Genomic DNA, 429,582 nt, shown 5'->3' with positions numbered 1-429,582 from the left:
GTCCATGGGGCACGAAAGAGTTGGACACGACTTAGTAAACAACAACAAGGTGAGTGGCAAGGGCATTTTAAGGGTTACAACATTCAGGGAAGGGAGGAAAGGATTCACAACTGTATTTCTGAAATCGTATACACCCCCTCCACATCCCTACACCCTGTCAGGGACCCCCCTTTCTACTTCTTTAAACTGCTAGTGAGCCACTATTACTGATAATATTAATAGTTATACATTTTCTTAGTTGGTTTAAGGCTGAAGATAGTTGAGTGATACTGCTATGCACCTAGCCAGATTTGTCTCTTAGTGTTCTGGGGTGGCACTCCTTCTCTATGGATAATTTTCTGCTCAGAAATCCTTTGTGAATGCATCATATCAGCACCTTGTTGCTTTTTACGTGTTTTGCTTTTTGTTTTTTATTGGACGGTTCATATCACCAAAAAAGGCTAATAGGATGATGTGTTCCTTATTATGAGAAAGCCTCAGTAGAGAAATCAAGATTGAAGAGGCCATGGAACCTAAATTACTGAGTAAGTTAGAGCTTTCTTGTGTGTTAACTAAGTGACTCATACAGTATCCTTCCAGAGAATGCAGTTATCCGTTCAAGGACCATTATGGCTATATCCTCCCTCAGCCACAGCCATGCCCCTTTGGGAAGATCAGAGACATACCACTAGATTTTTATTTACACTGGTTTATTATTTTGAATAGCTGTCTTTTTTTGAATTTGAACTGTGTTCTCTAGGAAACTGTAAAAATAACTTACTTTTTAATTGAGCTTTTATATCCGTAGTATATTGCTGTTTTGGGTTCAAGCATTTTAATAAGAGTTGAAGAATTCCTGCTTTTTTCATTCTTATTTGTACAACTGTACATACCACATTTATAATTTTTTTTTTTTGAGGGGGTGGGGGAACTTAGTATAACTAAGAAGAACCAGTGGCTTTGAGAAATTTAGCACAGAGAGAATCATGGAGGAAATACAGTCGCTCAGGTAATAGAAGAGGCAAACACTGAGGTGACTGTTTAGAAAACGAGAAACTTTAAAAGATGCATAATTTTTTTTTTTTTAATTCTGAAATATATTCTGTGATTAGAACTTTGTTTTGAGCTACACATACATAGAGATAGAATACAATCAGAAAGAACAGTTTTTATATCAAGAAAGTAGTAATCTAGTCAATTTAGAATGGAAGGATAGGATGAAAATATTTAATAGAATCCCTTAGAAAGAAAAACTTAATTATGCTGAGATTGCCTTTTGGTTCCTTCAGGAATACAGGACAGTCCTTAACCCAGAGGTAACCTTCTTTTGGTCCTGCCCCGTTGGTTTTCAAGGATCTTTAGTAGCAAAAAGAGACAACCTTTTAAGTTTCAAGAAATACGAGAGTAACCCAGAAGAACACAGAGATTACAGCATAAAGTTTTATGACTTGAAAAGATGTATTTTAGTCCTTTCATTCTTATAGATGAGGAAACTGATAAGGAAACTTAATTGGCTAGTTAGAGATTTACTTATGGCTTAGATTTGCTAAGCCATAAGTGTCCGGTGTTTATTTGGTGTTTTTCCTTCAGTTGTCAGAAAATTAGGAAAAACTTCAAGGAAAGCTTCAAAACCTAAATATAAGATATGCTGATTGGGCTTTTCTGCCAGAGAAATCAGCACTCTGACTGCTGATGTCTAAAAAAAAACATCAGCATGCTCCCAGAATGCCAGATGCCCAGAAGTGACAGATTAAGGGGTGTTTGTTATTTTGTTTTTAAAGTGACCCACATCTTTTTGTTTACTTAGCATTGATTCCCTTTTTGGTACTAGTCATATGACAGGTGTTATAATTTGATGACTAAAACCTGGCCATTCTCTGCCCACAAGTAATTTATAGTGGAGTTTTGCCAACTAAAATGATCTGGTGCAAGACTGGTGCAAGTTATTGGAGAGGACAATGGCGACCTGAAAAACTCATGCCCTTTTAAAGGCAGGTAGGTAGCCTCATGTCTGGGCTTCTCAGGAGGCGCTAGTGGTAAAGAACCTTGCCAGTGCAGGAGACGCGAGAGACACAGATTCAATCCCTGGGTCAGGAAGATCTCCTGGAAAAGGAAATGGCAACCCACTCCAGTATTCTTGCCCAGAGAATCCCCAAGGACAGAGGAGCCCGGTGGGCTACAGTCCATGGCATTGCAAAAGAGTCCAACATGACTTGGTAACTAAACAACAACAACTGGGGCTACAAGATTCAGGAGATATTAAATATTAAAAGCTGGAGACCATACCCCAAAATTTTAAAACAAAGCAAAGGAGAAATGGTACTATAAGCTTTCTTTGTCCAGTAAAGAACTGTGAAATTTTGTGGATGGGGTGCATAAAAGCTAATTTACAAAATACACTGTAAACTAAAAATGCATTTGATTTTATTTGGTATATGTCTTATTTGGTATATGTTGAATTTCACTTCCAATTTCATTGAAATATACTTGGAGGCCAGTTGAATTAGCCTTTAGTATGTAAATGCATCAATAAAAGAATTATAGAACCTCACTAATTACAGTCTTCTACTTTCATTTATAGTGTTCCTAAAAACTCTAGTGGAGAAAGCAAAATAGACTTAATACAAGATACTCTCCTAGAAAATGAAAAATATAAAACCCCTGATTTCATCTGTTCTTTTAAATACAATTTGGGATAAATCTTGCATTTTTCATGTTCTTTTCATTATATTTTTTACTGTGGAGTTTATATCTTACAATGTGTGTGTGTATGTGTATATATATATATGTGCATGCATGCCGTGTTGCTTTAGTGTGTCCAACTCTTTGTGACTCTGTGGACTATAGCCCACCAGGCTTCTCTGTCCATGGGATTCTCCAGGCAAGAATACTGGAGTGGGTTGCCTTGGATCTCCCATACTCATATCTTGGTATGGGAGATCACAAATATGTATTTTATATGTCAGTGTACATGCTGAAATATTTATTAAGGAAAGGGTGCATATTCAGAAAGCAAGATGTTTGTAACCTTCTAGGATTTCTATTTCTTGGTTTGGTGTTAAATAAGAAAAACTTTTTAAATTTCATTTTTTCCCCTTTACTTTTGAACATGATAGCTGAATTTCAGTTGTTATCAGTTAAAGCTATAGAATACATGATTTCAGCACATCTAAGGATTTCTTTCCTTTTAGATATTTTATATTGTCATGGGTTTGAGACCTACATTTCTTTACTTTAAAAATTTTTATTGTATAGTTGATTTACAGTGTTGTGTTGAGACCTGCATTTCTTATTCCTAGCCCAATCATAGAACTTTTAGTAGAACTTTTTCTCGTTTAAATTTCCCACTAGTTTTTAAAAACTTTATTTTTAAATAATTATAGATTCACAGGAGGTTGCAGAGAAATGTTTAGGGAAGTCCTATGCACCCTTTCCCTAGCCTCCACTGTTAAAATCTTATATAACTATAGTACAGTATCAAAACCAAGGAATTGACATTGGTACAATCCATAGAGTTTATTCAGATTTCAAGTTATACTCATTTATGTTTGTATTGCTGTATGCAGTTTTATCACATTTAAGCTTATGTAACCTCCAACACCACTATCAAAATACTCAGCTGTACCTTCTCCACAATATACTTTGCTGTTGTTTCTTTACAGCTATGCCCATTTCCTCCTCTCCATCCCTAATCCCTGCCAGCCCCTAATCTGTTTTCCATCTTTATAGTTATGTTATTTCAGAAATGTTACATAAGTGAAATCATTTAGTGTATGTCCTTTGGTAATTGGCTCTTTTCACTTAGAATAATTTCTTTGAGGTTTTTCCAAGTTGTTACATGGATCAGTGATTTGTTCTGTCTTGTTGCTGAGAAATATTCCATTTTTTTTTTTTTTTACATACTACACTTTGTTTTACCACTCATTTATTGAAGGTGATTTGAGTAGTTTCTAGTTTTTTGATGATTATTATGTGCAAATAAGTTTTCATTTCTCTCAGATAAGTGCCCAGGAATGCAAATGCTGGTTTATTTGTCAGTGCATTTTTAGTTTTGAAAGGAACTGACCAAATTTTTTCTGGAGTGGCTGTATCATTTTCTCTCCTTACCAGCAATATATGAGCGATTCAGTTTCTCTGCATCCTTGCCAGCATTTCCTGTTATTATTTTTCATTTTAGCTATTCTCATGTACCCTGCATCTTCATGCGATAGTTTGGACTACTTACTGTCAACTGTTTTAAAAAGTCAAAATTCAGCTTTCGTCTTACAAAAAGTGATTTTTGGGGTGTCAGGATATAGGTTGTACAAAAACTGAATGCAAGAGCCTCCTATCATAGCATCAGAGTAGAGATATATATGTATGTTTAATTAATACGGATTTTGTGCTTGACCTGAACATATTTTGAAACATGGAAAAGTAAAAGTGAAAGTTGCTTAGTTGTGTCCAACGCTTTGTGACCCCATGGACTATACAGTCCATGGAATTCTCCAGGCCAGAATACTGGAGTGGGTAGCCTTTCCCTTCTCCAGGGGATCTTCCCAACCCAGGGATTGCACTCAGGTCTCCCACATTGCAGGCAGATTCTTTACCAGCTGAACCACAAGGGAAGCCCTTAAAACATGGAAAGAGTGGTTCATTTTCTTCTGTTCAGTGATACATGCTCCAGATTTAGCATGAGATGGGAGCATTGCATCTATTGGTCTCTAAGCTTCAGTTTTGCATCCTGGGCTGAGTTTAATGTTTTGGGACAATAGGGCTCTTGATAACCAGACAGCTGCTTAATCGGGTGCTTGATTGAAGAAACCATTTCTTCTACCCCAGAGGAGAACCTAACATTGCTGGAGTTAATGAAAAAGTATGTGATCTCAAACATGGCACCTCTCTAAGGGGTTAGGAAAACCAAAGGATTATGAAGATTTCAAAATTAGCTTTGTGTTTAGTCAGTTTTTCCATTGCATGCTGTCTTTCAAAAATTCTAATCCTCAAATAAGATATACTATATTGTATAATCAAAACAGCATTTTCTGGGAATGCTCTTTGGCATAGATGTTTTGAGAAAATGCTTAAGGGAGTGGTTTGTGACATAGAAGAAAGTTCTGTTTTTTGTTGAGACTTAGCTAGTGAGCCAGGGCCAGATACATAGTATTTCTATTTCAGTGTCTTCCATGGTGAAAGTGAGAGCAGTGGACTGATGATAGCTGTCTAAAGTCCCTTCATACTCTGACTTGTGAAGCAGAGAAAGCTGTGCTGAAAGCAAGATAAAAGGAAGGCCTGATGGTAATGTAAAACAGAAACTGAAAGTTTGTTTTCCTGCCACTGACTTCTGAAGGACTGAGGTTAATTCCCACACTGTGAGAGTTAGAGAGAAGCTGTTCTGATCCAAGGATGGTTCTTATCAGACTGTGCTTAATTTTTCTACCTTTTCTGATGGTGGAAGAGAATGAACCTACGCCACAGAGGATCTGGAGGCCTGGTCCAAAGCCTTGAAGGTTTGCTCCAGTATCTACGTTCCAGACTTCATAATTGGAGCTAAAATAAGTACCTTTTTCCTCAGGTCTGTCTGTCTGATCGGAAGAGAGCTTCCTTGCAGTAGGTGTGTCTGAGCATCTGAGTAGTATAATGGGACGCATTCTTGTTTCAGAATCAGATCTGAATTTGAATCCCCCCTCTGGTACTTTCTGGTTTGTGATTCTCTTTCACTGAGTATAAAGTAGGAATAACAATGCTTGTCTTAGAGAGTGATTTGGAGACTTACTGCACTGTCCTGTGTTTTGCCTTGGCATAATAGACATTCAGGAGTTGACTGTTATATCCTTTATGAATACTGGTGAATTGTTGCATAAGCTTATCTGCAAACAATACTGAACCCGTTTAACTTGTTCTTATTAATTTTTTTTCTCTCTTTGCACTGGATCAAAGAGTTTAAATTTAGATAAAGATTTTGTTCATTAAAACTGGGAGAATACACTAAACAAAAAATACTATACTAAAAAAATTTTTGCTGAAAGTAGTATATAACTTTAGTTTAAATTTTCACTTAAGATTTTTATAAAGACCGTTAATTGAAATTTCTGGTGACAGTGAAAGCTTTTTTCAGGGTTTCTTGAATTGCTCATTTAAATCAAATAATGAACAAGAACTTTAATGAGAATAAATATTACAGATGATATTCCATAAATGTCATTATTTGTCAGTTTCACAGACGAAATTAAGAATGCAAAAATAATGAACATTAGCCTCACTTAATTGTAAGAATAATCTTTAAATTGTTGTTCATTGGTTTTGAACTAGATTTCAAAACTATGTTAATACAAACTAGAAGTTATGTTGTGATGTTATTTTAATGAGCTTTAATCATAAGATATGTATTTATTAGTGCATTTTAAAGTGAATACCTTTGCATTTAGGAATCTCAGTTTTTCCTATTTCCTGTTTTTCTTCTGATATCTAGAATTAATGATGGCTTCTTCTCAACTTTTGATGGGGTTATGTCTAGTAAGCCCAGTATAAGTTGAAAATTTTTAAGTCTTAACTTAGTCTTGCCTACCTTAAACGTGCTCAGAACACTTACATTAGCCCACAGTGAGGCAAAATCATCTAACACAAAGCCTGTCTTATAGCAGAGTGTTGAATATCATGTAATTACTGAGACTGTACTGAAAGTGAAAACCATAGTGCTTGTCTGGGTACAGAATGGTGGTGCATTTAGCCTTGTGATTGTGTAGCTGACTGGGAGCCGTAACTTTCAGGTGCTGCCCAACTTCACAGCAGAGGTTCATAATGAATATTGCTAGCCTGGGAAAAGATGGAAGTTTGAAGTGCAGTTTCTACTGAAGGCATATTGCTTTCACACTATCATAAAATTGAAAAATCTCAAGTGAGGCCTTCATAAGTTGGGGTCCATCTGTGTAAATTCCTGTTATGGAGAGAAGAATTCATCTCAGAATACAAATTTCCATGTATGTTTGAGAAGATTTAGCTTTTTTATTTGCATAATTTGAATAGCAGAGCCTCATTTTTGGTTACCCTTCTGGAGACTAATTAGCCAATTCAAGTAGATTCTTTTTATGTTTTAAGTGTATTGATTTAGTTTTGGCTGTGCTGGGACTTTGTTGCTGCGCCGTCTAGTTGCAGTGAGCAGGCTGCTCTCTGGTTGTGGTACATGGGCTTCGCATTGCTGTGGCTTCTCGTTGCAGAGCACAGACTCTAGGGCATGTGCGCTGCAGTAGCTGTGATGCATGGGCTTAGTTACCCCACTGCATGTGGAAGCTTCCCAGACCAGGGATCAAACCCATGTTCCCAGCATTGGTAGGCAGATTCTTAACCACTGGACCACCAGGAAGTCCTAGTAGATTCTTAATTCAACAGTATTAAAAAAAAAAACAAAAAACTTTATATAAGCAGTATGAAATAATGGAACCCAAATCAGAAGATTTATTAGGTTCTGCCTCTTAATTGGACCTATGGCAAAGATTTAAATATTCTGAGCTTTTCCTTGTCTCTCATAGTAATAATGCCTGTTTTGCTTGTCTCACATGTTGACTACAAAAATCAAATGAAATAGGGAGCTTGCCTGATGGTCCAGTGGCTAAGACTCCATATTCCCAATGCGGGGGGCCCAGGTTTGATCCCTGATCAGGGAACTAGATCCACATGCAACAACTAAGACCTGGTGCAGTCAAATAAATAAATAAGAATATATAACATTTTTTTAAAAATCAAATGAAAAAACAGGTAAGAAAGGATTATTTAAATACTAAGGTGAATTTGATCTATACTGTGAGTTAAGTTGATCTATGATGCTGTTTGCCTTCATCATAAGTGAGTTTTAAACTGTAGTAGCTACCTTTACCTAGCACAGCAGAACAAGACTAATAGAGGAAAACCTTGACTTAAGGAAGGTCTACCTTTTTTGGAAAAAGATGGCTAGACTTCATGAACAGTTAGTTGATTGTGTTGCATTAGCAATAAACTAAAAAGCAAACACATGTAATACAGTTCCAGAATGTTAGAGCTAGAAAACACCTGGAATTTTCTAGGCAAGTCTTCTTACTTTACAAATGAAGGAACCGAGAGAGAGTTATGCATTTTCATAGAGATAAAATAAGATGCATTCTCATGGTAGTTAAGGAGATACAGTTTTTAAAATGGGTTGTATGAGGCGCTGACTTCAAATGTAACTTCAGGCAATGTTTCAGCCTTCTCTCAGCCTGTTTCATCATCTGAAAATTGGGACTGGTGATAACTTCATCTATTGTGTTGTTGTAGTAAAGGGAATGATATGTGTAAACTGCTTAGCACATTTATAGCACATGGTATGCACTCAAGAAATAGTGCCTCTATTATTAATATTATTTTTAGCTATTATGCAGAATCTTCCAGAACATTATTCACTCTCTCTGCTTGTTTAAAATATTGGCCAGTGGCCCAGCTCTCTTCCACTGAAACAACCAAAAGAGTGTGTTATGTTTATGTATCACAGAATTGAAAGAGAATATTCTTAAACAGATTAAAAACAAAGTTTAAAAACAAAAGGCCGAAAATTTAATGTAAATGATCATGTTTGTTGTCTAAGTTGTCAAAATTTAATAAAGAACTGAAATGATTTAGGTGCTTAAGAATTTATGACTGATAGATCTTATGGGATATGGAAATCATCTCCTGCCCTTAAATAAAATGACATAATAGACTTTTATTTCATTCAACCCACTAAACCCTTTCCTTTTTCCTTGTTAAGTATCGCTGTCTGTTCTGGGTCTGTGTAATGTCTTGTATCTGCTGTGCTTGGTCTGGTGCCAATGACAAGCCCTATGTGTTGATTTTTTTTTTTTTAACAGATTTTAGTTGAGAAAAAGTTGTGTACAGAATTATTTAGTATCAGTGAAGGTACATTATTTCACATGTTAATTATAGATATAAAACATTTTAAATTTCAGATTTCCTTTTCTTCTGGGGAACTGTATTTTTGATAACAACAACTTTAGTTGCCCTACTGAAAAAAGAAAACAAAGAAGTATCAGTAGGAAAAGAAGAAACTCAAGGGATCACAGACACTTACAAGCTGCTTTTTGCAATTGTAAAAATGCCCGCAGTTCTGACATTTTGCCTTCTGATTCTAACTGCAAAGGTAAGAGATTGATAAAGCAAATCCCCCATTCTGTTACAAGTACCGATATCATGGAATACTTCTGCTGCTGTTTCATAAGTCCCTTTTCACTAATACTAGAATTTAACAATGATAACTAATATACTTTATTTACTAAATGTATTTAAACAGATGTGATGATAGCAAATCAGACATAATTTCAAACTAAGCTAAATGTCTTAGGATCTTGAAAAAATTATGCCAATTTGAAGTACTTGTAGTCATTGTCAGTGTTTTTAATGAATGATATTAATGCTCAGAAGGGAAATGAATGCTATGAAAAACTAACAGCATTCTGCTATTAGAATGAGTATATACTTAATGTCAAAGGTATTGAAATTACTTACTTAGAAAGTAATTTACAAAGATATGGAAATGAATATTAGAAGTCTATTTAAAAATCAGTTGAACTATTTCAAAATGTTAAAAAGAAATATACCATCAAACAAATGGATGTTTTGGTGACAATTCTATATGTTTTCTCTATTAAGATGTCTTAATTTTTTATAGTTCTAAAATATTTTAAAGAGATTATGCTAGAAGAAAGGTAAGTATACTTTGTTATAATGAACTATTAGAATTATTATTCCTAAAATATAAAATTGGTTACAGGATTTTTGAACTATATATTTAAACCTATCTATATAAACACTTTCATAGCTATATTTTGATAACACTAAAGTAAAAATTATAGTCTCATTGTTTTGAAATAGTGAGTTTTCCCTCTCTGATAGGGAGGGTTGGGTTTTTAGGAAATTTTAGGAAGGTTTAAACTTAAGGTTCAACTTTAGAAAATGCTAAAAGGTTCAGTTCAGTTCAGTCACTCAGTCATGTCCGACTCTTTGTGACCCCCATGAACCGCAGCACACCAGGCCTCCCTGTTCATCACCAACTCCCAGAGTCCACCCAAACCCATGTCCATTGAGTCGGTGATGCCATCCACCCACTCATCCTCTGTCGTCCCCTTCTCTTGCCCTCAATCTTTCCCAGCATCAGGGTCTTTTCAAATGAGTCACCTCTTCGCATCAGCTGGCCAAAGTATTGGAGTTTCAGCTTCAACATCAGTCCTACTAATGAACACCCAGGACTGATATCCTTTAGGATGGACTGGTTGGATCTCCTTGCAGTCCAAGGGACTCTGAAGAGTCTTCTCCAAAACCAGAGTTCAAAAGCATCAATTCTTCAGTGCTCAGCTTTCTTTATAGTCCATCTCTCACATTCATACATGACCACTGGAAAAACCGTAGCCTTGACTAGATGGACCTTTGTTGACAAAGTAATGTCTCTGCTTTTTAATATGCTGTCTAGGTTGGTCATAACTTTCCTTCCAAGGAGTAAGTGTCTTTTAATTTCAAAGGTTCAAGAAAGTTAATACTATTATAATGTATTATCTAATTACATCATTTAGAGATAACCATTGGTAGTATTTTTGGTATATTTCTGCTTTCCCCTATGTAGGTATATGTATGTGCATGCACATGTATATACACACTTTACATGTATAAATATAATTAATACATTAGCTATAGTTAATATATACACACAAATACTTTAAAAGTGAAATTGCATGTAATTTTTATCTTGTTATTGTCTTATTCCATATTCCTATATCATTAATATTTGATAACATGCTTTTTAATAGCTATAAATTGTTACAGTATATAAATGTGCTATAATTTACTAATTTTTTCTATTATTGTATATTTAATTTGCCATGTGTTTTAATTACAAAACTGTACTAGTGAATATATTTGGGTGTAATTCTTTGGTGTTCTGAATATTTCCTTCCAGTAGATTCTTAGGTTCTTTCCTTCCAGTAGATTCAGTGAGTATGATTGTTAAATTGCTTTCTAAAAGATTTTATAATTTATACTGTCACCAGGAGAAGGCAATGGCACCCCACTCCAGTACTCTTGCCTGGAAAATCCCATGGACGGAGGAGCCTGGTAGGCTGCAGTCCATGGGGTCGCTACAGTCAGACACGATTGAGCGTCTTCACTTTCACTTTTCACTTTCATGCATTGGAGAAGGAAATGGCAACCCACTCCAGTGTTCTTGCCTGGAGAATCCCAGGGACGGGGAAGCCTGGTGGGCTGCCGTCTATGGGGGTCGCACAGAGTCGGACACGACTGAAGTGACTTAGCAGCAGCAATATATAAGGAGTTGCTTCAAATACAGAGTCTAGAATTCCATGTTCCCCCTTTAAAGTAAACCTCATTAAAAGTAACGTCTCTTCTAACTTTTAACATCATAGATTAGTTTTCCCTACTTTCCAGTTTTATATAAGTGGAGTATCCAGTATGTTTTCTTACGTCTGGCTCTTGTACTCTTTTACTCAACATCATATTTGTGTAATTTATCCATATTATTTATAGCAATAGTTTGTTCATCTTGTTGCTTATAATATTCCTTTGTAGGAATATACCACAATTTATTTATCCCATTCTATCAGGAGATGTTTAGGTTATTTCTACTTTTGGACCATTATAACTAGTGCTTCTGTGAACTTTTGTGTACGTTACTTTTGGTGAATGTAGGTAAACATTTCTGCTGGGTAAATACCTAGGAGTAGAATTGCTGGGCCATAAGAAATGCATAGTCTATATGCATTAATATAAGAAATGCATAGTCTATACTATAAACAGTTTCTTGATTGTTCCAATTTTCCCTACCACAAGCACTGTTAGAGAGTTTTAGTCATTACACAGCCTTGAAACCATAGTATTGTCTTTTCAATTTTAGCCTTTCTGGCGGGTATGTCATAGCATCTCATTAGGATTATAATTTTTAATTTCCCTGATGACTAAAGAAATTGAGCATCTTCTCATATGGTTATTGGCCATTTGAATATCCAGAGTTCCCCCTTTCTTTAAATTTGTAGAATTTTTATTTTTTATGTATCCTGGATATGAGGGCTTTTGTTGGATATATGTATTGCAGATATCTCCTACACCACTTTTAAGTTGGGAAGAGAAAGTATGAAATATCTTTGACTTTTAATTTTTTGTGTGTGAACTTCGCTCTTTGGCTTCATTCTGAGAAGTTAAAGTATTTGAAGTAATATTTAGTGTTAAAATATTTTTTATTTGTATATTTTTACTTACTGAAAATTTACTTGTATAATTGGAGGAATACCCATATGTTTATCCAAATTCTATAATTAATTGTTAATAGTTAGGTCTACTTTTTTATTCTGTAAATTATGTTATTTTACATATTTCTTATGAAGTATTAGATAGTAATTTGTACATATCATGCCCTTTTATCCATAAATGCTTTAAGTATGTAGTGTATCTCCTAAGAATAAGGACTTCGTCCTGCAAAGCCACAACTTGATAAAAAATCAGGAAGTTTAAATTGATACAATACCATTTTCCTTTTAGCAAATTATTTATTTTCTGCTATGCTGAGTCTTCATTGCTGCATGCGGGCTTTCTCTAGTTGCAGTGAGTGGGGGCTGCTCCTTGTTGCAGTGCCCTGGCTCCTCGTTGCAGTGCGCTGGCTCCTCCCTGCAGTTGGTTCTCCTCTTGTGGAGCATGGGCTTCAGTAGTTGCAGCACACCAGCTCAGTACTCGTGGCCCACGAGCTCTAAAGCACAGGCTCAGTAGTTGCAGTGCTTGGGCTCTAGTTGCTCCACAACATATGCGATTTTCCCAGACCAGGGATTGAACCCGTGTCCCCTGCATGGGCAGGTGGATTCTTAGCCACTACCACCAAGGAAGTCCAACACAATACCGTTTTCTAGTCATAGTCCGTATCCAGATTTCCCTAGTTATCCCCTAGAGCAGCCTTTATAACTTAATTTTTTTCTGGCCAGCAATCCAATTTAGGATCACATACTGCATTTAGTTGGTATGAGCCCTTCTTTGTTCTTCATGACCTGCTGGGCACACTTTTTTTTTGGTTTTTTTTTTTAAGATTACTTATTTGTTTATATTTGGCTGTGCTGGGTCTTTTATACTGCATGGGCTTTCCCTGTTTGCACCGAGTGAGGGCTATGTTCTAGTTGGAGTACACAGGCTTCTCATTGTGGTGGCTTCTCTTAGTGAAGCTCCTGGGCTCTAGGGTGCTGGGCTTCAGTATTAAGTACTTAGTATTCAGTACTAAGCACAGGCTTAGTAGTTGTGGGGCTTCGTTGCTCTGTTGCATGTGGAATCTTCCCAGACCAGGGATTGAACTAGTGTCCGCTGCATTGGCAGGGGGATTCTTTATCACTGGACCACCAGAGAAGTCCATCCTGGACCTTTTAAAAAATATTATTTTATTTTATTGGATCATAATTGATTTACAATGTTGTATTAGTTTCAGGTGTACAGGAAAGTAGTTCAGTTACACATATACATATATTCATTCTGTTTTAGATTCTTTTTTCATATAGGTTGTCAGAATTTTGAGTAGAGTTTCCTGTGCTCTACAGTAGGTCATTGTTGGTTATCTATCTATATAGTGGTATGTAGTGATCTAGACACTTTTAAAGAAGACAGGCCGGTTATTCTGTAGAAAGGCCTTCCGTTTATGTTTGTCTAATGTTTCTTCATGTTTAGGTCCATTTTGTGAATATATGTCAGAAATATCACAGAAATAATACTGTGAATCTTCAGGGAAGTTTATCAGGAGCCATATCATGTCCCTTTAACCATTAATTATTGTGTTAACCTTGATTACCTTGTTTAATACATTGCAAGATTATTATTTTTCCTTTTGTAATTAAAAATTCATTTGTAGGGAAGTACTTTGAGGCCATCTAAATATCTTGTTTCACCTCAAACTTTGCACACTACAATATTTTAGCATTCTTACTCTTTTTTTTGTGGTTGTTTTTAAGAATTAATCTAAGCATACTTTTTTTTTTTATCCATCATTTAAATCAACCTCTTAGATATGTTTTCTCAGAATTACTTTTGAAAAGCTAGATGACTTTTTGTTGTCAGTCAGAAATCATCAAAAATGTGTATGGTATGTGGCAATGATACTTCATTTTAACCAGATTTATTTGGAGTCCAGAGCTTTTCTTTTAAACTTAAAATATACAGAGCAGTAAGTTTAGACTTGAACACTGTTGATTGTGAGACAGAAATTTTTGAAATGGAAATTTAATTGTAATTAAAATTACAGTTCAAAGACTGCTGAATTTTCACTTGTTTTCACTCCATATTTGTAAGTAGACCATAGAGCTAAGTATGCCTCCATAACTTGCTTGTTGTACCAGATATGATACTTACTTCTAACTGGCATGAGTCATTGATAAGACTGAGGTTTCTAAATTACTTACGTATACTTGGAGGAAAATATTTCATAAGTCATAAATTAAAATATTTTTTTGTTTTTATATTGCAGATTGGTTTTTCAGCAGCAGATGCAGTAACAGGACTGAAATTGGTAGAAGAGGGAGTACCCAAAGAACATTTAGCCTTACTGGCAGTTCCAATGGTTCCTTTGCAAATAATATTGCCTCTGATTATCAGCAGATACACTGCAGGTCCCCAGCCACTAAACATATTTTACAAAGCCATGCCCTACAGGTAAAAATGAAATGAAACCTTACTAAATAAGAGAGGTTAAATGAGGAACAGTCATCAGTATCACTAATGTCTATGTATAGAGTGTAAATGGTAAAAGGCTTGAAAAACATCTTAACTTCTGTATCATTTATATGCACTTTCATCTCTTTTAAACTTCCTAACAGGTTTTAGATTCAGGCTTCTTTCATATGGTAGGCACACAGATTTCTGTTTCTGTTATTCTTTTTTAACCTAAAATAGAAGTCAACTCCACCTTTCTTTCTTATTCTGTAGATTATTGTTTGGATTAGAATATGCTCTACTGGTCTGGTGGACTCCTAAAGTAGAACATCAAGGGGGATTCCCTATATATTACTATATTGTAGTGCTGCTGAGTTATGCGTTACATCAGGTAAGCTTGCAGTGGTTTTTCCCAGGCAGTAAACTGTCCTGTGTAAAATAAAGATGTTTTTCTACAGTTTCCTTAAAATAATGATAATAAATTTTAAGATTTATGCATGAATTGGATACTGAAGAAATTAGTAAACTTTAAACCTTGTGGATTTAAATATATATACACACACACACATATATATATATTTATTTGGCTGTCTTGGATCTTAGTTGTGGCACTTGAGATCTTCTCTAGTTGTGGCATGGGCTGCAGAGTGTGCAAACTCAGTAGTAGTGGCACACGGACTTAGCTGCTCCATGGCATATGGGATCTTAGTTCCCTGACCAAGGATCGAACCTGTGTTTTCATGTTCCTAAATGGAGGGTTAATTCTTTCTGCTTAAGCACTTTTTGCCTCTCAAGGAGATTTTCCTCTTCAGTTTGTCATGTAAATTTTTAATTATATATAAGAAAGTTATATGCATATAATTATATATTCATATTACCTTTGGATATTTGAGTGCTTACATGTATAATACATATATCCACACATATGATATCTTTAGGTATGGTATAAATATGAAGTTTTGCTTATTACTGTATGCATCCTTCAGTGCCACCTCACTTGTCATTCTCAATTGAGCCTTCCTTGAATACATGTGATAGAATTAATCTCCTGTTTATTTAGGCCCTGATAGCATGATGTATGCACTTCCTCTTTTTACAGTATTTACTACATTTAATTGTATTTATTTATTCCCGTTTTCCCAGCTTAGAATAAATTCTTCAAGGGCACAGAAGGACTGTATCTTATTCATCTTTGTATTACTGTGACCAGACTTAAAGCCTGGCCTGTAGCAGGGGCTCAATAAATATTTGTTGGTTTGAGTTTAAAAAGAGTCATGAAAATTAATTTTCAGATTTATGCTTTTAATGTTCTTAATTTAGACCATATCTTTCTAAAGTTTAGTTGTCCTGAAGATGTTTTATGTTTTCCTTGTAGGTTACATTGTACAGCATGTATGTTTCCATAATGGCTTTTAATGCGAAGGTTAGTGATCCACTTATTGGCGGAACATATATGACCCTTTTAAATACTGTGTCCAACCTGGGAGGAAACTGGCCTTCTACGGTAGCTCTTTGGCTGGTAGATCCCCTCACAGTAAAAGAGTGTGTAGGAGCATCAAACCAGAATTGCCGAACACCTGATGCTGTTGAGGTAAGTAAGTTGCAATTTTAGTTAATAGTAAGCGAATATTAAGATACTAATTTCCTCATTTTGCCTCTAGAGGTACTTCATCTTTTTAAAATCATATCTGCCCAGTCTCTAATAGTTTTTTTCTTTCCCACCGTAACTGAGGGTATAACACACTCAAATCAGTAAAAGTAGCTCACTTGGAGTTCCTTCTCAGCAAGGAAGGAATCTCCTCTACCTTGTGTACCATTGTCCTATACAATAGGAATTTAATATTAGTACATGAAAGTTTTATAATGATAGAAGGGAAATTCCATTGGCTTTCATGTTACAAATGGAGCTAAAACTGAGTGGTTAGTAGTTCGTTGGTAAATTATTTCAAAGTAACATTAACCCACTTCTAGAGTAAACTCATTGAAAATTTCTGCACACTTCCAAATATGAAAAGCTGTATCTTGAAAATGAATATTGTTTACAGCAAGAGCTGAAAATTGTTTTTAATACTCTTAGTAGCATTAGACAGATTAAGATACATTAACTTTGGAGAAGGAAATGGCAACCCACTCCAATATTCTTGCCTGGGAAACCCCATGGACAGAGGGGCCTGGCAGGCTACAATCTGTGGGTCCAAGAGTTGGACACGACTTAGCGACTGAACAACAACAACAAAATTTTACTTAACATTGTGACATGAGCATGACCCTGTATCCTTAAATACTTCTTGAGTGCATACCTTTTTTCTTTTTATAGTTGTTTTATTTAAATTAGGGTCCATATAAGTTCCCTTTACTGTGTTTTATTATTTTTCCTGTTACATCTCTTTAATTCTATAACAGTTCCCCTCTTTTTTGGGGGTAGTAATAAAAAATATATCTAACATTAAAAAAAGATACATTAACTAGTTTTGTCACTTGAATGAAATGTTTGAGCACAAAAGTATTTTGATTAATCCTTTAAATCACAAAGTAGAAACGTATAAAGTGCTGAATACTTCCATTTTGAAATTGTGGAGTATTTATTATAATTTTATTTTTACAGCTTTGCAAAAAACTCGGTGGCTCGTGTGTTACTGCACTGGATGGTTATTATGTGGAATCTGTTATTTGTGTTTTGATTGGATTTGGTTGGTGGTTCTTTCTTGGTCCAAAACTTAAAAAATTACAGGATGAAGGACCATCTTCATGGAAATGCAAAAGAGACAAGTAATGCATTCACAACTGGACATTCTAGGAAGGTAACTCTAATTTAGTTTTAACTCAGAGAGTTATGATAATCAGTGTACAGGAGTATAAAATATTATTTTAAACAGGAAATTATTAATATAAAATGCCAAATGGTTAAAAATATAGAAACCTCTCTGTATATTTAAATATACTTTTTCCTTACCTTGTCAATGTATTTAAAGTTTACTTAAGTTCAGGGAATTGGTACTAAAATAACTTTTCTGGTCTTGTTATTTGATTTATAGATCTTTTTAATTTACTGACCAAAGCATGTTTTAAGCTGCAGTGCAGTAGTCATGGGTGATAACCATGCAGTCAAGTATTGTTATTGTACCTATCATTGAGCTATGTTAAAATTTTTGGTAAAATATGATAAGTGGAACATAGCTTGATATTCATGTACTATCCACAACTAGTCTGGCCTTGTCAGTTAAATCTTATTTTGAATTGCAAATTGGTAAAATGTTATGTGGAATTTGCTGAGATGAGAATGTAAACTACTGAAATACCATTTTAGTTGTTATTTTCTGACTGTAACCACATTGTGCTAATGAATCTGTGTTAAAGACTATTTTAAATGTATTTCCTGCTTTTGTAAACATTAAAGATTTATAAGAAGATTATTCAAACTATTTTTTATAAAATGAAAGCTATGACTTCTAATTTATTGATTCCCCTTCTCCTCCCCCTTTTTGGAAGCTATCTTGATTCCTTTTTAACTCTTATCCTAAAGCATACATATGTTTTTTGTCATAAGTACTTCATGGCACATGGACAGCTCACAAGGGCATCAAATTTAATGTTGTATGTATGTTTGTGGCAAAGTTTTGAAAATAAAAATTAAATGTTTTTCTTCAAGTAGTTTGTTTTTGTTATTGACAGGAAAAAAAAAACAGTAAAACTTACTGATTAAGTAAAATTTAAATTAATAATACTGTAGTTTTAGAAACTAATGTTTTGAAGAGAGAGACAAAGACATTTTGTGCCTTTGACACGTTATGTACTGGAAAAGGTTTCTTAATTAAGCACTTTACTAATGAGAAAAGATCTCACAATTGCTTTATACCAAATCAGGTACTAATTTTTACTTATTAAAGCACAGCCTTCTGTTTGTAAACTGTAGTTTCCAATTGAGAATTGCTTTCCCAGGAGAATTAAGGTTTTGAGTACTTTAACAATTTCCAGCATATTATGTGAACCTGGTGATAAGGTTCTATGCGTGTTTTGTGTTGTATGGTACTTTGACTCTTTAGAGAGTACATAAATCTTTCAAAAGTTTGAGAAAAGGAGATAGTAAGTTGACTCTCATTTAATAACTATTATCTTTGTGGGAAAATGCATACTACTGTTTGATTATGTTAATTTAATGACATAGATTGAGTTTTAGGGTGGGATTTTTGTAAGTAATGGAGGAGAAAGTAGGTGGGAGAAAATGGCATCTGAAGAAACATAGAGGCACTGGCTTCTAGAACTCACACATTGGCATTGGAAAGCCTGTGTTAGGCATTGATGTCAGATCCTGAAGAATCACCTGAAAAATCATCCTAGAAATACACCAAATGATAGACTACAGTACTTTATCTGGTGGGTTTTCCATTGTCATGTATTATAGTCAAAATATGTACTTGAATAAAGAAAACCCACTTAATCCACATGTGAAATTTATTTGGATTTTTAACTTTTGGATTAAGACACATCGCCATGATTAACTTTATTTTTTCCCCATATTGTTACAAATTATACATAAACGTACTTTTAAGTTTATAGATCGTTAGGACTTAAAGTTTTAAAGTGTATTTTAAGCCTTAGCTATAAGGTGAAAGCCATTCTTTGCATTTGCTCAATAAATGAACTCATGGTTTAAGTTATAGTCCTTTGGGTATTTGGATACATGCTTGTAATATATGTCACAAATGACTTGTTAATATCAATGTTTATACACTGATCACTGATGGCATCTTATAAATGATCGACCTGAATGTGAGGATCTGTTTGTTGTAAATCTACTAGAAAATGCCTATTTTTGCGCGTAAGTGTTTTTCCTTATATTAATAGATATTAATAGATATATACTAATAGATTAACATATTAATGTCTTCCCTGGTGGCTCAGACGGTAAAACATCTGTCTGCAATGCTGGAGACTCGTGTTTGATCCCTGGGTCGGGAAGGTCCCCTGGAGAAGGAAATGGCAACCAACTCCAGTACTCTTGCCTGGAAAATTCCATGGACAGAGGAGCCTGGTAGGCCACAGTCCATGGGGTTGCAAAGAGTTGGACACGACTGAGCTACTTTACTTACTTAATATATTAATAGATATTAATAGATCCTGATAAACTCTATCCTTAAGGGTGAACATTAACTCCTCCAGTTAATTATATATTTCAGTTCAGTTCAATTCAGTCGCTCAGTTGTGTCCGACTCTTTGCAACCCTGTGGTCTGCAGCACTCCAGGCTTCCCTATCCATCACCAACTCCCAGAGCTACTCAAACTCATGTCTTGAATGGGTGTTGCCATCCAACCATCTTATCCTCTGTCGTCCCCTTCTCCTCCCACCTTCAATCTTTCCCAGCATCAGGGTCTTTTCTAGTGAGTCAGTTCTTCTCATCAGATAGCCAAAGTATTGGAGTTTCAGCTTCAGCATTAATCCTTCCAATGAATTACATATTTACTGGCTAATAATGGATATCAGTATCAGTTCAGTTGCTCAGTCGTGTCTGACTCTTTGCGACCCCATGAATCGCAGCACGCCAGGCTTCCCTGTCCATCACCAACTCCTGGAGTCCACCCAAACCCATGTCCATTGAGGCAGTGATGCCATCCAACCATCTCATCCTCTGCGTCCCCTTCTACTCCTGCCCTCAATCTTTTCCAGCATCAGGGTCTTTTCAAGTGAGTCACTTCTTTGCATCAGGTGGCCAAAGTATTGGAGCTTCACCTTCACCATCAGTTCTTCCAGTGAACACCCAGGACTGATTCCCTTTAGGATAGACTGGTTGGATCTTCTTGCTGTCCGAGGGACTCTCAAGAGTCTTCTCCAACACCACAGTTCAAAAGCATCAATTCCTTGGTGCTCAGCTTTCTTTATAGTCCAATTCTCACATCCATACATAACCACTGGAAAAACCATCAGATCAGATCAGATCAGTCTCTCAGTCGTGTCTGACTCTTTGCAACCCCATGAATCGCAGCACGCCAGGCCTCCCTGTCCAACACCAACTCCTGGAGTTCACTCAGACTCACGTCCATCGAGTCAGTGATGCCATCCAGCCATCTCATCCTCTGTCGTCCCCTTCTCCTCTTGCCCCGGATCCCTCCCAGCATCAGAGTCTTTTCCAATGAGTCAACTCTTCGCATGAGGTGGCCAAAGTATTGTTCAGCTTTAGCATCATTCCTTCCAAAGAAATCCCAGGGCTGATCTCCTTCAGAATGGACTGGTTGGATCTCCTTGCAGTCCAAGGGACTCTCAAGAGTCTTCTCCAACACCACACTTCAAAAGCATCAATTCTTCAGTGCTCAGCCTTCTTCACAGTCCAACTCTCACATCCATACATGACCACAGGAAAAACCATAGCCTTGACTAGATGGACCTTTGTTGGCAAAGTAATGTCTCTGCTTTTCAATATGCTATCTAGGTTGGTCATAACTTTCCTTCCAAGGAGCAAGCATCTTTTAATTTCATGGCTACAGTCACCATCTGCAGTGATTTTGGAGCCCAGAAAAATAAAGTCTGACACTGTTTCCACTGTTTGCCCATCTATTTCCCATGAAGTGATGGGACCAGATGCCATGATCTTCGTTTTCTGAATGCTGAGCTTTAAGCCAACTTTTTCACTCTCCTCTTTCACTTTCATCAAGAGCCTTTTGAGTTCCTCTTCACTTTCTGCCATAAGGGTGGTGTCATCTGCATATCTGAGGTTATTGATGTTTCTCCCGGCAATCTGGATTCCAGCTTGTGTTTCTTCCACTCCCGCATTTCTCGTGATATACTCTGCATAGAAGTTAAATAAGCAGGGTGACAATATACAGCCTTGACGTACTCCTTTTCCTATTTGGAACGAGTCTATGGTTCCATATCCAGTTCTAACTGTTGCTTCCTGACCTGCGTATAGCTTTCTCAAGAGGCAGGTCTGGTCGTCTGGTATTCCCATCTCTTTCAGAATTTCCCACAGTTTATTGTGATCCACACAGTCAAAGGCTTTTGCATAGTCAATAAAGCAGAAATAGATGCTTTTCTGGAACTCTCTTGCTTTTTCCATGATCCAGCGGATGTTGGCAATTTGATCTCTGGTTCTTCTACCTTTTCTAAAACCAGCTTGAACATCAGGAAGTTCACGGTTCCCATATTGCTGAAGCCTGGCTTGGAGAATTTTGAGCATTACTTTACTAGCGTGAGATGAGTGCAATTGTGCGGTAGTTTGAGCATTCTTTGGCATTACCTTTCTTTGGGATTGGAATGAAAACTGACCTTTTCCAGTCCTGTGGCCACTGCTGAGTTTTCCAAATTTGCTGGCATACTGAGTGCAGCACTTTCACAGCATCATCTTCCAGGATTTGAAATAGTTGAACTGGAATTCCATCACCTCCACTAGCTTTGTTCGTAGTGATGCTTTCTAAGGCCCACTTGACTTAACATTCCAGGATGTCTGACTCTAGGTCAGTGATCACACCATCATGATTATCTCGGTCATGAAGATCCTTTTTGTACAGTTCTGTGTATTCTTGTTACCTCTTCTTAATATCTTCTGCTTCTGTTAGGTCCATACCATTTCTGTCCTTTATCGAGCCCATCTTTGCATGAAATGTTCCCTTGGTTTCTCTAATTTTCTTGAAGAGATCTCTAGTCTTTCCCATTCTGTTGTTTTCCTCTATTTCTTTGCATTGATCACTGAAGAAGGCTTTCTTATCTCTCCTTGCTATTCTTTGGAACTCTGCATTCAGATGCTTATATCTTTCCTTTTCTCCTTTGCTTTTCGCTTCTCTTCTTTTCACAGCTATTTGTAAGGCCTCCCCAGACAGCCATTTTGCTTTTTTGCATTTCTTTTCCATGGGGATGGTCTTGATCCCTGTCTCCTGTACAATGTCACGAACCTCTGTCCATAGTTCTTTGGGCACTCTATCAGATCTAGTCCTTTAAATCTATTTCTCACTTGCACTGTATAATCATAAGGAATTTGATTTAGGTCATACCTGAATGGTCTAGTAGTTTTCCCTACTTTCTTCAATTTAAGTCGAATTTGGCAATAAGGAGTTCTTGATCTGAGCCACAGTCAGCTCCCGGTCTTGTTTTAATACTTTCAGCTAAATTTCTAAGAGTCCTTTTGCAGTACTAACCAGGAGATGAAATCCACCAACCCTCAAATTTAACTCCTTTAAGGACAAATTCTGAAAGAGATGGGAATACCAGACCACATGACCTGCCTCTTGAGAAACCTATATGCAGGTCAGGAAGCAACAGTTAGAACTGGACATGGAACAACAGACTGGTTCCAAATAGGAAAAGGAGTACGTCAAGGCTTTATATTGTCACCCTGATTATTTAATGTATATGCAGAGTACATCATGAGAAACGCTGGGCTGGAGGAAGCACAATCTGGAATCAAGATTTCTGGGAGAAATATCAATAACCTCATATATGCAGATGACACCACCCGTATGGCAGAAAGTGAAGAAGAACTAAAGAGCCTCTTGATGAAAGTGAAAGAGGAGAGTGAAAAAGTTGGCTTAAAGCTCAGCATTCAGAAAACGAAGATCATGGCATCTGGTCCCATCACTTCATAGCAAACAGATGGGGAAACAGTGGAAACAGTCACTGATTTTAGTTTTCTGGGCTCCAAAATCACTGCAGGTGATGATTGCAGCCAGGAAATTAAAAGATGCTTACTCCTTGGAAGGAAAGTTATGACCAACCTAGATAGCATATTCGAAAGCAGAGACATTACTTTGTCAACAAAGGTCCATCTAGTCAAGGCTATGGTTTTTCCAGTGGTCATGTATGGATGTGAGAGTTGGACAATGAAGAAAAATGAGCATCGAAGAATTGATGCTTTTGAACTGTGGTATTGGAGAAGACTCTTTGAGAGTCCCTCGGAGAGCAAGGAGATCCAACCAGTCCATCCTAAAGAATATCAGTCCTGGGTGTTCATTGGTAGGACTGATTTTGAAGCTGAAACTCCAATACTTTGGCCACCTGATGCGAAGAGGTGACTCATCTGAAAAGACCCTGATGCTGGGAAAGATTGAGGGCAGGAGGAGAAGGGGATGACAGAGGATGAGATGGTTGGATGGCATCACCGACTCAATGGACATGGGTTTGGGTGGACATTCTGGGAGTTGGTGATGAACAGGGAGGCCTGGCGTGCTGCAGTTCATGGGGTTGCAAAGAGTCAGACATGACTAAGCGACTGAACTGAACTGAATTTGACAGTGCTAATTTTATAATGCAATTACTATTTAGTCTGAGATGGGGATCCGTTCCATTTTTTACGTGTTAAAATTACTATTAGAGTCTGTTAGTCTTCATTTTAGTCCTCTAAGTTGTTAGCAAGGTGAATGGGCATGGAGATTAGCTCTCCATGCTAATAGTCCTTCCTGGAATTCTGTTTTGATAGAAGCAAGTCCTGTATCAGAGCAGAATAGTTAATGTACAGGACTCATATCCTCTCCTTAAGCGAAGAGAAACTTTGTTGGATATTGTTTTTAAGGAGGTCTGTTTGTTGTCTTTTTTTTTTGCCTTCAGGGGGCAGGCATTATTTTTGGAGAAAATAGTTTTATATAACAGAATGAAAATTTTATTTATTTAAATAATTGATTTTATTTTTTTATTATTTATTTTATTTTTTGGCCACACTGTACAGCGTGTGGTATCTTAGTTCCCTGACCAGGGATCAGACAGACTCCCTCTGCAGTGGAAGCATGGAGTTTTAATCACTGGACCACCAGGGAGGTCCCAGAATGAAAATTTTATGATTAATTATAGTTTCTCTTTTTTAAAAATGTTTAAAAGATCATCTTAATGTATCAGCAGTATTAATTTGCATAATTTATAAGAAGTCTTGAAGCATGGAGGAAAAGGTTGCTAAATTTTAATAGTTTTCTATTATCAATATAGGTATAACTTTTTATAATAATTTTGTGTGAAGAATAATGATTAAATAGCATGTTTGAAATAAAGAATTTGGTACAATTCTTAGGGAGTTATCCTAAGTATCTAAATTTAGCACCTTAATTTCAATAAATAAGTCAGTATTATAAATTATTATTTATATTAATAAAATTATTATTCTATATTAATAATTATTTCAACTAAATTGAGTCACTATTATAGAATATGAGTATTAAAGTCTAGTCTTAATTTCATCAAAGTGACTTTTAAATGTTGGGGAAAGTTTACTTTTTATAGCCTTATAGTTAATGAAATTGAAATTTTTTATCACAAGCAACTATACAATTAGGATAATATAAAATTGGGACAAAATTTTGATATTTTAAAAAGTGAAACATATCCCATAAATTGGTTGATTACCATTGTCAAGTTATATTGATAAATCTGTATCTATTGTCCTCTGATAGTGCCTTTGCAAGGATTACTGTAAAATTGAAAAAATTACTCAATTTTGAAAGCCACCATTGTTGAGGTTAATCACTGCCCCTGTGTACAGTTTTGAGTTAAAAATGCACAGTCCAAAATCATTTTAATTATCATCTTTGGAAGATCTAGCATTAGTTTTGATAGCTTAGCATTAAGTACATGTGAAACATTTATTTGGCTTATTTATTAAAAGAGGTGCATTAAAGTTTGATACTTGTGCAGTATTTAAGTATGTAGAGTATATTTGAAATAAAGTCTCCATATTTTTATTTAAAGAATGATTTAATGCTCAAAATGATTGCTTAACAATCTCTAAAGTATAAAACAATGGAAGATTGCTTTCATTTTTATTAAGTATTAGCTAAGTTTACCTTCAAATCATTCATGTCAAAATTATGCTAGCTTGGCATTATATAATAAAGCAAATACGGTGATTTCAAGAGATACGCGCTTAAACCACATTTCTTTTTTTCTGTTTTTATGAAGTCAGCCTGCAGTGTTGATTGTACTGTTAGTAACCCGGGCAAAGTGAAAATAGGTAGAGGCATGCCACTTCTCCTTCAAGAGAAGGTAATATATATGGGCAGTTTGAAAATATGTAGAATTTCCTTTGACACATTTGTGTATGGATGTGGCTTCTTTAGTAGTTATAGTTTTGAAAATTTCTTTAAAGGACAGTTTGGGACTGTAGGTAAAATGTTTTGTTTCTACAGAGTTAGAGCTTTCTGAACAAATTTTACTCAGACTTGGGACTGAGAAGAGAAGTCATGAAAGTTAAATTGTGACTGAACAGATAGTGAGAAACCATCCAGAATGTATTAGTTTGCTAGGGCTGCCTTAACAAAATACTGTGGACTACAGGCTTAACTAGTGGCTCAGACCGTAAAGCGTCTATCTGCAATGCAGGAGACCTGGGTTTGATCCCTGCGTGGGGAAGACACCCTGGAGAAGGAAATGGCAGCATTTCCAGTATTCTTGCCTGGAAAATCCCATGGACTGCAGAGCCTGGTAGGTTACAGTCCATGGGGTCGCAAAGAGTCGGACACGACTGAGCGACTTCACTTTCACTTTCACAGGCTTAAACAAAGGAAATTAATTTTCTCACAGTTGTGGAGGCTGGAAGTCTAAGATGAAGATGATGGTAGGTTTGGTTTCTCCAGTCCCTCCTTGTTTTGGAAACTGCCACCTTCTTGCTGTCTTCACATGACCTTTCCTCTGTGTGTAAACATCCCAGATGTCTCTTCCTCTTACAAGGACACCAGTTCTGTTGATTAAGACACCCACCCTAATGACTTAACAACCTTATTTGCCTCTGTAAAGGCCCAAGCTCTGGGAGTCAGTGATGGACAGGGATGCCTGGTGTGCTGCAGTCCATGGGGTCCCAGAGAGTCGGACACGACTGAGCAACTGAACTGAACTGAACTGAATTGAAAGGCCCTATCTCTAAATACAGTTATATTGGAAGTTAGTACTTAAACATAAGAATTTTGGAAAGACACAATTCAGTCCATAACACAGATGGTTACATCTCTACTAGGCACAGTTCAAGGGGGATGACAGTGAAGACCATGGAGACAGCTCTGGGCTGTAAATCTGGAGATACAAGTCTTGTCTTCCCACTAAAGACATATATTTACATTCCAAAGGATAAAAGTCTAGGATCCTTACCAAGGAGAATTTGGTTAAATTAAGGAGATAAGATATATCTTCCTTTTCCTGGAAGAGAGGAGAGCTTCCATACAGCTATCCTTTATAGGGCCCCAAATTCATATTTTGAAGTTCCTCCTCTATAGTACTAAGCCTGTTATATGTCAGCTTTTATAACTTTTATCAATCTGGCTCACTCCACAGGTGAGAATTGAGAATTGGAGTATGGGAAACCGGTGTGGTTATTAAAAGTAATAAGTCCTGCTCCAGAAACTTTGTGTGTACATTCAGTACAATGTGGATAAATAATAGCTTAACAGACATGTAAGTTTCTTGAAACTGAAACTTACAAGTTTCAATTGAAATTGAATTCTGCTTAATTCACATTTTTTGGTTATATTATGGTCAGAGGCCTGGGGTTATGAAAACCTGTGTCTTAGAAGCAAGTCTCAAGTGATTAGATATTTCTTTTTATCTTTTCTTCTAGCCTAAATGGGGCAAATTATCTAAGTAATTCAATTTAAGGTTATAATGAAAACGAAAGTGCAGTCCTTTGGAGGAAAGGAAATTGTAAATTTATAAAAGTATTTCAGTAGTGAAGTATGAGCTGAGGCAAAAATTGTAAGGTTTAAGTGAAAGAAGTAAGTTGGAAAATGAAAACTACAAAAGCAGAAACAACTGACTATGAGTTGAAAAAAAAATTGATGCCCCGCAGGGCCTTGTGGGGCTCCTGGGCACAGAGGCCTTTTTGTCCCTCATTTTTAGAGGCAAGACTCCACCCTCCATGACCTTCTCTCCATTCCAAATGGCAGAACAGTTGCTAATGCCAATCAAAGGAGGGATAGCAAGGAAACCACCTGAGGCAAGATTAAAGGACCAGATCAGGAGACCACCTAGGACCTTGCACATACCCTAATCTTGTCAGCAAACTGCCCACCCTTTTAAAACTTTGTAGAAGAAAAAATGCAAGACTGTTACTGCCTTGATCCTTAGCTTGTACTCCTACCTGATAAGAAATCTGGGAAGATTCCTTGGAGGAGGACATGGTAATCCACTCCAGTATTCTTGCCTAGAGAATCTCATGAACAGAGGAGCCTGGCAGGCTACAGTCCATAGGGTGGCAAAGATCAGACAGGACTGAAGTGACTTAGCATGCCACCCCTGACTATTTTACCTTTCCCTGCTCACCAGAGAGGGGGCCACAGTTCTTGAGGCACTGGCGTACTGTGTTCCTCCTTTGCCTCGCAAAGTAATAAAGCCCCTTTTTCCTTCTCCGTAACCATCTCTGTATTTCTGTTTGGCATCAGTACATAGCCAAGATTTTGGCAGCAAATTGATGAAGCGATTTCAAAATTGTACTTTAAAATTTTTTTGAACATTTTTGTTTACTGCTGCTGCTGCTGCTGCTGCTAAGTCGCTTCAGTCATGTCCGACTCTGTGTGACCCCATAGATGGCAGCCCACCAGGCTCCACCATCCCTGGAATTCTCCAGGCAAGAACACTGGAGTGGGTTGCCATTTCCTTCTCCAATTCATGAGAGTGAAAAGTGAAAGTGAAGTCACTCAGTTGTGTCCGACTCTTAGCGACCCCATGGACTGTAGCCCACCAGGCTCCTTCATCCACTGGATTTTCCAGGCAAGAGTACTGGAGTGGGGTGCCATTGCCTTCTCTGATTGTTTACTAGGCTTCTGATAAAAAATAAGAGTTTAAAAAAATTTTATTTCATATTGTCGTGTAGTTGATTTACAGGGTTGTGTTAGTTTCAGGTGTACAGCAAAGTGATATACATATATTAAGTAGAGTTCCCTGTATTACTTAATAGGTTCTTGTTGATTATCTATTTTATATATAGTAATTTGTAGATATTAATCCCAACCTCCTAATTTATCCCTCCCTGCCACCCACCTTTCCTCTTTGATAACTGTAAGTTTATTTTCTAAGTTTGTGAGCCTGTGTCTGTTTTTGTAAACAAATTCATTACTGTAATTTTTAAAGACTCCACATGTAAGTGATATATTTGTTTTTCTTTGTCTGACTTAATATAATCTCTAGGTCCATCCCTGTGGCTGCAAATGGCCTTATTTCACTCTTTTTTATGGCTGAGTAATATTCCATTGTATATGTGTACCACATCTTCTTTATTCATTCAACTGTCAATGGACATTTAGGTTGCTTCCATGTCTTGGCTACTGTAAATAGTGCTTCAGTGAACACTGAGGTGCATGTATCTTTCAAAGTATGTTTTTTTCTGGATATATGCCAGGAGTGGGATTACTTGATTGTATGGTAATTCTATTTTTAGTTTTTTAAGGAAACTCCATGCCATTCTCCATAGTAACTGGACCAGTTTACATTCCCACCAACATGTAGAAAAGTTCCCTTTTCTCCACACCAAAAGTGGAGTGGTTTTTAAAAATTCATTTTTCAGTCCTCAAATTTTTTAAAAAATTGCCAATCAGATACTGCCTACACTGAGACTGACTTATACATGGATCATTAGGTATATACAGTCAGAGAATAAAAAAGCTAAGATTTTACAGACTATAAGCATTGGTTTATTATGTTTATTATTTTTAGTATTGGTTTATTATTGGTTTATTGTGTTTACTTTTTCTTTTTTTTTTCCGCCAAGTTCTAGTAAAATGAAATAGGGGGAGAGATCAGTTAAAGACCTTCATGTGATACACAGTCTAAACTAGACTAGTAGCATTGGAAAAGAGGAAATGGATTCCAGAGACTGTGAGGGTGAATCGCAAGGACAGTTGGATGCCATTGGAAGCATGAGATTTTGAGTTTAGATGATATAGGAAATGTGGATGGGGGAGCAGCTTTGAAAGAGAAGGCAGTTTTAGTCAGAAGATGATTGTTATGAGTGTAAATAGGCACTTGTTTTGAACTTTTTTTCTCCTAAGGAATTGAGACTTGAGCATTCTCTTGAGAAGAAAGGGCGAAAGTTTGTAGGACAAAGTTCTGGAGAAGTCAGGATGAAGATAACATAGTATTCTTTTTAAAAATTAACATTTATTACTGTAAAGAAATCTAATGGTACATCTTCATCATTCCAGTCCCAATAAAAATAAGAAAAGTTAAGAGTTGGAATTTTGTTATTAAAGCTCATACTCCTCATGGTGAATATCAAAAGTATTTTTTGAAGGGCTCACCATCTATCAGCCTAGGATTGGGCCATAGCCTTCTAATGGTTCTTCTTACTATCAGTTCTACTATATCTATATTTCTCATTACAGATATTATAGAGTTCTTCCAAAATGCAATCAGAAATTATGGGGGAAAAAAGAAGTCATTAACACCTTTCTTTAGAATAATTCTTCCCTTAAAGTAATAAAATCTATAATTTTCATGATCTTGTTGCATTTTCTAACAGTCTATGTTCATTGCATAATTTACATACCAGCCACAGTAAGAGAATTCCTGATTTTTAGAACACTGTATACTCACTCTTCAAGGCAAGCCCCAAGGTATTCTTCCTCTAAAATTAGCAGTGGGCTTTCATTCACTCCCTTGTCCCCAGGACCTCAGCTCATTTAATCTCCATAAAAATCCATAATCTTAAAAGGTAAGTATCATTGTAATTCCTATTTTATACAAGAGCAAATGGAGACATGCAGAAGGTAAGTGATTCATTCTAGGTGAGACTGCTAGGAAATGGCAGAGTCAGATTCCAACCATGGTAATCTAGCTGAGTTCACACTCTTAAATCACTTAAGTGCCAAAGCTGTGCTACCAATACAAGCTCACCCAGCCCACCTCACAGCTTAACATTATTCTATGCTGAACTTTCGGAGAAGACAGTGGCACCCCACTCCAGTACTCTTGCCTGGAGAATCCTATGGATGGAGGAGCCTGGTGGGCTGCAGTCCATGGGGTTGCTAAGAGTCAGACACGACTTAGCGACTTCACTTTCACTTTTCACTTTCATGCATTGGAGAAGGAAATGGCAACTCACTCCAATGTTCTTGCCTGGAAAATCCCAGGGACAGAGGAGCTTGGTGGGCTGCAATCTATGGAGTCACACAGAGTCGGACGACTGAAGCGACTTAGCAGCAGCAGCAGCATGCTGAACTTTGCCTCTCAGATGATAACTCAATTCCTCATGAAAGTTAGAGCTCCTCATTCTTGAGCCAATATTCCATTTTCCTTTTTATGTTCTTTGGTTCATGCCATCTCTTATTCTTTAAATACTTTTCCTCCTAAAAGTGACCTTTAATGAGGATTAATTATTTGACAGGGATAAGAGTTGTAGCCAGATGAGACATATCATTCTCTGAACTTGGAGAAAAGAATATGAGACAAAATTTAGAATCTGTCGGAGTGGGAACAGAAGTTGAACTTTTCCCAGGTATTTTGGTATCATTGACTAAAAAAGATGCACAAGTTGAGAGTTGGGAGTTAAGTTTTATTTGGGGTAAAATGAGACTGCAGCCTGGGAGATAGCACCTCAGATAGCTGCTCCAAATAGGCAGTCAGGAAAGGTCAATATGTAAGATTTCAGTGAAGGGGGAGTTCAGTGCAATCAAATACTTTACCAAAGGTTTTCTGCTAGTCATAAGGAGCTGATGTCACCATCAAGGGATTTAGTGATTTTCCAGATATGAAAGGCTTCCCTGGTGGCTCAGATAGTGAACAATCTGCCTGCAATGTGAGAGACCTGGGTTTGACCCCTCGGTTGGGAAGATCCCCTGGAGAAGGAAATTGCAACCCACTCCAGTATTCTAGCCTAGGGAATTCCATGGACAGAGGAGCCTGACAGGCTACAGTCCATGGAATTGCAAACAATTGGACACAACTGAGCGAGTGACTAACATATAAAGAGATGCAAGGATTAGGATCATGAAATCAGTTCCTGAAGACATCTAACTATCTAAGACCTGTTAGAGATACCATGGGAATATTTCATGCAAAAATGGGCACAATAAAGGACAGAAACGGTATGGACCTAACAGAAGCAGAAGATAAGAAGGTGGCAGGAATACATAGAAGAACTATACAAAAAAGGTCTTAATGACCCAGATAACCGCAATGGTGTGAACACTCACCTAAAACCAGACATCCTGGAATGTGAAGTCAAGTGGGCCTTAGAAAGCATCACTACAAGCAAAGCTAGTGGAGGTGATGGAATTCCAGCTGAGCTATTTCAAGTCGTAAAAGATGATGCTGTGAAAGTGCTGCACTCAATATGCCAGCAAATTTGGAAAACTCAGCAGTGGCCATAGGACTGGAAAAGGTTGGTTTTCATTCCAATCCCAAAGAAAGACAATGCCAAAGAATGTTCAAACTACCTCACAGTTGCACTCATTTCACATGCTAGCAAAGTAATGCTCAAAATTCTCCAGGCTAGGCTTCAATAGTACGTGAACCGAGAACTTCCTGATGTTCAAGCTGGATTTAGAAGAGGCAGAGGAACCAGAGATCAAATTGCCAACATCTGTTGGATCATCAAAAAAGCAAGAGGGTTCCAGAAAAACATCTACTTCTGCTTTATTGACTATGCCAAAGCCTTTGACTGTGTGGATCACAACAAACTGGAAAATTCGGAAAGAGACGGGAATACCAGAAAAACAGTCCGTCACTGGTTCCCCATCTATTTGCCATGAAGCAATGAGACCAGATGCCGTGATCTTTGTTTTCTGAATGTTGAGTTTTAAGCCAGCTTTTTCACTTTCCTCTTTCACTTTCATGAAGAGGCCCTTTAGTTCCTCTTTCCTTTCTGTCATAAGGATGTGTCATCTGCATATCTGAGGTTTTTGGTATTTCTCCGAGCAATCTTGATTCCAGCTAGTGATTCATCCAGCCCAGCATTTCACATGCTATAACCTGCATACAAGTTAAATAAGCAGGGTGACAATACACAGCCTTGACGTACTCCTTTCCCAGTTTGGAACCAGTCTGTTGTTCCATGTCCGGTTCTAACTGTTGCTTCTTGACCTGCATACAGATTTCTCAGGAGGCAGGTCAGGTGGTCTGGTATTCATCTCTTCCTGAATTTTCCACAGTTTGTTGTGATCTACACAGTCAACATTCAAAAAACTAAGATCATGGCATCTGGTCCAATCACTTCATGGCAAGTAGATGGGGAAACAGTGGAAACAGTGACAGACTTCATTTTGGGGGGCTCCAAAATCACTGCAGATGGTGACTGCAGCCATGAAATTAAAAGATGTGTGCCCCTTGGAAGAAAAGTTATGACCAACCTAGATAGCTTATTAAAAAGCAGAGACATTACTTTGCCAACAAAGGTCTGTCTAGTCAAAACTATGTTTTTTCCAGTAGTCATGTATGGATGTGACAGTTGGAGCATAAAAAATGCTGAGCACCAAAGAATTGATGCTTTTGAACTGTGTTGTTGGAGAAGACTCTTGAGAGTCCCTTGGACAGCCAGGAGATCAAAGCAGTGTACCCTAAAGGAGATTAGTCCTGAATATACATTGGAAGGACTGATGCTGAAGCTGAAACTCCAATACTTTGTCCACCTGATGCAAAGAGCTGACTCATTTGAAAAGACCCTGATACTGGGAAATACTGAAGGCAGGAGGAGAAGACAGAGGATGAAATGGTTGGGTGACATCATGGACTCAATGGACGTGAGTCTGAGTAAATTCCCGGAGTTGGTGATGGACAGGGAGGCCTGGCCTGTTGAAGACCTGTTGAGACCATGGGGTCTCAAAGAGTTGGACACAACTGAGCTACTGAACTGAACTGAACACAGTCAAAGACTTTGGTGTAGTCAGTAAAGCAGAAGCAAATGTTTTTCTGTAACTCTCTTGCTTTTTCTGTGATCCAACCCATGTTCGCAATTTGATTTCTGGTTCCTCTGCCTTTTCTAATTCCTGAAGGGACAGCTGTTTAACTGTCTATTTTCCACTTAACATAGTAGCGTGTAAGAATAATAACTGACTTCAATTCGAAATTATTCCCCTGTTCTTTTTGTTTGTTGCAATTCATACATACATAACACATGTGCACACACACAGAGTATTTGGATGTGTGTAATTTTGGACAACAAGCTCTTGTGGTTTAATTTGCATTTCCCTAATGACTAGTGATGTTTAGCATTTTTTTTTCTTCCAAGTGGTATCCAGAAAACATATTTAGATTGTGGATTCTCTGGTTTTGTGTAGTAACTCCATTCTAACATTTCAGTCCTTTTTTGAATCCATTCTTCTGCACTCTGCCGAGGCAGTTTAGCATCTCTGCTTCATTTACTATAGGCTGCTTTAAAGATAGGTGTCCTTGCTTTAAAGATCCATCCCACTTGTATAGTAGAATTGGCTCTAGGAGCTTCCCTGGTGGCTCAGAGGTAAAAATTTGCATGCCAATGTAGGCCACACGGATTAGATCCCTGGTCCAGGAAGATCCCGTATGCCGAGGCACAATTAAGCCTGTGTATCACAATTAGAGCTGGTGCTTGAGAGCCTGGGGAGCCAAAACTGCTGAACCCATGTACCACAGCTACTGAGAGCCCGTGCTCTGCAGCAGGAGAAGCCAGCGCAAATGAGAGGCCCTTGCACCGCAATTAGAGAGTGGCTCCTGCTCTCTGCAACTAGAGGAAAAGTCTGCACCGCAATGAAGACCTAGCACAGCTAAAATATATATATAAGAAAAAAAATAATAATTAATAACCTGGCTGTAGATTTCTTTCCCAGGATGCTCACTAACCTTATATTCTGTTTTCCTGTTTCCACACCTGTAAGATTCAATCTCACAAGTGTTTTCCCATCCCCTGCTGGTACACTAAAGCCTAAGTTATCTAATTTTCTCTGTGAATAACATCTTTCCACCCTGAGCAGATTTGGTATATTTCCACTCAGATTGTGCTCAGATTGGCCTTATTATTGACCTGGAGGCATTGAGTGGAGGCTGTGCAGATCCCAGAGACTTGCTGCAGCAAGTAAGCTGTAGATGCAAGGATACAGAGACTGTGTTAGGTGTAAACTGTGAGGCAGATGATAAGGTTACTTAATTTCCTGTGTTTGTACAACAATACAAGTTTATGCTTGCTGTCCCAGCAAAATTTATTTTTTTATAATTTTATTTGTTTTTGACTGCATTGGATCTTCGTTGCATGCAGGGTTTCTCTAGTTGTGGCAAGTGGGAGCCACACTCTAGTTGCATGCATAGGCTTCTCTTGTTGTGGATCATGGGCTCTAGGTGATTGGGCTTCAATAGTTGTGGCTCCTGGGCTCTAAAGCACAGGCTCACTAGTTGTGGCACACGGGCTTAGTTGCTCCTTGAGATGTGGGATCTTTCGAGACTAAGGATCGAACCTGTGTCTCCTTCATTGGCAGGTGGATTCTTTAGGACTGAGCCACCGAGGAAACTGCCAGCAAAATTATTCCTAGAACTTTGTTTTAATACTGAAAAATGTCATGGTTTTTAATTGTATGGTCATCCTAGTGATAGAAAAGAGGGTAAGGAAGTTAATTTCATGATGAGAAGGAAAGTGTAAATGGAAGAAAAGAAAACCAAGGTCAGGTAGGTATAGAAGTATTAGCAAAGAGTCACAAATCCCTGATGTGATTCTTAAGACTTCACTGGGGCTATTTTCCAGTGTCTGAGATTCCTAGTATGATAATTTTGTGAGGTTCCTTTCCCTCTCATTTCTACCTCAAACATTTACACTGGGAGGACTGTTTCTCTTATTTGAAGTAGAGAAAGTAAATCTCTCTTCTTAAACAAGAAGTCAATAAAATAAGTATGGTCCTACCACAAAGGCTAAGCTTGGGGCTATATATTAATATAATAAAGATTTCATCTGTATATAATTTCCAATGTTCTGCCAGAAATTCCTTCCACAGACTTAATTGCCAGACTGATGCCCAGAAGTGAAAGTAAACAGTGCCTGCAAATTTAATAAGAGCTAAGGACTGCAGTGATAACCCTGGGAGGCAGACATTTCAGAGTTTTACTATCTCATTTTCTAAATTAAGCTTATTACATGATGGAGTGGAATGGCAGAACACTGTTCTATAAATAGGAAAATACTATAAGAATACTTAATTCTTGAACTTGATGTAATATAAAGATTACAAGTAACATTGCAGAAATGTATTCATACAGTGTCCTTGTCATGTTGGTTGTAGTCTTTAATTCTTACTTATTTTTAAAATAATTTTATTTATTTATTTATTGACTGTACTGGGTCTTCGTTTCTGCACGGGCTTTTCTCTAGTTGTGGCGAGCGAAGGCTACTCTCTAGCTGTGGTGTGAGGACTTCTAATTGAGGTAGCCTCTCGGTTGTGAAGCACAGACTCTAAAGTGTTCTGCCTTCAGGAGTTTCAGCACAAGGTCTCAGTAGTTGTGGCTCCCAGTCTCTAGAGCGAAGGCTGACTAGTTGAGGCCCACGGGCTTAGCTGCTTTGCCACATGTGGGATCTTCAAGGACCAAGGATCAAACCTGTGTCTCCTGCATTGGCAGGCAGGTTCTTTAACACCGAGCCATCAAGGAAGCCCTGATTCTTATTTTGACTCTTATTTTGATTCAGCAAAGTTATTATATTTTCTTCAAAATGTACACTGTGGAAAGAATAGAAATATCTTGACATGTCTTTTCCTTTAGAGGATCATAATTTACTGAGCAAAAAAGTGCTATGAAAAAATTGAGCAGACAGTAATTTTGTTTAGGAGAATGCTCTGGAGAGGAGGTTTTATCTTTTATATGCTTCCCACATCCCCTTCTGAGGGTGAATGCTATGCCAAGAGCCCCAGGCATAGCAAAGCAACTCTGGCTTTTTTCTTAAGCTTAAATGGCCATGTTTTTAACCACTAACCCTTGTCATACAGACTCCAGCTGATTGTGCTAGAGAAGTGAGCCCCTGACTGAAAGCCACTTTATAGACCAGCTATCAATCTATAAGGCGGCTTGGCCTGAAAACTCTTCTTGATAGGAATGATAATGCTTGGACCAATTACAGTTGGAGGTTATGTGGGAGAGGTACTAAGTGTGTGTTATACTGTCAAGAGAAATACACAATGAGACAGAAACTGAGTCACTAGGGATAGGTTAAACATTCATAGAGACTAATGAGCTTCTGATCCTGAGAAGAGATCCATGTTGGTGGCTGACTCAGAGTTGTATAAGTTCTTGAACAACTTTTTTGTTCTCAAACTGCATTCTAAACATAAGACCTAGCTAGACTGCAGTTACTGATCACTGCCCAATAACTGAATTGAGGTTCCAGGGTTCCTAATTTCTACAAGTATTATTATAGTATTCAAACTCCTCCCTCCTACCCTATTTTTTTTTTAATCAAGTTATAATTTACCTGTAGTAAAGTACACAGTTCAGTCACTATTCTACAAAAACTTTGCTCCAATATAATTCTGTTCCTGCCCCACTCCTTTGTGCTATTTTTTTGTCATAGAAATATCTTTATTTATTATAGGCCCTCAATACAGTTTGTATTATTGCTTTATCCAGTTGTATTTTGAATCATACAGGAGAAGGAAAGAATTAGAAACAAAAATATTTGTACAGTATCTTATGTTTACCTATATAGTTACCTTTCAGTTCAGTTCAGTCGCTCAGTTGTGTCCGACTCTTTGCGACCCCATGAATCGCAGCACCCCAGGCCTCCCTGTCCATCACCAACTCCTAGAGTTCACTCAGACTCACGTCCATCGAGTCAGTGCTGCCATCCAGCCATCTCATCCTCTGTCGTCCCCTTCTCCTCCTGCCCCCAATCCCTCCCAGCATCACAGTCTTTTCCAATGAGTCAACTCTTCGCATGAGGTGGCCAAAGTACTGGAGTTTCAGCTTTAGCATCATTCCTTCCAAAGAAATCCCAGGGCTGATCTCCTTCAGAATGGACTGGTTGGATCTGCTTGCAGTCCAAGGGCCTCTCAAGAGTCCTCTCCAACACCACAGTTCAAAAGCATCAGTTCTTCGGCACTCAGCTTTCTTCACAGTCCAACTCTCACATCCATACATGACCACTGGAAAAACCATAGCCTTGACTAGACGAACCTTTGTTGGCAAAGTAATGTCTCTGCTTTCGAATATGCTATCTAGGTTGGTTATAACTTTCCTTCCAAGGAGTAAGCGTCCTTTAATTTCATGACTGCAGTCACCATCTGCAGTAATTTTGGAGCCCCCAAAAATAAAGTCTGACACTGTTTCCACTGTTTCCCCATCTATTTCCCATGAAGTGATGGGACCAGATGCCATGATCTTCGTTTTCTGAATGTTGAGCTTTAAGCCAACTTTTTCACTCTCCTCTTTCACTTTCATCAAGAGGCTTTTTAGTTCCTCTTCACTTTCTGCCATAAGGGTGGTGTCATCTGCATATCTGAGGTTATTGATATTTCTCCTGGCAATCTTGATTCCCGCTTGTGCTTCTTCCAGCCCAGCGTTTCTCATGATGTACTCTGCATAGAAGTTAAATAAGCAGGGTGACAATATACAGCCTTGATGTACTCCTTTTCCTATTTGGAACCAGTCTGTTGTTCCATGTCCAGTTCTAACTGTTGCTTCCTGACCTGCATATAGGTCTTTAATTCTTCAGGTTACTAGTTCTGCACTCCCTAATGCCTGTAGTACTGAATTGGTCTGAAAGAGAATGGGAGGAAATGGAAGGAAGGAAGATGAGGACAAAATAGAAGTGGAGAGAAAAGAGGTAGAGATTTTGCTGTGCAGAAAATGGAAGAGATTCTCTCTTATGCAGTTAATACTTGGAAGATTCTTCTCTGTATCAGGAAATACACTAAGCACTGGCTGTTCAGTCATAGACACACACTAGTAAATAGACATAGGCCCTGACCTGCAGGCTAATGGGGAAGGAAGAGAATAAAAAGGGAAGTCTTACCAGTCCATCAAACTACACATTAAATTTTATGTTGTGTATGGTATGGGCCTATCTGAGATAGTGTTTAGAAAAGACCTCTTTGTGCATATGATATTTAAACTGAGACCTGAAGGATAAGGAGCCAGCTTGGTGGTAGTGATGGGCCAGGGAGGTGAAGAGGGAAGAGGGATCAGGACATTCTAGACAGAGGAGCAGTATTTGCAGAGGCTCTAAGACAGGGATGAACTTGATGTGTGTGAAGACAGATGGTCAGAGAGGGGACTTCCCTGGTGGTCCAGTGGCTAAGACGCCATGCTCCCAATGCAGGGGGCCCTGGTTGGATCTCTGATCAGGGAACTAGATCCCACATGCCACAACAAAGATCAAAGATCCTTTGTGCTGCAACTAAGACCCTGAACAGCTAAATAAATAAATATTAAAAGGCAGCTAGGAAGCTGACTGTGCTTGAGGCATAGTGAGTGAAGTGGGGAGTAAGAAAGAAAAAATAGGCAGGGCCTTGATTATGTAGCACCTTGTATGTGATCCCAAGGAGTTCTGACATTACTTGAAGCATAAGGGAAAGCCATTAAAGCAGAGGTAATAAACTGAAGGTCTGTAGTCTCTGTCTCAAGACATATCTTGTACCCAGAGCAATGTGTTGCCAACACTTATTCTTTAAAATTATTTATTTATTTTGGCTGCACTGGGTCGTTGTTACTGCTCTTGCGCTTTTTGCTAGTTGTGGTGAGCACGAGCTCCTCTCCAGTTGAGGAGTGCAGGTTTCTCATTGTGGTGCCTTCTCTTGTTGCAGAGCACAGGCTCTAGGGCGCTCACAGGCTCAGTAGTTGCGGTGTATGGGCTTAGCTTCCCCAAGGCACGTGGAATCTTCCTGGACCAGAGATTGAATCCATATCCCCTGCGTTGGCAGGCAGATTCTTAACCACTGGACCACCAAGGAAGTCTGCCAACACTTAATTTTAATTTCAAAGTAGGATGATTTCATATAAATGGTTAGATTTGCAGCTCCTCTTTAAAAAAAACAAAAAACCTTGAAGACCTCCCTATACCAAACCCCAAGTGTTTGCTGAAGGTTCAGTATAATCCAAAGTTGGGGTTTTGCTGACAAGTATAATAGAGAAGTCAGAGGGGGATTGGAGTTGAGCCTATCTTTAAGAAAATGATTATAAAGCTAAATCATAGAGTCTAAGCTGGATAAGATGGGAACTGAGGTCTAGAGGGGGCTGAGGAATAGGACATGGTGCTTCAGTGGATTGCTCAAAGAATTATTGCTTTAAGAAGTATTTTGACAAGTTAACCAGAAGAACAGGAGGTTGTATGGGAGAGTGAGGTGTTAAGGGCTATGATGGCAGGCATGGTAATTTCTGGTGAAAATAAGATCCAGGGTATAATCATGGGAGTGGATGACTGACATGGGATAGAAGGAGAAGTCAGCAGGCATGAGACAGTCAGCCACCTGAGAGATCAGAATAATGACAGGAACTGAGATGAAGAGAAAGACTTTAAATTAGATGCTGAAGTTTTCAGTGAATAGGAGAACGTGGCAAGGAATCAGAAGATGACGGCCTTGATCACTCCTGACAGTCCTGAAGTGGGGCGGGAGGCTGACAGTTTAGGGAGCAAGGAAATTAGGAGCTCCTTTCTGAACCTGCGGTACACAGGTGCTTTAGTTATCTCAGGCCACTAAGACAAATGGCCATAAACCGCGTGACGTCAACAGACATTTATCACAATTTCCGAGGCTGCAAAGTCCAAGATCAAGATGCTGCCAGATTTGATTCCTGCCACCTTCTCTGTGAAAGCGCTGCACTCAGTATGCCAGAAAACTTGGAAAACTCAGCAGTGGCCACAGGGAGAAGGTCAGTTTTCATTCCAATCCCAAAGAGAGGCAATGCCAAAGAATGCTCAAACTACCACACAATTGCACTCATCTCACACGCTAGTAAAGTAATGCTCAAAATTCTGCAAGCCAGGCTTCAGCAATATGTGAACCGTGAACTTCCAGATGTTCAAGCTGGTTTTAGAAAAGGCAGAGGAACCAGAGATCAAATTGCCAACATCCGCTGGATCATGGAAAAAGCAAGAGAGTTCCAGAAAAACATCTATTTCTGCTTTATTGACTATGCCAAAGCCTTTGACTGTTTGTATCACAATAAACTGTGGAAAATTCTTCAAGAGATGGGAATACCAGACCACCTGACCTGCCTCTTGAGAAACCTATATGCAGGTCAGGAAGCAACAGTTAGAACTGGAAATGGAACAACAGACTGGTTCCAAATAGGAAAAGGAGTTCGTCAAGGCTGTATATTGTCACCCTGCTTATTTAACTTATATGCAGAGTACATCATGAGAAACGCTGGGCTGGAAGAAGCACAAGCTAGAATCAAGATTGCCGGGAGAAATATCAATAACCTCAGATATGCAGATGACACCACCCTTATGGCAGAAAGTGAAGAGGAACTAAAAAGCCTCTTGATGAAAGTGAAAGAGGAGAGTGAAAAAGTTGGCTTAAAGCGCAACGTTCAGAAAACTAAGATCATGGCATCCGGTCCCATCACTTCATGGGAAATAGTTGGGGAAACAGTGCAAACAGTGTCAGACTTTATTTTTTGGGGCTCCAGAATCACTGCAGATGGTGACTGCAGCCATGAAATTAAAAGACGCTTACTCCTTGGAAGGAAAGTTATGACCAACCTAGATAGCATATTGAAAAGCAGAGACATTACTTTGCCAACAAAGGTCCGTCTAGTCAAGGCTATGGTTTTTCCAGTGGTCATGTATAGATGTGAGAGTTGGACTGTGAAGAAAGCTGAGTGCCGAAGAATTGATGCTTTTGAACTGTGGTGTTGGAGAAGACTCTTGCGAGTCCCTTGGACTGCAAGGACATCCAACCAGTCCGTTCTGAAGGAGATCAGCCCTGGGTGTTCTTTGGAAGGAATGATGCTAAAGCTGAAACTCCAGTACTTTGGCCACCTCATGTGAAGAGTTGACTCATTAGAAAAGACACTGATGCCGGGAGGGATTGGGGGCAGGAGGATAAAGGGACGACAGAGGATGAGATGGCTGGATGGCATCACCGACTCGATGGACATGAATCTGAGTGAACTCCGGGAGTTGGTGATGGACAGGGAGGCCTGGGGTGCTGCGATTCATGGGGTTGCAAAGACTCGGACATTACTGAGTGACTGAACTGAACTGAACTGACCTTCTCTGTGTGCTCACATGGCAGGGAGAGAGGGAAATCTTCCTCTTCCTATAAAGACATTAATCCCATCATCAGAACTCCACTCTATCTAAACATCAGAATTCCACCTTATCTAAACCTACTACTACTACTAAGTCGCTTCAGTGGTGTCCGACTCTGTGCGACCCCACAGACAGCAGCCCACCAGGCTTCCCCGTCCCTGGGATTCTCCAGGCAAGAACACTGGAGTGGGTTGCCATTTCCTTCTCCAATGCATGAAAGTGAAAAGTGAAAGGGAAGTCGCTCAGTCGTGTCTGACTCTAGCGACCCCAATGACTGCAGCCTACCAGTCTCCTCTGTCCATGGGATTTTCTAGGCAAAAGTACTGGAGTGGGGTGCCATTGACTTCTCCAATCTAAACCTAATTACCTCCCAAAGATCTCATCTCCTAATACCATTGTATTGAGAGTTAGAATTTCAACAAAGAATTTTGGGGAGATGCAAACAGTCCATAACAATGGGTGTGTTAGAAAAATGGGATGAGTGAATTTAAAATCAGAAACCAAGGCTAGAAACTGGGATGTTTTTGTGAGTGGTCCCATTCAATTTGTTTTCCTTTTACTTTGGATTCTAGGAACATTCACTTTAATATCTAGTTATTTTTTTTAATGTAATTGCACCTCGTTAACATCCAACTTCCCCCAAACTTCTATTATAGACACAGTCTTTGTGTCTATGATATTGTGGGAAATTAAGGGATGGGCAGAGAATCTAAGTATACTTTTCTGTGCCTACTGCTACTGGCATAAGCAACATATCCAGTGAGTTCTCAGAGGTCATCAGCAGCAAAATAAGCAGGGTTCCTTGGTGGAGCTACTCCAGAAGAATGTTAAATTTCGGTTAATCTGCAGAAATCCTGGGGCAGGCACTATACTTCTCACACCAATGGTTAGTGGGATGATGCTAAAATATTACTGAAAAGACATTTTCAGAAATCTACAGAAGTTAGAGACACCCAGGTGACTGATTTCTGGGGTACAGAAAAAAGACTTTGGGGTGGAAACTAGGGAGAATGGACTAGTTATCTTCAACTAGGACAGCTGGAGTGGGAGCAGAAAGGAGATAAGAGATACAGGACATTTAGGAAAGCAAAGGAAGCAGAATTAGGCACATAATTGCCCATTGTCTTTCTTTTTTTTTTCATTTATTAAATAAAGCTATTCAAAATCTAATATGCAGAGCTTCTGTTTTCCCTGGTGGTTCAGAGGTTAAAGCGTCTGCCTGGACTGCGGGAGACCCATGTTTGATCCCTGGGTCGGGAAGATCACCTGGAGAAGGAAATGGCAACCCACTCCAGTACTCTTGCCTAGAGAATCCCTTGGAGGGAGGAACCTGGTAGGCTATAGTCCATGGGGTCACAAAGAGTCGGACACGACTGAACGACTTCACTTTCTGTTTTTACATGATAGAGTGATTAAAGATTTTGGTGTAGTGTATCTTTTTTTTTTTTTTTTTGGATTTTCCCTATTATCATTTGTGTCTTTTCTTCCCTGGAAATGTATAGGCATTTAGGTGATTTAGCTGATTGTCTTTGTGGGAGTCAGTATTGTGGTTAAGTACACAGACTGAGCCAGCTGGCTGAGTTGAATCCCGGCACTACAGTTCAGCTCACCACTTCTTGGCTTGGTGACCTTGGCTGCTGGCTTAACACTTTCTAAGTACTTCCTCTTTAAAACTGGGGTTAATAACAGTGCCTGTCTCATAAAGTTGCTATGAGGATCAAAAGAGTTAATATATGAAATAAAGTATTTAGGACAGGGCCTGGCACATAGTAAGCAAGATCTAAGTGTTAGCCATTGTATTTACTATTAGCTACAGTACTCAGACAATATATTCCTTGCAGGCAATCCTTATAATATGTGTTATTAGGGATACAGCATACTCTATTTTGATCTTTAAAGGTAATGATATATATGCATAAGGTTTAAAAAAAAAAAAAACTGTCCAATATGGTAGCCACTAGCTAGTTGTGACCATTTAAACAAATTAAAATTAATAAAATTAAAAATTCAGTTCCTCTGTTACACTAGCTACATAACAAGCACACAATAGCCACATGTGGCTATTTATGAAATTGGATAGTGCGATACAGAACATTTCTGTCATTGCAAAATGTGCTGTTAGAGCTGGTAGACAGTGAAACCTCCCTCCCATTTCCACAATCCCTCCACCCAGGGGCCATCCCTGTTACAGATTTCTTGCACAACTTTTCATGGCTCAGACACAACTTTTTTACACAAATATAATTTGCATTGTCCTGTGACTTTTTTGTTTTAAAATACATTAACTGTATTGATTTTAAACGGATATATAATTGACAGCATTTCTTAGTTGTAGGTGTACACTGTAATGCTTTAATATATTCATACTATATTGCAAAACAATTACCACAGTAAGTTTAGTATGTCAGCTCCCTACATTTAATCATAGATTTAGAGCATCTGATATTTAGCTTAGGAAGCAACTGTGACAACTTGAAAATACAATTCAAATATAAGGAATACACATTTTAATATATTTGGGAGCAGGTGTAAGAATGGTCTACTTCAATTTTCTTTCTTGTGTGGCACATGCTACCTACACTGAGTTAAGCGAGTTGAACTGATCATCTTCCATCAGCATGCCCTGTAATCCTGCAGCTCGCATCCCCTAACGACAGAGATCTCTCGCGCTGTGGGAAAACCTCGTGTAAATACTGGAGGATCACTGTAAAGACGTCTTCTAACTGGTCGGGAGGACCGCCCCCAGCCGCTTCTTGGTTGCTGAGACCCCGACCCGAAGGTCGGCTCGCGAGGCGCCCCCTCTAGCCGCAGGAGCTTGGATCCCGCCATTCGCCCGCCCGCGGAGAGCGGCGCCCCCTGTCGTCCGGTCGAGGAGGCGGCGCCCGCTCCCGGGAGGCCGGGAACATGGCGGGGCAGTCCGCGACCCCGGCCACACCGCCGCCCAACCGGGACGGAGCAGCGCCCAACGTGGTGGCGCGGATCTCGCAGTGGGCCGACGACCACCTGCGCCTCGTCCGGGTACTGCAGGCCGGGCGGTGGTGGGCGCGGGCCGCGCAGCGCCAGGCTGAAGGAGACGCGTCCTGGGGGAGGCCCGGGCAGCGGCGGAGGGCCGCCGGGTCGGGGCGGCGTGTGCGGGGCGGCGGGGGCGCGCGGCCTGGCGGGGCTGCCGCGACCCCATCACTGCCTTGACCGTGCTGGGCGCCGGGATGCCTCCGAGGGGAAGCTGCAGCCCAGCTCTGGGCGCCAGCGGGGCCATTGGAGCAGTTGGGGAGGGGCGGGCAGTTTGAAAAAGGCGGGGCGTCGCAGGCGACCAGGGGAGAGAAGATTGTGACTAAGCCCTGGTGGTGATTTCTTTCTTTGTAACAAAGAATCAAGGGGGCTGCCTGCTTCGTGGATGATGTGGAAATTGCTGAAATGGAGGAGTTGGGATAAATGATTTGTTGGGGAAATCTACAGAGCTTTTTGCAAGGTGAAATTGAAGATGCCTATTAGACTTCTAATGGAGATGTGTGAACTTGAAGGTGGTCATTAGACTTCCCAACGTAGCTTAGGTGTTCTAGGCAACTGGATACAGGAGTCATGTCCTGAAGGGAGATCAGAACGGGAATCTGGGAGTGGGCTGCATAATACCTTAAGTATTTAAAGTGTAAATAAACCTTATAGTATTTTAGTATTATTATAGAAAACTAGTATTCAAAGCTTGGATGACTTCGAGCGAGTCAGAAAAGCTCCTGAAAAAGCTCTAGGACTGAGACCTGAGGGCCTCTCGAACATTTAGAATTTGGAGACTGAAAAGGAGATCAGAAAAGACTCGGAGGGAACAGACAGAGGGGAAGAGGAATATCAGGAAAACCAAGTGTGCTAGAAGCCAAACGAAGAGAATGTTTTCAGATGGGAGAATTCTGCTGAGAAGTTGAGTAGGCTCATTATGTTTGCAAATACTTGGCAGCCAAAGTGCCAGGACCATGTCTATTTTCACTCACCAGGACTGCAGCTCAATGCTGAGACCGCAGCTCACTCACCTGCAGCTCAGTCCTGAGAACAGTGCCTGCCACTTATGTTAAACATAAATATGTTTAACATTAATGAATTGTATACATATATGTGTGTATATGTGTACACAGAAACACGGATGTTAATTGACAAGGCCTTGGTTCTTCCAATTAAGCAGGAAGAGATGCACTGGTTAATTTCAAATAAAAAAATAACCTCATCAGGATTGGGAGAGCAAACAGTATTTAAATTAGTGTATGGATGTTTTATTCCAAATAATACAATCACAGAATGTACTCTTGTATATATATATACAATACATATAATCATCTCTTATATGCTTAGTTGTGTTTATTGAAGGAAAGCACGTTAGATTACCACTGTTGGTGAGGGAGTTGCAGGATCCTTATTAATTAAACTTTAGATCGATTTCAGTTTAAATGAAATACATTGCTATGATTTTCCTGACTGTTTGCCTCATCTGTTTCCCAAGTGCTGTGTTTTATGGTATCGGTAATAAAGTTTTCTACTAAATACTTTAATTCCACCTGCAGACTTAGGGTTATGGAGTTCCTATGGGCCTTGCACAAACAGTATTAATATTAGACTGATTCATTCAAGGGACTCATGGTTAAAGCAATACAATCAATAGAAAACAGTACAGTATTATGTATATAATTACTGTGTGTACTAGATTGGGAGAAAAAGGGGAAGATTAATGGGTGGTGGGCAGTTGGTTTTTTTGGAAGAAGTGGGCCTTAGTTGAAGGATAAGCCTTATTTGAGAAGTTAGGTATAAGGGATGACTTTTTTTCCTGCCTTCTATTTAGTACTTTCAGTATTGTGAATAATAATTAGAATTAATCATAAAATCTCTTTCTAAAGAACATCAGCACTGTAATGGCCATGGCCGGAGTAATGTTACTTCTAAGAAGTGTTCGACTGGTAAGTTAAAAAATTAAGACATTATGATAAGCACTAGACAGTTAATTTCTCTCACTTCAGATGATTTTTATCTTAACATGGGTATCATTTTGTTATTCATATTAGAAGCTTTTAAATAACATTTTAGAACAGTGAACGTACTTTAAGATGTTGGTTTAAAAATAACACATCCACAGGGTTTTATGGAAAGAATTGCACAACCTGTTGTTCCATAATGACTTTTCTTCATGCTTGAAATAAATAATCACTAAATTTGCATTTTAGATGCTGAAGAATATCTCAAAAATGTTTTTTGTAGCGGTTTTAGGTTTAAATTGAGTTATGTCCCTTTGAACTAAATAATTTATGCTTATTTAGTGTGTTTTTTTGCCCTTTCAAAAAGTATTTTAATAACAGACATTTTGGAAATGTATTTGATAATTCAGGATTTACAAGTACTTTTAATATACCTGATTGTTGTCATAGGATGTCATTTCAGTGTCATGTTATGAACTGGAATAGATATATTGCTTCTGTATATATTTATTTCCTATACTTATCTCTATATTGTTTTGTATTATCATTGACTACACCTTGTTACCATACTACATTTTTTCCAACTGTTGCCTTTACACCCAGACTCCGATTTCAGAACTTTTGTCTTTTTTCCCTCTTTTTTTTTAACACCTTGAACTCACTTTTTTAAAGCTGAGATGTAATTGTCCTATAGTGCTGCCTAGGTTTAAGGTGTCCAGTATAATGATTTGACTTACATACCTCAGGAAATGATTACCACAGTAAGTTCAGTGAACCTCCATCATCTCATATAGATACAAAATTAAATAAACAGAAAACAATTTTTTTCCTTGTGATGAGAACTCTTAGGATTTACTTTCATGTATAACAATTTTCATGTATAACATACAGTATTATTAATTATATTACTCATGTTGTACATTACACCCCTAGTATTTATTTATCTTATAACTGGAAGTTTGTATCTTTCAAGTTCTCCCTCCATCTCCTACCTCTCATAACTGCAAATCTGATATGATTTTTTATGAGTTTGTTTTTGAAGTAAAATTGACCTACAACACTATGTTACTTCCTGTTACACAACATAGTGATTTGATATTTCTATACATTTCAAAATGATCACAAGTCTGTCACTCTACAGAGATTCTGCATAATTACTGACTGTATTCTCCATGCTGTACGCTTCCTACCTGTGACTCACTTATTTTATAACTAGTCCCATAAAGACTTTGTAGTGTACTTGCTAAGAGCAGGATACTTTTCCTCCATAATCACATTAATATTTTTGCATCTAATAAATTTAACATTTTTGTAGTAATTTCTAAAATCCAGTTAACATTCATGTTTATCTCTTGAAAATATCCTTTGTAGCTGTTTTTTCTCCCAGTCTTAAGTTTCAGTCAAGGATCATGCACTGTATTTGGTTGTCATGTCTCTTTGGTCTCCTTCAGTCTAGACTTTTACGCCCACTTTAATTTTTGTCTCTCATGACACTGTGATTTTGAAGAGGCCGAGTTAGTCTTAGAGAATCTCCCACAGTCTGGATTTGTGTTTCCTCCGTAGATTTAGTGTGAGCAAGAAGGTGATGGAGTATGCTGCTTCCTGTTATGCTGCATCAGGAGACTCACAGTGTCTGTCTGTCCTAGAACATTATCACATCTAACATAATTAATAACCTCAGCATCATCTAATATCCAGACAATCTTAAGAATTCTTTGATTGTTTCAATGGTGTCTTTTTAAAAAAAAAGTAGGTGATCTATTCAAAGCAGGATTCTAATGGTCCATATATTGTGTTTGTTATATCTGTCTCATTTATTTTATAACAGTCTATACGCCCACTCGTTTTTTTTTTCCCCATAAGCCATTTATTTTTTAGAATAACCAAGTCATTTATCCCATTATTAATGTTCCACATTCTGGATTTGTCTGCTATAATGTTTTTCTTGTTTGGAAAAAAATTTTTTTAATGTTTAGACCAACTTTACTATCTTAGAAAGTTGGTTACTAGTTTATCCTTCTGCCTGTTACGAGGCTCTCACCCAGCCATGCTTATGAATTAAGCTTGTTTCTATAGTACTGTTAATGTGAAAGACACAGGTATAAAATGTTGAGTAACTCCAAGGTGTTAGGTATTTAAATAAATTTCTAATGTTGGCCTTTTTGGAGGGGAACAATTTCTCCTATGAGATTGAAAAATGAGGGCAAGAAACTTGTTGATTAGTAGTCTAACTTAAATGGCCTCAGTTTTGGCTAGGTTCTGGCAGGAGTTGCTGCTGTTGCTGTTTAGTTGCTAAATTGTGTCCAACTCTTTGTGACCCGGTGGACTATAGCCTGCAAGGCTCCTGTGTCTGGCATTTCCCAGGCAAGAATACTGGAGTGGGTTGCCATTTCCTTCTCCATCTCCCAGAGTACCTGTATGAATAGATAGTACATTTATAGAATGAGATAGTAACTTAACCAGTAAGATAGTAAGTTTAACCAGATTTGTGTAGTGCCAGGCACAGCTGTATGCTCACTGCTTCTTGATAAATTGTGTCACATTTTAAGGATGTAAGCTTTTCTAAAAGTGAGGAGTCTGTTTAATGTTCTCTATATAGTAGTCTCAAATAGTAAAACAATGACTAAAGGTTTCTAAAAATGTGCTTATAAACACCTCTGTTAAGTCTTTTAAAAATATTATTATAAAATTAAGAACCAAATTAAAAATGTTCAGTGGTTATTATGTCTTCTTTGAAATGTTTAGAGAATATAACATGCTTAATTTTAAAATGAAAATAGTAATAAAATGTTATACTTTTCTCCTTGTAAATCAACAGACATCAAAATTCACACGTTCTTCAGATATTCCAGTAGAATTTATAAGAAAGAATGTTAAACTACGAGGCCGACTACACCGAATAACTGAGAATGGTTTAGAGATTGAACATATTCCCATTGCTTTACCTGCTATATCTTCATGGAGAAGTAAGTAAGGCACAAAAATAATAGCACTAAATAACTATTTTAAAGTTCCTGTGTTAGAAGTTATTTTAAAATAGCAAAAAAAAGTCATTTTAATTTTTAATAACTCTCCATTGTCTATGAGAGAAAGTCCAAACTCTTAACTTACACAAATGAACTATTTATTTATTATTTTATTTAATTAATTAATTTATTTTAATTGGAGGCTAATTACTTTAAAATATTGTGGTGGTTTTTGCCATATATTCACATGAATCAGCTATGGGTGTACATGTGTTCCCCATCCTGAACCTCCCTCATACCTCCCTCCCCATCCCATCCCTCAAGGTCATCTCAGTGCACCAGCCCTGAGCACCCTGTCTCATGCATCGGACCTGGACTGGTGATCTGTTTCACATATGATAATATATTTGTTTCAATTCTGTTCTCTCAAATCATCCCACTCTTGCCTACTCCCACAGATTCCAAAAGTCTGTTCTGTACATCTGTGACTCTTTTACTATCTCACATATAGGGTCATTGTTACCATCTTTCTAAATTCAATACAGTATTGAATTGGTATATTGGTGTTTTTCTTTCTGACTTACTTCGCTCTGTATAATAGGCTCCAGTTTCATCTACCTCATTAGAACTGATTCAAATGCATTCTTTTTAGTATCTGAGTAATATTACATGAAATTAAAAGACACTTGCTCCTTGGAAGGAAAGTTATGACCAATCTAGAGAGCATATTAAAGAGCAGAGACATCGCTTTGCCAGCAAAGGTCCATCTAGTCAAGGTTATAGTTTTTCCAGTAGTCATTATGGATGTGAGAGTTGGACTATAAAGAAAGCTGAGCACCAAAGAATTGATGCTTTTGAACTGTGGTGTTGGAGAAGACTCTTGAGAGTCCCTTGGACTGCAAGGAGATCCAACCAGTCCATCCTAAAGGAGGTCAGTCCTGGGTGTTCATTGGAGGGACTGATGTTGAAGCTGAAACTCCAATACTTTGGCTACCTGATGTGGAGAGCTGACTTATTTGAAAAGACTCTGATGCTGGGAAAGATTGAGGGCAGGAGGAGAAGGGGATGACAGAGGATGAGATGGTTGGATGGCATCACTGACACAATGGACATGGGTTTGGGTGGATTCCGGGAGTTGGTGATGGACAGGGAGGCCTGGCATGCTGCAGTTCATGGGGTTGCAAAGAGTTGGACACGACTGAGCAACTGAACTGAACTGAACTGAATATTCCATTGTGTATATGTACCACAGCTTTCTTATCCATTCGTCTGCTGATGGACATCTAGGTTGCATCCATGTCCTGGCTATTGTGAACAGTGCTGCAATGAACATTGGGGTACACATGTTTCTTTCAATTCTGATTTCCTCGGTGTGTATGCCCAGCAGTGGGATTGCTGGGTCATATGACAGTTCTATTTCCGGTTTTTTAAGGAATCTCCACACTGTTCTCCATAGTGGCTGTACTAATTTTCATTCCTACCAACAGTGTAAGAGGGTTCCTTTTTCATCACACCCTCTCCAGCAGTTATTGTTTGTAGACTTTTTGATAGCAGCCATCCTGACTAGTGTGAGATGGTACCTCATTGTGGTTTTGATTTGCATTTCTCTGATAATGAGTGATGTTGAGCATCTTTTCATGTGTTTGTTAGCCATCTGTATGTCTTCTTTGGAGAACTGTCTGTTTAGTTCTTTGGCTCATTTTTTGATAAAGTCAGGTATTTTTCTGGAATTGAGCTGCAGGAGTTGCTTGTATATTTTTGAGGTTAATTCTTTGTCAGTTGCTTCATTTGCTATTATTTTCTCCCATTCTGAAGGCTATCTTTTCACCTTGCTTATGGTTTCCTTCATTGTGCAAAAGCTTTTAAGTTTAATTAGGTCCCATTTGTTTATTTTTGCTTTTATTTCCATTGCTCTGGGAGGAGGGAGGATCCTGCTATGATTTATGTCACAGAGTGTTTTGCCTATGTTTTCCTCTAGGAGTTTTATAGTTTCTGGTCTTATATTTAGATCTTTAATCCATTTTGAGTTTATTTTTGTGTATGGTGTTAGAAAGTGTTCTAGTTTCATTCTTTTACTAGTGGTTGACCAGTTTTCCCAGCACCACTTGTTAAAGAGATGGTCTTTTCTCTACTGTATATTCTTGCCTTCTTTGTCAAAGATAAGGTGTCCATAGGTGCATGGATTTATCTCTGGGCTTTCTATTTTGTTCCATTGATCTATGTTTCTGTCTTTGTGCCAGTGCCATACTGTCTTGATGACTGTAGCTTTGTAGTATAGCCTGAAGTCAAGCAGGTTAAATCCTCCAGTTCCATTCTTCTTTCTCAAGATTGCTTTGGCTATTTGAGGTTTTTTGTATTTCCATACAAATTGTGAAATTATTTGTTCTAGTTCTCTGAAAAACACTTTTGGTAGCTTGATAGGGATTGCACTGAATCTATAGATTGCTGGGTAGTATACTCATTTTCAGTATATTGATTCTTCTGATCCATGAACATGGTATATTTCTCCATCTATATGTGTCATCTTTGATTTCTTTCATCAGTGTTTTATACTTTTCTATATATAGGTCTTTTGTTTCTTTAGGTATATTTATTCCTAAGTATTTTATTCTTTTCATTGCAATGGTGAATGGAATTGTTTCCTTAATTTCTCATTCTGTTTTCTCATTGTTACTGTATAAGAATGCAAGGGATATCTGTGTGTTAATTTTATATCCTGCAACTTTACTATATTCATTGATTAGCTCTAGTAATTTTCTGGTAGAGTCTTTAGGGTTTTCTATGTAGAGGATCATGTCATCTGCAAACAGTGGGAGTTTTACTTCTTTTCTAATTTGGACTCCTTTTATTTCTTTTTCTTCTCTGATTGCTGGGGCTAAAACTTCCAAAACTATGTTGAATAGTAATGGTGAGAGTGGGCATCCTTGTCTTGTTCCTGATTTTAGGGGAAATGCTTTCAATTTGTCGCCATTGAGGATAATGTTTGCTGTGGGTTTATTATATATGGCTTTTATTATATTGAAGTATGTTCCTTCTATTCCTGCTTTCTGGAGGGTTTTTATTATAAACGGATGTTGAATTTTGTTAAAGGCTTTCTCTGCATCTATTGAGATAATCATATGGTTTTTATCTTTCAATTTGTTAATGTGGTGTATCACATTGATTTGCAAATATTGAAGAATCCTTGTATCCCTGGGATAAAGCCCACTTGGTTATGATGTATGATCTTTTTAATATGTTGTTGGATTCTGTTTGCTAGAATTTTGCTAAGGACTTTTGCATCTATGTTCATCAGTGATATTGGCCTGTAGTTTTTTTTTGTGGCATCTTTGTCTAGTTTTGGTATTAGGGTGATGGTGGCCTTATAGAATGAGTTTGGAAGTTTACTTTCCTCTGCAATTTTCTGGAAGAGTTTGAGTAGGATAGGTGTCAGCTCTTCTCTCAATTTTCGGTAGAATTCAGCTGTGAAGCCATCTGGTCCCAGGCTTTTGTTTGTTGGAAGATTTCTGATTACAGTTTCGATTTCTGTGCTTGTGATGGGTCTGTTACGATTTTCTATTTCTTCCTGGTTCAGTTTTGGAAAGTTATACTTTTCTAAGAATTTGTCCATTTCTTCCAAGTTGTCCATTTTATTGGCATATAGTTGCTGATAGTAGTCTCTTATCATCCTTTGTATTTCTGTGTTGTCTGTTGTGATTTCTCCATTTTCATGTCTAATTTTGTTGATTTGATTCTTCTCCCTTTTTTTCTTGATGAGTCTGGCTAATGGTTTGTCTATTTTATTTATCTTCTCAAAGAACAACCTTTTAGCTTTGTTGATTTTGGCTATGGTCTCCTTTGTTTCTTTTGCATTTATTTCTCCCCTAATTTTTATGATTTCTTTCCTTCTCCTAACCCTGGGGTGCTTCATTTCTTCTTTTTCTAGTTGTTTTAGGTGTAGAGTTAGGTTATTTATTTGATTTTTCTCCTGTTTCTTGAGGTAGGCTTGTATTGCTATCAACCTTCACCTTAGCACTGATTTTACTGAATCCCATAGGTTTTGGGTTGTTGTGTTTGCATTTTGATTCATTTCTATGCATATTTTGATTTGTTTTTTGATTTCTTCTGTGATTTGTTGGTTATTCAGAAGTATGTTGTTTAGCCTCCATATGTTTGTATTTTTAATAGTTTTTTTCCTGTAGTTGACATCTAATCTTACCGCATTGTGATCAGAAAAGATGCTTGAGATGATTTCAATTTTTTTGAATTTACCAAGGCTAGATTTATGGCCCAGGATGTGATCTATCCTGGAGAATGTTCCATGTGCACTTGAGAAAAAGGTAAAATTCATTGTTTTAGGGTGAATTGTCCTATAGATATCAATTAGGTCTAACTGGTCCATTATATCATTTAAAGTTTGTGTTTCCTTGCTAATTTTCTGTTTAGTTGATCTATCTGTAGGTGTGAGTGAGGTATTAAAGTCTCCCACTATTATTGTGTTACTGGTAATTTCCCCTTTCATACTTGTTAGCATTTGCCTTACATTCTGTGGTGCTCCTATGTTGGGTGCATATATATTTATAATTGTTATATCTTCTTCTTGGATTGATCCTTTGATCATTATGTAGTGTCCTTCTTTGTTTCTTTCCACAGCCTTTATTTCAAAGTCTATTTTATCTGATATGAGTATTGCTACTCCTACTTTCTTTTGGTTTCCATTTGCGTGAAATATCTTTTTCCAGCCCTTCACTTTCAGTCTGTATGTGTCCCTTGTTTTCAGGTGGGTCTCTTGTAGACAACATATATAGGGGTCTTGTTTTTGTCTCCATTCAGCCAGTCTTTGTCTTTTGGTTGGGGCATTCAACTCATTTACACTTAAGGTAATTATTGATAAGTATGATCCTGTTGCCATTTATTTTGTTGTTTTGGGTTCGAGATTATAAACCTTTTCTCTGTTTCCTGTCTAGAGAAGATCCTTTAGCATTTGTTGAAGAGCTGGTTTGGTGGTGCTGAATTCTCTGAGCTTTTGCTTGTCTGTAAAGCTTTTGATTTCTCCTTCATATTTGAATGAGATCCTTGCTGGGTACAGTAATCTGGGTTGTAGGTTTTTCTGTTTCATCACTTTAAGTATGTCCTGCCATTCCTTTCTGGCCTGAAGAGTTTCTGTTGAAAGATCAGTTGTTATCCTTATGGGGATCCCCTTGTGGGTTAATTGTTGTTTGTTTTTCCCTTGCTGCTTTTAATATTTGTTCTTGTGTTTGATCTTCATTAATTTGATTAATATGTGTCTAGGGGTATTTTGCCTTGGGTTTATCCTGTTTGGGACTCTCTGGGTTTCTTGGACTTGGGTGGCTATCTCCTTCCCTATTTTAGGAAAGTTTTCAACTATTATCTCCTCAAGTATTTTCTCATGGCCTTTCTTTTTGTCTTCTTCTGGGACTCCTATGATTCAAATGTTGGGGCATTTCACATTGTCCCAGAGGTCACTGAGGTTGTCCTCGTTTCTTCTAATTCTTTTTTCTTTTTTCCTCTCTGCTTCATTTATTTCCACCATCTATCTTTCACCTCACTTATCCTATCTTCTGCCTCAGTTATTCTACTGTTGCTTCCCTCCAGAGTGCTTTTGATCTCAGTTATGGCATTATTCATTATTGATTTACTCTTTTTTATTTCTTCTAGGTCCTTGTTAAACTTTTCTTGCATCTTCTCAATCCTTGTCTCCAGACTATTTATCTGTAACTCCATTTTGTTTTCAAGATTTTGGATCATTTTTACTATCATTATTCTGAAATCTTTTTCAGGTAAGCTCCCTATCTCCTCCTCTTTTGTTTTGTTTGGTGGGCTTTTATCATGTTCGTTTACCTGCTGAATATTTCTCTGCCTTTTCATCTTGTTTAGCTTGCTGTGTTTGGGGTGACCTTTCTGTATGCTGGAAGTTTGTGTGTTCCTCTTTATTGTGGAGGTTACTCTCTGTGGGTAGGGTTGGACAAGTGGCTTGTCAAGGTTTCCTGGTTAGGGAAGCTTGCGTTGGTGTTCTGGTGGTGCAGCTGGATCTCTTCTCCCTGGAGTGCAATGAAGTGTCCAGTAGTGAGTTTTGAGGTGTCTGTGGGTTTGGTGTGACTTTTGGCCACCTGTATTTTCGTGCTCAGGGTTATGTTCCTGCATTGTTGGAGAATTAGCCTGGTATGTCTTGCTCTGAAACTCGTTGGCTCTTGGTTGGACCTTGGTTTCAGTGTAGGTATGGAGGCTTTTGGATGAGCTTTTGTCAATTAATGTTCCCTGGAGTCAGGAGTTTTCTGGTATTCTCAAGTTTTGGATTTAAACCTCCTACCTCTGGCTTTCAGTCTTATTCTTACAGTAGCCTCAATTCTTCTCCATCCATACAGCACTGATGATAAAACATCTAGGTTAATGCTGAAAAGATTCTCTACAGTGAGAGACACCCAGAGTGGGTCCCAGAGTTTCATGGAGAAGAGAAGAGGGAGGAGGAAGATATAGGTGACCAGGAGGACAAAAGGGGGAATCCAAAGGGGAGAGAGCAGTCTAGCCAGTAATCAATTCCCTATTTGCTCTCCAAGTCTGGAATACTCAGAGAGGTTCACAGAGTTCCATAGAGAAGAGAAGAGGGAGGAAGGAGATAGAGGTTACCAGGAGGAGAGGAGGGGCAGTCAAAAGGAGAGAGACCAATCTAGCCAGTGATCAGTTCCCTAAGTGTTCTCCACAGCCTGGAACACCCAAAGATATTCACAGAGTTAAGTAGAGAAGAGAATGGGGAGGGAGGAGGTAGAGGTGACCTGGGGGAGAAAAAGGAGAGTCAAAAGGGGAGAGAGCAATTAAGCCAGTAATCACACCCCTAAGTAAAAATGGGTACTGAAGATTGGATTCTTAAAGGTACAAAATTGATAACAAATACCAAAAAGCAAAGATTAAAAATCTAGAGTAGAAGTTAGATTCTCAAAAATACAGTATTAAAAAAATAAAACAAAATCACAAAAGTTATAAAATATATATATATATATGAAATTTGCTTTAAAAATAGGGTCTTTTTTTTGCAAGGTAATAGGTTTTAAAAATGAAAATTAAAGGAGTAATAAAGAACTTAAAAATTAAAAAATGACAATAGTAGAATCTTTGGCTGCAGAGAATATAATCAGTTTGATTTCGGTGTTGACCATCTGGTGATGTCCATCTGTAGAATCTTCTCTTGTGTTGGAAGAGGGTGTTTGGCTATGACCAGTGCGTTCTCTTGGCAAAACTCTATTAGCCTTTGCCCTGCTTCATTCTGTACTCCAAGGCCAAATTTGCCTGTTACTCTAGGTGTTTCTTGACTTCCTACTTTTGCATTCCAGTCCCCTGTAATGAGAAGGACATCTTTTTTGGGTGTTAGTTCCAGAAGGTCTTGTAGGTCTTCATAGAACCGTTCAACTTCAGCCTCTTCAGCGTTACTGGTTGGGGCATAGGCTTGGATTACTGTGATATTGAATGGTTTGCCTTGGAAAGGAACAGAGATCATTCTGTCGTTTTTGAGATTGCATCCAAGTACTGCATTTCAGACTCTTTAGTTGACCATGATAGCTACTCCATTTCTTCTAAGGGATTCCTGCCCACAGTAGTAGAAATAATGGTCATCTGAGTTAAATTCACCCTTTCCAGTCCATTTCAGTTCGCTGATTCCTAGAATGTTGATGTTCACTCTTGCCATCTCCTGTTTGATCACTTCCAATTTGCCTTGACTCATGGACCTGACATTCCAGGTTCCTATACAATATTGCTCTTTACAGCATTGGACCTTGCTTCTATCACCAGTCATGTCTACTACTGGGTATTGTTTTTGCTTTGGCTCCATCCCTTCATTCTTTCTGGAGTTATTTCTCCATTGATCTCCAGTAGCATATTGGATACCTACTGACCTGGGGAGTTCCCCTTTCAGTATCCTATCATTTTGCCTTTTCATATTGTTCGTGGGGTTCTCAAGGCAAGAAAACTGAATTGGTTTGCCATTCCCTTCTCCAGTGGACCACATTCTGTCAGACCTCTCCAACATGACCCTCCCATCTTGGGAGGCCCCACACGGCATGGCTTAGTTTCGCTGAGTTAGACAAGGCTGTGGTCCATGTGATCAGATTGGCTAGTTTTCTGTGATTATGGTTTCAGTGTGTCTGCCCTCTGATGGAGAAGCTCTACAGTCAGCAAAAACAAGACTGGGAGCTGACTGTGGCTCAGATCATGAACTCCTTATTGCCAAATTCAGATTTAAATTGAAGAAACTTGGGAAAACCACTAGACCATACAGGTATGACCTAAATCAAATCCCTTATGATTATACAGTGGAAGTGAGAAATAGATTTAAGGGACTAGATCTGATAGACAGAGTGCCTGATGAACTATGGATGGAGGTTCGTGACATTGTACAGGAGACAGGGATCAAGACCATCCCCATGGAAAAGAAATGCAAAAAAGCAAAATGGCTGTCTGAGGAGGCCTTACAAATAGCTGTGAAAACAGAAGCGAAAAGCAAAGGAGAAAAGGAAAGATATAAGCATCTGAATACAAAGTTCAAAGAATAGCAAGGAGAGATAAGAAAGCCTTCCTCAGCGATCAATGCAAAAAATAGAGGAAAACAATAGAATGGGAAAGACTAGAGATCTCTTCAAGAAAATCAGAGATACCAAGGGAACATTTCATGCAAAGATGGGCTCAATAAAGGACAGAAATCATATGGACCTATCAAAAGCAGAAGATATTAAGTATAGGTGGCAAAAATACACAGAACAATTGTACAAAAAAGATCTTCACGACCCAGATAATCACGATGGTGTGATCACTCACCTAGAACCAGACATCCTGGAATGTGAAGTCAAGTGGGCATTAGAAAGCATGACTATGAACAAAGCTAGTGGAGATGATGGGATTCCAGTTGAGCTCTTTCACGTCCTGAAAGATGATGCTGTGAAAGTGCTGCACTCAGTATCCCAGCAAATTTGGAAAACTCAGCAGTGGCCACAGGACTGGAAAAGGTCAGTTTTCATTCCAATCCCAAAGAAAGGCAATGCCAAAGAATACTCAAACTACAGCACAATTGCACTCATCTCATACACTAGTAAAGTAATGCTCAAAATTTTCCAAGCCAGGCTTCAGCAGTACATGAACCATAAACTTCCAGATGTTCAAGCTGGTTTTAGAAAAGGCAGAGGAACCAGAGATCAAATTGCCAACATCCGCTGGATCAATGAAAATGCCAAGAGAGTTCCAGAAAAACATCTATTTCTGCTTTATTGACTATGCCAAAGCCTTTGACTGTGTGGACCACAATAAACTGTGGAAAATTCTAAAAGAGATGGGAATACCAGACCACCTGACCTGCCTCTTGAGACACCCGTATGCAGGTCAGGAAACAACAGTTAGAACTGGACATGGAGCAACAGACTGGTTCCAAATAGGAAAAGGAGTACGTCAAGGCTATATATTGTCACCCTGCTTATTTAACTTCTATGCAGAGTACATCATGAGAAACGCTGGGCTGGAAGAAGCACAAGCTGGAATCAAGATATTTCTCAAGCTGGGAGAAATATCAATAACCTCAGATATGCAGATGACACTACCCTTATGGCAGAAAGTGAAGAGGAACTCAAAAGTCTCTTGATGAAAGTGAAAGAGGAGAGTGAAAAAGTTGGCTTAAAGCTCAACATTCAGAAAACTAAGATCATGGCATCTGGTCCCATCACTTCATGGCAGATAGATGGGGAAACAGTGGAAACAGTATCAGACTTTATTTTTGGGGGCTCCAAAATCACTGCAGATGGTGATTGCAGCTATGAAATTAGAAGACGCTTACTCCTTGGAAGGAAAGTTGTGACCAACCTTGATAGCATATTGAAAAGCAGAGATATTACTTTGCCAACAAACATCCGTCTAGTCAAGGCTGTGGTTTTTCCAGTGGTCGGTCATGTATGGATGTGAGAGTTGAACTGTGAAGAAAGCTGAGCGCCGAAGAATTGATGCTTTTGAACTGTTGTATTGGAGAAGACTCTTGAGAGTCCCTTGGACTGCAAGGAGATCCAACCAGTCCATCCTAAAGGAGATCAGTCCTGGATGTTCATTGGAGGGACTGATACTGAAGCTGAAACTCCAATATTTTGGCCACTTCATGCGAAGAGTTGACTCATTGGAAAAGACTCTGATGCTGGGAGGGATTAGGGGCAGGAGGAGAAGGGGACGACAGAGGATGACATGGCTGGATGACATCACCGACTCGATGGACATGAGTTTGAGTGAACTCTGGTAGTTGGTGATAGACAGGGAGGCCTGGTGTGCTGTGATTCTTGGGGTTGTAAAGAGTTGGACACGACTGAGCGACTGAACTGAACTGAATAGTATAATATGTCTAGGAATTTCTCTGGAGCTGTTGAGGGCAATGGGGTCAGTTCAGTTTCAGACAGGTCCTTGTTCCAGCTTATACTTCCCAAGGTCTATATGTCCCTTCCAGTGTAGCCAATGCTAACTACAGGGTTTTAATCTGTTGCACCTGTCACTTCCAAAGCGGTTCCCTCTTGTTTGTTTATTTTGGCTTCCTCTGTTTGCAAGTCTCTTCAGTATCTAACTTCTGCCCTGACCCAAGAGGGCGAAGGTGGTCATTTATTTAGGCTTACTTGTTCAGTTGTGCTGTGGGGAGGCTGGAACACTGCAAACAAATATCACTGGTGTGTGTGGGGAGTGCTTGCAGTGACTTGGCCACACTGGGTTTGTCCCCACTGATGGTGTGTGTGTGCTTTCCCATCTACACTGCTCAGGCTCTAGGTTGCTCTGCAGGGGAACTGTCTAAGGTGGGCCCTGGGTTGCGTGCACTTCCTATGTCTAAGCCACTCAGGTTCAGGTTCTTGGGTACTCCACAAAGGCACTCAGTTGGGCCAGTGTTTTGTGCCCTTCCCAGGTCCGAGCAGCTCAGGCGACCAGGTGCTTGTCAAGCGCACACTCCCCATGGGTGGCGCGTCTTGTCACCTCCCCTGTCCCAGCCGCTCGGTTTCCTGGGTGTGCAGCGGGAGTGCCATCTCAGGTGTGCTGTGTGTCTCCTCTGGGGAGCTGATCTCTGGCTGCGACCCCCCTGGCGGATGTCAACCATCCAGGATCCCAGGAAGATTTGGTTAGCAACTGGGAGCCTGCTCACAGTTTGGTAGAGGATGCCGTCTCTGGGGCCAAGTTTGCCCCTTGCCTTCTGGCTCTGGCTGGGGCCCGCCTGCCTCCCTGCCTCCGGCGGGGATGGGCCAGTGCACTGCTGGCTAGCTCTCCTCTGGTATTCGCTCAGTCCTTTGTTCTGTGAGTGGCCTGGCGGTGCCGTAGGTTAGAGGTTTTTGTGGGAAAGTTCTCTCTCTCTCTCTCTCTGCTCTTTGTTTTTTTTTCTCTCTGGCTATCCCACAGTTTGGGTTGCTATCTCATGTTAGCTCCCTCAGATTGCCCTCAGGGCATTCAGGCCCGGTCCTTACCCTAAGCAGTGCAGCCTGAGCCTCGCTGTTCAGCCCCCGCTTGCTGGTGGCAAATGCAAGCGTCTGGGGTACTTCTTCACTGGGAGTTGCTGTTAGGGGCATAATCTATGGGTTTTATTTATTTATTTTTTCCTCCCAGTTATGTTGCCCTCTGAGATTCCAAAACTCCCCAGGATGGGTCTCTGTCCCTAAATCTTTTGTCTCTCCTTTTATCTTTTATATTTTGTCCTACCTCCTTTCGAAGACAATGGATTGCCTTTCTGGGTGCCTGGTGTCCTCCGCCAGCGTTCACAAGTTGTTTTGTGGTATTTGCTCAGTGTTCAAATGATCTTTTGATGAATTTGTCGGGGAGAAAGTAGTCTCCCCGTCCTATTCCTCCACCATCTTAGGACCGCCCCCCACAAACGAACTATTTAATTTGGTTCCAGATTTCTTTTCTTCCTTCCCTCCTTTTTTCACTTAGCTACTCAGGCATTCAAACATTTATTCCACAAATACTGAACACACATTATGTTCTAGGTCCTAGCTAGCTGTACATGCTGAGTGAAACAAACAAGACCACTCTACCCCTTGGAGCTTACAGTCCAGGTGGAAGATGGGCAACAAAAAAATGAAAAATTGTCCTAAGGGCTATGAAGAAAAGGATCAGGGTGTAGGATGAGCGTTACTGGAGCTTTTATGAAGAGGGAATCCACATATATGGTGGTCAGAGAAGGCCTCATCAGAGGCCTGGAGAATGGGAAGGAGCTGGCTAGGAAGAACATGCGTGGGGATGAGCCCGGCTCTTTTGGTAAGGCACGTGAAGGCTCATGTGGCTGGAGCATAGGGAAGAAGGGGACAAGAGACACCAAAGAGGTTGGAGAATTGGGCAGAGTCCAGAGCTTGCTGCTGCAATTCCCTTTTCTCCCTGCTTCTCAGCAAAGACCACAGCCACACAGACCTTCCTGCTGCTTCCATGTGTTCTCATGCCCTGGGCATAGATCTTTTCCAAATGCCTGAGCGTCTGTGGATTCTTTTTGTTTGTTTTTTCTCTTTTTCTTTACTATGTGGCATGTGTCATCTTAGTTCCCCAACTAGGGATTGAACCTGTACCCCCTCCACTGCAAGCATGGAGTCTGAACCACTGGACAACCAGGGAAGTCCCAGTCTGTGGATTCTTTAGGTTCTAGCTCAAACTTCAGCTCTTTTGTGAAGCTCTCCTTAACTCCCAAGCAGAACTGGCCTCTTTCTTTCCTATGCCCCAAGCAATTTATACATACTGCAATTACAGTACTAAAACACATTTTCCTGTAATTATGTATCTAGGTTTATATCCTTCTATTGAACTATGAGCCCCTAGTGGGCAGGGAACTTTTCTTATCTAATTATTCACAGTCCCTAGAAAAATAATTTTTAGCCAACAGAGACTTGGCAAAATTGTCAAATGATTTAATTGAGTCATATTTAAAGATCTCCTTAATATTATTTTAATGTTTTAAAGAAAGTTCTTATTTCTTTAACCTGAGATGAATGAATCTCACTCTTCAATTGACATATGGCTATAAAGGAATAAGGTTGATTTTTTTTACCTCAAGCACACCTGACATGATTGATTTTATTTCTTAACAAATCAAGCAGAACTTACACAACTTACAACAGTCATTTGAATGACTGTTGTTCCCTAAAGAAAGATTACTTGGGATGTTTATTTGTTGGCCATTTCAGCTCTAAGCATGGTTTATACTTCTCAGTTGTTGTAATAATGCAGTAGTAATTTAAATCTCTCCTGTCGGAAATAGTGATGATTTTTTAGTGCTTAGACAGCAAGGCCATCGGTGCATTGCACAACTCCAGGGTTGGTATTCACCAGGTATCTGTCCTGAAAGGTGTGCAATGCCACAGCACTTTAATTGCTATATTAGAGTGCTATAATTGCTATAATATTAGTGTATTATTAGTATATACATCAAATAATAATGTTTGTCAACTTGGTACAATCAAAATTTTAAAGCTAAAAGGAAACTTACTTCCCCTACTTATTTTAATATTTTCTGTAGAAGTTAAAGGTCATTTATGCAGCCATCTCTGTAACAGTTGATGGAACTAAAGATAGAAAATAGATTCTTTGCTACCCAGTCCACAACTTTGTGTATTGAGTTGCAAAAATTAAAGAAACAGACACACTGACAGATGCTAACCAGTACAAATGTAATGATAGTGTTAATACTTTTTGTAACTGACATAAATTGTTCATTTAAAAAAATCTTTATTTATTTGGCTACGTCAAGTCTTAGTTGGGGCATGCGGACTCTAGTTGAGGCATGCAGGCTTAGTTTGTCCCACTTAGTCATGTGGGATCTTAGATCCCTGACCAGGGATTGGACCTGTGTCCCCTGCATTGCAAGGCAGGTTCTTACCAGAGAAGTCCCCAAATTGTTCATGTTAAAGAGATCAATTTGCATTTACATTGGTTAAACCTGTTTACCTATAAAACAGTTATAGAATCTAGAAGTTGCTTTCCAAGCACTATTTTGAATGACATAATAAGATGTTAGAGCATAATCTTGTTCATTTAAGAATAGCTATTAATTGAAAGCTCCTTATGTTCCTTTCACTGTTTTTACTACCTGGTCTATAGGATAGAGATGGACTTTTGATTTTATTGTAAGGAGGGCTAAGATTCAGGCCCCCCAGATTGAGGCCATTCTAACCAAATGGTTGGGCTCAGATAACTACATCAGAGTAGTCTGTGTGGCGTAGTTGAACGTGTTTGGTGTAGAGAGCTTGTGTTCTGTTTCCAGTTCAGCCAATGGTTTCCACCACTATCAAACAAGAGAATCATCACATTTCCAAGACTCCTTCCTCATGACTATTTTGTGATATCCTTGCCTTCCATGATCTTATCTTTGGTTTATATGATGAGGCAAACACACAGAGCTGAAAATTTTTATGAAGTGAAACTCTTAGAACACTTCATTTCTTCAGTAGATGTTTACTGAAGACCTGCTCTATTGCTGCAGTTTCAGTATACAGTGGCAAACAATGGATGTGAGCCTATGGTAGTCAGAAAACCTGCAGTCTAGTGATACTATTTCAAAGCTTCTCCTATTCCTAATAGTAAATTTTACCATTTACCTAATGGTAAAAAATAATCTTTTTGATATATGTGATATACCTATCTCATGAAATTGTCCACTGTCATGAATCCATTTATAATATTTATTTATTCAGTCATTTATTATTTCTGTTGTAAGGTTGTGGAATCTGAGTTCCCAGACCAGAGATTGAACCCAGGCTTCCATAATGAAAGTGCAGAATCCTAGCCGCTAAACCACCAGGAAACTTCTTGATTTTTAATATTCTATAAATCTAGGGGATGAATCAGTTGTTTTGGGATCAAGTACTATCTTTCTAAAAACCTTAGGAATATTAAGTTGTGAAGTTTCCTACCCATCTGATAGAACATAAATGTAACAAAGTCCTTAGTGGTGGTTTACCTGAGTATTCATCTTATGTCTGCAGTTTTCTCCAGGTGCCCATGGTCTTTCCCTTACTTGACATGCTCACTCCCATTCCTCCCTGTGCCTCTCTGTGTTCATTCTGCAAAACCCAAGCCGTACACTTTTCATGGAGTGCTGTTGGGCTCCTCCACTGGAGCCCGTTTTGCTGTGCCCTTATAATCCTTGGCATTGTGTCATCCTACCCAGTATGAATTAGGTTTTTTAAAAGTATATATGTAAAAGATTTATTGAAGAGCTGGAAAGACAGGGATTCACACAAAGCTAAAATTAGAAATCATAAATATTAAAAGTAACCTCTCCTTTTTCAAGAAAACTTCAATTGTTTGGGCAAAAATATTTGATGGATATAACTTACCTTATTCAGTAGATTAGCTTCTGGAAAACTTATGTTTACATTGGTATTGACCATATCATATTTTAAATGCTTAATTGGGACTTTGCTAATTTTAAAGGAATCCCATGACCTTGTTGAAGTGAAGAATTAGGACATTAATACTCAAGGTTGATAGTGTTGATTAGATTCATGTTTTTGGTCCTAAAGATTTGGTTTTAAAGACTAGAGGATACTTTATTGAAAGACAGTTGGTGTTGATGGTAGCATTAAAGGGCTGAAGAGAGGCCTCAGAATCTTTATACTTCCCTTCACTCATTAGGTATTTCATCTAATGATTTCATCTAATCTTTATTATGTGTGTTCTGCCTTAATAAAATTTGTGAATATACTGTATCACAGAGTTTTCTAAGGACATAATCCTCCTACTTACACCTTTTGAAACTTCTCTAACTGAAGCTCTAGGACAAGTTTCAAGAAACCCAAGCCTTAAAGAAAATGATTTTCTATCATCAAATAATATCATGAGAAACTTCTGGGATATCTTTCTGAACTCAAGTGTTACTTTTCCCTAGCAATTAAATGGACAAACTTTATACTTTCAACTATCAATACTTATATAAGAGTATAATATATGTTAAATGTATCATTTCTTTTAAAAAAAGCATTAACTTTTTTTTTCTGCCAGCCATTTTCCCTTTTTGGAAAGTTGTAAACTTTTTCTAAAATAAGATCCTATTATTAAAGTTCAATTGGTAAAAATTTTATCCAGAGTTTGCCCAAACAAACTTTCTTAATGCTATGTTGTTGTTCAGTCATGTCTGACTCTGTGACCCTAATGGACTATAGTACGCCAGGCTCCTCTCAGTTCAGTTCAGTTCAGTTGCTCAGTCATGTCTGGCTCTTTGCGACCTGTGAAGTCCAGGCTTCAGTCTGTCAGGCTCCTCTGTCCTCCACTGTCTCCCAGAATTTGCTCAAATTCGTGTTCATTGAGTCAGTGCTTCTATCTAACCATCTCATCCTCTGCTGCCCCCTTCTCCTGTTGCCCTCCATCTTTCCCAACATCAGGGTCTTTTCCACTGAGTCGGCTTTTCTTATCAGGTGGCCAAAGTATTGGAGTTTCAGCTTCAGCATCAGTCCTTCCAATGAATATTCAGGGTTGATTTCCTTCAGGATTGACTGGTTTGATTTCCTTGCTATCCAAGAGACTCTTCTCCAGCACCACAATTTGAAAGTATCATTCTTTAGCGCTTTACCTTCTTTATGGTCCAACTCTCACATCCATACATGACTACTGGAAAAACCATAGCTTTGACTATATAGACTTTATTACTTGGAATATAAATTGATAAAATCCTATCTGGAAATCAGTTTTATAAACTGTATAAAAATAATGTTGACATTAATATTTATTGAGTTGGGAAAACAGCCTCAGTAAATTCAGTGAAAAAGCAGTTTATACGGTTTTATTGATAGTAGGAGCCTATATTATTGAACGACGTGACTTGTAGCTTTATGTGTATGTGTACATAGAAATAAATCTGGAAGATTTTTTTTTAAAAAAAGATAAATTGGTTAAACCCCACATCCTGTTCTGGATCTTACTGAAATTAGTTTTTTAAATTATTCCATCTGTTACCTACTTGTATTGTTTTAAAAGACAAGTTGACTATAGAAATAAATGGATCTACATCTAGAGAGTCTGGGTATTTATAAGTAACATATCCAGTTGTGTTTTGAAGCACAAATGACTTTGGAATTTGCTTTTGCAATTGTGATATTAAAGGTAAACTCTTCTACCTAACCTTTTTAGAAGAACCATGTGGCGTTTTGCTGATTAAGTTGGCTGGAGTAGAACTTACTGAAACTGGGAAGGTGTGGTTACAAAAAGAGCTAAAACCTTCCCAAGTACTATGGTTCCAACTTCTTGGAAAGGAGAATTCAGCACTCTTTTGCTACCTTTTAGTGAATAAGGTAAGTAGTGTGAAGAAAGAACTAACAATATTTTATTCTTATTATTTATGCATAAGTGAAAAGTGAAAGTGTTAGTCATTCAGTCGTGTCTAACTCTTTGTGACCCCATGGACTGTAGCCCAATATATAAACACATCATTAATTAGAACCTTGATTATATAATGAAACAGGTTTTCTTTTGTCTTTTGTAACTACTACTGCTAGTGATTATATATAAGGAACCAGGTTTCATATATAAATTTTTCTATAAAATTTATTATAGAAAATGTTTATTACAGAAAAATAAAAAATTAAGAAAAAGTAAAAAACTTCAAATTATTAATGACTGGCTATTGCTTATTTAAAGAGTATCATATATTTATTTATGGACAAGTGTATTATATCACACTTGTTATAAACCACTTGTTGAGTGTGGTGTCAACTGGTAGTTGCAAAGAGCAAGGATGTTTTCTGAAGGTAAATATTGCTCATTCTGATCCAATACCTTGTAGAAAGGTATGACTTAACATGTAAGTCTTTGAACTCTAAAAGCATTGAGCATATTTAATATTACTGGACATATTTAAATGGAGCCTATTTAAGTACTATTTACTTTTTTTAAAAAAAATACTGTTTATGATCCATAGTCAGTCATTGCTTTAGAATTTCCTTACTTTTGTGATTGACCATAGCCATTCTGTCGGAGAAGGCAATGGCACCCCACTCCAGTACTCTTGCCTGGAAAGTCCCATGGACGGAGGAGCCTGGTAGGCTGCAGTCCTTGGGGTCACTAAGAATCGGACACGACTGATCGACTTCACTTTCTCTTTTCACTTTCATGCATTGGAGAAGGAAATGGCGGCCCACTGCAGTGTTCTTGCCTGGAGAATCCCAGGGACAGGGGAGCCTGGTGGGCTGCTGTCTATGGGGTCACACAGAGTCAGACACGACTGAAGTGACTTAGTATAGCATAGCATAGCCATTCTGTAACTGGGAATGCCACAGAGCCTCATTGCTGTTGCTGTGTTACTGTCTTGAGTTCTTCAATGTGCCTTCCTCCAAATTTCTTTTGGTGGACGATTACTGAAAAAAGGACATGGAAAAATGAAATAGTTGAAACGTTAATATGAAAGAATTAAGAATTGTTTTTTTAACTTACATTATTATGACAGCATTAAGGGTAGTTTTTCTTTTAAAGTTCTTTATTATACTACAAGTGAGAATAATCTGAAGAAAAATAATAATCTCACACTAAAGTGATTAGAATGGTAACCATTTTAATTATAAAAAGCTTTCTGAATTAATAGAACACCTAATGAAATCCATTAATTTTTGCATGTCCAGGTCATATTCAGTTCTTTCAAAATAAGAATTATCCAACCTTGATTGGTTGAGGCATCTATATTTAACTAAGTTGATAATACAAAATTATATAAAAATCCCAAAGGCCTTATTCAAATATTAACTTCTCTTTTAAATTGAGAAGTATGTATTATTTATTCTCAAACCCCGCTATGGAATCATTTTATTCCCATATAAAGGTGGGACTCTGAGTAACCAAGTGGAAAAGCTGGTATTGAAGTCCAGCTTCTTGGGGCTCCTGAGCCCGAACTTTACCTTTTCTGTCATTACCTTATACCAGACTATACGCATATTTCAGTATTTATTTCTGTTGAACTTTTCTGTAGTGTGAGGTTGAATTTTAATTATTCTCATTTTGGTTCAGCTCATTAAATTTAAAAGATTGAGACAAATATGATATACCCTTTAAAACTGTATTTGTTAGCTGCTTATCATCATGTACCAAAAGTTACTGCATTTAAAGAAACAAAAGTTTCCTATATTCTTTTAATCTTAGAAAATGTTTACTACTTTAAACCTTTAGTTTTCACATTAAAAAATTTTAACTGTGAATTACTTGTCTAATGAAGCTATAAAATTTCTAACACCTTGTTAAAATTAATCTTAAATTAAAATCCCAGAGGGACTGTGGAAACAGCTAAGCAGGATCTCTTTTATATTGTAAATTAGTAAGGGGAAAAATGTTCCCATTTATCTGGTTTCACTAGGCAGTGAGGCATAACTAAAATTTCTTGAAGTTTGAAGATTCAAGGGCCAGGGCTATTTTTGTGTTCATTATTTTATGGGCCATCTTTTAAAAACATTCTTACATGCCAGGCCTTGCTAAACACTGAAATTCTGAACCTAATTTAACAGTTCTGTGATGCTTCAGTCCATTTTGCATTTGTCTACTTTTCAGTTTTGTTAATTTCTTTTTCTGTGGCCTCCTGTCATTTTCCCTAACTGGTGTGTGCTCCATTCTCTATTCAAACATCAACCAAAAAATCAAAAATCTCTTTTCATACTTTATCGCTTCTACACACTTTTGAGTTAGGTGACCAGTGAACCTGTGGAGAGCTATGTGTTATAAAAGAGTCAGTTGTCTTTGAGCAAAAGTTTCATCTAGTAATGAAATTCTTGGATTTAACATTAGCTGTTTTAAGCTCTTAAGGACCCCTTTGCATATATATGTATATGTATGTGTGTGTGTAAATATATATATATGTATATTTTGTGGCTATACCACATGCCATATGGGAGCCCTACCAGGGATCAAACCCATGCCCCCTGCCGTGGAAGCACGGATTCTTAACCTTTGTGCCACCATGGAAGTCCCATCATTTATATTTTTGACTTTTCTCTGGAGGACTCAAATTGCAGATTGATTGATTTTAAACTAAATAAGGTACTATGGGTATATTAGTAATTTTATTAAATAATTGGTTTGTGTTATTTTTTATTCAAGGGTAGATTTTTTAGTGTGAATCTGAATGAAGAAATCCTGAGAAGAGGTCTTGGCAAAACTGTTCTTGTTAAGGGGTTAAGTCATGATTCTAAAATCTACTGGAGAATTCACAGAAATTTACTTAAAGCTGAATTAACAGCCTTAAAAAAAGGAGAAGGAGTATGGAAGGAAGACTCTGAAAAAGAAAGTTATTTGGAAAAACTGAAAGGTTCCTGGAGAGAAATATGGAAAAAAGACAGTTATTTAAAAAAAAATGGATCAGATTTCAACTTGAAAAAAGAAAGTTATTATGACAAATTTAAAAGGTCTTATGAAACATGGAAAGAGACCGTGAATAACTACTCGTTAATACTGAAGTTCAGAGAGCTTATGAGTCGCATACACTTTCGTAGAAAAGAATGAAATATTCCAAGCTGTCTGGGGGTGACCTACTCCAAAAAGAATAAAACGTGTAATTATAATGGATATTTTTCATTGAGTTGAAATGGGAAATTTCCCCAGAAGATCAAAGTTGCATTCTAATGGTATTTAAATATTTAAGAGATGATTCTTTGTACATGTAATATCAGAGTAATGTAAATAAATTGTGGTTAATATAGTATGGTTTTAAGAAGAATGAAACACTCCATAAAAGTTACAGGTTGGGCTTCCCTGGTGGCTCAGTGGTAAAGAATCCACCTATCAATGCAGAAAACAACTAAGCCTGTCCAGCACAACTACTGACCTGTACTCTAAAGCCCAGGAGCTGCTACTACTGAATCCCTGCGCCCTAGCGCCTGTGCTCCTCAACAGGAGAAGCCACCACAATGAGAAGCCCATGAACTACAAATGAGAAAAGCCTGAGCAGCAGTGATGACCCAATGGAGCCAAAAAAAAAATTTTTATCAGGTTGAAGGAGATATACATATAATGATAGTACATGAAGAGAAAGTTTAACTACTGGCCGTTGTATTATTTTAGTCATTTGGGGCAGCCATATTTAGCTTTTGTTGAAAGACAGTATTTGTTTATTTTGCCGGTTTTTTCAACTTTGATTACTTATAATGAAGGAACTCTTTAGGCAGCATGTCTGAGGCTGCTCTTTCTTTTTCACTGCTCTCTAACTGCTTGTGAATTTGGGGCAGAGCCACAAGGGAAGGTCACTTAGACCATTTCTAGTAATAAAGAGTAGCTTATTTCCACCTATTGTTAGATGAGGGGGACAGTCCTGAGAACAAAAGCACAAAAGTGTTGAGGATGGCAGCACAGAGACGGGAAAGAACAGGGATGCCTTCTGACATTGTCGAGATCCCGAGGACTTGAACTCTCTTGCCTCCCAATTTCTCATTATGCAAGGTAATACATTTCTTTCTTTTTTAGAGCCAGTTTGAGTGGCTTTGAGGATGTGGCATACAAAAACATGTACTTGCTGCTAAAATCTTCCTGACATTATAAGCTTCTTTCAAAACACCAGCAATGATCTACTCACAGGGTCTCCAGAAGTTTTTCCTAACGGGTTGCAAAGGAACTGACCAAAGTCAGAGGAGTCATCTGGTCCTCTTCATTCTGACTCCTATCAGAATCCGTGATTTAGAAGGGGAAGTTTACTGCTGCTACCTGATTAAAGCAGGAAACTGCTGCTTCTGGGATAAAACATAGCAAGGTAGCATTTTTCTGGTGGTCCAGGGGTTAAGAATCTGCCTGCCACTGTGGGGAACGTGGGTTCCATCTCTGGTCTGGGAAGATTTCACATGCTGAGGGGCAACTAAGCCCCTGTGCCACAACTACTGAACTTGCACTCTACAGCCCTGGAGCCGCAACTACCGAAGCCTGTGACCGAAACGAGAGAAGAGCCCTCACTCACCACAACCGGAGGAGGCCCTCACCTAGCAGTGAAGACCCAGCATAGCCAAAAGGAATAAATAAATACTGTGTTTTTTTTTTTTTTTTAAATAAATGTAACCTAAAAAAACCACACACACAGCAAAGTAGATTTCCCAACATTTTCTAATTAAACAACATTAATTTTTAGTGAGGTCTCAAATCTTCCAAAGTTCTTTTTGTGTGCGTAACTTTATTTCATCATCTTTGGGGTAGGATAGGAAGTTATGTGGTAGATTTTGTTCCCTGGATCTAATGCCTCAATAGCTTTCTATTTTGTTTTAAGGGAATGTGTTATTTTTGTTTACAGAGATGTTAAGATTTTTATTTACAGAGATGTTAAACTAGTTTTGTGGCAAGCTCCTGAGCCTTTCCCCTCGCCTCAGTTTGCCTCCAAGTGATGTCAGATCTCATCATAGTTATCACTGGAATTAGTTCTGATGACCTCTGCCAGCTCAGCCAGTGCACTGTGATCTTTCCAGTTGAACTGTTTGAAGGCGGGGCTGGTGAAGCCCCTCCTGAGGACTGTGTAACCTGGTCTATTCTTTTCCTTGAAGAGATAGTGACCTGAAAGTGAGTGAAGTCGCTCAGTTGTGTCCGACTCTTTGCGACCCCACGGACTGTAGCCTACCAGGCTCCTCCCTCCATGGGATTTTCCAGGCAATAGTACTGGAGTGGAGTGCCATTTCCTTCTCCAGGGGATCTTCCCGACCCAGGGATCAAACCTGGGTCTCCTGCATTGTAGACAGACGTTTTACCATCTGAGCCACCAGGGAAGTTTGAAGAGATAGTAGGGAACACTAATTAAACCAGCTTTTGGTCCAAGGGCAAGATGAACTAGATAACTGCAGAGAGGCTAGATCTTTGTCATTGGGGATGGTTATAACAGGACTATCTAAAAATGTGAAAAAGTCCATTTAGGCTAAATTTCTGACCAAAGTCTAGGTTCTTAACCTTTTTCAAATAGAGGATTTACTGCTACTTAAAAAAAAATTAATTAATTAGTTAGTTTTTGATTGTGCTGAGTCTTCGTTGCCGCGTTTGGGCTTTCTATAGTTGCAGAAAGTGTGGGCTACTCTCTCGTTGTGGTGTGAGAGCTTCTCATGGCAGCCGCTTCTCTTGTCGTGGAGCACAGGCTCTAGAGCATGTGGGCTTTTAATACTTGTGGCATGTGGACTCAGTGGTTGTAGCTCCTGGGTTCTAGAGCACAGGCTCAGTACTTGTGGCACACAGACTTAGTTGTTCCTTGGCATGTGAGATCTTCCTGGACCAGGGATCGAACCTTTGTCTCCTGCATTGGCAGATGGATTCTTTACCTCTGAACCACCAGAGAAGCCCAAGGATTTACTACTTCTTGGTCTCTTGCCTTCAAAAATAACAGGGTCCATGACCACCTTTCCCCTTGGCTTTCTTTTTTTGGTATTTTGGGTATTTAGGCTCCTTTACTTTTTAAATATATTTCTATGACATGAATTTAGTTCTTACAGTATTTCTAAAGGATTGGATTATTATGGTCCTTTTCTATTTTGTCTTAGATCCACATTTCCTTTTGCGGGTTTTATTTATTTTTCATTTTAAAATCATACTTTCTAAAAAATATTTATTTATTTATTTGGCTGCATCAGGTCATAGTCGCAGTGCACAGGTTTAGTGGCTCTGTGGCATGTGGCATATGGGATCTTAGTTCCCCAGCCAGGGATTGAACCTGCATTGTGGATTCTTAAACACTAGACTGCCAGGAAAGTCCCTACACTTTTTATATATGAAATGCTGATAGCATTACTAGTTTTATCATAATTAACAGTAAACAAGTCTTGAGAAAAGAGTGAAAGCTAGTCCCATATATATCATTCAGCACTGGTCATTTTTGGCAGCCAAAAGCATATTCCACCAACATCCAGAGGAGGAAAACAGACATCCAAGGGCTCCTTACATGTGGCTTTCTGTTTGTGGTGCTAGTGTTTCTGTTAGTTCCATCCATGAGACAGACAAGTTCTGGCTCTCTTCTAGCACATTAGGTCACAGTTGCTGTTCATTGAGGAGTCTGTAAGGCTTTCTGTCATTGTCCCCAGGCTTGGGAGATTAACTCTTCTTTTCCCACTTGCTTGACTCCCAATGCAATCTAGTTCACAGCCTTTAACTGCTGGATTCCTACCATCTAGGGTGGGAAGTGCCCTCTCTATAGCTGGAGGAAAGAAGCATCCTTATCTCCAAACACAAAGGGATGCCAAGAGGATTCCTAACAAACAGGCTTGCTAAATTTCCCCCCAGTAAATGTACTACGATTACCTTACTCCTTTCCTATCATATTCCTCCACAACTGCATACTCTTCCATCAAACCTACCATAAAGTACTCAGGTCTATTTCTTTGGGTCTTTATTTCCTTATGAAGCCTCTTGTGTCACATAAAACTTGTATTAAATAAATTTGTGTGCTTTTCTCTTGTTAATCTTTGTCAGTTTAATTTTCAAACCCAGCCAGAGACCCTCAGAAGGTCAAGGAAAACTTCTCCCCACTCACACCACAAAGAGCCGGAAAAGCCATCTCTACCCCAGCTATCCCAGAAGCAGGTGCATCTCCTTGGTATGTCTGCCATCACCTTTAATGGTGACTTAAGCAATAATAGTTCTGTTGGTGCCCTGAACTTCTGAAATGCTGTTTCTTGGCTTCTTGAAATATGGCCTGTTCCAGGGAAGAAGGAGGAGAGGAGGTCAGAGTGAACCTCTGCTTTTGCTGCTTTTTCAAACTCCTTAAGCTTAAAATATTCAGTATACTAAGGTGCCATATTTTGGGGGGAGTGTGTTTGTGTCTGTATGCTCAGTCATGGCTGATTCTTTGTGACCCCATGGACTATAGCCTGCTAGGCTTCTCTGTCCATGGAATTTCCCAGGCAAGAATACTGGACTGGGTTGCCATTTCCTTCTCCAGAGGATCTTCCCGACCCAGGGATCAAACCTGTGTTTCTTGCATCTTCTGCATTGGCAGGCAGATTCTTTACCACTGTAGCACCTGGGAAGCCCATATTTTGGGGGTAGCATGTCTTGAACACCAGCAGTGGTTTGGAACTTTTCTAATGTTACCAAGGTAGCTATTTCAATGAAGGCAAACCACAGGAAGAAAGTAATGCAAATTTATGAGAAGACTGAAGAAAATAAAAAGCCCAGGGTTAAAAATTAAAATGTCAATAGATATTTTAAGGTAAAATAGTAAAAAAACTTAATAAATGAACCATATTTCTATTCCAAAATGGTTCTTGAGCTCACTCATTTACCTTCTTTTCAAATTATGTCAAAATATCAAAGAAAGAATGGAGAAAAATGGTATCAAAGTTGGAAGGCTGTATTAATAAGGCCTTTAATTAGCTAGATATTTTGAAGTTTTGCAAACTATGATGAAAAGAGTTTGACTGAGATACTGATGATTCTAGGGTTCATTATTCCTCAGGAAAGAAGGTGAGTTCCCTCTAGGAAGTAAGTCCCTGCACCAGTTTGGGATCTCTGAGTGATGTGAATTCCTCTTGCTCAGGTCTTGAGGTGGGCTTCCCTGGTGGCTCAGCTGGTAAAGAATCCACATGCAATGTGGGAAACCTGGGTTAGATCCCTGAGTTGGGAAGATCCCCTGGAGAAGGAAATGGCTACCCACTCCAGTATTCTAGCCTGGAGGATTCCATGGACAGAGAAGCCTAGCAGGCTATAGTCCATGGGGTCGCAAAGAGTCAGACACGACTGAGCGACTTTCACTGAGGAAGTTCCTCATGATCTGGAAGCCTAAGGCCGCATGTCAGTTCATCCAGTTTAATGTATAACACAGAGAGAAAATAGGATGTCAATAGTTTCTAGAATATGTTCCAACCTGCTGGACAGGGATAACAATGCCTCCCAGTCTTGGCAGTGTGCACATTTCTTAGTCAATCTGGATGCCCAGTTCTGCTCTCTGGAAGATTACCTTTACCTTTCATAGCCTCTTCACAAGGGGGAGGATCTACCCTTTGAGGGCTGGGCAACTTCAGAAGCTCCTTTCTGTTGCTGTGGGTTCATGGTCAAAGGGTTGAGCAATCACATACATTTTTTTTTCTCCCACAGGTTTAAATCTTTATGGTTTTGAGATCTATCAGTGTACTGAAAACTACTGCTTTTCCTTATTTTCATTTAAAAGAAAATTATTTATTTGGCTGCTCTGGTCTTAGTTGCGACCTGCAGGATCTAGTTTCCTGACCAAGGGTTGAACTTGGTCATCCTGCATTGGGAGTGCAGAGTCTTAACCACTGGAAGGCTAGGGAAGTCCCTTTTCACTTTTAAGGAACATTGTGGAACCACGTTTTTCAGCTGTAGGTCATGAGCTCTAATTAATGAGATGGACATCAGTTTAATGTGTTGTTGCTGCTGCTGCTGCTGCTGCTAAGTCACTTCAGTCGTGTCCGACTCTGTGCGACCCCATAGACGGGCAGCCCACCAGGCTCTCCCGTCCCTGGAATTCTCCAGGCAAGAACACTGGAGTAGGTTGCCATTTCCTTCTCCAATGCATGAAAATGAAGAATGAAAATGAAGTCGCTCAGTCGTGTCTGCCTCTTTGTGACCCCATGGACTGCAGCCTACCAGGCTCCTCTGTCCATGGGGTTTTCCAGGCAAGAGTACTGGAGTGGGGTGCCATCGCCTTCTCCGTAATGTGTTGTTACTAGCAATTAAAAAAGATAAAGAAACAGAACAATATATGAGTGCATGGCACATAACAAAAATAAGTGTTTTTAAAAAAAAAATTTTTTTTTACAAATATGTTTGAATGTGTGTACTGGCTTGGAATGCAAAACTATATGGATTACTGAAAGTCACAAGAGAAGCTTTCATTCTCCAACAAGCTCTTCTGGAGAATCCTAATCTGTAGATTTATGTAACTAAGTTAGCACTACAGCTAATTCAGGCAGAAGTGAGATTTTTAGAAATTGAGGTACTGGGATCATTACTTCTATTTTCTGTTCTGTTTTATTATTAAAACAGTTTGTAGAGACTGTCAATGAAATTAAGTAATTAGCGCCCTCTTCTGTTCTTTAACACCACTGCTGCTGCTGCTAAGTCACTTCAGTTGTGTCTGACTCTGCAACCCCATAGACGTCAGCCCTCCAGGCTCCCCCGTCCCTGGGATTCTCCAGGCAAGAACACTGGAGTGGGTTGCCATTTCCTTCTCCAATGCATGAAAGTGAAAAGTGAAAGTGAAGTCGCTTAGTCGTGTCAACACCACTACACATACCTATTTCAAAGAATCCCTGGTGGCTCAGATGGTAAAGAATCTGCCTGTGATGCGGGAGACAGGTTTGATCCCTGGGTTGGGAAGATCTCTTGGAGAAGGGAATGGCTACTCACTCTAGCATTTTTGCCTGGAAAATTTCATGGACAGAGGAGCCTAGTGGGTTACAGTCCATGGGATCACAAAAAGTTGGACATGACTGTATGACTAACACTTTCACACATATTCATTTTAGCACTTGACACGTTGTATTAATATGTAGGAGATCTACGGGATCTTCTTTCACGTCTGAGGTATAGTGCATCCTGTTACTCAAACCATCCCTTATAAATTTTAAATCATTTCTGCTCCTTCCACTGCATTTAGCTTAGTTGCTTGCTTATTGGGAACTATGCTGCTGCTGCTGCTAAGTCACTTCAGTCGTGTCTGACTCTGTGCGACCCCATCCTGTCCCTGGGATTCTCCAGGCAAGAACCCTGGAGTGGGTTGCCATTTTCTCCAATGCATGAAAGTGAAAAGTGAAAGTGAGGTCGCTCAGTCGTGTCCGACTCTTAGCTACCCCATGGACTGTGGCCCACCAGGCTCCTCTGTCCATGGGATTTTCCAGGCAAGAGTGCTGGAGTGGGGTGCCATTGCCTTCTCTGATTGGGAACTATAAATATTCATTTAAAAGAAAGGAACCAAATAAGGAATGAAGTGGACCATTACAGCAGTGCCTTCTCATTCTGACCAAAACTTGTTTTTCCAGTCTAATTTCCCCTTGTACCTCTCATGATCTTACACCAAGAAAATTGATTTGCCTTAAATAGTCTGAAGGAACATTTTTTAAGCTAGTCAAATTTGAACATGATATTTTGAACAGATCAAGCCCCCAAGTACATATTTAGTTTAAATATGCAAGTAAATGAAACAAAAACTAACATATGGTTTTTAAAACGCAGTTTTTCCTTTCACTATGTTTGTGTGGGAAAACCTAACCATTTGTTGTCTGGTTTAAAAAAAAACAACTGTTACTAATAGAGATTGCATGCTTCATTAGGATTCCAAATAGTCCTGGAAATAGAATTTTCCTCATGGTGTAAATTGCCTTCCCAGCCCCCAGCTTTCAAAGTTTTGGAATTTGTATTGTCTCACCAGTTTCTTCATTTTTCACTCTGTAATATGATTTGCCCATGTGCCTAAACTTTTGTTCAGTGACTATAAAAATAATTCCTGTATTAGATGACTGGTCTGCAATTAGACTTTGATTATATTATGGGATTCTGCAGGAATTTGTAATAGTATGGGAGGGGGAAATCCCAGTATATTCCCTAAGGGAAATATGTAATGTCAAAGTTTCAATATTATTTCTTAGGCTGTAGGAAGCACTTCAATTATATGTCTGTCCTGCCCATCAGGCTCTGGCCATCTTGAAAGCGTAGATATTGGCTCTGTGGGAGGTCTTTCTGGAAACAAAACACATAGAAGCTGAGTTGTGAAGCTTTTAAGAGGAAGGAGAGGGGACTCTGTCCTTCTCTGACACTATTGTTTCCTCCAAAATACTTCATTCTGCTCCCCAACTCCCAACAACAACACAAGTTGGGAAGAAACAGAAGATGGGAGAGTTCACATTAATTAGCATGCTTTCTTCCTTTTACAAAGTATTCATTCTGTGCTAGGAACTGAAACTCTTGAGATGTATAATTGGTTATAAGAAAATCTTAGTTGAATCTAAGGACTTAGGCGGGCATAACTCAGCTACTTTACCTTTATTCACATTCAGCATTCACAGGATGAATCTCTTTCCCAAGGTATTAAAATAGGGAACCTGGAGTTTAGAATTCGGATATCTAGTCCAGACTCATTCTTGATCTTGACAATTTAACCTATATTTTTTCGTTATTTGTAAGGTGAAAATTGCATTTGCTTTTAATATTTTTGACATTTCCATATAAAAGGGGAAACAATTATATAGGCTTGTTATAGAAAAAGCATATGAATAGCCTATTTTAAAATGTTATTTATTGTCTATTGGTAAGGAGTTTGGGGGCTTCCCTCATGGTACAGACAGTAAAGAATCTGCCTGCAATGCAGGAGATCTGGGTTCGATCCCTGGGTTGGGAAGATACCCTGGAGACGGGAATGGCAACCCATTCTAGTATTCTTGCCTGGAGAATTCCATTGACAGAGGAGCGTGGCAGGTTACAGCCCATGGGGTCACAAAGAGTCAGACATAACTGAGCGACTGAACAGTAACAAGAAGAAGGAGTTTACCCTTAAAACATTTTTTTCTTTTGTAGGCAAAATATGTTTCAGTTTGTAGTTTGTTAGCATTTAAAAGCTTGAAATGGGTTGCCAATAAAAACAGTAAACATAACTGACATTTTTGAGAGCTAATTTTGTACTAGACGCTTTGCTAAGAGCACATATATTGGTCTTCAGTTTAGTTATTTTGGAGGCATGCATTTCTTTCATTAACTAACATTGTAGAACCGCAGAAATGTGTTTATTATCAATTTAAGTATTCCAGTGAATTTTCCACATTCCTGAATAGATAAAAGATTACCAAAATATTAATAATTGTTGAACCTGGATAATACAATACCTAGAGTGTCCTTATACTATTCTGCTTTTGGGTATGTATGAAATTTTCCATAGTAAAAAGTGAAAAACAAACCAAAACCCATAATACAATCCCATCATCCAAGATCATCCATCTTGCTTATGTTCCTTTCTTTCCATCTCCTGCTCCATATGACAGTTGGCCACATATGTGGATACACGTCTCTCAAGCTGGGGAGGGAAAGACCAGTGACACTTACCCTGGTCTGCCCACTACCCCCTACCCCATCCTTCTTGATGGACTTAGGAAGTTTCTCTTCTCATTTTTCTCCCTCTCATATGGGTATGAATCTGTACAAAACGTGTGCTGTCTTTCTTTGGTGGCACATTCAGGAGAGGGTACTTAGGGGACACCTGCTCTTTTCATCTGCCAGATTCTCCTCCTACCCTTATTTGGGAAGAGCAACCCCTTTCCTATGGTGAGCAAATCCTCCCCCAAGTTCTGGTGGGGCTGTTCCTCATAATATTCCACCTAGCTCTGGGGAGGCATGGGTATCAGGAGTGGGACACATATATACTCTGTTGATGACCAAAATAATTGATCTATATAGATGGACACATGACTTGAAGCAGGTCATTTAGAATCCTTTCAATCTTATTTACAGATGGTAAAAGCAGGAAGGCCTCCCTCCCACCCCCAATTCCTCCAGGGTGTTAGCTGAGATGGTTGAAGCCTGGAGCTGTCCCTGGCCATGCTCCACCCCCACCAGCCTATAGAGGACGCTCATGTGTAGTAGGAGAGAATACAATCAAAACTTTGGAAAAAAGCAGAGAAAGAGTAGGAACAAAAGTGAGAATGAGCGTAATGATGACTGAACTCCAGGATCCAGTCATTACTGCAGCCCTTATCCTTTCTCCTGTCCTAAGTTAGGAGTCAGCACATTGCCTTTTGCCCTCAAGCTAATTTGAGTTGGGATTTTAATCTAAAAGTCTTCATCATTACAGGGAGCAGATCTGTGACAGCTACTGCTCTGTATTTCAGGAGTACTATCTATATTCCAGCTAAGACTTCAGCAACGCCTGGTACATGGCAAGTGCTTCAGACATAAGTGTTGAAAGCTCAATAGGTCTTCCTTGATAATTGTTAAGCTCTTTGGTCATCCTCTTGATTTCTTGGTGCATTGATTAAAATAGAATATTCATCTCCTTCACTCTCTTGTTTCATGCTGGTAACTTAAAGATTTGATTTGAGTCTCTCAAACACAGCTATTTTTGCAACTGAAAGCATGATTTTTTTGCACAACTAGAGAAAGCTATTTCCAACACAGATTTCTAGTTCAGTTTTCTAAGAACTCCGTAAGATTTGCAGCACAGCGGGCCCACCGCAAGGCACATCAATCATCTCCCGTTTATCAGGCACCTTTTACAGGATTTTCTGTGATCCTGGTGTCAGTGCGCACTGTGTATCAAGGCAGAGGTGATATGGAGGAGTCTGGCAGCTATTTAGAAGGGAGGCCAGGCAGTGCCATGCCAGTATAATTAATGAGAGTCATCGCTCTGAAAGCCAGAGGAGAGTGGGGGTTGGGAAGGATGTCTTTCACCAGTCAATGGCATTTAAGAAAAATTGGTGCTTTCATAGCCCTTTTACTGCTGTGAGGAGGTTAAGTCAAAGGAGTGCTGTAAAGGGCTTTCTGTAACTCCCTGCGAGGATGGAGGTCCCTGTGTATGGGGAAGCAGGGAGAATTCAACCCCAGATTTTTCAGCAAGGCTGATTTCAACCTTGAATTGAGCTCCCAGCAGGAGTTCCTTATGCTTGGAAATCCTTACTAAAAGATTATAGCTTACGTGACCAAGAGACCAGTCAAAAAAGGTACTTTATTACTATTTGGGACTTATGTTTTACCTGCTCAAAGAAGTGTTAACCTAGGTCCCATTTTCTCCAATTCCCTTGTAACCAGTGAAGGAAGAATGGGGTGTTATTTGGTTTGTTTTCCTATGGACTGTTCAGTAACCATGGAAGGGGTTGTGTAACCTAGAGAAGCTGTTTACTACCCACTGTCTAATCCCTTTGTTATCGTTCTCCTTGATTGTCACAAGCAGGGGAAAATAGTTCTGTCCTGCTTCTAAAAACTTAGTGTAACAACCACGTTTTCTTGGTTTTAGTTAGTAATTTTTCTCTGATTAATGGTGAAAGAAAGACTCAGAGGGAAAAGCTACATTAAAAGATTTATGGATATATACACTTAAGACCATGATGAAGTATGATTCACACCAACTTCAGAATGATTGCCTTTGAGGAGAAAGGGAGGGAGAAGGGCCACGAGATGGGGTTTTAGCTGTATCTGGAATGCTTTATTTAAAAAATGAAGGGATGAAGGAATGAAAGTATGATTTGGGTTGTTTGCCTTGTTTTTGGTAGGTTTGAAATATTGTATAATTTAAAAAAATGTAGTGTTCTCAAAATTATGGTAATTGATTAAAACTATCAAAATAAAGGATGCATAGCAAACAAGTGCCCTTGTTCTGAACATTTTTATGCATTTATTTCACCATTTGTCTTCTTCCTATCTGAAAAATTGCAGATGCAAACACAGAAGGTTGGGGGGACATGGATAACTTCTAGGGTTGTGTGAGGGGTTGTCTTGAGTATCTTTCTCCCCCTTTCTTTTTCTTGGGGGAGGGTGCTTCCTAATCACCAGGGAGATTAACAGTCAAACAACTCTCCAAAAAGCAACCTAGGGCTGGAAGGAGGATCTGCTTCATTTCTTCTAAGCTGGGAATTTGCAGCTGGGCCAGAAAATTTGGGACAGTGTCTTTCTATGGAGCCAAAGGACCTTCTACATCTTTTCCCAAACTGATTTCTTCCTGGTACTCCTGGCAGGAAGAAATCCAAGTAACTATTCAGGTGGCTTTTTCCTTTTTTCTGAGAGTCCAGGATCGCCTTCTGGGATAAAGTTTCTTCTTGCCCATGGTGCTTTGCTGTGACATTGTAATTGCCTCTGTTGAATTGAATAATACAAATGGGTTGTTTCTATGGTATCGGCTAAGTGGGATGAAAAGGTGAAACCCTAGATCTTGCGCTGGGAGGTCACGGTGCTACCACCCCCCAACACTAACTGTCCGTCAAAGCTGACCGGCAGCCAGGCCCCCTGTTCTCCGAGCTCTGGCGCTCATTTGTAACTTCCTGAGCAAATTCACGCTTGACAAAGAAAATGACTTTAGTTTATGTTGTCACTAAGCCCAGAAAATCCCTGCCAACCCCCAGCTGCCAGCTTTCCTAGGACCTTCTTATTGGTGGAGAATTTTAAACTGAAGGTGAGTGAGGAGCCGCGTCTCCCAGTCCCTCCCAGCCAGGCTTTGAACTAACAATAGGGCAGGTTGAATGAAGGCTGATAAATGCAAATCCCGGAATGCCGACACCGGATCACAGCGCGACCGCCTGGGTGCGCGCTCCAGCCGTCGCAGCGACCTAGTCACTCGCCACGTCGGGATGCTCGGTAGATTGCATCGTTTTAGCACCACTGGAGTCCCTACTGCTTCCCTCCGCAGGCCCGAGCTCTCGTTCATCGCCTGTGGGCCGCTCGAGTCCCCCTGCCACTAAATTGATCTGATTGAGTAACTGGCATGTTAACTCAGGAGAAGCACCTGGGAGAGGGGGCGGGGAAATAAAAGTGGGCTTTTACCCTCTCTTGCTCAGTTTTAGCTCCACTTTACTCAAAGCAGGTTTTCCTGGTTGTAACAGAATAAGAGATGCTATTTTCTTAGAATGGTAAAAGCAAACAAACAACAACAAAACAAGAGGAGAGATAAGATGAGCAGGTGGGAATTTCCCTTAAAATGTACTTCTGGCACTTTTTACTTCGGTGCAAACTGCCCATAGTCCCTGCTCCCTTCCTTCCCAGTTTCATTTCGCCAGACTCCTTTACTGTCCCACCGCGGACGTTCTTGAGTATCTCAGCCCCGAACTGAGTATCGAGGGGTTTCCCTAGGTTTGGGACCCTTTGAAACTTGAGGGAGAAAACAAAACAACAACAACAAAAAGAGTTCATCTCCAGTACTCCTGACCCTTGGCTGCCGGGGAACCCCTCAAGGAGGTGTAAGCCCTGGGGTCCGGGCCCAGCGCTCAGACCCTCGCACCCAGTCGCTGGGTCCCCTGGCGGTGGCGCCAGCTCCAGTCCGCTCTCCGCGGCTCCAGTTCCTGATTTCCGCCGGAGCTGAGGCCTGGCAGGGAGGGGGCTCCGGAGTGAGTGTGAGGATTTGAATGAGAAAGCAGGTTGTGGCGGCGGCGACCCATTCTGTCCTGCCGGTCTCTGGGGATCTACAGGCTGGTGTGCAGACGAGTCCTTCTGGGGTGCTTTTCTGCTCCTCCACAGGGTTTTGGAGTTGGAGTCACAGGGACCAATAACTCATCAAGCCAGCACTTCGGAGGACTCAGAGGAATCCATCTCTCGAGCACTCAAAGTTGAGCAGGTCAGTGCTTTGGGGGGAGTCGGGGTGGCGGACGGGAAAGAAGAGGACTGGTACTGCAGTCCAGGTGTGCAAGTGGCTGAGTTCCTCTCTCTGCAGTTCCGGCCGGGACACGCTCTTTAGGACAGTGTGAGGTGTGCGAGTGGGGATCCCTCAAACCCCCTGGCGGAGAACTGGACCACAACTGGTCTTGAGGTCCCGTAATTTCGAAGGATGGGTGTGTGAGCCTGCGCCAGGATTTAACTCTCAGGTCTCTTGTGGTGGTAAGTGGGGGTTTATGCACGGTGAGGGGTAAAGCACCGCTCACTGCAGGGTGCTTCACCTCTAGGCGGGCCGCCTGTCTGACCCGCAGTCGCCGCAAAGAGCAGGTCCGCTTTTCCCAGCAAGGGAAGTGCGGTGTCCATTACATTTGGAGTCTCACGAGCTTTTCCTGCGCCCAGTGACCTCACTCAGGACCCTTTCAGAGAAGACCGGGTGCTCTCAGTGCTGGGAGGATTTACTCCATTGCCCTTTCCTGGAATAAACCCGGGGCACCCGAGCGGCGCGGGGCAGGGCGGTGGAGGGTAGTCCTGGACACACAGCCGCGCGCTCTGCGCTTGCGTGGGGTTCCCATAGCGACGGCGCCGCGAGTCCGCAAAGCCACCCGGCGTGCCCCAAGCCTTGCTCCCTGTTGAGCGTCTGCGGCGCTCTCTCCCGCTCCCCTAGACTTTTTCTTTGTTATTTGTAACTCGGAATAAGTTTATGATCTCATTTTGACGTTAGGAGTTCAGCATTAGAACAATAACCAGGTAAAATTTTAAAGACCCCCCTCCCACGTCCTAGGGCAATACCGCTTTGATCATCGACGGAAGAGATGAGAAATTGCTTATTGGGACGGTGTTTTGAGATCCATCCCCCCCCCCCCTTCTTTTAGCCCATGAAAGTGGACCCGAATAAAATATTCTTACTAGTTAAGCAGTTTAAAAAAACATTGGTCAGGTGTTCTTGAGCGTTAAGGGGACAGACCTGTGCCGCTTTCCCGCAGGTGTAGAGACGGGCGTGTACAAACTAGAAGCACCTGTGTCCTCTTTTGGCTTGTTTATGAGAACTGAAGGCGATCCGAAGTGGACCAACGTAAAATGGCAATGAAAAGAAACAAAGGCTTTCCCAGAAGTGATTGTTTTTCCAGTTGCTCAGGCGTTTTGATCACTTCTGGGGTTAATCATCTGCAGGGAATGTTTCAAGAAACTTTGACACGAACCAGTCAGATCCCTCAAGCTTCCTGTTGAGAGAGTCACTTTTTCTTAAAATTGAGTCTTGACAACTCCATTGCCCTTAAAGAGTTTCACTTGTTTACGCATAGGTTAGCATTTGGCAAGGGTACACATCTTAAGGGTTATGCAGAAGGAGCTGTAGCTTCTTGTAGTACACTTCTTAAGTTACAACAGTATTTGGCAGCGTGATTGGTATACTTACTTGCTATTAAATAAACATTGGTAAGAATTAACTGCTAATAAATGTATGAAAATGGAATTACTCTTTCTGGGATAAAGTGCAGCATAAAAATACCGTAAGTGTAGTAATACATGAGCACTGTCTTGCTATATCCTATTTTAAAGTAATTTGCCTTCAAGAATAGCAAATGTTTATTAGTAGTAGTATTCAGACAATATCCTTCCACCATCAGCAAATGAAGTCAATGGTAATATGACTTTTCAGATGATTAACAAATAACATGCTGTTAAAGTTCTCTTTCCCATCCCATTCATTATGAATGCCGAGACATTATGCAATCCATCTGGCTCAAACGTTTAGAAGTGTCCAATTAAGTTTTTTATCATTAAAAATATAAAAACTCTTAATTTTCAGGTTCAGATACTTTGTGACCCTATTTTGTGGCTTGTAACTGGCTCCAATTCCCTAATTCTCAGTGACATGTGTTTCTGCTGGTTCCAGGAGGTAAACTGCAGTTTAGCAGATCATGGGATAATGAGACTGGGAGTGCTTGGGGGAAGGCTGGGGAGAAGCCATGGGATGAGACAAAGGGAGGGAAGGTTGATGGGCAGAGCCAGGATTTATAGCTGCACCAGATTATTCATAAAAGCTGTTACAGTCATTGCTTCTGTTTGATACATTTCTCCACATCACCAACATCAATTAAACTTATTTTTAGAATCAGTTTTCTAAATAATTATAAAGACAGTTACAGAAATAGAATATGATAAAGGTGGTTTATATTAGGGTGCTATAATATACTGGGAAAACTCTTAAATCCTTCCTATTTAATTTATTCATTTAGTCAACAGTATTGAAAACCAGTTATATATAAGATATACAATAAAGTGATATATAAGATATAGATAAGTAAACCTAGATTTCTGTTCTCAGTGAACTAAGAATTGTGACTTAATCTGTGAAATAATTTTAATCCTGTTTCAGGTTTTCAGGGAAAAGATGCTATCTGTGGCACTCTTAAGGAGAGCGCTTAAATAAGTGCCAAGCAATCAGACATCTAGATTTGGAAACAAAGGCTTAAACTTTGATAAAAAATATCCTGAACCTTGTTTTTAAGCATTTTAGATGAGTCATATATACAGTAAGAAACATTATGTGCATCTGTCTTTTTACATTTTTGTAATACAGTCTCAACCATAAAACCTGCAGTCTTGGCAAGTGCAGTTCTTGAATTTGGGAGGAAAAGAGAAACCCTGTAATTCTCAGGTTTCTTAGATGAAGATAAGGTGAGTGATTCAGTAGTCCTTTGTTCTGGCTCTGTGTTTCATGACATAATAAACCTCCTGCAGCTCCCTTCTAAGAATAGTTCTGGTCTGCATGCTTGAAAGATCATGACTACTATTTGTCTGAGGAAAAAAAAAAAAGATATAAAATTATGGTAGAAGGTTAAAAGGAATACAATAGGGTATGTGAACATTTTAACTTTTGAACTGGAATAATTTCTAGGCATTTTTCATGCATTTAGACTCCACTGAAATCCATTATAGTCAGGACAAACCTCTGGCATAATAATAACCAAGGTTGACAAACGTTTCCTCTGGTCACTCTTGGGACACAGAAGATGAGGGAGACTGTAGCCTCCTTTTCTTCAGCCTCATGAATCTGCTCAACATTATCAGCTCAGAGAAGCTTGCTAAAGAGCATCGCCATTTGGTTATTGCTCTTTGTTTCAGAAAATCAGACTCAGCTGTGAATTGTGGCCGAAGTGGTGCAGAACTCATTTCTTTGAACAATGCCTCCTCGGCCTGGGAAGCATGTTCTCTCTCTTCACTAGTAGGGGCTTATTCCAGGCTGGCTTTGCTCACAAGGAAAATCATTTAGACACAGTTCAGTGGACACTCACTCACATTTCTTTGATACCTGTGACCATTTTTGTTTAAGGAGAAATCCAGGACTGTTGTGGTAGGGTGTGCCGAATTAGAAGTGCATTTTAAGAAGCCGTGAAGAAGTTTACACAGCTTTGTGTTGTTATCCTCAGGGTCTCTGTCTTCTGTGCTTCAAAGTAAAAGAGGGCAGGATGGACACAGAAGGGACAGCTAAGAAAACTTTTGTAGCAAAGTTAAAGTCTCATCAAGTTCTGCATTTTCAATGCGTTAAAAGCACCAAATGCTTGTGCCTCGTGATCTGTCATGTTACAGAGCAGAAAAATATGTCTACTGTGTTTATTATATGACTCGGGAAGCCAGAGCCCAAGGTTTCCAAAGGATTTCTTAAAGTCCTACAGCTAATAAATGAAAAAACTGGGGTGAAAATGTTATGATTACTAATGATGCTGCTGTTTCTAGGAAATCTAGGGAGGGCGGATATGAAATCCTTTCTCTAGACTTTGGTGTTTGTAATATAAACTTGTTGTAGTTATAAAGTGGTCAAACACCAAGAATGTTTTATGATTTAGTTTAATTTCACTGAGTGGAATTGACAGTGGGTAGCTTCTGATTTAAATATTTGGTTATAAGCAAATGTATGTCATGAGAATGTGTATGGTTCATGTGTATAAACAAGAAAGAGATCTTTTTTAATATGTATTTTGGCCTGAAGAATTCTACTGTGATTAAGACAATGTAAGGGAGAGCAGCGTTTCTGGTTATTATACAGTAAATATCTTAAGGAGTTCTAGAAGAAAAGGAGAAAATGAACATTGATATAGTCCAATCATGTGCCTATGCATTTATTTTAGTTCAACTTTAAAATTCATGAAGAGATTCAGGAATTATTATCCCATACTACTTAATGAAACAGTGAGACTTGGAGATTAGTTTCCTGCCCCAAATCTAAGTGAGTATGAAAGTGTCTTGGAATTAGAACCCAGGTCTGTCTGCCTCCGTGTTCTGTTATGTCATGTTGTCATTCAGAAAAGCAAGGCTAAATTATGAAAAATAGTTTTCATTCAAACTCAGCATGCCATCCAAAATACAGACATTTAGAAGTTTCTCTGATAAGCTTTCTGGTGAATGGAGACGCTGCATTCCCTGTATGGAGTTTAAGAGGTTATAAATTCAGGTCTGGTTCCAGAAAAACATTCAAGGCTTTGTTTATAAACTGTGTTGGCTATTTGTTTAGAAGTGAGTGGTGTTTAGATTCTCTTGTGCAAATGCTTTTCCACATCAAAGTGGCCCACTTATCACTTTGAGATTGTTGTCAAATTATGCTGGGTCTAAGAGGACCCCTCATGATTTTAATGTGTGTTTTCTGGCATCCCAAGACTTAGATGTTGATTTTTATCTTGTGTAAGCTTTGCTCACTTATTTTTCTTGAAATAATGACTTACTGCAGGATGGAATCAGATGGCATGTTTCCGTAATGTTTTTAAATTGGGGACCTGAATCACCTCGGACAGTTGCTGAAAATTTCTTAACTTTGGCCAGAGGCTGGAGTTTTGATACTCCTGAAACTGCTCTGGCCATGGTATTGAGACTATACTCAGCTGGTTTCAGATTCACAGTGTTTTTGAGAGGGTTTACCCAGGAAGAAACTGAGGCTCAGGGATGTCCATCTCAAACAGCTGGGAATTAAACCTTGACTTGCCAGCAGATGCCTGGTCTAGTGACCTAATTAGCACACTTCGCCTTAAACGCACCCCTTTCTCTCCTGGGCCTTCTTTTTCTCCCTGTATCTCTGGCTCCGGGGGAGAAGAAAAGGCTGAGGTTTTTAGAAGACTGGATGCCAGACTTCACTTTGGAATTCAGCCCAGCCTCGCTTCAGGCAATGCAAAGGACCCTGGGGTGTGCTCTGAGTTTCCCTCTGTTTCTCTGTGTCTTACCCTCCTAGTGGCCTCTTTTCTCTGTGGCTCCATTTTCAGAATCTAGCAAGGTGCTTAGGAACCTGTCCAACCATTCATGTGCCCATGCATTAGCTATTCTGTTGCCACTGGAAGGCAGAAAGATCTAGTTGGTGCTCTCACTTGTGAGTTACTGATTAACTGATCTAAGGCAGTCATGGTTTCTCTTTCATCTGCCTTTGCTTCCTTGTTGCTAGCCCACAAGAACCAAACATTTGAATTCAGCTTCCTACTTCCCTCTTCTCTCCCTCTTCAATTTAACTAAAGGAGCCACTGGATCTTGGAACAGGTCTCTGTGGAGCGCTAGTGGAACCTCTGGTGGGAACTTTAAAGACCTATTTGCTTTTTCCAGGGGTCAAAATCCTGGACCAGAAGTTAAGTGAGTGGATTTGCTGTTTGATTGCATGTAATTTAGTTTTCTAGACTTCCTATTTCTTTTTGCCAAACAACTCTTCCTTAACTTTGAGTGATATGGGATTGAAAATAATTTTTTAAAAGATGATTTCTTTATTAAAAAAAGGAATTAGGGTTATGAAAGATCCTTTGATTTTTATTTCAATTCAAAGACTGTTGGTTCCAGACAACCATTTGTGTAAAACAGAAAGAAAAGGAGAGATGGGAAAAGAAGGTTTTCTTCTATGCATATAGAATACCTCTGGAAGGGTACACTAGAAACTAATCATGTTGGTTGCTGGGAGACATACCAGAGGTAAACTCTTCACTGTATACCTTCTTATGCCCTTGGGTTTTGAAACTTAATGAGTAAAATTAAAACAAAAAAACTTGGGTTTCAATATTAAAGAAACAAGTAACTATCTCCTGGGACCTAAGTGAAAGAAGTAGGAAACTGGGAAGCAATATTAAAGAAAAGAAATTCTTTTTTAAGCTATCTTTTTAAGGCTCACCAGCATTCACATTTAGTAATTTCTTTTGTATTTAGTAATTTTTAAAAGCAGTGTTTTTCAACACTGGATTTCAATAACAGGGCTTGGGGAGGGTTTTTTTTTTTTTTAATTTTCATAGTTTTCTTCGCTCTCATAAAGTATCAGCTATTGGCTGCTCCCAGACTCAGTGGGCCAATGAGAATCTATTCCTTTCCTGAGTCACTAAACCTGTCTTCTGCTGGCAGTGTGTTTATGGAATGAAGTGTAGAAAGCCCTCTCCCCAACCCACTCAGCCCCCTGCCCTGTTTTTTTCTCCCATGGAGAAATCCCTGTAATGTGATTATTTTATTTTCCTAATCAGTGTCTAAATGCGAATGTTAGAGGAATCTTTTCTTCTCAAATTGAAAAGGGGGAAAAAAAAGCTTATACAACTGTTTTATTCTGAACCACAGCTTTTCTTTTTGAAATAGGTTGTGAATTGGAAGTAGTTTTCTGTTTACTGGGTAAATCTTGAAAGTACAATCTTGGAAGAGAGAGAACACAAAACTGTGTACCAACTTCTTTTTCACTTGTCCAAAGAGAAGTGTGAAATGTATTATTTAGTGTCCAAGTTTCAATCAAAAGCAAAAAACTCAAGTCAGGGTCAGTTCTCAACTTTTTGAAAATTCCTCATTGAAAACTAAAGTTAATAAGGTATTCTTTCCTCACAGAATTCTTATTACTCTGTTACTTTTGTTAGAAAAGAATAACTGAATAGATCGTACGTTCTCATGTTTTAATTTTTTAAACCTAAAAGGGCATTTAGTGAAAATTCTCTAACCTCTGTCCTTCAGCCATCCAGTTATTTCTTTAATAGACCAATAGTTATTGGTTTCTTCTGTATTTTTTTTTTCAAAATATATAAGCAAATGCATATGGGTGCTTTTTGGCTTCTTTCAAAAATCAAATGGTACTGCACCATCCATATGAATCTGCTTTTTTTTTTTTTACTGTAATAATATATATTGTATGTCATTCCATATCAGCATATAGGGCTTCTTAACTTTTTTCCTTTTTACTTAATTTTAATTATTTTTTTGGGTACACCATATGACATGTGAGATCTTAGTTTTCCCAACCAAGGGTGGAACCCACACACCTGGTGTTGAGAGTGTGGAATCTTAACCACTGGACCAGCAGGGAAGTCCCCTTTTTATTAATAGTATACTTTAAAATAGCAGTTTTAGGGTCACAGCAAAATTGAAGGGAAGGTATAGACTTTCCCATGTATTCCCTACCCCCACCCAGTACATAGACTCCCCATTACCAACTTCCCCTACCACAGTGGTACATCTGTTATGATTGATGAACCTACATTGAGACATCACAGTCATCTAGAGTACATGGTTTCCATTATAGTTAACTCTTGGTGTTGTGCATTCTGTGGGTTTGGACAAATGTGTAATGACCTGTATCCATCACTATGATATCATACACTGTGTTTTCACTGCCCTAAAAATTTCGTGCTCTGCCTGTTCAGCTCTGTCTCACCCTTGAGCCCCTACCAGTCACTGACCTTTTCATTGTCTTGCTAGTTTTGCCTTTATCAGAATGTCCTATAGTTGGTATCACAGTGTAACCTTTTCAGATTGGCCTTTTTTCACTTAGTAACGTGAAAGGATTCCTCCAAGGCTTGATAGCTCATTTCTTTTTAGTGCCAAATAATATTCCATTGTCTGCATGTATCAGTGTATCCATCCATCTATTGCAGAATATCTTGATTACTTCCAAGTTTTGGCAATTATGAATAAAGTTGCTCTACACACTCGTGTGCAGGTTTTTGTGTGGACATAAGTTGTCAACTTCTTTGCGAGCTGACAGTACCAAAGAGCACAGTTGCTGGATTGTATGTAAGAATATGTTTTGTAAGAAACTGCCAAACTGTCTTCCGGGGTGGCTGTAGCATTTTTCATTCCCACCAGCAGTGAAGGCAACTCCTCTGTTGCTCCACATGCTCGCCAACATTCGATGTGTTAGCTGGATTTTGGCCATTCGCATAGGGGTGTGGTGGTATCTCATTGTTCTAATTTGCATTTCCTGATGACACATGATGAAAAGAGTATCTTTTCATATGCTTCTTTGCCATCTCTGTATCTTTGGTGAGGTGTTCAGGTTTCTGGTCCGTTTTTTAATTCCGTTTGTGTCTGTGTGTGTTTTAAGCATTCTGTGTATATTTTGAATAAATCTTTTATTAAATGTCTTACAAATATTCTCTCCCAGTCTGTGGCTTGTCTTCTAATTCGTTTGGCATTGTTTTAAATTTTAATGAAGTTCTGCTTATCAATTCTTTGGTGTATCATCCCTTTGGTGTTGTATCTGAAAAATCACCACCATGCCCAAGGTCATATAGATTTTTTTCCCCTATGTTATCTATCTAGTTTTTGTGTTTTAAATTGAGGTTTGTGATTCATTTTGAGTTAACTTCTGTGAAGGGTATGGTTAAATTCATTTTTTTTGCATAGGGATGTTCAGTTGTTCCAGCACCATTTGTTGAAAATTGTTTCATGGTATTGCCTAGGTTTATTTGTAAAAGATCAGTTGACTTCCGTTTATGTGGGTCTGTTTCTGGGCTATCTGTTCTGTTCCATTGATTTATTCGTTTACTCTTTGTTCAATACCACAGTCTTGATTACTGTAGCTTTAGAGTGAGTAAGTCTTCAGAGAAGGCCATGGCAACCCACTCCAGTACTCTTGCCTGGGAAATCCCATGGACGGAGGAGCCTGGTGGGCTACAGTCCATGGGGTCACGAGGAGTCAGACATGACTTCACTTTCATTTTCACTTTTCACTTTCATGCACTGGAGAAGGAAATGGCAAGCCACTCCAGTATTCTTGCCTGGAGAATCCCAGGGCTGGAGGAGCCTTGTGGGCTGCGGTCTATGGGGTTGCACAGAGTTGGACACAACTGACACGACTTAGCAGCAGCAGAGTAAGTCTTGAGTTGGATTGTTTCAGTCTTCCAACTTTATTGAATATTGTGTTGGCTATTCTGGATTTTTTTTTAATGGCTACATATTTTACAATGTATGGATATATTAAATTTAACCAGATTAATTCACAATTAGGTTGTTTCTGAACTTTTGAAAACAATGATGTAGTAAATAACCCTGTACATACTCTGCATGCTCAAGTATGGCTATAGAATATATTTTTGGAAGTGGGATTGCTAAACGAAAGGTATACACATTTGTAACTTTGATGAATAATGTCAAATCAACTTTGATGGAATTTGTACAGTTTTTGTTCTTATCAGAAATGATAAGAACATGATGATTTCTCCACATGTTTACCAACACAGTTTGTCATCACACTTTTTGATTTTTGCTAATCTGATAGGTAAAAAATTACCATCTTGGTATAGATAAAACTTGCTTTTCTTATATTCACTTATGGGTGATTTTGCAAATTTCCATTTTGAGCAGAGTCTCAGAGTAGAAAGTGTCACTTCATTCTCCCTATTATAGATGAAAAAAAATCAGTTTTGAAGAAGCAAATGAATAGGTTTCTGATCACTGCCTGATCACAGAGTCAGCACACTTACTTTTCTTAAATGATAAGCATTTAGTTGCTTTTCACACTTCCTTCCAAGCCTCAGTATTTCACTCCTCTCCCCATGTCTGGGAAAGTTGATATCTTCGACATCTAAGAGCATCTCCAGTCCTAGCAGGGTGGTGTCAACAATGGACTCGGCTGTGGCCCTGCTTGTTACCACTCCCTGGTTTGAAAGCTAACTTAAATTCCTTATTGTTGTCTGTGGCATAGGTTCTTGTGTCCTAACATTACTGAAGGAAAGAAGAAGTGGTGAGCGTTCAGACTTCGGTGGGTTCAGCTGCTGTTTGTTTGGACACTCAAGAGATCCCTGCTCTTCCCTGAACATGGATGAGATGCTTAGGAATAATGGAGAATTCTGAGGGTGGCAGGGAACCAAGCCCTGGCTACAAGAATATTGTGCCTCCCTCTGGTTCCCATGATTTTAGTGTGAACATATTAGATATTCAAGGAGAGGAAACTGTGCAGGAAAATATAATAGGAGAAGACCCACAGGCCAGGGACAACCAGGAGTTAGCTGCTGTGTCTAAAATCTTGTTTGTACTAATTTAAGGAAAATACACCACACTACAAATTTCATTTGAGGAATTTGTAATACCGTTTGGTTTTATTTCCCTATTTTGTCTTGTTAATGCTTTCTATGACACCTTTTTTCAGATGGCAACTTTGGACAAGCTGTTTATTAGTTAGATTTAAAGAATCAAATACTTATACGCTTGACCAGGAAGTATGTTAGATGCATTTAACTTGGGCTAACTACATCAGCTTCAGATTTTTTTCCTCAGAGCTTCTTAATAATTAAGAATTCAGCACATGAAAAACAAAGCTTCCAAAATTTAAGACATTTGGCTAGATTTTTTGATGTTCTTTTGAGCTTGAAAATTTTTATAATCAAATTAGGTTTACTATCCCATCTTGTTCTTTACTGCTTTGAGGACCTCTAGCCTTTCCTTTTACAATTTCTGATGTCCTAATATTTGCACTGATGTAAGTTCTCTGTTGAACATCTAGAAGGTTAACTTCTCTGCTGGCTTTAGAGAAATTAAACTCTAAGTCTTTACCCCCATTATCTTAGGCTAAAATCTTTGCAAAATTAGTCTTTATGATCACTGCTGTCCTATTGCTTAGTCACTAAGTCTTGTCCGACTCTTTCACAACCCCATGGACTGTAGCCTACTGGGTGCCTCTGTCCATGGGATTTTCTAGGCAAGAATACTGGAGTGGGGTGCCATTTCCTTCTCCAGGGGATCTTCCTCCCCCAGGAATCAAATGGCGTTTCCTGAATTTTAGGTGGATTCTTTACCACTGAGCCACCAGAAGGGCCCTTTATGGTCATTGCTGCCGCTGCTGCTAAGTTGCTTCAGTCATGTCTGACTCTATGCGACCCCAGAGACAGCAGTCCACCAGGCTCCCCTGTCCCTGGGATTCTCCCGGCAAGAACACTAGAGTGGGTTGCCATTTCCTTCTCCAATGTGTGAAAGTGAAGTTGCTCAGTCGTGTCCGACTCTTAGCGACCCCATGGACTGCAGCCCACTAGGCTCCTCTGTCCATGGGATTTTCCAGGCAAGAGTACTGGAGTGGGGTGCCATTGCCTTCTCCGTTATGATCACTACTCTCCTTTTAAAGACAGGTGAGGTCAATCTCAGGATTTAGATTCTGAATAAGTTACATTTAAGCATTCTTGATGATATGTTATTTTTGCCAGTATCCTTATATGTACTTTGTTATATCACATTATATTTAAACAGCATATTAACAATGTACTTTAGTCATTTTTGCTTTGATAACTGAGAGCAGTATTTGGGGCATCTACAGTGCCTTCCCACTAAACTACCTTTCCCACTCCCCTCCCTTCTCATCTTTCCTCTGTTAAACCTACTGATCTTTTGACATCTAGCTCTATCCTCCCACCCAACAGGAACTCTTTCCTGACACCCTTGGTTTCTTTTCTTTGAACCATTACAGGATGCTTCATTTGCCAAGTATCATGTATTCTGCTTTTTTTCTGTGCAAGTTTTATATAATTTTTTTGGGTTTATCTATGCATTATTCTCCCATCTCCATCATTAGTTTCTTGAAGACTGGAACAGTGTTTAGCCATCTCTCCATCCCCTCAATATTTATAGCACCTGTAGTAAGGCTCAGAGCATACTTGTGGGTTATTTGATTCATAAATTGGTTTGACTGTAGCTTTTTGCACCTTAAGGGGTCCTGAACTCCTGTTTTTGAGCACAGATCAGGGGCCGCTTCCCCTACTTGCCCTGCTGTGTGGTCGGGAAGGAGAGAAGGTATTAACTGGAGGTTTAATTGCCCAATTAAAGGTAGATCTCTTGTTGGAGCTGCACGTATTGCTGAGTGGAAGGAGTAGGGAAAGCAGGCAAAGATGAGGATCCAATACATCCTCTGTGATAAGCTCTCTTTCTCACTGGTGGGTGGGCAAGTGGATAGGAGAAAGGGTGAGATGAACTTGGGGAAGCTGGGAGATCTGCTCTTCTCCGGGGGTTGCCATTTCTGAGACTGAATTTTGGACATCCTTATATATGAAGGAATTAGGAGTAGAGGTATTCTGAAGTCCTTCTCTAGTTTTTAAAAACTATGGAAATCACTGGTTTAGAGATAACCAGTATAAATCAAAGGTTTTTTTTTGATGTTAGACCTGGACAGAAGTAAATGAAATTAGAATTGTGACCAAAAAAAGTTTGCTGTTAGTGTGTCATCAGGAATAGTCTGCAAATATGATCAAAGGTATTAATATTGGGCTGGATTTTGCAACTGGCGGCCACTGAGGGTTGATATCTAATTACCTAACAGTCATTCCTTCGGGGCTTTTTTTTTTTTTTAATGTAGTTTTAATTTCCAGTCTGTACTTTGTGTCTACTTTTAAAATTAAAGAATATACTTTTTAAAAGATGAAAATATCTCAACCGTGACATGAGCATAGGGAATTAGAAACGATTGTGCATTGAGAAGTCTGGATCCTATTACTGACTGTGCCATACCTAGTAATATGTTCTCTCCCTCTCTCTTACTGTCTTTTCCTCTCTTCCTCTTCATTATTTATTAAGTAAAATTACATAGATCTTAAGAGTGTAATCTCTGAAGTTTTATTTAGGCCACATACTAGTGCTGTCACTTGACTATGGGTAATTACCTAAGGGTAATTACTTAACTTCTCTGTGCTTCAGGTTCTCTATCTGTAAAATGGGATAATAATTTTACCTAGCCCTTAGGATCACTGTAAAGATGAAAAAAATAATACTTGTGAAATATTTATCAATATACTTGGCTCATAGAAAGTGCTAGAAGTATCAGCAGATATTACAAAGTAGCAGGTCCTGAGCTAATATGCTTTTGGGTTAGATCAGGTTCTGATTTGGCCATCAGACTGCAAGGTTCTGTGGCTTTGAATGTGAATCTCCAGGGTTGAATTCTGTTTCTAACAATATAATTCATCAATACTCCTGATGAAACAATTTAGAAATGTTGGGTACAATAGAAAGATTATTTCCTTAAGTGCAATACTCTATAAGAAAGTAATGACTACACAGGCCAAATGTTAAGTGAAGAGAGGTCTACTGAGCACTGAAGCTGGCTTTTTGCCTTGAGGACAATTGCCAAACCAGGTTAACTTGAACTTCTCCTTTCCTGGCCTGAGGGCACAGGGGACAAGAGATAAAGTAAGACATCTGGGGGGGGGGGGACTCTTTGGTCTTAAACATAGGACTTCAAAGGGCTTCTCACTCTTTGGAAATATGAATGAGAATTTTTAAAAAATTAAAAATTATTTACCTTCTTTCTTTCTGGTCTTCCCAGATGGCTCAGTGTTAAAGAACCCGCCTGCCAATGCAGGAAACGTGGGTTTGATCCCTGGGTCAGGAAGATCCCCTGGAGAAGGAAATGGCAACACATTCCAGTATTCTTGCCTGGGCAATCCCATGGACAGAGGAGCCTAGTGGGCTATAGTTCATGGGGTTGCAAAAAGCTGGACATGACTTAGTGACTAAACAACAAACCTTCTTTCTAACCCTATGTCTGTAAGGAAAATCACTTATCAATAATTTTGGTTCTGAGCAGATCCTGATTATTTGGTCCTGAGAATTTGTGATTCTGAGTCAGCTCCGAAACGGATTTGTATCCAGAATCACAATAACTAAGTGGTCAGAAAAACCTTAGGATGAAAACTTTTAAGGAATTCCTGCATTGCAAGTGTCCCTGGTACCGAGGGACCAGTTTCTCCTTTCTTTTGGAGGAATCTATTTTTACCCTAAACTTCAAAGAATCCCCATCAATGAAATTAGAAGGAAAATAGGCATCTCATAGTTTTGGGGGAAAAAAATTGCTAAACACAAGGTATGAGCTGAGAAACAGAAACTGTAAAGACTAACCAAGCTGATTTGAGAAAGGACCAAATAGAACTTGGGGAAAGAAAAGAGGAGACTTCCCCGGTGGTTCAGTGGTAAAGAATCTGCCTGCCAATGCAGGAGATACAGATTTGATCCCTGGTCTGGGAAGATTCCCGGAGAAGGCAATGGCACCCCACTCCAGTACTTTGCCTGGAAAATCCCATGGATGGAGGAGCCTGGTAGATTGCAGTCCATGGGGTCGTGAAGAGTCGGATACGACTGAGAGACTTCACTTTCACTTTTCACTTTAATGCATTGGAGAAGGAAATGGCAACCCACTCCAGTGTTCTTGCCTGGAGAATCCCAGGGATGGGGGAGCCTGGTGGCTACCGTCTATGGGGTCACACAGAGTAGGACACGACTGAAGTGACTTAGCAGTAGCAGCCCGGAAGATTCCACATGCTGTGGGGCAACTAATCCTGTGTGCCATAACTATTGAGCCTGTGCTATAGAGCAACTACTGAAACCCATACACCCTCGAGCCCATGCTCCTCAGCTAGAGAAGTCACTGCAATGAGAAGCCTGCACACCGCAACTAGAGAATAACCCTTGCTCGCTGCAACACTACAACAAGCCTATGCAGCAATGAAGACCCAGCACAGCCAAAAATAAATAAAATTATTAAAATAAAAAGGAAGAAAGAACTCAGTGAATGGATTTAACAACAGATTAATCCAGTCTGAACAGGGAAATTGTCAGATGAATGATAGATCTGAAGATAATTTTCTAGTGGCAACAGAGAGGCAAAGCAATGTAAAACCCAAAAGAAAGGTTAATCAATGTGGAAGATACCGAATTCAGACTCAAGGTAAGTTTAATTATAATTTCAGAAGCAGAAAGACAATGAGGAGAGGCTACATTTATACAGGTAATGACTGAGTATTCTCAAGGACCGATAAAAAGCATTACTTTAACATATTTATGAAGTCATCTGAATTCCATTCAGGATAAGGAAAAAGAAGATACACAGAGATAAAATATAATTAAATTGTAGAACACAAAAGATAAAGAGAAGATCTTAAGCAAGGTCAGAGAGAAGAGGCAGCTTATTTTTAAAGACATGACAAATTATCCTGACAGTGTGGCAATAGAAGCCAGAAGACCAGTATAATATTAAATTTTATGCCCCAATAGATGTTAATTATCAGCCTAGGATTCAGTTTTCATTAAAGATATCTTTAAAAAGCAAAGACAAAGACTTTCAAACTTAAAAAAAAATCCCTAGAGTTCTAGCAGATCCTCACAAAAAGTATACATTTCAGGCAGAAGAAAATTATTACCAGATGGAAGGTCTCAGAAACAAGAAGTAAAAAACAAAGAAAAGGAAAAATTTTAAGTAAAACACACATTGACTGTATGTAAGGTGATAATGATGTCTTTAGTGGAAACTGGATAAAGAAAGTGACTGAAGTTGAAGAAACAAAAGGAGTCAATGTTTTCCAAAGTTTCTGTGTGGTTTTGGAGGAGGTTAAAGATAGATTAAACTTGTACTTTGATAGATCAAGTGTACGTGTTAAAATTTCTAAGGCAACCACTAAAATTTAGTGAAAGAATGAATAACTTTCTAACTAAAGGGGAAACTGAAATGAGAAAACTATGAAATATGAAGGCAAGAAAGTTGAGAGAAGAGATATAGAATAGGCAAGACAAGTAGCAAACACAAAATAAGATGTAAAAGTAAAATGAAATGATTAGCAACTATAAAGAAATCAAAGATTGTTAGACTAGATGAAAATTTAGCTATTTGCTATTTATAAAAGACGTGTCTAAAACATAAGGATACAGAAAGGTAAACAGGTAATTATAAACTAAAAGCTGGCAATTCTGACATCTGATGAAACTGTCAAAAAAGCATTTATAGAGATAAAAGAATATGATATTGGTTCAAAAGTTTGAACTCATCAGAAAAAGCTTTTCTGCATCTCATAACGTGGTCTCAATGTATATTATGCACTTTATAGAAAAATTGAGAGAACTGCAATGGGAAACACATATATTCCCAGTGATATTGTAATGTGCTTCATCAGTACTTAATAAAGAGGGGAAAAGATCAGCTACCACATACAATATTTGAACTATACAGTTAGTAAGTTTGAGTGGATAGACATGTGAAGGCATTGCATCTCAAAACCACAGAATGCACATTTTCAAGCACATGAAGAACACTTATAAAAAGTGACCTCAAACTTGGTCATCAAGCAAGTCTTAACAGTGAACAACTGATTGGTTTCATCCAGACCAGATTTGTGACCACAATGTAGTTAAACTAGAAACTGATAATAAACAATGACTAAATTGCCCAAGCCAGGCTTCAGCAATATGTGAACCGTGAACTTCCTGATGTTCAGGCTGGTTTTAGAAAAGGCAGAGGAACCAGAGATCAAATTGCCAACATCTGCTGGATCATCGAAAAAGCAAGAGAGTTCCAGAAAAACATCTATTTCTGCTTTATTGACTATGCCAAAGCCTTTGACCGTGTGGATCACAATAAACTGTGGGAAATTCTGAAAGAGATGGGAATGCCAGACCACCTGATCTGCCTCTTGAGAAATCTGTATGCAGGTCAGGAAGCAACAGTTAGAACTGGACATGGAACAACAGACTGGTTCCAAATAGGAAAAGGAGTTCGTCAAGGCTGTATATTGTCACCCTGTTTATTTAACTTATATGCAGAGTACCTCATGAGAAACGCTGGACTGGAAGAAACACAAGCTGGAATCAAGATTGCCAGGAGAAATCTGAATAACCTCAGATATGCAGATGACACCACCCTTATGGCAGAAAGTGAAGAGGAACTCAAAAGCCTCTTGATGAAAGTGAAAGTGGAGAGTGAAAAAGTTGGCTTAAAGCTCAACATTCAGAAAACGAAGATCATGGCATCCGGTCCCACCACTTCATGGGAAAATAGATGGGGAAACAGTGGAAACAGTGTCAGACTTTATTTTTCTGGGCTCCAAAATCACTACAGATGGTGACTGCAGCCATGAAATTAAAAGATGCTTACGCCTTGGAAGGAAAGTTATGACCAACCTAGATAGCATATTCAAAAGCAGAGACATTACTTTGCCAACAAAGGTTCGTCTAGTCAAGGCTATGGTTTTTCCAGTGGTCATGTATGGATGTGAGAGTTGGACTGTGAAGAAGGCTGAGTGCCGAAGAATTGATGCTTTTGAACTGTGGTGTTGGAGAAGACTGTTGAGAGTCCCTTGGACTGCAAGGAGATCTAACCAGTCCATTCTGAAGGAGATCAGCCCTGGGGTTTCTTTGGAAGGAATGATGCTAAAGCTGAAACTCCAGTACTTTGGCCACCTCATGCGAAGAATTGATTCATTGGAAAAGACCCTGATGCTGGGAGGGATTGGGGGCAGGAGGAGAAGGGGATGACAGAAGATGAGGTGGATGCCATCCAGCATCCATGGATCAATGGACGTGAGTCTCAGTGAACTCCAGGAGTTGGTGATGGACAGGAAGGCCTGGCGTGCTGCGATTCATGGGGTCGCAAAGAGTCGGACACGACTGAGTGACTGATCTGATCTGATCTGATGAATAATTATAGAAATATGTTTCAAAATGACCCTTGGATCAAAGAAATTGCAATGGAAATCAGAACCTATTTTTAACTGGATGATGACAAAAATATGATGGGTGAAGACTTGGGGTAGGGGTAAGCAGCTAAAGCATAAAATGTTAAAATTAGAAAAAAAGAAAGTCTGAAAATTAGCTAGACACTGAAGAGTTAAAAAAGATGCAAAATAGAGAAAACAGATGGAAGGAAATAATAATTTCATTATTCAATGGAGAGGATCAAAAATGATACAGTTTGGTTCTTGGTAAAACCTAGTAATGTTGATTAACACCTGGTGAGATCAATTTCAAAAGAGAGGCACAGTATTCCTAAGCAATATTAGGAGTGGAAAAGCAGATGTTGTAGATATTAAAAAATATTATGAACTACATGATGCTAAAACATTTGAAAGCTTAGAGGAAATTAATATTTTTTAGACAAATATAACTTACCAAAACTAGAAAAAATAGGCTGAATAGTTCTTAATTTTTAAATTAAATACTCCATTCATCAAATATTTCTCCATAAAGGAAGGTCTAGATTTAGATGGGTTTATGATCAAGTTCTACCAAGCACTCAAGTAATTTCAAACTTGCATAAATCATTCCAGGGAATAGAAATGCATTTTTCAAGCTATGATAACCTCAATGTACAAATTTGTCAAGAACAAGAGGAGAAATGGAAATTATAGTACAAACTTACTTAGAAATATAACAATCATAAAACCTGAGCAGGCCAAATCCAGCAATGTGTTAAAAAGGTAATACATGGTAAACAATTTGGTTTTATCCTGGAATTGCAGAGTTGATATAATATTGGAAAATTCATATTAACAGATTAATGAAGGCTTCCCTGATGGCTCAGATGGTAAAGAATATGCCTGCAATGCAGGAGACACAGGGTTGATCTCTGTGTTGGGAATTTCCCCTGTAGAAGGGAATGGCTACCCACTCCAGTATTCTTGCCTGGAGAATTCCATGGACAGAGGAGCCTTTTGGGCTACAGTCCATGGGGTTGCAAAGAGTCGGACATAACACATGATATTAAATAGATAGAAAATGTCTTAAAATGTTGCATATCAAATAATGCAAAAGCTGTTCAGAAAATCAGAATAGAGGGAGTTTTCTTAACATAATAAAGAATATTTACAAATAACATATGGCAAACATTACACTTAATGGTAAAATATTAAATGTACTTTGTTTCTTGTTAAGATCCATTATTCTATGCAATATTGCTTTTGATGGCTTTATATCATACTGTATCCCATTTTTTTCACATAGCATCATGAGCATTTTCCATGCTCCCTTACAAAGCTTTTTGCGAACAGAAGTGTTAATATCTGTCCTATATTGACGCTACCCTAAAAGCTGGCTATTTAGTGTTCTATCTTTTCTGCATCATGAAAAATGATGCAATGAATATTTTCTCATGTATACATTTTTGTCTGTATTTTTAGTGACTTCTTTTTGATATATTTCCAGCAGCTGAATTACTGAACCAAAAGGTATGAACTCTTTGAAGCAGTGGATACATATTATATATTTGAAACCAGTCCTTTCAAATGAGGCATGGCCATGTCTTTGGAGAGTGATTGTATCTCAGTGCTCAACTTAGCTCAGAGCATTTGCAGCTCCTGATTGCTTTAAAGAAAAGAAAACAGACGGAGAACTTGGGGTTTAGTGATGTCCCCTGTGAGCCTTACAAAATGAACAAAGTACTCTTTTATTTCTTTCCCTGTGTGTACATAGCTGGGAGGGGGCTAGCTATGGAATTAGGCTGTTTGCAGAGCCCTATAACAACCAGTTTGGCGGTGCTTGGAAACCCGTGGGAAGTGGGGGAGGGAGCTTATGAGGGGGGAGGGGAGGACAGTGAGATGCCGTCTGTGGAGTGGGGCCGCTCTGGCCTCTTCCCTCTGAGCCAGGCGTCTGAGCTGCTTTAGAACCTGTTAGTCTAGGCCTGGCCAGGGGACAGGAGCTGTGGCCCTTCCCACCCCATCCCTGCACTATGTAATTCTTTTGATTTTTTTTTTTTTTGGTCTCAAAATTAGTGGAGAAATGAGAGAAGCAGCAGCTGTCTCTGAAATCTTAGCTTTTAACTGGCCTGAGTTTGAATTCTCAGTGTTTAGGGAGACCTTGGTGTGGAAATTCTCAAGTGTTGTGTCAGAGGCTATGAGGTGCAGGACACAGTTTGGGACCTTTTCTTGCTGCCTTCCTGTTTCTCAGTGCTTCTCGTTTCATGAATATTGCTGTCAGAGCCGATTAATTATGTCTTTTGTCCCTCAGCAAGGCTTAAGGAGAAGGAAATCATTCCTCCATATGAGTTAAAGGCTATACTAATGGGAATTAACTGTGGTTTCTCAGGGCTATTTTAATTTATAATTAAAGCTGTATGGCTGGGTATATTAGTGGGGGGTGGGAGTTGCCGACAGCCCTTATTAAGTAGAATATTAAGTTTGGAAGCTCTGAGAGAGCATCTCACTCATCACCACCCCTGTTTTGTTCCATAGATGAGGCAGCCCAAGCACAGGGGAGTGAAGAGATTTACTTGACACTGTTTAGTCAGAGGATCAACTGGGTTGGAACCCTGGCCTCTTGACAACCAGTCAGACATTTTTCCATTGTTTCTCATGTCTTACTACCTCTCGTGAACTAGTTCCTCCTTTTCCAACAACAGGGTGTGTTTACACGTTTTAATTTCTGGCTGTAGCCTTCTTCCCTGTTGTTAGCAATTTGGAAAACACATGAGCCCCTCAGACAGTTTTCACAATGATTTCTGGCTCAAAAATTTGGCCTTGGTGTTTCTGAACTTGGTCCAAGTAGCTCACTCAGATTTCATTGCAAAGAAACCTCCCACTATTTGATTCTCAAAGGACTGATACTTTGCTCTGATCCCCTCCAATCTGTGTACTCAAAAGGCTGCTGGATGGAGGGACAAGGTAGGTATTTTTTTAGTAAGTAAGGTTTCATTTAGTCATCTCCTCCCTTTCTCCTGGCTCTTCTCCTTCACTGGCTGGCCCATAGTAGCGTTGGATTGAATGGTGGAGGTGGGAAGAATTAATTTTATTAATCATGAGTAATACAACTCTAGGCTCTTTCATAGGGAAGCAGAGATCAGGGAGGAAACACGGCTGGATACAGTGTAACCTTGGGATTAGGTCAGTGGCTTTGGAATCAGAAGACATAAATTTGCAACCTATTGTTTCCTATTAAGCTCTTTGAACTCATGCTTAATAATACCTGACTTGCAGGGCTGCCATAAAGATCATTTTTTAAAAAGACAAGATATAAATGGAAATATTGAATAAACCATAAAATGATTTACAAATAATATGTTTTTAAGAAAGAAAGAATGTAAAGGAATGGGAGTAGAAGTGTTGGTTTTTATGGAAGAGGCGTGCCAGAGGAGAATGGGCTATGATGTAGCAGTCACAGGAGATGAAGAGGTGGAGATAGTCAGTATATAGTAGACAAATCCCTGTACTTAAAATATAAGTATACATAAAAACATAAATATATTCCCTTTCCCAAAGTTCTTTTTTAACATTCTCCTCTTCCTTCTTTTCCTGTGGCACAGTGTTAGAACTCTGTTTACCATATATGAACTTGAATGGTTTGCTTTTTATTAAGCCATTCAGTGGCTTGAACATGTTAGTTGAGTTCCATAAAACTCATGTTAAAGTACTAGTATAGATTTGCCTCACATGTAAAAATAGGTAAGGAAATTCTAAAGAAAAGATTTCAGAAAAGATTGCTCTGCTTAAATACACTTTAAGGGGATTGATGGAATCCTTTACTACTGGAAAAAAGAACTTGAGTACAGCATATCCTTAGGGAAAGCCCAAGTAAATACGGAGTCATATTTTTGAAACTTAGTGGACCAGCTAAAAAAACTTGCCAAGTTTCCTCCCTCCCCCTCCCCCCACCCCACCTGTGATTCAATTGTTAGAGGTGAAACCAGAATAGTGAGCTCATGACTGCCAGCCAGGTGTCTCTTGATTCTTTGCTTTGCTGACATATTTCATCAGTCAGAACTCTTTGGATGCAAGTGACAGAAAACCAATGTGGCTTAAATAAAAGTAAACATAACATAGAAAGGAATATACTGGGTCATTTACCTAAAAAGTACAGGAAGAGATCTGACGTCAGGTGTGCCTTAAATGATATCCTTAAACTAGGACCAAGTTTCTCTTCATTCCTCTTGGTTGGATTCCGTCTCATCGATTTTTTTTTTTTTTTTTTTACCATTGTAGTGGCAAAGAGTTCTAGGTTTCCAGGCTTCACAACTTCATAACCTCACAACTTTGAGTCCAACAGAAAAGAAAGTTTCTCTTCTCCAACAGTTCAAACAGACTTCCGTGACTGACTCTCAGTGGTCCAGATTGGGTGATGTGCACCTCCTGCTTTATGGCCTGAGGGAGGTGGTGCTCTGAGTTGCCAGGCTTAGCCAGGCCCGCACCTGACTTGAGATGGAGCTGACACCAGCTGAATCTCATGGACAGAACTTGGGAGAAGGTGTTTCTTAGAGGACAACCAGAGGAAGCAGAGGGACAACCAGCAGATGGCTGTCACTGTGAGCTTTTTCTTAGGGCCTTTCTTTAAAATGAATGGGTGTTGGTGTGAAAACTTTTTTTCTCTCACTCTTTTTTTATTGTGTGTGTGTGTAGTTTTAAAAGCATTGACAGATGCTTCATAATCAAAATAGTTTCTACTTTTCTTAATGAAAATGTCCTTGAATTTCTAATGTTTCCTTGGGCTTCCTTGCTGGCTTCAGCATTAAAAGAAGTCTGCCTGCAATGCAGGACACACAGGGTTGACCCCTGGGTTGGGAAGATCCCCTGAAGAAGGGAATGGCTATCCATCTAGGATTCTTGCCTGGAAAATTATCATGGACAGAGGAGCCTGATGGGCTACAGTCCATGAGGTTGCAAAAGAGTTGGATATGACTGAATGATTAATATTTACTTACTTTCTTGGTGGTGGTCTGCTTTCGTAGTTTTATGTCTGGCCTGTAGTTTGACACTGGCAATTTTGGTCATGTACCTACACAGAAAATGTCAAAAATAAAAGTATTAATAGAATGATTATAAAAGTTACTAATCACTTACAAAATGAATTTAGGAACATTTTAACTTATTAGATACTTTTAATCCATCGCATGAATCCTGTGATTGTGGGTTCAGTCTGTCTGCCCTCTGATGCCCTCTCTCAGCACCTACCATCTTACTTGGGTTTCTCTTACTTTGGACGTGGAGTATCTCTTCATGGCCGCCGCTTCTGACCTTGGACATGGGGTAACTCCTCTCAGCCACTCCTGCGCCGTGCAGCTGGCGCTTCTGCACCACAATCACAGACAACTAGCCAATCTGATCACACGGACCACAGCCTTGTCTAACTCAATGCAACTAAGCTATGCCGTGTGGGGCCATCCAAGATGGATGGTTCATGGTGGAGAGGTCTGACAGAATGTGGTCCACTGGAGAAGGGAATGGCAAACCACTTCAGTATTCTTGCCTTGAGAACCCCATGAACAGTATGAAGAGGCAAAAAGATAGAACACTGAAAGATGAACTCCCCAGGTCGGTAGGTACCCAATATGCTACTGCAGATCAGTGGAGAAATAACTCCAGAAAGAATGAAGCCACGGCGCCAAGGCAAAAACAATACCCAGTTGTGGATGTGACTGGTAATAGAAGTAAGGTCTGATGCTGTAAAGAGCAATATTACATAGGAACCTGGAATGTTAGGTCCATGAATCAAGGCAAATTGGAAGTAGTCAAACAGGAGATGGCAAGAGTGAATGCCGATATTCTAGGAATCAGCGACATTCTAGGAATACAGAACTAAAATTGACTGGAATGGGTGAATTTAACTCAGCTGACCATTATATCTACTACTGTGGGCAGGAATCCCTTAGAAGAAATGGAGTAGCCATCATGGTCAACAAAAGAGTCCAAAATGCAGTACTTGGATGCAATCTCAAAAACGACAGAATGATCTCTGTTCCTTTCCAAGGCAAACCATTCAGTATCACGGTAATCCAAGTCTATGCCCCAACCAGTAATGCTGAAGAAGCTGAAGTTGAACGGTTCTATGAAGACCACCAAGACCTTCTGAAACTAACACCCAAAAAAGATGTCCTTTTCATTATAGGGGACTGGAATGCAAAAGTAGGAAGTCAAGAAACACCTGGAGTAACAAGGAAATTTGGCCTTGGAGTATAGAAGGAAGCAGGGCAAAGGCTAATAGAGTTTTGCCAAGAGAACGCACTGGTCATAGCAAACACCCTCTTCCAACAACACAAGAGAAGAATCTACACAGGAACATCACCAGATGGCCAACACTGAAATCAGATTGATTATATTCTTTGCAGCCAAAGATGGAGAAGCTCTATACATTTAGGTAAAAACAAGACTGGAAGCTGACTGTGGCTCAGATCATGAACTCCTTATTGCCAAGTCAGTTCAGTTCAGTTGCTCAGTTGTGTCCAACTCTTTGCGACCCCATGAATCACAGCACGCCAGGCCTCCCTGACCATCACCAACTCCCGGAGTTCACTCAAACTCATGTCCATTGAGTCAGTGATGCCATCCAGCCATCTCATCCTCTGTCGTCCCCTTCTCTTCCTGCCCCCAATCCCTCCCAGCATCAGGGTCTTTTCCAGTGAGTCAAGCCTTCGCATGAGGTGGCCAAAGTGTTGGAGTTTCAGCTTCAACATCAGTCCTTCCAATGAACGCCCAGGACTGATCTCCTTTAGGATGGACTGGTTGGATCTCCTTGCAGTCCAAGGTACTCTCAAGAGTCTTCTCCAACACCACAGTTCAAAAGCATCAATTCTTCGGCACTCAGCTTTCTTCATAGTCCAACTCTCACATCCATACATGACTACTGGAAAACCATAGCCTTGACTAGATGGACCTTTGTTGGTAAAGTAATGTCTCTGCTTTTGAATATGCTATCTAGGTTGGTCATAACTTTCCTTCTATGCAAAGAAATAGAGGAAAACAATAGAATGGGAAATATTAGAGATCTCTTCAAGAAAATTAGAGATACCAAGGGAACATTTCATGCAAAGATGTTCTCAATAAAGGACAGAAATGGTATGGACCTAACAGAAGCAGAAGATATTAAGAGGTTGCAAGAATATACAGAAGAACTGTACAAAAAAGACCTTCACGACAAAGACAATCATGATGGTGTGATCACTCACCTAGAGCCAGACATCCTGGAATGTGAAGTCAAGTGGGCCTTCGAAAGCATCACTGTGAACAAAGCTGTGGAGGTGATGGGATTCCAGTTGAGCTATTTCAAATCCTGAAAGATGATGCTGTGAAAGTGCTGCACTCAATATGCCAGCAAATTTGGAAAACTCAGCAGTGGCCACAGGACTGGAAAAGGTCAGTTTTCATTCCAATCCCAAAGAAAGGCAATGCCAAAGAATGCTCAAACTACCGCTCAATTGCACTCATCTCACACGCTAGCAAAGTAATGCTCAAAATTCTCCAAGCCAGGCTTCAGCAATATGTGAACCGTGAACTTCCTGATGTTCAGGCTGGTTTTAGAAAAGGCAGAGAAACCAGAGATCAAATTGCCAAATCCGCTGGATCATCAAAAAAGCAAGAGAGTTCCAGAGAAACATCTATTTCTGTTTTATTGGCTATGCCAAATCCTTTGACTGTGTGGATCACAATAAACTGTGGAAAATTCTGAAAGAGATGGGAATACCAGACCACCTGACCTGCCTATTGAGAAACCTGTATGCAGGTCAGGAAGCAACTGTTAGAACTGGACCTGGAACAACAGACTGGTTCCAAATAGGAAAAGGAGTATATCAAGGCTGTATGTTGTCACCCTGCTTATTTAACTTATATGCAGAGTACATCATGAGAAACTCTGGGCTGGAGGAAGCACAAGCTGGAATCAAGATTGCCAGGAGAAATATCAATAACCTCAGATATGCAGATGACACCACCTTTATGGCAGAATGTGAAGAGGAACTAAAAAGCCTCTTGATGAAAGTGAAAGTGGAGAGTGAAAAAGTTGGCCTAAAACTCAACATTCAGAAAACTAAGATCATGGCATCTGGTCCCATCTGCTACTGCTGCTAAGTCACTTCAGTCATGTCCGACTCTGTCCCATCACTTCATGGCAAATAGATGGGGAAACAGTCGCTGAATTTAGTTTTCTGGGCTCCAAAATCACTGCAGATGGTGACTGCAGCCATGAAATTAAAAGACGCTTACTCCTTGGAAGGAAAGTTATGACCAACCTAGACAGTGTATTAAAAAGCAGAGACATTACTTTGCCAACAAAGGTCTGTCTCGTCAAGGCTATGGTTTTTCCAGTGGTCATGTATGGATGTGAGAGTTGGACTATAAAAGCTGAGTGCTGAAGAATTGATGCTTTTGAACTGTGGTGTTGGAGAAGACTCTTCAGACTTGGAGAGCAAGGAGATCCAACTAGTCCATCCTAAAGGAAATCAGTCCTGGGTGTTCATTGGAAGGACTGATGTTGAAACTGAAAGTCCAATACTTTGGCCACCTGATGCAAACAGCTGGCTCATTTGAAAGACCCTGATGCTGGGAGGGATTTGGGGCAGGAGGAGAAGGGGGTAACAGAGGATGAGGTGATTGAATGGCATCACTCACTCAATGGAAATTGGTTTGGGTGAACTCTGGGAGTTGGTGATGGACAGGGAGGCCTGGTGTGTTGTGGTTCATGGGGTTGGGAAGAGTCGAACATGACTGAGCAACCGAACTGAACTGAACATGAATCCTGTCTGCATGCTTACTTGGCTTCTTTTATTTCTTATTGCTGCTTTAGAGTTTTTGGAGTTGGGAGATTCTGAGTAGAGTTGATTACAATTTCTTATTCAAATCACATATGTAATTCTGTAGAAATATGTTTATTCATATGTCTAGAATGTCACAATATATTAGTAAGTTATCAAGTGAAAAAAAAGGCTTCAAAAAATAGAGTTTAGTTTTTGTTTAAAAAAAAAAAAAAAGGACCACAGTGTCCATGGCAGTTGTCTTTGGCTGATAAGTGATACCACTATATAAGTTCTTTTTTGGTTTTTCTACTTGCTTCAAGCGCTAAAAATGGATAAAAATAAATTGTTAAAGATAAATACACACATATAAGCATTTTATGTGACTTTCCCATCCACTAAAAGAATTTAGATTAACCGTGTTTCAAAGGCAGAATTTGAAACTAGTTTTAAGGAGTTGTTTCTTTAGGTGATATTCCTTAGTCAATGCCAATTATTAATTTTTAAATAAGGATTAGAGATTTAAATATTCTATAGAGTTCCAAATGTAACGTATATTAAATAGCAAATATTAAATCAATGAAAGTGTATTTTAGTGGCAATTTTCACCCATTATGTTCACACAAATGGGATCACAAAACACTCAAAAGACTCCTGCTTTGGGACTGCTGAGCCTGGAGTTCCTGCTAGCTTTCTTGAGGAGCTAGCAATGCGGTCTTGCAAGTTACACCTACTTTCTGAGCTACACCTACTTTCCTTCTGGCTACACTGCATGAGATTTGGCTGAGCTGGTTTTTAAGGTTCCTTTCAGTTACTTCTTCTTCCTCAGTGAGCACCTGGCCCCTGGCTCAGCTAATTCTGGTTGTGGCTAAGGTTGGCTTTGTTGCATAGCGGTTGCTCCCCCTGCCTCTGCCCTACTGACTCCATTCATTACCTTCACCTCCATTACCTCTCAATTTTGAAATCATTTGCTCTGACTCTGGAAGCCAGAGCGGGCACTTCCTTCAGTCTCAGACTGGAGGGAATTCAGGAAGTGGGGTGTATGACGAAGGCGTCACTCGTGTTTACCAAGGGCCTGTAGTGTGTGCACAGCTCAGGGGCAGCTTACTGTCTGCCCTTCAGCAGCGAACAGATGCCAGGGGAGGTAAGACATGCCAGTAATTAACCAAAATAGGGGACACACAGCCTGGTGACCATAGTGCTCAATTACTTATCTTTGTGTTCTAGTTTAATCATTTAAACTGAGTCCCCTCCTCTTAAAAACACCTACCCAGCAGAGCTCGTCATCCAAACATACCACTTTAAGTCCCATTGCTGCTCACCCTAGCAGCAGAAGTGAGTCACTTACTCCAAGGTCCTCATCTCTCCCTACATCTGATTAAAAGGAAGGGCCAAATGAGGGTCAGGTATGTGTGTGTAAGTTTTAACTATGTACAAATGCACCTTTTTTTTTTTTCATCTTCCCATCCCACTAATCTTACTTGGATTAAAAATGAACAGAGAGCAAAATAAAGACTGAAATAAAGAATAAAAAATAATAAAAGAATAAAAATAAAATAAGGACTAAAAAACCAAATTGTAAGATCAAGTTAGTAAGGAAAAATTAGCATGAATACAGACAGAGCTCTCCTTAATTCTGGATAACCTAAAATATTTCTAATCATAATTATACTTTTGTAGAAAATAGTTACTACTGGTATTACTGAAAATTATTTCTAGTTCGTAAAAAGTATTCTTATTAAAAACATAATGTATACGTGTGTGCAAAAGTGAATACATGGATATATATAGAAATGAATATGCTGTTGCTCAGTCATGTCCAAAACTTTGTAACCTCATGAACCGTGTCATGCCAGGCTTCTCTGTCCATGGGGATTCTCCAGGTAAGAATACTGGAGTGGGTTGTCATGCCCTCCTCCAGGGGACCTTCCCAACTCAGGGATCAAACCCAGGTCACCATCATAGCAGGCAGATTCTCTACCATCTGAGCCACCAGGGAAGCCCAGAAGTGAATGTATGTATAAATAAGTAAATGCATAAAAAGACTGGAATGACGCACACCAAGCCAAAGTTATCATTCCAGGAAAGGGACATGAAATGAGGCAAGTGGCGATTTTGGATGAAAATATTTTTGATGCATTTCAGTATTGAGTTTTTTTTTAAAAAAATTGGTGAGCATATCTAACTATATAACTAGAATACTTAAGACAATCTTTGTAGTATGGTGTATTGGATGGGGAGAGGGCAGGGAGGGTTGTTGCCATAATCATTTGTTTTCTGTCCCATTTTACAGTTGGTTGCAGGGGTGATTTTATCTTGGTGGGACGGGACTCGTCTTCAGCCTGAGGGAGTGGGAGAAGCAGCCAGGTTCAGCCGAGTGTCTGTGTGCTTAGTCCCTCAGTTGTGCCCGGCTCTTTGTGACCCTTTGGACTGTAGCCCGCCAGGCTCCTCTGTCCATGGCATTTTTCAGGCAAGAATACTGGAGTGGGTTGCCATTTTCCTCCTCCAGGGGATCTTCCCAACCCAGGAATCGAACTCTTGTCTCCTGTGTCTCCTGCATTACAGGCAGATTCTTTACCCGCTGAGTCTTTGCAGAAGTCAGGTGGGAGTGGGGTATTAAGAGGAGAAAATCATTTGCTCTGACTTGAAGCCAGAGTGGGCACTTCGTCCTGGAGCCAGAGAAAAGGTAGGTGAGGTTGTGGTTAGGGGAGGGAGGAAGAATGAACATTGGGGAGCCAAGGAGAAGCGCTGGCAAGAGCTTTAGGAACCTCTACTAGTTGTGGTTCCATTAATGAATAGGCACAGCTCTGGTTGTTTATTTTCATCAGCACTTACTGACTGCCTTTACAAAAGTCTAGATTGCTTTAATAGAACAGATGACAAATTGTTACCCACCTGTTGGTTTTCCTTCGTGCCAGCCTTGCTTGGTTTTCCCTGGCTTTATTTTGTGATCAGAAAAGGAGTTGGAATTCTGAAAAGTTGCTTTAGCCAAATGCTGGGAACAAAGGGAACCTTGTTATGCACATCAGCTTTTGGAGGCATTTAATTCATCAGCTCGGATCTCTGCCTTTTAAGTCCTCGCTCTGGTTAGCACTGTGTTTCTCTTTCTGTGGAGGAGCAAACCTTCTGGAGAAGCCAGACCCACTGCTTGTGTACCCGGCTCTGGTTACACAAATAAGCTCAGTCTGATCAGAGGCAGGCCCTAGTGGTCCTAAGTGGCACCCATAGTGAGTCCAGAAGAGGGAGACAAGCTTTGTTACTATGTTTGCCTGACCCCTGGCTACATGGACACGTTACAGTTTCCAAGATCTCCATGGACGGATCATAAATGTAGTCCTCCAGAGTGTGTTGACTTAAAAAGTCAGGAACTGGGAATGACAGTCACCCTTCTGTTTTCACCTTCCCTCCTGCAATTGAGCTTTCCTGAAAAGCGACCAGCATGGGCTGGTTTGAGTCCTGGCTGAGTGGGCGAGGCCTGGAGCACAGAAACCAGTCTTAAAACTTGTTCCCTGGTGGTGGCTTGGTTTTCCCCCAGGACAGCGGTAACTTTGAGCCCTGTAAGGCACTGTTAGAAAAAGCTCCAGCGATGCTGTGTTAAAGGACCTTCTACTGGGTGGGAAAACTTTTGGGGAATTTCTTGGGGCCTGGGGGGGTGGTACCAGCTCCCCGTGTGGAGGAGGTGGGAGCCCTGTGTGCTGTCCCTGAATGCCTGGGGACTGAAAGCATCAGGCAGCCAGTGTGGGCATGTGGCTGCTGCTTTCTTCTTTTTTTTGTCTCATTCTGTTTCCCTTGACAGGGCAATTTGGTTTTGATGCTGTGCCAGCAATCTTCTGACAATGAGTTACTGGAACTTGGAGAAAAGGAACTGTGTGCAGTACCGCAGGCATTTTCTGGTGGACAACAGTCCGTTTCATGGTGAGTTGCCTTTTCTACTCCTGTAGTTGAATCTTTTGTTTCTGACAGCACTTTTATTCCAGCACTCCGGATGCAAATGTGGTATAATTATCGGGTTGAACCAAGAGCTTGAGTTAACTTGCTGATGAAAAATTACCCAAGAAGCCCCACCGGACTCCTTGCCCACAACTGGAATTGGCATGCCCCACCTCAACAACCATAACCGCATCATCACTTTCTACCTTGAAAGTTAGTTTATGTCAGGGCCTTTCCTCCTCTTCCATGCTATCAACTTCAGTCATATTCCTTCCTTTCTGATGTTTGAAATTTGAGGGGCTAGACCCACAAGTAGTATTCAGTTAATATTGGTGGATCATCAATCAGGGCTTATAATGAGCCTGGTGTGTGCGTTCCATCAGGCACTGTACAAAACAGAGCAGGTCATGGCACGTAACCAGTAACAGGGTGGACGAGTGCAGCTGTAAATCAGAATGGTCAACATTAGTCATTTTCATGTAACAGGGTGGACGAGTGTGGCTGTAAATCAGAATGGTCAACATTAGTCATTTTCATGACAAACTAAGATGAATTGCCATTACCCTGCTGCTGTATTTGTCTTGTGATAGACAGTTAGGGGTAAACTCTGTCAATCCTGATATCAGGATGCCCTTGGGTGAAACTGACTCGAGTTGAAACGCGTGTGTTGGCAGGATTTGGGGAGTGATCTCCATCAAGAGTTAGTGGAACTGTAGCGAGAAGAGAGATTTCATGAGTAGAGTGCTGCTGAACAGAATCCTTAACCTAACCTGCCTTCTACTTTGTCAGTTTGGTTTTTCTTCCACAAGTTAGTGCAGACATAATGTTTTTTATTGCTTTAGATTAACTTTAAGATAAACTTAACTCTACTTTGTCAAAGCATGCTTTGCCATGTTTTTTTCACGTTCATTATACCACCTTGCTATGGAACTTTGCTAGATAGAGGATGCCTTCATTTACAGGTCAAGAAAGGGAGGAAGAGAGGAAAAGACCAGCCCAAGTTGGCATAACCAGTTATTAGCAAAGTCAGAGCTAAAATTTTAGCCTCTACTCTTCCAGGCTGACTCTCTCTCGGCATTGTATTGGTGAAGACCTCTTAGCAGAGGAGATGAAAATATTGTAACTTAACACTTTGGCACTGAGTTCTGTTTTGCTTTCCTGTGAGCCTCACCTAAGGACCCTGTTCCTAGCTTCATCTCTTCACACAGTGTTTGCTGTTAAAAATTTACAAATTTGTTTGCTGTTACAAAGTGTGGTGTTTTCTGTTACAAATTTACTTGTAATAAAAAAAATATGATAATCAAGGAAACACAGGAGTTAGAAAAATTGCATTCTTTTTCCAAGTTTTGTGCCAGTTTTGAAAAAGTTCAGGTTTTATTCATTTGTTATTTTAGAATACCTTTGTCCAGACATCTAAAGGCTATAACAACTTAAAAACAATTTTCTATGTATTTGTATAGTTTTGTTACCACTTAGTGAATTACTGTATTGCTGGTAGTTATGCTGACGGCTTGAGAAACATGGTCCTACCGAATCCGTTTAACACCTTTGCCGTTGTTATTATTCATCCCATTTTGTGGATGGGGAAAGAGGTTTGCGGACGGTGCAAAGTGGTGATCCAAAATCAAATTCATATCTGCTTAACTCCAGAACCCCAGTGTTTTCTTCCAGGCTCCATCTCCATTTTAATAGAGCAATTAACACTCTGAGAGGTTGAAGTTCTATTCAGCAGTGTTTGCTTCCTATTAACTAACTGTATCTGATCTTGACCAAGTTATATAATCCTTCAGATCTCAGTTTTCTCCTCTGTGAAATGAGTGTGCCATTCTCCGTAATTTTTTAGGTTCTTTCCAGTTCTAGGTTCCAAGATTCCATTGAAGTATTTCTGAGCTTTACATTTGTATGTGTTTCGGGAGCTGTCTTGTTTCTAAACGTGAGATACACAAGGGGGCAGCAGAATACTTAAAATATGAGTTGATTCCTTCTTACATTGAGGAATTTCTCTTTTGAGAGGATTTAGAGATAGCAAATCTTCTCAAGATTAAAAGGATTAAAACCAATTAGAATTATGATTCTCTTCATTTATAGTAAGGCAGTAGCTTTAAGTATTTCTGATAGTATAAAATATCATTTGGATCTCTGTGCCAAAGGCTATGTAATTCAGAAAAGTATGATGCTTCTGCTCTTGCTGTGTATTTACCTCTGCAGAAAAATAATGCCTGTAAAGACAGGAGTTTATTTAACTTAATGGAGAATTGTGAGGATTCTTAGTATATTTTAAGCCAAGGGAGCACTAGTAATATAATTTTTATAGAGAATGTCTGAACATTTCTGAGAAAAGATAAGGGACAGGACATGTTGAGTTAGAAAGGTCAGATTTCTTTTAGAGGAGCTTCTCCAGGTCTGCTGGTAACTCTCCTTACAAAACCAAGGCAAACAAAATGAAACAAAACCCCATTCATTATAAACAGAAAAGAACCATTTCCTCTGCAAGATAATAGACTTTTAGAATATGCATACTTAAGTAGTATTCCCAGGAGAAAAGAGCCACTTTAAAATGAGGGCTAGATGGGCTGCCCTGGTGGCTCAGTGATAAAGACTCCACCTTGAATGATGGAGATCTGGGTTGGGAAGACCTCCTGGAGGAGGGCATGGCAACCCACTCCAGTATTCTTGCGAGGAAAATCCCACGGACAGAGAAGCCTGGCAGGCTATGGTTCATGGGGTCGTAAAGAGTGGGATATGACTAAAGCCACTCAGGTCAGTTCAGTAGCTCAGTCATGTCTGACTCTCTGCGACCCTATGGACTGCAGCATGCCAAGGCTTCCCTGTCCATCACCAACTCCCGGAGCTTACTCAAACTTACATCCATCCAGTTAGTGATGCCATCCAACCATCTCATTCTCTGTCGTCCCCTTCTCATCTTGCCCTCAATCTTTCCCAGCATCAGGGTCTTTTCCAGTGAGTCAGTTCTTCGCATCAGGTGGCCAAAGTATTGGAGTTTCAGCTTCAGCATCAGGTGGCCAAAGTATTGGAGTTTCAGCTTCAGCATCAGGCGGCCAAAGTATTGGAGTTTCAGCTTCAGCATCAGGCCTTCCAATGAATATTCAGGACTGATTTCCTTTAGGATTGACTGGTTTGATCTCGTTGCAGTCCAAGGGACTCTCAAGAGTCTTCTCCAACACCACAGTTCAAAAACATCAGTTCTTTGGCACTCAGCTTTCTTTATGGTTCAACTCTCACATCCATACATGACTACTGGAAAAACTATAGCTTTGACTAGATGGACCTTTGTTGGCAAAGTAATGTCTCTGCTTTTTAATATGCTGTCTACGTTTGTCATAGCTTTTCTTCCAAGGAGCAAATGTCTTTTAATTTCATGGCTGCAGTCACTTTCTGCAGTGATTTTGGAGCCCAAGAAAATAAAGTCTGTCACTGTTTCCGTTGTTTTCCCATCTATTTCCCATGAAATGATGGGACTGGATGCCATGATCTCATTGTTTGAATGTTGAATTTTAAGCCAGCTTTTTCACTCTCCTCTTTCACTTTCATCAAGAGGCCCCTCAGTTGTTCTTTGCTTTCTGCCATAAGGGTGGTATCATCTGCATATCTGAAGTTATTGATATTTCTCCGACAATCTTGATTCCAATTTGAGTTTCATCCAGCCTGGCATTTTGCATGATGTACTCTGCATATAAGTTAAATAAGCAGGGTGACAATATACAGCCTTGACGTACTCCTTTCCCAATTTGGAACCAGTCCATTGTTCCATGTCTGGTTCTAACTGTTGCTTCTTAACCTGCATACAGATTTCTCAGGAGGCAGGTTAGGTGGTCTGGTATTCCCATCTCTTGAAGAATTTTCCACAGTTTGTTGTGATCCACATAGTCAAAGGCTTTGGCATAGTCAATAAAACAGAGGTAGATGTTTTCCTGGAACTCTCTAAAGCCACTGAGCACCTTCAAGCTCTCACATAGCTTACAGGTGGGTTATAGAGGTCAAGAAAAGTAAAAATAAAAATGTAACATTTGTTTACTGTTTCACAGTTCATAAAGTGCATTCATAGCCTCTTTTTCCAAATATAGAGGAGGTGAGTTCTCATTGGAACAATGTAGAAAATTACCCACAATCCCACAAACCAAAGAGTAACACTAACCTTCAGTTTCTGTCCAGTCTTTTATCTTTTCTCATTTTTGCAACAATCCTGATCTAGGAATAGAATATTTGGAACAGGTAGGAAATGGTGGGTGCTGGCTAACAGTAATGAGCTGGTTGAATTGACTTAGTTCTGTGTCAGTGAGGAGAAGACCTCTGGTAGGAATTATGATGAGGTTTTGTTTTTTTTTTTTTAATTTCCCACTTGTCTGTCCTTTGCCCCGATTTTTAGTGAGTCTATTGAATCCAAAGGGATTATAAGCCTATCAAAGAAGCCAGTTGCTAGAGGCTTTTTCTAGTTGGATTTTGTATCTAATTTGTTTGATATAGAGAAAAAACTTGGGCAAAGAATAATTTGTGTAGTATGAACCTTGCTTTAATGGCTGATATTTTCGTAAATTGTTCTCATTTGAAAATGACCTGTATCTTCAGCTCTTTCTCTTGGCTGTTGTGAATTGCTTCATTTTTATCTGATTTGGGACACAGATACTTAAACCAATTGTCAGTATATTTACTATTTAACATATATAATTTCTAATGCACACAAGCTTTTTCAAACATTTGAGTTTCTTCAAGTCACCTTGGAGGTGACTTAATTTTTATTTCTAGCATTGCTTTTTATAATTGTAATTCTGGAAAAGCAACATAAGTAGGATTCTTATTTGACTGTAAAATCTGTAGTTACCTTTGCACTGGCAAAAAGCAGCATATCCCTTTGGGTGGAGGTTGTGGGGGGTTGGTGTGTGTGTGTGTGTATGTGTGTGTGTGTGTTTTCCTAAGTCCTTTCTGATCATAGAGAGACCAGTAGCAAGGACTGACAGGTTTTTAGGACAAATGTCATTTATTCACAGAAGAAGAGTGGAGAGGTTTACCTCACTGGAATTTCATCCTGTCAGATCCTGCCTGGTAAATATGCAAGGAGAATGAAGTTATATAGAAGTGAATTAGGGTTCTTATTAATTTAGGCCAGTTTATTAGCAAGTTATGACTTAAGCAGCCTGCCTACTTTAGGGGTTTGGGGCATTACTACCTTTTTGTTTTTTTTTAAGAGTGTCATTGTTTTACTGAGTCAAAGCCTAGCTTTTCCAGCCAATGACTGTATAAACATTCTCTTCTGGGTCCAGAAAAATACCAGTGCATAGAGAATACCTATTAATGCAATGATAGTCAAGATATTGTGGGCATCATTAAGATCAAAAGTATTATTTCTTGGAGAGGAACACTACATGGAAAAAATTTCAAAGACAAATTGAGACAAAGAGTTAAAAAAAAGGCCTTAAAGGAGAGAATGCATAATATATATAAATGTTGTAAATTTAATAGAACTAATTTTGGAAGCAGCTTTGCCCAGTGGATTCCTCTTTAGCCCCATACTCAGGCAGAAAGCATGGAGGACGGGTCTGTGATGTTAAGGGCATCTTGCAAATAGCCAGAGGCAGTGAAGGCTCAGCAAAAAGAGTGAGGCCTCTTGCAGGGGTCACCCTCCCACTGGGTTGCTGTGAACTTTGTGCTTTGGACCAAGTTTCCATGTCAGCAAATGCTGCTATTTAGGACAGATAACCTCTAAACATCTTCCTATGTGTTAAAATGTCAAGAAATGCTTGTTTCCCCACCTCCCCTCCTCAGGCCACTTTTAAATAGAGGCTGTTTGAGGAATTTGCTATGAATTAACTGACCATCAATGACTCAATAGACATAAGTTTGAGCAAACTCCGGGAGATGGTGAGCAACAGGGAAACCTGGCCTGCAAAGAGTTGAACATGACTGAACAACAGCAGCAACCAACCAAATTGGTCTACGTACTTAATCCTCGCTTGTGACAAGTTAGAGTTCACCATTCAGGCCTTAACAAAAGTAGACACTTGTGTGTAGTTAGACATAAACTTTATTGTGAGCTGGTGAGGCAGACTTACTCTATAATCTTATGGTCACATGATGTTCTTCCTTCATCTCTTGGAGACAGAGAAAATTCTCAAAACCTCAGTGAAATGCTTTTTATATCAAAATTCAAAATTCATTATTTTTACTCCTCTTCCCCCCTTTCTTCATGATGGGCATTCCATTTATAACTTGTTTATTGAGCATTCTCAATTTATTGTAGCATATACACAAAGTTGTTTTATTTTTCACCAATTACTAAAACAGCTTCCCTGGTGGCTCAGATGGTAAAGAACCTGCCTGCAATGCAGGAGAATTGGGTTTGATCCCTGGATTGGGAAGATCCCCTGGAGAAGGGAATGACAACCCACTCCAGTATTCTTGCCTCAGAAATCCCATGGACAGAGGAACCTGACGGGCTACTGATCGTGGAATCACAAGTTGGACAAGACTGAGTGACTAACACTAACATACACAAAATTGTTTTATTTTTCACCAATTACTACTTTGAAAAATAATCTTTGCAACATCTGGGGCAAATTCTATTACTTTTTGGCTGCTTTTGGTTATTGAGGTGCTGTGTGCTCATGCGTGCTTAGTTGCTCCTGATTCTTTGTGACCCTATAGACTGTAGCCTGCCAGGCTCCTCTGGCCGTGAATTTCTCCAGGCAAGAATACTGGAGTGGGTTCCATTTCCTACTCCAGGGGATCTTCCCGACCCAGGGATTGAACCCAAGTCTCCTGTATCTCCTGTATTGGCAGGTGGGTTCTTTACCACTGTGCCACCTGGGGAGCCTAGTTGAGGTCTAGTCCAGTTTGAAATGTTAAAGTCAAACTCATTTAAATCCTGTCTCCTCCCTTACCCCTGGCTCAGGGCTGAGAGTGGGCATTCTTCTGGCCCTGCTATAGTTCTTCTCCTTAAAGAAGAATTCAAAATCCTCAGATTTTGGTACTAGGAAGAGGGATGGGGGAAGCAAAGGCCTTTGAGCCACACCCCAGCCCTGTTTGTTTGTCATTGGTGGTGAGATGATCAAGACTCTGGTTCCATCTTCTATGAATATTTGGTTTCACTCTGACCCCTCTGTCACCTAAGACTCTGCAGAGAGGAGCTGCTGTCTCCCTTCAGCCCCACCCAATGTCCATTTCTAATTCCCTCTAGCTGAGGCCTGGCTTCCCTTGCCCTGAGGACTCTTGGTGAGGGGGCGCGGGTGACTGCCTGGTCCCTGCCCCTTTTCTAATGTCCGTGTTTCTGCATGTGGATTTCTGTGGGCTCTGGAGGTTGGGCCGTCTATAAAGTTGCTCCTGTCCTCCTCCCAGACCTGCTGACCTCTGTCTCTGTCTCTTCTCACACTGTTATGGGCGCTACCCCTATAAGCCTTAGGAAGCCTCTCTGAATTATCTGAATTATTCTTTTATAGAAACATTACTTTGCCAACAAAGGTCCATCTAGTCAAAGCTATAGTTTTTCCAGTAGTCATGTATGGATGTGACAGTTGGACTATAAAGAAAGCTGAGTGCTGAAGAATTGATGATTTTGAACTGTGGTATTGAACTGCAAGGAGATCAAGCCAGTCTATCCTAAAGGAAATCAGTTCTAAAAATTCATTGGAAGGTCTGATACTGAAGCTGAAACTCCAATACTTTGGCCACCTGATGCGAAGAACTGACTCACTGGAAAAGACCCTGATGCTGGGAAAGATTGAGGGCAGGATGAGAAGGGGACGACAGAGAATGAGATGGTTGGATGGCATCACTAACTGGATGGATATGAGTTTGAGTAAGCTCCGGGAGTTGGTGATGGACAGGGAAGCCTGGCGTGCTGCAGCCCACTGGGTAGCAAGGAGTCAGATGCGACTGAGTGACCTGACTGAACTGAAATGAGCTCTTCCCCCGCTTGTCTCTGGGAATGACTGGTGCTCTGATTTTAATTCTCAGAGTACTGTCTGTGCTATTCCATGTGCCGAGGCTGTACACGCAATAGGGACTCAGGTCATGTGATTTTGAATAGATGGAATCCCACCTCCTCACCCCTGGCAGTTCTCCTTGGTCCTCTGTAGAGCCATGCCAGGCCGGTCTGTGTCCACTAACATTTTGGATTCAAGTGATGTCCTTTTCCCAAAGGTACTGGTGTTCTTTATTGTGCTTGCTTCTTGCAAGATTGTGTATCTGGACTAATCAGAACCAAACAACGATCAGATTTATAAAAATCTGTGGTGAGATGTCTCAGCCTCTTTTCCCCATTGGGAATCTGATTCAGTGGGCTTCTGGGGGGTGACTGGACCCACTGTGTTCTCTTTTGTCACGCTTTCCGTGTCAAGGTCATTCACATTCTGTAATGATGGAGGGCATGAAAAGACCCAGGTGGAGTGTGTACCAAAATGGCAAATTGAAGATCTGGACACCTGGGAAGCCCTGGTGGATGAGAAGTGAACAGTGTTCGGTCTTTGAAGCTTTACTTGTTGTCTGCAATGAGCCTGTTGGGTTAAGTGATATCCTTGGCTGGCCCTTCCTGATAATCTCTCAAATTCTCTCAAACCTCTGGTCACTGGGAGTCCAGCCAAGCAGGCAGGCTACTGATTGTTTTATTCCTTTATGCTTGGGAATACCAATTTTCCACTTAACTAAGTTAGAAAGAAATATCTAATAAACAGTCAACTTTCCCTTCTGATTTGCAGACTTCTCACGTTTTAAATGGCTACTTATGAGAATTACGTCCCCTTAGACCTGTGTTACAAATTTAAGCCTTTGTTCTTTAAGCTGCATTTCCATAATTATAATTAATTTTCCTTTGCTCTCTCATCTTCCCCATTGTCTTTCCTACTCTGTGCCTAATGTATGCACAGAGATTGATGAGAGGATGAAATGTCTTTCCACAAGTAGTTTCAGGGTTCTTCCCGGGCAGCATAATTATGTAATTTAGTTATACAAAAGATCCAGATTTTTTTCTTTGATCAAAGTAATAATTATTAGTGATTGTATTTATAATCACAAACAAAGATTGAAAATTCCAGCTTGGTCCTTTACTCTGTGTACATGAAAAGTCATCCAATTGAATGGTGATAGTTTATATGTTTTTTAGGGCTCATTCCTTGAAGCAGGTATGTTTGGGGTTGTTATAAGTGCAAACTGTTGATTCCAAAGGGATATTCAGATTTTTTAAAAATTGGAAGCCCATAGCCTAGTGTATTTTTCACCCATTCTTGTAGCTTTTCCCATCTCTACATCCATAGCTCCCATCAGTGTGTCCTTGGCTTAGATGGCTCCTCTTTTGCACCATGCTCAGATGTCCATCTTCCTATCTGATGGCTCCACTGATGCCTGCCGGTCCTCACACTCAGTATGTCTGGAGCAAAATTGCCTCTTCCCACCGGTACCTGACTGCCTTGCCAATCTTCTCTTGCTTCCCCTCCTTTTTTGCACCACAGCTATGCTGACTTTTGCATTCCTTGCCCACAAAATTAACTCCTTCTTTGCTTGGTTGGCTGCCACCCCATCCTTCAGAGCCCAGATTAAGGGTGCCCTCAAGAGAAGTTTATACTGACTTCCCAGACCAGATCACTCCCCCTTTTATGCTACCCTAGCACCCCATATTGCTGCCTCATTGCATTATCACTGTTGTAGTAAAACAGTTTTGTGATAACCAGTTTAATTTCTGTCCTCCTTGTATTCTAACTCCCAGGGTAGCAGAGACTGCTGTGACTTGTATCTCCAGTACACATAGAGTGGCATTGTATGTGCATGCTTGTGTGCTAAGTCACTTCAGTCGTGTCTGACTCTTTGTGATCCCATGGACTGTAGCCTGCTAGGCTCCTCTGTCCATGAGATTCTCCAGGCAAGAATACCGGGGTGGGTTGCCATGCCTTCCTCCAGGGGGTCTTCCCAACCCAGAATTTAATCCTCATCTCCTGCATTGCAGGATTCTTTACCGCTGAGGTGTTTAATAAAATGTTGCTGAATGAATTTACTCATTTTAATAGGGGAGATAAGAACCACCTGTTTCATTATTTTTTTCACTCTTAAGTTTGGCCTTTAATCTTTGTGCTGTGGAATGCATCAGTTCTCCTGCCGCACGCTTTCTTCTCCCCTTCACTCATGCTTTTGGCTTGGAGAACAAAAGAATACACCTAATACACCTAAATCACACCTTCTGGGACTGAGAAGGAAAAGACAAGTCTGCTGAGAATCCTAGTATGCTCTAGAAAAGATGATTGCAAATGTGTAATGCCTCAAAGTGGAAAAGGATGAATCCATGTCTTCAAAAGAATTTCTTAGACGTTTTGAATTCATTTAATAATACCCTCCAGAATTTCCCTGTTGGTTATATATACTGTGACAGAAGTTGGTGGACAGCCAAATGGAGGGCGATTTAATCTCTCCTTGGCTTCCCAGTTGGCACAGTGGTAAAGAATCTGCCTGCGATGCAGGAGAATAGGGTTCAATCCCTGTGTCAGGAAGATCTCCTGGAGAAGGAAATGGCATCCCAGTCCAGTATTCTTGCCTGGAAAATTCCATGGACAGAGGAACATGGTGGGCTACAGTCCATGGGGTTGCAAAGAGTTGGCCACAACTGAGCACATCAGCACAGTACAACTATGAAAATAGAGGTTTTGTTCATGTAAAAATAACATTTAATAAAAGCTGTTTAATTACAGTGTTTTGCATACTATTAAAATTCTCTGCTGCTTGGGTCTGGAAAGTCTTCAGGCACAGAAGTGAGTGTTATCTGTGGGCTAATTCTTACCCCAGAGAGCAGAGAATAGATCTGCCCCAAAACCAAAGCACCAGTTTCCTCAGTAAGGGAGGAGGAAAGGAGGCCTGGGGGGTGCATGGTGAGAATAATCAAGCACAACAGAGCTTCTTTAAAAGTTAAAGAGATGCACTTTTATTTCAGATTTACAAACAAGAAAATGGTGAGCATCTAGGCCTTTTATCTGAGAATCTCAGGCAACATGAGAGTATGATTCTGACTTCTAGGTAGCAAAGTTATCCCGAGAATAATACCTACTTGGGTAGAATAAATGTAGAATCTGTGAAAACATTTTTTTTTCCTGTCGAATTTTGTCTTGTCCATATTCCTTTCTTGGTCAGAATGTGTGACTGACGTATAACAGTGATTTCAGAACTTCTTGTATTTAAATGTAGAAGATGGTGACTTATTCCCAATTAAAAAGGAGAACAGTGGACACATTTATTATTTAGTGTGCTGTTTTATTCCTTGGCAACTTGAAATTGAATATCAGTGCATATCCACAGTGACCATTTTTTGAAATTATACCAGTGTCAGAATTTCAAGGTATTGTGCTTTCAAGCCAGTAGAAGCTTATCTCTAGAGATTTGTATTAATTAATTCTTTAAGTCAGTGGTTCCCAGCCTTGGTTGCATGTTGGAATCAGCTGGGTATATTAAAAAATACCAAAAACTGTGGGTCCCAGCCCAGAGGTTCTGATTAATTGCTCTGGGTTATGGCCTGGGCCTGGGGGAATTTTCAGAACTCTGCACATAATTCCAGTGGGGGCAACCAATTAGATTCTGGTGGGTTATAAACCCCAGACTTAAGGTGGCAAAAACATATTCTCTCACCGGAACTATAGAATTCATGAATTTGATCATGATTATTTTCTGTGATGATAGCCTGTTTTATACTGACTCTTGAAGGTATGGAAAGAGGGGACATCTCATAAGATTATGGATTCAAGTGTGTGTTTGAATATAGAAGCAGAAAATATAAAAGTCATTTATGCTTGGCATTTTGTGGTTTTCTATTAATTTTTATTCACAATTTTTTTTATAGCAATACAGGCTCACTGTTGAAAAGTTGGAGAGTACAGGAGAGACTAAAGAAATAGGAAGAAGTAGTCTATAATCTCAGTATGTGTTTTAAGTCTGTACTTTCTTAAAGTGATTTAAAAACCAAAGACCAAGTAGTGATTCTCCACTCTAGTTATACATTAGAATCTGCTGAGGTGCTTAAAAGATATTGGTGGTTGGGTTCTACCCAATCCTCGTTAAATCATCTCTGGGAGTGGGATGAGTCCTCCATCTTCATCCTTTCCTTCCTTCTATCTGTATCTTTCTGTCTAACTTTGGGTGATTTTGATGCATTGTGAGGGGTGATACTGACTGGGCTAAAATTGTTTGTTTGTATTTTTCCCCCCCAAAAGGTAATTGTATTTATTTCTTTATTTTTGGCTGTGCTGTGTCTTTGTTCCCGGGAGGGCTTTTCTCTTCATTGCAGTGGTGTGGGTTACTCTCTAGTTGCGGTGCCTGGGCTCCCCACTGTGGTGGGCTCTGTTGCTGCAGGGCATGGGGTCTAGGCACACTAGCTTCAGTACTTGTGGCTCCCAGTCTCTAGAGCATAGGCACAATAGTTGTGGTGCGTGGGCTTAGCTGCTTTGAGGCATGTGGGATCTTCCTAGACCAGAGATAGAACCTGTATCTCCTGCATTAGCTGGCAGTTTACTGCTGAGCCAACAAGGAATCCTTGAGATTGTTGATTTACTAAAATATTGATCTAATCAGTAAACTAAATTAAATTAATTTACTGATTGAGGACAGTATGTAATTATTTGCTAGTCTGAGCAAAAGTGATGCACGAAACTCTTTTATGCAGAGGAGTGAGAGGGGCAAGTGATATGCTCACCTTCATATAGTTGTTTTTTCCTAACAGATTTATTTCGTATTCCTTCTAATATTGTGCTTTCTTAGTGCCCTTTTAGTGTGACTTGTCTGAACTTTATAGCTGAGATATTTGTTGCATGAAACACATATATTCCCTTTAGTGTTAGTTGACCTCACAAGGTTATTCATAGCCTCCTGATGGTGAACAGAAATACTTAGGGAAGATTCTTAACAACAGGAAGCAGAATGTATAAATGTTTTGCTTTGATTAATCTATAATGAGGACTGCACAGTTTACAACCTGTTAAAGGATAGATGCAGAAATAAATGTGAAGCACAGGAACTGGGGGAACAGTACCATCGTTTGGAGTACAGCAGATTAGTCTTGAGTATTATTAGAATTGTGTTTATCTACACTGGAAAACTAAGGGGTGCTTAGAGATTGAGAGAGGTGTACACGTTTTGTTGTTGAAGGCAAACTTTTTAGCTCCTGTAGACATTTGTTCTGCCTCACTTCACATGTGAGGAAGCTAATTCTCCAGGTCCCTGTGTTGCTAGAAGTTCAGAGTTGTGAAGGAGAAGAAATCTTGTCTTCTCAGATCGTTCTTTGCACATTGGAGTCATATAGGGGGGCACAAAGAGGATGTTAAGATATTTAGGTTTAGATCTTGTCAGGAGGAATTGGTGGATTCTATATTCCACTATTCTTGGGGTGTTTCTATATTAGGAAAGGTTAGGGCTGATGCTGAATCAAGGTTGTCATTAGGACTGGCAATGCTGGTTGCTTTACTAGCACTGTCTTTTTGAAAAAACCTTTGTTGCAGTATAGTTGATTTATAATGTTGTATTAATTTCTGCAATACAGCAGAGTGGCTCCAGTTACACATATGTATTCTTTTTCATGCTCTTTTCCATTATGGTTATCACAGGATATTGAATAGAGTTCCCTGTGCTATACAGTAGGACTTTGTTGTTTATCCATCCTATATATATAATAATTTCCATCCAGTATTATCTCTTTTAAGTTTTCCAACAGACAGTTTTAGAGATGAAACTAAGAGAGGTGAACATTGGGCCAAAACCACATGTTAGATTATGGTGTTCAAACCGAGGTTTGTCAGCCTAAAATCCAGTTTTTCTACTATTGTGACACAGTGATGTATTCAGTTCAGTTCAGTCTCTCAGTCTTGTCTGACTCTTTGCAACCCCATGAATTGCAGCACCCTAGGCCTCCCTGTCCATATGATGTATTACACATAGTTTTTTCTTCTAGAGCAGTTGAAGGTTGGGGACAGGTGGGATGGATTTGAATGTTTTAAAAGAACTTGAGACCTTTTAGAAGTCATTTGAGGATTTCACAGAAACACCATGGTGAGCTGCCCTTGGGCTGAGAAGGGGGCTTAGGGAACTGGGGTGGGGGTTGAGAGGAGGCATCTACTGGAGTGGTGCCTCAGAGCTTGTTAGAAATGCTGACTCACAGCCCTCCTGAACCTGCTGAGTTGGAATCTGCATTTTCCCCAGATCTAGGTGGTTTGCGAGCACAGTAAAGAGGGGGCAGCACTGCTCTGAGAGATGTACTGGGCTTGTCCTCATGAGTGAGAGATTAGTCCTTTTTCTTCGAGGAACAGGTTAGAAGAATGGGGTTAGAGGAAGAGAATGACCTCCACCAACCAACACACTGAGAGGATGGAAACTTGTGTGTGTAGTTAAGGATATGAGCAACACCCCAGTCTACAGCATGCATGGCATAGCAGAGCTAGAAAGGATTTGAGAAGCCATCTCATGGGGAATTCTAAGCAGAACCTGTAGCTGGGCTTCAGGACGTTGTAAAATCTCTGAAAACATTATTCCAGACACTTGTGTTTATATGGATATACATTTGTTCATCGCCTCCTATGAACAAAGTCCTTAGCTTTCATCATATTTCAAAGTGATCTGTTACTCCTTGCCCCTTCTGAACACTGTAAACCTTTGACTAAAACCACTCTCCTTCAGAGATGAGAAAGCATATTCATATTCAACCATCTAGTAGAAGGGTTAATTCAAAAAGCCAGCATTCTGCCAATCCAACTCAACTGGGCTTTATGATCTGACTGAGCGTTATGAAACTCTAAGTGGATTTTCTGTGAGATAAATCTTGCAAACCTCTGTATTTTCTGATTATGGGAAATGGTTAGATCTTTTTAATAGCGTTGGAATATTGTGACATGAAATCAGTTTTACCTGAAAGCATGTTAAAAATCTCTTTGTGTTGGCCAGGTGAGTATGAAGTGTTCATTGCAGGGCTGCTGTAGGAGGGCCTGAGCATCGTGCATGGGTTCCTCCATCACTGAGGGCAGCAGGGCTCTGTGAGACAGGCCTCTCCTCATCTGGTGACATCCAACTGACTTTTTTGCGTCTTCATGGCTAATAAATGGTTAGTGACAGGGAGGCCTGGCGTGCTGCGATTCATGGGGTTGCAAAGAGTCAGACATGACTGAGCGACTGGACTGAACTGAACTGAACTGAACTCTCTGTGGGGAACCAGGTGCTGAACTTTACAAATAGTCATATAATCCATGTAGCATTTAGATCAAGTAATGATTTCACTATCTGGTAATTTACTATCTGGTAAAGTGTTGACTCCGTGAATCCAAAGGACATTTAGAACATTTTTCATTTCTAGGGATAAAAATTTTCAAACTACCATTTTGTAAAACCACAGATGAATACCTTTAGTTGTGGAAGTTAACTCTTTAAAGTGGTCCCTCTTTAGTACTTCCCTGGTGGCCCAGTGGTTAAGACTTCGCCTTCCACTGCAGGGAGTGCTGGCTTGATTCCTGGTGGGGGAGCTAAGATCCTATTTGCCTCAGGGTCAAAGAACCCAAACATAAAACAGAAGCAATATTGTAACAAATCGATAAAGACTTTAAAATAGTACACATCAAAAAATCTAAAAAAAAAAAAAAAAAAGTCCCTCTTTGCATCTACCAAGAAATAGTAAGAGTGTCCAGGTCTTTGTGAATTATGTTAGTGGATGGTTGTTTTTCAAGGACAAATGCTCAGTCTCAATATCTCAACTTGTAGCCTGTGAGTGCAACTGTCTTTCATGGATGCATGTTCCTATGTTAGCTCCTGAGAACCCATTTGGGAAATAATATTCTTGTATGTCCCTTACTTTGAGCATTTGGAATCTCATAATTATATTTTTTGATCCCCTGTCCCTTCCCATTTCTCCTAAATTATATAAATCAGTGTGGATGTTTAATATCTGGCAACCGTAGGTACCATGCTTCTGATACTAGTAATATAAAAATTTTCTTGGCTAGATAACAAGTCTGCATAAATCATGGTACTAAATTATTTCTAAATTAGATTAATTTATATAAAGTGATAAAATGTTATTGGTTTCCTATTTTATCATCTTTAGTATTCATGAAGGAGCAGTTCTTTCCTCTTTTCTCCAAGGTCTTTAACAAAATTAGCCTTTGTAACCATTTTTGTGCTAGTTGACTGTGAATGAGGAGGACTGATGAAGCAGAAAATTAAAATACTTTTGATGTTGTAATTTTAATACTAATCATTAATCTACACTTCAAAGTTATTTTTCTAATTGATAAATTTATTGCTTTTAAAAATGTATTTCTATCTTAATAATGTTTTTTTGTAGCTACTTTGCCCAGTTAGATTTTTGAAATTCTTGCTATTTGTATAACTTGTCAAGGAATGAGAATTTTGGCAACTAAAATCACCTTGATCGTTTGCAGAAGGCTTAATTATATATGCTCTCAGGCATTTCCCTGCCTGTGTGTACAGATTTTTAAGTTATGAAACAGGATATCTTCGGTGTATTTTCACCTTTAAGAGAGCATGCTTTTGTTGTAAGTTCTTCCGAGCGGTTAAATTAATTCCTATTTTTGAAGTAAAAAGCCCCAGAATTTTTGTATAGAATTTTCAGGGTTGGAAAAGACCTCAAGAAATTATTTAGTGTAGTCAGTTGTAAGATTGTTTCCAGAATGAAAGCTCTAGAGAGCAGGGAACATGACTTGAGGGCCTGGCATATGGGAGACATCCAGTAATTACTTGGTGAATGAGTTAGTAACCTCCCACATCTTATCAGTGAGGACCCTGAGGCCTGGGAAGGTTAAATGGTGGGCCCAAGGTGGGTCTAAGTGAACTCTTAGTAAGCCAGTAAGCAGTGAGAACCAAGGCCTGTGCAGTGTAGTGCAGTGTGTGGTATACACCACGTCACACCTTGTGCCTGTGGTCTCATTCTAAGTAGAGGCAGTTCCCTGATTCCCAAGCGCCGCTGTAAACTATTAGTCATTTGTCCTTGCTCCAAGCCCTCACTCCCCCATGGGATATTGCCCTTTTCTCCTTCCTGCCTGAAATATTTATTGACCTGGGTTCTGTGCTAGAGATTCAGCAGTTAACAAAGAAGAAATGTGCTGCCATCTAAACAGAGCTTCAGCCTCGCCTCTCTTTGCTGTTACTCTCGTTCCCCCAAAGCTCACATGGGACCTTTACTTTTCCTTTGGAAATAATTTATTCTCATAGAAAAGTTGTGGAGAAGGCAATGGCACCCCACTCCAGTACTCTTGCTTGGGAAATCCCATGGACAGAGGAGCCTGGTAGGCTGAGGTCCATGGGGTCGCTACGAGTCGGACACGACTGAACGACTTCACTTTCACTTTTCACTTTCACGCATTGGAGAAGGAAATGGCAACCCACTCCAGTGTTCTTGCCTGGAGAATCCTAGGGACGGCTGAAGCAACTTAGCAGCAGCAGCAGCAGCAGCATAGAAAAGTTGCAAGAATAAAAGTGCAACAAAGAACCTCCATATATCCTTTGCTGCTCCTGCTAAGTCGCTTCAGTCGTGTCTGACTCTGTGCGACCCCATGGACGGAAGCCCACGAGGCTCCCCCGTCCCTGGGATTCTCCAGGCAAGAACACTAGAGTGGGTTGTCATTTCCTTCTCCAGTGCGTGAAAGTGAAAAGTGAAAGTGAAGACGCTCAGTCGTGTCCGACTCTTGCCGACTCATGGACTGCAGCCTTCCAGGCTCCTCCCTCCATGGGATTTTCCAGGCAAGAGTACTGGAGTGGGGTGCCATTGCCTTCTAGAGTTACACTATTACAATCATTGATCTTATATCGAACTATACATTTGATCAACTGCTTCAAGTCTAGTCATCATTTCCATTGAAGTCTCAGTCATATACTTGGTAATACAAGAAATAATAATCTTGTGAAACAAGTAAAATACCAATGGTATATTTAATAACATTAGTGGAATTAAAAGTAAATATTTTAGCCATGAGCCTCCCACACCAGTTTTTTTTTTTAAAGATTGTCAAGACTAGGGAATGGGTCACTTCGAGCAGAAATCTGATTTTTCATATGGTTCAAATGTGTTACATTAAAGCATTTATCAGGTACAAAAATACAGCATTCAGTTTGAATTATAGCATAGATATCTCCCTGAGATGCTATAAGGTGTCAAGGGTCTTGTTACCCAGATTTGTTTACTGGTAAATTTTACCCTGTTTGCTTCATCATTGTATGCTTGCATTCCCCCTCTCTCTCACCACACACACACACACACACACACGTACACGCACGCACACACACACACAGAGTTACTTTTTCTGAATAACTGAGAATAAGTTGCATATATAGTTCTTTGTCCCTAAATGCCTCAGTGTGGATTTCCTAAGAATAGGAATATTATTCTCTTATATAAGCAGGGTATAATTATCAACCTAAGTAAATTTAACATTGATAAGGCCATTTAACTTCTTTCTAAGTTTCTTTATTTTTGAAGAATTTTTTTTTCAACTGTTATCTACAGGGAAACAGATGTGGGAGACGGAGAATAACAAACATGTAGAAAATGTTATAGCATCGTAAAACCTTCCAGGCCCTTAGGGTGAGGGCCAGCTTCACATGCACGTGATCTGTGCCTTAGAAGGGCCCTGTGCTTAGTTTAAAGCTCTGCTATGGCTGTCCCGAAATCCTTTATTTTGGGGAAAAAGCCCCATATGTTCATTTCATACTGAACTTGTAGATTATGTAGCTGGTTGTGCTGAGAGTCCGTCTGTACGCGTCTAGGATCTTTTGCATTTGTTCTTGTAGGTCCTGTTGGAGATGAGGAAACTGAGGCTTAGAGGGGCTCAAAATAACTTGGCTCAGATTGCTGAATCACCTGGTAGAACCCAGATTTGACCTCAGGTCTTTTTTTTTTAGTATTTGGTTTTATTTATTTGGCTGTGTCAGATCTTAGTTGTGGCATAGAAACTCTTAGCTGTGGCATGTGGGGTCTAGTTCCTTGACTAGGGATTGAACCCTGCACTGGGAGTGCAGTCTTTAGCCACTGGACCACCAGGGAAGTTCCAACCTCAGGTCTTTTTGATCCCATATCCAGTGGTTGTCACATCGCTTCCAACTACTCCATGCCTGCAACTCTCCCTGTATGGTGATATTTCCAGATTTGGACTAGACCTGTCCTTTCTGTTTTTCTCCTTAGGTTTCTACTTTCTTTTTGGTACCACTGGCTCGCTCTTTCATGCCAAGTTCCTGGGGTAAAGTGTTAACTAGAAGGCCATTTGGGAAACTTAAATAAGTTGTTAATTTTTGTCTCAAAGGAACTGCCTATGAGTGGTTTCTATATTAATCTTTTACCATATTTGTAGGGAAAAGGCTGCCTGTGGTCACTTCCTCATTCACCCTTACTGTGTATCACAATTCCGGCAACTGGTTTCCTTCATGCTTCCAGCTTTTGGAGTCCCTCTTGGTGGCTCAGATGGTAAAGAATCTGCCTGCAATACAGGAGACTGGGTTCTATCTCTGGTTTGGGAAGATCCCCTGAAGAGGGGAATGGCAACCCACTACAGTATTTCTGCCTGGAGAATTCCATGGACAGAGGAGCCTGGCGGGCTACAGTTCATGGGGTGGCAAAGAGCTGGACATGACTGAGCGACTAAGCATATACACTGTCATCCTTTATGGTCCAGGTCCTGCTTTATTCCCAGTCTGTCTGGGAGTTGGAGAGCTGTTTGGAACCTGAGTTCCTATGGTGGGTCTTCCTGCTCAGACCTTCTTGGTGTCGTTAGGCCTGATCCATTCTAGGCCCAGGGATATATCAGTGAACAAGGCAGACACCATTCCTGCTCTCAAGGAGCCTACGTTATGTTCCTATCCATTCTGTGTCCCATCTACCTGTCAGGATGGTTATTAGCCAGAAAAATAACATTAGTATCATTGTTGAGGAAAATAAGATAAGGAAAAAGGCTAAGGAAGTGAAGTTATATGACTTGGGGAAGGGAGACAGCAAAATACGTGTGAAAAATGTGCTGCTGAAGTTGAGACAACAGTCACTTTCTATCTCATCAAGAAGGAGACAAAGGAGTCGCGTTTTCACTTCTGTGGCGTCATCAAGGTTAGGAATTTAGACTGTTGGGATAGTACTGTGTGTTGTAACTTGATAGTTGTTACCAGAGGAACCAGTGCCATGTCTTACTTTGGTTTTCTTCCAGAAAGATGGGTGATGTCTCTCTGCTGACAGGTGATATCACATTGTGTTATGAAAATGCCCTCCCCAGCCATTACAGGGTTAGATTTTCAGGGGAGTGCATCTCCTTTCCTGTCCTTCAAGGGGTTTACTGCCCCTCTGGCTCTTCCAGAGACTAGCTTCCTGTTCTGTGGAGAGTCTGATCAGTTGCACAAAGGCTGATGGCCCTGAGGCCAGCATGCTGTGCTGGAGGAGCCTTGGCTCTGGCCCCTCCTGAGCCAGGCCTTGGCTTGGGTTGGCCTGTGAGAGACTTTGCAGACATGTGGCTGCTATCTCTCATGCCTGAGCTTTTGTGGCTACTGACTCTGTATTCTGGGCACCTGAGTTGCTCTCAACTCTTTGTGCTAAGAAGAACTTTGTATAGAAGGAGGTGGTTTCTTTTCTTTTTTTGCTGATCACATTCTTCCTTGTGACAGTGGTCAGTATGTTTTTTTTAAGGGTTTGATCTTTTTTAAAAACATTTTTATTGGAGTATAGTTGCTTTACAATATTGTGTTCATGTCTACTCTACAGCAAAGTGTATCAGTTATACCTGTACATATTTGTTGTTGTTGTTTAGTAGCTAAGTTGCATCTGACTCTTTTTTTAACCCCATGGACTGTAGCCCACCAGGCTCCTCTGTCCATGGGATTCTCCAGGGAAGAATACAGGAGTGGGCTGCCATTTTCTTCTCCAGGGGATCTTTCTGACCCAGGAATCGAACCCACGTCTTCTGCATTGGCGGGTGGATTCTTTACCACTGAGCCACCAGGGAAGGCCACATATACATATATTCCCTCTTTTTTTGGATTTTCTTCCCATTTAGGTCACCACAGCGCATTGAGTACAGTTTCCCTGTGGTGTATATAGTAGGTTCTCATTAGTTATCTATTCTATACATGGTCGTGTATATATGTCAATCCCAATCTTCCAATTCATTCCACCTCCCCTTCCCCCCTTGGTAACTGTAAGTTCTCTACATCTGTGATTCTATTTCTACTTTATAGATAAATTCATCTCTCCCATTTTTCTAGATTCCACATATAAGCGATATTATACAGTATTTGTTTTTCTGTTTCTGACTTACTTCACTCTGTATGACAGTTTCTAGGTCCATCCACATCTCTACAAATGACCCAGTGTTGTTGAAGGAGGTTGTTTCTTAATCTAAAATCTCCTTTCCCCCCTTTCCCTGCTCCTCTGTCCTCAGAGTTGTCTTTATGTCTGCCTTCCTCATGGGACCAGTCTGTACATGTAGAGTTCAGAGGTTCAGTATCACCACATAAGGCAGTTGCATGATGATGACCACGCGTGCCTCCCATTTGAACACACATATTGTAATCCTTCTTAAACTGGCTGTAAGCCAAGCCAGGCCTGGAAGATAATATTACCTTTTATTAGACCCAAAGATGTCAGATTGAAGCATGGCAATATTTCCTTTTTTAAAATATCAGATATGCACGAGCATGGTCATCATATAAGAAAACAGTCCTCGGTTAGTTGGAGAGCATAAGCACCTAGCATTTCTTCTTCTAGACTTTTAGACTGCAGGTGTCCAGCTCTTCCCCCCCAAGGAAGAAGGTAAAGGTGCTTCTCTGTTCAAGGTACAAATTCTTTGTGAATGCTATTGGGGAGGTTGAATATGTCACTATTTCAGTCTTGAGAATTTAATTAACGCGTCGGTCCGCAGGGTAGGTATTTGTTTTAATATATGTCACTGTCAACAACCATTAGCAATTCCTATGTGCCTACCTATCTCTGGTTAATTCCCCTCTGTTAATGTTATAATTAGCACTGATCAGAACTGATGGTTGATATCTAAACAGTTGATGCTGATTTATAAAGTCTGGGTACCTTTATTTATGTCTGGATATGAGTTCATGAAACCCAAATGTCAATTGAATTTTCACACTTCCTGAGTCTCTACCCACAGCAGTTCAAGTGCTGTACACACAATCACTGGCTGCTTTCCTACAGGGCCTGGGAATAAATCCTGCCCATGAGGTCTCAGTTGTTTTCATGGATAGCTCAAGCTCAAATTGAGCTTTGAGCCTACCAGGGATTTTATCCTGAATTATATTGACACCGTCATCAAACTGACAGTGATGTACTTATAAATTTTTATACTAACCTATAAAATTTAAAGTGACATGACCCATAAAGAATCAAGTCTCTCTCAAAAAAAAATGAGAATTTTCTTTTAAAGCCGAGTCATTAAGAGGAGATCAGTAAATCATCAAGGAAGCATCATTTCAAAGAACTGTTGGCTAAAGGGTGGCTTCTTTCTGTCCTGTGAAACAAAGCAAAATTAAATATGGGTAATACTCTGTTTGTTTTAGAATTCAGATGTTTAAAAATGTGTAACAATTACTTCCAACTGAGGTATGTCAGGATTTTGCTGTAGGGCAAGTCCAAATTGGTTTATTTGAAAAGCATGTGTGATCTATAGGACATGTTCTATGTCATTCTCTCCAATGATGAATAAACAGCTATGTTAATTAAGACTGATGTCTAAAACCCTTGTTTCTGCCATTTTCAGTATTAGTTTAATAGGCACTGAATGGAAACCTCCAGGTCTTTCTCTACTCTTAGCTGAAATTTTTGTTGCACACTGTGTTTGCAGTTTAAGTTTTTGGTTGCACTGTGTTGTCTAGCAGCTAAGGATTGTTGGCAATCATCTGTTAAGCACATACCCAGGGTGTGCAGGAAGAGCTACTGCTGCTGCTAAGTCGCTTCAGTCATGTCCAACTCTGTGCGACCCCATAGATGGCAGCCCACCAGGGTCCGCCGTCCCCTGGGATTCTCCAGGCAAGAACACTGGAGTGGGTTGCCATTTCCTTCTCCAATGCATGAAAGTGAAAAGTGAAAGTGAAGTCACTCAGTTGTGTCCCACTTGAAGCGACTCCATGGACTGCAGCCTACCAGGCTCCTCCGTCCATGGGGTTTTCCAGGCAAGAGTACTGGAGTGGGTTGCCATTGCCTTCTCCGTGCAGGAAGAGCACAACGTTATTATTGAGGCTATAGGTACTTTGTGTACACCTTCGTCTCTGGAGTGCCTTAACTCCTGCCTTGAAAAATGAACTCATGGTAGCATTTCATTTTGTTTGGTGGGACTGGAGGCAAAAATTCTAGCAATTTTTTCATCATAGTCCTGACAGCGTTTTCTAAGCCTTTACATAACGGCGAGTCCCTCAAATAGGTGATGAATAGGCCACAGGCATGTACTGTGCTGGTTTGTTTGAATTGATGTATGATCTCTACTCTTTTAATCCATTTAACTCCAAATTTGCAGCGACTGCATAAGCTTTAATCTAGTGAGTTGAGTCCATTGTAAATATAAACTGAGAGCAGGTTTTCAGTGCCACCCCCTAGATTAATAGACATTCAGAGGCTAAAGTCTCTACCCTTCAGTTGGCTAACTTTTTTTTTTTTTAAGTCTCTGTGATTCACGTAGGCCAATTAATGGGATGGTACTGCTTCTACTTCAAAGCCAGACACTGCTCAGGACATCTAGTTGAGTACAGAAGGCCCTGAGTAGTCAGGGGATTTTGATGGAGTACTGGTACCCAGTGTCCCCAGGATGACTGGGAGCAACAGTCTGGGGCCAAGCCAGGGGGCTTAGACAGGATAATGCTGGAGTGGGAGGTATCCTCTGGTTTGTGGAAGCAAATGTGTTTGTTCATCCTGGGAACACCTCCATAAGACATCTGCTTGGGAGTTTCCTCACGTCTAGCTCTTTTGATTTGTATGTACGTGTAGAATTCTTGTTTTGAGGTTTCATGTCTTTGTGTGTTTACATATGTGACTTTGCCATATAACTTATATTGAGGATTTTAGGTTTCCTGTGTAGTTGAGTCTACAGTGAAATTTCCTTAAAGGAATTAGGCTCCAGTAGCTCTATTTGCTGTTCCATGAGGCTTCCAGATGAAAAAACAGACAGCAGGATGTAAATGACATGCTCAAGATCTCCATGCTACCTTATCTGGAGAAGAATACTGGCTCTAGAGACAGACTGTGGGCATTCAGAGCCTATGTCTATCACTCATCTGCGGTGCCAGCTCAGGAAAGTTACTTCTCTCTGCCTCCATCTCCATGTCTGAAGCTAGAGAAAGGATAATACCAAATTCACTCCTAGGGACATTGTAAGGCTCAGATAAGACACTGCTAGGAGCAGTGTCTGAAAGGTAGTAAGTGCTTCAGAAATGTTAGTAATCCTCAAAGTTCTCCATTGTTTAACACACCAGTGGGAAAGGATCATCTCCCCCCCAATTGAGTGCTACTGAATTGGCTGCACTTTAAAAAATGTTATTTTTTTTTTCCAAATAAAAGAAATGCTAGCTCTAAAAAAATTATAGTTAAATTTTAGAAGAAAATAACACCTAGAAATCTTTTTTTCAATTATTTTATTTATTTTAATTGGAGGCTAATTACTTTACAGTATTGTAGTGGTTGTTGCTGTACATTGACATGAATCAGCCATAGGTATACATGTGTCCCTAATCCTGAACCCCCTCCCACTTCCCTTCCCATCTCATCCCTCAGAGTCATCCCAGTGCACCAGCCCTGAGCGCCCTGTCTCATGCATCGAATAACACCTGGAAATCTTACTGTTAGTCTTTTCCACATATTTTTTCTAGTCTTTTATTCTGTATTTCTATACACATATATCTTACATAATTAAACTCAGATGTCTGGGTCCTTTTACCACATAGATTGTCAAGCATTCTCTAGGTAATAGCAGTGTTTTAAAAGTATTGTTAATGGCTAGATAGTATTCCAAAGCATGAATATATATTTAATCATTCCCTTGTTGATAGGCAGAGCTTCCCTGGTGGCTCAGATGGTAAAGCGTCTGCCTGCAATGCAGGAGACCTGGGTTTGATCTTTAGGTTAGGAAGATCCTCTGGAGAAGGAAACGGCAACCCACTTCCTTGCTTGGAAAATTCCATGGATGGAGGAGCCTGGTAGGCTACGGTCCATGGGGTCGCAAAGAGTCAGACACTACTGAGCAATTTCACTTTCTTTCTCTTTCTTATTTTGTTGATAGGGATTTAGATTTACTTATTCGCTGCTATAACTAATACTAAGGAAATATCCTTGTACATAGGTTTTTATATTTCTAGTGATTGCTCTAAGATTGCTTTATAGCTGTAACGATTATTTATTGGCTGTGCTGGATCGTTGTTGCTGTGTGGGCTATCCTCTAGTTGTGGAGAGCAGGGGCTGTTCTCCCGTTGAGGTGTGCAGCCTTCTCATCGGGATGGCTTCTTTCGTTGTGGAGCGCGGGCTTTAGGGCCCTTGGGCTTCAGTAGTGGTGGTGCACAAGCTCAGTAGTTGTGGTGCTCCGTGGCCTGTGGGATCTTCCCAGACCAGGGATCGAACCTGTGTCTCCGGCATTGTTGTTGTTCAGTCACTAAATCGTGTCTGACTCTTTGTGACCCCATGAACTGCAGCACGCCAGGCTTTGCTGTCCTTCACTATCTCCTGGAGTTTGCTCAAACTCATGTCATTGAGTCAGTGATGCCATCCAACCCTCTCATCCTCTGTCTGGCAAAGGTAGATTCTTTACCAATGAGCCACCAGGGAAGCTCTATAATGATTATTGGCTAAATAAGTACAAACATTTTTAGGAATCTCGCTGCATCTTGCCTGGTGACTAACTTCATCCGCAGTGTGTGACAGTTCTGTGAAACCCCCTTTTCACCAGGTTACCTAGATGCTTTGAGGGAAGGGCTGGAGGACAGGGTCTGTGGAAGGTCCAGGCCGGTCACCACCTGGGGCTCTTACACTGTGAAGCCACTTCTGCTCTCCACTTACTTCAGTGCTACTTTGCATCTTGAAGAAAATTGAATAGGCTTTAAAAATTGAGTGGTAATTTGGGATTATTTTGGGCTTCTCTGGTGGCTCAGATAGTAAAGAATCTGCCTGCAATGCAGGAGACCCAGGTATGATCCCTGGGTTGGAAAGATCCCCTGGTGGAGGGCATGGCAACCCACTCCACTATTCTTGCCTGGAGAATCCTATGGACAGAGGAGCCTAGCAGGCTCCAGTCCATGGGGTCGCAAAGAGTCAGACATGACCGAACGAACGACTGACACTTTTCCTTTTGGGTTTTATAGGCTATTTTTCTTTTTAAGCGTCTCTGTGTTCTTATGCCAGGGCCCATACAACTCTGGCATTGTGTGGGAATATTCTCTAACTGGGAAAAGCAAGGAATTCTGGTGGTAGGTCTGAAATCTTACAGGTGGTTGCCATGACCTGAAGCATGGAGCTGGTGGGAAGGGCCTGGGTCTAGAGTTGGTTTGGGTTTGAATTTTTGTTCTAACACATCTTGTCCAACCTGTATATGTTTCCAGGGTCTTGCTCTATCTCCCTGCAGAAGTTTCATGCAGATTTAGAGAAGGGCATGTTTGTGTCATGGTCTTTGGTGAACAGTAGTTTTTATAATCATTGACTCATGAAGTGACGTGGCTCCTATGTTGGTGTTGGAACTTTTCTAGTTGGACTTGGGAGTCACAGGGCAAATACTTGCCATGCTTTTGCCCAGAGTTGGTCTAGATTCAGAGTTATATGAACTTGTGAGACTGTGGTGTGGGGAGAGTATACCGTCTGCATGTGACTTGATTAAATGACATTAGACTAAACCAGTGATTGGAGTGGCCACTTAACTTGTAACTGTTGAATATGTATTTGTTTAGGTATGGGGACTTGGCCCTTGGCCTGTACTAGCTCATCTAGTTCATAGAAATGCCCTATGAGCTGGGTACTATAGTCATCAGAAGAGAATGTTTAGGCTCAGAGGCTTAGAGAGGCCCTCTCAGTGGGATGATCAGACTCTAACAGATAAAATACAGGAAATATTTCATGGGACATATACTAAAAAGTTATTTGTTGTTTATCTGAAATTCAGATTTAACTGGTCATGCCCATAACTTCCCCAGGGTCACACAGTGAGTAGAGGAGAAAGCTGGGACTTGGACTTCCCTCCACCTGAATTTGAAACCCGGGCATTAACCTGTTTCTCTGTGATGTTTCTTTAAGAAATCAAAACTCAGATGTGAAGCATGAGGAAAATGCCATCAGATGGGGCTTCAGATCTGTCACTCCTTGTAAATTCAGAAGCTGAACACAGAGACACTTTTCTTTTTGACCAAATTTGTTAGAGACAATTCTATATTCGGTTGAATAATTTTATACACTATTGATGCTACGTATAAAATAGAAAACTAGTGAGAACCTGGCTTCGTAGGTGGCACAGTAGTAAAGAACCCGTGTGCCAATGCAGGAGGTGCAAGAGACTTGGGTTTGATCCCTGGGTGGGGAAGATCTGGAACAGGAAATGGCAACTCTCTCCAGTATTCTTGCCTGAAAAATTCCACAGAAGAGCCTGATAGGCTGTAGTCCATGGGTTGCATAGAGTCAGGCATGACTGAGCACAACCCACACACAAGGAGAACCTACTGTGTGCCATAGGGAACGTTGCTCAGTGCTCTGTGGTGACCTACTGCTAAGTCACTTCAGTCGTGTCCGACTCTGTGCGACCCCATAGACGGCAGCCCACCAGGCTCCCCCGTCCCTGGGATTCTCCAGGCAAGAACACTGGAGTGGGTTGCCATTTCCTTCTGCAATGCATGAAAGTGAAAAGTGAACGTGAAGTCGCTCAGTCATGTCTGACTCTTATCGACCCCATGGATGGCAGCCCACCAGGCTCCTCCGTCCATGGGATTTTTCAGGCAAGAGTGTTGGAGTGGGGTGCCATTGCCTTCTCTGGTGGTGACCTAAATGGGAAGGAAATCCGAAAAAGAGCAAATATATGTATATGTGTAGCTGATTCACTTTGCTGTACAGCAGAAACTAATACAACTTTGTAAAGCAACTATACTCTAATAAGAATTAAATAAAAAGGAGAAAGCTAATGAGAATTTATAACATACTTACTATATGCCAAGTATTGTGCTAGAACTAATCTGAAATATCCCTGATCTTTTCAAATGAGAGTTTTAGTTAAGAAGTTAGAGATTCTAAATCTGTCTGATTGTTGAGGTTGTCCGTCAGAGGAAGCACCACTCCCCACCCCTAAGGTGTGTTATCCTAGACTTGACATCATCTGTGACCTTCTGGTAGGAGAATACTGGGGGACTAATCAGGGGTGATGTATTATTCACCCACTGCCCCTGCTGACCTTAGAACAGGTGTTTATTTTATGATTTTTTGAATGGGCAAATAACAGAAGGTTATTCGCTGCTGCTGAAATATTTGGTATTTAATAAGGAGTAGATATTTCTGGGCTCTCAAATCCATAAATGTTCCTTGGTGATCAAATGTTTACTCATGGGCCATGACTGCTTTTTAAAAGTCCATCTACCTGCCTTGTAAAACCTCTGAGCACTGGTGTCTGTCTTGGCTCTTGAGGACGCCCCAGAGCCATTCAGGATAAACCCAGGGCCCTGCCCTTTGCTGCGGTGTTAGGCTCCATATTTAACATATACCCAAGCTTCTCTAGGGAAAAGCCTACAGAGCTTTGAGTATGAGAGGGGCGGAGAACTTGGGAGAAAAAGATTCCTTGTGGATGAGGAGGGTGAGGAACAGTTGGCTCCCTCCCCTCTCCTGACCCACCCTTCTCTTGGCATCACAAGAATGCCATGGGAGATTTTGTAAGGAAAAAAACAAGAAAGGCTCAGAGGTTAAAGCATCTGCCTCCAATGCGGTAGATCCGAGTTCAGTTCCTGGGTTGGGAAGATCCCCTGGAGAAGGAAATGGTAACCCACTCCAGTATTCTTGCCTGGAGAATCCCATGGATGGAGAAGCCTGGTAGGCTACAGTCCATGGGGTCGCAAAGAGTCAGACACGACTGAGAGACTTCACCTTCACCTTTCCAAGCCTGCCTTGGGACCACTTTGGTATCCATTTCTTTCCTGGATTGAGTAGGAAATTGACCTGAAGATGCCTTTTGCTTTTTGGATAGCTTTGGTTCTAGGGGGCTAAAGGAATTAGAAATCTATCACATGGTGCCAGTTTTGTGTTGATGGAACCATCTCTGTCTTTTTGTATAAGATTATCTAGGAGTATTGTGCATGCGTGTGTGCTAGTCGCTTTAGTCATGTCCGACTCTTAACAACCCTGCAGCTTGAATGTAGCCCGCCAGGCTCTTCTGCCCATGGGATTCTCCAGGAAAGAATGCTGGAGTGGGTTGCCATGCCCTTCTCCAGGGAATCTTCCCGACCCTGGGATTGAACCCGGGTCTCCTGCATTGGCAGGTGGGTTCTTTACTACTGGCACCACCTGGGAAGCCCATCTAGGAGAATTAGTCATTTGAATTATTTGACAGAAGTATTTCTGAGATACCTCAAATTTTGGGGTGGCATTGTGTGTTCCAAGTGCTGGTTAGTTAATATTAAACAATGAAATCCAGTGGTTTACTGGATTAATGTGAAGGATTTCAAAGACTAATAACAGTAGCATTACAATGATAATATAAAACAGTTGTGAGTCTAAGCATTTTTATGTATGAACATTTTACAATTAATATTCTGTTAATATGTTTATTGAACAAATAAGGAAACCAAGGAGCAGAGAATTTAAGTAACTTGCCCAAGGTCACACAGCTAATTGGTGGCAGAGTCAGGATTTGAACCTAGGTAAACCTATACTCTTAAACTCTTAACTGCTGTTGTGTATAGTTGTGTATATATATATATGTCAGATAAAATCTTGCTGGAAGGATATTTGAATCCAGTGTACCCCCCATACACCTTTGAAATTCAAATTTCTCAAGAGTAAGAGTAAATAGTGTGGGCTTGCCTGGTGGCTCAGATGTAAAGAATCTGCCTGCAATGTGAGGGACCTGGGTTTGATCCTTGGGTTGGGAAGATCCCCTGGAGTGGAGATCCTTCCCACCACTATTCTTGCCTGGAGAATTCCACAGACAGAGGAGCCTGGTGGGTCAGAAAGAGTCAGACACGACTGAGTGACAGACACTTTTTACTTTAAGTGGGGTTTGCAAATTGGCTGAAAGATATGCCAGTTGGGAAACAGGTGACCAGGTACTGGGGTAGAGAGTGGCATCTTAGAGGAGGGGGTTAACCAGGGTTTTGGGGGAGAAAGTGGCATCTTAGAGGAGGGGGGTGACCAGGGCCTGGGGGAGAGAGTAGCATCTTAGAGGAGGGAGGGGTAGGTTAGCAGTCTGGGCTGGGTGGTCCTGATGGGAATGGAGTTAGGGACTGACACTGACATGGGAGATGCTGGGAATCTCAGGGACCACATCTGGAGCTGGGGACAAGACAATGGTAAGAGGGGTTGATATTCGATAGAGAATTCTGGGAGTAAGGGGGTTAATCCTCAGGATGGAGAGACCTAGTCGCAAGTTTAAACACAAGACTGCAGTAACCTGTTTTTGAAACATCTACCTGTCAGTCTACCTATGTCTGTGAAGAAGTTGATTAAAACATGCAAATGATGCTTTTGTATACTTGAGGGAAAATTGTCCTCTGATACCATGCTGTTTCATTCACTAAAAACTGGCTTTTTCAGACCCATTCATGCTACTTACTTTACCCACCGGGATATGCTTTTTACCTGAGAAGTACCCTCATTGCTCCAGTATTTTGTAACTGTAGCCTCATTCAAAGTTGGAAGCATTCCAGTCTCTTCTGTGAAATCAGGACAAAAATCAAGAAAAAGCTTCAACACCGTCAGTACGTATGTGCTTAACCTGAGCAGTGCAAACAGTGTGCGGTGTAGAGGACCACACGTAGCTTATTGCCAGTGGATTGTGTTTTTTTTTTCGCCTCGAATGGAGTGATGTTTGCCTCTGAGTGTGCGTGTCTGTGTGTGTGCTTCTGTGTGTCTCTGTGTGTTTGCATTCATTTTCTGCATTCAGCCTGCGTCACGACCATGGTAATCAGTGTTTCTCAATGGCCTCTGTAGGTGAGGAGGGTTTCTTTGATGCTTAAAGACCTACACTTCCTGGACATTAAATGTGCATAATGCCTTGAGGGCTTTAAGCACTGCACTAAGCATGCATATCTCATACCCAAAGTAGCCACAGCGCCCCGCATTCCCACAATAGCGGCAGCCCTGAGCAGATGCTTGCAGTGTTCTTATCTGGCTGTGCCTTTCACTTTGAGACAAAGTTCTCTACTCACATCTCATGGATTTATTTTTCCACCTTGTAAAGCCTGAATTGTGAAGATCCCCTCATACCATTAAGGGCTGCATGAGTCAAGTTCTTGGGACTGCTAAGGATTTCTTTGCCTTTTTTTTTTTTGCCTCTTTCCTTTTTGGAGATGTGTATCAGGAAAAGGCTTTGCCTTTAGAGAGAAATTTTACTGCTCTTGCCAATAATGTGTAACAATATTAAATTTAATGGCAGACCTTGAAGTGTATAAAAACTTAAGTCCAGAAAAAGGTAAGTCGTACGACCCATTTTAAGGTAAGCGTAATAGTCCTAGTAAAAGATGTTGTACATGTCTTATTTTATTTCATGCTTAAAGGTTCATTTGAACTCTTGACAACATATTTGAGATATTATATTTCAATGTGGGATGAAAAGGTAACAGTATTTTTGAGAAGTCTTTTGTTGACAGTGTGTACTTTTATAATGGTAGAATTTGCATGCTGACAAATTGGAAGTGTATCATTATAATAAAGTGGTCAGTGACAAAACTGTTTGTATTCTTTGGTTATAAGTCAAGGAAACAGAAATACTTAAAAATCTCATTTGTCTGATACTTATAAACAATTGGTTTTAATTTAAACATTGTGTAGGCTTCTTCAGTTTGAATAATGATGTATAAAGCTCTGTTTTAACTTCCTACAATAATCTGGACAAAATCATTCCCAATTTGTATCAGTTAAAGAAAGTCATGAATAGTGAAAATAATTAGGTTTCAGAATGAAATGGTATAAGTATTCAGCATGGATAAAATGGAGGCAGAATCCATGTCTCATGTTTTCAGAGCCTATTTGTCAGCTCCCCGGCTGAAAGAAACATCTTAAAGTACGAGTTAGGAGATCAGGAATTTGAAATACATGGAGATTGTTTTTGAATTATAAGAAATGTCCCTACCTGATCAGACAGAATAAATGACATGTCAGGAAATATCTTCTAAACTTATCTTGAAACTGAAATTTATCTGTCATTTGAGATTATTCATGTGCAGCTACTCAAATGTAACTTTATTATGTGAATGCTCCATCTGAGAGCCTGTCTCGAGGTTGTTGCTAGTTGATGGTATCAACTTCAGTGTGCCATGTTCACAGAGAGGCTTGCTTCTTATTTAGAATATGAATTAAACTGTGGCTGAGGTTTTTCTGAGTGGAACTGACTTTTCTAAGACTTAAGAAAGAGCTTTTACACAGAAATAGGGAAAGATTTGGTTTACTCAGTATGCAGTTTATCAGAAGGGTTTTTCATTGAGAGTTTTATCTTTTAATATGTTTGGAAACTTTCATATGCAGAATGTGGGAGTCAGTTGAATGGCATGGCATACTATCAGGATTGTCTTTATACATCTTGAAAGTAAGGATGAAAATGACTTCTATTACTTTTATCACATGAAGTAATCTTTAAGATGAATGTTAAAGTTAAGCATTAATTCTTAAACATAATGGAAATGTGAATGAATTTTTCTAGTCAGATAAGCTTTTAAGATTGACACATATAAGGTGTCTGTTTGGAGGTAGATGTAGTCACATACTGATGGTCTTGCTAGATGTTTGTCTTAATGAGCATATACTTCATATTTTACTTAATAGACTTTCAATTATTCATTTTAGTGATTTATTTTACTGAGTGAAAAATTTTCTTTATTAACTGTCCATCTTGGTATTAAAATAATCTTAGTGGGTAGCAAGACTTTTTCAGAATAAATCTTTTGAATTTCATATCACTATTAAGTGGAACCTTTTAAATTATATAGATCAACTCCATTTCCAAGTGTGTGGAAATTAATAGACTCTGAATTCTCATGAAATCTGAGTTGCATTATTAAACAGTAATGTTCATTTTTCACTCTCATGCATTGGAGAAGGAAATGGCAACCCACTCCAGTGTTCTTGCCTGGAGAATCACAGGGACGGGGTAGTCTGGTGGGCTGCCGTCTATGGGGTCAGACAGAGTCGGACACGACTGAATCGACTTAGCAGCAGCAGTGGAAGTGATTTCAATTTATGGGGAGACAAAATTGAAAAATATTCATTCAGAGCCAGGAAGACTAAAGAGCAGAAACCTGAGTTTTGACGGTATACCCTTAGTCTTAAAATGTCTATTAAGTGTAAAACTCATGTCTGCGCCTACATTGTGCTTATCCTCGGAGAATTATTATTATTGTTGTCCTTTGCCTCATAATGTAATACCAGGTTCTATAAACCTCCAAACTAGAAGGCATCTTGCTGATTCTTAAAACAATGCTGAATATGTAAGGGACTCGATTTGCAGCATAAAAACAGAAGTCAGAGCAAGCTTTGGGCATGTAAGGCAAGTGTTTTATAATATTATGTCTAGGAATTCCAATATCCTCTTTAGTAATAAGAGAGAATAGTGCTTTCTTGCTTACTTCACAAAATTGTTATAAGAAGTATGGGTATAATGTCTCTGAAAGCATTTGAAAGATGGAAAATGATGACAGGTATGGAAAATGAGATAGTCATGGACATAAGGACAATGCATATTTTGTCTATTTTAGTTGAAAAGCATTTGTATTTGTTCTGGAGTGCAAATCGAAAGCACTTTGACCTAGAACCTTGGTACCATCTGCTACTAATTTTCCCCTTGGCTTAGTGTAACCTACATGCCCGCAGTGTTCATGCATTGTATGAATGCCTTATGGAATGGCTGAAGTCAAAGTAGCAGTGAGTCCTAGATTCCTAGAGCAGGAATAAATTATAGCAATCTTTCTCTTTTTTAAAGAGAAAAAAATAGATTGTGCAATTTTTTCTAAGACATGGAGCAGATCTGTGTCTAGAATTGGACCCTCCAATTCACAGATGATAATGGCTAGACCCACTCTTTTTAAATACACAAATTTTTGCTTTTAGCAAATGCTAAACATTTAGATACTTATGATCTCTCTCATCTTGTGTCATTTGAATTCTTTGTGTAAGGCCATTTTTAAGGAGGGAAAAATTGACAGTTTCTTGCGTAATTCTTAACTGCTAATAAATAATAACCAAATATACCAAATATATACTTTATATATAAGGTGTTGATTGTGGATATGAAAGTGAATAAAAGTATTAATCTGTTTTCCAGTAACTCATGATCTAGTGCAAAGACACGCTCATATCACTATAACTAGCTACATAATGATATGAGCGTGTCTTTGCACTAGATCATGAGTTACTGGAAAGTAGATTAATACTTTTATTCACTCACGCTCATATCACTGTAACTAGCTACATAATGGAGAAGGCAATGGCACCCCACTCTGATACTCTTGCCTGGAGAATCTCATGGACGGAGGAGCCTGGAAAGCTGCGTTCCATGGGGTCGCTGAGGGTCAGACACGACTGAGCACCTTCACTTTCACACATTGGAGAAGGAAATGGCAGCCCACTCTAGTATTTTTGCCTGGAGAATCCCAGGGACGGGGGAGCCTGGTGGGCTGCCGTCTGTGGGGTCACACAGAATCGGACATGACTGAAGTAACTTAGCAGCAGCAGCTACATAATAGAGGAGCATTCCAGTGGTACCTTGAGCTTGGAGAATTCAGCAAAGTATTTCTGGAGGTGACATTTGAACTGAGCCTTGAAGGATAAGAAGGATTATATCAGGTGAATAGGCAAGGATTGAAGATGAAGTAGGCAAGGGCCAATAAAGACTTCATAATCCAGGTTAAGAAATGTAGGCATTATCCAAGAAAAAAAAAGGGATGATTATAAGCTAGGGAGAGATTAATCTGATTTGAATTTCAGATCTCTCTGACAACAGTTTAGAGAAAGCTGGGAGGGATGAGTCCAGAGCAAAAGAGACCAGAAGGCTGTTGCAGTAAATAGGTGAGAATACAGTGGACCCTACTCAGGTTTCTTAGCTTAGATGTTCTTTTAGGAGAAATTTCTGCACTCTGATGTCCACCCTTGTGCCTTTGCTCTGGTTGTAGCTGCCCTGGAACTCACACGGCTTCTCCCTCTGCATATGCTGTGTATCTAGTCACTGTCTTGTAGCTGAGCTAAATTAGCTACAAGTAGGTACTTTCCTGGAGAAGGCAATGGCACCCCACTCCAGTACTCTTGCCTGGAAAATCCCATGGACGGAGGGCCTGGTGGGCTGTAGTCCATGGGGTTGCTAAGAGTCGGACACGACTTCACTTTCACTTTCACTTTTCACTTTCATGCATTGGAGGAGGAAATGGCAACCCACTCCAGTGTTCTTGACTGGAGAATCCCAGGGACAGGGGAGCCTCGTGGGCTGCCGTCTATGGGGTCACACAGACATAACTGAAGCGACTTAGCAGCAGTAGCAGCAGCAGCAGGTACTTGCCTTATATGAAATCTAACATTTCTGCTCTTACTGAGTTTACAATCTCTAGTCCATTAGACAGAATTGTGCCTAATGAAATCTCTGCTCTTCTTTTACAGAGAACAAAAAAACTGTTTCCCCAAGAATCTCAGAGAACCCCAACTCCACATTTTTTAGGTTGCAAGATATTTGTTTCAGTGTTGTCATGTTGCTTGCATAATCAGTCCAGCTAAAATTAGAGTAGGGAGGTCTTTGGTCATTTCTTGGTACTTAATTTTGTTTTTGGAGAAAAGGGCTATTTTCTCATTTAATGAAGAAGATGATGTTCATGATACTGTATACTTTATTGTGATCCACAGATCTGTCAATGTTTCTTGAACTATCTGTTAGGGCAAGTTCTCCATCATTACTCTTACTCAAAAAATGTTGACTCTTTTAATGTATTTTTCTGTTCCCGATAAAGATTAGATATAGGCTGTCTAGTTCCAAGAGTAATTTTGTTGGTTTTTTTTTTTTAAGTGGAATCGCATTGCATTTATAAATTAACTGAGCAGAACCATCACTATTAAGACTCTGAGTCCCTCCCTTTCAGGAACACAGTAGAAGGCACCATATTTAGGTCTTTTATGTCAGTGAAGATTTAAGGTTTTCTTCATGCAGATTGTCCATGTTTCTTGTTAGGTTTATTCTTGTGGTTTTAGTTGGTATTGTGAATAGATCTTTTTCAGTTACATTACTTTGTTTTTGAAAACAGTTAAAATTTAAACACAATAGTATAGAAGAACTAGTACAAAAAGTGTCCTTCCCTCTCTTAACCCTCTCTACCTCTTTCTCTTTAACTCCTTTCCTGTTTTTTGTAGAGTTTTAGTATTAGTTTCATATCTCTAAATGATGTACTATATTACTACTTACAGATTTTCATTTTTTGATATTGTCTATTGATTTTATTCTATGTTGGATGAGGAATTAACTCACTTTTACCACCCCCGTCTCTGAGTTACTCCATTGCTTACCTTTGTGACTTTAGCAATTATGTAGACTTTTGTGTTTCCTGCTCTGCCAAATAGAAATACTCCATTCAGTGATCATAGCATTCCCTTTTACCAATCCTTTCTCTTGATTATCCCTCCTAACTTTTCTCACATAAAGTAATTTTCCATTCTTTTTCTGTGTTTATACTCAGTCCATGCTTTGATAATAGGTTGATTTAAAAAGTTTATTGGGGAAACAGTGGAAACAGTGGCAGACTTTATTTTGGGGGGCTCCAAAATCACTGCAGATAGTGACTGCAGCCATGAAATTAAAAGATGCTTGCTCCTTGGAAGAAAAGCTATGACTAACCTAGACAACATATTAAAAAGCAGAGACATTACTTTGCTAACAAAGGTTCGTCTAGTAAAGGCTATGGTTTTTCCAGTAGTCATGTATGGATGTGAGAATTGGACTATAAAGAATGCTGAGTGCTGAAGAACTGATGCTTTTGAACTGTGGTGTTGGAGAAGACTCTTGAGAGTCCCTTGGACTGCAAGGAGATCCAACCAGTCCATCCTAAAGGAAATCAATCCTGAATATTCACTGGAAGGACTGATGTTGAAGCTGAAACTCCAATACTTTGGCCACCTGATGTGAAGACCTGACTGATTTGAAAAGACCCTGATGCTGGGAAAGATTGAGGGCAGGAGGAGAAGGGGACAACAGAGGATGAGATGGCTGGATGGTATCACTGACTCAATGGACATGAGTTTGAGTAAACTCCGGGAGTTGGTGACGGACAGGGAGGCCTGTCGTGCTACAGTCCATGGGGTTGCAAAGAGTTGGACAGAACTGAGCGACTGAACATAACTGAAAAAAGTTTAATATCAGTAACAAAGTTTATAAACTCTAGTTACATACATTTACATTATTTTGGCTATATAAATGCTCACCAGAGAGAGGTCATTGCTTAATTTTAAGGGTACTAATTCAGAGGATGAGCTCCCCAGGTGGTGTAGTGGTACAGAGCTCACCTGCCAGAGTAGGAGACACAAGAGATGCAGGTTTGAGCCCTGGGTCAGGAAGATCCCCTGGAGGAGGGCATGACAACCCACTCCAGTATTCTTGCCTGGAAAATGCCATGGACCGAGGGGTATGGTGGTCTACAGTCACAAAGACTCAGTGGGCTGGGGTCACAAAGAGTCAGACATGACTGAAGCGACTGAACATACACATTTCAGAGAATGGTACCCGAGGAAAAGGACAGATTCTGGAGATTTCTGTGTCACATGATGGCATCACATTTATTAGAGAGAATTGAATGGCTGGTAATTTGACAGCTAGCAATCTTGATCATAACTCAGGTGAGTGTAGGTATCTCCATTTTGGGGGTGAGGAATTTGAGGTTCAGAGAGAGGAACATAACTCGCCCTAGGTCACACTGTAATGAGTAGAGCTGACGTTTGAATCCTGTTGGCTGACTTCGGAGCCTGACTTGCAGTCACGTTCTGTCTTAGTGATGATATTATTGCCCTGGAGGTGCTGAGATGCTGAGTAAAAGATTCTATTTATATTTCTACAAACATCTCAGTTTAACTTTGCTTTCTTCAGATGTCTTCCCCCAGCCATCAGTTTGGCCAGACATTCCCTTGAGTAAATGGACCTACAAATGGGTACTTCCTGAGTAAGAGACAAGAAGAAGAATGTGTGGTAGATTGCATGGGGTTGGTATAGGGAAGCAGTGGGTTAAGAATGAGGGCTTCCCAGGGGGCTCAGTGGTAAAGAATCCGCCTGCCAAGCAGGAGATGCAGGAGATGGGCGTTTTATCCCTGGGTTGGGAAGATCCCCTGGAGAAGGGAATGGCTACCCCTCCAGTATTCTTGCCTGGGAAATCCCATGGACAGAGAAACCTGGTGGGTTACAGTCCATGGGGTCGCAAAGAGTAGGACATGAGTTGGTGACTAAGCAGCAGTGGGGGTAAGAATGGTTAGTGTGGGAGCAAATTACCCAAGGTTTTTGATATCCCCATGAGGAGTTTGGGTTGGATTTAATGAAGAAGGGAGAGGGATGGTAAAATTTGGAGTGAGTGAGTGATATAAAAGCAGTATCTTAAGAAAAAGGAATGGTATTTTAGGAGAAAATAGGGTATCTAGAGAAAAAAAGAAGTGCTGCAAAGGATGGATTCAACAGGCAAAGGTAAGATCAGTCGCTCAGTCGTGTCCTACTCTCTGTGACCCCATGAATCGCAGCACGCCAGGCCTCCCTGTCCATCACCAACTCCCGGAGTTCACTGAGACTCACGTCCATTGAGTCAGTGATGCTATCCAGCCATCTCATCCTCTGTCGTCCCCTTCTCCTCTTGCCCCCAATCCCTCCCAGCATCAGGGTCTTTTCCAATGAGTCAACTCTTTGCACGAGGTGGCCAAAGTACTGGAGATTCAGCTTTAGCATCATTCCTTCCAAAGAAATCCCAGGGCTGATCTCCTTCAGAATGGACTGGTTGGATCTCCTTGCAGTCCAAGGGACTCTCAACAGTCTTCTCCAACACCACAGTTCAAAAGCATCAATTCTTCAGTGCTCAGCCTTCTTCACAGTCCAACTCTCACATCCATACATGACCACTGGAAAAACCATAGCCTTGACTAGATGGACCTTTGTTGGCAAAGTAATGTCTCTGCTTTTGAATATGCTATCTAGGTTGGTCATAACTTTCCTTCCAAGGAGTAAGCGTCTTTTAATTTCATGGCTACAGTCACCATCTGCAGTGATTTTGGAGCCCAGAAAACTAAAGTCTGACACTGTTTCCACTGTTTCCCCTTCTATTTCCTATGAAGTGATGGGACTGGATACCATCATTTTCTGAATGTTGAGCTTTAAGCCAACTTTTTCACTCTCCGCTTTCACTTTCATCAAGAGGCTTTTGAGTTCCTCTTCACTTTCTGCCATAAGGGTGGTGTCATCTGCATATCTGAGGTTTTTGAGATTTCTCCCAGCAATCTTGATTCCAGTTTGTGCATCTTCCAGCCCAGCGTTTCTCATGATGTACTCTGCATGTAAGTTAAATAAACAGGGTGACAGTATACAGCCTTGACGAACTCCTTTTCCTATTTGGAACCAGTCTGTTGTTCCAGGTCCAATTCTAACTGTTGCTTCCTGGCCTGCATACAAATTTCTCAAGAGGCAGATCAGGTGGTCTGGTATTCCCATCTCTTTCAGAATTTTCCACAGTTTATTGTGATCCACACAGTCAAAGGCTTTGGCATAGTCAATAAAGCAGAAATAGATGTTTTTCTGGAACTCTCTTGCTTTTCGATGATCCAGCAGATGTTCGCAATTTGATCTCTGGTTCCTCTGCCTTTTCTAAAACCAACTTGAACATCTGGAAGTTCACGGTTCACGTATTGCTGAAGCCTGACTTGGAGAATTTTGAACATTACTTTACTAGCGTGTGAGATGAGTGCAGTTGTGCGGTAGTTTGAGCATTCTTTGGCATTGCCTTTCTTTGGGATTGGAATGAAAACTGACTTTTTCCAGTCCTGTGGCCACTGCTGAGTTTTCCAAATTTGCTGGCATATTGAGTGCAGCACTTTCACAGCATCGTCTTTCAGGATTTGAAATAGCTCAACTGGAATTCCATCACCTCCACTAGCTTTGTTCGTAGTGATGCTTTCTAAGGCCCGCTTGACTTCACATTCCAGGATGTCTGGCTCTAGGTCAGTGATCACACCATCGTGATTATCTGGGTCGTGAAGATCTTTTTTGTACAGTTCTTCTGTGTATTCTTGCCATCTCTTCTTAATATCTTCTGCTTCTGTTAGGTCCATACCATTTCTGTCCTTTATCGAGCCCATCTTTAAAGAGGCCTTCAAACTGCTTGAGAAATTGGTTCAGGCATATCAAGGCCATGAACCCTAGTCATTGAGAGTTTGACAAATGATCTGTTACTGTCTCTAATTACTTGTCAACAAAACAGAAGCTACCATAAGTGAGCTAGAGTTACTTCAGCAGTCTCTTTGAAGAAAGGTGAATGATTGTTTCTATTGATCTGTTTAAAGAATAAGTCACGGTGGTTGATGTGTGTGACATAAGGTTTTCGTCTAATCCAGTGACCTGTTGCTTCTCACTTTTCTTTAAAATCGTTGTTAATCTTGTCTGTTTTTTTCCCCAAGGAGGGTATACAAAGATAAAGTTTGAGAAAATATACAAGCAGGAGTCTGAGGCATGTCCGCCTCAAATGTACAAATTCAGGAGAAGAGATAAAAGGGACGATGTAAAAGACAGCTCCAAAGGATGATTTTGTTACTTCCTTTTTTATAGTCTCTCATTGCATATTCTCCTCTCCTGTCTTAGCTTTTCATCATTTGTGCTCTTCTTTATTCTTGGTTTTGAATGTCCAAAGTTATACTCAATGACTTTAAAAAAACAAGCAGTATCGATTTACATTAAGTACTAAGTGAAATCGCTCCTTGCCTTTCTCACTCCTCAGATATAACTGTGCTTGGTATATTGGCATCTGGGTTGCAGGTTTGCATCCTTCCAGGAGTGTGTGCTGCGTGTGTGCATACATATCCAGGAAAGGGTCACATCAGCAGGGACGGTTTCCTAGGGAAGTAAATTTTTATTTCCTTTTAGTCAACAAGGAGGATGAAAATATAAATTCTATGGACCATTCCGAAAATCACCTTCCCATCTCTACTTGTGTCCCAGTGTGAACATGAGATAGGGCCTCAGCTATTACTTATTCAGCTGGTATTACTTAGTTACTAAGCCAGTACTTAGTAATGAAATTACTCTCATATGGTGAGTATTCTCTTGATATAGAGGTTTTACGGTCGATTTAGATGATTTCATCCTATTCTCTCATTTTTATACTTTTTCTTTACTCATTTCTTTTCTCAGGTTTGTATCAATTATTTGAAAAATGAAAAGTTCAGAAAATTAGGAAAATGAAAGAAGGCAGGCATAAGGAGCATAATAAATAGTAATATACAAATTTTGTTGGTGTGGGGGGAGGGGAAGAATGATGTTCCATATTTCTTATTTACCATTTACTTTTCACCTTATTTAAAAATTTTGGTTGACAGGTCTTTTTATCTGATCATGGTGTGTAGTCATTCTGAACTTCAGTTCATTTTCTTTCACTATTTACTTACCTTTTTTCTGTCTCAAATTTATGCCTATTTGCCCCTGAAGACGTGGTCGATGGATACAAGACAGGCAAACAAAAGAACAATACAGTGAATGTGGAACAAAGCCACCCCGTCCTTCTTAGGCTTGCGTTTCTTTTTCTACTCCGGGCACCCACTCTTGTTGATTGTGATCTCTCCTCCACAGCATCTTCCTTTTGGTTTTTAAATGTCCCTGCCCTAGTGTTCTAATTTTCTTTTTTTTTTTTTTTCCATAGAGAAAAATTTAGAATGTATTTGATTTATAAAGTCACATGCAAATCCATGAAGATAAGAATCAATGGATCAATGGTTGGTATTACTCTGACTCAAACATGCATCAGCTGGCATGTCTTGCAGCAGTAACCTACACTGTGTGAGGCTAGGGGATCTTTCTAAGACACTTTCTGTGATTTCTCTCATTCTAAGCTCAGAAGTATTGTTAAGAACAGACAAAGCAGCACAAACATTGGCAGACTCGGCAGAAGCCATGAGGATCTTGGAGAGCAACAAACGGATGAAAGTTCTAAAGTTATCAACTGTTAGTACAAACAGCATCAACCGGCTGTGACTAAGGTTCTCCTGTAATTCACTGGGTGGATGTGGCCCTTATTTGAAAAGAGAGTTCAGTTTTGGTCACTGCATTTAAAAAGGGTGAAAACTGGCATATCATAATGAATACTAACAATGGAAAATGGATTCCTTTAGGAACAGGTAAAGATCAAAGGGCTGAACATACTGTTTCTTGGTTGAAAAATTCAGTTTTGTAATTCTGTTGTTTCTAGCTATTTATCATTTTATACCTTTAAATTTCTTCATTTGACTAACGTGTTCTTTCTTCTTTCTGTAATCTTGTTTTTAAACTTAAATTATTTTATATTGGAGTATAGTTGATTTACAATGTTGTATTAGTTTCAGGTGTAGAGCAAAGTGGTTCACTTATAAATATACATCCATCCATTCTTTTTCAGATTCTTTGCTCATACAGATCATTACAGAATGTTGAGTAGAGTTTCCTTTGCTATACAGTAGGTCCTTGTTGAGCATCTGTGTGTGTGTGTGTGTGTGTGTGTGTGTGTATGTACGCTGAGTAGTGTATATATGTTAATGTGTGCTTTTTATGCCACCGTTTTGTGCTACTTCCTTTATTCTTCTGGACACAGTTCCAAGTTTGCACTTTCTTCAGTGTCTCATTTATTCATTACATAATTTCTTTGTTCTTTTATTCATATTTCTGAGACCTTCCCACATTTTCACATATAGGCTGCTCTCTTTTTAACTTTATCATGTCTTTGTGTCTTTGTATTCCTCAGTGAAACATGAGGGACACTGGTGGCAGGGAGAGCACTGAAAGTTCTAATCCAGGATTTTTCCAGTGCTGTGGAACACTGGGGGAGAATGTGGGATTTGAAACAAAATAGCAGCAAAAACCCCAAAGTTTTTTTTTTCTTTAAATATTTATTTCTTTATATGTATTCTGCTGTTCTGGGTCTTAGTTGCAGCATGCAGGATTTAGTGTCCTGACCAGGGATTGAACCTCGGCGGCTAGCATTGGGAGCTTGGAGTCTTAGCACTGGACTACCAGGGAAGTCCCCCAAACAAGCAGAAGTTCTGGTAGAAGTTTACCTTTTTAGGTAATCACCTAGCTCAATTTCTCTGACACCCTTTTTCTCATTTAACAAATATGAATTCCGTGCATTTCGAAGAGTTGTGAGGATTGAGAAGATGCGTGTCACAAGTTTTGCCCAGTGGTTGGTACCTAGGCCTTCAGTGTAAGTTGCATCCCCCCCAATATTAATAATTCATGTGTGTTCATTGCAGTACCTGTGTTCTGCACACACCCCTCATCTGTGTCCCTTCCTTCCTTTTTCTTAGTGGTAACAACCTGTATCAGTTTCTTTTTTAAAATTAATTTTTATTGGCGTACAGTTGACTTACAATGTTGTGTTAGTTTCTGCTGTACAGCAAAGTGACTCAGTTGCAAATATACATATATCCACTCTCTTTAAGATTATTTTCCCATATAGGTCAGAATACTGAGTAGAGTTCCTTGTGCTGTACAATAAGTCCTTATTAGTCATCTATTTTATATATAGTAGTGTATATATGTTAATCCCCATCTCCCAATTTATCCCTCCTCTCTCCCTTTCTCCCTTGATAGCCATAAGTTTGTTTTCTATATCTATAATTCTATTTCTGTTTTATAAATTATTTTATGAATCATTTGTACCATTTTTTAAAGATTCCACATATGTTGTTGTCCAGTCTCTAAGTTGTGTCTGACTCTTTGCGACCCTATGGACTGCAGTATACCAGGCTCCTTTGTCCTCCATTATTTCCAGGAGTGTGCTCCAATTCATGTCCATTGAGTCAGTGATGTTATCTAACCATCTCATCCTCTGCTGCCCCCTTCTCCTTTTGACTTCAGTCTTTCCTAGCATCAGGGTCTTTTCCAGTGAGTTGGTTCTTTGCAGATCCCACATGTAAGCAATATCATATAATATTTGTTTTTCTCTGTCTGATTTACTTCACTCAGTATGACAATCTCTGGGTCCTTCCATGTCACTGCAAATGGTGTTATTTTGTTTTTTTAAATGGCTGAGTAATATTTTATTGTGTGTATGTACCGCATGTTTATCCATTCATCCGTTGATGGACATTTAATTGGCTTTCATGTCCTGGCTGTTCCCAGTAGTGCTACAAGGAACATTGGGGTGCATGGATCTTTTGAAATTATGGTTTTCTTGAGATATATGCTAAGGAATAGAATTGCTGGGTCATATGGTAGCTCTATTTTTAATTTCTTCGGGAACTTCCATACTGTTCTCCATAGTGGCTGAACCAATTAAGATTTTCATCAACAATATAGGAAGGTTCTCTTCTCTCCACACCCTCTCCAGTATTTACCTCTCAGCACCTATCCAGTATTTAGTATTTAAATAACATATTTATTATTTTTTTGATGCTGGCCATTCTGACTGATGTGAGGTAACACCTTTTTGTAATTTTGATTTTATTTCTCTAATTATCAGTGGTGTTGAATATCTTTTCATGTGCTCTTTGGCCATCCGTATGTCTTCTTTGGGGAATTGCCTGTTTAGATCTTCCACCTATTTATATTGGATTTTTTTTTCTTCTAGTAGTGAGCTGCATGAGATGTTTGTATATTTTGGAGATGAATCCCTTGTCAGTCAATTCATTTGCAAATATTTTCTCCCTTTCTGTGGGTTGTCTTTTTTTTTTTTTTTAAGATGGTTTCCTTTGCTGTGCAAAAGCTTTTAAGTTTAGTCAGGTCCCATTTGTTTATTTTTGTTTATCAGTTTCTATTTGTATTTTCCCTCACGTTTGTGGTATTCACCCTTTTTGTTTGTTTAGTCACTAAGTCATGTCTGACTGTTTTGTGACCCCATGGACTGTAGCCCACCAGGTTCCTCTGTCCATGGGATTTCCCTGACAAGAAGACTGCAGTGGGTTGCCATTTCCTTCTCCAGGGACTCTTCCTGACCCATGGATCAAACCTGCGACATTGCAGGTAGATTCTTTACTGCTGAGCCACCAGGGAAGTTCACAAACTTATCTTTTTACTAAACTACTATGTAACCAAACCCCTAAATAAGTCAAACATTGATAAAAGTATAAAAAAACCTAAGGAAGCAATAAGTTAAATACATTCTAGTTGCTTTATGTAGCAAAACAGCTAATTATTTAGAAGCATATTACCCATTCAGTTTTGATAGTCATGGCTCACCTATAATATGCAGATTACTTGAGAGTATCCTCTAAGAAGAGTTAATATTTGATCATCTTTGCTGATTTTTTTCATGCTAAGTCTTTCAAATTCAAAATTTGCTTTGCTTCTAGTCACTTAGATCAATTGTATAAATTAAGCAGACTGTCAGCTTAAAGGTAACTTCTCAACGTTGTGTCCTTAGTATCTCCTACAGATGAAACAGGATTTTTTTTTTTAATGCAAGGAAGAGGACTAAAAAGTAAGTGAGAGGGTTTTTTATTTTTCTAACCTGATTGGTGAAGAATTTTAAGAAAAGATCCAGGTCAGCCCAGGTAGGAAACTGGTCACTTTTATACATGGCTACTGGGAAACTGAATCAGTATTTTGGGAGGGCATTTTGACAGTGGAAAAATCTTTTAGCTTATCGGCTTTACTTCCAGGCACTAGTCCTGAAAAAGAACTTGCGCATTTGCATAAAGATGTATCTATCAATAGGAATGTTTGTTGCAGTAATTTTTTTGTAACAGCAAGAAAAGGGGAACAACTTAAATGTACACTAGGGGATAACTGGTTTTCTTTTTTGAAAAATAACATCTATGTCGTGGGGGCAATGCAACTACTCACAATGATGTGAATATAGTTTGATATGAGAAGATCCCCATGATTATATTCAATGGAAAATACTATATTTTCATTTTTCTTAAGGCCTAAATATATGTGCATAAAAAGGCAAAATAAGATCAGAAGTTTATGTGTCGGAACTATAATACTAGTTATTTTCGACTATAGGATTCAGTTTAGTTCAGTCGCTCAGTCATGTCTGACTCTTTGTGACCCCATGGACTGCAGAATGCCAGGCTTCCCTGTCCATCACCAACTCTGGGACCTTGCTCAAACTCATGTCCTCAGAGTCAGTGATGCCATCCAACCATCTCATCCTCTGTCATCCCCTTCTCCTCCCACCTTCCATCTTTCCCAGCATCAGGGTCTTTTCCAGTGAGTCAGTTCTTTGCATTAGGCGGCCAAAGTATTGGAGCTTCAGCATCAGTCTTTCCAATGAATATTCAGGACTGATTTCCTTTAGGATGGACTGGTTTGATCTCCTTATAATCCAAGGGACTCTCAAGAGTCTTCTCCAACACCACAGTTCAAAACCATCAATTCTTCAGTGCTCAGCTTTATGGTCCAACTCTCACATCCATACATGACTACTAGAAAAACTGTAGCTCTGACTTGATGGGCCTTTGTCGGTAAAGTGATGTCTCTGCTTTTTAGTATGCTAAGTTGGTCTTAGTTTTTCTTCCAAGGGGCAAGCATCTTTTAATTTCATGGCTGCTGTCACCATCTGCAGTGATTTTGGAGCCCCCCAAAATAAAGTCTCTCACTGTTTCTGTTGTTTCCCCATCTATTTGGCATGAAGTTATGGGACTGGATGCCATGATCTTTGTTTTTTGAATGTTGAGTTTTAAGGCAGCTTTTCCACTCTCCTCTTTCACCTTCGTTAGGATGCTCTTTAGTTCCTCTTCACTTTCTGCTATTAGGGTGGTGTTGTCTGCATATCTAAGATAATTGATATTTCTCCCAGCAATCTTGATTCCAACTTGAGCTTCATCCAGCCTGGCATTTTGCATGATGTACTCTGCCTATAAACTGAATAAGCAGGGTGGGTGACAATATACAGATTTGACGTACTCCTTTCCCTGTTTGGAACCAGTCTGTTGTTCCATGTCTGGTTCTAACCGTTGCTTTTTCACCTGCATACATGTTTCTCAGGAGGCAGGTAAAGTGGTCTGGTATTCCCATCTCTTTCAGAATTTTCCACAGTTTGCTGTGATCCACACAGTCAAAGGCATTAGCATAGTCAATGAAACAAAAGTAGATGTTTTTCTGGAATTCTCTTGCCTTTTATATGACCCAACTGATGTTGGCAATTTGATCTCTTATACCTCTGCTTTTTTTTCCCAAATCCAGCTTGAACATCCAGAAGTTCTTGGTTTCAGTTCAGTTCAGTTCAGTCGCTCAGTCATGTCCAACTCTTTGCGACCCCATGAATTGCAGCATGCCAGGCTTCCCTGGCCATCACCAACTCCTGGAGTTCACTCAAACTTAGATCCATCAAGTCGGTGATGCCATCCAGCCATCTCATCCTCTGTTGTCCCCTTCTCCTCCTGCCCCCAATCCCTCCCAGCATCAGAGTCTTTTCCAATGAGTCAACTCTTCGCATGAGGTGGCTAAAGTACTGGAGTTTCAGCTTTAGCATCAGTCCTTCCAAAGAACACCCAGGGCTGATCTCCTTCAGAAGGGACTGGTTGGATCTCCTTGTAGTCCAAGGGACTCTCAAGAGTCTTCTCCAACACCACAGTTCAAAAGCATCAGTTCTTCGGTGCTCAGCTTTCTTCACAGTCCAACTCTCATATCCATAAGTGACCACTGGAAAAACCACAGCCTTGACTAGACGGACCTTTGTTGGCAAAGTAATGTCTCTGCTTTTCAATATGCTATCTAGGTTGGTCATAACTTTCCTTCCAAGGAGTAAGCGTCTTTTAATTTCATGGCTGCAGTCACCATCTGCAGTGATTTTGGAGCCCAAAAAGATAAAGTCTGACACTGTTTCCACTGTTTCCCCATCTATTTCCCATGAAGTGATGGGACCAGATGCCATGATCTTCGTTTTCTGAATGTTGAGCTTTAAGCCAACCTTTTCACTCTCCTCTTTCACTTTCATCAAGAGGCTTTTTAGTTCCTCTTCACTTTCTGCCATAAGGGTTTACATACTGTTGAAGCCTGGCTTGGAGAATTTTGAGCGTTACCTTGCTAGCATGTGAGATGAATGCAGTTGTGCAGTAGTTTGAAAATTCTTTGACTTTGCCATTCTTGAATGTACCCCTTCCTTATTTTGATATATCTCTTGTCTGAAATCTAGCTGGTAAACACATCCTTTACATCTTTTCTATAGCTGAGTGCAAACAACACCAAATCTGGACACAGGCTGTGTTAGTTAAGGGAGTTGCTGTAACACATAAAGCTCTGCATCTCAGTGGCTTAATAAAAGTTTCTTGCAGTTTTCACAGTGTAATAATGCACTTCTTTATGGTTGGGTGACTTTCTTCCAGGTTGTGCTTCATGGACTCAGGCTCTTTCAATCTTGTGGCTCTGCTTTTGTCAACATGTGACTGGCAAGTTTACCCTAGGAATGTCTCCTTTCCAGCCAGCTGAAAGGGGTGAAGGAAATAGAGAATCATGTTTAAGAGTTTTTTATGAGGAAATTTTAAGGGGCAAGGCCTAAATTCTACTGATCAGAACCCAAGCACATGGCTATGCCCAAAGGCAGAGGAACCTGGGAAATATAGTCTGGTATAAGCCCTGGAGGATGAGGAAACTTTGGTAAGCACATGGTAATTTTTGCCTATTACACAGAAGCTCATATCTTACCTCCACTCTTAGTTGTATAATGACTTAAAGTTCTTTAATTGAGCTTTAGTTTTCTCATTTATAAAATGAAGATACTAAAACCTATCCACTGTAAAGGGTTGGTGTGAAGATTAAGCTTTCAGTCATATATGAAATAGCTTCATTGTTTATGAAATGTTTTATGGATACAAGGGGGAAGTTTTCATTAACACAGATATCCTTGTTTTGTATTTTGAAAAACAAATGTATCTGACATGGGTTAGATTAGGAATAGCAAACTACATCTTGTAGGCTAAACCTAGCCAACTGCCTGTCTTGGTAAATAAAGCTTTATTGGAACATGACCATGTTCAATAGTGTATATAATTTTCTAAGGTTGCTTTTGCACTACATGCTAAGTTGAGTGATTGCCACAGAGACTGTATGGACTGCAAAGCCTAAAACATTTACTATACGGCTCTTTATGAAAAAGTTGGCTGACCTGTGGACTAGAGGGGAGTGTCTGAGCTCTTATTCATGTGCTATTCATTGTAGTGTCTGAGAGGTAGCAGATGCTCAGAGAATCTTTACCAAGGAGCTGAAAATCCCTTTTTAGAGCCCTGTAGCTGAGAAATTATGCAGCTGGAAGGCAATTTCAGGAGGAAAGATGCCTCTCAGTCAGAGTGGATGAGTACCGTAGGCTCCTTTGCCCTCTTTGAATAGCCAAATAGCCAAGATAATTAGGCACCCTGACTGCAGGCCCGCTGAATCCTCTCTCCTGTGCAGCCTTGCCTAGGTTCTTTTCTGAACAGGAGCAAATACCCCTCTAGTCATTATAATTGGTTCAATCATCAAAATGTTTATGGTGCATCACTATTAATCTCATAATCATTGGCAAATACTAAGTGAATGATTATTGCAGGGAGTAAAAGGCAGAGTAAGGGATAGATGACTGAGGAATGCTTTAATTTCGCAAGTGCACAATCATGTGAATGTTTGCTTCTGATTGTTACTCAGCCTAACTTTTGCAAGTTTGAAGACATGACAGCTTGAGTAAGAGTAGCACAAATTTGATTTAAACTCTTCTCATGATTGGCTAATTAAGAGTATATATCAGCCAATCAGTACACATTCAGCACATGGAAATATTAAGCTGGATATTAGAAGGGAAGTTCATTGAGCTAATATTTATTGACTGCCTAGTAGCTGTTATGCACACACATTGGACTAGGTGCCAAGAAATAGGATAAATAAGCCATAGTCCCTGCTTGAGGCACACAGCTTAGTGGGAGAAGATATAGAAAGAATTGGCAGATCCCTCCTTACCTTTGAGAGATAAGGACGGTAAAGAATCTGCCTGCAGTATGGGAGACACGGGTTTGATCCCTGGGTGGGAAAGATCCCTTGGAGAAGGGAATGGCTACCTACTCCAGTATTCTTTCCTGGAGAATTCCATGGATAGAGGAGCTTAACAGGCTACAGTCCATGGGGTTATAAAGAGTTGTACATGACTGAGTGACTAACACTTTCACTTTTTTTCCCTAGGAGATAATATTTTTATAGACATGAATATCTGGAGCAGCAGTCTCTTCAACTGGAATAATCAGGAGGTTGAAATCTTTGGATTATGGAAAGTGAGGGAGAGGGGCAGAAAAGGAAACAGGAAAAGTACAAGGTTTCATCAGTTGTTGTTAGAACTAGGTCAAGATTTACTTCTCTAGGCATATTCTTAGTTACCCAAATCTAACCAAAGGCACTTGTCTAAATTAATTAAATCACACATTACAAAAGAGGTGTTTTTACAGCTATGTTTAGTACATACATTTTTGTAGCTTTCTCTCATTTTTGTTTTGCACAGTTATATTTTATAATATAATCTTTGTAGAACTTAACTGTTAAAAAATGCTAGGATATGTTACTCCTAAGAAATTTGCAGAGAAAGGATAGAGTCTCATGTCACTTGGAACCCTGGAATCTACAATAGTGTCCTACATGGTGTAGTGGGGTGTGCATGTGCTCACTTGTGTCCGATTCTTCGTGACCCTGTGGACTGTAACCCTCCAGGGTCCTCTGTCCATGGAATTCTCCAGGCAAGAATACAGGAGTGGGTTGCCTGCTCCAGGGGTTCTTCCCAGTTTAGGGATCTAATCTACATCTCTTTTGTCTCCTGCATTGGCAGGCAGATTCTTTACCACTGTGCCCCCTGAGAAACCCTGATACATGTTGGGGCCTGATAATTGTTTACTGATAAAATATTAGGAAGTTTAATTTAATAGTCCTTTTAAAAAGAAATACATAATCACAGAGGCAAAGATCAACCAGTGAATAATTCAGAGTTCTCACTGGAATTGGGAATATTTGTTTGCAATGCATTTTGTGTTCTCTCTGATCTCTTACTTTCTAGTCTCAGTCTTTTGGTTAAAATATATACATGGTAGTTCCTCTAATTACAGTGAATGTCCCCATGATAAGCTTGTACAAAGCAGTAACTTCAAGACCTTTTGTTGAACTATGTGGGTGATGGGCCCCCAGCCAGGATATGGAGATGATAGCTCCAATTTGGGTCAGTTGTTGGGCTTTCCGTATTGATTCTGCTGACCTACCAAGGAGACAATACTCCCCTGTTCCTCAATATGCCAGTTTTCCACTTGGTATTATGTTTGAAAGCCTCAGGTGGGTAGGGATTTGGGCTATATGGAATGTTCTGCAGAGCACAGCAGACCTTTGTTATTTGGTAAATTTCATATGAAATTCAATTACCTGTGAAGTCACCCTAGGGGACTAAGTTACATAGGAAAAGCAAAATTGTCAATTCATTTTCCAACTAGGGATTTCTTTTCAAAAGGAGACTTGATTTTATTTTAATAATATAAAATCAAAATGCACAAGAGAGGAAGCAAAACTCATGAGACTGATATGGATAAATGAGTAGAAGAATTATTTGATGCCCTTCTACTCACCACCCCACCATTCCTGCAGTAGTTGAAGTAATTTATCTAAAGTTCAGGTGCAGCTGTAGCTAGATCACTTCTAATATTAAGATATTGAGGATGGAGTATGTTTCCAGGGGCAGAAACTGTGCTGTTTTCCTTTGTGAATCCCTATACTCTTTAGTATAGGGATTGTGCACATACTGGGTTTCCAGAGGTTACTAACTGTTGAAATCTTATTCGGCAAGACCAACTGTAGCTGGCTGGAAATAGCCTTGGAGTTGCTCTGCTGCTGCAATCCCAATATCACCTGCCTTCAGCTTCTGCAGCATTTTAAAGGATTTCAGAATTTGTTCTGAGAGCCAGCTTAGAAGAGGTTGGTAAAAGTGGCTGTTGATTTCTGCAAAGAATACAGTTCCCCTGAAGATGGTGTGCACAGGTGGCCAAGGGCTCTGCACTATTAGAAAAAGTCTTTAATTGTGTTCAACCTGTTAGACACTGAAAACTGCCTCACAGAGGCAACAGTGCCTTTACAGTCCAGGTGTGGATGACTTGGCTAAAGATCCTTCCTTTCTAGAGGACATCTGGCTCCCCCATTCATGGGTATCGGTAATAAGTTTAGAGGTAGAAATGCTTTCCATGTGAACAGAAATCACATAGTAGGCACTTGATATATTAGTGTCAGATGAAGCGGAAAGCCTCATTCTCTGATGATTGACTAATGTTGGAAGAAGATTAAGGGTGAGTGAACATCTCATCTCTGTCGGGTGGTCAGGAGCAATAAAGTATTCTGCAGTTTTGAGTTAGGGAAGTCTCCTTGGTTGTTGAGACATACCCCTTATCCTGATGGACTAGGAACTTAACTGTCCCATGCCCAATGTCCTTCAGCATCTTCAGCTCCATTGCTTCTTGATGCTTCAAAGAAGGTGGGAGGCTTGGTTTCCAGTAACTGGTAGGTTGTAATGGACTCTTGTTATTGTTGTTGTTCAGTCACTAAGTTGTGTAAAAGTCTTTGTGACCTCATGGACTGCAGCACACCAGGCTTCCCTGTTTTTCACCATCTCCCGGAGTTTGCTCAGACTCATATCCACTGAGTTGGTGATGCCTTCCAAACGTCTCATCCTCTGTCACTTTCCAATGAGTTGGTTCTTTGCATCAGGTGGCCAAAGTACTGGAGCTTCAGCTTCAGCATTGGTCCTTCCAATGAATATTCAGGATTGATTTCCTTTAGGATTGAATGGTTTGATCTCCTTGCTGTCCAAGGGACTGTCAAGAGTAATGGGCTCTACCCATCTTTCCAGATGGTGGTGATGGGATAGCTAGAGAGAGAGTCTGGGTTCATCTTTGTGAATGTGGTACTGTTACTTTGACAAGTAGATAAGTTAGTTCTATGGTCTGCTGGGTAATTATATTTTTTAAGTAAGATTAACTTCTTAATTACTCCTAAAAGAGAAGCTGTAATATCAAACTGTGATTGTTTTTGGCAGGCAGCCAGGGAAAAAGAACGTAATTAAATGTGTGACTACTTCTTTCCAAATATGAAAGGCATACTTCTCAGTAGGTTTATTTAACCATTAGATAAAAACAGACTTAAAAATGAATAGACATTAGCTATGGAAAGAGACTTCTTTAAAAACAAATTTTATTTTTTAAGCAATAGTCTACTAAATGAATTGTCTTATACTGTACTAATAAAACTTGAGTAAAAATGAAAAATTATGTGAAATATCTTAGATTTTTCTCAAAAGTATAGTTTCAGACTTTATAATTCGATAAATATTTTTGAAATAATATACTACACCTAGGAAAAATTGTATTTCCTACAATCCTCCTAGGTTCTCTAGCAGAGGGCCCTGTAAATTGGACTGACCAAAAAAGCATACAAACTTACTTGTGTTTTATATGACACAGCCTTCATAAGGAAATGAAGAAATGGTTACACTTGAGCATTTTTATACTAGGTTTGATGGGGAGTGGAAGAATGTTGGGACAAAGGGTATGAGCTGAGGGTAGTAAACTGGGGGAAATTTAGCAAGACCTGTGTATTTGGATTCTTCTTGGCATCCCTCTGTCTAACCATCCCCTGGTAACCACCACTTTGCTTCTATAAGTTCAGCTTTTATAGATTCCACATGTAAATGATATAATATTCATTTCTCTGACTGACTTATTTCACTTAGCATAATGACCTTAAGATTCATCTGTGTTGTTGCAAATGGCAGGATTTCCTTCTTTCTCACATCCAAATAATATTCCATTGGATATATATGCCACATCTTCTTTATCCATTCATCCATTGTTGGACACTTAGGTTGTTTGCATGTCTTGGCTATTGTGAATAATACTGCAGCAAATATGGGAGTACAGATACTTCTTTGAGATACTGTTTTCATTTCCTTTGGGTATATACCCAGAAGTAGGATTGCTGGGTCATATGGCAGTTCTGTTTTTAATTTCTTTAACTCCATACTGTTTTTCCTAGTAGCCAATTTTCATTGCCACCAATAGTACATAGGATACTTTTCCCCCCACATTCAATACTTGCTATCTTTTGACTTTTTGGTGATAGCATTTTAAATACGTATGAGGCAATATCTCATTGTGTTTTGATTTGCATATTCCTTATGATTTCATGTACCTGTTGGTCATTGCCTATTTTTTAATCAGATTTTTTGGGTGGCTATTATGTTGAATGAATTCTTTATATATTTTGGAGATTAACCCTGTATCAGATATATTATTTGAAAATATTTTATCCCCTTTTGTAGGTTACCTTTTCATTGATTTTTCTTTTTTGGCTGTGTTTTCTAGTCTGGTATAGTGCTGCTTACTAATTTTTGCTTTTATTGCTTATGCTTTTAGTATTAAATCCAAAAAATTATTGCTTTGCCCCCTAGTTTTGATCTAGGAGTTTCACATTTTTTCAGTTATTATGTTTAAGTCTTTAATCCATTTTAAGTTAATTTTTGTGAGTGGCATAAGATAGGGATCCAATTTCTTCTGCATATGGTTATTCAGTTTTCCCAATACCATTTATTAAATAATATTCTCTCTCTGTTGAGTATTCTTTGCCATCTTGCAAATATTAATTGGCCATATGTGAGAAGATTTATTTCTGGGCTTTCAATTCTATTCCGTTGGTTTATGGGTCTACTTTTCTGCCAGTACCATGCTATTTTGATTACTATAACTTTGTAATATATTTTGAAATCAGGAAAAGTGATGTCTCCAGCTTTGTTGCATTTTCTCAAGATTGCTTTGGCTGTTTTGGTTCTTTTGTGTTTTTATACACATTTTAGGATTGTTTTCCCTAGGTCTGTGAGAAAAAAATCGTTGGACTTTTTAGTCAAAGCTACAGTTTTTCCATAGTCATGTACAGATATGAGAGTTGGACTATAAAGAAAGCTAAGCGCTGAAGAATTGATGCTTTTGAACTGTGGTATTGGAGAAGACTCTTGAGAGTCTCTTGGACAGCAAGGAATTCCAACCAGTTCATCCTAAAGGAAATCAGTCCTGAATATTCATTGGAAGGACTGATGCTGAAGCTCCAATACTTTGGCCACCTGATGCGAAGAACTGACTAATTTGAAAAGACCTTGATGCTGGGAAAGATTGAAGGTGGGAGGAGAAGGGGATGACAGAGGATAAGATGGTTGGGTGGCGTCACTAACTTGATGGACATGAGTTTGAGTAAGCTCTGGGAGTTGCTCATAGACAGGAAAGTCTGGTGTGTTGCAGTCCATGGGGTCACAAAGAGTCAGACACAACTGAATGACTGAGCTGAACTTGAACTGAGAGATTGAATTGAATCTATAGACTTTTTTGGGTAATATAGCTATCTTAATAATACAAATTATTCTAATCCATGAATATGGGGTGTCTTTCCATTTGTGTATTTTTCCATTTATTTTATCAACATTTTATAGTATTCAATGTACAGATTTTTCACTTCCTTCATTAAATTATTCCTGAATATTTTATTGTTTTTGATGATATCGTGAATGGAATTGTTATTAAAATTTCTTTCTCAAAATTTTTTTCTTGGTGTATAGAAGCACAACTACTTTCTATATGTTGATTTTGTATCCTGCAACTTTACTTAACTAATTGTTTAGTTCTAACCACTTTTTGGTGGCATCTTTAGGACTTTTTTATGTGTGAGGTCATGTCCTCTGCAAACAGATAGTTTTAGTTCTTTCTGATTTGGATGTCTTTTATTTCTTGTATGATTGCGCTCACTAGGGTCTATAGAGCTGTTTTGAATAGGGGTAGTGAGAGTGTACATACTTGTCTTTTTCATGGTCTTAGAATAAAAGCTTTCAATATTTCACCATTGAATTATGATGTTTGCTGTAGGTTTGTCATATATGGCTTTTATTGTGTTGAGATTCCTTGTATACCCAATTTGTTGAGCCTTTTTTTTTAAATCATGAAATGATCTTGTATTTTATTGATTGCTTTTTCTCCATCTATTGGAATGCTCATATTATTTTTTTATTATTCATTCTATTAAATGTGGTGTATCACATTTGTGTATGTTAAATCATCCTTGCACCCCATGGATAAATCCCTCTTGATTGTGGTGTATGATCCTTATAATATGCTGTTGAATTTGGTTTCCTAATATTTTGTTGAGAGTTTTTGTGTTTGTATTTATTAGGGATATTGGCCTATAGTTTTATTTTTTTATAGTGTCTAGCTTTAATATCAGGGTAATGCTGGTCTTTTACAATGAATTTGAAAGTGTTTCCTAAGAAAAACTTTCTGACCTTCCTCTGAAGCAGGTTAATAAATTTTTTATGTGCGAAGCGCCCATATAACCAGAGGAAAAGTGTTGCTTTATTTCTAAAGGGGGACAGAGGATATTGGAACAAGCAGGCTTTGCTAGATTTCTCCAGTTAAACGAATTTACCTCATACTTTGTCCTATCTTCATATTGCTCCATGACTTTCCATTCTTCATAAGACCTAGCATTAAAAACACTCGGTTTTAACCATTTCTTTGGGTCTTCATTTGCTTATGAAGTCTCCTATGTCATGTAAAATTTACATTAAATAAATGTATATGTTTATGTCTTGCTAATCTGTCTTTTGATGTTAAGTTCCAAGTTGAGAATTTACATGGATAGAAGAAAAAGATATTTTTCCTCCTTTATGCTAAAGTCTTGAAAACTATTGTTTCATATATTTTGTTCACTTTCTTTTTTAAGGTAGTCTTGCTAATCTGTCTTTTGATGTTAAGTTCCAAGTTGAGAATTTACATGGATAGAAGAAAAAGATATTTTTCCTCCTTTATGCTAAAGTCTTGAAAACTATTGTTTCATATATTTTGTTCACTTTCTTTTTTAAGGTAGGTTACTCAGTCTTGGTCAGAAGCAGAATTCCTTTTTCTGAACTTCGGCTTGTTTATTTTTTTTTGCACTAAGAATCAATTTATTTATCTGCAGAAACACTGAAAAAAAGGAGATTTTTGTTTTTGCTTATGTATGGGATTTTCTTTCCCATTTTTATCTTCTAACTGATTACCATATGACTATATGCAGATTATGCTATTTTGTTTCTTAATCTCATAAGTTTCTGTTTTACTAAGTTATTTAAAATTTTCTCTTTGATTGCCTTGGTTTTATAGGTGTGTTGTTGTTTAGTTGCTAAGTCATGTCCAACTCTTTGCAACCCCATAGACTGTAGCATGCCAGGCTTCCCTGTCCTTCACTATCTCCTGGAGTTTGCTCAAATTCATGTCCAACTGCTGCATAATCTACAAATAGAAAGGAAATACAATTGTATCTAATTTTCATGTTTTTAGTTGCTTTTCTCTTATCTGATTATGTTGGCTAATGCCTCTTATAATATAATAGTACATAAAGATAATGAGCATCCTTGCCTCATTTCAGACATTAGTCAAATGATTCCAGTGTTTCCCTATTAAATAAGATGCTGACTTTAGGATTGAGGGACACACACACATATCCATAATTTCTGAGTATTTTTTTCTTTTTTGAAATCGGGAATGGTATTGAATTCTATCGGAGGGTCCTTTTAGTGTTTCTAGAGATAATCGTATGGTTTTTCTCCTTAAATCTGTTAAGACGGTGAATTACATTAATGAATATGTAATATCTAAAAGTGAACCATTTCATGAAGTTATCACAATATTGTTAATCAACTGTACTCCAAAATAAATGGGAAAAAAAAAAAAGTGAACCAGTCTTACATTCCTAGGAAAGAATTCCACTTGTTAAAACAATTTATATTTTTTGTTATTCACTTTATATATATGATTTTACATCCATATTCATAAGTGAGGTTTATAGGGTTTTTTTTTTTGCAGTTTTTTTAAAAGTTAAATTTAGGTATCAGTATTATATCTTCTTCATAAAATGAAGTTGACAATTTATTCTTCTTTTTGTTTGCTCTTTTTATTAACATAGGAGCAATTTTATTAACATTGGAATTATCCATTCCTTGAAGGTTTGATAGAATTTCCCCCATAAAATCATGTTTCTGTGATGTTTTTTGAAAATTTATTTATTTTTTAATTGAAGGATAATTGCTTTACAGAATTTTGTTGTTTTCTGTCAAACCTCAACATGAATCAGCCACAGGAATACTTATATCCCCTCTCTTTTAAACCTCCTTCCCATCTCCCTCCCCATCCCACCCTTCTTGGTTGATATAGAGCCCCTGTTTGAGTTTCCTGAGACATACAGCAAATTCCTGTTGGCTATCTATTTTACATATGGTAATGTAAGTTTCCATGTTACTCTCTCCATACATCTCACCCTCAGCAGTAGTTTATTTGGGGGAATAATTCTATTTCTTTTATGAAAATTGATGTTTACTATCTGTTTTGGGGTCAATATGCAGAAGGTATGTTTTTTAAGAAAATTATCCCTTTTATCCAGGTTTTCAGATTTATTTGCTTAGAGTTGGTAAAAGACTTTTTTGGGATTTTAAACATAACCTCTGTTTCAATATTCTTTTCCTTTTATAGTTTTTTATTTATTTATGGCTTGTCATTTTTCTTTTTGTTGAGTGGGTTTTGGTCTGTTTTGTTGTCATTTTCTACCATGGCATCTGCATTGTTAAATTTATTTAGTAATCTTACTGAAAATTTTTTTTCTTTCCTTTCTTTTCCCTTAGGGTTTGCTAGCCTCTGAGATGGTTCCTTTTCTTTCTGAGAGAGATTTTTGTCTGTTTCCCACCACCTCTAGGTCCCTCCTGCTACCCTTTTCATGCAATTGACGTCTGATTCTGGGACTGGCTGTGCTATGCTGTGCCATGCATTTGATCACTTACATGTAGACTGAAATTTCTACTATCTTCTCTGACTCCTATCTTTGCTCTGGGATTGGGTTATACATGGTATTATTTGTTCTTCTTGGGATGTATGGATAGAGTCCTTCATCTGCAGAGATTCTGAAAGTACAAGAATGATCCAAGTATCAGAGAGAAATAGCTCCTAAACAGGAATGTTTTAGATATAAGGCTCTAAGAAGGCCTTTATAGTGAGGTGACACTCCTTAAAAAAAGGAGTAGAATTCTACTGAAGGGTCATTTTAGTGTTTCTTTTTTTGACACAAGAAGGTGACACTTTAGCAGAATCCTGAATAAGGTGAGAAAGTGACCATATAAGAGCCAAAGGAATATTTGGACTTGGAGTCAGAGAAGTAGCCATGAGTCAGACCATGGAGTTTAGATTTTTTCCTAAGAGTAACTGGAAGCCATTGGAGGATGTTAAGGGAGAAGTAACAGAGTTCTCTTTAGAGGGACCTCTTGGACTGTACCTCAGAAGATGAAATGAATGAGTTGAGAGAAACTGGGAGACTAATTACAATGTTATTGTATGAGAAGATGGTGTCTAAACTGGAGTGATAACTGGACATGTTGTATAAGAAGTGATCAGACTCAGAATATGTTTTAAAGTTTTACTGGATGGGACTTCCTGATTGAGTGGATATGGATGTGCAAGAGAACTATCCAGGATAAATAGGGTGAAGGTGATGCCATTTTCTGAGATGGAAAGTCTTGACTGAAGAGCAAATAATGGTGGTGGTGGTGGGTGTCAGTAACTCTTCTCTAGACATGTTAAGATTGAGATGTTTGTTAGACCTCTAGGTGGAGATGTTGATAGGTGAGAGGTTGTAGCTTTGTAGATAAATACATTTTTGAAATTGTCAGCAAACTTAAAATCACAGTCACTTTCTAAGTGCTGTCAGGAATGAGTGAAAGAAGGGCACAGACTGAGCCCTAGGTTTCTCTAGATTTAGAGCTCAGAGAAAGGAGGAACCAAACAACAGGCCCCAAGGAGGACTGGCCAGTATGAGATGAAAGATGTTAGGGGAATATGGTGGTGCAGGACCCATGGTAGGCCAGCCTTTCAAGGAGAAGGTGTGGTCAGTGGGTCAGATGCCACTGTGGAGGTGAGTACAATGAGTAGTAAGAAATGGCCATCGGGTTTGGCAACATGGAGGTCATGAGCATGCTTGATTAGCATGGTTTCCGTGGAGAGGTAGAAAAGTCTGGTTGGAACAGATTAAGAAAAAAGTGGGAAAAAAGAAGTGGAGAGAGAGACAGATGACTGTTTTTTTGAGGAGGTTTTTTTTTTTTTTTTTAACTAAAAATATATAGAGATATGGAGTGGTCACCAGAGAGGAGTGTGGGCTCAAGGGGTGGAATATTTAAGGGACACTTAATGGTACACTTGAAAACTGTTACGTATTATCTGGTACAGAGAAAACAAATTGATGCAGGAGCGAGAGGAAGCAGTGTGTGTGGACATTAGATAAAGATGGTGGGTGAAATGGGTAATTTCTCTACCTATTTCTGGCATTTTGGAGTGTGATAGAGTGAACTGAGAAAGGAAGTGAGGGCCCATTTGAAAACTGAGAGTGTTACCTTAAAAATGGACCTTGTTCCTGTATTTCATTCTTGCCAGTCAAGTGCAAGCGCAGAAGTGGAGATAGGGGCTCACCAGGGCAAGGGATAACGGGGCGAAGGAATTCCGTGTGGATGCAGGACTGTCTAACCAGCGCTGGGTAAAGAGGGCCACGAGGAAGACTATGGACATCTTACAGACAAAAACTGAGAACTAACGGTGGGGTCAAAGAATTGGGATCACAGAGGAAGGGAGGAAACGAAACAGGACTGGTGATGATAGTCTAAGCGGAAATATAGTCGGAACGGAGGTTTTAGGAATTAAACAGTAGTATATACAATTAGAAGCCTAGGGTGGGACCACTGACATGGGAGGCCGAGGTGGTGAAGGACAAGATTTTTGCAAGTGAGGAAATCCAGGAACAAGAATGCCAGTTTTGGGTGTGTCTTCCAATTTTAAGTCCGTGTCAGCAGGAATGATGACAGAAGTAGAGGTGGAGCTGGATGCAGAAATTGTCAACAGGGGAAGTGCCCGAACAGGTGGTATACGGGGCTGCAGCCAGATGATGTGGCAGGTGCTGTAAGGGGAGGTATGTGCTTCGGTTTAAATGTGAGAGGGGGCGTGGCCTGAAAGCAGCAGTGAGAAGTAAATGGGATCAAGTACTTAAAGAGACCTTCCTGTGTATAATAAACACTCTACAAACGGCTGATAGTGTCTAGTCCTAAATGTTTGGTGAATACATGATCTTGAAAATGTAGTGCCGTGTACAGAGCGGGCTCAGAAAATGTGAATGTGTTCAACAGGGTCCCAGACCAAAAACAAAACAGAACTCTCCGTTTGCTAATCTGAAGGGAGATTTTGGCCTCCCAGAATTTTGAGTGTGGATTTGTCTTACTGACCGTGCAGAACTCTGGTGGATAATAGTCTGTGTCTAGCCATCTAGGCCATGTTGGCTTCTTTGTGTACATTAGATAAATGATGCTGTGCAAATGTAGATTATTAGCAAGCTATAAAATGATCTCATGTAAGAAGTTTAATGTGGGGCCTTTTAAACATTCTAGCTGTTTGAAGGACGGAGCAGCATGAGTGATTAAAGCTCACTGGCTCTCGTGGCCTCAACGCTCCTGGAATGCTTGGAAAAATGAGATCACAGGGTTTGATGTACAGTCAAATAAATGTGAACATCCCACTTGGACTTTGCTCTGTCTTCCTGCTCGTTTAGAATGATTAGATCATTATGTTTGCAAGAAAGTCAAATTAATAAGCTTGTTATGCATGGTTAACTGCATGGATCCACAGGCTCTGAGGCATAACTCACATATTTTTAGAGATTCCTGAAGAGAGGAAAGTTTAGGAAGTTGAGCCTTGAAAAATGGAGGCCAACAGATACTCAGATTTCCTTTTAGTTTATCTTAACTAATAATTGATCATTTCCAAGGACTAATTTAGAAATAGCAGCATTTCAGAGAAGATAATTGGAACAATTTAATCTGCCTATCTATAAAAGTGGAGGAAGAAAGCAGGGATTTCTTGTTAATGTTTCATGTGAGATCAATAGGTAAGTAATTTCACACAGAAACAGAAAGTGACCCAGAAGTAAAGAGAAATAACAGAGTATATTTACTTGCTGAAGGACATTAAACTCCAGAGGTTCTTTTCGTACTTTTTTTACTAGTTTAAAAACTTGATATATGCTTATCACTGGAAATTTTAGTGATACCAAAGTATATGAAATAAAAGGAAAAGTCATTTTTTGAGCTAGGCTACTTTGCTGCCCGCTGGCTATTCCAGCCTTTGTAGGTTTTCACAGTTGACCGTTTTGTGTATACCTGTGCACATGAGAACGTACTTCATCTTAACAAGAAGATGTATGATCTTATACATTGTTTCACTGGTTTTGTTTTACTTCCTTCTCTCTTCCCCTCCACCCCCCCCACATACATATATGTTCATGTTGTTGAATACACATCTACCTCGTTCTGTTTAACAACTGTTTTCAATAATGGTGGCTGTACCATATTTTAAGAAACTAGTTTCCTGTTGATGGATGTTTAGCTTTTTTATTCTTACAAATAGAGCTATGACAAACATTCATTTACACATGCCTTTGTACCCTTGTGGAGTGTGTGAACTCTGAGCTTTGAAGTGTCAGGTTTAAAGAACAGGAAAATTTTTAGATGTGGCTAGATTTCCCCAGTCTTAGAGATTGCCTGTTTATCCAGTACTCTAGCCAACACTGGATATCAGCTAGCAGCGGAATATCATTGTTTTAATGTACATTTCTGGAAACATTAACATTGCTGAGCATCATTTCATGTTTCTTTGTAATTTCCTCTTCTATATATTGTCTGTCCTATAACCATTTTTGCATTGGTTTATCTTTTTCTTTTTAAAATATATTTTATTTTAAATTTATTTTTAATTGAAGGATAATTGCCTTACAATATTGTCTTGGTCTCTGCCACACATCAACATGAATCAGCCACAGGTGTACATATGTCCCCTCCCTCTTGAACCCCCCTTCTCATCCCCACTGTTGTCACAGAGCCCTAGTTTGAGTTCCCTGAGTCATACAGCTAACTCCCACTGGCTGTTTTACATATGGTAGTGTATGTGTTTTTCTTATTGACTTTCTCATTGAATGAGGCAAATGCAGTATCTGTCACATATGTTGAGAATATATTTGCCATTTTCTTTTAAATTCTGACTTCAGTGTGTTTTGCCATATCTTCTGTAGTTCAAAAGAAACACTCTAGTTTGGTGACTTAGGGGATTCCCTGGTGGCTCAGATGGTAAAGAATCTGCCTGTAATGCAGGAGACCAGGGTTTGATCCCTGGGTAGGGAAGATCCCCTGGAGAAGGAAATGACAACCCACTCCAGTATTCTTGCCTAGGAAATCCCATGGATAGAGGAGCCTGGCAGGCTATAGTCTGTGGAGTTGCAAAGAATTAGACACGACTGAGTAATGAACACACACACACATACACTTCAGAGACTTGAGGCTAATTCCAAGCTCCCTAAAGTAGCATTTGATGTGTGAGGGCCCTAGCCTCCTGGCTGTAGCAGCCCCTGCTGCAGGCTTGCCAGCTTATCTCCTCTGGCAGCCTCTCCAAGATAATAGAAGTCCACTGAGTACTTGTCTGGGGCAGTATTAGATTATTGTATCATGTACAAGCAATGTGCTTTAGTGGCAAGAGGGTGGGTCTGGATTCAGACTCTTGGTTTGGGTTTTTTTTTTTTTTTAGCAATTGTATGTAATTGTGTGATCTTTGAGCTTCACTTTTGAAACAAGGATTAACCCTGTCATGTCTCACAGGACTGTTGTGGGAGTCACATGATACATCCAAAATAAATTGGTTTAAGTTAAAAAGGGCTCTGTGTAAATTTTTATTAGTCATGTGACAGTTTTTTTTTTTAGCTAGTAAAGAACTCTTTGAGGGGGACCCTAGGAAGCTGTAAAAGTGTGACTCTTCCCTCTCCCATGCCTCCTTATCCCTGTGTCACAAAGTCTTTGATTTTATTGATTTTGCTTCCTAATAGACTTTAGAATTGTTCTCTTTGTTTCCATTCCCATACAGTCATCCTAGTCTGGATCAAATCTGGGTTAAAGGTGGGTCAGCAGGGTAGCCCTGTGATACGGGAGTGATATGACTAGAAACACGAGATAGAGAAAATGGGTTGGATGACATTATGGGGGTAAGAGGTAAAATTTCTGTCTCCACCCCCACCGCCCCATAGCAGGGCTGCCCTGTACTGTAGCATAGAATGTACACTGTGCTATACACAGCCTGCATAGCCAGCACACCACATGTGCCAGGGCTACCTGAGGGTATGTGCTCGTCAGATGGTCCCCGTCCTCCCTGTAAAGAGGACAAGGCCTGCTCAGGGGCAGGTTTGTTCTGTTGATCAGGATATTATTTGGCGGCTCTGAAAGACAGGCTTCTTTGCCTCGCTTTCTTCAAGCAGTTGCAGACATGTCTCTAAATCAGCTTTGGACAAATATGTGAAGACTGCTGGTTGAAGAAGACCCCAAATTATGAGCCCCCATAGCTCGGCTCTGCCCTTGTGTAAGTTACCCCTCTCAGCCTCACTCTTGTCCTGCCAAACTGTCCTGATCTTTAGAGAAGAGGAACCTCATCATGTCATCTCCCTACTTAAAAGCCTTCAGTGGATTTCTGTTGCTCTTATTATGAAAACCGAGATCCTTAGTGTGACCTAAGAGACCCTATGAGGTCACCCCTGGATCTGCCCACGTCCACACCTGCACGGTTCCCGCCTGCCTGTTCCCTGCTGCTCTGTCTGAGCTCAGATGAAAAGCCATCTCCATAGAGAAGCCTTCCCGGCAGTCCAGGCTCCATCAGGTCCTCTGTTGTTGGCTTTCTCTTTATACCCTGCTCTTTTCATAGCACTTATGACAAATATTTGTTGTCTAATTTGCTGTGTATTGTCAATCACTCTTGCTGAATTCTGTATGTCGTTTTCATTATTGTATTTTTAGTACCTCACAATACATCTTGTACACAGTGGACACTTTATTTGTTGACAGATAGAATGGATGAATAACTGAGGCACTCTGGGAAATTTACATGTGACCAGGACTTTCTCCCTGTTGGAAGCTGACGTCCCCCAGGGAACGGGGGCCTTTGCAAAGGACGAGTCTCCTTTTTCTGGAAGGATAGCAAGACCAGAGACCTGTAAACCTACCTAGGCTGTAAGTGGTCCCACCTGCTCTGAAGTTGCCTTTTAGTGACTTCTCTTCCTTTCAAGGTTACCAGCATCTTATAATGATGGTTCCTCTGCCTTCTCTTTGTTTGTTTTTAATCTGACTTGGTGAATGTAAGAGGGATGCGGTTAGATATCAGGAAATCTCCAAGAACACCACCCTTGCTCCTTAGAGTTAAATTCCTGAGCTGTGACCCTCTGTATAAAGTCTCCGGAGCCAGTATAGTAGAGCTGTCCTTTACTCCTAAGGCTGGGGGACTTTTAGGTGACTGTATCACTGATTTGTTATGCTTTTTCTGTCATTTGACCCAAGAGTAAAATTTTCAAACTTTCTCTTTGAGAACATGTACAAATTCTTCTTTTACTGCCTTTATGTAAACTTGGCAGATTGAATACACAAACTGCTCCTTCCAAGAACCCTGCCAGAATTCCTCTACTACATATAGTGAGGATGGTCAGTATTAAGGAAATGAAAGAGATCAGGTTAAGTGCCCAGGATTTAAGACTCTACCTCTGACTTAGGCTCAGAAATTCTTAATACTTGACTAGCTATTCTACAGATATTTAAAACTACTTGCTTAGTGAATAAAAGAATTAATATTTATTCTTCAGACAATCATCTCTTATCTCAGGAATTAAAATTTTTTTTTCTTTTTTTTTTAAAAGGCATTCAAAGTTCTCATTAAATCTTAGAGTGCGGGCAAGGGATGAATTAAAGTGTCTGCTGATCAGCTGTTAAAACCTTTTCCATGTCAAAGATCACATAGGCATTGCTTTAACAGAAGCCTTTGGATTCCGTATTTTTTTCCCTAAAACTCTGTGTACATCTTTTTTCTCTCTGATCTCCTAAATTGGCCACTTTGTTGATTTGCAAAGAAAATGCAATTTCCTGTTAATTGTGTCCTTTGATCTATCTAAAAGATTCTGCAAGTTTGGGAGAAAGCTGTTTATGAAATGTGCCTTGGTTGATAGTGCTGTCCCCAGGAACATTCTCTTTAGAGTACTTTTGCATGAAGCCGGCAAGCATCTTTCATCCTGGGACTGTTAAAGTGCGAGCAGGGAGTTATTTAAATTGTTAGGAGCACAAATGCTTGTTGTTCTGCTGGATGGAAGAGCACATTCATTTTCCTTATTGACTCTCAGGTTAAGAATACATGCATTTTGTATTAGCTCAGCTTTTATATCTTCAGCCTGCTGAACAGGAAAAGCAAATGGGGTTGGCCGTGCATGATACTGCATTTATATAAAATTGTTTCACTCTCTGGAAAGAGTTGTAAATCAAGAACGAAGGTGATGATTAATTTTGCACAGCTGCAGGAGCATCTTGGTTCCATATCGGTATTTGTTCTGGTGTTGCATTCTAATTGTCAGATATGAATCACTAAGGTGAGGCCGTATCCAAGAGGTGGGGAGTTGGACTTGATTTCTCAGTGATAGGAGTGACAAAGAATTTATGGCTATGTCTTAAACCGCCATAGATGTGTATTGTAATGTCCCCTGTACACCATTGCTTCATTGAACTGTTTCATGAAGAGCCAGCCCAGCAAAATTGGGTCAAAGACTATTAGAGGCAAGATGTGTTCAGGGTTTACATTTTCAGAGTTAGTGGCATGTCAAAGGTGAACTTGGGGCAGGAGGCAGGCTGTGTGGGAAATGAGGTTGTCTACTTAGGAGGCTGCTCCAGGAAGGCCTTGATTTAGGGTCTCTGCTTTGGCCTGTGTTTCCTGAATTGTGGCCTTTACCCTCTGGGTCACGAGGCCATGGGGTCGCAAAGAGTTGGACACGACTGAGCAACGAACACTTTCAACCTCCGGGTCATTTGGGGGAGTGTCAGGGCAAAAGCGGGCTTTTCTGAGAAGGCTTGTTTTACTCAAGGATTCTGGGGAACTTTAATTAGGGAACTGAGGATACAATTTCACATACTTTTTATAAAGATAAAACAAAGGTCTTTGAAGGGTTTGAGCATGGGAGTGAGGTGGTTAGAGCTGCACGTAGAATTGGTCACTATTGTCAGGACTGAGGAAGGGGTGGGTGAAGCAGGACCAGGATGCTGGCTAGCTTCTAGGATAGCATTCAGAAAGTATGGTGTGACAGCCAGGGTTAGAGATGAAGGACTGAGCAGTGAGGGGACCGAGGAGGGAGAGAGGAGGTGTGTGGTGTAGCAGAGTGGAGGAATCAGTAGTGACCAGGTGTCTGGCTTGGGCCAGTGGCTGGTTGGTGATGCCACCCACTCCTGAGACTGAAATCAGGAGGGGAAACAATGTGTAGGAAGGCGTGTTAACCATATCCTTTTTTGTTTTCTATATTCTGATGCTTCACATCTGGGACCTTGCTGATCCTGGGGGACTGTCCCTCCCAGGGTTAGCTAATTCCTAGAGACAAAAACTCACGTGTGGGCAGTACAGACCAACCGATTGTCACCCCAACCACCTCCTTTATCAGTCCCTTCTATCCACTATTCACCTGCCTTAATCACTCAACACACAGATACCAGATAACTATGGATAGCCCCTAAGCCTCACAGTCTGCTAAATTACTTACATTCATCTACCATGCCTGATCTGATCCTTCCTGTGAGACCACAGTAAAGGCTCTTGCCTGCATTTCACCATTACCCCACCCCTCTGCCTCCTGACTGACCCTGCCTTATCCTTCCTCTGTGCCCCTTGCCCTACACTTGCCTCCTGTTTCCAGGGAGCTGAATGTGTACAGAATTTATTCCTGTATGACAATATTTCCATATCTATGTGTCTTACCACACATACTAGAATTCTAAAACAAATTCCAGGAACTCTTAAGACCATGGGATTGATGGGGAGTTTGGTGTTATAACCTGTTGAGTTTGAAGTGGTCTGGGGTATTAGAATACTTGGATATAGATATCTAGGAGCTGTTAGACATAGGAATTTGGAGCTTTAGGAAAGAAGTCCCAATATTTCCTCTCCATTATATCTCCTAGGGTTGCTGTGGGATGGATATAGGTGAGATTCATGTAGGAGGAGGCCTTTGAAAATTATGAAGTGCTGTGTCAGTAAAAAGTACTCTTATTTTATCACTTGCCTTTAGAGTCTGGAGCTATATACCTTGCTGAGAATAAATGGAATTTTGCCTTATCCGCTTATTGGCCAATCTCTATTCAGACAGAAGCTTTCATAGGAGTTCCCTTAGCAGGATGTTGCTGCCACCATACTGGCTTGGGTTTGATTTTTTTTTTTTTAGAAAGAGCAGTCTGACAAAAATAGAAATATAGATCAATGGAACAGGATAGAAACCACAAAATAAACCCATGCACCCATGGGCAATTAATCTATGACAAAGGAGGCAAGACAAATGGTGCTGGGAAAACTGGAAAGCTACATGTAAAAAAAATGGAATTAGATCATTCTTTAATACCATACACAAAAATAAGCCCCAAATGTGAGACCAAACACTATTAAACTTCTTGGGGAAAACACAGGCAGGACATTCTCTGACATAAATCACAGCAGTATGTTTTTTGATCTGTATCTAAGAATAATGGAAATAAAAACAAAAATAAACAAATGGACCTACTAACTCAAAAGCTTTTGCATAGCAAAGGAAACAATAGACAAAGTGAAAAGACAGCCTACAGATGGGGAGAATATATTTGCAAATGATGTGACCAATAAGGGATTAGTGTCCAAAATCTACATACAGCTTATGACACTTAACAGCATCAAAACAAACAGCCCACTCAAAAAATGCACAGAAGACCTGAATAGACATTTCTCCAGAGAAGACATACAGATGGCCAATAGACATGTGAAAAGGTGCTCAACACTGTTGCTTATTAGAGAAATGCAAATCAAAACTACAATGAGGTATCACCTTATACCAACCAGAGTGGATATCATCAAAAAATCCACAAACAATAAATGCTGGAGAAGGCGTGGAGAGAAAAGAACACTCTTAAACTGTTGGTGGGAATGTAAATTGGTACAGCCACTGTGGAGAACAGTATGGAGGTTCCTTAAAAAACTGAAACTAGAGCTACAATATGACTCTGCAATCCCACTCCTAGGCATATATCCAGAGAAGAACATAATCCGAAAGGATACATGGACCCCTATGTTAATTGCAACACTGTTTACAATAGCCAAGATGTGGAAGCAACCTAAATGTCCATCAACAGAGGAATGGGTAAAGAAGATGTGGTACATAAATACACTGGAATGTTACTCAGCCATTAAAAAGAATGAAATAACGCCATTTGCAGCAACGTGGACCTAGAGTTTGTCATACTGAGTGAAGTAAGTCCGACAGAAAAGGAGGAATATTGTATGACACACTTCATACGTAGAATCTAAAAAGAAATGATATAAATCAACTTACAAAACAGACTTACAGACTTAGAGAAGAAACATTGTTGGGGGAGAAGGATGGGGAGAAGGGATAGTTAGGGATGGACATACACACTCTTATATTAAAAATGTATAATCAACAAGGATCTACTCTATTGCACATGAACTCTGCTCAATATTGTGTGGCAGCCTGGATGGGAGGGGAGTTTGGGGGAGAATGGATACATGAATATCTATGGCTGAATCCTTTCGCTGTTCACCTGAACTTATTACCACATTGTTAACTGGTTATACCCCAACACATAATAAAAAGTTTAAAAAAAGAGCAGCTGTCCTAGCAACAAAAGGGGAATATCGGAAAGTGAATGCAGTTGGTCCTTGAACAATATGGGTTTAAGACTATGTGAATCAACTTATACAAAGGTTTTTTTCAATAAATGCTACAAATGATCCTCAGTTAGTTGATTCTGTGGTTGCAGAACCACAAATACAGAGGGTCGGCCAACTATGGTACTTGAGCATCTGCAGATTTTGGTGTCCACTGAGGGACACCTATATTTTCCTTTATCCTGATCTAAGGATTGTAATTGAAGGTATAAAATAAGAATAAAGTAAATATGATTTAGGATAAAATCAAGATTTGAATTTCCTTTCTTGGAAATAGTTTTCCTTCTCTTTCAAAAAACTGTTTATTTTATATCTACTTTTTGGAATTAGTACTTTTCAGTTCAGTTCAGTCGCTCAGTCGTGTCCGACTCTGCGACCCCGTGAATTGCAGCACGCCAGGCCTCCCTGTCCATCACCAACTCCTGGAGTTCACCCAGACTCATGTCCATTGAGTCAGTGATGCCATCCAGCCACCTCATCCTCTGTCATCCCCTTCTCCTCCTGCCTCCAATCCCTCCCAGCATCAGAGTCTTTTCCAATGAGTCAACTCTTCGCATGAGGTGGCCAAAGTACTGGAGTTTCAGTGTTAGCATCATTCCTTCCAAAGAAATCCCAGGGCTGACCTCCTTCAGAATGGGCTGGTTGGATCTCCTTGCAGTCCAAGGGACTCTCAAGAGTCTTCTCCAACACCACAGTTCAAAGGCATCAGTTCTTTGGTGCTCAGCCTTCTTCACAGTCCAACTCTCACATAGTACTTTTAGATTTATGTAATTCACCTCAAGATTTTCTTAAACTGGGGATTAAATAGCTCTGGACCCCAGAAATCACAGAGAGTGATTAGAGAGATGACAGAGCCTCAGGGGAGTGGGGCCGTGTGACCCCACCCTTCACATCCCTTCCTCTTTCCGCAGCTTTGTGTTTGTTACCTTCTGTGCTACAAGGTGCTGCCTCTGTGATTACACCTGTCTGTCTACATCACTGGCTCCATCCCAGGGGACTCTGGTTTTTATTTGGAATTCAAAACAAAATGGAATGGAAACCAATTCAGGATGTGATCCCAAGTTAATTATCTTTTCTGAGGCTGATAACAATCAAGGACTGGACAGGCCCTTTCCTGTACAACATGCCACTGGTCAGACAGGAGTAGATGACAGAAGAAAATGAAAATCACTCAACTAAATAAACCTTAGTACCTGGCTACACTGTTCCTTCATTCTTCAGTCATACATCTAATTGTTCACGTATTCAACAACTACTTATTGAACATGCCAAGTTCTGTGGCATTTGTTGTTGTTCAGTCACTAAATTGTATCTGACTGTGACCCCATGCGATCCCCTGAAGCACACCAGGCTTCCCTGTCCTTCACTATCTCCCAGAGTTTACTCAAACTCACGTCTGTGGCATATATTGGGGAAATTCAATGATGAGACAGATCCCTAATCTCATAGAGCTTATGTTGGTAGGTCTAATAAAACGATAATGCAGAAATACAGTCAGCCCTCAGTACCAGTGGAGTTTGAGTTAGGATTGGTTGAGTCTGCAGATGTGGGACCCACAGACACGGAGGGCTGACTGCACTACACTATATAAGGGACTTGGGCATCCATGGATTTTGGTATCCATCAGGGGTCCTGAAACCAATTCCCTGTGAATACTGAGTATAACTAATGAAGTAATTTTGAGCAGTTCAAGGTTAATTTCATGGGCACTAGATTACAATAGCAGGGCGTTCTGGAGGATTAATGTCAATAGACAAACATTTTATTCTTCATTGCCAATAACAAATTACCCCAAAATAATTTATTTTACTTATTACCTTTCATGGTTTCTTTGAGTCAGGAATTTAGGAATATCTGGTTCTGGCTTGAGGTGTCTCATGAGAATACAGTCATCTGAAGGTTTGACTGAGATGGGATGATGCACTTTCAGGGTGTTTTCCTTGTATGGTTCTCAAGTTCTTGCTGAGGGAGACCTCACTTTCTTTTCACGTGGGCATCTCCACCGGGCTACCTGAGTTGCTTTGTGATGTTGGTACTGGTTAACTCCAGAGTGGAATAATCCATGAAACCAAGTTGGAAGCTGCCAGGCCTTTTACGACCTAGCTTTGGAAATCACAGGTCCCTTTTGCCATATGCTATAGACTGCCTAGTTTAGTGTGGGAAGAGATCATACAACAATATCAGGAGTCATGGTTACTTTGACTGTCTGGCAGGGTAAGCTCCTGTAAGCTGACTCCCATTAAGGCCAGGTGTATAACATGAAATTAAAAAAACAGCACCTTAAAAAAGAATCGATTTTTTTACATGTAAAAATCTTGAGGGAAGGCAGTGTACAGTTATGGCAACTCCGTGCCCTTCCAGGTTTCAGGTTTTTTCCTAAGCTTCCCTACATTGTTAGGACTTTCATAAGTATTACACTGCATGATACAATGGAGAAGAAGTGGGAGAGAGAAGCGAGAAGGGAAAGACCTAGGTTTCTTGTTCAAGGAAGTCTGTAATTATAAGATGACTGCTGTAGTTCAAGCTGTCATAATTTATATTCAGATAGCAGGAAGGATCAAGAACAAAAGGGTACTTGTTAACTGAATTAGTCCCCTAGTGGATTAGTCCCCGTAAGTGGAAATCCACTTATGGACTTGCACTTATATTACACTGGCCAGAAACTAGTAATATGACTGCACAACACTATTTTATATAAGATACTTTAGCATCCATGAATTTTGGTATCCTGTATGTGCAAAGGAGGCTGGGAAATGTTTTTAAGCTAGGCACATGGCTAAAGTGTGCCTGAATAAGCAATGGGCAGTATCTGCCTGAAGTTAAAAAGAAATCTCATGCTCTTTTGCTTCTTATGTAGATTGATTGTGGACTATCAAACCCACTTGTTTTCAGTAACAAACAATTTGCAAATGTGTTTCTGATCTCTTGGGCCATTATTTTTAGGAAAATTCCTGACAAAATAAAGCCAAAATGTATATTTTCATGAATGAGGTGATTTCTAGGGCCTTAATGTTAGAATCATTTTACCAGGAGAGTTTGTTTTCCTAACATGCCCAGGGTGTGTTAGTCCCTCAGTCATGTCCAACTCTTTGCAACACCATGGACGATATAACCCTCCAGGCTCCTCTGTCCATGGAGTTCTCCAGGCAAGATTACTAGAATGGGTTTCCATTCTCTTCGGGAGATCTTTCTGAGCCAGGGGTCGAACTTGAGTCTCCCTCATTACAGGCAGAGTCTTTACCATCTGAGACACCAGGGAGGCCCAAATACAAACTCCAGGGAGGAAAGATGTTTCTGGCCAGTTTCGAACTGGGGACCTTTCTTGTGTAAGGCGAGCCTGATAACCTTGGATGTTGGTGGTGGTGGTGTTCATGTGCTGGTGTTGGTGGTGCTCGGTCATGTCCAACTCTTTGCAACCTCATGGACAGCAGAATGCCAGGCATCACTGTCTTCACCATTTCTCAGAGCTTGCTCAAACTCATGTCCATTGAGTCGATGATGCCATCCAGCCATCTCGCTTCTGTCATCCTGCATTCTTTTCCTGCCTTCAATCTTTCCCAGCGTCAGGGTCTTTTCTAATGAATTGTCTCTACACATCAGGTGGTCAAAGTATTGGAGCTTCAGCATCAGTCCTGCCAATGAATATTCAGGACTGATTTTCTTTAGGCTTGACTGGTTTGATCTCCATGCAGTCCAAGGGACTCTCAAGAGTCTTTGACCACAGTTCAGAAACATCAATTTTTGGTGCTCAGCCTTCTTTATGGTCCAACTCTCACATCCATACATGACTACTCAAAAAACCATAGTTTGGACTATATGGAACTTTGTTGGCAAAGTAATGTCTCTGCTTTTTAATATGCTGTCTAGGTTGGTCGTAGCTTTTCTTCCAAGGAGGAAGTGTCTTTTAATTTCATGGCTGCAGTCACCATTTGCAGTGATTTTAGAGCCCAAAAAAATAGTCTGTCACTGTTTCCATTGTTTCCCCATCTATTTGCCATGAAGTGATGGACCGGATGCCATGATCTTCATTTATGAATGCTGAATTTTAAGCCAGCTTTTTCACTCTTCTCTTTACCTTCATCAAGAGGCTCTTCAGTTCCTCTTCACTTTCTGCTGTAAGGGTGGTGTCATCTACATATCTGAGGTTATTGATATTTGTGCAAGCAATCTTGATTCCAGTTTGTGCTTCATCCAGCCTGCCATTTCACATGATGTTCTCTGCATATAAGTTAAATAAGCAGGGTGACAATATACAGCCTTGACATACTCCTTTCCCAATTTTGAACCAGTCTGTTCCATGTCTGGTTCCAACTGTTGCTTCTTGATCTGCATATAGATTTCTCAGGAGGAGGGTATGGTGGTCTGGTATTCTCATCTCTTTCAGAATTTTCCACAGTTTGTTGTGATCTACATGGTCAAAGGCATTAGTGTAGTAAATGAAGCAGAAGTAGATGTTTTTTCTGGAATTTTCTTGCCTTTTCTATGATCCAAAGGATGTTGGCAATTTATCTCTGGTTCCTCTGCCTTTTCTAAATCCAGCTTGAACACCTGGAAATTTTCGGTTCACGTATAGTTGAATCCTAGCTTGGACAATTTTGAGCATTGCTTTGCTAGCATGTGCAATGAATGCAATTGTGTGGTAGTTTGAATATTCTTTGGCATTGCCCTTCTTTGGGACTGGAATGAAAACTGACCTTTTCCAGTCCCGTGGCCACTGCTGAGTTTTCCAAATTTGTTGGCATATTGAGTGCATAGCTTTCACAGCATCATCTTTTAGGATTTGAAATACCTCAGCTGGAATTACATCACTTCCACTAGCTTTGTTCATAGTGATACTTCCTAAGGCCCACTTGACTTCACACTCCAAGATGTCTGGCTCTAGGTGAGTGATTACACCATTGTGGTTATCAGGGTCATTAAGATCTGTTTTGTATAGTTCTTCTGTGTATTCCTGTCACCTCTTCTTAATATCTTCTGCTTCTGTTAGGTCCATACTGTTTCTTTCCTTTATTGTCCATACTTTATTCTGCCCATCTTTGCATGAAATGTTCTCTTGGTATCTAATTTTCTTGAAGAGATCTCTAGTCTTTCCCATTCTATTGTTTTCCTCTATTGCTTTGCCTTGTTCACTTAGGAAAGATTTCTTTTCTCTCCTTGATATTCTTTGAAACTCTGCACTCAGATAGGTATATCTTTCTTTTTCTCCTTTGCCTTTAGCTTCTCTTCTTTTCTCAGCTATTTTTAAGGTTTCCTCAGACAACCGTTTTGCCTTCTTGCACTTCTTTTTTTGGGGGATGGTTTTGATCATCACATCCTACACAATGTTATGAACCTCCATCCATAGTTCTTTAGGCACTCTGTCTATAAGATCTAATCCCTTGAATCTGTCTGTCACTTCTATATAGTCGTGAGGGATTTGATTTAGGTCATAACTGAAAGGCCTAGTGGTTTTCCCTACTTTCTTCAATTTCAGTCTGAATTTGGCAATAAGGAGTTCATGATCTGAGCCACAGTCAGCTTCCAGTCTTGTTTTTGCTGATTGTATAGAATTTCTCCATCTTTGGCTGCAAAGAATATACTCAGTGTGATTTCAGTGTTGACCATCTGGTGACGTCCATGTGTAGAGTTGTCTCTTGTGTTCTTGGAAGAGGGTGTTTGCTATCACCAGTGCCTGCATTCTCTTGGCAAAACTGTTAGCCTTTGCCCTGCTCATTTTGTATTCTATGGCTAAACGTGCCTGTTTATCCAGGTAACTTTTGATTCCCTACTTTTGCATTTTTGTCCCCTGTGATGAAAAGGACTTTTTTTTTTTTTTTTGGTGTTCTACAAGGTCTTGTACTTCATAGAACTGTTCAACTTCAGCTTCTTTGGCATTAGTGCTTGGGACATAGACTTGGATTACTGTGATATTGAATGGTTTGCCTTGGAAACGAACAGACATCATTCTGTTGCTTTTGAGATTGCATCCAAATACTGCACATTGGACTCTTTTGTTGACTATGAGGGCTACTCCATTTCTTCCAAGGGATTCTTGCCCATAGTAGTAGATATAATGGTCATTTGAACTAAATTCACCCATTCCGGTCCATTTTAGTACACTGATTCCTAAAATGTCAATATTCACTTTTGCCATTTCCTGTTTTACCACTTCTGGTATACCTTGATTCGTGGACCTAACATTCCAGGTTCCTGTGCAATATTGTTCTTTACAGCATCAGACTTGACTTCCATCACCAAACACATCCACAACTGGCCATTGTTTCCACTTTGGTTTAGCCTCTTCATTCCTTCTAGAGCTATTTTTCCTACTAGAGCTCTTCCTCGGTAGCATTTTGGGCACCTACAGACCTGGGGAGTTCATCTTTCAGTGTCATACTTTTTTGCCTTTTTATACTGTTCATGAGGTTCTCAAGGCAAGAATACCAAAGAGGTTTGCCATTCCCTTCTCCAGTGGACCACATTTTGTCAGGGCTCTCCAGCATGACATGTCTGTCTTGGGTGGCCCTACGTGGCATGGCTCATAGTTTCATTGAGTTAGACAAGGCTGTGGTCCATGTGATCAGTTTGGTTAGTTTTCTGTGATTGTAGTTTTCATTCTGTCTGCCCTCTGATGGATGATGATAAGAGGTGTGGAAGCTTCATGATGGGAGGGACTGGCTGTGGAGAATACTGATTTTGCTCTGGTGGGCAAGACCTAACCACTACACTATAGAAACTTAGAAATGCCCATAGAAATTAAATGCTATAGATAAAGGCCCGTATATGAATAGCTTTTCATGCGAATTTTTTTTCCATTATTCATTCAAGTGCCTGACATCATCCAAAATGGACATAAAATACTTGTGCATTCTGTCTGTATTTTGTAATTGGCTTAGCTAATTATCGTGTTTTTTTTTTTGGCCTGTTTGCCTAAAGCCTTATCTCCCTAAACCAGAAAATAGGACCGTTTGGTCTTTTTTCTACATTTAGGTCTAGTTCCCTGCTTATTTAAAAAGCTAAACATGAATTTAATGTCTAGAAGAGATAAGGGGAAAGTCTAAATTTTCTACGAGTTAGCATGGCAGGCAGTTATTTAGAATAAATTGGTTAATCACAAAGGATAAGAAGAGCTTTTTAGATTAGTGATTCTTAAACCACAGTCCCATAAAACAAAAATTTTGGTGAGCTAAATTCAAGTTAGTTAACATTTGGTTACTGGAGTTTCCCCCAACCTCCACTACACAAACTAGATGAATCTTGTTAGTGGAAGGATATTCTTGTGCATTAAGAAAAATTGGGGGGATTTCATCTGTTTCCACATGAATACAGACCATTGATAAATAATGGTCTAACTTGTTATTTTGAAATGAACAGTAATACTAATGGGGACAATCCAAATAGTTGACCATACTTCATTGATTTCTTTGACATTTTGGCTCTTTGCTGTGTGATTGTCACTGGTATGTGTGATTGAGTTAAGTGTATGGGTATCCTTGAAAAGCCTGGGTCATGTCTTCAAAAGAACTCTGTGACCTGCTATTGACCTCTTGGCTTTGGGGGAGATCCTTACCTGGGAAATGCCCTTCACCTCTGGGTGCCCTAGGAATGTTATATTGAATGTAATTTTAATACATAAAGTCTTGAGGTTGCCACTTGTTTATTTATACATTTGTCTCTTTAAAATTGGCTATTTAAAATTGGCTATAGAAACTACTGCCAAGTGGAGTCCCTTAGGCTTTTTTCAGTGAAAGTGATGGTGGAGACAGTGTGGAAAAGTCTGCAATTTATCCTGAATATTTTTTCTTTCTGCTGTCATTGTACTAAAGAATTCAGTGCCCTTTTTTTTTTTTTTTTTTAAAACCCAAGGTAGTACGTGAGTCTTGGAAAGTAGCTCAGTGTGGATGCTGTAATCCTACTCCACCACTTCTTGGTTGTGTGACCTTGGGGAAATTACTTGGTTTATTTATGCCTCAGTATCCTCTGCTGTAATATAGGAATAATGATAGTACTACTCATAGGGTTATTTTGATTATTAAATGACTGGAAGCCATGCCAAGCACTGTGAATAGTGCCCTGTGAGTTCATGTTAACGGCTCAATAAAGTTTAGCTGTTCTTTTTTATTATTGTATTAATATTTTCACTATTCTTAGAACTGGAAAGAACTATACTTGACCCATTTTTTAATATACCACCCTTGGGTAGTTGGCCTTTGAATTAGTGGTTTTATTAAATTTTTGGCTGATAGTGTTTAATAACTTTTCTGCCAGAATAAAACAGATTTTGGGGGAAGGTTTAGTATGAATTTTCTGTTAGCAAGATTTAGGTGCCCTAAACTTCAGATTTGACGAAGATCGCCCCTGCCCCAAATTTTGACCTCAGAATGGATCAAGCATAGTTAGGGAGTATTTGGGCTTATTAAACAGGTAGAAATATAAGTCAGTATAACATCAGATCTGGCCATTTAACTCTGAACAAAATTCTATAAGGACAAGTTATGGAAAACATTGACTTGAATCCTCAACATTTCTAATTAAAAAGGCTAAATGTTAGTGGCAGTGAAAGAATCTTAAATATTTGTTTTCGTGATTTATTTTTTAGCATGAAAATCAGTTTTTAAAATGTGTTCCATGAGCTGCACCTGCTGTAGATCTTGAATTGTAGAAAAAGTGAAGTTCATGTTTATTGCAGAGCCACGATGGTCCCCATTTCAGTATCTCCCCTGTGTTCTCCCTCTCTCTAAGCCATCTTAACAATCATTATATTTAGAAGTGTACAAAGCCCCCAGTCTTAAGGGATTTAGGGACAACCTGTGAAATTAGTAAAAGTATCTGCCACCAAGTATTACTATATGGATATATGTGTTGAAATTACTTTGAAAAACTTAGGAAAGAGAACAATAACATTCAGGAAAAAATGTTAGCATCTGCTAAAAGCAGTAGAGTGATATTCTTTCTGGGCGATTCCAAAATACAGCACTATTGAATAATGGAGACTCTGGTGACTTAATCTCTAATCCTAATGATTTAATTACACACTCATAAAGATTTAGACTAACATTCTAATAACTCATTGTGCTGGGGTGACAAAGAATGAGTTTTGTGTTTAGAGAGAGCTTACATAAAACATGTTCCTTTGAAAAGAAGTAGCCTATCTGTTTAAATTATGCCAGCAGGCAGCATTGCACATTAGCAACAGATACTTCCTTGGTACCGTGCACTGTTAAACTATCACAAAACCCTCTTCACTGCAGTCTTGCTCCATTGGAACCCATTCTCAGGGTGGTGTTTGTAAAGATGATTCCCAAATATGAGTCACTCTGCTTAAAGCCCTTAAGTGGCTCCCAGAGCCCTCAAAGGAAGTCCAGCCCAGCACTGCATCCTTTTTCTTTTTTATTCTTATTCTACCCACCATTTTATTACATAGACATCTTGGCTACTGGGGATTCCCTGGTAGCTCAGATGGTAAAGAGTCTGCCTGTAATGCAGGAGACCTGGGTTCAATCCCTGGGTCAGGCAGATCCCCTGGAGAAGGCAGTGGCAACCCACTCCAGTATTCTTGCCTGGAAAATCCCACGGATGAAGGAGCCTGGCAGGCTATAGTCCATGGGGTTGTGAAAAGTCAGACACGACTGAGCAACTTCACTCACTTGACTATTGAGTCAGCTCAAGGAACCTCACTGATGGCTAGGTGTCACAGGAGACTGGAGCTAGGAGTACAGGCAGTTCTGGAGGTCCGATTCTCATCTCCATGGCTTTTCCTACTCCCTGTCTCATTCTCTTTTTCTGTAGACTGCCTTCTTCTGCTTTGACTTGGAGGAAATGGCCATCTCACAACTCCTAGTTTAGGTCTTCACTGCAAGTGTTCAGCAGAGATGGAAACTGGTTTCATGGGCCCTACAGCAAGTTCCTGGGAAAATGAATCTAATGGGCAAGAGGAAGATGGGCTCACTGGTGCACTGAGCCTGGGCACTGGTCCCAGGGTTAGTAGTGGCTGTGAAAACAGGCTGCCATTTTGCAGGTTGGGAGTGTTCAAAGGGTTCCCAGATAACACAGGGAGCTCTTTGAGATATCCCACCTTTGATTCCCTTCTCCAATTATCCTCAGATGCCTTCAAATAGACTTGGGCTTTGTCTTTGGTATCGAGGACTGTGATTGCCTTGTATGTAGTTTATTTATGGGAAGCCTAATGCCACCAAGAAGTTGCCTTTTCAACCAGGTGATATATCTTGTGTTTTTGAAAATGTATTCATTTTAATACATATTTATTAGTTATCTCAATTATTTAAATTGCTATAATATAGAGCTGCATGGAATATAATTGTGTCTAGTTTAAAGGTTATTTTTTGAGGAAATTAACGGTATGTATTTAAGCTGCATTTACTTGCATGTCCAGGGTTATAATCCTTTATTCATTAATGTTTTCTCCCAGATCTTGTTCCAGTGTTGCAGCAGGCAGTCAGACTTTTTAATCATTTGCCTGTACAGATGCCTTTGATATATGGGAAGCTTTTTTAAACTCATTGTTGTATGTGTAAGAGAAAGGACATGTTGGAAAAACAGAAAATTTCCAACAGCTTTATTGCAGGACATTATGAGTTTGAGATTAACTCAATAACAAGAGACTTTGTATAATCTGAGAAGCTGGAGGATTTACGATTATGAACATGGCAACTTGCCCAAATCATTTCTAGAGCTGGAGGTATTTCAGAGTTCAAGACTTCACAAATAAATACTCACACTCAAAGAGAAAAATCAGAAACATCATTGACTAAGTCCAAAATGAAGTCACAGTCCTACTGGTGGGAGGACTTGTCCATGGTTAAAGATACAAACTTGTATTTTTAAAGTTCAATATGGGAACTGTTGAGGGGTTATATCATGGGACTATTTCTTAGAATGACAGTGGATGAAAAGTAGGAAACCCTTACAAAGACACATGTTGGTGAACTTATTTGTTAAATATTTGAAATTGCCTTCTCCTGCAGTGAGGGAGGGAGTGTCCTTACTCTTGTGTTCTTAAAATTGAATACCTAAAAAATCATTTGGAGAGCTGTGCCAGGATCACCAATGGGAAATACATAGGGAGAAGAAAGTGTAACTCACTAACATGGCATCAGTAGATGTGCTAAAGCTGAGAATGATCCTTACTCTCAAGCTTCAGTCTGAGAATCAGTTTAGAATTCTTTTTTAATTTTTTTTCTTCCTTTTTTTCTTTTGGCTGCACTTTGTGGCATACGGGATTTTAAGTTCCCCAACCAGGAATGGAACCCGTGGCGCCTGCAGTAGTAGTACGGAATCCCAACCACTGGACCGCCAGGGAAGTCCCAGACTAGATTTCTTAACTGTTGGACATCGTGTTTCCTTTGTGCCCTGGTTAGTGCTCTCAAAGATGGTGGGGAGCTTTTCCTATGAAGATGGTATGTTAATAATTTCATAAAGATACCATTCAAGAGCCCAATTTGAATACATTTTGAGGTGGAATGTTTTCTCAGCAGTTGGTGATTTTAAAGTTTACTTTAAATTTACTGCATAACCATATTCAAGTAGCTGGAAAGAAAAATGTACTACTGATATGTACTAATTACGGCAAAGGTAGTCTCCTACTTTCAGCATTAACTATAGGTCTGTCCTTCATCGAGTGGTGCAAGAATGAATTCATGTGACTTCTGTTTGAGAAAAATAAGCATAAGATGATATATTTACAAAACATTTTCCACAGGAGAGGAGCTAAAGTGCTAATTGAATGTAGGTGATTTTCTCGTTTGAAGGAAGGAGTGATATGAACTTTGAAGCCAGTCCTTACTGACAGTGGCATTTTGCTTATCCAAAGGACTTCTTTTCATCTTGTGTTAGGATGGGACATAACAGGTTTTTCCAGTAATACTGACCTGCTCAAATTCATACACAACTCTCTTCTGCTCCCCTTTTACTTGATGTATCCAGGGGCTGGCCAAAGTTAAAGGTCTGATCTCTTCTAGAACTGACTAGCCAACAAAGTAATGGACTTCTGACCTAGAGCTCAACAGTCCTAGCCAGTTTTATTTTTTTAATTCAATTTTTACATTCAAGTATATTTTACAATGTTCAGGTCACAAGTTTAGCTCTCAAAGTCTTAGACCTTAATCAGTTTTAGAGGAAAAAGCTGCTGAGACTTGTTACGGCAGTTGAAGGTAAAATTTAACTTGTTCTAGGTATAACACTTAAAGTAAAGTTAGACATGTTGCATAGGTCAATCTATCTCTGTTGAATGACTATTTTGGTTATTATTTTTTTTCAGGCCATCATAGACTCAAAATTTCATAGAATACAGTGAAAATCAATTATTAAAAATAAAAACCAAGGCATAAAAAAGACAAGTTCCAAATTTTCATTAGGCTTAACAGATATAAAATCTGCCAAATGTTATAAACGTGCTAAATTCTTTCCGTTTCTGTACTTATCTCATTTTGGACCCATCACAACCAGTTTACAGACCAATGTGGGTCCTGGGATTACTTTGAGACATTGAATCTAATTATTTAGTTGAAGTTGAAAAGGTTACATCATGGCTAGATGTTCCTGTTTAGGAAATCTCTGAGAATTGTATCCTGACTTAAATTTGTTATATCAATATTGCTGCCTAAAACAACTTCCTTTTTTCTGAGAGAGCCTCAATCAGATCAATTAATCCTATTTAAGTGAAATCTGAGCATCTGCCCAGTCTGGGTGAGTCTTGATCAGATTGGTTACTCCAGTTTCCTCTGAATAATTGGTTGTAGGCAGGGACATATGACACAGTTCTGGCCAATTAGATGTGAAGAAAATCAGGGCACTTTGGAGAAATTTTTCTTTCCTATTCAAATGATATGGTAAAATAATAGGAGGGCATGATGCCTGGAGCTGCTATTATACATTTGGTAACCTATCAGTTTAGGGAGAAACTTGGATTTTATAGTGAATTATTAAACTGCTAAATGAACTAAACATGTTAGTACCTTTCACAATTACTATGCAGGATTTAAAAAGAATCCTCTTTATTATTTAAGCAATTTGTAGTTGGTCCTTCTCTAGTTTGCAGCCCAAAGCATCTACACAGAGTAATTTAGGAGTAGTTCAATGCATAGATTTTAATAATGAGTTAATTTTTAAGGAAAAACAAAAATTGATTAATGTTTAAAAAATCAGTTTTCCAAGTAGTGCTCTGCCCCTGGGCCTGTTTTTCCAATAGGTGGAAACTCCTAGACTTGCAGGTAAAAAAGCCCCAATGACTAAACAGACCTCTGTCAGATTTGCTCTGCAAGTCCAACATTTCAGCATTGGCACATGTCATAAAAACAAGAGGCACCGCAGCTGATGTTTTTGTTTGGTGATATAGGGCATTTATAATATTTGGGGTTGGATAAGAGAAGGCAATGGCACCCCACTCCAGTACTCTTGCCTGGAAAATCCCATGGATAGAGGAGCCTGGTAGGCTGCAGTCCATGGGGTCGCTAAGAGTTGGACACGACTGAGCGACTTCCCTTTCACTTTTCACTTTCATGCATTGGAGAAGGAAATGGCAACCCACTCCAGTGTTCTTGCCTGGAGAATCCCAGGGATGGGGGAGCATGGTGGGCTGCCGTCTCTGGGGTCGCACAGAGTCAGACACGACTGAAGCGACTTAGCAGCAGCAGCAGCAGGTTAAAAATCAAGTCTTCATCTTTTGTTTGGAGTGTGAAGGAAAGCACACAGTATAAGCGGTGCTCTCAGAGTAGGCTGTAAGATTTGGATTATCAATAACTGCTGGAAGCTCTGACTGAAGGCTTGCACATTCCTTTCTCTCCCCCACCCCTGGCCCTGAGCACTCTGCTCTCAGCCTTTAAAGTTTACTGAAATACCTGAGGAAGATAGAAGCTTTGCAGCTGGAGAAATATCTTGTGGTGCAAAAAGAACCATTACCAGGCATTTTGGGAGTTGGAGTGTTTGAGAAGTGGTAATAGAGCTGGGAAGTTTTAATTTTTAAAATTATGAAATAAATGGCACTGTAAAATCTGACATTATGTGGCAGGCATTAGTCCAAGCACTTATTCATTTAATCCTTGCAAGAAGCCCACAAAACAGATACCATTATTTTCACTCTCTGTTACATCAAAGGAAGGGATTCCAGAGAAGTTAGGTCATTTAGAGACTTACAGCCTCTACCATCCATGCTGTTACCATTGAACCACACTCTCTCCAAATGGAATATTTCAGCTGTACAGATAAAGACAGAAACGGTTTAAGACTCCCCCAGGTATCCAGTGCTTCCTTTGTCCTTTAGAGAGATTTGACATATGGATATGGTTGGTCCTTGAGTGTTTCTCCCTGCTCCTACCCCTCCCTCTCTTTCTGTGATCTTTCTTTCTCTGGCATGAAGTTTGGTTCAGTTTTTGGTTAGAGGGGCTGAGTCTACTTTCTCCTACCTCCTGGGTCCTGCTTACTTAATTAATCAGCAGTTCTGAAGGCGACTGGAAGTCATTTTCTCGAGCCTTCTTTCTGTAGCCCAGAGCCCCATCCTAGACAGTGAGCCCAGCTCTGGACCACAAAGAGTAATCGTTTGGCTTTCATTTAGTCGTCATTTCTCTGCCGGTGTTCAGTAACATCCCACTTCCCGCTGTTGGTCCTGATGACCTGCTGCTCCAACATTTCAGCCCCTCTCACCACTGTGAGGCTTATAGGAAAACAGGGAAGATATTAATACCTTTTTCAGTGCCATCTTGACGTGCCTATTGCTCATTTGCCAGTCATCAGTAGGTGGCGCAAAGGAGCGCCGTTTTCCCTCTATGTACAGCGCAGGCGCACCATCCTAGCACTACCCACTGCGTGTTTCTAGATTCGAGGGGAGATTGGCCAGACTCTTTGATTTACTGTGCATCCTTTTTTTGGTCAAGAATGTCCCATTTTCTCTGAGCTGTTTTTATTCCAAGAAATTAGGTTGATCATTTTGGAAGGTTGGTGAGATTGGTTTAACAGCTAATTTGATATTGAAAGTTTTCCCACAACCCTATGGTGATAAGCTGTAGAGTGTTGTAGGTCTGCTTAAGGCTTACTACTGATACCTTAGGCAATTCACAGGAATTTGGAGAAGTCATGGCTTTCAGCCTATAACCCCCTAAATACACATTTCCCTTAAGTTAAAAAAATAAAGTCGGGAATGCACCAGCATGGAGACTGCTGTAATTTGTCTTTTGATTTATTATTTATAGAGTGTTTACTGGCAGGTATATGGGCTTCCCAAGTGGCTCAGTGGTAAAGAATTCACCTGCCAGTGCAGGATTGATCCCTGATCTGGGAAGATCCTCTGGAGAAGGAAATGGCAACCCACTCAAGTGTTTTTGCCTGGGAAATCCCATGGACAGAGGAGCTTGGTGGGCTACAGTCCAGGGAGTCGCAAGAGTCAAACACAAATAGCAACTAAACAGCAACAACAGATGGGGAACATAGCACTAGTAAAACAGATAGAAATTCTTAACTTCATGGAACTTACATTCTAGTGGGAGAGACAGACAATAAGAAAACAGGAAGATTATGACATTTAAAATATGTAGACTTTTAGGTCATTTATGTTTTTGGACTCTGACACATTTGAGAAGCTTGGCATCCAGACAGTAGGGAACTCTTGGTATCACCACCAAACCCCTCTCAACCCTTAAGAGCGACGTGTTTCATGTTCTACTACCTCTTGTCCTTTCTTTCCTCTGGACCAGTCAGTAGAACTGACCACTATTTAAAAAAAAAAAAAAAGGGAAATACTTATCAGCTCTTCATACTCAAGGGAGGGGAGACAAAGGGTCATAAAAAATATTTTATGGTAGCTTGTTGTGGTCACTGGCAGTGTTAGCACTAGAAGTGAAAGTGACTTTTCTTTTCTAGGAAAGAATTTTGGTGTGTTGTCTTAGTGGCTTAGGGCAACGAGGTCTGCCTATGTATCTGGCAAGTTAGAAAGGAGCTTTATATTAAGATCAAGCTTTACATTAAAATTCAAATGGGGGCTGCTTCCACGAGGATTCTTACTATTACTATTATAGGACATCCGCTGACTGTCCTTTTCTGTTTACATAAGATTCCCTTAACTCAGATAAAACTTTAAGAAAGTCTTCCTTTCCCTCCTTGCTTCCTCTCTTGATTTTTCCCTACCTCCTTTCCTGTCTTTCTCACTTTAAGTAAATTGCCACAGGGGAGTTTATTTTTCCTTTTGTAAGATCTTCCTTTAAGCAGAACCCTTAAAAGTCTTTTGTGATCAAGCATTTTAAAGTGCCTACATGGGCATGGCTTTATAGAAACACAGTTAGATTGAATTCAGTCTAGTCATCTCAGAATACAGATGAAAAGCAGAAAATTGTATTATAAAACTGCAGCTTGGACTGGGAACCATCTAGTCACCAATGATACACACTGCTTTATAGCTGGTTTGTTCACGGGTATGATGATGGCCCTAGAAGGTAATAGATACTTGATTCAGTTGCCCTGAATAATTCTGAATTCTGGACTCAGTTCAGTTCAGTTCAGTCGCTCAGTCATGTCCGACTCTTTGAGACCCCATGAATCGCAGCACGCCAGGCCTCCCTGTCCATCACCAACTCCCGGAGTTTACCCAAACTCATGTCCATTGAGGCGGTGATGTGATCCATCCATCTCATCCTCTGTCGTCCCCTTCTCCTCCTGCCCCCAGTCCCTCCCAGCATCAGGGTCTTTTCCAATGAGTCAACTCTTCACATGAGGTGGCCAAAGTATTGGAGTTTCAGCTTCAGCATCAGTCCTTCCAATGAACACCCAGGACTGATCTCCTTTAGGATGGACTGGTTGGATCTCCTTGCAGTCCAAGGGACTCTCAAGAGTCTTCTCCAACACCATGGTAATTGATTTAAAGATGTGACTTTTTTTGTTTGGATAGAGATACAGGGAGTTGGAGTGAACTCCAGGAGTTGGTGATAGACAGGGAGGCCTGGAGTGCTGCAATTCATGGGGTCACAAAGAGTTGGACGCGACTGAGTAACTGAACTGAACAGGGAGTAGTGTGTGCGTCCAGTGGGTTTGCATAGGATACTTTATAAATACAAATCAGCTGGTTTCATGGGGTTTCCACTTGTAGCTTTTTCGTAACTGGCATGTTTATGCCACCAAAAAATAGCTCTTTCAACAAAGAAATTGTCATTTGCTAAGATGGCCTGCCACCATCTGATAGAATTGATGGTTGCTATGAAACTACTGAAACCTGCTTTAGATGAGTAAACCTGGCTAGAGTGGCCTTTAAACCTCAAATCCCCAATTTTAAGGACAAAAGGAAGGGTGCACTGGTCGGAAATATGATTCTAGTTAAATGAACCTTGTTGATTATTTTTATGTGCCTGAATTGAATATTTAAAGAAGAGTCCTTCTGGTTATTTTATTTACCTAGAATGCCCTTGTTCAGGTGGTCAGTAGTAGTGATGGTTCCTAAATACTGACAGATGCTTCTGCATTATTCATCAAAAGAGTTTTCTATCATTAGAATCACACTGCTTTCACAGTGCTGCAAATGTTTTCTGAGATTTAAAGAAGATGTGGGCCTAGTTGGTGCTTTTTTAGCTTTCAGATCTGGATTGTGGGGATAAACTGATGTTTGAATTGCCCTTGTTCTTCCAGAAGAAAAGGATTTCTGATTACAGCACTTATTAGCAGTGGGAGTGCTGAGTCAGTTGCAAAAATTTAAAATAGCATGCAGACTGGGACGTGATTGTCCTGTGAAGAGATCTTTAGGGAAGCAGCCTTACAGGATGAGGGCCTACACGTTGTTGAATTCCATACTGAATGTTTCCTAGGGTAGGGTGAACAGGTGTCCTGGGGAGGCTTGTGCGTCTCTTGGGTGTTGACTTATGCTGCTGCCTCAGTGCTTTTTGGACTGAAGTCCGGTTGCTCCTGGTGAATGTGTTATGTTTAAACATAGCATACCTTGAATTTGGCAATGATCTTAGCTTGACTGTACCATAATTTCAGCATGAGGCTGATACAGTCATTTATGTGCAAGGGCACAATCCCATTTTTAAGGCTTGTGATTTGTTTGTTGAGCATCTACTCTGGGTCTACTACTATGCTTTTCTGAATTTACCAAAATTACTAGAATTGTTTTCTATCTTATGCTTTGCTATGACTCTAAGTCAGGCAAGTATGACTTAAATATGGATCAGAAAATTCTTAGTAATAAATTTTGGATCAAGTTTGAGGGTTGGGATAAATGACTTCTAGGAATAAGGCAGAATTTTTTCTCTTCAAAATTAAAAATTAGAAGTAGTTTCTGTGATAACTGAAAAAGAATATTTTAAATTCTGAAAATTTTCTCCATTATATTAAGGTATTTTAGTATTTGTCTTTTAAGTTTTCAATCTTTTTTTCAACTCTTATTCCATATGGGCAAATAGCATAATAGATATTAAAACAAAAAGTTATTTTTTAATTTGAAAAATACTGCTTAACTGAGAAAAAAAAGATAAATCCAGAAGAAAATGAAGATGATTATGAATCATCCATAATTCAGAAACAACTATAGTTGGCATTTTGGTAGTTTTCTAGTTTTTTCTCCTTTTCCTATGATGTACAATTTACAAATGTAAGGTTGGAGCCTCTCTTTCATGTGATTCACTGGAGTGTAGGAGTCAGAAAAAAGCAAGTATAGATGGTAGATACCAAACGAGGGGATGAATCACAGAAGAACTGAAAGGGCTTCTAAGAATGCTGCCTCATCTGTGATACAGTGAAATCTCACGGACAACTCATGAACAGCTTTAAGAAGTTTACTTATACTGAACTTGGAGTTCTGAGAGAATAAAAACTCTGATTAGATGAGTTCTTTGGCCAGCTTGGTGACTCCACTATACTCTGAAAGGTCTAATAAAAACACTTTCAATCATACTGTTCATTATTAGCTTAAATGAAAACATATTGATTGCCATTTAAGTTAACAGTTGTCATTTCTCACCATTCATATTGACTCTTACTCAAACCTTAGTTTTAAATGCTAAAAAAATCACTGTTCCTGAGATAAATATCAATACAAATCAATCCCCAGCTTTTATTGATAAAGTTTTTTCTTTTTTTTTTATGGCAAAAGTTAAGAATTGGATCTCTTTTAGATCTACATCGGGAACCACAAAAATCATTAATCCAATGAACAAAAATTTGTGGTGTCACCACTGTGTGCCAGGCACTGTTCTAGGCACAGGGAACCATGAGTGAATAAAACATTTCTATTTTCGTGAAGTGAATATTTTAGGGGGAAATGACAGAAAATAAAATCACTGGTTGTTGGTGGCTCAGACGGTAAAGCATCTGCCTATAATGTGGGAGATCTGGGTTCAATCCTTGGGTTGGGAAGATCTCCTGGAGAAGGAAATGGCAACCCACTCCAGTATTCTTGTCTGGAAAGTCCCATGGATGAAAGAGCCTGGTAGGCTACAGTCCATGGGGTCCCAAAGAGTTGGACACAACTGAACGATTTCACTTTCATTTTCAGGAGGCCTCTCCAGACTGGGTGATTAGTATCTACTCCTCTGGATTACTTAATCCCAGCCTAAATGGCAAGGAGGAGTCAGTCTTGCAAAAATCTGGAGAAAAAGCATTTGAGACAGAAGGAACAATGAGTCAGAATGAACTGGGGAACCGTGTGGAGCCCATGATCATAGGACGAGGAGTAGAAGGGGTAGGCTGGAAGGAGATCGTGTCGGCCTACAGGCAAGATCGCGTAGGCTACAGTGAGGAGTTTGGGATTAATTATACTTATTGTGAGAGGCCATTGGATTGTTCTGAGAAGTCTACTTGACCTTAAAAAGTACCACATTAACAAAAAAAACACAACCCAATCACAAAATGAACAGAAGACCTAAATAGACGTTTCTTTGAAGAAGATATACCAATGGCCAGTAGACATGTGAAAAAAAAAAATGCTCAACATTGCTACTTGTTAGAGAAATGCAAATCAAAACTACAATGAGTTGCCACCTCATACTGGTCAGAATGGCCATCACTACAAATAGTAAATGCTGGAGAACGTGGAGAAAAGTGAACCCTTCTACACTATTCATGGGAATGTAAATTGGCACAGCTACTATGGAGAACAGTATGAAAGTTCCTTAAAAAACTAAAAATAGAGCTGCCATATAATCTTGCAAGGGCTTCCCTGGTGGCTCAGTGGTAAAGAACTTGCCTGACAATGCAGGACATATGAGTTCTATTCCTGGGTTGGGAAGATCCTCTGGAGAAGGAAATGGCAATCCACTCCAGTATCCTTGCCTGAGAGATTCCATGGACAGAGGAGCCTGGCAGGCTACAGTCCATAGTGTCACAAGTTGGGCATGATTCTAAACAATAACACCGACATAATCTTGCAATCCTATTTCTGGGCATATATCTGGAGAAAATTCTAATTAAAAAAGATACATGCACCTCAGTGTTCAAAGCAGCACTATTTACAATCACCAAGACATGGAAGCAACCTAAATGTCCATCAGGAGATGAATGGATAAAGAAGATGTGGTACATATGTACAATGAAATACTATTGTTCTTCAGTCACTCAGTCATGTCTGACTCTTTGCAACCCATTAGATTGTAGCATGCTAGACTTCCCTGTCCTTCACTATCCCAGAGTTTGGTCAAACTCATGTCCATTGAGTCAGTGATGCCATCCAACTATCTCATCCTTTGTCACCCGCCTTCTTGTCCTGCCTTCAGTCTTTCCTAGCATCAGGGTCTTTTCCACTGAGTCTGTTCTTCATATCTGGTGTCCAAATATTGGAACTTCAGCTTCAGCATCAGTCATTCCAATGAATATTCAGGGTTGATTCCCTTTAGGATTGACTGGTTTGATCTCCTTGCAGTCCAAGGGACTCTCAAGAGTCTTCTCTAACATCACAATTCAAAAGCATCAGTTCTTTGGCACTCAGACTTCTTTATGGTCCAATTCTCACATCCATACATGACTGCTGGAAAAACCATAGCTTTGACTATACAGACCTTTGCTGGCAAAGTGATGTCTTTGCTTTTTAATACACTGTCTAGTTTGTAATAGCTTTCCTTCCAAGGAGCAGGCGTCTTTTAATTTCATGGCTGCAGTTACCATCTGCAGAGATTTTGGAGCCCAAGAAAATAAAATATGTCACTGTTTCTACTTTTTCCCTTTCTATTTGCCATGAAGTGACGAGACTGTTTGCCATGATCTTAGTTTTTTGAATATTGAGTTTTAAACCAGCTTTTCACTCTTCTCTTTCACCCTCATCAAGAGGCTCTTTAGTTCCTCTTCATTTTCTGCCATTAGAGTCATATCATCTCAGTTCATGTGCTGCTGAAGCTGAGCTTGACGTATTTTGAGCATTACCTTACTAGCATGTGAATTGAGCGCAATTGTACAGTAGTTTGAACGTTCTTTGGTATTGCCCTTCTTTGGGATTGGAATGAAAACTGAGCTTTTCCAGTCCTGTGGCCATTGCTGAGTGAGTTCTCCAGATTTGTGGCATATTGAGTGCAGCACTTTTAACAGCTTCCTCTTTTAGAATTTGAAATAGGTCATCTGGGATTCCATCACCTATACTAGCTTTGTTTTTAGTAATGCTTTCTAAGGCCCACTTGACTTCACACTTCAGGATATCTGGCTCTAGGTGAGTGGCCACACCATCATGGTTATCTGAGTCATTAAGATCTTTCTTATATAGTTCTTCTGTGTATTCTTGCCACCTCTTCTTAATCTTTTCTGCTTCTGTTATGTTTCAGTAATGAAAAAGAATAAAATAATGCCACTCACTGCAACATGGATGGGCCTAGAGATTATCATACTAAGTGAAGTAAGTCAGGCAGACATAGACAAATACTGTAGGATATCACTTATATGTGCGATCTAAAATATGATACAGGGCTCCCCTAGTGGCTCAGTGCTAAAGAATCTGCCTGCCAATGCAGGAGACACAGATTCGATCCCTGGCCTGGGATGCCCCCCCATGCTGTGAAGCAGCTAAGCCCATGCACCATAACTGCTGAGCCTGTGCTCCAGAGCCGGGAGCTGCAACTGCTGAAGCCTATGTGCCTAGAGCCTGTGCTCTGCAACAAGAGAAGCCACAGCGAGAAGCCAGTGTACTGTTAACTGGAGAGTAGTCCCCACTCACTGGGGACTAGAGAAAAAGTCTGTGCAGCAACGAAGATTTAGCATAGCCAAAAATAAATAAATTATTTTAAAAATATGATATAAGTAAACTTATATACAAAACAGAAAGAGACTCATAGACATAGAAAAGAAGCTTATTACCAAAGAGGAAAAGGGGTAGGGGAGGGATAAATTAGGAGTCTGGGATTAGCAGATACAAACTACTATAATAAAATAACAACAAACCCCTATTAAAAAAGAAAAAATGCCACAGTGACTATGACGTGGAGAACTTTTATGAGGGGAAACAGAGAAGTCAACTGGAATGCTTAGACATCCAAGAGAGATGATCGTTGGTTTGAATCACAAGGTTGCTATACTGATGGAGAGAAACAGTGGATTGGGGCTGTGCTTTGGATGAAGAGTCGAGGCTTTCTGAAGGATGGAGAAAGGAAACAGTGATGTTTTGGGTTTAAACATTCGGGGGTGGGGGCCCATTTACTGAGATGGAGAGGCCAGAGCAAGAGCAGGTGTAAGATTCATGTAATGTTTAAGATTCTGAGATATCACAGCACTGTCGTCTGGCAGTTGTACATAAAACTGGGACTGAAGGCGGAGGATGATACTGGAAATTTACATTTGAGGTCATCTGTGTGTGGATGGGAATCAGTACCCTGGGATTAGGCCACACGACTTAGGGTGACATAGAAACTCAAGTCCCTTCAACATTTGGAAGCATCTCTATTTTCCTGTCAGAATTTTCAGCAATTGAGAGTCTGCTGACAGTACCCTGAGCTGCTGCTTTTTCTGAGCTCTGATATGGTTTAGGAAGAAGGAAAGAAACTAATGTTTGTTCAAGGTGTGACATATGCTGCGAATTGAGCATGACACCTTTACTTTATTTCATTGAATCTTTACCATGATTCTTGTCTTTAACATGTGAAGCGACTGGCTCAGTGTCAGTGAAGTCAGCTAGGAGACAATGTGACTGAGAAATGAACCCAGGATTTCAGTGCAGGTCTTTGGGCTTGTTTTTTTTCTTCTTCATTCATGTTTGCAATTGGCAAAGTTGCAAAGGACTGGCAATATTTGCTTTTGCAAATTGTATGTGATTTTAAAATAAATATAGCATGTCACATGTTAAAATTTTTTTTCAAAGCAGTGCTTGCTCATGGCAAACACCAGAAAATTCTTTAACAACACAAAAAACTCTAAGGTGGGAATTGAAGTACGCTTGTCTCTTCCTGTTTAAGTACCATTTCTTTTCTGCAAATTATAGAAAATTTCTAAGACTATATAACATATTTTTCTGTATGTTACAAAACAAGTAGAAATGCCATGCAACAAATATTGCTTTGTAACTTTTTATTCACTTAATAATGTATCTTGGACAGCTTTCTGTTTGCAGATCTATGATATTGTTTTTAATGACATCATAATGTTTTATGATTAGCTCATTTATTTAATCAGGCCTCATAGACATTTAGATGATTTCTGGTTTGTTTTTTAAACAATTGCAAACAAGGTGGTAGTGATCAACCATATAATTTCTATTTCTTGCTTTATTATGCTGGCGTTTATCCAGAATAAATCCCTGGTACTGTAATTGCAAGGTCAAAATGAATATTTTAAATTTAGAAAAATATTGCTAAATTGATTCAAATAATATTACCTAATTTATAATCTTACTATTAGCCCCACAACTTCATCCTCAATATCTTTTTTCACATTAAAATTTGTGCTTATCAGGTGAAACACTATTTCACTTTTGACTTTAAGATTTTAACCATGGGTACTGTTAAGCATTTTTCTATTTATCAGTCGTTTCTTCTGTGAATTGTCTATTCTTATCCTTTTGCTGGTTGATTTGCAGGGACCCTTTCAGATCATGGATATTAATCCTTTTTTCTGTTATGTTTCTTTACAAAAGTTTTCTCCTAATTTTTTTTGCTTATTTTGAATGATGTTTATGGTTTATATAGATATTTTTACATGTAGTTAGATTTATCATCCTTTTCCATAAGGACTTCTATCTTTTGCCAGCGTTAAAGAAAGTGTAGAATTCTTACTCTAGAAAGGCTTCCATAAGGACAGACTGTTATATGGCAAAGCTTATGTCTTAAAACTGTGTAGACCACAGCGACTTCCCTAGTGGCTCAGATGGTAAAGAATCTGTCTGCAATGAAGGGGACCTGGGTCAATGTCTGGGTCGGGAAGATGCCCTGGAGAAGGGAATGGCAACCCACTCCAGTATTCTTGCCAGGGAAATTCCCCTGAACAGAGGAACCTGGCGGACTACAGGCCGTGGGATCCCAAAGAGTTGGACATGACTGAGCAACACACACACACGCATGCAGAAGCAGGTCCCGCATTCCATTGACCCACCAATGTCATGTATGACTCTCCCAGTGTTCTGTGTTTCTGCATTAAGAGGTCTGTCAGATGTTCAGCAACTTTCCTGTCTACCTCCTATTTTTTCTTGGACCGCAGCTCTTTCTTACTCTTTGGTTATTTCTCACTGACTCCCTTCTTCACCATCAAAATTTTTGCTTCCAGTTTCTCCTTCTTGTCCCTGCCACCATTGTGTTTAATATTTCCTACTCTCTCAATCCATCCTGACACTGCCCTCCCTGATGTTTTTTCTGTCCCTTGTCAATTTCTATGTGCTTCCCAAGATTTATCCCAGCAGTCAGAGCGTAATCATGGACACTTCTCAGCCCTGGTGTTCTTGCTTGGTGGACTCCCTTGTACTGCTGAAGAAGTGTGCAAATGTTTGTGTCCACATGAATGTGTTTGTGTGTTAGCGTGTGTAGTTATTTCTGAATGCAGAGAGGGAATCTTGTAATCAGATAGTTTGGGTTTTAATGCTGGCCATCCTTTTTAATTTTTTCCCCTAGGATTGGCTATTTAGAAAACTTTGTAGCACATCTGCTCCAATTATATATGCAAATTTTGCTTAAAAGAAAGTTTTTGGGTTTTTTCATTTTTCTCCCATTTTTAGATTTTTCTACTTAAAGAATGATTTTAAGATCTATAGTGCAGTGATTTGAAATATGGACTAATCAAAATGCCACTTATTTGTGACAGTTACTCAACAATGTTTACATGGTATTTTAATAAAGGGAAGCTTTTGATACCAGGAGCAGAGTTTGAATGGGGACAGACAATTGTTGAAAAATCAACTTGCGTGGATACTCCTAGGCTTTTTCTTTACCACAGGGAGATCTATTTTTATGGTTTTTTTTTTTTTTTAGCATGGATTTTTTTTCCCCCCCGCAAAACCACCTGTCACAGAAATAAGGTGCCTGCTTTAAATGCTGTTCAACTCGATTTCCAACTGGCTGTGGCTGGAATGTGCCAGGCCTGCTTCAGATCAGCAGGCAGTTTCTCTGAGCCCCTCACTCCTCCGGAGATGGAGACTTTGATCTGAAAAGACTTGGGGGCGGGGAAGTGCTTTGTTTTCTAGGGAAAAATGTGATCTCTTCCTCCATTGTCCTTTCTTTGACTTGTAGCCAGAAAGCCTTACAGGCTCACAGAAGTCAGACTTCTATGGACAAAATTAGGACAGTTTGCATGAAATCAGTTGCTCTTTCTTGACTTTTTTTTTTTCTCTCTCTTTTTGGCAAAAAATAATTGACTCCGTAAACCAGTAGTTAGAGATATAGAGGCTTGAGGGTGAGAATTTGGAAACTGGTTGGGGTTTATGAATTTGTTAGCATACAAAGCAGACTTTCCTTTAAAATGAAATTAAAACACAGGAGGTAGGTGGCAAGTGTGTACGGTGACTTTAAGAAATGAATGAGACGCTAACAACCTCGACAAATACTTCCTCTACAGTTAGTGTGTGTAGCCCACTGTGTAAGTTTCCTGTCAAGGTATCTTTTTAAAGAGGCGACTCTGGATGGGATGTAGGTGAGATCAGATAAAATACAGATGGTCATAAGGCTCAAAATTTTAAAAGTACCTCTTCCCCACTTAGCAGCTAATTACAAGTTAGGGTAAGGGCTTCTCTGGTGGCTCAGAGGTAAAGAATCTGCCTTCAGTGCAGAAGATATGGGAGATGTGGGTTCAATTCCTGTGTCAGGAAGATCCCCTGGAAGAGGAAATGGCAACTCACTCAAGTGTTCTTGCCTAGGAAATCCCATGGACAGAGGAGCCTGCAGGCTATTGTCCATGGTGTCTCAAAAGAGTCAGACACAACCAAGCGACTAACACACACACAAGTTAGAGTGGATCTGAAATTGTCCTGAGCAGCCCCCAAGGGGACAAAAGGTTATGGAGACATAGTCAGTAATGGTTAGTTGAAAGTCAGAATTTCATATCTTTTAACTCTTGCTTTAACTGGGATATTTCATATTTTATCAGTAGGGGATGAGACCTTGTGCTGATATCTTAATATACAACTAAGCTAGCAAGCCTTTGTGTCTTTCACTTACATGACTCTGAATTAAGTGCTGTGCCTCGGAAACAGATTGACTCCCACTGACCACACGCTCAACAGGTCTGGTGGGCGGTAATGCTGCCTGGAGCTGTGGTTTCCAAACTTAAATGGGACTCAGAATTACCTGGGAGAGCTTTTAAAATACAGATTCTCAAGCAACAAGGATTTCTGGAGACGTGTGTAGCAGTTTGTACAAAGAAAGCCAAGTTTGGGAACCTGTGGCTGCCTTAAAAGAAGCTGGATATGTCTGAGGACCACACTTGACTTCTATCTCCTAATAGCTGTGTACATTTTGACCTATGCATGCATGCATGCTCAGTCGCTTCAGTCGTGTCTGACTCTTTGCAACCCCATGGACTGTAGCCAGCCAGGCTCCTCTGTCCATGGGGATTCTCCAGGCAAGAATACTGGAGTGGGTTGCCACGCACTCCTCCAGGGGATCTTGCCGACCCAGGGATGGAACACATGTCTTCTGCGTCTCCTGTGCTGCAGAGGATTCTTTACTGATGAGCCATGGGGGAAGCCCACATTTTGATCTAACCATCAGTCAAATAACAAGCTAGCATTTTGAAGTTAATGTGTAATATAGTCAACTTTTTATTCTTTTTAATATGCCCAGTAGAGATGCTTTTGTGCTTTGACATGAGTGTTCTTGTAGAACTAAGAGAAAATATTTTAATATCTTTAGGGAAGGTTAAGCCTCACTTAAGTCCCCTTGTCCAGTGTCACCCAGGAAACAACCAAGATTAGGAGTAAGCAATAATGAAACTTGCTTTCCAGTTACTAAGAACAGATGTGTGTGTGTTAGTCATTCAGTCGTGTCCAACTCCTTGCAACCCCACAAACTGTAGCCCGCCGGTCTTCTTTGTCCATGGAATTCTCCAGGCAAGAATACTGGAGTGGATTGCCATTCCCTTCTCTAGAGGATCTTCTTGACCCAGGGATCAAACTCTGGTCTCCTGCATCGCAGGCAGATTCTTTACTATTTGAGCTACAGGGAAGTCCTACAAAGAACAAATACCAAGGTCTAAATTTTTACTGTGGTAAACAGAGTATTTATAAAGTAATCATAGCTACTGTTTGCATACTCTAAGTAAAAAGAAAAGTACATGGCCTAGAACAAGAAACGTTTTAGAACTGTATCAAGTGTTCTTACAAATAGCTGTGAAAAGAAGAGAAGCGAAAAGCAAAGGAGAAAAGGAAACATATACCCATTTGAATGCAGAGTTCCAAAGAATAGCAAGGAGAGATAAGAAAGCCTTCCTCAGTGATCAATGCAAAGAAATAAAGGAAAACAATAGAATGGGAAAGACTAGAGATCTCTTCAAGAAAATTAGAGACACAAAGGTAACATTTCATGCAAAGATGGGCTCAATAAAGGACAGAAATGGTATAGACCTAACAGAAGCAGAAGATATTAAGAAGAGTTAGCAAGAATACACAGAAGAACTATACATAAAAGATCTTCACAACCCAGATAATCACGATGATGTGATCACTCACCTAGAGCCAGACATCCTGGAATGTGAAGTCCAGTGGGCCTTAGGAAGCATCACTATGAACAAAGCTAGTGGAGGTGATGGAATTCCAGTTGAGCTATTTCAAATCCTAAAAGATGATGCTGTGAAAGTGCTGCACTCAATATGCCAGCAAATTTGGAAAACTCAGCAGTGGCCACAGGACTGGAAAAGGTCAGTTTTCATTCCAATCCCAAAGAAAGGCAATGCCAAAGAATGCTCAAACTACCGCACAATTGCACTCATCTCATACACTAGTAAAGTAATGTAATGCTCAAAATTCTCCAAGCCAGGCTTCAGCAATACATGAACTGTGAACTTCCAGATGTTCAAGGTTTTAGAAAAGGCAGAGGAACCAGAGATCAAATTGCCAACATCCGCTGAATCATCGAAAAAGCAAGGGCGTTCCAGAAAAACATGTATTTCTGCTTTATTGACTATGCCAAAGCCTTTGACTGTGTGGATCACAATAAACTGTGGAAAGTTCTGAAAGAGATGGGAGTACCAGACCACTTGACCTCCCTCTTGAGAAACCTGTATTCAGGTCAGGAAGCAACAGTTAGAACTGGACATGGAACAACAGACTAATTCCAAATAGGAAAAGGAGTACGTCAAAGCTGTATATTGTCACCCTGCTTATTTAACTTGTATGCAGAGTACATCATGAGAAACACTGGGCTGAAGGAAGCACAAGCTGGAATCACGATTGCCGGGAGAAATATCAATAACCTCAGACATGCAGATGACACCACCCTTATGGCAGAAAGTGAAGAAGAACTAAAGAGCCTCTTGATGAAAGTGAAAGAGGAAAGTGAAAAATTTGGCTTAAAGCTCAACATTCAGAAAACGAAGATCATGGCATCTGGTCCCATCACTTCATGGCAAATAGATGGGGAAACAGTGGAAACAGTGGCTAACTTTATTTTTCTGCGCTGCAAAAATCACTGCAGATGGTGATTGCAGCCATGAAATCAAAAGACGCTTACTCCTTGGAAAGAAAGTTATGACCAACCTAGACAGCATATTAAAAAGCAGAGACGTTACTTTGTCAACAAAGGTCCGTTTAGTCAAGGCTATCGTTTTTCCAGTGGTCATGTATGGATGTGAGAGTTGGACTGTAAGGAAAGCTGAACGCTGAAGAATTGATGCTTCTGAACTGTGGTGTTGGAGAAGACTCTTGGGAGTCCCTTGGACTGCAAGGAGATCCAACCAGTCCATTCTAAAGGAGATCAGTCCTGGGTGTTCATTGGTAGGACTGATTTTGAAGCTGAAACTCCAATACTTTGGCCACCTGATGTGAAGATCTGACTTATTTTAAAAGACCCTGATGCTGGGTAAGATTGAGGGCGGTAGGAGAAGGGGATGACAGAGGATGAGATGGTTGGATGGCATCACTGACTCAATGGACATGGGTTTGGATGGACTCTGGGAGTTGATGATGGACAGGGAGGCCTGGCATGCTGTGGTTCATGGGGTCACAAAGAGTCAGACATGACTGAGCAACTGAACTGAACTGATTATGTTCTTCAGGGGTCAGGCTCGAACTCTGTGTCTTCTGGTATTCACCTGATCCAAGCCACATCCTCCACCTTCATTCCTTATTGTCCTTATTTTACTGACTAGAGTTGTCATTCCTATGTGCTAGATAAAATTTCCAAAAGCTAGACCTAGTATGTTATAGATTTCTATATTTACTAGAAAGGGTCTGAGGAACCAGGACATAGAGTCCTTGTTTTTATAGATCATAAAACTGGAGGCAAAGCTGTTGGAAAGACTTAGCAGTGATGATCCAGTTTGTGCTTTAGATGGGACTTGAAGGCAGACAGTCCATATGATGAAACAGAATGAGACTTGCTCTAGGGCCAAGAGCACCTGATTTCAAGCCTGACTCTGTCATATCCTAGCTTTATGACCTCAGACAGGGTCTTCATTTCTCTGACTCTATAATAAGAGGCAATTAATTATCTCTACCTACTTCACAGAAATATTAAGAGGAATAAGTCACATAATGTATGTCAGTACTCTTAACTCTGGATACACAGTAGAATCCTTGGGAAGTTTAAGCAAATCACCAAACAAAACAGATACTCAGTCCAGTCCCATCCTGAGAAATGCTGATTTAACTGATATGTGGCGAGGCTTTGTGATCAGCACTTTTAAGAAGGTCCCCAAGTGCTTTTAATGTGCTACCAGGGTGGAGAACCATGAAAGAGCCTTACTGGATGCCAATGATCTTTATAAATTCAGGTCAATATTTACTGTGGCTTGGGAATTTTGCTCCTAGATATTCAGTACAATGTCATATCACTAAACAAATAACAGAACAGTGCCATAGTCTTTTATATATATACATAAGTGTTATGACAAGCCATATTGTTGAATAGTGACAACAGTGTCATTTCTGATCTTATGTTGACATAGAAAACTGTTTACATAGTAGTTGGAACTAAATTTAGAATTTTAAGATTAATTCATATCCCTCTTCCCCATGGGATAACACTGAAACAAAATGAACAAAGCTATATTGTTATGAATTCTTGTTTGTATTTCATTTGTTTCCCAGGGCTAACAATTATAGAATATAAAATAGGTCTTATTGAAAAGGCAAGTATCATGTGAAAGGCTTTAATAAAATAGAAACAAGGTTCTGACATTTGAAAAATTGCTGATTAATTCATTTCATCCTTTCTTTGACCTAAATCCTCCCATATGTATTTGTCAGCTTTGCAAACAGATTGACTTTGTGCATTTAGACTTTGCAAACAAGTCCCAGAATGTTACTGCTAACCAATTAGTTTCTAAAAGCCTTTCAAATAATCTTATCGTCTCCACAGGAGTGATTTAGGCAATGAAAAAAAAAAAAGTTTGTTCTTCACTGAGAAGAATCATGACTTAATAAGAGTGGAGCTCACCGTGGCTGTTCGTAAGCATACTTATTCATGAGCTGATATTTGAGTTTATGCCTGATTACTGGAAAGGAAGAGCATTTACAGTTAAAGCCAATCCTCTGTGAGAGCAGTTATATTTTGTGTAGAGATCATTTTTGAAAATTCATATCTGTAGTAAGAGATCCAGATGTTAATCAGCTTTTTTTTTTTTTTTTCCTCTTTAAAGTTAGTCTAATAGGCTTTTGGATTGAATGAGGCTTTCAGCTTATCGAAAGATAAAATAATATTTGTGAAAGCCAGATCAGCTGTTTGTAGACTCATGGAGCTTAGAGGAAAATGCATTTTGAGGGAAGCAGGATGATCAGTGATACTCAGTGACCCTCTGAAGTCCGCACAGCTAGTTAGTGACAGAACCCAAACCAGAGCTCTTTCTGCCAGCCCTCTTTCTGCCCCTCAACCCAGACCAACTATGTCATCCAGCCCAGCAGCAGGGTATCTCAGGACTCACTGTGAACCAGGTCCCCAAATATGTCCTGGGTCTGTGCTGAGAACTAAGCATGCCCTGTACTTCTGCTCTGATGGTTTTAGGAAATCTCTGTTTTCCTTCCTTTGACAGAAGCATTACCTGCACCTTTTCCATGTAGAAATGAAATTGTTTTCAGAAACGAATCCCTTTCAGCCACTCAGCTTTACTCTGATCTGTGGAAGCTGGCAAGAAATCAATTCACATTTTTTGTGTAGTTTTTGGTTGAAAAGATTCCATTGTAGAGGGTCTGTACTTTGTTGTTGTTGTCGTTGGCCCGCTAATGCAGTTTGTTGATCAGTGTCCCAGAATAGACGTGTTTACAAAAGAGCGCAAGTGATATTTTTGTGTGTCCTCAACACAGACACGGCCATGAGACTGTGTGAGAGACTGCCTCAAGGTGACCTTTAGAGCAGAGAATGAGCAGGGCTCCAGGTGTGCTCAGTACTGTTGGAGGGGATTTTGCTTCTTGGCCTTTCAGAGAACAGAGCCTGGAAATACATGCAGCTCCACACACACACAGACATACAAGTATGTACACAAACACCTGTGTCTCTGTGTATATGATTTTGTTTACATTTTGTCTTGTTTTGCACTCCTCTCATCCTTATTGATTTAAGTTTGAACATGTAGGATCCTACAAGAGGTGTCACACCGTTCTTTACCCTCATCACTCAATTCTCTTCCACCCTTATAGGTAACCACCTTCACTGTTTTCTGGGTTATCCTTCCTGTATTTCTTTTTGTGATGATGAACAATATTTATATATTTAAAAATTCATATACTTTTTATTACACAAGAATTAGTATACTCTAAGTTATATATGCTTGTTTATACTTGGCCTTTTTCACTTATAATTTTAATGTATATAAATTATATCTCAAAGCTATTAAAAAGTCACCATCAGGTGGCATATATGGCATTCCTAACACAATATGATTTTCTCTGATTTGACCTTGGCCTAAAGATTCAAACCCATTTGGATGCCATGTAGACTAAGTGGAAATGTTGGGAATCTCCCCTCAAATGATTGTATTATGATACTTTAAATCGAAAGTGTATTTTTTAACAGCATTTTCTGCTTGAGGGACTTAGTGAACTGATAACCCCTAAAGAAATTTACTTAATATTTTAAACTGACTGTGGCAGAAATGATTGATTTAATCCCTCTGTGGTATTGGAGAAGACTCTTGAGAGTCCCTTGGACCGCAAGGAGATCCAACCGGTCCATTCTGAAGGAGATCAGCCCTGGGATTTCTTTGGAAGGAATGATGCTAAAGCTGAAACTCCAGTACTTTGGCCACCTCATGCGAAGAGTTGACTCATTGGAAAAGACCCTGATGCTGGGAGGGATTGGGGGCAAGAGGAGAAGGGGATGACAGAGGATGAGATGGCTGGATGGCATCACTGACTCGATGGACGTGAGTCTGAGTGAACTCCGGGAGTTGGTGATGGACAGGGAGGCCTGGCGTGCTGTGATTCATGGGGTTGCAAACAGTTGGACACGACTGAGCAACTGAACCGAACTAAACTGAACTGAAAGACTTGAATTCTAAAGGACCTTATAGACCACTTTGCTACGCCTTTTATTTTACAGATGAGACTCAGAGAGCTTTAAAACTCTAATTATGTAATAAAGTTAGAAATGCAGTCCTCGACTCATCTGTTCTACTCTTTAAATATTTATACTATTTTGTTAGGCAGTGATTAAAATGATAATTATTAAGACTCTGTGGAAACATGGAAAGCTGTTTATAATACAAATGAAAAAAAGAGCAGCATGCCAAATGGCTTAAATATCATGATTGCAACCAATATGACAAATTTGTGTTCGTATTGAGGTCTGGAGCATAACAGACAAAAACGGTATGTGTGTTATGTAATGGGTTAAAGGGCATTTCTCCCTTAATGTTTTTGAACATTGCGGCATTGTATCCAACTAAACTTCCTTTCTAAAAATATTAGGGCTACCACAGGGGGAATGTGAAATCAAAGAGATTGTTGGTAGCTGCCTGAATCTGTCGCCTGTATTTGCACTTTCCCCAGATACTTTCCAGCACAGGAAATGTGTGATGAGGTTCTGTTATCCTATGCCTCTGACACTCTTCCGTTGTTTACCCGCCCCTGGAGTTTTGCCTTTATTCCCTTCTTTCTCACCCTGTTTTATGGAATCTACTGACCCAGCATGGCTGGTGAATGACTTTTATAGCAGGTAGTAACTACTGTTACTTATCTCAACTGAATGCAGAATATAAAGAAATTATGCTGACCCTTAAGTAATTTAGGGCTTCCCTGCTCGCTCAGATGGTAAAGAATCTGCCTGCAGTGCAGGAGACCTGAGTTTGATTCCTGGGTCAGGAAGATCCCCTGGAGGAGGACATGATGACCCCCTCTAATATTCTTGCCTGCAGAATTCCATGGATAGGGGAACCTGGAAGGCTAAATACAGCCCTTGAGGTTGCAAATAGTCGGACACGACTGAGCAACTAATACTTAAGTAATTAAAGTGAAGTTGCTCAGTCATGTCCGACTCTTAGCGACCCCATGGACTGCAGCCTACCAGGCTCCTCTGTCCATGAGATTTTCCAGGCAAGAGTACTGGAGTGGGGTGCCATTGCCTTCTCCAAGGAATAATATTTTGTCTCTAAGATGGGTGATTATTACCCAGTGGAATGAGCCCCAAAGATTGAGGGTGCTCCTTCTCTGGTTAGCTGTACCACTCCACAGGACCGTCTACTATCAGGTTTGAAGAACGGAGCGATAGGTTTAGATGACTTTCAATCTGGTTAAAAAACAGAAATCATTTGTGGATTTGCCTATCGCGTGGCTCTGATTCCTGAAAAGTAGCCAGAAAGAAAAGAAAGCACTGTACCATGATGAGCCTGCCTCAGTTCTTTGTGGCTTTGGGACCCTGCCCTCTGTAAGAATTCTATTTCTGGTCAGAGTTGCCACATCAGCTTAAACTTCATCTAAATGCAAGTTCACTAGACTTGTTTTTTTTCAAGTTGACTCTAACAATATGGTTTTTTTGTGTGCTAGAGAACATCACAGGGAAAGCATAAAGCAGCTACATAAACAATTTAAGCAGCACTTTGTTTCAGACCCTAGCTCTGCCAAGAATGTTTGGATCATATATACTAGTTCACGGCAGTGGATAATGCTAGGGTTTCAGCCCATGACTGAGCTAGTGCAATAAACGTGAAGCTAGTGAATATTTAATGTACTATTCAAACACACTCCCTCTCTAAGGGGTTGGGTCTCATTTTCTAAAACGTTCGGGTTTCTTTGGATGACGCTTGCTAAGTGGCACGTGGTGTTATCTCAACTAACTGATTAAACTTTTATGTCCCTGTGCTTTTCCTGTTAAAAAGTTGAGAATATTATATCCATAATGGTTTTATTTCAGGGAAAAGAAATGGGACTGTGAAAAGTCCAGGGAAAGAAGAGGCAGCGTGAACAGGGCAGAGGGCACTGTGTCTGATATATAGACAGTCCTTCCTACAGGTCTACAGTCCTCGCTTTAGGTCTTGGTGATACAGTTAAGTCAAGTTAAGTTAAGTCAACTTTCTGTTCTGGCATAAACAGTTCATTTTATTCTCCTTTCCCAAGCAGACATCTTCTTGAATTATATCTTTTATGCCCCCTCTCCTTTGCTTAGAAATATCTAGTGAATCTGTTATTGCCATTGTGTTTAAATCTTAGGTCAGGCATTCCTACCTCTATGCATCTAGTCTTATCTGACCCCAAAAATCAAATATCCTGTTATAATAGCCTTTTAGGACACTGCACCAAAGAGAGCGAAGCATCCTTTCCTATCCTCTGATTACACCCATGCTCTTTCCTGTCCTCAAGGCTCCACTGACACTGTTTTATTACCACATTCTCCCTACCCCCACACACTGTATTCTCTTTTTGCTATGGACTCCCATGTATTTTTGTCATGGCGTTTATTTTTGAAAATATCAATAATAAAATTGTAATAATAGCTACCATTTATAGTATTTATTTTGTGCCAGGCACTGCTTTTGGTACTTTACATGAATTAACTCATTCAGCCTTCAACAACATTTCAAGGGGTAAGTAACATTATTCCCATTTTGTAGACAAATCCTGGAGACATGTTCTTGCTCAGTTGCTGAACAAGTCATGTCCAACTCTTTTTCGACCCCATGAACTGCAGCCTGCCGGGCTCTTCTGTCTTCTACTATCTCCCGGAGTTTGCTCAAATTGATGTTCACTGAATCTGTGATGCTATCCAACCATCTCATCTTCTGCTGCTCGCTTCTCCTGCCTTCAATCTTTCCAGTCATCAGGGTTTTTTCCAATGAGTCGTTTCTTCACATCAGGGGGCCAAAGTATTGGAGCTTCAGCATGGGTCCTTCCAATGATATTCAGGGTTGATTTCCTTTAGGATTGACTGGTTTGATCTCCTTGCAGTCCAAGGGACTCTCAAGAGTCTTCTCTAGCACCACAAAAAAATTGAAAGCATCAGTTCTTCGGTACTCAGCCTTCTTTGTGGTTCAACTCTCGCATCTGTACATGACTACTGGAAAAACCGTAGCTTTGACTAGACAGATCTTTGTCCGCAAAGGGATGTCTTTGCTTTTTAATATGCTGTCTAGGTTTGTCATAGCTTTCCTTCCAAAAAGCAAGTGTCTTTTAATTTCATGGCTGCAGTTACCATCTGCAGTGATTTTTGGAGCCCAAGAAAAGAAAATCTGTCACTGCATCCACCTTTTCCCCATCTATTTGCCATGAAGTGATGGGATTGCCTGCCATGATCTTAGTTTTTTGAATGTTGAGTTTTAAGCCAGCTTTTTCACTCTGCTCTTTCACCTTCAACAGAAGGCTCTTTAGTTCCTCTTCACTTTGTGCCATTAGGGTGGTGTCATCTGCATATCTGAGGTTGTTGATATTTGTCCTGGCAATCTTGATTCTAGCTTGTGATTCATCCAGCCCAGCATTTTGAATGATGTACTCTGCATACAATTTAAATAAGCAGGGTGATAATACACAGCCATAACATACTCCCTTCCCAGTTTGGAACCAGTCAGTTGTTTGGTGTCTGGTTCTAATTATTGCTTCTGGATCTGCATACAGGTTTCTCAGGAGGCAGGTAAGGTGGTCTGGTATTCCTATCCCTTTCAGAATTTTCCACAGTTTGTTGTGATCCACACAAAGGCTTTAGCATAGTTGATGAAGCAGAAGTAGATATTTTTTGGGAATTCTCTTGCTTTTTCTGTGATCCACCGGATGTTGGCAATTTGATCTCTGGTTCCTCAGCTTCTTTGAAACTCAGCTAACACATCCAGAAGTTCTTATTTCATGTACTACTGAAGCTTAGGTTGAAGGATTTTGAGTATAACCTCACTAGCATGTGAAATAAGCATCATTGTACAGTAGTTGGAACATTCTTTGGCATTGCCCTTCTTTGGGATTAGAATGAAAACTGACTCTTTCCAGTGCTGGGGCCACTGCTGTGTTTTCCGAATTTGCTGGCATACTGAGTGCAGCGCTTTCACAGCATCATCTTTTAAGATTTGAAATAGCTCAGCTGGAATTCCATCACCTCCACTAGCTTTGTTCATAGTAATGCTTCCTAAGGTCCACTTGATTTCACACTCCGGGATGTCCAGCTGTAGGTGAGTTACTACACCATTGTGATTATCCAGGTCAAAAAGACCTTTCTTGTACAGTTCTTCTGTGTATTCTTGCCACCTCTTCTTAATATCTTCTGCTTCTTATGGGTCCTTATTGTTCTGTCCTTTATTGTGCCCATCCTTGCATGAAATGTTCCCTTGGTGCCTCTAATTTTCTTGAAGAGATCTCTAGTCTTTCCTATTCTATTATTTTCCTCTAATTCTTTGCATTGTTCATGTAAGAAGGCCTTATCTCTTGTTGCTATTCTCTGGAACTCTGCTTTAAGTTGGATATATCTTTCCCTTTCTCCCTTGCCTTTCACTTCTCTTCTTTTCTCAGCTATTTGTAAGGCCTCCTCAGACAACCACTTTGCCTTGTTGCATTTCTTTTTCTTGAGGATGGTTTTGGTCACCACCTCCTGTACAAAGTTATGAACCTTCATCCATAGTTCTGCAGGCACTCTGTCTGCCAGATCTCATCCCTTGAATCTATTCACCACCTCTACTGTATAATCATAAAGGATTTGATTTAGGTCATACCTGAATGGTCTAGTGCTTTTTCCTACTTCAATTTAAGTCTGAATTGTAAAGAGGAGCTTGTGATTTGAGCCACAGTTAGCTCCAGGTCTTGTTTTTACTTATTGTATAGAGCTTCTCTATTTTTGCCTACAAAGAATATTATCGATCTGATTTCAGTACTGACCATCTGGTGATGGCCATGTTCAGAGTTGTCTCTTGTGTTGTTGGAAGACGGTGTTTACTATGACAAACACCCTTGACAAAACTCTGTTAGCCTTTTCCCCGCTTCATTTTGTTTTCCATGGCTGAACTTACATGTTATTCCCAGTATCTCTTTGACTTCCTACTTTTGCATTCCAATCTCCTATGCTGAAAAGGACATCTTTTTTTTTTTTGGTGTTCTAGAAGGTGTTGTTGGTCTTTATAGAAATGGTCAATTTCAGCTTCTTCAGCACCAGTGGTTGGGGCATAGACTTGGATTACTGGGATGTTGAACAACGGTTTGCCTTGGAAACAAACAGATCATTCTCTCATTTTTGAGACTGCACCCAAGTACTGCATTTCAGACTCTTTTATTGACTATGACGTCTACTCCATTTCTTTTAAGAATAGTAAATATAATCACATGTGAATTAGATTTGCCCATTTCTGTCCATTTTAGTTTACTGATTCCCAAGATGTTGATGTTCACCCTTGCCATCTCCTGCTTGACCACGTCCTATTTACCTAGATTCATGGACCTAACATTCTAGGTTCCTATGGGATATTGTTCTCTACAGCATTGGACTTTACTTTCACCACCAGACACATCCATACCTGAGAGTCACTCCTGCTTTGGCCCAGCCTCTTCATTCTTTCTGGAGCTGTTAGTAATTGCCCTCTGCTGTTTTCCAGTAGCATATTGGACACCTTCTGATCTGGAGGACCCATCTTCTGACATCGTATCTTTTTGCCTTTTCATGCTGTCCATGGGATTCTCTGTGGCAAGAATGCTGGAGGGTTGCCATTAACTCTTCCAGTGGGTCACAGTTTGTCAGAACTCTCCACTCTGACTCTTCCATCTTGGGTGGCCCTGCACAGCATGGCTCATAGCTTCATTGAGTTACCCTCGCCCCTTTGCCATGACAAGGCTACAATTCATGAAGGGGCATGGAGGCATTGAGGGATAAAATAATGAACCTAAGCTCATACAAGCAAGTGGAAGATTTGGAATTCTGTCCCAGGCTGTCTGGATTCAAATTGTGTTCTTAACCACAGTTCTAAACTACTGTTTGTAAGTTATCTTTTTAGAGGCTTCATTCTTTTAAAATTTAACTCTGTAAGTCAAAGTCTCCTTATTCTCTGCTTTACCTCATTATATAACCCTGTGCCTGGAGCAGGGAGTGATTCTGTGAATATTTGTTTATTGATGTGACCTGATGTCAGAGGTCAAAGAAATTCTAATAGGTTTTTCTGGGAGTTTTGACTTGCTTGGTTAGACTTGATTTTTTCTTGATAAACTGACTGTTTTCTGTTCTCCCTCTAACTGTTGGTATGAGATGGTCAGGGTGACTGTCAAGAATTTAAATCCATGACATTTATTACCTAAATGAATGGTGCTAAGTGGTGGGTAAATTTACTAATGTGTGTGAAATCAAATCTCAAATTTTGTTCTGTGCTTCAAAGTAAACATTTTAAATTTGCATGTTTTTTTCTTAAGCAGTATTTTTTTACTTGCATATTTGATATGTCAGATCAAAGGCATAAGAGCAACCTGTACTTCACCTTTCTTGCAATATCAAGTCCTAGAAATATATTTAGTTTTGCACAGTTTTTCCTTGATTTCTTTGGGGGAAGAAAAGACTCTTCATGGAGGAAATGGTCAAAGTTGGTTATGTTAAAGTTACTTTGAGAATTCTGTGCCTACTGTGTTAGGCTCTGGGATCAAATTCTTTCCTATTTAATATAATGACAAGTTAGCCAAAGAAGCTGAAGTCTAACTTTGAAGTTTTGTTTACCATGTTTCTTTTCTCTAACAGCATGCTGCTTGATAAGGTAGGTGCTCAGAGCTAGTTGTTTCTGGTTCTCTAAAGGTTACATCTGTGCCTGTGTGTTAGTCAGTGAAACAGAAGCAGTTTCTGGCTGGTGCAATGAGAAAAGGGCATTTGGAAGAGTATTGTATAACTTGGAGAACCAAGGGGGAAAACTGAATAATTTGCCAGCTTTAGGAAGGGTGACTGTGACAATTGTAACATCTTGAGCGTCCAACCAGGAGCATCTCTGAAGTTTTGGCCTTTGCAATGACTCAGTTCCGTTTTCATTCAGTGCTCTGCTCAGGATTTCTGTTTCTTGGAAGGGAGCCAGATTTGCTCTCCACCTAAGCCAGGTGCCCATTTCTTGCTTGGGATGGTTGACAGGTCACTGGAGGCACATAAGATGGGAAAATAAGTATTTCCAAAGGAAATGTGGGTACTATTAGCAAAGAAAAGGAAACGGACATCAACAAAAGATGCTCATTGCCATCAAGTTTCATCTCAAAGCAGAGAGTTTAAATGAAAGCATTAACTTGGATGATAAGTGAGTTGGATTTTACCTGAGTTCAATCACCAAGTTACTTCTCTACTTAGAAAATACTGGCAGCCAAATTCCTTAACAAATATTTTATATTTGTACAAACTTGATTTTTTTTTTCTGACCACATTTTAAAATGTTTACTTAGCTGTTTTCAAGTATATACAAAATTATAATATGAACCCATATGCAACTTCAAGGATTGTTGAAACATTTTGCCATTCATGTTTTTGTTAATTGCATTTGGAAGCATTAACATAAGATGATTTTATAGTTGGCTGTATAAAAGCTCACAAGATTTAACATAAAGTCTGAAACTTGCTTTATGAATGTATATTCAAGTATCAAATTATTTATTATTGGTTTTTATACCAAAAACATGTTGCCAGTTAGAAAAAAAGATACACTGTTCAATGGTCATGCATTGTTTATCTAGAAGTAGACTTTTATTTCCATCAGTGAGGCTTTTTTCTGGCTTAAGCCTGATAAATCAATTCTTTAACAACTCTGTTTTCAGGTTACCTCTTCTAAATTTGCCTTCTGGCTCTTGGAGGCTTTGGGATGTGAATCAAAGGTTTCATTCAGCAGTGTCTCTGAACAGCAGGAGGCACTTGCACTGTGTGAGAACTGACTGTGCTCCAATCTCATTTGCAGTTGAAAGATGCATGAGCGTAATGCAGTCTGGGACACAGATGATCAAGCTGAAGCGTGGGACCAAGGGGCTCGTCCGGCTCTTTTACCTGGATGAACACCGGACCCGCCTCCGATGGAGACCCTCTAGGAAGAGTGAGAAGGCAAAAAGTAAGACTAGCTTTTGAATTCTTGACTTGACCCAGTAACACATGGCTTCTATTGGATGGGCTCTGTGGAAGTTTTAGCTTGGTAAAACTTTCATATTTTTACAAGTTTTAGGGGGTCAGTGGTTAGAGAATGTGCAGAGACAGAATAAGTGATGACCATTTTTGCTTTTGTTAATTCATCAGGAACTTTGAATCCATAAAAAGTTTTCTTATCCACTAGTGCTGTTGAAGGTAATATTTATCCTACATTGAAGACATGTTGTATTTAGTTGGGATATGAGGTTTTATAGCTTGAGGCCTTTTATTTTTCTTTAAAAAAGTGAAGGAAGTCATAAATCCAATAGGATTAAACTGTTTTGACATATTCTGTGCACAGTTAACTGACGAATGGATTGACAAAATTGTTTTAATGATATCAAATAAAATAGCTTTGATCTGCCTCCTCCATAAAGCCTCTCTCCCAATCCTAAACTCAGTTTCTAGTCCATGCTGAGTCCCCTGGAGCATCTCTCTTCATCTGCTCCTTCCTCTTGTTTTCACATGGACCTCCTTCATCCAGGGTCTCTGTCTTTCTGGTGGCATATGCAAAATCTCCTAACCAAGCTCCATTTGCTAGTTTCTTCTGCCCTGACCAGTGAAGATGCTTTCCTCTTCATGTCACAGATGACCTCCACTAAATCAGGCTTACGTGATATACAATTTATTCTCACTTAACAAGAAACCCAGAGACTGGTTGGCTCCAACTGTGGGACGTTGAGCCTCTAGTTCTGTCTCTGTGAGCACTCTTGACTCTCTCCCTTCTGCACTGACATTGTAATTGAGGCAGCAGTAACATGGCTTCACAACTGATAGGCTTCAAGAAGATGCAGAAAAGGGACCTTCTCTTCCAGTGCTTCCTTTTCAAGAGGGGAGAGCCCCATTCCATGCCCTTCCCTCAAGCAGAATGCATGTCTCCTTGGTTACAAGTGGGTTATGTTCCCACACCTAAAGCCATTATAGGAGTCCGGAGTGGGGCCACCCCAATGCCTTAGCCGTACCGGAACTTGCCCTGCAATGGTCAGAGGCTCATTTCCCCATGAGTGGAAAGAAAGAAAAATTGGGACTTGCCATTAAGGCAGAGCAGAGGTATGGATGGTGTATATGGGCAGTCAGTAAGATTACAACTTTCTGATTCATGCCCCCAAACAGGCAAGTGAACAAACAGAACGTAGTGTTTAATCCAAAGTAATCCTCTCTGCAAGTGTTCCCCTGACCCAAGCCTGCAGTGTTGCTCCACCACCTACATAATGCTCATCTCTGCACTGTCACTCCAGCTTCTCATAACCTAGCCTCTACCTGCCTTTCCAGCTTTGTCTCCTGTTACTCTACTTCCTGAGCTTTTCAGTCCAGCATCTCTGGAGTGGGGCTAATGTTTCTGTATCTTTATGCCTCTTTTCCCTGATTGACCATCTTGTTTTCCCCTCCACCTCTCAAGCCTTGCTCTGCCTTCACCCTTATAGCTTTCTCTCTATGAATCCAAATCACATTTAGCTATGCTATTTGGTTGCCATCAAATGTTTTTTCCCTTCAATTTTTTTTTTCCTTTCAATTTTTAACTGCTGTCGTATGCATATTGTAAAATATCAGAGTCGGCTCTAGGTCTTTGTATGTTTTCCTTGCATAAATGTATAAACTATACATTTGATATATTTACATCCCCCTTTTCTACCAGTCTTCTTGCCCCCTGCTGGGCTTATCTGTTTTCCTATCATAAATTTTAACACTTCCTGACCCAGTGCCTAGGAGGGTATTGTCTGAGTGCCCAGGAGGGTAGAGTGGTACATGGAGAAGGTTACTAGCAGGAAATGATAAAGCTTGTATTGCACATTTGGACTTTTCAATTGTCTGGACAATTCACAGACAATTAATTTTATTTTTAAATCTTTAGATGATTTTACTTTTCTGAATCTGCACACATATCTTCACCTGCCAGGTAACTGCCCTTTCCTCACTTTCCTCACAGTACTTATTGACTCCATTTACAAAGTCACCGAGGGTCGGCAGTCTGAGATATTCCACAGACAGGCTGAGGGGAACTTTGATCCCAGCTGCTGCTTCACCATCTACCATGGCAACCACATGGAGTCCCTGGACCTCATCACCTCCAACCCCGAGGAGGCGCGCACCTGGATCACAGGCCTCAAGTACCTCATGGCTGGCATCAGTGATGAAGATTCCCTTGCCAAAAGGCAGAGGACCCACGACCAATATCCTCCCTAGAACTTTAATTCTGCACTCTGTATGTGTCTGTGTGTCTGTATGTGGATTAGACTATACTTTTCCCCATAATTTTGAGGCTTAAACCCACTTTCCTTGCTGTCTTTTTTCTTTACCCTTAGCAGCTTTCTGCCCACTCCTCACTCCCACCCCAAGTAAACAAATGTGTAGAACATGTAGAAACTTAAGCTTATGTGAACTCAGGAGCAAACTTCTTTGGAGGAGACTAGATTCAGCTTCATAATCTGCTAGGTCTCCAAATGCATCGTAAAGTTTCCTAAGAGAGACGAAGCAACGAGCAAAATGTTTATTTGAGTTAGAGTTTCCTCCCACTTTGTTATAGAGTCCGTCTAGTTTAACAAACTCTTTTTTTTTCTTTTTCAAATTCATAAATTTTATCACAACTTCCTAGGCGGTGCAGTGGTAAAAAATCTGCCTGCCAAGGCAGGAGACACAGGAGATTCAGGTTTGATCCCTGGGTCAGGTAGATCCCCTGGAGAAGGAAATGGCCACCCGCTCCAGTATTCTTGCCTGGAAAATTCCATGGATAGAGAAGCCTGGTGGATACAGTGCATGAAGTCATAAAGAGTCAGTCACGACTGAGCAGCCGAGCACATACATATTTACAAAACACTTTTTTGAGTTCCAATTATATACCAGCTGTTAAGTTCTTTCCTGGTTTTTCTCTCTTCTTAATTTACAGTTTGGAATCTGAACTGATTGATCCTTAAGGGGAAGTTATTTTTTACTTATATTTACCCTGCCTAAATTGTTCAAGAAACTGGAGTTTCTTGATTAAAATTCTGATTCTCATTCTTGATTAAACCCATTCTTTGGTCCTGCAGCATTGACAGGATAAATGATTAATGTGATTAGTCTGCAGGCACCTCTTCTGCTAGGATCACCTGGACATGTGACATGCATGGCCATTCTGGCCTCAGTTTCCTTATCTGTAAAGTGAGGGTATTAGACTCATTGACTGCTTTGGCTCCCTTCTTCACATTTTGAATGGTCTTAAAATACATGTTTCTCCCTCCGCCTGTAGGAATTAGTACTACTTTCCTGCTGTCATTGGAATGTGCACCCTAAATTTTTTCCAGAGTAGGGGTAAATTTGTGCTGCTTGAGCTATAGTCCTCACCCAGGGTACTGTTGAAGCAGGGTGGAAATATTCAACCCATGAAAGGATGTTGACAGTGCAAAGGTCTAAGCGGATGAGCCCTGATGTTTTCATCAATATTCACAGCATGCAGGTAAATCCAACTGGGATTCATAAGTGAACAAAACATAAGCATAACAATTCACTTTGTGTGCTTTTTTTTGTTGGTTTGGTTCTTAACTCCTTTACATTTGATAAAAAACCAAATAATGAATGCTTTCTGGTGCAAGCCACAGAACCATACTAACAGTGCCTCAGACAATACAGAATATTCATTTTCTCATGAACAAGAGACCTGAGGTAGAGTTAATTCAGTGGGTCAGTAATGTCATTAGAAGAGATCTAGGTTCTGCCATTCTCAGCATTTTGGCTTGGTTCATTAACTGGCTACGCTTTGGTCAAAGAGAACTGCAACAGCTCCAAACAGAGAAACGCTGCCCAGAGGGAGCGAAGTTTCTTCTCATAAACCTCCCCCTCCTTTTTTTTTAGGAGTAAAGAAGAACTTCCCAGGAGTTTCACAGAAGACTACCTCTCATCATTGGCCAGAAATGCTATTGTGGGCCCATTTCTAAACCAACTCTGACAAGAGAAATGAACATAATTGGACTTTGATCTCAGGACCCTTTTTGTATTTTTAGAACCTGAAGACTCCAAAGAGTTCTATGTGGGCTCCATCTACTGATATTTGTCATATTAGAAATTAAATCTGAGAATTAAAAAAGCTCATTAAAAATTATAATAAACTATTACATATAAACATTTTTATGGAAAGTAACTTTTTCAAAGCAAAACAAATTAGTAAGAAGGGAGGTATTGCTTTACTCTTCTGCAAGTCTTTAAGCTTTTCTACATGTAAGATTGTATCATCTGTAAACACATAATTTTACTTCTTCCCTTCTGATTTGGATGCCTTTTATTTCTTTTTCTTGCCTAGTTGCCCTGGCTAGAACTTCCAGTACTTTGTTGAGCAGAAGTGGTGAAGGCAGGCATTCTTGTCTCATTCCTAATCTTACAGGAAAAGCTTTCAGTCTCTAACTATTGCGTATAATATTTGCTGTGTTTTTTTCATATGTAACTTTTATTATGTTTGGATAGTTTTCTTCTATTCCTATTTTGTTGAGTGTTTTTATCATGAAAGTGTATTGAATTTTGTCTAATGCTTTTTCTGCATCAACTGAGATGATTGTGGTTTTTCTCTTCATTATGTTGATGCAGTGTATTACATTGATCAATCTCATGTGTTGAATCATCCTTGTATTCAGGAATAAATCCCACTTGGTCATGGTGTATAATCCTATTAATATGCTGGTGAATTGTATTTGCTAGTATAGCTGACCCTTGAACAGTGTAGGAGTTGGGGTGCAGACCTCTTGAGCAGCTGAAAATCTGAGTATAACTTTATAGTTGGCCCTCTGTATTGAGGTTCTGTATCCGTGGATTCAACCAGCTGCAGTGCATGTAGTACTGTAGTACTTATTTATTGAAAAAAATCCACATATAAGTGAAACCACACAGTTCACACCCATGGTGTTCAAGGGTCAACTGTATTTTGTTGAGTGTTTTCCACCAGTGTAAATAAGAGATAATGGTCTGTAGTTTTCCTGTAGTGTCTTTCTCTGCCTTTGGTATCAGGGTAATGCTGTCCTCATAGAATGAGGTAGAAAGTATTTCCTCCACTTTAATTTTTGGGGAAAAATTTGACAGTTTGGTGTTTGTTGTTCTTTAAATATGTGGTAGAATTAACCAGAGAAACCATCAAGTCTAGAGATTTCCTTTGTTGAGAGATTTTTGACTACTGATTCCATCTCCTTACTAGTTATAGATTTATTCAGATTTTTCCATTTCTTTGTGATTTAGTCTTGGTAGTTTTTATATTTCTAGGAATTTGTCCATTTCATCTAGCTTATCCAATTTTTTGGTGTACAATTGTTTACAGTGGTATCTTATAGTCCTTTATGTTTCTGTAGAATCAGTAGTAATGTCCCCACTTTCATTTCTGATTTTAGTACCGAGTCTTTTTTTTTTTCTCTTTGTCTGTCTAACTAAAGGTTTGTTGATTTTTAGTAATCTTTTTGAAAAAAATACTTTTGATTTCACTGATTTTTTTTCCTCAGTTGTTTTTCCACTTCATATCTGTTCTTGTCTTTCTTATTTTCTTCTTTCTGCTATCGTTTTAAATCTATTGAGACTTCATTGGTGGCCTAAAATGTAATCTATCCTGACAATGTTCCATATGCCCTTGAGAAGAATGTGTATCCTATACTGTTGGGAAGACTGTCTATATATGTCTGTTAGAGCTAGTTGATTTATTGTGTTGTTTAAATTCATTTCCTTAGTTCTGTCTGGTTGTTCTATCCATTATTGTGAGTGCACTCTCCAAGTATTATTGTAAAACTTTCTCTCTTCAATTTTCTCCGTTTTTGCTTTATATATTTTGATGGTCTGTCATTAGATACATGCATGTTTATAATTGTTATATCTTCTTGTTGTATTGAGACTTCTGTTAATACATAATGACAGTCTCTTACAGCCTGTTTTGATTTAAAGTCTATTGTTTGATGTTAGTAGAGCCACCCCTGCTCTCTTTTGGTTACGATTTGCTTCGAATATCTTTTCTCATCCTTTCATTTTCAACCTGTTTGTGTCTTTGGATCACAAGTGAGTTTCTTGTAGACAGCATATAGTTTAGTCAGGAATTTTAATCTATCCTGCCCATCTGTCTTTTGGGGAGTTTAATTGATTTACATGGAAATAATTATTGATAAGGATTAATATGTTATTGTGCTATTTGTTTTCTTTATGCCTTATATCTTTTTTTGGTCTCTTATTTCTTGACTAATAAGAGACCATCCTCTTTTTATGTGTTTTTTTTTTTTCTTTTTTGATTGCAAAATAAATTCCTTCATTGTTTCTTTTTATGTAAATTCTATAGCTGTCTTCTTTGTGGTTATCTTGAGGATTACATTTAATGTTCTAAAGTTAAAATACTCTAGTTTAAATTTATACTACTTTAGATGAGTAGGTTTTTGAATCTGATTTGTTTGTTCATGTTTACTAGCAGTAGAAAGTTTTCATATTTGAGTTCATTGACAGCTGAAGAATTGTATCTTTTGAAAATATGCTATCTGGAAAGTGAGCATGCTCTAGAATCACACAGAGGAACCATTTTATAAGAAATATAGAATAGTTGCTGTTTATGTCAGTGAGGAAAGAAAAAGAAACAGGAAGTTAATGAATAATGAAGAGGAAGCTAGTGTCACAAATAGGGAAATTTATGTTGAGTCAGGGAGCCATTCTCATAGAGATTTGTCAGAATTTGATAGGGGTTTAGATAATGTCTTACTATCAGGGTTTAGATAATGTCTTACTATCAGAATGACATCCCTGATTAGATGTACATTTAATTATATTAATTGGGGAGAACAGAGCTGAGATGTTCATTATTATTACATTTCAATTAGACCTGAAAATTTCAACTGTGAATGAATAATGAGAATAATGAGTCTTAAATGATTGCATGAATAAAATGCATCCAGTGTAAAGTGAAATTCAGGTGATTTCTACAGTATGGCCATGTTGAATGGAGGTAGATGTGGTACCTCTGTCTATCAGCAGCAACACAGTGTTGTGGTTAACGACTGAGACTGGTGCTGCTCTGTCTGGGGTCTAGCTCCAAGGCTGCCATGTACTGTGTAACTAGGGGAGTTACTTAAACTCTTTTGCTTCAGAGTCTTGAACACGTTGATGATGGTGCCCCCCCGTCTCACTGTGTGACCATCAAATGAGTTGGTTATACACAAAGTACTTTGAATGTTCTCTGGCTCATAGTAAGCATTTTATAAATAGTAGCTGCTGCTATTATTGCTAGAGAGGGATAAGGATTGGCAGACTTTTTGCTTTTCCTGGTCAGATAGATTGACATCTAAAAATGCAGTGTCCACAGCATACAAAGATGATGATGCCTAGGTACTTAGCCTCACCATGTTCCTCCATCACATCCTCCATCACATCATTCTCCTCTGTGATTCCTCCACCTTACCTCTTGACGCCACTAGGGAAATTATTACCTCTAGAAGACTCCAGGCAGTCCTTTATGGATGTTGTCAACTGAAGCCTTACACCTTCCCTATAAATTTGGAGTTTTGCTTGTCGGGCAAATCTGGCCCTCCCTTCCGGTTACATGGCCTCCTGAGCTAAGAATGGGTTTTCTATGGCTGAAAAAAAAAATCAAAAGGAGAATAAAATTTTTTGACACATGAAGTTTTATGAAATTCAGAGTTCAACATCCTTAAATTTTATTGAAACACAACCATGCCAGTTCATTTATGTATTGCCTGTGGTAGCAGAGTTGGGTGTTTGCAACTGAGACCAAATAGCCTGTAAAACCTAAAACATATACTATGAGGCCCTCTTCAGGGCCCTGTTTGCCTACCCCTGAACTAAATAATACTGTTCAATGCTTTACATTCTCCTAAAGTTTTTTCATTAAAAAATACTAGGCCAGAACTTTTCATTCAGTTTTTACTCTCCTAGTTTTCCTTTGTAAAATTGCTATTTCTTTTCTTAAATTTATCGTGTATTAGCTAGGAATCATTAATTCAGGGCTTTCTTGGGCACTCGTGTGTTAATTTTGAAGAACAACTTCGGGGTATCAGAATACTTTTACCTGCAGTTATATCTTATATTATACCATGGGTACCGTTACTGAGAGAATGGTGTTTCTTTAATAGAATCTTAGAGTTGGAAGGGGCTTCAAGGTCATCTAGTTGTGCTCGCTGACATTATAGACGAAGAAATGGAAACCCCAAGAGGTAATATAAGTGACCCACTGTCGTAGGCCAGGTCAGAATGAAGTCAGAACTAGTGTATATTACTTGTCTGAGTCTACTTCTGTTTCTGTCTTACCAACCCTAGATCCCTTAAACCAACAGTCCAGGCCAGCTCATGTGTTGACACTGAAGGCCTTGCAGACACAGGCTCATCCAAAGCCTGTTTGTTTCTGCAGAATATTCATGCTTAGGGTTTGTTTATCCCTGCTTCTTCCCTGGAGAAGTCTTTAAGGTGCTTTGGTAAAGACGTTTAGCATCAAAGGATGAAAATACTGCTGTCCTTGGACTAATTTAATCATTTCTTTGAATTCTGACCAAATATTTTATGGGGCACAGAGCAGTGTTCATGGTCAAAAGAAATAAAGCTCATGCAATGGGCACTGTAGGCCCAGAAAACAGAAACAACAAGATTCAGGTTCTAACTAGTAATTGGTCCAAATGTTTTACTCTTGATTCTTCAGTTATTTTTCCCCCTGGGTCCTGTGTCACCCTTTAACTTCCAGGTATCATATATAATGAGGTCCTACCTGAACTCTATGAGAAATAATTGAATTTGAAAGAACCGGCCTGGTTATTCTCAAATGTTATAAATGGAACAAGATGTGAAACAGATATTTACAGTTGAAAAATCACTTCTGATTAACTTTAGGAGAAATAAGACTATCATATTTTATTTTCTTTCTAAGGTATAATCTCCTATAATCATAATTTGAATTACCTAAAAATATAAATGTTCTGAGTTACTACTAAGAGGTCAGTTAATATTTTGACTTAAATGAAAATCTCTCTGTCTGAGGTCACCTGCTTGATGAATATTTTTCATTGACCTCTTCCTTTGACCTACTCCCACCTTCATTCTTTTCCTCTTCTTTATTCTTTGAATTTTAAAGCTGATTTTGGTTTTCTTTTCTTTCTTCTTTTTTTAAAAAAGATTTTTTGACGTAGATCTTTTTTTATGTTGTTGTCGTTCAATAGCTAATTCATGTCTGACTATTTGCATCCATAAACTGCAGCATATCAGGCTTCCCTGTCCTTCACTATCTCCCTGAGTTTGCTCAAACTCATGTCCATTGAGTCAGTGATGCCATCCAACCATCATATCCTTTGTCACCCCTTTCTCCTTTTGCCATCAGTCTTTCCCAGTGTCAGGGTCTTTTCCAGTGAGTCAGTTCTTCACATAAGGTGGTCAAAGTATGGGAGCTTCAGCATCAGTCCTTCCAATGAATATTCAGGACTGATCTCCTTTAGGATGGACTGGTTGGATCTCCTTGCAGTCCAAGGGACTTCAAATGTCTTCCCCAGCACCACAGTTGAAAAGCATCCATTCTTTGGTGCTCAGCTTTCTTTATAGTCCAACTCTCACATCCATACATGACTACTGGAAAAACCATAGTGGACCATTTTTAAAGTCTTTATTAAAGTTGTTAAAATATTTCTTCTGTTGCTTATGTTCTGTTTTTTCGGCCACAAGGCATGTGGGATCCCAGCTCCCTGCTGCTGCTGCTAAGTCACGTCAGTTGTGTCCGACCCTGTGCGACCCCATAGACAGCAGCCCACCGGGCTCCCCCATCCCTGGGATTCTCCAGGCAAGAACAATGGAGTGGGTTGCCATTTCCTTCTCCAATGCATGAAAGTGAAAAGTGAAAGTGAAGTTGCTCAGTCGTGTCCGACTCTTCGCGACCCCATGGGCTGCAGCCTACCAGGCTCCTCCGTCCATGGGATTTCCCAGGCAAGAGTACTGGAGTGGGTTGCCATTGCCTTCTCCGCGCAGCTCCCTGACCAGGCATCAAACCTGCACCCCCTGCTCAGTAAATCTTTAATCCAATTAAATTCCCTCCCTGTTATTTGACCTGAGGCCAAACTGTGGTGGAGGTAATGAAGATAATGGTGATCTCCAAAAGGTACCATGCAGGCACTGCTGCATTCAGTGCCCCTAACCCTGCAGCAGGCCACCGCTGACCCATGCCTCCACCGGAGACTCCTAGATACTCACAGGCAAGTCTGGGTCAGTCTCTTGTGGGGTCACTGCTCCTTTCTCCTGGGTCCTGATGCACACAAGGTTTTGTTTGTGCCCTCCAAGAGTGTGTTTCCCCAGTCCTGTGTAAGTTCTGGTTGCTCTATGGTGGGGTTGATGGCGACCTCCTCCAAGAGGGCGTATGCCATACGCAGGTCTACTGCACCCAGAGCCCCTGCCCCTGCAGCAGTCCACTGCTGACCCGTACCTCTCCAGGATATACTCAGACACAATTCTGTCTCAGTCTCTGTGTGTTCTCTGGGTCCTGGTGTGCCCAAGGTTTGTTTGAGCCCTCTAAGCATCTCTGGTGGGTGTGGGGTTTGATTCTAACTGGGATTTTGCCCCTCCTTCCATCTTGCTGGGGCTTCTCCTTAGAGATATAGGGTTGACCAAAAAGTTCATTTGGATTTTTCCATAAGATGCTACAGAAAAACCTGACCAAACTTTTCTGGCCAACCCAATATATAAGCTTCCCGGGTGATATGATTTGACCCTCATTTCCCAGTGAAGGGAATGACCTCCGTGTGTCCTCCTCTCACCATTCTCAGTGTTATTGTCACTATTAGTAACTCACTAAGAGCCTGTGGATTGTGGGGTCTCCTCAAAAGAATTTCTTCTCAAGTTCGGTGTTAATGATCAAGCTCCTTGTGCATATTCTGTGAAAGTAGTTTTTATTTTGATGACCGTGTAAGTGGCAAGTGTTTCCTTGACCTTTCTGCAAGTGGGTGAAGCAGACCTTTGAGGAAGCTGATAAGAATGGCGATGGCTTATTGAACATTGAAGAGATACACCAACTGATGCACAAACTAAATGTCAATCTGCCCCGAAGAAAAGTCAGACAAATGTTTCAGGTATGTTTTCACAACGGGATTGACCTTACGTAAAATACACTTTGGAGGGCAATGGTATACTGAGATATTTCAAAAGGCTATTTTGTCTTGGTGGAAGCTAATATTACCTGCTGTATATCGTTTTGTTTTTCTTTGAAGACAGAGGCATTTTATTTCATCAGAGAAAACTTCCCAAACTTAACATGCATCCACAATTTCACTTCCTAAAATGTGTTGTTGTTGCCGTTTTTGGAGTGATTATAAGCACTTTACTTGACAGTTAAATAATGGGGTAAATAGGATGAAGTCCCTTGGAGAGGATAAGATCTCATCTTTCAACCTCATGGTCTGTAATGAGGATCAGAATAAAGACTAAGTAGTGTGAAAAAATAGCACTTGTGGAACTCCTCAAGAGCCCTCTATTTTGTTTCAGAGGAGTTGAGGATTTTAGAATCCCTAAGATTTAGAAGTGCTGTATCACTCCTGCCATTTAGGGAGCTCTCCAGAAGTTCACGCCACTCCTTCTTGGTATTAGATGAGATGTTCTTTCCCTGTTTGAAAGTCCTGGAGGAAAATTCTTGGACCCAAATTTATCCTGTGTCCCCCGCTCAGATTGTACTCAGCCTTCCATCTAAGATGCTGAAGTGAGTTCTATTAGGATTGGCGCAAAGACAGTGTTCAATTATTAGTAATTCCTAGAACATTAATTTTGGAAAGGCTTTTATTTGAAGATAAGTCATACATGTAATTCATGTGTTGTAGTAATTTGCTAAGTGAGTAGGTAGTTCATATTTTTTATGTGTAAAATTAAGTAAGAGGGTTATATTTTATGGTTAATGCGTTTTGCTCCCTTTGTTTTCTGACCTCCTGTTATCAGAGGTGGTAAGGGCGGAAACGACATGAGGGCTGAGTTGCAACGGTGAATGGAAGATGGAGGCTGGCTTTGATCTGTGACCTCTTACAGTTACACATCCTGTGGTTCTGTCCTCGGAAGCTGGAGATAGTTTGCACTGTGGGAACTTGGTCCCATTGCACTGAAGAGAAAGGAAAGAGGAAGGAATGAGACACACTATGAAAGGAACTAGAGATGGAGAAGGGGACTTTGGAGGTGAACTGAGTTGTCACAGAGTGAACTGTCTGTAAACCGCATGGAAAGATTTGCCATGTTCCTGGCACTCCCTGTGACACCTAACTTTTGTTCTGTTGTGAGCCCATCTCCCATCTGTTCCTTTTCATAGATGTTCATCATACTGGAGAGAGAGCCCTGATTAAATCAGAGAGGGCACACTTATAGAGGGGAGCAAAGTCTATACCTACAAAAATAATGATCTGGGAGTACTTTTTGGAAGTAAGAGAAGTAACATTTAATTTTGACTTATTTTTACTTCTGGATTTTTAACCCTCTTCAGATACCTTTTGTCTCTAATGCACAAGTATTTTGAGGATAAACCATGAAACGTTTATGTTAAAAGTCTTGTGAGTTCAAAGTTAATACTTCAGAGAAGTTTTTTTCCCAAAAAACTTTAAAATTCTTATTTTTTGTATTGGGGTATAGCCAATTAACAATATTGTGGTAGTTTCAGGTGATCAGCGAAGGGACTCAGCCATACATATACATGTATCCACTTTCCCCCAAACCCTCCTCCCATCCAAGCTGGCATATAATATTGACCAGAGTTCCATGTGCTATGCAGTAGGTTCTTGCTTGTTATCCATTTCAAATATAGTGGTGTGTACATGACTTTCCCAAAGTCCCTAACTATCCCTTCCCCCTAGCAACCATAAGTTCATTTTCTAAATCTATGATTCTCTTTGTTTTGTAAGTTCGTTTGTATCATTTCTTTTTAGATTCCACATATAAGGGACATCATATGATATTTTCCTTCTCTGTCTGACTTCATTTAGTATGACACTCTCTAGATCCATCCATGCTACTGCAAATGGCATTATTTCATTCTTTTTAATGGCTGAGTAATATTCCATTGTATATATGTACCACATCTTCTTTATTCAGTCCTGTTGATGGACTTTAGTTGATGGGCTTGATAGTCCTGTTCAGTCCTTTATTCGGGTTGCTTCTATGTCTTAGCTATTTTAAACAGTGTTGCAATGAATGTTGGGGTACATGTATCCTTTTGGATCATGTTTTTCTCTGGATATATGCCCAGGAGTGGGATTGCAAGGTCATATGGTAGCTCAATTTTTAATTTTGTAAGGAACCTCAATACTCCTCTCCATAGCAGCTGCACCAATTTACATTCCCACCTACGATGTAGGAAGGTTCCCTTCTACTTTGGAGATGTTTTAAGAAAGCATTAAGATCTCTTTTTGTGACTTTGAATTTAAAGATTGAAAGACTTCTCAAGCAAGGAGTGACTAGAGAAGTAGCTGGGCTTCTAGTGTAAACATAGATTATTTCTACCATAGATTTTGCATGTAGCTTAGGATGTAGTAATGGGAACAAGGACCTTAGCATTTTTTTTTTTTTTAGCATTGTTTTAATGAGCATATTCTCTTCTTTCTTTCTCTCTTTTTTTTTAAACTGAATTACTGGTAAAGACATTAAATGCTTCCTGGAATTTTCTTTGTCTTCTTGTTGCAGTGCAAGATTCAACTGATTTTTAAAAAGTAATCTGTTAGGGTATGGATAGCTTCTTTTGAAGTCTTTGAGGCTGTTGCTTAAAACCTCAGAGTGGTACTGTTCTTAATGGTTTAGGTATTTCCAAAGAAATCTTGAAAAATGTATCATCTCTCTACCCAGGGTTATATATTTTGAAAAAAGCTACAGCAGAAATATGAACATTAGACATACTTTCTTAGGATGCAAAGACTACAGCCAAGAGCCTTAAACGCCAAAATTGTTGGTATTCTGTAGATCACTGTATCACTGCTTTTAAAATGACAGAAGGAAACAGCAATCAGCCTCAAAAAGAAACTCTGTGTGATGTAAATATCGGTCTAAGTGTTTGTTCATAGTTGACGCAAAGTTAGCAGAGTTTAAAAAGATATATTTTTATACACACTTTGACTTTCAAAGCTATGTTTAAAACCACATACCAGCTGACTATATGTCACAAAATCTATGTATTTCAAAATGTCATTCATCCCCTGTCAGTTTTAGTTTGGTTTTACAACTGTGTTCACTTAGAATAAAGAACATATAAATGGATTGGTTACTCATTATATATTCTCAGCAGTTTTATGGTTTTATGACAAATTCAGCCAGTCAGACGGCAGGTACGTGGTAAAAGATCCTTGTTCAATAATTACTAGGAGCAAATAATTTCAACTAGAGATAAGTGCAAATGGATTTTTCAGGCAGGGAGATACCAATGATGCTGCTGGCTATAAGAGCAATAAGCAATAAGCAATAAGAATTAAGAGATTCTTTTATAGGTAAAGGTTACATTTGATTGAATCACAGTTTAGAAGCTGATAAGAGACTAGTATTTTTGTCATATATTGAATGTATTTTCTCTTTTGCTTATGATTAGTCTTCTCCAAGGTTTCTTTTATTAGTTTTGTCAAAAGACCAGCTTTTGGCTTAATTGCTCACCTTTGATGTTATATCTTCTCGTTTTCTATTGTTTAGCTTTCTTCTTTTGTTTATAATTTATTTCCTTCTATTTTCCTTAGCTTAACTTTTTAATAGCTTTTGGAGTTGAATTGTTAGCTCATCTGGTTTTAATTTGCCTTGCTTTCTAATAAGTTGAAAACTTCAAGTTCCCCTCTAACTACTGCCTTAATGTCATCACACAAGTCTTAATACATGGTGTATGTGTTTCCTTCTGTTTAATTTCCTATTTAGAAATGGTTGTTTCCAGACAAGGTTTTTTAAGCTTTCTTTGTTGCTTTATAAATTTACTGTGGTCAGAGAAATTAGTTTTTATAAAGTTGATTCTTTATAATTTGAAACATTATTGTGGCCTAATGTATAGTCGTTTTAAATTGATCCATGTGTTCTTGAAAAGAACATGTTTACCATTTGCAAAATGGGCATTAGCTTTTTATTGTAAATATTATTTCCCACTGCTGAATTTCCTATTTCAAACTGTTACTGCTTTATTTTTTTCTATGCCTCTTTCAGGAAGCTGATACAGATGAGAATCAGGGAACTCTGACTTTTGAAGAATTCTGTGTGTTTTACAAAATGATGTCTTTGAGACGAGACCTTTATCTGTTGCTTTTGAGCTACAGTGACAAGAAAGATCATCTAACTGTGGAAGAACTGGCTCAGTTTTTGAAGGTGGAACAAAAGGTATCATTAGACTGTTGAACTGAATGTTTACTTAAAAATACTTGTGAAAGATACATGGGTTTCTCTTAGGGCTGGGTGTAGGTATATTTTAAATTTAAGTTAGAAGGGTAAATATCACAATTGCAAAAAAATCTTATCTATGAGGTTTTAAAAATGTGTTCCCAGCAGCTTTAGAGAAATTGAATTAGTAAATTGAACACATACATAATTTTTAACCTTAAATATGCATATTTTTCCACAAAGTGGTGACTGCTGTCTCGTGTGTTTCCTTTTAGGTACTATAGTAATATTTTCTTTATGTTAGTAATATAGCTAGATATTTATTAACTATGATATAATTCTTTTTAAAAATTACTTATTTGGCTGTACTAGGACTTAGTTGCAGCATGTGGGATCTAGTTCCCTGATTGGGGATCAAACCTGGGCTCCCTGTATTGGGAGCATGGATTCTGACTGGACCACGAGGGAAGTCTCCTATGACATCATTCTTTTCTTTTTTTTTTAGTTGGAAGATAATTGCTTTACATTGTTGTCTTGGTTTCTGCCATACAACAGTGTGAGTCAGCAATAAGTATACATATGTCTCCTCCCTTTTGAACCTCCCTCCCACCCCCAGCCCATCTAGGTTGTCACAGAACACCAGCTGAGCTCCCTGTGTTATATAGCAACTTCCCATTAGCTAACTGTTTTACATATGGTAACATACATGTTTCAGTGCTACTCTTTTAATTCATCCCCCCCTCTCCTTTCCCCTCTGGGCCCACAGGTCTATTCTTTATGTCCCCATCTCTATTCTTGCCCTTGCAAATAGGTTCTTCAGTACCATTTTTTCTAGATTCTAGATATATATGCTTTAATACACAATATTTGTTTTTCTCTGATTCCCTTCACTCTGAATAATAGGTTCTAGATTCATTCACCTAGAACTGAGTCGAATTTATTCTGTTTTATGGCCGAGTAATATTCCATTGTATATATGTACCACAAATTCTTTATCCATTCATCTGCCCTTTGACATAATTCTTAACTAGCAAAATAGTACTTCACTGGTAAATATCTGCCCTCACACCTTGCCCTTATGCATCTCTTCCATATGGCTGTTCCTGAGTTGTATACTTTATAATAAACTGGTAACAGTAACTAAAACACCTTTCTGAGTTCTGTAAGTCATTCTCATAAATCTTAGAAACTGAGTCACAGAAACCGACAAAGACTTTCTCCTTAGCTAAACAAACTCTAGGCAGGCTCTTTGGAGCCACTTTTTCTACTGGGTTCCATCCCTTGGCCTTGCCCTTAAGAATCCAGTTGTAGCAATAATTCTAAGTTGGTTTAACCAGAATTTCTATCCTTGACATCTACTCACCTTCGATGTCTGATAAAATTCCTCATCTACCACTATTCCCTGGGTGATATTTGATCACCTTGGCCTGCGTTTCAGGAAGAATCCTATTAGGTTGGGTTAGCCAAAATCCTCACTTCTGCCTGGTGTTTCTTCCATTGATTCCTACCTTGCTCTTTTGGCTGTAAATACCTACTTGTATTCAAAGTTGAATCAGTTCTATACTGAGTTCTCTTTTCCCCTTTTGTAGTAGTTAACTGATTAAAATCTGTTTTTAGTTTTAACCCACTTCCAGTTCTGATTATTCCTTGACAGAACTCCCAAATCTGTTAATAGGTCAGGTAGAGCTGGGGTAGTCTAAGCAACTCATTTGTGGCTGGCATCTGAAATAGGGGCAGCCTGTGGGCCTGAGTCTTGTGAAGTCTAATGCTAACTCCAGATGGTCAATGTCAGAACTGAATTGCATCATTGGAACACAGTTGGTGTCAGAGAATCAGAGATTTGGTGATGTCAGAAAAAAGACACTAGACCTGGTAATATTTTACTTTGTTCCATTACCACCATCACATACATTTAAGGCATAACAGATTTATAAATTTCATTGTTGCTTTCCTAAGGAGTAAGCCAGATAGTATTAGCAAAATGTTTTATCCCAATCAGTTATTAAATTAGTTTGATAATTTGGCAAAGGCTGAGCTTCTCCATTAACAAAGTTAGCTCTAAGACAAGTAGAAAATGGGAATGGAGTAATAGAAGAATCCCCACCCCTCCAAGAGAATATGCCTTTCTAAATCTCTATTACCCTGTTTCTTGCAATTATAACTACTCTCGCTTTCTCATCAGAAGAACTCTTCCTAGTATAGTAGAAAGACCATTAGACCAGGAGTCTAGAAAGTCTGTATTTCACACCTGGCAAGTTGTTTTTTTTTTTTAAACTTCGAGGATAATTACTTTACAATGTTGTATTAGTTTCAGTAAGCTGGTTGGAGGATCTTACGCAGGCCAATCAATATTGTTTCTGAGCCTTGGTTTCCTAATCTGTAAAAACGGGAGTTAATACCTACCTTCCTTATCTCACAGTGTCAGATTGAAGATTGATAGCGATGATGAATGTGAAAGCCCTTTGACAGAGATATTTGGAAGCACAGTAGTGTGAAAAATTAAAACATTTAAAGATATTGACTTCAAATTAATTTGTGCTAGCGGAATTTACCCAATCTAGCTGAATAGCAGTAGTGGATGTCACTTGCTAAGGGGCACGTATTTTTTGCCTCCTTTTGTTATATTGACATTCAACCAGTAAATTTTAGTTGGGCAAAATAGAAGCCACTGTTCTGTGACTTCTGCTCCTGGCAGGTGATTACCCATTTCCAGTTTAATTTTCTAAACTAGCTTGAAGCTACATGTGGATTTAACACAAAATAAATTTTAAAAAATTATCGTGTATCAAGAGGCATAAACCATAAGGAAAATATTAGTGTTCTGAAACTTTTATGTGTGGTCCAATATATCAAACATGATAAAATGAATGTCAGGTTCAAACTAGGAAAATACAATATACAAAAGAGAGAAATAGTGAATTTCCCTAGTGTAGAAAGTGCTGTACAGACTATTGGGGGGAGAAATGAATACTCGGTAGAAAAATGTACAAAACATAAAAAATTGTACAATGTCAATAACATTAAAAATGTTCATCCTTCACTAGTAATTAAAAAATGTGAAGTAAAACAAAGAGACCATTTTTCAACCATCAAATTAATAAAGGTTAAAATATAGTATGAAACATGGTATATGTATATTTCTGGTGAAGTTGGGAAATGATACAATCTTTTTGTAGGGTAGTTTTATTATTTATCAATTTTTACATAATATATAAAACTTTGACCAATCCATTTTACTTCTAATAATTCATCCTAAGGAAATAGTTGTGCATAGAAAAAAGTTATCAAGTTGTGCATTTCAGCATTTTTTAGCAGAGAGAAAAATTGGACATAATCTAAGTGTGCAGCAGGAGAGTCATTAGTCAAGAGTTTTGTACGGTTTTGAGTTTCGAAATGGGATTTTCACAGTGTAAAAAATCTGAGGCAATTTGACGATCCATATGGCAGTAATTCATTCATTTCTGATGGCATCAGATTGGTGTAGACACCAGTGTATTCAAATTTTACAGATTTACTCAGTTGTGAAATGAAATATCACTGCTGGCCACATATGCTGTCCAGGATTATGGGAATTCAAATATTGGCCTGTAGGCCAGACATTTTTATTTCACTTAAGCACTTTGAAAATTGAATTGATGACTTTGACAAGTCCAATTGCAGTTTGATTAGGACTTTCATCCTTAAAATACAATATGCTCAGAGAAATTCTCACTGCCTTTTATATCCATGAAGAAGTGCCAGTTAGGGAAGAAGCCAGTTGGCTGGATTTTCCCTTCCGTCACTTCCTTGCATCCACAGATCAATATCACACACATCCATTAGTCTGTGGTTCTAGAGTACAAGAGTTGGTTGAGACCCTTTTCCAGTTTTTCTATTTTTTTTTAATTTAAATATATATATATGCATATATATTTTTTTAAGTTCTACAGTGTTGTGTTGGTTTCTGCTATACAACAGTGCAGATCAGCCACAATTATAAATACATCCCCTCCCTCCCTAGACTCCCCCACTACCCCCATCCCATCCCTCCACGTCATCACAGAGCAGCAGAATGGGCTCTCCCTGTGCTACTCAGCAACCTCCCAGAAAGGGATAGTTCTAGCAGAGAAGAAAGGGACAAGCCATCCATCTTATACCTGATCGTGTATAATTGATGCTGCCCTCTTCATTCATCCCACTCTCTCCCCGCCGCACTGTGTCCACAAGTCCACGCTCCACATCTGCATCTCCATTCCTTCCCTTGGGCTGAATGTATTTTGTGTTTGATTCTTTTCAGAGTTTTGGTTTAGGAGTAAGAATCTTATTTCATTCCCTCCACCCTCCTCGACAGCCTTTCTTAGCGAGCCTCTACCTTTTTTTTAATCCTTTTGTTTCTTATGTATTGAAGAGTGAGGAAGAGAAGGCAGGAATATTGAAGCATCTTTATAGTTTGCAAATGCTTCTAGCTGTTAACCAAGAGCAAAGGCAGTGCCATAGATGAGTCAAAAGCAGATTTCTATTTATGTATGGCTTTTTATCTGAAATATGCATGTGGTTGGTTAATTCCAGGGGAATTTTCAGAACTTATGTGATCCCATGCTAGAAGGTCCTCTTCTTGTTGAACTTTATATGACACAGACCTATATATTATCCCTTTGTGGTGGTTCTAACAGTTGCTCATTTTGCTTTTTTTGTTTTTTCTGTTGAAATATACCCTTGATTTTTCTGACTCAATTATATAAGTGTCATTTTTGCCCTTTCCTTTCATTACCCTTTACTGAATCCAGACTGGTTTGGTGAGAGTCATGGTCATTCTAATATCACATCTCTTGTGGGAAATAATTATAAATTCTTCTCTGATAGAACTATCCCTTTCTGGTGTTAGTATTCCTTTATCTTTTATTTTTAAAGCATTCTCTTCATCATAAAAAGCATTCCATTAAGAGCCTTTCCCAAATCTATTTCATTTTTCTTAATCATTCACAATTAAAGCAGTTGAGAGACTGTTCAGAGTAATTGTGTCTTGTAATATTTTTTCTCTTGAATACAGTTCCCAAAAGACATTTTCTATGAAATAGCTTTGTGTTTAAATGCTTTGAAATTTGTACCTTAATTTTAGGATGAGTTAGAGTAGCCATTTTGGGGAGATAAACAGTTACCGCAGTTGTTTTTTTCAGTTGGAAACTGAACGACCGTTCATCTAGAGATGTTTCTCTGCTCCCTCCTGAAATTGCCAAAAAATATAGTAAAAAGACCCCTGCTCCCTGTAAAACCACAAGGACAAAGAGAATAGGAGAGGATATAGAAACAGCAATATCTTGAAACTTGTCTGATCTAAAGGAGACCCCAGAGCACTGAAACCCAAGCCCACTGAGCAAGAAACCAAAAAACATGTTCATTTGCCTGGAAGAACCCAAGAAAGCTCAAGAATGAAATTCACACAATACTCTGAAAACAGGAGAGGAGCATGGGTTGAAAGCACAAGCATTGGTTGGAAGTCTGATCCAGATGCTGCTAGGCCTCCAGATCCTCTCCCCTCCCTGTGGTAGCAGGGCAGCTGTCCCTTCTACACCCTGGCATGAAACTGAAAATAAAAACTGGAGAAGGGTGGACCAGAAGACTCTGGACTAAGTCATGCCAGGCACACCTGAGCGAGGGCCCTGAAACATAGGAGATGTGTCAGGCGGTTTTTAAAGATGGCTACAGTAGTTCCCGACTTCCCTGGTGGCTCAGATGGTAAAAGCATCTGCCTACAAAGCGGGAGACCCAGGTTCGATCCCTGGGTCGGGAAGATCCTCTGGAGAAGGAAATGGCAACCCACTCCAGTATTCTTGCCTGAGAAATCCCATAGATGGAGGAGCCTGGCAGGCTACAGTCTGTGGGGTTGCAAAGAGTCAGACATGACTGAGCAACTTCACAACAATAACAGTAGTTCCCATGTCCCTGTATGTATGTTGCTTTATGACATGACTTTGCTTCTCCTCCTGTCAAGAAGTGGAGTCTATTTTTCTGCCCCTTGAACCTGGCCTGACTTTGTGACTTGGATTGACTAGTGGATTGTGGCAGAATTGATGTACAAGGAATGTAGGTTTCAGAGTCTTGGCAGTTCCCTTCGTGTCCTGTTGCAGCTGTGAGACTATCATGTGGGGAAGCTGGGTACTTTCTCTGAGGAGGAGAGACCACATAAAGAGGCTCAGCCAACAGCAACCACAGTCATGTTGGTGAAGCCATTTTGGACTATATGACTGTAGTCTTGTGACTAGCTGCCTACTTTTACCTAGAAACCCCCAGGTGAAAACAGAATAATTGTGTTGCTGGACCCAGTCCCACTTACCATCCTACATAGTTGTGAACAAGTTAGTGGTGGTTGTTTTAAGTCTCTTAAGTTTTGGAAATGGATAAAGTACAAAGATTAAGTGAATATTTATGAGCTGAAATGTGAGAACCATAGCCCCTACTCTTCCAAGTAGGACACTGGAAAAATTTCCTTAGAGGAATATTACTAACTTTGGTAGGTTAAATAGTAGCTTGAAAAGATACGTCCAAGTCCTAACTCCCTGTATCTGTAAATGTGACCTTATTTGAAAGTAGGGTCTTTGCAGATGTACTAAAGGGTGTTGAGATGAAATTATCCTAAATTTTGTGTGTACTCTAAATCCAGTGATGAGTGTCCTTATAAGCAACAGAAAAGAAGACACAGACACATGGAAAGAAGAAGGTGGATGTGTGAAGATGGAAGCAGAGACTGTAGTTATGAAGCCTCAAGCCAGGGTTTGCCAGCAGCACAAGAAGCAAGGGGAGAGAAATGGAATGGATTCTCCCGCTGTGTCTCCAGCTCTAGGAAATAAACTCAAGGGGGAAAACCCCTCTAAAGATATTTACATCAGAAATTTCCTAAGAGTCCCACTGGAGAACTCTACAGTGAAGTTTATGAGTCACTAAGCTCTGCTCCAGAACACAGAGCTTTCAACCAATTTTTCCTTGCCTTAGTTTTAAATAGGTTTTTAAATAGTTGACTTAAAAAATGAGCTTTAAATAACCAGGGCTTACCACACGTTTGAGGAAATCCTCTGCTATAAAGAAAGAGACAAAGGCAAACAAGTAACTCAAGAAACTTAGAGGAAAGAGACAATGCAGGGGAAGGAAACTTTAGAAACTGACATTAATACATCAGAGTAATTAAAAAAGTTGCAGCCATGAAGAAAGAGCAAGGTGCTATGAGAAAAGAAGACTCAGAGGAAGAGAAGAGCAGGGAGGTACATTTGTTAGTTATCTTAGATAAAGTTGAGAAAATTTCCCCAAAAAGGAGAACAAACAGCAAAGAAACAGATAAATGAGAAGAAAATTATTTGATTAATCCTGAAGATCAGCTATCTGAATGATAGGAGTTACAGAAAAAGATGTGATAGAAGGGAGAATATTTATCAAACAAGTAACAAAAGATTATTAGCACCAAAAGGTAGGGGTGTCTAAACTGTTGGCATCCACTGAGTGCCAAGCACAGTGAATATAGAAAGATCCACGTAGAAACAAATCACAATGAAATTGTGCAATGCTAAGGTTAAAATGCGATGGCGCCCCACTCCAGTACTCTTGCCTGGAAAGTCCCATGGATGGAGGAGCCTGGTAGGCTGCAGTCCATGGGGTCTCTAAGAGTCGGACACAACTGAGCGACTCCACTTGCGCTTTTCACTTTCATGCACTGGAGAAGGAAATGGCAACCCACTCCAGTGTTCTTGCCTGGGGAATCCCAGGGACGGGAGACTCTGGTGGGCTGCCATCTCTGGGGTTGCACAGAGGCGGACACAACTGAAGTGACTTAGCAGCAGCAGCAAGGTTAAAATGAACCCCTAAAAGCTTGCATAAAAGGGGGAAAAATCCCTTACCAAATTAACAAACAAAAATAGGTCCTGTGGAAAGAATTGGAATCAGAATGGCTTCAGACTTCTCAACAGCAATTCTGCAAGCCAAAAAAAAAAAAAACATTAAGCAATGATTTCTGACCTAGGATTTTCTGCCTGGTTAATTTGTCAACCAAATGTGTACACAGAATAAAAAAACAGATAACACAGAAAAATATGTACAAGAAATAATTTACTTTTCAAGTGCTCTTCAATAAGAATGACACAATGAAGTTAGGACAAAAAGCTGAGTGAAGTTCTAGAACACAACCAGCCTGGAAGAAGGAGGACCTTTATAGAGAAGAAAATGAAATTCATGGATTACCTGTTGCCTTGATGTGGAAAATAATACCGAGATACCATTAGAGTCACTGGGAAAAATTTGTGATAGGAACATTGTAAATTAAACAGATGAGTGGGAATTTCAGCAATTAAATCAGAAAAAAATTCTATACGAGCAGAAGCACAGGAGGATGGATGGAGAAACTATGAATATGTTACTTTGGTAAAAATAAAGGGAAGAGAGTTTAGCCATGTTGAAATTCTTTGAAAATTATGTTATGATTTTGTGTTTGGGGAATCATTCCAATCTGGAATTATCAAAGAAGTCAAATGAATGGATTTGAAAGTTACAAAAATTTCAAAAGTTAAGTTAAAATGCGGGAATTTCAGCTATACTAAAAAAAAAACTCACTTTGGAAAGTATTTCAATTTCTCAGTAGAAATAAAGAAAAACTCCCAGACAATAGATATAACATAAGAAAAAAAGCTTTGGACTTGAATTCAGAAAGTTGAAATTTGAACCTTTGTTCTGCCTTTTAATGACTGTATGATTGATTGTGATAGGTAACCATTCTTTGTGTCCATTTTCCTACTTACAAGATGAAGATAAAAATACTAAGTTTATAAGAACTATAAAGATTATGGATGTAAGGACTTTTAATAAACTGCACAGCATTGATTACATTATGAATGTGTTATCAAGTTTTCCTCAAGTTCTTTTTCACACCATTTGCCTTATATAGAATAAACAATCGTCAGTGTTAAAAGACAGTGAGGAGCTCAGATATTGATAGCAAACAAGACTTTCAAGTGAACTCCGTGGGAAAGAGGGAGAAAATGTTCCTATTCTGTCTTATCAGTCATGTCAAATAGAACACAAAACAATGGGGGAAGGACACTAAAGAGTATTAACGTACATTGAACCTTCATTCATAAAGTAAAATCCCAATATAACTTTCCAAGTGAGGTCTGGAAAACTTTCCAAGTGCAGGATTTTGCTCTTGGGAGGTTAATTAAATGAAAGGAAGGCTGGAGGAAGGATGGGAACTGGTTTGCTTACATTTCCATTCTCATTGTTATGAGGTTTTACTGTATTTCAATGAGTTAATCCTTAATACTTGTATTTTCGGTTAGCTCTCATTAATTTTTATATGGTGCTCAGAAAATTGTGGGCTTTCTAGAATGCCTACTGATATTTTCACTAATTTAATGATACTTTTCAAATATGATTTTTGTTAGCACATTCTTTGTGTTTTGAGCTGGTAACATGTTCTCATGGGCAATTAACTCCATCCTAGGATGCCAGGATTTTTTTTCTTGTTGTTTGTTTGAATTTTGTTTTTAGATCTCACAGGCTCCTGGTAGACTGAGGCTAGTGCAAGGCCCTGATGTCTCTGAACAAATGGCCTCATAAACCAAATAATTGCAATGTAAGCTCAGTCTTCCAATGGAACATACAATTTTTTTTTATCAATTTCTTTCTGTTTTGTGAGAAATTATCTTTTAAACTGCATGTGATAAGTCTCTAGCTTATAACAGATGAATCAATGAGTTAATCAAAAGCCACACTGGCTCAATCAAGTTACTCACAGGTAGCATGATATCATGTATTTATGTATTTTGGGGTGATGTCTGCTAAGGAGGCCTCTGCATGCAGTAAAGACTGTAAAATTTATGCAAAGAATGCAGCTAGCCTTAGGGGAACAAAGCATTCTGTGCTCCTTCAAACATGCAAAAATGGTTGCACTGTAGAGCTTTTTCTTTCCCTGCAAAAATTTAAGTGATATTAAATAGATGGTTTGAATTTAGAGTTCACTAGAACATAAGTATTGCACCTAAGAGGTAATGAAATTTTTGAAAATATCATAGAAATATAAAATACTGGCTCCCAATTTATCTTCTATTGTTATTCGTTAGTATATTTAAATATTGTTGTTCAACTGTGGGACTGAATGAATTTTTGATCAAAATATCACATCCTTTGTTAATACTAAAGAGATTATTCTCAGAGTTTGCTTTTCCTAGTAACACACTAAGCATGTAATTTACTTGCAGCAAAGTGAAGGTGGCTCAGTCCTATCTGACTCTTTGCAACCCCATGGACTATACAGTCCATGGAATTCTCCAGATCAAAATACTGAGTGGGTAGCTTTTCCCTTCTCAAGGGGACCTTCCCGACCCAGGAATCAAACCGAGGTCTCCTGCAGGTGGATTCTTTACCAACTGAGCTATCAGGGAGCAAACTTCAGACTAACTCAGTACTGTTAGCATATACAGCTTTTTTGGGTACCATACATTTTTCTTAGAATTATTAATCTATTTAATCCTCACAGCTACCTTATAAGGTAGCCACAGAGAATGTGAGTGACTTATGTAAGAACACACTGTTACATGTGTTCTTAAGTAAGGCAGTTTATTTGAATATTAAGAGCACACGCTATATGTTAATATGAGACAGTTGATTTGAATATAAGCACTCTCATTCCAGAGTTCTCACCTACCTTTTTATTTTCTTTTGCTAACCTTTATGTTCTTGAATCACTATGGCAGATTGCTCCCATGAATTGGTGGAAGGATCTGTAGATATATACACACAGGTAGATTTACCTAGAACATTATGCTTTGGTAGGGAGTCATTTTCTTTTTACATACAATTTATGATTAGCCAACTTCAGTGTTTGTATGGAAGGCATTACTTTTGCTAGCTACTGGCTTATAGTGGGAGAAGGCAATGGCACCCCACTCCAGTACTCTTGCCTGGAAAATCCCATGGACGGAGGAGCCTGGTGGGCTGCAGTTCATGGGGTCGCTAAGAGTCAGACACGACTGAGCGACTTCACTTTCACTTTTCACTTTCATGCATTGGAGTAGGAAATGGCAACCCACTCCAGTGTTCTTGCCTGGAGAATCCCAGGGACGGGGGAGCCTGGTGGGCTGTCATCTCTGGGGTCGCACAGAGTCGGACACGACTGAAGCGACTTAGCAGCAGCAGACTTATAGTGAGTGGATTTTCAGTCATGCATTTGCACTGATTATTGACTTGGTTTTATTAATCTTATTGCTTCATGGAGATCAACAGTTGAATGACTATTTTCACTGATTAAATCTGAAAGATGCAGAGGAATACTGAGTTCATAATCATTTTCCAAAGATTAAGTAGTTATGACACAAGTAACGTCAAACACTGCTCATTTCACCATTTTGCATTGTATCAAGAACGCTTAAAAAATCAACATGCCTTTTTAGCATGGAGGAAAATATCTCATGAAATTGCAAGTATTCTACTATTGTTCTGTTTTGTTTAGATGACAAATGTGACAACAGACTATTGTATTGACATCATAAGGAAATTTGAAGTTTCTGAAGAAAATAAGGTGAAAAATGTCCTTGGCATAGAAGGTAAAATGATTAATATTCTTAATTTCTCATTTCTCCATTCAGTATTGTTAAGTTACCTTCTAGCAAAATTTTTAGGAAAAGAAATCGGGAGATATCCTTGGAATTACAGATGATTCAAACAAAATCCACAACACACACATAATTTCCTACAAATCAGATGTCATGATTTTGGTGTTTCTCTTACTTTTGCAATGACAATATCATTTTCCCCTCTGAGCAAGTCAGCTTGATACCACTATGTATAATATATGCCAAGAAATATTTTGACTTTTCTTAAGTGCCTAATTTTTAGAAACAGTCTCAACCTAAGGAAGGAGAATTTGGTCTTAAATAAACATGTTTCTTTTAAAATGTTGGCAACTCATTTGTTTTACTTAGTTGGTAGTGGTAGAGAGGTTGTAGGAACTGAAAATTTTGTTAATGACTATCTCATTTTATAGTTGAAGAAAGTGAGGCTTAAAGAAATTAAGTAATTTGCTCATGGTTCTATACTCAGAATCTAGCTCCTAGGTTTTTGCATATGAATGAAATGGTATGTTATATAGCTGCATGTATTTGTAAGTTCCATATATTTAAAATATATAGGGAAATGAACTGTAGCCTGCTACCCAAAAGAGAACAGGTCCTAGGCAGAACACATAATCTTAATTAAAAAAAACCACGGGCACCCCCCCACTGCCCACAAGAGCATCCGAAGCCATGGTTTATCTCACCAGTTTTGATTGTTGGCCTCCTATTCCCCAAACAGGCTCAGTGTAGACAAGGGGGTTTTGACACTGTAGGTTTACTTCCGGGGACAGAGGCTAATTAAAATGAAGAGAAATGATTTAATGTTTATATGTTTAAAAGCTATTTTAAAAACAATGAAAGAAGATAAACTAATTTGGACCTTTCTTTACCAATAAATGAATTACTTCCTTGGTGTAGGGCCTTAAGAGATGGAATTAAACATGCTTTCTAAGTTATGGCCATAACCATGAAGATGAACATAAAGAAATTCTCCAGTTTCCCAGGATATCTACTGGTGGTTTTACCACAGGATTTTTGAAGAGCTGAAATGGTTTACCCTAGTGATCATTTAAGTACTTTTAGGACATTTACATATTTGTTGTATTAATGAATGCCTCTCCTACCCAGAAACTTATGTTTTTGAAAAACTTAGAAAAACTGATAGGGTTTTCTGCATAATCTTACAGCACTTTATCACTTTTATCAAATGTGCTAGCCATTAGCAGCATCTTCCCAAACCAGCTTCATAGTCAAATAATCATACCCTGATTTTAGGCTATGCCTAATTCCTGACCTTTACCTCCACTATGACACAGACAATACTGTTTTTCAAATCAGCTTAACAACCTATCAGATTGCTGTTGATCAGTATATCACTTTGGATAAATACGGCTTTAACACTGCATCAGCCACCTGGTAGGTCACACTGCATACTCACAGCTGGAGCTCAGAAGTTACTGAATAGCGATGCAATAAGCCTCTCACTCCCCCAATCAAAATTCTTAAAAAGTCTGTTTTTCTTTAGGTTACATTTAAACTGCTACTCCCCAAAGTCACACTGCAGTTTTTGACACTATTTGACCTGGGCAATCCCCCTATTGCCTCAGTATTCCCTGCAAAGGTTGTCCTGAAGGTAAATAAGATAAGCACTCTGGACAAACTTTGATCTCTTTTGTACTTCTTGGAGTCGGGTAAGTATATAGGCTTTATTTACTAATTTATTTTGAAGATTTTTGTTTTTTTTTTGATGTGGACCATTTTTTTAATCCTCTGTTGAATTTGTTACAGTACTGTTTCTGTTTTATATTTTGGTTTTTTGGCCTTAAGGCCAGTGGGATCTTAATTCCCCAACCAGGGATTGAACCCACACCTTCTGCCCTGGAAGGCAGTCTTAACCACTGGACCGGCAGGGAAGTCCTTGGCTTCGAAGCTATAACACTTCCCTTTCTTTTCCAAAGGCTTCACGAACTTCATGCGTAGTCCTGCTTGTGACATCTTTAACCCCCTGCATCATGAAGTGTACCAGGACATGGATCAGCCCCTGTGCAACTACTACATTGCTTCCTCCCACAACACATACCTGACTGGGGACCAGCTCCTGTCTCAGTCCAAAGTGGACATGTATGCGCGGGTGCTGCAGGAGGGCTGTCGCTGTGTGGAAGGTGCGTGCCTTGTCTGAGCGCCAGTGTGTGTCAATGAATATGTCCTTTAGTTAATAAAGTCTAGTGGAAATAATGGAGACCTAAAAAATGTACTCATACTAATCAAAACCATGTTTCCACTTATTATAAAGTGATTCTTCTTCTTTCTTTTTTTTTAAAGAGTGAGCAGGACCTGGTCATTGCCTGTGATCTTTCTTTTTAAAAAACATTTATTTATTTGGACATGTGGGATCTTCCAGTTATAGTATGCAGGGTCCTTTTTCAGTTGTGGTGTGCAGAATCTAGTTCCTTGACTGGGGATTGAACCCAGGCCTTCTGCATTGGCAGTCCAGAGTCTTAGCCACTGGACCACCAGGGAAAAACCCGTCTGTAAAGTTATTCTTAATTCATAATCCTGTCTCCCCCTTACAGATCAAGCAGGGAGAGAGATATGTACTAGCAGTTGGGAGGCACACCTTCAGGTGCTGAAAAATTGTGATGAACATGGAAGTTTTTTGATTAAATGATGGTAAAAACAGTTTAGAATAACTGTTTATTTTTAAGATACTTAATGATGTGTCAATCAGCCAACACTTATTAAATTTCTAGGAGGTTCTTGGGGGTGAGGACACAGATGTGAGACATAGTTTCTGTCTTTAAGTAGCTCACAGTCTAATAGAAGAAGTGGACACTAAAAACAATAATACGGTGTGAGAATTCGACCAGTTGATGCATATGTGGTAGAAAGGGGGTACAGAGAGTGAAGGGGTGTGGTAAAATGAGATAAGTCAGTCAGGGAAAATAGATGGGTCTGCGAGAAAGAGTTTTGAGTGCTGTGATAAGGAGCTTCAGGTTTAGCTTTTGGTAATAAGCATCCAGTGAATTGTTTTAATACCTACAGTGATATGGTCACACTTGCAGTTTAGAAAGATTGCTTGGGCAGCAGTGTAGGAAGAAAATTTTTTTTTAATGATATATGTTTGTAGAGGGGTAAGAGAGGTGAAACTGGGGCAAGGAGAATGGTGGGAAAGCTACTGAAATGATTCAAAGGAAGGATTATAGAAGATTAGATTATGAAAGCTTAGACTAAGTGAGAACGAGGTTTATATGGATATTAAAGAAGTAAACTTGCAGGACCTAGCAAGAAAAGTGAAGGAAGTAAGGCAAGCAGGGGAGAGCTGGAAGGAGTGATGGAGCCATCATCTCCTCTGGGGCCCGAAAGGAAGAGCGTGGATGAGTTCAGCTGTCCCTGGGTTGGGTTTATAGTAAGTCTGTAACGTTTATGTAGACATTCCTATCAGTCAGTTAAATAACAATAGAAGGATCCAGACAAGATAAAGATTCCACAATTCTGAGTTTTCTATGTGGTAGTGTACGAGATCACTTACAGAGACCTTCATGTGTAAGTGTAGGTGAAAATGTACAAGTCCCACTTAGGGGACTGCAGTCTCTCAAATATCTCCCTCCCCAAACCTGCATCAACAAATTCCTCCTCTGTGGTTTGGTGTGAAGTTTTCACTGTTGCAATAGTCTACGACTGGACGGTGAAAGTCAGTTTCTGGAAGGTTTTATTGAGAAGAAGAAGTGTATTTATCTGGGAGACTTGGTCAGCTTTGTACGTACTCAGCTTCCTGTTTGAAACTATGGTGGTCACCTTGGCTTTTAATGTACTGGGAAGGAACAGGGAATTCACCATGATTTCATCCCCTTTTGTGGGCTAGATTCTGGTTAATTGCTTTCCATACATTCTCATTTAGTTCTTACAGCACTAAGGAAGATGGAGTGATCTCCTTAAGAAGAGGGGTAGGGTTGATGACTCAAGGTGCCATAGCTGGAAAGGTTGGAAGCTGGTATTTCAACTCAAGCTGTCTGACTGCACCACTTTGCTTCTCCAGGAAGCCTGTGTGGTCTTTGGAGGAACAAGCATTGAATGACATGACCAGCCCAAGGTGAGGTCAAATGCAGGCCATCTGGTCACATAAGGAAGGCCAGAAAACATAATGCAAAGCACAGAGGGGAGGTTGGCTTTAATAGGAGGCATTTCCTTGGCATCTAAATATCTACATGTTTCTAAAGACTTTAGAACTTGATAACCTGATCTTTCATGCTCTCTTGACAATTTGTCAGCCCTGTAATATGAAGATCTTAGCTTACACTTCAATCTTGGGTCCGGAGGCACCAATCTATAGACACCCAGCAGTGCTTTATCTACCTTGGTTCCGGATGAAGTTGTTTTTATTGTTAAGCAGCTGTGGCTAGGATTTAAGGAACTTGATTTATAGAATGTAGCAGGTGGTGGATTAAAAACTGCAGGCCCACAGATAATTTTCTGAAGCAGCTCTTGGCAAGTATAGTACTTAGAGAAGGAGAGTAATGCTTCTGGACAGTTTCTTCATGGTACTGTGACCTGAAGAATCTCTCCACTTTCAAGCATCTGTGTGGTTAATATTGTGTTTTCCATCTCTATTAGTTCAGTTGCAGCAATATCCTTGGTCAGGGTGTATATCGTGACTTGAGGAACACTAATCAGTCTTGTTTTTGATGAAGTGGGTTTGTCAACAAATCACATAGACAACATTTTTTTTTTCTTTTTTACATGGCCTTTCATTTCCCTTAATTTTCAGCCCTAGTTGCTTAATAAATATGGATGTTCTGTCCAGGGGATTTTCACTCTCATTATGGAACTGGTGTTGCATTGCCATTATAATCGGTTTACAGCTTTCCCTGTTATCTCTGGGAGCGCTATCAGGGTGGAACATTTCTAAGTTCCACTGTGAAAAGCTGTCATGTTAACCTCTCAGCTGGTCCTCAGATCTGACCAACTCTTTGTCAGGGTGCTTTCAGGGGCCTCTATTGTGTGGTCTGATTGAAAAAAATGGACTTGGCTATTTCGTGGCTAGGAAATTGGTTAGAGGATTTCTACTTTGCCAATGTTCTTGTCACAGCACTAGCTCTTACAAGAGGTCTTCATGGCCATTTGAACTCAGCTACTGATGCTGAGGCTGAAACTCCAATACTTTGGCCACCTCATGCGAAGAGCTGGCTCATTGGAAAAGACCCTGATGCCGGAAGGGACTGGGGGCAGGAGGAGAAGGGGACGACGGAGGATGAAATGGCTGAATGGCATCACCGACTTGATGCACATGAATTTGGGTGAACTCCGGGTGTTGGTGATGGATAGGGAGGCCTGGTGTGCTGTAATTCATGGGGTCGCAAAGAGTCGGACACAACTGAGTGACTGAACCGAACTGAACTAAACTGATCGATGCTAGTCATTCACATGCCAGCACCATTTGGGAGTGTTGTTTTCCTCATTTAACAGACAAGTGATAAAATAGACATAAAAAGTGAATATTAGGAGACCATCCTCAACTATGCACATTCTTCTTATTATAAATGTTAGCAAAAGAACACCTTCTTTCATGTGTTAGCAAAAGAATACCACATGACTAATGTGGTTACTCATGAAGAGATATTTTTTTGGGTATATGATAATCAAGTTAGTGTGGCATTGCCTACTACTTTGCATTCTTTTTCAAAAGAAAGTAACTCATTTATAAGGAGCCCTGTTATGCCCTTTTTCTTCTAAGATGGGATATAAATTGGGGTATATTGTTAAGTTACATACTTTTGAAACATCTGTTTATTTTTTTCATGTCTGTATTCAAACAAAGAATATAAAATACATGTCAAAAGATGGATGGAGCTTCTCTTCTGAGAAGATACCTTCTTATATTTGACTTCATTCAGGCCCAAAGACAACCCTGGTGGCTTAGTGGTAAAGAATCTACCTGCCCACACAGGAGACGTAGGATCGATCCCTGGGTTGGGAAGATCCCCTGAGAAGGAAATGGCAACCCACTCCAATATTCTTACCTGGGAAATCCCATGAACAGAGGAGCCTGGAGGGCCACAGACCATGGGGTGGCAAAGAGTTGGACATAACTGAGTGACTAATGCTTTTGCTTTCAGGTTCTTGTTGGTATTTGAATTTGTGACTCCCTATCATAAGGAAGGGCAACATCACGAGAGCTGGCAAGGTTATCTGTGGGGGATCCTTGTTTAGGATCCAAATTCTTAATTAAGGATTTGACCCTTGATTGGGACTGAAATGAACAAAGTGAAGGAGGACATGTCAGTTGACCTTAAATGAAAGAAGCAAAGACATGGAAGTAGGATTGTATGTGAGGAAGCTTGCGTAACTGGAAGAAGTCTGGTAGTTTTGTTGTTAGGAGAAAAAAATGTTTGACTTGTTAAACAGAAGCTAGGATACTAATTAACTAGTTTTTCAATCCTAGTGCCTTAAAACAAGTGAAGTTTATTTTTTATGTGAAGTCCAAAATAGCTGTTCCTAATGGGGGAGTCTTTCTGGCAGTGATTTAGGGATGCAGGCTCTTTCCCTCAGCATCTGTGCCCTCTTCAGCACAACTTCCAAATCACAGCAGAAGAGGGAGCATGAATGACTGTGTAAGGCAGGCTTTCATAGGCCAGACGTGGAGGTGGTGCATCACTTCTACCCACATTTCAGCAGCGTGTCCTACTGCAAGGGAAGCTGAGAATTGTAGTCCAGCTCTGAACCAGGGCCAGAGAGAAGACAACCTTAGCTGAATGGCAAGTCTCTAGCACCAGAGATAGGGAGGGACCTTGGAGTTAAGCAGGCAGCAGCTTCCATAGACTTTATTTATAAATTTAACATATATCTACTGAGTACATAATATGTACTGGATGCTATGTTATGCACTGAATATGCTTCAAAGCAAAGTAGTGACATGGAGAAAGCAGTGTTTGGAGAAATTAGTCTGGTAGTGGAGTGTAAAACAAGGGAAGACAAACTCTGAGTCAGGGAGGATGGTGAGGAAGCTTTTGTGTTTCTTCAGCGGGGGGCCAGTGAGTTTGTCCATATACATAACAGTATCAATAGTATCAATAACAATAATGATTACTATGTGCCATGCAGGATTATAATCATCTTCACAGGTACTTATTTATGAATCACTCAGACTTACAATTCAAGCCTTGTTCTTAGTTTTCCTTTTATGGATGGGGAAACAATACTTTAAATTATTAAATCATTTGTCCATGTTCACATAACTCTTAGCAGGGCCTAAAGATTTGAACTTCAGAAGTCAATGCTGTTTTACAACTACTGTAGAATTAATAAAATGGAAATAAATCTAATGAAAACATAATGAGTTTAAGTGAACAATAATGAAAAGGACTGGTTTTGATTTGAGAGGGTCATTGAGACTTCATAAAAGAACAGTAAAGTGAAAGAAGTAAAATTAGAGAAATAATCTGATAAGAAATATCACTATCCTCAAGCATACTCAGTTGGATTTAGATCAATTTCTTTTTTTTTTAAAAACTTATTTTGTACGAGAATATAGCTGATTAACAATGTTATGATAGTTTCAGGTTAACAGCGAAGGGGTCCAGCTATACATACCCATATATCCATTCTTCCCTAAACTCCGCTCCCAACCAGTCTGCCGCATAATGTTGACCAGAGTGCCCTGTGCTATACAGTAGGTCCTTATGGGTTATCCATTTTAAATATAGCAGTGTGTATATGTCCATCCCAAACTCCCTAACCATCCCTTCTCCCCATCCTCCTCCCCGCTACCCCGGCAACCATAAGTCCATTCTCTGAGTCTCTTGGATTTAGATCAATTCTAATGAGAGTTCTTGGTAAATGCTAAGCTGATTGTATGACCTCCTTGTTAACTATAAGCATTCACAGTAACTCATTTATAATCTTTAATTCCTTATCCTGATAAATATGCCAGAACACTCATTGTGGTCTGACATCTTTGTCATGATCATCCTAGTGTATAATCTCAAACAACAAACTTAATACGTGTCTGGTATTTCCAGAAATATTGGGAAATACCAGAAATTTTGAGTTGTTGATGTGATGTTCTTTTTCTGGCAGTTGACTGTTGGGATGGCCCGGACGGAGAGCCAGTGGTGCACCACGGTTACACGCTCACTTCAAAGATCCTCTTCAGAGATGTTGTGGAGACCATCAACAAGCATGCCTTTGTGAAGAACGAGTAAGTCAAGCACAGCGGGGAATCAGGCTCAGCTGGCACACGGGACGCTGACTGCTGTAACTTGGCCACCAAACCACATGCTTCCTTGGAGGCCACATCTCCCTTTCTCCTGCCGCAGTTCTCTCCCTCCTTCCCAACAAAACACTGAACAAATAGCATGGGCCCCACAACCATGCTTTCTTGTGCTCTCTTCATTCCTTACCCCATTCTCTCTCAAATGCTGCCTCCTTGAAGCCTATTCTTCCAAAGAGTGACCTCAAAATTTCTAAACCCAGGGTTTACAGTGTCCATAAAGTTTAGAAATGCAGATTACTGTACACAATAAATAGCTTATCAGTATTGTTCAGTTCAGTTACTCAGTCGTATCTGACTCTTTGCGACCCCATGAACCCCAGCACGCCAGGCCTCCCTGTCCATCACCAACTCCCAGAGTTTACCCAAACTTATGTCCATTTAGTTGGTGATGCCATCCAACCAGCTCATTCTCTGTCATCCCCTTCTCCTCCCGCCCTCAATCTTTCCCAGCATCAGGGTCTTTTCAAATGAGTCAGCTCTTCGCATCAGGTGGCCAAAGTATTGGAGTTTCAGCTTCAATATCAGTCCTTCCAATGAACACCCAGGACTGATCTTCTTTAGGACGGACTGGTTGGATCTCCTTACAGTCCAAGGGACTTTCAAGAGTCTTCTCCAACACCAGAGTTGAAGCATCAATTCTCTGGCACTCAGCTTTCTTTATAGTCTAACTCTTACATCCATACATCAGTATTGTATGCCAATACAATAAAATAATAATGTCTTGATTTCCAGACTTGTTGGATTTCCTATACATACTGCAGTGTCTGGAATCTGTATGTCACTTGACCCCTCCTTGGCATTGGATGACATTGGTGAACATTTTCTCCTTAATACTTGCTTTTGGCGGGGCGGGGCGGGGCGGGGGCGGGGCGGCGGTGGTCTTCTGTTAAAACACTCTCTCCTCTATTGCTGCCATTGCTTCTCATTCTCTTTCTTTAGCCTATGGTCTTCCAGGCCACTTTCTCACTCCTTTAATAGTCACTATTTCCGGGACTTCTCTGATGGTCCAGTGGTTAAGACTCTGTACTTCCAATGCAGGGGATGCATGTTGGATCCCTGGTTGGGGAACTAAGATCCCACATGCCAAGTGGAGTAGTCACCAAACAAAGAAAAAAGTCGTCATTTCCCAACGTGTCTTTGGTCTACTTCTTGGTTATTTGCCAATTTATATCGAGAATGTTCTTCCTAAGTTTCAGAGATATATTGAAAAATTCTTAGTACAGATTCATCTGAGTATCTCATAGGTACCTGAAAACCAACAAATTTCATTGTTTATTCAGACATTTACTTAGCTATTTAATGGTGCCTACTGTAAGCCAGGCATACTGTAATAGGTGTAAGGAGCCACAGCACTGAACAAGGATAAAACTCCTGCCAGCACGGGGTCTCCATCCCGAACTGAACTCAGCTTCTCATTCTGCCAAGCTTCCTCTTAGTTAGGAAGGTAGCACTGCTTACCAATGATTTTATAGGAATTGGGAGTTACTCTTGATTCAGCCAGTCTCGTCAGTGCTACTTGCTAAATCATCTTTTGACTCCATTGCCTTCTCTTCATTTTCACTTCTCTTTGGTTCATCCTCCACACTGGAGTAGTATCTTTCTTTCTGAAAATATAAGCTGATGTTGTAATTCTTCTTAAAGTCCTTCAAAGGCTCCCTGTTGTACAGAGTCATGCCTTCTGTGCCGGCCTCTTCTTGCTCTTCCATGTCACCTTCTACCATTGCTCCACAGGGACTTCGGCTTCTGCCATCACTGACAGTTTCCGAAGTCCCTAGGCATCCCCTTGCCTTCACAGCCTCCCCCCAACCCCTGCACCAACCCCCTCTCCTGTGCCCTTCTCTCTATCTGATAGTCATCCTCATTATTCCACCCCCCTAATTCTTGCTCATCCTAGCAGACTGCTTAGGCATTGTCCCTTTGGCAAACTTACCCATGCCACAATTTATTTAAATGCTCCTTTTCACTGTCCTTAGCACTCTGAGCATATTTCTGCCATATCATACAGCACTTTCTTGCAATTGTTGGTGACTTGCCTCCTTTTATGTCTTTAGGATCATGAGCTCATTGAAAATATGTGGCTATGTCTTATTCTTTAAAAAAAAAAACAAAAAAACTTTTCTTTTTTGGCGGGGGAGGGAGTGCTGTTTATGACTTGTGGGATCTCAGTTCCCTGACCAGGGTGTGAACGAGAAAGGAAGGAACCTGGGGAACCACAGTAAAAGCCCAGAATCCTAATCCTAACCACTAGGCCACTGGGAAACTCCCCTGTATTCATTCTGTAGTGCCTGCAATATACCAGATATTCAATAAATGACTTCTGCATTAAAAAGAGGCAAGTTAAAATTAACAGTTGCATAAAGTTAGTCTTATAGACCTTGCTGCTGCTGCTGCTGCTAAGTCACTTCAGTCGTGTCCGACTCTGTGCGACTCCATAGACGGCAGCCCGCCAGGCTCCCCCGTCCCTGGGATTCTCCAGGCAAGAACACTGGAGTGGGTTGCCATTTCCTTCTCCAATGCATGAAAGTGAAACGTGAAAGTAGTGGCCTTTAAAATTTCTAATGTTTGGTCTTCTCATTAATTAAATATGAAGTTAAAATGCTGTTCTGATAAGAGACACTTGCTGCATAGCAGGTTTGGATTCTGGTGTCTTCTACATGGAAGAATCTCGAGGACTCAATTATGATGGATCAATTTACCCTGATTGCTCCTCAACTTAGCCAGGTTGCTGAAGGATTTGCCCCTGAAATAGAGCCTTGAGAAGACCTGCTATCTATGTACTCTGGTGACGACCATGCTAACTTCAAGTTTGGAAGAAAACTTAGGAAAAAAGGACTTCAAATGAAAGTAGTCAATAAAGTTGTTAACACCTTTTATTTATTTTTTTTTAATTTTATTTTATTTTTAAACTTTACAATATTGTATTAGTTTTGCCAAATATCAAAATGAATCCGCCACAGGTATACCTGTGTTCCCCATCCTGAACCCTCCTCCCTCCTCCCTCCCCATACCCTCCCTCTGGATCGTCCCAGTGCACCAGCCCCAAGCATCCAGTATCGTGCATTAAGCCTGGACTGGCGACTCGTTTCATACATGATATTATACATGTTTCAATGCCATTCTCCCAATTCTCCCTACCCTCTCCCTCTCCCACAGAGTCCATAAGACTGATCTATACATCAGTGTCTCTTTTGCTGTCTCGTACACGGGGTTATTGTTACCATCTTTCTAAATTCCATATATATGCATTAGTATACTGTATTGGTGTTTTTCTTTCTGGCTTACTTCACTCTGTATAATAGGTTCCAGTTTCATCCACCTCATTAGAACTGATTCAAATATATTCTTTTTAATGGCTGAGTAATACTCCATTGTGTATATGTACCACAGCTTTCTTATCCATTCATCTGCTGATGGGCATCTGGGTTGCTTCCATGTCCTGGCTATTATAAACAGTGCTGCAATGAACACTGGGGTACACGTGTCTCTTTCCCTTCTGGTTTCCTCAGTGTGTATGCCCAGCAGTGGGATTGCTGGATCATAAGGCAGTTCTATTTCCAGTTTTTTAAGGAATCTCCACACTGTTCTCCATAGTGGCTGTACTAGTTTGCATTCCCACCAACAGTGTAAGAGAGTTCCCTTTTAAAAGTTCAGTCATTTTCCTTGAGTTTTAGTTGCATCTTTATACCAGGGTTTCTCAAGCCTTGGCACTACTGACATTTTGGGCCAGATTATTCTTTGTTATGGGAACTGCCTTGTGCATTGTGGGACAATGAGTACATTCGTGACTGTACTCCCTGAACACCAGTAGCAGTCCCCTCTCACAACATTGTGACCACCACAAATGTCTTCAGATATTGACAGATGTCCCTTTGGGAGGGGTACTACACAGCCACCCCCACCCCTGTTGAGAACCAGTGCTTTATACACCAAGCATCATTAGACACTAATAGACACAGACTTTTTGTAAACAGATTGATAATTTTAAAATTCACTGCTAGAATTCCCTGATGTGATTTCACAGACAACTCAGGGTTGCTAGTTTGTTGTTTTTTTCTCTTTCTAACACACTGGGTGAAACCCATGTGAGGACACAAGAGTAAACAAATTATAGTCAGGTAATCAAACCAACCTCAGCCACAAAGGTTCATCTCTTATATTACCTCTGGCATGAGATTTACTAATGAGGATAGAATGTAATTTCAGAAGGTCACAGCCTATATTGTGGAGCTTGTGCTTGTCATATAAGCCCAGAAATAAAACTTTTTCTCCACATAGACATACTAGGTAATTTAAATATTGGTTTGTATGTTATGAAAAAAATCTATTGCCTATTACTTCAGAAGATATATGATGGAAAACTAGGGGAAAAAATAAGCCTGAGTTTGTTTTTCCAAGGAAAAAACAAAATCAAAAGAGGAGTAAGGTCATGTAATCATTCCTGGTTCCTCAGGCTGTCTGTGATAATGACTTCACTGGGGCCCCACATCTCTGCACAGAAACCTGAGTGCCGGAGGAGAATGCCTGCCTTTTTTTTCCTTTCTGAAAGTAAAGACTAGTATATAATTCTGTACAAATGACTTTGAAATGCCTGATATAGGACACTATAAAACACAAATTCCTTTATGTTATTTTATCCTCAATAGTAATTTTCAAGCTGGGTACTAAATATGTATTTTTAGAGTAAATATATGCATTTAATGATAGTGGTCTCCTAGATGTTTCTAGAATTTGAATGAATAAGACAAAATTACATTATGAGTGTTCTTTCTGTATGTTTCTTATCTCTCAAAATTTTCTCTTTCATTTTTTCTTGTAAAAGAGACATAATGTATGTACCATGTGTGTGCATATATATGTGTGAGGGAGAGAGATGCAAAATATTAGACTAAGTCATCCCCTGTGGATTGGTATTGAGTTTACCCATTATGCCTGGTAAGGTATATTTGGCCAGAGGAGTTTTTTAAAAAATGTGTCTCTCATTGTTTTCATTTTAGAAGCATTTTAATCATCACCTCTTTAACAAATACTGTCACCAGGCTTGTAAGAACATAGTGAACACGGAATGATTTTCAAAAGTCCCTGTGAGTTGCTGTGGTCGATGCCTTTACAATGTGCTGCTGTTTTCTCAGGTTTCCAGTCATCCTGTCCATTGAGAATCACTGCAGTATCCAGCAGCAAAGGAAAATTGCTCAGTACCTGAAAGGAATATTCCAAGACAAACTCGACCTGTCATCTATAGACACAGGAGAGACCAAGCAGCTTCCAAGCCCTCAAAGTTTGAAAGGCAAAATCCTAGTGAAGGTAAGTACCTCAGAAATGAAATAAAAAGCACTCATGACCTACTAAGCCCTTCCTCTCTCAAAGACTAAAAATGGGTTTATCAAGAGAATAATAAAGTCAATAATAGAGTCAAGAGTGAAGGTTTGTCTAGACTTGTGCATGCACCTTGTTCCAATTTATTCATAGTCATACCTTTAGAAAAAGCTGATTACTGACTGAACATGTATTTTTGGGGCTGTTTTTATGAAGCAAGAACATCAATACTGTGAGCCAAATGTTGAATGTTTTAGTCAGTGGTGGTTCATACTGGAGAGAAGCCTGTGTACAGGAGACAAACCTTACACGAGAGGAGAGGCTCCTTCTGTCCATATCCAGAAGCATTTCTTTCAGATCCTTTTCTCCCATTTCAAGCTCCAATAACTGTCTGTCAAAAAAAGTCTTCATGGTTGATCAGCCTGGGTTATGTAAGTGAGAAGAGCTGGCTTCAAAGTGGAGCACAGGCATAGACATAACGCCCCATAGGATTCGTGTGTGCGCGGAGGAGCAGTAGGCAAATAGAATGACATTTCATGAACAGATCTTCTCAGAGAGGAAACCTACTACCTGAAATGAATATTATTAATACAAGGAATAGCCGGGAAGACAGCTTTCTTGAGATTTCAGATTGCTGATATGATTCACTTAATCCCCAGTTAATTTTGTGTATTTGGACTAAAAACATTTTGGATAGTTGTATTGTTTTGAAACTGAAAACCTAAGGAAAAGCAGTAGAATATTGATATTTAAATGGAGTTATATTTTACTTTAAAAGGTGTGTACAAAAACCAAATAGCACAGTGGAGGCCTAGGAAAGTCAGACAGTGTAATTTCATAGCGAGACTAGAATTGGGGTGTTAAGAGAGGACAGCAAATGGAAAAGTTGTATTCATCTTTGAAATTTGTCAAAACCTGTTTTTCTATCAGTTAAATGAGAATTATAGGCTGAATCCATCAAAGAGATGTCGTTGGGCATGTGTATGTGTGAAAGCATTTTGAATAAAAGCTCCAATTATATAATGCAAGAAATGATGTTAAGGTCAGTGTTCCTGAAATCTTGCTAAAGTAAACTCTTGTGGTGAAAACTGGGCTAGAAAGTTGGATTAGAAAGCTCAGTGTCACCTTTATAATCTTGTAAATGTTTTCATGTCTTTAGCCGAGCAGTCAGAAGAATAAATACCAAATGAGTCCATTTGGACAGTGGAACCTAAGAAATATTTGATATAAACTCACTGAGTTCCCTTCTATATAACTCGGCTTTGGGTTGTTGGGCACCAACTGTCTGAAGGTTGATGGGCACCAGGATGAATCAAAGCCAAAAGACCTAAGACACTTATTGGAAAGAGTGGCAGTGATGTGGGCTGTGGGTATTTCAAAACAGCTGTGGTCAATTTGCTGGTAGTAACCGTCTCCAAACTTTAAGGAGACTTCCTAGATCTGTGGGGGCAGAAAACTCCCATTTGAAGCAACAACAGGGGAACTGATTTTCCTAAGTTCCTTTAGCATCTGAGCAATCTTTAGCATTGCTTAGATGCTAAGATCCTTTAGCATCTCTGATCCCAAAGGCAGTATTTGAATGACTGCTTACTACTTTGGAGATGGACAAGTCATTAATTATTATAACTATATACACATGCCTTCCCATATATTTAAAACATACCAATATACTTGCCTGGAGAATCCCTTGGACAGAGAAGCCAGGCAGGCTACAGTCCATAAGATTGCACAGAGTTGGACATGGCTGAAGTGACTTAGCATGCATGCATGCACAATACACACACACACATATATGCACACATAAACACACACATATATGTGCACACACATACACACAGATATACACAGTAGTCTCTCAGTATCCATAGGGGATTATTTCAAAATCTGTGATGCTCAAGTCCCTCATATGAATGGTCTGGTAGAGTTGGACCTTTGCATCTGTGGATTCCGTTGACCCTTAGATATGGAGGGCCAGCTGTGTGTGTGTGTGTGTGTGTGTGTGTGTGTGTGTGTGTGTGTATCTCCTGAAAAGTAAATGAAAGTTTGCTTTTGAACAAAAATAGTAACAAACTTAGTAATTTTTCCACAGGCTTACAGATGAAAGAAACCTTATCTAGCCCAAGCATTTTACTTCTGTAGAGATATCACAGAGTTGTTAACCACTCTCCTAGGGCCATGCTGCTAGACGCTAAGAGATGGCTATGGTTCCAGTTTCTAGAAATATTTCCATAGACTATGGAGAAATCAATCTAATTCTTGAGTGCAACTCCTGCATGAAATAGTATGTATGTCAGAGGGGGACTTTTAGGTCATTTTTTTGTTTATAACAAACCCCTGTTAAGTTCAGAAAATTCTACCTTGCATGTGTGCTCAGTTGCTTAGTCGTGTCCAGCTCTTTGCGACCCTTTGGACTCTAGCCCACCAAGCTCCTCTGTCCATGGGATTATCCCAGCAAGAATACCTTAGTTTATTCTATAATTTTCCTTGTGAGTAGCACTGTTCATGAGAGGCATTAAGAAATAATGTTCTGTTCTATTGCTTTTCTTCCTATCTGCCTGGAAAACATATCTTTCAAGGACCAGGAACATTAAAAAAGCTAGCAGAAAATATGGCCCTCCTGTCTTTTAATGAGATAGTAAAAGGAGTGAAAACAAGGATGCCTTGTGAATACTCTGAGATGGCAACTTTCCTTACCCTGCACCCACTGCCTCATTTAAGTGAAAGGACTTTGAAGTCTTAGTGCTGCTGCCAGGCCTGCCCATCACGACTGCTCATGGTGGTTACATTTTCCTTTCTTTCTTGTGGTATCAGAACCATGTGCAACACTCCAGAATTGCTCTTGCTTATTTGGTATCACCTCACACCAGTCAGAATGCCCATCAACAGATAAAGAAGTGATGGTACATATATACAATGGAATATTACTCAGCCATAAAAAGAAACAAATTTGAATTAGCTCTAGTGAGGTGGGTGAACTTAGAGTCTATTATCCGGAGGGAAGTTGAGTCAGAAAGAGAAAAACAAATGTTGTATATTGACACATATATGTGGAATCTAGAAAAATGGTACTGATGAACATATTTGCAGGGCTGGAATAGAGACACAGACATAGAGAACAGACTTGTGGGCACAGCCAGGGAAGTAGGGGGATGAATTGAGAGAGTTGCATTGAAACATCTACATTACCATATGTAAAATAGATAGCTCATTATACAAACCATATGTGTAACACAGAGAGCTCAACCCTGTGGTCTGTGATGACCTAGAAGAGTGGGATGGGGTGGTGGGGGAGGGAGGTTCATGAGGGAGGGGACATATGTATACTTGTGGCTGATTTCCTTTGTGGTGTGTCACAAACCAACGTAGCATTGTAAAGCAATCATCCTCCAATTAAAAACAGCTGAAAAAGCATTGACTAAGATGGTATTTCAAGAGAGGGAATTGAGGTCACTAGGTTTTAAATGTCTTCTGTACAGCTCCATCTTGGTGTTTGTCATTGTGCTCAAAACAAAGTTGACTGAAGAAATTAATTGGTGGTGAATAAATGAAGGGGGTTCATATATCCCTGAATCTGTCTGGTCACCACCTAATTGAGTACCTTATTTCTGGTACTGCTAGGCATATTATCTTAGCTATTTTACAATACTCTCTAAAATGAAGAGATATAAAACTTGTTTTATAGGGACCTTCTATCAATAACACTTAAAGTAATATGTAGACATCAATACCTTAATTCCAAGCTACCTTGTTATTAAAGATATACAGGAAGAAGTGAAAACAATATTTTGCTATTCTAAATTAGAATCATAGTAAAAATGTATATATATACTCATATATCTATGTTATATATATTCTTATGGGAAAGAATGTAGTTTTCACTTCGCAAATAGCACTTACAAACAAGAATGGTATTACATAGTGGTATGAAGGCAAATTAAATACCAACTTTTTAAGCCTATATACATCCTTTTGTAACTTGAAGAAAATAAGTATTCATTCAAACCCTGAGTTTGGATTCTTAATATAGATTTTGTTTTCATTACACAAATGATTTAACCAGCTTTGAATTTATCACTATGCGAAGCACCCAAGACCAAGTGCTTGGGTATCAGGGAAGGTACAGGAAAACTGGGAGGGAGGAGTTCTCTGAAGATCTGACTATGCTGTTGGCCCCATGAAGGTAGGAGAAGTGGATGAGGGAAAGATCCAGAGTGATGAAGGTGGGCCAGCCATGGTGTGAAAGGCAGAAATACTAGAAGTCCCTGGAACCTGAGTTTAGAAAAGACAGCCTGGTTAGTTGTTTGGGAAGATATTTAGAAATGTATTATTAATTTTGGCTGCCAAGCATTTGCACATCCTTCTATGTTTAAAGAATTTCCCCCGTCATTATGTGTTTAGGAATCCCCTCATAGAACTAAAGTTATTAGACATTTTGCTTTTGCTGTCTTCCATTCATTAGAAGGAGCAGTAGGTCCAGCCCACAGTCAAGGAGAAGGAATTCTAGAAGGGCATGAAAACCAAGACGTAGGAGCCACTGGGGGTATTTTAGAGGCTGCCTACCACTGTGACCTTGGCCACTTAGCCACAGAGCTTGATTCTGTCTCCCCAAATCCCCAAGATTTGGGGAGGGATTCAGTTTCCTATTAATTTTCCTTTCTGCTTGCAAGTGTGATTCTTTACCGATACAGATGGTTAGCTGCCCTAGCAGCTCTTATCAGGCCGCTGGGCCATGCCTTCTGGTTATTTACTTTTTCTTTTTCTGAATATAAATCTGGAAATGTAGAAAAGGAGAAAATAGCTATCATCCATAGTGCTGTTACCCAGAGATTTGTACTCTTAATAATGGACCATATTTCTTGCCAGAGATTTTCCTTCAGTTTTTATACATCACTGAGATCATAATGAGCATGTACCCTTTTGCCATAGGAATTCCCCCTTGTTTTCCAAAAGCCCCTGATTCCTGAAGTATGTTAGTTGTGAGGGGTACGCTCCAGCTGGGCAGGCATATCATTGCACTGTCCTGTCATAAAAACTGGCCTGCTCTGTGCAGAGGGGATCACCAGCAGGAGGGAAGGGCACTTTGAATCTGCTCAGGAGAACAAACTGCTCTAAGGACATGGGATGGACATGTCCTTAGACATGTCCTTAGGACATGATGCCTATTATGGCAAGTCATTATTCTCAAACAGAAGCCTGGTCTGACTTGCATTTGTTAATATAGTAAGTACCCCTAATTGTTGTTTTTCAGTTGCTGTCGCATCCACCTCTTTGTGACCCCATGGACTGCAGCACCCCAGGCTTCCCTGCCCTTCACTGTCTCCCGGAGTTTGCTCAAACTCATGTCCATTGAGTTGATGATGCCATCCAACCATCCCATCCTCTGTAGTGCCTTTCTCCTCCTGCCCTCAATCTTTCCCAGCTTCAGGGTCCTCTCCAGTGAGTCAGGTGGCCACAGTATTAGAACTTCAGCATTAGTCCTTCCAGTGAATATTCAGGGTTGATTTCCTTTAAGATTGACTGGTTTGATCTCCTTGCTGTCCAAGGGACTCTCAAGAGTCTTTCCCAGCACCACAGTTCAAAAGCATCAATTCTTTGGTGCTCAGCTTCCTTTGGAAGTAAGAAAAATGCCTTTTCTTTAAAGTCTCTTCCCCTTTTGTTTTGTCCCTAATTCAAGCAATCTGCCTTCAAGTCAGTCTGAAGTAAGGAATAACACATTTTATTTTCATTTTTCAATTTTTAAAAATTATTTTTAACTGTGTTAAAATACAGCATAAGACTTACCTACCATCTTAACCATCTTTATACCGTCTTAAGTATACAGTTCAGTAGTGTTAAATACTTTCACATTGCCTTGTACAGAAAGCTCTTTCCTTGCAAACTGAAACTCCATAGTCATTAAACTATGCTCCCCATCCTCCCAGCTTCAGGAGACCACTGTTTTACTTCTTGTTTCTATAAATTTGGCTACTCTGGGTACCTTATATAAGTGGAATCATATAATACTCTGTTGTGACTGGCTTAATTCCTTTAGCCTAATATCCTCAGGGTTCTTCCATGTTGTAGCAAGAGTCAGAATTTCCTTACTTTTTAAAAGCTGAGTAATATTTCAATGTATGTATACCACATTTTGTTTATCCTTTCATCTGTTAGCAGACACTGGGTTATTTCCACTTTTTGGCTATTGTGAATTTTCATTTTTGTTTTGTATTTTATTTTTTAACTGAAGTACAGTTAATTTATATTATACTAGCTTCAAGTGTATAACATAGTGATTCAATATTTTTATAGATTAGACTCAATTTAAAGTTACTATAAAATAATGACTATTTCCCTGTGCTGTACAGTATGTCCTTGTAGCTTATTTTATACATAGTATTTTGTACCTCTAATCCTCATACCCCTATCTTGCTGAATTTTCATTTTTTAAAAATTTATTTATGGCTGCACTGGATCTTTGTTGCTTTCTCTAGTTGTGGTGAGTGGGGACTACTCTTCACTGCGGTCTGTGGGCTTCTTATCATGGTGGCTTGTGGTGTTGCAGAGCACGGGCTCTAGGTGTGAGGGCTCAGTAGCTGCCCTGAAGCATGTGGGATCTTCCCAGACCGGGAATTGAACCTGTGAATAGCAGGCAGATTCTGAACCATAGGACCACCAGGAAAGTCCCTGAATTTTCATTTTTAAATTGGGTGTTGTGTTTCATTTCAGGGCAAGAAGCTGCCTTACCACCTTGGAGATGATGCCGAAGAAGGAGAAGTTTCTGATGAAGACAGCGCAGATGAAATTGAAGATGAGTGCAAGTTCAAGCTCCATTATGTAAGTTACAGGCTTGGCCATAATTTTTACCCTCCATGTGCTATAGTAAAAACTGCTGCTGTGCTGGAATATTCACAAATATGGTGGCTGTAGTGTAGAAAGTATATGTATTGAATTACATTGTGTGCTGGCACACAGGACTCCCAAATGTTTACTGAGTGACTGAGTCAAGGATCGTTGCGTCTTAGAGTTGGAAGGAGTCTTAGTGATTAATCCATTTGACCCTCTCTCCAGGGACCAATTCCCTTCTATTCCAACTTGGTCAAAACTCTTCTATTCCAACTTGGTCAAAACTCAAAGTGACTGAGTCAAGGATCGTTGTGTCTTAGAGTTGGAAGGAGTCTTAGTGATTAATCCATTTGACCCTCTCTCCAGGGACCAATTCCCTTCTATTCCAACTTGGTCAAAACTCAAATTGCAGTTGGAAATGTCACTGTCTGGTGAAATAAACTGGCTTTAGCATTGTCTCCCTGCCTCCCGCTAGCAGCCCCACCATGCTGCCATTCAAAGCTGGCTCACAGAACCCAGCTGCAAAAGGATCTGCTTCTCTAGAATGCTCGTCCCCTCCCTGAGACAATGCAGCTTGGACCAGAAGATCTCCAAGTTCTTCCAGACAATGAGACTCTTGGCTAAAACTTTAATTTGCCACATGTTAGACAAAATGGCAAAGAGCAGTTTGTCACCTGCATGTGGCTTCAGACTTCTGTCCTAGAACAAGGAGCTCTGTTTTTAAACAGAGCAGCACCGTTTAGCCAGGTACCCCAGTGGAAATGCAAACCTGGAAGAAATGTAGGGCTTACAGACCTCCCTATCCCCCATCCCTTCTTGACCACCTCCACCTTCTATAGCTCACATGATTTCCAGGATCATGTGATGATCTGAGAGTAGCACCTGCTCATGTTAATTTGTTGTAGAGTTTACAATTTCATTTCTATAGAAAAGTAGTATTTCTCTAGATGTCAGAACTATTATCCTACCTCCTAAAAAAGAAAATATTACACAAAATCTTCTAATTTACAGTATTGCCCTGAATTCAATTATTACATCATTAAAAACAGTCTTCTTTCTTCGAGATAATAATAATGGCAGTGGCTTCCTATAGGTATTAAAGAGAGCTGGTATTATTTTCGAAGAGGGCAAGAGCTTAATGACAACTGAAGTCTCAGTAGATAGTTCTTTCTTGGTGTTAATGCATTTTAGAAGGGATGACATGGACAAGATTCAGCCTTGAAATGAAAAGGAAAAATTACCATCTGTATTAATCTATTGCTTTTTAATAGTTTTTATTAGCTCAATTAAATACCATGAATAAGGCTATGGTTACAGAAAATTAAATAGATTTACATAAGTGAAAATACAGTTAATATTTTAGTTTCTTTGCTTTTGCTCTTATAGCTACTTGCCATTTTGGTAATTACTTGTGATTATAGGTAATCTAGTTCTTTTTCTAAGCTTTATTTTATAGACTAGATTTTTGTCTCTGAATTTCAGTATCTTTGCCTCTTTTTTTTTTTTGAACATAGACGTAAAAATCTTTAATAAAATTCTAGCAAACAGAATCCAACATTTTTTTTTCAATGCTGAATTTTTTTTTATTTTTAAACTTTACATAATTGTATTAGTTTTGCCAAATATCAAAATGAATCCACCACAGATATACATGTGTTCCCCATCCTGAACCCTCCTCCCTCCTCCCTCCCCATACCATCCCTCTGGGTCGTCCCAGTGCTCTAGCCCCAAGCATCCAGTATCGTGCATCGAACCTGGACTGGCATCTCGTTTCATACATGATATTTTACATGTTTCAATGCCATTCTCCCAAATCTTCCCACCCTCACCCTCTCCCACAGAGTCCATAAGACTGTTCTATACATCAGTGTCTATTTTGCTGTCTTGTACACAGGGTTATTGTTACCCTCTTTCTAAATTCCATATATATGCGTTAGTATACTGTATTGGTGTTTTTCCTTCTGGCTTACTTCACTCTGTATAATAGGCTCCAGTTTCATCCACCTCATTAGAACTGATTCAAATGTATTCTTTGCCTCTTGTCTCCACTTGTTCTCTTGGTTGCCAGCCTCAGAGTAGTCCACAGTTTGGAAGCAATAAACAGAGTGTTTATATTTATTTATTTATTTGACTACACTGGGTCTTTGTTATGACTCTTGGGATCTTCCATTTTCATTGTGGAATGTGAACTCTTAGGTGCGGCATGTGGAATCTAGTTCCCTGACCAGTGATCAAACCCAAGCTTCCTGTGTTGGGAGCACTGAGTCTTAGCCACTGGACTACCAGGGAAGTCCCAAGGAAGGAACAGTCTTGGCCAAGTTATGTGTTTAGGGAATGTAGTTTTTCGTGAAAAAGAGTGGTGGAAATTTAGCTACTATTACAATAGTACTTATTGCTCTGAGGAAACCCATTATTCTCGTTTCTAAATCCACCCAATAGTATAAAATTTCTTCTAATGTCAGTGAGCCTTCTAACTTTCTAAGTTAAATATCTATAATTACAAAAGAGAATTAGCTAAGGTGTTATGGAAGCAAATCAATTACTTCACTTGTGAAACTATCCATCTGGGTTCCTCTCAAGCTTCATAATCTCTTGGTTGATGTCTAGGCATCCATATAGGTAGACAGTTTAGAACATGAGTCCATAAAGATAGACATGACCTTTCACTTGGATTCTTTGATTTGGGCCAAAGTGAATGTGAAGAGCACCTTACCTATAACATTTTACAGGTGTCTCTTTGTTAGACTTTAGGAGAGAAAATATATGCAGAAACCAACATTCTAGCAGAAAGAGATAAGATTTTTACTCATCCTTTTCAGATCTGTTTTCTCTATTTTTGAGCTCCTCTGAGAAGAGGCAGTACTGTATTTAGAAAGCCAAAGCATTATCCTGCAATCAGTCAATTTCTAGTTTAGTTGTCAGCAGAGGGCTCAGATGCCTTATCTGAGTGTGGAATGTAAATTGCCTGATCTAAACCGAGTGATCAGATTTCTACAAAAGTGGATGTACTGTGCATAGTTGGTATGAAACCAATAATTACCTTAGAGGAGGTTCTTAACCTCAAGTTGGAGTTAACAGAATGTGGTTAGATTTATAAGTTATATCTGAATTATTGCAACAGATAAAGATTTTTAACTTAGCATTCAGGGATACTGAAATGCTAGTTGTCTTGGGGCTTATGCAGGATTCATTTGCACACTCGACAGATTTTTATGGAGGTGCAGCCAGTGTGCTGTAGACATTGGGGCACATATCAATGAACAAAAAAGAACAGCCTTTGCCTCTGTGGAGTCTATACCTTGGTGGGAGGAGGGAAGACAGACAAGAAACAAAGCAAATAAGTAGCACGTGTAGTAAGCAGTGATAAGTAATAAGGGGGAAAGGGAGAGAAGAAATGAGTAGAGGGTCTATGGAAGGTTTAGATGTGAGGGCCAGGAAAGGTCTCACAGAGAAGGTAACACATGGGCAAAGACTTGAAGGAAGTGAAGTTAGCCATATTGATATTTGAGGAATGTTCCAGGCAGAGGGCACAGGAGATGCAAAGATCAGAGGCAGGATTTGCAGCTCGCCCAGCTTCACCTTGAGGTTAGAAGCAGGGTGGAAGGCAGGACCCTCATGCTGGCCCTCCTTCTCCTCTTAGTCTACTGTCTAAGGAATTCAAACCTACACCCACACTGAAAACTTTCGCTCTTTTAATAAATGCTTTCTGTTGTTGAATTAATTGAATCCTTTAGGCATCTGCCCTATTATTTTGAGGCTTCAGCCATAGAGAAAATCTGGCTTATGATGTAATAAGCCATAGATAAAGCTGATGTGTTCAGTGACCCAGGAAGCACACAGATCAAAGACTCGGGGGACAATTTCCTTTCAGCCACAGAGCAGTAATCTAACAGATGTGATTCAATGAGGCCAGCTCACCATTATTCATCTTTTGGGGGTCCTCTAATGTCAGTGTGCCTTACAGACTTTCTAGCCCATATTTCAACCTTACAGATTATTTTACTCTTCTGCTGAGTTATTTGATACCTTTTCTCCCCCTGCACTCTCTGAGGCTGAGTTCAACCGGTTTCTTAAGCACAAATATCAAACTGTCACGTATGTAAAGCTTATCCTGTGAACACCAAGCTTTCCAACAAGTTTAAGTGAGCCTTTGTAGAGTAACATGCAACCACTTTTTGTGTCATATGAATACCCCCAAATCATATTTACTCTGTGTATGTCTCGCAGTAAACACTTTAATAGTCTGCTGCCTTCCTACCACCTTAGATTGAGCTTCTTTCATAAGTTATTCATTGTATGATTTGAGCCATTTTGAGGAGGATTAAGAATCTTGTTGGTTGAAGACTTGTCAGCGCTCAGGGAAGGGATGAATTCCCTCATGATGTTGTGAGATCCCTGTTACTCAGTAAATGCCCATGTGCCAGGCCTGCTGTTGCATCCTGGTGATAAAGGGTGAGGAGTGGAAGGAGAGTTGAAAATTCCAGTTATTTTTTAATATGTGATACAACTTCTTCCTCCTTGCCCTGCCAGAGAGTTCAGGTAATGAACATTTAATGTCTAGTGTACAGTATGTGTTATCTACGTGTATATGTAGATATTTCTCTTATATTTATAAGGTATTCAGTTCAGTTCAGTTCAGTCGCTCAGTTGTGTCCGACTCTTTGCGATCCCATGAATCACAGCACGCCAGGCCTCCCTGTCCATCACCAACTCCCGGAGTTCACCTAGACTCATGTCCATCGAGTCAGTGATGCCATCCAGCCATCTCATCCTCTGTCGTCCCCTTCTCCTCTGGCCCCCAATCCTCCCAGCATCAGAGGCTTTTCCAATGAGTCAACTCTTCGCACAAGGTGGCCAAAGTACTGGAGTTTCAGCTTTAGCATCATTCCTTCCAAAGAAATCCCAGGGCTGATCTCCTTCAGATTGGACTGGTTGGATCTCCTTGCAGTCCAAGAGACTCTCAAGAGTCTTCTCCAACACCACAGTTCAAATGCATCAATTCTTCGGCGCTCAGCTTTCTTCACAGTCCAACTCTCACATCCATACATGACCACAGGAAAAACCATTGCCTTGACTAGACGAACCTTTGTTGGCAAAGTAATGTCTCTGCTTTTGAATATGCTCTCTAGGTTCGTCATAACTTTCCTTCCAAGGAGTAAGCGTCTTTTAATTTCATGGCTGCAGTCACCATCTGCAGTGATTTTGGAACCCAAAAAATAAAGTCTGACACTATTTCCACTGTTTCCCCATCTATTTCCCATGAAGTGATGGGACCGGATGTTGAGCTTTAAGCCAACTTTTTCACTCTCCACTTTCACTTTCATCAAGAGGCTTTTGAGTTCCTTTTCACTTTCTGCCATAAGGGTGGTGTCATCTGCATATCTGAGGTTATTGAGATTTCTCCCAGCAATCTTGATTCCAGCTTGTGTTTCTTCCAGTCCAGCGTTTCTCATGATATACTCTGCATGTAAGTTAAATAAGCAGGGTGACAAAATACAGTCTTGACGTACTCCTTTTCCTATTTGGAACCAGTCTGTTGTTCCATGTCCAGTTCTAACTGTTGCTTCCTGACCTGCATATAGGTTTCTCAAGAGGCAGATCAGGTGGTCTGGTATTCCCATCTCTTTCAGAATTTTCCACAGTTTATTGTGATCCACACAGTCAAAGGCTTTGGCATAGTCAATAAAGCAGAAATAGATGTTTTTCTGGAACTCTCTTGCTTTTTCCATGATCCAGCAGATGTTCGCAATTTGATCTCTGGTTCCTCTGCCTTTTCTAAAACCAGCTTGAACATCAGGAAGTTCACGGTTCACATATTGCCGAAGCCTGGCTTGGAGAATTTCAAGCATTACTTTACTAGCGTGTGAGATGAGTGCAATTGTGCAGTAGTTTGAGCATTTTTTTGGCATTGCGTTTCTTTGGGATTGGAATGAAAACTGACCTTTTCCAGTTCTGTGGCCACTGCTGAGTTTTCCAAATTTGCTGGCATATTGAGTGCAGCACTTTCACAGCATCATCTTTCAGGATCTGGAATAGCTCAACTGGAATTCCATCATCTCCACTAGCTTTGTTCATAGTGATGCTTCCTAAGGCCCACTTGACTTCACATTCCAGAATGTCTGGCTCTAGGTGAGTGATCACACCATCGTGATTATCTGGGTCTTGAAGATCTTTTTTGTACAGTTCTTCTGTGTATTCTTGCCATCTTTTCTTAATATCTTCTGCTTCTGTTAGGTCCATACCATTTCTGTCCTTTATCGAGCCCATCTTTGCATGAAATGTTCCCTTGGTATCTCTAATTTTCTTGAAGAAATCTCTAGTCTTTCCCATTCTGTTGTTTTCCTCTATTTCTTTGCATTGATTGCCGAAGAAGGCTTTCTTATCTCTTCTTGCTATTCTTTGAAACTCTGCATTCAGATGCTTATATCGTTCCTTTTCTCCTTAGCTTTTTGCTTCTCTTCTTTTCACAGCTATTTGTAAGGTCTTCCCAGACAGCCATTTTGCTTTTTTGCATTTCTTTTCCATGGGGACGGTCTTGATCCCTGTCTCCTGTACAATGTCACGAACCTCAGTCCATAGTTCATCAGGTACTCTATCAGATCTAGGCCCTTAAATCTATTTCTCACTTCCACTGTATAATCATAAGGGATTTGATTTAGGTCATACCTGAATGGTCTAGTGGTTTTCCCTTCTTTCTTCAATTTAAGTCTGAATTTGGCAATAAGGAGTTCATGATCTGAGCCACAGTCAGCTCCTGTGGCTTGTTTTTGCTGACTGTATAGAGCTTCTCCCTCTTTGGCTGCAAGGAATATGATCAGTCTGATTTCGATGTTGACCATCTGGTGACGTCCATGTATAGAGTCTTCTCTTGTGTTGTTGGAAGAGGGTGTTTGTTATGACCAGTGCATTTTCTTGGCAAAACTCTATTAGTCTTTGCCCTGCTTCATTCCATATTCCAAGGCCAAATTTGCCTGTTACTCCAGGTGTTTCTTGATTTCCTACTTTTGCATTCCAGTCTCCTATAATGAAAAGGACGTCTTTTTTGGGTGTTAGTTCTAAAAGGTGTTGTAGGTCTTCATAGAGCCGTTCAGCTTCTTCAGCATTACTATAAGGTATTATCTTCTGAAAATTACTATTACTGAGAACTCAACTATTCCTTGTTTTCTTTAATTTTTATTGAAGCACAGTTGATTTACAATGTTGTGTTAGTTTCTGCTATACAGCAAGTGAATCAGTTACACATATGCATATATCCACTCTGTTTTAGATTCTTTTCCCATATAGATGGGTAGAGTTTTAAGTAGAGTTCCCTGTGCTATACAGTAGATTTTAATTAGTTATCTGTTTTATATATAGTAGTGTATATATGTCAATCCCAGTCTCCAAGTTTATCTCTTTCCTCCTTGTTCCCCCTTGGTAACCTTGTTTTCTACAATTATTCCTTGTTGGTAATTCATCTTCCCTTTCTATTCTAAATGTTCTGTGACTTCACTAGTAAATGACTGGGAGTTTATTTTTCTTAGCACTCAGTGTTCACTTCTTACTAGAGAACTTATGTTTTCTTTCATTCTAGAGAAATCTCAGCCATTTTTTCTTTGAATATTGTTTTTATGCCATTTCATCATTTCTCTTTTTCTGGCAGTACAATTAGATTTAGGTTCGAGTCTTAGTTTATTCTCTGTCTTAATTATCTGTCAATTTTTCTTTAATGTTTTATTTATGTCTCTGCTGATTCTGGGTACTAGCTATAGTATTATTTTCCAATTCATTAATTATCTCTTTGGCTATGTCTGATCTAGAGTTTACCCCGGCTATTCTTTTCATTTCAATGACTATATACTTGATTTATAACATTTTTGTATTGTTTTTTCATAGATACTTGTTTTTATTTTACTCTATGGCTTCTTAGTTTCTTGTTCTTTTTATGAGACTATTTCTTTCTATCTTTGAGCATCTGAACATATTTAATTCAAAGTGAGTTTCCTTTTCATGTGTTGGTATTTTTGGCACTTCATCTTAGCATTAGTCTTCCACATGAATTTTAGAATTTCGAGTTGAAGGTTCAGTTTTCAGTGGAATTTTTTTCCCGCTTCCATTCTCCTCCTCTATTTAACGTGCTTCTCTAGTGGTATGGAGATTGCTTCCACTTGAACTCTACGCACCACTCCACCTGGCACCCACACATATAAACACAGCCTACCTGTGTCCCAAGTTCCTAACTGGACCTTACATTGATTGATTGGAGTTCCCTGCCACTGGAGACGTTGAAGATATTTCCCATTCAGTCACCAGACAAGTGAACATTTTGGTTGTCTTCTTATTCTTAACTCTTTTGATATTCAATTTCAAATCTTCCTCACAGTAGTTTTTTTTATTGCTTCCTATTATAAGTGAGGGGCTTCCCAGGTGGTGCTAGTGGTAAAGAATTTGCTTGCCATTACAGGCGACATAAGAGACACCGGTTCAATCCCTGGGTTGCAAAGATTCCCCCGGAGGAGGGCATGGCAACCCATTCCAGTATTCTTGCCTGGAGAATCCCCATGGACAGAGGAGCCTGGAGGGCTACAGTCCATAGGGTCGCAAAGAGTTGGACATGACTGCAGCAACTGAGCACGCATAAGCCCATACGTAAGGCTTTCATTCCCGCTTTCTTCACCACCTTGGTTTCGTGTTGTGAGGCCAGCTCTAATCTCCCAAAGCATGTGGAGCACCTTTAGTTTCTATTGTACTATAAAAGCTAAAGTCTTGGTCACCTTTGCCCTCTGTGGATATGGAGCTCACACATTTATGATCTGCAGTGATCTTGTTTATTTTATTTTTTTGATAAACTTATGACTTTTCTCTTTGTTTTTCTATCATTGGAGCAGGGAAGATATCAAAGCATGGAGGTACACTGTTGTATATAAACTCACATGTATGTACAGATGTATGAACCCAGACATATTCATTTTGAACAGTATTTTTTGTTAAAGTATCTAAAGAGTGGTTGCTAATATATTTTAGAATGTATGCTTAATAGCTCCGAAGAAACATTACCTTTTGCTATTTGCCTGTCATTGTACTGTTATTTTTTTATACCTAAGCTAAATTCAGCTTTTAAATGTGAAAAATTTGTTGAAAGCTTATTAGTACCAGCACTATGCTAATATACAATTTCTCTATTCAGATATAGGTCAATGGAACTATAGGATAGAAAGTCCAGAGATAAACAACACATCTATTGTCACCTAATCTCTGACAAAGAAAGCAAGAATATACAATGGAGAAAAGATAGTCTGTTTAATAAGTGGTGGTTGGAAAGCTGGACAGCTATTAATACATGTAAAAGAATGAAATTAGAATACTCCCTAACACCATACACAAAAATAAACTCAAAATAGATTAAGTACCTAAATGTAAGATTGGATACTTTAGAACTTTTAGAGAAAATCATAGGAAGAATACTCTCTCACAGAAGTCGCAGCAATATCTTTTTTGATCCACCTCTTTGAGTAATGAAAATAAAAGCAAAAATAAATAATGGGACCTAACTAAACTTAAAAGCTTTTGCACAGCAAAGAAAGCCATAAACAAAACAAAAAGACAACCCACAGAATAGGAGAAGGTATTTGCAAATAAATTGACTGACAAGGGATTAATCGCCAAAATATACAAACAGCTCATGTAGCTCAATGTTAAAAAAACAAACAACCCAATTAAAAAGTGGACAGAATATCTAAAGAGACATTTCTCCAAAGAAGACATACAGATGGCCAAGAGTCACATGAAAAGATGCTCAGTATCACTGATTATTAGAGAAATGTAGATCAAAACTACAATGAAGTGTCACTTCACACCAGTCAGAATGACCATCATAAAAAAAAAAACAAACCCTACAATAAATGGTAGAGAGGTAGTGGATAAAGGGGAGCTTTCCTACACTGTTGCTGCTGCTAAGTTGCTTCAGTCGTGTCCAACTCTGTCATTGTGACCCCATAGACAGCAGCCCACCAGGCTCCCCCATCCCTGGGATTCTCCAGGCAAGAACACTGGAGTGGGTTGCCATTTCCTCTCCAATGCATGAAAGTGAAGTCGCTCAGTCATGTCTGACTCCTAGCGACTCCTACACTGTTGATGGGAATGTAAATTGGTGCAGTTCAGTTCAGTCCCTCAGTCATGTCTAACTCTTTGTGACCCTATGGACTGCAGCACTCCAGGCTTCCTTGTCCATCACCAACTCCTGGAGTTTACTCAACTCATGTCCATTGAGTCGGTGATGCCATCCAACCATCTCATCCTCTGTTGTCCCCTTCTCCTCTTGCCCTCAATCTTTCCCAGCATCAGGCTCTTTTCAAATGAGTCAGTTCTTCACATCAGGTGGCCAAAGTTTTGGAGTTTCAGCTTCAACATCAGTCCTGCCAGTGAATATTTAGGACTGATTTCCTTTAGAATGGACTGGTTGGATCTCCTTGCTGTCCAAGGGACTCTCAAGAGTCTTCTCCAACACCCCAGTTCAACAGTATCAATTTTTCGGCACTCATCTTTCTTTATAGTCCAACTCTCACATCCATACATGACTACTGGAAAAACCATAGCTTTGACTAGACGGACCTTTGTTGGCAAAGTAATGTCTCTGCTTTTTAATATGCTGTCTAGGTTAGTCATAACTTTCCTTCCAAGGAGTAAGCATCTTTTAATTTCATGGCTGCAGTCACCATCTCCACTGATTTTGGAGCCCAAAAAAATAAAGTCTCTCACTGTTTCCCCTTCTATTTGCCTTGAAGTGATGGGACCAGATGCCATTATCTTAGTTTTCTGAATGTTGAACTTAAGCCTACTTTTTCAGTCTCCTCTTTCACTTTCATCAAGAAGCTTTTTAGTTCTTTTTCACTTTCTGCCATAAGGGTAGTGTCATCTGCATATCTGAGGTTATTGATATTTCTCCTGGCAATCTTGATTCTAGCTTGTGCTTCTTCCAGCCCAGCATTTTTCATGATCTACTCTGCATATAAGTTAAATAAGCAGGGTGACAATATATAGCCTTGACATACTCCTTTCCCAATTTGGAACCAGTCTGTTGTTCCATGTCCAGTTCTAACTATTGCTTCCTGACCTGCATATAGGTTTCTCAAGAGGTAGGTCAGGTAGTCTGGTATTCCCATCTCTTTGAAAAATTTCCGCAGTTTGTTGTGGTCCACACAGTCAAAGTCTTTGGCATAGTCAATAAAGCAGAAATAGATGTTTTTCTGGAACTCTCTTGTTTTTTCAATAATCCATCAGATATTGGCAATTTGATCTCTGGTTCCTCTGCCTTTTCTAAAACCAGCTTGAACATCTCAAAGTTCACGGGTCATGTACTGTAGATTGGTGCAGCCATTATGCAAAACAGTACAGAGGTTCCTTAAATAAATACTTAGGAATATATCTACCTAAAGACACTAAAGACCTATATATAGAAAACTATAAAACACTGGTGAAAGAAATCAAAGAGGACACTAATAGATGGAGAAATATACTATGATCATGGATTGGAAGAATCAATATAGTGAAAATGAGTATACTACCCAAAGCAATCTATAGATTCAATGCAATCCCTATCAAGCTACCAACGGTATTTTTCACAGAGCTAGAGCAATTTCACAATTTGTATGGAAATACAAAAAACCTCGAATAGCCAAAGCAGTCTTGAGAAAGAAGAATGGAACTGGAGGAATCAACCTGCTTGACTTCAGGCACTACTACAAAGCCACAGTAATCAAGACAGTATGGTACTGGCACAAAGATAGAAATATAGATCAATGGAACAAAATAGAAAGCCCAGAGATAAATCCATGCACCTATGGACACCTTATCTTTGACAAAGGAGGCAAAAATATACAATGGAGAAAAGACAATCTCTTTAACAAGTGGTGCTGGTAAAACTGGTCAACCGCTTGTAAAAGAATGAAACTGGAACACTTTCTAACACCATACACAAAAATAAACTCAAAATGGATTAAAGATCTCAATGTAAGACCAGAAACTCTAAAACTCCTAGAGGAGAACATAGGCAAAACACTTTCGGACATATATCACAGCAGGATCCTCTATGACCCACCTCCCAGAATATTGGAAATAAAAGCAAAAATAAACAAATGGGATCTAATTAAAATTAAAAGCTTCTGCACAACAAAAGAAACTATAAGCAAGGTGAAAAGACAGCCTTCAGAATGGGAGAAAATAATAGCAAATGAAGCAACTGACAAACAACTAACCTCAAAAATATACAAGCAACTCCTGCAGCCCAATTCCAGAAAAATAAATGACCCAATAAAAAAATAGGCCAAGGAACTAAATAGACATTTCTCCAAAGAAGACATACAGATGGCTAACAAACACATAAAAGATGCTCAACATCACTCATTATCAGAGAAATGCAAATCAAAACCACAATGAGGTACCATTTCACGCCAGTCAGAATGGCTGTGATCCAAAAGTCTACAAGCAATAAATGCTGGAGAGGATGTGGAGAAAAGGGAACCCTCTTACACTGTTGGTGGGAATGCAAACTAGTACAGCCACTTTGGAGAACAGTGTGGAGATTCCTTAAAAAACTGGAAATAGAACTGCCATACGACCCAGCAATCCCACTGCTGGGCATACATACTGAGGAAACCAGAATTGAAAGAGACACGTGTACCCCAATGTTCATCGCAGCACTGTTTATAATAGCCAGGACATGGAGGAAACCTAGATGTCCATCAGCAGATGAATGGATAAGAAAGCAGTGGTACATATACACAATGGAGTATTACTCAGCCATTAAAAAGAATACATTTGAATCAGTTCTAATGAAGTGGTTGAAACTGGAGCCGATTATACAGAGTGAAGTAAGCCAGAAAGAAAAACACCAATACGGTGTACTAACGCATATATATGGAATTTAGAAATATGGTAACGATAACCCTGTATGCGAGACAGTAAAAGAGACACAGATGTATAAAACAGTCTTTTGGACTCTGTGGGAGGTGGGGGGGATGATTTGGGAGAATGGCATTAAAACATGTATAATATCATATAAGAAACGAATTGCCAGTCCAGGTTCAATGCAGGATACAGGATGCTTGGGGCTGGTGCACTGGGACGACCCAGAGGGATGGTATGGGGAGGGAGATGGGAAGGGGGTTCAGGATTGGGAACATGTGTACACCTGTGGTGGATTCATGTTGATGTATGGCAAAACCAATACAATATTGTAAAGTAATTAGCCTCTAATTAAAATAAATAAATTAAAAAAAATTAGAGGTACCATATAATTCAGTTATACATATATATATGTTTTTCAGATTTTTTTTCACTTGTAGGTTACACACCGAGTGTTGAGTAGAGTTCTCTAAGATGTATAGTCCCTGTTGATTATCTATTTTATATATAGTAGTGTGTATCTGTTAATCCCAGCCTCCTAATTTATCCTTCCCCCAGGACACCTTTCCCTTTTGGTAACCACAAGTTTATTTTCTGTCTGTGAGTCCCTTTCTGTTTTCTAAATAAATTTGGAAACAGAGCTTATTTAGACCTGGACTGCCAGGAAAGTCCCAGGACCTTGTTGTATATCTACATATATCAGTTTAAATCTGCTAATCCCAAACTAAATAAATTCATTTGTATCCTTATTTTAGATTCCCATATGGTATCAGTCAATCGGCTCTGTATTATAAGAGCCTATTGTATCAGTCAGTCAATTGATACATATGATATTCATCTTTCTCTGTTTGATTTACTTAGTATGGTAATCTTAGTTCCCTGTGCTGTGTAGTAGAACTTGGGTTTTTCTTTCTTAAATTTTTTGGCCATGTTGTGCAGCATGCAGGATCCTAGTTCCCTGATTAAGGATCAAAGCCACATCCCCTGCAGTGGAAGCATGGAGTCTTAACCACTGGACAGCCAGGGAAATCCCAGGATCTTGTTGTTTATTCATTCTATATATATCAATTTGTATCTGCTAATTCCAAACTCCCACTCCCAATCCTTCCCTCCTGTTCCCACCAAAGCAAAAATTTGTTTGCTAATTCCAAACCCCCCTTCTCCTCCCCCTTAGCAACTGCCCATCTGTTCTCTGTGTCCCTGATTCCATTTCACAGATAGGGTCATTTGTGTCATAATTTAGATATCACAATAAGTGATATCATATGGTATTTGTCTTGTTACACTGCTTAGTATAATAACCTCTAGTTGCATCCATGTTGCTGCAAATAGTATTATTTCATTCTTTTTTATAGCGGAGTAGTATTTCATTGCATACATGTACCACATCTTTATCTGTTCCTTTGTTGATGGACATTTAGGTTGCTTCCAGGTCTTGGCTATTGTGAATACTGCTGTTATGAACATAGGGTGTGTGTATCTTTTCAATTATAGTTTTGTCTGGATATATGCCTAGGAGTGAGATTGCTGGATCATATGGTAATTCTAGTTTTAGTTTTCTGAGGAACCTCCATACTATTTTCCAAAGTGCTTCTGCCCATTTTTTGATAGGGTTTTTTTTTTGGTAGTGAGCTACATGAACTGTTTGTATATTTTGGAGATTTATCTCTTGTTGGTTGCACTGTTTGCAAATATTTTTTCCCATTCTGAAACTAATATAATACTGTAAACCAACTGTACTTCAATTTTTAAAAGGGAATAGTGACTTTTCCTGGTTGGAAATATCAGCCACTCTTATCCTCTGCATAATTTTGACTTACTATGTACTAAAGGAATGAAATTGCTGTTTAACTGAAGGAAAAAAAAGGAAAATGATTATCATGATGGCTGAGTTAAGTTCATACTCAGTAAAGAACTCAGAATAGTGCCTGGCACATAATTTATACTCAATAAATGTTAGCTAAAAACAGTAACAAGAATAGCAGCTGTGTCATGATTATTGCTAATGTAAGTCCTGAGCAGAAGAAGGTGTTTCAATGGGAGCTAAAGGAACAGGCAGGAGAGGACAGGAGTAATTGCAGAGCCTCGGATAGCTAAGAGGCCGCTGCTCTTCAGCCCGACACTCAGGTAACCAGCTTGGAGAGCTCTAAGGCTGTCACAAAGGGCAGCTAAGGTATTATCCTTCCTGTCTGCGGCTCTAGTCCAGAGAGGGGAAAAGACATTTGGGGATGGTGAGATATTCCAGTGTTTTTGCTTTTTGTTTTTAAAGTCGAGGCCTTCAACTTTGGCTGCACATTGGAATGACGGGGAAGCTTTCAAAAATCCCACTGCACTGGTCCCAGCCCAGAGATTCTGTGTCTTCAGTCTGGGCTGTGGTCCCTGGCGATTCCAATGTGCAGCCCAGGTGAGCACCGGTGTCTGAGGGAGTTTCTCTTTACAGGGCAGCCCTCTATCCGACTCCCTCCTGCTTCTGGCTGCTCCCCAGCCTGGAAGTGGTCAGCTCTCTCTTTTTCCAGTCACTTTCATAGTACCCTGGAGGTGAAACAAAAATGTGTTTTGTGTTTGATTTCTTATTTGTGGTCAATATTCCTAGGTCATATTTACTTCTGGAGAAGGCAATGGCACCCCACTCCAGTACTCTTGCCTGGAAAATCCCATGTACGGAGGAGCCTGGTGGGCTGCAGTCCGTGGGGTCGCTAAGAGTTGGACACGACTGAGCAACTTCACTTTCACTTTTCACTTTCCTGCATTGGAGAAGGAAATGGCAACCCACTCCAGTGTTCTTGCCTGGAGAATCCCAGAGACGGGGGAGCCCGGTGGGCTGCCGTCTCTGGGGTCGCACAGAGTTGGACACGGCTGAAGCGACTTAGCAGCAGCAGCATATTTACTTCTCAGAAATGGCAATTAGGAAGCCCGACTGGGGCTCAGGTGGAAACTACCCCAGACCATATTGAAGGTCTGCCCTCCCCTCTCCTATTCCTCCTGCAGCATCCTCTCTCCCTTGTGGGCTCAGGGAACAAAAGAGCAAGAGGCATGGCTTTCTGCTCTGGTCCCTGCAGCATCTGCAGGGTGGCTGACAAGTCACCAGGTCAAGTGTCCATCTCAGCTTTCCTTCAGTATTGATAATATACTAGTGAAACCTCAGCCACACATTTATTTATTCTCAGTGCTGTAAATCACAGGGAAGGAAAAGACCAACAGGCAGAAATATCATTCCTTCAGCTGCTCCAAATGTTGAGAGGATGTGAAATGAATAATTATAGCCTTTGTATTAAGTATTCATTATTTCACCAGCCCCATCGCCCCAGCTTTGTATTTTCAGCCTTGTTTGCTGCTGGTAAAAGTGTTTGGGCATAACTGCCACAGTTCATCTCCTCATTGTCTCCAACTCCTCACATATCCCTGAGCCGGGGAAGGAAGCTGATGCTTATTGGGGAGTGTTTGTGTAACACTGAGCACACTCATGCTCTTACACACTTTCTCCTTTGGACCTTCCAACACATGTGTTCCTTGCAGACTTTGGGTTACTTGATGAAACGTATTGGTACTTTGAGACCTGGACTTCCTTTCTCAGATTCATTTCTGACCTCAAGTGAAACCTACTGTTTTTCTCCAGTAGATTTGTGATGATCTATTCCCAGGTGTCACATAGGAAAAAAGATTATCTAAAATATGAGCCTGTTCATGATTAATTTCACTCAGAAATTTATCTTTTTCTGTAACAGTAGAACTTATCTTTTTCTGCAGCACCATGTAGTGAAATACACAGAATTTCGAATTGGAAGTCTTAGGCTCCAACTCACACACTTCATGTGTGTTTGGACAAGTCATTGAATCTTTCTGCCTGTACTCTTATGATTAAAACTGGACTAGACCTACACAGCCTTAAAGGGTCTTACACAGCTCAAAGGAAGCATTGTCATATAACCATGCTTTGTGAGCCACAATACAATGTATAAAGTCTTAGCTGTTTCATCGGTGTCCTCAGTATTTTCTCCATGTTCATGTGGTTACTAGTTCTCACTGATACTGTTTTCTCTAGGCTTTTGCTCACATTGGAATGATTTGTGGCCACCAAAAGATGTGTCTAAGTCCTACTCTCTGGTACTTATGACTATGACCTTAATTGGAAAAAGAGTCTCTGTAGATGTAACTAGGTTAAGAATCTAGAAATAAGATCATTCTAGATTAACTCTGCTGCTGCTGCTGCTAAGTCACTTCAGTCGTGTCCGACTCTGTGCGACCCCATAGACGGCAGCCCACCAGGCTCCCCCGTCCCTGGAATTCTCCAGGCAAGAACACTGGAGTGGGTTGCCATTTCCTTCTCCAATGCATGAGAGTGAAAAGTAAAAGTGAAGTCGCTCAGTCGTGTCCCACCCTCAGCCATCCCATGGTCTGCAGCCCACCAGGCTCCTCCATCCATGGGATTTTCCAGGCAAGAGTACTGGAAAGCAGCCACCTTTTATTAATGTTAGGAGTGGGGACACACCAAAGGCCATGTGAAGACAGAGGAAGAGGCTAGAGTTCTGCTGCCACGAGCCAAAGAAAGCTTGGCACCACCATAAAATGAAAGAAGTACGGAAGGATTTTCCCCTTAGAGATTATAAGAGGCTGAATGTAGCCCTGACAATAGCTTGCTTTCATAGTTCTGTCCTCTGATGCTGTGAGAAAATAAACATCTCTTGACTTTAAGCTACCAGGTAATTTATTACAGCAGCCACAGGAACCTAATACACTCTTCTTTTTTATTTTTTGCATTTAAAAAAAGAATTTTATTGGAGGATAATTTCTTTACAATGTTGTGCTAGCTTCTGCCATATATCATCATGAATCAGCCACGGGTGCACACATCTTTTAAGACCTGGCTCCAGTGTCCTCTGCCCCTGGAAGTCTCTGCTGCATTCCCAAGGCTGGGGGCAGTGGCCCTCCTCCTCACACCCATGAAACCCCTTACATCTGTCACCCTACTTGCACCTGTTATGTAATTATCCACTGACGTGTCTGTCTCCTCGGTGACACTGAGAGTTCTATGACAGTGGGATTGTGCCTTATCAATGCTTTCATCTTGCATGTAACAGCTCAGTATGTGTTTGTTTTATGCAAAATGCTCTCAGACTCTGTCATCTTTATTAAATCCCCCACCAGCACATTGACCTTAATGCTTGTAGTGGGAACTGATGTGCCTGGGTTTCTGCTATAGTTATCTTTCATCTTTCTGCACACGCTGCCTGGTTAATATTAGTTCTACAATGTGATCCAGACACTTGTCTACTCAGAGTCTCTCAGCAACTCCATACCTCTTGACCACTGGCTTTCAGGTGTCTCCACAGCCTGGCCCCAAAGTACTTTTGCAGTTTTATCCACCATTACCCTCCTTCATGGGGACTTCCTTGGTAGCTCAGTTGGTAAAGAATCCACCTGCAATGCAGGAGACTTGGTTGGATTCCTGGGTCGGGAAGATCTGCTGGAGAAGGGATAGGCTACTCACTCCAGTATTCTTGGGCTTCCTGGTGGCTTAGCCAGTAAAGAATCCTCCTGCAATGCAGGAGACCTGGGTTCAATTCCTGGGTTGGAAGATCCCCTGGAGAAGGGAATGGCTACCCACTCTGGTATTCTGGCCTGGAGAATTCCATGGACTGTATAGTCCATGGGGCCTCAAAGAGTTGGACACGACTGAGTGACTTACACTTCACACCTTCCTTCATAAACTTCTGCTCCATCAAAACAAAGCTGTTCCTGTATTCATAAAACACACTTTGCTAATATAAAATCTTTACTAGAATGATGGGTGATAGGAAAGCCCATCTCTTCATCACTATTGAAGTTTTAGTTGCCATACAGAGTCCCCCACTACCCCACATTTCTATGAGGTCTTTGTGGTCACTAGGGCAAAAATGCCATGTTCCTTCTCAGAACCACTGTTGTGTGGTCATTTGTGCCTTTTGCAGGCAGCTGTGCAGACCAGGGTAGGTTATTTGAGGACATGCCTTTGTTAGCCTAATGCGGTCTTTGCTGATGTCAAGGGCCAGCTCTTTTCCATCTCTGCATCTCCTGCAGGACCTGAGGGCCTCTAGTGCCTCATTCACTGGGTATATTAAAGATATTCATACATGTGATGTTAATATAGGGAAATTCAATAACCTCTCCTGATGTAGCCTTTTTTCCCCTCCAATTTCCCTTTGTATTTATATTGCTTTGCCATTACAAGATTTTGTGAAAATGAATGTTATTACTGAAAAACTGCCTGTTCTGTATTTTAAGTATAATAACCTCTTAGTAACAAATTTGCAAGCAGAAAAAAATGGGTCTTAAACTTTTAGTGAGGACTAGGGGAATTGTTTTGGTGGAGAAGTATTCCTTACCTTTGGATGGGTTGGCCTCTAACAAGTGGTTGAAGAGTTCACAGAATAATGTTGGACACTGGGAGAGGGGTTAGGAGCTGAGAAGGAGAGGAGAGGTGGGCAGAGCTTGGGCCATTAGCTTCAGGTAAAACAAGGGACCAAAAAGCTGTGCTGCTAAGCAGACTTCTAGGAAATCTGAGTCCCTTGATCATCTAAAAATTGTACAAGTTATCATCTGGACACAAGCAGATCTTTTTTATCCAAAACAGTTGAAGTTAGTTGTCATCTTAAAGTAATTACAGTGCCTAGTCATGGCACAGGTCAATAGTGAGTTCCCTCCAATTACATAGGGGTGCAGAGATAGGAAAGAAATTTTATCTCAGAATAATCCTTGCTTCCAGAGATTTCTACAGCACTCTTTTCCCCTCAGTGAAGGAAGTGATTTAAGTAGCATATTCTTGCTCAAATTTACCTGTGTATTGGGTTGGCCAAAATGTTTGTTCAGATTTTTCCAGAACACCATATGGAAAAATCCACACAAGCTTTTCAGTCAACCCAATAGATGTAGAAAACCTAGTCTCCAAAAGACCTGAGTTTGAATCCTGCCTCAGTTACTTACTGGCTTTGTAACCTGGAGCAACTTATTTAATTTCTCTAAGCATCAGATTCTACATCTCTGAAATGGAAATGATGATAACACTATAAGGTTGCTGAAAGTTGAATGCAGCCATAGTCATCATTATTTTATGGGATTGGTGGAGGGCTGGCGGGAGATGGACAAAACTGGTACAATAAGTTTAACTCCTTATGGGTAGTTGAGAGAGAAATTATAGCAGCAATGCTGGTTTGAGTGAAGGGTGCATTCTAAGTGACTCTGTGTTTCTTAAGAGATATGATTTCCATTGCTTAATTCTTTGCAGAATAATGGGACCACTGAGCATCAGGTGGAATCTTTCATAAGGAAAAAACTGGAGTCGCTGTTAAAAGAATCTCAAATTCGAGACAAGGAAGATCCTGATAGTTTCACAGTGAGGGCACTCCTGAAGGCCACGCATGAAGGCTTAAATGCACACCTAAAGCAGGTATACAATTCCCTCTTGTGCTTGTCCTCGACAGGAAAAAGAAAGCACCTCATGCTTTGTTTCTGATCATCTGTCTCTTTTTGGAATGCTTCTCCAGTTTCTTCCATTTCTGCCCTTATATTGTGGGAAAAATGAAAGTCTCCTCCTGCAAAATGATGTTAGAAATAGTGAATAATAGATTAAAGGGCATGGGTTGGGGTAGACCTGCTTCACTGGGATCCTTGGGACAAAGCCCCATGTCCCTGCAGTCACCCCTTGGTGAGTGCTCAGGTGAGGTTGAGGGCTCATTCAGGCGGCCTCCATGCCCTATTGATCACACCTCCTAAATGTGTATCTGTCCACCTCTCTTCTCTATGGCATGTCCTCATTCAGGCTAATGTCAACTCTCACTTAGACTTCTCTTGCCCTCTTTCAATCTAACCTCCTCTCTGAAATCAGCAAAAGATTTTAAAAATGCAAATCTGATCATGTCACTCCACTGTTCAGAATTTTTCAGTGGCTTCCTGTTATGCTTGGGATAAATGACAGACTGTTTAACAGGGCTTTCAAGGACCCACATAATTGCATTCTCACCTACCTCTCCAGTCTCATATCTCCCCATTTCCCCTGTCACACCACCATCCACAATTGTCACACCAGCCACAATCATCTAACTGCCTTGGTCTTCCTCACTTTCCATTTTCTCTACTTGAAACACTCCATTCCCACATCTACTCTAGCTAACTTCTACTTAGGCTTTTAGATTCCAGCATCTATGTGGTATTCTGAATAAGTCTTGCCTTGACCCCTAGATTACGTTAGTTATCCCTTTTATATTGTTGATGGTAGTCTGCTGTATCTTCTTTTTAAAGAAGTTTATTTGCAATTACTTGTTCAATATTGATCTTCTCAACTAGACTATAAGATCTCATGAAGGCAGGAACCATGTCAGTCTTGATAACCATTATTTTTCTGACTTGTCTAGTGCCTGGGACTTGTTATGACCCTCATGCATAGTTGTTGAATGAATGAATGGTTTAGGCTCTGGGTGAGATTTTTATTCTTCCTCCTGATAAAGTACAAATGGGCAAGGGAAAGAGATGGTGGGTTTATTGATGTTATCATGGCAGGACATTGAGGGCATTTATTCTGGCTCAAAGGAGATCCATGTGGTCTCTGGCTAAGCTGATAGCAAAGGCCTCCCCTGCTACTGCTGTCTGTCCTCCAGGGCTCAGCATGCCCCAGCAGAGGGAAGATCATTACCCTTGGATCTGAGTGACCACTCAGCATTGGTGGTTACTTTCTAGACCCTACAGAAGTCCAGCCATTCAAACATCTTGTTGATTCTCAGGTCTGTTTTGCTTCCAAACATAGAAAAACCTCATTCAAAATGGCTTAAATAATGAAGAAAGATGTTGGGTTAGGTAGGTGGCAAGTTCATTTGCAGAATGGCCTTCAAGGTGGGCTTAATTCAGAGGCTAAGCAGGGTCATCAAAGACATGTCTTCTGTTCTAGCTACCATGTAATTTGCATTATCCCCTGTCAGTTTTCCCCTCTCCTGGTGGTTGTAGGGTGACTGCCAGCAGGCCCCTGAACTATGTGTTTCTTGGTCCAAGCCCGGAGAGAGTGAAACACTGGATATGCCTCATCCAACAAACCAGAATTTGTACTGACTTCTGGACGGGCAGCTTAGCTCATTTGATGACCCCTGAGCTGATCCCTGTGACCTTGTGTATGTGTTCTCCTTGGAACAGTAAATCAGCATGGGCATAGGATAACATTGGCTTGCTGATGCCAATGATCACTTATCCCTGGAACTGGCACTTCTGAAACTCCATGCTGGATGGGCAGAATGAATTGTTGGGGGACAAACAGAATGTCAATTACAGCATCACTGCCCTACAGTTTATCATACAGTTTTGTGTTTTCTTAAACATTTCTGTAAATAGCTGTAAGCCTCACCCCTTCCTCCCTGGCCTCCAGCCTCTATTTTCAACCACACAAATGTCTGTTAAATCACATTTGGTTTGCCCAGCTTGATTTTTCTGCTTCTGTTCCTGGTGAACTCTCTTTGGCTAATCTGGACCAATCACTTCCCCTTATGCTTTTGGAGAAGTCTTTGCTCCATCCTGGATCATCCCAACTGGAAAGGCAACAGCAGGTCTTAGAGATTTTTGAAGAGACAAAACAGGTTCATCTTTCTTTTATAGAAGAGATCCTAATGGTAATTTCCTCATCAAGTAAGATGGCAGGGGACTTCATATTTCAGATATATGGTAGGACAAAGCTCATCCTCCTTTTTCTTATTTTTTTACTCTCCCTTAAATCTGGGTGACTGCAAGAATGCATTAGACTTGCATAAAGTAAATGGAGCCTGTGACTTAAACTGACTACAAAGTGTTAAGATTTTTTAACCCTGCTGTCGTGTTAGTTTTTCAAATATGGTTTTGACTCAGTGGGCAAGCAAAGACAGGTTACTGTTGAGAGAAGTCTGTCTGTGTCAGATACATATGCATATGTGAAGCCAAGCCTGAGAACATGCTGTGGGGTTCAGGACGACACTCACGTCAGCTTCGTTCCCCCCGGATCAGCACCCAGCAGTGCAGTAGAGTGTGCTACTCTGCCATCTTTTTCCTGGAGATCCCTGACATAAAATAGCAATGAAATCTCATCCTTTACGCTGGAAGAACTTAGTATATACAGGAAGGATGCTTACCTTAAGTCCTTGAATCCACCCCTTTTTTACATCCCAGTTCTGGTCATGTGGGTAGCCTTAATAGGTCCTTAAATAGACTTTTCCAGCTCTCCCAAGGTCCCACTCCCTCCATTCTCTCATTTATACAACTACTACCGTAGTGATATTTCAGAAATACGTGTCTGACCATGTTATTTTTCTATCATAAACCATTCAGAAGCTGTTCATAGCTTGGAGGATAAAGTTCACATTGCAAGCTATAGCCCAAAAGACGATCCAACCCCTGCTCTGACTGGTCAACTAATGCATGTGTATAATATAAACACACACACCCCGCTTAGTTTCCTGGAAGGTACCATGTTTACAGCATTTGGCCTTTGTGTTCACACTTTCCTGGGCCATAGCACCCTTCTTTTTCACATCATGTAGACAATGTCTACCTATCTCTGGCTTTAGCTTTTGTAACATGTGCCCTTAGAAGTCCTTCTTAATCTGCCTTCTCTGTCATGAGGCAGCATGCTGGACCTTCCCCATCATAGTCTTGTTCAAGTGTGTTATGATCATTTGTGTTCATCATTAAAGTGCAAGCCCTGGGAGGAACAGGGTCTGCCCCTCTCTTGCTTGCTGTCTCCCTTGTATACATGTCAAGTTCTTACCATGATGTCTGATCCATTAATTCAATTAACAGTGTGGTGTTGATGCTCAAGGAGAGGTCAAGTTGGGGAGAGATATTTGTATATACTTTTACATAAAGAGGGAATATAGAGTAGGGGAGAGGTAGCAAGTCAGACAGGAGACTTAGAACTATACAGAATCCCTGTTTTATCATCAACTGGCTTTGCAACTTTGGGCATGTTATCTAACTTTGCTATACTTTAGTTTTTATTATCTGTAAAACTGGGATTTTAATTACAGTTGTCTCTAGGCATGGTTGTATATATTAGAATTAGAGAATATATGTAATGTACTTGGTATAGTCCTTGGGGCATAGTAGGTGCCTGTTAAATACATGACGTTATACCTCAACCTGCCTGGGACAGCCCCACTTCATACCTGTTGTCCCAGTGTCATTACTAAAAGTGCCCCATTTTACTCTTCAGAGTCTTGTTTTGGACAATAGATGACATGTTCCCCTACTGAGGAGTGAGCTACTAGAACTAGAAAGAACTCAGAGGTTAATTGGTGTATTCTTCCCCGCAACTCACAGATAAGAGAACTGAGGTCAAGAGAGTGAGTTTTGCCAAAGACCTGTGACTACTTGGTGGCAGAATTGAGTCTTCTAACTTGGAGAGCAGAGTTACTTCTATGCCACATCTGAACTACTTTCTTAATTCCAGTGTTTTTGAAGGGTTAATGATCAGCTTTAATAGATCTTCAAAGGCAGTCAATACATATAAACCAGCTAATATTTATAAACCTGTAAACCCGCTACCCACCCTTCTCCAGCATTTTCTGAACTACCTCTTTCCCCAACCCAGCCTCCCTCTTCTGAACTGCATCTTTAATTAGTTTCTATAGATATATGTAGATGCTCTCCCTGACCTTTTGATTTGGGGTGGTTTTGCTCACCCACCCACATTCTTCCCTTTTATGAGATGATCTCTGTTCAACTGGAAGTCCTAGGAGGCAGGGAGGGCCTATAGGTGTCCCCCTAGATCATGTGAATCACCTAATACATATTTTTAGGGATGGCAATTGGATAAGAGCCTAAACCCTTTTAGCAGGGTGGCTTTCTGTCCCCTGGGGTACAGACCTCTAGCCTGTGCATGTCCCCCTCTCTGAAGACGGACACAGCACCTGCAGGGAAGTGGAGGGCAGAGCAGGAGGAAATGAGCAGCACTTGCTTGCTGCCCACCTGGAAGCAGAAGGAGAGAGGGGCCCCATTCCCTTCCACCAGAATTGAGGACGAAACAAAAACAAAGAAGATAAACAATCGAACAATCGTATTATGCTTTATTTACTCAGCATCCAGATGCAAAGGAAAGTGGAAAGAAAGCACATGGACGATCCCTCATGACCAACTTCGGAAAACATAAGGTAAATGAATTAAGAGTGATAGTTTGCATAACTCAGTTAATTTAAAGAGTCGAGAAGGTAACAGGAGAATATCATCATGACCTTGGAATAACTGTAGATTCCTTAAACAGGACCCCAGAAAAGGAAAAGATTGACAGTGAAACTACTTTAAAATTTAAGAACTTCTGTTCATCAGAAGTATGAAAGAGCAAATAGCATACTGGGAAATAATATTTTCACTACACTTATCACACAAAGGACTTATATCCTGAATATATTAAAATATCTCTACAAATCAATAGAAAGCACCCTAATTTTTAAAAAATGAGCAAAAGACTTAACTGTGCTTCACAATAGAAGATATTCAAGTGACTGATACGGAAAAACCCTGATCAGCCCTGGGGAATGTAAATTAGAATGATGTTGAGATTCTGCATACATCCTCCACAATAACACCCTCACAGTATCTACTCAACCACTCTGTGAACCATGAGCGGCTTATCAGCTCTATTGTTAGGTGTGTGTCATGAGACTGAAGCAATGATATTTATAGGGATCTTATTTGTAATAGTACAAATAGGAAACAGTTCAAATGTCTATCGATGATCGAATGAATAAAAATGATGGTGTATTCGTGTAAGAGAATATCAGCAATGAGAATGACAAAACTACAACTACATGCAGTAGTGTGATCTTTGTAAATATGACATTGAGCAAAAGAAGCCAGACCCAGAAGAGTGCATATAGTTTGAGTCCATTTATATGAACCTCAAAAATAGGCTAAAAAAAAAATCTATGGGGTTAAAGTCAGGATAGTAGTTACTTCTGGGGAGAAGGTGATGACCAAATGGGAGAATCTGAAGATTTTGGGGCAGATAATATTTCATTTCCTCATTTGGGTGGTTTCACATGTGGAAAGTCATCATGCTCTACACTTACAGTTCTTGTACTTTTCTAAGTGTATGATACGTCAATAAAAAGGTAAAGCAGTTATTAAGTGATGAATTTTATGCATGAGGTTTCCCAAGGCCATTTCTTGTACTTTAAAGAACGTTGTACCTAGAATTTCCTGCCCATCAACAGGATAATTTATTAAAAGTTTGGACAAAATAGTCATAATAAACTGAAAACAATAAAAATGTTCTCCCATATAGACTGCTTAAGTAAATTATGATTCATTCACACAGTGGACAATTATGCCATTGAAAGATGATCTCTCTAAAGAGTTCAACATGCAAAACCTTAAAAAAGTAAGATGAAAACTGATTATATGGTGTACTAATGATGATGTATCAAAACTTCATATAAAGAAAATATATCATTGTTTCTCCAAATACCTGTTGTTGATGATTATTACTTATTTCTGCTTTTTGCATTTTATATTTTAAAATGAACCTGAGAAATAGATTTATTATTTTTGTAACTCTTCAAATTGCTAACTGTATATGGAATTGAAGAATATTTCATTTCTTGATTACAACTACTCATTTAAATTAAAATTATTTTCCAAAGTAAAGCTTTTATGGAGTGCTTCAGCTACTACAGAATCAGACTTTATTATGTCTTAAGTCATAAGAATGAATGTCCTCAAGACTTTATAGGTTATTTTTTAAAAAGTTAATAGTATTTTAAACTGAAAGTTTATACAAAGTTTATACAATTTTCCATGCCATCTTATTTAACCACCACAAAAATAGTAATCCTTTAAGATAGATGTTATTTTTCTGCCCTTTAGAAAAAGTACAATAAGAAACTTGAGAGATTAACTGATTTATCAGCTTGGTGAGAGGCCAGTCTGAAACAGGAGCTCATCAGACGCTTGGGTTCCCACTTCAGGTACACTGTTGTGCTCAAGGCATAACCAAGACCTGAGAAGGTTCCAGACTAAATTGGCACCTTGCTGTCAGTGCATAGAGTGCATTTATGGCAATAGTGTGGCTTGCTTTTTTATTGATTATGAATGAGGAAATCTGGAAGGCAATTTGGTCCCATGGTAATGTGGGGATGGAATCCCTTTCCTTTTCTAAGACATGTTCCCCAGATGTCCAAGGTACTTGTCTAAAAGTTTTACCTTTGTTTGTAGAAGCTGAGTTTTTGGTGACATGGTTTTCTGCAGTTGGGTTCCTCCCCATTGTTTGTGTTGTTGAGATATGTGTTGCCAAATATTGGATTTATTTCCAATGTTGTGGGGATGAAACTGCATCATTGCTAAGGTTTTGGGTCTAACAGCTAATCTGTCCAAAGACATCAGGTTAGTCCTACAGTCTTTCAGCCTGAATACCATAGGTAATAATCTTCATTCTGCTCTAGAAATTAAAATGGGTCAAAATCTCAAAAGAACAGTTTGACTTAGATGAGTTTTTGAGTCCATACTAAACAAAAGCAGGAATGGTAATTATTCACTAAAAAATTACTGCTTTTTTTTTTTTTTTTTATAAAATCTGCCTTTTATAAGTAATTCAAAAGGAACAGTGAGCTTTCTATATGAGGACATTTTATCCCTTACAATCATTTAAATATATATTACAACTTGACTCTACCCCTCATAGAAACCTTTAATGCATGACTAATAGTCTAAGATCTATATTTTATGTGCCTTAGAAGTCAGTTTTACAGCATGAAACCATCAGTTTTGCCTTGATTATTTTAAGATAATTTTGGCCAAAGACACTCTTGTTATTAGGCTTCCCACATGGGTCAGTGGTAAAGAAACTGCCTGCCAATGCAGGAGCCACAGGAAATGAGAATTTTATCTCTAGATTGGGAAGATCCACTGGAGTAGGAAATGGCCACCACTCCAGCTTTCTTGCCTGGGAAATCCCATGGACAGAGGAGCCTGGAAGACTACAGTCCATAGCATCCCAAATGAGTCAGACACGGCTTAGTGACTAAACAGCAAATGCTTGTTGCTAAAGCAAGCTGCAATGTTTGGTCAATTCTTTTCCTCCAGGTTACTGTCCTTGTGTGTCTATGTATATTTTAAAGTTCATTTCATTTTCTGTATATTATAGAGGTACCTGATGCAATGAGTTTGTGTTAAGTTTGCTCTGATTTTTCTGGCAGAAAACCACAAAATCACGGTCTAAATCTTATAGTACTGATGATGAGGAGGACGCACAGCAGAATCCTGGCAAGGAAACTGGCCAGCTGTACCGGTAAGAAAACTCCCCATGTTTCTTACTCAGGCTCCCAGGACCTCTCTATCCCCATCAGCTTGGCTGGTTAGTTGTATGTATCTGGAAAATCAGATCACAAGGTAAAGGGCTCAGTGCAGTGGGACATGTGATCAGGATATGAGATGATAATATATGTAGGGGATTTTACAGCCTGATGCACAGTGGGCTCTTAATAAATGCTGGCTGTAACAGGCAAGAATCCCTAAGAAGAAATGGAGTAGCCCTCATAGTCAACAAAAAAGTCCGAAATGCAGTACTTGGATGCAATCTCAAAAATGACAGAATGATCTCTGTTCGTCTCCAAAGCAAACCATTCAGTATCACGGTAATCCAAGTCTATGCCCTGACCAGTAATGCTGAAGAAGCTGAAGTTGAACGGTTATATGAAGACCTACAAGACCTTTTAGAACTAACACCAAAATAAGAAAAAAGATGTCCTTTTCATTATAGGGGACGGGAATGCAAAAGTAAGAAGTCAAGAAACACCTGGAGTAACAGGCAAATTTGGCCTTGGAGTACAGAATGAAGAAGGGCAAAGGCTAACAGAGTTTTGCCAAGAGAACACACTGGTCATAGCAAACACCCTCTTCCAATAACACAAGAGAAGACTCTACACATGGACATCGCCAGATGGTCAACACTGAAATCAGATTGACTATATTCTTTGCAGCCAAAGATGGAGAAGCTCTATACAGTCAGCAAAAACAAGCCATAGGAGCTGACTGTGGCTCAGATCATGAACTCCTTATTGCCAAAGTCAGACTTAAATTGAAGAAAGTATGGACAAACACTAGACCATGCATGTATGACCTAAATCAAATCCCTAACTATTATACAGTGGAAGTGAGAAATATGTTTAAGGAACTAGACCTGGTAGAGTGCCGGATGAATTATGGACAGAGGTTCATGGCATTGTACAGGGGAAAGGGAGCAAGACCGTCCCCAAGAAAAAGAAATGCAAAAAAGCAAAATGGCTGTCTGAGGAGGCCTTACAAATAGCTGTGAAAAGAAGAGATGCAAAAAGCAAAGGAGAAAAGGAAAGATATACCCATTTGAATGCAGAGTTCCAAAGAATAGCAAGGAGAGATAAGAAAGCCTTTCTAGTGATCAATGCAAAGAAATAGAGGAGAACAATAGAATGGGAAAGACTAGAGATCTCTTCAAGAAAATTAGCAATAGAATGGGAAAGACTAGAGATCTCTTCAAGAAAATTAGAGATACCAAGGGAACATTTCATGCAAAGATGGGCTCAATAAAGGACAGATTGCAATAGGTGAACCGTGAACTTCCGGATGTTCAAGCTGGTTTTAGAAAAGGCAGGGGAACCAGAGATCAAATTGCTAACATCCGCTGGATCATCGAAAAAGCAAGAGAGTTCCAGAAAAACACCTATTTCTGCTTTATTGACTAAGCCAAAGCCTTTGACTGTGTGGGTCACAATAAACTGTGGAAAATTCTTCAAGAGATGGGAATACCAGACACCTGACCTGCCTCTTGAGAAACCTATATGCAGGTCAGGAAGCAACAGTTAGAACTGGACATGGAAAAACAGACTGGTTCCAAATAGGAAAAGGAGTACGTCAAGGCTGTATACTATTACCCTGCTTATTTAACTTATATACAGAGTACATCATGAGAGACGCCAGGCTGAAAGAAGCACAAGCTGGAATCAAGATTGCCAGGAGAAATAATAACCTCAGATATGCAGATGATACCACCCTTATGGCAGAAAGTGAAGAGGAACTAAAAAGCCTCTTGATGAAAGTGAAAGAGGAGAGTGAAAATGTTGGCCTTAAAGCTCAACATTCAGAAAACGAAGATCATGGCATCTGGTCCCATCACTTCATGGGAAATAGATGGGGACAGTGGAAACAGTGTCAGACTTTATTTTTCTGGGCTCCAAAATCAGTGGAGATGGTGACTGCAGCCATGAAATTAAAAGATGCTTATTCCTTGGAAGGAAAGTTATGACCAACCTAGATAGCATATTCAAAAGCAGAGACATTACTTTGTCAACAAAGGTCCGTCTAGTCAAGGTTATGGTTTTTCCAGTGGTCATGTATGGATGTGAGAGTTGGACTGTGAAGAAAGCTGAGCGCCGAAGAATTGATGCTTTTGAACTGTGGTGTTGGAGAAGACTCTTGAGAGTCCCTTGGACTGCAAGGAGATCCAACCAGTCCGTTCTGAAGGAGATCCGCCCTGGGTGTTCTTTGGAAGGAATGATGCTAAAGCTGAAACTCCAGTACTTTGGCCACCTCATGTGAAGAGTTGGCTCATTGGAAAAGACTCTGATGTTGGGAGGGATTGGGGGCAGGAGGAAAAGGGGACGAGAGAGGATGAGATGGCTGGATGGCATCACCGACTCAATGGACGTAAGTTTGAGTGAACTCCGGGAGTTGGTGACCCCAATTCATGGGGTCGCAAAGAGCCGGACAGGACTGAGCGACTGAACTGAACTGAACAGAAGAAGATTTAAGAAGAGGTGGCAAGAATGCACAGAAGAACTGTACAAAAAAGATCTTCATGATCCAGATAATTCATGATGGTATGATCACTCACCTAGAGCCAGACATCCTGGAATGTGAAGTCAAGTGGGCCTTAGGAAGCATCACTATGAACAAAGCTAGTGGAGGTGATGGAATTCCAGTTGAGCTATTTCAAATCCTGAAAGATGATGCTATGAAAGTGCTGCATTCAATATGCCAGCAAATTTGGAAAACTCAGCAGTGGCCACAGGACTGGAAAAGGTCAGATTTCATTCCAATCCCCCAAAAAGGCAATGCCAAAGAATGCTCAAACGACCGCACAATTGCACTCATCTCACACGCTAGTAAAGTAATGCTCAAAATTCTCCAAACCAGGTTTAAACATTATGTGAACTGTGAACTTCCAGATGTTCAAGCTGAATTTAGCAAAGGCAGAGGAACCAGAGATCAAATATCCACTAGATCATTGAAAAAGCGAGTTCCAGAAAAACATCTATTTCTGCTTTATCGATGCCAAAGCCTTTGACTGTGTGGATCACAATAAACTGTGGAAAATTCTGAAAGAGATGGGAATACCAGACCACCTGACCTGCCTCTTGAGAAATCTGTATGCAAGTCAGGAAGCAACAGTTAGAACTGGACATGGAACAACAGACTGGTTCCAAATAGGAAAAGGAGTACGTCAAGGCTGTATATTGTCACCCTGCTTATTTATCTTATATGCAGAGTACATCATGAGAAACGCTAGGCTGGATGAAGCACAAGCTGGAATCAAGATTGCCGGGAGAAATATCAATAACCTCAGATATGCAGATGACACCACACTTCTGGCAGAAAGTGAAGAAGAACTAAAGAGCCTCTTGATGAAAGTGAAAGAGGAGCTCAACGTTCAGAAAGCTCAACGTTCAGAAAACAAAGATCATGGCATCTGGTCCCATCACTTCATGGCAAATAGTTGGGGAAACAGTGGAAACAGTGGCAGACTTTACTTTTGGGGCTCCAAAATCACTGCAGATGGTGACTGCAGCCATGAATTTAAAAGACACTCCTTGGAAGAAAAGTTATGACTAACCTAGATAGCATATTAAAAAGCAGAGACGTTACTTTGCCAACAGAGGTCCATCTAGTCAAAGCTATGGTTTATCCAGTGGTAATGTCTCGATATGACAGTTGGAATATCAAGAAAGCTGAGTGCCGAAGAATTGATGCTTTTGAACTGTGGTGTCGGAGAAGACTCTTGAGAGTCCCTTGGACAGCAAGGAGATCCAACCAGTCCATCTGAAGGGAAATCAGTCCTGAATATTCACTGGAAGGACTGATATTGAATCTGAAACTCCCATACTTTGGCCACCTGATGCGAAGAACTGACTCATTTGAAAAGACCCTGATGCTGGGAAAGATTGAAGGTGGGAGGAGAAGGAGACAACAGAGGATGAGATGATTGGATGGCATCACCGATTCAATGGGCATGAGTTTGAGTAAACTTCAGGAGTTGGTGATGGACAGGGAGGCCTTACGTGCTGCAGTCCATGGGTCAGAAAGAGTCAGACACAATTGAGCGACTGAAATGATCTGAACTCTAACATCTGTCAGGTAAAATGTATCTTCGGAGGAGAAGGGCCACATGAACTAGCACAAAGGAGCTTTACAGGAGATTGAAGTAGAAGACAGATGATAAGCACATGAGAAGAGCTGGGAATCTGAAATCAGCCAGACTTCAAACTCTTGTTCCTCCAACTTTTACATGGGGCTATGTAGGCTCCTCATTTGTATCTATTTCATAGGGTCACTCTAAGGATTAATGGACTTCAACTGTTTAGCCTGATGAGCCCTACCCCAATTAACTAAGTGCTCAAAAATATCAGCTGCTGCTCTATTATTTGTTGTTGAGTCATTAAGTCGTGTCTGACTCTTGTGACCCCATGGATTGTAGCCCACTGGGCTCCTCTGCCCATGGGGTGCTCCAGGCAAGAATACTGGGGTGAGCTGCCATTTCCTCCTCCAGGCGGTCTTCCTGACCCTGGGATCAAACCCATGTCTCCTGCATTGGCAGGCGGATTCTTTACCACCGAGTCACCAGAGAGGCCTGCTTTATAATTGCTGGTAGAATTTGGGATGAGTAAAATGATCACAATTTTAGAACCCAAATTGTGATACATGATTTGATATAGGATTTTCTGGAAGATTATACATATAGTAAGTCTCACAAAGGAATATAAATTATATGCTTCATAGATAGACAGATATACAAACATGTGCACATCCACGCACACACCTTGGCTTTATTGAAAGACTAAAGCAAAATTGGAGGCATAGAGGTCCTGTAGGAAAGAATCACTTAATGTTGAATTCAATTTTGTATTTGAGCCTCACTTCAACAGAATGTCCATATATAAGATAGTAGCTAATTAGTAAGGGCAAAGAAGATGTGTATGGTCCTTACCCTTAGGGTACAGAAAATCCAATATGTATAAATAGTTAAAGGACATAAGAGAATAGAGTCACTTTCCAGGAGACCTCTGCTGTGAATGTTCTCAAATATAAGTTTGACAAAGGCTCAACTCTGAATCATCTTCCAACACAGGGATCAAACCCACATCTCTTATGTCTCCTATTTTGGCAGGTGGGTTCTTTACTGCTAGTGCCTCCTGGGAAGCCCAATAGCCAGGGAAGCTATCGAATAAAGTCATGTTCCATGCTTCACTTAAATTAATTAGAAATTTGCCCGTAATAGCTACCAAGGCCCAAGCGGCTATGACTGTAGCCTTTTGGGACTTCAATAAACTAACTCAATTTTTAGATAAGAATTAAAAAAAGCAAACTGTATGTAGAAATTCTCTGTAATATGGAGTGTCTTGGGGGTTTTACTTGTCCTTTCTAGGCATGGCTTCCCTCACATTCATTTATAATCATTTGCTTTCACAAAACCAGATTTTTCACCTATGGCTACAGAATTTCCTAATTACATGGTAAAGGAGGAAGATGGACTGTTTCTTCCCATTGATTTTTATTCCTGTTTGTGCTCATGTCTTCTTTCTCAAATGCATTATTGACACATTTTGACTTTAATTTTTTTGTTGAATGTTTATAAATATCATCATGATAAGAATTTTTGTCTGATTTGTTTACTGTTTTATCTCCATTAGGTGCTCAATAAATATTAACAGAGTGAATAAATCTATATCATCACTATCTAATTCCAGAACATTTCACCACAACAAAAAGAAACTCTACCATTAGCAGAGATTTCCCATCCCTCTTTCCCCTAGCCCCTGATACCAACTAATCTACTTCTTTTTTTTTGGCTGCGCCCTGTGGCATGTGGGGATCTTAGTTCCAAGACCAGGAATCAAACTTGTGCCTCCTGTTTTGGGAGTGTAGGGTCTTAACCATTGGACCACCAGGAAAGTCCCCCAACTAATCTGCTTTTTGTCTCTATAAATTTGCCTTTTCTGGACATTACCTATAAATGGAATCCTACCATATTTGGCCCATTTTGTCTGACTTCTTTCACTTAGTATAATATTTCCAAGATTCATCTGTGTTGTAGAATGTATCAGTACTTCATCATTTTTATTGTTGAATAATATTCCATTGTATGAATATATTGCACTTTATTTGTTCATTAGCTGAAGGATATTTAGGTTGTTTTTACGTTCTGGCTATTATAGATAATACTGCTATGAACATTCATTTCTAAGTTTTTTCTGTAAATATAGGTTTTAATTTCTCTTGGGTATATAGTTAAAAGTGGAATTGCTGAGTCACATGGTAACTGTTTCATTTTTTGAACTGCCAAACTATTGGCAGTTGAAATTGAGCAAAGCAATTGAGCCATTTAAAATTCTCCAGTAGTGTGTGAACATTCCAATTTCTCCTCATCCTTGCCAATGCACATTATTACCTGCCCTTTTGGTTATAGCCAACCTAGTAGACATGAATAGTATCTCATTTTAGTTTGGTTTGCATCTCCTCAATGACTAGTGAGCTTCTTGTCATGTTCTTATTGGCCATTTGTGTATATTTGGTGAGGGCTGAAGTTTTTAATGATTATATGTTTTCTGGGAGGAGAAAAGTGCTTCTGTAAAGGGAATGTGTTATTCTGTGGAGAATTTACTGAGGCAAAGAGTAAGTGGTAGAATTTGTAAAGTTGTGGAGGAAAAGAAATCCTAGGAGTGGTTTATAGGATATATACTGTATAGATATATAGAAAGAATAAGTGATGTTTGTCTTAAAAAAGTTGAAGAATATATTAATAGAAAAAGCAAAGAAGAAAATCAAAATCACTATAAATTTACCTCTAGAAGATAATGACTATGGAAAGTTTGGTGTGTTTCTTGTTAGATGTATTATTGTTCAGTCACTAATTCGTGTCTGACTATTTGTGACCCCATGGACTACCATACACCAGGCTTTCCTGTCCTTCACTATCTCCTGGAGTTTGCTCAAACTCATGTCCATTGAGTTGGTGATGCCATCCAACCATTTCATCTTCTGTTGCCCTCTTCTCCTCCTGCCATCAATCTTTCCCAGCATCAGGGTCTTTTCCAATGAGTCAGCTTTTTGCAGCAGGTGGCCAGAGTATTGAGGCTTCAGCTTCAGCATCAGTCCTTCCAATGCATATTCAGGGTTCATTTCCTTTAGGATTGACTGGTTTGATCTCCTTGCAGTCCAAGGGACTCTTAGATGTATAATATGCTTTTTAGTCTAGGGAGGTTCTCCTGCCAAAATAGGGTGATTCCCTGGTAAACTCTGGTATTACTCCACAGTTGGGTACTGGTAGGAATCCAGCCCCTCACAACAGAATTCATAAATTCAGGAGAAGAGACTGTGGATAAAATCTGGCTGAACAGTGAATAAAGCCACATGAGTAGAGTGTTGTGGTGGAGACAGTGCTAAACTAAAATCACATTTAGGTTCTAATCCTGACTCCATCAGAGCAGGTAGGGAAGGTGGAGTAACCAAAAGCCCAAACTTCTTCCAGCTCTAAAATGTCTTGAGTCCTGGGTGTGTTTTACAGGTTGGGCCGCCGAAGGAAAACCATGAAGCTGTGTCGAGAGCTCTCTGATTTGGTTGTGTACACAAACTCTGTGGCAGCCCAGGACATTGTGGATGACGGTAAGGCCTGAGTGTTTTTACTTCTGGATAAACACCCCTGACCTTTCTTTGTCAATTGTTAATTAAACTTTTGTTAATCGAATCATCAGCACACATTGCTGGAACTGCGTAGAATCCAACTTGAGTGTCAGGAAACTGATTGCTGGAACAATGCTTAGCTCACAGGGAGCGCTCTATTGATCACTTTGTTTGCCTAACTGGCTAGAGGTCAGAGACATTTCCTGCAGGGCAGAGGAGGACTTTATTATTAAAAAGGCAGATGGATCAGAGCAAGGTCTTCCCTGTGTTTAAACTATGGAGACTTGACCTAGTTTGATGGTCAGATCACAGATGGCCATTCCAAGTGTGAATGACTAGAAGAAAGAGGAAACTAATTGGTGGAAATAATATCCTGAAACGCCCCATATTTTCTCATTAAGAGTTTTGACCTTGATGAAAATAATTTAACCCACAGATTGCAATTTTAACAAAAAGAGCAGAAATTTCAAAAAGCATTGTCTCTTTCACAGTTTTTTACCCATCAATTGCCATATGTGGAACTGAGAAATCCTAGTCACAACTCTTCTTACCTTGACTTCCTGCTGGCTGCACTTTCTCCTTAGCCTCTTCTCTTCTCACTTGTGTTTTGTCCAGTTATTGAGTGCTTATGAAAATAAACTATGATCATGTGGGTTTTCAGTATAATTGTAGTTTCAGTGGAAGTGAAAATTACATCAGAGTCTTCCATTTTCTCAGTGATGCTAAAACAACATTGTGCTGAGTCTTGTGTCTTCACAACCTCCAGGATTTTTCCTCAGATCTTTCTTTTTTCTTCCCCTATTCTACAAGTATGTATTTTTTTATCTAAAGATTTTCTTCCCTTTGGTGTTGAATCCTTCTTCAGATGATAATTATTAAGAAAAATTGAACTTCGTGTATGAGAATATGAGAACCTGTAGACTTCTGAGAAAGTGAACATTCTTTTTTTCCAGATTCTTTTCCATTATAAGTTATTATAAGATGTTGAATTTATACCCTTGTACCACACAGTAGGACCTTGTTGTTTACGGTATGTATTTTGTTCTTGTTTTTATTCAGTTTCTTAGTCATGTCTGACTCTGTGACTCCATGGACTGCAGCACAGCAGGCTTCCCTGTCCTTCACCATCTCCTGCAACTTGCTCAAACTCATGTCTATCGAGTTGGTGATACCATCCAACCATCTCTTCCTCTGTCATCCCCTTCTCCTCCTGCCTTCAATGTTTCCCAGCATTAGGGTCTTTTCTAAAGAGTAGGCTCTTGCATCAGATGGCCAAAGTATTGAACCTTCAGCATCAGTCCTTTCAATGAATATTCAGGACTGATTTCTTTTAGGACTGACTGGTTTGACCTCCTTGCAGTCTAAGGGACTCTCAAGGGTCTTCTCCAACACCACAGTTCAAAAGCATCAATTCTTTGGTATTCAGCCTTCTTTATGGTCCAACTCTCACATCCATACATGACCACTGGAAAAACCATAGCTTTGACTATATGGATCTTTGTTGGCAAAGTAATGTTTCCGCTTTTTAATATGCTGTCTAGGTTTGTCATAGCTTTTCTTCCAAGGTACTTCCCTAGTGGCTCACACAGTAAGGAATCTGCCTGCAATGCAGGAGACATGGGTTTGATCCCTGGGTTGGGAAGATCCCCTGGAGGAGGACATGGCAACCCACTCCAGTATTCTTGCCTGAAAAATTCCATGGACAGAGGAGCCTAGCGGGCTACAGTCCACGAGGGTCACAAAGAATCCGACTTGACTGAGTGACTAACACTTTCACTTTCTCCCAAGGAACAAGCGTCTTTTAATTTCATGGTTGCGGTCACCATCTGCAATGATTTTGGAGCCCAAGAAAATAAATTCTGTCACTGTTTCCATTAATAGTTATATATATTAATCCCAAACTCCTAATTTATCCCTCCTCTTTCCTCTTTTGTAACCATAGGTTTGTTTTCTGTGTTTGTGAGTCTATTTCTATTGTGTAAATGAGTTCATTTGTGTCATACTTCAGATCCCACATGTAAATCATATCATGTAGTATTTGTCTTTCTTTGTCTGACTTACTTTACTTAGTATGATAATCTTTAGGTTCATCCATATTACTGCAAATGGCATTCTTTTGTTCTCTTTTATGGCTGACTTTTCTGTTGTGTGTGTATGTATGTATGTATGTATACACACACATACACACACACCCCCCACATCTTCTTTATCTATTCATCTGTGGATGGACATTTAAGTTGCTCCCATGTCTTAGCTATTGTGAATAGTGCTTCTATGAACATCAAGATGCATGTGCCTTTTTGAATTAGAGTTTTTGTGTTATCTGGATATATGCCTAGGAGTGGGATTGCTGGATCCTATGTAGTTCTATTTTTAGTTTTTTAAGGAAACTCCACACTTTTTAATATAGTAGCTGCTACAATTTGCATCCCCAGCAATAGTGTAGAAGGTTCCATTTTCTCCACACTGTCTCCAGCATTTATTATTTGTAGACTTTTTGATGATGACCATTCTGAACAGTATGAGGTGATACCTGAATGTCATATTCTTATAGTAACAGCCTGGTAGCGGTGGTGGTGGTGTAGTCACTAAGTTGTGTCCAACTCTTGCGACCCCGTGGACTATAGCCTGCTAGGCTCCCCTGTCCATGGGATTCTCCAGGCAAGAATACTGGAGTGGGTTGCCATTCCCTTCTCCAGGGAATCTTCCCAACCCAGGAATCGAACCCAGGTTTCCTGCATTGCAGGCAGATTGTTTACCGACTGAGCTACACGGGAAGCCAATAACTGCCTACAGCTAGAAAATAAACTTGGGAAGTATTTAAATGGAGTTAGAGGTATATTTGGTTCATAGAAATATAATTTCTACTGCATGCCTCAGGAAATCATAATCCCATTAGCTTAATGGAAAATAATATTGAGGATTGTTTAGTTCTTGAACATCACCTATTTTTGTCTTGTGTGTGTGTATGTGTATGTATACCACAAAATAAGTAATAGATAATGAATGCATGGCTTATCCTAATGCAAAACAACTCAGCTCTATTAATATACTAATTGACATGTGCCTAGTTAGCAAGGTCATCTTACTGATGATGTGGTGTGCCTAATTTATGTAGAGAGAGGAAAGAGTGGTACTAAATTTAGTGCTGTTACATCTGAAGGTGGTTTGTCAAAAAGACTATATTGTCTTTTATTATGTTCAAAGTATTCCTCATCTACAAGTATGATCATTTTTAGTATGCTTGAGATGTGTAATCTCTGCTAAAAAGTTATGTCAATAAGATATATACGATAAGGAGTCTATATGTAGGAAATCATCAAATTAAACACTGTAATTCTCTAATTTCTTTGCCTCTCATTTGTATTTATGAATGTTTTAAGTTCCAACTCTAGAATGTAGTTGCTAGTCGATTTGGCCAGTATTTAATATCTAAGACTGTACGACCCCGAGGACCACAGGGGCCCTGGGAGACTGCACAAATTAATTTGTACAGTCTGGATATAGTTCAGGTCCAGTAAAACAGTCATTCAACTCTGGTTCATGGGCCATGTCCTTCAGTCTGGGTTCAGAGTACACACTGGAATGAAAATGAGACTCTGGGTAAGTTTAGGTCTGTATCTAGCTAGGCTGGTCTTTTCCAACAGGTCCCGATAAGATTGGGTGGTCATTTGGGGATGAGGTATGAATATTTAGTGAAGGAGTGGGAGTGGGGCATTCTAGATGTGTGGCACAAAAAGACAGAATTGGGAGAAAGGGGTAGGATATTAAATATTTGGAGGTTTACTCCATCGTGACCCCCTAACTTGTAGCATTGTTGGTCCTAGATTATCCCTTTCTGATGATGCTCTAAGCAGAAAATTTAATATCGGCTTCCTCGTTTATTTTTTTTTACCTCCCATTTTTTCCCCATTATTTATAAACTTGGCTAGGTGAATGATGTTATTTTTGAAACTTTTACTTCCTCATAATATTCTTTTGAATTCTTTTCCATTATTATTCCTTTCTCCCAAACAGGTTTCGACTGGCTTTAAGATTCTATTCAAATCAACTTTAAAACCCAATTTTCCTATTTTGGAATTACTCTTTTCCCTTTATTTTCTTAAGCCACAAATGCAGTCACTTAATGTGTTTCACATGTGTGCTTTCTAAATGCTGCCTTCCATGATTGTCTCCCTTTTATCAGGAATGAGTTGCACAGATAGTTTTATTTATCCATAGGTGTCTTGCTCTCTGGCAAAGCTATTCTGTTTGAATCAGGCACCTAGAAAATGTTTCTTCTCTGCCCTCTTCCTACTAGCCAGATCAACATGAAGTAGGGAGATAAGAGAATTCTCTTGAGAGAATATGGGATTCAAAAATAGATAGTTATCTGAACAAGATGCAAAGCTCTGATCTGAAATGGCAAAAGAGTCCTGGGAGTAGGATTTTATAGATCTTTCTTGCTCAGGAGCTGAGCCTCTTTCGGTTGAATTCGCTCTTTTGCTCTGCCTTTTATTATTGGTGTAATCGGCCTCAGGATCTTTCATGAGTGGTATTTTCTTTGCTGCAGTTCTCACTTTTCTGTTTTCTTTGTTAAAAACTGTGTTAGGAACCACAGGAAATGTGTTATCCTTCAGTGAAACAAGAGCACATCAAGTGGTTCAGCAGAAATCAGAGCAGTTCATGATTTATAACCAAAAGCAGCTCACGAGGATTTATCCCTCCGCCTACCGCATCGATTCCAGTAACTTCAACCCTCTGCCCTACTGGAACGCAGGTTGCCAGCTAGGTGTGTATACCTCTGGGAGGAGCAGTTCTCCGTGGGTCTTGAGTCTAGGCTGCTATGTTACCTAATTCTCTTAAACTTTGAACTTGCGCAGTGGCACTGAACTACCAGTCTGAAGGGCGAATGATGCAGTTAAATCGAGCCAAATTCAAGACAAACGGCAATTGCGGCTACGTTCTCAAACCCCAGCAGATGTGCAAAGGTGTGTGTTGATTTCATAGTCTTACCTCTGAATGCAAGACACCTTTACTGAAGGAGCACTCGGAAAAGCAGAGTGCCTCAGTGTTTTGCAACATGATTTTTAAAAACGAGAAAAATTATGTATTGGAATGTAAATAAAGAACTCTTTTTAAAAAATACTTATTTTTAATCGAAGGTTAATTGCAATATTGTGTTGGTTTCCAGCCATACTTCAACACGGATCAGCCATAGGTATACATGTGTCCCCTCCCTCACACCTCCCACCCATCCCAGCCCTCTAGGATGTCACAGAGCCCTGGTTTGTGTTTCCTGAGTTATACAGCAAATTCCTGTTGGTTGTCCCATTTTACATATGTTAGTGCATATGTTTCCACAATCCTGTTTCTGTTCGTCCCACCCTCTCCTTCCTGCCCCCGCTACCCTGTCCATAAGTCTGCTTTCTATATCTGCATTTCCACTGCTGCCCTACAAATAGGTTCATCAGTACCATCTTTCTAGATTCCATATATATATGTTAATACACAATATATTTGTTTTTCTCTTTCTGACTTCACTCTGTATAATAGGCTCTAAGTTCATCCACCTCATTAGCACTGACTGAAATGTGTTCCTATTTAATGGTTGAGTAATATTCCACTGTATATATGTACCACATATTCTTTACCCATTCATCTGCCCATGAGCATCTAGGTTGCTTCCATGTCCTAGCTGTTGTAAATAGTGCTGCAATGAACACTGGGATACATGTGTCCTTTTCAGTTATGGTTTTTTCAGTGTTTATGCCCAGTATTGGGTTTGTTGGGTCATATGGTAATTTTATTCCTAGTTTTTTAAGGAATCACCATACTGTCTTCCATAGTGGCTGTATCAACTTGGAATGTAAATAACTCTTGTCACCAGTGTTTAATAATTTGGTAGCCTTCCCTAGTAGGCTGGTGTTTGGCCTTCCATTGTAGCTCAGCTGGTAAAGAATCTACCTGTAATGCAGGAGACCCCAGTTCGATTCTTGGGTCAGGGAGAAGGGATAGGCCACCCACTCTAGTATTCATGGGCTTCCCTTGTGGTTCAGATAGTGAAGAATTTGCCTGCAATGCGGGAGACCTGGATTCAATCCCTGGGTTGGGAAGATCCCCTGGAGGAGGGCATGGCTACCTGCCGGAGTCCAGCCCTGGTGGATCCAGGGAATTCGAAGCGGGGACGGCGTCGGCGAGGATCAGGACACAATTGCTTAATTAAACGTTAATTAAGGATATAAAAAGTGGTGAAATAAGGATAGCTCAGTGAGGAAATTCAGCGGAGAAAAGAGGCTGAATAATTCAGCCAGAAGGTGAGAGAAAGAATGACATGGGGAGACCAAGCTTCGGTGAACAAGGCCCGCACTTTATTTTCCAAAGTAGTTTTTATACCTTAAATTATGCATAGAGGATAATGGGGGAAGGGGTAGAGTCATGCAGTAAGCCAGGCTTTCTTCCTGCAAACTTATCATATGCAAAAGTTTAGGTGATTTGCATCATCTTCTGGCCCGGAGGCCTGTTAACATTTTAAGACCCTTTCTTCAGAAAACTTATTTTTCTCTAAAGGTGATTAGTCAGGCGCCACCCTCCAAAAGCATTAGATAAAGTTGCATTCCTACAGGGCAAAGGTGTGGTGGGCTATAACAAGAAAAAGAATTAATTCAAGGGTCCAAGGTTACAAACATTAAAGCTACTACTTACACCAATGATATTAATCAATACACTGCCAGGGACACAGCAGGTAAGGGATATGGAAACTTAGCAGCAAACATTGGCCCAACAAGTGAAAAACCCTTCACCAATACAATTTCTAATCAGTCTTTTAACTGCTCAAAGGAATCTGTATTTAGACAGTTTAGAACATCTCATGCTTCTCACAGTTGGGAGGCTCTGAATAATCACATGTGGCCGGAAAAACCTATTCAGGCAGGCTAGAGGATTTCCAAAGGAGTTTGTAGGTTGAAACACTATCACACCCAGCAACTTTATTAACTGGAGCTGTAAGTTAACTTTTTTCAGAGAGAGGTAGTAGGGGACAGCCCTCTGTAAAGTCAGAGGTGTAGGTGAGAGCACAAAGCAGAAAGTAGGCAGACTCTGGTTTTGGGTGTAAATGCTCGAGAATTTCCAGGGGGACTCCTGAGGCTCAATCCCGCCTTTGCATATGCCTAGCCTCCTTCCTCATGACCTTTGCCATGGGCAGAGTTCCTCACGCTGGCTCCTGACAGCTACCCACTCCAGTATTCTTGCCTGAAGAATCCCCATGGACAGAGGAGCCTGGCAGGCTACAGTCCATGGGGTTGCAAAGAGACACGACTGAGTGACTAAACCACCCACACAGTATATTTAATTCTTTAAATCCCAGGCTCCTCTGTCCCTGGGTATTCTCCAGTCAAGAACACTGGAGTGGGTTGCCATTCCCTTCTTCAGCATGTGTGCATATGTATGTGTAATTTCCATGCTACCAACCTTAGATTTTAACCTCTATTTCTCTTAGGTACCTTCAACCCTTTCTCAGGTGATCCACTTCCTGCCAACCCCAAAAAACAGCTCATCCTGAAAGTGATCAGTGGACAACAACTCCCCAAACCTCCAGATTCCATGTTTGGAGACCGAGGAGAGGTAAGCCATGTATGACCAAGTGGTTAGTTATGTGATTATCTTATTGTGTTTACATTTCATCTGAGGGTGCTGTGTATGTATGTGTGTGTGTGTTTGTAAATGAGCCCTGACCTCAGCTTCTCAGATATTAACTGACTTACTGGCAAAGTACACACAATTCCTTCTGGAGTGCAGTGCATCATCTATTTTGGAGGCATGAGTGCAATACAATTCAATTGACAATCCAAGAAGGACACTGGCGATGCTAAGTTGAGATGCAAGGAGCAATTTTGTTATTAATAGAAACACTGAACAGGAGAATGTCTTACGCTGTCTGCATTTTTCATCTGCTGAGACCCTCGTCTCTGCTACACATCGGCCACCTGCTCCCTGGTCACAGGCCACTCTTCCCTTGCTGCACTTCTGTTGCATGACTTTACAATGTCTCCCTCTGTGACCACAGCCTTCGCTCTTCCCAGGGCTGTCATTCCATGATTCCCACTATACCTGCTCTTGGCCTTCTTGGCCTCTGTTTCCTCTCTATCTGTCAGCCTCACCTCTGCTCTTGTCCTTCCTCTCAGGAGTTGTCCATCACTTCAGGCTATTTGCCACTCCCACCTATTAAACTATCCTTTCTGGATCTTGAATATCAATGGGGAAACCACATAGCTCTGAGTGGTCCCACCATCAACTCTGTCTCTAATCTCTGATGAATTCTGCAGTGCCGTCCCAGGTCCACCTGATCAGCCCTCCATCACATTTCCTGCAGCAGATATTGTCAACCTCTTCTCTCCTCATACATGTATTCTCATCACTTTCTCATCTTTAGCAGATGGCTCCATGTCCTGCCTCTTAGGAAGTAGAGCTTCAGGTGGGACCGTGTCTTCCGTATCATCTGTAATGCCTCTGGCCTAGTCTCAGCCACCATCAGCTCTTGGCATTTCTGCTGCAGTAGGCTCTCAGCTCACTGGTCTCCCCGCTTCCGTTCTGTTCTCTCAGCAGCAAGAATAATTATGTTGGTAGTATCAGAAAGTTTCTCCTTACTTCCTCTTCTTTCCCTTTTCTCTTTGTTGTCTGCAGAAGGGAAGAGTCACTTCCTATATTTCCCCTAAACTTTTTGCTTTGAAAAATTTCAGTCCTTAGAAAAACTGCAGGAATAGCAGAATGAACACTGTATCTTCAGCATCTAGATTCATCAATTAAGTTACTAAATTTTGTTACTTTCGCTCTATCTTCCTTTCATGTGTAAATGAGTATATGGTAAATATTCATATACAGTTTTGAAAGGGAGACGTAAAGCAAATATAACAAAGTTTAATTATATGTGTGTGTATTTAATTATACACACACACACACACACTCATACATATATATATATATATATATACCTTTTCTTTTCTTTGGAGAATTGAGAGTAAGTTAACATCATGACCCAAACCCCTAAATACGTCAGCATTTCTCTCTCTCTCTTTTTAATTTAATATAAATAAATATACTTATTTTTAATATTTGGCTGTTCCAGGTCTTAGTTACAACCTTTGGGATCTTTAGTTGCAGCGTGTGGGATATAGTTCCCTGACCAAGGATGGAACCTTGCACTGGATGCAAGGAGTCTTAGCCAATGGATCACCAGGGAAGCCCAGGCATTTCTCTCTTAAAGACAAGAAGATTGAGACTTTCCTGGTGGTCGAGTGGTGAAGACTCCATGCTCTCAGTATAGGAGGGGTCCAGGTTCGATCCCTGTTCAGGGAACTTGATCCCACATCCCACAACTAAAGATCCTGCATGCTTCAATGAATACCCAGCACAGCCAAATTAATTCATTAATTAATTTTTAAAACAGAACAAAGTTATCCTGTATAACTGCAATACAGTCATTACACTCATGTTATTAGATATTGGCACAATAATATATTTTTCTGCTATTTTATTTTATTTTTTATTTCTTTTAGACCCTCAGAACAACTTTATCCATCTTTTTAAAATTTTAAAATACAGTTTTGAAAGATTACTTTCCATTTACAATTATTGCAAAATATTGGCTGTATTTTCTGTGTTGTGAAGTACATCGTTGACCATATCTTACACCCAGGAGTTTGTTAGTACAATAATTTTATCTAAGATAATATCTGTATTCAGTTTTACCCCATTGTCCCAAAATTGTTCTTTTATTATTTTTTTTCTTTTTAGATTCAGGATCCAATTAAGAATCACACATTGCTTTCAGTTGTCATTTCTCTTTGGTCTTTTAAAATGTAGAACGGTTTTCCAGTTTTGTTGTCATTATATTGCTATCTTTTAAAATAAATGTCCAAGCTAGTTGTGTCCATAATGTCCTTCAGTTTGGATTTACCTGATTGTTTGTTCATGATTTAGTTCAGTTTCTCAGTTGTGTCCGACTCTTGGCAACCCCGTGGACTACAGCACACCAAGCTTCCCTGTCCATCACCAGCTTCTGGAGATTATTCAAACTCATGTCCATCAGGGTCTTTTCCAACTCATGTCCATCAGGTCTTTCGCATCGGTGGCCAAAGTACTGCAGTTTCAGCTTCAGCATCAGTCCTTCCAATGAATATTCAGGACTGATTTCCTTTAGTATGGACTGGTCTGACCTCCTTGCAGTCCAAGGGACTTTCAAGAGTCTTCTCCAACACCACACTTCAAAAGCATCAATTCTTCGGCACTCAGCTTTCTTCACAGTCCAACTCTCACATCCATACATGACTATTGGAAAGACCATCGCTTTGACTAGATGGACCTTTGTTGGCAAGTAATGTCTCTGCTTTTTAACATGCTGTCTATGTTGGTCATAGCTTTTCTTCCAAGGAGCAAGTGTCTTTGAATTTCATGGCTACAATCACCATCTCCACTGATTCTGGAGCACAAAAAAATAAAGTCTGTCTCTATTTCCATTGTTTCCCCATCTATTTGCCATGAAATGATGGGACCAGATGCCATGATGTTAGTTTTCTGCATGTTGAATTTTAAGCCAACTTTTTCACTCTCCTCTCTCACTTCCATCAAGAGTCTTTTTAGTTCTTCGCTTTCTTCCATAAGGGTGGTATCATCTGCATATCTGAGGTTATTGATATTTTTTCCGGCAATCTTGGTTCCAGCTTGTGCTTCATCCAGTCCGGCATTTCTCATGATGTACCCTGCATATAAGTTAAATAAGCAGGGTGACAATATACAGCCTTGATGTACTCCTTTCCCGATTTGGAACCAGTCTGTTGTTCCATGCCCTGCTCTAACTTTTGCTTCTGGATCTGCATACAGATTTCTCAGGAGGCAGGTAAGGTGGTCTGGTATTCCCATCTCTTGAAGCATTTTCCACAGTTTATTGTAATCCACACAGTCAAAGGCTTTGGCATAGTTGATAAAGCAGAAGTAGATGTTTTTCTGGAACTCTCTTGCTTTTTTGATGATCCAACAGATGTTGGCAATTTGATCTCTGGTTCCTCTGCCTTTTCTAAATCCAGCTTGAACATCTAGAAGTTCACGGTTCACTTACTGTTGAAGCCTGGTTTGGAGAATTTTGAGCATTACTTTGCTAGCGTGTGAGATGAATGCAATTGTGCATGATTAGAATAAACATATTTGTCAGGAATGCTACATGGGCAATGTGTTTCCTTCTCAGTGCATCATATCAGAGGCCACATTATGTCAGTTTATCCCAGGACTGATAATGTTACTTGGCTAAGGGAGTTTCTTCCAGATGTTTTTCATTGCATAGTTATCTCTTTATCTTTGTAATATATAGTTTGTGGTATTAAAGGATCTTTTAAATGTATGAGTATCTTTATTTTATGGTTAAAATCCAACCTCTTTATCATGGCTCACGAGGTTCTCTGTCAGAAGATTTTAACTCTTTCTTGAGCCACAGAACAAGATGGTATCAGATGAGGCCTTTGGGCACTTTCTCAGTGTTTTTAAATGCATACAATAAACAGATAAAGTGATACTTTAGGAAGCTGCTGCTGCTGCTGCTAAGTCGCTTCAGTTGTGTCCAAATCTGTGCGACCCCATAGACGGCAGCCCACCAGGTTCCCCATCCCTGGGATTCTCCAGGTAAGAACACTGGAGTGGGTTGACATTTCCTTCTCCAATGCATGAAAGTGAAAAGTGAAAGTGAAGATGCTCAGTCGTGTCCAACTCGTAGTGACCCCATTGACTGCAGGCTACCAGGCTCCTCCATCCATGGGATTTTCCAAGCAAGAGTACTGGAGTGGGTTGCTATTGCCTTCTCCATTAGGAAGCTAATTATATTGAAATTAACTTATCAATATATTAGAAAGAAGTTGTGACATACAACTATGTGTGCAATAAATAGCAGGATCTAGAGAGGGGTTGAATAACTATTAGATGAGTATGGGTGACATAGAGATTTCTGTCATGACCGTAATGTGACTTAAACATCTGTGATTTCTGTCAGACACAAAGTTATAGTACTAATATTCTACTATTTGTGCTTTATGGAAAATGAAAATGAAAATACAGTTTTCCTCTCGTCTTGGCTCGTTGAATTTGCCATGAACCCTACTTATTTAACTTATATGCAGAGTACATCATGAGAAATGCTGGGCTGGAAGAAGCACAAGCTGGAATCAAGATTGCTGGGAGAAATATCAATAACTGCAGATATGCAGATGACACCACCCTTATAGCAGAAAGTGAAGAGGAACTAAAAAGCTTCTTGATGAAAGTGAAAGAGGAGAGTGAAAAAGTTGGCCTTAAAGCTCAACATTCACAAAACTAAGATCATGGCATCTGGTCCCATCACTTCGTGGGAAATAGATGGGGAAACAGTGGAAACAGTGTCAGACTTTATTTTGGGGGGCTCCAAAATCACTGCAGATGGTGATTGCAGCCATGAAATTAAAAGATGCTTATTCCTTGGAAGGAAAATTATGACCAACCTAGATAGCATATTCAAAAGCAGAGACATTACTTTGCCAACAAAGGTCCATTTAGTCAAGGCTATGGTTTTTCCAGTGGTCTTGTATGGATATCAGAGTTGGACTGTGAAGAAAGCTGAGTGCCGAAGAATTGATGCTTTTGAACTGTGGTGCTGGAGAAGACTCTTGAGAGTCCCTTGGACTGCAAGGGATCCAACCAGTCCATTCTAAAAGAGATCAGTCCTGGGTGTTCTTTGGAAGGAATGATGCTGAAGCTGAAACTCCAGTACTTTGGCCACCTCATGCGAAGAGTTGTCTCATTGGAAAAGACTCTGATGCTGGGAGGGATTGAGGGATGGAGGAGAAGGGGATGACAGAGGATGAGATGGTTGGATGGCATCACTGACTCGATGGACATGAGTTTGAATAAACTCCAGGAGTTGGTGATGGACAGGGAGGCCTGGCGTGCTGCGATTCATGGGGTCGCAAAGAGTCGGACACGACTGAGCATCTGAACTGAACTGAACTGATGGGACCAGATGTCATGATCTTAGTTTTCTGAATGTTGAGCTTTAGGCCAACTTTTTCACTCTCCTCTTTCACTTTCATCAAGAGGCTCTTTAGTTCCTCTTCACTTCCTGCCATAAGGGTGGTGTCATCTGCATATCTGAGGTTATTGATATTTCTCCCGGCAATCGTGATTCCAGCTTGTGCTTCATCCAGCCCAGCGTTTCTCATGATGTACTCTGCATATAAGTTAAATAAGCAGGGTGACAATATACAGCCTTGTCATACTCTTTTTCCTATTTGGAACCAGTCTGTTGTTCCATGTCCAGTTCTAACTGTTGCTTCCTGACCTGCATACAAATTTCTCAAGAGGCAGATCAAGTGGTCTGGTATTCCCATCTCTTGAAGAATTTTCCACAGTTTATTGTGATCCACACAGTCAAAGGCTTTGCATAGTCAATAAAGCAGAAATAGATGCTTTTCTGGAACTCTCTTGCTTTTTCCATGATCCAGCAGATGTTCGCAATTTGATCTCTGGTTCCTCTGCCTTTTCTAAAACCAGCTTGAACATCTGGAAGTTCACGGTTCACATATTGCTCAAGCCTGGCTTGGAGAATTTTGACCATTACTTTACTAGCGTGTGAGATGAGTGCAGTTGTGCGGTAGTTTGAGCATTCTTTGGCATTGCCTTTCTTTGGGATTGGAATGAAAACTGACCTTTTCCAGTCCTGTGGCCACTGCTGAGTTTTCCAAATTTGCGGGCATATTGAGTGCAGCACTTTCACAGCATCATCTTCCAGGATTTGAAATAGCTCAACTGGAATCCCATCACCTCCACTAGCTTTGTTCATAGTGATGCTTTCTAAGGCCCACTTGACTTCACATTCCAGGATGTCTGGCTCTAGGTCATTGATCACACCATCGTGATTATCTTGGTCATGAAGATCTTTTTTGTACAGCTCTTCTGTTTATTCTTGCCACTTGTTAATATTTTCTGCTTCTGTTAGGTCCATACCATTTCTGTCCTTTATCGAACCCATCTTTGCATGAAATGTTCCCTTGGTATCTCTAATTTTCTTGAAGAGATCTCTAGTCTTTCCCGTTCTGTTGTTTTCCTCTATTTCTTTGCATTGATTGCTGAGGGCTTTCTTACCTCTCCTTGCTATTCTTTGGCACTCTGCATTCAGATGCTTATATCTTTCCTTTTCTCCTTTGCTTTTTGTTTGTCTTCTTTTCACAGCTATTGTAAGGCCTCCTCAGACAGCTATTTTGCTTTTTTGCATTTCTTTTTCTTGGGGATGGTCTTGATCCCTGTCTCCTAATGGAGTAGCCATCATGGTCAAAAAAAGAATCCCGAAATGCAGTACTTGAATGGTCATATTTATTAACTGCCCCCAAATCCAAGACCTCCAGTGGTACAGTTTTACCATATGGTTCTATTCTAAGGAAAAACTTCTGTTTGCAAAGAATTAATTCAAAATGTGTAAACTTTAGCTGACTTATTTAGTAAACCAAAAATATGTCTATCCATCTGTCTCAAAGTGTTCTTCCATCAGACCTCTATCTTATATTCTCTGACACTCCCCTTCCCAAACTGTATTTTTCTTACTCTCCAAACTCCTAAAACATTGTTTTCCCAGAGTTAGTAACTCCCTCCTTTCTGGGTCCTTTAGGATTTTATTCCTTCATTGCTCCTTGTCTGGTACTGGAATGACAAAAGAGAGCTTACAAATGGCCAACAAAGGAAGATTCCTCCCCCAGAGGACAGGGATGTGGGGGAGGTAAAGGTTTTTTTTGGTCGTGCTACCTGGCATGTGAGATCTTAGTTCCCTGCAGTGGAACCACTGGACCACAAGGGAATTCCCTCATATTTTTCACCTTTTTAAATATTTTAAAATTTGCATCATAGTACTCAATTGATTTAACTATGTTAAATTGCACAAGTGTGGATAACTTGATTAATTATTATGTACCCAGATCAAGATAGAACATATCCAGCACCCCCAGAAGGCTTCCGTACACCTTCTCAGTCAATATCTACTCCTAAGCCTCTGCTCCTTCCATCAAATACCAGCCCAATCACAATAGATTGATTTAGTCTGTGCTTAAACATTATGTAAATAGACTCTGACATATATGTAAATAGACCCTTATATATACATCAGTTCAGTTCAGTCGCTCAGTCGTGTCAGACTCTTTGCGACCCCATGAACCGCAGCACGCCAGGCCTCCCTATCCATCATCAAATATTGGAGTCTACCCAAACCCATGTCCATTGAGTTGGTTATGCCATCCAGCCATCTCATCCTCTGTCATCCCCTTCTCCTCCTGCCCTCAGTCTTTCCCAGCATCAGGGTCTTTTCAAATGAGTCAGCTCTTTGCATCAAGTGGCCAAAGTACTGGAGTTTCAGCTTCAATATCAGTCCTTCCAGTGAACACCCAGCACTGATCTTTAGGATGGACTGGTTGGATCTCGTTGTAGTCCAAGGGACTCTCAAGAGTCTTCTCCAATACCACAGTTCAAAGCATCAATTCTTTGGTGTTCATCTTTCTTTATAGTCCAACTCTCACATCCATACATGACTACTGGAAAAACCATAGCCTTGACTAGATGGACCTTTGTTGAGAAAGTAATGTCTCTGCTTTTTAATATGCTGTCTGGGTTGGTCATAACTTTCCTTCCAAGGAGTAAGCGTCTTTTAATTTCATGGCTGCAGTCACCATCTGCAGTGATTTTGGAGCCCCAAAAAATAAAGTCAGCCACTGTTTCCACTGTTTCCCCATCTATTTGCCATGAAGTGATGGGACCAGATGCCATGATCTTAGTTTCTGAATGTTGAGCTTTAGGCCAACTTTTTCACTCTCCTCTTTCAGTTTCATCAAGGGGCTCTTTAGTTCTTTTTCACTTATATATGTAAATAAATATATACCCTTTTATGACTTGTTCCACTATTTGGTTATGTAGAGAACTTTGTTATCTTTTCATTGTTCTATAGTTTTATTAAATGAATATTCCACTGTTTATCCATCCAACTCATTATGGACATTTAATTTGTTTCCAGTGTGTGGCTATTATGAATTCACCTGCTCTGAGCATTTTTGCATAGACAGAAGCTCTCATTTCTGTTGGGTACATAACCTCAACTAGAGTCATAGATTCATTGGATAAAGTTTGTGTAGCATTAGTAGATATTGGTAAATAACAATGTAATCTTTTTTCTTTCATGCCTCATATCTGCCTCTGTTGCACCTGAAACAATTTTTCTTAGTAAGCACCTAAGTGGATTGCTGTTGATATATGACATTTTGGCTAATATTCTTCAATTAACATATGTGTAGAAATGTATCAGTGGTAATAACTAATGCTTTTAATCTTTTTATAGATCATTGATCCTTTTGTTGAAGTTGAAATTATTGGATTGCCAGTAGATTGTTCTAAAGATCAAACTCGTGTGGTAGATGACAATGGTAAGATCTCTGTTCACTTTTAATAAAGATGCTCTAGAGGTAGAATTTGCACCAAAAATGAAAAACGTGTCTGTGTGGGCTTCCCTGGTGGCTCTGACGATAAAGATCTGCCTGCAATGCAGGAGACCTGGATTCAGTCCCTGCATTGGGAAGATCACCTGGAGAAGGGGTAGAAAGTCAAGAGGTTCATTGGAAAGACTGATGCTAAAGCTGAAACTCCAGTACTTTGGCCACCTCATGCGAAGAGCTGACTCATTGGAAAAGACCCTGATGCTGGGAGGAATTGGGGGCAGGAGGAGAAGGGGATGACGGAGGATGAGATGGCTGGATGGCATCACCGACTCAATGGACATGAGTTTGAGTGAGCTCCGGGAGTTGGTGATGGACAGGGAGGCCTGGCGTGCTGCGATTCATGGGGTCGCAAAGAGTCAGACACGACTGAACGACTGAACTGAATTGAACTGAGATAGGCTTTCAGAGGAGTTTAAAGAAAGTGATTTGAGGGTTCAAGAGTAGTAGAAACTTGTTACTTAGGAAATAACATGCTTAAAGTAAGTAAGGTTCCCATACTGCATTTTCCTACCAATGCTCAATGAATTTTTTTAGTCTCAGAAGTAATTGAGATGTCATCACTAAATCAACAAAAAGTATGAATTCTCTTGTTCAGGAGGGACATCTCAATGATTTTAAGTCCATAATTATTTCATTAGCTAAGGCATTAGGGTTAAGTGGCTGATGCCTCCTTAATACATATGTTTAATAACACTGATTTTCAGTTTTAGAAAAGAAAAACAAACTTATAGAGTACTTGAATTTTTATCTATTTAATTAATTCATCTGGGAGAATTTTACCAAGAAATAAATGTTTTTGGCTTATAGAATTTTCGTTAAATTATATGCTTTTCCTATTTTTTCAGTACCTATGAAAATATATCATCTTTCTTGTATTAAGGTCTGGCTTCATGAGATGCCTCTGGGAGTCAACAGGGCCTCATCTCACTTGGCTCTGTCACTAGGGTATGACATTAGGCACATCATTTCCTCTGAATATCTGTTTTCTCAAGTATAACATGAGCATTGTATTTCCTGTGTTAAAAAATGAGCATGGATTACTTGCATATTTTTTGTAAGAGCTACATATTTTTGAAAGTCAGTAATGTATATTTTTTCATCAGTTAGGGAAAGAACCCCTGCCCTACCACCCTTAGAGGATTGCCATAAGAATTAAATAGGATAGTATATGTATAGTGGGTCTCCCTTGGTGGCTTAGCAGTAAAGAATACACCTGCAATGCAGGAGACAAGGGCTCAATCCCTGAGTTGGGAAGATCCCCTGGAGAAGGAGATGGCAACTACTCCAGTATTCTTGCCTGGGAAATCCCATGGACAGAGGAGCCTGTGGGCTACAGTCTACAGGGTCACGAAAGAGTTGGACACAACTGAAAAATTAAACAGTGACAACAACAACATTTGTACAATAACATTGAAACCTTACAGAATGCTTGCTGGTGATGATAACAGCAAACATCTTGGTGGGTAAGAAGCATCGCTTTATTGGGGTGGGGTAGGGGTGGGGGAGAGGAATCATTCTTTATTGTTTTTGCTAAAACAGTATTCTTAGCTCACTACTATAGATGCTTTTTGAGCTTACTGAAACATTTTAAATATTGTCTAAAAGAGCCTTCTCTACAATGCAGTTTTGCTTCAAGGATTATTAGAATTGATGTAATAATTTACAGGCAATTTTCTTACCAATTATTTTCTAGCAATGGGGGTAAGTTCCAAGGCTTTATTTCAGTAAGGCATCCTGGGGTGGCTCTGTTGTCTTCACCAGTTTAATAACCATTGCAAGCAATTTTCACTGTCTGCTTTGCAGATGTTGCCGCTAAATAATTTTTAGCCAACCGCTTTTGCTTTTTCAATTTGTTTTTTCCTATTTCTCTCAGGATTTAACCCTGTATGGGAAGAAACCCTGACATTTACAGTACACATGCCAGAAATAGCTTTGGTCCGGTTCCTCGTGTGGGATCATGATCCAATTGGACGAGACTTTGTTGGGCAAAGAACTGTGACCTTCAGCAGCTTGGTGCCTGGTAATTCTGGCTGAACTTTTCTCTCTAGACCATTCCTTGTTCTTTGGAAGATGTGATATGCAGTATACACGATACATGGCATATATGATATATAAAGTATGTGTTATATGATAATGTGAGTGTTAATATAACTATTGTAAAGTCAGGTATTTAATTCTATTTCACCCATGGAAAAGCCAAACATGAGTTCAACTAAAAGGTAACTACTTCTCTTTTATCAGGCTACCGGCATGTCTACTTGGAAGGACTGACAGAAGCATCTATATTTGTCCACATAACAATCAATGAAATCTATGGAAAGGTGAGAATGATCACAGGGCTTAAAGTCACATGCAACAATAATATTGTCCCTAACAAAGTTTTTAATTCATTGCATAAAAGGAACGTAAACCTCGACAAAATTTTTTGAAAGGAAACTCTAGGAAGGCCAGCCCACGCCATGCTCCATGTGCTCTCCTGCCCTGAGGTCCTCATTCATGTGCTCCTTCCTCTGTTTAGGGGTGTGTACATGTCCCCTCCACCCAGTGGCCCTTGCTGGGCTTAACAGACCTGAGAAAACTATTACTCTCTCAGGCAATCATTTGTTTGACTAAAACAGTCAAGCTGGAGTTACATGTTTGAATTTTATTATAATCCTTAAAAAAAAGACTCAGCTGGCTGCAGTTGGAAACGTAGTCTCAGATGTTTGAATTACCTGTACTAACTGGGTTGTGATCCCAGCCAGTTCTAGACAGGATGCATTCATTCAAGTGTCATGTATTTAACCAGAAACCTAAAAATCATGAATGAATTAAAAGCCACCCACTGAACTTAAAGGAAGAGACCGTACCAGTGTCTTCGGGCTCTCTCCCAATGATAGTTTCTTCACTGTGGAGCTCACTTGAGGTTTACATATCTATAGGCTCTCGTCTGGTAATGCCAAGTCACTGGGGATTTAGTGACCGGAACCATTTTCAGGACTAGATGTGATTCGGAGGGCCTCGGGCCCAGGAGTGTCTGGTGCTCTTTATCAGAAGGTCAGCATATCAGAAGGTCTGGGGCTCCTCCTCCAGAGGAGGTTTATACATTTATTATACAGAGGTTTATACATTCTCTGTGCTTCTGCTTCCTTATCTGTACCTACTTCATGAACAAATACTTTATCTTTAAGAAGCTGCCTGGCACATAGTAAATGCTCAGAAATGTCAGCTAATATTAATATTAAAAAGACTACAATCTGACTGGTAGGGAGCAGACCAGTTTGCCCCGAAATAGGAAGTATGTGTTTATTCTCACATCCGTCAGTTGGGAAGGGTGAGGATCCTAATTTCTAAGAGTGGTAAAGTTTTATGTCTTCTTGTGTTCAGTCCTAGATTGTGCTGCTTGCTGAGATCTCTCCTCTGGCCTAAACATACACAAATGTAAATTATCAAAAAGTGATTCTTGAATTTCTTAGGAATCCCAGGCAAACTAAGCACCATCTCTAGCATTTCACATGCTTGAAGGAAATAATAAAATTCAGAATTTGTTTAAAACTTGAGCCAGAAATAACAGGAAAGAGAATGTGTTCTCTAGGGCTTATGTCTCTCTCCTACGTAAATGTCCATGTATAGTGTAAGTCATTTATTACCTTCAAGGTGTGTTTGCATTGAGAGGCATAAACCACAATGTGGTGATAGTGAACTGAGCAATGAATGAAACCTGCAACTAAAAATTCAAAGTGGGAGAAAGGGTTTACAGAGCATATGTGTTGTATCATCTTCTGGTTTTACTTGTGCAACCTTCTTGAATGAGGCCCAATTGTGTTTTGTTGTGCTTTTTTCCCCCCTTGCAGTGGAGCCCTTTAATACTCAACCCCAGTTACACTATATTGCACTTTCTAGGAGCTACAAAGGTAGTTTCTCAGCATGGTGTTTGGTTCTGGCTGGCGTGTTTCTATCAGTGGTCATGGCGGCATGCTCTCTCACATCGCTCCATCGTCCTGCTTACCACTTTGAAACTTGCGTCTGTTGCTTTAAGGAGGCTCAAGTTCATAACAGTCTGTTCACTGTGGAAACTCTTCCTACCACCTTGTCCTGCCTTCTTTGGGCAGGAAACTCGTGGGCAAGCTTGGTTGTGAAAATGGGAGGCTGCCTTCCTCCCAAAGTCAGGTTGATGAGACATGCATGATGTAGTGCAAACGTGCTGTGTGCTGCCGTTTTCTTGGTTTGAATATTCTTCAGTGGCTGTGAGATTTCGTTTTCTATCCATTTTTCATGCAGATGTCACTTGAGAGGCAAGTGGTTGACACAGTGGTATTTGCTTAACTTCTGCTTGGTCCTTTTGTGTCTTCAGAACAGACAGCTCCAAGGTTTGAAGGGGCTGTTCAATAAGAATCCCAGACACAATTCTTCAGAAAACACTTGCCATTACATTCGGAAGCGATCGATTGGAGATAAGATTCTGCGACGCACAGCCAGCGCTCCGGCCAAAGGCAGAAAAAAGAGCAAAATGGGCTTCCAAGAAATGGTAGAGATGAAGGATTCTGTTTCTGAGGCTGCAAGAGATCAAGATGGGGTCCTGAGAAGGACCACGCGGAGTTTGCAAGCACGCCCTGTCTCTATGCCTGTTGACAGAAGTCTTCTTGGGGCTCTGTCGCTGCCTGTATCTGAAACCACAAAAGACACTGAAGGAAAGGAAAACTCTCAGGGTAAGATGCTTTAAGTTTCTCTGAGAATACACCATTTTAAGACACATTTTAGTGTCCTTAATTACCATGATAACATGGTTGGCATTTTGTAGTCAAAGTAAAATATTCTGAAAAATAGGTAATTACATTACAGTGTTACCTTTTAGACCAGATTTTAAACTTTGGCGAGAGGGTGCTGGAAGAGCAATTTCCTAGTCACCTACAGCCTCAAAATAACATTGACATCTGAAGTCGACAGTGAGGGACCAGGGGCGATGGTGGAGAGCGTATGGGCCTATGAGGTGCAACAGAAGGAGGTGAAACCGGCAAACTATGAGCAGGGAGCGTGGTTTTCTTAGCGGGTACCATAGTTACTGATTTTCTGAGGAGGAATAGAATTATATTGACTTTTCTGAGGTGTAGTTTAGTTGTATTTCTTTCTCACTATGCAACATGTTTCCACAATTGGAAATGTTTATGGAGAAAGAGGAAACGCCAGCTGTTAAAAGTAAGCCACTTTCTTCACTTGAGAAATCTCTGCTTCCTCAAGAGGGAGCTTATTTGATGTTTTCCTGTGGCCTCTGTTTCCCTCCCCTGGATGTGGGCAGGGAAGGAAGCATGTCTGTAGCTCCTGTCCAGTTATAAACTCCTCAGGCACAGGGACCAGGTGTTACCTATCTTTTCCTCTAATGTGAGCATAATGGTTCACTTGAGAACTTGATAAAGAGTGGTATCTGTTTTACGCGGTACCGAAGAGCTCTGTCCTTGTATCAGTGACTCCTCCCCCACCCTATTTTAGATAATTCAAGCGCCAAAACTGTATGCATTTGATTTCTCTGCAACAGATACGTTTTAATTAAATCAGAATCACCTCAAACAGTAAAAGGTGATCCCTGTTCCTTTTAGCAGAATTCTTTCATCATGCAGTCTAATTTCAGTGATTTCTTTTCTCATGAATACCACTTATTGATTTTTATTGTCAGATATGATAGGAGGACAAATCAATTTTTCAATGGCTTCTTTGAAGGAGAAAAGGGGAGTTTAATGTTTGAAATGTTGCTAAGAGTAGTATTGGAGAAGAGATGAATACATGCTTTAAAATTTATTTTAAAACTCCACTTTGGGGGAAGTAAACTATAAATAAAGTCCATTTGGGGAGGGAAATAAAGCAAAAAATGGTAATAATTAATCCCGTTAAAACCACAATTAAGATGCTAGTACTATTTAGGTGAGTTAGAAAGCAATAGTTGATATTTCTTTCTTGCACTTAAAAAACAGGAACTTTATATAAGTTATTCATATATATATACTATAATATATTTAGTAATACATAAATATAAAACTTGTAAATATAGAGCAATACATAACCATGCAATGATTCAAGTTACCATGTAGAAGAAAAATTAAGTGGAAAAAATTCAGAATACAAAATTGTATACATAATTTTATAAAAGCTTACAGTATCTATCTGAGTGATAACACCATATAATATTTATATTTTCCTTATAATTTTGGGGTTAATCAAGTTTTTATGATGATTTTTTTAGTTAGGAAAATAATAAGTTAAGTATATTCTTTTTCAATTTTCATAACTGAAAGCATAAAGTGCTATTAAAATAATGTGATTAAGAATATTAGCACACCTAATATTGTCTTAACAGTATACTAAACAGGATGGGTTACCCTGAATTAATTTAAATTGTGTATTTTTTTAAAGTTTTCCTTCTTCTGCCCAAGATCTTGCTGCCTTTTTTAGGGGAGAATGAAATATGAAATCTATGTATTTAAACTCCAAAAAATATGATCAATGGGAAATTAGATATTAGCAATGCCATAGAATTGGTGACCAAGTCTTTATTTTTACATTTTGAAGTCAACAGATATTGATATTCTAATGCATTTATTGCACTTCCAATTTGGTTTTGAAATTAAATGGTCAAATTAAGTCTTTTGCCAAAATGTTTTTCAAAATGATTTGTGGGTTTTTTTGTTTGTTTTTGTATCTTGCTTATAGTTACCACAATACTTTGTTTAACAGAGCTGTCTTGTTCTGTTTTTATTGCCATGCTTCTGTGTAGTACAAATCTGAATAGGAAACAACTTAAGGTAATCTTCACTGTAAAAGTATGGTAACTCATTGACATTTTTTTTTTACAATGAATATTACATCCTTAGCTGATGTAATAGCTATTCAAAGGGAGGCTCCAGTGAAACTATATAAATATATTTTACCATTTATTCATCACACAGACACTTTGTTGCAAATCTATGCAATCCATGATTCTGTCACAATGTAACAGATTTACATTTTCCATTTGTCTGTCTGAAGGCAAACATGAGTGTTTGCAGGTCCTATATAAAGTGATATATGTCACTTAAAATATTGTTTGTTTCATTCAGCAGAAGATAAGGATGCCAGGAGAGATGGGAAGGCAAGTGTAAAAGACCAGCATCTTCCAAATTTCAACAAAAAGTTATCCTCTTCCTCCAGCGCTCTCATCCACAAAGACATCAGCCAAGGGAACTCTGCTGTTTCTACTGCCAACTTGTCAATCACAGAACAGTTAGTGCCAGGTCCAAAGGGTGGGAGAACCAAATCAAACATGTTAAGTGATTGCTGGGAACATCAGTGCCTCAGCAGATCCCTCTCTCCAAGGCAGCATTTGGCTCATGATCCTGCAGTTAGCCCATCAAAAGATCTATGTGGTGTGAAAACCAAGGAAAATGGGAATGCTGGGGGCTTCGTGGTAGGGAAAAGCACATTGTCAGGAAGCATCCTTTCTCAAAGCAATCTGGAGATTAAGAAGCTGGAAGGTAACTGGGATAAGGGCAGAGCTGCAACATCCTTTTCTTTGTCAGACGTCTCTACACTCTGTTCTGATGCACCAGACTTACATTCCACTGCAATTCTCCAGGAGAGTGAAATTTCCCACCTTATTGACAATGTCACTTTAACAAATGAGAATGAGCCTGGCAGTTCCATCTCAGCACTGATTGGCCAGTTTGATGAGACCGGCAACCAGGCTAACCCTACAGTTGTTTCTCATCTTCAGAGCCCCAGTGTGATGTCGGGCCATCCTCCTGTGCCCACCATGGACCTAAAAATGCCCTTCAAGCCTGGCTTTTCCAATGGAAAACCCAAGTCATCCTTCCTGTGCTCGTCTCCTGAGCAGATTGCACTCTCTGGACACGAGACCTGTGAATGTTCAACACACACAGCTGTTGGTGAAACTATGTGCACTCCTGTCTCTAAAATGAAACCAGACAATGACCTTTCTGGGAAGGCCATGACTGGGGCCATAGAAAACAACCTGCCTCAGTCCTCTAATTCTTCTCACTGCTGGTTACCAGAAAGTCCCACCCATGGGAAAGACTGGGAAATCCTGAAGAACCCCAGCCCTGCCACTTCCACTGACTTGACACTGGAGGATGTAATAGCTGCTCCTACTCTCAGTTTAAATTCTGGGGACAGCAGTCTCGTAGAAATGGATGGAGACTCAGAAAATCTGTCCCTAACAACCTATGAATATAGGGGAGAGGGCACAAGTCACCTCACTTCTCCTTTAAAAGTGAAATACAGTCCAGCTGCAGTGGAACATTTTCAAAGAGGCTTGAGAAATGGCTACTGTAAAGAGACTCTCCACCCTTCTGTCTCTGAAATATTCAACAATACTCAAGATGTCAAAAATCAAAATATCTCTCATCTAGCCTATCAGGGTGCTGGGTTTATGCATAATCACTTCTCAAATTCAGATGCAAAAACGAACCAGACCTCTGGGCCCCTGCCTTGTGCTCATGACTTGCATGCCCCTGCCCCGGAGCAGTCCACACACTCTGCTCTGAAGCTGTCCAGTCCGTGCAAATCCAAAAGTCTTGGGGACTTAACATCAGAGGACATCGCCTGTAATTTTGAAAGCAAGTACCAGTGTATTAGTAAGAGCTTCGTTACCACTGGCATCAGAGACAAGAAGGGCATGACTGTAAAAACAAAGTCGTTAGAGCCTATGGATGCCCTGACCGAGCAGCTGCGGAAACTTGTGTCCTTTGACCAGGAAGATGGCTGCCAAGTGCTGTACTCCAAGCAAGATGCCAATCAATTCCCCAGGGCCTTGGTCAGAAAGTTGTCATCCAGAAGTCAGAGCAGAGTGCGCAATATTGCTAGTCGTGCCAAGGAGAAGCAGGAAGCCAACAGGCAGAAGAGTGTGAACCCCAGCACTGTGGGAGGAGTGGTTCTTCGAAGCAAGCCGTGCGCGCCGGCTCCCACAGGGAACCGGCACTCCACGGGTTCCTACATCGCGGGCTACCTGCGGAGCGCCAAGGGCGGCAGCTTGGAGGGCCGCGGCATCCCCGAGGGCGCATGCGCAGCCCTGCGCTCCGGCCACGTCGACAGGTTCTGTTCACATCATTCTGTTCTGCAGACCGAACCCAGCAGTGATGATAAACCAGAAATTTATTTTCTTTTGAGACTGTGAATTACATAAAGCTGCATTTTCACTGTTAATAAGATATTCTGTAGAATGTCTGAGTTTTTAGGAAATATGGTCCTTGGCTTTGAGATGATTTTCAGATGTATTTTTAAACTCGTATTACAGCCTCCTTTTGACTCCGTGTGTTCTTTTTGCGTTTGTATATAGACCCGGGTGACATTTCCTGTGTACCTCTGATCTTTCCTCACTGAGGTGTGAACTCTATTGGTATGATATATGTGCATGCCCTAGATGTGAAACTTCTCAGCAGTTTGGGTTCTATGCTTCACCAAGACGCTCTTTACTCTGTGCTCTCAGCTCACGGTCACAAATATAGTCATTTTTACTCTCTGCTAAGAGATTTTTACAAAGGACAAAGGGATGAATTCTTTATTTTAAAGCCATTACCATCTTTCCTAGTTTTCCTTCTTTATTGAGGAGCTCAGATGCATTTTTATAACTCAGTTAAAAGAAGATTTAAAAAGTTACCTACCTTACCTTTCAATATTTCTCTACCCCACCCAGAAGGAGAGTTCAGAGGAGATGGGTAGCTGCCCTCCCCACCCCCCAACCATACCCTCTCATTTTAGAGCCAGGTGTGAGGGTCTGAGGAATAAAGCAAACTTCTGTATATAAGGACAAAATTGTTTGTTTTACATAAATTTTGTTACATATTTTTGCTAATGGCTTTGTATGTAACAAGAACACAGTTGCCAAGCTATTTGTTGTATTTTTGAATTTTCTGATTAAATTATAGGCTGCAAATAATGGCTTTCAGGATGAAGGACTTCCAGCATATGCTAACAATGACAGTAGCACAAATTGAAAACTTCCCAAAGCTTTCAAGAAAAAAAATATTTTCTCATGCTAAAACCCAAGTGAATATAGATAATTAGAAGAAATCTTTTCCCTTCAGGGAGCCAAGTAATTCTATTTTAGTACCAACATACATTATTTTCACTGTGAATCCATTTTTTATTGCATGTTCAGATGTCCCTCTTTGCTTTTTTGTAATGTTAACTGCAATGATGTTCTTCTTGGAATTCATGAAAATATAATTAAAGGAGATTTTTAAACACTTGGTGATTTTTTTTTTTTTTTTCAAAATTGAAGTTCATGTGATGACTGTTGAGTAGGGAACCCAGAGCTCTTGGAAATATTTGCCTTTTCATCTCTTTGCAATAGAAGAGATCACTTCTATGGGGACAGTTTTAAGCAGCATTTTATGTCCTTGAGTGTTTTCACTCTGCTTTCAAGACAGTATTTGCAAGGTGACTTGAGAAGAAATGGAAATGTAATGAGTTGCTTTGCATTTGGTGATGATGTTGCAAGTTAAAAATCCTTCCCAAATCCTGCCCATGGCAGGAGTGGAGTTGGTAAGCAGGCAATGCCGGCAAGAGGCTGTGTTTGACAAATTAGACCACCTGAAGCTTTGCTGTGTGGGGGGAGACTGGAGAGGAAAGCAGTTGGATCCTGCTTTCTCTCATCAGCCTGCTGCTGCAGAACCTGGATCCTGTGCTTCACCACCTCCTGATCCCAGCCAGGTGCCCACCCAACTCCTGCTCACCTTCAGTTGCTGCTGCCACCTCTTGGCACTGCAGCTGCTTCTCACTCCTATGCCAGGACTCCATGGAGTCCCTGTTTCTGGAATCGCATACAGGTTCGGAGCCTACCACCATGGCCACTTTGCTCATTAGTCCATTGCACAAGCAGTGAATCTAGCAAGGAGAGAAACTGACCGGCGCTCAGAAAATAGGTCATTCTGTCTCCCTGGTTGAAGGTCTCTTTGTGGCTACGCCTATTCTTTCAGAGTCACTCCTGAGAGACTGTAATGTGGCCGTGATCACAAACTGTCTTTGACCTGAGTTCAGGGTCTTTCTTTCTCCATCAGTTGGTTATGGGGAATAGGTGTGGCTGAGAGAGTGGCATTGATGCAACAGAGGCAGGTGATATGGAGATCAAGGCCAACAGGCATATTTTTTGCATCTTCTGGAGTACTTGAGTCTTCCTAAGTCTACTGTTTCTTTCATGTAATAGTTCATTTTTGTCCACTCAACCCTTTCCTGGGAGTTTCTGTTAACACTGAGCTCATGATGGGCTGCTTCAGCTGCACAGTTACTTGATGTGCCATTGTTAGGCTCTCCTGCTTTACTTCAGAGGGTATGGCCCTTCCTATTCCAGACCACTGGACCTCTAAAAATCTTACTGATGTCGCAGGCCCCTTGATCATCAAGGACTTGCTGCCTTCCCTCTGACACATTTGTGTTTTAATAGGACATTTGAATTACTTGACTGTTCTCCTTATTAGGTCCAATTAGTAAAATGTCAATCAGTGTAGAAGCCTGGCACAATGCACTGAAGAAAAGCAAGATGGTGGAGATCAGTATAGACTAGACCCTGACAGACAGCAGAAAATTGATCCAGACCTAGAGAGAGACAGTGAAGACTTACTGCTGTCCTTGCAACATGAAGATGAACTGCTTTTGATCCTCTCTTTTGATGAGAATCAGACATAAAGCATTCAGCAAAACAATAGTCACAAATGAAGTGCCAGAGGTTGAGTTGATCTCCTCCCATAAAATTCCTATCTAGCGTAGAAGCTGTAATTGGAATAGTATTTTAAATTTATAGTAGTCCATTGGCACCCACCATGATCAACATGGTTTTGGGGGGAAGGCCTGGTACGTGAAATGAACAGATGTATTATGGGAATCACCATCATTGAATCTTTTAAGTCTTTTGGTACTGATTTCTGCAATTTGTCCTGGCAGATATGGCTCCTGATTTTACTATCTTGGCCTGGATGGAAGGTGCATTGTACCTTTTAAAATCATATTATTCCTTAATTCATAGGTCAGGAAACCAAGGGCCAAGTTCTAAGTGTATCTATCCCATTAGGCATTCAGAGACTAGAGACAGAGCAACAGAGTGGGTCCTTGGAACTATTGGATCCATTGCAAGATGAACCCAAACACCATTTACAATCTGGTGTCTCTAAGTCTCCCTTTTAATTGGAAGACCATGGTGGTGGTGTGGGTTCTCTAATATTGTCAGCTGTGATCTCATTCTAACCATCCTCAAGATGTCTAGAACTTTCCTGGTTGTCCAGTGGTTAAGAATCTGCACTTCCATTGCAGCAGGCACTGGTTCAATCTTTAACTGGGGAATGAAGGTCCTGCATGGTGCAGCAAAAAAAGAAAAAAAGATTTCTGGGAATTCCCTTTTCTGCAGTGCACAATTACTCTGGCAAGTTTGAGGAAAGGTTAGAGAGAAACTTGCCATGATCTGGTGGCATTGTGGGAACCCTACATTCCGTTTAATCAACGGGCTCTGGCTCTGTGAACTGACTTAGATCTAGTAACTGAGGATTGCAGTTTTCCATCCGTGTCTGACAGCAGCATTATGATCATCAGTTTTCAATTCTTTTTGGTTGTATAAATCAAACAAAAGACTAGTCAGTGGTCTTCAAACTGTAGCATACTTTAGCAAATTACCTAGAGGATTCATTCAAACATAGATTGTTGGCCCATATCCCCAGAATTTCTGCATTAGTAGATCTGGAGTGGGGCTTGAGAATTTTCATTTCAAAGAAGTTCCTAGGTGATGATAAAGCTGCTGATCTTAGGACCACTAAGAGCTCCCACACAGGTGGCATGTTCCCTCCTAGAGAATACACTCAGGTGGTGGGTTTGCATGTCTTCATTCTAATATTCTCTTTTTCCTGAGCCTTCTGATTCCTTTCTCACTACTCTGCCAAGTAAGTTCCCACAAACTCACCTCAACTTACTGAGCCATTGTGAATCCAGGCTTAATGGAGTCATCTTAGCTAACTATTAGGACTGGTAGACATTAAATTTTACTAGGACATTATTAAGACTTACTGGACTTTAAATTCCAACTTAAGGATGAGTTGCTCATTTCAACAAGTCTCTCCTGTTCAGTGGTACATTCCAGGTCCACTTGAGGGTCCAACACCCTCAAGATCTACCACCACAGATGTTTCTCTGGTTCTTTCTTAATGTGTTCATGATATGGTATTACTCCCTGCCTTAAAAGCATCTATGGCTTTCACAAAATGCCTGAAAATGACAGTCACTGGCCAGAACCTATCTAGGATTTCAGTGCCATCATAAGTAGCCAACCGCTACAGAAGTACTAAAATTAGCATTACCCCTAATTTATTCAGTTGTTAGAGCTACATGATATCCCCAATCTTACCCTAAGCCTCCACTCATCCCAATCAACCCCAAGTGAGAGCATTAGTAATTCACACGCCAAAGCATGCCACCTGCTATTACTACCCTACTTCTGGTACAGTTGTCTCTGGTACAGTTGTTCTCAGGTTCTTAGAGAAGACTGTCAGAGCGGATGGCTTTTGTGCTAATGTTTTATTGAGGCCCAGTCCTAGGGAAGTTAGAGTGAGAAGAAAAGGAAAGAGAGGTAAGGAAGTAGGGAAAGAAAGTATGAAGAGGAGTATAGCAGGCTGGCTGTGATGTCAGAACAAACATAGCTGGTTGCCTGACCTTATGAGACAAAGAGGCCAAATAAAATGACTGCCCTTCAGAACAGTCCAGGAGGGGAAGGAAAGACTGCTATCTGCTGACTATTTTCTGTTTCTTGCCTTTGTTTGTTGAATTCTGCCTCCTTAGGGTGTTAACTTTCTCACCTTTCCAGCTATGTTACCCAGCCTCTACCAGCTTCCCTGAGGAACCCAGAGCTCTGTGGGTCTCCTGTAGTAAGTGTTCAAATGTAGTCATCTATACTTGTCAGTAGGAGCTGTGTGTGGAAACTTCCTGATTCATGGTGGTGGCAGTGGCCATAGTAGTTGGGCTGTAAAACTGTGAATCAGGTGTGATCCGTAGCTGGGGTTGTGGGGCTGGGATGCAAGGGAGACAGCCATGGTGGGGGTGTTGCCAGGGCCAAGCAAGGTTCATGTATAAATTGGCTTTTTTTGCTCAGCAAGTTGGTATAGGTGTCTGGTCATTTGAACACCTATCAAAGGTCTATGTGATTGTGTGCTAAGTTGCTTCAGTCATGTCTGACTCTTTGTGACCCTATGGACTGTAGCCCGCCAGGCTACTCTGTCCATAAGATTCTCCAGGCAAGACTACTAGAGTGGGTTGCCATGCCCTCCTCATCAAAGGTCTACTGATAAGCAATTTCAATACTGAGACCTAGAAATTAAAAAGAAAAAATGATTTAGCCAAATTCCTTGACCTTATGAAGTTTACAAAATATTCTGTGAAACAAACAAAAAAGTAGATAAAGGAACACAGTGGGCTAAATGGAGTGATACATGCAAACATGGGGGTAAGCAAGGTGCACAGAAAGGGGTGGCTAGTTTGGTTTGGGGGGACAGGTCAGAGAACATTTCTTGGAAGCAGGACCAGTTTCAAGGACAAACAACCAGTATCTCAGGTTCTAACACTCAGAAGTGCTCATACTTGGGGTTTAATGCTGTATGGCCCCCTTTTGAAATTCTTAATCCTGCAGCTTTATTTTTGATACGTGTGTTTTGTATGAAGGACAGTGGGGCATATGCCCGGGGCTTGGAGCCCCCAGCTCAATGCAGTCTCACTTGCTGCCTCCCTGTCTCCCCAGGAGGGGTTCTCAGCAGCCTGCCTTCGGCCGGTGGAGCTAGGGAGCAGTGAGCCTGGCAGGGAGAGGCCTGCACACTGCCATCACCCTCCATCTCCAGCAGAGACCAGGCACGGGGGCAAGGAGAGTCAAGGCTGGGCTTGTGCTCCACTGTGTCTTGGGTGGGGCAAGATGGCATTTGTTCCCAGCCTGGGTTGGCAGTTCCATAGTGTTCTTGTCTAGGCAGCTCATGGGGGCCTCTCTTTTACCCTCAATGAGGTTCCAAATATGTCCTGTGCAGAGGCTCCAGTTCCTTGGCTTGGGGTAGCCAAATGTGTGATGAGTGACTGAATAAGCCTACTTTTTCATTTTGCACTGGGCTCAGAAAATTTTGTGATCAGCCTGCTTGGGGGTGATGCTGGAACTGATTCTTGAAGGATAAATAGGAATTTTCCTGATATAAAGGGCAAGGGAGGGGCCGAAAGAGTCTCCTAAAACAACATGAACAAGTGAGTGAAGCATGAAATTGTACCACACATAGATACATAGAGTTCCAAATGCTGCTGCTGCTTCTTTTTTTTTTTTTTTCCTGTTTTTGAACATCTTGGTGGATGGTGTTCCATCCCCTGAGATGGGAAGGTGAAGGCATGCATGGGTGAGGGGAGAGCTCCCTCTTGGCCACTTTAATTTGAGATTCCTATTATATGGAGATGTCAAGGTGACAGTGTCTGGAGTGACAGGCAGAGCTTAGGGTATGGGTTTGGGAATCTGGCACAGGTGACTGAAAGCCATGGGATGGGTGAGGTTGCCCAGGTAGAGAAAGTAGATAGACCAGAGAAGGGGATCCGGGATACCCTTATTTTAGATGATGGGGAAAAGAGGAGGACCCAGAAAAGGAGATGAGGAGTATCTGATACAGGAGGAAGAAACTTGGGAGAATGTCATGGAGATGATGATGAAAGTGTTTTAAGAAGGAGGTCTGTACCTAGTTTGAAAGTTTTAGTAAATACTGGAAGGTCAAGATACTTCATATAAAAATGTAGGTTTTCAGTCTTTCACGAAGAATCAGCAACTCTGAAAACACAGGACTCACAATCTGCTTGGTAAAAAGCAGCTACCGGCCGCTGGAGCCTGAGCTCATCAGTGCGCATGCGCTGTGCATCTTCGCAGTCTCCCACCCACTGCCTCTTGTCTCCCTGACTATCAGGATTTGTCAGTCTGCATTTATCATCATGCTTACATTACTGAAAGTCCCACAGGAGAGGGACTGTCTCCCCATCAAAGCCAGGAAAACAAAAGATAGCCCCAACGAGCTGTGTGTTTTAAAAGCAAAGTTGGAGAGAGCACATTTCTGTGAGGAAGGGATGAATAGTCTATGTGTTTAATAAGAAAATAAAGCCTCTTCAAAAGAAACAGCTCTGTTTTACTCGATTATAATCTACTACCTCCATGTCTTCTGCAGGCTTTTGAGTTGACCCGATTTTAAATTCATTTGCAAATTCTGTTTCCAGAAAAAAATATTTCTCAGATGTTTCATCATGTCATTTTTCATATTTAATTAACCTCAGTGAGTCCTGTTGGTGTCCATATTGTCTGAACACAGAATATATGCACTGACTGAGGATGTTTTTCAAATCTAAATTCACACTTAGGAGCATTTTTCCACTGTCCTTTGCTGGCTCTCCTCCCAGCCGCCAATTTGGCGCCTAGAGGTACGTGTGACAAGGCCTGACAACACCAGTTCAAATCCTACCCCATAGATCATTTTCTAATCAACAAGGCAGTGCCTGTGTGGCAGGAGGAGTTCACCCTGGTCCCTTCAAGAGCCCTGGCTGGTATGGAGCTACTGGGCTTTACATCCTATGGTCTGAACCTTCTTGTCACCCTTTCCCCCACTTCATCTCTTCATCTTGCCACACATGCCCTAGTGTATCACCTCCTGGTGACAGGAAGATTCCAATCCTGAGCTCTGATCATATTAAGGCATAAAATTGTATTGTAAATTAGAAGTTTCATCTCCCAGGAGAAGGGAAGACCAGTCTGTTCAGTCAAGTCTTTTGCAAATTCCCAGCAGTGGTTAAAAGTTTGTGATTAAAAACTTTATCTCTGGGCCAAACTGCTTGCATTCAAATTTCATTTTGCCCCATGTACATTTTACCATTATCTGTAAAATGGGAATAACAGTAGACTAATCTCATATGCTGTGAGGATTATGTGAATTGACATGTAAAGTCCTTGATTAATAGTGGTCGGTATTTGGTAAATGTTCAAATTTCTGCTGCTGTACTATAATTATCATCATCCTGATTGCTACCTTATGGCATACTGTTTGATCTTTCCACTTAGTTATTATGTAACCACTGAGTTGATCAGTTTCTTTCTCCCTGAAGTACAATCCATTTTTTGGGGAGGGGGGCAGAATTTTCTAACTTATACACAATTCTATATATCATCCTTTCCTACTGACAGAGACAGTGAGAAATTTCTCTTTATAATTTATAGACACATGCATGCTTAGTAGAAGAAATAGAATATATTCGCCTATAAATACATACAATTTCTAAACAGAAATAGTCAAGGAGGGAAATCACTCAGATGTCAAAATTCTTCACTTGTGTCCAGTCTCATTTTTCTTAAATCTTCCAAACCCCTTTTCAATCAGTTGTCTACTCTGAATTCCTTTCCATTCATGTGTTGAATAAGTGGTCATTTTGCCTTGTTCCTCGTGCTGTTTCATGATTTTTTTTTTTACATCATTTCATTTCCATTTGGTTTTCACAGTGATACCACAGAGAGTTTTGAACACAGTATGATTTCAGAGAGCCTAATCAATATTCTGAATTTTTTGTTCCAATTACTCCCTCAGTATATTCTCTATCTCCAGTTGCTATTTCAATGCATGTTTGTATAATTCACTTTAAATTATGCTTTGAACTTATTTCTTATTTTGGAATTTTTCATTTTGAGATTAGATAAGATTTATAAAATTGTTGTAAAAATAGCACGAAGAATTCCTGCATACATTTCACCCAGCTTCCAAAATGTTAATGTCTTACATAACCATAATATAATGATCAGAAACAGGAAGTTAATATTGATATGGTATCAGATCAGTCGCTCAGTCGTGTCCGACTCTTTGCGACCCCATGAATCGCAGCACTCCAGGCCTCCCTGTCCATCACCGACTCCCGGAGCTCACTGAGACTCACGTCCATCGAGTCAGTGATGCCATCCAGCCATCTCATCCTCTGTCGTCCCCTTCTCCTCCTGCCCCCAATCCCTCCCAGCATCAGAGTCTTTTCCAATGAGTCAACTCTTTGCATGAGGTGGCCAAAGTACTGGAGTTTCAGCTTCAGCATCAGTCCCTCCAAAGAAACCCCAGGACTGATCTCCTTTAGGATGGACTGGTTGGATCTCCTTGAAGTCTAAGGAACTCTCAAGAGTCTTCTCCAATACCACAGTTCAAAAGCATCAATTCTTCGGCGCTCAGCCTTCTTCACAGTCCAACTCTCACATCCATACATGACCACAGGAAAAACCATAGCCTTGACTAGACGAACCTTTGTTGGCAAAGTAATGTCTCTGCTTTTGAATATGCTATCTAGGTTGGTCATAACTTTCCTTCCAAGGAGTAAGCGTCTTTTAATTGATATGGTATACTATTAGCTAATCTATAGTCTTATTCGAATTTTATTAGCTATCCCACAAATGACCTTTTTGGGGACCAGATTCCAACCAGTGATCCCACATTGCATTCAGTTGCCACATCTTCTTGGTCTCCCCTCATCTGTGAAGTTCCTTAGCCTTTGTCTGTTTTTCATGGCCTTGACACTTTTGAAGAGTACTGGCCAGTTATTTTGTAGAATGTTCCTCTGCTTTGGTCTGTCTGATATTTTCAGACATACTTTTTCTCTATGAGTTCTCATGTTTAGGTATGTAAGATGAATGTAATTAAACAAGGTTTCTCTATGACTTCAGCATTATAGATTTCTTTACATAGAAACCTCTTAAAAACTCTTTATTCTTAAAAATGTCTTGAGAGGTTTTGCTCCCTATAATGGGAACTGAATAGTCACCCATGCATGCTAAGTTGCTCAGTCATGTCTGACTCTGTGTGAACCTAAGGACTGTAGCCCATCAGGCTCCTTTGTCCATGGGATTCTCCAGGCAAGAACAATAGAGTGGGTTGCCATGCCCTCCTCCAGGGGACCTTCTCGATCTAGGGATTCAACCAGAGTCTCTTAAGTCTCCTACATTGGCAGGCAGGTTCTTTACCACCAGCGCCACTTGGAAGTCCTAATAGCCACCCAGAGAAAAACAAAACAGCAACAACCACAATGACCTCTCCCTACAAAGTTATTTTTCTCTTTCAGATGAATAACTATTTGTGAGAATTGTATTGAAATATTAGAAAGACCTTCTCACAAGCTAGAGATGCTAGTTCAAGTAAAATGTGAAGAAACATGAAAACATTGACATTTCAAAGTGATTTCTATGATCTGACTTTATGAATAACATACAGCATTTAGTGGTCTTATATTTTTTAAAACTCATTCATTTTTACTATGAAATCTTTATAGCCAAAAGAAGTCTAATATATCATACATGTTCATTGATTTATTTGAATGCAAGTCACAGAAAGCAATTCTAGCTGCTCATCCCAACATGAATCTATTGAAAGGATATGGCTTAAGTCATAGAACCAGGGGAAACAACTAAGATATTGGCTCAGAAAAGACAGTTGCCAGAAGGCCTGCAGGAATCTATAAAGAAGGAACTAACGAGTAGACCTTTTGAACAGTCTCTGCCTTCTTGAAGGTACTTATTGTGTGATCCTATTCAGGTTTGAATATAAAAGACAGAGCAAGTAATGCACCTTTACTGATGATCCCAGAAAGATTGGGTCCACATGGGGAGGGATAGTGTCTCTTTGGGTTCCCAAAGAGTCTGAGAGAAGAGTTCAAGAGCAAGCACTTCATTTGGGAGCTGCCCCCAAGGAGGTTTACTCAAGAGTGGGAAAGAAAGGCAAGGAAGGGGAAGAAGTCAATAAAAGATGTGTTATCAAAGCAGTTTCCATGCTTGGCAACTGAGGTTTACTGTCACAGCAAGAGAGTTTAGAACACACATCAGAGTTATTTCAACTGAACGATGAGGAAGCTAGGGTATTTCCCAACCATTTCTCTTCACATGGTTGGTTGAAAGCCTCTGGGACATTATGTTGCTGTTGTTCAGTTGCTCAGTTGCATCCAGCTCTTTGTGACCCCATGGACGGCAGCATGCCAGACTTCCCTGTCCTTCACTATCTCCTGGAGCTTGCTCAAGCTCATGTCCATTGAGTCAGTGATGCCATCCAACCATCTCATCCTCTTTGCCCTCTTCTTCTCCTGCCTTCAATCTCTCCCAGCATCAGGGTCTTCTCCAGTGAATTGGCTCATTGAATCAGGTGGCCAAAGTATTAAAAATTCAGCCTCAGCATCAGTCCTTCCAATGAATATTCAGGATTGATTCCTTTTAGGGTTGACTGGTTTGATTTCCTTGCTGTCCCAGGGACTCTCAAGAGTCTTCTCTAGCACTACAGGTCAAAAACATCAATTCTTTGGTGCTCAGCTTTCTTTATGGGCCAACTCTCACATCCATATGTGACTACTGGAAAAACTATCAGTTAGTTCAGTTGCTCAGTCATGTCCTACTCTATGAGACCCTGTGAACCGCTGCACACCAGGCCTCCCTGTCCAAACCCAAATCGGAGTCTACCCAAACCCATGTCCATCGAGTCAGTGATGCCATCCAACCATCTCATCCTCTGTCATCCCCTTCTCCTCCTGCCCTCAATCTTTCCCAGCATCAGGGTCTTTTCAAATGAGTCAGCTCTTCGCATCAGGTGGCCAAAGTACTGGAGTTTCAGCTTCAACATCAGTCCTTCCAATGGACGCCAAGGACTGATCTCCTTTAGGATGGACTGGTTGGATCTCCTTGCAGTCCAAGGGACTCTCAAGAGTCTTCTCCAACACCACAGTTCAAAAGCATCAATTCTTCAGCGCTCAGCTTTCTTTATAATCCAACTGTCACACCTATACATGACCACTGGAAAAACCATAGCCTCGACTAGATGGACCTTTGTTGACAAAGTAATGCTTTTTAATATGCTGTCTAGGTTGGTCATAACTTTCCTTCCAAGGAATAAGTGTCTTTTTATTTCATGGCTGCAACCACCATCTGCAGTGATTTTGGGGCCCCCCAAAATAAAGCCTGACACTGTTTCCACTGTTTCCTCATCTATTTCCCATGCAGTGATGGGACTGGATGCCATGATCTTCGTTTTCTGAATGTTGAGCTTTAAGCCAACTTTTTCACTCTCCTCTTTCACTTTCATTAAGAGGCTCTTTAGTTCTTCTTCACTTTCTACTATAGGGTGGTGAAATCTGCATATCTGAGGTTATTGAGATTTCTCCCAGCAGTCTTGATTCCAGCTTGTGCTTCTTCCAGCCCAGCGTTTCTCATGATGTACTCTGCATAGAAGTTAAATAAGCAGGGTGACAATATACAGCCTTGACGTACTCCTTTTCCTATTTGGAACCAGTCTGTTGTTCCATGTCCAGTTCTAACTGTTGCTTCCTGACCTGCATACAGGTTTCTCAAGAGGCAGGTCAGGTGGTCTGGTATTCCCATCTCTTTCAGAATTTCCACAGTTTATTGTGATCCATAGTCAAAGGCTTTGGCATAGTCAATAAAGCAAAATTAGATGTTTTTCTGAAACTCTCTTGCTTTTTTGTTGATCCAGTGGATGTTAGCAATTTGATCTCTGGTTCCTCTGCCTTTTCTAAAACCAGCTTGAACATCTGGAAGTTCACGATTCACGTATTGAAGCCTGGTTTGGAGAATTTTGAGAATTAGTTCACTAGCTTTGACTATATGGACCTTTGTTGTTAAAGTGATGTCTCTGTTTTTTAATACATGGTTTAGGGTTTGTTATAGATTTCCTTCCAAGGAGCAAATGTCCTTTAATTTCATGACTATAGTCACCATCTGCAGTGATTTCAGAGCCTAAGAAAATAAAGTTTGGAAAATTAACTCTTGGTTAATTCTGGCTTGTCCTCTGCATGTATCCAGCACGTTATTACAATTAGAAGTTTTTAGGCAAGGAGTCACAGGAGTTTGAAGTGAGCAGCTTTCTGTGAGTAGAAGCAAGTGCTGAGAAGACACAGTCAGGGAATGAATACATCTGCTGGAGTGGTTTCCTTAAGCAAAATTGAGATGTTTTTACCAGAAGGTGGAGACTAAAGTCTGAGCAGGAGAAAATGGTAAATATTCATTTCCCAACCAGTACAATCCTCTCATTTTACAGAAAGAGTTGTCTGCAGGTCAAATTGTTGTATATGTTGATTCAGTTAGGATACTTTCAGCTACAAGTAGGAGCATATCAAAATACAAAATACAAGTGGCTAAAAGAATAGAGATGGTGTCTATTATTATAGTGCAGTAACAATTGCTCATCAGTAGCTTTATACAGCAGAAGTTTATTTCTTACACATGCAAAATCAGCTGAGGGTTCAGGCAGCTGTCCACAGCAGCTGACTTTTTTTAGGCATTGGCTTATCATTCCAGGCTGCTTGAATCTTGGGCAGCTCTGCTAATGTACATGTTCCCATGATTACCACTGTAGGAAAGAGTGGCTGGAGTCAATCACTGAACACAAAACATGACACTCCGGTCACACATCATTTCAAGTCACAGAGCCATGCTTTGGCGGAGGAGAGTGCTGTGCTGCTGGGGTCCAGAAGTAGAGAAGAATAAGACATTTGCAACCAGAGGTAACAGGTACTCCCAAGGGTTTATTTTTCTTTCCATTAGAAAATCTGGAGGTAGGTAGTCTCATGGTTGTTTCAGAGACTTGGCAATCATTGAAGACTCTGGCACTTCCTGTCTTCCCAATTTGGCATCCCTGATTTTCAGGGACATTGTTTTGTCACAAATGACTAGAGCAGCTCCAGAATGTCACATCCTCTCATGTCAATATCCAAAGGCAGGAAGAGAAAGGTGAGATCTCCTTGCTTCTTTACCAGGTAGAGTAGGCCTCTCTCTCTCTCAATTCCCCTCTCATTCCAATCAAGGGAAAAAAAAAATCTCTCTATAACAGACTTCCCATTGTACCACACCAGAACTGGCTCACATGGCCTCCTGTAGCTGTAGGTGAGCCTGACAAAGTAAGCATTTGAAGTTTTCAGCCTTTCTTATGAGAAGCAGGCTCTGCCAGTGTAGAAAACCGGGTAGGGGCATGGCGGTTGGGTTCAACATCAATGGGATAAGACACAAGACAACAAGATTCTCAATGTCCAAGAACAACAGTATCAAATATTTGCCCCAGATCACCATGCTGTTGAAACACATGTTCCTGAATTCCTACCCTGTGGAACTTGGAATTACAGTCACTGATGGTAGGGTTGTATTCAGTCACAACTTTCTATTTCTTAGAAAATTGAGTCTTTCCTGAGATCCAATATCAAGCAACCTTCTGGGAACAAGTCTGTTTGGCTGATAAGATGAGAAATAATGGCTCTTGCTTGATAATTCAAAGTAATTTAAAAGAAGCTTCCTTTATAGTGTTTTTTTGGAACTCATAATCAAAATAGTAGACTATAAATGAGTCGGAAACTAGGACTTGATTGCAAAAAATTTTCCCTCCTGAAAGACAAACCACAACTTGGCTTATTTTTCTAAGAATCAGCTCTCTGACTCTAGGCAGATAGATGAATAGCACTAAATAAACAGTTACTGTATATTTCAGAATCATACACATCTGGGACTTTAATAAGGTTTTTTTTTTTTTTAAAGAAGACACAGTAGCATAGACTTCTGTTACAAATAAAAATTGTCTAACAGCTTCCAGTTAACTTGCTATGACAGCAAAAGAAAAAGGTTGCAATGCCATTAAAAGCTAAAACTTAAAAACAATCATAATAAGCTAGGAAGAAATTCACTAAGTCTAAAACAAATGGAGCTGGACTGAGGAAAGAAATCTTATTTGGTCTTTTATCCTGGAAACAAAGAGAGCATAAAAACAGTGGGAAGATACTTTCTATCCCCTCTGTTGACATTGGGGAGTCAGAGTCTACCTACATCAACCAAAAACGAACACTGGCTTCTTTAAGAAGATTGTTTCAGAGATCCCACCTCTGTCGCCCTACCTTGCACACTGAGAATGCCACACAGCAGTGTGAAAGCTACCCTTCCCAGAATGCAGTGCACCACTGGGATTTCACAGACCAAGCACTGTGAAAAGGGAACTGGGTAGGAACCCCTGGTGGCAGTGTGTTGCTGGGATTGTAGAGCTCCTTGCTTTCTTCTACCCTGGGTATCAAGCACAGGATGGAGTCTTTTCATGGATCACTGGGGATTTTGGGACTCTTCAATTTATGGGAGACTCCCCTTTTCTGCCCTCAGTATGCTGAATAACCCTAACCCAGTTTCAGAGTGCTATGGAAACACCATTTGTGAGCATTGCTTGCTGTATGTGCAATATCTGATACGTAACATTTACGGAATACCTACTATGTGCCCCTCATGACTTTAAACACTCTCTATATTTGGATGCCTATGTCAGAAGCTTTCTCTATCTCCTTTATACTTTAATAAAACTTTATTACACAAAAGCTCTGAGCGATCAAGCCTCGTCTCTGGCCCCGGATTGAATTCTTCTCCTCCGGGGGCCAAGAATCCCGGTGTCTTCGCGTGATTCAACAATAACCTTTCATCTTGGGGGCTCGTCCGGGATCCTTCAGGACAAGGTAAGGATGCTTGGAGCTCTAGTTCTTTGTTCTCTAGTGAACACGTTTTCTGCTGTGCTTTACTAACTCTACGGTGTGCTTGTGTGAATGAATGACATGCCCTGCGTGAAGCAAGTAAGGAGCCCTGCTCTGCGGTTCCACGGTGATCTCACAGGGCTTATGGCAGAAACCTGTTGGGGGTTTATACCGACCTGCCAATGCCAAGAGGCACCCAATGTCTCCTTCCGAACCGACCAGAAATGGGCAAAGTGTGTGGACTGAACTCTCCTTTCTCGGTCAAACTTTTCTGTCTCTTTGACCATTTCATCGGAGAAGGCAATGGCACCCCACTCCAGTACTCTTGCCTGGAAAATCCCATGGATGGAGGAGCCTGGTGGGCTGCAATCCATGGGGTCACTAAGAGTCAGACACGACTGAGCGACTTCACTTTCACTTTTCACTTTCATGCACTGGAGAAGGAAATGGCAACCCACTCCAGTGTTCTTGCCTGGAGAATCCCAGGGACGGGGGAGCCTGGTGGGCTGCAGTCTCTGGGGTCGCACAGAGTTGGACACGACTGAAGTGACTTAGCATGGATCAATGAGTAATCCTCACAATAACTGCATGAAGTAGGTGCTGCGATTATTGTTGTTTTACGTATAAAGAAACTAAAGCATAAGTAAAAGGGGCTTCCCTGATAGCTCGGTTGGTAAAGAATCTACCTGCAATGCAGGGGACCCTGATTTGTTTCCTGGGTGGGGAAGATCTGCTGGAGAAGGGATAGGCTACCCACTCCAGTGTTCTTGGTTTTCCTTTGTAGCTCAGCTGGTAAAGAATCTGCCTGCAATGTGGGAGACCTGGGTTCAATTCCTGTGTTGGGTAGATCCTCTGGAGAAGGGAAAGGCTTACTTTTTTTTTCTCTACGTATTTTTCTTTTACATACAAAGAAACTACATTTCCATTGTGTTTTACATATAAAGAAACTAAAGCATAGAGAGGTTAAATTGCTTGTTCAACTTTTCAGTAAGTGGCCAAAGTAGGATTTGAACCTAGAGACTCTAGCTTCCAATTCCAGACTCTTAACTTCCTTTAGTTAAAGCCATGGTTTTTCCAATAGTCATATACCGATGTGAGAGTTGGACCGTAAAGAAGGCTGAGAGCCAAAGAATTGATACTTTCAAACTGTGGTGGTGAGAGTCCCTTGGACTGCAAGAAGATCAAAGCAGTCAGTCCTAAAGAAAAGCAGCTCTGAATATTCATGGGAAGGGCTGAATGCTGAAGCTAAAGCTCCAGTACTCTGGCCACCTGATGCAAAGAGCTGACTCACTGAAAAAGACCCTGATGCTGGAAAAGACTGAAGGCAGGAGGAGAGGGTGGCAGAGGTTAAGATGGTTAGGTAGCATCTCCGACTCAGTGGACATGAATTTGAGCAAATTCTAGGAGAAAGTGAAGGACAGAGGAGCCTATCATGCTGCAGTCCAGGAGATCACAGAGTCAGACTGAATAACAACAAATGCTGTCCTTGAAATATATGTTCTTCTCTAGAGATAGAGAAGTTGTTTGTATTGGTGGGTGTATTTGTATAGGAATAACCAAATATACACAAACATATGTTCATCAACTGATCAAGATGATGACAGAGAAAATCACCAGCTAATAAAATGGTACAAGGCAGGGTGGGAATATGTTATAAGTGAAATCTGTCTTTTAAGCCAGGGACCCCAAAACACAGAGAAAATCGATGAGGAGCCCCTGGTGGAGAGATAGATGGCACAAGATGGATATTCATATCAGGTAAAATATTGCAGCTGGGAGATTAAGCTCCTGGCTGTGACTTCATTGTGAGACTACACTCAGTTAATGCCATTACAATCCTAAACAAGCTACCTCAAGAAGAAATAACTTTCCAGGGCTGCTTCTAACTCAGAATTCAATAAGAAGCATCTCTATTTGCCTCCTACACCTCATCTGCAAAGAAGTGTAGGAATATTGCTCTGTTTTGTTCTATTAGCTGTACATTCTCTATCTCTCTGTGCCTACCAAGACCAGGAGGTAGGTGATAGAATTTCTCCCACCTTCCTCTTGTCTTCTTTTATGTTCTTTGGAGATAAAAGGGCACATGGGGTAGGAAAGAGACAAGTATCCTTTCAGATATGCCTGTCTTTATGTTTGTTTTCAGATCTTAAATAACTGTTGATAGTAACAGCAATAGAAAGATATAAATTCATACGTGTTAAAACTCTGGAAGGATAGAAATTGGTTGTCTTAAAACTTCCAAACTTATCAAAGGGAAAAATGCAGGAAAAAAAATGCAACAAATTACCAAAAAGACAAAAGCATAAAAGAACAATATCAAGGGAAAATAAGATTGCAGAGGTAAGTCTGAAGTAGTTATGTATTTATGATAAATCTGAGTGACTCTGAGACTGGGTTAAAATCTAAGAGCAATGTGTACATGAGCTGTCTAAGATAAAATGACTTCTAAAGACTGAAAAATCAAGAAATGAAAAATGTATCCCAGGCAAATAGTGCTTAAGGGCATGTTCCCTCTCTCTGCCTCTTGCACCTGATTGTAGGGGACCCAGTAGAAAACAGCAGAGACGCTCAAAGAAATGCAAGAGCCATCAGGGGTTGCAAATTGTAACCTGGGGTTCGTGAACTTGGATGGAAAAAAACTGCATATTTTTCACTAATCTCTAACAAATTTAATATTATTTTCAAATATTACAGTAATATTTCAAATATCACTTTTGAAATATTACTATGTTTGTTGTAGGCAATAAACATAGTAATTAGAAGTAATTTCTTGTCCCTTAGAACTCAAATGTATACTACCACCCTTTTTTCCTCAGCCAGAAATCTTCAGGAGTGCAGTAGATAGAAACAGAACAAAAAAGTAAGCAAGCAAGTAAGCAAATAAAAACCCTCATAGGAACAACAGAAACTAAAAGGGAAAAATTGATTCCTTTCCAAATCACAACTAAAAATATAAAATGCTTATTTAACCTCTCCTCTATAAGAAAGCTGAAACATTTTGCTGAAGGGCATAAAAAACTTGATTAGAAAGACAAAGCTGTTGAAGGAAAGGCCCGATTTTGTGAAACTGTCGATTTCCCTTCCTATTGGGTAAATCTAAAATATAGTGTAGTCCTGATCACATAACAATGAGATTTTTAAAAAACAAACCGGAAATTGCAGAATGACCTTAAGGAAGAATCTATGTATAGGAGGGGTTTATTTCTGGGTTTTTAAATTTTGCTGTTGTTTTTGTTTTTGTTTTTTTTTTCAGTTAAAAAGAGTGATGAATAGGGTCAAATTTATGTTGATATGTTGAAAGTATTCTTTATCCTTATTTAGTAAATCATGGACAAATTGGCCAACTTGCTGTGTGTGTGGGGTGGGGCATAGAGGAAGAGGTAGCTTCCAACTTCCATTTTAAATCTAAATAAATTCCTGGTGGATTAAAGGTATTAAATATAAAAAATCGTGAAAGTTGCAGAACAAAATATAGGTGAATATTTATAAAGATTCAAGGTAGAGAGTCAGTGCTCAGATAGACACCAAAGGTAGAAACAGTAAGGTACAATAAAATATATTTTATGTAGTGAAAACGAAAATCTTCAGGACATTAAAAACACTTCAAAGATATAAAGACAAATGATCAAAGTGAGAGAAAAGAAAAAGATTTTAGTAACATATGGATATGAGAGTTGGACTGTGAAGAAAGCTGAGCGCCACAGAATTGATGCTTTTGAACTGTGGTGTTGGAGAAGACTCTTGAGAGTCCCTTGGACTGCAAGGAGATCCAACCAGTCCATCCTAAAGGAGATCAGCCCTGGGATTTCTTTGGAAGGAATGATGCTAAAGTTGAAACTCCAGTACTTTGGCCACCTCATGCGAAGAGTTGACTCATTGGAAAAGACTCTGATGCTGGGAGGGATTGGGGGCAGGAGGAGAAGGGGACGACAGAGGATGAGATGGCTGGATGGCATCACTGACTCGATGGACGTGAGTCTGAGTGAACTCCGGGAGTTGGTGATGTACAGGGAGGCCTGGCGTGCTGCGATTCATGGGGTCACAAAGAGTTGGACATGACTGAGTGACTGAACTGAACTGAACTGAACTGAATGAAAGACAGAGGGTTAATATCTTTAATACAGACACGCTAGTGAGAACAAGGGTGAATACCTTACCCAGGGATCAAACCCAGCAGCAAATGCTTTATCATCTGAGCTACTATGTAAGAGAAACAGTTCCTGAATTGGTCATATATTTTTCAACTTACAATCAAAGAAATTCAAAACAAAACGTGAGCTACATTTTCCTACTATGTTGACAAAAAAGATCTGTATTTCTAAAATCATAGCCATTATGAGGTATGGTGACCCAAGGACGAAAGAGCAGATAAAACCAAGGAGGGTATTGGAATGTAGGAACAGAAAAACCAGACCTTTATTGTCTTTCCCTCCCCCATGTTGTAACTATTAACGGAACAGTATAACCTGTCTCCCCTCCTACCCCATAGGGAGAAGGCAATCACCCTACTCTTCCCCCACCCAGTATACATGCCTTAGCCAATCAGCAAATGGCCTGCAAGACCCTGATCCCACTCCTTGTACCCTGGGTATAAAAGTGAACCAAGGACCCCTGTTCAACCTCGGTTCTCCCTTGAGCTGGCCTGCTGTTCCAACAGCGTCTCCCATTCTAATAAACTTTATTTCCCTCTCCTTCTGTCTCATGTCTGGAAATTCTTTTCCAACCCGCACACAGACCATGACATGAGGGGAAGAAGATTTTCATTTAATGTGGGTAGACACATACATGGGATTCCCAGGTGATGTGAATAGTAAAGAATCTTCCTGCCAATGCAGGAGATGTAGCTTTGATAAGGAAGATCCCCTGGAAAAGGGAATGGCAACTGTGGAAAGCAATTTTTAAAATTCATCCAAAATTATTAATGATAAAAAATATTCAGATCACTTAGCTAAGTTAAGAAAAAGTCATTTATAAAATTATTTACACAGAAATAACATTTTTATATTTGAATTTTATATTCAATTACACATAATTGAATATAGGACATTTTACAATTAACACAAATTACTCTTTAATGAGAAAAGCAAACAATTTAATAAGTAGTAGTTCTGTAATTATAAACTGCTGTATTTAATGTTATTTTCTCCTTATGAAAATTTTAAATATCACTAAATTTCCATTACTCATTTAAATCCTGTACATAAATTTCTTTTACTTGCAGACCATCATGTGAGATGTATAATGAGAAATGATTTACTGAAATCTTATGAATATCTCTATCCTCCTATCACTAAGCATTTACCAAGAAGGAAAAAAAGGAGGAAGAGAAAAGATGTATAGTTTTTTTATTTTTTCAATATGTTGTCTAGCTAAAAGCTAATGGAATGTATCTCCAATGTTATGTGCAGTATAGTGTGATATTAAGTTATATAAAATTGTGGAAGGGAAATGAGACCCTTTTTTTTTTTTTTTTTTGCAACTTGAAAGAATATGATTCCTCATTTTGTCTGTTCCATTCCATTTCTCTTGTGTTGGTGTTTCCCTCATGCCTTTATTAAGAATGAAGTTCTAGGTCAAGTTCAGTTCGGTTCAGTTGCTCAGTCCTGTCTGACTCTTTGCAACCCCGTGAATTGCAGCACGCCAAGCCTCCCGGTCCATCACCAACTCCTGGAGTTCACTCAAACTCACATCCATCGAGTTGGTGATGCCATCCAGCCATCTCATCCTCTGTCGTCCCCTTCTCCTCCTGCCCCTAATCCCTCCCAGCATCAGGGTCTTTTTCAATGAGTCACCTCTTTGCATGAGGTGGCCAAAGTACTGGAGTTTCAGCTTCAGCATCAGTCCTTCCAAAGAAATCCCAGGGCTGATCTCCTTCAGAATGGACTGGTTGGATCTCCTTGCAGTCCAGGGGACTCTCAAGAGTCTACTTCAACACCACAGTTCAAAAGCATCAATTCGTCGGTGCTCAGCTTTCTTCACAGTCCAACTCTCACATCCATACGTGACCACTGGAAAAATCACAGCCTTGACTAGACAGACCTTTGTTGTCAAAGTAATGTCTCTGCTTTTTAACATGCTATCTAGGTTGGTCATAACTTTCCTTCCAAGGAGTAAGTGTCTTTTAATTTCATGGCTGCAATCACCATCTGCAGTGATTTTGGAGCCCCCCAAAATAAAGTCTGACACTGTTTCCACTGTTTCCCCATCTATTTCCCATGAAGTGATGGGACCAGTTAACCTGGATGTATTGAGGATTCTCTGTTGTTTTATTATCTCGCCTTACAAGGAATGAGAGAAAGCTTTAAGTTAGCTTATGTGTGACATGCATCATTTAGAGATAGTAGATTGAATCTGTATGAAGCAGTCACTTCTGACAGCAAGCATATGTGGGTGTCCAATATTGCTAATTGTTAGTTTACTAAGAATTATATAAGCTGATGGGTCAGTGAGAAATAAACCCTCATTGCTGTGACTTAGAAGGAACCTAGTGAATGGGGAAGTAAGCTGTTTTTCATATGGCAGTTCCAGTGGATATGGCTTTTGATGGTTAGTTTTATGTGTCAACTTGACTGGGGAACAGATACCTGGTTAAAAATAATTTCTGGGTGTGTCAATGAGGGTGTTTCTGAAATAGATTCACATTTGAATTGAGTAAAGCAGATGTCCGTCCCCAGTGTGGATGTGTCATCCAATTGGTTGAGGGCCTGAGTAGAACAGAGAGGTAGAGGAAGGTTGAATTTGCTCTCTGCTTCACTTCTTGCACTGGGGCACCAATCACCCTAAGCATTCCTACTGCCCAAGCCTTCAGACTCAGCGTAGAATCTGCAGCTCTCAAGGCTTTAAACTCCACCACCAGTTTTCCTGGGTCTCTAACTTGCAGAAGTCAGATTATGAGAATTCTCAGTCTCGTTAATAATGTGAGCCGATGCCTTATAAAATATCTTCTTCTATATGTATCTCCTACTGGTTCTGTTCCTCTGGAAAAGTCTGACCAGTATGTGGACCAGTGAGAAACAAACCCCAATTTCCAATAATTGATTTGAGGGAAAACACTAGAAGAGGACAGAACCCAAACTAACCTGCTCATTTAGAAAATACTCCAAGATCTGATTTCACTTCCCACTAAATCAGAAACTGAAGTGGGAACTGAGAATCATTTGAGCCATGCTCTAAAAAAGAGGTGTCTTCTGCTGCTGGCCATTCCATCTGAAACTGGGTCGAACTATCAAGTCACAAATCTAGGTGATGAAATTGCTTATAAAACTTCTAAATACTAATGTATTATCCATAATTTTCCAGAATAAACTTACTGCAAATTAGTTCACAAATTCCAAACCATGGAGATGCTAATAATTGTGTCCACTGGGTTAACCCAGGCAAAATAGGAGATGCTGGGTAGGGTTGGGGAACCCGGAGGTAGAGAAGCAAGGAATAGAAATGAGGGTTGCTCTTGAGGAACAAGGTGAACTGGACTCTCAGTTTCTCAGACTTGTATTTGATATGCCAGGCACACTTGTGCCTCCTTTGAGTTCAGAAGAATCAGCCTCCTTTGTTTAACTACCTCAGATGTTCAGACTGAATAGTGTTGCAAGTAGATGAATAGACTGGGAGATCACGGAGGACACATTTTTGAGAATAGATACCAAGTCTAATAAAAGTTAGAAGGATATTAACTATGTGTCCTCCAGAGTGATATTAGACACTGATAAGCTGTCTCAGTTATTGAGTATGACACATTGTCTTGGATACTTCCCTTTTTCCTTCCCACCCCCAGGTTTCACCATACAATTGGCATAATTCAAGTACCTGAGGCACAGATGACCTAACCCTTCTGGAAACTTTGAGTCATTAAATTCTTCAGGGTCTTCACCTAAATATTAAAGGAGAAAATTAAGCTCATGTTGCTGCCCAGGACTGATTCTTCTCATTGAGCTTTTATTTGATGGAATCTTCAGAATTCTTTAGGAGTTTATATGGGAAAAGAAAAGTATTTAGACCTTTATGAATAGATATTTTTTTCCCTAAGATAGGGGATTTTAGGGGAAAAATAAGATTTAGGTTTTATCAAAACTTGAAAAGCTGATGGAAATTCCCTGGAAGTCCCATGGTTAAGACTTGGTGCTTTTACTGCTGAAGCCCAGGTTCAATCCCTGGTCAGGGAACTAAGATCCTGCAAGTGGTGTGGCCAACTTGAAAGGTGAAGGCAAAAAATAACTTTAGTTTCTGAAATAGATCCTGGGCTTGGGGGGCAGGTGTGATTCTGAAATTTCAGCTCTGTGTAAAACTAATATGCTTTCTAAAAGCTTATTTCCTGTTAATTTATCTTATGGTACTGTTTATTCAAAGGACAGTGGAACGATTTTTTTGTTTTATTTTGTTTTGTTTTTGAAGAGCATACTTCTAAAGTAGGTGAAAATTTCACATTTCATTGAGCCCAGCTAAAATGGATAAATAGGTGAATGATAATTTCTTGGTCTTGCTTGAGTACGGAAGCAAGTAACTGCTCAGGTAACACAAAACATAAAGTTGGCAAGTGGACAATTCATTTTCTGTACAGTTTTATTGACTCTGCTGACTTGTTCAGCACATACTGTTAATTAAAGTTAATAAATTTCAAAAATATTTTTATAATTACAAACAATATTATGAGCAAAACTAATTGAAAAACACCATGAGCATTTGAAAAATAGCCCATTTAAAAGTTGAGTTTTACGATGCCCCAAAGACATATCTGTGTTAAAGATAGAAACTTGGAATAAAAAATGTTCATAGTTTTTATGTAATTGGAGAGATCTATGAATCAGTGGGTGGGAATACAGTTTCCTTGCTGTTCATTTAGCAACAAAACAAGAAGTTGGCAGAGTTCATTTCTAATTACCACTAGAGGCTGTCTTGTACCAGGGAGATGCTTTATTCCAGGGATTCTTGAACAGAGTCAATGAGTGGGCAGTGTTGTGGGTTGGATCGTGTAATTTCTCCTCCCCAGAAAGATATCCAGGGCTGTCACAGAGGTCATCAAATTAAAATGAGGTCATTAGGGTGAGTCCTAATCCAATATGACAGGTGTCCTCACAAAAGGGGGACACTTGGACCCAGAGACAGACACACATAGAGGACAAGCAATGTGAACAGACACAGGGAGGGATTGGCCATCTGCAGGCCGAGGGGAGGGGCCTGGAACAGCTCCTTGGCTCACAGTCCTCAGAAGGGACCAGCCTGCTGACGCCCTGATTTTGGATTTTGTAACCTCCAGAATACTACAAGATAATACATTTCTGTTGCTTAAGCCACCCGGTTTGTGTCACAGTAGTCCTAGAAAATTAATACAGGTGGTTGGCATACAAGATGGTGCACAAGATGTGTGTGTGTGTGAGTGGAAGGACTTCTCCTTTCCCTTCCTCTTCCCAGCACAGGACATATAAAGCACTAGGATAATGGAAAGAGGAAGAGTCTTTAAGGAAAGTATAATATAAACAAATGGGCAAAAATGGATCAAAGTACCATGCTGCAGATTCTGAATGCTTTAGATGCTGGGAAAGGAGCCAGTGTTCTCATTCTTGTGTTGGAGGAGTGGTTGTATTGGAGACTCCTGATTGAGAAGACAAGGTACGCCCTGGAGAGATGCCCTTGCACTGCGGTGAATTTTTGTCAGGTCAGGCTCCTCACCACTGCCTCTGTGGGAATGGGGTGGGCAAAATCCTCATTGAGAAGCCTCAGTGCTGTGGGCCGTGGTGAGCCCTGTAGTAGCTTTTCCAGGACCAGGAAGGCTCTGCTTCAGCAATGGCGTGTCATGTAAAGCCACTGAGCCCCCCAGAGGCGGGTGATATGTGATGACCTTCTAGGGCTCAGGGTGATGTGTGATGACTTGGGGAGAGGAGAAACACTGAGGGTTCTTAGGGCAGTGCTTCTGCCTCTGATAGTGGGGATGGGGTGACAAAATGAGACCACTGGGTTTGCTACATTCAAGAAAATACTTTCCCCTGAAGGCAGCCCATCTAGAAGTTATTTAATCACCAAAACCTTAGAATTAATTCACATTGACTTTTTTTTTTTTGAGGTCTAGGCATCTGAATCCTTGGTGATACATTGTTGGCAATGGATTGTTTACTCATTCCCCCCACCCCCTACCCCCAGGCACATACCATACAGGTTCAGAAAAAAATCTTAGCAATTTAAAGATTTCTCTCTTGAGTTCCTTCTAATCAAGGAAAACATTTTGAGAGCTGTTTACCACCCAAAGTATTTCAGTTGTTTGGGATTAAAAAGCCTAGGAGTGGTCCATTGTCACCCATAGTGGCATCGACAACCCAGGATACTTAATAGACGGGTACTAACCAGTACTCTTGCCTGGAAAAATCCCATGGAAGGAGGAGCCTGGTAGGCTGCAGTCCATGGGGTCGCTAAGAGTCGGACACGACTGAGCGACTTCACTTTCACTTTTCACTTTCATGCATTGGAGAAGGAAATGGCAACCCGCTCCAGTGTTCTTGCCTGGAGAACCCCAGGGATGGTGGAGCCTGATGGGCTGCCATCTATGGGGTCGCACAGAGTTGGTCACGACTGAAGCGACTTAGCAGCAGCAGCAGCAGCAAACAGTATTTGAACTCAATATTCAATCTGACAAAAGGCCAGCTAGGATACCACCACATTTATAGAGTTTGCTTCAAAGTTGCACCAAACCAGGGCTCGGGTTGCTCTCCTATTCAGCTTGGATCTGGCAGAGATAGTGTCTGCTGCTTCCCAAGAGGCTGACTTGCCTCTCATGAAGAGGTTAGTGGTTTCTGCTACTAAACCAGGATAGTCCCTCTGGTCTCCGTAGGACTACAGAGAGATGTACGGTGGGAGGGTGACATTTGAATTGAGGGCATGAGCTCAGAATCCCTCCTCTCAGATGCATGGGGAGATTTCTACCATTCCTAAACAAAGAAGAAGTACACCCCTTGTTAAGAACTTAATCTGGAGCCAACAGTGTCCAGATGGGGGCTGCAAATGGTACACTGGAAGCAGAGTGACCTAGGATATGTGTGGGTGTGGCAAAAGGAGTGGTGGAGTGTTGTGTGAGCTCTTGGTTCCAGGACCAAATGGTGTAGGCAAAGCATGTGTGGAGAAACCTCAGGACCTTTCACCCAGAAGTGGGGACAGGAAGGGATACTGACCTCTGTGAGGACTGAGGTTTCTGTGGAGGGGGGCATAGTCGGATGGGTCTGTTTTCTCTTACTCTCATTCTCATTGGTGGAAAAACACATAAGAACACATTGAAAATGCCCACAGGATTTCTGAGCATTGAACGTACCAGGAAGCTATACATGGCTCTTTCCCTCTATCCCTTGTCTCTTCTCCCTCCCAAAATGCCCTGCCCAAGAACCATCTAGATGGCATTTGGTGGGGTGGAGGAAGGATTCTGTTCAGTCACTCAGTCATGTCCGACTCCTTGCAACCCCATGAGCCACAGCACGCCAGTCCTCCCTGTCCATTACCAACTCCCAGAGTTTACCCAATTCATGTCCATCGAATCAGTGATGCCATCCAGCCATCTCATCCTCTGTTGTCCCTTTCTCCTCCTGCCCCCAATCCCTCCCAGCATCAGAGTATTTTCCAATGAGTCAACTGTTCGCATGAGGTGGCCAAAGAACTGGAGTTTCAGCTTTAGCATCATTCCTTCCAAAGACATCCCAGGGCTGATCTCCTTCAGAATGGACTGGTTGGATCTCCTTGCAGTCCAAGGGACTCGCAAGAGTCTTCTCCAACATCACAGTTCAAAAGCATGAATTCTTTGGCGCTCAAGGATTACCTGCACATTAAATGAGAATATGCTAAAGTTCAAAATCAAAGAGAATCTTTTCAGTGTCCAAGGAGCCTTGGAGAAGTTAAAACTGGAATAGGAGAGGAGGTTTCTCTCCTGTCTCTAAGGTGGTGGCTATGTGGGTGTGTGTCTTAAGCGTTAAGAACTAAGGTCCCACTCCGGTAAAAAGTGAAATCTGAGGAAATACACTGTTTTATATATTCTTTGGGGCTTTATGTGTCTGATAGGTTAATAGTAAGACAATTTAGATCTAGACTTTACTACTCCACTCTTTCCACAAGAAGCCAAAAATACTGGGGTTTCAGGAATATATGTGATTTTTTTCCTAGGCAGAGGACATAGAGATGAAAAACTGGATATAATTTAATAACTAGTACTGGAGTTCTTTTATTATTCCTTGCCAGCCTATAATAACTGGGGAGTTGGGAGGATGAAGGTGTGATGACCACCGTGGTAGGATGTGAACCTACTATGTGCCAGGTTCATGGACACATAATAGCTTACTTACCCTCGCAAAACTGTAGGAGGTGGATATTATTATCTTCATTATCCAGATGAAGGACTTGCATTTCAACACAGTTAAATGGTTTTAACCATGATAAAAAGCTCATGTACAGATCCCTACTCAAGCCCTGTCCAGATTCTGTTCATTTTGTCACACTGTCTTCTAGAATGTGTATGAGTGTGTGCCTATAAAGAGTCCCTTTTTTCAGTAGAATGGTGCTGCTTCTATGGCTAAAGACTAGATGTCTTTTTCCCTTAGGTCTTCACCTTAGCAGCTTTAGGATAAGCAGTTATGACTGATCCTACCTCTGCCTTGAGGACCCAAATGAGACTTAAAGCTGGCCTTGTCTTGTTGAATTATGTTTTGACTACTTTTAGCAAGTGAGTCACTTTCAAAATGCATTATTCCTCTGAATGTATTCATAGGTGGAACACTGAGTGAATTCAGTGGGAGATTAAAAGGATTTGGGGGCCTTTACCAGAACTGTCAATTTAAATGCACTTGTTTTCCCAAGGGACATTTGTAAATTATCAATATAATATTTTATTCAATCCCTTTCTTCCTAGTCATGCAAAATATTCTGGAAACAACTTACCTCATTGCATCAAAGAGCAAAGAAAGAGCTCTGGAGGTGATGGTACCAGGTCTGTTTCAGTAAGGGTGGGGTTGGAGAGAATTAAGTAAACTTTAGTGAAATTGAAATCCAAATTACTACAGATGATGGAGTTGATATTGTGCCATTTAGCTTGTTTTGATGATTGCACTTTTCAACATCTCCCGTAGTCAACAGTGGTAAACAAAACCTTTGAAAATGTTGCTTCACAGAGGTCTTACCGTGACAGGAAAACACCCTGAGTCTAGCCATTCTTGCCTTTGATAAGGAGAGCAGAGTTTCATTTGCTTATCCATTTTGTGCTGTACCTATAAACATATTTACCAAGTTGATTCTCAGTAATTTTTCTTCTTTCTTAATGTAAACACTGATGACTTATATAGGTGGAGATACTGACATTCCTCTGAATTTGGATGGGCCTCTGAATCTACTGTATCTTGCAAAGCTGTGCTTAGTTGTAACACTGTGTTGGAAATGCACAAGGAAGCTTTTCTCATTTAAGCTTAATATGCTTATTTAGTGGCAGAAAGCTAAGAATGCAGCAGATGGTATCTGAGAACCATGAAACCCATAAAATGTCTCTAAGAATTCTAAAACAAATTATTTTAATATATAATCGGTTGGAGGAGGAGTTTGTTGTTAGTTGCTCAGTTGCTCTTTGCAACCCCGTGGACTAGAGCCCATCAGGCTTCTCTGTCCATGGAATTCTCTCAGCAAGTATACTGGAGTTGGTTGCCATGCCTTCCTCCAGGAGATGATTAATGTTAATATCCAATGGGCTCTACAGCTCACTAACAAGAAACTCTGAGAGCGAGAGTCAGTGACAAGAGAACTGGACTATAGTTACTTACATTTTTCTCTATGTAACCATTTCTGCCCATTTCCCAGCCCCCTGCCGACTCTAGTTTTGTGGATAAAATCTATAATCTCCTTAGAATCTAATGCATTTTTCTATCTTCAGTCTTGCAGCCGAGAATGGCAGCAGATACCATGCAGGACGCTCTTGTTAAGGCAGTTGAAACGGCCAGAAAGTTCCTGCTCGTAGAATGTTTCCTAAACGTTGCCAAGCTGCACAGTTCCTTAGCATATGGCTTTCTTCTCTGGGGTCTCCAGGCCTTTGGTTATACTTGAAGGCATTTTAACTTCCAGGATTTTGCCTCACTGCCCCACCGCTGTTGTAAAGTATTTTCCCTGAGTGGGGGTAATTACTTCAGTAAATATGAAACACTTCTGTGGCAGCCTCCTCATGTTCATTTGCCTGGAATGAACCCAGTTCTATTCAGAATATCTAGAACCTCAAAATGCAGGGTTTACATTCTCTCATGTCTGAGGTTTATAAGTGTTCATATATTAGAAAGGCTCTTCTTCCAGAAGATTTTAAATGATATTTGTATGTGCTAATGTTACATTTTTAAAAGCATAGGTTCTTGGCTTTTAGTTGCTTATAATAAATGCTGAGAAGTGTTCCAAGTTGAAGATGTCTGTTAATTCTCATACAATGCTCATTTTTCTTCTTTTAGATATTAGTTTTTTCCCCTCACAATTCCAAGAAAGCAACATAGGTGTGATTTTTCCCCCCCTAACTGTCTCTACTATATCTCTAGAGTGCACTAAAAAAGAGTTTAGCCCTCTGCCCATCTCCATCCACATTTTTTTTGGTTACAGCATTCTGCCTTTAAAAAGAAAGAAATATCATCATTTGCAACAATATAGATGGACTGAGAAGACATTTTATGTATATACCACATAGTCTTTATCAGTTTATCTATCAATGAACATTTGATTTGTTTCTATATCTCATTGTTGTTCAGTCACTCAGTCATGTCCAACTCTGCGACCCCATGGACTGCAGCACACCAGGCTTCCCTGTCCTTCACCATCTCCTGGAGCTTGCTCAAACTCATGTCCATTGAGTCAGTGATGCCATTCAACCATCTCATCCTCTGTCATCCCCTTCTCTTCCTGCCCTCAATCTTTCCCAGAATCAGGGAAAGTTTTTTTTTTTTTTAGGGTTTTTTCTAATGAGTCAGCTCTTTGCATCAGGTGGCCAAAGTATTGGAGCTTCAGCGTCAGCATCAGTCCTTCCAATGAATATTCAGGGCTGATTTCCTTTATAATTGACTGACTTGATCTCCTTGCTGTCCAAGGGACTCTCAAGAGTCTTCTCTAACACCACAGTTTGAAAGCATTGATTCTTCTCATGTTCAATCCTTGGGTCAGAAAGATCCCCTGGAGAAGGGAAAGGCATCTGCTCTAGTATTCTTGCCTGGAGAATCCCATGGACAGAGGAGCCTGGTGGGTTACAGTCCATGGGATTGCAAAGAGTTGGACATGACTGAGTGACTAACACACATGTGCTATTCTAAATAGACTGGAAAAGAGAATCTTGCCTTTCCAGCTATACCCTAGTTGAAACCAAAGGAGGCAGCATAGTTCTTTAAGGACTCCTCAAGCAGCTAGAGTGGACAGGATGGCCTTTTCTATCTGAAGCCCTCCAGAGAGCTCCATGCCATTGGTGTTAGTCAGGAGAAGGTAGGTAACACTGCAGTAACTAATAACCCTCAGTCACAATGCCACATACATTCATTTATTGCTCATGTCACATGAGGAAGGTAGGTTAGTGAAAGGCTTTACAGCACACCATAGAAAGGGGACTCAGACTAAGAGAGGTCCCACTATTCCGGGAGCTGTCCTATGGAAATACATGACCTTCTCAGTCTCTGCAACAGGAGAAGAGAGTACTAGAGTGACTTTCACTTGGCAATTAAATGCTTTGACCCAGAAGTAACTTGCCACTTCCATTCATAGCCCATGGCCTGAACTAATTACATAACCCTGCCTAACTGCAACCCTGTGTACCTGGAGGAAACATGAGCAGGACTTGAATAAGCACTCAGGATCTTTATGACCAACGGCAAGGGAAGCAACATGGATCAACGAATGCATGATAAAGGCATTGGACTGGGTGGCCAAATGGACACACTGCACATGCCCTCACCTGGTGCCATTTTCCCCCATGCAACACTTTCATAATGCCGAAAAGGGAGACCCACAAGAGTCTCATATCCATATAAGGGAGCAGAGCCAGTAGTAGTGACTGGAAGCCATTTGAGAGATCTGGCTCCTTTGGTAGACGCCTGAGGATAAATGATGATTAGAAAAAAAAACATGGCTTACATAAACAGTGGAAGCCAGCTAAGGACACAGTGTCCCATTTTCACTCATACAGTGGCCTACATAAGCCACCTCACCATTCACACACATAGAATTTAGGTGCTATTTTAGGCAGAAAGGGAGAGATCCTGAATTTATTTGAGAATATCCTAGAAGTGACTAGCCCTGCATTATTCAGGATTAAGTTTCGGCTATAAGTGGAATAAGAGTTCAAGATCAATGTTATATTATTTTGAGTAAAATCATACCTTCAACCATGGTGTGTAAGTATGACTGGTACATGATGATGAGTTACTAAGATAACTGAGTGACAGAAAGACATACCTTTCAGGAGGGGAACAGGATGGGAAAAGTGAAGAAAAAAAAAATGGGAGAGACGCCAGTGCCCAACCCTGACACACAGGCAGAAAACAGGCGTTCCTAGGAGTAGGCAAGAAGGATTTGACTAAGTGGGAATTATATTTAGCATCCTCCAATTTTATATTGCTTTGCTTCAGTGCTTTCTTAGGATAAGAACTGGGGCCCTGATGGAAGGAAGAAGTTATCTCTGTTTGCAGATGACATGATCATATACAGAGAGAATCCTAAAGACTCCAACAAAAAACTACTAGGCCTAATAAACAAATTCAGTAAAGTTGCAGGCTCCAGAATCAACATACAAAAATCAGTTTTGTTTCTATACACTAATAACAAATTATCTGAGAGATAAACTAAGAAAGCTGTATTTAAAACAGTATTGAAAAGAATAAAGTACTTAGAAATTTAACCACATAATGAAAGATCTGTGCACCAAAAACTATGAAACATTAATAAAAGAAATTGAAGAAGACACAACTATGGAAAGATATCCTGTGTTCATGGATTGGAAAAAGTATTATTAAAATGTCCACTACCCAAAGTGACCTACAGATTCAATGCAATCCTTATCAAAATTCCAAAGGCATTTTTCATGGAAATAGAACCAAAACCCTAAAATTCACATGGAACCACAAAAGACCCAAATAGCTCAAGCAATCTTGAAAAAGAACAAACCTAGAGGCATCACAGTTCCTGATTTCAAATCACATTGCAAAGCTATCAAAACAGTATCATACAAGTATAAAAACAGGCACTTAGATCAGTGTAACAGAGTAGAAAGCCATGCATATAAGGTCAACTAATCTTTGACAGACTAACAAGAATACATAATGGGGAAAGGATAGTCTCTTCAATAAACTGGATGACCACATGCAAGAGAATAAAATTGGACCCATATCCAAGCATGCCTTGGATCCAGCAGAAGATTCTAAGCCATGGTTGTGAATTTGGGTTTGATTGGAGAAGGCAATGGCACTGCACTCCAGTACTCTTGCCTGGCAAATCCCATGGACAGAGGAGCCTGGTAGGCTGCAGTCCATGGGGTTGTGAAGAGTCAGACATGACTGAGTGACTTCACGTTCACTTTTCACTTTCATGCATTGGAGAAGGAAATGGCAACCTACTCCGGTGTTCTTACCTGGAGAATCCCAGGGACGGGGGAGCCTGGTGGGCTGCCGTCTATGGGGTCGCACAGACTCAGACACAACTGAAGTGACTTAGCAGCAGCAGCATATGGCCACAAGATTAAAATGTTTTCAGCAGGGGGAACATGACTTGATTGATATTACCAAATACCCTAGCTTCTGTGAGGAGACTGTGCTAAGAAAAAGACTGAAGAACAGATAGCAGGTAGGTGGCCTGCAGGAGAGATGCTGTAGGCCCACCCCACATGGTGCCCATGAAGACAGGCCAGGTGGGAACTTCTCCAACTGGTCACTAGCCCTCAGAACCATCCTGCCAGGAAAGTGCTGGCATCCCTCAGCTGAGTGGCTTCTGTTAATGCATCAGAATACCACAGCTGTCTGACTCCCAAGCCCAGCCTTGTCTGCTGTGCTGCCAGCCTCCTACTGCCTTTGAAGCCTCCCTGTCCCACATCCATTTCCCTGCTCCTGATGAGAGCCTGAGATACCACTGTTACTGCCAGTAGAAAGAAATTCTTTCTCTTTTTTTTTCCTTTCTTAGAACATAGGTTCTCATCCTAGGCTACCTGTGCCCATTCAGCTAGCCAATAACAGTCAGGGGAATGTCCCCTAGATCTTCACCAGGCTTAGCTGTGACACCTATTTCCTCTTCCGCCTTCCTTCAGTCACCCAAAAAGGGTTAACAGAAATCTGGTGGTCTGTCTCAGGGTTTACTCACCCCTGTCTAAGTCTAATAATGACGACTGAGGTCCATGGATGACAAGCACACAGCCAGGGCATTGAGCCTTAAATCGTCCCAGAAGGGACTTCCCTGGTGGTCCAGTGGTTAAGAATCTGCCTGCCAATGTAGGGGACAGAGTTTCAATCCCTGGTCCGGAAAGATCCCACATGCCGCGGAGCAACTAACCCTATGTGCCTCAACTACTGAGCCTGCACTCTAGAGCCAGCGAACCACAACTACTGAGCCCAAGCGCCCTAGAACCCGTGTTCTGCAACAAGAGAAGCCACCTCACCAAGAAGCCGGAGCACTGCAGCTAGAGAGTAGCCCCTGCTCACTGCAACTAGAGAAAGCCTGCAGGCAGTAATGAAGACCGAGAGAAGCCAAAAACAAAATAAATTTTTTAAAAGTGCTGCATTATGACTGAATCACTTTGCTGAACACTTGAAACCAACACAAAATTGTTAATTGACTATGCTCCAGTATAAAATGTAGGAAAATTTCAGAAGTCCCAGAAGATTCTTTTTTCCAAACACCAGCTGACAAAACTAAAGGTGTCATGCTCAATCACCTCTAAAACCTCTCATTGGGAATAAAAATTATCCCCATAACAGGCTTACTTTTTGATTGTGAGAAATGCACTAACACATGGTCTCTTAAAAGTCCATGTCCCTTTCATTATGCTTTTAAGAGAGTCAGAAATACTGGTCCAAGAAGGCATTCCTCCTAAAGAATTCTTTGGGTTTAAGGCCAGGTCTGCTCCATCTGCTATAATAAAAACTATAGACCAAGTGGCTTAAACAACAGACATTTATTTCCCACAGTTCTGGAGGCTGGAAGGTTCAAGATCCAGGTACCAGCTGACTCTATTCCTGGTGAAAGCCCTCTTCCTGGCTTTCAGATAGTCACTGTCTTGTGTCTCATTCTTATAAAGCCACTAATCCCATTGTGAGAACTCCACTCTCATGACCCCATCAACCCTAATTACCTCCCAAGTGTTCCTTGTCCAAATACCACCATACTGAGCTTCATGGTATGAATTTTTCAGGGGGACACAATTCAGTCCATAACACCATGTGATATTACAGTTTTGAAGCTGCTGTGCTATGCTCAGTCCTGCTCAACTCTTTGTGATCCCTTGGACTGTAGCTCATGGAATTCTCCAGGCAAGAATACTGGAACAGGTGCCATTTCCTTCTCCAGGGGATCTTCCCAACCCAGGGAGTGAACCCACATCTCCTATACTGGCAGGCAGATTCTTTACCACTGCACCTCCTGGGAAGCCCACAGACTTGGAGAGCTTTCTCAATTTATATTATTTCTTGATTCTTATTTGTTTCCCCATTCCCAATACCCAGGGTGACTAATAGTGTCAGTGAGGCTAGGCTGGGTTCATTTAGTTGGGCTTCAATAAGACACAGGATTTCAAAGCTTCTCAATTCAAGTACCACAATCAATTCATAGACCAGGGGAAACATCAGAGGCCCACAGTAGGTTAATTTACCCATTGCATATTCCATGTGGCTGAAATTCCATAAGTTCTCTGCTGAGAGGTATGAGGAATCTTAGAGAAATTTAGGTTTCTTGTGTGTTGCTTCACACTTCTCAAATAATGAAATGGATGTAAGAATTCAGTCTTCAGATCTCATTATCAAAACTGGTGGTGAGTCGGGTGAAGCGGATTGGACTTCCTGCCTGTCTACAAAGGCGTGCAGGGGGCAATGCCTGAGTTCCAGCCCTGCTTCTGCAACAAATTGGCTGTGGACCTTGACAAGTCACTTCACTCTCCCGAGGCTGCTTCTTGATTTGCAAACAGGGGTGATAAGACATCCTCTGAGCACCTGACCAGAATGCTTAGAAGGGCCAATACCAAGGCAGCAGTTTAAGACTGTGATGCTGTTATGGTCACATCTGATACTCACCCTCTAGAAATTGTTTAAGGTCTTGGTTTCCCAGAATTACTATACAATCAGCATTCCAGAACTGGTGAGTAGAAGTAATCAATCTTTTCTGCTGGTTTTGTGCACGTGGTTGTCCCCAACATTTGTTTAAGATCCTCAACATGATGACCAGGAATAAGATATGTCCCTAAAACCTGAGCTCTCCTCCAAGCACAGGCACTTGTCTCAAATGTCACTTAGGAGACTGTTATCAAGGAACTCTATTTTGCCTTTTTCTCTTCACAGCAAAAGGCTCTTAAAGGATTGACTCTTTAATGGTAACAAAACAAGCCACTGTTTAGCTCCTTATAAAAGGTTAGGGTACTTGGCAGGCACAAAGAGAAGGAAAGTTATTAATTTACACTTTTCCCTTTCCTCTGACTCTAGCTGTCTTGTCTCTCAACCAAATACATCAAAGTAATCTGTGCACCAAAATTGAGGTGATCTTTTCTAGAAAGGGGAACTTTAACAGGTAGGCAGATAAACCAATTTAGAAAATCTAGCTGGAATGGAAGGCAAACCGTGTGTGTACAAACAGAAGAGTAAAGCTCTGAAATGAAACCCAAGATGTTAGCCAAACCTGTAGACAGCTTGCCTGGCTCAGTGGATGTGGTGCGGTGTGGGAGACTGTGTTGGAAGGAAGGGAAAGGGTGACCAAGGTCCTGCCCTGGGTGGCCAGATCATCTAGTTCAAAAGCAAAAAAATACAAATCTTAAGAAAAGGACTAAGACAGTCATCAAGCTGTTTAAAGTTTCAGGAAATTCCACTAACAGCTGAGTCATCCCAGGAGTCCAGACTCAGTTTCCAGCCTAGCTCAGGGCCTTCCTGAATACTGGACAGTCATTATGGACTGGGTTCTCCCTAAAATTAACACACTGAAGACCTAATCCCCAGTACCTTAGAATGTGGCCACATTTGGAGATAAGTCTTTTAAAGAGTTAATTTAATTATGGCTAAATGAAGTCACAAGGATGAGGTTCTAATCCAATAGGACTGGTGTCCTTATAATAAGAGGAGAAGATGCCAGGGATGCACACACAGGGAAGGTCCACTCAAGGACAGAGCGAGGAGGCACTATCTATAAGCCAAGGAGAGAAGCCTCAGGAGAACCCTCCAGAACGGTGAGAAATAAATTTTGTTATTTAAACCACCCAGTCTATGCTATTTTGTTATGGCAAGTCTAGCAGACTAATGCATATATGTGTGGGCTTCCCTGGTGGCCTAGACGATAAAGAATCTGCCTGCAATGAAGGAAATCCAGGTTCAATCCCTTGGTTGGGAAGATCCCTTGGAGAAGAGAATGGGTAGCCACTCCAGGTTTCTTGCCTGGAAAATTCCATGGACAGAAAAGCCTAACGGGCCACAGTTGTACATACAGATGCTACATATTACATATGTATATGTAGTGAGGACTAATTACAATCCATATACTACATACTGGGCTTCCCAAGTGGTGCCAGTGGTAAAGAATCCACCTGCCAATGCAGGAGATGCAGGTTCAATCTATGGATTGGGAAGATCACCTACAGAAGAAAATGACAACCTGCTCCAGTACTCTTGCCTGGAGAACTCCATGGACAGAGGAGCTTGGCGAGTTATAGTCCATGGGGTCACAAAGAGTCAGACACAACTGAGCTCTGAGTGCACATGCTACATACATATATATAGTGGGGACTAATTACAATCCAGAAAACCATTACTACTTTATTTTTTAGGGTTCAATTTACAAGTAATTTCAGAGTCTGAACCCCCATATTTTCTTTACCCCAGAGAGGGAACAATTGAAGCATAGTCAAGGCATGGAGAAAGGGAAACAAGGACTATATCTGGTCCTTAGGTCTTATGACATCCCTTGTTCACATTGGTCCTTCAGGTGGGGATCTCTGTAAGACTCCGATGGTCCCATTGGCCTAGGTACACTGTTACATATTTTTTCTTTTCTGGAGTCACACCATCTCCCCTCAACACTGACAGAAAGCAAGATCTGGGACCCTTATGCAGGGTACAGGGGACACTCTCTCTAGTTTAACCAGATGTTCACCTTCACTACCAACTTTTTTTGTCTGAGTACAATTTCATTGACTGGGGTAGAATCAGAAGATGGGCCTGATACGCTGAGAAATGGGCTACCATCCTTCCATACTCTACTTATAGCTACAGGCTAGAGTGGTCTAGCTTGTTATCAACAACAAGCCAGGAGCACTGGCAACAAGCCTGGGAGCCTGTTAGAACTGCAATCTCAGGTCTCAACCTAGAATCAGAAGCCACATCTTAACCATACGCCCAGGAGAGTTTTAAATCCATATTAAAATTAGAGAAGCAGCAGTGTTGCCCAATGACTCTCAAAGTTTAGAGGCACAGAGTCACCTGGAGCCACGTGGTGAAGGCCATGTACCTTGGCTGCACCCCAGACTCTGTATGTCTGGGTGGCCTGAGGATTTGTGTTTGTAGCAATCTTCCAGGTAACGGTGATGCTGCCAGTTTGTGGATCATAATTTGAGTAGAATTAATATAGACCTGCAGCAGTCCCCAACCTTTTTGGCACCAGGGACTGGTTTCGTGGAAAACAATTTTTCCACAGATAATGGGGGGACGGTAGTTTGGGGATAATTCAAGAGCATTACATTTATTACGCACTTTATTTCTATCATTATTATTACATCAGCTCTTCAGATCATCAGGCATTGATCCCAGAGGTTGGGGACCCCTGGGTACAGAGTATATAAAGATACATTAGTAATGTTTAAGTTAAGAGATCTCAAGTCACTTTTTCTAACTATTTCTTTATTAGTTGAGGCAGGCCTGTCATAACATTTGTAGAGTTTGGGGCAAGAATACAAAAGGACACCCATGTACCATTTGTATGAGTATTTAACAGTTATAAATCAGGCTGAAAGAAAATGGATTTAAAAATATTCTGTCCTCTATCTTGACAAATACATTTGCATGATGATGCAGAAGATCAGATTCAAAGGTAGAATTATCAGGAGTTCTTAGGATCCTCAGAATTCCATGCCTATTTTTGCCTCAGCCTGCCCCTTTCTTTTCCCAGTCTCACCTCCTTCCTCAACCTGGGAAAAGACTCAAGAAGTGGGTTCAGGGCCTTTTGGACAAGGAATCATAGCATCTCAGGAATTCAAAGGAATGGTTTTAGAAGGGTGACATAGGCTCCAGGTGGCATATCACGTACCTCATGGACTCTGTGCCATGGGGAGGAGGGGGCCAGAGAAGGACCAATATACACACAACAGAAACACAGAACGGGACTCAACATGGTCAAATCTAAGTGTAATACAGACTGGAGTGCTTGAGGCAGCCTATGGTTTTCTGATAATATTCTCCAGTTCAGTCGCTCAGTTGTGTCCGACTCTTTGCGACCCCATGGACTGCAGCACACCAGGCTTCCCTGTCCATCACCAACTCTCAGAGCTTGCCCAAACTCATGTCCATCGAGTCAGTAGTACTATCCAACCATCTGATCCTCTGCCGTCCCCTTGTCCTCCTGCCTTCAATCTTTCCCAGCATCACGGTCTTTGCTAATGAGTCACCTCTTCACATCAGGTAACCAAATTATTGGAACTTCAGCTTCAGCAGCAGTCCTTCCAATGAATAGTCAGGACTGATCTCCTTTAGGGTTGACTGGTTTGATCTCCTTGCAGTCCAAGGGACTCTCAAGAGTCTTCTCCAACACCACAGTTCAAAAGCATCAATTCTTTGGCTCTCAGCTTTCTTTATAGTTCAGCTCTCATATCCATACATGAATACTGGAAAAACCATAGCTTTGACTAGATAATATTAGAGTTATAAAATTATTTAGCACCACCCAGGAAGTCTGCCTGCTACGTGGGAGACCTGGGTTCAAACCCTGGGTTGACAAGATCCCCTGGCGAAGGGCATGGTAACCCACTCCATTATTCTTGCCTGAAGAATCCCAAGGACACAGGAGCCTGGGAGGCTACAGTCTATGGGGTCACAAATAGTTGAACATGACTGAGTGACTAACACATTCACTTTCACTTCCAGGAAATCTGCAGGGTTTCCCAGGTGGCACAGTGGTTAAGAATCTGCCTGTCAAAACAGGAGACGTTGGAGATAACCTAAATTTAATCCCTGGGTCAGGAAGATCCCCTGGAGAAGAAAATGGCAGCTCATTCCAGTATTCTTGTCTGGGAAATTTCATGGACAGAGGAGTCTGGTGGGCTACAGTCCATGGGGTTGCAAAGAGTCAGACATGACTGAGCGAGTGATCATGTGTGCGAGTGCACATATACACACACAGAAGTCTGCAAGATAAAAATGTAAGAGTTGACCTACTAATTTCTGTGACCTTCAGTTTGGTGCCCAGAGCAGCAGCATTGTTATAGACTGAATGCATGGATCCCTCCAAAATTCGTATGTTGAGTTGCTGTGAACAGAATGTTGGTAGAGTGGACAGTAAAGTCCATGCTGGTGGTAGACAGAAATGAGGAAAGGATTATTAGGAAAGGGACAAAAGGTGATCCTTGTTACAAAGTGGCAAAGAATTAGGCTCAACTGTGTTCTAGTGTTTTGTGGAAGACAGAATTTGTGAATGATAAAACTGAATACTTAGCTGAGGAGATTTCTAAGCAGAGTGTTAAAGGAGGGACTTGGTTCCTCCTGACCACTTTTAGTAAAATGTGAAGGCAGAGAAGAATGGAGGAAGGAATTGTTAAGCAAAAAGGAACCAGAACTTGGAGATTTTAAGAATCTAACCACATTGTGAAAATGAGATGCTTGTTCTGAAAAGAACACTGAACAATCATTTAATAAAGAGATTATGTTGCAACTCAGGGACTCACCAGTCATCTCTGAAGAAGTTAGGGATAGAGATAGGATTATACCAGCAGAAACAGTGCCAGCTGGAACTAAAGGGAGAAGGGAAAAAGTGGATGAAAGAAGATGGTCAGACTTCTGGAATTCTACAGGACTGGACAACAGGAACAGAGCTGTCCAGCTGCAAACATGTTTTAGTCTTCAAGAAAAAGAAAGAATGACCCTGAAGGTAACTGAAGTTCATGAGGCTATTATCCTCACCATAGGCCCAAGGCCAAGGCTACATCTTCCTTGGCTTCAAAGGGTAGGGCACTTTCAGAAAGCTGTGGGTCTGATGCCCTGTGAAGTCATAGGGGTGACTGTCCCACTGAGTCATGCTGGTAAACCTGCTACCCCAGTCAACCTAGAAGGCAAGAGCATCAAACCAAAGAAGATATTCTTGGGACTTGTAAGCTTGTGGATTTGTCTTGCTAAGTTTTCAATTTGCTTGGGGTCCACTGTATTTTTATTTTCAATTTCTCCCTTTTGGAATGGAAATGTCTATCCCATGCCTATTCCACTATTGCATTTTGGAAACGCATAGTTTGTCTGGTTTCACAGATTCACTGTTGTGGAGGAGTTTTGCCTCAGGCTGAATCATATCTCAAGTCTCACCTGAGTTCAGTTCAGTTCAGTTCAGTCGCTCAGTCATGTCCGACTCTTTGCGACCCCATGAATCGCAGCACTCCAGGCCTCCCTGTCCATCACCAGCTCCCGGAGTTCACTCAAACTCACATCCTTTGAGTCAGGGATGCCATCCAGCCATCTCATCCTCTGTCGTCCCCTTCTCCTCCTGCCCCCAATCCCTCCCAGCATCACAGTCTTTTCCAATGAGTCAACTCTTCGCATGAGGTGGCCAAAGGACTGGCGTTTCAGCTTTAGCCATCAGTCCTTCCAAAGAAATCCCAGGGCTGATCTCCTTCAGAATGGACTGGTTAGATCTCAGTGATACTTAAACAAGACTTTGAACTTTAGACTTTTGAGCTGATGCTGGAATGAGTTAAGATGTTTGGGGACAATTGAGATGTTATTTCCCTAAGTTGAAGATGCTATTAAAATTAATTCCTTCATAGAAAGACAAGGACACACCTTCCAGATCCCCTTTTGGGAAAGAGAGGAAACTCAAGAAATTGGTTCTTCAAGGTTCTACACAAGTGGGACCCTGACAGTGGTTTTCATCATCTTCCTTGCTTCCAACCTACACAGGGAAAGGGGTGGGGCTGATGAAGGTCACAGGTGATCTTCATGAGCCACTGTGATGATCAAACAGAGGTTAAACCTCTCTGGAGGAAAAACAAGCTGTATACATATGTGATAGTTTCCAAGCACCATCAAGGGAGAAGGCAATGGCACCCCACTCCAGTACTCTTGCCTAGAAAATCCCATGGAAGGAGGAGCCTGGTAGGCTGCAGTCCATGGGGTCGCTAGAGTCGGACACGACTGAGCGACTTCACTTTGACTTTTCACTTTCATGCATTGGAGAAGGAAATGTCAACCCACTCCAGTGTTCTTGCCTGGAGAATCTCAGGGATGGGGAAGCCTGGTGGGCTTCCGTCTATGGGGTCACACAGAGTTGGACACAACTGAATCGACTTAGCAGCAGCAGCAGCAGCAGCAAGCACTATCGAACAGCTAAGAATCCCCCTGAATCCAGTATTCCACTCAGAGTTCTTACTTCTTGGAAGAGCTAATTTGGTCTCCTAGAAAAGACAGATGACCAATGGCCTCCAAGAAACCTGCTAGTTTAAGAAGCGGATGGGTATTATCAAATTTCTCTCTTTCCCTTCAGAAGTGGCACTCCACTAGATTCAGGGCATTCCACCTTCTTGAGAATCTGCCTAAGGAAGTCCTAACACAGGAAGTTTTAACCTTTTTGTCTAAAACCACAGAGTTTGTCTGGCCAGTCAATTGAAGGAAGTCTAGTTGACCACTGGCTAAAAGAGGGGCCAGAGAGCTCTGTGGCAGGACTTCAGGAAAGAGAAATCTTACTTATTTTTCCCTGAATTGGAAGGGCAATGCCTGGCCATTAGGAAAACAAGCACATCCCTGGTGCTGGAATTGTAGCCGTTGCCATGGCACCCAGCCAGCCAAAGCTTCAGATGCTGTGGAGGCTCCACAGAGACCAGGTCCTCAGAGCTGACAGCAACAGTAAGATGCAGCTGCTAATTATGTATTAAAGCAACAAGAAAACCCCCTCTGACATGCCGCAGATGGTGTCATGTCCTGAGGTAAGCTTTTGGCAAGAACAGAGCCACCATTGATAAATTCCCCTTGTTTGCCCTTTAAAAATGTACAGGGCCAGGTCATGTCTAGGAAGCCAAACCCAGTCTGTGGAACATTGAAAAGATATACCTCCTCTGCTGGTCCCTGCAGTTCATGCTGTAATTCTGCCCTTAATTACGTCTGGCGCATTAGGGCATCTTTTCTTTTCATGGTGTGATTTTGGCATCCATTTATCCAATTCCTTCATTTAACAGATGAGGAAATGCATGTTCAAAGATGTATATTCCCTTGTCCAAACTGTATAACTAATAAACAGTGGAGCCAGGATCAGAACCCAGGTATGTCTGATTCCAAATGAAACCCATGCATTTCCTCAGTCTTCATTGTTTTTCTGGACTGGTGGAAACTTTATTTTGTCCTATATCAATTAGGAATGATTCTTAAGTATATTTAATTATTCATTAATTTATTTAGCTGACCAGATCTTCGTTGCAGCACGTGGGATCTTTAGCTGTGACATGGGAACTCTTAATTTTGGTGTGTGGGATCTAGTTCCCTGACTGGGGATTGAACCTGGGAGTGTGGAGTCTAAGCTACTAGACCACCAGGGAAGTCTCCCAATTAGGAATGACTTTGAAACCGCAACCAAAAAAAGAAACCACAAGAAAGAAACCAAAAAACCACAACCAAAAAAATACAAAACAAATTAAGTATATCTTAAACCACACAGAAATGAAATCTGAACACAGGTAGTTCCACAGCTGCTTCACAAGCAACACAGAATCAAGACCCCAAGTCAGCGTCTCTGCAATTCTCATGCCTTCATCACATAACCACAAGAGGGTCATTGCAGACGCTGGAATCAGGGCCACATGAGTGTGTCCAAGCCCTATCAGTGGACAGCTTTGTAATAAGAGGAAAATGGGCACTATTGTAATGGTCTCTTCTTTCCTCAGGGAGTAAAATCCATCTCAGTATCCCCTCAGTAGATGTTTACATTTCCCTGGATGAAACCAGACTATATGGACAGCTATAGATGCAAGGGAGGCTGGGATAGGGAGGATTTGGTTTTGCGCAACTGCTGTAGTGGGAAGTAGTTAACAGAAGTACACTGAAGCAGCAGTTAAGTAGCCAAACACAGATGTCTGCCGCAGGTCCCCTCAGGCTTCAGGGAAGCTGGCTCAGTGGCAGTTCCCTTGCTCAGTGCTCTTGATCTTTTTCTAGCACCTCTCTCTAAGAGCCTCCTAACTGATGTTCCCTGTCCAGGATTTATCCATTTAGTGGAAGGATTTGGCTGAGTTCCAAATTGTCTTACTCATACCCTCAAGCCTTTTCTGTCACAGGATCTAACTAACCATCTATACATTAAAAACACCAGCATTTAGAGAACTGTTGTTTAGATTTTCTGTTCTGTGCTAAGTGGAAAATATTTTCAGCAAAAATACATCAGAAAAACCTACTGTCTTTCTCTTCCCCACACCACCGTTCTCACCATTCTTAGCCCCAGAGGCACTTCAGACAGATTCTCCAAACGATCTCAGTCCCAGATGAGCTCGAAATGTACCTTGTCTGAAGGAAGGAATACACACACACACACATGCACACACACACACACGAACACACACACACTCCCTAAAATCAAGAGTGAGACAAAATTCTTACAGACTTACAAATTGCCTATGTGGAAAACTTAGAGGTTTTCTTTTTTGTTTCTTTTTAATATAATCACTTCAGTCTGGTTGCTGGTTTTCAAATTTACTGATTTAAAATTAAGTCTTGCCTATGGGACAGTTTATGCTTGTCACTTGAGAAAGTCCATGCCTGTCTGAAACCTGGGTTCGATCCCTAGGTTGGGGAGATCCCCTGAAGGAGGGCACGGCAACCTACTCCAGTATTCTTCCCTGGAGAATCCCCATGGACAGAAGTGCCTGGTGGGCTACAGTCCATTGGGTCACAAAGAATTGGACACAACTGAGCAACTAAGCACAGAACATCTGATTCAAAGCTGTAGACTCATAACTTCATCTTCAAAGGCACAGAACAATATTTGCATTTACTTTTTATCCATAAACTAAGGGCAGGAATGAAGTATCCATAAGAATACACAGCAACAACCCCATCCCCCCACAAGCATTATAAACTCCAGGAGTCACTCCACATATTATATGTAAATGCAGCAGCCCCCTTTCCCCCAGAGCTTTGCAGGTGGAGTCCTAACAGTAGCTGCTTCTTGAAACGGCAAACAGTACACCAATTAGCCTGAGAGCAAATCTCCCCAAGGTCTGTGCTCACAGTGATGAGCCAGTCCTTTTGGCTCTTAGCAGAGGATGTGTGAGATAGTTACACATAGAAATTATTATCCTGTTCAGAGTCCAGGCTGATTGCACCTCAAGAGGTGCAGCTGCTCCTTTGGTCTTTGTATATGATGAAGAGCTCTTGTTTTTAAATGACAAAAAGAAACAGCCCCCTGGTGATCCAAACACCGCACCCCCCCCCCCCGCCCCCGCCCCATCTCCTCAGACAGAATAAAGACAAAGGACAGAATAAGGGAATGAAGATTAGGCGAGGGACAGAGGCCAGTGCCAGGAAGAGACTGAGCAGAACTGGGAGCGCGCGAGCAATTAATTCTCCGAGAGGAAGAATGCAGGTGATTTTTCAATCAGAGAGCATGCCAATTTGGGGGAAGCCTGCATAGAGTGTGTTGGAACAAAGAAGAGAAATTCCAGCAGTTCAATTAGTCCATAGGGAATCAGATTTAGCAGAAAAGAGCAGTCATGAAAGTTTTATTGTGCTTTTCATTCATTCAACAAAAATGTGTTGTCAAGTAGAGTTTTTTGCCAGACACTGAGACGGGGATTCAACAGCGGAGGCACCCACGGTCCTTGTCACCAGGAAACTGACAGTCCAGTGGGTAAGGAAAACATTTAACAAATAATTATACAAATACGTGTACGATTTGAATTGTGACAAGTGGCAAAATTCAAGATACACTACCCAAAATATGGCACTTTGGCAAATTAGATATCTCAAGCTGAAGGAATTTGAGAAATGGTGTATGTAAGAAGGGCTTTCTGACTTCCCCCTGAGCTAGATCATTAAACCCTACTGTGAGAGGTGCCCTCCCTATACCCACACTTGAAAGGAACATCCTTATCTATCTCTGAAGATGGAGAGACACAGCAAAATCTGAACTAACAAGCCTTGCTGGGCTTCCTACAATTTACTACACTTAGCTCACCTTTGTCCTGTTATATCTTTCTACGACTTTCCACTCTCCATCAAACCTAGCATAAAACACTCAGGTCTAGATGTTTCTTTGGGTCTTCCCTTTCTTATGAAGGCTCCTGTGTCACATAAAACTTAAATAAATGTATATGCTTTTCTTCTCTTACTGTTTGCCAGTTTAATTTTCAGACACAGCCAGAGACCCTAAGGGGACGGTCAAGGGAAATTTTTTCCTCTCCTACATGAGCGTTTCAAAGGAAAAATTCAGGGTACCAGAAGAGTGAAGAAGAAAGGAACATATTCAGACTGGGCAGAGTACACCCAGTAAGTCGATGTTTAAGCCCATGAAGGCTAAGCAGGGTTTGGCCAGTGAAGAAAACAAGTGTTGGAGGCAGAGGGAACAGAGTGTGGGAGAGCGTGGAAGAAGCTGGCACATTTGAGGAGAGGAAAGAGGCCAGTGCGAGCCAGGAGCACAGCACTGAGCTGAGAGCTCAGATCGGCTATAATGCAACAGGGACTTTTAGAGATCACCCTCTTCCAGAATCCTCTCTTCAGCTGTGATCATATCAAGTCCACTACAAAGGTATACCCTCTGGTCATCTCATCAAATACCAGGCAGGAACCCAAATCTTGCTTTGAGAACACCGTCCCCTGCTCTGAATCGTCAACAGAGTATAAATGCATGCCCTAAAATACTTTAGCGCTATTAGCAGGGTAAGGGGCAGATAAGGGCAGGCCAATACCTATTCAATCTCTGATGTTTGGGGCGCTGCATTGGGTTCCTAGGGCCTCCCTTGTGTCACATATGGCAACTGCCAATGACATCAGGTGGGCTTCTCAGGTGGCACTAGTGGTAAAGAACCCACCTGCCAATACAAGAGACATGGGTTTGACCCCTGGGTCAGGAAGATCCCTTGGAGGAGGAAATGGCAACCCACTCCAGTATTTTTGCCTGGAGAATCCCATGGACAGAGGAACTTGGTGGGCTACAGTCTGTGGGGTAGCAAAGAGTCGGACACGACTAAGCGACTGACTTATCAGGTGGGGGAACTGGCCTCAGACCAAAGCAGTAGATCCTCTGCAAAGAGCTCCCTCTCCTTCCTGCCTCCTCCCACTGCAGACTAGCAACAGCCCAAGGCAGCCTAGTTCCTGGCTGCCTTCATTTCCCAGTATTTGAAAAAGGAAGTCATTTCCATAACCTGAGATTTTAGAATCTCAGTCCCCTGTTACCTCAGGTATCAGCAATCCCTCCCCAGTAGACAGGAGAAGAGAGGAGAGCTGGGCAAGTGGAAGGAGGCTGTCATCCAGGGGTCCTCACAGGCACAGGCTTGACATTCAAGGAGCCAAAAAGAATTTGCCTACCCTAACTTGCTGCTGCTGCTGCTAAGTCGCTTCAGTCGTGTCCAGCTCTGTGAGACCTCATAGACGGCAGCCCACCAGGCTCCGCTGTCCCTGGGATTCTCCAGGCAAGAATACTAGAGTGGGTTGCCATTTTCTTCTCCAATGCATGAAAGTGAAAAGTGAAAGTGAAGTTGCTCAGTCGTGTCGACTCTTAGCTGTCCATGGACTGCAGCCTACCAGGCTCCTCCATCCATGGGATTTTCTAGGCAAAAGTACTGGAGTAGGGTGCCATTGCCTTCTCCGACCCTAACTTGCACTAAAGTGCTAATGTGGAATCACCCAGAACTCTTCAGATCTGTACACCCCAGAGAGAGGCTGCTCCAGAACTCTCCAGAACAGCCTTGGGCAAAATAGCAAAGTGGAAGGCTTAACTGTAGTCTTACTTTGTTTTTTAAAACACACACACACACACAAAACCCAAAATTACTAAACTAAAAGAACTGAGTATTGAGAGGTGAAATGTTCAAACAGACAATGGCCAGACAATATATAAAATAGAACTCTGACCCACAACCTGTAGCATCCAGGCCAGGAAAACAACTCTTTACTTATATTAGCCATGTCAGGAAGTCCACAGCTATCTAAGTCAGGCTTAACAGAAGTCAGACAGCTCTCTAGTAAAACCCAGGAATCCAATCAATAACCCCTGTAACAATAGGCAAAAAAGGCCAGGACTTGGTTAGTAATTGACATCTTCTCATATTTGTCCCTGCTTCCAACTTAGGACCAATTGGAGGAAAACCTGCCAGGCACCCCTAATCAAGCCCAATGATACTACCTGCAACATATCTGACACCTTCCCTTTTTCCACTACAAATCCTTTTCATTCTTTTGCCAGCCTTTGAGCCTGTGCCTGAACGTAAGTGACAGTGGATGACTCCTTTGCTAGAGCAAGCGCTGACTAAATGGCCTTTGCTTGCTCTGATTTGGTTGGCCTGCCTTTATCTCCACACTAGAGTTCTATCTTTTGCTGGGTACCTGATGCCTATCTGATCATCATCTCCAGACCTCATTCTCTTCCTCTATAAAATAGGGTTCATGTTGCTAAGCTCTGCTTTTTCATAGTATTAGGAAGACGAAATAAGTGCTTTGGAAATGAAAGCTCTGAAGCAACAAAGTTACTACTTTGGGCATCAGTGCTGCCCTTCCATCACCTCCCTCTGCTCTCCTTGTTCCTCTTCTCATTTTCTCTTCTCTTAGTCTTAGTTCTGGAGAAGGCAATGGCACCCCACTCGAGTACTCTTGCCTGGAAAATCCCATGGGCGGAGGAGCCTGGTAGGCTGAAGTCCACGGAGTCGCTAAGAGTCAGACACGACTGAGCGACTTCACTTTCACTTTTCACTTTCATGCATTGGAGAAGGAAATGGCAACCCACTCGAGTATTCTTGCCTGGAGAATCCCAGGGACGGGGGAGCCTGGTGGGCTGCCATCTATGAGGTCGCACAGAGTCAGACACGACTGAAGTGACTTAGCAGCAGTCTTAGTTCAGTACTTCAGTTTTAGTATGCAATACATGCAAGAATCCATGTCAGTGTCTCAATTTAAAACGTTAGGAGTAGAGACATGTAGTGTTTTTCTCTACTGCAATGCCTCTTTTAGCCCTTCTTAGCATCCTTCCTTATCTCTCTCTGGCCCTCCATCCCCTCCACTTTGATATTTCTTCCCCAAGATATGTCTTTTGAATTATGAACTTCTCTTTCTCCATCCTTACTTTCCTCATTGTTGGTGATTTCTGTTCTCTGATGCTAGATTCAAGATTTTTTGATACCTTTCACTTTTTTGAAGATAAATATATATATATATATATATATATTCAAATATATATATATGAAAGTGTCGCTCAGTCATGTCTGACTCTTTGGGACCCCATGGACTGTAGCCTACCAGGCTCCTCTGTCCATGGGATTTTCCGGGCAATAGTACTGGAGGGGATTGTCATTTCCTTCTCCAGGGGATCTTCTCAACCCAGGGACTGAATCTGGGTCTCCCACATTGTAGACAGACGCTTTACTGTCTGAGCCACCAGGGAAGCCCTGTCATATATATATATATATATACATACACACACACATATATATATTGGAGAAGGAAATGGCAAACCACTCCAGTATTCTTGCCTGGAGAATCCCAAGAAAAGAGGAACCTAGCGGGCTACAGTCCATAGGGTTGCAAAGAGTTGGACACAACTGAGCAACTAACACACACGTACACATGTATATATTCTTTCTCAGATTCTGTTTCATTACAGGTCTTTATAAGATATTGAATATAGTTCCCTGGGCTGTACAGTAGGTCCTTGTTGTTTATCTGTTTTATAATAGTAGTGTATATCTGTTAATCCCAAACTCCTAACTTATCCCTCCCCTATCTTTTCCCTTAAGGTCTGTGAATTTATTTCTGCTTTGGAAAGTAATAATAAAATTTTTAAAATTATAAAGTCCTGCAAGTTTTCCCTATATGAGGACAAATGTTTATCTGGTGAATCTGAGAGTATTTCAAAAGAAATACAGTCTCATTACTCCCAAGGAAGAAAGATAATGCTGGTTGAGAAGGGAATAAGAAAGCCTTGTACTTGAACAGATCAGAGTTGTAATTAGCCTATTCATTGTTTAAATGCAAATTCAGGCTCATAAACTAATAAGCATTTCCCTTGTTTGTGCTTTTAATTCCATTAGCAAATCTTATTCTTTGAGATGCAGAAAATCCCATTACAGAGTAATATTCATCACAAAAATTAATCCCAGGGTCTCTCATAATCACAGCTATTAATCTCTAGAACTGGTCCAGTGCTGTGCTCACATGATTACAAGTTTCCACACATAATAACTTCATACAATAGATGCTGTCACAAAAAATGGCTGGCCTTGCTCGTGTGCCCAGAGTGGTGATTCCCCAGGGCACTGTTCTCAAACTTGAGGGTGACTCTGCACTGCTTCCTCTCCCCCTCACCTTCCTGACTTTCTGAGTCAGTATATCTGCAGTGTGCAAGACATGAGCATTTCTAAGACGTTCCAGACTATGCTGATGCTGCCCATCCAGTGCCCACACATCACAGCTGCTGCTTTAGGTGCCTGAGAGATTGGGATAGACGTGAGACCAGCCAGACCCACTCTGTTCTGCTGATGCACGCTTCCAAGTTACGCGCTTTCCACCTGAGACTAAGACTCCTGTCCTTAGAAATCAAAAGGTAACCAAGGACTTCAGTTCATATTAAGACACAAATGATTGGAGGGAGGACAATGACAGTGGGCAGCTGAGATGGCAGCGCCAGAGGGCAGAGCTGAGGCCCTTTGAGCACAGAACAAAACTGGGTCCACACTGTCTGTCTGGTCCCAACTGGTCTTCTCAATAAGATCCTCTCCCCACGAGGACATGCCTGTTTCTACGTCTTCTGGTTGTGAGTGAAATGATGAAAGGAGAGCTGCAAGTCAGGGCATGATTAAACGATTCTGGCTTCTTGGAGCGTTCTTACAGTTCTGCCTGTAGCTATTTCACTGTGGGATTTTAGAATCCAAGAGGATGAAAGTCACATTTGATGGCTGATGTGTTTGGTTTAGACATAAAAGAAACGGACAGATTTGTATTGATTCTCCCGACTTGGAGTTGTAAGAAGGCTTCGATTTTCAGGTATTACTTCATTGTGTGTATGGAGCCTGATAAAGCAGTAGATCCAGAAGGAGTTGGGTTCCAATTACTCTGAGTGTCTGAGGGTTACATAAGACAAGGCAATACGCTTCTGTTGCTAATGGAATAACCTGGAGTAGAAAGGTGTGTTTGGGGGATGATGAACAGGCTTGGAGTAAACTGAAGAGCCCTGGAAGAAGGCTAAGTGCAGGCAGGATACCTGCCTGTTGGTCACCTATGCATTTTTTGCCCATAGGTGATAGGCTGAGGCCATCTTGATTTCACTGACTTTTTCAGCAAGAAAACCAAGCAATCAAAATACAGTACGTGAGGTCAGAGACGAGTCTTATCCAGGGTGGAACTGAAGGCGCATGGCTGCTACCACAGGGCACTTTCTCAATGTTGGGGACTGTTTAACAGTTTTCAACATAATGTTGTAAGGACATGGTAGTTGTTAAGACAGTGATGAAAGAACTTAAAAATGAAAGCAAGGCTTCCTTCATAGGTTCATTCTACTCCTGTAACTCCTGGATTCATCTGTGAGTTGGTTAATAGTGGACTAAGAATACCTGCTATAAAAATCACAGTTTGTAGGTTGATTATGGAGGGAAACCAAGGTAGTTGTGAAAAGAGCATATTTCTAAGTAAAATAGTAAGAATCTAATTGCTTCTGTGAAGAATCTTATTGAAAATGGTAGGTGAACAGATCCTAAGGGGTCAAATCCATATTGGTGTTGGCTTGATTTTCCCGTGAATATGTTTAATTGTGATCTTCAGATTATGATAATTACTAAAACAGAAGTGAATGCTGTCTTAATTACTAGTGATCTTTCAAATTATTTCTCTCTTGGATTTATGTCAAAAGTACCTCATTTGATGTCAGTTATGCCATTAGTACTGGAAAAGTAGGCTTCTCATCAACAAATTTTTTCATAATAGAACAGTCATATGACATCAACCAAAGGTCAGTATCAGACAGCAGCTTCAAACCAAAAGCACCAATTAAATGTGAAGTAAATTTGAAGTAGTTGATTTGGAAAGCATATGATTAGGAGTGCTATGTCAATAATCACATGTGATCCACGACATCCCATTTCTCTGAGCGATGCTGAGACACAGATGCTGTCCATTCTTAGTTACTGCTGGAACTGGGATGAGAACATACAAAAATATTTTCAGTTCTTCTTCAACCAAAAATTCCTTCCACTTACTGACGTCTATCAGGTGGCACATTGTGCCTTTCAAGAGATGAGAAGTAACTGTACATCTCAATGGACAACACAGGAGATTTCAAGACTACACCAAACCTTTGTGTGAACTCACCACAGTTCTTCCCCAGAAGCTTCTATTCTGAAATGTTAAAAGGTTGCTGAAAAGGAGAAAGGGTGAATTTTTTTCCCCAGAAAGCCTCCTCCTCTCTCTCTCTTTCCATGCCTACTTCAATTTTAGTTCTTAGATAAAATCATCTCACTCCATTCACAATAAAACTAAAAGACAATTCACTCAAAAAGTACTAATAATGACAGACATTGTCAGAGGAAAAAATAAATAGTATAATGATTTTTTTCCCTTGCTTTTGGCAAGAATTCATTTTTAAAGAAAAAAAAATGAGTATGTGCTTTGCAAAGTCAAAGTGATTCATCTTATTCCTCCAAGGTGAGGTGACCCACACCATTTCATCATTTCAGACTAGCAGTCATATGATATTTCAAAATGAAATGTGATCGCTCAAAGGTAAAAACCAAGCATACCACCATGAAAAGTCATAATATTCAAATTTTTCATTTCTCTGTTTTGCATTTTCCTGCCCTCCCTGCTTACATCTCTTTCTACCTTGCCAGAATAAGACTTAAAAAAAAAATAATATCAAGCATTCAGATGTGGAACTGTCTGCCTCAATTTCACTGTATATGGAAGAAGTCCAGTAAGAAAAGCTTCAAATATTCTTTTGATCTCCCTAAACATCTCAGGATCTTGACTCATTTCCCTAGGAAAGATCAGAACCTAAGTCTTACATTCTAAATACTTATAATCCCAATACTGGGAAGGAGAATGGCAAATTTGCCTACTCTAAGTGGTATGGATTTCTCAAAACATTCCCACTAATGTATTGGATTTTCCAGCTTTCTTGCACAAACAGTGTAGAACTTTACAAATATTTCTTTGTCCCTCTCTTTTTATTCCTGGGTAACACTTTAAGACTTGCCTTAGGTTTTGCCTCTAAGCTTCTCTCCCTCTTCCTCTGAGACGGGTACTCCTCCTTTCTGCTCTCACATCCATGCATCGTGGATAAAGTATCTGAAGGCCGAGATTTGAACTCTGTTTTTTCCATTTATTAGTTTATAACTTAGAGGGGGAAAAAAGGAAAAAGAAGATATACTCTCTCAACCTGAGCTTTCTTATCTGTAAAACCCAATGAAATGAATTAAAGCAAACACAAGTAAGTGGAATGATATCTCATATTCATAGCTTGGAAGAATTACTATTGTTAAAATGCCTATACTATCCAGAATGATCTACAGGTTCAATACAACTCATAAAAATCAGTTTTTTTACAGAAATAGAAAGAAAATCCTAAAATGCATATCTATCCACAGAAGACCCCATCCAGCCAAAACAATCTTGAGCAAAAAGAACAAATATGGAGGCACCATTCTTCCTGATTTCAAAATATGTCACAAAGCTACAATAATCAAAATAGCACAAAAACAGTTACTCAAAGCAGACACATAGACCAATGGAACAGAATAGATTTCAATTGATTTCATGCATATGAACATTGATTTCAATGCATATGTGGTTAACTGATTTTTGACAAGTGTGACAGAATACACAATAGGGGAAAGAATAGTCTCTTCAATAAGTGGTTTTGAAAAAGTGGATATCTACATCTAAAAGATTAAAATTGGATCCTTATCTTACACCATGTACAAAAATTAACTCAAAATGGATTAAAGACTTCAACATAAGATCTGAGACTGTAAAACTCTTAGAAGAAAACATAGGGGAAAGTCTTGACATTGGTCTCAGCAATAGTTTCTTGGATGTGATACCAAAAGCATAGGCATCAAAAGGAAAAAGAGACAAGTGGAATTATATTAAACTAAAAAGCCTTTTTACAGCAAAGGAAACCATAAACAAGATGAAAAGCCAGTCTAAAGAATGGAAGAAACTATTTGTAAACCTTATATGTGATAAGGGGTTAATTCCCAAACTACATAAGGAACTTCAACAACTCAATAGCAAAAAATCCCCCCACAACCCTAATTTTAAGATGGCCAAAGGACTTTAGTACACACATTTCTCCAAAGAAGACATACAAATATCCAATGAAAACATGAAAAGTTACTCAACATTACTAATCATCAGTTCAGTTCAGTTAAGTCACTCAGTCGTGTCTGACTCTGTGATGCCATGAATTGCAGTAGGCCAGGCCTCCCTGTCCATTACCAACTCCCAGAGTTCACTCAAACTCACATCCATCGAATCAGTGATACCATCCAGCCATCTCATCCTCTGTCGTCCCCTTCTCCTCCTGCCCCCAACCCCTCCCAGCATCACAATCTTTTCCAATGAGTCAACTCTTCGCATGAGGTGGCCAAAGTACTGGAGTTTCAGCTTTAGCATCATTCCTTCCAAAGAAATCCCAGGGCTGATCTCCTTTAGAATGGACTGGTTGGATCACCTTGTAGTCCAAGGGACTCTCAAGAGTCTTCTCCAATACCACAGTTCAAAAGCATCAATTCTTCGGCACTCAGCTTTCTTCACAGTCCAAATCTCACATCCATACATGACCACTGGAAAAACCATAGCCTTGACTAGACGGACCTTTGTTGGCAAAGTAATGTCTCTGCTTTTGAATATGCTATCTAGGTTGGTCATAACTTTCCTTCCAAGGAGTAAGTGTCTTTTAATTTCATGGCTGCAGTCACCAGCTGCAGTGATTTTGGAGCCCAAAAAGATAAAGTCTGACACTGTTTCCACTGTTTCCCCATCTATTTCCCATGAAGTGATGGGACCAGATGCCATGATCTTAGTTTTCTGAATGTTGAGCTTTAAGCCAACTTTTTCACTCTCCTCTTTCACTTTCATCAAGAGGCTTTTGAGTTCCTCTTCACTTTCTGCCATAAGGGTGATGTCATCTGCATATCTTAAGTTATTGATATTTCTCCTGGCAATCTTGATTCCAGCTTGTGCTTCTTCCAGCCCAGCGTTTCTCATGATCAGGTAAACACAAATAAAAACCAGGAAATATCCCCACATACCAGTTAAAATGGCTATTAAAAACAAAAAGGAAAATAAAAGATAAGTGTTGGCAAGGTTGTGGAGAAAGGAAACTCTGATAAACCACTGGTGAAAATGTAAATTTGTATAGGTACTAAGGAAAAAAGTACTGAGGTTCTTCAAAACAGTAAATAAAGAACTATCATATGATCAAGCATATGAAATGATATTCATTTCTGAGTATATATCCAAAAGTTTCGAAACCAAGATCTCAAGAAGATATCTGCAATTCCATGTTCATTGCAGTATTATTCACAAGATGGACACAATAAAGGACAGAAACAGTATGGATCTAACAGAAACAGAAAATATTCAGATGAGGTGGCAAAAACACACAGAAAAACTACACAAAAAAGATCTTAAAGACCCAGATAACCACAAAGGTGTGATCATTCACAGAGCCAGCCACTTTTTTTCTTAGTACCTATACCAATTTACATTCTTATCAACGGTTTATCAAAGTTTCCTTCCTCCACAACCTTGTCAACAATTATCTTAGAGCCAGATAGTGTGACTTCTTGGAGTGCAAAGTTAAATGGGCCCTAGGAAGCATCACTACAAACAAAGCTAGTGGAGGCGATGGAATTCCAGTAGAGCGATTTCAAATCTTAAAGGATAATGCTGTGAAAGTGCTGCACTCAATATGCCAGCAAACTTGGAAAACTCAGCAGTGGCCACAGGACTGGAAAAGGTCAGTTTTCATTCCAATCCCAAAGAAAGGCAATGCCAAAGAATGCTCAAACCACCGCACAATTGGACTCATTTCACATGCTAGCAAAGTAATGCTCAAAATTCTCCAAGCTAGGCTTCAACAGTATGTGAACCAAGAACTTCCAGATGTTCAAGCTGGATTTAGAAAAGGCAGAGGAACCAGAGATCAAATGGCCAATATCTGCTGAATCATCAAAAAAGCAAGAGAATTCCAGAAAAACATCTACTTCTGCTTCCTTGACTACGCTGAAGCCTTTGACTGTGTGGATCACAACAAACTGTGGAAAATTGTTAAAGAGATAGGAATATCAGACCACCTTACCTGCCTCCTGAGAAATCTGTATGCAGGTCCAAAAACAACAGTTAGAACCAGACATGGAAAAACAGATTGGTTCCAAATTGAGAAAGGAGTACATTAAGGCTGTATATTGTCACCCTGCTTATTTAACTTATATGCAGAGCACATCCTGTGAAATTCCGGTCTGGATGAAGCAGAAGCTGGAGTCAAAATTGCTGGGAGAAATATGAATAACCTCAGATATGCAGTTGACATCACCCTTATGGCAGAGAGAAACTAAAGAGCCTCTTGATGAAAGTGAAAGAGGAGAGTAAAAAAGTTGGCTTAAAACTCAACATTCAAAAAAATATCATGGCATCTGGTCCCATCACTTCATGACAAACAGATGGGAAAACAATGAAAACAGTGACAGACTATTTTCTTGGGCTCCAAAATCACTGCAGGTGGTGACTGCAGCCATGAAATTAAAAGACGCTTACTTCTTAGAAGAAAAGCTATGACCAACCTAGATAGCATATTAAAAAGCAAAGACATCACTTTGCCAATAAAGGTCTGTATAGTCAAAGCTATGGTTTTTCCAGTGAGAGTTTGGCCATAAAGAAGGCTGAGTACCTTCTCTCATTAGAGGCAGATTCTTTACCATCTGAGCTACCAGGGAAGCCCAGAATAGATATGAACTGATGCTAATTCATTAGTACAGAGAAATCTCAATTAACCTGAACATTCAAATAATCAGGGAGAAAGCAATGAAAAATGTTAGGAAGAAATGATACTATGAATGGGGGATCCATAATTATACTATACCAGGGCCTCAACTGGAATGAAGAAAACGAAATCTTCCTAGCACATAATGATTTCAAGAAATATCTATTGATGAAGCAAAAGAGTTTTTTTTTATTTAATTTAATTTTATTTTGTTTTTAAACTTTACACTATTGTGTTGGTTTTGCCAAATATCGAAATGAATCCACCACAGGTATACATGTGTTCCCCATCCTGAATCCTCCTCCCTCCTCCCTCCCCTACCCTCCCTCTGGGTCGTCCCAGCGCACCAGCCCCAAATAGACATTATAGGGATTTCCCTGGTGGTCCAGTGGCCAAGACTCTGAGCTCCCAGTGCAGGGAGCCCAATTTCGATCCCTGGTCAGAGAGCTAGATCCCACATACTACAACTAAGACCCAGAGCAGCCAAATAAATAAATAAATAAAATAAAATAAAAAGTAAAAAAAAGACATTATAGACATAGTGGATTTAAAAAATATACTTGATAGAGACTTCCCTGGCGGCCCAGTAGTTAAGACACTTTACTTCCACTGCAGGGGAACACTTTACTTCCCCTGGATGGGGAATGAAGATTCCACATGCTGTGTGAGGCCAAAAAATAGAAAAAAAAATTATATAAAAAAATTAAAACTAAATAAAAATATACTTGATAGGAAAGCTTACTTGAATTAAAAGTACCATTAATAACTAGAAGAAATGTTTTATAATGTATCCAAGAATGCTATGTATCTTTAGATCATTCTAAAATAGAATGAAGTTAGCCTTTAATTTCAGTTTGAGAGTCCAATGTAGGGAGAATGAGAGAAAGGGATGTATCCTACTGTTTTGAATAGGGTTTTATTTTGTGGATTATTTAATATTAATAAACAATAGTCTCAGTCCAGCACACTAATCCTCATAGGATGTTCTCCTTTTACTTTAATTTCATTCATGGCTTTTTTGTGGTAAAGCAATTTAACAAAATTTAACAAAATTTTTTATTCTTAATGCCACTTTAGACTATTGAGTTACTGATATAGAAATCACACTGTTTCTGTGGCACCAACCATTCAGATCAATAAAAAAAAAAAAGACAAGCCTGTTATTGTAATTCAGTATTTTACTTCTTTGCAGTGTACATACAGTTTCTGAACCTATAACTTGGGTCATAGTAATATTTCTTGCCCTATTAACAGTCATTTTCCTATTTGGTATGTTCATCCTCAAATAATTTCTGAAAATGACACAGGAATTTATGGTACTTAAATGCCTTCTTGTTCAGAAGAAAGTAACTCTTCCTTACGAAAATAGTCAAGTTAATGAAAAGACCAAAGGAAATATTAGGCGTGACCTCTTTATTTGTTTATGTATTTATTTTTGGTTGCCCTGGGTCTTTGTTGCTGCAGGCAGGCTTCCTCTAATTGCAGCGAGCAGGGGCTACTCTTCATTGTGATGCATGGTCTTCTCATTATGGTGGCTTCTCTTTTTGCAGAGCACAGGCTCTAGTGTGTGTGGGCTTCAGCAGCCGCAGCACATAGGCTCAATAATTGTGGTGCTCAGGCTTAGTTTTTCCACAGCATGGAATCTTCCCGGACCAGGGATTGAACCTGTGTCCCCTGCACTGGAAGACAAATTCTTATCTACTGTACCATGAGGGAAGTCCTAGGAGTGACCTCTTGATCTTGCCATTTGAGGTAAGAACAGGGTACCTGTCATCGTTCGATTTCACTAAATGAGCTTTCCTCTTTGTCCCTCTGTCATTGCCTCACTTCATTGCCAACATTTATAGGAATGAATTTTGGGAAAAATGATTCTGTCTTAGCTTACAAACTAACCAAGTGAAACGCAAAGCTTCCTGCACATGGAATAAAGTATATTAACTCCTCAGTAAGAATGTTACTCTACGTGGGTGATGATGAGTTTTGACATGGGTATAGTTACTGTTTTCTGTAAGTCAGCAAAGAACGCTAAGGCTCCATCAGCCAGGGTCAAGGCCGGACAGACCAAAGGATGCCTTTCAAGGGCATTAGAGTCACATCAGAAAAAGCCACAGCCCACCGCTTGCCTAATTAGGTTGCCCATGGACATTCCATTTAGCATATTGAATCCCTATTATGAACAAACAGCCGTGTTTGATGTGTATCTGCATTAGCAGGAGAGGTCAATTGGGGTCAAGAAGAAAATCCTATGGGTTTATAAATACTTTGGTGTCATCTAGTCCTGTACTCTTGATGTGCTGCTGAGGAAGCAGAGGTCCTCAGAGGTTAATCGACCTCACACAAGGTCACCCTGCTGCCAGGATGGGCAAAGTTGGGGCTCTCACACATGCCTCCTGAATTTCAGTTCAACTCTATTTCCACTCCATCACCTGTCTCCCCAGATGTCTGCCTTTTGCTTACTTTGCACAGTAAACAGATGCTAGCTCCCACCCTCTCATTTAATGGAATTTGCCATGCTGTATTCTTTGCAAGAATGAACTTGCCTCTCTCCAATCTTCTCCCAAATGGTAAGCATGCTGATACTCAGCTCTCAAGAAGGGCTCATGAGAGCATCATGGCTACACTTTATATCAGTCAGTTACAGGCTATGATATGCCCTCCCAGGGCACAGACCTGGTGCACAGAACACAGCTGGTTTTCCAGGCACTAAGATGAAGTAGGGAATGGTGTGCGCTCAGATGAGGCCAGAAAGGTAGCAAGCAGGGAGCTGAGAGTGACAATGGGCTTTGGAAAATATCTCTTCATCCTCCCAGCTATTTCAAAGAAAATAATTCAAAGTTAAAAGAATATAGTCATTGACTATTTTATTACTTTTGAATATTTCTATCAAAAGTTATGCTTAAGAAGTTCTTTCAAAAGCTCAGCTAAGTGAGAGTATTTCCAAAGTGGTGGTTCAAGAATGTTTTCAGGTATACCTGTGAGGATCTAATAGGATAGATCGTGGGACTTTTATTGTTGATTCACATCCATAAACATCCAAAAGAAACAGATGGCAAAAGTACTGCTATACATGCAAAATTTTAGAGTCTAAAGATGTAAATATATATCATATAAATGTATATATATGTGTGTATATATATATGTAAAAGAATATGGAAAAAAAGACTAGAATGTGATACTTGATTTACCTATTCCAAATTTGGTATCAGTAAAAAATATGCATCTTTATCATAAAAAATGACTTCAAATTAGAGGCAAAAGTGATAACCCTGAAAAGCCATGTATTAAATGCATAACAAATAATGGCCGCCCCCAAACAAACCCTGATCAATAAGAGGGTTGTGATTTGAATGAATGAAGTAAAAAAAATTTCCGTATGGAAAATAATTATATTTATACATAGCAATGGAACAAAACAATTAAAATGTTCACCAGTGTGTGACTTCAAAGATTGAAACAGATTGAGCCAAAATTTTAAGAACTTGCTTTTGGCCTGATCAGAATGTAAGTCAGGTCTCTTCCTTTCTATAACTGAAGTAATTTACTACTTTCTAGTGGACTATTCTGATTTATTAATATGGAAGTACAAAAGACAACACAAGAAACCTTTGTTTTTCCATTCTTTTATATCCTCCTAGTTGATAAAGAATGCCAAATATTCTGGAAAAAGGAACTGTATTCATTAATTTATAAGAAGACACTTGTGTCTTTTGTTTTACTAAGATGAATATATTTATAATTTTCCATTTTTATTCTTTATTGATTAATCAAGTTTAGAAAGCAATCATGTATAATGCACGCAAATTTATTCATTTTTGCCTCATTAAGAAAAATAAAGTAATTATATAAGGTGCAATATCTAATGGAATTGTAGAGCTGTCTGAGAACATTCATTTCAAAGATGATGTTCTGAAGTTTGGCATATTCTAATTTCAGTGCTGCATTTTAATATAATATTGTATTATCTAAAAGTGAAGTGAAGGGTCTGGGACATTGGATGTGGTTCTTTGTCAAATGGGAAAATAATGTGATGTCTGCTCTGAGAATGACTTGGAGCCCAGGGGGGTAATGCATATCTCAGAACAGGATTGTGAGAATGGCTTGAGGAGGTAGAAATGGCCAAGCCTCTTTATGCCAGAGGCAGGAGTGGAAATACAGGGGCTTGGGTGGAAGGGGCAACGGGTATGGTGAAAATGTGGGAAGCATGCATAGAGTAGCCTGGGGGAGTTTTCTTGTTGTATCCCACATTTCCCTGAGTGGACATTGCCTTCAACAAAACCACTGTGAGGAGGGACAATGGCAGACCAGCCCCTTAGCTGAAAGCTGCAGGACAGTGTCAAGCACTGTGGTCTGGCTGTCAGGGAGAGTGGGTGAAAGTGCAGCTTTGAGCTGGACCCTGAATGTCCCCTCCTTTCCTTGCTCTTTATCTTCTTTGCTGGATTATCACTGACGCAGCCACTGAGAAAGAGCAGTGCCTGTAAGTTCTTTTAGAGACAGCATCACTTGATGAGTGCTTTGGGAAGAGGTAGATGAAATGGCTAATAACTGAGCCTAGACTAACAAAAAAAGGAGAGTAAAATTAGGAAAAAAAAATGAAGACAAAGGAAACTTGTCTAATGATCTAGAGAAGAAGTGTTTTAGTAGCAACATTAGACACAAAGTATTGAAGGAAGCAAACTTCAAAAAATGAACAGTGAGTGTAAAATAAAGATACTCTTGGTCATGCAAGGTCTCAAAAGTGTCCACTTTGACAACATGGTTGAAAGAATTGTATGTTCTGAAAGAATAAAAATGAACCGACTACTCCAGGAAATAAATAAGTAAAGTGTATTATCTCAAAAAGCAATGTCATGTACACATTTATTCACATGGAAAAAAATCTACACGTTCAGAACGAAAGCTGAAGGTATTATTGCATTGCATCCATATACGACATTGTATGCACACACACATGTAGGTGCTCACAAATGCCCAGGATTCACAACTTTGTGCAGTCCCCTTCTCTACTGAAACTGTGCTGGCCCTGTGTAAGCAATAGAATATTCCAGAAGAGACACTGTGACTTTTGAAGGTAGGTCAGAAGAAGCCTGGAAGCTTCTGGTCTGATCTCTTTGAATGCTTACTTTGGTGAAAATGAGCAGCCACGTAGGGAGTTTTAATAACCTGAGAAGGCATGTGGAGACTGTCGAAGCTAGCAGCATGGAGAAGCCAAATGGGAGCAAGTCCTCAGGTATTTCAGTCATGTCAGTTGAGGCACCAGACATGTGATGAAAGGAACTATCTTGGATGTCTAGCCCAGTTGAGTCTTCAGACCACTCCAGTCCCAGCCATCCATCATCTGACTCCAGTAATGACATTACCGACCCCAACTGAGAACTTTTCAAAAGATCTGGTTACCCTACCAACTAAGAAGATATAGTAGTGAATGTTGTTGTAAGCCATGAAATTTTGGGGGTTCTTTATTATAAAATAATAGATAACTGAAACAGTTGAATGGTAGGTTGATTACAAAAGTGATCCTGATTATGTTTCTCTCCCAGTGTCTGTGCCCTTTGCAATGTGAATTTGTAGTTAATTTAATCAAGAAGTGGGCTTCCTAGGTAGTTCAGTAGATAAAGAATTCACCTGCAGTGGAGGAGGTGCAGGAGATCCAGTTTCAATCCCTGGGTCGGGAAGATCCCCCAGAGTAATGGCAACCCACTGCAGTATTCTTCCCTGGAGAATCTCCTCAAGGACAGAGGAGCCTTGTGGGCTACAGTCTATGGGGTCACAAAAAGTCAGACACAACTGAAATGACTGAGCACACACACAATCAAGAGGCAAAGTCTATTTCCCCATCCTTTGAGTCTGCATTGGTTTTGTGACTTGCTTTGGCCATTAGAATTTTGTTACATTAGAATGTAGCAAAAAGTGATACTGTGCTCAGTTCAGTTCAGTCGCTTAGTTGTGTCCGACTCATTGCGACCGCATGAATAGCAGCACACCAGGCCTCCCTGTCCATCACCAACTCCTGGAGTCTACTCAAACTCATGTCCATCAAGTCGGTGATGCCATTCAGCCATCTCATCCTCTGTCATCCCCTTCTCCTCCTGCTCTCAATCGCTCCCAGCATCAGAGTCTATTCCAATGAGTCAACCCTTCACATGAGGTGGCCAAAGTACTGGAGTTTCAGCCTCAGCATCAGTCCTTCCAATGAACACCCAGGACTGGTCTCCTTTAGGATGGACATGTTGGATCTCCTTGCAGTTCAAGGAACTCTCAAGAGTCTTCTCCAATACCACAGTTCAAAAGCATCAATTCTTTGGCACTCAGCTTTCTTCACAGTCCAACTCTCACATCCATACATGACCACTGGAAAAACCATAGCCTTGACTAGATGGACCTTTGTTGGCAAAGTAATATCGCTGCTTTTCAATATGCTATCTAGGTTGGTCATAACTTTCCTTCCAAGGAGTAAGTGTCTTTTAATTTCATGGCTGCAGTCACCATCTGCAGTGATTTTGGAGCCCAAAAAGACAAAGTCTGACACTGTTTCCACTGTTTCCCCATCTATTTCCCATGAAGTGATGGGACCAGATGCCATGATCTTAGTTTTCTGAATGTTGAGCTTTAAGCCAACTTTTTCACTCTCCTCTTTCACTTTCATCAAGAGGCTTTTGAGTTCCTCTTCACTTTCTGCCATAAGGGTGGTGTCATCTGCATATCTGAGCCAATCTGTGCTGTCTTTTGGAACTCTGCTACCATACTGAAGAAGATATATACTGTACATTAACAAGGGCTTGATATCTATGACATACAATGAACAAATCAATCAATAAAAATGGTCAACAAAATCCACAGATAGAAATGTAAATGGGTATCATGTATGTAAAGAGATGTCCAATTTCAGGAGTAGAGAAGTACAAATGGGAACAATAATAAGACCCACTTTACAACCATCAGATTGTCCAAAGTGAGAAAGTTGGATAAAACCAAATGTGGGCAAACAGAAATTCCTGTGTATCCCTCCTCTCAACTCCGTGCTGTGGCAGGGTGGAGATTTGAGAGGGAGCTCAGAGGGACTGAACCTTTCCCACCCAACATCAATAAAACCAAGCTCAAATCTGGTTTTCAAGTTTGTTCCCAAAAGTCCTGCATCCTAATACATTGTTTATGAGATGGGAATAATTTGATAGTGAAAATATTAGAAATGCTAGGTTAGTGCTCACCACCATGACATGGTGTCTTAGTTGTAGATGCTATAACAAAGTACCATAGACTGGTGGGCTTCTAAACTACAGACATTCCTCAGAGTTTAGGAGGCTGGAAGTCCAAGATCATGGCCAGCATGTCAGGTTCTGGTGAGGTTCTCTTGGAGGTTGGTTGCAGATTGCTGTCTTCCTGTTATATCCTTACAGAGCAGAGAGCAGAGGGAGGGGGCGTATTTTCTCGTAACTCTATAAAGGCACTAGTCCCACTTATGAGGGCTGCACTCCCATGATCTCATATAATTCTAGTTATCCCTGAAAGATTCTACTTCCTATTAGCATTGCATTATGTGGTAGGGTTTCAAGACCTGAATTTGGGGAGGGTTACTAGCAGTCAGTCCATTACATGTTACATAATCTCATTGGCAATACATCACTGGGCAATTTGAGAGCATACCAAGCCTCTCTTTCCAAAAAAAAAAAGAGCTCTTTAAGGAACAAAAGGCACAAAATGCACACCTCTCTCCAGGACCCTCACAGAATTTCACCTGGCCATCCTCTTATTGTTTGTGTGTGTGCTCAGTCATGTGCAACTCTTTGTGACCCTATGGACTATAGCCTGCCAGGCTCCTCTGTGCATGGAATTCTCCAGGCAAGAGTACTGGAGTGGGTAGCCATTCCCTTCTCCAGGGGATCTTCCCAACCCAGGGATGGAACCCACATCTCCTGGGTCCCCTTGCATCTCTTGCATCTCCTGCATTGGCAGGCAGATTCTTTACCACTGAGCCACCTGGGAAGTGCCATACTCTTATTAGTCTCACGATGTTAGAGTGGTTCTTCCTCCTATCAGAGCATCATACCCAGAGACTCTGCATGCAGGGTGAAGGCCCCCCCTTCATCAGCCTTGGCCCACAGCATTGCATAGAACTTGGGATCCAGTTATAAATTAGTCCCTAAGGGGCATGAGAACATCCCAGTAATTTGTTCTGACAAAAGCTAGATTAAACATTTCTAGGTCATTTGGTGCTCAGTGTGGCTCAATTAGACATACCCGAACCCACAGGCATCTGGTTTGTTGTATTTTTGGAGAGCAAAACAATTTGAGATAGAAAGTCACCAAGGCAACTTCGTGTGTCTGAGAGACAGGAAGCCATAAACCCTCCTCATCCCAGGCTTTGGGACAGACACCCTTTAGGTACCATTTGCTGCCATCAGCTTGTTAGGTTCTGTTGGGTATATGCATTCTAAAAGAACATGGATTTACTTATTATTTTCTTTTTCATATAGACTTCAAAGTGCCATTATTAATACAAGCACTGCTATCAAAGATGTCAGATCTCATTTTTTAAGATTTTAAATCTCAAATTTAGATTGTCTTTGCTATTTTATATTCAGAAGCTTTGTGTGATTCATCCCACAGCGTGTGTTATTGGATTCCTTAGGATTTCATATATTCCAGCAACTTGTAATGGTTTGGGTAAACATCATACCTGGCTTGCACTAAATGAAAGAGTTTAGTCATTTTAAATGCAGAGTAGTCCCCATTGGACCTCTATCTTTTAAAATTGATTTTACTTTTAAGCTAGTGGCTTCATTATTTTTCTTTTAAAACTCAACTTATTTAGAACCATTTTCCCCTGTGACATTAGTTTCAAACTAGCTTTTATCTTGTGTAATTTCCCTGAAGAATTTTTGGTCATAATGGGGGTGGCTGAGCAAATCTGACAAGCTAGATACATTTCCCCTGATTTACTTAATTTGAACAGCTTGGTATTTGCTTGGTATTCCATGGTATAAATAAGAGGACTTCCCTGATGGCTCAGTTGGTAAAGAATCTACCTGCAAAGCAGGAGACCCAGGTTCAATTCCTGGGTTGGGAAAATCTCCTGGAGAAGTAAATGACAACATACTCCAGTATTCTTGCCTGGGGAATCCCATGGACAGAGGAGCCTGGCAGGCTACAGTCCATGGGGTTGCAAGAGTCAGACATGACTTAGCGACAGACAGACCATGGTATAAAACAACAGAAGGATTTTACAAATTGTTTTCAGGTTTAAATTACCTAACAAAGTTCTATATTTTTTTACAGGTTTAATGGGTTTGATAAGTTTACCCTTTCAGTTCCTATTTGCGCAAAACAAAACAAAAACCAGTGGTTAGATGCTACAAAGTAGGTAGTAGTACTTAACCATGTGCATGTTGCCAGGCCCGAGGACCTCTTCCATCCTTGTTAGGGGGAATGCTAACCTTCTCTCCTTTCATGTAACACCTATACATATTTTTAAAGGGGAATTAAAACCACCAACAGCAACAGTGGTAGCTCTTAAACATCAAGTTAGGATTCTTGTTGAAAAGTAAAGATGTGGACTAAATCCATCCAGTGTCTGATTGCCCATCAGATGATAAAGATCAGCTTCCCCTCTGAGGGAATGCTAAACTATTCTCACTGCATCTCCTTTCCTTCCTTTTGAACATTTGCATGGGATATTATTTCAGTGCTATATAGGGAGCCAGCTACATAATAAGCACTTGTGTAATGCTCTGGGCTTGTCAGGAAGCTTAGCAGTTACTTGTCCAGTCAACCATTGAATAAAGTGTCATAGGACTTTTCTCAGGTTAGAGGATGTCTCTAGAGGGTTAGCAGTTATTGATATAATTTTCCTTGCAATGAGATGGACAGTTTAGGACTCTTCAAGTCAAAGGGTTTTGTCTACCCATTTTTTGCTATCAAATACAGTGCTAGGAAATAATCTTATTTTCTCTACCTTGCTTCGAGTTTTCTGTCAAAAGTGAGATTTAAAGATATGAATAGCTCTGGAACTCAAGGTGGCAGAGCTTGGTGATGGGATATAGCAGAAAGGTTTTGCTCATAGCTCTCTCGTCTTTGGCAGAAATGCGGTAGATATTTCAGTAGAGAACAGTAGTAATGGGAAGATGGTCTGGTTCTTTTCTTGGACTTTATTCAGAGCAGAAATCTCGGGTCCACTGTGTCTGTCAATGATAATTCTCTTAATTCACCCAGGACGATGGGAGATGAGAGACAGACAGACAGGTTCTTCTGTCCTCTGGAAGAACCATAGGAAGCAAGTTAGCACAATCTTCTAACAAAGAAGCTTTTTGAAAAAGTATATGTTTATTTATTTTCGGCTGTGCTGTGTCTTCATTGCTACATGTGGGCTTTCTCTAGTTGCCACAGGCGGGGGCTGCTCTTCGGGTTGTGGTGCGCAGCTTCTCATTGCGATGTCTTCTCTTGTGGAGCACCGGCTCTAGGCTTGCAGGCTTTAGCAGCTGTGACCTGTGGGCTCAGTGGTTGTGGCACGTGGGCTCTAGAGGGCAGGCTCAGTGGTTGTGGTGCACAAGCTTAGCTGCCTCATGATGTGTGGAATCTTCCTAGACCAGGGATTGAATCTGTCCCCTGCATTGGCAGGTGGATTCTTAACCACGGGACCGCCAGGGAAGTTCTAATGAAGAGCTTTGAGCAAAGTTTGTGGCAGGTGTTATATTTTCTCCTCTTGCAGTGTATTCATCTTCTGGAAAGGAGGCACATAGATCTTGTAAATAGCTTACAAGCAATAGTTATGGTCTTATTAACTTCCTTTTGTTCCTCAAGGAAAAGAAAAACAATTCCATAGTTACATTAGATTGTCCCAAGAGTTTTGAAGGTCTCTTCTAACATCTCTTCTAACATATGGTTCTTTGATTTTATCAGTTGGAAACCAATGTCTGAGACATTATTCTTTGATGCATAAAATATCCTCTTATTTGATCTCTTAAGCTAAAAAAGACGGATGATTGTCTGCCTTGATGACAGTGTAAGAATACTAAGACCATAATCCCAAGTCCAATAAATGCTTAGAATTTCTACGCAGGAGTATTTTCATCCAGGCAGTCTGGAGATGACCATTTACAGATTTCAGATTGGTCACAAGTTTGTATATGTATTTGACTTGTTGTTTTGCTTTCACTTAGTTTGCAACTTTAGGATGTTGTTCTTTCTTTTTTATTTTCCAAATGTGAAAATATAAAGGTTTATGATAAATCTGTAAGTAACAGTAGGGAGACCAAAGATATTGTCTGTTGTCGGCTGTTGGTAGGATAAGGAGAGGGGCAAACTTTATTTAAATGAGAAAAGAAACAACAAAAGACCAAAAAGTAGTAATATGACTATGCTGGGCAGAATGGAGATGGGGCAGTGTAAATGAGCTCATTTGTGAGAAGATTAGTTAATACAGAAAATTAGTAAATCAAGAAAGTATCAAAAGTGTATTGTTTAGAGATATCAAAGTAACCATCAGAAGAACTATAAACAATATTGGGAGAAAGTGGTTCCTTCTGAGGAGTGAGACTGTTTATCATGAAATCTGTACTATTCAATATTTTTTTATGTACAAGCATCTATTACTTTGGTGAAAAATTTAAAAAATTAACCTTGTGTCTGGTTTAACTTTCCAAAGCTACAATACAATTAAGTCTCCGCATCTCCTTCACACTTCCTCTCTGCTGAAGTGACTGATGTGTTTTTCAGGTATTTACACGCAAGTATGCTGGTGTGTCATGTATATATTTCTGTTCCATATAGGATTCTTTTTCTTGTGTTATCTTTTCTTATTACAACAAATACATTTTCTAATTAAGTCAGATCTAAATTGGAGTCTAAAAGCTGAGGCAAGTTTTAATTCACCTCAGTATACTGGATTTGAGGCAGATGTTACGGCCCTAAACACTGTTTATGAATCTTGAGCAGCACCATTTTCCTTCTGTAAATTAGGTACTACCTTAATTACAGACTCTTGGGTATCATTGTTTTTTGCATTTGCAAGGTACTGACTGTAACATAACTCAGCTTTATCTATCTATTTATATCTGCTTATCTGTCTTATTGAAGTATAGTTGACATACTATTATCAGTTACATGTGAAAAAAGTGAAAGTGTTAATTTACTCAGTTAATTTAATTTATGTCCGAATCTTTATGACCCCATGGACTGTAGCCCACCAGGGTCCTCCATCCATGGAATTCTCCAGGCAGGAATACTGGAGTGGATAGCGTTCCCTTCTCCAGGGAATCTTCCGGACCTAGGGATTGAACCCGGGTCTCCAGCACTGCAGGTAGATTTTTTTTTACCATCTAAGCCACCAGGGAGTCCCTGTGTGCAATTTTAAATGTCATACACTATATTATCATAAAATAATGGTTATATTTCCTGTGTTGGACAACATATTCTCATAGCTTGCCTATTTTATACATGACAGTTTGTTCCTCTTAACCCCTCAGCCCTATTGCTCAGCTTATTTAAATTAACACACATGGTTTCTTAATCCTGCTAAGGTTTTTCAGTGATTAACACTTCAATTATTTTGTTCTTATTTAGTGCCTAATTTATAACCTTGGTCATTTAAATATAAAAAACTCATTGGAAGGTCAGGTCCCTGCAGCTACTAGAATCAAGCATTTAAATCACAGTTGCAATATGTCCCTGGATTCTGTATCCCTCCACATTCTAGGGCAACATGAATTTCTCAAAAGGTCAAGGTAGGCCTCTGTCACGTCCCTGACACATGATCATCCTTCTTCTTCCTAAACATCCACAGAAATAAGAAGCTCACTACCTCCTAAAGCCAAGGGACTTGATGCTGAAAAATGTTAAAAGTGGGTTGACAGGGATTGAGAGATTGAGTGTACTCGAAGGACAGGAAATCATACTTAAGGATTGGAATCTTAAGAGTTTAAATTTGGGTCCTTTTTTTTTGGTCCTTGAATTATTGGGGATATAGGATATAGGATTTAGGCTACACCTATATGGATGATTAAAGTGGATAAAGCCTAATAAGGTAACTGAAGCTCATGAAGTTGTGGAGACAGGAGCCCTCCTGTTGGATAAGTGGATTCCTGTTGTCCAAGATGATGGCAGAGGTGGTTGGGTAGAATGGTGTCAAAGAGTCAGTGAATATTGGAAAGAAACCTAGAGGTCACTAATTGCCATCTACAAAGAAAGAGAGGAAAAATATCTGCAAAGTTACCACTTCAGGTGCTATTAGGATGATTTCATATTTCTCAGTCATATATCTTTCATAAATCAGGTTTATAACTGTGATTCTCTTTCCTGAATGCCATTCTCCTATACATATACTAGGGCCTGGAGGCTTTTCCAAGAACAACAACTACTAGAAAAAAGTCATGGTGTGTATTTCCACATAGAAACTGGCAGCAAAAGATTGCACAGTGAGGGTGATGCACTCAGAAGTTCTATACACTCAGCCCCTGGAAAAAGAAAACTAAACAACAACAAAAATGCCGTTGTCCTGCAGAGAAATAGACTTAGTTTCACCAAAAAATGAACATGAACATTTTTTGGAGACTGCACCATTTTAGAAAAAGAAAATCATGGAACAATGGAAAAGCTAAGCTATGCTTTGTTGTGCGTATAATTTGAAAATGTTTGTTAATTACATGATCTATGCCCAACGATGGGCTTATGTGCATGGTGTCCAGACTATGATAGTTTCCAAATCTTGGACCAAGTCTGGTAAGAATGGTGTTGATTTTGTTGCCATCTTTAAAGTTCCATCTTCTACAAAACTGGGACTTGGTGTGCTTTCCTTAACATTTTATTCAAATGCCAGGGTGCTCTCTCTTTATGGGGAAAACTGACATGTTTTAAACATAGACAAGTAGAAATTCTTAAACTGTGGAATGTTGAGACCAGGGTATCTGTGTCTGCCTGAGGTTGAATTCCCAAGCCATCTGACTATCCCTGACCTAAGTTTGATTTTGGTGAGAATTGTATACTCCAAAAGAGGTGGTAATGCTCCTTCATATTCCATGTGCTCTCCTACTTGGCTGAGCCTCTTTGAAGTGAGGTTGAAAACCATGTCTCTGGTTTTGGCTAACAGATAGTGAATAGAAGAGAGATGTGCTTCTTTTAATCAGAGGCATTTCAGAAGCAGTGTGAGCTCTTTACCTTTTCTCTTCACAATCCTGAAATCATGATGGAGAGAGCCTGTATCTCAAGTCACCACGTGGGAGATAAGTTACCTTGGGGAATTGCTTATCTGTGTTGGCTTTAAATGACTGGAGAAATAAATTACTGTCATGTTAAGCCACTGAGATTTGGAGGTTTGTAATACTTTGTTAGAACAGTCCAGCTTAACCTGATTAATAAACCTCCTAGCCAGAAGACTCTTCTGTGGGACCTGAAAGCTCAGGAGGGGTATGATTTGAACCTCTTCATGTCTCTCTTAATCTCTGGTTTCCTTTTAGTCCAACCCATCAGAAGATATGCTGGCTACTAAAGATTTGCTTAGGAAATTGGATATTTTTCACGAAAATGAAATTTGGGGCTTTATATATTAGTTTTAGTTATCTACGTCATCTTATTACTCGGATGCAAAATTGACTATGAGAAAAGTGAGAAATTTAATTTTTGAGGAGTGTGCAGAGAAATGGAATAGATAATTATATTGAAGCTACATGACTAAAGCATTGCATAGACTTCTTTTGCCTGTAAAAATGGTCAGTCTTTTTATTTTTGGTTAAAAATCTGAGATGTTTAGCAGAGGTTCTTGCTGCTGCTGCTAAGTCGCTTCAGTCTTGTCCGACTCTGTGCGACCCCATAGATGGCAGCCCACCAGGCTCCGCCCCTCTATTCTCCTCCTCTTTGTGGTAAGAAGGAATTGCATGAGTCATTTGCATTTTCCCCAGGGAAATAAGGACTCTGTTTCTTTTCCTGAGGATTTGGGCCATAATCAAGCATTTCACCCTGTCTTCATTGTCCCCTCTAACATCCATCACAGGACTCTGCTGATTCCCTGCATTCATCTGTTATAATCTTTTTTCTCTTCTTAAATATTGAAGTATTCAATATAATTGACTTACAATATTACATTAATTTCAGGTGTACAGCATAGAGATTGGATATTTTTATATATTGCAAAATGGTCACCAGCATGAGTCTAGCTACCACCCGTCACAAAGTTTTTACAGTATTATTGATTATATTTCCTATGCTGTACATTACATCCGCATGACTTACTTATTTTGTAACTGAAAATTTGTATCTCTTAATCTCCCTTCAGCTATTTCGCTGAACCTCCCCACCCTCTTTCCTCTGGCAACTACAAAGCTGCTCTCTGTGTTTACACATTTGCTTCCATTTTGTTGTTTTTTCAGTTGCTTTGCTTTTTAGATTCTACATGTAAGTGAAACCAGACAGTATTTGTCCTTCTCTGATTTATTTTACTTAGTATGTTACCCTCTAGGCCCATCCATGTTGTCACAAATGGCAAGATTTCATTATTTTTTATGGTTAATAATATTCCATTATTAACCACATTTTCCTTGTCTATTCATTTATTGATAGACACGTTGCTGCCATATATTGGTCACTGTATATGTTACAATGAGCATTGGGGTGCATATACCTTATCAAATTAGTGTTTTTATTTTTTGTTGAAAAATACTACCCAGAAGTGAAACTGTTGGATTGTGTGATGATAATTCTATTTTTAAATTTTGGGGGAAATCTCCCAAACAATCTATGCTGTTTTCTATAGTGGCTGCACCAATTTAATACTATCCCACCAACAGTTCATGAGGGTTTCCTTTTCTCCACATCATCACTAGCGGTTGTTTTTTTTTGTCTTCTTGATAATAGTCATTTTTACAGATGTAAGGTGATATCTCACTGTAGTTTTGATTTGCATTTCCCTTATGATTAGTAACACTAAACATCTTTTCAAGTGTCTTCTTGATCAGGTTATTTATTTTTGATGTTAAGTTGTATAAGTTCTTTGTATATTTTAGGTATTAACCCCTTATCTGATATGTGATTTGCAAATATCTTCTCTCATAAAGTAGGCTGTCTTGTCATTTTGTTGATAGTTTCTTTCACTATGCAAAAGCTTTTTAGTCTGAAGTAGTCCCATTTCTTTAGTTTTGCTTTGGTTTTCCTTGCCTGAGGAGATAACATGAAAAAAAAGTTTCTCAGAATGATGTCAAAGACCTATGTTTCTTCTAAAAAGTCTTATGATTTCAGGACTTACATTTAATTTTTAATCATCCAGGATACAACCTGAGTAATGAGGCTCCAGAATTTGTGCTCCTTACACAGGAAAGGTCATGGATGGAAGGGGTCTGTTTCTCACACATTCTCATAATTGAGATGATTTTTAAATTTTCTCTTTAAAATATTGCTGCCAAAGCAGTCATTTTCCCCTTTAGACATTTTCAATGACAAACAACGTAGACCACTCATCTTCTGAAAAATTCAGATTTTTGAACAGCTTCTCTAATTATTGAAATAAAAGCTTTACTTCCCCTGTTCCTATTTCTTTCCTTTGGCACAGGAAACAGCTCTAATCCTTCCTCCACTTGACAGTCCTCTGACACAGGACACCATCTTCCATGAGCTCCCTGAATTCTCTTTTCTTCTGATGGTACACCCCTAGCTTCCTGATGGTTGCCCATTTAAGACATGGTTTCACATGTAATGTCCTGGCCTCCGATACCTCTTCTGAAGGTACTCTACGTGCTTCAATGTTTGTCTTTCAACTCAAAGCTCTTCTTGAATTAAGCCTCTCAACTGAACCACACAAATCATAGTAACCTGTCCACTCCCTTTAAAGTTTCTCACCTTTGGCTTTGATTGTGGTATCTGAATATATTTCTTTTATTTGCTAATATGATACCTTAGTTAGGTTCTTTTAGGTTTCAGGAAGCAAAGACAAAACTCGAGTTCAGGAGATAAAGAGTTGTGGTAAGGCTAGGTGAGGAATGGGGAACTGTGGGCCACACTGAGGCCACGCAGCAACTCTGGGCACCGCAGGAATTTCAGGAGGTTTCCTCCAGGAGCTGAGCCTGTCCCTGCATCCCCTCTCTGCAGCCCGGTCACTACGGTGACTCAGCGAGTCTCTGCTGTGCACCTCTTCCTCCTGCCTTCTGGCTACTTGATGCTTTCTTCTCTCCTACCCTTGGCTCCTACTGCTCTGGGGCTTCTTCCTGCTGCTTCTCTCTGTAGTTTTTCAGGTTCACGTTAAGACATTTTAGACCAGAAAATGTGTAGGCTGCCCTCCTTCTCCTGATCCGAATTTCAAAGTAAGTGCCATACAGAGTTTCATAAGATAAATATAAATAAATCTAGGAAAAGTTCTGATATTTTTTCCTCCATGATGATGAATTTTTTATAAAATAAAATAGCAGTTATTCTAAAATAATTTTTTTGATACTCTGGTGGTTAGATATGAACTTGCTTTGCATATTTGGTAAACAGAATGTTTTTTATTCCCTCTACCAACTGCTATTTCTTGCTTCTTACTATTTTTTAATAATGTTGGGGTCTCAAAAGGTCTAAGCAATGAGATCTGACAGCTTAATTGGGTCACAGTTGTGCCTGTTGGGCAGGGTCCCTGAGCCAGGCTGCTCTTGAGTCAGGCATGCCTTCATGGTCCAGCCAGCTGTAACCAGGGTTGCAGGGCTACCTGCTACCAATTAACTAATTGGGTGGGTGTGGCTGGAATCCCAGAGCAGGTGATGGCCCTGGCAGACAGAGTGCCTGGCTGTTCATACATTTACTATACACACCATTGCAGGACTTGCTTATGGCCACGTGCTACACCATGATCAATTCCTTCACTATGAAATGTGATACACTCAGCAAAGTTCAAACTGTTGCATGTCGCCAAGCTTTCCAGGGACACTGGTCTTTATAGACTAAGGCTCCAGGAAGCCATGTGGCCCTGGCCAGGCCATGTTAGTGTCTACAGGTGGCAAGGGGGCAGGAGCAGCCACCAGGCTCTCCATCTACATGGACACTTTCGCCCTCCTTTCATCTCCACCTGAGTATGGAGGGCAGACCAGCTGGGAACCTTTGGAGGGTGCTAGGATTGTTATGACTTTATGTTGGTTAAAGATTTCAGTGATATTGGATTCGATGTATCTATTTTTTTTTAATTTTTCCTTCTCTTTAATTTACAATATTGTGTTGGCTTCTACCATACAACAACATAAGTCAGAAATAGAAAAACAAATTTCATAGATGTGTCTATTTTTGCTCTAATCTTGCCATAATCTTGTTTTTCCAAGGAGGTAAGATCTGTGTGTAGAAATAGTCCATGAATTGTCCATGTGAACACAGACATTGAACCACAGGCAGACCCCAGAGAGCCATCTGCTGGGCCCTCATCTTCCCTTGATGCTCCCTTATGCTTATCTGGAGGACCCTTTGGTGGGCACATTTGAACTCTCCTGATTGCTTCTACTTGGCCCTGGAGGTTTCCATTCTCCTTGCAGTCTGCCTGTGACAGCTGATGTTTGTTGTGGGATAGCCTGTCAAGATGCCCAATGGCAAAGACCTTGTTTCCTGAGGTGCAAGGTTGGGGAGGTTGCTGGTAGGTTGGGGAGAAAATGTGGATTGCTTTTATTTTCCTGCCTGGGAGTAATTATACGGAAAAGCGATGTCCTGGGCATGTTCCCCCACCAGCAGCAGCTGTCACTGCTCATGGGGGAAGAAGTGCAGGCTCTCCTCCCCTCGCTACTTCCCTTTCCCCTGTAAGCCCAAGGCAATAAAATCAAATCAAGCATTACTCTTTTTACATTGAAAATGCTCTTGAATTTGAATTATGGATTTAAGTGGCTCCTAAACAGAGTCCCCAAGGGGCTCCAAGTGCTGCCAGATGGCAGGGGAGCCAGCAGGGGAGCTGCATCGGCCGTCTCTGACAGAGATGATGGCTTCCTCCATGGGGGGAATCTTCTCCTTCCTCCATGGGGGGAAACCAGTCACTCTCATCTCCAACTCAAGGTTTTTCTCACCTTTCTGAAACTGTATTATGTATTTGGTCAGACTCCCTGCCCAGGGTGGATTCAGAGACCTTCTTCCACCTTTTGCACAGCTGGATCCATTTACAGGTCACATACAGGCCCCTGATGTTGAGTCAGGTTATTCTCTTGGGCTTTGAAGATCCTTGATATCAGTTTGGGGAAGACTGGAAAAGCTACTGGTCTATAAACGTCTTTGAGGAAGTGGGAGATATGGGGAAGAAATGCACAGGGAGAAGAGAGAATCTATCAGAAATTAGATGCAATTTCCTTCCCAGGGTGGGGCTTCCCAGGTGGCGCTTGTGGTAAAGAATCCGCCTGTCAATGTAGGAGACAGAAGAGATGTGGGTTCAATCCCTGGGTCAGGAAGATCCCCTGAAGAAGGGCATGGCAACCCACTCCAGTATCCTTGCCTGGAGAATCCCATGGACAGAGGAGCCTGGTGGGCTACAGTCCACAGGGTCGCAAAAGAATCAGACATGACTGAGCACATGGTACACACCTCAGGGTAGCCAAGGTTCTCTGGAACTGGATGTGGGGCTCAATTCTGCCACCTATTTCCAGACTCTGAACTAACTCGCAATTCTCTTTCAGGATCCTCTCAGTCTTGCAGTGGTTCAGAACATCTTGCTTTCCTTCAGTGTCCACTGGACATCTGCTCATCAACTCACCCATGTTCCCACCAAAGATGGTAGTATCTTCTACTACAAACTGATGCTCTGCCACCTGCTGCATAAGAAAGGATACAGGATCAAGGGTGTGCTTGTCTAATGGGGAAACGTCCCGGAGTAACCTTCTCACAGAGGTTTCTCCTTGGTTGCAATGAGCATTTCTCCTCCTGACTCATCCTGTCCTCTAAATTGTATGTTATGCCAGTGATGGGTGTGATTCTGGTACTATTCCTTTACAGTATTCTAGCAAAATGATTGTGGAGCATGCTGTCTGTGCCTAAGTCCTTTATTCCGCATCTTAAAATTCCCATCCTGCCTCGCAATGTTTAGAACAAATAGATAAATGGATAAACACTTTGGGGAAAAAGCATAAGCGCTATTACCTAGGATGAGGTTCCCATACATAGCTGAGCTCCAGAATCCCCTCAGGAGCTTTAATTATTATTAAAAAATTTTTTTTAATTTATTGGTTTTTGACTGCAATGGGTCTTCATTGCTACATGTGGGCTTTCTGTAGTTTCAGAGAGTGGGGGCTACTCTCTAGTTGCGGCGTGTTGGCTTCCCACTGTGGTGTCTTCTCTTGGCGTAGAGCATAGGCTCTGGGGTGAGAGGGCTTCAGCAGTTGTGGCCCTCAGGCTTAGTTGCTCTGCAGCATATGGTATCTTCCTGGACCAGGGATTAAACCTGTGTCCCTCGCATTGGCAAGCAGATTCTTAACCACTGGATCACCAGAGAAGTCTTCCTCAGGAGCCTTTAGAGATTCAGCATCCCTGGGTTCCACCCCAGACCTATTGAGTCTGAATCTCCAGGTATGAGGCCTGGGAATTTCTGTTTCAAAAATTCCCCAGATGATTTTGATGTTCGCTTGGCTTTGAGAACTCTTGGTGGGGGGTGTGACAGTCACAGTCAAGAGGCGACAACTAAGCTCACAGATAAATGACAAGTGCTAGTTGAACCCCTGAACAAAGTTCTCTGGAAGCTCACTCCATGCCAGAGGAGCAAGGAGAGGTAAGGAAAGGAAGTGATATAGAGTGAGTTCTTGAAAGACGATATGTTTTCCAAGAAAGGTATAGGTGCGAGGTGATCTCAGGCACTGGAAAAGCCACTCACCAAAGTGTGGAGGTGTTGAGGAAATGTGGGGAGTTGAGTATGGAAGGAGAATGGGGTACCCTTGGCAAACACAAAGAATGAGTCTGGTATTGGGGCCCACAAGCTGTAGTGCATGGTTCAGAGGAAAGTCTACGGCTTGAGTTTGGCATTTCTATACAGTGCCCCTGGGTTGATGTTCAAGAGAAAATGTTAAATGGTTTGAGATCCAGGAAAGCTGTCTGGCTGGAGACCTAATTTTGGAAGCCAAATCACACAGTTAAGCTGCTAGGGATCTGTGCTGCTGGGTGCTGCTATGAGAGTTGCTACATAGACTCTGGGGGTAGTCCTGGGAAACTCAGGCCTCTAAAACTCTGGAGGGCACCCAGCACTTTCTATGGACATAATTTCAGAGGATTCTCATGTCTAGACAGAGTCCTCTTGAGGTTGACTTTGCAGTGGGTGCAGGTTGTAGGGTGAGGTGCCTCATGGACTGTAGCCTGCCAGCTTCCTCTGTCCATGGGATTTTCCAGGCAAGAATACTGGAGTGCGTTGCCATTTCCTTCTCCAGGGCATCTTCCCCACCCAGGAATCAAACCCTTGTCTCCAACATCTCCTGCCTTGGCAGATGGGTTCTTTACCTGTCGAGCCACTGGGGCTTCTTTTGAAATATGATCCTCTGCTATCTTCAGCTGCCCATGATCACAAATGTGGTAAGGCCATTGACTGAACCCCTCTGACCACCATTTCTTCTTCCAACAAAGAGCTGATACCAGAGCACAGGATCTTCTCATTCATGGGTTTATTTGACAAACACTTATTGAGCATCTGCTCTGAGCCAGGCATTGGGTTTGGCTTGGTGGACATGAAGTTGAATAAGACATGATATGTGGGTATGTGTCTACTTCTGCCACAGGTGTTATTTTTAAAGGTCTGTGTTCCCTCCTGTCCGTTTTGTCTCTGAGCAGAGGAGGGTCAATAGCCTGCCATTTCTTACCAAAAAATGTGCTACGGGTTGAATAAACTCCAATGAACAAAGAAAATCTGAAGAATTTATTTTTAACTTATTTTATTCTTCAACAATGAGTTTTAATATTGCATCGAGGGTATAAGTCATTCCCCTAGGAGAGCTCTATTTGAGAAAAATTGGTTGAATACAGTTCCTAGTTTTGAATTATCTTTTTGGATAACAAAAACTTTTGGTGAACAATGATGATAATAATATGAAGAAATAGATGCTCTGGAAGATGCCATGTGTTAAAAGAGGGAACAAAAATCTCAGACATTTTTAATGCTATGTCCGGTCTCCATACAAAAACCTGTCAGCTTCATGCTGTTTTTTAGTCAATTTCACAGTGGGGAACAGAGAAAGGCTGATGGCTTAAGAGAAACAAGCTCAAAGTTGGCAACACAATCGCTGAAACATTTTCTCCAAAGGAGAGCTTTTTATTTGTAGCTAAATATATGGAAATAAAAACCAAATGGAAGTGTAGGCGCACTTATGGGCATGGGGTAGAGGGCCAGGCGATGTTTGTGGGAACTACAGCCTCCAGGGAGGGTTGGGGAAAACGGGGAACTTTAGGTACCCAAACCAACTGTAAGTGTGTGGAGTGCAAGCTTTGCTCTCTTTCTAGTCTGAGAAAAGGGCATCGCCCGGAGTCAGCACCTGATCCTCACCCCAGCTCTGTCACTACTCAGTACCCATGGTAGGTCTCAGTAAATATTTATGGAGTGAATAATTTGTTTGTATTTTATTAATATTAGCATTAACAAGTGCTCTACGGTAATGATGGTTCTGGCAGTATTATCATTCTCCCGGAGTTCAGCTATTAGCAGCAAACCCAAGAGAAACTTAATTGAATTACTCTTCATTTCCATGTCAGCCTTTTTAAATGGAAGGGGGCTATTTAAGTTGTAGGAACCAGCACTTGACCCTCATGATCACCAAGTGTACCCTGGGCTTTGCCAAAGGAATGTCACTAAAGGAAGGCTATGAAGGGAACGTGCCCCACACAGTCTGTCTTGTATACTGAGGAAAAGCAGCTGTTTGGATCTGACAAAGGAGGCCACATTAAATCTGGTGTGGCTGGTGAATGACGAAGGGGACATAAAGGCAGCAGTAGGTGAGGACAAGATGTCTGTGGAGGTGTCATTTTTCTTGAGAAAAAAGGAGGCAGGAGGTGTTAAGAGTGTTGAGAAATGAAAGCAGGACTCTTTCCTGGCTACTGAATGTCTCAAAAGTCCCTCCTTCTGGGAGTCCCTTTCTTTTTTTAAAAAATTTATCTTATTGAGGTATAGTTGATTTACAGTGTTGTGTTATTTCTGCTGTACAGCAAAGTGATTCAGTTATACATAAATGTATACATATATATATTTTCATATTTGTGTCCATTATGGTTTATCACAGGATACTGAAGATAGTTCCCTGTGCTATATAGTAGGACCTAGTTGTTTAACAACTCTATATATAATAGTTTGCATCTGCTGCTGCTGCTGCTAAGTCACTTCAGTCGTGTCTGACTCTGTCTGACCCCATAGACGGCAGCCCACCAGGCTCCCCCATCTCTGGGATTCTCCAGGCAAGAACACTGGAGTGGGTTGCCATTTCCTTCTCCAATGCATGAAAGTGAAAAGTGAAAGTCAAGTTGCTCAGTCTTGTCTGACCCTCAGCGACCCCACGGACTGCAGCCTACCAGGCTCCTCCGCCCATGGGATTTTCCAGGCAAGAGTACTGGAGTGGGGTGCTATTGCCTTCTACAGTTTGCATCTACTAATCCCAAACTCCCAATCTGTCTCTCCCCCCAACCCTGTTCCCCCTTGGCAACCACAAGTGTGATCTCTATGTCTATGTGTCTGTTTCCATTTTGGAGATAAATTCATTTGTGTCATATTTTAATTCCACATATATGATATCATATGGTATTTATTTTTCTCTTTCTGAATTACTTAGTATTAGGATTTCTAGGTCTATCTATGGTGCTACAAATTGCATTATTTCATTCTTGTTATGGCTGAGTAGTATTCCATTGTATATATGTACCACATCTTCTTTACCCATTCATCTGCCAATTTAGATTGCTTCAGTGTCTTGGCTATTGTGAATAGTGCTTCTATGAACATAGGGGTGCGTGTATTTTTTGAATTAGAGTTCTTTTCTGGATATATGCCCAGGGGTGGGATTGCTAGATCATCAGGCAACTCTGCTTTTAGGTTTTTTAAATTTTTTTTTAAATTTTTAAAAAAATTTTATTTTTAAACTTTACATAATTGTATTAATTTTGCCAAATATCAAAATGAATCCACCACCGGTATACATGTGTTCCCCATCCTGAACCCTCCTCCCTCCTCCCTCCCCATACCATCCCTCTAGGTCCTCCCAGTGCACCAGCCCCAAGCATCCAGTATCGTGCATCGAACCTGGACTGGCATCTTGTTTCATACATGATATTTTACATGTTTCAAAGCCATTCTCCCAAATCTTCCCACCCTGTCCCTCTCCCACAGAGTCCATAAGACTGTTCTATACATCACTGTCTCTTTTGCTGTCTCGTACACAGGGTTATTGTTACCATCTTTCTAAATTCCATATATATGCGTTACTATACTGTATTGGTGTTTTTCCTTCTGGCTTACTTCACTCTGTATAATAGGCTCCAGTTTCATCCACCTCATCAGAACTGGTTCAAATGTGGAACCTCCATACCGTTATCCATGGGCAGTCTTAAGTTGCTTCAGTTGTGTTAGACTCTTTGCAATCCTGTGGACTGTAGCCTGCCAGGTTCCTCTGTCCATGGGATTCTCTAGGCAAGAGTACTGGAGTGAGTTGCCATGCTCTCTTCCAGGGGATCTTCTGGACCCAGAGATCGAACCTGCAGCTCCTGTGGCTCCTGCATTGCAGGCAGATTCTTTACTACTGAGCCACCGGGGAAGCCCACTGTTATCCATAGTAGGTGCAACAACTTACATTACCACCAACAGTGTAGGAGGGTTCTCTTCTCTCCACATCTCCTGAGAATCTCTTTCTGATCCATATAATAAATAGGATGCATAGTGTTTCTATCAACCAGCATGTGCACTCTTTAAGTCTACTGAAATATGTTTGAAATATTTCGTCTTCAGTGATACCAATAAAAATTCTAAAGGGAAAAGTGAGTCCATAATCAACTAACAAACGGTTGGTTTTCTTTACCATGTTCCTTTGCTGCTCTTTTCTGTGTATGTGCATCAAGGGCAGCTCCTGACAGGCCCAGCTGGTCACTTGGATTACATGTGGCGCAGATGGTATTGCGCTGTCGCCACACACCTTCCCTCACTGTGTGTTACATGCCTGACATCCCCAGGGCTCTTCCCAGAGGCCAGATGCTTTTGGCTGCCATGTGGCCACACTTTTCTGGTCCTGCGGGAGCCTTTCAACCTATCAGCCCAGACTCTTCCAAGCCCTGCTTTCACATAACAAGGCTGTTCATTCAAAAGGTTGCATTTTGGCGGGGGGTGGGGTGGGGTGGGGGGAGTGAGTGAGGTGTGGGGTGTAGTAACTCCTTATTCTTAGGACATGCATGGGAAATTCTATCAAATCTTCCTATATTTTGATTTATTTCAAGGTAATACCATTTTATTGATTTATGCATGCATGCTAAGTTGCTTCAGTTGTATCCAACTTTGTGTCCCCATGGACTGAAGCCCATCAGGCTCCTCTGTCCATGGGGATTCTCCAGATAAGAATACTGGAGTGGGTTGCTACACCCTCCTCCAAGTTGTTGATTTATATGATTCCAAAAATCAGTCTATAGTATCCTAAAGCACATATATCTTGCTTTGTTTAGTAACTTTTCTATTTGGGGATTGTTATACCACTTCCCAAATAATGCCAAAATGAACATTTGTAAATGTTTATTTTGTTATTATAATTCAAAGGACATGAATTTGAGCAAACTCCGGGACACAGTGAAAGACAGGGAAGCCTGGTGTGCTACAGTCCATGGAGTCACAAAGAGTCACACATGACTGAGCGAGTGAACGACAACAACAACAAACGTTTGTAATCTACTGTTCTTTCTTTTGGATTATTTTCTTATTTAATTAACCTTAATTCTTGAGGTTAAATCCCAAGTCCAATCATGAATCAAGGAACTTAAATTTATTTTGGCTTTTACCAAGATGCAGGTCACTGGGACCTGTCTGCAGCTTACAGTCCTGAGACAGAGACTCATAGTGGGTCTCTTGACAGATTTCCATTCTGTGGAGTGGGGAGTGCTGTTTCCCATGTTGATCAGTGTGTATGTATGTGCGTGTGTCAGGCCAGAGAAGTGAACTGCCCCCGATGTGGGTCTTCTTTCTGGAGCTTTTCATTGAGATTCTGTGAAAACAGATGTGAGCATGGAGAATTGGTGTGACTGAAAAAATAAGGCAGCCTGTGATTTATTTTAGCAACTTTGAGTCTTGAGGTGTGTAGTCTCTGTGGATTGGTCAGATACCTTTCTGCCTGTGCTGTCATTGGTTTAAATAAATTGGGGGGGAAATATCTACTTTCCCTCTAGACATAGTGCTGAGTGAAGTTACTTGCTTGGGTAGCCTATCCCTTCTCCAGTGGATCTTCCCAACCCTGGACATTTGCTTTAATATCATGTTAAATCAACTGGGCAAAGCCTGGGCAGAGAAACCTCCTAGTCGATTCCCTCAGTGGACACAGTGTGAGCTCAGCTGGTGATGCTGGGTCCTGAGGCCTGTGGAAGGTGGTGGAGCAGCAGGCACTCCTCAACTGAGAATAGCAGTGCAGAGAAAGCCAGAGAGAAGGTGAAGTGTTAGCAGAGATGGGAAGCCATTGCCCAGGAAGCTACTCACCTCTGCAACAGAGCCACAGCTAACCCTGGTGACCATGTGGCCGAAAACTCAGACAATCCCTTTTGTTCCACCTGAGGGAGGTGAGTCATCAGAGAGTGCCAAGCAAAAGGCCTCTCTACATACAAGGGATTCACCTTCCATATCCCCCAACCCCTGCGTCCTCTGGCTTTTAGAAATAAATGAGTACAATGAAATTTAGGCTTCCCAGTGGCACAGTGGTAAAGAATCTACCTGGCAGCACAGGAGATGTGGGTTCGACCCTCTGGGTTGTGAAGATCCCTTGGAGGAGGGCATGGCAACCCACTCCACTATTCTTGCCTGGAGAATCCCATGGACATCGGTGCCTGGGGATCGCAAAAAGTCAGACATGACTGAACTCACACATACACACATAACAAAAACTAAAGCCACGTTAAAGCTAGTTAAAAGATTATATATATGGAAAGTATTCAAGTAAACATTATAGGTAAATGTCCGTGGTTCAGAGGTAAGAAATCTGAATTTAAAAATATCATCTTTTACATGGGGTATTAAAAACAAAGCAAACAAATGAGATTTCACAGCTTGTTAGTTTATCTTGTTAATCACAAATTGCAGGTTCTCTGCCTATGGATCTATAGATTCGTGGCAGTGATGTGAAAGCCTCCTGCAATAGTCTGCTAGGGCTGCCACGACATGGGTTGAGTTCAGTAACAGAGGTGTGTCTTCTCATAGGTCTAGAAGCTACAGGTTAAAGATCAAAATGTCAACAAGGTTGCTGTCTTTTGAGGGCTCTCTTCTCAGCTTGTAGATAGTTGTCTTTACTCTGTTCTCATATGGTACTTCTGTGTGTGTGTGTGTGTGTGTGTGTGTGTGTGTATCTGTGTCCTAATCTCTTCTTATGCAGACCGTTATGCAGTCAGATTGGATTTGTTGTTGTTTAGTTGCTCAGTCATGTTGGACTCTTTGCAACCCCATGGAATATAGCCCACCAGGCTCCTCTGTCCATGGGATTTCCCAGACAAGAGTACTGGAGTGGGTTGCCATTTCCTTCTCCAGGGGATCTTTCCGACCCAGAAATTGAACCCGAATTTCCTGCATTGGCAGGCAGATCCTTTACCACTGAGCCGCCTGGGAAGCCCAGGTTGGATTAGGACCCACCATAATGACCTTATAAAACTTTAATTATCTCTTTAAAGACCCTATCTCCAAATACAGCCACATTGTGAGGTATTGGGGTTAGTTCATATGATTTTTGTTAGTATGAATTTTCAGGGAATAGAATTTAGCCCATCTCATTTCTTCATAAGAATTTTGAGGAACATTCTTAAAATTGTACAAATTTTACTGGAGATATTAGAGAGGAAAATTATTGTATCTCAGGGGAAAAAATCTAGTTTGTGATAAAAGCACTGAACTGGTAACCAAAATGAATACTGATAACTGCTTCTTGGGTAAAGGCAAATCAGGTTTTGTCACTAAGAAGATCTGTAAAATTTTCTTAGACCCAGGAAAATACAGAAATAGCATTTTAATGTGAGGATGAGAAAAGTCTGCTAAAACCCTAACCTCCATGGCGGGCCTCACTTGTGCTCACCGAAGTCTCTGGATCATGTTTCTGTTCATATTTTGCACGTTCTCATCCAAAGCCTAGTGTGAATGGCCTTTATCATACATTTACTCATTAGGTGTTCCACCTGTGAATTCTCATACAAGGAAAAAAATAATCATTTTTACTGACCGACACATTACTTCTCTATATAAATTTTAGGGATGCAGGAGTGCACTTCCACTGAGATTAGTGTGTATAATACTAGGTGCAAGAGTGTTCTGGTGGTGGCCATTGTGCTATTTCTTCCACAGAAAGAAGAGATAAGGATGATGTAAGTAATAAAGGGAGGAGATGGAGGAAGGAAAAGGAAATTCAAACTTTCCTCCCACCTCAGTAGAGAGACAAGAACCACCAGATCCTAGAATTTTTGTTCTAATTAAACCCCAAAAAGATGGAGACATGGGTATGGAGTTGGTAGAGCTTGAAAAAGAAGGTTGGGGTAGGAGAGGGGAGACAGCATATTATCTGTGTTCTTGCTAAAAATTGACCTCTTCTGCAAAACCTGCCTTGAAAATTCCGACTGACATTCATTTAAGCAAATTGTTATAAATTATCCTTTTCACATTCACATTTTTAAAGTTATCATTCATTTTAACTTCCCTTTGAAAAGTGCTTCAGCTTCTCCCCTTGAGTCCTATAGTGGACCTTGCAAAGTTCTGGGCACATACTTGGTAGGAACTTAAAATTTTTTTAATATCCTCTTTAGCCATAGAAATTATTCCTATCAATCAGACCACTAGCACAGATGGAGAAAACAATGAATTGACATACTTTGTGAATGCTACAATTGGAGTTCTTAGGAAAAAAAAAACACCTCTGGGCCTCAGCGACTCTGCTGCTGCTGCTAAGTCGCTTCAGTTGTGTCCGACTCTGTGTGACCCCATGGACAGCAGCCCACCAGGCTCCGCTGTCCCTGGGATTCTCCAGGCAAGAACACTGGAGTGGGTTGCCATTTCCTTCTCCAATGCATGAAAGTGAAAAGTGAAAGTGAAGTCGCTCAGTCATGTCCGACTCTAGCAACCCCATGGACTGCAGCCTACCAGGCTCCTCCATCCATGGGATTTTCTAGGCAAGAGTACTGGAGTGGGTTGCCATTGCACTCTGCTAAAAAGACTGAAATTCTCTTACTCAGTAAACATGTTTGTTGAGCACCTACTACATGCTAGGCATTGTGCTAGCTGATACGGTTCAGTTCAGTTCAGTCGCTCAGTTGTGTCCGACCCTTTGTGACCTCCCTGTCCATCACCAACTCCCAGAGTCTACCCAAACTCACGTCCATTGAGTTGCTGATGCCATCGAACCATCTCATCCTCTGTCACCCCCTTCTTCTGCCCTCAATCTTTCCCAGCATCAGGGTCTTTTCAAATGAGTCAGCTCTTTGCATCAGATGGCCAAGATACTGGAGTTTCAACTTTAACATCAGTCCTTCCAATGAACACCCAGGACCAATTTCCCTTAGGATGGACTGAAAAATACACGACTCTACACACAGGAGGCTCACATTTTGGTGGAAGAGATGCTCAAACATCTTAATATTATATAATGAGGATGATATTGTAACAGAGATATATAGAGTGATGTAGAAACCCAGAATAGAAAGTAACTAACCCAGAGTAACTAAGTAGCTGACCCAGTTAGCTACTAACAGGTTAGCAGGCAGAAGTGGTGACACCTGAGCTGGGACTTGAAGGGCATGTGGGAGTTTACCAGGCAGAGAACAGCAGGGAAAATGTGACAGGCAGGTGATAACATAATGACAGCAGAGGAGCATAAGGTGCACCTGATCAGTACACATTATCATAGTGAAAAAAGGAAGCCACTTAAATGCTGGGCATGGCAGGGAAAAGCCCAGGTGTATCACTGAATAGTCACACCATGAACTTTTACATGATGTTTACAGAGAGATTTTAACATCATGGGGAGGTACTTAGACTATAGAGTTAAAAGAAAAGTAAGGGAATGCAATTGTCTCTATGGAATGAGCCCACCTTTCTTCCTTTAAAATATAAAATCTAGAAGAAAAATGTACATATTGTTTTTTGCTCCGCTATATTTTTTGAACTCACCTTTTTACGAGTTTGTATTATTTTAATAGAAAAATATGATGTCAGAAAATTAAAGAAAATGTAGGGCAGATTTTAGGCCTCCTTGGTGGCTCAGACGGTGATGAATCCGCCTGCAATGTGGGAGACCTGGGTTCGATCCCCAGGTTGGGAAGATCCCGGGTAGAAGGGAATGGCTACCCACGCTAGTATTCTGGCCTGGAGAATCTCATGGACAGAGGAGTCTGGGCTATAGTCCATGGGGTCGCAAAGAGTTGGACATGACCGAGTGACTTTCATTAACTTCAGGGCAGGTTGCAGAATGAAGACTGAGGGAGGGAATGAAATAATGCCATTTGCAGTAACATGGATGGACCTAGAGACTGTCATACTGAGCGAAGTAAGTCAGAGAAAGACAAATAAGATACTGCTCATACGTGGAATCTAAAGAGTGGCACAAATGAACTTATTCACAAAACAGAGTCACAGAGGTAGAAAGCAAACTTGTGGTCACCAGGGAGGAAAGAGGGAGGGGGGATAAAATGGAAACTGGGACTGACATATATACATTACGATATATAAAATATGCTGTTGTGTCTGTGTTAATCGCTCAGTCATGTCCTACCCCATGGATTGTAGCCTGGCAGGCTCCTTCTATCTATGGAATTCTCCAGGTAAGAATATTGGAGTAAATAGCCATTCCCCTCTCCAGGGGATCTTCCCAACCCAGGAATCAAACCCAAGTCTCCAGCATTGCAGACAGATTCTTTACCATCTGAGCAACTCAATGGATAGGAGTTTGAGCAAACTCTGGGAGATAGTGAAGGACAGGAAGCCTGGCATGCTGCAGTCCATGGGGCTGCAAAGAGTCGGACATGACTGAGTGACTGAACAACAATATAAAAAAGATAATTAATAGGGACCTACTGGTGGCTCAGAGGTTAAAGCGTCTGCCTGGAATGCAGGAGACCCGGGTTTGATCCCTGGGTTGGGAAGATCCCGTGGAGAAGGAAATGGCAACCCACTCCAGTACTCTTGCCTGGAGAATCCCATGGAGGGAGGGGCCTGGTAGGCTACAGTCCATGGAGTCGCAAAGAGGCTGACACGATGAGCGACTTCACTCACTCACTCACTCACTGCATAGCATAGGAACTCTACTTGATACTCTGTAACTGAGTCCCATTGAATGGACATATGTATAATTGATTCACTTTGTCATAACCTGAAACTTACCCAACATTGTAAATCAACTACAGTCCAATAAAAATTATTAAAAAAGAAAAAAAGGCTGCAGGAGGGCAATGAGGCTGGCGGGCCATGCTGCTGTAGTCACTTACTTATCCTGTGGGTAACAGGGAATTACAGTAACTCCAGTCTTATACTGAACACTGAAGAGCTGAGTTAAAATAGAAAAATATGACTCATAAAGGGTAAAATATTGAGCTTTTCTCACACATTAATTCTTTCCCTTGAGTTACAGTGGAGTTGCATGCTCCTAGGTTTGTAAAGACTGTGGGCCTGGTTTTCTATGACTTCTTTTGCCTCTTGATAAGCCTACCCAGCAATTCTTTCCTCTAGAGTTGGAGTAAATTACTGCTGCTTCTACTGAACACTAGAAGAGGTGCTTGGCTTGTATTTACATAAATTATTTCAAAAGCAGAGACATTACTTTGCCAACAAAGGTCCGTCTAGTCAAGGCTATGGTTTTTCCTGTGGTCATGTATGGATGTGAGAGTTGGACTGTGAAGAAGGCTGAGCGCCGAAGAATTGATGCTTTTGAACTGTGGTGTTGGAGAAGACTCTTGAGAGTCCCTTGGACTGCAAGGAGATCCAACCAGTCCATTCTGAAGGAGATCAGCCCTGGGATTTCTTTGGAAGGAATGATGCTAAAGCTGAAACTCCAGTACTTTGGCCACCTCATGCAAAGAGTTGACTCATTGGAAAAGACTCTGATGCTGGGAGGGATTGGGGGCAAGAGGGGAAGGGGACGACAGAGGATGAGATGGCTGGATGGCATCACTGACTCGATGGACGTGAGTCTGGGTGAACTCAGTTGGTGATGGACAGGGAGGCCTGGCGTGCTGTGATTCATGGGGTCACAAAGAGTCAGACACGACTGAGCGACTGATCTGATCTGATCTGATATATATATTTCTATTTTGTCTTTCTACCTGTGTATAACTCAGTTTGCTATAATGGCTTTTCTGGCAAAAAGCTATGTATTAATGGACAGGGATTTAGGATTTCTAGGTTTTGAAGGAAACAGAGGGACAACGGGTTTGAGATGCTTTTTGCCATTAAGGAGTGCTTTCCTGGAATATCCTGGGAACCAGAGGGATACCTTCAGTGTTGGGGTTGAAAGACCACCAGTAAAGATGGAGGGACCCTAAGCTCATACATGGGTTACCTGTTTCTCTAATTTTTTTTTTTCCTAGGGTTGGAATGAAAACTGTAACAGAGTCATATTGTTAGGATGTGACATCAGTATGTCCAACTTGCTAGATTTTATTCAGGTCAGTGCCCACCCCCCTCAAAAAAAAATCAAGAATGACAAATTCTGACTTTGTTTATACAGAGCCGTTCACTTGAGGCCAGGCTAGTTGCATCGGTCTCGGAGGACAGAGGCTGTTGCAGCGTCTTCTTGCTTCCACCCTTTGGACAGCAGTACTGTGGAGATGATCCCACACGGTTCCTTGCTTCCACCCTCTGTCCCCAGTCAGTGGGCGCAAGCAGCCCTCAGAGAAAAGTCTCGAGACAGCAGAGAGAGGGGTCTGCAATTGTGCTGATGGTTTATAGGGTGTGTTAGGGGCTTCAGATACCCAGCAATGAGTTTCCCTGGGATGAATGTGTAGCTACACAGAGCACATTACTGCCAGGAGACAGACTCTGGTTAAGATCAGACTGCAAGGAAAATACTTCACTAATATCTCTACCTCACTACAGCCCAATTAAGTTTGCAGAAGTTTCCAGAAACAAAACAAAACAAAACAAAATCTTCTGTTATCAGAATTGAATGAATAAAAAGCCTAGACTCAAAAGTTTAAGGAACTTAACCAGTCTCCTCTCCTCGCTGGTCAGGGGCAGAAGTGGGGCTAAAACTCAGCTCCCCAAGTCTCCCTTTGTTGTTGTTAGTCAGTCGTGTCCGACTCTTTGCGACCCCATGGACTGCAGCACGCTAGGCTTCCTTGTCCTTCATCATCTCCCTGAGTTTGCTCAAACTCATGTCCATCGAGTTGGTGATGCCATTCAACCATCTCACCCTCTGTCGTCCCCTTCTTCTCTTGCCTTTAATCTTTCCTGGCATCACGGTCTTCTCTAATGAGTCGGCTCTTCACATCAGGTGGCCAAAGTACTAGAGCTTCAGCATTGGTCCTTTCAATGAATATTCAGGGTCGATTTCCTTTAGGATTGACTGGTTTAATTCCTTGCAGTCCTAGGTACTCTCAAGAGTCTCAAGTCTCCCTAGACTGTACTAAAGGTGCTACTGCTGCTTACCTCCATTATTTCTATTAGGAACATGATATCACCCTCATCTTTTTCTCTTTTAAGATAGTGGCATTAATATGTTTGAAATGTTTTTTCCCGTTTGGATTCCAAAAAGGCTGGTGATGCCCTCTTTTTTAGAGATGCTAGCTGCTGCACACTGATTGAGCAGGCTAAAGCTGAAATGTGAAAAGTGCTTTTCCCCAGACAGTTAGAATACATAATGAAGATGGAAATTTCCAAGACCTGAATCTCCAAACTCAGGCTCATCTCCCCTCTCTCCTTGAAATATAAAACCAGCAAGATTTTAAAAATTGGACTCAAATAAATATTCATCATTTTCCTTCCTCTATTCTGGGTCCTATGGAGTAATACATGGTACTCTTTGCATTGGCGCTCACATATTTAAGTGTGTAAGTGAGAAAGTGTGTGTGACAGCATATGTGACTGCATGAATGTAGGTGTGAATGTGTGTATGATTATGAGTGTAAGTGTAAGTACATGTGAGTGAATGAATATGTGTGTAAATGCATATGTATGAATGCTGCTGCTGCTGCTAAGTTGCCTCAGTCGTGTCCGACTCTGTGTGACCCCATATACGGCAGCCCACCAGGCTCCCCCGTCCCTGGGATTCTCCAGGAAAGAACACTGGAGTGGGTTGCCATTTCCTTCTCCAATGCATGAAAGTGAAAAGTAAAAGTGAAGTCGCTCAGTCCTGTCCGATTCTGCAACCCCATGGACTGCAGCCTACCAGGCTCCTCCATCCAAGGGATTTTCCAGGCAAGAATACTGGAGTGGGGTGCCATTGCCTTCTCCTACGTATGAATATGTACGCATTTAGTTGCAAATAGGAGCTGAGATATTTATTTCTTTTGAAAACAAGTCAAACTTCTGTAGACCTTTGACACTTATTTTCAGTGCTTTTTAGAAGGGAAATTGCATCCATATTGACAGTACAGTTTTCAGAAGAGCGGTTTTGATAGGTTGAGGACACATCGATGGTATTTAAAGATGTTTGGCAAGGTCAGGAAATATTTGCCTTCATTTCTTCACTGTTCCAAGTTCTGGTATAAGCACCAAGGCACATGTTAAAGGCCAAGATTTTACTTTCAAATACAGCAAAGCCTTTATTTATAGGAAAGATATCCATTCCAGTCTTGCCTTCTTGCATTTAAAATCTCACACTGCAGCCAAAATGACTTCAAATCCATGATTGGATGTCACTCTACTTAAATATCTTTAATTGCCTCTTCAGAGAACAAATACGGGTTTCCTACCCAATTCATCCCGATTCCAAATTCTTTTCCTTCAGTTGAATGTCCCTACCCTCAAAGCTCAAATCCTGATCCAGAGAAGGATGCTGAACAACTTAAGGCCATCGCCACCTTCACCCTTATGATAAGTCTCGGGTCCACAGTCATTGGCACAAGGCTGACGTGTGCTTTTAGCTGGGGCAACAGAGTGCATCTCAGGACCCTTTCTTGAAATTCTGGGACCTGTCACATTTTCCTTTGGGATGGAGTTGAAGCAGATGCAACCCTAGGAAATGACATCATGAAACCAGAATGCTAGGCAGCTTTGAGAAGACTTGATTGTTCAGAAAGTGAAGTGAAGGAAAAGAAGCTATTACAACAGTCTTGAAGTTCACCTACTTCAGGACTCCCTGGGGTACTTGAGCATTATTGGGGAGAGTGCCAGTGACTCCACCCCTGCCCTTTCTTGCTCAGCCTCATTCATCTCTTGCCTGAAAGCATCTCTAGGTGAGTAGTGGGCCCCAGTCTCCACTCATGCATGTCTGCAACTCAAGAGGATGCTGGCATGTTCTCCTAGGTGCTCTCTCCCTGTGCTCCTCCTTGGAAGGGTGGGCCTGTGAGGTTCTGCAGCTTGGCTGATTCCAGATAAGGAGCCTGCTGTCAGGTTCCCCTCCCTGCAGGCACTTCTAACCTCCCAAGAGGAGCTCTTTGAGCTCTCCATCCCTTGGTTCCAGAGCGGGGAGAACCAAGGCTCTCTCCTCAGGGCTCTTTAATACCTTCCTTCTGGATTGCTATTCTGTTTCTTACATGGGACGTAGAGGTAAATGAAGGTCTGGGGGGTCACCTTTTGCATCTTTCAGTGATTCTGACAAAATATGTCCAACAGCTTCTCTTTAGGATATGGGAACATTATCACTAATTACCCTCAGCGTTGGGACTTACACCAAAAATTCTGAGACAAGAAGAAAAATACTATTCAATCTCCTATGATATGTCTCAAGACGAAAGGTACATGTTAAAGACTCCCGTTGTGAAAATATTTTTAACTGATACATTATAAATGCACAATGTTTCATAGACTAATAAAAAGCATACATGGATTTCTAATTAGCACTAAAAAGAACTTTTTCAGAAATACTTTGTTGAGTAAAAAGCAGATGTTGCGAATTCAAATGGTTCAGGCAGATAATATAAAAGTGAAGTGTAATGGGTTGTGTGTAAGGCAGTAGAAGGTAGAGGGGACCATGGTGAATCAGAGGCACCAGGTTCTATCTGAAAAGATCAGCTGCCACTCAACTCCAGAGATTTTTGTTTCATAAAGAAATATAGTCCTAAACTTAGGAAATCTTATTATTTCTTAGGAGAAGATGGAAATACATTTTTTAAAAATTATGTATTTTTATTTTTCGGTTGTGCTGGGTCTTCATTGCTATGTGCAGGTTTCCCCTAGTTGTGGTGAGCAGAGGCTACTCTTTTTTATGGTGTGTGGGCTTCTCTTGTTGCAGAGCACAGGCTCTAGGCACATGGCCTTCAATAGTTGCAGCACCACGGGCTCAGTTGTGATGTGGGGGCCCCAGAGCGTGCAGGCTTCAAAGGCTGTGGCACAGGGCCCAGATTGCTCAAGGCATGTGGAATCTTCCTAGACCAGGGATTGAACCCATGTTCCCTGCATTGGCAGGTGGATTCCCATCCACTGGACCACCAGGGAAGTCCTGGAAATCCATTTTTGAAATGTAAAGTGTCCCAAATTTTAGATGATGGTGACAGATTAAATAAAAAAAAATCCTTGGGCCCAAGAAAAGCCTGGCAACTGGCCAAACTTGGTATTTGGACCAATAATTTACCACCTCTGAGAAAGTGCTATGTAAATATTGGTTGTTATGATAATGGAGTTGATGAACGCTCTATCAACATTTTGTAAACAATGATCCAAAATGTAACCATACATTTCAGTGATCTAAGAAATGCCAATCTCATCCCATTCTCCAAAGCTCAGCTCAGCTCTCCAAGGTTGCCTTGCTGGGAGGGCAGACTCTGCAGTGATTGGATGCATGCTGTGTGCTAAGTCACTTCAGTGTGTCCAACTCTTTGCCACCTTATGGACTGTAGCTTGCCAGCTTCCTCTGTCCATGGCATTTGCAGGTAAGAATACTGGAGGGGATCCCTCCTCTAGGAGGTCTTCCCGACTCAGGGATCTGACCTGCATCTCTTACATCTCCTGCACTGGCAGGTGGGTTCTTTACCACTAATGTAGTGATTGGGTTTAGTTCAGTTCAGTCGCTCAGTCGTGTTCGACTCTTTGCAACCCCATGAATCACAGTATGCCAGGCCTCCCTGTCCATCACCAACTCCCGGAGTTTACTCAAACTTATGTCCACCAAGTCGGTGATGCCATCCAGCCATCTCATCCTCTGTCATCCCCTTCTCCTCCTGCCCCCAATTCCTCCCAGCATCAAAGTCTTTTCCAATGAGTCAACCCTTCACATGAGGTGGCCAAAGTACTGGAGTTTCAGCTTTAGCATCAGTCCTTCCAATGAAAACCCAGGACTGATCTCCTTTAGAATAGACTGGTTGGATCTCCTTGCAGTCCAAGGGACTCGCAAGAGTCTTCTCCAACACCATATTTCAAAAGCATCAATTCTTCAGCACTCAGCTTTCTTCACAGTCCAACTCTCACATCCATACATGACCACTGGAAAAACCATAGCCTTGACTAGATGGACCTTTGTTGGCAAAGTAATGTCTTTGCTTTTTAATATGCTATCTAGGTTGGTCATAACTTTCCTTCCAAGGAGTAAGTGTCTTTTAATTTCATGGCTGCAATCACCATCTGCAGTGATTTTGGAGCCCAAAAAAATAAAGTCTGACACTGTTTCCCCATCTATTTCCCATGAAGTGATGGGACCAGACACCATGATCTTCGTTTTCTGAATGTTGAGCTTTAAGCCAACTTTTTCACTCTCCTTTTTCAATTTCATCAAGAGGTTTTTAGTTCCTCTTCACTTTCTGTCATAAGGGTGGTGTCATCTGCATATCTGAGGTTTTTGAGATTTCTCCTGGTAATCTTGATTCCAGCTTGTACATCTTCCAGCCCAGCGTTTCTCATGATGTACTCTGCATAGAAGTTAAATAAGCAGGGTGACAATATACAGCCTTGACGTACTCCTTTTCCTATTTGGAACCAGTCTGTTGTTCCATGTCCAGTTATAACTGTTGCTTCCTGACCTGCATACAAATTTCTCAAGAGGCAGGTCAGGTGGTCTGGTATTCCCATCGCTTTCAGAATTTTCTACAGTTTATTGTGATCCACACAGTCAAAGGCTTTGCCATGGTCAATAAAGCAGAAATAGATGTTTTTCTGGAACTCTCTTGCTTTTTCAATGATCCAGCTGATGTGGCAATTTGATCTCTGGTTCCTCTGCCTTTTCTAAAACCAGATTGAACATCTGGAAGTTCACGGTTCATGTATTGCTGAAGCCTGGCTTGGAGAATTTTGAGCATTACTTTACTAGCATGTGAGATGAGTACAATTGTGTGGTAGTTTGAATATTCTTTGGCATTGCCTTTCTTTGGGATTGGAATGAAAACTGACCTTTTCCAGTCCTG

General features: G+C 40.3%; 4 protein-coding genes and 2 non-coding genes across 12 annotated transcripts in view; 3 read left to right on the top strand and 3 right to left on the bottom strand.

Annotated features, from left to right (window-relative positions):
* Window positions 1–18,294, top strand: part of SLC33A1 (solute carrier family 33 member 1) — a 20,792-nt gene extending 2,498 nt beyond the window's left edge. The window contains exons 1-6 of one of the 3 annotated variants that reach the window (XM_086391496.1): window positions 1–524; window positions 8,916–9,106; window positions 14,462–14,646; window positions 14,920–15,037; window positions 16,022–16,237; window positions 17,252–18,294. The exon at window positions 1–524 is cut by the window's left edge and continues 270 nt beyond it. In XM_086391496.1, coding sequence (XP_086247622.1) covers window positions 506–524; window positions 8,916–9,106; window positions 14,462–14,646; window positions 14,920–15,037; window positions 16,022–16,237; window positions 17,252–17,419 — 897 coding nt within the window. In that variant the 5' untranslated portion in view covers window positions 1–505 and the 3' untranslated portion in view covers window positions 17,420–18,294. The remainder of the gene's footprint in view (window positions 525–8,915; window positions 9,107–14,461; window positions 14,647–14,919; window positions 15,038–16,021; window positions 16,238–17,251) is intronic. The other 2 variants (XM_086391485.1, XR_015160584.1) reach the window with 2 other exon arrangements.
* Window positions 18,295–43,173: 24,879 nt separating this feature from the next.
* Window positions 43,174–81,857, top strand: MISO1 (mitochondrial inner membrane subdomain organizer 1). Of its 5 annotated transcripts, none has more exons than XM_086391402.1 (5): window positions 43,174–44,753; window positions 46,613–46,672; window positions 49,506–49,653; window positions 66,757–66,917; window positions 71,488–81,857. In XM_086391402.1, the coding sequence occupies exons 1-5, from the start codon at window positions 44,640–44,642 to the stop codon at window positions 71,515–71,517; spliced, it is 513 nt and encodes a 170-aa protein (XP_086247528.1). In that variant the 5' UTR covers window positions 43,174–44,639; the 3' UTR covers window positions 71,518–81,857. The 5 variants fall into 5 exon arrangements, with proteins under 5 accessions (XP_086247528.1, XP_086247537.1, XP_086247508.1 ...); XM_086391411.1 differs by having other exon boundaries at window positions 69,708–81,857; XM_086391382.1 differs by having other exon boundaries at window positions 69,703–81,857.
* A 6-nt stretch (window positions 81,858–81,863) lies between these two features.
* On the bottom strand, window positions 81,864–82,912 carry LOC147379366 (uncharacterized). Its single transcript, XM_086391434.1, has 2 exons — window positions 82,713–82,912; window positions 81,864–82,344 (listed from the first exon to the last, which is right to left on the bottom strand). The coding sequence occupies exons 1-2, from the start codon at window positions 82,910–82,912 to the stop codon at window positions 82,050–82,052; spliced, it is 495 nt and encodes a 164-aa protein (XP_086247560.1). The 3' UTR covers window positions 81,864–82,049.
* Window positions 82,873–335,159, top strand: PLCH1 (phospholipase C eta 1). Its single transcript, XM_086391373.1, has 28 exons — window positions 82,873–83,815; window positions 83,912–84,075; window positions 105,777–106,096; window positions 112,587–112,763; window positions 112,859–112,979; window positions 114,090–114,208; window positions 225,168–225,314; window positions 227,316–227,559; window positions 236,292–236,421; window positions 240,488–240,658; window positions 252,126–252,219; window positions 254,187–254,390; window positions 260,302–260,422; window positions 265,627–265,798; window positions 272,516–272,623; window positions 292,776–292,937; window positions 297,577–297,648; window positions 300,691–300,782; window positions 308,310–308,407; window positions 313,017–313,196; window positions 313,288–313,395; window positions 315,903–316,027; window positions 324,792–324,876; window positions 326,822–326,968; window positions 327,190–327,269; window positions 328,782–328,841; window positions 329,282–329,636; window positions 332,016–335,159. Exons 6-28 carry the CDS (start codon window positions 114,130–114,132, stop codon window positions 334,085–334,087), a joined length of 5,106 nt encoding a protein of 1,701 aa, XP_086247499.1. The 5' UTR covers window positions 82,873–83,815; window positions 83,912–84,075; window positions 105,777–106,096; window positions 112,587–112,763; window positions 112,859–112,979; window positions 114,090–114,129; the 3' UTR covers window positions 334,088–335,159.
* Window positions 254,676–254,748, bottom strand: TRNAG-GCC (transfer RNA glycine (anticodon GCC)). Its single transcript has one exon. It is a non-coding gene; the product is annotated as a tRNA-Gly (tRNA).
* A 65,183-nt stretch (window positions 335,160–400,342) lies between the features above and the next one.
* LOC147379363 (U6atac minor spliceosomal RNA) lies at window positions 400,343–400,467 on the bottom strand. Its single transcript, XR_015135429.1, has one exon. It is a non-coding gene; the product is annotated as a U6atac minor spliceosomal RNA (small nuclear RNA).
* Between the last annotated feature and the right edge of the window lie 29,115 nt (window positions 400,468–429,582).

Source organism: Bos grunniens, chromosome 1 (genome assembly GCF_055505025.1).
Source record: "Bos grunniens cultivar Pamir isolate PY7600 chromosome 1, Bosgru_T2T1.0, whole genome shotgun sequence".
In the NCBI taxonomy this organism is placed as follows: domain Eukaryota; kingdom Metazoa; phylum Chordata; class Mammalia; order Artiodactyla; family Bovidae; genus Bos; species Bos grunniens.
The sequence above is the reverse complement of the archived record's forward strand: the minus strand, read 5'-3'. Positions and strand labels throughout refer to the sequence as shown.

Excerpts from the sequence above, each read along its gene's own strand:
- LOC147379366 (XM_086391434.1), bottom strand. The coding sequence starts at position 82,912 with ATGAACGAGAGCTCGGGCCTGCGGAGGGAAGCAGTAGGGACTCCAGTG. Across the intron at positions 82,345-82,712 it reads TTCATTCAACCTGCCCTATT|AGGCAATTACAATGTCACAG; the intron begins GTTAGTTCAAAG and ends TCAATTCAACAG.
- MISO1 (XM_086391382.1), top strand. The coding sequence starts at position 44,640 with ATGGCGGGGCAGTCCGCGACCCCGGCCACACCGCCGCCCAACCGGGAC. Across the intron at positions 49,654-66,756 it reads TGCTATATCTTCATGGAGAA|AAGAACCATGTGGCGTTTTG; the intron begins GTAAGTAAGGCA and ends TAACCTTTTTAG. Across the intron at positions 66,918-69,702 it reads GCTACCTTTTAGTGAATAAG|GGTAGATTTTTTAGTGTGAA; the intron begins GTAAGTAGTGTG and ends TTTTTATTCAAG.
- PLCH1 (XM_086391373.1), top strand. The coding sequence starts at position 114,130 with ATGAGTTACTGGAACTTGGAGAAAAGGAACTGTGTGCAGTACCGCAGG. Across the intron at positions 227,560-236,291 it reads AGGCAGAGGACCCACGACCA|GTGGGTGAAGCAGACCTTTG; the intron begins ATATCCTCCCTA and ends ACCTTTCTGCAA. Across the intron at positions 324,877-326,821 it reads TCGTGTGGTAGATGACAATG|GATTTAACCCTGTATGGGAA; the intron begins GTAAGATCTCTG and ends TATTTCTCTCAG.